The sequence below is a fragment of the Parasteatoda tepidariorum genome, chromosome 6 (assembly GCF_982258835.1).
Source record: "Parasteatoda tepidariorum strain Cologne lab strain chromosome 6, Ptep-v5.0, whole genome shotgun sequence".
NCBI classification, from domain to species: Eukaryota; Metazoa; Arthropoda; class Arachnida; order Araneae; family Theridiidae; genus Parasteatoda; species Parasteatoda tepidariorum.
This window is the reverse complement of record NC_141760.1, coordinates 12243840-12783045: the sequence shown is the minus strand read 5'-3', so window position 1 is coordinate 12783045 and position 539206 is coordinate 12243840. Positions and strand designations below refer to the sequence as shown.

At 29.8% G+C, this 539206-nt stretch overlaps 11 protein-coding genes, 1 long non-coding RNA gene and 1 pseudogene across 22 annotated transcripts; 7 read left to right on the top strand and 6 right to left on the bottom strand.

Annotated features, from left to right (window-relative positions):
* Window positions 1–94907: 94907 nt before the first annotated feature.
* Bem46 (abhydrolase domain containing 13-like protein Bem46) lies at window positions 94908–109760 on the bottom strand. Its single transcript, XM_087165430.1, has 8 exons — window positions 109344–109760; window positions 107081–107312; window positions 104600–104700; window positions 103837–104090; window positions 103425–103529; window positions 98539–98646; window positions 96118–96211; window positions 94908–95503 (listed from the first exon to the last, which is right to left on the bottom strand). The coding sequence occupies exons 1-7, from the start codon at window positions 109642–109644 to the stop codon at window positions 96146–96148; spliced, it is 1167 nt and encodes a 388-aa protein (XP_087021556.1). The 5' UTR covers window positions 109645–109760; the 3' UTR covers window positions 94908–95503; window positions 96118–96145.
* An 8548-nt stretch (window positions 109761–118308) lies between these two features.
* Window positions 118309–127989, bottom strand: LOC147807554 (uncharacterized). The gene is made up of 5 exons (XM_087166684.1): window positions 127794–127989; window positions 125720–126049; window positions 121164–121219; window positions 119989–120161; window positions 118309–118527 (listed from the first exon to the last, which is right to left on the bottom strand). The coding sequence occupies exons 1-5, from the start codon at window positions 127987–127989 to the stop codon at window positions 118410–118412; spliced, it is 873 nt and encodes a 290-aa protein (XP_087022810.1). The 3' UTR covers window positions 118309–118409.
* A 6152-nt stretch (window positions 127990–134141) lies between these two features.
* LOC107443900 (uncharacterized) lies at window positions 134142–194675 on the top strand. The gene is made up of 7 exons (XM_087165428.1): window positions 134142–134277; window positions 136033–136241; window positions 139491–139540; window positions 187511–187697; window positions 190967–191052; window positions 193018–193157; window positions 193942–194675. Exons 2-7 carry the CDS (start codon window positions 136104–136106, stop codon window positions 194493–194495), a joined length of 1155 nt encoding a protein of 384 aa, XP_087021554.1. The 5' UTR covers window positions 134142–134277; window positions 136033–136103; the 3' UTR covers window positions 194496–194675.
* Window positions 194676–211198: 16523 nt separating this feature from the next.
* LOC107441644 (uncharacterized) lies at window positions 211199–226212 on the top strand. Of its 4 annotated transcripts, none has more exons than XM_043051772.3 (6): window positions 211199–211386; window positions 214362–214470; window positions 214836–214888; window positions 219311–219504; window positions 222791–223066; window positions 224330–226212. In XM_043051772.3, the coding sequence occupies exons 2-6, from the start codon at window positions 214366–214368 to the stop codon at window positions 225742–225744; spliced, it is 2043 nt and encodes a 680-aa protein (XP_042907706.2). In that variant the 5' UTR covers window positions 211199–211386; window positions 214362–214365; the 3' UTR covers window positions 225745–226212. The 4 variants fall into 4 exon arrangements, with proteins under 4 accessions (XP_042907706.2, XP_087021553.1, XP_087021552.1 ...); XM_087165427.1 differs by having other exon boundaries at window positions 211238–211412; window positions 214315–214470; XM_087165426.1 differs by having other exon boundaries at window positions 211244–211527.
* Window positions 226213–232680: 6468 nt separating this feature from the next.
* Window positions 232681–242049, bottom strand: LOC107441619 (mitochondrial mRNA pseudouridine synthase RPUSD3). The gene is made up of 8 exons (XM_021147298.3): window positions 241526–242049; window positions 239824–239883; window positions 239017–239152; window positions 237790–237897; window positions 236469–236559; window positions 235316–235448; window positions 233669–233811; window positions 232681–232899 (listed from the first exon to the last, which is right to left on the bottom strand). The coding sequence occupies exons 1-8, from the start codon at window positions 241713–241715 to the stop codon at window positions 232699–232701; spliced, it is 1062 nt and encodes a 353-aa protein (XP_021002957.3). The 5' UTR covers window positions 241716–242049; the 3' UTR covers window positions 232681–232698.
* Window positions 242050–242156: 107 nt separating this feature from the next.
* ProRS-m (prolyl-tRNA synthetase 2-like protein, mitochondrial) lies at window positions 242157–244200 on the top strand. Its single transcript, XM_016054998.4, has one exon. It carries the CDS (start codon window positions 242533–242535, stop codon window positions 243844–243846), a length of 1314 nt encoding a protein of 437 aa, XP_015910484.3. The 5' UTR covers window positions 242157–242532; the 3' UTR covers window positions 243847–244200.
* A 19035-nt stretch (window positions 244201–263235) lies between these two features.
* LOC107441634 (potassium/sodium hyperpolarization-activated cyclic nucleotide-gated channel 2-like) lies at window positions 263236–369694 on the bottom strand. 4 transcript variants are annotated; one of them, XM_016054976.4, is made up of 11 exons: window positions 369631–369694; window positions 365499–365590; window positions 337418–337652; window positions 332573–332802; window positions 308761–308924; window positions 300350–300624; window positions 278462–278611; window positions 277632–277850; window positions 271862–272008; window positions 270156–270399; window positions 263236–266030 (listed from the first exon to the last, which is right to left on the bottom strand). In XM_016054976.4, the coding sequence occupies exons 2-11, from the start codon at window positions 365570–365572 to the stop codon at window positions 265519–265521; spliced, it is 2250 nt and encodes a 749-aa protein (XP_015910462.3). In that variant the 5' UTR covers window positions 365573–365590; window positions 369631–369694; the 3' UTR covers window positions 263236–265518. The 4 variants fall into 4 exon arrangements, with proteins under 4 accessions (XP_015910462.3, XP_087021548.1, XP_087021549.1 ...); XM_087165422.1 differs by lacking the exons at window positions 365499–365590; window positions 369631–369694 and adding exons at window positions 279328–279411; window positions 358929–359292; XM_087165423.1 differs by lacking the exons at window positions 365499–365590; window positions 369631–369694 and adding an exon at window positions 359283–359428.
* LOC107441660 (unconventional myosin-Ie) lies at window positions 337648–491581 on the top strand. Of its 4 annotated transcripts, none has more exons than XM_087165420.1 (29): window positions 337648–337787; window positions 436210–436335; window positions 439250–439339; window positions 441153–441247; window positions 442879–442966; window positions 444922–445011; window positions 445144–445221; window positions 448530–448614; window positions 449398–449501; window positions 451509–451641; window positions 455091–455287; window positions 457628–457795; window positions 459184–459357; window positions 462180–462260; window positions 463047–463132; window positions 463984–464065; window positions 465482–465588; window positions 465675–465773; window positions 466887–467031; window positions 477324–477438; window positions 478122–478291; window positions 481450–481509; window positions 482353–482438; window positions 482805–482954; window positions 483668–483822; window positions 485440–485607; window positions 486134–486284; window positions 489408–489574; window positions 490823–491581. In XM_087165420.1, the coding sequence occupies exons 1-29, from the start codon at window positions 337785–337787 to the stop codon at window positions 490897–490899; spliced, it is 3330 nt and encodes a 1109-aa protein (XP_087021546.1). In that variant the 5' UTR covers window positions 337648–337784; the 3' UTR covers window positions 490900–491581. The 4 variants fall into 4 exon arrangements, with proteins under 4 accessions (XP_087021546.1, XP_087021547.1, XP_087021545.1 ...); XM_087165421.1 differs by lacking the exon at window positions 337648–337787 and adding an exon at window positions 350961–351555; XM_087165419.1 differs by lacking the exon at window positions 337648–337787 and adding an exon at window positions 382825–383077.
* A 7681-nt stretch (window positions 491582–499262) lies between these two features.
* LOC147807553 (uncharacterized) lies at window positions 499263–503478 on the bottom strand (annotated as a pseudogene). Its single transcript, XR_015434515.1, has 2 exons — window positions 502609–503478; window positions 499263–501111 (listed from the first exon to the last, which is right to left on the bottom strand). The product of XR_015434515.1 is annotated as an uncharacterized LOC147807553 (transcript).
* Window positions 503479–504535: 1057 nt separating this feature from the next.
* LOC147807552 (uncharacterized) lies at window positions 504536–505528 on the top strand. Its single transcript, XM_087165417.1, has one exon. It carries the CDS (start codon window positions 504610–504612, stop codon window positions 505387–505389), a length of 780 nt encoding a protein of 259 aa, XP_087021543.1. The 5' UTR covers window positions 504536–504609; the 3' UTR covers window positions 505390–505528.
* A 6141-nt stretch (window positions 505529–511669) lies between these two features.
* On the bottom strand, window positions 511670–513186 carry LOC147807551 (uncharacterized). Its single transcript, XM_087166683.1, has 2 exons — window positions 513136–513186; window positions 511670–512416 (listed from the first exon to the last, which is right to left on the bottom strand). The coding sequence occupies exons 1-2, from the start codon at window positions 513184–513186 to the stop codon at window positions 511670–511672; spliced, it is 798 nt and encodes a 265-aa protein (XP_087022809.1).
* Window positions 513187–521487: 8301 nt separating this feature from the next.
* Window positions 521488–523123, top strand: LOC139425559 (uncharacterized). The gene has a single exon (XM_087165416.1). It carries the CDS (start codon window positions 522314–522316, stop codon window positions 523121–523123), a length of 810 nt encoding a protein of 269 aa, XP_087021542.1. The 5' UTR covers window positions 521488–522313.
* A 2024-nt stretch (window positions 523124–525147) lies between these two features.
* Window positions 525148–529102, top strand: LOC147807550 (uncharacterized). The gene is made up of 2 exons (XR_015434513.1): window positions 525148–525487; window positions 527829–529102. It is a non-coding gene; the product is annotated as an uncharacterized LOC147807550 (long non-coding RNA).
* The last annotated feature ends 10104 nt before the right edge of the window (window positions 529103–539206 follow it).

Below are 539206 nucleotides of genomic sequence, written 5' to 3'. Positions count from 1 at the left end.
AAAGTTTTAATAATTTTTTAAATGTATACACACTTACAAAAATCGGTTCAACGTTGAATTATAATACAATGCAAATTATCTGATATCTCAAAGTTTTAATAATTTTTTAAATGTATACACACTTACAAAAATCGGTTCAACGTTGAATTATAATACAATGCAAGTTATCTGATATCTCAAAGTTTTAATAATTTTTTAAATGTATACTCACTTACAAAAATCGGTTCAACGTTGAATTATAATACAATGCAAATTATCTGATATCTCAAAGTTTTAATAATTTTTTAAATGTATACACTCCTAGAAAAATCGGTTCAACGTTTAATAATAATACAATGCAAATGTGCTGCTATGTAAAAGTTTTAAAAATTGTTTTTTAATGTATATGCTCTTAGAAATTTCGGTTCAGCGTTGGACCATAATGTATGCAAAATTTGTCAAAATTTAGAATTTCTAAAAATAGTCAAAATGTTGATTTAAGCCTTTTAAAAAAATAAGTTCAAGAAAAAATTAGTCAAGTACTCTCAGAAAACTTTATTTTGAACCATATTACTGTAAAAATTTGCTACAACCTGAAAGTACTAAGAATAGTTTAAATCGATACACCCTTAGAAAAATCGGTTAAACGTTAAACCATAATACGGTGCAATTTTGCTGCTGCCTTAAGAAGGCGTTAAAGTGAACCATGTTTCCGTTTAATTCTATAGTTCAACCGTAATACCGTATAATCATCTGCTTAAGAAGTAAAAGAATAGAGTTCAACAAAAGTGCTGCAACTCTAATATGGTAATCATACTAAGATTGCATCACGTTTATCCGATATTAAGGTTCAACGGTCCCTTAATTATCAAACAGTGCTGTAATAAACGTATGGAATTTTTTTTTTCGTTTCTAGGGAAAATAGAAACAATTTTACAGAAATTAAAAATTATAATGTGAATTGCGCCCTAAAAATACGATTCTCTTAGAATTAAGAGCCCTGAAAATAGAATTCTTTTCAAATTAGGAGCCCTAAAAAGAAAATTCCTTTTAATTTAAGAACCTAAAAAAAAAAGGATTCCTTTTGAATTAGGAGTTCTGAAAATAGGATTCCTTTTGAATTAGGATCCCTTAAAATTGACTTCCTTTCGAATTAGCTCGATTAGACTCAACGAAATATTTTTTTGACGGAAGAGGGGAGTTTCTCCACTTAAACGTAGTTCGAAACAAATATCAAAAACAAAGTAATAATTAAAAATGTATTTATGAATCAAAGATTAGTGGTTTGCTAAGTAATCCGTTCCCTTGTTTAGTGCTCAAAGAGCAATACCTCCTGAATAATTTAAAATCCAATTTTCAGATTTTTACGTTCTCAAACACAATCGTGAGCTATGTTTCAAATATGCTAATTAATAAGAATGAATGTCTTTTAATTTACAAAGTTAGACTCAAAAACTAAGTTTTCGATAAATAAATGCTCCCTTTTCTCAACGGATCTAGATTTTTGATTCCAAAATAATGGCAGAGCCGGATTACCCATTAGGCCAGACTAGGCCATATGGCCTGGAGCCCCTGACGATTAAGGGCCCCCTTAAAATGGATTTTTTGAAAGTAAATTTAAAAAAATTAAGAGAAACAATGATTTTCGTTTAAAAAAATCAATTTCAAATATATATTAATAAAATACGATAATTTTTTTACATAATGTTGATCATATTTATTTATTACTTAATTTATTTTATTAAATTTAATTCATTATTATTTATTTTAATTTTAAATATGCTTTCTTAAATGAAGATGCATAAATACTGTTATATTTGAATAAATAAAAAATAAATCCAAATGTTTAGTCAAAACAACGCTTTAAAGTAGGAACCCTTAAAACTATTTTTACAATTTGAATATTTCGTCAGATATCTTGCACTATTTAAATAAATCAAGCATTTTTGAATATCATTATAAAACTCTTTTAACCAAAGATAATTTTTAATAATTAATTGTTCATTATTTATTTTAATACTGATCACAAGCTTAAGGCATAAAAAGATATTTCTCAAATTAAGGAATTGCAAAAGAATCCATTGATAAATAAAATTTCAATCAAAATTTATTTCTAAATTTTCATTTTCTTTAAAAATTATTCTGTAAATTTTGCTCAAACGTATGATTTTGAAATTAAAAATTACATTAGTAAAAACTTGATTAATCATATTTTATACCATATTATCTAAAAATTTTCAATGAGGCATAAATTGAATTATAAAAATAATAAATTATTACTTTTTTTTTTTTAATCGAGTTAATTTTTGAGTAAACGAAATTTATAAAACCGCTATTTTTCAAGTCCGATAATTATCTTTATCATCGTTTGAAGTTAATATTTTTTTTTCAGATGAAAATGCTTTTTTTTTATTCTCCTTAAAAAAAAAATCACTTTTAACCTTAATTGAGCCGCTAAATTAAAAAGATATTTCATATTTATAAATAATTTATAAGACATAAGTTGAATTATTAAAGCAATAATTTTTTTTTAATCGAGTTAATTTTTGAGTAAACAAAATTTATAAAACCGCTGTTTTTCAAGTCCGATAATTATCTTTATATATTCATCGCTTGAAGTTAATATTTTGTTTTACAGATGAGAAAGTTTTTTTTAAATTCTCTTTAAAAAGACGAATCCCTTTTAACCCTAATTGAACAGTTAAATTAAAAAGTTATTTTATATTTATAAATAATTTATAAGACATAAATTGAATTATAAAAATAATAAATTATTATTATTTTTTTTTACTCGAGTTAATTTTTGAGTAAACAAAATTTATAAAACAGCTATTTCTCAAGTCCGATAATTATCTTTATCTATTCATCGCTTGAAGTTAATATTTCGTTTTACAGATGAGAAAGTTTTTTTTTTAATTCTCTTTAAAAAAAAGAATCACTTTTAACCCTAATTAAACCGTTAAATTAAAAAGTTATTTTATGTTTATAAATAATTTATAAATAATTTGTAAGACATAAATTGAATTATAAAACAAATAGTTTTTATTTATTTTTTACTCGAGTTAATTTTTGAATAAACAAAATTTATAAAACCGCTGTTTCTCAAGTCCGATAACTATCTTTATCTATTCATCGCTTGAAGCTAATATTTTGTTTCTCAGATGAAAAATTTCTTTTTTATTCTCTTTAAAAAAAAAAGAAACACTTTTAACCTTAATCGTACCGTTAAATTAAAAAGTTATTTTATATTTTATAGTAAAGTAGGAGTGCATTGATCCTAAACACAACAAAACAAAAAGCCTCCGTAACTATAGTTAGGTCGAATTTTCCACCAAAGACCAAACCAACTAATCACTTCTTGACAGGTGTTCGAATTCCAAATGATGCTCTGGTTGTTCTGGTCATCTTTACGGAGTCGTGAATATGACGTGCACACCCGTTACATATGACTAAATGTAAATATAAAAACACTTTTGAAGTTTCCTAAATGAATAGTCTGCTTTTAAAAATTGCAATTATACTTATTAACCTTCTGATTTTTATCTCCTTTTCGTCATTTCGTATTCTAGAAAATTAATAATACCATGCAACATTCTGTTTTTCATTTTTTACTCCATTTACTTTGAATTTAAAACTAATTATTATTTTGTTTTGGACCTAAAAGATATTATTGCGTAAGAAAATTTGTAAAAGCTTTTTCTGGAATAGAAGTGCATTCATATAAAAAAAATTTAATTATTTATTTCTTTAAGAAAACTTTTCAGTACTAATATGCAAGTGGATATTTCAAGCGTGCGTCGATGCGTGAATGAATGTTTCGAGTGTCAACATGTGAATAACAGTTTCTAAATGTCAATGTTACCGTGAATGATCGAAATCAAGAGAATGTCGACTTGTAAATGTCAACCATCACATAGTCGCTTTGATGAATGTCCCATATATTTGTTATATCCGATTTGATATTAATTTATTCGTTGATATTATTATATTTATTCGATATTTTAATATCTGCTGAGGATAGTTTAGGAGAAACATCAGTACTCGGAAAAACCGGCAAATGCATACTGGGCAGTTGCAGTTGATCTTAAAAGACATTGAAGTAGGGCATACCGGGCAAATGCATACCTGGCAGTGGCACTGAATCTTAAAAAAGCATTGATGTAGGACATACCGAGAAAATGTATACAGGGTAATGGCCACCATTTATATATCATTTATGATTTTCGAAACATCTAGTTAAATTTATATTCAACTGTCCATTATTTACAGGGCTCGAAAAAACTTAGAAATTTTACCCGTCCCCGAGGACGGCTTGTCCGACAAGGTACCCGCCCTCCTTTGAAACTAACCCGTAACTTCTAAATAAATAAAAATATAATTTTCTCTTATTTATTACAAACATTTATATAAATTGCACAATGAATTACTAGTTACTAGGATTACATTATACTGTAATAAAAGAAATACTAGGTTACTAATAGTAACCAAGTATTTCTTTTATGAAATAATTTAAATGACAAAAGTCAAGTTTTCTGGAATGTTAATTTATTCGGGGGTACTGCGTTTTTTAAATGAATCAAATATGACGTTTGCCAGTTTCACAATCAAGTCAATGATTTACTGAGGTTTCTGCACAGAAATCTGAAAGGGGTTTTCCATTTAGATAAATGTTCATAATTGCGTTTAACGCTTCGTGTTTAAGACCAGTACGTAATGTGTTTTTTTGTAAGTTCATTACTGAAAAGCTCCTTTCAACCGCTGCAGTGCTCCCAGACGGAGAAAATATCAATTCCATTTCAGGGTAATTTTAGAAGTGAGGCGCTAGACTCTTGTAAGATAACAAAAATTGAAAATGTATCACGAACATTAACGGGGGGGCCGTCCGCGCGGACGTCGGATTCGAGAAATTCGTTGTCCGCGGGGAATTTTTGACCGCCGAGGACGGGCTGTTTTTCGAGCCCTGATTATTTATTTAATAATTTCGTTATTCTGACGAAAGAAAATTGAAAACAATGTTTTTTCTAATAACAATATAACGGATGAATTATGAAAGAATACGTATTTATGAAAAACTGAGTTACTATTAAGCATTGAATAAAAATAACCTAATTCAGCAATGAAGATGTCCCTCTGATGAAAAATCTCCAATCTTTATTTTCGTCTTTTTTCGTTCCTATTTTAATGTAAACCATATTTCAACTCAATCATTTTTAATTTGTTCATGTGTTTCTAGTTGAACCATATCATATATACATGCTTAAGAAATTAAAATCTATAATCTATACGTAACCCCATATTACGGTTTTCGCTATTTTAAACGATATTATGGTTCAATACACTAAAAATTATTTAGCATATAGTTATAATCAAAATATATATATATATATATATATATATATATATATATATATATATATATATATATATATATATATATATATATATATATATATATATATATATATATATATATATATATATATATATATATATATATATATATATATATATATATATATATATATATATATATGTAAAAGTAACTATAATAGTTATAATCAGTTAGTTATATACAAAAAAAATGTATAGTCATTTCTTGAAAAGAATTAAGTTTAGATAAATGTCATGTTTTTCCTTAATAAGCTCCTAAAGTATTTTTCGGTTAACCGGGAGCATTCAAAAAATCACCAAGAAAGGCAGGCATCCACAAACTTTTTTTAAAAAATTCAATTTTATTAATTTTTTTAAACATAGGAAAATTAAATAAAAAAAATTTATTGAATAAAAAAATAGTTGAATTTCTTTGCTCCGGCATAACAGATAAGCCCAGCTTTTTAAAGTGAAACAATTATACTAACACTTTTCTTCTACATTAAAAATAAAGAAAAGACTTTCAATAAAACATCTGTTTCGTTTCTTTAAGAACAATCCAATGTTATCATTTATCCAATGTCTAATATTACATGGCACTAACTCACAAGGAACATTATTACAAAAACAAAAAGGGTATCTGCAATGCAAACTCAACATACATAATGCTCTTAAATAATTTATTGAAACTTTCAAAGCTCTTTAAATCTGTATTAATACCTACACAACACACATAATGCATGCATATAAAACGAATAAATTAATTTAATTGCGAACATAATAGAAATAACATTAACGACTTATTCTTCCGTTAAACAACATTCGCACCAACAACTACAATTAAAAAAACTCAAGTATAAGTTTCAATGAGTGCGCTAAGCTCTTCAACAAAAGCTTAATCTCTAAGCAGTTAATTCCCTTATCGAAACAATGCATAAAAACTTCTTTCATGTCTCAATTGCATGTCGTTGGCAGCTTTTTTGGCGACTTAATCCCATCTCTATTTTTTTCGTTTAAAAGTCGTTTTAATAGCTTATTGTGATATCTCTTCTTTTAATTCTCGCCTCTCTACAATAAATGAGGACAGAGCACTCCTTTTGCTGTTCTGGAACAAATTATGACCTCATTTCTCTTCCTTTCTTAATCATTGTTCGATTTTTACCAATCGCTTTTGGTATCGATAAATAATAATTAAATCGTTTTTTTTTATGAGATGGAACAAACGGATGATTTTTGAAACTCGCTTAGAATCTCTCCAAATAAAATTAGGCCAAAACGCAAACGACTTGTAACGAAAAGAATGTCTTTATCGATTAATTAAGTCACTAACAAATATCTATCCCAACAGTAGTGTAAACTATCAGGCATTTTCAAAATGTATCAAAATTTATTTACATTAATGGTGCAGAATAATACATATTGTCTGTGAACTTTTTAAAGTTTAAGCTTATGACAGCTAAATATATCTGTATTTTTATGTATATCTGTGACAGAAGGCACATAACGATCAGACGACAATTATTATTCTTATGATAGATAGAGACATATTTGTAATGCAAAGATTAATGCAAACGATTAATTTACTTTCTGGAGAAGAAGGAGACTACTTAGACAGAACCACCTGACCTATAACCTCAGAGCCACCTGGTTGCTTATAAACAAACTGAATATTAATATTACAGATGTTAGACTTTTTTATTGTCGTCTTTTGTTTGTTAATAAAGAAACCTTAAGAGTTAATTTCTTTTATTTTGCTAAGTTTTAATTATATATTTTATTAATTTACAAGAATTCATTAGTTACTAGATTATCGCACGATACGCTAACCAATTATGAGATCGAATATCGAATTAATATTTAACGGTTTAGGAATACTCGAAATATGATAGAAAGAACAGTTGCTAACATAAACAAATGTCTCGTTTCAATATCCTATTAGGGTTGATACCAACAATGAAGTCACTGGCAGGTATCCAAATCTTTTAAATACTTTTAAAAAATGATGGTCTCGAGAAAAAATATTTTAAACTCCAAAACTTTGAATGAAATTTTAGCACTTTTTGCTGTGTATATACTATCATAAAGAAAAATTCACGTTCAGAAATTATCTACTGGATAAACATAACATATAATTCGTGTCAAATGTCAATGTTGGAAAATAAGTTTGAATAATTGATCTTTTGCATGAAAAATAAACTGATGCCCTTTTCATTCAACAAATAATTTGATAGGTAAATAATTCAAATAAATGTATGACCAAGTCGAAAATAAGCAGGTATCACTTTTACAAAAGAAACGAAAACACAAATTATATAGAACTGCCTTTCTTTATAAAAAGCTTGTTTAAATAAATTTGAATATTATTGCAAAATATGGATGTGTTAGTTAAGGTTGATGTGATAAAATATGTTGATATAAATAATACTTATTTGGCTAATACATTTGACTATATACTAAAATATTTTCGTTGAAATAAACGCTATGCGTAAATCATGGTTTGGACTATTTAAGCTTGCTTTCACTTCATATTTTCTGAATTCATATTTTCCGAACGAAATATGATAAAATCAGTTTTTTCAGAATTTACAGACTATTTCTGTGGAATATTCTCTAAAACAAAAAGTTTTTTTCCTCCTTTTCCTGATACCAGAGTGTCAAAAAATGGCAGAAAAGGCGATTATTATTTACAAATATGTAATTTGGAAGAAAGTAAACACATAAATACGAGAAAACATTTTTAAAGAAATCTGTTAATTAAGCTTCATTAAATTATTTTTACATTAATTACTTAAAAACGATAAATTTTTTTAGAATTTTATATTCATTGTAGTAGTGTAGGATATTTTTACAGTGTAGGAGAGAGTAGGTTAAGAGAGGGTTGTGGGGTGAGACAGGGTCCTCTATTGAGTTGAAATTAGTTCGATTATCAGCGGACAAATTGTGAATTTTACTTAACTAGCGAAGAAGAAGGACCTACCATAACTGGCGTGTTGTTGTTGAATAATTCACGGCATCTGTGTGGATAAATGTGTTTTATTATGTTAACTCCCTAATACTAGTTTGGTTTTAAACTAGTCTTATATATATATATTGGTCATTAAAGTTATAAAAATAATAACTAGTCCAGCTTATCTTACGTTAACTAAACATTCATATCCTAACAAACAATAATGATTTAGTTCAGTCGCAGCACTTTTCGGTAACCTCTGCTCTCAGGGTAAAACCGTGTACTACCAGCACCTCCTAGAAGGAGAGAAGGCCTCATCACGGATCAATTTAGTAGTCCCACGTAATGAACATATATTGCGCATTGCTGGTAAATACGAAAGATGTCATTACATTTGGACTAGGACCACTAAAAGATCAAATTTCTTGTTTATGGTAATCCGTGCTGAGGCCTTCTCTCTTTTAGGATGTATTGGTAGTACCTGGTCTTGCTCTCCCCCTCTTTATGTGTGTCTATACTGGGCCCACGAATGGCTGTAGTGAAGCGGAGGAAGAAAATAACTACATCAAAGATTTTGCGCACCCCAGGATGAAAATTATTGCTATCCCCTTTCACAAAGCACAAAAAGTCTTGAAGCCCTTTTAATGACCCAAAGAGAGAAATTCTTTATAATTCTTCTTCGTTCTCATATAAAAAAATTCTTTGTAACTTTCTTATAAAAAACTAGTTAATAAACACTATATTATCTTAAAATTGTTTGGCTGAACTCTCAGACAATTGCCCCACCCCTCCCTTGCGAGTAGCCTTTACTACATCACGTGCAAATTACATGCATAATTTTTTGAAATAGTCATATAAAATCGAAATGCTTGCTACCTCTTCACTCAAATTCTAATATTTCTAAAGTTCAAATGTGTCCCCGGTCAAAAGCGGAAAAATCAAATTCCCCGGAAAAGTCAATCGAATCAAATCGAAAAAGTCAAATCACCCTCAATTTTTCAGGAAAAAATAATTTATAAAAAAGAGTGTTACAACTAAGAATTTTCAGGATTGATATAGTGTATAAAACTAAATAATGAATATCCTGATAAAATCTGTTAGTTTCTAGGTAGAACAGTTTAGCTCCAGCAAGACTTCAAATATCAGCTACACGGTCTTGCTCCACATTTCCCTACTTCTTCACATTTCGGTCATGAAATAAAATCCACTGGTCTTAAATAAGTCGTTATATGTCATATAACTGTCTCATGGACAACTCTTTGAATGGAATTTCCTATAATACTTCATTGTAATTAAAAATTTCGACCAACGAGGGTATAATCAACTATATTTCCACACAGGCAGTCGCTTCTGCAAAGTAGACAAGAGAAGTAAACAGAAAAAGCTTTTTAAGATATTTCTTTAGAACAATGCGCTAGACGTTGAATCTCAAGAGTTCGTCTCATTATATGCATTGAAGTTTAAAATTGAATTATAAATTTAAATAAAAGCTTTATAAACTAAATTGAAGAAAACCGAAATGAAGAAAACAATTTTATTAGTTTTTGACTTAAGAAAAACACAGAGAATTTTAGGTGTACTTTAAGTACGAAAGTGATGCGCTCTACCTCTTTCATTTTAAATTGTTCTAATATATAAACTTTTTTTTTCCTTACATGTAAAATGACGTGTTTTAAAAAATTATAATGTATAATTTACCTCTTTGTTTTTTCAACTTTGTGTCCAATAGGAGGCCTTCTTTGATTAGTGATTTTTTTTTGTATACTTTAAGAAACAATTGATATAGTCCACGTATGCGATCCACCTCTGTACATACTGGTAGATTGTGTATCAATAGTAGAGTATGACGGGCAGCTAATTTACAATCCAGCTGCTTTTAACGACTCTTTCTCTCTTTTTGGGATTTTTTTCTCTTGGTTGTAGTTGGTCGTAATTATAATACAAGCTTCTACTTCTTTTAATATTTGTTACCTGATCTAAAAAAAAAGTCAAGAATCGAGTTTTTTTTTAATTTAAGAAAATACCAAACAGAAGAGTGTTTTGTTAAAAGCAGCTAGACTGGAAAATCACTGCCAGCAGTGACATTTATCCTTAAATACCATCAGTGCAGGGTGTACCGAACAGTGGACCTTAAAAAACATCAGTGAATATGGGTATGCCGCAGAGTTGGCCGTTGATTACAGTAATCGATTACAACTGTAATTGATTACAGATAATTACAATTATGTAATCAATTACTTGTAATCACGATTACAAGTAATCAATTACTTGTAATCGTGATTACAACTTTCAAAAAATTTTAATTACAGCTGTAATCATGATTACAATTTTGATTACAGTAATCAATTACTTGTAATCATGATTACAAGTAATTGCGATTACAAGTAATCACAACAAAAACGATTACAAGTAATTATGATTACAAGTAATCAAAATATATGATTACATGTAATCATGATTACATGTAATTTGATTACATGTAATTGTGATTACTTGTAATCAAACTATACGATTACAAGTTATTACGATTGTATACTATAGTCAAATTTTTTATGTAAGTATTCATGTGTTTACATATTCTTATGTACATAGAATGTACACACGCATGAACGTACAATTTGCGATTCCTATACATACAATGTATGCACAAACGTTGTTTGTACGTACAATATTCATAATTATATTGTAATATACTTAATGCAATGCGCATATGCTTAGTACATATAATTATGCATTTATGATACATGTACGCATGTATGTTAGTTTGTACAAAAAGGCAATGTTTTGTATCTTTGTATATATAGACAATGTATGTATGAACGTATATGAAAATAATGTTCATGCGTTTGCATGCTTTTATGTACTTAAGTGCATATATTGTATAAATTTACGATAATAGCACGTATATACAATGTACGTTTGTATATAAAATTGTACGTATTTGCGTACAATATGTAAGAATGTTATTTAAAGGTACAATATATGCACATAGTCGCGTAAATAAAATGCGTACATGTATACATGCATATTTATATGTACATCGATATATGTGCACGCAAAGTATGTACTTATGTACAACTTACGTATGTACTTGTATAACTACATACTTTGTTAATACTTATGCGCATGTAATGCATGGATGTACAAAAAAATAGTTATATGCACAATGTATGCATGTGCATACAACGTATACATGTACATAATTACAAGTAATGTACAAATACATGCGTACATTTAAATGTATGTAATTACAATATACACATACATTGTGCATACATTAAAAAAATTTATATGAGTAAAGTTATTAAAATTTGTTTTAAAATTTATTCTAAGGCATATGAAACTCGACCTCATATTTTTTAGAAAGCAAACGATAATTTTATTTGGAATTTCTAAATATTAATTCCACACATAAAATTTACCGTTTTTCTTACCATTTAAAAAATTTCTATGAATCATGCATTATATTATAAGAAAAAATAAATCTGTATTGTCAAACATTTCATGAAAATACCTGAAAATAATTTTTTATTCAGAGAATTTCAAACTGATATAGAACAATTAAAGCTGAAAACTAAATTTAAATATCGTTTGATTTTGTCATTTAACTTGCTTGAGTCAATAAAAGTTAACTTACATGCATTTTATTTATTGCATTGTACACATATTTAGACATAAATGCAATGTACATATGTATACGTGTAATGTATGTACGCATGTACAATGTATGTACATACATTCATGTATTGTACGTGCATATATAGTACATATGGATATGTATACATGGAACATACGTGTATTGTACATGTGTGGATACATTCATTGGACATATATACATTGCACCATATGCCATAGGGATAGCATGCATGTACACATGTAAAATTTGTACGAAAGAACTATGCCCAATATATTTATGCACATATGTACTGTATATGTACACACATATGTACATTATATGTTCATTTCATCATATGTACATTATATGAATATACATCTGTACGCTATATGTATATACATCTGTACAATATATGCATCTCAAATGTGTGTATGTATGTACGTTATGCATGTCGAATGCATGTATGAATATATGTGAAATATAAATACGCCCAATGTACGTACAATCGTACACAATTGTATTATGCATATTTGGATACTTACATTGAGCATGAACATATTATGTACATGTACATAAATACACTGGACATGCATATCATGTACATGTATACATACATATATTGTACATCCTACAGATATACCTATATTGTACATGCATACATATATTGTACTGTTCATAAATGCACATACATGCATGGGACATACATTGTACAGACAATGTATGTATGTTCGTACAAACGCAAGTACTTGTATATACATGCGTACATGAACATAGATATACATTTTACATACACAAATATTTGCATAAAATGCATATATTCATTGTGTATAAATGTACAAGTCTACATTGGCACATACATACGTAATTATTATCTATATACATACGTACATATATTTTATACCTACAATATAAGTGTATGTACATGTGTGTGAAACTAAAATGTCTGATCATATGCACTAGATAAAATCATATGTACATACATTTTAGTTACATTCATTTGTACGTATACAAATACGTACAAAATGCAGTACATGTTAATACGTGCAAAATGTATCATTATAAAATACATTCTACTATCTACTGTAAAATGTAATCATTTATAAGAATACAATAATCTTGTAATCGTGTAATTAGATTACATGTAATCATAATTACATGTAATCAAATTACATGTAATCAAATTACATGTAATCAAATTACATGTAATCATATATTTTGATTACTTGTAATCATAATTACTCGTAATCGTTTTTGTTGCGATTACTTGTAATCGCAATTACTTGGAATCATGATTACAAGTAATTGATTACTGTAATCGACTATGTAATCATGATTACAGCTGTAATCAAACTTTGTAATCACGATCACAAGTAATTGATTACTGTAATCAATATTGTAATCATGATTACAGCTGTAATCAAAATTTTTGAAAATTGTAATCATGATTACAAGTAATTGATTACTGTAATCAAAAAATGTAATCGATTACATTTTTGGCCAACTCTGGTATGCCGCACCTGGCACTTAACCTTTCAAAAATCATCATTGTAGGGTGTACCGGACAAATGTATACCGGACAGTAGCAGGAAACCTTAAAAAAACCATTAGTGTAGGGTATTCCGGACAGTGGCACCTACCCTTAAAAAACCAGTGAATGGGTATACTGGGCCATGGCACTTAACCTGAAAAAATCGTCAGTGTAGGGTGTACCAGGCAAATGTATACCGGCTAGTAGTACTAAAACAACAAAACTAAAAAAAGAAGCTTAACTATTAAAAAATAAAAGTCTATTGCACACAGTAGATAGCAATTTGACATGTTACCAAACAATTGTGTCTTATGCTGACATCAAACGCAGAGCTCTTAAGCATTTAAAAAAGTTGGAAAGTGGACAAACGTTAAGTAACAGATTAAGGTGGTAAATTCGACGTTAACCGGGGTAAATTTTTCTTGCAAAAATAAGAAAATTTTTATAACTTGTATTGACATTGGGTCAATACTCTCGATAAAATTAGAGCAACGAAAGGAATTGGAAAGTGATAACAATTTTACGATAAACGTTTTTGGTTAATATTGTCCTAAACTCTGCTTGAAGGGAAAGAAAATAACGTAACACCATCATTGCCATCCAGCACAGCGCTTCAATTAATATTTCGTATTCTAGATTAGATTAAAATTGTCCAAATTTTTTTTGTCGATTATTTCCAGTTTGCAACAATATGGCTGTAAATTCTACTTGTAGCAGTTAGAGAACGATTTAAACTTCAAATTTTGAAGAAAAAAACCTCCCGTAGAGGTTTGGGCTCTTCAGCTAGTCAAAGAGTGATCAAAATTTTGATTGCACAATTCCATGGTCACAGAGACTAAAACTAGTAAAACGATTTTTAAAATACGTTATTTAAAATATATTTGAAATATTCTTTTTTTTCGCATTCAAGCATATTTTCCAACTAAAATACAACTATAACACAGAAGAAAAAAACTTGCATGACATCATTTTTAATTGTTTTCGGAGCATTGGACGTGCCATGATTCTCAAAAAACAAAGACGATCCTTATCTCTCAAGCTGTCAACAGCCTAAAATAATTGTCTCTCAGTTTATATGCAAATTAATTATTTATACCCTGCTGACTATACATTTTACAGCTTTTTTATCTAAATATTATCTTTCGGTATTTTTTCGGTTTTATGTAATTATTATTTAAAATTAATGGTTTCAAACTAAAAATTTTGTTTTTTATTATAGTATTGTGTAAAGATTGCGATTTGAATTAAGTAAAATACTCTCTGAAAAATAATCTGAACAAGTTGAAAGTGTAGCTTACTTATCCATTGCCATAAATCCTCCAATTTTATAGAAAAATATTATCAAATTTCAATTTTTCAGTAAAATTTCAAATCTTTGCGAAAATTAAAAAAATTGTTGGCTTATAATAATTTATAACTCAAACAATGAGTCCTATATTTTTTGAAGTTATACTTCTTATGCGACTTCCAACAACGTTGCGTTAAACGTTTAACGCTACATCTTTATTGGCCGGGAAATCACGTGGTAGGATCCAGTTTTCCCTCATTCATTTCTTCTCACTAGCATAAAAATAATAAAAGTCATAAAAGTATTGTTTTTCTATAAATATTTTTTTAGTTTGTTTTGATACACATATAATTTAATAGGATAGTATTTTTTATTTTCAAATTTAGCGGATAACAATTGTAAAAAATGAGTGAAAACAATCCCACGGACAATGCGACGGATTTAAGGTTATGTCAAGGTACGTCTCTTGTGAATATCAATTGATTGTTAGGTTTTCTCTTTTGAAATTGCATTATGACGCATTCACATACATTATTAATACAAGTACATTTTCCATGGCGAGACGATGAAGCAACCACAAGCACTTCCACTGATTCAAGAGGTCCACGAGGGAAAAATGCACTATATTACCGTTATTACAGAGCACGGAAGCGAGCGGAGCAGGAAAAAGAGTCGTTGAATAGAACTAGTGATCCTTCTACGACTGCTGATTCTTCTACAATTAACGTCGCAGGTTGCGAAGTTTAACTTCTTCCACGCGGAGGGACTCCACGCACTATTTTTTTTATTTTTTGTTTCCATTTAAGATTAAATACAAATTCTAAATTCTGTCATTTATATTTTCTATGTTTCCTTTTATTTTGGAACAGCAGTTTTTACTTTGATACCTGCAAAGAACGTCACGCGTGGGTAAATCACAGCATTTGTTTATGCAACGACTCAGAAGCCAATCAAGCTTGACACACACGAGTGACGCCGCTTACAGATAAATCTAATTCGAAAATTGATTCAGCTTGGAAATCGACTCAGCCTAATGGCTGAAATACACAATCATGTGATACAACGCCATACACAACCATGTGATTTCTCTGGTATTCTTCTTCTTCAGTTGCATAAAATAAGTTCTATCAAGACACTTCAATGTATTGTTATTATTATTATTTAAATTTTCGTTTAAGACTATCCTTCGAACCATGATTTTCTTTTTCATATTTTATTTAAGAACACTAGTTTAAAATTTTAATAAGAAAAAAAGGCGTTTCAAATATTTCTCAGTTATAGAATTGTTTTTGTTTAACAAATTTAATTTCCTTTTATCGCTTTTACATAACATTTAATAAATCAAGCTGTATCAAAACTACTTCTTCAATAGTGATAAACGTAAGCATATAAGGGTTCCTTTTGGAGTACAAATATTGTTTAATAGAGTAGATCCATCAGGGCTGATTTCAGAGTATAATAAAATAAGATTCATCAAGACCTTAACTGAAGCAAGAGTATTGTTCAATAAAATAATATGTAACAAAATTCCTTTTGAATCACGAATATTGTTTAAGGAAACAAGATATATCAAGATCTTTTTATTTTTATGTAGAGCAATTCAGAATCTAAAATCTAAGTTAATATGTGTAAATGTTTTTTAAAAAAGACATATAAAATTATCTGAAATATAAACTCTTAGTTGAACATTAAATTAAATTGAATCAAAATGTTTTTTTGTTAAATACCAAATAGAACATTCAACTGATATGGCTATTTAAAAATTTCAACTGACTGACCAAAGAAAAAAAATGCAATGGAAATTAATATCTAAAAGTGCAAATGAATAAAATTACTGAGCTACGTCATTTTTACACGCAACTTATCAGTTTTAGTATGATACATTAATGAAGAAGAATAGTATATTAGTTAATTTCTAACTTCTTTTAACATCTCCTCAGTTTCCCCTTCTTTTGTTCAATCTCTTTCAAACCATTTAAATTTAAAAAAAAATTAAAAATTAAAATAAATTAGTAGAATGCTGCTCTTAAATCTGGTACTGAAAAAAAAATCTTTTTATGTATCCGTATTGAAACTAGTTCGTCATTTGAGAAGTTTTTCGTTTCGATCTTTAAGAAGACACTCCCACCCAAAAATAGGTAAACAAGATGGACATTGAAAAGAGTGAAATTGTAAGATCCAGTGAAAGATCTATTAAACGACCTCGATATTATCACAGCACACATTTATCTTCCAAGGTCATCCGCTAAATTGTTTTCTTTTTTGATCTTCTTCCAATGTTCTCCTTACCTAATAGCATTCCCCCTTCATCAACGCAGGCCTCCTGTCAAAATCAGTAAATGAGAACAAAACGAAGGGGCAGTTTTCATTTTGTGTTCTAATTTATTTTCGATAACTGACCTTGTTTAGAGCGTTAAGATACAATTACTACACCATTCTAGGAGTGAGAGGTTCCTAATCTAGGGATCGCGACACAGACTTGGAGTCGTCGAATGTTCGTTCTTCCGACTTGGTTCTTCACACCCTCACCAATAAAAAAAATTTAAAAAAATTGTTATTTACAGTGGTCGGAAGTAAGGCACTACAAATAGTGAAGCATCTGCAGTCGCTACATTTTTTCGAAATTTGTAGAGTAGGGCGCTAGTTTCTTACAAAAGTAGTTCAGTGAGTTGTGCGATACAAAAAAAAAAGAAAAAAAAACAAAAAAAACTAATTTGTAGCTATTGCTGGCAACTAATCGGCAATGCCTGGTCGATACGAATTCCGTATCTGGCTTGCACCGACCACAATGCTGACGTGAAATATCCTCAGTGGTAGACGGATCATGGGTTAGAGTCCCCTTGTCGTCAGGCTAATCATGGGAGGTTCTCGTGGTCTTCCTCTCTATGTAACGCAAATGCGGGTTAGTTGCATCAAAAAGTCCTCCACGAAACCAAATTTTCTCCCAATACTTGATCCAGGAGTTCCCTTGTCTTTTTGATTGGGTTCAAAATTACAAGGCAACGGAGTTGAACATTAATAATTCTAAACCCAAAGATTGGGTCGGCTATTTAAAGGCTAAAAAAATTAATTCACGGCGTCAGTGTAGATAAGTTTGTTTTATTATATCGGCTCTCTGCTGCTTTTTTGGTTTTAAACTAACCTTATTAATGGGTCATTACGGTTATAAAATTTTTTTTCCAGCCCAGCTTATTATACGAACTGGAGGGTATTTACTAAAGATTTATACCCTAAAAAACAATAAGGATTTACCCCGATAAGTAGCACCGTTCTACTTCGTTTCGATAACCTCTGTTCGCTGTATAAAACCGGGTACCCTCTTGGCGTGTGTCTGAGCTGGGCCCTTGAAAGACCTTTATTTCGGTCCCCCTTCTTCGCAGCATAAAAATTCTTTTTTTTTCTTCATATTTTGTAGAATTTTCGAAGACCCTTTATACATCGTAATTTAGTAGTCGTAAACCCAAAATTTGGGTCGGCTGTTCAACGACGGTTATAAAATAAAATAAAACTACTTATGGTTAGTTTAGAAAAGAAACACGGTTCTGATGCAACTAATTTTTCGAATTTTATGAGTATAAATGGTCACCGGTTCGTCAGTGGATACAATGAAAATGACCCTGTGGCTGCAGTTGAGCGTTAACAGATATTACGTATTTTAAATCGAATGTAACTAATATTTGAACTAACCATTACTAAAAACAGATAATTTTTCACTTTGGTTACGCTTTCACATATGGATGCACACTCGTGAAACATTGATGTTATTTCAAAGGAAGGGAAGGTATTTTCGGGGTACTTAATTTCTTAGAAGGAATAATAGAACATTGAACAGTTAAAAATTTGCGAGTATTTGATAATTCCGCATTTCTTAGATTCGCTGTCGAAAAAGACACAATAAGTTGAAAGTTAAATGAACGAATTTGGAAAAAATGTTTTGGATTAACAAACTGCCTCATGAAAACATGAATGAATATTTATTAATTATTCCCTTACATTTCATGTAAGCCAATTTCTTATTCAAAACTATTATGAACATAGGTGTAAATTAAGATCTCCTGCAAATTACGTCTCCTTAAAGTAGTGAAGTATAATAGTTACTACAATTTCAAAGTAGTTTGTAGTCACTATATTATAAAAAAGTAGATGTAGTTAACTACATTTGTAACTAAGTAGTTGCAGTTGAAGTAAACTACAAAAATAATGTTGTTTTTCCGGCCACTGGTTATTTACTTTTAATAAAAAGAGCATTTTTAGTGCTAATATGCTTTTTAAAGCATATCTAGATTTATTTATTCCTAGTCAAATAGAAAACTTGATTAATTTGTTCCTTGTCTAATTTATATCATCAATTATTTACTAGATTATAAATTTAGCTTACTAAACTATTGTTTTATTAATTTTTCATATGCTTGCTGCATTTTTCATATATTTTTATTATTTAGTTTATCAATTTTGTTATAAAAAACGGCATCTCAAAAATATAGCGATTAACTTAAGGAGGAAGTTAGTACACTACTTTCACTACCACTGTCATGCTACTGAGCCTCTTACTGTCTGTCAAACTAAAGATCACTCCCGTTAATTGCTTAGACCTCTGTCGGTGACTCTGGTTATATGAGGTTAAACTATTTTGAGCAGGTCTATGCATATCACGAGTCTCTGATGGCTATTATTGTGCTTACATTAAAATGAATTTGAAATATGGATTTCGATTTTTTATAAATAATGTATAGAGGGTGCGTCACAATTCGCTCTGAAGTTTGGAAATCTTATAATAAACAAATATTATTAATACACCAAAAAAAAACCTGATAAAGAAACATCGCAAGCTTTTTCTTTCATAAATGTTCAATATGTGAGACTTATGTCATGTGGCAGACTTAAAGTCTGAAATTAAATTCTTGCCACACTCGCTGCCACATGCCACAATCAATGGTAACGAATGCGGTTGTAATATTTCATCGTAATTTCGTTAAATTGTGATGCAAAGAAGACGCGATCTCATAGTATTTGATGTAACCCTATCAAGATCACAGAGAGAGCACGGCGTTCATTAAAGTCGATAGCTATTTAAAAAATCATGAAAGTCTGTCTTCCTGTAATTATGGCATGTAAGTATAAGTTCAAAATATGTAGAAAACATGCAAAAAATTACAGAATAATGAAAAAAGGGAAAAAGAAAATATTGAAAAAAAAAAAGATATAATCTTTTCAACAGCTCACACGATTATATCCGCAAAAAAGAGTGCTTTCTAATATTGTATTAATATAACCAAAGCAAAATATATTAATACAATTGTGTGAGGAGCACTCAAAAAAAAAATTTTTTTTTTGAAACAACATAGTATAAAACACATTAAGTAATGAATACCACGTAAAAAAAAAACAGAAAATAAAATGTAAAGAAAAGACATAAAACGAAATCTATAAAGCGAGTAAGAAATTAAATAAATTTACATGAACGGGAAAATTTTCCAGAATGATTTAAAATATTTTCGTAATGAGATTGCCATTATAAAATATGAAAACAGAAGCGCAAATTGAGGTAAAAGCTTAAATAGAGAAATTTTGTTTTATAGTGCGTTACTGCGACTGAACGCACTAATGAAGCACGTTTGGGTAAATATTATTTAATAAAATTGTACTGAAAGAAAACTTTGTTTTGTATTAATAAAATTGTATTATCTTGAAAATTAAAGATAATAAAATCATCAAAAATTATACTCTTAATTTTAAATATGTTTTTAGATTTATTGATGATTTTAGATTTTTGGATTTGGACATTATAAAAAAAGAAAATTGTTGATTTATACGATAAAAGAAATGATTTTAATTTTAATATAAATAAACTAATTACTTGGAATTCTAATGTTTCGAAAAACATCTATTTAAATAAAATTTTCAATCAAATGAATGAATTTTTGTTTTAAATAAAAGTTAATTTTCTAAAATCATTAAAATTGTATAATTAAATATCAACCTCAACAATTATAAACTTCCTTAAATTATCCGGTATGAAAATACCTTGCGCACATCCATTTTCGGGCTCATCCTTGGTAAGTAACTTATCAAACTCGCTTCAGTAGTGCAGTAAGAACGCACTATAAAACAAAATCCCTGTATTTACGCTTTTACCTCAATTTGCGCTTCTGTTTTCATATTATGCTATCTGGCAATCTCATTAAGAAAATATTTTAAATCATTCAGGAAAATTTTCCCTTTCATGTAAGTTCATTTGATTTCGCTATTCGCTCTATAGATTTCGTTTTATGTTTTATTATATTTTTTCTTTACATTTTATTTTCTGTTTTTTACGTGATATTCATTACTTAATGTGTTTTATTCTATTTTGTTTCAAAAAAATTTTTTTTTGAGTCCTCCTCACACTATTGTATTAATAATATATTTATCTTTGGTTATATTGATACAATATTATAAATCACTCTTTTTTGCGGATATAATCGTGTGAGCTGATGAGAAAATTATCGTATATTTCAGTGGAAGTACCAGAAGTCCTTCGAAAAATCTCTATATTTGAAAAGTTTAATTACTTTTTGTAGACTTTTTAATGTTTTGCTTAATCTTTAAAAGTATTGCTTGAAAAATAGCATTCTGCTTCATACAATTTTTTTAATATCTTGTATAATCAATTTATAAATATATGAAATTCTCTTTTTTAACTATCATAATGTATATTTTAGCTGATATTTTTTTTCAAAAAATGATGTCTTAATTTCAAAGTAATTATATTTAGTAATTGTTTAATAAATTTATAAAGTTAAAAATACATAAATTAAAATTGACTTTTAATAAAGTATTGCTTGATTATTCAAATGAAGTAATTGAAAAAATTCATTGAAAACCATTGCAATTAAATTGAAGTACACCAAGCTCCTCAAATGCTACTTTTTTTAATATCGTAGATAGTATATGGCTAACATTAGTGTCTCAATTTACATTAAAAATGGACTAGATTTGTTTACTTTCTAAATTCCCTCCAATATTTCCCAAAATTCAGGGGTCCCGAAACTTTTTCAGTGATTCAAAAATGTGAGTTTTCAGCATCATTATGTGAAATTTATTGCAAGCAGATGATAACTTGGTTTTTCAGAGGAATTAGTATTAAAGAGGTTCGGATGTTTGAGGTTCCATAGTAAAAGATCTTCCTTCAAAAACGTAAATGTTGAAAATATTGTTCTGCATAGAAGAATATTCCTTAGCATAGAGGAATTCGGATTAGCGAGACTCGGATGTTTGAGGTTCCATTGTAAAAGATCTTCCTTCAAAAACGTAAATGTAGGAAAATATTGTTCTGCTTAGAAAAATATTCCTTAGCAAAGAGGAATTCTAATTAAAGAGGCTCGGATGTCAGAGGTTCCATTGTAAAAGATCTTCCTTCAAAAACGTAAATGTAGGAAAATATTGTTCTGCTTAGAAAAATATTCCTTAGCAAAGAGGAATTCTAATTAAAGAGGCTCGGATGTCAGAGGTTCCATTGTAAAAGATCTTCTTTCAAAAACGTAAATGTAGGAAAATATTGTTCTGTTTAGAAAAATATTCCTTAGCAAAGAGGAATTCTAATTAAAGAGGCTCGGATGTCAGAGGTTCCATTGTAAAAGATCTTCCTTCAAAAACGTAAATGTAGGAAAATATTGTTCTGCTTAGAAAAATATTCCTTAGCAAAGAGGAATTCTAATTAAAGAGGCTCGGATGTCAGAGGTTCCATTGTAAAAGATCTTACTTCAAAAACGTAAATGTAGGAAAATATTGTTCTGCTTAGAAAAATATTCCTTAGCAAAGAGGAATTCTAATTAAAGAGGCTTGGATGTCAGAGGCTCCATTGTAAAAGATTTTCCTTCAAAAACGTAAATGTAGGAAAATATTGTTCTACATAGAGGAATATTCCTTAGCATAGAGGAATTCTAATTAAAGAGGCTCGGATGTTAGAGGTTCCATTGTAAAAGATTTTCCTTCAAAAATGTAAATGTAGGAAAATATTGCTCTGCTTAGAAAAATATTCCTTAGCAAAGAGGAATTCTAATTAAAGAGGCTCGGATGTTAGAGGTTCCATTGTAAAAGATCTTCCTTCAAAAACGTAAATGTAGGAAAATATTGTTCTGCTTAGAAAAATATTCCTTAGCAAAGAGGAATTCTAATTAAAGAGGCTTGGATGTCAGAGGTTCCATTGTAAAAGATTTTCCTTCAAAAACGTAAATGTAGGAAAATATTGCTCTGCATAGAAGAATATTCCTTAGCATAGAGGAATTCTAATTAAAGAGGCTCGGATGTTAGAGGTTCCATTGTAAAAGATCTTCCTTCAAAAACGTAAATGTAGGAAAATATTGCTCTGCTTAGAAAAATATTCCTTAGCAAAGAGGAATTCTAGTTAAAGAGGCTTGGATGTCAGAGGTTCCATTGTAAAAGATTTTCCTTCAAAAACGTAAATGTAGGAAAATATTGTTCTGCTTAGAAAAATATTCCTTAGCAAAGAGGAATTCTAGTTAAAGAGGCTTGGATGTCAGAGGTTCCATTGTAAAAGATTTTCCTTCAAGAACGTAAATGTAGGAAAATATTGTTCTACATAGAAGAATATTCCTTAGCATAGAGGAATTCTAATTAAAGAGTCTCGGATGCTAGAGGTTCCATTGTAAAAGATTTTCCTTCAAAAATGTAAATGTAGGAAAATATTGTTCTGCTTAGAAAAATATTCCTTAGCATAGAAGGAATTTCTTCTGCGCATGATTCATGATAGAACAAGATTTCTTCTGCACAGAACAACAATTTTTTTATTATTCGTCTTCAGGAATGTAACTAAGCTGAACACCTAACTTTGCGAATGACTGTAAATAACAGTGAAACTTTCAAAATCATAGGCTAAATCAGTTTTTGATGATCGTGTTCTCATTACCTGCAGATACCCCCCTCATTCCCTATCAACAAAACCTACTGTCAATATCATTAAAGGAGAGCAATTCGAACGGACAAGTTTTTCGTTTCATTCTGTGTTCCAATTCACTTCCTAATACTGACCTTCTAAAAGTCTTGTTTACAAGGAGGTGTTTTTAGCACTTATCTTGACCAGAAGAATGTTTATGGTTACCCTCTGGATATGTCTCATACACAAAAGTTGTTTGGTTTCGATAAAATGGCAAAAAAATATGTCCGTGTTCACTATAACCAGTTGATTATCGGGTCTTTTTATTGATTTCACATTGGAATGGGGATATTAGAACAACTGGAAATTATAGTCCTTTTATATTTGCCAAATGAGAAAATTCTTTTTTTTTAACTGCCTATAAATAAAAATATAATTAAAAATCGGGAATCGGGCTTGATCATTTTTTTGCAAATCGTATTTAATAAGCTTCATGTTGAATGTAGTGCCTGCGGTATACCAGCAATCCGATGTGTAGAGGTGCACACACGCGAATTCATGTGTGCTAACCGTTCACTCAAATTCATTCATGCAGATCACGTGTTTAGATGTAACATTTCGTTTTTTCTAACCTTACTTATGCTGTTGTACTACGTACTTTGGGCTATAAGCTCCCTTACTTTGTTTTTTTATTTTATTTCTATTTATTTTATTTATTTTATTTCTATTTATTTTATTTTTATTTATTTTATTTTTACTTATTTTAATTTTATTTATTTTATTTTTATTTATTTTATTTTTATTTATTTAATTTTTAGATTCCACATGTCATTAATTTTTTTTTTTTGTATTGGCATAACGTTTTTGATGATTCAAAGATTGATATTTTTTATATCGAAATATTTGAGTTAATTTTCAGATCACAGAACATAAAAATGGAAAGTCTCGTTGAGAAAAAAGAGCATTTCCGCCACCTCCTTCTTTCTGCTTTTAATCAAAGTTCTAAGGCCGCAGAAGCTGCTCGTGACATTTGTGCTGTGTTTGGAGAAGATGTCATAGCTAAGAGATGCACTCAAGATGGATGTACCAAATTTAAAAATGACAATTTCGATCTTAAAGATGCACGGTGCTCTAGCTGCCCAGCTGAATTTTATGAAGAGTGACTATACCACATTTTGCTCGAAATTTTGCAGGACAATGGAACTGGCAGAAAAAAATCAGACTCTAAATTTTGCAAACAAACTGAGGTCAAACTTAGTTGCCAACCCAATATTATTACTAAATACAATTTTTTAATTTTGCATGTTATTAGAATTAAGTTAACAAAAGCTTAACTCTTAGGAATTTAATAAAGGATATCCTCATAAAAGATATCGCAAACAAATTAAGAAAAATCAATAAAATAGAAGGTTGCAAACAACTAAACCAAACAATAGTAAATACTACAACTCATACAATTGCATTTAATAAATAAGGCTTTTCCATCTAATGCCAAACTGCATCATTCTTTATGTAACATGTGTATCCCATTATTTCAACAAGTTGTCCCATAGTTTCTTTGGATTGATGAATTTGATCCCGACTGTTTATCAGTCGGATCCATTCTTTGCGAACACAACAGCAATAGAACGAAACAGCGCGTGCAAAAGAAACACGTTCGTAAACATGCTACATGGTATTACATAATGGGGTTAAAAGAATCGATGAATGCGAAAAACAAGATGATTTCGAGTGGAAAATTGGTTTTTGCAACTAATACTACCACCAATGAAACTATTCGTTTAGTAATTTTGGAAGATAAAATCGAAATCGTCACGCCCATCTCGCTAAATTAATTATCTTTTTTTAATAATAGGGTTGATAAGTAAACATCTTAATGTACATATTAATTTCTTTGAAATCTCGATGAAAATTGTTACTTGACATGCTCCGGTTAATTTAATTTTTATTTATGCAACAAATTTTTACCAAGCAAAAATTAATCATACGCTGAAATTTCATGTTTTTGCAACGTTCTTGTCAATAGTAAAAGTTTTTAAAAAAAGATCGATTTTTTGATATTTCAAATGTCAATTTTTGATATTTTTATAAAATGCATGAATTGTTTGGAATTTTCTTTGGGTAATCGTATCATGTAATAAGTATGCAAAAAAAAAAATTCAGAACTATGAGATTTTTTTAAATATTTAAAAAAATCTCAATATTTGTAGTCTTAGTTTTGATATAACTAAAAGAATTTTTCGTTATTCCCAACATGATTTTTTTTAAGCCTTCAACAATTTTCGCAATAATCATTTATAAAATTCTAATATGTATGTATGTGAGCATATATATATATATATACATAATTACAAGTGTTGGGAATACCGGGCAAGGGTGGGCTAATAACGTTTCTTTTCTACTCTCATGCTCATTTAAGATTAAAATTTCTTTACTCGGTAATCCACCATACGCTGATGTCTTCTTAAGGTTAAATTCCACTGTCCAATATACATTTGCCCGTTCTTCCTAACACCAGTGTTTTTCCTAATTTATCCTAATATTGAAATATAATTTACTGGTATTAAAATATTAAGTAAATATTTAAGTACCAATGAGTAAATTAATATCAAATCGGATATAACATATGCTTTGAGCATTTACCAAAGAGACTATGTTATTAATGAAATTCGCAGGTAAAAATCGATATCAACTAAATTTTGATTTTTTACAATAACATTTAAAAACCTTCATCTTACATCTTTCTTTTTTTAGATCAAGAAATAGCATTTCCAAAAAAAAAAAAGAAAAAAAACGATTTAACGTTTAGCAATAATATTAAATATACTTTGAACTATAATATGGTACAAGTTTGTTCCAACCCTTATGAGATAAACCGCCTTTCTGCTTAGGTTGAACCACAGTAACGAGTTATCAAGTTTAAAAAGGGTGCTTAACAGCTATAGGGAAAGTGAGGCCAATCCCAAAGGAACAACGCAAGATTCAGGCTGACACAAAATCACTGGATACCGATATTATACATAGGTGTATCAAATACGACAAAATTATTAAAGATAACAATGCATAGCTAATTATAAAATTTCGCTATCATATTTATAACTACGATTATCGAATACGATAATATCACGAACATTATCGATAACTTACTGTATCAAAAAAAATACCATCGCTAATATTGTACATAAAGATGGTTGTTGACTACGATATTATATTGAGTGTTAATAAATTTCATTTGGGTAACGAAATTATTGACCAATGCAAAAAATAAGATAAATTAGCTATCATGGAAAATCTTGGTACATCTAGTTAAATATTGATATTTTTATGCAATCTATCATGATATTAATAATCAGTACATATCGGTTATAGAGACCGATGTTCTTGTGTTGGTGGCAACTTGGTAAACCAGTCATCAAGTACATTATAAACGATAAGGCCGGTGCGAAAAATCACCGACTCCGCGAATTACCGAAGTGTCTGAAAAGTATTTTTCATCTCAGATCATTAAAAAAAAATGAGAAAAAAATTCTTTTACTCTTTATTAAAAAATCTCTAAATATGTTTCGAATCAAAATTAAGTTGAATTGATAGAATACCACAACGAAAAACAAACTTTTTTTCTCGTAAGTTGTTTATAGTTTTCTACTGCATAATGGTTTATACCAATTCCTTGAATATCACTATTCATTCAAAATAGGGCTAGGTGACAGAACATATTTATTTATACTTTTTAAATACTTTTGCAAATATTGCTTCTTAGATAAGGCTAAATTTTTACAATAATAATCTCTATCTAACTGATTTTGGGATCGTTGACGAATTTGGAAATAAAACGATAGTGAGGCAGATTTACTCCATAAATTCCTTACTAGGTCGACAAGTAACTTAAGTGTGATATTGCGGTTCAATTTAGCATAGCACCCTATTGAAGTGGAATTAATTTTCCATCTATCCAAACATTTGAATTTCTACAAGTGCAAAACAAAAATTGAACAGTTCTCGTTTGAGCTAAAACCCATTCACATCCCTTCACTCCATATTTGTCAACGAAAGAAAAATAGCGTAACTTTAAATCACTCAAAGATTTGAAGAAATAAAAAATATTTAATAACAATGTTGATAAATTGTTGACTTCGGATAATTGCATGGCTCAGCTATACAATATGCCAACTTAAACTAAAAAACGAGAATAAGTTTGAAGCTAGACAAATACGGGTTTCTGTTTTGTAAAATTGAAAACTGCCCATCTTTCATCTTAATAACATCCATCATAAAATTGATGCCAATCGCTCATTGGAGAATAGAGGGGCCCTTGGCGATATTGGCATTGTAGTTTCTTTTTCAGTACTTTAGAAAAGCAAAACACTGAGAGTTGACGACTGATGACATGCAACTAGGATGGTCAACTACCTCTGGGCTCTGATCGTTCTTTTTCTTTTTATAACTGGGTCGATTATTAAACCATGACCTTCAGCTACTAGATGCAACAGCAGCTCATTTCTTCCTCAACAACTCCCCATTTGGCGCCTCTCAATGATTATTCCATCTTCTATTTGGCGATTATGATTTTTCCACGCGATATGAGTGATGATTCCGGGGAAAGAGTTATCACGATGTGTAGAATCGATTATCAATCAATTTTCTTCGTTTCTATAGTCTGTTCTTTTGCTGGGAACCGTCATGGGTTATCGTGATTAATGGGTCACAATTACCAAAATTTCTCTCCCATCTTTTCCCGAAGCAATATTTATGTTGCTTGAATAAAAAATAGCTTCACTTAAATGCGTTTAATTTCCTGACTATACATTTAAATTAATAATAATAATATGAATGATTATGCCTCGTGTTGGATTTATAATATGCATTGGAAAAACTTGAAATTTAATTCTATTTTTTTTAAATGATGAATGGCAATTGGCAATTTATTTTCATAAAGATAAGTATTAAATATATAATCGAGCTTGTCAATTTCCGGTTAGAAAGTTACTGCTTGATTAGTTTTGTAAAGATTGACTATGCTCGTTTAGCATTATTGCTCAAAGCGTCATTGCTTGCGATAATCATTGCTCATGATCATCATTATTTACAATCAAGAAATTCTTTCCGGTACTAATCCCATTCGGGTGACAGTAATAAACCTATAGCCACAGGTATCTTTCATACAAAATTAAATATCTTTAATGGTACATGTGGTACCCATTAAAGCAGCACCTATTACCAGCAATATCTACTGCCAGGAATCAACTGAGTACAGAACTAATAAATTTTATATTGTGCTGTAGAATCGTTTGTCATTTATAATTATGCTATGAAGTAGTGTGTTTTGATTCTTTATATGTTTTTATGCTTGCAATTGGGTACTTGTACTTCAAGAAGAAGACCTCACGTACCCACACATGTGATCTGTGACGTCAGGGTCAGCTAATCTTTATCAGCAAGTTGCAACTCTTTTGTGTGCACTCTCCACCTGGCGAGTGGCCAGTGGTTATTTTCAGGTCTAGCCTCAAGATCTTCTATCTATACCATTCCCGCCAAAGCGATTTCTTTAATAGAGAATCCAAACTTCATAATATGATTGCGCAGAGAGCAAACGAACGATTTCGTAAGATCGTTTTCTTTGCTTAAACAACTCAAAAATAGCAAATCTTTTTACAATACGTTAACTAACATTATAAAATATTTCAGAATTAAAGTGGTAGACAAAAATAAATGAGCATACTAATTAAAGAGAAATCAGTTAACTCCTATGATACAATAATTTTTTTTGTGCCTCCCCTGGTAAATAAAGGTGTAATCTAGCAAACATCCCAGATGTTATCTTTTAAATTCTAATATTTAGAAATTAAAACAGAAAATCATCCATAGCTTAATTTGAAACAATAGCTAATGTTAAAACCAATGAAAAAAAATGCATTTTCAAACATTTCTCCTAAAGGATCGAATTAAAAAATTTTAATGAATTTCAAGGTTGAGGGCTGAAATTCTTTCTTTCGTTTTCTGTTCTAATTTTAAGTCTTGTACAGAAACTTTTCTGGAGTTATAAAAGAAACGGAAGCACGAATTTTATTAGCATATAATTGATTCTGATAAGTTATTAGTAAAAATTTCCTCAAATAATTCCATATAAATTATTTTTCAAAAAGAAGGATATAGTCTGATTTGGATTAGTATTGCTGTTTTGGCAATCTTACATCGGCTTTATTATTTGGCTATATAGCGACGTGGTACCAAAATCTCGGATATTTCTTGATCTCAGTTGGAAGCACTTGAGTTGTGCAGTGCGCCAAAAAAAAAAGGATTACTCTGAGTAACTTTCGACGTTCTAGGATTCAATCTTAGTGGCTCGAGGGGGTGACGTCAAATATGCTAATTAAATAGTGCAAACGATAATTTAAGTTGCAAAATTATACACAAAGACGTACTTTCTCTGAATAAACATGCCTTTTTTTATGGATTCAGATTTCCGACCCCCAAAGTCTTATTTATTAAGATAAAGAAAAAAACATTACTTTTTCATGAATCCATTTTAATCATCATAGTAAAATCCATTTTTAATATGTTTTGCATGCTCGTATATTTCCATGTGTATTTTTTTTACATGTTTGTATTCATCATTGTGAAATCTGCTTTTAATATGCTTTGCATGCTTATATTTCTCATGTGTTATATTTTGCATGCGTGTATTTTTGTATTTTTGCATGTTTGTGTTCATCATTGTAAAATCTATTTTTAATATGTTTTGCGTATTTGTATTTTCCCCCATCTAAAAATACATAACGTCATCGATGTCACACGTGGTCATTATCCCAAAAATATTTTAAAAATCCATCAATTAATTTAATTACCGCCATGATAGGACATTTTTATGTTCTCAATTTCTTCAAAACAATTATGCTTAACGACATCCTATCTCGTGTAGAACATTAGAACGTATCCATTGTTTTTCGGAGAATGATAATTTACAGCTTCATAGCTGGAAAAAAAACCGTTAAATTAGGGAGAAGACGGACAATTCCACCTTCAACGGACATATCGTTAACCCGTATCCGTCAATCCATATGTTTATCGAAGAATCCCTCCCGACTTGTTTGCTTAACGAAGTTTTTAGATGACATTTCTTCAGTCATAATTGGAACGGTGATAGTTATTAAGGTTAATAGGAATATTCGAACAACAGCCCCTTCGATATCGACTCACTTCTTACATCAGGATTATTATCTTTATTTCTTTTCTCATGTCCTTGGTGCCATCCATCACAAAGTAACTCTTTCTAAATTGGTAGTAGTCAATTTTATTTATAGAATAAAGCAACTACTTACCACTAAATTTCATAACATTAGGAGAAAAAATAAATTATTTATTTTAATAATAAAATAAATAAAACTAATATAATATATAAAAATATTTTTTTAAATTCTAATAAAAAATAAATAAAAATAACATAATATAAAAACAACATAATATAAAAATAAATAAATATATTATAATATAAATATATTATAATATAAATATATTATAATATAAATATATTATAATATAAAAACATTATAATATACGAATACTATAATATAAAAACAGATAATTAGTTATAAAAAATAAATAATCGAGTATTTTTTGAAATAATATATTTCAAGTATCGTATATACCTATATCTTATTTATTTTCACTTTGCTTATTTTATTTTGAGATCTTTTATTCGTTTTAGTTTATCATTTTTATTTATTTTTATCATATAATAATAAATTATTTTGAGATCTTATATTCGTTTTAGTTTATCATTTTTACTTATTTTTATCATGTAATAATAAATGCTTAATAATAAATTATTTTGAGATCTTTTATTCGTTTTAGTTTATCATTTTTATCACTTTTGTACTGCTTGGTCATTTTTAGTTTTTCTCATTTTTATTTAATTTAATTTTACCCTTTCTGATGTTTTCATTTTCTTTCATTATTTTATTTCTCCATTTTCATTTTATGATTACTTTATTATTTTTTTTGTTTTATTTTATTAATTTATGTAATGAACATTCTTACTATATAGCTTATATATGTTTCTTTACTTTACTTTCCTATCTCGTCCGCTTTATAAATAAGATCGCTAATTCCACGGTTTTTTACCAGGCGGCGCTGCTCGCGATTTTATTTAGAAGAGTTTAACCTCTAATTATATATATTAATACATATTTATTGGTACAATTGAAGATGTTCAAAACGTAAGAGAGTGGATAAAAATTGGGCGGATTGATGATAAAATACCGTCTGTGATCTTTTTATTCTGGTCACAGCTCGAAATGCATGTTTAAAAAATAGACATATCTATTTAAGGAAATTTGATTCCATATTTCAAAAATTGTTCTTTCTTCTAATGGAGTAAACTAATTGATAAAAATAAATTCGATATTTTATGTCGTCGATTTGTCACACTCACTTAGTTCATTTTTCAAATGAATATTTTTTCGAAAGATATTAAAACTCTTTTAACAAGGATATCACCGGTCCTAAAAATTTACAGTGGTGGTATTAAACGGATGTTGTACGTATATTTTAATACGTAGATTTCTTAAAACTATTTTATCTTTTACTATTCTGAATAGGAAGAGATATCTGAAAAGTTACATCCGTAATATACCCAGCTACCTATACCTCGAAATCCAGAACCTTAATTATTAAGCTTTATGTTTATAAAAGTAAAGAAAAGTAAGTGTAAAATTCCTTGTTTAGTTGTTAAAATTTGGGTTGAACTCTGATAAGGTGCGTTTTTTACTGTGTCCACTTTCTTAATCACGCATTTCGATAGCTGTGTCCATTTTCTTAATTACACATTTCAAGCTGTGTCTATTTTCATAATCACACATTTCGATAGCTATGTCCATTTTCTTAATTACACATTTCAAGCTGTGTCCACTTTCGTAATCACACATTTCGATAGCTGTGTCCATTTTCTTAATCACACATTTCAAGCTGTGTGTCTGTCTTCTTAATCACTCATTTCGATAGCTGTGTCCATTTTCTTAATTACACATTTCAAGCTGCATGTCTGTCTTCTTAATCACTCATTTCGATAGCTGTGTCCATTTTCTTAATTACACATTTCAAGCTGCGTGTCTGTCTTCTTAATCACTCATTTCGATAGCTGTGTCCATTTTCTTAATTACACATTTCAAGCTGCGTGTCTGTCTTCTTAATCACTCATTTCGATAGCTGTGTCCATTTTCCTAATTACACATTTCAAGCTGTGTCTATTTTCTTAATCACACATTTCGATAGCTGTGTCCGTTCTCTTAATTACACATTTCAAGCTGTGTCCATTTTCTCAATCACGCACTTCCAGTTGTGTCCAGAATAAAAACCTCAGTAGCATTATCTATCGTGAGTAAGGCTGGCGAAACTGAATGAAATATGAAAAATATACGAATTAAGACGATTTAGCTTTTTATTTATTTTTTTTTTATATGTCGGTGTATGACCGGAAAATATGACCAAAATTCAAATGAATTCGCTGCTCATCTCGAATTCACAAGTCATCCTCATCTTGACAATCGGTTTATAAAATATGGTTCTTGAATGGACAACGGTCTTTGACTGGACTTCCATCCCAATCTATTATCAATACATTTCGGGTGATCAAACACCGCAGTCACGTGACACGTTCCTCCGTGGCCGATTCAATTAAGCGCAAATCCCTTTCGGGCACATGGGGAAAGGCTGCTTACGCATTCTGGTCACTTCAAAGCAATCTGCCCTCCAGTGTTTTACCCCGTCCCATCGTGTTTGTCTTAGGGTGATATGTTAAGGCTAGTTTGCATTTCACGCATTTTAAGTACACATGATCAAGTAGTTCCTAATTTTTGTCAGAATGTTTGCTCAGAGTATTTATTGAACTTCCAAAATTTTTGAAACCTATAAACAGTTAATTTTCTTACAGTTTCTTTTTAACATAATAAGATTATTTGCATTTTGAAATACAGTTCATAAAATGTTTAAAAATTTTCATGAAGCATTGTTACGTATTGGTTTAAAGTACCAAATATTACAGATATTTATTTCAGACCATGGTTTTTTACCGAGTTGTTAGAGGAAAAACATTGAAACTTCTGAAACAATTTTTAAAAAGAAAAGAAAAAGATTTATGAGTTTCTTTCTAATATATTTAATAACGGAAAAATTATCAAACAAAACAAAATTCAATATTTTTTGAATCGTTAAAAATGCTCTTATTTGGCATTAAATTTGTTATTTCTACAAATTTTTTATCTGCTATTTAATTATTAAATTCGTATAAATTAATTTTATTGGGTGTTTATATGCAGGTTTTCTTAAAATCAAAGAGGTTTTTGAATCCTTGTGACTTAAAATATTCTGGAATTCGAAATTTATTTTCGAATTCGAAATTTATTTCGAAATATTCTTTTTAAATTATTGAAGCTATTTTTATTTTAAATAAGTTATTATTTCAGGAAACTGAGGAGTCAAGATCAAAGAACTGGCCTTACATCAGAAAGGTTCTGCGTTCGAATCAGGGCAGCAACGTTGGTGCCCCTGAAGGAGTGACTGAAAAATCTGTCCTAATACGCCTGAGTTAACGAAAGGTCAACCCAGTTGGGAATTGGGAAAAAAATATTTCATTAAGTTTTATATGTATATTTTTTTGTTTACATATTCTTATGAAAATTTTTTCCAACACAATAAAATCGCTTTAAAGGTCCTACAAGTTTCTTATTAAGTCTCATCTTACTTGACTCCATACTATAATTTAAAAAAAAAATTTAAACCCCTACTTTTTATTTTTTTAACATGCCATGCAAATAATAATAGAATAATTTTTAAAAAAATTAACACACCTAAAAACTATTAAAACTTCTCTAACCTGAACCATTTTTATTTATAATCATTTAACAATTATAATGCTTTTAAAAATTTCATAAAATATGAAAATCTAGACAAAATTCTCTCTGTCCTGTCAAAGGTTTTTCTTTTCAAATTTATTGTTTATTTTAAAAAAATAATTAACTATTAAAAAGACAACACTATCAAATTGAAAGTAGCAAAGAGTTGGAACCTTTTAAACAAACAAAAATGTTTGGTTAGATTTCAAAAGTGTTCAATAGAACATTAGCAATTATTGCACGTAATAATGAATAATACAATTTTAAAAAAATTGAAAATTCTAAAACTTGCGCGTAATCGAACAACAAAACAACATCGTGGTTTTAATTACAGAACTACACATAAATTTGGATTAATGTAACAGAAAACCTTTCATTAAAAGTTTATATTCACTTAATAATAATTAAAATATGAACAATATACATAAATAATCTAACACCTTACTAAAATGAAATAAAAATTTAGAGTCCAACACAACTATAATGCGTTATATTTTTATGAGTGATTTCTAATTTTCGACGCAAATATGATACTTTATTCAAAAATCCTAAAAAAGAAAAAAAAGCAAGTAAATTTAAATTAGTTGACAAACTTTAACTGTTTCAAACATTTATTTTTCAATAAAAATGGTTATTATGACATTAATGTTATGAAAAGTATAAAATTATTTGAAACTACAGAAACATTGTTTTAATCAAATACGATATACTCATCATATTAGTTTGTAATTAGTAATGAAAACTTTTTCTAAATTTAGAAATCCACTCGATAAATAAAACAAAATTAAATTAAACAACAACAAAAAAAGTTTATTCAACTACATTTATAAAATAAGCAATACATTTTCATTATAACATTAATCTTATTAATAATATATTGAAACGATCCAAATCCTAGGCGAAATAATGAAGTATTTTGTTTCGAAACAAATATGACGCATTAATGATTAGTGACTAAATTCTAATTTGTAACGCAAATATAATATTTAATTAAAAATTTCAGAAGCCTTTTTAGGCCTTTAAAAAGAAGAAAATAAATTTTAAAAAAAATATTTGAATTATTTGGAACTACTGAAACATTATTTTAGTCAAGAGAAAACAATTGCTCTGAAATAAATGTGATGCACTCGTTGTAGTCAATTTGAAGTAGTGCATGATGAAAACACAATTCTAATTTTTAAAATTCAATAGCCAAATAAAAGAAGTTTAATCCTTTCGACAGCCCGAATGGGATATCTCCAAAGATTAAACTTTAATCCCTAATGGATATAGGGTACACCAACCAGTGAAGGAATACTTAAGCTTTGCTTGCCTTTTAAAAAACCATGTTAATTTCAAAATTCGTAATTTTATTTAAATGACAGTGCAAACCTATTTGTTACTAACTGCAAATTATGTCAAAAAATTGTTGAGAACTTACGTAATATTGTTTTAAAGATTTGGAGATTCAAATAACAAGTAGTAAGAAGACCAAGTGAAGGAACAGCTCTTACCAGTGAATGAACACCCAGTAAAGGAACACTTAATTTTGATTATTTTTAATGCTCTTTATGAATTTATAAGCCATACAAATATTTAAAAACAAGCCTATTCTTGAAATTGTAACAAATAAAAACTCGGAAAATGTTAACTTTTTTTTGTAATCATGAATTGAAAATTAAATTGTCAACATATTAACACATACTGTTCATTCACTGGGAAATCTATGCCCAGTAAAGGAACATGCCTGTTCCCTCACTGGTTAGAAGTTTTTTTTTCGCTTTTTTAACATACTTTTGATGCGGAACATCACTAAAGGTACAAGAAAATTAAAGTTTATTTTTATTTTCATTAACTTAGAAAAACAAACCAGTAAAGGAACACTTGTTCCTTCATTGGTTTTTCATCGTTTGGAGATCAAGTGAATGAACACCTCCTTATCTCAGTACTTTATTATGCTATGATGATTTAAAAAAATAAAACGTAACTTCAATAACTATATTTTGAATTCTCTTCTTGACAGTGAGTAAAATAAAACTATTACATGCAATTAATTCCACTCCAAACATATAAATACAAACGCTCACCTTATAATTTTTTCAAAGAAACAAGGTGTTGCAGAAATAATAACAAATTCAAAAAATTTTCCAGAGAAGTCTATTTGACCAGGTAATCCAAAACATTGCTAGATGACTTCCTCTTGTTTGGCAGTAAGCTATTGTTTCCAATCAATCTAAAGAAAAACTTTCAAATTCTTATTTTTAATCAATACATATAAAATGTTCCTTCACTGGGTAGTGTTCCTTCACTGGTTGGTTTACCCTAAACTGATCCCAATTTTGCATGAGTTTTTATGTTTCCAGTGTTCTTTAGTCATTGGGGAATAAAAATATGACTAAAAGAACTTGGCAACACTCTCATATTCAAAATGGCGAACTTTTGTTTGCGAACACGCCAGTCAATCTCGTTTTAATTTTCGTATTTTCTGAATTTTGCGGTAAGTACAACTGTATTTTTGCCATATTTTGTGTAAAATAGTTATGTTTGTTCTTATTAAGTAATAATTGCAGCTATTTAGGATCAGGTGTAAAAATTTTGACGCATTTTGTTTGGTGGGATATATTGTTCCATTCGTATAGGGACAATATATCCCAATCGTACTTACCATTGGGACAATATATCCCAATCTTACTTACTTAGTGGGGCAATATATCCTATTAGTGATCAAAATATTATATGACAAGATTGTAGTTTTTGTTTGATTATTTTATTACGGCAACTTCTGGTTTCTATACCTTCTCGTAGGATTAAATAATTCGAAGCATTTATATTATTCCCATGCAATATATAGGTATTTTTACAATATTCAAGATAACTGGGACATCTCAGGAGATTTCCGGGAAAACGGTAAAAGTGGAAAACTCATGGTATACTTATTTGTCAGCTTTAACATAAACTGCTTTTCATACTTAAATTTTAACGCTACTAAAGTCGTGCCAAAAGGGTTAAATTACAATACTGAAAGAAATTTGTTCAAATTTTACATTCATTTAACAAAAAATCATCATGACGTGAAAGTTATAAATAACATATTTAAATAATCTAACATTTTAATGAAATCAAACAAACGTCTTCCTTCTTAGACGAATATGACGTATTCGGTTAATTCTAATTCCTAACGCAAACACGATTCTTATTTCGGATATCCAGAAGTAAAAAATGAATAAATAAATAAAAATAGGTTTCGATTTTTTACGTGTAGCAATGCTGGAGTATTAATGAGAGCAACACAAACACAGAGGTCGCCATCGATTAAGATTAAAAATTGGTCATGTTCCAGAATGTAAATCGATTTTTTGTTTGTTTGTGTAATTCAGGTATTGATTGACCATCATGATTGACTGCTTAAGGATCTTGATTAAGAAACATTAGAGGAATCCCTAACGAAGACTGAATAAAGAGTTGAGTTGTTTACCATAGCCGGAGGAAAGTTGTCTTGCATACAATAGAATAAAGGTGTCACTGTGTTTGTTGATGTATCGATGAATTAAATCAGCGCATTGATTGTGATTGAATCATTTATCAATTAAGTTTAGGATGTTTTATTTATAAGTTTTTTTTCCATTTGTTTTCGGTACTTAACACGATTACATATACTGTTAACGTTTTAAGCTGTTGAAATTATCAATGATCGAGCTATAGATTACGAGCAAAAGAACTAATTAATATTTAGTAATGTATTCATAAACCGATAATGTGAACCGTATTAATCATACAGTGAGAAAAAAAGTATGGTCAAAACTACCATAATATTATAAAAATTATCGTTTTTCTTGCTCTATCGAAACACCAAGAAGCTCGGTAATTCTTCAGAGGAAATGATTTCGTTAAAATAATAATAAAATATAATTTTATAATTTGCGATAAAATTTAGAAGATTCGGTAAAATTTGGTAATTTTGTCATGATACTATAGAGCGTGGCATGAAAACCATTTATTCGGTTAAATTTATTTTTCAGTTTTGTGTTTTTTACTAAATGTATAGTAATAATTTAAAATCAAGAATTTACGGTAAATCCTTACCATATGAACAGAAAAATTACCAAATGAATGGTTTATGTACAATAAATGGTTATATGGTTTATATATTTTGATTTTATTAACCAGAATTATCGGGATTTTTTTTACCAGAATTGCCTTTACCATTCAGTACAGTAATTCAAGTAGATTTTATTTTCTCTGTGTAAAAAAATTCAACGAAAAAAAAATCGTTCGGAAATTGTAAACGAAAAATAAAAAAGAAATAGCTCTTATTGTTTTAGAGTCTTTAAAGCGTCAAACTATATTACGATAATTATTTTTTCAATTTCTTGAAATCTGAAGTATAATTATAGCTCTCGTTGAAGATTTACGTGGTACCTGATTCATAAAGTTGCAGGGATTTTTTAAAAATAAAAAAATTTCATGATTACTTAACTTTGATTGTAGCTATTTAGATGACAATGTAATTTGCATTCCTTTTTTCTTTCTTTTCCTCTTCTTTTTCTTTAATTTTTTTTAATTCGTAATTCATTATGGTAACGTCTTCTATGACACCCGAAACAGCATCGAAATTCTTCCTTAAATAAGTAACAAATCCTACAGAATTGCAGTGCAAAACGTTGTAGGAAAGTTCTAGAAATGTTTGTTAATTTCCGTAAAACGTAGAAAAGTCATTTTTTTTAAAACCCCTATAGCAATGTTTCAAAATTATTTCTCATAGGTTTTAAATGCTTCCGTTAATTCAAAAATGATTTGATACCTTTAAGAAAGTTCCTAGAAATGTTTTAATTACTTCCTCAAAGCGTAGAAACATCAATTTTCCCACAATATTGCAATATTTTGGAAATGTTTCAGAATGATTTTTAATAGGTGGTTTTAAATACTTCTGATATTTCTGAAATGTTTGAATTGGTACAGGTAAGTCCAAGAAACTCCTAGAAAAGTTGTTTATCATTCCCTAAAAGATAGTAACTTCCGTTTTTTTACAACCACTATTGCATTATTTCTGAAATGTTTCTAAAAGGTTTCAATATATTTTTATATTTCTGATATGTTTTAAATATTTCTGATACGTAGGAAAAATTCTTGAATCATTTTTAACGTGTTAGAAAAAAAAATGACAAAAAAAAAATTGACATCCTAGAAAGATTTTTTATATTTCTTTTTTCCTAGAAGATTTCATGATTTTATCCCAAAAAGATTCCAAATAATACTCAACTAAAATGAACTCAAAACTCACATTTCAGAAATATGTTTGAGAACATGAAGTATCTTCAACGAAAATTTTAACCCGTATGAACGTATTTAGCTGTGCCCCAGTCATGTAAAAATTTCGGGAATTTGTACCGGTGAATTTGGTGAATTTTCTCTGTAATACAATCTGAATCAATGTAATACAATCTGATCAATACAGTCTGTAATACAATCTGAATCAATGTAATACAATCTGATCAATACAGTCTGTAATACAATCTGAATCAATGTAGTACAATCTGAATCAATGTAATACAATCTGATCAATACAGTCTGTAATACAATCTGAATCAATGTAATACAATCTGATCAATACAGTCTGTAATAAAATCTGAATCAATATAATACAATCTGATCAATACAGTCTGTAATACAATCTGAATGAAGTAGTATCTGAATCATATTTGCGATGACATATGCTATATGCTACATAAGCCACGTAAACAAATTTATTCAAAATCAATCTAATTTATCAAATAGTTATTATTAAGGCCCGGATTTTGATGACATTTGCATTTTTTTGCATTTTTTGCGTTTTTGGACATTTTTTGTCTTTTAGAGCATTTTTTTAGATTTATAGGGCATTTTTCTTTAAATTTTGGGGCGTATTTTGCATTTTAATGCATTTTTTAAAGTTTTTTGTTAGTTTTTTTCCAATTTTTATCATTTTTTATCAATTTTCATTATTACACTGGCTTCCAAACAATGAAGAAAATCTATAGGATATTAACAGGTGAAGCAAAATCTTTTCAAATTGAAGAAGAATTGTCAGTTAGTGAGACCGTCTTTTTCAAGTACGCACCTATAACATCAGGAGACGTTGAAAGAAGCTTCTACAGGAATGAAAATTTACTTTCAGACAAGAGACGCTCGTTTACATTTCGAATTATCAAAAAGCATTTAATAATCCAATGTAATTCTGATATTTAGTAATATTATGAGATGGAAGTTGTTATATCCATTAAAGTTTCTATACAAAATTAAAAAAAATTTTGTCAATATATTTTCCTTTTTTTGTTATTTTGGAATATAAAACATATTTTTCAAACTTTAATGAACGTATAACAAGTATTGCATTGCTTTATATCTTTTAAATGACTCATAATAATTTTAAAGAGCAAAACATTTTTTTAATTCAATATTTTTACCTTACTTAAGGCATTTTTTGCATTTTTAAGGGCATTTTTTGCCCATTTTCAGGGCATTTTTTGCACTTTTTAAGGGCATTAGTTGAGTTTTTTAGGTCATCAAAATCCGGGCTCTAGTTATTATTTTGTTTATCAGCTATGCATATCGAGCTTTATTTTCAAAAATAATTATTTTCAAAAGCTTGGATTCTTTTTACTCTTTTATATGCAAAAGAATATCAGAAGATGAATATTATTTCTCCAAAACACGCTTGCTTGGAAACTTATTAAGGAGTGCAGAAAATTTTTATTCTCTTGTTTTAAATTTTTAAAACAGTTTTTGTGAAGTTTATTGTTGTTTTGCAAGGTGCAGTTTATTATTTTTTTCCAGTATTTTTTTCAACTTCAAATATGCATTCCAAATACTCCTAAAACGCATATCAAACTGGATGACTTAACAAAAATCAACCAATATTATACAAATGTAAATATTGGTTTAATTACTATTAAAATTTCTACCTTATCCAAAATTTGAAAATGCGCAGCGAGGATATATAATTTGAACTAAGTTGAGGAGTAAGTAATTATCTAATATGTGTATGCGTTTTTTTTATTTAATTCCAAAAAATTTTTGAATACACAAACTTGGATTCTAAATTAATCAATTTATGTAATACTTAAATTTCTGTAAATAACCAAACTAAAAAAGCTTTTGGAAAATAACTCAGTTTTCGGAGGCGTTTTGAATCGATGTATTCTAAAAAAAAATAAAGAAAATTGAGCTATTCATTTAAAAAATACTATCTTAAAATAAAAATATGCATCATGAATAATATAAAGTATTAATTAATTAATTTCAGAATAAACATTGTGACACGATTCCTGTTTCAAAATCATTGTCTCTAAAAATAGAAAGAAGTAAATTTTAATGAAAGCATCTGGCTTGATAGATGCTTTCGGAAACATTTAATACAAGCATCACCACCAGAAGCGAAAATGTTTACACCCGATGTTTCCTCATCATTTATTCACGCTTTTATGATTTCTTTCATTTCACGCTCTCTGATTCCAGAAATTTAAACCGAGATGTTTACAAATATTCTCAAAAACAAAGTGTTCAGTTCCTTTTTAAACTGAATCAATCTTCTGTAAAAATAATTCATTGTTTGATATTGTAGGTTTTTATAGTCTCCTTAAATTTTAATACACACATATTTAAGAAATGAATTGAATTTCTCTAAACAGATAATGATTGGCGGCAAACGTTCTGAAACGCTTAATTTAGAATAAACGAATTTTAGTCAAAGAAAAATATTTGCGACGTTAAATAACAACTATTCGTAACCAAATATTAAAAAAAAAGTCAAATTTATTAAGAAAAAATCCCTATCCTTGATGGCTAATTTTAAAGAAAAAAAAAGTAATAATGATAAACGTTTTTTTTTAATTACAAAACTTACAAGGGTGCTCACCCCCTCTTCACTGAGCTCGTCAACCTTAAGAACTTTTTTTTTGCAGTTCCTTTCGGATTGCTTCGCTCCTTCACTTTGTTGAAATTTTTTTCGAAACGAAGTTCTTAAAACATCCTAAATCACATTTCATACCCGTCGTTGAACAGTCGATCCAATTTTGGGTTTACGATACTAATATTCAACTCTAGCCTTGTAATTTTGAACCAATCCAGAAGACAGGGAAACTCCTGGATCACGTATTGGGAGAAATTTTGCCTTCGTGGAAAACTTTTTGATGGAATTAACCCGCATTTGCGTTACATGGAGGGAAAAACCACGGATACCTCTGAAGGTTAGTCTGACGGAAAGGGGACTCTAACCTATGATCCGTCTACCACTGAGGATATTTTACTACAGAACTGTGATCGGTGAGATTCGAACCCGGTTCACCTCATTGGAAGGCGAACGCTCTATCCCCTGAGCAACCACTGCTCTAAGCTAAATCACAGAGGTGAGTAACTTTAGAGCCTCGTTCATAGGGTGGATCACATTCACACTTTACACAACATAAGACAAACATTCAGAGTGAGAACATGCTCTGAGCGAGACTCGAACTCACTACCATTGACTTTCCAGTAAAGCACTCTGACCACTTGGCCACCGGGCCACCTTGACAATCTACATGCATATGCATTCATTCATAATAGGCTTCTAAGCGAAACTAAGCGGAACTTATATTTCCTTATTATACACGATTTCCAATTTCAAAGTGTTAAAGTTTTAAGGGAGATTAATACAAATTGCAAAGAATTGATTTATGAATTATTTTTATAGGAAATCTAAAAGTAGTTCGTTTCTTAAGATTGTTTTTTTTCCTTCAGTTTTTCTAAATTTTAAATATTTACTAACGTTTAAATTTTCTAAATACTTTAAAAAATGAACCGAATTTACCAAGTCATGATTCTATAATGACTGCCATATTTAATGATTAATTAAGTAAAAAGCAATTTTAGCTTTATTATTTTCCAATGAATTTAGTGCATCAGTCTATCAAAAAACTAAATATTTCTCGCTCTGCTTTTCATGCAAAAAATTTATTTCATTTCAGAAGAAACTTAATTTCACAAGCAATTAATTTTGAAAAAGAAAAAGGAAATTTTTTTTTAAAAAAAATTAATATAGTACAGCATCCAGTCTGAAAATTAAAGACTTCTTGCTCTGTTTTTGGATAAAAAAGTTTAATTAATTTCAAAAATAGATAAATAAAACTTCGCAACAGTAATCTTATCACAGATTTATTGTAACTGAAAATAAGAACGAGTAAAAATTAATAATAATAAAAAAAACACTACCATAGATGGATGTTTTTCTTTTTTTTAAAAAAAAAAAATAATAATAATAATCTATTCTAGAGCATCACATCAGTTATTCCAAACGAGAATCTTTCTTTCCAAACGATGTTTCCTCATCATTTATTCACGCTTTCTGATTTCTTCCATAGATGCAAAATTTGAAGTGAAGCGAAAACACAAATAATCTCGAACACAAAGCATTTACCTCGAACACGAAACAAGACAAACGTGCTATGAAGGTAAATAGCTTTCTGAATATTTGAAAGAGCGTCTCGAATTTTAAATCTTTACGAAAAATAACCCCCGTAGCGGCATTTCAAATTTATTCCTTTGATAACACAACTTTCTTCTAATATAATATTATTATTATAAGGCCACAGATGGAGTTTACTTTTCTAAATAACGATTTTTTTAAGTCGATTTCTACTTTGAAAACTACATTGTTTACAGTAAATGATAAAATTATTTTCCCACTGTTCTTCCAATTTGCGAAGACTGCCCTACAGCTGGTGTTTATAGGTAAAGGTGTAAGCAAGCTTTTTATTTAGATTTTTCAATAGAAAACTTTCAAATTAAGTAACAAAAAGGTAATATAATTTAGAAAATAAAATCCTGTACTGAAATTGATAGTCCACGAAAGATTATATTTTATTCACAATAAAGAATTTGAAATTGAAAACTAGAAAACGATCCCGATGTTGCAAGCTAATTGGAAAATCCGCCTTTTTGCAAATTGCGCCGTTATTCGTTAGGCTTATAACAGGAAGCCTAGTAGTCGTATTGCAAAGTAACGTCAGCAGTTTGCTAAGAGCGAACGTCGTATATAATCATTAAATCAAAATATTATGTTCTTTTTTTCTCACTTCAAATGACTGATTTTAATTAATAAAAGATGAAAGATAGATTAAGATATTAAGTTCAAAAAAACAACATTTTTATATTTTAAGATGCCGTGAATTCCAATTATCGTTCATTTCAAAACAACCCAGGTTTTAATGCAATGGGTTACCTGCAAGTGACGTAGTGTGGGTATCTCGATCCTGATTGAATGTTGAAACGTGGCATTTATTTACGTTAGTAACTGTTCTTTCCATTTTATTTCGAATAAGCCAAGCCGAAACAAGTACCAATTCTCTTCATTGACACAGCCTATATTCTTTTCTTTCGCAAAGATTTTAATTCTTTCACACTATATTGTCACAAATATTTAACACAAAGACAGGCAAGAAGCCATGTACAACATAAACAATCTAATTATGCATCGAAGTTGCCAGGTACTTAAAACAAAACTATATCAAGGTTACAATAAAATACGTAAACAAATAATAAATCTAAGTTAAGTAAAAGAAGTAGACGAGGAAGAATTATATTTCAAAAAATTCGATGTGTGATACGGCTCTTCATTTAATTAACTTCACGTTAATTAACATTCCAAGTTATTTAGCTTAACTTTAATACGCCATTTTGCTCTAAAAGATTAGCTGACGTCATAGGTCACATGTGTGTGCATGAGTTGTCTTCTTCTTGGAGTCCAATTGCCAAATTAACAGGAAAAGTTTAACTGCTTTAATGTAGAGCAATTGCCTTGATGGAGCCGTGATTGCTCAGGGGACAGAACATTCGCCTTTCAATGAGGTGAACCGGGTTCGAATCCCCGAGATGGCTGGTCAATACGAATTCCGCATCCGGTTGGCACCGACCTCAATGCTGACGTAAAATATCCTCAGCGGTAGACGGATCATGGGTTAGAGTTCCTTTGCCGTCAGGCTAATCCTGTGAGGTTTTCGTAGTTTTCATCTCCACGTAACGCAAATGCGGGTTAGTTTCATCGAAAAGTCCTCCACGAAGGCAAATTTCTCTTAATACTTGATCCAGGAGTACCCTTGCCTTCTGGATTGAGTTCAAAATGACAAGGCTACGGAGTTGAACATTAGTAGTAGTAAACCCAAAAAAATTGGATCGGCTGTTCAACGACGGTTATAATATTGAAAAATATAAACGAGATATGAAAGACGAGACACGAGACGAGATTGTTCAGAAATAAGAAATGACTCATCTTGAAGGGGAAAAAAACATTATTTCGTTTCCTATAAAAGTTCTATTTCTAAGTAATCTAAGTAACATCAAATCATTCTATTTCTGAGAAAAGATCATTACAAAATAATCATATTTACACAAAGCAGTGAGTGCCAGTTAAATTACGGAAAACATTTACTCAGTATGCTATTCCACACATAGCCCCGCTATTTTACATACTCAGGGGATCAAGGGAGGTGAAGAGGAGGTAATGACTCCCTCGCACCAGCCACAATGGTCACCCTCAGTAGTAGATTAATTATGGGTTAGAATCTTCTTGCTATCTAGCTAACCGTGAGGGGATTTCATGGTTTTCTCTCCGTGTTATCCCTCCAAATGTGAATTAGACTTACTCTATTCTGATTACAAAATAAAATCTTTTATGTTGTAATTGTTTATTCCTTTTTATCGTCACTTGCAGAATACTTCATGTCTTATGAATTAATAAAGATATCACTTATTGAATACTTTAATGTTGTTAATAATAATAATAATAAAATTCATAAACGAAAAATTTCATGAATTAATAAAAATATCGTATTTTTTAAATTAAAAATCTGCATTTTTTAAAATTTTTAATCAAAATAACTTCTTTCTTGAATTTTGGGACGTCCTGTGTTCTTAGAGAAAAATTCAAAATGAGAAAAGGCACCCAACTTTTTAAACAAATGATTCTATATCACGAGAAAATTTGTTATTTTTTTCTGATCTTCATAACTAAATTTTTGTTGCTAGGTAGGATTAGAAATGTAAAGACATATTATTCATAATAACACATTCCACGACTATACTGTTTAAATTATACAAAATTTGAAAGTATATTTTTCTGGAAAATATGAATACAAAACTTTCGTTCACCCTTTATTAGAAAATTTATGTCACACTTTACATTTTTACTGTCGCAGTAATTCAGAGAAACATTTGGGTCCGTTCCCTAACACGAAGTTGGTGGAGAGCGCTCCAAGATAGTTCAACGATACCGTTCGAAAACGGACAAAAAAGTTTAACCAGTTTAATCTTAAGAGAAGAAAAAGATATTGCATCCTTCTGTTTTTGTTTTAAACAAATAATTTTTTGTTGAATTCGAATGTTTTGAAGAGGAATTTTTATTTTAAATACAAAATATTTTCAAACGCTGCACGGACAGTATATTTTATTGTAACTTTTTCATCAAAAATAAAAATTCACAAGAAATATAAATTTAAAATTGTGAATTTGATCAGTGCATTTTAAGCAGAACTATCAAAGTTTCTAATTCCAACTTTTCTATTTCCCTAAGTTTCTAATAATCTCAAATTGTATTTTATAACTCTTTTATTATAAAATTATTTAAAACATTGATAAAAAGAATTATTAATAAATAATTACGTCATGTGAAAACTATGAACTGGATCGTCTGAAAAGTCGAACCTCAAACGATTGTTAACTTTTTAAAAGTTGAAAGAATTTGGATCATGCTCTTAAAGTTCCGTGTCGACCAGATAAATAAATATTTTCTAATATAAGACCTTTTTAATGTGAATAACAAAGCAATTATTTCTAAAACATTTAAAAAAAAATTAGTTGTTGTCCTGTTATAATTGAACAGAGTCGCGAACAATTTAGCAATAAAACAAAGCAATCAAATTCCTTATTAACAAACAAAACTCACTTTTCAAGTTATATTTTACGAACGTCATATATCATTATGAAAGTGATTAAATTTTTTTTTTAATATAATGCATCTTTTTGTCTCTGAGTAAATACTGATTTTTTTTCATTCTTGCAAACAATTGAAAAAGACCATTTTAATGAGCTTCATAGCTTGATTGGCTATTATACTTGAGATACTGTTCGTAAAAAGAAAATTAGTTTGTTTTTTCTCTGCAGTTAAAAAGGAAATTAAATGTTTACTTTTGACTTCTATGTCAAAGCATTTTTATAATCGATTACATTAAAAAGAACTTTTAGCGTTATTACTTAGCTATGTTTTCATTAAGTAAAATGACTGTTTTATTATTTATCAAAGCGTTTGAGCGCGAAATAATGTATGAAATAATTATCTGTTACTTAATAAATAAATAGTAAAGGTTACAGAATAACGACAAATTTTTCTTACTATTTACATAAAATTATTTTTAGTATCGTAATTTATGTATTTTAGACATTAATTTTATTCTTTATGGTTTCTACATTCCATCTCTAACAATGAATATTACGTTAAGAATGTTTTTATGAACGAAAATATTTTTAAATACGAGGAAATTTTGAGGTAATAAAACTTATTGATTGCTCGTACCGAAAGTTTTTAATCAAAAGTATTATTTGTCTGCCGCGGTCATTTTTCCTTTTTATACTTAATTTAACACACCGAACCATTACTTTTATTTCGATAATTACACTTCTTATAATTTTTTTTCTTCATATGAAACAAAAATTTTTTTTAATAAATTTACGTACAATTTATGTCTAGAATATAGATTGGAGATGTTTTTGGGATGCAGTATCAATTGGTGGTGTTATAAGTTATAAGAAATCAATAATCTTAATTGCGTTATATTTCTTAATATTTATTATTTTAATTTGGAGCCATTTACTTTAGATGCATTTTAATTATAAAATTTAAATTAATGACTTATAAAATCCTTGTTTTTAATCTCATTTATTCTTTTCATTCATAATTTTACTTTTAATCATAATCAGTTTAAATATGCTTAATTTTATTCCTAGTTTTTTTCTTCTTTTTTTCATTTTAAAAAAAAATTAGCAAGACTTAATCCTCATATCATAATTATTTGGATTCTTACGCATTTTATTTAATTAGATATTTTGATAAGCAAAATAAAATTTTCAAATAGTTAACATTTCAGCTCGAATTCAGGTTCATAAGCTTAATTGAGTTCTCCTTTTTTTAAAAAAAATTAGCATCATTTTATTGTTGTTTCTAATGGCACTTGCCAACTAGCAAACCTGCTTTGTGAAACCAAATGAATTTAGGGCAGAAAGTGCGTTTCTTGTTTTTCAGTGGTGCCATCTATTGCCAAGCATGCGACTTCAGCCACACACACGTTACAGCCCGTTTATAGGGCGGACCCATTCATACATTCACAGATCATAATTTTGATCTGAACCAGAGAACGATCAATCTCCAATTCAGTACCCCCAGAGGTGTGGTTTGTAATGGGAAGATGGAGAACTTTGTGACCCAACAGATTTAACCTGCACGCAGTCACCATTTACTACAGCGGGGAGTCTTCGACCAGCAGATCTCGCACTCACAACCTCTTGGGCCTAACACCCTAACAGCCAAACTATCCCGGTCTCATTTTATTCTTATTCTTGTTTATTTTATTTTATTCTTATTTATTTTGAACGATATTGATTCTTTCTTAAAGTCAACAGCATTTTCATTCAGCTTTATTTAGTTATCAATTTGAATTGTTGTCCTTCTCAAATATTTATTTTGATTCGGATTTTTTTTAAATTCTTTAATTAGCAACACTTGGTTCCAGTTCATTTTTATCATTTTCTTTATCATAATTTTATTTTCAAATCATCATCATCTTCAGTATCATAATTTGATGTTCAAGGCATTATCATACATTTATGTAATTTTAGTTAGCGTAACTTGATTCTCATTGACTTTAATTAGCATTACTTATTTATGAAATCAACGCTCGAATATTTTTTATTAATATTGTGTGATTTTGTAATGATATGACCACTATTTTAATTTGGCATGCTATAATTTCCTAATTACAATCATTTAATTCTTATTCATTTTTATTAGCTTGCTTCATTGTATTTGATTATGTATACTTTAATTGGCATTCATCGATTAACTTTATTGATTATCATTCATTGATTAGAATACTTTGATTAGCATGCATTGATTGATATTTCAGTAAAATATTTTCGAATATTTTATTTAAAACCTGGCTATGAGTTTTAATGTTTTCAACAGAATAATAAAATTTATTTCAAAATGAAACAATCTTTAAAAGCTGATAGAACATTTTGCTTTGCTGCGAGTAAAAATGGCCAGGATAGGACTGATTGGTAGGACGAATTCCCGTTCGCCAATCAGGCTATCCTGCTATTCGAACTGACATTCGTGAGAACGGGAGTTCGAATCCAGCCGGCCGAAGACTCCGTGTAGTAAATTGTGCTTGGTGCACGTTAAATCCGTCAAGTCACAAAGTCCTCCATGTTCCCATGACAAACTATACCCCTGAAATAATAGAATTGGAGATTGATCGTTCTCTGGTTCAGGTCAAAATGACGATCTGTGGATGAATGAATGGATCCGTCCTATCATCGGTTGTGACGTATGGGTGTAGCTGAAGTCGCATTCTTGGCCATAGATGGCACCACTGGGAAACAAGAACAATCGCACACCTTGCTTAATGGCCTACGACAACAGCAACAACGAGTAAAAAGGACATGTGGAAATTTGCGTGAGGTTTTAAACGATCCATTATTTTGTAACTACTTCGAAATTCGCTAACTTTTATTTCCTTCGTAATTTGCTACTACGTAATTTTTCTTTCCATTGACAAGTCGCACATAGTTTTTACTCCTTCGTGAAATTCATTCAACAATTTAGCATGGAACTCAAAATAATCCTTCAAAGTAATTTTTTTTAAATCAACAGTTTTAAGAATGCTTTATAATTAAGTCCGAAAGCTTTTAAATGCATTAGCTTTTCAAATTGTTTATTACATGCAGCGTAGTATTCTCAAAAGTAATTACACTTAAATATTGAAAAAAAGTCGATTAAGTTGAAGAAATTTAAGTTTAAAAGTGTAAATGCTTTTAAAATCACTGAATTTAAAATTTAATAATAATAAATGGTGAAATATTTTGCATAATTTGTTTGAGTAATTTTTGAAAACCAGGTAATCCTAAATTTTCCATTTCTTTAATGACTGTAGGACATTATTTACCTGCTTCGATTTTTATAAATACTAGACACTAATATAACATCAATCCACTCCTACGCAATGAATCTTTTTTTAAAAATTATATCAACTTTAATTTTACCATTTAATTTTATTTCCCTCTCGCTCTTTAACATAAAGCATGCCCTTTTGAGAGAAATAAGCATTTCTTGTATATTTTTGACTGAAAAAAATTTACAATGATTTTTTTGCTTATCAGGCTCCATTTTCATAAAACTCTGCACTTAAGCTTAGAGACCTTACGTCTTTTAACAACACATTATATCAGCTAACAAGCAAAGGAAATGTGTTCTCACAGGGTGCATAGCCAATTCTTTTAACAAAAAATAAGCACCTTTTAAGTACTTTTTAAGCACTCAAAAATATTTTTAAGCACTATATACATTAACAAAATGCAAAATAATTTTCAAAGACTTTACATGATCATGATTAAATAACTAGTTTCTGACTAAGAAAATTTTTATTGATTATATTAGCCAACATAAAAATATCGAAAGATTTTTCGGTTCGATTTCAGAGGGTGGAAAATGAAGTCTGAAATTGAGAATATCTTGCAAAATGCAGCAGAATTGCACATGAGAGTACTAGAATCACACCTAACCCAGATCAGTAGGCGCACATGTAAAATGATAGGTGCTTTCATGGGCTATGAACCGATGGGACGCCAAAATGAATTGTGGTTGAATGAACTGTGAAAACGTTAATTAGAACAATGTAAAAAGCACGCGTTTGCATATTACGTGGCGAAAATCGACACGGTAAAGAAAAAATCCCGTTTTCGAAACGAGAAAAATTAAGCACTTTTTAAAAACGCTCAATGAAAAAAGCACCTTCCAGGGCTTTTGAGAAACGGACATCGAAAATAAGCACCTTTAAGCACTTTTAAAAAACGCTACGCACCATGTCTCAGAAAGTGAGCTTGTCTCAAAATTGACAGCCATTTAGATGCTTTTGGCAACACATTTTGGGACAAAAATCTTATACACCTTCCCGAACTGCTATGAATTGGCAACAGTTATTCATGAATGTTAGGTCAACTTTTACCTATTTTCAGCCAACGCCAGCTACACTCATTTTGAAAATGGTACAAAACGTCAAATTAAAAAAAAGCCGGAAATTTAAGAAAATGAAAAACATTTATGATTTTCTTTTGCATAGGAATGTTAAAGTTTCACACGCACTGCATTTTTTTGGAGTTGAAAAATTGAGAATTATTAATTTGATTTTGCGAATTTTTATCTAAATAAAAAAATTCTCACCAAATCGGTGGTTTTTAAAAAAATTTTATAACTTTTAAATTATTTAACTCATTTTTCAGATCTGTAGCTAAGATAATTATTTACATCAAGGTGGTAAATATAATTTAAAATAAAAGCTTTGCTTCACACGTTTAAACTTTTTATTTTCCTCGGCGAAAAAACTTCGGAAAATACTGTTAAAGAACATCAACTTGCAATTTTGGTTGAAACTAAAATACTTTATCTTCCTTAAATTTTTTCCCCTTCCAATCTTCCATTTTTCAATTTTTTCCAATAAAACTTTAAAAAATTATCCATATAAAAAATGTAACCATTATTTTTATCTTCTTAAAAAAACTGGCAGATAACGAAAACTTGGGAGATAATGAAAGAGATAAAAACGGCTTATCTTCATTCTTTCGGCTCAAACTTTTATTTATGAGACAAAAAGTAATTGCCATTTGTTACTGTAACACCGCTGGGTGACATTTCTTGGACAAATGTAGAAGATTAGAATCCTTTCTAAAAAAAAAGAACAAACAAAAGAAAGGAAAGTCAAACATTCCATCTACCAGATATCCCAGAAAAAGAAGATATCCCTTTCAGGCGCCACCAATTTCATGCAGGATTAAGGATTTCGTCCACCCCCGACGTCATCCAATGGAAGGGAGGTTATCCGACAACGAGTGGTGTTTCCGTTGACGTCATCGGTGCAAGAAAGAAGATCCGGTCTTGAACCGTTCTTTTGACACTACTGACCTATTTTCAGTTTTCTCCAATTACATCTTCTGGGTTATTGACCCCCTTTAGAATAAAACGATCGAATGGTTTTCTGATGAAGTATTGCATCGTAATGATGTTGCGGTGTACTGCTGTAACCCCTTATGTGAGCCTCACTCACTACTTTCACGAAATATATTTAGGTTACTATTTTTTCTTCTTTTTTACGATTTTCAAATTAGTTTTCGATTTTCAAATTCTGTATTATGATGCATAAAATTGGCAACAGTTTAATACAGCATTCCCCAATTTGCGTGGCTATGTAACCTTAATGATTAATTTTCTTTTGTCGAAACCCCGACTTAAAATTCTTAACTTTATTCTAAAGCATCTTTGAACTTATTAACGAAAGAAAAACTCTGACATATTTTAAAAAATAATTAATATGAAAAAAAAAAAAAATTCCATCGTTTCATCAGTAACAGACTTAAATTTAAGATTTATATCAGACAGTTGAATTTACAGTTCAACGGCAGCAGCAGTTACTCTAATTCTGATTTTAAGCTGTTACTCTAGTTCTGATGCTATGCAGTTACTCTAGTTCTGATCCTTGTAAGCCGTTACTCTAATTTTGATTTTAAGCAGTTACTCTAGTTCTGATCTTAAGCAGTTACTCTAATTCTGATTTTAAGCAGTTTAGTTCTGATGCTATGCAGTTACTCTAGTTCTGATTTCAAGCAGTTATTCTAGTTCTGATGCTATGCAGTTACTCTAGTTCTGATCTTAAGCAGTTACTCTAATTCTGATCTTAAGCAGTTACTCTAATTCTGATTTTTAAGCAGTTACTGTAGTTCTAATCTTAAGCTGTTACTCTAGCTCTGATCTTAAGCAGTTACTCTGGCTCCGATTTTAAGTAGTAATCTAGTTCTGATATTTTTTTTCTGGTACTAATAGACTGAAAAGAAATAAAATAAGCTGAATTTCGGTTTAAATTAAAATAAAAACAAAAATTAACTGTAATAAACTTTGTAGTGGTTAACAAGGAGACGTATTTTGCGAATGTTGATTTATTTTATTTTGAATTCAAAGCTTAAACAGGAAGTACTATTACCACTTTTCATACATGCATATCCTTTAAATAATTTACTCAATATATTATTATTAAGAAAACATCTGTTTTTATTTTTAATTTTGCTATTTCTTTTTTTACTAGTACTTTAAAAATGACCGATGCTTTTCGGAAATCGCTGGTTTTACAGAATAAAAATTATAAATCTTTAGGATTAGATGTATGGAGTCATAGGTATTCGTTAGGGGGTTCAAGAGGGTGCACCGTCACCAAAAAAAAAAAAAAAAAAAAAAAAAAAAATTATAATATCCATTTGAATTTATAATCAAATATCTATAATTGCTATTTGGCATTAACTTTTTTTTAAAAAAAAAATGCAATTACATTATCAGTTTTTTGTTAATTTGCCCATAAATTTAATTTTTGTTTCTTTTTTTAAAAAAATATTACAATCATATTAGCAACTTTGCGTTAACTTGCTCGCAGATTTGATGGTTATTCCTTTAGTTTTAAATATTACAATTACTTTAGCGTTTTTTCGTCAATCTGCGTCAATATATAATTGAGTGACGGAGGACAAACAGGAAAGAGGAGATTTTGTGGATTAGCAAAACAGATATCTATAAACGCAACAGTTAACCGACTCAACGAATTGGCAAATCAACTGAATCAGTTCGTCTGTAACATGTCTATTAGCGCAACAATTAACCGATTCAACGAATTGAAGAATCAGCTGAATCACTTTGTATGTAATAGGTATCTTTCAGCGCAACAACTGAATTACTGCAGTTCCCAGATAGACCCATTCATTTTCATTTGCTGATTTTTATTAATAAATTTCATCTATTTATTAATTAAATTCATTTAGCAAAATTTAGTTATTTTATTTATTTATTATTTTATTTATTTGTTAATTATTGATTTTTTTTTGTTGATGTTTTACCCCTGATTTTAATTAAATACCTATAGCATTTGGTACCTATAGTATTGTTTCGACACTTTTACTATACTAAAACATCCATCAGACACCTGATATTTTTTAATTACATTTTAAACAATATAAATATTACACCTGATATTTTTTAATTGCATTTCAAACGATATAAATATTACACCTGATATTTTTTAATTACATTTCAAACGATATAAATATTACACCTGATATTTTTTAATTACATTTCAAACGATATAAATATTACACCTGATATTTTTTAATTACAGTTCAAACGATTTAAATATTACAACTGATATTTTTTAATTGCATTTCAAACGATATAAATATTACACCGGATATTTTTTAATTACATTTCAAACGATATAAATATTACACCTGATATTTTTTAATTACATTTCAAGCGATATAAATATTTATAAAATTTTTGCTCCACATCTTTTTAAAATTTACTGAGTTCGAACTCGAAAATTGTTGGAAGTCGTATACATTTTTTATTTTCTCTAAGTGCAGTGGTGACATGTTGAGACAATCACTGAAATAAAAAAAAAAAACCCAACGCAGCAGAGGAGGAGAGTGGTCCACTGGCGCGAAACCTCCTTTCGCCTTTGATGGTTATTCATATCTCAAAAATTGAAGGGAAGGAGTGAAAAGACCCGGATCTCCGCACTCAGCTGTAGGAGGTCCGTTTTCGATTTCTCTTTTATTTATTTTTATTGCAGCAGGACATTCTCATGTGTTCGAATTCCACTCCTTGACCTATTTTAGATTTAGAAAGAGGGAGTGGAACCTTTTGGGGTTTCAGAGAAGGAAAAAAAAAACAATTACTTTTCATTAGAGAGTAATGACGTGTTTGGGCAACTAGTTTTAGAAGTTTCCGTTTCTAGTTTTAGTCTTAAAATTAAATAATAACAATGTTTCGCCTTAATAAGAATTTTAATAGCAAGGTATGGAAAGATTAAATGTAGACAAAATGCAAAATTTATATTTAAAAATAAATCTAAACCCATTATGGCGTTACACAAACTGTAAAAAATTCTGGATCAACCGGAAAAATTCCGGATTAAGGAGTGCAGGCACCCAGAATAAAGCATCCGTGAAATCCAGTTTTACCGTGAAATTTTATATTACAATTTTTACAATTATATTCATTTAATCACAATGATTTATAGACTTAACTGTAAATATGACTGTAAATATGCTCCGTAAAACTTTGCCATAATTTGATCTGGAATTTTTACTGTATTGGCACACGTTTATCATTCGGACAAAATAGTACGGATAGCAAAAAAGATATATTATTTGACAGAAGTTGTGTCACGTGAGAAAGATAATAAACAGTGAAAACAAAAAATAAAATAAAAAGTTTATAAAAATAGTGATTTCCAAACATTTTAAAAGTATGGTGCGGTAAAGATACAAACTGTTGAATTTTTGTTATTGATGATATAAAAATTCAAGTCGATAAATGCAATATATTTATGAAAACTATGACCCTGTAAAAAAAATTCTGCATAAAATTACGGTGCTCTGAGACCCGGTACTTATTACCGTAAAATTTTATTGAACAAATACCGTAATTTTTATAGTAATATTTACTGTAAATCATTAAAAAACTGTAATTAAATAAATATTACTGTAAAAAAAATTTACAATCATATTTATTGTATATCATTTATTAACTGTAATTCAATAAATATGACTGTAAGATTCTTTATAGTAATATTTACTGTAAATCACTTTTTAACCGTAATTAAATAAATATTACTGTTAAAATTACAGTAAACTTTACAATTCTCCACTATCTTCATTACTGCAATATTTAGTAAAAAATTTTCTCTACTGCAATTTTACTGTAATACTTACTGCAAATCACTTATTAACTGTAAATAAATAAACATTACTGTAAAAATTACGGTAAATTTTTACAGTAAGATTTACTGCAAATCACTTATTAACTGTAATTAAATAAATATTACTATAAAAATAACGGTATAAAATTTTACGATAAAAGTGAATTGTACGGTAAAATTGATTTTATGGATGCTACCCTCAGGGTACCAATGCTTTTTACCGTGATTTTATTCGGAATTCTTACAGTGTAGGTAAGGAAAAATTAAATTTGTGACTTTCGGTTCAGCATTGTTTTACAATGGATAAGCATTGAAGTAATTGAAACTTGATGTAGTTTTGATATTTTTTTAGATGATATTGTCTAAAATTGAAAGCTAAAAATTATTTTGAATGTTGTTTTAAGCCAATTTTAATTTTCACACAAAGAATTGCTGTCGTTAATTTAATGTATACAAATAGCTCAATTTTTTTTTTAAAAAAGAAAAAAAATAGTTAAATTTTATAAATAAAATAATGTTTACTCCGTGAGAAGAATTTAAAGCTGTTAGAAGTAAGCCAATAGAGAGCAATAGCAAGAGATAGGGTTAGATGGGCAAAACTTGGAGTGATAGATAATATTGTCCTGTTACAGGCGATAATATTGCCCTGTAACGGAATGTTAACATGAAAACATTTAAATTTAAATGTTTTTTTTTAATATATGATTAATTAAAATAATTATTTTATTACATTTTTGAGGAAAAAAAAATTTGAAAATAAGCTCTATTTTTCTATTTGCCGTTTAAAACCCATGTAATTTTTTTTTATCTACATAGTCAACAACTGAACTGATAACCCGAACTACCTCAGCTATGACCGTGGTTATATGGCAGAATATTACACGGATAGAGCTTCTCGCGGGCACCTTATTTTGCTATTTACAATTGATCTTTAATTGGAATTAATGTACAGAGCGTGAAGAAAAATGGAACGCCCTGAATCATTTAAGATCTCCCTAATTAACGGGATTTTCACTTAGTAGGACTCAATCTTAATGGCTAAAGGTTCAACTTTAAGTATGCCAATTAATTAGTGAAGACTATGCCTTAAATAACGAAATCAGACACAAAAACGTATTTTCTCTGAACAAACATGCCTTTTTTTTCATTGGATTTGAATTTCTAACCCTCAAAATAGGGAGGATAGCAGCAATCTAGATAATATGATCCAAATAGTTTAGTCAGGAGAGCTCTCGAAAGTCTGAACCCTCTTAATGTTAGTTATACATTTTGCGAATTTCACTATATTGCGAGAAATTTTTAAGGGAATCGAAGAATTTTCGCACGTGTTGTTGTTGTTTCTAATGCCATTTGCCACACGGGCAAGCTTGCTTGGTGAAACCGAGAAAATTGAAGTCAGAGTGTGCGTTTCTTGTTTTTCAATGCCGTCATATTATGGCCAGGAATTCAACTTCAGCCACACACACGTCACAGCCCGTTTTATAGGGTGGACCCATTCACACATCCATTCATTCATCCACAGATCGTAATTTTGACCTGAATTAGAGAACCATTGATATCCAATCCAGTACCTCCAGAGGTATTGATTTGTTATGGAAACATGGAAGATTTTGCGACTTGACAGATTTAACGTGCATCAGTCACAATTTACTACACGGGGAGTCTTCGGGGCGTCGGGATTCGAACCCACGAACTCTCGAACATGGGCCCAGCGCCCTACCGACCAGGCTATCCCTGTCATTTTTCGCTCGTAAAATATCCTCAGTGGTAGACGGATCATGGATTATAGTGCAACATCAGGCTTATCGTGGGAGGTTTTCGCGGTTTTCCTCCCCATGTAACGTAAATGCGGGTTAAGTCCATCAAAAAAGTCCTCCATTGAGGCAAATTTCTTTCAATACTTGATCCAGGAGTTCCCTTGTCTTTTTGATTGGGTTCAAAATTACAAGGCAACGGAGTTGAACATTATCAGTCGTAGACCCAAAGATTGGGTCGGCTATTTGAAGAACGGTATAAAAAAATTAATTCACGGAGTCTGTGTAGATAAGTTTGTTTTATTATGTCGGCTCTCTACTGCTTTATTGGGTCATTACAGTTGTAAAAATTTTTTTCAGCCCTGCTTATTATACGAATTGGAGGGTATTTACTGAAGATTTATACCCTAAAAAATAATAAGGATTTAGCCCGATAAGTAGCACTGTTCTGTTTCGTTTCGATAACCTCTGTACGCGGTGTAAAATCGGGAACCGTGTGTCTGAGCTGGGCCATTGAAAGCTGCTGTGCAGCGGAAGAAAAAAATAACTATACACAAAGTTTTACGGGCACCGGGATAAAAATTTATTGCGGTCCCCCCTTCTTCTCTTGTATAAATATCCTTTTTTTCATATTTTGTCGAATTTTTTAGATAAGACAGAAAAGAAATTCTCTGCAGTTTCCATAAATATAAAACTAATTGATAAATTCTTTATTATTTTTATGGTATTTTTGTCGAGGCCTCTCTTCTAGTACGGTACATATAATGAGACACAATGCTTATTTTCTAATTTAATAGTACATGGCTGAAAAGATATTATTCTTCCTGGATATATATTTTTCTAAAATTTCCTTTTATTTCATTTATTTATGTAACAATATATTTTTTTGATAGATGTATTATCTCATTCTCGCAGGAGAAAAATTGGAATAGTTAATTTATAATTTTTAAATTTTTCTTTCTTTGGGATATTATTCTTCTAACACAAATTTATCAAAAGATAAAGCATATTAGTATTCAAAAACTGTAAATGAAATACTTTTTGTTTCGATTATTCTCTCTCGTCTATTCAAACCTGGTGATAACACTCTGATATATTTCATAATCTTACTTCATTATGCAAACGGAATAATAATATTAAATAACAATCCCCACTTAACATTGCTGAATTGAAACTTACAAATGTTCTGTGGAGGTAGTTTCTTAATTTGGCAATACAGCGGAGGTGTTTCTTCACTATAGAAAATCTTTCATTGTCCGCCATGCATGAAAGGCAAGAACTTTTCTTTCTTGAAAGTCCCGATTCTTTTGCACTAATAAATCCAACTTCTTTACTATTTAATTCTGTTAATGTAAATGACTCCGTTAAGCCGACATTCGAACACAAATGAAAATCAGACTTTCTTTTGAACATATCTGGAGCGACTATATCTGAATCCGTGTAGCGTGAACACAAAATGGCAATTCGAACAATACGTCTCGTGGAACTTTTGTACTACAGACTCGACCACGAAACCTTTATCATGGAAGCGTGCCTAAAAAGCATCTTTGGGACGGTAACTTCCAATAAAAGGATATCAAAAAGCTAATTGATTTCATTTGAAGATAATGCTGAAGATTTTGTTTGGTAAAGTTGGCAACGGAAAGGGAATTCGTTATGAGATTAAACAAATGAAAAGAAAAGAATACATTATAAGAATTCATTCAGAAACATAGAATTAAGATTAGGGTTAAGAAATTCTACATCTCAACAGATAAGGGAGAGGGGAACAAAATTATAATTCCTATGAGGTACGAAATATAATGACTGATACATGCAAACAAATATCGGCTATGTGTTACGCAAAGTAGAAATAGGGGAAGATGGGTTAAGACAGTTTGCTAAGATTAGAAGACCTGTTGGAGCTAAACTGTTTGACCTAGAAACTGTTAGATTTAATCAAGGTATTCATTGATTAGTTACATACAATATATCTATTATTCTTGGAAAGTTATTAAAGTAATTCTTTTTTTAATTAAAAAAACTGATTTTTTTTCTTCGAAAAAGTCTAATCAATTTAAAGTTATTTTCGCTTTGAATTCTAGAGTTTAAAACTAAGAGAATTAATTATTTTAATTTTATTATTATTATAATGTAAAAATGCGCTGCATTTTAAGAAAAAGTCGTTTAGGAAGGTGGTCTAATATTATTAACCATTTTACAATAATTATTTTTGTGCAAATAACGTTAATATACTTTTATAAATTACAGTTAAAGAGATCTGTTAAATGATTTAAAACTTAATGATCAACTTCATGCACGATGAGATGCAAGCAAAAATTGTACTTCATATATCCGCCTCTTTGGTAAACGAAAATATTAAATTACGGCTGTGAACTTATCAAATTTATTTGAACGATGAAATGTTATTTCAAAAAATGATTACTTAGAAAAATTACTTCTGTTCATCAATCGATCTAAATATTTATAATACTAATAGATAATAGTATTTGCACGCGGGGAGTGGAGGCAGAAGCGTAAGCAAACAGAATTCCTTTCATCACATATATGTTACGTGAATAATTTTAACTTGAGTAGAAAAACTGTTTTCTGCCAAGAAACGACAATTATTGCGAAGCAATCATCGAGGTTGGTGAGCGACAGTGAACTGGGGGCTTAGCCCCCTAGTATATATATATATATATATATATATATATATATATATATATATATATATCAGAGTAACAAACCCCGATATTTTGTTATTGTTTTTAATTTACATTTGTAGAAATAATAAGTCGATAAACTTTAACAGGCTTTATTTACTGGAGTATGATGTAAACAGAAATCTCACCCACTCTCCAGCCGGAGGGGGAGAGACACAGATTTCCCGTCAAAACAGACGGAGTTTAGATGGTAAGCATAAAACACAAAAAGACACGCAAAAACCATCGCTCCTTGGTTTTATACGATACTTACAATGGGTAAACAGGGCAGTCATATTGCATTAATTGTATTCCTACGCCTCATTGCAAATCATTTAATACTCATAGAAAATCGTTTAATCTTTCCTTATATGGAAGTGAAAGGTCTTAAAATAACTCCTTTTTTGAAACATAAATCTAATTATAATTTATTGGCATGTTTTCAGCGTAAGTCCCAAAATAGAATTTCTACACTTGTCCTTTACCAAAGATAATTTATGAAAACGAAAGAGTTTTAATGCTTTTATTAATACAATATTTATAATTTTTGTATTGCATATATATATATATATATATATATATATATATATATATATATATATATATATATATATATATATATATATATATATATATATATATATATATATATATAATAAATAAATAAATACAAGAAAACACTAAGAAAGTTAAGAAAAACAATAAGTAACATTTATTGCGCTTAAGCTGCAAGTAAACAGCACTCATTAGATAAGTTCAAAATGAAGAATAAAACAAAGAAAAATTATAGACATATGAAAAAAAGGGGGTAGGAAATAATAAGTAAAAAAAAAAAAAAAAAAAAAACAACAAACAATATTTTATTTAAAAAAAAAAAAAAAAAAAAGTGAAATGTTAATTAAAAAACCGGAAAAAAAGCCGGAAAAAAAAAGATATAATCTTTTCTTCAGCCCACACGATTATATCCGCAAAACAGAGTGCTTTCTGATATTGTATCAATAAAGCCAAAGCAAAATATATTAATACAATAGTGTGAGGAGCACTCAAAAAAATTTTTTTTATAAAATAACTACGTAAAAATAGATCATAAAAAGTAAATATAACATGTAAAAACAGATAATAAAATAAAATAAAAAGAAAAAATAAAATAAAAATAAAAAACATTAAAAAGGGGGGACTATAAAGCGAGTAGCAAAATCATAACAACTTACATGGACAGTTATTTTTCAAGAATGATTTAAAAATGTTTTCGCAGAAAGATTGCCAGATTACAAAATATGAAAACAAAAGATGAAAACAAAAGCGCAAATTGAGTGTAACAAAAGGGTTCTAAAGTGTCGTTCTTACTGCACTGCTGAAGTGATTTGTTATATATATATATATATATATATATATATATATATATATATATGTAGGTATACTGAAGAAATATAAGTGGCTGCCCTTCTGACTAAGCAATTAAGGCCATATTTTAAGGCAGATATGCTAACCGCCCCTCTTTCCTTAATGTTTTAATAATGAGGATCAAAATGATGTATTGATTTAGAGGAAGTGCGTTTTTGTGTATGATTTCGTAACTTCAAATAACGCCTGTATTAATAAATTAGCATATTTCAGGTCATTAAAACGAACAACCATGTTTTCATGTTATCACGTGAAAATTCGATCATTGGATCAAAAATGATTTAACTTCTTACTCCACGATAAAAACTATTTTATAAAATAAAATGACACCACTTAAATAAAGAAAGAGCATTCTCAAACGCCGACGATGTTCTTATTACTAAACGGTTCAAATTTCTTTTATTAACTACACGAGCAAAAAAGTGTTCGTTAAAATTTTTTTTATAAACTCTTTTAAAGCTAGAACGCCATCCACAACACGGAACCTCCCTCTGTTTGGCATAAAAATTAACATGAACAAGGTCAGAATTCCTCCCTTGATATGACACCGCGGCCTTCAGAAGGTTAAATCTTTTAGAAAAGCTATTCTAAAAAGAGTTCAAGTTCCTTAAGAGTTCATGTTTATGATTAAGGTTTATTTCGTTGGCGTCGAAATTCACGCGCAAAGATCACCGAGATTCTTGCAGAACAAGAAAATTGGCGAACAAAATGCTACGATTCAGCAAATAAATCGTTAATCACTCAAGAACTTAAAACGATCCTCGAGGCACCATTTTGTTAAGAACTTTTTATTTTTATCCTAAAAGCTTATGAACGTAAAGAGTGAATAATAGCCTATTCAGCGCGAGTTCAGCAAATGGAGATGGAAAGTTTAATAACAAGTATTAAAACATGCAATTTATTCGACGTCATTTTTTCTTCTTCTTTTTTCCGTTTTAACTCGTTTCAGAATAAGAGTTCTGTAACTTTTTGTTTAATTAAAATGGTCGCAAGGGCTATTTTTGAGTGAAGAACGCGTTATGATTATTTTAAATTGCTTTGACAACAAAAAGTAAATTTAATGATCTAAGAAAAGTACCGAAAAGTAAATATCAAAAGTGTACGATTTCGTCCTTACGTAATTATGAAACAATTTATTCCAAATAGTGCACTTTTATTTTTGCATTAGACTGACACATTTCGACGTAGATTATTCTAATTGGACATTTACCAGAATATTAAACAACACCAATCTTAAAAATGTTTCCGCGTGTTAATTATATTATGGGGGTCTGAAATCTGAATCTGTCGTAAAAATTGTATTTTTATTTAGAAAAAAGTACGTTTTTTTTTTTAAAATCTGATTTCGTAACTTATCGTCTGCACTAATTAATAAGCATATTTGGGATCACTTCCTTGAACTATTAAGCTTGATTTGTAGAGCGTGAAAATCCGACCATTAGATCAAAAGTTATTCATGGTGGTTTATTAATTTATTAATATTTTTTGAGCACAGTACAGCGAGAGAAATCTTTTATTTTAAATAATAAATCAATGCATTTGAAAAGTATTGGGAAAATGAGTTCTAATAAATCAAGAACAAACTATGAATTATCAAATACTGTTTTTTCCCCAGAGATTCGCAAACAAATTATCGCACGATGAGCTGCTGTTGTAGAGAGTGAAAGTAATCTTGTCATAATTTGTAATTTCATATTTTGAAAACAAAATTTCAGCATTCAAAGTTTGCCTTTGATTTTCTTGAATCTCATTTTTCAATACTTTAAATTTTAAATCTCTAGTTTTTTTGAAACAGAATTTGCCATCTTGGATTTCACATTTGGTATAGCGTCCTTCCAAATATTATTCGTTCATGTTAAAAAGAAAAATGACACATAACTGCATTGCATTACGCAGAATTGTTAAATTTGTTGGAAAACTATCCAACGTTATTCTGCCATAATAATAAGACTAGCATGATAATTTCCCCCCTATGAACTTATTTAATAAACAAGGTGTTCGCGAAGATGATTCCGAAATGATATGAAAATTGTCACTACATATTGTCTCAGCATTGTTGGAAATTAAGAGAACGCTTTACCGTGGAAGAATCTTTTCATGAGAAATTATGTTTTATCTTCATTGGTATTTGAAAGTTTAAATTGAAGTGATTTCAGATAAATTTGGTGCAAACAATGGAGCTTCAAGAGTTGAAAAAATTATTTCTAAGTTTGAAAATGAGAACTAACTATTGCAAAAAAACTTTCCCACTACGTTTGGCATTTTGATATTTTTTAAAAACATTATCCTCCTATGAAAATTCAAGGTTTACTCAATAAATTTAATAAATTTAAAATAATTAACTTGAGCTCACATTTTCTATACTTTAAATTTTGAATTATTTATGATATGATTTTGAATTATATATTATTATTCTAGATGAAAAAGAGTTTGTCATGAAGAATATCTCCTATGGTACAGCATCTTTTCAAATAAAATTTAGTCTCTGATCCAGAAGACCAGATATACGTATAAGTCCGTACACATTTTCACTGATCTGCTTATCTGCTATAAGAGTTTACTAAAAAGTTTAGTGAATTTAAATTTAAAAAAATGTTCAACACTGAGAATGCGTAATGTCATATTCATGTTGAAATGCACATTTTTGTAACAAAACTACAAACCAGAGCTTGAAACGGATTTAAAAAAAAGACCGAAACGTCTTATCTTTTTGCAGAGATTGTTAGTCCCAGGGATCACTAAAAAGCTTTTATGGTGGTTGAGTCACTTTATGTTATGGTGGTTTGAGTCAAATTCTTATGGTTCAGGACCAACGAACTGCTTTTAATTTCGCAATGTGTAGTGTAATGTGTAATATCACATTCATGTTGAAATATACATTTCTGTAAAAAAGCTACAAATCAGAACATGAAACAGATAAAAAAAAGAAAAGACCAAAACATCATACCATACTTTCACAGTGATTGTTAATCCGGGGTACCACTGAAAAAAAACTTTGCTTTATGGTGGTCTGAGTCAAATTCTTGTGATCTAGGACCAACGAACTACTGCTAATTTCGTAATATGTATTGTAATGTGTAATGTCAGATTCGTGGTGAAATATACTTTTTTGTAAGAAAACTACAAATCAAAACATGAGAAAGATTTAAAAAAAAGAAAAAAGAAAAGATCAAAACATCATACCATCCTTTAACAGTGATTGTTAATCCGGGGGACCACTGAAAAAAAACTTTATTTTATGGTGGTCTGAGTCAAATTCTTGTGGTCTAGGACCAACGAACTACTGTTAATTTCGTAATGTGTAGTGCAGAATGTGTAATGTCACAATTATGTTGAAATATATATTTTTGTAACAAACCAGAAGATTAGACAGATGAAAAAAGAAGGAAAGACCAAAACATCATACCATCCTTTTACAGTGATTGTTAGTCTGAGAGACCACCGAAATTTTTTTATTTTATTTCATGGTGGTCTGAGTCAAATTCTTGTGGTCTCAGACTAACGGACTACTGTTCATTTCGAGGATTCAGAAACGGTCTCATATCTTGAAAGATGTAATCTATATTTCTATATTATAAATAGAATTCTGAAGAAAAAGAGCAAATTAAATACTTCACCTAAAAAAAAAGTAGAGATTTATTGAAAACAACTATTTCTAATCATACACCAGAAGTGCTGTTAAAACAATAGCATAAAAATTAATTCTTTATTGTTGCCTTTGTAGAATAAATTCACTAATTCTCAGTGTTGGAACTTTGAAAAACATCCAGTATAATAGGAAATGTAATTGGATTGCTCCCTCAGCGTTCTTATTTCTGTTAATTCTAATAATTCAACTGTATCTCAATAAAAAAAATGAACAGATGTATATTGTAAACAGATGTTTCTTGTGTTGAATTAAGGCTTTTAAACATTCGTATAAAAACTAATTTCGTTAAGTTTATTTGCTTTTGTAAAATAAATTCACGAATATTCAGTGTTGAAATTTTTTAAGAAAGTTTAGTATAATGCTCGTGTGAAATGTGATCGGTCTATCAGCATTCTTATTTCTGTTCATTCTAATAATTCAACTGTACATGAAAAAATAGAGTATAAATATATTGTAAACAAGTGCTCCCAGTACCAATAGATCAATCCACAAAAAAAAAAAAAAAAAAGAAAGAAAAAAAAAAGAACATTCAGTATAATAGGAAATGTGATTGATCTATCAGTGTTCTCATTTTTATTAAAAAATAAAATGAAAGAAAACAGGTTTTTTTGGACAGAAAAATTCAAATGAAGAATTAGTGAGGTCGAAGACCCTGGCTCATCTCGACATCGACATTGCGAATTCATTGTGTCTGGAGACCCACTTTTGCGGATGACTTTTTACATCCGAAAATTTGAACGAATAAGCAAGAAGACGAATAGACTATTAATTTTTTTCATTCTTATTTTTAAAAAAAGTTAACTTCTGTTCACAACAATTGTGAAGTAAACCAAAGAATAAATTTTTAGAGACAATTGCAACAGCTATATATATTTTTTTGCTCACGGTTATGCTGCCGTGTAATAGCAAAATCAACTTAAATCAAAAAAAAAAATCAAAATTCAGATTTTTTTAATTTTATATTTGGTATTTTTGTTTACGCTTCATATTGCAAAAAAAATTTTACTAGTCTTCTGACGTTTTGTTTTAGAGATTATTAGGTTTTAGGAAAATAAAGACAGTAATTACCAACCATTTTTCTCAAAATAAACCTTGAAACATTTGTTATAGAAATTGCGCAATAGGATCTTTTAAATCATGGCAGAAAAAGTTAAATCAGTGCACAGAGATCGAAAGAGGCCAATACTAAATACAATTTTTCAAAATAGCAAAATGTTTATTTACTCAAAAAACAAAAATGTTGAGAACGATATCAACATTACAGTCTATTTAATTATTTAATAAATATAATAAAAAATGCGCAATAGAATTTCTTTTCATTTTGTATACATTTTTTTAAAAATTCTTCAGCTTTAGTGAAACAAAACCGTCTAGTTTAATGATACTCCCTAAAATTGTGTAGTTAAATTTAATTACATTAAAGAAATCTTAAGTATAAGCACGCAGATTGTAGCAATGATAATGATGATGGACAGATATATTTTAATGAACTCGATGTTGCTTCATTTTCAGCTATACCAAATGATTAACCAAGGATTTTTTTATCCATTTTAATTAATTGTTTTTCATTAAAAATGTATAATGCATTAATTTCATTATTTTGAAATTCTTCCTTGCGAACACTGTCAAGTAGTTTTCAGAAATAATGAGAAAAGTTAACAATAACCATACTTTGTTAATACTGCTATATTGCAGGAAAAGTAATTAAAATTTATAAAGTTAAAAATAAAAATCATTTTTAACTATAGCGAAATTCCTATTTACTCAAGGAATAACATTGATAATAGATATCAGCACTAATGTGTATTCAAGTATTTAATAAATAGTAAAAAGAAGAAGAAATAAACTGCATTAGTAAATATTTACTTAAAAAAATATAAAAATAAAAGCTTCGAAAAAAGGCAAATCTAAATTTTATTACTTGAATATTTAAAGATTAGCGTTATAACAATGATGAATAGATATTTTTCAATGGACCAGATTTGTTTTAAGGCAACACCGAATAAAATTATCCATGTCTAAATGTAAACTATTTCTATCCAATCTGCGATTGTCTTTAATTAAGGCCGTAATGGAACATTATTTCAACTTAAAAATAAGTGGAATAAAATTATATTTTCCATGAACCATGGATTTTATCTGAAAAGAAATGTTGATTCGCCGTGAAAAGCTGAGTAATCATTTTTTCCCCCAGTGATAAATAAGCAGTTATAAAAATCATTCTTCCATTTTGCATACACTCTCAAAGCCGTAAATTTAATTCAGAAATTTTTTTACGAATAATATAGAAAGGATGTTCATACGTTAAGTTATATCAAAACTAGAAGAGCACTGAAATAGCCATAGCGAATGGAGGGAGCACTTTTGCATTCAGCACACGTGACGTCACAAACAATCAGGGATCGATTTTGCCGGCATCACATACGGAGGCCTTTTTGAGCTATTTAAATGTTTAATAATTAGGTAAATAAACGGTTGAGGAAAAGAAAAAAATTAGATATTAGGTTTCAGGAGAGAATTTCCTATAAGTTAGGAATGAAAAAAAAAAAAGAATTAAGAGATGCTGTAATTGTTTACTACATCACATTCAATAATATTCAAAACATCATATTTCTGATAAGTTATTGATAGTGAATATTATCGTATTGGATAATTACTAGTTATCAATAATGATATCATCGTATTCGTTATGTATGGTTATCGTTTATGATCGCTATAGTGTCCCACTTGATACGCCTATGTGCATTGATGGTAGCCGGTGATCATCGTAAACCAGAATCTAGTAATGTTTCTAAGAGTTGGCGGCAACCAGGTCCCTATAATCGATAGGTACTGGTTGGTCGGTTCTAATGCCACACGGTCAAGTCTGCTTGGTGAAACCGAGCAAATTTAAGGCAGAGAGTGCGATTCTTGTTTTTCAGTGGCGCCATCTTTGGCCAAGAATTCGACTTCTGCCACATCATACGTCACACCTGTTTATAAGGCGAACCCATTCATACATCCATTCATTCATCCACAAACCGTAATTTTGACCTGAATCAGAGAACGATCAATACCCCCCAGAGGTATTGTGATTTGTTATGGGAACACGGAGGACTTTGTGACTCGGCAGAATTTTAACGTGGATCAGTCACCAACTACACGGGGAGTCCTCGGCTGGCGGGGCTCGAACCCACGAACTCTCGAACATGGGCCCAGCGCCCTACCGACCAGGCTATTCCGGCCCTATCAATAGTTACTAAAACTTGTTTTCCAGGTATGTTGCCATTAATTTATGAGCAAACCTAGCATCCGTAATAATGTATGATTTATTTCTAACGTAAGCAAATGTGAGTGAAAAATTAAATAGCAGCCAAAACGAAACGATTAGCTTAAAAACAATACAAATTCATGTTCGAAACTGCTTTTTTTGTAACGTAGTATAACACAAAAAATACATTAAACTATTTTTTTTCTTTATAAAGTTAAGAGTTTCGGACGAATTACAGTTCCGAAAAAACAATTTCGAATAAAAACTAAGCATTGAAACTATATCTTCACTTCGAAAAAGTCAGAACTTAAACACTAGCTCTTTCCAAATTAGCTTATTTTCAGAAAATTTCAATAACAAAACAAAAAACGCAGACATCATTTAAAAAGTAAAGGGCGTTTGAGTGAGCTTCGCTTTTCAGAAATATAAACTACTAAACTATAAATTGCCAAAATCCTCGCCACAACATTCAAAACTAAACGAAGAACGCATTAAAATGGCTGAAATGGAATACCATAATGTCCAAAATAAATTATCCAAATATTTAACGTCATTTGAAAGTAAATAGGATTCCGATAAAATAATTACAATAACTGTTATCCCATTGTTAAAAGTTATGGATGCAATTATTCATAAGTCTATTTGAAAGCTATATTCGTGCACCGAAATAAATTGTTTTCGAGAAGTTTCGTCGCATTTAACATGGTTAAGATTTAAAGAAGTAGTTTTCGTGGTAAAACTCATTAAAATATAATAGGTGCACTATTTTGGTTATTTAACCGAAGAATTACAATTTTTCAAATAGTTGAAAACTTGAGAATTTTATACAGTTTTAGCACAAATGAATGACTGAATTTTAAATATTTATAATTTTGTAACTGCATATATAATAATTAATTTTACACAATATAATATAGCACAATATAGACGAAAATGATAAAAAGAAAATAGAGAAAACGAAGAAAATTAATAAGTTTTATTTTTCAAGTACTCCTCACGCTATTGTATTGATATATTTTGCTTTGGCTATATTGATACAATATTAGAAAGCACTCCTGTTTGCGGATATAATCGTGTGAGCTGAGGATGAGATTATATCTTTCCTTTATCTTGTTTCCCGGATGTTTAATAAGTTTTTTTTTTAAGATAATTAAAAAAAAAATTCAAAATATTTTTTTAAATATATTCTTTAAATAATTTTTCTTCTTCTCTAGTCATTAATCTATATTATTTCATAATTTAATTTTAAGGCGTCGATCACATGAACCAAATATAGGCAAAAGTATTGAAAAATAATTTATTGCTTATGTTGAATATTCAAATAATTCGAAGCACATTGAAAAAAATTTATTTCTCTATCTGCATGATTTATGAAGTTTGAGCTTTTTTTGGAAAAAATGCAGTGTTTTTTCCAGCAAAAACAAAGTTTTTCACATACCTGCTTTTTTGATGTTTTCACGTTTCTGAATCCCTAAAGATTTTTTTTGAGTTGAAGATGGAACTTTATTTCACAATAAATATAATAAATTCGTAATTTTTTTCATGATCAACCTCAAATAAAATTGTGCATTGAATAAGCGTTCTAAAAATTATTAAATTTTTAAAGCATGTTATTTATATCTGTGCATTATTTCGATATTTATATTCTATCCTATATTATATTACATCGATGTTTTTTTAAAATTCTTTTCTGATAAATTTTACATAAAGGGAGCCATGGAAATTATTATGATTGATATAAAGCAAATGAATGCACATATTTACTGCAGAAACTATAATGCTAAAAAAAAGTTTTTTATTGCAGAAACTTACAGATTTAAAGACTTAAAATTTTTTATAAATTTTTTAAATTTAAGAAATTTTGAGCCATATTATTAAATGTATGAAGCCTAATAATTAATTCTAATGTCATAAAAAAATCATTCACGACATCATCATAAGATACATTAAAGCAATTTATCTGCGTAAGAAGGATTCATGCTGACTGAAGCCTTAACAACAGTTTCCTTAAAACTAATTTAAAATTATTACCCAAAACAATGTAAATGACTAACAAGGGCTAAAATTCTTATTTTTTATTATTATCATTGAATGCAGAGGAGTTTTTCCTCATTCATGTAAAATATTTATGAAATTTAAATAAGATAAATAGTATACTATCATCAAGAATAATTAAGCTTCAAGTGACAAGCAACATTGCTATTAATTTTTTTCTTCCTTTTAGAAACAAAACTGAACTGTTTATTTTAATAGTTTTTCGAATAATAAAATTTTCAGCTCTTTAATGACATCTGAAATTTATTTTCAAGAATATAATATATATAATTCTCTTACGTGGCTCCCAAATTTTGGCTGTATTTCTTTTCCGCCTGTGGCAACGTTTGCTTTGTTTTGTTTCCGTTACCATTTCTCTTACATGGCGAATCGACCCATGATTGTCGCTAAAAATGTCACATGCCAAATCTAGCTGAGGTGGCTCAACATATAGCGCTTTTAAAAACGGAAACTGAAATAACCAGAGAGCATCAGCTGCGGCAATCTCATACTATTAAGCTAGGCAGAAGTGAGTAGTCTTTGTCGATAGATCTCTATTTTAGTATTTTGTCGAAAGCGCTTTTTTCACGAATTTATGTATTACGACTTTATTTGACGATTTTTGATTTATATTACGAATTATACTATAGCACATTTCTAATAGGTTTAACGAATTACACGTTATTTATTTGAATTCAAATTTATTTTAATGACTTAGTATTTACTAAAAAGATGTAATTTTTTTAAAAAAAAGTTTTTATATGGATTTGAATGATTGTTTTGAATTCTTAGAATTTTGTGCATTTGCAATTTACCTAAGTTAGTAGCGAGCGAAGCGAGCTTGGTTTGCGAAGCAAACCATATAAGATCGCGTAGCAATTTTCTGGGGTTGGCGAGCGTTAGCGAGCAGGGGGCGAAAACCACTAGTAGTTTTATATTTGGTCCGAAGTCATAAATATTTAAACAAAGCAAATGATATTTAAATCTGTTTTATTTCCCGACAGAACGAGGAAGTATTTGAATATTCAACATAAGCAATAAATTAATTTTCAATACTTTTGCCTATATTTGGTTAATGTGATCGACGTCTTAAAATTAAATTATGATACCTAATAATTAATTCTAATGTCATAAAAATCATTCACGACTTCATCATAAGATACTATTATTATTTTATTTTTTTGAAAATTAATTTATTTTTCTTAAAGCGTGAGTGCTATGCAACGAAAAAGATGCTTATTTTAATTTCGTATATATATATAAAAAAAAATTCCTCTGAGAATACTTTGACCCTTTAATCATTAAGAAGTTAAAATTAAATTATCATTTTTTCAGATTTGGATGAGTTCTGGGATTTTATTGGTAATAATGTTTTTTTTATAAAATCCTTTTCTATTATGAAATGCAAGTAACATTGTTTCATAACAACATCAAATAGTCCAACATGTTTATTCTATTTAGTAATATTCTCAGAGTCTGAGAATAGAGTAATATTCTCATTTTGTGAATTGAGTAATATTCTCAGAGATTGAGTAATATTCTATTGAGTTTTATTGACAAGATACATAATATTGAATTATTCTAATAAAAAACTGAAAATTCACCACTTAAAAATTTTTAAGTGCCAGTAAATTGGTCAAAGCAAAAATATTTGACTTCGTTCATGAAAGTTTTAAACTATTTATTATAGTTTTCTCGTAATACAAATCCGAGTACTTTCGAGGATGACGTCACAAAGAGGCCTTGATTCGCGGTGGTTATGCTCTAACCCAGGGGTTGCCAACTTACATGAGGCCGGGGGGCCACAATTAAAAACACAAGTCAAATGGCGGGCCACAGCTTTATCAAAATTTTATATAGGACTCTTTTATGTTTGAAGGAACATTAAATATTACTGTCAGATTTTTATCAAGTTGTACAAAACAGAAGTATTGAATTACAAATTAAAATTAGAAGTAGATTTTTACCTAAGAATTTCTTTTTGCACCACTGGTATGCTAAATTCCACACAAACTAAGAAATTAGATTTTTTTTTTAACGAAGAAAAGTACTTTAAACCCATATAGATTTTTTACGAAAATTGTTCTCACTAAAATGCCAACTAATATATTTTAGTTCGCGGGCCACAAAAAGAAAAAAAGGCTTCGCAGGCCGGATCTGTGCCGCGGGCGGCCAGTTGGTAAAACTCTATGGTCAGTTACCACTGCTCTAACCCATGATCCGTCTACCACTAGGGATATTTTTACGTCAGCACTGTGGTTGGTGCAAGCCGGGACTGGAATTTGTATTGACCAGCCAACCCTGGGATTCGAACCCAGTTCACTACATTGGAAGACGAACACTCTATCCCTTGAGCCACCTATATTTTTATATCCGTCGTTGAACAGCCGACCCAATTTTGGGTTTATGACTACTGATGTTCAACTCCGTAGCCTTGTAATTTTGAACCAATCCAGAAAACAAGGAAGCTCCTGGATCAGTACTCCCAGAGGTATTCATTTGTTATGGGAACATGGAGGACTTTGCGACTCGACAGATTTAACGTGCATCAGTCACCATTTACTACACAGTCTTCGGCCGGCGGGGATTGAACCCACGAACACTTGGACATAGGCCCAGTGCCCTACCAACAAGGCTATCCCGGCCCTACTGCCCTGATTATAGCCACTGTGAAAATGTAACATACTTGGTTCAACTACTCAACTCTTACTTTAGTAATGGACTCTATTCATGAAGTCAAGTGGTTTGGGCAAAAGAAAGTTGATGATTTAAAGTACCCTAGCTAAAAAAAATAGGGAAACCCTGAGCTAGTTAATACTCTCGATTTAAAGAAAAGTGATTTTACTATATGAAATTTTTTAAAACTGTATAAACTAAATGAGAATCCCAAAATAAAATTCCCTAATCGCTATACTCTCAGTGTAAGAAAATTTGAAAAATAGTAATTAATTTGTCCATCTTATTTCTTTTATTTTCTTCAATATTAGCTAATATTTAGAATTTTCTTAAAACTTAAATTAAACAATAGATTTTGGTGAAAAAAAAATTTACTTACTAAACTAAGAATATTTATTTTTTAAACACTTTTTTACAATGAAAAATGAAATGAAAATACTAAATAAATTAGAGAGTTTTTGCTAAAATGAAAATTTTTTTTTATTGCAATTAAAAAAAATGCATTTTGCTTTTTTAAGCATAAAAGAATAAATTTTTTTCATACCTCATTTAATTTTTTATCTAAACATTAACAAAACCTCAGTTCTTAACTTTTTTTTAATGCAAAAAATTAGAAACCTAATCATTTATCCCTGTAATGGGTAGAAAATAAATTAGGATCATATTAGCAAAAAGAAAGTTAATTAAAAACAAGTGATAAAAAAAGTTTCTGAAACAGCGTTCATTTTATGGGAACGCTTTGCTTGAATATCTCTAATAAGATTACCGATTCCATCATTAAAGCGAAATCTTTAATCTTGATTCCCGTTTTGATTAATAACCTTGCTTATAGCGATGTCGTTAATATAATCAAGAAAAAAAAATCCTTAATTGCTGGTTTTTAGCTATAGTAAATTAACGGATAAACCAAAAAAGATATTGCAAGTCAATAAATTTAGAAAGTATTGAACTTTAATGTTGAAAAAATAATCGATTTCTTTTTTATGTTATGTTATTATCATGTCTTGATGAATATAAAGTCGGTAAAATATTTATCAAGCGATTTGTTATTTAATTTGTTTTTTATTTTGTATTTTATAACCATCGTTGAACACTCGATCCAATTTTTTGAGTTTGCGACTAATGACCGGAGTCTTGCAATTTTGAACCCAACACAGAAGACAAGAGAACTCCTGATAGTAGTGGGAGAAAATTGCCATCGTGGAGGACATTTTGATGGAACTAACTAGCAATTACGTTACATGGAGAATAAAACCATGGAAACCTCCTCCGGTTAGTTTGACGGCAAGGGGACTCTAACCCATGACGTAAAATACCACGGAGGATATTTTACGTCAGCACTGTGGTCGGTGCAAGCCGGATGCGGAATTCGTATCGACTAACCATCACTGGGATTCGAACTAGGTTCACATCATTGGAAAGCGAACGCTCTATTCCCTAAAATTTGTTATACATAAAATAATAATAATAATTTAGTGTGATGTATATTTATCGCGTTTAATAATAATATTGTTATGGTTTCCCAATGTTCAAACCCATTAGGATCATATTAGTTTTTCTTTTACGGTTTCCTTTTACAGTGACTCTAAAAAAGCGTGAAGTTTGGAAATCAATCAATTAATTATTAATTCAATAATTTTACTAAGAACTCTATATTCTACCTAACAATAAATCAATAATTCTACCTTAATTAAATATAAATTGCAGTTATGTATCTACTTTTTTTAATAATATAAGAAATCATTTAAATCTGATATAATTTTTGTCTCTGTAAGATTTATAGAAATTTGCATTAATTAAAATGTTTTAATGACTCTTATTATAATAATACTTTTTTTTTAAACAAACAAACAAACAAAACTTTATTGGGAACAAAAATAAACACATAAATACAAGGAATTCGTTGCCAAGAGGAAAATCCTGTCCAGGCGACAGAGAAAGGTATTACAATAAGTTTAAAATAGAAATTAAAAAAAAAGAAGAAAAAACATAAAAACTATATAAAAAAATAACAAAGGTAGCATAAGAAATTCATTTGGATTGGCACAAGACTGGTATAAAAAATCAATTGCTTCCTTTAAAGTGAAAAATAGAGATCTAAATCGTCGATGTTCATCACAAATTGAAATAAAGCACGCTTAAAAGAAGAATATATTTGGATGTTTTGCAACTGAAATGGTAATTTATTATATAATTTAGGTGCTAAGTAAAAAAACTGTTTTCGTGAAATTTCTTTTGTAAAGTGGGGAATCTCATATATTTCAGATGGTCTCCTTTCAGACACATTAGTTTCTAATTTGCATATTAATTTATTGTTGTGTAAATAAAGTAAAATACGAAAAAATACTTTATGGCGAAATGGTAATAGATTAATTCTTGTATATATACTGGTAGTAGTTATACTTGAATTATTTAGAGAATTAATAATCTTGAAGCATTTATTCTGTACTGAGATTAAAGATCAGATCAGATATTATAGATGAAGTTGACTATCAGAGTCTATTAGTTTTATCTATTAGTTTACAATCAGATATTATAAATGAAGCTGATAAAATTTTATAAAATTTATATAACTTTTTAAAATATAGTTTTAGCATTTTGTTAGCAGTAACTGTTTTTATAACTACTGTTGTAAAAATATTTCTCTAGAATCTGACATAATTTTTGACTGTGATAAATTTTTAGTATTTTGATTCCAATAAACATTTCAGTAACTACTATTATTAGAATATTAGTAACTCCACTTCAGCATTATTTGAAAAATTTGAAAATGATTAAAAATAGAATAACGAACCATACATAACATTTAAATTATTTCTGCCATTAAGTAATTTAAATTTATTTTCCTTTTATTTCCAGCTCTAAATTTACTTTGTTTTTCTTAGTTCATTAAATGAATTCTTTTCTAGTAAACTTGTTTTAAATTCTTTTGGAGGAAGCTTATTTTCTTGATTTCAAAGAAAAATATACAACAAACTTAAAGGAAATATTTTTCTTTGCAGGTGACTAGACCCTCGCACCAAACCTTATACTGTTTATTCACAAATATACAAGAAACTTCAGTCGTTCTAAAAATGCAGATACGGCAAGTTCTAATAAAAAATTTTCTTTCCACTCAATTGAGCATCGGAGCGAAAAGAAAATCAAAAAGCGAAACTTTCCAATCGAACGTTTTTCAGAAACTTGTCAGCGTTTTCAAAAGTTAAGCGTCATTTATACGTGGTTCATTCAACCGTGTGGTTTGGATGGGAAAACTATAACTTCTCAGCCGAAACGTTCCATAGAAAATGAAAACGATTTTTTTTTTTTAAGAAACAACATCGACGTTCCAATTCGACCTCCTTATCCAAGGAAGCAAATCGAAAAGTTAGGGCTATACTCCCTCGTGTTTATTCGTTAATACATCTCTAAATTGAGATCTTTATTTGGATGAGGGATCTCTATCTGCCTTGAAGGTAGAAAGTGACGGCAAACAGACTTTCTGTTTGCTATTAACGATTTCAAAACTCTACTTTAAAGGCAATTTTTGTTGGAAGAAAGTGCTGATTGGAATGATTTTATGTTGTAAGGATTTGATTGCTTATCGTATGTTTCAAATATTTTTGAATAAAACATTCTGATTCACAATAGTTAAGGTGTATCACCTTGTAGAGTGTAATTGAGAAGCATTGATTTTAGTTGAAAAATTTCTGTTTAAAAAATGGCAAACGATTCTGAAAATGAGCTGGTTAAAAAATCGTTTATTGAAGAAAATGTATTGTTATTCTATTTTTTAATATCTTTAATGAAAAAAAAACAACAAAAAAACAAAGCATAACTTCAAGCTCTTAATAAAAAAAAAAATAGGTCACATAAAAATTTGTAAATAGTCTGTAATTTATAATTCTTTAAAAATAAAAATACTTTGAACAATTTTAGCGTTTAACGCCGTGTCTCAAAAGTGGCCGAAGATTTGAAGAATCCATTAAAGAAAAATGGAAGGATGTATGATTTACCAAATTTCAAGATTAGTAAACGCGTACATCAATAAATCTCGCTGCTGACTGTAAAAAATAGAAATAAATACTTATTGCTGCATGTCAGACCAAACGACTAAGATTAATCCTCAGATTACGTCATGCTGTTGCCCCGAATGGAGGAACGATTGATTTTTCTAATTTCGCAGCGCTATCTGTTGACAAGTTTTGTAACTATTTTTTAAACTTCGTGAGCTTACAAATTGGTTTCTGATGCAGATCCCTTCAAATCGCGTCTTTCTATCTCCGTCCGTTTTTCTTTAATTGATTTTTCAAATCGCCGATGAATTTTGGTTTGTCACTTTCCGTATGTCAGAAAACGCGCTATATTATTTCTTCTATGTCTCAAAAAGAATTTGCCTGCTTTACGTAAATGTGGATCCCACAACTCTACGGTACTAGTCATATCACCAGGTTTCAATTCTGGATCGCCTAATCGAGAGACAAAGTGTTCTATCTCTTGAGCCATCCCAATTTAGTATTATATGTTTGTAAAAAATCTGCCACGAGATTGATCTTTATGATCTTGAGATTTTAAGCATTGCGATTCTTCTTGTCCGTGCATAAAGTATGCACAATGCAGCCAACCGTCTGACAGTTTCATTGAGGCAGTGGTAAGTAGTAGTATTATTCACAAATTATTTCTTATTTCCAAATACATGGTTAAGTCTCAAAACTACTTCAATTGTAGATTTAGAATTGCGACAAAAATAACTTAAAATCTCCTGATGCATAAGGGCTGTTCATATATTATGTAAGTATATTATTCGAACTGCTGGTCCTTTCTTGCTATTTGGCAGTAAGTATAAACATATGAATGAAAAACCCTCTCTGTGTTTATTTTGAGTAGAGTATTCTTTAGGAATCTTTTGTGTTTTATTTCTGTAATCAAAACTTCAGAAAACGAAACTTTTTCCACCCTGTTCTTTTCTTAAAGTCAAATTTGACATTTTTCCAAGTGTAATTTTAAAAAAAAAAGTCTTATATCCTATTTTCGCTTTTATGAAAATGGGGCAAAGGGTTTAGTGCCTTATGTAAGCCCTACTTCCCTTTGCCAGCAAAAATAATTAAAAAACGAATCCTACTCCCAATGTGCTTCTTAATACTGGGGCGGACCCTTACGTAAGCAAATATAGGGGAGGGGAATGATCAATTCTTACGTAAAACATCAAAATGAGACAAAAAAAAATATCGAAAAAAAAATCATTGGATTGAAAAAAATGTGTACGTAATATTTGAAGGGAGTCTCGAAAATTTTCTATGATTTTTCTTTTATTTCCATTTGATTCTAAAATTCTTCAAAAAAGTAGATAAGCGAAATACAAGGGAGTTACGACTTTCTTACTTAGGCATAAAAGGAGTATTAGTATTGTGATTTGCTTATTTTTACTAAAGAAAGAGTAAGGATCCAAAATTGCCAAACCCATGCTTGCGTAATATTTTAACGGCCTTCGCATGTTCTATGGAATTTTCTTTCATTTGAAATTATTCCTAAAATTCTTTATAAAAATTCGATTAATTTTGCAGTTTCCATTCTACCAAATTGGAATCTACCAAATTCTTACCAAATACAGTAAAAACTTTAGAATATTAAGCACTATTGTAAAGTTTCAAAATCAGCACAATTCTATTATAACATCAAGCTAATCATATATCAAGCTAATACATGCATTAATAGAAAAACAGTACAACGAAATCAACAATGAGATCAAGAAAAAAAATTAAAAGAAGACAAATTTTGGAACGTCTGAGACTTAGTTGTCTTTTGTTGAGATTAGTTTCCTTTTTGTATTTAAGATTCATACTAACCAGTTACTGGCATTTCAATTTATTTCGACTTATATGTGTGTGGTTGATGTTTCAAATAAATGTTATACAAACTATCTTTTCAGTACAGCTTGATTCGGTACACTATTAAAACTAAATATAATAATAATAATAATAAATATTCCCACATATAGAAAGGATACATCATTTTTTTGCTTGACAAAAAGAGAAAAAAAAAGAAACAAGTTCATTGCGCTTAGACAGTTTCTTTCATTCAAAATTTTTGGCATAGGACAAAAAGCAACCTCCCCATTTCATCCATATAGTTTTATTCCTTCTTTTTGCCTAGATTTTCATCTCATATGAATAAGCCGCAAGCGTTGTCAATAAAAAGAAGAAATGAATAAAATATCTTTCCTTTGATTTGTACGACAAGATAGTATATCATTTCCTGAAGAAATGAGAGAGACTCCATCAAATGAATAAGTGGAATGTAACTGTTATCTTCATAGAACGTTCTTCTTTAAAAAGATAACAGTTTTAAAATAACAGGTATTTTTCTCGTGAAAGACTAGTTGCTTTTGAAAAAGAATACTTTTTAATTAAATAATGAGACGATAGATAAGTATTACTTTTTATAGGAATTGAACTACCAAGGTGTTTATGTAGTCATTTTACTGGTTCTATCTTACAGTTTATTTAACATTGAGAAAATGGTTTAAGTTTTCTAAGTTTTTCATGTCCACACATTTTTCGATTATTTTAGCTCAACTTCAACACCATAATCACAAATAAAAAGCCTTGAGAGTCATAAAAAATCAGGTTAACATAAGCATGAACAATAAAACAGCGCATGAGATCAAATGAGGAAGGAAAAAAAAAGCAGACGATAATTTTGGAACTTCTTGGAGTTTGCTTTGATTGTTGTTCTTTTTTTTCATCAGCATACAATTTTAGTGTTTTTATGTAAAATTAATTTAAAGTTTTTTTTGTTGATTAATTTATTTGTAATGACTGTTTTGAAGGCGATTTTAATTCAAATATGAGTACGGCATGAAAATGGAAAAGAATTTTGTAATGTTGTATGAAACGTATATTGGCTGGAATTGAAAATTGATCCTACCCATTGGACGACAGGCGAACAAATCTTGGAAACTTGGGAATCTTGTGGCGTTTATAAAAGTCAGAGTCTATCTAGAAAAAAAAACATTTAACAAAACATGGGTAACAATATGACTGCCAAGAAATCAATTAATGTTGGAATAAACTCAGTTTTTGTTGAGGAGTTTGAAGAAAAACTAATACCCATGCGTTACGAGGAAAAGTACAAAATTCCTTCACGGTTGTGTACTCGGATCGTGGTCGTGGATTGAACTCGGGCCTATGATCTGTCCAGAGTGGATGTTTTGTAAAACTACTTTAGAAGGAAGAGAAACATAAAAACCAAACAACTATGATTCGAAACTGAGTCACTTGCACTATAAATGAGCAATATATCTCTTGAGCAATCCCAATCTAAGATAATAGAGTTTTTGCATCATTCCAATTTCTGTTAATTTCTTCCTTCTGATTAGATCATTCATAACAGCATAATCTCCACGGCGCAGTAATTACTTGTGGAGTATAGATTGAGTTAAGTGAATGTGTAAAATATCTATAATGTATGACTTATTTTATTGTGTTATTGTCTCAAAGAACAGCCCATTCGTGCAACTAAATTCACTTCTACAAACTCTCAATTTTGAAACGGACTCGCAAGACAAGGGAACCCTTGAATTAAGAATCCAAGCAAACTTATTTTAGAGGAGATCTTTTTGTGGGAAGCTAATCGTTGTTTGCCTGACATCGAGAGGAAAACCTCGAAAATCTCTTCACCGTTAGCTCAGTGACAGAAAGGCTTCTAACATGTGATTCGTACATATTCGTGAATTTTTCAAGTCAGCATTGAAGTTGACTGAAGGGTGGGTGGGAAATGAATTAACTAAAAGCGACGAAACAAATTGACTAGTTCGCTCGTATTGGAAGTGATTTTTCTATCCACTGAATTACCCAAGAAAAGAATTACATATCAAAGCTTTTTCTTAAATTTTTTTTTAAATAAATCCATGTACAACTGTATGAAGCATAGCAACTTGCATCTGACAGCCCTGTACGCACAAATTTACCTACATTTATCTTTTTGTGAGTTTGTGAACATAATTTACTCTAAACAATGTTTGTATCACATTGTTTAGTGCAGTCAATAAAGACGCAGAAACATCTGAAATAAAAATACTCGATGACGTTACTACAACTGATGTAGGAGCTTTTCATTTCTTGCTATTGGTCAAACGATCACTACAAATATTTAGATTTTTTGATACAAAATACTTCTTTTGCAGTTAGTCAGAAAATATTATAGTATACGTTTTAAAGAATACATTATAATAAACAGTATAGTATACGCTTTATCCAATGCAAATAAAACAAATTTAAATTTCCAATATCAATATTTCTTAACTTACCATAACATTCTTTTCAACCTTTCGTCGCAATTTGCGAGATTTTTAGTAAAGATCCTACTCCAAAATTATCACTAAATTTTAGTGTTAATCGGGAACCGTAAGAAACTATTAAAAATAAAAATTACTAAATGAAGGCAAATCTAAAGGATAAATTTCGGAGTTCTTTTGCTAGGAGAAAGACACGTGCATTTTTTTAAAAAATTTACAAGTAGTAAATATTTTTTTAATTAAATAATTTTTTGTCTTCGTTGTATTTTTTTATTGGTCGAAAAAAACAGGATAATTTTTGAAAATTTATGCTACTTAACACAGAACGCATTTTATCTATTGGTAAAAGTCAAAAGATTAATATTTTTTTAAAAAAATACTACATCTTAACACAGAATATTTTTATTATTGGCTAGAAATAAAATTGTTATATTTTTTTTTAAATTAGTAAATATTTTTGAGCGTTTTCTGAACGAATGTTAAATTTTGCTTTAAGTTAAGAAATAACTTAAGTTTACCCCTGATAGCTACTTATTAGTACTTGCTATTTACCAGAAAATAACAACAGAGAATTTATAACGAAATATGTGTTGCCTTATTAACAATGATAAATTTTCATTTAACTTATTTCCAAAGATAACAAAAGGTGCAGTATGGAACACTCAAAATCACAAAACTATTCTTAACAATCGCTTCAAATTGTATATTTTAACGTAACTATTACTTTCAGAACCATTCCAAAAATATAACCGTTACTTTACGTAACAGGTATCTAATCAATGCAGCCTTCATCTTTATCGATCTAGAGAAGATGAAGCACTCTCTCCAAATGTAAATAGAAAGAGCACTCCAATTTAAATGAAATACCACAGTGATATTCCAATTGATTTATTTTAATTTATTTTAGTGGCAGTTATCCAAAAATATTCTTCTACATATTTTGAAGAAGACGATCCTCAAGATAAAAATAAATAATATTTCTTTTTTTAAAAAGGAAGAAAATTGTAGCAAAAATGGTACCGTCTATTTCCATACCTTAACCAAGAAAAATTTCTGGATTTTTTTTCTCAACTTAATTAATGGAGTTCAACTTACAAACGGTGCTCTGCAACAGCTATTTTTAATACATATTTTTAGACTCTTTTTCTAAAAATTGAAGTAACACAAAATATACGCGATAAGGACACATATTAATATTTTAAAAAATAATGCCTTTAATATTTTGTTAGAAATTTTAAAATAATTAGTTAGAAAATTAATATTTCGTTCAAATAAATATTTAGTTGCACATGAATAATGTTATATAAGCCATTTATAAACTCTGACCAAACATTATTGAGATCAATAAGAGCAAAGGAGGTTTTAAAATAATCGAAAAACAATTTATTCCTAGCAAAAAGCGAATCCAACGAGAAAAATAAACTGATTTTTGATGATTTTAAACCCAGCTTTGCTTTTCCAACCTAATAATGATGTGTCTGACTCAGGGCCCGATTAACCTCTGAAAATAGGGGAAGCATAATAGAATTTTGGGGCTCCCCTAACTAGAGCAAAAGAAATTTTTGATATTTTTCGCCCATAAACAATACATTTTAAAGAGACAAGAGCCATGTGAAAACTATTAGAACCTTAGAAAGGAATACAGAGATCTTATGCAATCATGTTGGGCCCTTCTTTACGTGCTTTATAGTAACAAAAACATGTTAACAAAATTTAAATATTCCAATAAATTAAATTATAAAATTACTTGTTGTTATACGAAAGGTTCTTTGCAAGATTAGTCTCTTATTTTACGCCAATTCGTTTACTAGCGGCAGAACAACACAAAATTCTAATTCAGCATAAATTATTGTTACTGCACCAGAAAAATCATACCAAATAATTTTCAAACATGAAACAAAAATATTTTTCGTACTGATAGATATTTAAAAGTCTTGTGTGTTTAGTTCAACAATAAAAAGCAGAGTAAAATTAATTTGAGCACACATGATAGAGAAAAAAAGATTTTAAAAAAAAATAAGAAAATTCATAGGTTTATTACCATTACATATGTTTTTTTCTCGCTGTTAAATTCGCAAAATCTTCAATAATATCTGCAAATTGTAACCTATTTGTAATATCGCTCTCTTTTGCCCAAAAGGGCTAAACTACTTAATTTATTATTTGAAAGAGTTGATCTCCACCGATTTTTTATTCTTTTCAATACAGAAAATGAACGTTCTCTAGTGCAGTTATAAGTCACTAGTGCATTTTCAAAAATAAGAAATTGGGCCCTTAATTTCAGTCGTTTGGGCCCCCCCCCCCTAGAATTTCACAGGGGAAGCACTTGCTTCCTATGCCTTTTCGGTAATCAGGCCCTGGTCTGACTTTATAATAGCTTTCCCCACTTAAATAATAATTTGTGAGGGTGGATTAAGAGTTGAAACTATAGAAAACTTTAAGTATTGATTCACTTGCCCAACGCAAAAGAAAAATCATCAACATACTCTTTGACTGCTACGCGTTTTCCATGTCTGATCTTTTCGAAAAAGAATTTTGCTTGATAAATCGCAGCATGCATTGCCATTTGAAAAACGGATGATCATGATTTCGATTTTCTTGCTGCAAACTTGAAAACATTAGTTGCAGTTGTTTTTCAAAAAATTAAATAATAATGAAGCACTGAATTGATAAATAGGAAGTCTATCGATAATTTTCTACTATCCACCTTACTAAATGCATAAAAAACGAAGTTTATGAAAATTAATGATTGTTTTTTTCATTTCGGCTTATAGAATTTCGTCATTTGACTGAAAATTCGACTAATAATTAGAAAGTTATCTAAGTGTTCCGTTTTTTATTTTTCTACCTAAAATAATAATACATTTCAATTTGCATCTTTTCAAAAAAAATGAAATAATAATAATAACAAATAAACTAAATCCGATTATGCAATATATTCGCTCGAAAGAAAGCTTATTGTTGCTGGTGCCACTAACAATAAAGACATTTAAAAAGTGTATGTTTGCCTTTTGGGCGATATCGAAACATAGAACAGTAGTTTCGTATAGAATTCGTCGATTTATTCCCTCCTGGTGCAATAGAAACGATGCAAATGTCTAACTAATCTATCAAGTGGCAAAGGAGACAGTTGACATTCAGGCGAGAGTGGACAGGTTGAGAAGCTTGTCACCTCTAAAATTGACTGTTCTCATTTTTCTCCCGACGACGATGAATCTATACTTAAAATGAGTGGATTGGTGCCAAGTTCATCATTACTCTACTCTACTCAATTAAAGATCCGGTTACTGAAACGTAAACAAGCTTCATTGATGGAAATCTTCGATCGAAAATTAAACATCCCGAAATTTAATAAGCACCTACTCAGATTGATTGCATTATCATTTTACATATTCGGTTACGAATAGCATTTAAATTCCAGTTTTTTTTCTCTTTTCCTGTAAATTACACTTTTTAAAACACGTGTTCCTATTTAGGAATGTGGTAGTTTAGTACAAGATCACACGTAGTTAAGCTGACCAGTGTCCTCTGAAAATTCAATAACCGGTATCAAAATTTTTAAAAGAACATTCGTAAACTCACCTCTTTACCGTTTTAATTATTTAAAAAAAAAACTATTCCCGTAATAGAATATTAAATTCGAAAGGTAAAGCAAATATCCGTTTAGAAATTTTACAACCAGTTCTCTAAGGATACAGGCCAGCCTAGGCGCAATTCTTTTTTTTTTATTTTAATAACGGCAGGCACTGAACTTTTCGTTCATCGCCATAGAAGATGCCGGAATTGTTACTCATTTAGCGTTACCCAGTGGGCACCTGTGAACCAAAGTCACGGAGGCGAGCAACGTCACTCACGCCATACTGCCACAAACCCGTTCATAGGGTGGGCCACATTCACACAACAGAAGACAACACAGAGAGAGAAACATCCATGCCCTGAGCGGGATTCGAACTCGCGGCCATTGGCTCCGCAGTCAGACACGCTAACCACTCGGCCACCTGGCCGGCTAGGCGCAATTCTAATGCAGAGGAAGGTGATATAATTTCGCCAACATTTTCAATTTAAGAACACAAAAGGGATTTTCGTGTTCGGATATGGAAGAATGGCGATGAAAATATTTTTTTAAAATATTACGTGCTGAATGAACATTCTGATTCTAAAAAAGGATTACATAATTAATGGACAATCCCTATAGGGGGAAACTCTGTATCTACTTTATTCTATGGAAGAATTAATCAGTAAATTCTACATAATTTTCAAACTATCGTTGCAAAATAATTTTTCGATATAACATAATGGCCTAACACAGCTTTTCATTGTTGTCGGTGCAATTTTAATAGCTGCGAAATCACTTGGTACCATCCAGTTTTCCCGCATTAATTTTGTTATCATCAGAATGCTAATAAAAGGTATTGTTTTCCCATAAAATATTTTTGTATCACTAATAAAAAGGTATTTAATTGCAGTATTTTCTTACGACACTCAGCCATTATTACGTTTTTGATTTTATTTTCTAAATTAAGAGGAAATGTTTACTTAGTTACTAAAGGACTTAAATAAATTAAACAATCCCAAGAAGCTGAAGCGATAAGATACTACCCGATTAAAAACATCATTCCTTCCTAAAATGTATAAATAGGAAATAGCAGTCGACAAGTGTCAAGCGCTCAAAAATAGGCGCCCATTTTCAAGACTTGCGAGACGTGAATGAGAAGAAACAAAAGTTATTTGAAAAATTTAGTCTTGTGGAACACGATAGATGTGCCCGGTATCAAGAATAAGAGAAATCATCAATTGCTGCACATTGTTGGAATCTTGGGCATAAATTCAGTTTCGAGAATGCCGAAATTATTTCCACCCCGGTCACATCAGCTCATCCTTATGCCCTGGAATTTTGTTTTATTTACATGGATGCCGATTCCCTTATAAACGACATTAGTGCCTCACCACCTCTGATTTGCCCCTCTCGATCATTGTAGTTCTTCTTGTTCTGTTTTTCCCCTCTCAGCTATTGCGGTTTTCTAGTTTTGTTTCTCACCATTATTTTTTGTTACCATCTTAATGTATCTATATTTTAAATCACATCACTTTTGTTTCTTCTAATTCACTTCAGGCAAATCTTGAAACTCGGCACCTAATTTTAAACACTTGAAATATGTCGACTGTTATTTCTTATTTAAATAATTTTGAAGGGTTTTTTAATCAGGCAATACTAAACGAGTTGTTTATTATATTGTAATTTTATGACATGACCTTATTACGCTCAATTTTAAAATAAACTTTTTTAAATTGATGTTTAAATTTATTAACCGTTTTAGCAGCAAAAAGACGTCATCGTTGATGTCGATTCTAATTGGCTGTTAAAACGAGGCATTTGTTTTTGTTGGCAATTGTTCTTTTTTATTCTATTTCGAATAAGCCTTGCCTGTTAAATATAAATTCGATATGCAATTTGTAATCGATTATTGTATCATGCGAATATCTCGTAACTAATGAGTTATTAATTTCCCCTTATTAAAGAAAAGATGACGACAATAAAAAAAAGCATAACAGATGTAATGTTAACGTCATCTTGTTTATAAACAAACAACAGACGCTGAAGTTATTGGTCAGGTGGTTGTGTATCAGTGGTTTACTTCCTCTCGAGTTGAGAGCACATCGTTTCTTTTTTGGTGCAAATTTCAAGTGATGCATGCATATGAATTTAATATATCAGTCTGTTTGGTGAACTCACCAAATTTGCCGCAATTAATGTGCATTACTTTAAATTTAATAATTGAAGCAATATAACATTTCAAAAAATGATTAAAACAAAAATATTAAAGTTTGTTGACAGATCACTTAATCTTGGTAGTTCATTTAATAGAATCATAAGAAAATAGTTTGAATGTGGAAAGTGGGTACACAAGCAAACTAAATTAATTTTAGTTATATATTTTAAGTAAATAAGTCTTAACTTTCGTAGAAATAATATTTTCCTGCAAAAGAAACAACAATTATTGCATAGGGGTTGGTGAGCGGCAGTGAAAGGAGACTTAGCCCCCAAGTGTTTCATTAAAAAAAACACTAAAACATTAAAAAAAAAAACTCTTTTTAACATATGAGAAGTAAAGATAAAATTTTTTTAGGAAACGATCCGATAAATTGTGTGTTTTAATTGTATTTCAATACCTTAAGAGCGAGCAATCTACTACTCCAAAATGGCCAATTCACCTGACGCCAAAAATTACTTGGAAAAAAAAAATCGCAAATTACAGGCTTAAATAATTTTTATCAAATATTTAGTTAAAAATTAAAGCTTAACAGTAAAAATGTCGCTAAATTTTGATTATTTTTATAAAAGGCAAAGTGTGTACAAAACCCTCAAATGTCAAACAAGAAATACAACTCTACACAAACATCTTAAAATTAAGCACTATTTAATGCATCCTTTTAATTTTTGAAGACAAATTCACATTTTTATTGTTGCACCAATTGTAATTAAAATAATTAAGTTAATAAATCGATTAATATAAGAACTGAATACGTTATGACTCAAAAAGCTAAAATTTATTTTTTTGCGGCTCTACTCCAAAAAAAGTTGTGAATCTTTACAATACATTATCACTTAAATTATGTTTTTTTTTTAAATTTGATTTATTTATTTTTGTATTAAAGGTGCATACTGACCCATTACGGGTTTTACTATCTCTTTCTGCTTGTTTAATAATTTTTTTATTTGATTGTGCAAAAAAGAATAATTATTAATTCAATATTATAACTATAATTTAAAAAAGCAATTGGGTGCACTTTTTTTAAATTTAAATAAAAGTTATTTATAAAATTATATTCAACAAAAATGAACAAGATTAAAATTATTGACCATACCAAATTTATAACAGGGTGCGTAGTCAAATCTTTCAACAAAAAATAAGCACATTTTAAGTACTTTTTAAGCACTATATACATTAACAAAATGCAAAATAATTTTCAAAGACTTTACATGATCATGATACACTTTCTAATGAAGTTTTTATGTGGATTCAGTTTTTTGGGGTAATCAAAATTTATTTAAATTTGTTCAAATTATGGCATGTGTTAAAAATGCTTTATTTAATGTATGTGAAGTTTTTTAGTTCGATTTTAAGTAGTATGATCTGTTACAAGGTCCCAAAGCATTTCAGTGCCCGGGGCCCTGCATGCTATTAAGATCCATGAGAGTGCAATAATCTCATCGAACCCAGCTCTACTGAGCTGGGTTCGCACATGCGGACTCCCAAGTATTTTATTAAACATGCAAAATGATTGGCGAATTCATACGCTATGGACCGACGATACGCCAAAATAGATTGTGGTTAAATGAATTGTGAAAACATTGAATAGAACAATGTGAAAAGCACGCTTTTGCATAAAACGAGGCTAAAATTGACATGGTAAAGAAAAAAATATCACTTTCGAAAAGGGAAAATTAAGCACTTTTTAAAATCACTCAACGAAAAAAAAACCTTCAAGGGCTTTTAAAAAACGAAAATAAGCACCTTTAAGCACTTTTTAAAAACGCTACGCACCATGTATAAAGATATCTAAAGAATTAAGCAAACTAAGAAAACTTAATCAATTCATATTGCTAATGCAAATTATTGAATGGCCTCTATTAAATTTTTATTAAAAAAAATTTTTTTTAATAGTTTTGGAATGCAAATACAATAAATATTGAAGCTAAACATTTTTGTCAGTAATAAATCATTATATTATCTCTACATTTATAATATTTAACAAATCTGAGATTATTGAATTTTTTATTTCAATGGTTTTTAAATCAAATCCTTACGAGATGAATTGAATATTTTTGGAAATAACAAATGTGAATTAACACAAGATTTCCAACGACTGTTGCTAAAATAGTGAAATCTCCTAATTTCACACTTTTTAAAAAATCTTGCCTTTAAATATTAAGCACTTAAGAGCACTGAAAAATTTCTAAATAATAAAGTACAATAAATATTTTACGCAATTGTTGGATGGTCCCTAAACTAAAAATTGTATTTTTTAAATCTTAATTCATTTTTATTTTAATTAAATTTAATGAATAAAAGAGAGATGAGAATTTTGAAGTGATGAAGCTTTGAGATTGTTGACTGCTCTGTTGTCACATGAAAATACGTAATTAGTGAATAATCACAGAGTCAAAGATTATGGTAATAATCTATAAATAGAATATTACAAGGCTATTGGCCTGCCAGATACACAGACGGCGGTGCTTCATCAGTGATGAAATTAACACGAGAAATAAAATTTCATTTTGCTATTAGGGAAAAAAATTTGGCGATGTTTAGATGGTCCAATTGATCAGCAAAAATTCGAGATATTGTTCAGTTCGATTTTAGAGAAAGGAAACTGAAGCCTGAAAATGAGAATCTCTAGAAAAATGTAGCATAGTGACGCATGAGAGTGCAAGAATCGTTCCAACCGAATTCAGCTCAGATATTGAAAAATATTCAAATCAAAATATTGAAAGGATTATTATGGAAACCACACTTTTTGCATAAGTCGTGGCAAAAATCAACATGGTAAAAAAAAAATCTCATTTTGGAAAGGGGAAATTAAGCACTTTTTAAAAATACGCAATGAAAAATGCACCTCTAAGGGCTCTTTAAAAAAACGAAAATAAGCACCTTTAAACACTTTTTAAAAACACGACGCACCCTGTAAAATATGATATAACCCTTAAATATATTGAATAGTGAAAAAGAAAATAAACAGCATTACAATGTTTATATTTACAATGAAAACAGAGTTTATTTAAATACAATAAATAAACATGAACAAGTTGGACAAATCGAAAATTTTGCCAACATAAAACATCAACGATTTCTGTCATGCAAAATATTCATAATTAAGTCTCTCTTATAAAAAGTGAAGAATTCATCAGTGATGCAAAACAGAAAAGCTTGCAGCTGGTTGCTTTGCATATGAAACATTTGAAAACAGTTACAATAGACAGAAAATGAATCGAAAGCATGTAGCACAATGGTGAAAGCATCTACCTACTAAAAATGCAGCTTCATTACAAATTGTTGACAATTTACATAAAATTACATTCTTAGAATGATAATGAAAAGGCAATGAATGTTCTAATTATATAAATACATATTCTTTGAATGATAATGAAAAGGCAATGAATATTCTAATTACATAAATACATATTCTTTGAATGATAATGAAAAGGCAATGAATGTTCGGATTACATAAATAAATATTCTTTGAATGATAATGAAAAGGCAATGAATGTTCTGATTACATAAATACATATTCTTTGAATGATAATGAAAAGGCAATGAATATTCTAATTACATAAATACATATTCTTTGAATGATAATGAAAAGACAATGAATTTTCTTATTATATAAATAAATATTCCTTAAATGATAATGAAAAGACAATAAATGTTCTGATAAGTAAAACAAATCAACAGGTGTCCTAGCCCAAAAGCTAAAAAAGAAACTTCTCTTTATAACAAAAAATTGCAAGCAAAAGTCCTAGATACTTGAAATTAGAAAGGTGGGGTGGAGAAAAATGTGTAGGAAGTACGATATAAAAAATAAACTTTTAATAATTATTAACTAAACCTGTAGTATATACCATGCCTGTCGATCTGCATCTCACATAATGTTGAAATTTCACAAACTCAAAGGGCCATCCTTATTTGTGGACTTAATGCTAACTTTTTAAAACTATTAATTTGTACGAAAACTATTGCAACATCAAGTGCTTTTATCACAACTGTTTTTTTTTTTTTTGCTTCAAATAATGACTTTTTAACCAATTTTGAGGTAAATTTATTTATGTCTCTCAGATCTGTATTTTTTTTCACACGCTCTTGAATTGATGCTGGAAAAAAAAATGAAAAAAAAGGGGGTATTAAAACAGAAATTAGTTGTTGCCAGATATAAAACTTAAAATTTATTTTGAAATTTTTTAAAAATATAAAAGATTTCAATCCAAAACAGATGAAAAAACCGTTTACAATATGAACTATTATAATACAAAATCTAGTTCCAGGAGTAAAGTTACTTTTCATTTATAACATGTAATGTATAACACAATCCATTTTCCTAAGTTTAATTATTTAATTTTTTAAGTACAGGTGATTATTTTTTAAATCCAGGTAGGTTTTTTGATCAAACCAAATGATTTCATATTAAAATGCTTTAAATGGTACAACTTTTGTATAAAATTACGACCTCAATAAATAAACAAAACAAAAATTTAATTACAAGCATGCTGCAATAGATAAATTTGTCTTACTTTATCGATTAAAAATTAAATTATCAAGTAATTAGTAAATTATTGTGAAGTTTAACTATGAGATATGAAGATGAGCTTGCTTTAAATCTTTAATTGAGCAATCACCTAAGAAGCTCTAAGAGATATGCTTCAGTCAGTAACATAGAACAAATGGATGGCCACATCATTCCTGCTAAGGAACTTGGAAGTAACATTTCTGTTTCTAAAATTATTATGTTTACACATGCGTTGAACAATAGTAATCAGAGTCCTGATACCTAAGCCTTACATGAAGTTGAATTCCATGCCAACTGAAACCAGTAGCAGAATTCCAAGCATAACAGAGGGGAAATCACGCAGGTATTTTATCATAAAAAATTTATTAAATATACGTGAAAATAAAAAATTGTGCAATAATATGCTACTTTAAGGTGTAATGTTTAATTAAATGGCATGATATTTCCCTGTAACTATTTGTCAAATTTGCAAAATCTGTTACATTGCATTTTTTGAAGTTAATGAAAATGTGTAAGCAATTTAAAAAGTCTTGTAATAATTTATTTTACCTTGAAATATGATAATTAAAAAAAATTACAAATAATGTTTAGGATGTTCCAAATCACAGAATATAGGGGAAATAACAGTGCATGTCAAAAATGTGGGATTTTCTTTGTCCCCTCTGTTACGGGCGCTTTTAATTACCTGGCAATTAAATTATGAGGCTCTTTTATTATTTTATGCAATTAAATTAAACATTGCACCTTAAAGTAGCATATTATTGCACAATTTTTTTTCTTACATATATTTAATACATTTTTTAGGATAAAATACCTGTGCGATTCCTCCTCTGCTATGCTTGGAATTCTACTGAAACATTGCACAAATACAATCAGAACAATGAATTGAAACAGATGAAAGGTACTTGCACTAACAAAGTACAACAGTTTATATATCTGTCAGTATCATATCTGCAAGCTGAAATTTATATTTCAATCGAATGCAGAATAGTGAATTGTTGGTATATAACTCAAGGTGGTGAGAGAGGATTAGTTCAATTCCAACAGTGTCAAAACTGTATGCTTGTTGAAAAACAAATTTCATTCTATTATTCAACAGTCAAAACAGTAGGAATATCTGCTTACCTTCAACAGTATACAATATGTATATTTGCTGAATTGCAGCTAGAATTTTACCATTGGGAAAATGCAGAATAATAGATTATGGGTGTACTAATCGAGGACCAATAGATTTGCTTCAATTTCTACAGAATCATATTTATTCAACAGATGACTTAACAACAAGGTTGGCAAGTTTCTGCCGAGGCTGTTAAAACCACTGGTAGAAACCGGTTAAAACCCTTTTCTGCCACATTTGTGGCCGAAACTGGCAGAAATTCAGAAAATGACATAAAAGTTAAGTACTGAGATTGACATACAATGGATAATTCATAGAAAAAACATTTAAATGTTAAACAAAGTGACCAGTGAAATTGCTGTTTATATTTATGAATCAGCGAATCTAACCAATTATATTACATTTTACATACAGCAAAGATTAAAACTGTTACTGTTATAATAATTGGATTGTTGCCATGTAAATTATGTTTTCAAAAGAAAAAAAGCTATTTGAAAGTAGCTCTATTCAGTTATATTAAGAGTTAAATGATAATGATTACTGAATTTCAGAGTTTAATATAATAAACTAAAATCTAGTATTTATATTTATCATTACATTACTTAATTCTTTATTTTATATAAATATTTGATATACTGCACTGCACTCTTTATATTTAACATAAACAAAATAATATATACTTACAAACAATGAATTAAAAAGTTTGTTACAGTTACATTTTTCAGTTTCAACCCTGCTTAACAAACACTAAAAATAAGAATTTCACATTATATAATTTAACATAAGCGGAATGATATTGCATTAAGTTTTTAGAAATCAATGATGAGTCAACCCTAGTCATGTTCAGCCATTTATCAGATGCAGAACAAAAAGTTGTTTCAATTAAATGTTGACAGTACTATTAGATCCATAGAAGACAATAAAAGAATTTTAATTTGTACATCTATAGATAGATGTCAAGTTACATTCTACCATTCATCAATCCAGAACAGTCTAAGATGAACGGCAACTTTACGCTCATTAAAGAAGCACCTCATACAATATTGTTTCCGCAATGGTGAAAACTTCACTTAACCAATTCAAGACATTTTAAACTTGAAACCAAGGTATCTAACACTCTTTTTGAAATAATCTTGATCAATATAACTTCCAAACGAGAAACCACATGAACACTTCACATTACTACCATTTCCGTAGCTTCAAGTAATTTTTACATCCTATGGGATATTTGTAATATTTTTCACTACATCACTTCAGAATCTAGATGTTACTCCAAGGTCACCATATCATACATAGTATTTCATAAAGTACAATATCTAGAACTTCAAATACCTGTTATATGACTTGGTATATTTTTAGAGGTTTTTACTACATTTTTCTGAATATAGATGTCACTTTAAGGTTCTCCTTACATAAAAAGTTTAATGTACTAGATAAAGTACAATTTGCAAAACTTCAAATACCTGTCAATGCATATTTTTAACATATTTTTGACATTTTTTTAGGTTTTTAACTACATCATTTCAGAATCTAGATATCACTTCAAAATTGCCATATCATTAACAGTTTCCATGTTAATAAAGGGCAATTATACTAAAAATAAGCAATGTGGTTATAATATGATATGGAAGTATACATGCATGTAAATGTTGCATACATCTGTCTTGATGAACAGGCCAGCTAGATGTAATGAAGTAATTAAATTTCTTAACTTCATGTTTTCTTCAACATACATATGAATCTATTTCAATTTATTATGATAATGAGAATCACAGAAAATGCATACAACCGTTTTAGATGCTATCACATACAAATTTCAACTTAATCTCCAACTGGAAAGAATAAAAATATGATTTCAATTTTGTGTAAAGTAGAACAGAATTTGTTAAATCTAAATCGTTATTTATTTATCAAATAACATTCTGATGCTCCATTTTCAATAATAAAAAACAACAAGTAAAAAAAAAACAAATCCTTTAAAAAATATATCTTGAACATACAAAATATGTTAGTCAATAAAAAATTATAAATATTAAAATTTATTAGAAATGGGAAGAAAAAAATCCTATGCATCATGAAAATTTAGTCACATTTTTCAAGGGTTATTTAATCAGTTAATAATTAAATTTATGTAACAAATTATGATTCATTAAGGTGATAATTTAGGAAGGCCTTATTCCCACCGACGAATTCAAAAAGTGGGGAGAGGGAGAGGAAATATTTTAAATTTATTTCATTTGATTTTTACACATAAATTGATTTGATTTTTCATTTAATTTCTGATTTTTTCAACAAATAAAAATAAATATGAAATTTGAAATACAAACAAGCATTAAAATGTATTTAAGGAAAAGAATCTTTATGTAAAAATATGCTTCATTATAATATAACAAGGAATAAAATGAATTATAAATATTATTTGATTTAAAATAGAGATTATGCATACCAATTATTCTTTAAATGTTTCCATGCAATCAATATATTTCACCCCTTCCATCATAGTTTGAAGGACAAATGTTCATTTCTTGAGCTAACATAACCTGCAAACATTTCAATTATTAGAAATTGTCTTCAAATTTATGGACACAAGGATTGACAAAATAGATATCCAGTAAGAATAGGACTTTAAACAAACCATCTTAATTCTAGGTTAACTTGTAATTAGCACCCTCAGTAAGTAAGATAATGTTCAGCTTAATATATATGTTTACCAAACCAGTTTCCTTTATATTACTATAAACAGAAACAGTGTACAATGGACACAAAAAAGTCAATACTTAGACTAATTTTTGATTCGACAAATGGATTTGCATGTACAATGACTCAATCTAAAAGGTTTGAGAAGTTATCCTAAAAAATGCTAATTAATTAGTGTAAAAGATTTTGCAAGTTACAAAATCTGACCCCCCCCCTATTTTTGTGAATAAACCCTTTTTTTAAAGACAGATTCAAATTTTTGGCCAGCAAAATATGGCTAGCCAAAATCTGAAAATAGGGTTCAAATAGTTTAGGCAGAGATGCGGTTGAAAGTTAAAGACTCTTTTATGTTGATTTCACTTTTTGCATACTTTGATATATCTCAATAGAATTTTAAATGACAAAATGTTATCAATAGTTATTAAATCATTTAATATAAGTAAGAAATGTTAAAAATTAACTTTGAATGAAATTAACTACTTTTGGACAAAAGAATTTTATCACTGCGTGAAATAATTTATGACTCTCTAAAGAAATTCTCAAAATATTGCAAAATTTCGATTCGACCACTCTTTTGTCTAAATAATTAGGACCATATTTTTTAGACAAAGGCTACCTTCATATTTTGAGGGTCAAGAATCTGTTCAAGAATTTAGTGTGTGAAAATCCAATCATAAAAATATAAGATATTCATTTTTTTTTCTTCTTGCTTACTGTACAGTAGGGCTGGTTAAAATACTTTTATAAATTTATTTATTTTTACTCATAATGCAGTAGAGAAAAACTGTATATGATAGGAAAAGGAAAAGATTTAACCTACCCGCTTTTAAACAAAATCTTTCTAATACTTACATTTCAGTTTTCAGGTAAAGTAAGTTTTTTCGAAGCTGCACTTAGCGCTTTGTACTCATAAAGTCAATAGCAAATAAGTTTTATTAATTGTATATACATATAATTGCATGAATGCTAACTTAATACCTAAAATTCACCGGGTAAATCCCTCCACCCTTTTTCTATAGGCTTAAATACATTTTATGAAAAACAGTGTCATGTTATTCACAGTTACACTAAAAACAAAATTCATTCACGTCTTTAAAAAAAAAAGGTATAATAGTGAATTTAAATTTTTCATTAAAATTAAATTGATAATTGGAATTAATTTCATTAGTCAATTTAAATTTTTAATTAGTATTGATTAAGCAATAAATTAATGGTTAAAGTACAGGCTTTTGAAATGTATGCATCAATATATTTTTGTAGAAAACAAATGCTGTTACAGTCAAAAGTTATTTAAATATTGTTGATTAATTTTGTAACCACATTGAATCCTTTTAATGAGAGAATTATGAATGATGAGTAATTTTTTTAAATTTTATTTGCAACATAGAAAAAAAAAATATTTTATGACCAATTGTAGCAATTGACAGTTATACTCAGGGTTTGTGATTTTTTTGAAAAAATATTAGGGTAATTTCTTTTTAAGATAACCTCACGCTTTAGAAATATACATTTTCCACCAATAAAATATAATGTAGATTTTAATTCCATGCTTTTTCAATCAAAAGGTAGAATTTTAATTAACATTATTTGTAATTTTTTGTGAAAAAAATTCATGTTTATTAATTACTTTCTGCAGCTATGCAAGTCTATATTAAGACAGCATTAAATGTTTACTTTAATCTGTGCTTTCAATCTCAAGAATCAAAAGATTTTCAAAAATGTAATTTCAAATGGGTTAACTAAACATTAACCTGTGTTTGTTAACTAAAATTAAATAATGCAGCAATTTATTTAAAATAAATTTTAAAACTAAGAAAAGAAAATAATAAAAGTATCAATAATTTAAAACACTGTTATTTAACTTTTTAAATCAATATATACCTACAAAAAAAAAATCAGTTGATTTAAATCAAAGCTTTTTTTAAAAAAAAATCATTTTATTTAAATCGTGATTTAAATCAAGCTGATTTAAATCAACAAATCCTGAGTTATACTATACTAATTCAAAACAATTAGCTTTACAAATAACATTTTAATAGAATTGAGATGTTTTTTAAAAAAAAATTCCATTAACTTACATCATCAATAAAAACATTTAAACAAAATTAAATATATTTACATCATCAAGAAATATATAGTTGATTTTTAAAAAAAAAATCAATAAACTTACATCATCGATAAACATGCTGACCATTTTATAGTAGCCTTTACACTGCCACGTTTCATTATGAGTGCCATACTCAAAAGGATACAATCTTTTGATTGGACTACCAGATTCCTTTTGGAAGAAAAAAATGAAACATAGAAATTCAGTTAATTTAATTAGTTAAATAAGCGTAAAACATATTCAAAATAAAAATAATTATAATACATTGGTATTTTGAGTTTTGTTAAAGTAAGATTTTAAAAACTGTTTTCATACAGTACTGTAGTACATACAGTGAAATCTTTCCGACCACTTGCGAGACAACAATTTGATGGTCTACTTAGACAATTGGTCAACCTATAAAGGGGAAATATAACTAGTTTTGACAATTAGGTAATTGATCACTAAGATCAATTTATACAGGTGATCAACTTATAAATGTGGTCAAGCAACAGGTTTTGATGTATTTCCCAATTTTTATTGTGATTTAAAATTGAAAAAATTAACTCATAAGCCAGAAAGTTTTTTAAATATCTTAAATTCGTTGTTAATGTCATTATAGTAAAACATATAAAACACAAATGTTAAATACACAGGCGATTCTTAAAAGTATTTGTTGTTATATTCAAAATAAAATCCACAGCGAAATTTTTACAACTATAACAAAAAGTACAGTCAAACTTGGATAATTTGAACGTCTTTAATTCAAATTCGTGTATAATTCGAAGCTTTTCTACTTCCCTAGACACATGTATATTCAGTTAATGCTAAAAAATCTTGGTTATTTCGAAATCCAACTTCTTTAATTCGAAGTTTTTATTCGAAGTTCCTTTCAAAAATGACAAAATCTAGTTCAAATGCAGTTATTTTTGAAAAGTATTCTGGTTATTTTCAGCTATTATGGAAATTTTTTTAGGGATGACAAGGGGGAGGGAGAAAGGACGACGGGAAGGGTATTTCGAATCACGTGATAGTATGCATACATGTCATTGGTCGGAGCAGAGGAGAAAAAAATTGTCACCGGCTAGGCGAGTTTTCATGATCTTGAAAAAAGTTATGTCTGCGTGAGTTGTCCTTCAAAGGTCATCGGGCAGTTGATTGACAGGTGTTCCTCCAATAGTGGTGCGTTTATTTTTTTCATGAGATCACCTTGCATCCGACTCCGGGAAACTGGTGTATAATCACGGCATTAAACACTAGGACTGCAGATATGCCAACTTGCTCCGGACAGCAAATATATATTTTAAAGTGGTAGTTTATCAATTGTGGTTCTTGGTTTAATAAATTCAATTTAGTAGATTTTTATCCATCACTATTTCTAAATAATTCGTAGGCTTATATAATTCACCACTTTATAGTATTTATGGCATGCTATACCTTTCAAAAAGCAAGCGAAAATAGTTAAATATTTTCAAAATTTACTTTGTAATTATTTACCGTTTTTTTTAATTTTTTTGTCGTGTCCGGAGCAGTTGGCATCTCTGGGACTGTAGTCGACATTACTTGAGTTTTCTACATTGTGATTTTAGTTTTGTAGTGATAGTTCAGTACCAGCATGTCATTTAGTAAGCCCCGTGTACCGTATAAAACCTTATCTTTTGATGAAAAAATTGCTGTAATTCGAGAAGTAGAAAAGGGTGTAAAAAAAAATGCATCATCACAAAAGAGTTTGGAATAGCGCCTAACACTCTTTCGACTTTTTTAAAAAATAAAGAAAGAATTTTGAAATCTAATGGAAATCGCAAGCGAGCTAGAGAGCCTGATTATCCTGACGTGGACGAGTGTGTTGCAAAGTGGTTTAAACAAGCACGGGACAAGAACATCCCTCTCAGTGGAACTCTTGTACGCGCAAAAGCTGAAGAATTTGCCATCAGTTTAGGTAACAGCAGCTTCTAGGCAAGCTCCGGATGGTTAGACGGGTTTAAAGAAAGAAATGCAATTTCTTTCAAGTCTGTGTGTGGGGAAAGCTCAAGTGTGAACCAAGGTGCAGCAAATGAGTGGGGAAAAAAAGTTGCCGAAATTATTGAGTATACACAAGACAGAGAAATTTTTAATGTTGATGAGACAGGACTTTTTTTCAAATGTACACCTGCAAAGACTCTTACTTTTAAAGGTGAAAAATGTAGTGGTGGAAAACATAGTAAAGATAGAATCACCTTACTTGTAGGATCAAACATGGATGGCACAGAGAAATTACCATTACTAATGATAGGAAAATCACGAAGTCCAAGGTGTTTCAAAAATGTCAAATCAAAGCCTATAAAATACCTTTCTAACACAAAAGCATGGATGACGGCACATATTTTTGAAGAATGGCTACTTGATCTAAATCGCACATACCAAAGAAAAAACAGAAAAATCATCCTGTTTATTGATAACTGCACTGCTCATAAATCGATACCCACTATGGAAAATATCACGGTTGTTTTTTCCCCGCCAAACATGACATCAGTGGTGCAACCAATGGATCAAGGCATCATTAAAAATCTGAAGCATTTCTACAGATGTCTAGTCGTTCAACACCTCCTTACTGAATCTTCCCAAAAGCTTCCCATTACTCTCCTCGATGCTTCAAGAATGTGTTTAAATGCATGGTCCAAAGTCAGCCAAAAAACAATAGCAAATTGTTTTCGGAAGGCAGGATTCATCAGGAACACAGTCCCGAGCGAACTTTTCAATGAAGAAAATTTACCTCTCCCAGTTGCATGGGAAGACAACATTCCGTTCAATGATTACGTCAGTATGGATGAAAATATAGACATTTGTGGAGAATTATAGGATAAAGATATTCTATATGAAGTTCTAAACAATAAGAATATTACAACAGAAGACGAAGAAGATATTGAAGATGATGTAGAAGAACAGAGGCCAATTCCAACTTCAAATGAGGCAGTCGTTCATTTATCAGAATATCGACGCTATGCAGAAGGACAATCTGACGTAAGTGAAGCTGTGCTTAGAGCTATAAATATTCTTCAAGATTTTGTTAGAAAAAATCAAGCAAGCTCTTTAAAGCAATCTGATATAGCTAAATATTTTAAAAAATTGTAACGTTTTAATTTAAAATTAATAAACAATCTTTGTTTCGCAATTTCTGTTACGAGTAATTATTTTAAGACATAAAAATAACATTGTTTGGATAATTCGAAGTTTCGCAGAGGCCCCTTGCCCTTCGAATTATCCAAGTTCGACTGTACTATAATACACAATGTAAAGAATTTTGCTGTTTTTTTTTTAATGAACATTGGTCAACTCAGTTTAGTGAACATTCAGAATTTATTTATTATTTTTAAAAAAAAAATTGCTTTGATTATTAAGAAATTTTATACGTTTTGAACACATCAATACACATTTTTATCATTAAGAAAGCAATGTTTGAATGCTCTGTTTTACTATATCTAAAATAAAATTTTAAACAAGTTCTTTTCTAGTGCTGACAAAATTTTGACAAGCCTCAGTTTTTGATGGTTGTTATCTTCAATAACACATTCCATGTTATGTTTAAGGTTAAAAATTAAATTGCTAATTTTTGGGAGAAAATTAAATTACGACTTTTTAGATGCAAATTAGAATGTCATAAAAAATGTACTTTAAATGCAGTATGTATTTAGTCAATTTTGTATATAAATTATCCAATGCTATAATTTGGATATTTAATACAGTTTTTAAATTTCATGCAGTTTTGTTAAAATTTTAAAAGTTTGCAAAAAAAAAAATTTCAATTTCAATCATTGAGAAACTAAAATAACAATTGTACTATGAAAAGTCAACAAATCTATTTAAAAATTCCTCAAAAAGCTGCGAGCACTAAAAAAAATAATAAACAATGAAATATGAACAGAAAATTTGCTTCATCTACCCGAAATGATAATTTTTATTCTACTGCAATTATTGTTAACTATATATATATATATATCAAATTGAAAATGCAGAGAAAACTTCCTAGATTTTCCTCGTTTTTTTCTTTTTGTCTTTATTTATTGTGGTATATATAAATATATATATAGCACAATATATATATTACGATAAAGACGAAAAGACAGAAAAACAAAGAAAATTAATATATTTTATTTACTGCGCATAAGCTGTATGTATATACAGCTTATGCGCAGATGAAGTAATATTTTAATTTCATCATTAAAAATTTTACATGCATTATAAGATGGTGACTGTCATCCTAGTTTTCTGAGAATCTTTGATGGTTTTAACTAGTTTTTAATGTTTATCATGCCAAAACTAGTATTTGATGCTAAAAAAAAAAAAAAGTTAATCATTTTTGCAGGTCAGAATGTCTAGTTTAAGAAACTTAAAATTAACCAACATAAACCCCAAAAAAACTCTTTTTAAGATAAAAATGATACCAGATACTAATTTAAAATTCATTGTATGCATATAGATATATCATAAATAGAATGTTCTTGAAATTGCTATGTATGTTGCAGAACAATCAAAGTTCCTGCAGAATAATTTATATTCAAATTGATTAAGTCATTTTATACCCTCTTAATACTTTTTGTTTCATTACAAAGGAATTTATACAGAAACTTGATAGTTAACTAATTAAGATTATTTATTCGGTTTTTAAAATTAAAACACAAAACTATATGTCATTAAAAAAATTCTAATTATTTTGCTTGTAAGAGTTGTTAATTTATTTCTTACAATGCCTACATAATATTATACACATATATATACACACATTAAGAATGAAGCAAAGAGAACTTATCCTCAAACAAAAAATAAAATTCATGCCATTATAAATTCAGAAACAAAATTTATTATAAAAAATGCAGAAAATTTTAGACGCACAAACTTCAAATGATGTTCAATTTATACGCTTTTTCATCAGTTTAAAGTATTTTGCAATAGTTTACAGAAAAATGAAAAAAAGTCTTTTAAATTTAACTTACAAGCAACAATGCCCTCATCATTGATGGAGGAATAATAACATCAGCTTGCCCAGAAATGAATAGTGAAGGTCTTTTAATTCGCCTTATTTTCTTTATAGATAAAAACTGGAAATGAAAACAAATACACATAAATTGCAATTCAAAACACATTCAATAAATATATGAAAAAATTATTTAGATGAAACTCAAGATTAGCATATAACTACAGACAATATATTAATTGATTCTATTTATTCTACATTAGAAAATAAAATTAGTTTGAAACCAACATTACGTAAAACACAAAGAATTATTAATTTAATAGTCATTATTTGGAAAAAGTGAAAACAATATGCTTGCAAGTATATAGAGACAAGTCAGTACTGACTAAAAATAGTAACATTTCAATACTAAACTAATTGAGAAAACATACTTGGTTTTTAAAAGCACATGTCGGCAACCACCTCAAAATTCTTAAATTAAACATTTCTCTTGCAATGTCTGGAATACTTGTGAATGTATTTTCCACAATTAAAACTAGTACATGCTTTGCATATTCTGGATGACTAACTAAGTCTATTGCAACAGCTCCACCCAAAGATCTTCCAAACACAATAATTTTACTCTTATCTATGAAAGGTTGTTGAAGTAAATATTTCAATCCAGCCTGCGCATCAAGATACAAACCTGAAAAATAAACGAAAATGAAACTTCTTCAAACTGTATAAGAATTTTATATTTGCAGTTTTTAAAAGCATATAACTTAGTTTAAAAAAAAATTGAGCAGTTCTAATATTTTTTTTAAAAATATAAGTCTTAAGATCATTACACTAATTTTAATTTTTAGTAATTTTCACTAGATTGAAATTCTTTAAATTAATTAAAAACCAGGTGTTACAGAGTAACACAATATAGTGCCGCCATAGCAGCCATTTTTTTTAATTTAAAAAAAAAAATACAATTTCTAAAAATTGGAGTGAATGATAATGACAACGCCAAAAAAATTCAGAAAACCCGAGTTTTTGTAAACCTTGTTCCTGTATAATTATTTTTTAATTCAACAGTTTTTGATCTTAAGAAATGTTATCACTTTCAATTTTTACAGCCACAATTTATGTAAGAATATGAATATATAATAATATAGTTTTCAAATAGGTATCCTTCAACTTTTTATTCAATAGTTAAAATTATTATACCTTCTTCACTTGGTGAGCCGTTACTATGACCATAACCACGATATTCAAGCAACAGAACATTGTATCCACAGAATTTATGTAATCCTTGGGCATTAGGAAGCCTGAAAGAAATGATTCTTATTAAATAAAAATTTTTCAAATTTGAAAGAAAAAAAAAGTGTTTTTTTAAAAAGAGTTTCGGAGAAACTCCATGGTAACTGATGTTACATTTTGAAAGGTTTTCCTATTTTTAAACTCTTTTTTATTGAGGAATATGAAACAATTTTTTAAAAAAATTACATGGGATGCCTTTCAATAGTCTGATATATTATACACATAAGGAAAGTTCCAGGTTAGGTCTTGACTCACCTTGGAATATTGTGCCAAATATGATGATGATTCAACAATTTTCGAATAACATGCACAATTTTTGCTTCTAATTTTGTAATTTGCCAACTTCACTGAGTTGTGTAGTATGATCTATGACAGCTCAGTGGTTAAAGGAACTGAACCATTACTGTGAAGGACAAGGGTTTAAAACTCTCTAGCTGCTTGAAGCTTTAATAACATGTAAAATTTTTGCTTCTAACTTTGTAATTTGCCAGCTTCACTGAGTTGTGTAGTATGATCTATGACAGCTCAGTGGTTAAAGGAACTGAGCCATTATTGTGAAAGACTAAGTTTTAAAACTCTTTGGCTGCTTGAAGCCTTGTGTACAAGCCTATTTGGGAAGTTAACAGACACCTGATTTTCGGGATGCAGAAAATCCTCAGTGGCCATGTCGTATGATTATGCGCAATGCAAAAGATCCCTGGAGTGCCTTATTGGCTCTCGGCATTTCCGGCAAAATTAAATTCCTAGTGCACTTTAGCATCCAAATAAGAGTCTCGGTGCTGCCATCTAGTGTGGCAGAAAATAAAAAAAAATAAAAAATTTGGGAAGTTAAAGTTGCTTATATGCTATGCTGACCAACATGCCACTGTCATGCTGTTGTAATAGCTCTCAAGTTGCCTTAATCCTCATCAGGGTTGGAAAGATTTTGCCACAGGTGGAAAAAACCATGGTAAATACCGGTAAAAACCGTCCTGGCAAAAACAGGTTTTTGCCCAGCAAATTGGCAAAAAGTGGCAAAAACCTATATTTTCCAAGATGAGAGGACAAAAAATCATTTCTGATACAAAATTATTCCTAAAATTGAAATATATACTATAAATATAAATAATTACAAAAAAATTAACAAAATTATTATTCCATAATTAAATGATAATGTAATAATATATCATTTTAGTAGTTTAAAACATTATTGATTGGAAAATTTGTGATAATTCTTTTTTTTCCAGTGAAATGAACTTATTTTAAATTAATATAACTATAATTTAAAACATAAAATATCTATCAATATGTGTAGTTAATTATTGTACAAATAATAATTTTTTATAATAAATAATAATAATATGCAAATAATAATATTTATTTATTTGTAAAAAAACATTTATTTTAGGATTCTAAAATGAAAAGAGATCACAAACTTTCAATCTTTTAAAAATTATTACCATTATATTAATTATTAATATGTTGAAAATAATTTTTTCATGTAATGTATCAAAATTATTATTCCTTATGATTGATTTAAATTTGTTTCAAGTATTTTGTAATAATATTTAATCAGCAATTTAGATAATTTGGTTTTTGCCGGTTTTTACCAGTTTTTGCCGGTTTTTACCAGGTTTTTGCCACTGTCCTGGCAAAAACCCCTTTTTGCCGGCAAAAACTCCAACCCTGATCCTCATAACCCTCTCTGCCTAAGATGGGCTGTTTTTACTATGTCATACATTGTTTTTTTAGAGTAGAGTTCATCAACTTAAATTTTAAATATGATGACTACAGTTAAATATGATGACTTCTATGACTACAGTTGGAATTCATAATCAGTATAAGTTATTAAAATGATTTGGAGGATTTTTTTTAGAGGGAAGGAAATTCTTGTGATTATTCTTATTTTTTCTCTGGGTCTGCTTGAATTGTAAATAGGTATATTATTCTATATTATCTTTTTTCTACCTTTGATGAACAGCTTTAAAATTAACAACTTAAATATACAACTTTATTCTAATCTAATTACATCAGAAATTGTCTGCAAAATGATGCATATATTTTTTCTCAAACTTGAGTTAAAACTTTTTTTTAAAAGGTTGATATAATTTGGGCATACTGCCCAATTACCACTCTTTTTTAAAGTACCTCTACATATACATGTTAAGTATAAGGCTTTTAACCTTATTTTAATGTTATGTTAAAAACTTGTTCATTCAGAAGTATCTATAATGGTCATTGCCGGCATGCCCAAATTGAATTCTCGTTCATGCCCAAAAATGGCGTTCACTTCAAAGATTCATTAATCAAATATATGATCCAGTACTAAAACTAAAATTGCTTATAGATAATTAAGCTGCTTATTCTTTCTAGTCAGGAATGATTTAGTTAACACATTTAAAAACAAACCTATGGCCAATATTTCCAGCATTGCCATGAAGATAGAGTACAGTGGGTACGTTGGAAACAATAGACGGCGCCTGCTTGATTAAAAAGCCGTGTATCTTGACTCCATCAGCAGTTGTGATGAAGACACTTTCAAAAGGCAACTGGAAAAGTGAGGGCTGAGGAACATACAAACGGGCCTGAGGAGGTTGATTAGGGTGATACAAAAAATAGTCACCCACTTGAAAAAGGAAACCTGTAAAAATATTAAAATATCAGAAGCTTATAAAAGACAACAACTAAAGCAGAGGATGCCAAGAAGGTATGAATGATTTAAATCAAATTAAAACTCAAAATGCAAATCAAAATTTTATTATCAATCTACTCTTATATAAAATGAAAAACTTTTCGCAAACACAAAACCCTAATTAAAAACTTATCTGCTAGCAATTTATTCAATCTTGTAATGAATTTCTTGTTTCAACCCTTTCACCACCTAATTTTGACAAAATTTGTTTGAAAATAGCTTGCAAAAATATTTTAAGATAACTATAACTGATTATTGTACATATTAGAATATATTTTTTTAAATTTAGCAGTTTCACGAATATATAAATATAAAGCAAGTGATTAATTTATTTTGTTTTTCTTTACGCTTAACTTTCTTTGTATACTGTACTGAAAACCGAAATTTTTGTCAAAAATTAAAACTTCAGGAACTTGCAACACTATTCCAAATTTGTTTTGTTTTGAAATGAAACTTTTTTCAAGCGATGATTTTTCACAATTAATTTAGTTTCCTCTACCAATTTATCACCTCTGTGCTGTTCTTCATCGTTTGATTTTAAGAATAAACACTCTTTTATTTAACAACTGATTCGCTTGCGTGATACGATAGTTCGTACACATAGCCTCGAATGGCAAAATACACCACACATACATAAATGTTTGACCACAAATATTTCAATGGAAACATTTAATAACTATTTTTAAAAGGATCTCTTTTTAGTTTTTCTACACTTAAATAATTTTGCCAATTTTACTCTACTCATTTTAGAATATATATAATTGTACAAAAATAAAAAAAACATTGAAACCGAATTGCTTCCAAAAATTTTATCACTGAAAAAATATTGTAGTCAAATTACAATTGCCAAGGCATCAAAATGTTTGTGTTTGTAAAAATTAAAATAAGCAATTATTTGTCTGAGGGTTAATAGGAATTAATTTTTTACTTAGATTCATTCCATGATATTTTTTTTAAAAAGTTTCTCCCCAATAACTGCCTGGTTATCATCACATTTTGATAATTTTTAGTTTAAACATTGATACAGAAATCCTCCCACTTTATGAAAAAAATTATCAGTTAAAAAAAAAAAATATTAAGATAATATGTAACAGATATGAAGATGATCTGAAAAGTAACAGCAGAAATATTATGTTTACAACATAATGAAACAGTTTTTTTTAAAGTGTTTAAAAAGATTTTAATTTTTTCAAAAAAATAATGAATTGTACTTCCATTTCTCTAATGCATGTAAATTCTGTGATTTTTTTTAAATTTGTAAAAAGTTAAGAAACAAAGAATTTACTTGAACCTGGACACCGTTGGCAACTTTATGGGGAAGTTTTCGTTTCGTGATCTGCGGCAGAATAATCGCCAAGTCTTGGCAACGGCTTGCGAGGAACTAAAGTAAACATCGCAGAAAGGGAAAAACTCAAAAGGTATAACTCGTAGCCACCCCGGGAAAACATCTACAAGTTTTTTATTTTTTTAAATTTGCAAGTTTAAAATCTATTTGTCACCTCGGCATTGTAGTTGGCACGACAAATCACAATACGGAAATTCCCGCCTCTATCACCTGCGAAAGGGAAAAGTACAAATGCACCTTATAAATTTAATAGTAGTCTTCAATAAACAAAAGAAACTGGGATGTCTGTAGCAATCATTAAAGTTTTGGTAAGAGTGTAGATTAGGGTGCTCCATAGATTGGGTTCTGAAACTTGGAGGTTTTACTGTATATAAAATCATCGATTTTCTTAGCATTTTAACCACGGTTTAATATTAATAGAAGGTCTCATTTTCAGTAATCTTCCTCGATTTTTGCATACTGAAATAACAAGGGCGGCACCCTTTTGCAAATTTTTTATCGAAGTTTAATTAATTTTAAAATACAATCACACGCTTCAGAACTAGTGTAAATGAACTAAACTATAAAGAGATGCACATTAAAGGTAAATCAATGCTAATAAGATAACAAAGTTAATTACAGGAAACAAAACGTACCAGTGAGTGCAAATACAAATAAAATGAAGGCGGTAATGCTACCATAATACCAGTAAATGACAAATATCACAAAGACAGCAGCACTGCACATCATCCAGCATTTTTTTAAAAAGAATAATACTAAGTTACTAATAAATTTGATTTCTCTAAATCCAGTTAATTTATCATTAGTCTGTTCTGTTGTTATATCAATAGACGTGGCTTTAGTTACATGAGATGGCGGGTCTAATTTTTCATATTTAGCTGCAAGAACATTTTTATTATGAACAGCATTTTCCATAAAAGATTTAATTTTTGCCATAATTAATAAATTATCTATAATTTCATTTGATCATGCTATTAATGTCTCTCCGAAGTAAACATTGAGAAACCAAAACAAACTTAAGCTGTTGCAGTTACAGATAAATATTATATGGATGATGTTTTCAATATAAATGTAAACAGTTCTACTCAGTGACCTGCTCTACTTCCGGTTTGAAAGTATACAGCTGCTTACTGCAGCTTATTCTGCGAGGCGATATTTTCAAATGGATAGTTTTGTTTTTAATGAAAGGAATAAATTACATAATTTCTAAGCTCAAATCTGCAGCATTTCATACGATACTAATGATATTAAGAAATTTTGGTGAGTTTGAAGTGAAAATGTGTTTTAGTTATTTATAGATGCATTGTTAAAAAGCATGATGCTCGATTTTGAACTTGCTTTCTTGGGTACCGATTTGATCTTTTTTTTTACTTGTTTACTACTGTTCTTGTTACAAGCACCGTCATAGATTAAAGTGGCTTCATACCGAACACAACAGCGATGCGAAATACGATTTCGCTTCTTTGCTGCAGTGTGCCTGTTGCAGAGTTGGCCAAAAATGTAATCGATTACATTTTTTGATTACAGTAATCAATTACTTGTAATCATGATTACAATTTTTAAAAATTTTAATTACAGCTGTAATCATGATTACAATATTGATTACAGTAATCAATTACTTGTAATCGTGATTACAAAGTTTGATTACAGCTGTAATCATGATTACATAGTCGATTACAGTAATCAATTACTTGTAATCATGATTACAATTTTGATTACAGTAATCAATTACTTGTAATCGATTACAAGTAATTGATTACTGTACAATTACTTGTACAATTACTTGGAATCATGATCATGATTCCAAGTAATTGCGATTACAAGTAATCACAACAAAAACTGTTACAAGTAATTATGATTACAAGTAATCAAAATATATGATTACAAGTAATTTGATTACAAGTAATTTGATTACATGCAATTTGATTACATGTAATTATGATTACATGTAATCTAATTACACGATTACAAGACTATTGTATTCTTATAAATGATTATATTTTACAGTAGATAGTAGAATGTATTTTATAATGATACATTTTGCACGTATTAACATGTACTGCATTTTGTACGTATTTGTATACTTACAAATGAATCTAACTGAAATGTATGTACATATGATTTTAACTAGTGCATATGTTCAGACATTTTAGTATCACACACATGTACATACACTTATATTGTAGGTATAAAATATATGTACGTATGTATATAGATAATAATTACGTATGTATGTGCAAACAATGTAGGCATGTACATTTATACACAATGAATATATGCATTTTATGCAAATATTTGTGTATGTAAAATGTATATCTATGTTCATGTACGCATGTATATACAAGTACTTGTGTTTGTACGAACATACATACATTGTCTGTACAATGTATGTCCCATGCATGTATGTGCAATTTATTTATGAACAGTACAATATATGTATGCATGTACAATATAGGTATATCTGTAGGATGTACAATATATGTATGTATACATGTACATGATATGCATGTCCAGTGTATTTATGTACATGTACATATGTTCATGCTCAATGTAAGTATCCAAATATGCATAATACATTTGTAAACTATTGTACGTACATTGAGCGTATTTATATTTCACATCTATTCATACATGCATTCGACATGCATAACGTACGTACATACACACATTTGAGATGCATATATTGTACAGATGTATATACATATAGCGTACAGATGTATATACATATAGCGTACAGATGTATATTCATATAATGTACATATGATGAAATGAACATATAATGTTCATATAATGTACATATGTGTGTACATATACAGTGCGTATGAACATAAATATATTGGGCATAATTCTTTCGTACAAATTTTACATGTGTACATGCATGCTATCCCTATCTATGCATATGGTGCAATGTATATATGTCCAATGAATGTATCCACACATGTACAATACACGTATGTTCCATGTATGCATATCCATATGTACTATATATGCACGTACAATACATGAATGTATGTACATACATTGTACATGCGTACATACATTACACGTATACATATGTACATTACATTTATGTCTAAATATGTGTACAATGCAATAAATAAAATGCATGTAAGTCAACTTTTAGTGACTCAAGCAAGTTAAATGACAAAATCAAACGATATTTAAATTTAGTTTTCAGCTTTAATTGTTCTATATCATTTTGAAATTCTCTGAATAAAAAATTATTTTCAGGTATTTTCATGAAATGTTTGACAATACAGATTTATTTTTTTTTATAACATAATGCATGATTCATAGAAATTTTTTAAATGGTAAGAAAAACGGTAAATTTTATGTGTGGAATTAATATTTAGAAATTCCAAATAAAATTATTGTTTGCTTTCTAAAAAATATGAGGTCGAGTTTCATATACCTTAGAATAAATTTTAAAACAAATTTTAATAACTTTACTCATATAAATTTTTTTAATGTATGCACAATGTATGTGTATATTGTAATTACATATATTTAAATGTACGCACGTATTTGTACATTACTTGTAATTATGTACATGTATACGTTGTATGCACATACATACATTGTGCATATAACTATTTTTTTGTACATCCATGCATTACATGCGCATAAGTATTAACAAAGTATGTAGTTATACAAGTACATACGTAAGTTGTACATAAGTACATACTTTGCGTGCACATATATCGATGCACATATAAGTATGCATGTATACATGTACGCATTTTATTTACGCTACTATGTGCATATATTGTACCTTTAAATAACATTCTTACATATTGTACTTAAAAACGTACAATTTTATATACAAACGTACATTGTATATACGTGCTATTATCGTAAATTTATACAATATATGCACTTAAGTACATAAAAGCATGCAAACGCATAAACATTATTTTCATATACGTTCATACATACATTATCTATGTATACAAAGATACAAAACATTGCCTTTTTGTACAAACTAACATACATGCGTACATGTATCATAAATGCATAATTATATGTACTAAGCATATGCGCATTGCATTAAGTATATTACAATATAATTATGAATATTGTACGTACAAACAACATTTGTGCATACATTGTATGTATAGGAATCGCAAATTGTACGTTCATGCGTGCGTACATTCTATGTACATAAAAATATGTAAACACATGAATACTTACATAAAAAATTTGACTATAGTATACAATCGTAATAACTTGTTATCGTATAGTTTGATTACAAGTAATCACAATTACATGTAATCAAATTACATGTAATCATGATTACATGTAATCATATATTTTGATTACTTGTAATCATAATTACTTGTAATCGTTTTTGTTGTGATTACTTGTAATCGCAATTACTTGTAATCATAATTACAAGTAATTGATTACTGTAATCAAAATTGTAATCATGATTACAGCTGTAATCAAAATTTTTTGAAAGTTGTAGTCACGATTACAAGTAATTGATTACTTGTAATCGTGATTACAAGTAATTGATTACTGTAATCAAAATTGTAATCATGATTACAGCTGTAATCAAAATTTTTTGAAAGTTGTAATCATGATTGCAAGTAATTATTACTTGTAATCGTGATTACAAGTAATTGATTACATAGCTGTAATTATCTGTAATCAATTACAGTTGTAATCGATTACTGTAATCAACGGCCAACTCTGGCCTGTTGCAAGTACCTATTGGCCTGCAATGTGACAACAAACCTGTTTCCTGTCTAGCATAAGAGCAGGCACACTTTTCTTCTGTATCTAGTTTTTGTTTCATAGCTCATTTTATTGTTTTTCTTATTTACATTATTAATTTTTTTATTTATGTTATTATTTTTTATATTTATATTAGCAGCTTGTAATTTATATTATTATTTGATTGTATTATACGATCCCTCAAAGTTTGTCAAAAAAAAAAAAAAAAAAAAACTTTACGTCACATTTTTACAAAATATTGTATCAATAATTTCTACAAAATTATTTATTTATCTATTTTTTAGTTCTGTTTTATAGTATTTCCACACATTTCTATTAATTTTGTAGTCTTTTTATAGAAAGAAAATGCATATTTTTCTGCATAATTTTTTTCCTTATGTAAGATGTATCTTTATTTTATTTAAAAAATTTAATGAATGGAATATAAAATAATTCAAATAAAAAAGTTAGAAAAATGCTGAACTGAAATTATTTTACTCTATCAACACTTTTACTTTATCAACACTTACAAATCTTGCTAAGAATAGTATTTGTTTTTTAAAAATATTGTTGTGTTTAATATTCAGAGTATTACTGACATACTAAATTTGCAACTTTGCATTTTATGTACAAGTGTTAAAAAGAATTTTATTTTCATATACAAATAACTCAATATAGTTTTTTCTTACATTTGCAAGTTTATATGAATTTATGTGATTAATATTTCACAGTGCAGAATTTCCGAGTGTTACACAACCTTTACTCTGAATTTTAAAATGGGTACTTTTAATTATTTTGTGAACCTTTAATCTATGACCATTAGATACTACTTTATGAGAAGTATAGAATCGTGAGGTTTTCTTTTATCATTTATGCCATACTTTTTCTTGTCGAAAATCGTAAAAAAAAAAAAGAAATAAAAAGGGATATACGTTTTAAATATGCGATGCCTCTTTCCTGTTGAATGGCACTGTCCAGATAAAGCTGGGACATAGTCTGACATGACCACTAGTAGCAATATTCCATAACACCCCAAGTCTAAATTCCTAGAAATCGGTTACAGTATCTCACCTACCAACAATAGGCACATGATGACAACATAGCCTATGGCATAACAGAAAAACAAAATCCAAACACGAAAAATTCCAAACATATTCCTAATTTTCTTTGTTTTTTTAAACTCCCGAAAGTTTCTCAGTGTAGGAAGGTCATAGTATTAATTTGTTGCTATAAAAAACATTTCAGAGGAAAAAAAAGAATTTTTTTCATCATTTCCATAAATGCCCAGTTTCATCCGATCAGAATTTTTGTAAACTTCCATATAATAACGAATTTATACTAAAAAATATATAAATATTTTTTACATTAATTTTTATTTAATTTTTTAATGTTAAAAAATAAAATCTGAAGATCTGATAAAAATTAAGCTGAAGGTCTGATTTATCCTACAAATAAAACTTTAATCAGTTCTGTTTATGAAGCTGCTTGAAAAGAAAGAAAGAAACATTGAAGACCCGGGTTTGTCTACCATTCGCGTATTTCTAAAATTTCTCTATATTCAAATTTCTTTGTTAAGAATAAAATTTAAAAAAAAATTTTTAATTGATAATTTTTATGTACAGAATTTATCTAAGACTTGCCAAAACTTTTTCTTCAAAATTTTAGTTTTCGTAATAATTTCTCATTTATGGTCACTTAATAAACCAGTAGCACTGAAATGAAAATACTTTTTTACAATTATAATTATCTTCAGTTTCAAGAAAATTAAAAAATTTTATCTTTTTTTCTCAAGCGTTTGCTTTTCATTTCTTAATGAAGCATAATAGTTTCTCAAAAAATTTTTCTAATAAAACAAACTCTAATTTCTAAGAATAACTGCTTTTAAATTATGGTAGATAAAAAATAAAATTTGTTCTTCATGAAAAAAATGTCATGCAGTAGACTGATCGTTAAGACACGGTTCCCAGCAGATCACCGAAGTCAAGCATCACTGGCTGCGGTCAGTGTGTGGGTGGGTGACCACTTGGATAAGTCTGCGTTGGGACCGAGGGTGTGCGGTATTGGTCCTCGTAAAACTGTTCTACCGTAAAGTGCTCGACTTCGAGTGCAGGTCGTCGGGCTACTGAAGCGGGGATGTCATCCCCTCAGCAGAGGATCAAAATTGTGATGGCGTGTCTTCGGATCATCCTCAGGGATGTTTCCCGGACAGTCGCCAATAGCCCAATGTGCAACTCTAGTGCGACGTAAATGAACTACAACAACAAAATCATAAAAAAATATATAATTAATATAAAAAACAGCTTTCAGCATTACTTCATACCTTTTCCTTATTTCACGGAACATTTTATTTTTTAATGATATCAAGAATAATGCATTAATGTTTTATTCTTGGATTAATAAAATCAATTTAAAGTTATCTTAATTAGTATAATTAATTTAAATAGCTTGATATTTTTTTGAAAGTCTAAATTATCAAGTTAAAATTGCTTTCAGGCTCATGATCTGTTAGAGTTTATAAATCGAATAAATATCAAGTATAAATTACGCGTAAATGTAAGCACAAATCCCAATAATAAAACATCAGAGAATTATTTCCTCCGCCCCCCCTTCAAAATTCAAGTTATTATCATTATTATTATTTTTTTTTAACACTGGACAATAAAATGTTAGTTCTGTCCAAAAAGTATCGTTGCTAAAATACAATAATTGTGTGGTTTCATTGGAATACTTTAGCTTCACTCGTAACTAAATTATAATATTGGCTTTGTTTTGCATCACCTCTCGTTTGAGCAGTTTTTGTAAATTTGTCAAACATTGTTGTAATTAATTATTTTGTAAATATAATTAATTTAGTACCCTCTTCTATTCGTCTGCTATCGCCTTTTCATGGAACAGTAACAGACTAGTGGTTCACCGATCGTTCTTCGTCCATACCCATACATTGTATAGTGAAAATCGCTCATGTAGACGCCTTCTATCACCCCTTAAATTTTTCTCCATCAGTCTTAAAACACCATGTATTCAGCAAAAGTCCGTTATGACGACTATTCACTATAACCAATAGAATTGCCGATGTCGTTATAAACAAATGCCCATATTTAATAATAGAACACAGCAATGAAAAAAAAAAACTAAAGGATGAAATAGACACATTTACACATAGACTGACACATAGACTCTTTTCTTTAAATTTTGAACAATTATTTTGGTTTTGTTTACATATCTAGAATATACTGTTTTTTGCCAATAAAATGGGTTGGACGGTTTTTAATGATACAGGAGGAAAAAAAGGATTAATGTGCAAAAACTTTTGACGTCACCAATAACAGTGGATAATGATTTCGATAGTAATTTGTCAAGAAGAGAAATAAGGAGATATGATAAATATATGGTCAATGAAAGACGCATTGCTTTTAAGTGTGCGGTCAGTTTTTTTAAAACCAGCAGATGACTTTTCATTTGTAAGGAGAAAGGTAACTTGGCCTGCTGTCTGCCACACAAGCTTACTTTGAAAACATAAAGGAATAATATTGTAAGAAGGAAAAAAGGTGAAACGACGTTCATTTTCGATTTTTTTATATTGATATCAGAAATAAATAAAAATGTTTTCAATTTTACTTTTTTAATATATATTTTTGATATTGCGTACTTAAACAGCAGAAACACTTAGTTCCATCTAAAAAAAATTGTCGCTGTTGTGGTAAGCTAGTGAATTTTAACCAGTTATAAAGATAAGTTTTTTGAATCCATAATAGGGAGATTTCGCCGTTTTACGTTTGCCCCCGTACGCTCCCGTACATAAGATTGAAGCAACTGCACATGCTCGGGTTTATTTTAGATGCTACGTATACTTGAGTTACGTTGGCGTGATTTATGCTACAAAAATAAAGCTTAAGGCACGCTATTTATTGCTGTTAAATGTTGCTTTCTGTGTAAGTCTACATACGAACTAAAAACATGGATATGGAATATGAACTTGAAAAATATATTGATGAAATTTAGAAATGAATCGAGTATCTTACAATCATTGGTTCACTCAATGAAAAATTAATTTTATTGGTCTTGTTTAACATTATGGCTGCCTTATTGTACTAGTTCCATAAGAAAGAAGATATATTTTCGCTATTTCAAAAATTATATATTCAATTTAAATATGTAATTTAGTTAAAAGAAGTTAAATAATCAATAGAAGTTCATTAATATAATTTTAAATAAAAATATATTGCATTCTTTATCCCTGAGTTCATCGAAATCTACCAAATTTTACAGTTATTATAATTTCATCGCTGAGTTCATATAATCTACACAAATTTTTCTGCTCACAAAATCACTATTTCACGTAATGCAAAGCATCCTGAATCGTATGCCGCAGCTTTAAAGAGATAGTCTACGCTCATTGTAAATGTTTGCATTAATCTTGTGATCTAAGTTAAAATGATATTCCACTAAGTTGACGTTTATAACATACGGATTTTTGCTAAATATCTTATTTTCACTTACGTAAGTTTGATATTTTTTTAACGGATGCCTGCACAATTCCTTGAAATCTCACGTACGGGAATTTAAGGAAGCTAACGTAAATTTATGAAATCTCCCTAATATTAGTGTTTTTGACGGTGACTTGGACGTAATAAAGACATGCATTGTTCTAGCGAACCTTTACTATCTAATGGTCGGTGATTATGGATCATTCAATTTATAACTCAGTATGGAACATTCAGTATGATTCACTGAGAAATTTTCATAAACAGCATAACTCGATTTGAGTGAGATATAAAAAATTTTCTTTCAATTTCTGAGATTTAAAACAAAAAATGCCATAGATTAATAATGAGTTTTCAACAGTTCTGCTCCCACAAGTAAAGGAAGAAAAAATTAACAACATTTTTACAACATACTTTTATTAATCTTAACAACAAAATTTGTTCTACAAATATTCTTCACTCTATGTACAGGATATATAAATAAAAAGTCATCTAAACTAGTCATAGAATTCTTCCATCCGAAATCTTCGAATATGAAAAAGGCTTGTAAGCACAGTAGTTGAGGTAGAGGAAACCATCTTTGTCCCTCTCCTCATCATACACTTCTCCCATCTTCTTACTAAAAAAACAAAAATCACACTTTAAAATTTAAAACTACACTGGGAAAAACAATTGAAGGGATAAATGCTTTTTTTTACTATAAAAAACTAACGAAGCATATAAAAAAGTCAAAAACATCATCGGATATGAGACCAAAATACTGGAAAACAAAAATGGGCACAACCTTTACCCTAATTTAGGAAAATGGTCACTTATTCAGCTTAGCAGCTGACCAACATCTTGTCAGTCAGAGAAAAATATGACTAATAAGATGTATAGTCACCTCTACCAGCTATACAGGTCTAGCATCAGTGTTTCTTATTGTTTACGGGGGTCTTTATCAATCCCTGTATCCTGGACCACAGAGGTCCTTTTCGACAATGTTAGAGGACCGATATCGACTCCCAATTTCTCTTCAGACGAAAACACATCTCGAGTCGCCATCCAGACTGAATCACGATTCCTCACTGAAGAGGACCTGCTCTCAATCCTTCTCTATCCAAAAAAGGTTTTCGCGGCACCGTGTTAGATGGTGCTTTTGTGATTTACAGTCAAAGGGATGCAGACTCTAAGGCGTATGCATCATGTATGTGGGAGACTGTTATCTGTGAAACGGAAGTTTTTGTTGCATTATACAGTAATGTTGCTGTCGCAGGTCTATTACTTTTGGCTAAAAGCCTCAAATAACGGTCTTAATCCGGCGTTGATCCTCTTCTGCGGACTTGGGTAGATCGGCTGACCACTGTTCCTGCCTCGGTGAACTGTTTTCACGAACTATACTTCTCGAAGCCCCGAGGTCCATGCAATAGGTAGACAGTGGCTGGCCCACCTCGAGTTTTCCAACTATCCTCCATCTTTGACATAGACAATGACACCAGGCTAGACTAACAATGTGTAAAGAAAAAATTTAAAAAACAAGGATTGGGCTAAGCTAGAATGTTTCAAAACATCCTTACAATACGAGCTTCGGCGATCAAATGTTGTAGCTCTGCACAAATGCGACCACAACGCCACAGCCTTACAATGTCACAAGCCATTACATGACAGTGCTATTAGCGAAAAGTTTAGCTATCATCTGATACCTCATTCACGTATAGACATTAGTTTTGTTCTTTTCTATAAAAAACCGTTCTTCCCTTTAATTGTTTTAATTAGCGTGCATAAAATATATTAAACTCGCAGAAAACCTAGCATTTAAGCTTTACCAAAGCTATGACAGCCTGTTTGCATGTTTACGAATAGTTTTATTAAATAACGCTTGCCTTCGTTTGCATTATTTAAAATATTGTCATTATTTTGTCTACCATTGCTTTGGAAAAAACATAAGTAATAATACAAAAAAAAAAAAAAAAAAAAGAAAAAATTGTGAAATGTCTGAGATTTTTAAAGTTGCCTCTGGCAAGAATAGATTTGAATGTAAGCATATTTGGTATCTTAGATCGATTTTGTTAACAGTTAGAAAACAGTAGTTCTGGATTACTTTGAAAGTAAGAGCTCATCATCGGCAATGAGGTGGACTGCTGTGTCTGCTGTGACAAACATGTTCCTTTGCACCATCATGGTGAAATCAGCCACACTCAGATCCCTAGGGATGAGGTACTTCTCCTTCTGTGAAGTGGGTGATGTAACATCTGGTAGCTTCTCCAATATCACCTAAATATATCACAAAACAAATAATTACATACTTTCACAACGGGATAGTCTATTTACAGGGAATAAAAGTGAAGCTTAAAATCATCAAGTCGAGATTATATTTATACCAGTTCTAAATTCATATTGTTAAAAAAAAATGCTGTAAATTAAGAGTGTTTTTGAGCTTAGCATATTTTACATGGATAGATGAATAAATTGCGCAAAATTGTGACTAATGCCGTGAACCTTCCACAATAAAGAAAATGCCGAATTTCACCGGTGAATGTCAACAATCACATAGTCGCTTTGGTGAATGTCCGAAATACTTGCTCTATCCGATTTGATATTAATTTATTCCTTGAATTTCAATATCTGCTGAGGATAGATTAGGAGAAACATCAGTGTATGGAGTACCAGTTAAATGAGTACTGGGCAGTGACACTTGACCTTAAAAAAACATCAATGTAAGGTATACCGGGCGGTGGCACTTAACTAGACCTAGTATATATTTCGGACATTTACGAAAGCGACTATGTGATTGTCAATATTCACCAGAAAAAGTAAACAACCACTCATTTCTGTCATTCACAGTAACCGATATATATCAATCTGCGAGCCAACAAACAAACTCACGCTGTTTCGAACTTGATTGTGAACAATCTAATGACGATATCCAAAGTACGCCAAAATCAGAGTGTTTAGAAGTAAAAGCAATTCACATATGGTATGAGCTTGGTGTGTAAGCATTTTATATTTTTATCATTTAGATTTAACTACATTCTTCAAAGTAAATGAGCACTTGATTTGGAAACTTAAAATGTTCCTTCGCACAATTGTTTGGGTGGTTCATCATCTAATTCCATGAGATGTTACACCACTGTTTTTACACTGTAGTCAATCGCTTAGTAGAGGCATACAGCCAGAAAAAATTCTAAAATATTATTTTTAAGTATTAAAGTTGCCTCATATAATGGACGCTAGGTCTCAAGAATTAAAACTAGAACAATTATGTTTTGTACTTACAGGTATACTGTTAGGATACTGGCGAAGAATCTCCTTCGACTCCTCCCTCCTGACTTCTGCAAAAGAAAAAGACACTATAAGCTCTAGAAATTGGGTACTTGTACTTCATGAAGAAGATCATGTTACCCACACATGTGATCTATGACGTCAGGGCAAGCTGATCGTTTTATTACATTTTATTTTATAACCGTCGTTGCACAGCCGACCCAATTTTTCGGGTTTTCGACTACTAATGTTATGTAAGCACGAAATTTATGGTGAAAGAATATAGAATGAGACACTTAAGAGAATTGATACTTGACGGGCTTGATTTACTCGAAATGGACTGGAAAGAGCAGTTGCTAATGTAAACAAATGCCGCGTTTCAACAATCAATCAGGATCGAGACACAACACTACGTCACTTGCAGGTAATCCATTTCAAAATTTGTTCGATTATGAATTGCGGAATTAGAGCTTTCAAAAATCGTATTGTTATTATTGTTATTATTATTATTATAGTTTTGCGAAATTTGTTCGATTATAAATTGTAGAATCAGAGTTTTCAAAAATACTATTATTATTTTGCATTGAAAAATTTGTTCGATTATAATTCACAGATTCGACGCTCTCAAAAATCGTACTTTTCTTGTTTTTTTAATTGCAAAATTTGTTCTGTAATGAATTCCGGAATCAGAGATTTTATAAATCGTATTAATGGAACGCCGGCCAGGTGGCCGAGCGGTTTGCGCGCCTGACTGCGGAGCCAATGGCTGCGTGTTCGAATCCCGCTCTGAGTATGGATATTTCTCTCTATGTGTTGTCCTGTGATGCGTGAGTGTGGCTCACCCTATGAACGAATTTGTGGCAGTGTGGCGCTCCGTGACTTTGGTTCACAGGTGCCCACTGGGTAACGTGAAATGAGTAACAATTCCGGTTTAACAATTCTAAGGCGAAAAATAAAGTTCAGTGCCTGCCATTTGAAAAAAAAAAAATCGTATTATTTTTAAATTCAAAATTCGTTTGGAAACGTTGGTTAAGAAATTCAGAATCTTCCGGAAAAAACTAACGGAATCAGAACGTTCAAACATCGTATGTATTTTTATTACAAGCTTTTTTCGATTGTTATTAGCGACAGCAAAAATTCTACGTCGATTTGAAAACAAGCGATTAGAAATTACTTCACTTTAAGGAAAATTGCACTTTCGATCTTCAGATTTCATAGTAAAATGAAACAAAATTAGGTGTCAATAATTGTTGGGAATGAAATAACCATTTCTTAGAAGCAAGGTGATAACAAGCTGAACATTTTCTAAATGAAGACAATGCTATGAAAACATTTAACGAATTTTTTCCCTTCAGGGTGCCGAATGATTATTTTTTTTTTCATTTCTTCAATAATTAACATTTTTAATCTTGTTTTTTTGTATTTCTGCTTGGTAAAAAACATAGTATGGTATTTTTTTAATGAAAAATACGCATTGATTTCCCAAATTTCTAAGCATCCTGAATTTTTGTTGAATTTACTTAGTTATTTCAAGATAAATAATTTGTTTTAAAAAAATAATTACAAAAAAAAAATGTTAATACATATTTGAAAACTTGTACTTTTTTAAAAAAATTATTTTTAACCTGTGGTTTAACATATAAAAACCTATTTAATGCATATCATTTCAAAAATTAAAGTTCACTTTAGATTTTTTCTGTTACAGTTCACGTATTTTTTATTTGATAGATTTTTAACGTTATTTTCACGTTTTTTTTATTTAATAGATAGATTCAATAATCAGATTTTTATTTCATGATATGTAAATCTTTTTACGATTGAAACGTCAAATTTCATAAATATAATAGTTCATTGGAACGAACTATTAAGTTGAAAAGTCAGAAAGAAGAGATACTTTTAATAAATAAGCTTACACTCGAATTTTTGATCCTTAAAATAGAGAGAAGTAGTTTAAGTAATATTAAGTAAGTTTCAATAATTTAATCAAGATAGTGAGTTAAAATTACGGTACCTTTCATGTTATTTCTTACGTATTTCAATATATCTCTAAAACTAATAATGTGAATCGAAAAATTATTATTATTATTTGCAAATATTCTTTCTAGTAAAGTAATTCTATTATATAATAACATGAAAGGTACCGTAATTATATAACGCTACATTTTAAGATTAACTTATTTGAATTAGTCTGAACTTATTTACCGCTTCAAAATTATTATTTTTTGATATAAATTACATTAGTGTGCCATTACAAACTAGCGTTAAAGAAATTATTTAAATCAAAATAAAAAATGGTAGTTAGTGGAAGAAAATATCCATTTAATTTTTATATAAATTTTCAACCATTATTTCATAATGATACTGTGTACACCTCTGTACTGAAGTGTTCCTCCTGTGAAAGGATTAAACAAATTTCAAAACCCAGTTTCACGTCACGTAGATCGATTTGTGAGTCCAAAGTCTATACAGAAGAACTATTATAGATGTGTAGACGTTTAAATAATTTTCTTCAATGTACTTAGAAATATAGATAATAAATTTACGTCGATCACAGCATTTATTTTAAATAATAATAAATACACTTCAGTTTGCTGAAGGTTTCTCTTTCATTATATTAAGAATTATAGGATATAGATTCGCATAGAATATCATAAAAAATATTATAATTAATTAAAGAATTATAGATGTGGATTTGTAGGTTCTTGATAATTATACAGGTTATTTGCGAAAAATGCTTCGTTTTTTATACTATGGTAGAGCAATAGAATATTGTGCTTAATATAAAAAATAATAGTAATTATCATAATCAATTTATTAATCATATATGTAGATATACAGGTGTTTGATAAATATATGGAATACTTATTACGATTGGAGAAATATTAGGTTTTTCATGATTTATAAATAAAACTGTAGTAGATAAATTTATATAGATTATCATATTAATTATCATAATGCAGATTTACAGGTGTTTGATAGCTATACCGATTATTGGTCAAAAGTATTGCATTTCTTTAGTTTAAATAAGCCCAAAGATATAATTATATTAATTATCACAATTAATTATAGAAATCAAAGAAAATTTATACATATTGAATATCTTAGTAGAATCACAATTAATCATAGAATTATAGATACAGACAAGTTACAATTTTGTAGGTGTGTAATAGTTGTATATGTTACCGCTTAAGTGCAAAAATTAATTGTTATACAGATTATCTAAACTAATGTGGAAATTAATTATCGTGACTGGTTAAAGTGCCGTATATCTTAAGAATTAAGTTAAAACAATCAATATTAATATTAGATATGTAATATGCACATTAGTGGCTTTCTAGCTTTAGCAGGAACATTTACGAAGTGCATTGCGTTTCGATCACTTAGATTAAACCGAAGAAGTAATCATAGTAATTATCTCAGATAATTATAGAAACGAAAAGAGATATGTTAGAATATCATAGTAAGATCGCAATTAATTATCGAATTTCAGGTATCGAGATGTTGTGATTTTGTAGGTGCGTAATATCTGTATGGATAACTTACAGAATATTTTGCGTTTCTTGTACTTAGAAGATAGAACTATAGAAGATAGATTTACATAGATTATCATAGTAATTATTATAATCAATTAAAGAAAATTTGTTTGAAATTAATTTTTAATATTATTTACAGCTATATAACAAGTTATTGGTAGATATTAAGAATAAAAAATTTTTTATGTTGTACAAAAAGTCACGAAATTCTAAGAAATTGTGTCATTATATACATCATTGTTTTTTTAATTGAAATTAAGAAGCAGTCAAAATGACCTCCTTGGGCAATCTAGTGTTAATCTTTCTCTTGCGTAGATGTTTTTCGATTGTCTTAGAAGAATAGATGATGGAAGATAGATATAGATTACCATAGTAATTATCTTAATTAATTTGAGAAACGGAAGAAGATTAAATATAATAATACAATTAATTACGAAGTTATAGATATTGGTTACAGTTGTTATAGATAAATGTATACCACTCTACAATTGAAAAAAACAACAATAACATAAGTGCTACACAATCACATTAGATTTTGATAAAAACTGCTTCCCTTGCTAATCAACGCTAAACTAGAATTTCAGGTAACTGATAAAAAAATTTGATTTTTGAACTAAAATCTTTTTGCAATTTGTGGCTTACCATAAAAAAATGCCAAATATATAAAAAACTCAATTTTCAAATTTTTTTTTGGTCTGATTTTTCTATTACAGGGCAAATTAGGTGTTTAACACTAGAAAGACTGAAATTTAATGTATACCTATGTTGCCCAAAAGCAGTCAAAATGACTGCATTTTGAAGGAATAACTAATGTGTAAAGAAATTTGTTTAATTAATTTTTAATATTTTTTATATTATTTACAGCTATATAACAAGTTATTAGTAAATATCAACAATAAAAAAATTTACTTCAATTGGAAAGAAAATATTAATTTATGCATTATTACCCGAACATTTTTCGCAAATGAAAAAACAGTTAAAAAGCAGTCAAAATGACTTCCTCTAGGCAGCCTAATAATTCGGAAGATAACAACTTACTGAATGTTTTGCGTTTCTTGTACTTCCACTCTGTTTTGCCAGGGCTCCTAAACGTGAGATCACTGCAGTCAGATTCTGACCGGTCGCTCGAGGAAATCGAGGGCGACCTGGAGAAATAGTTCCTTACATTCAATGAATAGCTCTTCTCGGCGATTTGCACTCGCCTAGCGCTATTATAACACGAAACGTACGACAGTTTTGTAGTGGGCGGCCGAAACCTTAAAAAGTAAGATGAAAGCGAGCACTGAGCAGCAACTGCTGGATTTGCCTCCTGCTGGCTAGAAAGAAGTGATAAGGGCAAAAATGATCCGTTTTTATGCGGAATCCAGACTGCGGTGACGATTTATCTAATCAGTTCAATTCTTTTGTTGACGTAAAAGATACCTAACAGATATTGCATCGATTGCCGAATCTTTACAACAGTGCTGCTAGTAGGAATCCAAAAAGAATTTTACTGTCCTATTTTGCAAAAAAAAAGAGTTTAAAGAAAATTTATAATTTTGTAAGCAATTGATTTTACATAATTTTATTAATACAGTATATTCTTGATATCTCAAATTTGAAGGCCGCTAAAAAAATTTCGAGATAACAAAGTTAGAGCAGAATATGTTCTAAAAGGATAAAAAAAAATATAGTCTGGTCTGAAACATTACTCTAAAAAGTAGAGTTATGAAACATAAGAAAAACTACAATTAAATATACATGTAATGATGACAGTTGACTGCAAATTTAAATGCAGCAAAGATAACTTTATTTTTAAAAGTAAGACGAAAAATAATTATCCATTAAATAGAAAATTGATTTATAATGAACTTACATCGTGGTTTTAGTGAAATGTTGTTATGTCAATATATTGACATAACAACATTTAAACCTTGTATGTCAATATATATATATATATATATTGACATAACAAGGTTTTCTAGATATCAAGAGTACACTGTAATTGGTTTTAAACTTTTCTGTTATATTGGATCGAAAATAGTTCTGCAGTGCGTTAATTGCTTTAAAATTATAAATAGTTATAAAAAGTAGCCCAAATAATATTGAAATGCATTTTTTTTTAATCACATATATGGTATAAAAAATTATAAGGAAGTAGAATTAAAATTTAAAGAAAATTTTTTTTTAAAATCTAATTTAGCAAATAAAACTCTAATAAGCGATGTGTTGACAATTAATCTACATTATTAACACAAAAACCTTACCCAGGGTGTAGTCTTAGAAAAATCGCATTGTGGTAGCGAATAAAAAACAAACTTAGATAATTTAATACATTAATTACGACAACTAAATATTATGTTTGGAGGAAAATATATCTGAAGGAAAACTAAGGGCTACGAGATGACTTAAAGCTACATTTTAAATTCGCGTAATGTTAGCATTAACTTGAATTTACTAGAAATATTAACCGTGGGAGTCATACAAATATTGACCTGTCTATGCTAGTCAAGTGTAGTCATTTGATCTTATAAGTTCAATATCTCTTAATTAAAGAAAGGCATTGAAAAAGTGATTATCAAAATATATAATAAGCATAATCATTTATGACATATTATCTATGATTGGTCATAAGGATGAATAAGAATAATATAAAGCAAACATTAAGACGTTACTTTTAAAACATGTAAATACTGTATTTTAGTTTGCAACTTAACGCTCGTGTTTTGTCCTGTAACTACCATTATGAAGCTATAACCCCGTTTTGCCAAATTGCCCAAATTTATAGAGAATATTTAAATGGTAAATAAAAAAAGTATTTTATTTTTGTTACACTAGATGCATGTCAACACACCTCTCCCTAATTCAAAAATAAGGGAGTTGGGAGCTACTATGGCCCGTTTTCAGAAATAATTAAAAACTTTCAACTGCTCTCCAGGTCGGGATAACCTTGTTGACAACGTGCTGGACTCGCGTTCGTGAGAACGAGGGTTCGAATTCAGACGGCTGAAAACTCCCTGGTGCATGTTAAATCTGTCGGATCACAAAGTACTCCATGTTACCATTACAAATTATACCCCTGGGGGGATACTGAATTGGAGATTGATAGTTCTCTGGTTCAGGTCAAAATTACGATCTGTGGATGTATGAATGGGGCCGCCCAATAAACGGGTGTGACGTATGGGTGTGGTAGAAGTCGGATCCTTGGCCACAGATGACGCCACTGGAAAGCAAGAACAATCCTTCCTTAAGGGCCTACCACAACAACAACCGCTCTCCTGACTAAACTGTTGGGGGACCAAATTTTCCAAATAGTTGCTATCCTTCATATTAGGATAATGAAAAACTCAAATCTGCTGAAATAAAGATATGTTTATTCAGAAGAAGCATGCTTCTTTTGAATAAATTGCAATTCTGTCTTTATTTATTAATTTTATTAAAAATTGTCATTAATTATTTAGCAGTTTGATGTTTTGTACCATTTAGATTGACATTTAGTTTGTGAAAATTGGGATGGACCAGAGACCCGGTGATTGATACTAAAACGTGAAAATCCAAAAGGCTCATGCAGATTCAGAAATTCCATTGTGTGAAAATTCATGATACTTCAAAATTAGTAATCCTTAAGTGAATATCAAAAGGTTATTTAGTGTACTACCTGTACATTCCTTTAAAAAAAGTGTGATTTAGAAAAACAATGCATGCCGTGTAAAATGAACGAAAATGCCATCGAAATCGGTTCGCAGTTTCCTGAGATATCTTATATCAGAATTTAGCAATTTTCCGTAGATTTAAGCGTTTTCACAGAATAATGGAAGTGGGCTGTACGCAATCATCTTGAGCAGTTTAGGCAACAAAATATTTTTTTCCGTTTCTTTATTTCTTAAAAAAAGGTTCTAGAGTGACATTACCCCTTAATCAAGATAAAATCGGTCTGAAAACAATTTCAAAATCGATGTTTTGTACACGTGTATATTCAATGTATGCTGGTTGCACACCTATAGGCTTCTTCTGGAATTGATGGGGATGATTTTGTTATCGGAATTTGGTAAGAATTTGCTTTCTTATCTCAATTTAACCATTAACGTCTTTTAACAGACTTTTTATCTTAAATGTCAAAATTAAACAAGTGCGGCAATTTTACCAGAACTCTTTTCTTCATGTAGGGGAAATGTTTGTTTTCTAATGGAATTTATCATTCAGTAACATGTAAAGTAAAATAAAGTTGTTTCTATAACTTGTCAGAGTACCAAATGAAGCTTTTTAGCAAATAATAATGATGTAAAATATGTAAAGCATAAAGAAAAGAGGAAATCATAACACTTATATTAAATAACCTTATATCTTCCAAGTTACTACCAAAAAAGTAAAATAAAAGAGTCGCTGCGAATGACAATTCCGTTGTTTGTTTTTTTCTATATGACATATATTTATCATTTTAATAACATCACTGACACATATTTATCATCTAAATCTTTACAAACTTTGTTGCATTTTTCGTTAAATGGGGAAAAAACCGACTTATTTAAAGAAAGGCAAAATCCCCTTACTCCATTTACAAGCAATTTAGTAAAAAAAATATTCTGAAAAAATTATTTTAATGTTCAATTTAATTATTGATTGATGAAATCAACAAATTCGATTTTTGAAGCATTAAAAGTGATTATATGACATAATTTTACGACATAATCAAAAGGCATCAAATACTGATTAAATTTGGGTGCTAAAAATAGCTTCTTCTCCACATAAATTCGTAGTAGCATTAAAATGCTAGAAAAAAATATTTACAGCAAAAAACATGATTGATAAAGCACTTATAGTTAAACAGTAAAACCAGTTGTCCTTAAATCATTTTATTAGTGTTTGCAAGAAAAGTTTTAAGCAACTACTTATATAAGTCCAAATAGTTTGTCCTTACGAGGAACTGATGTTGTTTTCCCCTCTATGCACTGAATATTTATTTATTTCATTTTTAATTATTGTTTTGTTTATGAATCCAATGATTCAAAAATTACTCGTTTACTTCATTTCACATTTTTGTCTGAATATTATTAATGTCTACACCATGCACTGTACAGAAATAATTTTACAGAAGTGATCACGTCTAAAAAAATACTTATTTATTTTATTTTAACAAGCTGAATGCCCGTTCTTCGTACGGGATGAAAAGAATAAGCATCAACAAATCAGTTCTGAAAAGCACTGCAAAATCAGCACTGTAAGACAAATACAGACACAAATAATAAAGCTGAGGGTGTTATAACATTATTTTATTATTATTTGTCGCCCTCCTCGGTAACTTTACGTTATTAGTTAAAGCAAAACATGCATTTAGTAACTCATCCCATCAAAATAAAGATTAACTGTATGCACTATCATCTAGCATAATGCTGTTGCTCGAGGCAACTCATGATACTTTGCCACACTCAAGCAACTCTCTCCCGTACTTATATCTTCGAAGGGCTTAGAAAATCTATCATAAGAATGAACAGCTTTGGCGTAGTTGCAATTGGCATCAAATTTACTCATAAAATACTTTCTACCCATATAAGAGTATATTTTGTATCCATTAAAGCTTAACCAATTACCACGACGTCAGTTGTGCCTATTACCAAAATTAATCATCATCGGAGTCAAGAATAATATGGCGACTTTTTACAGTTCTCCATACAGACATTTTCTCCATTAATTTGGTTTTTCATTTCATAGCTTATTTTTTTTTCAATTATTACCAAAATTAATTAAACATCATTGACGTCAACAATAGTTTGCGGATTTTTTATGCTCTCTAACAGGGTTTAGTAACATTTCTCCATTAATTTTACTCTTTATAGTGCATAGCTTATTATTTTACTTCATTTAGTAACTACTAATTACCATTGGCATCAATAATAATATTTTTTTTTTGTTTATTCTCAATGAATTAGTTTCATTTCTTCATTAATTTTGCTTATCAGGGCAAATTTTTTAAATTTCAATTACCGTTGATTTTAAATTGGTTAATTTTATAGTAACACGTTTTGAGAGAAGAACTATTATATACTTATTGAGAACTTATAGAGAACTTATTGAGAGAACTATTAGAGAACTATTATATACTTATTGAGAACTTATAGAGAACTTATTGAGAGAACTATTAGAGAACTATTATATAAACAAAATAATTAGTTGGTTTGAAATATCTTAGTAATACTTATTTGGTGACGTTTTGCTGCATGATCACTTTGATCCTTCAGATAGCGTGGCATAACGAATAAAAAATAAGTAAGTATTACAGAACGCACCATAAACAATTTTTTTTATTAGAGCTTTAAGCTAGCAAAAATCATTTAAAAATATTTTACGAAACTGAATCGTTTATAGTTCACTTTAAAACAATGGTTTCCACTAAGCCAATGAGAAAATTCCATTTCGTAAATGTCTCTGAATTAAAAATATATATAAAAAATCACAAATAGGTCTTAGTCATTTGTTTACAATTGTACTCATTCAGTTTCGTGTCGAATGTCGTATTTTTAGAGCTCTCGGTTTTTACTAAAATCCTGTATACAGACACACACAAACTCTTTATTTTACTATATGCATAGATTACTGTTTTGTGAGTGGATCTAACTATTCAAACATTTCAAGTTTACTCAACTTTCTTTTTTTGTTTGTTTTTATCTTGTTTTGTTTTTCGAATTACTTTCACTCTCTTTTTAAAAAAAAAGTGAAGCATAGAAATATAGACGCGTCCAAATGAGTGAAGTAAAGAAAAATTTTCGAAGGAAGCCTTTGTTGTTGTTATCTTGTCCAAGTAGTGCAGAGGAATCAAATAGCACCAAAGACGTCCGAAATGGTCATGGCAATCTATGGAAATGAGATTAGCCAAAGCCAAAAAGGTTTAACTTCTGCCCGTTTATCCGCGGAAAGTATTTTATTTCCCTTCTACCACCCCAAGAAGGATCCATTGGATGATGTTTTCTATACTAGGGTGCACTGCAAGGTTTTTACTGATTATATTTCCGGGTTACTGTTTCCGGTATATTTTGAAGCTATTGGCTCACAATGTAATTATTGAGTTTTGAGATTCTCTTGAGTAGTATTTCTGGCATACGTATATTTGTTACCTGGTTTATTATTTGTATTTGAAAAGAAGAATCGCTATAAGAATTGTCATTTGTAAAAAAAGAATTGTTATGAAACACTTCTTACCTTGTCAACACTATACCAACTTCAAAATTTAAACTTAAATGATAATTCGTAAAATGAACTTAATCTCGCTGCTGGAACAATATGCTAATGCTAACGAATGATGGTGCTCGACTTGCAACAGGAACAAACAGTAATAAACAAGTGAAAAGAGGCCAATCCGGAACTGCCAATAAAGATAGCTCTTTCTAAATCTAGCAACCACGTCACCTTTTTTAAACATTACATCTATAAATAACCAAAACAAACTTTCACTTCAAACTCACCGAAATGACTTAATGTCATTAATATCTTATGAAATTTACCAGATTTGAACTCAGAAATTACATAAATTTATTTCTGTTATTAAAAAAAAATTATCCTTCTGAAAATATCGCTTTGCATAACAAGCTGCAGTAAGCAGCTGTATACTTTCTAACCGGAAGTATAACGGGTCAAGAGCTCGAGATTGTTCTTATTTACATTTATATTGAAAACACCATCCATGGAGGCATTCCCCTATCCTCATTCTGGGAACGCGACCTATAGGGGTTACAAGCTCCCATAAGGGGAAGGAAGCTTTTTTAATTTTTATATGCTCCAGCTCCATATAATGAAAACTCCAATTGAATAAGTTTGAGTGCTCTATAAATCTAGTTTAAATACAATGGAAAAATATTACCTATCCAGCTGCCTCGACACCAGTGACCAATATTTGCTGAGAGTTCTAAATGACTGCAACTGGTTTATCTGTTACCATTACTTTTTCGTCGAAGCTGAAACTACATATCAAAATCAATGCTTAAGAAACGTCTCAATCCCTTTACAGTGTTTTCACGAGACGTAACTCACGTAACTATTTATTATCAACAAGGAATGTCACGTTTTTCGGGAAAGAAAACTAAGGTTGTTTGGGTTCCCTAAAAACAAATACTTCGAGATAGTTCTGTTTTCTTTCATTAACCTTCTCAAGTATAATTTATTTCCCTAAAATTCTCTCACGAATGTTTTGTACGTTGCGCAAAAAAGTAAACCTTTAATAACTTTTAATATAATGATCGGATCATGTTCTAGAACTCTATCTCACATTAATTAACGTGTATTAGATTAGGTCCTCGAACCGTTAAGATTGAATCTTAGTACGCAGAGATATGATGATTTTATAATAAGTCTTTAAAGATTGTGGCTTTTTTTCTCAGCACTCAACGAGTTATTTTACAAGATTTCAATTTATATACAAGATTTCGTAATTTGAAATATCCTTTACTTAAATTAATTAACGTGTATAAGATTAGGTCCTCGAACCGTTAAGATTGAATCTTAGTACGCAGAGATATGATGATTTTATAATAAGTCTTTAAAGATTGTGGCTTTTTTTCTCAGCACTCAACGAGTTATTTTACAAGATTTCAATTTATATACAAGATTTCGTAATTTGAAATATCTTTTGCTTAAATTAATTAACTTGTATAAGATTAGGTCCTCGAACCGTTAAGATTGAATCTTAGTACGCAGAGATATGATGATTTTATAGAAAGACTTTAAAGAAAATCTTTTTTTTTTCTTGTGTGCTTTTTATTTTTTATTATTTTTTTTACATTTTTTTGGTACTCTACAAGTTAGTTGTATATCGTTATTTTTTTGTATATCGTTAATAAATATTTATTTATTACCCTTGAAATTTTTTTTTAAAACTTCATCCTCGGAATAGAACTTGTAAGTAATTGCGAAACTAAGCATTTTTATGCTAGAATTGACTTTTGGAAATTGTTCAAACCACAGAAAACAAACACTCAAACATCCCCGTAGTTATATAAATAGATTCCAAGTAACAACACGATAACAGCCATTTCGAACTCAATTATTTGATTATGACAATGCTTCCCCAGCTCTCTCTGAAACTCGATTGCTTTCTTATCACTGAGACCTTGTTGTTGCCAACTGCACAAAGTGAAAATATAGAGAAAAAAAATCACCTTATCATTTTATTTCTGATAGCAAACTTCACGAAATCAATTGTTTCCAGGTGCCCTTTTTTATCCAGCTATCAGACTATAGTTATTTTTTTTTCAGTGATAATCTCAGTTACTGATATGGGAAAAAGAATTTTAAGTAACCTTAAAACTTGTTAACGAATTGTAATTTGTAACAGAAGTGAAGAAAAAAAAAGCATTGAGTTATAAAAATAATCTCAAAAATAATGTAAAATTCAATCAATTACATTTCTCCATAGCAGAAAGTGGTGTTTTGACATGTATAAAGGGCAAAATTTGTATGGGTTGTAATACAAATTCACGGGGGCACGTTTTATTCTGATAATGTCTATCTAGAGATATGACTTAATCTTTTGACTTAGATTTACATGACTTTAGTTTCATTTTAGATTTCTGTAAGAGCTACTGCACTTCATTATAAGCTTTTTCTTTTCCCGATGGTTTTCTTGCTTGGTAAGAATTTCTTTTAATCTCTACGTAGCATAAAAATATACTGACCTTAGACTGTTTGTTATTGCTATTGGGGGCCTTATTGGGCCGATAATCAGATGGTTTGGTATTTAATGAAGTCCTTGAAATTGTGGGCGGTCATGAACCTGAAATTAATTAAAGTTATAAATGTAAATTATTAATCCATCTCTTATTTAATGGCACTTTTTAATCTGTTCTGTTTTTGATTATTGATAAATGTATATTTTTTCTATATGAGCAAGTATACTTTAGAATGTTAACTCTTCATTTGCTTTAAAAATGTAGGGGTAAGCGCATTCTCAAGACTCATCAAAAGTTAAAAAGTATGTTTTGAAGTAGTTTTTTATCCTTCGACAATCGTGTTTACGTGTTGTGTGACTGTTGTAGATCTGCAAAGACAAGATCAATAAAATATTACGTAAATTGTTTGTCATAGAGGAGGGGCAGCAATTAGAATAAAAGTTACAACGATATATATATATATATATATATATATATATATATATATATATATATATATATATATATATATATATATATATATATATATGTATATATATATATATATATATATATATATATATATATATATATATATATATATATATATATATATATATGTATATATATATATATATATATATATATATATATATATATATATATATATATAATAAATAAATAAATACAAGGAAACACTAAGAAAGTTAAAGAAAGTTAAGAAAAGATTATATCTTTTTTTTTCCGGCTTTTTTTGTTTTTTTTTACCGGTTTTTTAATGAACATTTTTTTTTTAAATAAAATGTTGTTTGTTATTTTTTTACTTATTATTTCCCACCCCCCCTTTTTTCATGTGTCTATAATTTTTCTTTGTTTTATTCTCCATTTTGAACTATATATTGATATATATATATATATATATCAATAATCAATCTCCATATATATCAATCTCCATATTGATATATATATATATATATATATATATATATATATATATATATATATATATATATATATATATATATATATATATATATATATAGTTAAGCCTTCTTGGCTTATTAGCAAAAGTTTAGAAAAGCATTCTTTTTTTCTGAGCAAAATGGTCGTAACTATGAATATGTCTTGTTAAATAAATAATCACCGGAAACTGAATTGGAAAAGTATTATCTGATTAAACATTTCATTCGCTTCAAAAATATATGAATAGCAAATAACGGTCGACATGTATCAAGGGCTTCAATAAAAAATGTCCATTTTTAAGACGTGAATGAGAAAACCAAAGTGATTTTAAGTACATAAAAAACAGCAAAGTTGCCAACGAAAAATGGAAAATAAAGGTGAGAAACAAAACTACAAGAACCACAGTAGCCGAGAGAGAAAAAAGATGAGAAGCAGAACAAGAAAAAATGCAGTGGATTAGAGGGGACAGATCAGGATAGAATGCACTTCTACTCGCATTGGAGAGGTGATAAGCAACTAACATCGTTAACAAGAGAATTAGCATTCATGCAATAAAAACAAGATTCCAGGACATCTTAATGAGCTGATGTGACTGGGAAAATAATTTTAGGATTGTCAAAAACTCAATTTCAACTCAATGCCTTACCCTTACATTATAAATATCAATTGCTTTTTTATCATTTAGATTTTTCAAATTTCGAAAAAATGGGAGCAGGTTTCAAAACAGCAAAAAATGTCCTGTATGTTGTGTATTTACGTATTATTTTGTTCCAGATTTCATGGTATTGGATATGGATAAAGGTATTGGATATAAAAAATAGAAGGAGAAGTTGTAACTCGCAAATATGGTCAAGACAAAATATGGTCAAACGCCACGGAAGAAGATTTTTAGAACTAAGCAAGGGTTTTTTAGACATTACGAACCTCCGGAAGAAACAGTATTTGGAAGCAACTCTACAGAGGAGGAACTAATTGAGGAAATAGTAAGTGAAACATTTAATTGTCAGGGAGGGTTCGATTTTTAGCGAAATTCTTTGACTAAGGATAATAAAAAGGAGCTAACTAACTCACTTAAACATTAAATAATAATAATTCTCTTAATACAGAAGTTTTTTATACATAAAAAGTAGACAAATATTTTTTAGCATTTTGAAACTTATTTGACTGCTTATGTTCCAATTTGGTAACATATTTGCACCTAGGCAAAAAGTTTAAAAAAAAAATTATTAGCATTCGCATCTTTTTTCGTGATTAAATTTTTCATTTTAATTATAAATTCTAGCCAACAAGGTTAATTTCAATTATATTTTTACGCAGATAATCGCTTTCTAAAGCATACAAACAAAATTAAAAATATCAAATTTAAAGTGATAAAATTGTACGAATGTTGTCCAAGATGTGTACTTGAGGCTTAAGAAGATAAGAGACATCTACAGAGAAATTACAAATTATTTGATGATCTTTCTGCTTCACGTTCGATTGCCTTGGCTGTTAACATCTCACTAGAGCTACATTAATATAAATTAGATTATGAGATAAGATTGAAAACTCATCTCAATGTTCCATAGCGTGCTGTACTTCTTCCTCGGTTATCGCTCGAGCCATAACTTGAGTATCGTATCGGCTACTACTCGAAAAAGGCAAGCTCTGTCACCGATAATTATCGGTGGACGGAGCTTACCTTTTTCCAGATTTCATTATAATTGGTATGACAGTATGCTGCACCATAGCACCGTTTATGTTTAAAATTTCTCCAGCCATTTTAGTAAGGATCAAAAATTTATCTAAATAATTACTTCAAAACTAAGTTTTATTTTTAAAAAAAAAGCAAAATTATTCTAAATAAGTACTTAACGTATTACTAACTATTCGACACTACTTAAATTACTACTTAAAACAACCTAAAAAAGGAATCTAAATAAATACGTAGTGTGGGATTAATTTTTTCACACCAATTAAATTATTATTTACAAAAAACTAACACAATGAATAACAACTTTAGTGTTACCGATAGATAGAGATATACTTGAGTTTACGGTGCCACATAAGAAAAATATATACATATATAGATTGTAAACAAACTAGGTAATTCGGTTCAGATAACTTTTTAGACAGTTTTATGCAATCTTATCATTTGAGGCTGATGGACTTTGTTTAATGGCCAAAATGGTTATGTTATATCTTATTAGGTTGGGTAAAAAGAAAGAAATTATTTTTTAAAGTGTATTATTTTAATGAGTATTTATTTAGCGTGTTTTGCATTACCAATTTTGGTCTATTATGCACCGTTTTGTTTTATAACTTGTTAATATTTAAAAGATAACTTCAAAATGCTTCGCTCATAGAACTCTTGGTCACTATTAGCAAAGAACTTTAGTAATCAGTTTTCACAATCTTTTCTTGATGCCAATTTCTTATCACTAAGAAAGTTTTGCAATGCAAGAAAAATAAGGTAATCGTTAGGTGTCCAGTCTGGACTATATGGACAACAAAACTCTTCAACAAAGCTCTCGGAATTACTGATGTGTCACTACACACGTGTGTGGCTTGGTCATGTCCTGATGGAACACAACACTTCTCCTGTTGATCAATTCCGACCGTTTCTGGTTAGACGATCTAGTTGTTGACAGTAGATATTTATTGTTTGGCCAAATGGCAGCAACTCGTAATAAATTATTCATTTCCAGTCCCACCTAAGGAACAAAAGAACCTTCCGACCCTTTAGTTCTGGCTCGGTCACCGTCTAAGTTGCTCCACCCTGCTCTGACCAATGCACAATGTGAACCATTTCCCATCACCATCGAAGAGATGGATTGATTTCATTCCGTTTGACCAAGGTCTCGCAGATGGAAATTTGATTCATCGCGGTTTTCTGTGTTAATTGGATCAGCAGTCAAACATCAAGTTTCTTTTTTAATCCAGTTTTGTGCAAATGATTTAAAACTGTTTTATGGTTGATCTTTAGCTCCTGGGTAATGTTACGACTGCTAACATGCCTCTCAGCTTCGATCATTTTTGTGATTTTATCGGAATTTTCATTTCCATTTGAGAGCATGTTATGAGCAAATTGATATGATTCAGAATGACTATAGATTAAATCTAAAACCCTTGATCACGGATGCATTCTCATTGACTCCCACTGACGGACTTAAGTAAGATTTGCACCAGATCAGATTGAAATATTAAAACCCTTGATCACGGATGCATTCTCATTGATTCCCACTGACGCACTCAAGTAAGATTTGCGCCAGATCAGATTGAAATATTAAAACCCTTGATCACGGATGTATTCTCATTGATTCCTACTGACGCACTCAAGTAAGGTTTGCACCAGATCAGATTGAAATATTAATTGTATTTCAACCTCGTTCCTTTACTAAACTAACTATAGAAGTGGTTGCCAGGAATTGCTGTAAACTACTGCTTTTCGTTTTTCTTCTTTTTTTTCGTGCTGCACTACTTATCACACTACCTTTTTTAGAAAAAATCTTACGCATTACACTACAAAATACGGCAAAGTAGCGACTACAGTGGTTTTGCTATTTGCATCGCGTAACTTCTAACCCCTGTTCTGTAATTTTTTACATATTTCGGTATCTTTGACCACTCCTTCACAAGATCTATTTTCTAAAACTTTGATCAAACCTTCGCAAAACCTATCAGAGCGATAGAGGAATTTAAAAAAATAATAAGGCCCCCTTTTAATGATATACTTACTTCTACCATTTTCATTAGATAAATCAACTGGTTTTGATGATTTTTATCTTTGCTCTGGTCCCACAACTAATAATGATTTTTCGTGTCTTATTTTTTAAATGTTTAAAGTGATTGGCATTTGTCACTTATGGCATCGCAAAAATAAAAAAATAAAAAAAATTTTTGTCCGATTCTAGTCCCTTTCAAGAACGTGTTCTTATAACTGTTTGCTTATTTCATGATCTTAAGAGTATTGACGCTGAGCTGCCAGCCATGAAGTTTTTTTAATTTAAACTTTTTAGGCTTTTCTGAAGAGAGTAATGTGACAAAGAAAACTCCTGAACACTTTAAGTAAAATAAGATACACAAATAACTAATTACAAAAAAAAATTCGAAAAAAAGGAAAAAGCAAGCTTGATATTTGACAGCTTTATTTTGATAGCCTAAGTATTCCTCCTTTTTCCAATTTTTCAGAAAATCCAGTATTCGATACAAATATGTTTCTCTTAATATTAATTTTTTAAAATTATTTTTAGGCAAGTGAAACAGATGAATTGAAGGAAAATGAAAAAAGGCACCTAAAAAGGTAACAAAAAATTCAATTTTATCTTTTATTTTTTCGTTAATTTGAAAATGCTTTTTTTTTCTTGCCATAATGAATTCTTTAAATCAATTCCCCTGATTATTTAATTCATGAAAAATCTTCAGTTTATATTCTAACCATGAATAATATTGCAAAAAATTTGTTCAATCTCATATCTATGCTTTTGAACTGTAAGCTTTATTACCAACAAAATAAAGCATTTAATACTGTCTAGGCCACTCGCAAAGTGCCAAAAAAAAACTTTTATGTTGAAATTTAAACAGAAATTAAATAAAAAATATTTTAAAAAATTCACCATAAGCGAGAAAATCGTGGTTGCAAAATTAAGATCACGTGTCAGCAATTAGTTAAATGCTTTTTCTTTTTCGGGAAAGACTTTCATAAATGCCACAACATTTCAAGTCACGGGTTGTAAAAACTGCCACAATTGAATAATTGCAATGACGTCATACGTGAGTACGCCAATCAGATTCGACACATACGCGTGAGGTCGCGTGTAGGTATTCGATTAAATTTCATCCGAAAATTGTTTCAGCGTGATAATAAACTCATTCCTTAAATATGTAACCTCAACATAGCATGCACAACCACGTGAGCAAGCGCAATCATATAATTAGTTGCGAGTACCCAATTCACGAACTCAACGACCCATAGGGGGCGTTGTTATTTGAGACGAATTTCTGCAAGCAGAACAACAGGATCATCAGTTGCACTGGTGATTTCTGTGTAGCATGGTAAGTTCCTTTTTTATTGTGGCTTATTAAATTTTAAAAAAAAATTATGATATTCTTTCGTATGCAAGTGACAACAAAATGGAATGTCTTTTTTTTAAAGAAGGAGCATCAAAAACACATCGGAAAATATTTGTAAAAAATCTTGTAATTAGAATTCCCGAAAAATCATTCTAAATAATTTAATGATCTAGTGTGAAAGGTCTATTTAAATTTTACATTCCATACTTTTCTGTATCATATTACTTCAAACATTAAAATCACGCAAAAAGAATACAGAGCACATAACGTTATACAATTTAATTTTGCAAAAAAAGTTTTTTGACAACAATTTTTATCGAAAAATTTAAAATTTTAATAAAAAATCATTATTTATAAACTAAAAAACGTTTGTTTGATAAAGAATGTTTGTAATAAAGAAGAGCGATTATGAAAATTCCTCATATTGAAATAAAAAACTTTCATATTGTTTCTTTTTTCCAGTTTTAAAATTCTCAATCAGGCGTAGAAAACCATTCTGTAGTGAACTATCATCAAATTACAGCAACAAAAAAAATACTTACAAGTAAAATTTTAACTCTAAAAATCATAACACTTACTTACTTCATAACTCCAGAGAATTCCAAATGAAATATTCTTCGTTTGAAAATTTTATTTTCAAATAATATATACATAACTTATCCCTTCATAACTTTAAGATGACACACACCACACAATAAAATTTTTCAATTGCAAGATCTCGATATGAATTTCAATATGTATCTTAAAAACAGAATAGTTAAATTCTAGTTGAAATTTATCATTCAAAACTAAAAAAATACTTACCAAGAAAGCGATAAAAATTTATTAATAATCCACATAAATGATACTATTTCAAGTAATTCGTATGATTCTTTCCTGTTGTTTTTCGAATTATATAGATACGGAAATATAAACTACTTTATAAACAAGAAGAATATTCTATAACTATTACATGTCTGTACGTTCTGAAATCACATTTAAGCAATGCTGACTTCACTTTAATTTGTAATTAATCGAAGACAGTCTACAGGGTTAACCCATTTAGTAAATTAAGTTTCTAAAGACTTTTTATTAACAAGTATTCAATATATTAAGATGGATGGTGCATGGAAAAAAATACACACTCACAAAGTTTCGGATACATTCCATGAATAATCAAGGTGTGATTAGTTTCCAGGTGCACGATAATAATGGTAAACCAGTTCCGTCCGTACATGCAAGATCACTGTTTCGATCGATGTCCGTTGGAGAAGTAGATGAGTCATGATGAGGGTGTTTTTGAAAAACAAAGTTGATGAACGGTGCGTTTAAAAAAAAAACAGAGCCACCCTTGATAACTTTTGATCTAATGATCGGATCTCCACTTTTTAGAACTCGATCTTAACGATTCAAGGGAGTGATTTCAAGCATGCTAATTAATTAGCGCAGGCTATATTTTTAAGTTACGAAATCAGGCACAGAAACGTACTTTCTCTAAATAAACATACCTTTTTTTTCCAACGGAATCGGATTTGAAGATACCCAGACTGAAGATACCCCAAAACATAGGGGGTATTTTCAGTCTGGGAAATATGATCCCCATTGTTTTGTCACAACAGAGGACCAAAGTTTGGACCCCTTAATGTTAATTTCACTTTTTGCGTATTTCGCCATGTCTCAAGAACTTTTAAGCGAATTGAAAAATTGTTTGTGTACAATTACAAAATTTGTTTATCCAAAGATAGTTTTAGTAAGTTTTTATTATTTTTTTACTATTCTATTTTGTACTAGTCGAAACAATTTCGAATTGTAAGGTATGCAGTTTTTCATAACATTTCAACGAATGTAATTTTCAATGACAAATACAAAATGTGAGCGAAATCGGTCGAATAGTTTCTGAGAAATCATATTTTGCAAGTCATATTTTTAAAATTTGATTTCTCAGGAACTATTTAACCTTTTTTTTCTCAAATTTTGTGATTTACCATGCAAAAAAATACATTTTTTGATATGAGGGAAAAAATGTCATACCTCACAATTCAAAATTTTTTTGATTCGCATAAAATAAACGAAAAAAAATAATAAATACTCATTAAAATTTGTTTTATGCATTGAATAAGGTAAAGGTGAAAGGCAATAGGAATTTAGTTAATAGGATATAGTTAAGAAGCTAAAAGATATTTTAAAAAAGTATTTTTATAAACAAAACAGCGACAAATATTTTAAAGCGAAGCAATCTATTTCTGTATCTAATCTGTTTCCACCTTTTTTTTTATATAAATGTTAAACTTTTGTACACTGGGATAAAATTAAACTTATGCGAACCTTACATTCGGCCCCCCTCAATGCTAAATGAAGCTTTACATTGAAGCGCAAACATTAAAGGCTTAAAGACAGGTTTTGTCAAAGTCTGATTGATACAGGTGTGCGTCGATTGAGTCGCAGATCATAGCGGTTCAAAATGATGTTGGAGTGATTTTCAGGACTTTGTATGTCTTCTATTGGATCTTGTAATTCAGCAACCAATTCTTCTTCTTCTTCCGAGTTCTCCTCTTCCTGAATAACTGGCACATCTTGCATGTAGTATGGATAAAGATGTTGCACATGAACAACTTTCAAAAGTTTATTTCGTGGATCGATATAATTGATCTCGTTGGACGTACAATCAGAAACGGTCCTTTATAAATGGGAGAAAGTTTATGATCGCCTTGTAGAGGTTAATCGCACAGGAAAAGATATCCTGCCTTAAATAATGTAATCGATGGTGATCAAATCTACGCTTATTATCTAGATGTGTTTCGTACACATTATTTATGGCCTTGGTCCTGCCTTTAAGCCTTTAATCAAAAATCGTTGCGTGTTGTGAGATCTAAACGCAGTTTCTCTGTCTGATAAATACAGGCTGGGCCGCCCATATAGAAATATGATGTTGTGATATAGTCACTGTATGCGCTGCGAGATAGATCATGTTGGTGTAGACAAATTTGGATTACGGTAAGCAAATGATGTGATCAACAGATAAAATTTCCCATGGTGTTGTAGGAATCGGCAATTGCTGGAATAAACCATAAGTATTGGCAGTTCGACGATTAACAATTTGATATTTATGACCACTTCGGATTTATATATTAGTGCCCTTTCACATTTGTGGCCACCAATAGCGCTGCTGCAAGTTGAGAAGGGTTTTCTTGGCATCCATATGTCTGACATCATGGCAAACGATCAATGTTTTCTGTCTTTCATAGATATCGGAATCACCACTACAGATTTCAACCCATTGTCTTTAAACCGTACAAGCGTGTTGTTATCAATCTGGTAATTGTGTGTAATTGACAAAGTCTTTTTATTAGGGTTATTTTCTTTGAGGAAGCGAAAAATACACTGACAAAAGTCATCTCTGTTCTGTTTTTCACAAATCCGAGATTCACGGCTTGCAGTAATAGTTACACAAATAACTGGTTTTGGATAACGTGAGAGATGATCGGAAATAATATTTTATTTTCCAAGTCGATAAATAGTTATAAAGCAAATTGTGTAAAATCCACCAAATAGCACGTGAATTTCCGATTGAGCGATGATTTCGTAACAACATATCCAGTTGTATAGTTGTATCGTATCAGCTGAAATTTGTGACCAATAAGATATAGACGAAATTTTCTTTCAGTAAGTGCCTATTGTACAGCAGCACACTCCAGCTAATTGCTGTGGTAGCGTGTCTCAGCATCTTTTGAAATCAGTGATGCATATTCAATAACACATCGTTTTTCATTTTGCTCTTGCGATAAACATGCAACTAGTGTTGAATAAGATACTTCAGTTTCTACAAAGGTTGGTAGTCCTTGTTTGAAATACGCAAGAATAGGAACCGTAGTGATCGGGGTTTACAAAGTCTCGAATGTTCAATTTTTGTCATCAGTTAAAGTGATTGCTGCACAGCTTGCCTTCTTTTCTAATCCTTTGAGAATATTTGTGAGTAGTTTTGCAATTAGAGCATAATTTCGAAGTGCTTTTTAAACTGATAAGCGATTCCAAGAAAACTGCGGACTTCTTGAATTGTTTTAGAAACAGAGTATCGTTCAACTGCTGCTGTGTCTTCTGGATCAGGACTTTCACCATCCTGGAAAAGAATTCGACCAAAAAGGGAAATTTCTGATGCAGCAAATTGTGACTTTATCGGATTTAGCTTGAATCCAGCTTTACGAGTAGCTTGAAAAATATTGTAAATAACTTTAAGGTGGTAATCAAAATCATCGTGTGACGTTGAAATGTTGTCAATGTGTGTATTTACGCTATGTTCAGCAAGGTAATCGTAAACACATTTTATTGTTCTTGCCATCGTAGATGAACCATTAGTGACACCAAATGGCATTCGAAGAAATTCGTAATGTCCGTAAGCGGTTACAAAACCAGTTTTGTCGATGTCAGATTCTCTAACGCGAATGATATTAAATGCTAATTTTACATTCATTTTAGAATTAAAGCGTTTTCCTACTGTTCGTTTAATCACATCTTCCTTCTGATCGATTGGATGTGGATCAATTTTGGTGATGGAGTTGATAGGGCGTGAGAAATATACAACAACTCGTCTAGGAGTGCTTTCATGGAAGGGCTGCTCAACTATGAAGGCAGGGGCTGCGTAAGGCGAATTAGAAGGACGACAACTTACTTGTTTCAACCATTTTTGAATTTGAGTGTTCAAAAACTAGCGATCTGGTTTTGTTAGGCGATATGGTCGACAACGGATAGGCTTGTCATGTTACAATTCTATTTTGAATTCCACATACGCACATAGTCCAACATTGTCATCATCAGAATAAAATATGTCTGAAAATTATCCATCGAGTTGAGTTTGCTGATGCTCAGATTATCCTGCAGATTTTGGAATAAGTTCGATTTGAGGAGGATGTTTACTTGGTGTAATAACGTCGTCTAATGATGGTACTGAGAGTGCACTGGAAGCAATGCAGTTAATGCTAGGTTTCGATGAATGAATACATTCATATAGATGGAGTGCAGACTGCGTAGAAATATATAATGAACCGTTAGAGTCGCAAGTGCATTTATCTTGCATTTGATTTAGCCAATCAAATCCCAAAATGAGCGAAAATAGAGGTGTGGAGCAAATTCCAACCTTGCTCATTAGATGATCAATGTTTCCCACTTTGATGTTTAAACAAATCCATACAATATGGTTCTTTAAATGGTCGATGACTTGAACATTTCCATCAGTCCATGGATGAATAACGGCAACGCAAGAATGTTGAATAATGGTAACATCTGCACATGGAAATCACAGAAGGCTTCAATTTCTGTGTCATTGTTAACAGTAACAGGTATTAACTCACGCTTATTTGTTTGAAGATTAATACAGATTATAGAACTAACATCATTTTAATTTGCAGACGCAGAGATTGTAGTTGGAAAGTTGCGGTTTGTTTTGCGACGCATATTTGAATAATTTGCCGTGTGGTGCCGTGTGGACCGTGTGGTTATTATTACTGGAACTAACTGAGTGCCTAGTAGACGGGAACTGAGTTTTCAGGTGCTTGGTGGATTCTTGAACTGATCGTGATGAATTTCATGATTGAGTTGAAGATGATCTTCGTTAAGGGAGCGGTAAACTGCTCATAAAAGAAGCATGACCTTTTTCCTCGCATCGCCATCAAGTAATATCTTGAACATCGTCAGTAGCAGGGTTATATTTACGTCTTTGTTCAACGTGCGAATTGAAAGTTTATGACTGAGATTTCGGTACTGAAAAAAATTTTGAGTGCTCCAGCTCCATCAATTAATTTTTCGACAGTAATCAAATTCTATGTAGCTAAGACAATCTGCCATTTTTCTTCTACTTGTGCGAACCTTACATCGGTGGCTAAACATATTTTATAATTGTGTGCAAAAATCTTTCAATTAGTATAAAATTTTTCGAGATATGGCGAAATGCGCAAAAAGTAGAATTAACCTTAAGAGGTTCAAACTTTGAACTGCTCTCCTGACAAAACTAAGTGTACCATATTTCCCAAATTGTTGATACCCTGTATATTGGGGGGGGGGGGACAGAAATCTGAATCCGTCGAGAAAAAGATAAGTTTATTCCGAGAAAGTGCAGTTTTGTGTCTAATTACGTAATTTAAAATATTTTCTGTCCTAAATTAGTATATTTGAGGTCACCTTCTCTAACCATTAAGATTTAGTCCCAAAAAGTGAAGATCAGGCCATTAGATCAAAAGTTACAGAGGGTGGTCCGCTTTTCATTTTGCGCACTCTATTCCACCACCAACTTTTGAAAGACAAAGTTGGTGTACTAGTGCTAATTGGGGAATGTCAAAATTGGGATACCTCAGTGCCAACTTGTTAACATGAAAGTTAATAACCTCCAACACCAACTTGTGAAGGACAAAGCTGCTGTAACCGAATGCAAACTCCTGAAGGATGAAGTTGATGTACCTCAATGCAAGCACGTGAAAGACAAATTTGATGTACCCTGATGTAAGCATGGAAAAAAAACATTTAATGTTATCCAATGCAAGCATGTGGAGGACAAAGTTTTACCACAGTACCAACTTCTGAAGGACAAATTTGACACATTTCTCCGATGCAAGCGTTTAAAGAACAAAGATAATGTATTCCTAATGAAAATGCTGAAGGACAAAATTGATGTACCACATTGCAGGCAAATGGGGGACAAGATTTACCCTAGTACCAATTTCTGAAGGACAAATTTGACGCATCGATTTCTCCAATGCAATGTAAACCTTAGAAGAACGAAGTTAATGTACTTCTTATAAAAATACTGAAGGTCAAAGTTGATGTTCCACTATGAAAGCATGTGAAGGACATAAATGATGTACCCTAACAACTTGTGCAAGAGAAAGTTTGTATATCCAAAATCGAAATAACATTGCATGAACACTAAACTGCTGCTCTGAGGGACCTTGACTGATTATTAAACATGTATCCACAGAACTGGTTTACATCGGGATGTATACACTGTAGTATTTATAGTATGTACCTGAAACTTGGTGAGTATGTACATCGTTCCATGCATCATTCTGCCCTTGCAAGTCCATGTGAATAAACAGTCTTTTGAATCTGTGTGAATCTCTTTTAGGCTAATCCTCTTTTCAAAGGAAAATAGTAGTTCCACACCATGCAATTACACAGAGAAATTTTATAGCTCAAAATTATGATTGTTTCTTTGTTTTTTATGTTAAAAAGACTACAAAAAAGTTATCTTATATTATTTTGTTTAGTGCATCTCAACCAAGACCTGCCTCTCCAGAAATTAAAGACGTTGTTTGGTTGATTGTCAATAGAGTATTTTGCTATTGCAAAGGGAACATTTTTGGTTTGGTTGTGACTATCTGCTTTGCTCTGCTATGCATTCAACTGGCTTTACTTAGAAGTGTGTAACACTTTCTTTTTTATGTTTACACTGGGTATTATCTTAAATTAATGTTTTTATCTTGGCTATTTTCTTAGTTTAATGCTTTCGATTGAATTCTTACTACTTACCTAAAAAAGTTTCATAATTGTTCTAATTTTAATAAAATTATTTTTTATATTGAAAAGAAAAGGAATGAGCAAATCAACTTGAGAGAGAGAGGCCAGAAGGTAATCGTTGAAATAATTGAGCTAGGCCCAGTTTTTAATTTTCAAAATAACTGCAAATTCTTCTCTGTAATAAACGATTTGCTAATGGACATAAAAAAAAACATGAACTGGATTTACCAGAACGAAATTGCATTCAAATATCGGTCAATAGAAACCGATAAGAAATTATCAAGCATGAAATATAAGGGCTGTCATAATGAAAAGCCGATTGGTGGGATAGACGTGTGTGAAAGGCGATTGGTGTTACTTGGTGTGATAGAAATACCGTTATTCAAATTTACAAAAGAATGTAGGAAACTAGGTGAGAAACACAGCAGATAACTAACTAACCCATTCGCATAAGAGTATTTTAAGTGATATCGAGCCATATGTGAAAACAGAATATATTGACTTCGAATTTCCTCATTTTAACGCTATTCAACACACTATTATATTTATACATACATAGTAAACTAAAGAACCACATTGTGTACCCCCTAATAAGCCTATAATTATTTCCTCTGGTAGGGTACATTAGTATCCACTAGTATTAAGTCGCATTAAATTGGGATTGAAAGCTTGTTTTGGATTTCAATTAGCGATAAATTGTGCTAAACGGGTTGTAATGTAAAATCTGAGAAGACCGATCACCTTTTCTGATTATAAAAGCAATTTGTCCCTACACATTTTTCCTGAAATTCTGGTTAATGATTGCAATAAAAATACCAAAAAAGAAAAAATATAAATAAATATAGAGGAAATAGAAAGAAAAGAAAAATAAAAGAGAAAAGAAAAGAAAAGTAGAAAGAAAAATAAGAGAGGAAAAGCAAAATTGTTACAAAAGGCAAATTTTGGACATAAAAAAAATAAGTAAAATAAAATTAAAAATTTTTGTGGATATTTTGCTATTAAAGTGATAAATATGTAAGGTAAATAATAAATAAAGTGAAATAAAGACGATACTGAAATCTTGGACTTGACAATAACAACCACTGTGTCATTTATTATTATTTTTTTTTATTTATTTATTTTTCTTTTTCTTCGGGAGGGTACAAAATTTATTTATTAATTATTAGACAACAGCAGTCATGAGAGTGAGTAAAAGTGCACATGAAAAGTTGCGCTACTTGGTTATATGTTAGGGAAAATCTTGCAAAGTAAAATCCGTAAAATGTCTTAATTTAGGGAAAGAGGGAAATCTTAGTAGTTGCTATTGGTTTATGAAATAGATCGAATGTTTCCCACACAGAGCAAAGGGAAATATGTCCTGCTTTTAATTAAATGCATACTTGAGCCAAAAATAAATTTAAGAACAGGATGTGGCTTTTAAAAGTGTGAGAAAGTATTTCGATTAGAATAATTAATTAGGATGAAGTTTTATAGCAAAGAAACTAACATAAAAAGATTAATTGAAGCTTTTTATGTTACATATATATATATATATATATATATATATATATATATATATATATATATATATATATATATATATATATATATATATATATATATATATATATATATATATATATATATATATATATATATATATATATATAGCATTATTTTACAACTTTTAATAATGCCATATGCGTGTGTAGTTCCGAGATGTAAAGGGAACTACAAAAATGGGTCTTAATTATCAGTTTTTAAGTTTCCGACGAAAATAGATATATTCCATCAAACGAGACCGTTATCAAATAACTGTTAACAGTCGAGTACCATAAGTGTTATTTATCTTTTACATTTTAATATTCGTTTTTGCAGACTTTATAATAAGCTTTTTAATTACATAATGAAATAAGTTGTAGTTACGAATTACAATGTTTTAGGTATTGTTCATTGTTAGCAAATATTACAATGTAAAACAGCAAAGCATTCGTACTTTCGCTAAACTGTTAGAACTGTGAAATAAAACAAATTTAAAAATTATTTGTCTCATTTAAATGTATAAATAAATATCAGATGTCATTAAAGAGTTAACATTTTTATTATTTAAAAAAACTACTAAAAAAGCTTTTATATTTTTAAAAGAAAGAAAAATTAATAACAACGTTGATTGGCATTTGAAGCTTATTCATTCTTAACGATAGCTTATAATCATATGAGTAAAATTTCTAGACTACTAGAAAGCAAAAAATCTCCGATGCATTAAATCATATTAATAGAAAAAGGAATATAATTTATTGTTAGCCATTTTAATTTATGTACGGTATAATTTTAAATGAATATGAATGAAGCTCTTGTTCATGCTTCCTATGGTATGAATCTTTCTAATACATATAAGTTCTTTTTTGTATCTTATGATGATGTCTTAAGTAATTTTCACTATTTTATAATTTGTTATTAGATATTGTAGTAGTAGTAGATGGGTCACTATAGACCCGAGAGTGACGTCATGGTCAACCGGAGCCTATTTCGGCCCGAGTGGAAACTGCGTATTTCTGCCCGCCTGTAGTGTTAGTTTCGGTTTCTGTTCTTTATATAGTTTCGTTTTTTGATATTATTTTCATTTATTACTTTTTTGAGGGTGGAAATGCTTTTTAGTTTTCATCCGGAAATACGGAATTAACTGACTATTTCTTCCCATTAGCTTATTTCTGTCCTACTGTGGTTTCAATTTTACTTTCGGTTTCTGTTTATTATTTAATTTATTAGTTTTTTAATTATATCAACACTTATTAATATTATTTTACTTGTTTAGGGGGACAATACTTATAAGCTTCGTTATTTGGGGGAGAAATCGTATATTATAAAGTATTGACGTCATCTTCGTATTACATAATAAATAAATGATATCATGCTTTTACTCTAGTGGCGCCATCTAGTGATTAAAATATTTACTATTTTTTCCAGGAAATAAGAAAATGTTTAAAAATTATATATAAATAAATAAATGCTGATATTTTATTTGGGGGGGCCAACTCACTACTTCAGAACAAAAATGCTTTCACAGGATACTAGTTTTCGGTTTCGCTAACCAGCATCCTGTGAATGCACAGAGATCAGAGGAAAACTTAAGGTTTCAATAAAATAAATTTAATCATTTTGAGAAATACTATATGTATTCTGATGGTGCCATCTATACTTAAATGCTAGAAAGAGAATATATTAATTACTCCTAATTTTAGTTATTTTTTAACATAAATATAGTTGATATAAATGACTGTAATTATTATTAACCTAATCAATATTAATTAATGCATTTTAAATAAATTGATTCAATATTAAAATAAAAATTGTATTTATTAAGTATATCTACTCTGAATATTAAAAGTGTTAGAATTAAAGGTATATTAATTTTAAATCAATGAAAATTATTTTATAACATTAGATATTTATCAATTATAGATTTTATTTAATCACAGTAGTTCGGATTTACGGCTATCAGTGTTGTCTTGTCATTTGTGAACCATGAAGACAAGGGAACTCCTGGATTCTGAGACAATACAGGCTTTCGAAGAGGATTTTGTGAGTGCCCACGTTATATGAAGTGGAAAACAGCGAAAACCTCCTACGCTTAGTCCGACGATAAGTAGGAGATTTGGTTTCGTTAAAGGCTTCATCATTTTGAAAAATGCTAACATAAATAATAGACACGAGAATTCGTTATTCATGTGAGGATTCGTATAGTATAATGTCACCTGCTTTTAATGAAGGAAACTATTACGTAAATAATTACATCTATGAATTAATCAATCTAATACGTAATTTATAACATAATTAATTAATCTATGATTTAATTAATCTATTACGCAATCACACTAATGAGGAAAAAAATGAATATGATATTAGCACTGAATGGTTGCTAGTTAAAAACTGGACAGACGCCTTTGGTTGCTTCTAATTTTTAGTTTTGCTATTTTTAAAGAGCTCCAACACGTATTGATATCGATATTTAAGAAATATAAATTTTATTAATTTTATATTTATTCTTATGAAAAAAAATTATATCTAATTAAAAACTAATATATAACAATTTATCTACGGTGTTTATTCAATCATATTTTTATTAAAATAAATACATTAATAAACTTGTTTCATATTTAAACTTATAATTTTATCAACTAATATATTTTAATTTTTATATTAAAATGCAAAAGTACTTATTTATTAATCTCATGAAAAAATATTTGAATTAATTTTATTTTCTATTAGAAAATGAATAACGACATATTTACATTATATTGTCAATTATATATTAGATTTCCTTAAACTTAAAATGATTCATTTTATTTTAAATAAAAAAAAGCATATAAAGGGAATTTTTACAGCCATAAACTTTTCATTTTATTATTTTATATTATAATAATGCAAATAACTTACTTTATTTTCAAATTAGGAGTTAAATTTAAAAGTATCTATAGCCTTTCAATTTTGAAATTATCTGTTTAAATGATACTGATTACACAACTTGGGAGAGTCATGATATCACGATATCTCACAGGATTTTACAACGATAATTTCTGTCCGGGACGCTTGGGGTTTATCCATGCTTTATCAATTAGTCATAATATAAAGTATAACATAGTGCTTCATACTTATTATAAAGCGTGGGAATACAACAATTTCTCAGAAAATTAAATTCAATTACCAGCACATTTAGATGTAAATAAAAAATTGCATAATAAAAATAAAATTGTTAAGAAACCTATGATGTATGCTCGCAGAAGTGCTTGGGTGAAACTTTGAATAAAATGTTATTTATTTAAATAAAATATATTTTGCCTTTATTGATCATTTTCACAGGTGAAAAAGTTTATATTATCAAGAAACAATTATACCCTTTAATAATTAATACAAAAAGTTTCAGAAAAATATATAGAATTTTAACAAATTTATTTAAAATGTATTAATTAATACTGATTAGGTTAATAATAATTACAGTCATTTATATCAACTATATTTATGGTAAAAAATATCTAAAATTAAGAATTATTAATATATTCTCTTTCTAACATTTAAGAATAGATGGCGCCCTCAGAATACATATAGTATTTTTTAAAATGATTAAATTTATTTTATTAAAACCTTAGGTTTTCCTCTGATCTTTGTGCATTCACAGGATACTGGTAGCGAAACCAAAAACTAGTATTCTGTGAAAGCATTTTTGTTCAGAGGTAGTGAGTTTGACCCCCAAATTAAATATCAACATTTTTTTTATTTAAATATAATTGTTAAACACTTTCTAATTTCCTTGAAAAAATAGTAAATATTTTAATCACTAGATAGTGCCACTAGAGTAAAAGTATGATATAATTTATTTATTATGTAATAAAAAGATTATGTCATTACTTCATACTATACAATTTCTCCCCCAAATAACACAGCTTATAAGTATTGCCACCCTAAACAAGTAAAATAATATTAATAAGTGTTGCCATAATCAAAAAACTAATAAATTAAATAACAAATAGAAACCGAAACTAAAATTGAAATCACAGTAGGACAGAAATAAGCTAATGGGAAGAAATAGTCAGTTAATGCTGTATTTCTAGATGAAAACTAAAATGCGTTGTCAAAATGCGTTGTTTCGTTTTTTGAAATAATATCAAAAAACGAAACTATATTAAAAACAGAAACCTAAACTAACACTACAGGCGGGCAGAAATAAGCACACAGGCAGAAAAAGAAACTTCCGTTTTGCAGGCGGGCAGAATACGCAACTTCAACTTGGACAGAAATAGGCTCCGGTTGACTATGACGTCGATTCCGGATCTATAGTGACCCATCTACTACTATATATATATATATATATATATATATATATATATATATATATATATATATATAAAAGTGATTTTTATGAAACTAGTTGTACGTGCTCGAATGGCGGGTTAGACAGGTTTGAAAAACGGAATAACGAAATTCAGGAAAAATTAGCTGAGAGTCGGGAAGTGTTTCATATCTGATGTTGAGGATTGCTCATCATCCAAAGATTACTAATTTTTTCGTACGCAAGACGAAGAGTAATAAAAAATAACACATTTTTTGCTACTACATAATATTTTTCAGTCATTTATTTGTATAATGTGTAATAAAAGGGAGGAGTTTGTGAACCATTAGTTAAATTGCCTGCGTAACGGATATAGTGAACACCCGGTTACAGTGAACCAAAATTTCGGTCCCTTGAAGATTCACTATAGCGGGGTTTGACTGTATATACACAACCCGGATATAGTAAAGAAAGAGAAAGCGTTTTTATTAATATTCAATGTAGTTTGTTCATATTTAAGAATCTTCTCTACGTTCTTAGAATATGTTATTTTTCCTATAACTATCCAATCAATATTTCCTCCTTGCACTATCTTTTTGTACAAATCTGGTAACAAAAAAAAATTATTATTAAATTGTTATGTTATTATTTTCTTTATTATTCGAACTGCTCTGCAATAATCTATATACTGAAACTAAAAAAGAAACCTTTTTTTTTTAAAGAAAGTAAATAAAATTTAAATATAGATTTTTTGCAGTCTTAAGGATAAATAAATTTTACGTTTTGTCCTGATTAATGTGCTAGTCTCATTTTATTTTCATTTTTATGTTTATCTTATGAGTCTGGAAGAGTATATAAGCAAGATTTAAAACAATAATATATAAGTTTATACACATGTATACCTATTCATTGAAATGTATCTTATATAAAATATATTAATTAATGAGATATATCTTATTGAGTAACAAGAAAAATTATTTTAATAAATTCTTTATATTTTTCTATCTTAATTTTTTTAAAGAAATTACGATTTAACAGAAACTTGCGGACAATTTCAAATGTAGTTCATAAAAATATTCAGCATTTTCTTGTCTTTTACGTGTTTGGCGTCCTCCACGATGTCACCAAACACGGAAGCGGCCATCATGATGCTATATACAGAACCTGGATTCGTCTGAAAAGATTCCTGCCATTCCTGAAAGCCATTCCTGCGTCCAGGATCGTCGTTGATCACACCATAGGCACGCTCCTGCTTGTGATGCAACGTGAAGGGTAGCCAAAGCCATGGTCGCCGTGCTGATAGTCCATGCTGCTGCAAACGTCGTCGAACTGTTCGTGCAGAGATTTGTTGTCTTACGAATGACCTTTTGGCTCAGGGTTCGTGACGTAGCTGTACGATCCCTTAAGGTCATGTGGATAACATATCTGTTTTCTCGGCTGTTAGTAATAGGAAGCCGCTGAGATCCTGCACGGTGTTCCATATGACCGTCATGAATCCATCGATTCCATATTCTACTAACAGTCATTGGATTTCGACCAACGCGTGCTGCAATACTTCGGTAAGATAAACCTCAATCCCAGTAGGATACAATTAGACCTCGATCAAAATAAGACATGTGATGGTAGGCATTTCTCCTTCTGACACGAGGCATAACAAAAGCTATTTTACCCATCAACAACGCTCAAATTCAATTTCGGTATGAGAAACTTACTGTCAAATCTCTTCTCTAATACACATTGTAGATGTCGCTATCGCTGCCTACTTTGCACGAAAGTGCTGATAAGCTTATCATTTGCATACCACAATATAATTTATCAGTCCTGCAAATTTCGCGTTAATGGTGCGCTGCTTTCCTGGTGTAGCAATTTTAATGGCCAGTAGTTTATTTTTGATTATGGTCTATAACGACATATCCGACGGACAAACGGGACTGTTCAATGAATGACAAATATTTGAAATTGGCGGCTAATCGCTGTCAGCTATACCGTGTAAGGGCCTTTTAACCGAATCTCTCTGATTCCCCCTTCTTATGGGCGTGTTGGTGATCTATCACCATACCATCGACCAAGCCATAGACTAGATTGGCCGTCTTTATCACTTCAGAATGTTCGATGATAATCGCCAAATGAGAGAAGGTTCATGGAAAGGAATGGCTCTCACGTAAAGAATAACCAGTATATTCGTTTGTAGTCGTCTGTAACAGAAGTCAACTCTGGGGGAAGAAAAGATTAAGCGCCTACGTAACAGAGATGTGTGCCTTATTAATACACTTGTTGGTAATTTGGTTGAAATAAAAAAAGAAACTCAATCTGAAAACATTTTTTAAAAAAGTTTGTATCATGTGCATACTTTTACCTTCTTTTCTTTCTTACTCTTACTTCCCCTTGTTTGTTTGTTATTTCTTAAAAACACGATTTTATTCCTAAAACGAAATAAAAAAAGGTTATATCCTAAAAACATGATAATACTCTGATCAAGGGTCCTCTAAACCCGGTTGCTTTGAAATGATTTTTGTTTCTCGTATTCTGCATTTTTTATTTATTTATTTTTTCCCACATTTCTATCTTTTCTCCTACATAATTTTCATTGTTATCTCAACTCTTACTAATCAATTAAATTTCAGCATTTTTCCCCATGATTTATACAAATTGAATTTTGAATTACTTTTGATCTATTGATTAATCTGTCACAAACAAAGGCTTTTCGACTGTTCTTTAACCTAAACTATGGGAACTTTATTTTCCAGATAATGGGTTTCCTTATATTTAAAACCCGAATCAGATAAAAAGGTTTATTCATTTAGGAATCCTACGCTTTGAAGTTTGATTTATAACTTAAAATATAATTCAGACTAACTAATTTAAATATAGGCCCCTGAACCAATGACATTAAGTTCTAGTACTTGAAAATCTGATCAGTAAATCAACAGTTATTCAGGGTGCTAAAGTTTATTTTGTTACATATTTTTTGTAGTCCGTAAAAAAACTACCCAGAATAAATTTTGATTTACTGATTGGATTTTCAAGCATTTGGACTCAATTACAATGGTTAGAGAGCCTTTCTTAAAATATGCTAATTTATTGGTATAAACAATGTCTTTGATTGCGAAATTAGACACAAAAGTGCACTTTCTCTGAGTAAACATACCTTTTATAACAAAGATCCGGGTATCTGATCCCCAAAATATAGAGGATAGTTGCTATCTGGGAAATATAATATGGTCCCCATAGTTTAGCCCGTTTTAGGCCAAGCTTAAAATTTTTAATAAGCGTATTGTTTTCAATGCAAAATGCTTGAATTACATTTATTAAGGCACCAGAAAGCTTCGTGAAGGAAAAATAATATTTTATTTAACAAAATGAAACGGTACTTAAGCGCACCATTGACCAAATCAATTAACAAACTATTTAATTGAACACCGTTTTTTTTAAATGACATTTGTTTTTATTTTATTGACAACTTTAATCCATCATAAACATATGATTAATCTTAAGTGAAATAATTACATGCAATAATTATATACAATATTAATCCACTATAAAAATAAATGATAAAAACATATGATTAATTTCAAGCTAAATATTTATATGCAACTTTAATCCATCACAAAAGCATATAATAGAAACATATGATATCTCAAGGAGAATAATTATATATTTTAACCCTTCGCAAAAGTATATGATAGAAACGTATGATTAATCTTTAGCTTAATAATTATATACAGCTTTAAATCATCATAAAAACATATGATCAATTTCAAGTGAAATAATTATACATTTTCAAAATGTTGAAATAGTCAATAACCGTTTCAAGTGAAAAAACTAGCGTATTTTGAAAATTTTTCAATAGAAGACGTTTACTAAAGTTGAATTACTAATATTTTATAGATTACTTCAGAACACTTGAAAATAACAGAAAAATTAAATTAATGAAAAATAATCGTCACAGTGTTAATAAAAAAAATATTTATTGAAATCGTGCGTTTACGCATCTTAGAGGGAAAATGGGTTAGTCAAGAAAATGATCCAAAGTTAGAATCCAAAATCATGTTAATATTATTTTTTATGTTCTTTGTCATATCGCGATAACATTTTAGGGGAAATAAAAAAAATTTACACGCAATTATATAATTTGTTTATACAAAGATAATTCCATTCAAAAATGTAAACTTTAGTAAATATTAAATAATAGTCGAAAAAATTTTGAATTGTAAGACATGCAATTTCGTACATCATTTAAAGTACGATATTTTACATGGCGAAATACAAAATTTGTACCCAATCGGTAAAATAGTTCCTGAGAAATCAAATTTCAAAAAAGTTGCATGCTTAAACTTCGATTTCTCAGGAACTGTTCAACCAATTTCTCTCAAATCCGATCATTCGATCGAAAGAAGTACAAAAGATTCCATTTTTTTTTTGCATTACATGTGCTTTCACTCGCTAAATAACTTGTTTGAAAGTTATAACATCTTAATCTTTACCCTTAGAATCTCTTCATGAAGTTGGAACGGGTCAAAGAAGAGACATTGTCAACCAGTTAATGACGGAAAATGAGAATTTTAAGAGTGAAGTTTTATCAAGAATTCATGAAGTTGGAACAGAACAGATGGAAGACATTGTCAACAAGTTAAGAACAGGAAATAAAAACTTTAAAAGTGAAGTCTTAGCTAAAATCGGAGATATCGATGAAGGACTCAAAAATTTAAAGTTTGAAAGTCTTCTTCGTAATATAAATACATTCCATAATAAATTGTTGAAAGAACTGAAGAGAAGAGACCAGACGTTGGATCTCGATGGAGTTCCAATCTCGGGTGAAGGCGATGGAAAAGAATCTTTAGTCGATGATAATGAAGAGGAAACTACGACTGAGGCAAAAGAAAAACGTGGATGGTTAGAAACGATGAAAAATCTCTTACTATGTCTGGCACTTTTTCCAGTTTTTTTTTTATGTTCCATTCTTATTTGTGGTTGGATTGAGAAACGCCACTCAAGGACAAATAAATAAAATCAGATAAATAAAAGAGCATCAATTACGAGTAGATGCCCTCAGAGCCAACAAGGGATCCTTGTTAGTTAAACGCAAATGATTTCTTTTCATTTAAAATCTAGGATTAATTAAAAGGAGTGCAAATAAGACCTGAATATTTTAAAATTTGAAATTAAAATAAGACGGTACTATTCCTCACCAAATTACAGAACTGCATTTAATGTTTATTGTCTTAAGACTAAAATGTTAATATTTTTTTCATTCCTCAGAAGATAAAAAAGAAGAAACAATTATTACAAAAATTTAGAGGCAGAAAAAGTTTCAGTTTATTTTCGTTTTAAAAAAAACGAATGATATTATTTGTTCACAGACCTATATTTTTTTCTATAAGTCGGCAGTGCTAGTGTTTTGTGCGTTTAACTTAACTTAACATTTTGCTTTCTTTCTTATGAGAAACTCAAAAAGGCTATGGCATGCAGAGAAATGTGCATAGCAAAGAATACCACGAGGGCCGCTCAGCAACCCACACGATTGTAACTACAGAGTTGAAGTTTGACGTGCTAAAAGGACCATTTATTTTCTGTTATAATTGGCACGGTTATAAGTAAAATGAACTCAAAAGAAATGGTTTCAGACTTGCACACCTCTTTATTGTGGTAAATAAAACTTCATTCTAAATGATAAGAAAAAAAGCGTCACTTAGTCACCACCTTAGTCAACTTGAAATGTCACTTACCTAGTTCTTCCATCAAGCTCCTTAATTGTGCCTATGTAAGCTTTTCAGTTTCAAGCATGATATATTTTGTACTGCATTCCTAGGTTGTTAGTTCTTATATGTTTTATTAATTTAAAATACTCTAAAAGCCTTTGTTTGTGAGAGATTTATCATTAGATCAAAGGTAATTCAAAATTTAACTTAGCGAAATCATGGAAAGAAATGCTAAAATTTAATTGATTAGTAAGAGTTGAGATAACAGTGAAAATTATGTAAGAGAAAAGATCGAAATGTAGGGAAAAAATAAATAAGTAAAAAATGCAGAATACGAGAAACAAAAGTCATTTCAAAGCAACCGGGTTTAGAGGACCCTTGATCAGCGTAATATCTTGTTTTTAGGATATAACCTTTTTTGATTTCGTTTTAGGAATAAAATCTTGTTTTTAAAAAATAACAATCAAACAAGGGCAAGTGTAAGAAGAAAAAAAGAAGGTAAAAGTGTGCACATGATACAAACTTTAAAAAAAAATATTTTCAGATTGAGTTTCTTTTTTTATTTCAATCAAATTATCAACAAGTGTATTAATAAAGCACACATCTCAGTTACGTGGGCGTTTAATCTTTTCTTCCCCCAGAGTTGACTTCTGTTACAGACGACTACAAACGAATATACTGGTTATTCTTTACGAGAGAGCCATTCCTTTCCATAAACCTTCCCTCATTTGGCGATTATCATCGCACATCCTGAAGTGATGAAGACTGCCAATGGCTCCGTCGGTGGTATGGTGATTGACCACCAAAACGCCCATAAGAAAGGGGAATCAGAGAGATTCGGTTAAAAGTTCTTACACGAAGAAAACAGTGGTTGATTAGAAACAATAAAAAATGCCATACTATTCCTGTCACTTTTTCCAACTCTTTACAATGCCTTTGGATCTTTTTAATGTTTGGAGCGATAAACACAGCTCAAGTACAAATTCGCCAAACAAGTAAAGAAGCAACTCACATACAAGAAAAGAAAAAAAAAGAAAGGAAAAAAAAAGAAGCATTATTTACAAGTAGATGCCCACAGAACCAACAATGGAGTTTTCTCTAAACACCGTAGAGTGATCTCTTGTAAGTTCAACGCAAGTGATTTCTTTTTATTTAAAATCTAGGATTAATTAAAAGGAGGGCAAATAGAGCTGAATATTTTAAAATTTGATACTAAAATAAGACGATACGATTCATAACTAAATTGCAGAATTGCATTTTGCTCAATTTCCAAGGACTAAAATGTTAATATTTTATTTTCTTCCTCAGGAAATAAAAAAGAAGAAACAATTATTAAAAAAATTTAAAGGCAGAAAAAGTTTCAGCTTATTTTTTTTGTTTTAAAAAGCGAATGATTAAAGGTACTATTTGTCCAGAGGACCTACGTTTCTTTCAATAAGTCGGCACTGCTGGTGTTTTGTGCGTTTAACTTTACTTAACGTTTTGTTTTGCTTCTTATGAGAAATATAAAAAAAGTGATGGCATGCATAAAAATGTGTATAGCAAGGAATACCACAAGGGCCGCTCGTACACACACAGGATTCTAACTACAGAATTGAAGTTTGACGTGCTGTAATTACCATTTTCTGTTATAATTGACACGCTTATAAATAAAATGAACTCAGAAATTTTTTTTAAAAAGAACTTGTTAATATACCGAAATAAGGGAATTTTAAGAGACATTTTCTTTTCTTTTAATCTATTTTATTATTTTGTAATATAGAGTAATGGAAGTTTTCAGACTTGCATAAATCTTTATTGGGTTTAAAAAGACTTAAAAAAACTAAACCAAAAACTTTAAAATAAATTATAAGAAAAACTAAAAAAAAGGCGTCACATTGTCACCATCTTGGCTTGGATAACTTTATTTTATTGCATTAAAATCAATTAAAATATTATTCTATTTCCTAAACTTTCGTGATATCGAATGACGATGTCAAAAAGTTTCTTAAAATATCTCAAAATAATAATAAAAAAATGTCATTTTTTTTTAAATTTTAGAAAAATAAAAGAATTTGAAATAAAAGTATTAATTTTTAATAGCAAGAACGTCGGTTATTATTCTTTTTTCTATTACTATTCATGTATAATATATATTATTCATATTAGAATTTTGAATTGTGAGGCATACAATTTTTTGCATTATTTCAAGTACGTTATTTTGCATAGCAAAAAACAATATTTGTCCGCAATCGGGAAAATAGTTCGTGAGAAATAAAATTTTAAAAGAGTTGTATTTTTTAACTTCGATTTCTCAGGAACTGTGCAACCGATTTCACTCAATCCCGATTATTAAATCAAAAGTTATTCCAGGTAATCTATTTTTTTTCTTCACATTGCATGCATGTTTTCACTCACTGGAGAACTTGTTTGAAACTTTTAACATGTTAATCTTTACCCTTAGAATCTCTTCATGAAGTTGGAACAGAGCAAAAGGGAGACATTGTCAACCAGTTAATAACGGAAAATGAGAACTTTAAAAGTGAAGTCTTTGCTAAAATTCATGAAGTTGGAAAAGAACAGATGGAAAACATTGTCAAAAAGTTAATGACGGAAAATGAGAATTTTAAAAGTGAAGTTTTATCTAAAATTAGAGATATTGATGAAGGATTAAAAAACGTGAAATTTGAAAGTCTTCTTCTTAATATAAATGCATTCTATAATAAATTGTTAAAAGAACTAAAAAGAAGAGACCGGCTGATTCATCTCGTTGAAACTTCAACCTCGGGTTCAAACAATGAAAAAAAATCTTTAAAGGATGATAATGATGAGGAAACTACGAATGAGGGAAAAGAAAACAGTCGCTGGTTAGAAACAATAAAAGCTCTCATATTATGGCTCCTAGAAACAATAAAAGCTCTCATATTATGGCTCCTAGAAACAATAAAAGCTATCATATTATGTCCTGCTTAGTAGTAGAGATTCGGTTAAAAAGCCCTTACACGAAGAAAACAGTGGTTGATTAGAAACAATAAAAAATGTCATACTCTTCTTGTCACTTTTTCCAACTCTTTTAATGCCTTGGGTTCTTTTTCATGTTTGGAGTGATAAACGTTGCTTAAGGACAAATTCGCCAAAAGAATAAAGAAGCAACTCATATACAAAAAAAGAAAGCATTAATTACGAGTAGATGCCCTCAGAACCAACAATGGAGTTTTCCCGAAACACTGTAGAGTTATCTCTTGCAATTTCAAAGCAAATGATTTAAATTTATTTAAAATATAGGATTAATTAAATCTTACAATATGTTGGCACTGCTGGTGTTTTTTGCGTTTATCATTACTTATCATTTTGTTTTGCTTCCTATGAGAAACACAGAAAGGTGATAGCATACAGAAAAATGTGTATAGCTAGGAATGCCACAAGGGCCGCTCTGCAATCCACGGGAATCTAATTACAGAATAGAAGTTTGACATGCTGAAATTACCATTTTCTGTTATAATTGACACGGTTATATATAAAATGAACTCAGAAGAAATTTTTTTTAAAAAAATTGTTAAAAACTTTTTAACAAAAATAAGGGGGGGGGAGACTACTAAGAGACATTTTCTTTTCTTTTTATCCATACAATGGATGTTTTCAGACTTGCATAACTCTTTATTGGGTTAAAAAAAACTTTAAAAAAAAGTAAAACTAAACCAAAAACTATAAAATGAATTATAAGAAAAGCCCCAAAAAAAGATTTCCCATAGCCAACATCTTGGTTTGGATAACTTTATTTTGATGCATTAAAATCAATCAAAATATTATTCTATTTCCTAAACTTTCTTGATATCGAATGACGATGTCAAAAAGTTTTTTAAAATATGTCAAAAAAATTTTCATTATGAATTCCTTCTTTTTTTAAATTTTAGAAAAATAAAAGAAATTCGAAATAAAAGTATCAATATTTAAAAGCAAGAGAGTCTGTTACTATTCTTTTTTCTATTACTATTATTCTTGAATACCATTTATTATTCATATTAGAATTTTCAATTGTGGGGCATACAATTTCTTACATTACTTCAAGTACGTTATTTTGCATAGCAAAATACAATATTTGTCCGCATTCGGCAAAATAGTTCGTGAGGAATAAAATTTTAAACGAGTTGCATTTCTTAACTTCGATTTCTCAGGAACTGTGCAACCGATTTCACCCAAACCCGATTATTAAATCAAAAGTTATTCCAGGTAATCTATTTTTATCTCCACATTACATGCATGTTTTCACTCGCTGAACTACTTGTTTGAGACTTATAACATATTAATCTTTACCCTTAGAATCTCTTCATGAAGTTGGAACAGAGCAAAAGGGAGACATTGTCAACCAGTTAATAACGGAAAATGAGAACTTTAAAAGTGAAGTCTTTGCTAAAATTCATGAAGTTGGAAAAGAACAGATGGAAAACATTGTCAAAAAGTTAATAACGGAAAATGAGAATTTTAAAAGTGAAGTCTTAGCTAAAATCGGAGATATTGATGAAGGACTCAAAAATTTAAAGTTTGAAAGTCTTCTTCGTAATATAAATGCATTCCATAATAAATTGTTAAAAGAACTGAAGAGAAGAAACCGGATGATGCATCTCCATGAAGCTTCAACCTCGGGTGCAGACAATGAAAAAAAATCTTTAAAGGATGATAATGATGAGGAAACTACGAATGAGGGAAAAGAAAACAGTCATTGGTTAGAAACAATAGAAGCTCTCATAATATGGCAGTTACATTTAGCAAAGATCTGCTTGGTTTTAGTTGCCGTTGCGTTAATCTGTGAAAAAAACTAATGGAAGAAAAAAATGGAATGATGGAAGAAGAAAATATAGGCAATAACTGCCCTTTTCACTTACGAGGAAATTATGCCTATACATCGCACAATATTCCCTTGTAATTTTAACACATATGTTATGATTGTAATTAAAATACAAGATTAACTAAAAGGATATCAAAAAAGAACTGCATATTTTTTTATATTAAAGTAAATGACATAATTCCTCGCAAAATTACAGCTTTTCATTTTATTTAATTTCAAAAGACTGAAATGTTAATATTTTATTTAATTCCTTAAAACATTAAAAAGGAGAAACAATTATTAAAAAAATTTTTAGCGCAAAATAAATTTCACATTACTTTTTGTTCTAAAAAACGAAGGATTAAAGATACTATTTGGTGACGGCACAACATTTCTCTTTATGTAAAAAAATCGTAAAGAGCATCCACTACTGCTCTTTTCGGTGTTCAACTTTACTTTATATTTTGTTTTCTATGAAGCTTAAGGACTTAAAAATTTAAAGGTAAAAAGAAATATGTGTATAGCAAAGAATACCGATCTGCAATCCACATGATTGTGACTACAGAGTTGGAGTTTTACGTAATGAAAAAACAGTTTCCTATCATAATTGACCTGGTTATAAATAAATGAACTGAGAGGAAATATAAAAAAAAGACTTGTTTACCTAAACAAATTAAGGGGCTACTATGAGACACTTTCACTTTTTTATCTATCTTATTTTCTTGCAATGTAGAGCAATAAGATAATGTTTTCAGACTTGCACAACTATTTACTATGGTAAATAAATCTTCATTCTAAATGATAAGAAAAAAAGCGTCACTTAGTCACCTTAAAATGTCAGTTACCTAGTTCTCCCATCAAGCTCTTTAATTGTGTTTATGTAAGCTTTTCAGTTTCGAGCATGATATATTTTGTACTGCATTCCTAGGTTGTTAGTTCTTATTTATTTTATTAATTTAAAATGCTCTAAGAGCCTTTGTTTATGAGATATTAATCATTAGATCAAAAGTAATTCAAAATTTAATTTGGCTAAATCATGGAAATAAAATGGTAAAATTTAATTTATTAGTAAGAGTTGAGATAACAATGAAAATTATGTAAGAGAAAAGATCGAAATGCAGGGAAAAAAATAAATAAATAAAAAATTTAGAATACGAGAAACAAAAGTCATTTCAAAGCAACCGGGTTTAGAGGACCCTTGATCTGAGTATTATCATGTTCTTAGGATATAACCTTTTTTGATTTCGTTTAGGAATAAAATCGTGTTTTTAAGAAATAACAAACAAACAAGGGGAAGTAAGTGTAAGAAAAAAAAGAAGGTAAAAGCATGCACATGATACAAACTTTTTTAAAAAATGTTTTCAGATTGAGTTTCTTTTTTTATTTCAACCAAATTATCAACAAGTGTATTAATAAAGCACACATCTCAGTTACGTGGGCGTTTAATCTTTTCTTCCCCCAGAGTTGACTTCTGTTACAGACGACTACAAACGAATATACTGGTTATTCTTTACGAGGGAGCCATTCCTTTCCATAAACCTTCCCTCATTTGGCGATTATCATCGCACATCCTGAAGTGATGAAGACTGCCAATGGCTCCGTCGATGGTATGGTGATTGACCACCAAAACGCCCATAAGAAGGGGGAATCAGAGAGATTCGGTTAAAAGGCCCTTACACGCAGAAAACAGTGGTTGATTAGAAACAATAAAAAATGTCATACTATTCCTGTCACCTTTTCCAACCCTTTTAATGCCTTGGGTTCTTTTTCATGTTTGGTGTGATAAACGCTGTTTAAGGACAAATTCGCCAAACAAGTAAAAAAGCAACTCACATACAAAAAAAGAAAGAAGCATTAATTACGAGTAGATGCCTTCAGAATCTACAATGGAGTTTTCCCTATACACCGTAGAGTAATCTCTTGCAATTTCAAAGCAAATGATTTAAATTTATTTAAAATCTAGGATTAATTAAATATTACAATAAGTCGGCACTGTTGGTGTTTTTTGCGTTCATCATTACTGATCATTTTGTTTTGCTTCCTATGAGAAACACAGAAAGGTGATAGCATACAGAAAAATGTGTATAGCAAGGAATACCACAAGGGCCGCTCGTACAGACACAGGATTCTAATTACAGAATTGAAGTTTGACGTGCTGTAATTACCATTTTCTGTTATAATTGACACGGTTATATATAAAATGAACTCAGAAGAAATTTTTTTTAAAAAACTTGTTAAAAACTTTTTAACGAAATAAGGGGGGGGGGTCTACTAAGAAACATTTTCTTTTCTTTTTATCCATGCAATGGATGTTTTCAGACTTGCATAACTCTTTATTGGGTTAAAAAAAACTTTAAAAAAAGTAAAACTAAACCAAAAACTATAAAATAAATTATAAGAAAAACTAAGGAAAAAAGGCTTCCCATAGCCAGCATCTTGGTTTGAATAACTTTATTTTATTGCATTAAAATAAATCAAAATATTATTCTATTTCCTAAACTTTCTTGATATCGAATGACGATGTCAAAAAGTTTTTTAAAATATGTCAAGAAAATTTCCATTATGAATTCTTTCTTTTTTTAAATTTTAGAAAAATAAACGAAATTCGAAATAAAAGTATCAATTTTTAATATCAAGAGCGTCTGTTATTATTCTTTTTTCTATTACTATTCTTGTATACTATTTTTAATTGTGGGGTATACAATTTCTTACATTACTTCAAGTACGTTATTTTGCATAGCAAAATGCAATATTTGTCCGCAATCGGTAAAATAGTTCGTGAGAAATAAAATTTTAAACTAGTTGCATTTCTTAACTTCGATTTCTCAGGAACTGCGCAACCGATTTCACTCAAATCCGATTATTAAATCAAACGTTATTCCAGGTAATCTATTTTTTTTCTTCACATTGCATGCATGTTTTCACTCACTGGAGAACTTGTTTGAAACTTATAACATGTTAATCTTTACCCTTAGAATCTCTTCATGAAGTTGGAACAGAGCAAAAGGGAGACATTGTCAACCAGTTAATAACGGAAAATGAGAAATTTAAAAGTGAAGTCTTTGCTAAAATTCATGAAGTTGGAAAAGAACAGATGGAAAACATTGTCAAAAAGTTAATGACGGAAAATGAGAATTTTAAAAGTGAAGTTTTATCTAAAATTAGAGATATTGATGAAGGATTCAAAAGCGTGAAATTTGAAAGTCTTTCTCTTAATATAAATGCATTCCATAATAAATTGTTAAAAGAACTCAAAAGAAGAAACCGGATGATTCATTTCGTTGAAACTTCAACCTCGAGTGAAGACGATGAAAAAAAATCTTTAAATGATGATAATGGCGAGGAAGCTACGAATGAGGGAAAAGAAAACAGTGGTTGGTTAGAAACAATAAAAGCTCTCATATTATGGCTCCTAGAAACAATAAAAGCTCTCATATTCTGGTTGTTACATTTAGCAAAGATATTATTGATATTCTTAGATGCAATTAACTCCATTTTCGTGCCATTGTCTTCATGATACTGGTGGAGGCGAGCTAATGCAAAGTCATAAACTTTGCCCGATTTAATATTTTAAAATTAGTTGCATTATTTTAATATTGTAATTTAAAACGGTTATTATTTAAAATCTGAAACATTTAATCACATTTATTTTTATAATAGTTGCATAAATTATATCCGTTGTTTATAATCACTATAAATTAACTATTACATTCACACCAACAAATTAGTTAACGAAAAATGATTTATTAATCAGAAAGAAACTAAAAAGAAGAAAAGTGCATTAAAATTTTAAAAAATTATTTAATGAATTTTTTTTATATCTGTCGTTGAACAGCCGAACTAATTTTTGGGTTTACAATTGCTAAGTTCACCTCCGTAGCCTTGTATTTTTTAACTAATCCAGAACATAAGGAAACTCCTGGATCAGTACCCCCAGAGGTATTGATTTGTTATGGGACCATGGAGGACTTTGTGACTGGACAAATTTAACGTGCATCAGTCACCATTTACTACACTAGGAGTCAATTAATGAATCTTGCAATTTTTACTCCTTTAAATTTGTAAATGCTGAGCAATACAGTTTATAGATACACTTTAATCATAATGACATAAAATGGTTTTTCGCTCCTCAAAAACATATTGAATCGAGAATAATTTGTGATTTACAATTCGATTCTGAAATAGATTTGAATTTAATCATGAATATAAATTTGCAGAATACAAAAAAAGGAGAATTAACTTTATCATATTATTTTATTTTAATGATAAAGCGCGAGGTATTAAAAATTAAAACGAATGAAGGACGTAAAGGAGACTGATTTCTCAAATTGAATCTTGTTTTAAAATGACTTTGAATTTTAACAAGTCTTCTGATTTCTCTGGTTTATTCTAAGGTAAAAATTATACAAAATACACATGCAAACATACAATTATACAACATAGAATTATACAAAGTTAAAAAAAAGTTCAAACTTTATCATACTAATTAAGTTTTTATGATAAAGGACAAGGGATGAAAAAATCAAAATAAATGAAGAAATTAATTTTAATTTCAAAATGACTTTTAATTTTAAAAAGTCATCTGATTTCTCTGGTTTATTCTAGGGTAAAAATTACGTTTACATAAATAGAAATATATAATACACAAAGTAAAATATATATACTACTCCGTAGACTTGTGATTTTGAACCAATCCAGAAAAAAAGGAAGCTCCTGGATCAGTACCCCCAGAGATTTGGTAATATAATAAGAACATGTGACTCGACAGATTTAACGTGCATCAGTCACTGCACTGCTTCGGCTGGCGGGGATCGAACCCACATGTCGATCTCTTGGACATGGCCCCAGTGCCCTACCAACCAGGCTATCCCAGCCTCTCAACAGCATTTATAGTTTCAGCATTAAAATTTTTAAAAAATAATACTTTAAATTCAGAAAAAATTATTCATGAAAAAAGCTTTCACAAAGTCAATTAAACACAATTTGACCATCCTATAAAATTATAATTTTACAAAAATTTACGCAAATTTTTTTTCTTTCCAGTGTTACTGAAACAAATAGCCCCATTCTTAAAAATATGTTTTTTGATTAATTAAAGCTTTTATTACTGAGAATAATAAAATATGAAAATTTTTAAGGAAACATTTCTTAAAAATAATTTTTTTGATTAATTAAAGTTTTTATTACTGAGAATAATAAAATATAAAAATTTTTAATGAAACATTTCTAAAAAATAATTTTTTTACATTTTTATTGTTAAAATTGTAAATGGTGGTCAATTTTTTGTATTAAGATAAAAATTAATTAGATAATTTATAGATAATAAAAATTAAAAGATAATTTATTCAAATTATTGTTAGGGAATAAAGGTTTTCTTTGATTAGTTTATTACACATGAGAGAGTAAATGTGTAATGAATTTGGTGATTGAGTTCTACTCTACGTAATCATATAATATACATAATCATATATAATGGTTATCATGTAAGACAAAAATAAAATGGTAAATTTAAAAAATTAGAAAAAAGAAAGAAAAAACACTTTGCGGAGCTGATATAATGCATTCTCAATAGTGATATTTTCCTGTTTTTTGAATTAACAGTTTTTCGGTCATTTTTATTTATTTATTTTAAATATATTAAACTACAATATATATCACTTTTGTGCAATAAAAGCAAAAGACTTGAAATTAATTTAAATTAAATAAGGACAATGATGATCTTAAAGAACCAATATTAAAATGTACCTCCTAAAAGTCGAAAGAATGATTGAAAATACAAAAACAATTTTTTTTATACTTTATTTATTATTTCTTTATTGACAAGGAATTTTATTGCAAAGTAAAGGTTGAATTTCATTTTTGAATGAAAAACAAAGTTGTTTAAAAGCAAAAAGAATTCAAAATATTATTTCACAATTTAAAAAAAAAATTCGTTATATAAATAAATAACAAAATCCATACACATGAAGCATTAAATAATTTAATGAAATGAAAACATTTGCTTACCTCCTTCGAAATTTATTTTATGTTTTCTTGTTATTCAACGAGAAGATTCATTAGGAATTGGTATTATTGTTGAATGGCATGATTAATGCTAAATAAAAACTGTTGCAAATAATTTATCAAACTGATGTAAAAAAACAACAACCAAATAATTTAACACAATTAAACAAAATAAAAAAATTATGTTTTAATTTAAAATCAATAACTTAAATGATGTAATTCAATGAACTAAAAAAGTAAATTTAACTGAGAGCGTTTGTTAATGTTCGTCTGGCAAATCATAAATAATTTCTCATCATAAAATGAACAGAGAAAATGTCAACTAAAATTCACAGTAAAATAAATTTTTTGATTTCGAAAATGATTTTTAAGTAGAAAATGGAATGGTTCTTTTTTTCTAAAGCTATCAATTTTACTTGACATTATTTTCACAAATGGCTGAATTTCAGAAGGGGCGAAGCACATTATTCACCCTTCAATTAAATTTCAGAGGTAAATAAAGTTTTTTAATTAGAAAATCCATTCAAAGTTGAAAAAATAAGTTTTTTCCCCCTGAGTTTACAAATTTAAATTGACCTTATTTTTGTGAATGTCTAAATTTCTGAAGGGGCGTAGCACAGTATTCGCCTTCTTATTAAATTTCAGAAGAAAATAAAGTTTCCTTTTTGAAAAATAGCTTAAAAATTGAAAAAAAAAAGTGTTTTTTTTTTCTTTCTAAAATTACCAATTTTACTTCTTGCCTTTATATTTATTATAGACTCTAACTTAAATTTCAGAAGAAAATGAACTTTTCTACTTGGAAAATAGCTTTAAAGTTCAATTAAAAAATTTTTAATTTTACTTTTTTACTATTTTTTTAATCAGAATTTTACTTGATTTTATCTTTGAATTTGAATTTTCTCGAATCTTTAAATTTCTGGAGAGGCGAAACATAATGTATGCCCCCTCCCATTTCAGAGGGGGCAACTTCCCCCTATGTCCACCCCCCTGGCTGGCTCGCCACTGGTTGCCCTTGCGTTTCTCCAAGCAGAAGACAAAATTAAGGAAATGAAATTATGGAATCATGGAAGAAGAAAATATTAAATAGGCGATAAATGCCCTAATCACTTACAAAGAAATTTTTCCTATACGCCTCAGAATGTTCCCTTGTAATTTTAACACAACTGCTATGATTTTATTTAAAATACAAGATTAACTAAAAGGATATCAAAGAAGAACTGCATATTTTTTTGACATTAAAATAAATGGTATAATTCCTCACCAAATTAGAGCCTTTCATTTTATTTAATTTCAAAAGACTAAAATGTTAATGCTTTACTTTATTCCTTACAAGATTAAAAAGGAGAAACAATTATTAAAAAAAATTAAATGCAAAATAAATTTCAAATTATTTTTTGTTCTAAAAAGTGAAGGATTAACGATACTATTTGGTGACGACACACCATTTCTCTTTATATGAAAAAATCATAAAGAGCATCCACTGGTGCTCTTTTCGGTGTTCAACTTTACTTTATATTTTGCTTCCTATGCAGCTTAAAAATTTGAAAATTTAAAGGCAAAAAGAAATATGTGTATAGCAAAGAATACCGATCTGCAATCCACAGGATTGTGACTACAGAGTTAAAGTTTTACGTGATGAAAAAACAGTTTCCTATCATAATTGTCGTGGTTATAAATAAATGAACTGAGAAGAAATAAAAAAAGAAACTTGTTAACCTAAACGAATAAAGGGGCTACTATGAAACACTTTCACTTTTTTATCTATCTTATTTTCTTGCTATGTAGAGCAATGAGAGAATGTTTTTAGACTTGCACAACTCTTTATTGTGGTAAATAAATCTTCATTTTAAATGTTAGGAAAAACGGCACATTGTCACCAGCTTGGTTTGGGTAACTTTATTTTATTACATTCAAATCAACCAGAATATTATTCTATTTCATAAACTTTCTTGATATCGAATGTAGACATCAAAAAGTTTCTAATATGTGTCAAAAAATTATGTAAAAGAGATTTGGATTAAAAAAAATTATTTTTAATAGCTAAGAGTGTCTGTTATGCTTATTTCCATGAGTATTATTCATATACTACATATTATTCATATTATAATTTCGAATTGTGAGATATGCAATTTTTTTATCAATCAAAGTACGTTATTCTGAATGAATAATACAAATTTTTTTTCCAAACCGCAGGAAATAGTTCCTAAGAAAGTGTGTTTTTTAATGCGACTCCTTAGGAACTACTTAACCGGTTTCACTCAAATCCGATCATTAAATCAAAAGTTATTCAGGGTGATCCAGCTTTTTTTCTTGCTTACTACATTTATGCATATTTTATCTCGCTGAATAACATGCTTAAAGGTTGCAACATGTTAATCTTAATCCCCTTAGAATTTTTTTCGTGAAGTTGGAACAAAACAGAGGAGACAAACTGTCAGCAATTGAATAACGCAAAATAAAAACTTGAAAAGAGTCTTTAAAGGTATGATAAGGAAGCGAAAACCACTAATGAGGGAAAAGAAAACAGTGATTGGTTAGAAACGATAACAAATATCATACTATGCATGTCAATTTTCCAAGGCTCTTCTTACTACCTTATGGTCTTTTCTTATCTTATGGTCTCTGATGGTCCTCTTATGGTATTTTATGGTCTTTTTGGTGATAGGCGAAATAAACACCACATAGTAGAAACATATAAAATGTAATAAAAGAAAAACATCAATTACGAGTAGATGCCCTTAAGACTTACAATGGAGTTTTCCCTAAACACCGTAGAGTGATCTCTTGTAAGTTTAACGTAAATGATTTAATTTTATTTAAAATCTAGAATTAATTAAAAAGAGGGCAAATAAGACCTGAATATTTTTTAAATTTGAAATTAAAATAAAATTAATACGATTTATAACCTAATTACTGAATTGCATTTTACTTAAAGTTCAAAGATTAAAATGTTAATATTTTATTTAATTCTTCAGAAGACTAAAAAGAAGAAACAATTATTATAAAAATTTAAATTCCGAATAAGCATCAGATTGCTTTTTGTTTTTAAAGAAGAATGATTGAAGATACTATTTGTTCACATACCTACATTTCTCTATATATTAAAAAATCGCTAAGAGCAGCTTCTGCTGCTATTTTGGATGTTTAACTTTAGAAACATTTTGCTTTGCTTCCTATGAGAAACATAAAAAAGGTGATGGCTTGCAGAAAAATGTGTATAGCAAGGAAAACCACAAGGGCCGCTCGTACACACACAGGATTCTAACCACAGAATTGAAGTTTGACGTGCTGAAATTACCATTTTCTGTTATAATTGACATGGTGAAAAATAAAATGATCTCAGAAAATTTTTTAAAAAAAACTTATCGAAATATGCTATGTGATATTTTTTTCTTTTTACTTATTTTATGTTCTTTAAAATGCAATATAGAGCACTGAAAGTTTTCATAATTTCACAACTCTTCGTTGTGGTAAATAAACCTTCATTCTAAAGGAAAAGAAAACTACAAAAAGGAAAAAAGGCGTCACATATTAACCCCCTTGGTTTAGGTAACTTTAATTCCTTGCATTAAAATCAACCAAAATCCTATTTTATATTACAAACTTTCCTGATATAGAATGTAGAGTTTTTCAAAGCAGGTCAAAAAATTTTCATCACGTTATTTTTTTCAATTTTAGGAAAAATAAAAGAAATTCTAAATTAAAGTATTAATTTTTATTTGTCAAGATTGTCTGTTATTATTTTTATTTCTATTACTACTATTCATAAACTATTTATGAGTCATATTATAATTTTGAATTGTGAGAAATGCAATTTTTTTACATCATTTAAGTACGTTATTTTACATGGCGAAATACAAAATTTGCACCCAATCGGTAAAATAGTTCCTGAGAGATTGAATTTCAAAAAAGTTGTGTGGTTAAACTTCGATTTCTCAGGAACTGTTCAACCAATTTCTCTCAAATCCGATCATTCGATCGAAAGAAGTACAAAATACTCCATTTTTTTCGCATTACATGTGTTTTCACTCGCTAAATAACTTGTTTGAAATTTATATCATGTTAATCTTTACCTTTGGAATATCTTCATGAAGTTGGAACAGAGCAAGAGGGAGACATTGTCAACCAGTTAATAACGGAAAATGAGAACTTTAAAAGTGAAGAACTAAAATTCATGAAGTTGGAAAAGAACAGATGGAAAACATTGTCAAAAAGTTAATAACGGAAAATGAGAACTTTAAAAGTGAAGTCTTAGCTAAAATCGGAGATATTGATGAAGGACTCAAAAATTTAAAGTTTGAAAGTCTTCTTCGTAATATAAATACATTCCATAATAAATTGTTGAAAGAACTGAAGAGAAGAGACCAGACGTTGGATCTCGATGAAGTTCCAATCTCGGATGAAGACGATGGAAAAGAATCTTTAAGGGATGATAATGAAGAGGAAGCTAAGAATGAGTCATACTATGTCATACTATGTCTGACACTTTTTCCAACTGTAGACATCGTTTCAGTTTTGTTCCTACGCCTTTTGTTTAAATAATTAGGTCTGACAATAGAACTGAAATTTGACGTGCTGAAAGGAAAATTTTCAATCATAATTGTCGCGGTTATAAATAAAATGATCTCAGAACAAGTAAAAAAACTTGTTAACTTAAGCGAAATAAGGAGGGTTACTTTGAGATAATTTTATTTCTTTTTATCTATTTTAGTTTCTTTAAATTGGAATATAGAGAACTGAATGTTTTCATGGTTGCACAACTCCTTATTGTGGTAATTAAAACTTCATTCTAAATGATAAAATAAGCGTCACATAGTCACCACCTTGGTTTGGGTAACTTTAATTTATTCCATTGCAATCAACTAGAATATTATTCTAAATCTTGAACTTTGTTGATATCGAATGTAGTTAAAAAAAAGTTTCCTTAAAGTATGTCAAAAAATTATATATAAAAAATATTTGAAATAGAAGTAATAATTTTTTATGCCTAATAGTGTCGGTTTTTATTCTTATTTCTATTACAATTATTCATATTCTATTTCTATTATTCATATTCTTTTACTATTACTGTATTGTGGTACTATTCATATTATAATTTTGAATTATGAGACATGTAATTTTTTACATCATTAAAGTCACCGTAATTTTGCATGGATAATACAAATTTTGTTCGACATCAGCATTCCTGAGAAATTGAATTTCAAAGGAATTATATTCTTAAAATTCGACATCTTAAGGAACTATAACTGGTTTCTCTCAAATCCGATCATTGAATCAAAAGTTATGCAAGGTTATCCGGGTTTTTTTTCTCTTTTTTTTTGCATACCAAATTTAGGCATGTTTTCTCTCGTTGAAAAACTTGCTTAAAAGTAGTAACATTTCAAGTTTAATTCCATTAGAATAGAACAGATGAGACACATTGTCAACAAGTTAAAAAGTGAAGTTTTAGCAAAAATTAGAGATATTGATAAAGGATTCAAAAATTTGAAGTTTGAAAGTTTTCTTCTTAATATAAATGCATTCCATAATAAAGAAGAGAAGAGACCAGACGTTACATCTCGATGAAGTTCCAATCTCGGGTGAAGGCGATGGAAAAAAATCTTTAGTCGATGATAATGAAGAGGAAACTACGAATGAGGCAAAAGAAAAACGTGGTTGGTTAGAAACGATAAAAAATCTCTTACTATGTCTGGCACTTTTTCCAGCGTTCTTGTGTTTTCTTGCTTTTTTATGCATTTAGAAAAAACTATTATAAAATCAAAGGTCAAAGAATAAAAGAAAAAACTATTATAAAATAGGAAATCAAATAACATTTGCACATTTTAATTTTGATGTTAAAAAGAACAGTATAACTCCTCTTCGATTTACAGCCTTGAATTTAACTTAATTTATAAGCACTAAAATGTTAATATTTTATTTTATTCCTTAAAAGATAAAAAGGAAGAAATGATTATTACAAAAATTATCGATATTTTTTTCCACTCTTCAGAAGATTAAAAAGAGGAAACAATCAATTAAAACATGTAAATGTAGGATAACTTTCAGTTTTTTTTTCTTATTTGTTTTCAAAACTATTTTTTTCTGCTCTTAAATATTTTGCAAATAGTCCCAAGGAAAATATTTGAAAAGCGAATTATAAAAGATACTCACGACCCTACATTTCTCTTTAGATTAAAAAATCATTATGAACCGCCACTGTCGCTGTGTTCAACTTAATATTTTGCTTCCTATGAAAAAAGTTGAAATTATACAGAAAAATATGTATAGCAAAAATACCACGTGAACCACTCTGAAAGTCACAGGATGTAGCAATAGAGTTGAAGTTTGACGTACTGAAAGGACCATTTTCCACATGGTTATGAATAAAATGAACTCCGAAAGAATCAAATGAAAAAATTTTTTAGACACTTTTTTTCTTTTTTTCTATTTCATTTTAATTAAATTGTAATGCAAATCCTTAAATGTTTTATAACTGCTCAACACTTTTTTAATGTGGCAAGTAAAACTTTATTCCAAATTATAATTCTAGAATTGTAATTTTAAAAAAAAATTGTAATTGTAATTGTAATTTTAAAAATTCCAAAGAATTGTAATTTTAAAAATTCCAAATTGTAATTTAAAAAAAAAACCGATTGTGTGTCACATGTTCACTACATTAAGACACCTAATTTATGACCTTAAAATTGATCACGCAAGCTTTCTTGATATCGAATATAGGCACAATTCTTTTAAAATATGTCAAAAAATTTTGATATAAAATTTTTCTCATCTTTTTATCATTTCGTTTTATCATTCGCATTATCATTCACATCGTTGTTTTTAATCATTCATTGTATAATTCACATCGTTTTAACATTTTTTATCATATTTTATCAAATTTTATCATTTTTTTTACTTTGTTTTGATTATTTTATTACGTATTTGCACACTTAATTATTTTTGTTATTATTATTTTTTTATTATTGTTATTTGTTAAATTTAATGTGTTTAAATTGTTAATTTTGGAAATTGCTTTTCATTATGATGCCAAAGGATTTGCTCATTTTTGCGAACGTAGATAGGTCGACGAGATAATCTAAAAGTACAGGTCGACGAGATAATTCTTAAGAACCAATTTCTTTAACAATTGTTTACACATAAACGAAAGATTATTTATTATTTTGAAACTAATGAGTAAAAGGAATGAAATTTTTTTCATCGTATCGTTTTATAAATTTGTCTTAAAATTGTGTATTATATCAGTCAATTGAACTCCCAGCACTTCAGCGCCACCTAGCCTAGTTCATAACTTTATTTTGGTACATGTGTTACGGTGAATGACCGAAACCAGGAAAATGTCGACTCTCACCGGTGAATGTCAACATTCACGTAGTCGCTTGGTGTATGTCCAAAATATTTGCTAAATACCCTTATTTCTGACTCTCACCGGTGAATGTCAACAATCACATAGTCGCTTTGACAATCGCATAGTTCGAAATATTTGTTATATCCAATTTTATATTAATTTATTCGTTAATATTATTATATTTATTTGATATATTTATATTTATTCTATATTTTAATACTTACTGACGATAGATTAGAAGAAACATCAGTGTTTGGAGTATCGGGCAAATATATACCGGGCAATGGCCTTTGACCTTAAAAAAACATCAGTGTAGGTTATACCGGGCAAATGTATACCGGGCAGTGGCACTTAACCTTAAAAAACATCAGTGTAGGTTATACCGGGCAAATGTATACCGGGCAGTGGCACTTAACCTTAAAAAACATCAGTGTAGGTTATACCGGGCAAATGTATACCGGGCAGTGGCACTTAACCTTAAAAAAACATCAGTGTAGGGTATACCGGGCAGTGGCACTTAACTTTACAAAAACATCAGTGTAGGGTTAAAATATCGAATAAATGTAATTATATCCACGAATAAATTCATATCAAATCGAATGTAATAAATATTTCGGACATTCACCAAAGCATATCTGTGATTGTTGACATACACCAGTGAGGGTCCGAATGTACAAGAATGTAATGAAATATTCGATCTTTCACCGACGTATTTGGTGTTTGCCGACATTAAATTATTAGTATCAGAATGTATAAAACCATGAATGGAAATGAAATTATTATTCTGATCAAAATGTGTAAAATCATGAATTGACATGACAATATTTAACTTGATCAGAATGTAAACTAGGTTTGACATCCCATGAAGTATATTATAAATAAATAAAAACAGTCTTCAGCACGGCAAAAGAGAACTTTAGTAAATTTCAAGAATATGAAGAATCAGTTAGACGCTCGTTAATGTTCGAATTTCCATATCAGCATGTCAACCAACACTTGAACATGAAAATTCGTTTAAATTTTCCAACTTATCTCAAACTCAAATTCCCTGATTTCACTAGAATTCCTTCCATATTTAGTATGATCCAATACGAATAAAAAGCTTATTTAATTTGATTTAATTTTTTCGCTAAATTTCTATGTTAGACCTGATAAGAAAACTGATTTGAAGCAGTTTTTGCTGTGGCTTTGGCTAATATTTATTTAATAATCTAAGATGTTTACATTTTGGTTGCGATAAAAGACAAATATGGTTTCGAAGATACATTGCTTATATGGAAAATGTGATAAAAACAGGTTCGATGACAGGAATTGCAAAATAAAGCTCTTTTTTAGTTTTGAAAGGACTCTGATAAAACTTCCGCAAATAAATTTTTGTTTAGGAAAAACAATTTTTAGATAACATTTTTTTTGTGTTTATCTAGCAAATAAAATGTATCTGTATTATGCGCGCCAGTTTGCAATTTACTAAAGAATATTAGGTTTTATCGCATTTACAATTTTCTTTCTTTTTTCCCCTTTTTCGATTGCTTCATTCATTAAAATGTTTCTAGCCATTGTATTGCTTTTTGTTAAAATATTCCAGACATTTTATTGCATAGTGTCGAAATATTTCCACCCATTAAATTGTTTATTTTTACAATATTTGTAATATTATACTGTTTATTCCCCAAATATTTGCAATTTTATATAGTTTTAAGTAATATAATGTTTCCAAATAGCGTATTTTTGTTAGAAATTATGCTGTCTATTTACAAAAAATTATTATTATGACAGAAATAATGTTTTAAAAAATTTGTACTGAAGTTTGACACCCAGTCGAATTATTGAAAGAAATTTCAAACATTAAGTTTTTTGAACTTTGCTTATGTAAAGTTGTTATTAATCCTGAGACTCACGCACAAATTATTCAGAACCGAGCTAAATTATAATTATTAGAGAGATTTCGCATTTTTACGTTAACTTCCGTACGCTCCTGTACGCAAGATTTAAGCAACTGCACATGCTTGTGTTAATTTGACATGATCGCATCTTTACGTTATGTTGGCGTGATTTATGCTAAAAAAGACAAAGTTACAAGCACCCTGTTTATAGCTGTTAAATGTTGTTTCTTGTTTAAGCCTGCCTTCAATCTAAAAACATGGACATGAAATGCGAATTTGAAGAAATGTATTGATGAAATTTAAAAATGAATGGTGTGATCTTACAAAAATTGGTTCATTCAATGAAAAAATAATTTCAGTTTTTGTTTAGCAGTATGGTTGTCTAATTGCACTAGTTTCATTGGAAAGTAAATATATTTTCGAATACTAACTATAACAAGAATCTAAATATAAAATTATATTTATTCTAAGTATACAATTTAGTTAAAAGAAGCTAAATAATAAATTAAAGTTCAATAATATTTTTTAAATATTATTAATAATAAAATTAAAGTGCATTTTTTATCGCTGAATTCTTTAAAATCTACAATGACCACATTTTTCTGCTCTTAGAACCACAGTTTTACTTAGAGTAAAGCATCCTGAGTCATATGTCACAGCTTTAAAGAGAAAGTCTACGTCCATTGTAAATGCTTGTTTTGATTTTGATTTCGAAGTTAAAATGATATTCCACTACGCAAACTTCTTTAACTTATGGATTTTTGCAAAATCTTTTATTTTCACTTACGTGGCGCATGCGCATTTCACTGACTCATGAAGACTAGAAATGCGCTTACGCAATAACCTAAAATCTTACGTACGAAAGCGTACGGAAACTAACGTAAATTTGAGAAATCTCCCTATTTTTAAGACTATTCAACATTGTTCATTTTTTAGTATTAAAACAAATGCGTCAATCCATTAAAAAAGTACATTTTCTATAGATATGCATGCAGGCTTTTTTAAAACATAAAGTAGTAATTGTAAAACATCAATTTTTATAAGTTCTGTCTCTAAATGTGAGACCTTTTAAATATTTGAGCTTTAAACAAACTTGATATCCAAAGATTGATTTTTAAAAATTACGACATCTCTAAGAGAGCAATGAAGTTTTATGTCGTGTAGACGCATTCTGAATTAGAGTACAGTGTTCTTACGACGTTTTTATTAACTTGCCTTTGGTTGTAACCTTCGTCTTCTTCTTCCGGTAAGCTATTACACTCAAATCTCAACTTGCTCCATAAAGTTACAAAATTCAATCACTTCCTGGTGGGTAAAAACAGAATGGGATACCTGCAAGTGACGTTGTGTGGATATCTAGATCTTGATTGGCTGTTGAAACGTGGCATTTGTTAACGTTAGCAACTGTTTCTTTCCATTTTATTTCGAGTAAGCCAAGCCTTGTCAAGTATCAATCTTTCTTAAGTGACACATTCTAAATTCTTTCCCAAAGATTCTTTCTCAAGCATTTCAATTCTTTTACTATATATTTACACAGAGACTTAACACAAAGACAGGCACGAAGCCATGTGGAACACTAACTAATTATGCATCGAAGTTGCCAGGGACACCAAACAAAAATATATCACGGTTACTATAAAATGCATAAACAAGTAATAAATCTAAGTTAAACAAAAGAAGTAGACGAGAAAGGATCATATTTCAACTATCCCGATGTGCGGTACGTTTCTGTATTTAATTAACTTATCGTCAATTAACATTCTAACTTACGTAGAAAAACTTAGCTCAACTTTAATATGCCATTTTTCTGATAAAGATTAGCTGGCGCTGATGTCACATGTCTTCTTCTTCTGGGAGTGCAAGAAACCAAATGTATCGTTATTTTATTGTAAAATAGAATTTATGATCAATCAAAATTTAAACTCCATTTTGCGTAGTAGGGTGCTCTCTGCTCGATAATACAAGTAACTGTTCTATACTAACCGCTAAAAGCAGAACTTATCGCGAAATCATTACTAGAATTTAGACGTTCTGACTAGAAAAGTTATAAAAATGGAACTGGAGTTCTGTACTGGATAACAATGCAAAATTTCAATCGTTTCATTATGGTTAAAGCAGAATTTATAATGCCCTTTTAGTGCCGAAAGTAATTTTATATCATCTGAAATTCCGACTTTTTTTCGACCAAGGCAGATTTATAGACTCTAAAGCAAAGAAAATCTTAATTAAAAAAGATTCTTTTGTTTTATTATTTTCTTCGTTTAAAGGAAAATAAAATTATTTTTTTTTAACAAGAATGCACTAAAAGCAACAAAAAAAAATTTTTTTTTATCAAACTTAAAATAAAAAAAGTGGGATGATTCACTTTCGTAACATACTTCTATCACCGCCAAAAATGAAAATCTCCTCACGTTATTCGAAAGTAATAAGGCGATTTTTTTTTTGACAAAAATATTATTATTTTTCCTTTTAAGACCACTTGAAAAATGTTAAATTTAATAATTTTTATTTCATTCTATTGTTTTAGTTGTAAAAAAGGTGATCGAATATTAAGAATCAACATGAAGATATTTTTATGAACGCTTTATTTTTGAAGGAGTTGAATAGCTTAAGAAATGTTGAGCAAGACCTTCAATATAAGCAGATAAGTGATAAGTCGCAAAAGGTCCTACTTTCATTGTTTCGAGTTTAAAGTAAACACTGACTCAAGATTCGGCGGTAACTCTTTCATATATTTCTCAGATTTAAAGAAAATCTTTCTGATAACTCGTGATTATTTCAAAATATTCAGGTACTAATCAACTAACAGACTTGCCAACAAATAAAATCAAAACAGGCACTTCAAAATATTTAATGCAGTTTTAACACAATTTATATGCCTTTTTTTCGCTTTCTTTTATAAATTAATAATAAACCTAGGGAACAAAATTGTTGTTACTTTTACAGAAGTACTTGATCTGTCCTAATTCTTCGGGATTGGGGATTTCAAGCTTGATGTTGTAGTTGTAGTTCATTTACGTCGCACTAGAGCTGCACAATGGGCTATTGGCGACGGTCTGTGAAGCATCCTTGAGGATAATCCGAAGACGTGCCATCACAATTTTGATCCTCTGCAGAGGGGATGGCACCCCCACTTCGGTAGCTCGACGGCCTGCACTCGAAGTCGAGCACTTTACGGTAGAACAGTTTAACGAGGACCCTTACCGCACACCCTCGATCCCAACGCAAACTGATCCAAGTGATCACCCACCCGCACACTGATCCTAGCCTGTGATGCTTGACTTCGGTGATCTGCTGGGAACCGTGTCTTAACGATCAGTCCTCTGCGGGACGGTAGGAAAATGAGAAAAAAAGCCCAGTTGTCTAAAGAATATCAAAACGCTTCCGCTGGATTATGACGCCAATAAGAATGCGTGGATGACGACCGAAATTTTTACTAGATGACTGAAAAAACTAGACAATTTTACGAAGAGGCAAAAACTAAAAATTTTGCTATTTATCGACCAATGTCCATCTCATTCATCGTATACTAATTTTTTGCGAAAGTGTATAAGTCCCTTTTCCCTGTAAACTGCACAAGTGTGCTTCCTGCCATAAGATTTGGCCGTGATTAAGGAATATAAAATTGCAGTATGGAAAGCAGTTAGTTCAACTCACTATTCGAAGCATTGCAGAGCCTAATCCCAAGAAAATAAGTGTTCTCCAAGCAACTTGTAACTGTAATTTGTTTGTAGCATGTTGCTATTTAAGTGCTGCCGACGCTTAACGCGACGCATTATATTTTTGTAATTTGACTTTTACTTCTCCGTCAAAAGGAGCCCTTTCCTTTTTAACTCAAGGAGACTATATAAATTTGAGATCTTAAAATAGTGAGTGACCCAATGTCACACATTTGCAAAATACTATAATGTTATTTTAAAAGACACAAGCGCATAATGCCAGATCATCGAACACCATAATAATATATAGTTAATTGCAAGTGAAATTAAATTCATTTCTAACTTCACACATTTTTCGAAAAACACAGTCAATAGTCACAGTTTTGAAAGGCAAAACCATCATTAGCTGCGGCCAGTGAGTGGGTGGGCGACCACTTTGATCAGCCTACAAACGGTCGGGGGATGCGTGATATCGGTCTCCGTTAAATTGCTCTAAGGTAAAGTAATGCGTTGGAGCTCCAAGTCATCAGGCTACCAAAGCAGGGTAACCTCTGCAGAGAATCAAAATTTTGATGCGATGTCTTTGGATCTTCCTCACCAAACAGCACAATTCATCCAGTAGACACCCAAAATTCATCCGTATGATCCATTAGACGTCGTGGATTAAATATCGACGTATACTAGACGTTTTCTATAGGTTATTTATAGAAAATCCACAATGGCTTAAGTACTGATCTATTATAGAAAACTATGGTTGACGTAATGTGGATAAAACTCACGGTATACAAAACAACTTTCAAAAATCAGTTCATCTTATCAAAAACTAGCTTCAGTTCATTGCTTTTGGTGTTCTAAAAGCTTCAATGTTGGGAGTTGATTATTATACTACTGAATCCAAGTATTTTTAGAGTTTAATATGATAAATGAATTGTTTGCTATTATAATTTATCTGAGAAGCATCATTTGAGCTAATATACAATTTCATTGATTTAATCTCCCGAAATTACATTTGTTAAGAGTTATTATTATTGATAAGACACTAAAATGAAAATCAGAGATAATCTTTGTGCTGTTGATGAAGCAATATGCGAAGCTGAATTTGATGAATCGGAAACATGTATTGATCATTTTCGTCTTTCAGAATAGAAGCTTATAAAATTTGCAAGTTCTGAGAAATAAGATTCTGTATTTGGTGAGACTACTTTGTCAAGAAATGCGTTGGTATGTTTGCCTTAAACTCAACTTATATTTATTAGTGAAGATATTTGAAACTGGTTAGGTTTTGGGGACAATTGCAATTATTTTGGGGACTACTTATCCCTTCAATATTTTAAGTCAGTAAGCTGGTGGGTGATCACTTTGATCAGCTTCCATAGTTACCGAAGGTGCGTGATATCAGTCCTTGTTGTGCTCGATTTCTCATGTAGGTCGTAGGGATACCAAAGCAGGGGAGCTTCTTCTCTGAATTGACCTATTATTAGCAATATAGATATGTCTAAACTAACATCAAGTCACATACTTGCCAACTGAAAATTTATCAATGAGCAATCAACTACTATACTGCCGTCGCAAGTAAAAAAGGCGTATCTCAATTTTTTTAATTGCATCTTTTTGTTTTCAAAAATATAAGAAAATAACTTTTAAGAAAAATTAATCGTATCATAAAAACTGTTGAAACCTTAAGCTAATTGGACTTTATCTCAGTTTCCATAGGTAATAAGTCAGAACTGAGAGTTACGCCTTTCTGTCTTACCAACAAATGCTTAGAAAAGCATTCATTCTCCTTAGCAAAACAATCAGAACTATGAACATGTATATTCTTGTAAGGAAAACTCTTTGTTTCTCGCCAAACAAACAGATGGGATTACCCAGCTTTGGCAAGCCAAGAGATTAGCAGGTATTGGTATTATTAACGCGGTGCAGCTCAGAGTTGAACCCACAACAAATCGAGCGTTGAGTAGACTTGTGACTTACACTGCTCTGTTCACCCCGATGTTAGGGGTTGCAACCGTCATTCTTCGATTAAAAATGAACAACAAAAACCCTCATTGGGTGCTCGCTGACTGAGGGGTATCATCCGCCAAACGCTGTGCAAAGTATGGAGGTAGCGGGTTCCAATCCCGCTGTTACCCTGGATGTATCTTCGTGCTGCCCTCTGTATTGTGCTATTTGTCCTTTTACTTAACTTAAGTTTATAAGACTGAATTGAGCACACATTCCTGCAAATGTATGTAATTCCAATTAAATAAAACCCTCATTGCTCTCCAAGAAAGTTAGATGCTACATTTTGCTCTTGTAAGTATTATGCAGCATTTATTTGGATCTACTTTTATGTTGAGGTTTTTAATAAGAGAATTTAAGCAAGAGTTGAATTAGTTTCGCAATAGTTTTAATTGCAGTTTATGCAAAAAACTCTACTGTAATCCAAGTGGCTGCCTATTGTAAAAGAAAATAGTTATAAAAATATTTATAATTCGTGTAAAGAAATCAATTATAAATATTTTTTTAATATTAAATACAAATATTATGATAAACTGATTTATTATCAAAAAATTTATAACAGAAAAATGCAGTTTTGTGTATTAGTTATTAATTTGGTAATTACTAAAAAGTCAAACAATGTAATAGTGTGATAGGGCCTATTTGTGAATAAACATTTATTTTGTCTCAATTCAAATTCTAAATTGATGTTAATTGAAATATACTAACCAAGAAAAAAAAGAGAAATTTTAATGTAAATAGTTTTTAAATAAGCTTTTGCTAGTTGAAACATCCAAAACTGCACATTATCTCTGTTGAAGAGAAATAGATTCGAAAATAATCAATTTATTTTATAATTATTTTGTGGTAATTTTAATTAGTTTAATAAATGTTTTGCAGCATTTATTTTGTTTTACTGTAATGTTGAGGTTTTTAATAAAAGAATTTAAGCATGAGTTGCATTAGTTTTGCAATAGTTTTAAATGCAGTTTATGAAAAACATTCCACTATAATACAAGTGGCTGCTTATTGTAAAAAAAAAATGGTTATAAAAATATTTATAATTCGTGTAAAGAAATCAATTATAAATATTTTTTTACTATTAAATACAAATATTATGATAAACAGATTTATTATCAAAAAATTTATAACAGAAAAATGCAATTTTGTGTATTAGTTATTAATTTGATAATTACTAAAATAATCAATGTAATAGTGTGATTGGGCCCATTTGTGAATAAACATTTATTTTGTCTCATTTCAAATTCTAAATTTATGTCAATTGAAATATACTAACCACTAAAAAAAAAGAGAAATTTTAATATAAATAGTTTTTAAATAAGCTTTCGCTAAGTTGAAACATCCAAAACTGCATATAATCTTTGTGAAGAGAAATAGGTTCGGAAAGTGTCAAAATATTTATAATTATTTTGTGATAATTGTAATTAGTTTAATAAAATGATCGTTTTTGTATTTATATCGTCAAAGAATTGTAGCGTGATAAATGAATGGTAATGGCTGCTATAAATAAAAGTTACCGAATATCAAGTCATATTTGAAAAATTAGATTTCTCAGAAACTATTGAACCGATTTCGCTCAAGTTTTGCATTTTGCCATGCAAAATGTGAAGTTTTAAAATGATGTACTTTTGAAAAAATTTTCTATTATTATTAAACGAAATTTAAAAAATGAATACATAATACAAGTTTTTTTTTATTTGGAATTATCCTTGGACAAACAAATTTCAAAATTGTGTGCAAAATAGTTTTTATTTGCTTAAAAAGTTCACGAGTTATGGTGAAATACGAAAAAAAATTAAATTAGTATTAAATTCATATAATAGTAGTTCAAACTGTGGACCGCTCTCTTACCTAAACTATTGGGACCATATATTTTGGATGTCAGAAATTACTTAAACTAACGTCTGCAGTAAATAGTTAGCATGGTTGAGATCACCTATTTAACCATTAAGTGAGTCCTGGAACGTAAAGATCCGAAAATTAGATAAAAAATTATTCCAAGTGGTCCAATTTTTTTTAGTACTGTACAGTGTGTAATGTATTATGTAGTTGTGTTGTGTACTACACACTATGAATGACAGGGCAAAAGGCAACAAATGGTGTTTTAAAAATGTCCGTCAGTCGGCCAAATCATCGCCACCTTTTTGAAACTCCCAAAATGCATCCAATATGCAGTTTATTAATATTATTTTAAAAATATGTATACATAAAATTAGCGCTAATACATATTCTGAGAATAACTTCAAAGTTATTCTAATCATTTCATACTTGATTTTTAAATTTTTTTCTCTTCATTTTAGAAATAAGCTTTAAATGTTTACCATATTTTGAGAAAAACTTTAAAAAGACTGCTTTACCTTTACATTATAGTTATAGACTGTTTTTTAATTGTTTAAAATTTTTAACTTTTGTAAAAGTGTCCAGAGATTTTAAAAATTATTTATTATTAAAAATGCTACATGAGCAACATGTCCTAATTTTGTACTATAAGACGTACATATGTATTTCTTTGATCCAGATTACATAAAAGATATCGGATCCAAAAAATAGAATCTAAAAGGAGAAGCTGTAGCACAGGAAATATGGTTAAAGTTAATAGAGACAAAGAAATGGCATGGAAGAAGTATTCCAAAATGACTCTTTCATCAATCCCTACTATCCAAAGATCTTTTAGACATAACGAACCTGAAAAAGAATCAGAATTCGTAAGTGACTCTAGAATTGGAATAATTACCAAAGAAATAGTAATTTAAATATTTAATTGTCAGGGAAAGTTTTACTTTTTGCGAAATTCTTACGCAAAGGGATATAAAATAAGCAATAAACTAACTCACTTTAACTCAAAAAACTAACTCACTTCAACTCAAAATAAAGTTTTCCTTTCTCTATATGAATTACTTTATAATAAAGAATTTTCTCTTTAATTAAACAAACAAATATTTTTGTCATTTTAAAACTTATTTGACTGTGCTTAGATGCTAATTTGGTAACATATTTGCACCAGGGCAAATAAACTTTTTTGTAAAATTATTAGCATTCACATCTTTTATTATGATTGAACTTTTCATTTTAACTATGAACTTTTGAATATCTATATTGTATTGTATCTACATAACTATAAACTCCGATCAACAAAGATTTTTTCAAAGACATACAAACAAACAAAAAATATTAAACTAATTTTCGAATGATAAATTACACCTATTTTTCTGTAAGTGTAATGATGCACTGTTCACCTGTTTTGTAAGAGTTTGATCGCTTTGGAACATCTGATTGGTGCTACTCTAATACGTCGCTGGACTTTATCCTGAATAATAAACCGAAGACAATACTTGCGCATACGAACACTAGAGTTTTGATCAGAAGGCAAATGATCGGCCTCCGCACCATGCTCCCTAATCTCCGGAAGGCTCTATTCAAAAAGTCAATCCAATCTTGCATCTTGCTTTTAGTTCAGGGGATCATAACCTCGACCTAGAAGTATACAGGAAATGGATTCTACCCGTATCACCACCATAATAACAGCGCTTTGCATATATTTTTAAATTCTAGTAAAAGAATTTACTCTTCGGAATTTCAACTTTCAGTATATACGACAAAATTTCGCATCCCTTAAAAGGATGAATTTTTTTTTGTTTTTGAAAGCGATTGTCAAAGTTTTACCTTCATTAATAGAAACGTTTTATTATAATGATAAATCATAAGAAAAGTAAGTAATTTGGTTCAAATAACTTTTTGGACTGTTATATGGCTCGTCAATATCTTATCACTTGAGTCTGGTTGTCTTTCTTATTACTGCAAAAATATTCTACGAAGAACATCCTATATATGAGGTTATACATCATAAATAGAATGTCTTTCATGCCATAGATAGGATAAAAATGTATAAGCAAAAATGTATAAGTAAATGTATAAGTACATATAGATGTATAGTTATAAAAATGTATAAGGAAAAATATGTAAGTGAAAATATGCTAAAAATTGAAACTTTTATTTTTTTTATGTAATAATTGAAAATAATTAGTTTTAGTTAATATTTTTAAAAAGTTTGAGTTTACTTTCTTCTAAGTCGTTTTTTTAGCCAGTGTTAGAAGAACCGTTATTTAGTAGTTGCCTTCAATTATTTATTTAAAAAAATAGTAAACTACAAATTCTTTTTAAATCATTTATTGATGACAAACTGCTTTGAAAATGCAGTCTCAACATGACTACTCTTTAGAGTTATAATGGCTTCGTTGCAAAGACCTGTCCACGACCCAAGGCTGTTCTGGGTGCTGTGATACATCTAGAATGTTCTTTTACACTACTTGGTGTAAAGCAGCCAACACCAACCACCGTGTTTGTTATCAGTAAGATATATTACACATAAGAATCAGTAAATTGTTTTTAACGATAACAATATCAAGTAAAAATCAGAAATTCAGGTGGCATACGTAGACTAATTCTTAAAGAAAATGACTTGTAAATCAAGCATATTATGATTAATTCGAACTAGGGTTAACACTACAAGTGCGGATAGAAATGACACATTATAGGGTTAATACAGTTCATGGCGATAGTTAATACAATTAATACAGTTCTAAACGAAAAATTAAATAATTACGCAACCAAAAAACACATATACATATTATTACGGTGATCTTTGTTTTGTGTAGCAATTATTACACTGCATTTTTTTTTAAAAATAGTACTACAAACGACCTACAGATATAATAGAATCTACAGTACGTATGCTGCTTGTTCCGCGCAACTTTCGATCACAGTATTTTAGGTACTGTAATTTCTCATTTTAGGAAATAAAAATTACATTTTCTGAATCTATGACCAGCTCCTCACAAGATACATCATTACAAAAGAGGAATTGAAAAAGACTAGTTCGTTTTAAAATAACACTCCTTTTTTATGATACTTATATTATTTTCCCTAGACAAATATGCTGGTTGATAATGATTTTTCGTATCTCATTTTTCTACTTTTTTATTGATATAAAGCGATTTCTTTCGTCATTTAAGGTGTGGTAGGCAAAACCGTAAATGTTACTTTTCGCGTTAAGTCCTTTTATGGACATGTTTGTATAAATGCATGCTTATTTCATGATTTAAAAAGTGTTGATGCCAAACTATCAGTCATGAATTTTTATTGATTTAAACTTTTTAGGTTTTTTGGAAGGGCGAAGTGAAAACTACTGAGCATAAAAATACCAGACGCTTGAAGTGAAAATAGATATTAAATTACTTAAAATGCAACAAAAAAACAATATAAAAACAAAAGGATTATAAAAAAATGTTGTAATCGACTTATTAAGATCATCGGTTACCCATTGGCCAAATGCTTTTTCTTTCTTAATGGCCCAGTGGGCTTTGGGCGCAGAAGGCCTTGGCCCTTTATGGGCTGTTGCGCCACTGAATTTATTTATTTTTTATATCGCTTTAACACGATCATTGGTCAAATGCTTTTTCTTTCTGGATTGACTCCGTTAAACGCTACAAGATTTCTGATCATGCGTTGCAAAAACTGTCTCAATCGAGGTTAGTCGCCGGATTGGTTTTCAAATCTTGCCTATGTACGTGTTTCAAAAGGTCGCAAAATACTTTTCCTTTCTCAGCATTCATATTTATATTATAATCACCGTCAAGCCAGTAATTATACGTTAATAATACAAAGAATCTAAGAATACTTTAAATTATTATTATGTAAATACATTAAAAATGCCTGCTGGTGAAAATAATCAGAAAAACAGCAGGCAGTGACGACGCATGCGCACTATTTCTATTGCTCTTGAACACAGTTGAAAAGTGTGCGCACGCCATCATATCCAAACTAAGACCCATTTTTCAAATGGGTCAATAAAAAGCAGCTTAGAATTTAAAAGCTACATCCTTCTTTTAAAAGTATCCCCCTTTTCTCTATTTTTTCTGGATATCCTTTATTTGATACGAATATGTTTTTCTCAATATATTTTTTTTACATTTAGTCTGACGGATGCATTGAATGTGATAGTGTGACAGCAATGAGTGAGACACATGCATTGAATGAAAATAAAAAAGTGGACCAAGAAAGGTAAAAGCAACTTTTTTTTTATATCTTTTCATTTTTTTTTTAAATTTGGGAATAAATTTTCCACAAATACATTTTTAATGGCCGTAGCTTAAAATAAGTTCTGTATGAAATATACAACTGATTTCAATGTACATTAAACCACACATATTAGTATGCAATCGACGGGGAAAACACAAATAGTTCATGCAGTTTCAAAAGACTTTTCCGTGACAACATACTAAGATGGGTGATGCGTGGAAAGATATATAGATTCACATAGATTCCTGGTATATACTACGAAACATCAAAGTTTGCCTGTTTGATTAGTTTCCCAGTACACGATACCAATTGTAAACAAGTTCCGCCCAGCCCAAATGTACCCAAATTCCAACTCTTGAAGGACAAAGATGACGTAACTCTCGCTCAAATTTTGTTAAGAATACACTTGTTATACTCAAATGCCAAATTTTGAAGGAAAAGGATAATGTATACCAGAGTTAACTTGTGAAAGACTAAGTTTAAATACCTAAAATAAAAACATTGTATGAACTGCTGTTATTAAATACCTTAAAAGAAAAATGTTATTTAGCGTGTTTCGATTGAACAGGTTAACCATTGGGATGAAAATACTGTACCGGAAGTCTAAGGTTGCTCACAAAAAAACAGTTGTAGCGTAATCCAGTGAGTATGTGTCCTTAGTCTGACACTTTTTATTAAATTTTTATTTTATAACCGTCGTTAAACAGCCGACCCAATTTTTTGGGTTTACGACTACTAATGTTCAACTCCACAAATATCGTAGCCTTTGTAATTTCGAACCCAATCCAGAAGACAAGCAAACTCCTGAATGAAGTATTGGGAGAAATTATGATACTAACCCACATTTGCGTTACATGGAGAGGAAGACCACGAGAACCTCTCATGGTTAGCCTGACGGCAAGGGGACTCTAACACAAGAGCTGTTTAAAACTGAGGATGTTTCACGTCACACGCTGTGGTCGGTGTGAGCCGGAGGTGGATTCATATCGACCAGCCACCGTTGGGATTCGAACCCGGTTCACCTCAATGGAAGCAGTGGTGGATCCAGCGCGAGGGGTGTCATAGGGGTCAAATTTTAAAAAAATTGAAAAAAAATCATAATTTTTTTTAACAGTTTACAAAGGAAATAAAATATTTTAAAAATTATTTAAAGGCTCATATACACCTAGGTAGGTCGGAAATATCAATTTTTCGAAATGGCAGCGTGAAAGAGAAGCAGGACTTGAAGTGCCCAACGATTTTTCCAAGATTATTAATGACTGTGACATCGATTTGTACCCATCAATCAATATGTTGTTGATAATTTTAATAACTCTGCCAGTTAGAGCAGCAACAGCAGAACGTTCCTTTTCAACTCTTCGACGTCTCAAAACTTGGCTTAGAGCAACTCAAAATCAAGAACGATTAAATGAACTCGCATTATTAAACATTCATCTAGAAATTGATTTGGATGTTGAAAAAATTATTGAGAGATTTGCCAAAGTTTTTAAAAAACGCATTACATTTACTGATTAAAGATTTTGAATACTTGCATTATTTATGTATTGTTCTATTGTTCATTAGGAAAAAAATAAATGAGAAGACTAGCATTAAAAACTCCATATTTTTTCTTTAAATATTTAAAAAAAAAAAATTTTTTTTTTAAATTAATGGGGGGGGAATCTGCGTCTATGACCCCCCCCCCAGGAAAAATTTCTAGATCCGCCCCTGAATGGAAGGCGAATGCTCTATCCCCTGAGCCATCACAGCTCAATTAGTCCGACACTTGTGATTAAATAGTCCTTTAAAACAGTAAATTCTTTAGGCTAACCCTGTTTTCTTAGAAAAGTAGCAGTTTTATAGCTTACCGTCGCTCAGCGAAAATTCATAACTCAAAATTAAGATTATTTCTTTATTTTTTTATGTTAAAAGACTGTGAAAAATGCTCTTATATTATTTTGCTTTTAGTGCATCTCAACCCAGACCTACCTCTCTAGATTGGTTGATTGTCAATAGTGTTTCTCACCTTTGCAGAGGGAAAGAATTATTCATCTTCGGTTTTGTTGTGACTCTTACTCTGCTATGCATTCAACTCACTTTGCTTAGAAGTGCGTATTATATATTTTTTTATGTTTTACCCAACTTATTGTGATAATTTAATGTTTTCGATGCAATAAGAAAAATGTGTATCAATCAACTTCTGCCTCACTCATACGCCCCACCCGTTTATAGGAATGATTCATCCACAGATCGTAATTTTGATTTGAACCAGAGAACGATCTATCTCCAGTTCAGTACCCCCAAAGGAATAATTTGTTATGTGAAGACGGAGGACTTTGTGACCCCACAGATCACCTCCGTCCACCAAGAAATCAGAAATGCGAGTGTCATGTATACATTAGCATAGCATTAGTAGTACTTTTATTTAAAATTATTTTTAGATAAGCAAGTTTTAAATTTGTTTACAAACAAAAATTTCGATTCCTTATCTTGAAAAATAGCGAAATAGACAAAAAAGAATATTAACATTAAGAAGTCAACACTTTTAACTGCTCTGTAACCTCAACTATTGAAACTATATTTTCGAGATTATGGTTTCCCTTACATGAGGGTCAGAAACACGAATTCGAAGGCTAAAATGTTTGCTCATTCAAAATAACGTTTTTGCATCTGATTTTGTACCCAAAAATAACGTCGGTACTTATCTATTAATATCTTTAAAATTAAGACCTCTAACCGATGAAAGCTAGTCCTAGTGTGTGAAAATCCGATCAGTAAATCGAAGGTTATTCAGGATATTTACTGATTTTTAGTTTCCGTACGATACATAAATATTTTTACTCATTTGAATAAATTATTGAAATATTGTAACATGGTAATCTTTACCCTTAGAATCTATTCCTGAAGTTGGAACAAAACAGATGGAAGACTTTAATAACAAATTAAGAACGGAAAATGAAAACTTTAAAAGAGAATTTTTAGCTGAAATTCATGACCTTGGAACAGAGCAGATGGCAGACATTGTCAGCAGGTTAAGAGCGGAAAATGAAAACTTTAAAAGTGGAGTTTTAGCTAAAATAAGAGATATTGATGAAGGACTCAAAAATGCGTCCGAAAGTCATCTAAATGCATTCCATAATAAATTGTTAAAAGAACTGAAGAGAAGAGACCAGACGTTGCATCTCGATGAAGTTCCAATCTCGGGTGAAGGCGATGGAAAGGAATCTTTAGTGGATGATAAAGGAGAGGAAACTACGAATGAGGGAAAAGAAAAACGTGGTTGGTTAGAAACAATAAAAAATGTCATACTATGGCTGTCACTTGTACCAACGCTTCACTTTTTTAGCGTCTTTTTTTTTGTTGTTTTTAGTGTATTGCGAGAAGAACGCCGTAAACGAAACGAAGAACGAAGACTATTCTACAATCGAAAAAAAAATCTATATTAATTAGGCAGTAGATATCTTCAACTTACAACGGAATTTCCCCTAATCACCGAAGAATGTTCCTTTGTAAGTTTAACGAAAATTATTTCATTTTATTAAAATACAAGATTAATTAATATGCGATCAAATAAGAACTGTATATTTTTAAATTTGAAATTGAAATAAAACTGTATAATTCCTCACCTTCCTTGCGTTTTATTCATTTCCAAAGGCTAAAATGTTAACATTTTGTTTTATTCTTCAAAAGATCACAAAGAAGAAACAAGTGTCAAAAAAATTTAAATGCAGAATAACTTTCTTTTTTTTAAACACGAATGATTAAAGATGCTATTTCATCATGGCCCTACATTTCTTTTTATATTAAAAAATCGCTGCTACTGATTCGGGTGTTTAACGTTACTTCACATTTTATTTTACGTCCTATGAGAAATTTTTAAAAAAAATGAAGACATACAGAAACCGTATTCTGAGGTTACTTTGAAACACTTTTTTTTCCTTTTAATGTAACATAATTGCACAATTCCTTATTGTATTAAATGGAACTTTATTCTCAAGAGAATGAAAAATTTGTAAAAAAAAGTATTCTGTTTCACATTGGTTGTAATAATTTAGGACATCTAATTTATTGCCCAAACAGTGATTAAACTATTATTTTTTCACACAAACTTTCTTGATATCTAATATAGACACAAATCTTTAAAGACATCTCAATTTTCATCATGTAACTTTTCAGAAAATATCTTTAGAGAAAAAATAAAAGAAATTCGAATTAAAAGTATTAATTTCTTATAGCTAAGAGTAAGTCAATTATTATTTCTATTACTATTATTTAATTTGTTATTATTACTAATCCTTATTAGTTATATAAAATTTATTATTATGAATATTTATATCATGAACAAAATTGTCATTATTTAAAATTAAATTTTATAATAATCACTAAGAAAGTTATCAGAAATGATATTTGGAAGTCGGATCTTTTGTTTGATTTCTCTTATACGAAAAAAATGCAAGTGGTTCGACCATTGACTTAGCAATTGAATGTTCGATAATAGTAAGACCAACATATTACCCTGCTTTAGCCTTAACAAAATATAAAGACAAGCAAACTTTAAGACAACGGTCCCAAATCTTTTTCAGGAATGGATCCCCAACTGATCAACCCACTTTCGGCGAAACTTCATTATTTAATGAATAAAATTCCTTAACAATAGTAAAGGTATCAACGAAGCACAATAAATTATTTTGAGATTATTGAATGAATGAGAGGAATAAAAAATTTTCATTGTAATGTTTTATAAATTTGTCTTAAAATTGAGTATACTAACAGGCAGTTGAATTCCCAACACTTGAGCAGCATCTAATCTAGTTTTTAATCTAATTTTGGTGTAGGTATAAATTAAAAGTGAATGAGCTGAAATATGTAACTAAACGTCTAGGTTCCGATGAAATGAAAAAGGGCGAAAATAAACGTTGAAAACGGTTATCAAAAAATATTCTTCTTTTTAAAATTTGAATTGAAAATTTTGAATGAAATTTTTATTTTAATTTGAAAAATTTGACGTGAGATTCTAATGCAAATTTTCAAAAATTTATAGCGTCATCAGCTCTTTCAATACATCATTAGAGAAGTATAATTTTTGAAGTTTTGCTTTTCTTTCTTCGCAAGCATTTCAATTTTAGCTAATTTTATAACAATGACAGAAATATTTTATAAATAAACTGTAGTTACTTGGATAAAACTTTAATTATGTTTTTAAAATTACAAATGGTTAGGAAAAAAAATCCTAACTTTCAGAACCTTTTATTCCTTTGATTCCCCAGAACCCTAGTGTTCTGTAAAATATTTTCTCGAAACTGCTGCTCTAAAGGTACAGTTTGCAGAAGCACTGGAAAACAGCATAAAAAAAAGCATTAGGCATTTGCTCTTTGGGTTTCATCATTGACTCATCTTAACCTTTTTCACTAGTTAACATCAGAACCAACGTTGTTGGCGTAAGATTATCTTCGCAACCACGATTATTGTCGTATTATTGATCAACACATACCCAGAAAGCATGTAACCTTGCGGCAACCTTGTGTCGGCAACCTTGCCACATGCCAAATCTAGCTGAGGTGGCTCAACATATAGCGCTTTTAAAAACGAAACTGAAATAACCAGAGAGCATCAGCTGCGGCAATCTCATACTATTAAACTGGGCAGAAGTGAGTAGTCTTTGTCGATAGATCTCTATTTTAGTATTTCGTCGAAAGCGCTTTTTTTCGCGAATTTATATATTACGAATTTATTTGATTATACTATAGCACATTTCTAATAGGTTTAACGAATGACATGTCATTTATTTGAATTCAAATTTATTTTAATGACTTAGCATTTACTAAAAAGATGTAATTTTTTTTTAAAAAAAAGTTTTTATATGAATTTGAATGATTGTTTTGAATTCTTAGAATTTTGTGCATTTGCAATGTACCTAAGTTAGTATCGAGCGAAGCAAGCTTGGTTTGCGAAGCAAACCATATAAGATTGCGTAGCAATTTTCGGGGGTTGGCGAGTGTTAGCGAGCAGGGGGTGTAAACCACTAGTTATTTTTAAAGCTTTTTTAAAAAATATTGCCACTCAGGTAAAATGGTCACTTATTAGGTCCATAATGACGTTTTATCTGGCGTCACACTAAGCTATAAGATCAAATTGCCTTGTCCATTGAAAATTTCCTGACAAGGTGGATTTTAGCTGAGCATAAGCGATGTTGCGAAACGAAACCTTATAATTACCTAGATTTAATATTATTTTCACCTTAAGATTAGCTTCATTCAAGGATTTTTTCAACCTCGATTTAAGGTTTTTATATAGAAGGTTGTATTCCAAGAATTTGGATTTGAGTAATGTGCGTAGAATAGAGCAGATTATCACAAATCTCGTTTTAAGGTTAGAAGGTTTGCACGTAAACCGCATAAAAACCCTTTTTTGGTTTTTAAAAGGTTTTTTCAGAGTGAAAATAAACCTTACTTTGCTATCAGGGATATGAACTGTAACCAATGTTCTTCATTATCATAACATTTCTAAAAGACATAAAATAATTTAATTACAAAGAAAATACTTTGATTCTGCTGGGAATGTTTACCTAGCGTATTGACAATACTACCGTAAATATGTACTTGAGATGAGATTCGACTAAATTCACAAATGACAGCAAAAGAAACACAATCAGATGGCAATTTTTGTAGATCATTAAATAAAAGTATCACAGCAGCGACAGTGTTTTACAACATAATAATGACCCAGAGATAGACGAAAAAAATTCTGAAAAAAAATTATCTTTATTTTTTCCATCACTATGAGATAGATGGCAATTAACTCCAGAAAAGTTCCATTATACCCTTTATTTGCAAATGTGAGAAGCTAAGATTTATCAACGTGTCGCATACAGGTCTAAAAAACCATGACTTGGAATGGAATTATTAGTCTGATCAGAATGTTTTAACTAGGTTTGACATCTCACGAACTATCTTGTAGATAAAACGTCTTCCGTTCGGAGAAAAAAAAGAGAAGATATTTAATAAATATCAAGAATATAAAGATTTTATTAGACACTCATTAATTTTCGAATTTCAATTTTAAAATTTCAACATAAACTTGAGCATGAATTTTCCAACCTATCTCAAACTCGAAATTCCAGCCATAACTAAATATGGCATTCCTTGCCATATTTAGTTTGATCCAAAATTAATAAAAAAACACATTTAATTTAACTTTTTTTTTCGTTAAATCTCTATGTTAGACCTGATAAGAAAACTGATTTGAAGCAGTTTTCGCTGCGGCTTTGGCTAATATTTATTTAATAATCTAAGATGTTTATATTTTAAATGTGATAAAAGACAAATATGGTTTCGAAGATGCACAGCTAATAAGGAAAATGTGATAAAAACAGGTTCGATGACAGGAATTGCAAAATAAGGCTCTTTTTTAGTTTTCAAGGGACTCTGATAAAACGTTCGCAAATAACAATTTTTGAGATAACATTTTTTGTTGTGTTTATGTAGTAAATAAAATGTATCTTTATTATGTGCGCCAGTTTACAAATTACTAAAGAATATCATGTTTTTCGCATTAACAATTTCCTTCCCTTTTTTCCCCTTTTTCGTTTGCTTTATTAAAATATTTCAGTTTGTTGAATTGCTTGAATATATCTGACCATTGTATTGTTTATTGTTAAAATATTTCAGGCTTTTTTATTGTATAGTGTCTAAACATTTCTACCTATTAAATTGTTTATTGTTAAAACATTTGTAATACTATATAGTTTATCGCTAGATGTTTCTCATTTTGTAGTTTAAGTAATATAATGTTTCCAAATAGTGCCCTTTTGTTAGAAATTACGTTGTGTATTTGTCCCGCAGTGGAATGATCGTTAAGACACGGTTCCCAGCAGATCACCGAAGTCAAGCATCACTGGCTGCGGTCAGTGTGCGGGTGGGTGACCACTTGGATCAGTCTGCGTAGGGACCGAGGGTGTGCGGTATAGGTCCTCGTTAAACTGTGCTACCGTAAAGTGCTCGACTTCGCGCGCAGGTCGTCGGGCTACCGAAACGGGGGTGCCATCCCCTCCGCAGAGGATCAAAATTGTGATGGCATGTCTTCGGATCATCTTCCGGGATGTTTCCCAGACCGTCGCCAATAGCCCATTGTGCAGCTCTAGTGCGACGTAAAATAACAACAACAACGTTGTGTATTTACAAGAAATCATTACTGAGATGGAAATGAAATTTAGAAGAGTTTGTAATGAAGTTTGACGTCAGTGGAATTATTGAAAAAAAAATATCAACCATTATATTTGTTTTCAAATTTGCTTTTGTCATGTTGAAAATTAATCCTGAAAGGCTCACACATGGGTCACACAAAACTGAGATAAAATTATTATTCTTTTTAAGTCAATTCAATGTTGGTCATTTTTAATAGAGAAAAAAAATTATACGTTGTTTTATAAAAATGTACATTTTCTAGATATTCAGACAGTTTTTTTTTCTTCCACTCATTAACAAAATGGGTCTTGATTTGGATTTCATGGCGTCCGCACTTTTCAACTACAATAATCAAGAGTAATAGTAAACAGTGTCCATGCGTTGCTATGGCAACCGCTACTGTTTGATAATTTTTTTAGAATTCCTTTTTTCACTTTTAATTTTATTATGCATTAAGTTGGTGAGTTTATTTTTGAGATATGAGACCAGAGAGATCCCGTAAATACTTCCTGAAATGTGAATAAACGAGAATTTCATAATTTGAACGATTTTTTTGCTTTTTTTTTGTTTTTATTATTTTAATTAAGAATCAGAAATTCTAATCTACAGTTCTAACTAGATTGTTTTCAAAACTATTTCAGGGGAATATCACACATAAAGAGGATTCAAACTGATTGTGAAACGGTCAAAAAAGTTAGAGTTGAAGCAAGAAAAAAAACGATGCCCTGCCCTAAACTTACCGAGGCTGAAAAAGTTAAAGAACGTAGACGGGAATACCTAAAACGGTACACACAAACGGAAAAACGAAAGGATTCCGTTCGCAAACGCAAGCATGAAGCCCATCCCTCACAAAAGTACCAAAGTGGTTGAGAGAATTGAACCCTACCGAAGAGCGAATGGTGACTCTCCGAATCCCTTTCATGCAAATACGAGAGCTGGGTGTTAATCACCAGTTAGGAATAAAAAGATCCATTGTCAACGTACCCAATAACTTGCACAAGACCATAGACTGTCTTCCACGTAATATAAATGATTCATAGTTCAAGCAAAATTGAAAAAAAAGCCCAGCTTGCAAATCATATTTCATGCATGAACTTGTGCATCCGAAGCGGATATTTGATGCAGCTTACAATCTCCATCAAACACCATTGTACCCATCCGAAAATGTTAATATTGATCTCGATTGGCTGTTCAATGTCTATTCAGTCATCAAAAGAATTTGCACAGAATGTGTCTGGGCTGCATTTAAATATGTCTGCGAAATTGTGTACCGAACAGCTCAGGATTAACAGTTAAAGACGTCTAAGATAAAAACACAATAAAGTTTCTTTTCCAAAAAAATAGGCGACAGCTATTTTGCCAATGAGTAATCTGTGATCCCCTTGCGGCGATCACGATTTTCTTCATTTTGAATCGTATTTTAAATTTTTGTTATCTTATATTTGACTTTTTTTATTTATTTTTAAAGCATAAAGCAGTGGTTGTTCACTATCAATTTTTACAAGTTTTGTGTCTAAAGATGAGACCTATTAAATATTTTAGCTTTACACAGATTTGATAGGATACTCAAAAACTGATTTTCATGTTTTTAACGACACTTCTAAAAAAGCAATGAGGTTACCTCCAAATATAAAGCTGTTGTAATATGTTTAAAGTTTTTCTATCTCTTCCAATGAGAATAATAATAATATTTTTGTATTGAATAGACACGTTCTGAGTTAAAATACAATGCTTTTATAACGTTTTCATTTACTTACGTTTGTATCAGTAAGGGTGGAATCTTCCTATCAAAATGTCGTTCTTTTTCTGATTAACTATAGCTCTTAAATCTTCACTTGCTCTTCATGCCTGATAAAGTAACAGGTTTCAATCATTTCCTAACTGATGGTAAAGACAGAACTTATCGTCATTTTATCACTAAATGGAATTTAATTCAAGTATGCTGAAAAAGAGAAAACAATTTAATTTTTAACAAACCTAACGAAGTGGGGTGATTCGCCTTCGTAATACACTTATAAACTATCACCACCAGAAATAAAAATTCCCCTCATGTCCTTAAAAAATAATAGATTTTTTTTCCTTTTCTTTTTAGATTTGAAAAAAATAAAATAATTCTGTTCTTTTAAGCATATTTGAAAAATGTTACATTTAATTTTTTATTTTATTTTATAATTTAGCGGCAAAAAGTATGAACAATTAATAAGAATCAACGTAAAAAGGTTTTAATAAATGCAATATAATCAATTGAATATCTTGAGAAATGTTGTGCAAGACCATCCACATAACAAGATAAGTGATAAGTCAAGATGGCGGCCCTAAGCACGAATTTAAAGTAAACACTCACTCCAGTTTCAGCAGTAAATCTTTCATTTATATCTTAGATTTAAAGTTGTTGTTATTGATTTACGTCGCGCTAGAGCTGCACAATAGGCTATTGGTGACGGTTTGGAAAATATCCCCCGGCGTTAGCCGCCCAGATCATGTGACTTAAAACCAATTGTCAATGAAAGCAATGGTCCCCAACCTATTTTGACTCATCCCTTTTTTCGTTATTTTGCAAAAATCTCATTCCCCCTTCAAAAATATATATACTAATATACAGATTTTGATTATTTCAAAACTCGTTTTATAAAAGAAACAACAAAAGCATAGAAAATTTTGATATACCATTGCTCTCGTAGTTTCTTTTCCCTTCATATAAAACCAACTATTCAAGCAAAATAAATTGATAAAACTACTTAAATATTAAAGAAAAAAGATTAGTATTGTATACCAGTAGTCATTTTTTTTAATTGAACTTTATTTTTTATTCTTCTCTGCAAAACGCAGAAAGCCGCTTTACATTAACGATCAATTTCTTTCAGTCGTTTCAATTCGTAATGTAATTGAAAAATCTTACTCGTTCAAACAAATTGAGTAAAATATACAATGCCTTTCAGCCACTTATTCAAAACACTCAAATGTGACATACAGGGAGAACATCGATTCCACGTTAGGGGTTCACACCGCTTCCCGTCCCCTCCCCTTCTTAAATGCATAGGAATGTATTTATTTTATAACCGTCGTTGAACAGCCGATGCAAATTATGTGAATGTATTACAATATTTTCATTTTCAATATTTTTTTTCATAATTAAGAAGTCAAAAACCTTTATTTATTTATCTAATTTAATTTAAAAGTCGCCTAGTTTAAGAACTATATTTCATGTAGTTTTGAGTTTCCAAACTTATATTTTTATCAATTTGAAGATCCAGAAGTACTTCCTACTCCTATGACTATCCACACGCTATGGTGAAAGCATGCAAAGTGTTGCCACAGGTAAGGAGTTCTACTATATGCTACCTGTAGCCCATTTCGATTGCCAATTGATAGGACTTGGACACGCACCACCCAACCATGTCCAAGAACTATCTTTTACAGTCGTGGCAGGAATGTCACATAATTTTAACAACAATCAAGCGACGAGGACAGCGTCTGATCTGGTATCTCACCAAACATCTTCACTACAATCAACGAAAAAACTTTCATTTCAGAAACAATAGATTAGACGTGCAACTTACTGCGGATACAGGCTGATCGTTTAACTGGTTGTCTGGTTCGAACTCACGATTCCTGGATTTCCACCATCAGCGTAAGCGGCGCCCACTGCATTACAGGCGCGTATAAGACTTCCACATTGAAAACTAAAAGCTCTGTAATAAATCTTGTAGAACAGATCTGCTGTAGAAATTATCGTAATCAGACTAACCTCATTCCCTTCTGAAATCCCTTTGTAAGAGGGAATTCCCTTGGTTGAGAACCACTTTTCAATGGTTTTTGCCAAAAAAATCCTTTGCTGCTACAGATACTTTTCCCTACTTTTTAAGCGAAGAAGATGTGCTCCGTACTAACGAAATTTGGTCACATTTATAAGGAACAACCATGAAAATTAAAAAAAAAAAAAAAAAAAAAAACATGTATTAATGGCAAAAACCACTGATCAAAGGTTTTTGCCGCTACAGATATTTTTGCCTATTTTTAAGGGAAGAAAATGTGCTCCGTATTAATGAAATTCGGTCTCATTTATGTTTAACGACCATTGAAAATTTTAAGAAAAATGTATTAGCAAAGTTAGGGCCATTTATAAATGCCATTCAATATATAATCCTATTCTATGTACTTATGAATCATTAAAAAAAGAAAAATTTTCAATTAAAAACGTGTGTTTTCTTTCCTAACTACTTACTGCATGAGTTGATGGATACCTTGTATTATGTGGACAGAAAAGTAATGTCGTTTCGGGTGCATTATATATTCGTTAGTCTTAAAAACCAATTCATTTTGTTTCGATCCATTTCGATTCATTTTCGATCCGACATTGGAAGCAGTTGTTGCTAATGAGGGTGAATACATTATTGAGTAAAAATAAAATCTTGATAACAAATATCAAATACACCGAAACGACATTACTTTCCGCCCCCCCCCCACCTAATATTTGCTTGTGTGAAAAAAGATGCGGAATTGACATTATTTCAGACAGGACACAGAAATTCCCATATTAGAAGATAAAAAAATTTCAGAGAAACGTTGCCGAAAGAATCATGTAATGATATTAAAAATGTAACAAATTTCGTAACAAATTTATTGTAACAAAAATGTAACAAATTTATCCTTACGAGGTGATATGTGAACAGGCTTGATATTCTGAGAAATTATACAGGGTGTTTATTAATTCCCGGACCCATTTTGATGTTTAATAACTCATAAAATAATGAAGATATAAACAAACTTATGGCATTTATTGATGGAATTGGGTATAATATAGCCTACGTCACCGGTTGTGTTGTTCCTACTAAATTTAACCCATGAACGGCATTTTCTGCGAGCCTAACTTCAAGCCACAAATAAACAAACGAAGTGTTCGATCGTTTAAATAGCTGCTCGCCAGATTTTATTGCATTATAAAGAAAAGTTATTGAAACTAAATACAACTAAATAAACAACAACAACTAAAACAAATAACAACAACTACTAATAACAATAACTAAATAAACAACAACTAAATTCCATTCGTTTAGCATTGCGTCATATGTTGTTCCTACTAAATCGAAGTAGTTGTGTTTTTTTCATATTATACCCAATTACTCATATATTTTCCTTTTCAGGTTTGAATATCTTTACTTTTGTAAATATCGTCTGCGCGCGTGTGGTTAATTTCAGATAATTTCATTTTCCAGTCTAAATATCTGTACTTATCTAAATATCGTCTGCTTATTAATTGCATTTTTCTCTCTTTTGTTTTTGGCAACTATTGCAATGTTATGTTTACTTTTGATGTGTTTGTTCTATGTAGTACTTTTCTATGTGATGTTTTATTCGAGCGGATATTAAGGAGAATGCATACACCACAAGAGAAAGCACAGATTTTATAGTGGTTCATAGAAATGAATTCGATAGTGCAAGCACAGAGTCGCTACCTGGAATGAAATTGACTATCGACTTGATATTCTCCGTGCGACGAAGGGGGCGCACGTGGAAGTTCATTGACAAGGGTCATGAAACTTTTTGAGTCTATTTAACCATTTATGTTGTTAATTTTAATCTATCTTTATTATTTTATGAGTTATTAATAGAGCCCGGATTTTGATGACCTAAAAAATCTCAACTGATGCCCTTAAAAAGTGCAGAAAATGCCCTTAAAAAGGGCAAAAAATGCCCTTAAGAATCCAAAAATTGAGCAAAAAATGCCTTAAATAAAGTAAAAATATTGAATTAAAAAAATGTTTTGCTCTTTAAAATTATTATGAGTCATTTGAAAAATATAAAGCAATGCAATACTTGTTCTACGTTCATTAAAGTTTGAAAAATTCGTTTTATATCCTAAAATAACAAAAAAAGGAAAATATATTGATACCAAAATATTTTTATTTTGTATAGAAACTTTAATGGATATAAAAACTTCCATCTCATAATATTACTAAATATCAGAATTACATTGGATTATTAAATCTTTTTTGATAATTTGAAATGTAAACGAGCGTCTCTTGTCTGAAAGTAAATTTTCATTCCTGCAGAAGCTTCTTTCAACGTCTACTGATGTTATAGGTGCGTACTTGAAAAAGACGGTCTCACTTACTGACAATTCTTCTTCAATTTGAAAAGATGTTGCTTCACCTGTTAATATTCTATAGATTTTCTTCATTGTTTGGAAGCCAGTGCAATAATGAAAATTGATAAAAAATGATAAAAATTGGAAAAAAACTAACAATAAACTTTAAAAAATGCATTAAAATGCAAAATACGCCCCAAAATTTAAAGAAAAATGCCCTATAAATCTAAAAAAATGCTCTAAAAGACAAAAAATGTCCAAAAATGCAAAAAAATGCAAAATGTCATCAAAATCCGGGCCTTAGTTATTAAACATCAAAATTAGTTCGGGATTTTATAAACACCCTGTATTATTGCGATATGTGTCTAAATTTACTCGTAATTTTACCATTCATAAGATTTTTCTGTAATTCATGAATTCCAACAGGTCATGAGAGAGTAAAACAAATGTAAGAAAATTGATATTACACAAATAAATAAATTGTAAGGTTTGCCATGTTTTGAGTGTTATCCTTTATTTGGCTATATTAGTGTAAAAATCGCCGTTTCCTTTATTTTGGATAGCATCATTGTATTCTTGTAGAGTCTTCGAATTTATTTTTTGTTCATTTAGTTTAAATTCAAAGAAATCGTTATAATGTAAACACTACAAGTGTAATAATATTAGATGTCGCACTTTTCAAGCATAGACGTAAAAATCAGTCGAAAGTAGTAACCCGGAAGTCTTACGACGAATTTTAACCCTTAGCGCCATCTGTGCTTAACTTTACATGGTCAACCACCTATATTTGTACAAAGAACTAAAATTGTTCAAAATCATTATACGAAAAGAATGAAATATCAATAGCTCACACGTACGTATTGAAATATCTTATGACAAAAATGAAAAGAAAAAAATCATCAAGTAAATGAAATGAAATTGATTAGTGAATAATCATGAGCTAGAAAAATAGTACTAATGCAACATAAAATTCTTTCGCATATTTTTTTAATTAACTTAGTAACTTAACTACATAAATTAGATTTTGTAATTTATAAATTAAAAGCTAACTTAATAATTTCTTTATATTGACGATTTTGCAATAGTTTCAATGATTTTCTGCGCTTTTTTTCAATAGTTCGTTTAAACACGAGCTCAATGACTTTCAAAAGTAATTAATTACGTAACAATCAAGTTAAAAGTAATAATATAAATAGCTATATTGATTCTGGTAAAATTTTTGTTTACATAATTATAAATGTTTGTCAAAATTATTTTCATAAAATCAAATTTTTTATTCCTTTTTTAATCTGAAAGAGCCGAAATTTATCAAACCTGACGCAATTTTTAGAACTTTAACTCCAATTTCTAGAAAAAAAATTTCGTTTCCAACTTTACATGCCAGGTTTTAAGTTTATCAGAAATACGAAAATAAAAAAGTAATTTCGCATCTGATTAGAACGAATAACTTGTTGCAATAAATTTTTTTTAAAGTTTTAGACTGTAATGAAATCGGCCCTCTATGAAAAAACTCATTGTTTGATAAAAAAAAAAAAAAAAAAAAAAAAACTATATATATATATATACTATATATATATATATATATATATATATATATATATATATATATATATATATATATATATATATATATATATATATATATATATATATATATATATATATATATATATATATATATATATATATATATATATATATATATATATATATATATATACACTTCTTTAAAATCCGTAATAGTAAGTACATTTTATAATGTTTACAAGAAATACATGTACTTTTAAGTTCATAGATTAATATCCGCTTCTGTGAACAAAGTGATAAAAAAAAGTATTGATAAACTTGAATTCTTGTAATCAAACTAAAATGCTTTTTTTTGTCACTAATCAGAGAAAAATAGATCAAATGATTAACTGCAAGTCGTGCAGAAGATGATATTCACGTGTTTGTCTTTTCAATTCGAGTTAGATATTGACGATTCGATATTGACGACACTTAATTGACGTCAAAATTAGTGCTTTATTAGTATCTGCTCGCTCAACAACTGGTAATGTTTCCCAATTGTAATTGGGTATAATATGAAAAAAACACAACTACTTCGATTTAGTAGGAACAACATATGACGCAATGCTAAACGAATGGAATTTAGTTGTTGTTTATTTAGTTATTGTTATTAGTAGTTGTTGTTACTTGTTTTAGCTGTTGTTGTTTATTTAGTTGTATTTAGTTTCCATAACTTTTCTTTATAATGCAATAAAATCTGGCGAGCAGCTATTTAAACGATCGAACACTTCGTATGTTTATTTGTGGCTTGAAGTTAGGCTCGCAGAAAATGCCGTTCATGGGTTAAATTTAGTAGGAACAACACAACCTGTGACGTAAACTATATTATACCCAATTAAAAAATTGTGATTTATTCCGAAACTAGCAGTTATCTGTAATACATAAGGTTTTTCCTTGTTCTGAGATCTTCTTAAATTTGTTTCTTTATGTATTAAAATTTTAAAAAAATAGTAAGCTCCGCCATTTCATTTTGTTGCACAAAAACCATCACAATTAGAAACTTAAAAGTACGAAGGTGTATAGAAAGATGCACAGAGAACGATGGAATAAAGAAATTTAACATTCGATAATTAGTTCGAGAATTATTAACCGTTAAACTGGAGTTAAAAATACCATTCGGGCCACTCTGCAGGACACGGAAATGCTGCTACAGAGTTGAATTTCTGCATGCTGAGAGGACTTAACGTACTTAATGAACTTAGATTTTTTTTCTTTCAAAATTCTAATTTGTTCGATTGCAATTTTAAGGGGTTCTCTATTTCAGTTTTTTTTTTCCTTCTTCTTTTTTTTTGCCTTCAATTATGGTAGAAATATTTTTCTATCTCTCGAGATATCTTCATTTTTTGAGCATCCTCTTCTCGAAAGCAACCAAGAACATCAATGAATAAAAAAAGTAATAAGATAGTGAAAAATTTGATGTTATCAGATATAAATCTTGACATTCATATCGAAATATTTAAAAAATAAAGACTGATGAGTGATAAAAAAATATTTCCAATGCGAAGTATTATATGATAAAAGGTTATCGTTACACATAATTAACGAATAAAATTACTTCTTCCTTATTACTTCCTAGTTTGTTTCGAATTCTGTATCTTTAAATTTAAACATTTTTTTCGAGTAAAATGGATTATTTTTAAAAACCAGGGAATCATTCGTTTTATTACGATTTACATAATAAGAATATGTTCTTAAATAAAACTATATATTTTATGAATGAAATGACTTTTTATTCGAAATATCCACTTTTAAGGGGAAAAAAACAAGAATGAATGCGTAACAACCACGGGGGTCGGTGAGCGGAGTGAGGGAGGTGAACCATCCAAGTATATTTAAATAGTGTACGATAAAAGTAGTTCATTTTGTTAAAGAAGACATTGTAATTCGCATTTAGAATATATTCTTTGAGGACTTTTTAAAAATAATGAAAATTATTTTTATAATGTGTGGTTTTATGACTATGTTTAGAGTACAAAACTTTTAGCCCTTTGGGTTCAGTTCTCAACGTGTCGTTGACTACGCCCCTTTGAATGCTTACGTGTATGGGCCTCCAGACGAGAAGTTATTTCACTCAATGTTATTCACAAATCTGGCTGCACCGACGACGCTGCAATGTTGACCATCGATGGTGCTCTAGCTGTTGTTGCAATGATGCCATCGGCCAATTTTTTCAGATTGTCGTTTGAAATGGCCAAAAATCTGTTGGATGTTGGTAGATAAACTTTGCAAAAATAAAGATTTTGGTAGATCATCGTTCATTTGTACACCGGCTTTGTCTTGATGGATGCTAATCGCCAAGATCTCTTAAACACTTTGCCTCCGAATCTTCATAGGCGATCAAAACGCTCGAATTCGCAAATCTGGGGCGAAGACTGGTTCCATGCCTTTGGCCCTTCTCCCTTCTCACTCCTCCGCTTTTCAGTTGTTACGATATTTTTTCCTTTTTGTAATATTTTTCATTTTTAATTATTAAAAATATTTTTTAAAATTTCCATGATGCTTTCTTTTAGCACTATGTTTAATGTAGTTTTCAGTTCCATATAGTTTTCCAACTCAAAAGATTTTAATCTATACGAAAATCAAGAGAGAAACTAGCGTACTTCTTTCCACCATAACTCTCCACGCGCTAATGGTGAAAGGTGAAAGCATGCGAAGTGTTGCCCTGCTCTACGTCATCTGTACAGGGGCCCCCAACAGGGGGGGAGGTGGGCGCACGATGCGCCCACTTAAAGCTTGGGGGGGGGATTTTTACACTAAATAAAACGAATAGTTTGGGGGGGGGACTTAGAATTTGCCCAAGAATGCGCCCAAGAGCTTGGGGGGGATGGGGGCCACTGCATCTGTAGCCCATTTCGATCACCCAATACTGAGCACACATATCTTTTCTTGAGGCCGCTAACTCTTGCACAGAGACACAAGTAGTTAATTCGCAATCGCAACGCTCGAATACGCCATCTGGGGAGAAGACCTTTTCTACGTCTCGACCGGGGACTAATATCTTGACCCTTCCCTCTTCTCAGTTGAGGAATGTACTACGATATTTACCCTTTTCTTAATATTTTTTGTATGTTACTGTCAAAAATATTTTTTTAAATTTCCACTATGCTTTCTTTTAGAACTATGTTCAATGTACTTTTCAGCTCCATATGGTGTCCTAACAGAAAGTTTTCAATCTACTTGAAAATCAAGACAGAATCTAACGTGCTTCCTTCTCTTATGATCTCGCAGTGGACTGATCGTTAAGACACTGTTCCCAGTTGGGTAACCACTTTGATCAGCCAAAATTGCGATGGCATATCTTCGGATCATCCTCAGGGATGTTTCCCAGACCAACGTCACTACCCATTGTGCAGCTCTTGTGCAACGTTAAAAAAGTACCTACCTACCTTCTCCTATGATTCTCCACACGCTACGAATGAAAGCACGTGAAGTGTTGCCATAGGTAGGGATGGTGTTTTCTACACTTGGGAACGCTTCAAGCTCGGTACCGCCTAAATTTCCGGGTTACTGTTTCCGTCGTATTTTAAAGCCATTTGGCATCATTGTGTTTTGAGATTCTTACAAACAATGTATTTGATTACTTATTACTTGTGCTTACAATGCTAACAATACTGGTGTTTACAATGCTAAAAGTGTTAACACTAGCGTAAGATGGTGCACAGCTTGCAACAAGAACAAACAGTAATAAACTTATGGAAAGAGGCCATATCAAGACTGCCAAAAAAGCGAGTTATTCAAAATCTAGCAACCATGTCACCTTTTTTAACAATATATCTCTAAAAAACTAAAACAAATTTTCACTTCAAACTCACCAAAATTACATATTAACATTAATATCTTATGAAATATGGCAGATTTGAGCTCAGAAATTATCTAATTTATTTCTTTTATTGAAAGCAAAATTATCCGTTTGAAAACATCGCCTATCAGAATAACATGTAGTAAGCAGCTGCAAACTTTTTAACCGGAACTAGAGTATGTGCCGAGCTCCAGATTGTTATTGTTTACATTTCTATTGAAAACACCAGCCATAACCCATTCCAAAAACAAATTGAAGTAAAAGGAATAGGATAATTAATTAATTGCTAAAACAAAAAATATACAACTACTATTATGACAGCTATAAGAATTCGTGAAATTCGCTACACAAACGCAATGTTTAACATGTATTTTGGCTCCAAAGCTTAACGCAGTTTACGACAACCAACCAAATTAGAGAATCGAACCCTGTATTGCGATTTATACACTTTATGCATCATTTGTGCTCCTATATTTAACCTTGGCCTTGAAGTAACCAATGAAATGCTTCCTCATACTTAAACTTTCCACTGCCAGATTTCGATAACCTCTTAATGTTAGTAAACAAAAGAAAATGTCGGATTGACGCTATGGATTTGTGACTAAAAGTTTCATTTTTAGTTATTTGACAAGTTCTGAGCTGTCATTAGCTTGTAACGAATGAAAATTTGACGAATCCTGTTATTTATTTAATTTATTTAGGTAACTAACTACTTTAATTTTAACTTGTACATTGCAAAATCGCGATATTATTTTTATTCATTTGTTATGTAGACTAAAGAGTTGCTGATTGAATTTGAATGGCTATTTTCTTTAGATGTTTCAATTTAGTGATCATTTAATGTAAATTATTTCTACTTGTTTCATTTCATTATTATTGTATTTTGTCTAGTTAGCATTATTAGAATTTTCGCTGAGCAATATTTATCAGATAAATTATCATGCTATGTTGTAGCTGGGGGCTAACTATAATTTATTTGCTAAATGAAATAACATGTAATTAATTTCATTATTGTAGAATCAATTCAGTAAAAGAGTTTTATTTTGAGTTGTAAATTTAGGAGATCTTGAATTGTGTAATTAACAATAGATCTATAATCAATAAGGAAATCTTTTATAAATGGTTGATTAAATGTTAAAAAGCGTATTTAATGAAATATGTGTTACGAGCATTACTTAGATATATGAAGGAATTTTTCTCGAATAATGTTGAAGCTAATTCTAATATCATTACTAAGTTAACTTAAGTTTTAATAATTTCTTTGTTATAAAACCAGTGCAGCAAAAGAATTTCATTTTGAACTATAGGTAATTCAAGGAAATCAAAAAGGGAATCTATTATTAATGCACGATTTAATATTATAAAGCGTTAATGAAATAATTGTTCTGAGCATTACTTGGATTTAAAGAAAAAAATTTCACAAATTTCTTGAAAATTATTGCATTGAAGTTGTTTAAAACAAAGTATCTGATTTTTTCAACAAAAAAAAAATCCTTCGTTTTGTTAGTGATTTAAAAACACATCCTTTGTTTAGTTTGTTTAACAATTTTTTATTAATGGAAATATTGAATAGAATCATTGCAAATCATTCAGAATTGTCAAAAGCTGTTCTTACGCCAACCTTTGATAAATTAACTATCTGATTCTGTTTTGCTTGTATTTATGCTTATGACCAAATATTTATGATGCACAAAACCTAACAGCTAAAAGAGAGGAACAATTAAACCAACACTATCCATATCTAAAGGTATGGAGTGTCTGGAAAGTTGGCATTTTTTTTTTTTTTTTTGTGATTAATTGATGCTACTGATGATGTATTTATATCATGAATTTTATGACTTGTGTTTTCAAACATTTCCTAGTTTGTTTTGGTACATTATAACTTTTACTTTGAATAATGTTAATTGACTCTGGTTTAAGGCAAGATCTGGCATAATTTTAATCACCTGATTTCTTAAAAAAAAAAAAAAAATTTGATTCAGATCAGCTGATTTTTTAAAACATTCAGCTGAAATGTTTTTTTATTTCATGTTATATATAAATATGTATACTAGAATGTTGTTTGTTTTTTAAAGTCAAAGTTCATTGATAATGAAAGTTTTTATCTAGAGTAATATTAAAGGTGAGAAAATTATTATCAATTTATGCTCAAATTAGAAATAAAGAAACTAAATGTTGATAAAAGTGGTGTGAAGCTTTTAAATTATAATTTTCAATTAGCTGTGCGGTAAATAATTGATTGTTTAATAAACATGTTTCGATTATATCTATGTACAAATTCTATGTTTGATTATATTTAAAATACAAATAAGCTTTTAATACTTATTAAGTGTGTAGTAATGCCTATAAATAATGGAATTTAATTACAATTCATGTAGATTTTGAGTTTAATCAAAAGTTAGTATGATTTATTCAGTGGTTAATTTTGTTGCAGTTAAATAATTTGTACTATTTTATTGGAGGTATTTATTTTGGAATAATGTTAAGTATTATTTGTGTTTTAATTAGTAATAATTAAAGAAAATCAAACTTTAATAAATAAAAAGAAGACTATCTTTTTTTGCCAGCCGTCTTTTTAAAAGCAAATTGCCTCGATTCCTATGTTCTTGATTCAAACAATTTCAACTGTATTTTAAGGGTGCATAAAATACTTTAAAAATTCTTAATTCCTAAAGCTTTCTCTAAGATCCTTAAAATCTTCTTTTTAAGTGCTGGCTTTCAGCTTTCTAAAATGCTTTTATTTTGGCATCGTGCAATATTAAGTAGTATTGCTTGTGTAATTCGAACTTCACGTGCCATAATATCAGTATTTTAAGAAGAAGAAAAAAACTCTTGTAATGATCAATAGTAATAACTGAGCTATAAACGACTTGAGGAATTTAAAAAACCTAGTGAAAATTCGTGGTCATTTTTTCCGAAAAACACATTTAAAGCGTGTCATATGTTTTTGATGGAATCAGCAAATGCATGGCACAAGTTATGAACAATAAAGTCAGTGGGAGACTCAAATGCATTATTTAAAATTTTTGTGTGCATAATTTAAAATTAATAATTTAAGTGATTAAGATTTAAATCTATTTTATTTAAACCAAGTAAAAAAAAGATACAAATATACCACATTGATTCATGTATTCTTTTGTTACAAATTTAAATTTGTAACAACATCCCCACTCAAAGTCATATTTTATTATTATGTGAAATTTGGAACATAATTTTTAAAGTGAACTATCTTTTAAACTCTCGAGATCCTGGAATTACTTTAAATATTATCGATTTGAAATTCCAGCTGAAACCAGTCATAACAGAATTGTTTTATTCTTTATTCTCAGTGGAAAATATAAAAATTACAAGCATCCCCCCCCCCCATCCAATGGGCAAGAAACTCATCTTTGAGAATAATTCTGTAAGAAAAGTATCTTTCAAAAAATTCTGCAGCAAAGAAAACACAAATTTTTTGAAATGAAACCTGCAGCATTGCATCATTTGATATTCAAATATTAAATTGTTAATTGATCTGAGCAAGAAAATTATAATTTATATTTATTCCATGAACAGCATCACAAGATAAGGCAGGAATGGGTCATTTTTGTAAAAACTCATTTTTAAATTCACCTGTCATTGTACATTAGCTAATAACTTACATTTGATAAACTTAAGTTTTTTCTTTTTTATGTAGTGAAATGAATGAAGAAAAGAGTTCGTCTGAAGAAAGGGAGATGATCCAATCATCTTCCTCTTCTGTACCTGACATGCGAGATTGGGATATGTTAGATTCTGATATTGCGGTAAACCTTATTGATTTTCGTAATTTATTGTATTTCATTGATTATAAATTCCTAATGTTCATCTATAAGTTTATATATATTTTTTCTCTTTTAATATTTAATCCTCCTAATTAATAATTTTATTAATTAGTTATTTATTTTCCTTAACTTCTATTTCTCTCTCTCTTTTTTTAAATATCATTTGTTAATGAAATTCTGATTTAAAATAATATGTTATTTAACAAATCCCACCATCATAAAGCACTCCTTGTGCTTTATCCCCTTTTATTTTATTTTTGTGTCAGATATAGTTTATAACAATGTTTAATAGTGTACTTTGATAATGTTTGAGTTATTTTCTAAATGTTCTTAATTTAACTTTTTAGGCAAGTAAGAAAGGCAGTGCGTTAAGTGAAGGTGAAGCAGAAGAGAAACAAAGGTAAACTTCTTTATTATTTCATTTTTGTTCGACTTATAAAGAATGGATATGTATCTTTGTTTAACTGGAATATTTTTTCTGTGTGTAAATTAATCTTTTCTATCATATATTCAAGATTACATAGTAACCCTAGATATATCAAATAAATAATTAAAAAAGAATTCCAGGGATTCCAAACTCTTATGAGGTTTTGCAAAATCCTAATCATAAAGAATCAAAGGGAAAAACTAATTGGATTCAAATCCGGTGAATAAAGGTGGCTCTTCGTGTGCTGTAAGAAAATGTGTGTTGCACTATTATTTAAGTACCATTAGCACTGTGTGTTCCATTATTCTTAAGTACCATTAGCACTGAGTATTAAAACAGAATCCAATTTGAAGATCTAGTTTTTGTTTTCATGGAATTTTTGAGACCATAGAAGCTTAACAATTTCCAAAATAAACTTGCATACGTATCGTTTAATTTTCAAAGTTTGTCAAAGTGTAATTTACGTGTATGAATACAGGAGGTGGGCAGATATGTTGAAACACTTCTATATTAACTCATATTTCTCAAATAATTAGAAAATTATTTTGTAAATACAGAAGTGTTTAGTTCATGTGTTTTCTCATACATATCAATGAAATTTAGCTTATTGATATTTGAGGGAGCGGCAATAAATTACAAACAAAAAAGTCTGTTTATGAACAATCCATGTAAAAAATTATAGCAATAAACTTGCAACTTGCACCAATTATTGTGGTTATAATATGCAATAACTGTAAAAAATTTCATAAGCCTAGTTTAAATATTTATGGAAATATGGATATTTTTTTATAAAAAACTAAATATTTTTAAAAAAAAATTAAAATTTGGAAGAAAAACTTATTGAAAATTGCAATAGCATTTAAAGTATTCCATTTATACTGTCCATGCACGGAAAACATTTAAAAATGTTTTTTAATAATTTGTTCCGAATCGTATATGGTAACCTATGAAAAAAGTTTTAACAGCTTGTAAGTTTTGAAAGTTTCTAACATTTTTCTTAGTAGCTTTAGAATTTTTTTTTCAAAAGTCCTAACTGATAAGGGATTTTTCTTAAATTTCATTTTGTATCACATAAAAATCTGTAAGCAAATGATAATACCCTATACTGATGGTCCAAGGAAAGAAAGCATTTGAAATAAAACATATTTTTATAGGGAAAGGTCCTATATAATGCCAAGTCATTTTTAATAAGTCTTAGTAAATAATTCAAAGTATAATTTGTGAAAAACTACTTACCATTCATAGCTTTCTTTTAAAATTTACCAAAACTACTTTAAATTTTTTTTAGAAAAGTTTTAAAATTTCAAAATATTTAATTTTTTTTTCACTTATCGCGCATGTACAGTATGAAAAAATTACTTTAAATACTTTTATTTTGTGTAATTTTTTACATATTTTTTTTTCAAATTTTAAAATTATATCTATGTTACGAATTAAAAATTACTCTAAAAATTTTGTTTAATTTTATTGAATATTTATGTAGTTATTGTAAGAAAACCTTAGGCAAGAAAATAAGAATTTTATAAATGGTTTATGAAATATTGTTCAATTATTGTATATAATAACCAAAATAATCATTACAAGTTACGAACTTATTGCTGCACATTTTGGAATAGAGTGTTCAAAAACACTATTTTCTGTTTGTAGTTTATTGTCGATCCCATAAACCTCTAAAAGCTTTAAACTTTATCAATATGTATGAGAAATCACATAGCCTAAACTTTTCTAAAGTTATAAAATAATTCTCTAAGTATTTTTGCAGAGATATGGAAAAATGAGTTAGTATAGAATTGTTTTCATATTTTTGTCCACCCCTTGTATATAAATAAAGAATGGAAAAGTTTTTGCAATTTTTACTTGATAAAAAGTTTCTTTATAAATTGGTTTCTCCCTTCTTTTTCCTTTCTTCTGAAACTATTGTGTTGATTTATTTCTCTCTGGCTATATTATTACAATACTAGACAGGGGTCTGTTTAGAAGAAATTGGGGTCCGTTAACAGACCCTTCACAAAATATCTTTTCATAAAAACGGACCCTTCACAAAATATTTTAACTTAGAAACGGACCCTTAACAAAATAATTTATCTTTCAATCGGACCCTTCACAAATTTGTTTGCCTTTATTATTCTTTTGTTAATGGAATAAACCCTTCCTGGGGGAGGGGGGAAGAGAAAGACAGATGTAAACGAACTAAGTTTTGTCTTTGGCAGACGCTTCTTCCTTTATTCGTCAGATATGAATATTCTGCGTTCAATGGTATAAGCTAAATGCCAAATATTTGTATGTTGCATCTCTAATTTAGTAGCAGCAATTGTTGTTTTTCTTTTAAAATTTTTTTTTTAATTATAATTTTACAGTGTTGAGCATAATCTTGTATCTCCTTACAATTTAAAAACTCCTTGAAATTTTTTTTTGCAATAACAGGACCCCATTTGCACAAATTCACAAAAGCTGAACCCTGGTTGAAAGAATGTGACTTAATGTTTATTTTATATCCACAAATTGCAAGTAATTTTTTCACAATTTTACAAAAATGGACCTTTTACAAAATATCTGGACAGACCCCTGCTAGAAAGCACTATCATTGTGAATCTAATTGCGTGAGCTGATGCAGAGAGAGATTTTATCTTTATGTTTTTCATTTTTAAATTTTTTGATTCAATTTTTAAAGAAATTTTAATAATTTTTTTTCTTTTATATTTTTTTCCCTGTTTTTTTTTATTTTTTCCCTAATTTTCTTTGTATGTATATATATATATATATATATATATAATAACATAATCAAGAAAAAAAAGAAAAGTTTTATTTACTGAGCATAAGCTGCAAGTACATGGAACTCATAAAATAAGTTAAAAATATAGAAAAAACAAGGAAAAAGGGCTAAAACTTTCCCAAAAGAGAGGAAAAAATTATTGAAAAATGTTTTAAAAAATATTCACTTATTTAAAGAATTTTTTAAAGTTCAAATTAATTTAATTTTTTAAATAGAAAAATAAAACAAAAATTAGAAAAAGATCTCGTCAGCAGCTCACACGATTATATTCTAAAAATAGTGAGGGAATATCTTTGAAATAATCAGTTAGTCAATGAAACTGAATTATTTTGAGTTAGCAGTACTTAGTCTTGTATCCCCCCCCCAAAAAAAAAATGAAAAAGAAATGCTCCAGTTTTTTTTCCAACTCTATTAGCAAGTATAAGTGTTTTGTAATGTATTTTATGTATTAGAATATGGCGTAACTAAAAATTTAATAAAGAAATTAATGTCAAGAGTTGCAAAAATCAAGGAAATTCTATAAAATTAATCTGGAATTTTTTTTTTCTCAGTGTTTGCGATCATTCTGCATCATCTAGAATTTGAAGTTACCCTTGTATTGTATTATTATTCATTGTCATTGTATTATTAGTCATTTATCATAAATAGGGTATTATCAGTTATGCAGTAATATTTAACTGTGTCATGTAGGTTATGGGCAAGCTAGAAAACAACTGAAACTAAAAAAAAAGGAAAAAAGAAATTAAATTTGAAAAGTAAAATAAGCTTTTCTTTTTTTTTAATAAAAATATTTCAATTGCACTGAAGAGCCAAAAAAGCTGGTACAGGCATGAGTATGGAGCCAATCAAAATACAGCAATGCGATCGGCAACGCGTATATAAGGCGTATATAAGACAACGAGTGTCTAGCACAGTTCTTAGATCGGTTACTGCTGCTACAATGCCAGGTTATACAGATTTAAGTGAGTTTGAACGTGGTGTTATAGTCGGCGCATGGGAGATGGGACATAGCATCTCCGAGATGGCAATGAAATTTGGATTTTCACGTATGACCATTTCACAAGCGTACCGCGAGTATCGGAAATCCACCAAAATCCCCAGGCATGAACATTATTGAACATATTTGGGATGCCTTGCAGCGTGATGTTCGGAAGATATCCCCACCCCCTCTTACTCCCACTGGTTTATGGACAGCCCTGCAGGATTCATGGTGTCAATTATCTCCAGCAATACTTCACACATTGATCGAATCCATGCAACGTCGTGTAGTGGAACTTTGCGTGCTCGTGGGAGCCCTACACGATATTAGGCAGGTATACCAGTTATTGCTTTAAACATTTGTCTACTTCTTTTTTCTTTCTTTTTTTGTAAAACTTAGTGCCATATCAAAAAACAGCTTTTTTATTGTTGACTGAATTAGGACAAAGTCGGGTGTAAGTTGCTAAAAGGATTCTTAAAATTGGAAAAGGTGATGTTACACAGGGACAAGACCATAAAAACAAATTTATCTGGTAAAGGAAGACATTTTGCTGAAAAATATAAATTGGTGGTTAAGAGGTTTAATGTTTTTTATTATACCTAATTTATAGGGCACTAATCATTATTTATTTATTTTGTTTCAGTCCTTCTGGACTCTTTGTACATGAAAGCCTTGGACACTCTGGTGTCGAAGAACTTGATGCTGATAAGGATGGCTTGCGTCACACTGACAGTAACTCTTCTAGTGACATCGACATCATCGACGATTGTATCGACACTGACGATAACCACAGTAATTTAGATGTTCCCATTATGGATATTTCATTTTGTTCCTCTGGTAATTCAGTTATTATCATTTATTTATTTTTAGTTTAAAGTATAAATAAGGCAATGTAAACTTTCTGTTTCAGGCCTGTAATTAGAAAGGGTTGAAGTCTAAAATTTGGAAAATAAAGATAGAGGATAAAAATGTAATCAACTAGATTCGTAACTTTCTATTACAGAGCTCAGCTAAAAAAATAAACTAAAAATAGAACAGCTAAAATAAAAAAATAGAAGAAAAAGCTTTAGCTAAGTTTTTTATGTTATTTCTTTATCTAAATTCTCCTTCAATTCAAAATTAAACACTTTCTCGCACTTAATTATTCATATCTTATCTTTTTATTCTATTTTTAGATTTAAGTTATGTAAGAATTACATTTTATGTTTTTCCTCAAACCGAACTGTAAGAACAGAATTCCCTAGACTTATTTAATAGACCAATTGCAATTATTAACATTTCCTTTTTTTCATGTGATTTAATAGTTCATTGGGATTTGTTTGCAAGATTTTCCCTTGTTTTTTGAGAAAGAAGCGCTTTGATTTTGGATTATTTGGTCTCTTGCACTCCATTCAATGATTACTATAATAAACACTTTAATTTTGCATACCCATTTATTTCTCCTGCTCGGCCAATGCTATTTCATATATATATATATATATATATATATATATATATATATATATATATATACACAAATTAACATGAAAAACATGAATAAAATAAAAATAAAAAACTAAATGGTAGAGAAACAAGAATGGTATAAGCAAATAGTCGTTGTCAAGACACATCTAATTGCCATAAATAATGCGATATTTCTGAATAAAGAATAATTATCCTAAGATAAAAATTATTCTTTATATGTGTCGATATCGCAAAAAACCTTATTTTGAAAAAAACATGAAATAAAAGAAAAATGTAATAGGAAATCAAACTTACCGGCGTGAATTAAAACGCGGTTTAGGTTTAAAAGTACAATAATAAAACAGTTAACAAAAAACGCGAAAATGTAAAATATTGCTTATAGCTTGAATCGAATATAATAAAATTTAAAAAAACATTTGATCGAAGAAGAAGAAAAAAATGTTTAGGTAAAATATTAGTGCTGCCATCTATGAGAAACAATTAGTAAAAAGTAAAGGTAATAAAATTGAAATAATAATAAAAATGTTTAACAGATTGAATAAATTAGCAGTCTTAAAAAAACAAAAAATAAATAAATAAAAAAATAAAAATAAATAAATAAATAAATAAAAAAATAAAAATAAAAAAATTAAAAAAATCATTAATAGGGAAATTAATTTAAAAGTCAGTCTGTCAGGATAGAAAGCCGTTTATAGACCCATCCTTCATTCATAATTTTACAGAATACACATATCCATCTTTCATAGGGTGACTTATTTAAAAATCAGAGCCTGCATACAGGAATAGAAAACCGTTTATAGGTTTTATTCTTCATTCATACAACCTTACATAATTTTAAAGTATACACGTATCACCTGCATTTATCTGGGGTGGTTCTTTACGAACCAGAGCCCATTCCACTTATACAAAAATAAAAAATAATTAAATAAATAAATAAATAAACTGTTTATTATACTGGACAATTAAAATTAAATTAATTTTAAGAGGCTACAAAAATTAAAAAGTAACTAAAAAATATTTAACTAATCCAGTATAAAAGGTCATACATCCAAACTATTCCGTCCAGTGGCTTTAGGAATAGTTTATCATAGTTAGTTCCTACCTTGAAAAAATCAGAGCTTATTCTTAAAACAGAAAAATTAAATAAAAATTAAAAATTAATGTACCAAGTTTTTTAAGATTTTTTTAAAATAGAAATTAAGAAATGAACTAGGAAAATGGCTATTAATTAAATCGTTTTTATATATATCAGTATCTAATAAAAACTCGTTATAGTTAGAATTATTCCTGTAAAATCTATGAATTTGATTGGCAATAATATTAGAAAAAACCTTATTGGCTAAGTTAGAGTTGAAATCTATGCATTTTTTAACTGGAAATTTAAATTCATTTCTTTTGTCAAAAAGTTTAAATGTAATATTATTATCTGCATTAATATTAAGAGTCAAATCTAAAAAATTTGCTGAAGAATTACTATTATTTGTTTTATTAAGAATTAATTCATTTGGATAAATATGTTTTGCTAGAATATCGAAATCATTAAAATTAATAACTAATAGATCATCAATGAATCTGAGAAAGAGAGAATCAATTGCAAAATTAACATGTGATTTTACAAATCTATATTCTTGTAGAAAAAGAAAAATATTGCAGATGTTAGTACTAAAATTATTTCCCATGGGAATACCATTAATTTGTTGAAAAAGGTGGTCATTGAAAAGAATATAATTGTTGTTAAGGTTAATATGTACTAGAAAGTTCCAGTTATCTTCATTAATAATATCACTGAGATTAAACATGCTATGAATTTGAAGAAGGTCATCATGAATTTTATTCGTTGGAAGGGAAGTATAGAGGTTTTCGAAATCAAAACAGTGAATTGAATCTACATTTTTTAAAGTTTTTAGTTTTTAGTCACTATATATATATATATATATATATATATATATACACACAAATCTGAATTTAGCTTTGCTCCTAAAGCTTTTTTAAAATTAAATTTTTAGTCGAGTTTTTTGTCGAAAGGTACAAGTTTAAAAAAAAGGTCATTTGGTCTCTTGCACTCCATTCAATGATTACTATAATAAACACTTTAATTTTGCATACCCATTTATTTCTCCTGCTCGGCCAATGCTATTTCATATATATATATATATATATATATATATATATATATATATATATATATATATAACTTTTTTACCATTATTTAAGACAGTTTTGAGTCTAAGTTAAAAAGCTTTATGGAGCACATTTCATCTGTGAGCTATAAATTGTGTGTCTTTGCTTAAAAGTATAACACTTATCTTAAAATAATGTGTTTGTTATAACACAAAATGTATGTTCTAGAGTAATTTTTAAAATTTCATAATTGTTATAATACAAAATATCCGTCCTAGACCCTAGTAATTTTTTAAATTTTTTTCTTCTCTTGAATAGTTCTCTTGCAGCAGCTATAATTACAAAAACTAATATTCTTTAACTTTGCTATATAAATCTCCCATATTTCTATTGATAGTTTGATACAGTATTTAATTTTTATTTAATTAAAACTATTTTTCATTGCAGGAAAAATAATAGAATATAATAGAATTTCAGCTATAGCTGTAATAAAGAATTTGTTCGGTGATTACTTATTGAAAATCTTCTTTGTTTGTAGACATTAGTTCAACTATGTCAGCATCTGAAGTGGCTCCTCCACCCCCTGCCCCAGTAGAAGAGAGAGATGCCAATCCAGAGGGAGAGACACCTGAACCTGCACCTAATCAAGGAAGGAATTCATACTTACACTATTTTACAGAAATTTTGAGATTGGTCATCCATGGGGCGTTGGACTACTACAGGGATGGGATTTCAGTGAAGGAGTTATTTATTGTTGCTTTTGTTGCTACTATCTGCCTTGCTCTCTCATGCATTCAACTCACTTTACTTAGAAGTATGAACTTTTCTTATGTTGAGTTCAATAATGATAAATCATCAATGTTTTAATAAAATGTCATATTTTTTTTCTAATATCTTTCCACAAAATTAAAAAAGCCAAAGCATTAGACTTCGTTAAAACACTAATTCGTGTTTAATTATAGTTTCACATTATCACACTTACCAATTCCGTTATATATTACCGGTTTCTACTTGTGTTCTGATTTAACCAAAAATTCGCCAAATATTTGCAATCAAAATATCATAGTACAGTGGAACCTCCAGGAAAGACTACCTCTGTTTAGTGACCACTTCTATTTAAGATCACTTTGGGAGGCAAGGAATTTTTTCTATTGACTTTGTTGTAAAAAAACCCTAAGGAGAGACTTCTCCCAGTGACTGGGCGAATGCGGAAAAGGTCAAATAAGGATACACGAAAAAATATAAAATTTTAACGAAACAAATAAGTAAATTCCAATGTATTCAAACTATTTCTGAGTGGCAAAAGTTCAATAAACTGAGGTTCTGGATTAAACGTTTATTTACGACATAGTAAAAAAGAACTTTAAAAAACATAAAAGGGAAAATATTTATAGTTAAAGACGAATTAGAGTCATGTTGGTGAAGTTTCAGATAAAAAAAAATTTCGAAGTTGAATATATAAGACTGTAAGCCAGTGCAGTTGATGTTGTAAAATGACAATACCTTTTATTATTTTTTCTTAATTTATTTTCTCTTTCTCTCTTTTCTTTTATTCTTTTTTGTAGCTTTATTGTGTTACACATATATAGAGAGAGAGGGAGAGAGAAAATGGGGAAAAAGATATAAAGATTTTTTAAAAGGGAAGGGAAAATTTTTTTTTAACAAATATTAACAAATTTTTTAAAAAAAAAAGAAAAAAATTTAATTCGAAAAAAATAGTGCTTTCTGATATTGTATTAATATAGCCAAAGCAAAGCATATTAATACTGTATATTTTTAACTTATTTTATGAGTTCTATGTATTTGTAACTTATACACAGTAAATCTGCGCATATATATATCAATCTTAAATAGAAAATATAGCTAATTGAAGCCTGCCGTTAGGAGCATAATTTAGTTTTTGCATTTTGTTTTCTTTTCTTTTTATTTTTAAAAACTTTTATAGATTGTCGGTATGTAAAAAATCATAAATATTATGTATAAACATTCATTATTTTGTTGTGTTTATTAGTTTTGTTTTTCTTTCTTGTTGGAAGTTATGTATTTTAAATTATAATTATGTATTTTATTTCTGCAGCATCTCTGCATGAAGCTAAAATGGAGCAGATGGAAGGCCATGTCAATAAATTAATAACTGAAAATGAGCACTTGAAAAGCAAAGTTTTAGCTAAAATTGAAGGTGGTAAGCTGTTTGGAGAACTTGATGAAGGTGTGAGAGATCTAAAATCTGAAAACTATAAGCTTCATAAAGCAATGCAGACAGTAATCCATCAGCTGGAAGAACAAACAAATGCAATCAAAAGAGGCATCGGCGGAAAGGGAGATTCATTGAAAGACCCTTACAGGAAAGAGATAACAAAACTGAAAGAACAAATTAATCTATTGCGTATTGACAATGAGGAATTGCAGAAGCAGCTGGTACGAATTCGGTACGGCAAGTATCCCACTCACGCAGAAAATCACGAGAATAAAGAACCGAGATCTAGTTCTACGTCGGATTTGGAGCAAGATAAAGATCAGCAGCAAGAAATCCAGGAGCTTCGCCGAAAACTCGATGAAGAAGTAGCAAAATTGAAGAATTGGAAAGATTCTATTGAAGATTTTGTTAAAGAAATAGAAAAACCCCATAAAGGAGAAGGGTTTCCGAAGAAACACCATCGCGACGAATACCACCACGAGGAGAAACATAAAGAAAAGTTTGACGACGAAAAGCTTAAGGAAAGGTATGATGAGGAAAAACGGAAAGAAAAATATGATGAGGAAAAACGCAAGCACAAGAAGAAAAACAAAAGATTTTATAATTGGTCTTGGAAAGAAATCAAAAACAACTTTAAGGGAACAATAGAAAATTTTCCAGATGTCTCCGACATGATTTCAAAGTATGTTCTTTTCGACAAAAAGAAAGTGGAAGGCATTTTGGACTATATTTGCCATTACTACAAAAAGGCCCAAGATAAAACCCAGAAGATTCTCGAATCATATTCAGTTGATGAAAAGACCCAAAATGTTAAAAACGATATCTGGACTTTGATGGGAGAAATGAAGAACAAATGGATTCATATGAAAGATGACTTTATAAAAACACATTTTGGTCCTGCTGGCGACAACCAAAACTTAGAAGATGTCTCGGCTGAGCCAGAGGAAAATGATTCCACCAACCCAGAAGCAGAACTTAATACTGATGACCAACATCTACCTCCTGATGATAATGATTCAAATTTGCATGAAGATACAGAATATGTTGTTGATGATTCAAGAGTAGATGAATCAGAGACAGTTCTTGATGAAAAGGAGTGGGAAGAAAATATGTGGAATATGAAAGAGGTGGATGAGTTGCTGAAAGAAGCACAGCGCAGATTTACGCAGCAGGAGTCAAACATCAATTCGTGGATGTTCGAGAGAGCTCAACATCGTGCAGAATTGCGTGAAGAGGATGGTCCAGAAGATGAGGATGCTAACAAGAACTGGTATTTACGCAGAAATCATGATTAATTGGATGACACTTTCCATAATGAAGATTATCCAGAAGGGAAATAATTAAGGAAAAGTTTTTAAAAAAAGTGAATGTCAAGGAAAATGTATCGACATTAGTCTCGGTAAAGATATCTGCAAAATACATTATACTTTTTGGTATTTGTTCTTTATACTTTTTTTATGGTAGACAAGTGGCAATTTTGGTATCAAACCAGCATTTTAAAAATACTGTAACGATATGTATTTTTCCCCTTCTAAAATGAGATATAGTGAAACCTCTGTTAAATGTACATTGGGAGTGATAAAATTGTCTGCTTACATGAGTTGCGTGCTTATGGGAAGGGTATGCTAATAACAAGCTTTAACATCGTAAATTGCTTTCAGAATAATTCCAATGATATAGAAAAAGTTGAATAGTCTATAATAATTATTTACAATGTTATTATTTAAGTTTTAAAAAATACTCTTTTCAATACAAAAGAAAAATATATGAAAACATTTGATATGTACGTATAATTTTAGATATAGGTTCAGAGAAATGAATATGTTTTTTTCCCTATTTAAACGGACATTCAAGTTAATCCTTATAATAAAAAATAGGCACTTTCAGTCTCACACCACTTCCTCAGTTTGATTATTAGGTTTACACCCCCTGACACCTGCCTATCACTTGATAAGAAAAGTGGCAATACACCCTTGAAAGTAAACCTCCCACTTTGCTTTGAAAAAAAGAACACAGTAATGCATACCTGTAAGGCAGGGGACTCTATAGTGTTGTAATATTCACAATCAATCATCTATCAATTGTCTAAAAAAAGTTTCATTTATATGAACACCTCAATGACTAGATTTCTGTTCTCTCTCTCTTTTTTCTTTTCTTTTTTTTTTTACATTGCTGCGTTAAATATAGTCTTAAAATTGATAATAAGTAGAAAGGAATTTTCAGCGTGGAGGAGAAGTTGAGAGCATTTAAGACCAGCTTGTGGGGTCTCATAACCAGTATTGTCCAAGTGAAAAGATACCACTGTCTGAAATATTTCACATGAGTAGTATCTTTTTCTCTCCTTTCTTAGCAAAAATAAAGGCAGGTGAAAAGAGAATAATTTTTTTTTTTTTTTGTAGTGAAATAGCATAATATTTTTAGTTTGTGGATAAGGTAAAAAAAAATTACACGCTTTAAAAATGGTGTAAAGTTGCATGTTTTTTTCCCCTTAGAATTTAAAGCAGAAACCGTTTTTTTTTTTTCCCTTTCAAATTTAGAAAAATTGTTGTCCGGTTTATAGAAATAATTTTTAAAAAAAAAATGTGTCAGGGCTGCGCTAGTTTTGCGGAGAAAGTACATGATGATTTTTTCACAGAAAATTCTTGGGAAATTAAAACTATGTCCATAATGGGAGGCATCCGCTTTGTAGGAGTGTTCGTCACAGATTTCACTGTAACCATTCTATTTGACAGATTTTGATCAAACTAAATTTTCTCGTGGTTCAATTTATTTTTAATTACCATTAATTCATCTATACTGTTTGTATTCGAACTTGTCTACCAAATTATCAATGATAATTTGGAATAGATTGATGATATTAAGCTAGTTTGTATAAAGGATAAATACCAGCAAGTTTTCTGCTTTTTAGCATTTAAAATTTTTTTCCATGTTTAATTAACATTTTCGGCTATTATGTTCTGCTGCATTTCTGTTTTAATTTATGGCATTTATCATACTAATATAAAAGAAAAGTATCTAATTTTTACACAAAATGTACTTATTTTCAAAAATTATTCATTCAACTATTTTTACTTTCGCATTACTAATTGTGTGATAGCAAACATTTATAGATTGCTCAATATAAACAGAGTAAACAAGAAACAATTATTTCGTCAATTATCTGTATATTTTTTATTAATTTTCCTTTAATTTGTTTCAAATATATTATTTTTTCTTCTGTAATAGTTTTTATTATCCAAGCAGCAATATTTGCATAAGATTTATATTCAAGTGCAGTGAATACTTATCTTGCCATCACTATATGATTTTAACAAATATATATATATATATTTTTAATGTATCAAGAATTATTAATATTGTTATTCATTATTTAAGCGGTGATTATTTGCATATAATTGGCCATTCAGGGTTTCCTCCTACTAAGTCAATAATTCCTCTAAAAAGCACTTCTTTCATTAGTCACTTAAAGTTACTTTTATGGGAGTTAAGTCTTTTAACATGTTTGGGTTAAAAAATTACTAATTGCTAAATTTTTTAACTAAAAAATTTCTATTTGTCAAATGTCGCTATGCTAGAAAAGCAAAAATTTTAAGTGGATCAATTTTTCTATAGCCAAAGAGAAAGTATTAAATGCAAAAAAAAAAAAAATTAATCCAATATTTTTTTGATTTCTCTAATGTATAGCTCTTTTGGTGGTGGGTCAAATGATCTTAAATTCAATTTGGCTGTCTGATCAGATTTCATAGGAATTCTTTTGCAAAAAAAAAAAAAAAAATCACTTTTTGGGGGATGGGGTGGGGGGAAAGTCACTATTATGTCTTAGTGGGAACCCTGCGAACTCTAACGATTAGTTTTTTCGTGAAATACATTAAAAATGATGTTTTTATTTCCTTTTTAATACTGTTGTTATAATATCAGTACTAATTAACAAATTCAGTATCTGGCAACCATAGCAAATTGTTATTTAACCATCATTTATGTAGTTTTTACTATTATTTTTTTGTGTGTATTTATAGTGATAATCTTTCTGGTGGAGGTTAAAAATATCATTGTGTCTTTTTTCTTGAGCTTCTTTAGTTTTTAAAAAGTGATCTGTGTGTGTGTGTGTTTTAATCCTTCTTTTATTTTTATTTCATCCTTTCATTTTAAATATTCATTTTGAGTTAAATAAACAGAATATCATTTTACTTTAGAATAGATAGCCGGTTTTTAACTGTATGCATTTATTTAATTCTGGTTCTTATTGGTATTTTTAAAAAAATGGATACAAAGTGATTTTTATGGCATTTTATCAAAGTAAATTAATTTTTTTTCCCATTATTATTAATTTGTTATTGCTTAGTAAGGTCACAGTTTAAATTTTCTGTTGATATACTTTTTCAATTGTTCCTAATATCGCACAAGTTATTAATTTTTTTTATAATGTTTTCATTTAGCCCCTTTTTGTTATGTTTTACTTCATTGTAGTAATGTTAAAGTTTAAATCACTAAAACTGTTATAACTTAATTTCTAAAAATGTGACAATTTTAGTTACTAAAAAAGTTCTCCATTTAACATAATAAATTTTCAGAACAAGAGTGAAACTGACCTAGTCCAATGTTTTTTTTGTCTGCTTAAGCAAACATGTTTATAGCATTTTGTTTTTGCTTGATTTGGATTTTTATCTGTGATAGTGCACTATTATGTCTTCAATTTTGCATAGTAATATTACTAATGTGTGTATATAGTTAGGTTTTTTTTTCCCAACAATTACATAACATGATTTTTTTTAAAAGCCTTTTTTGTTTTAAGGGGTGTTTTAATTAGTAATTTTAGTATTCTGTTTTTTGAATTATCACATGTAATTAAAATAAAATTACATTTCGTTTCAGCAATTCTTTGGTTATATTTATATGAATATGATCCTAAAAACTTCCCATCCATGTATTTTTGAGTGATATATGAAACTAAATTTTCCAGATTGTATTCTCATTAATGTATGTGTGTCTTGAAAGTGAAACAGAATTTTAATCACCAGTGTTTCAGAGGTCATTTTTCTTTTAATTTATTATGGCAATGTGTAACTATTATTAAACAATAAACTATTTATTAAAAATGTTGAGTGTATTTTTGACTTATTTTATAAATATTTTTATTTTATAATTATTACAGGTCTGTGATAGAATTACATATTTCCTAGCTTTTAAAATTTCTTACATTTATTTTTTTAATCATTCTTAATCGAATTTTAATTAAATTAAACCAATTATTTAATTTTTATTGCATTTTATAAATGGCTAATATAAAATATTTTATTCTCTTCTTGACAATCAATGCAACATCTAATTTTTTATTTCAATACAAATGTAAAACTCATTAATTCACTGTGGCGACTTAATTCAAAACAAAATCTATTTATTATTCTTTATTTCTTACCTCAAATATGTTTCAGTTACGTGGTTATACTAATTCTCAGTTTTTTTTACGATTAGCTTTCACCGAATTATTTTCAAATTTAATATTGAGTAATGGTGGTTGGCTTTATGTTTGGATATGTTATGCTAACTACACGCTTGTCAGTTAAGATTTTTTTAACAATTTTATTCTGTTACAGTTTAAATAATTAAAACCAGTAATTGGTGACTATAAGCATATGAAATAACAGTTAAATTGCGTTTCGAATGAGACCACTAAAAACTTTGGCTTCAACTGAATGTTCACTATATGCTGGATTCACCTGTTTAGACTGCATTTTCTTCAAGTTTATAATTGGTGAAGACATTGATATTTAAAGCGTTACAAGTGTAAATTTGGAACACTTTAACAAACTTAGGCTTTTTATCAATATTATCCTCTCCTGGATAATAGAGAAAAACAACCTATTCAGGATTATTGTTTGGGTAAATGTATGTAAAGTAATCCTAAAAATGCAGGTTGTCTTTAGTTCTCCATTTAAAATTAGTAAGGTTATACACATTGTTCATTTCTTTCCCAAATATAAATATTAAAATTATTTTTAATCAAATTTTAAATTACGTTTATTAGTTATAAAAATTTAATGAAAACAAATTCAAATATGCTTATGTATGAGATTTCAAAGCAATTTTATTGTTTAACTTTTTTTTTTTTTGTTAAATAAAGAAGTTGGAAATTTCAAAAATGTATATTTTCCTTATTAAATAAAATTTTATATTATTTGAAGAACAAAATTTCGGCTACAGTTATTAACCTAATATCAGATAAAAGTGATTATTAGGATGGAATTTTAGAATTTTATTTTTTATTCAACATTTTGAATTCTTTTAATCAAACATGCTTTTTAAACAGTTAGCTCATTTTAATAAACTTTGTAAATCAGCAGTAGCCTTTTGGATGCATAAAACTTTTTCAAACATTTATTAATTTTTTTTTTTGACTGTACAGGGAGAGATAATTTATTGTATGTAGGTTAATTCAAAATGCCTGAATGGCTACATGTGGCCTTAGATTATGCATCCTTACATTTAACTAAATCTTCCTACATCAATTCATTCACATAACATGTTCCTTATTCCTCAAATCAATCTTTATTACAAAATGTTTATTCGTTTAATTTGAAAATAAAAAAAAAATTCTTACCAGTTAAGAACTCACTAAACAAAATTGTTTTATCATCCCTAACGGCTTACCTGATTATCCCGATTTTTAACCGTAATTGAACAGCTGACTCAATTTTGGGTTTACGACTACTAAATGTTCAACTCCGTAGCTTTGTAATTTTGAACCAACCCAGAAGACAAGGAAATTCCTGGATCAGTAGCCCCAGAGTATGATGTGTTATGGGAACATGGAGGACGTTGAGACGCGACAGATTTAATGTGCATCAGTCACCATTTACTACATGGGGAGTCTTCGACCGGCGAGGATCGAACCCATGACTTCTTGGACATGGCTTAAGTGTCCTACCAACCACACTATCCCGGTCCGCGGATATGTATATGTTGCAAATATTTATTATCCCAAGAAAACTTGGGCGTAGCAGAATTTGTCAGTGCGTTTTGTTTTATCACGTTTTTACTCCGCCTGAAAAAAAACAAGAAAATCTGCAGTGATTGGACATTTGCCAAGTTTTGCTATTGAATTGTGGAAATGCACACGTGTTTTGTGCGATTGTATGTATCATAACTGCTGAATTTACATTAAAAAAAAGTTTTTAAAAAAAGGCATATCACATAACTGGCATTTGGAAGTGTTGTTCCTTGTTTTAAAAAATATACAAAAAACTAACATTTAACTTTTTTTTCTTCATTTGTCTGAGTTGACTAGGGAAAGTAAACTGATGGTAAATTAATTAATTTTTACATATATAAAAAATTACAATCTCAAGTTACTTGTGCAATATGTTTTGTTTTAATTCCTTGTATTTTTTAATGAAATAAAAAATTTTGATTTTTTGCATCCCCTCCCCCCCAAAAAAAATTTTTTTGGTAAGGGAAGCAGTTTAAAATGCAATTTTATAAGTTAGTCTAAGTTGATTAAAAGTTAATAATTACATTAAATATAAAGATTAGAAACTCAACAATAAATTTGTTTCTTCATTTAACTTTAATATAAGGATTGTCACTAAAAAAAAAGTAAATGCACAATTTTAAAACTATGAAAATAAAATCAGTAATTTTACACACGTCAATTTTAAATTATACATTAAATGGATATAAATCACATAAAATATTATATGAAATATTGCCGAGAGGTAGCTAGTTTATAAAATGGTAAAAAAAAATTTTTAATCATAAACAATTAATACAAAATTTCATACTTCGATTCAACTGCTCCTCATGTTTAAAAAATAATGTTTTTCTGTCATTTCATAAGTGAGAAGCCACATATATAATTTTGAATGGTCCACAAAGTCTGAAGTCAAAATTTAGATACATAATTCTTTTAAATATCATAATATACTTTATTGAAGAACACTCGTTGTTTTTGAACTACAGACATGATAGAAATCAGCTGGGAAGACAAATTAAATATTCTCTCAGCAACATGTACAACAAAAGTTAAATGTTCATATAATTTTTATATTATTTGTATAAAACTTATTTGTTAAGAGTGTCGTAATGATTTCTAAAAAATATTAGTTATTTCATTTCAAAAAATAACTTTAATTTTTTTTTTAAGTGAGAATCATGATCATTTTGATTTTACTCATTACAGTTTGTATTTTCTCACAATATCTTTTTTTGACTCTGTCTTATTAATAAAAACAATATACTTTTAAAAAATATATTTATTTACAATTATTTAACAAATTTAACTGCTCTGCAGTCCATTGAAAATGTATTGGGGGTGGAGCAGTTATAATAACATCTTCTTTACCTGCAAAGGTTGGTAGCAAAATACTTCGGAAATGGAGCATAGTAGGCATCATGGTGTGTCCGTGCAATCCTTTAGGTAAATCCAAAGCTTCAGACATTTTCTTGGGTAAAGGCTGCAATTTTTTTTTTTATCATTTTTAGTAAAACTTAAGAGGTACATAAAAATTAAAAAAAAAAGAAATTTTAAAAATTTAATTTTGAAGAATCGTTTATTTCTTTTAAAGGTCTCTCAAAATATTCAGTTTTTTAAATTGATTAAATAACCAGATATTTCACTGAGTAAAGAGAATTATTAAACTAAATACAGACATTTAATCAGCAGCAAATAAAAATTATTCAGTAGGGTAACAAAATAAAAGCATTTTAAAAATCAATAAGTCTGTTAAAAAATTAAAATTAAGAAAAGATATTTTTAAGAATCTAAAAAATACTACAAAATGAAAAATATTTATTTTGGGTTCTTAGAATTCTGAAAGAACTTTTAGTAAAAAAATACTTTTTAAGCATTAGATATTCTGTAAGAAAGAAGTTAAGAAACAAAATTAAAAAATTGAGGATCATACAGTTTCATAAAGTAACATCCTTTATGGATTTTTCAAAACTGAAAACAGCTATTATCTAATTTTTGATTCTGTAAAACCTTTAACAACCTTCACAATACAGAGAAAATGCAAGAAGACGATTTTAAAAATTTATTAACAGATAGATGGTTAAAAAAATTTTTTTAGATAATATTTTTTTGATGTTTACAAAAATATTTATCAAAATACTTATAACCTTGTTAAAATACTATAATTTAAATTAATTCATTTTTCCTTTACAGATCTATAAATTGATGTTATTCTGTAGTGTGTGTTTTATAATAAATGTACATGTATTTACCTGCATATCTTGTGCTTGTGCATGCTGGATATGTAAACGAACAGGCATGCCTAAAACTGTATTCATTCTAGATCCATATAAAATATCTCCTAATATAGGAACTATTCGGGTAGAGGCATAGACTCTCACAAAGTGGTAGACAACTGGAAAAAATTAAAGAAAAATAATCAAAATGTAAACAAATAGTACAAACATGAATGCGAGATTAAGAGCAAATACAAAAATATAACCACAGCCTTACTTTATATTAGACTATTTTTAATTAGAAAAATACGTTGTTGAAAAAAAAAGTTAATAGTAAGTTTAACAAGACTTTTTTTTTATCAAATCAGAAACTAAAAGAAAAGTAGAGAAATTTAGTTGAATAGAAAATATTGTTCCAGGTGGCCAGGTTGGCACAATGCTGATGAAAAATACTCCTAGCAACAAGGACTCTTCTAGCTATTGGACTAATCATGGAAAATTTTCCTCCATTGATAATGCAAATGCATATTAGGTTTTGTCCAACAGTTCTCAAGACTTCTGGGTTCTGTTCAAAATTTCAAGGATACGAAATTGAACATTGTAGTAGCATATTAGATATGGATTTTCTATTCAATGCAGGTTTCATAAAAATAAAATCTATATCTTACATTTATACACTTAAGAATTTGAATACAATATATATGAGTATGAAATTGCAAACAAAGCTAAAAATATTTATTTCGTTTCATGTTATTTTCTGCAAATAAAAACAATTTGTTAAAAGGAAGAAAGAAAAAACAAGTTTACTCTACACTCTTAAGTTTGTAGTTTAACTTTTTAAAAGAAACACAATAATTAAATGAAAAATTATAAGAAAGGGAAATATATACTTGATAATGTAGAAACTTAATTTGTTTCAAAAAGTAACAAAAGACAACATGCTTCAAAGGCTCAAAACAAGATGCCCATTCTCAAGACTTGCCATAAATGAATGAGAAAAATGAAACAGATTTGAAGCAGAAAACATATAGTTGCCTAATGCATATTAAAATTTAGATTTTTAAAAAAATTCGATAGATATGTCAGTCATCAAGAATTCAATAAATCGTCTATTGTCACACATTATCTTAGTCGAAAATTTTATTTTGTAATGCATATGAATGTTGATTTCCTAGTAAGCACCATCAGTTTTTCACCTTCATGGAGCCTGAAAATGCAACCTAGCCTGATTTGCCTCTTTCGGCCACCACCATTTTTCTGATTAACTTATTTTAAATTTTTTGATTAGCGACAGTACATTTTATGTTTCAAACCTATTTTGTTTTCTTCATTCACACCTTGACACCAAATCTTGAGAATAGGTACCTATTTTTGCACGCTTCAAAAATTTTAACTTCTAACACCTTTACAATTTTTTAAGCAAATAAAGTTTTTACATTATCAAATATGATATTTGTTAATAACGTGTACCAATTTCCATATCCTAATATATTTATTTAACTTGGGTTTTTTTTTTTTTTTTAATGTAGGGAAATTTATATAAAATTCAAGTTTTTCATTACAGTTCAGGAGTTTATTTGGAACATTTTAACAACACTGAGATAAGGTTAAGTTTTGTATAATTTTCAAAGACACATTCAACCATTTTTTAAAGCATATCATATGAAATATTTATTTGCTTACCAGATGAAGAAGCAACTTCAATTAAACTCGAAGATACAGTCTTATTTTCAGCTAAAACTTTGTATTCAACATTTACTGGATGTAGAATATGACTTTTGACATTTCTTCTGCTGAACTGAAATACTATAATTGGCTTGAATAAAGAAAGGTGATAATTAGTAAGCTAGTAGAGTTACAAATCAATTAAATCACGGACTAGTTTACTAAATCTTTGGGTAAATAAAAAAATAAACAAACGGCAGATTATTACAATATCTCTTTTTTTTTAATTCCTTAAAAACTAAAAAATAGCTAAATTTATCTCAGGGTCGACACTAAGCTTTCACCAACTCGCCAAATATGATAAATCACAAATTTGTCGAAACAAATTGTATTTTGCCAAACGATTTTATACCTGTTAACTAGCCTGAAATTTCCGAAGATTCCCCAGAAATTTATGTTTACACCCGAATGCTCTGTGTGAATGCAAATTGCAAGTGTGAATGATAAGTAAATGTTAATTCATTTTGTGTCAACTGGTAATGGTCAAAACTGAAATGTAAAAAGAGAAAAAAGAAGAGGTTTCAAAGAAGTATTGGGCATTCTTTTATGTTGTTATCTCCAAACTATATTTTAAAATATCTGTATGACAAAGTTTACATAAAATTAAATTAATTTATTGAAATTGAGAAATATTTGTTAGCTAGCTCTTACATAATAAAAATCATAAGAAGCTGTTTAATGATTTTATTTGTTTGTTTGATTTTTAAAGTAAATTTTATGTTTAACATATTTTCCAATTTTAATGCTGCTAGCTATTATAAATTTAATAATAAATCTATTTCATTATCTATATGATATACTATTTATTTGCTTCTTTTTCCACCACCACCCAAAAAAACCCATCTTTTTTTTAGAAAAAAATCTGGGTTATTTATGCAATTTTCTTTTTTATTATCTTTTATAAGAATTCTAAAAATATATATTAAGGACAATCTTTACAGAACACTGTGCATATTAAAAAATAGTAGTCTTATTCCACTGTGTATCTGATAATTAATAATAAGCCAAAGTTACAGCATTTTCTACTAATTTGAATATTACTAAATTACAGTATTTAATAACTGAATAAATTTTTACAATGTGTTTGAAATTTAGTTAAGCTTGAGCTTACTTGTTTAGGCTGATCTGCATCTTCACTTAAGAGTTTAATTGCGACTCTCTCCTTTCTATCTTTAATTACTGGAACACCATGTGTCAACATCCTAAAATTAGAACAGTATAAATAAATAAATTTTATAATATAATGAGTAGAAATCTACACACATAAATAATATTATACTATTAGACCTAAGAAAGAAACTACTAGAATTTCAAAAAAATGTTTTTATCAATGTTAAGTAATAAAAATTAACTACATTCAGAAAGTTTTTTATTTTTCCTACAAAAAAATATTTTAGAACAATTCTAAATTTTTTAAATTACTTCCTTCAATAAACTAAAGCCAAACTTAAGATTCTATAACTGGTTTATTGAAGCACTGCAAGCAGGCAGCACTTGCATCATGAATTGCTTTGGATGTCAAATTTAAAAACGGGGGCATCATGATTCCGTATTGTTGCTAACAATGAAGTTAAAAAAATAACCTTTTCTGTTGATCTCAGAAATTTTATTTACTTAAAAAAAAGAAAAAAAGAAAGAAGATGTGGAAAAAAAACAGTCAGTCATTGTTTTTCACAGGCAGTATATTTTTATTATTTTGAAATCCGATATAAAAAAATAATCTGCAGTACCTACTGCAACGTTTGCGAGTTTCTGCTACAGGGATTATGCTTAAACTAAAATTGAATAAGATTTCAAATGTAGAACAGAGAGCAAGAAACATAAGAAAGATAATAATTATTCTAAATTACTTTTGGCAGAACAAGTCTATAACTTTAAAAATACCACAGGATTTAAATCATGTTAACCAGGATAGTGCTTATCAAGTTCAGCAGTTTTAATTTTTTAAAATTGCCAAGCCACAAACAAATGAAAACATATTTAATGCAAAAAAATTAAAAAGGTAACGATAAGTTTAATATTTCATCTAAAACCATTAGAAGAAAATTTAAAACCTAATAAAACTACATAAAAAACAAATACAAAACTTAAAAAAAAAATACTGTCCCAAATAAATTTTGAAATAATAATTATTATTTATGTAAAAAAACAAGAAAATCTTGGGATAGATTTTCGTATTATGATCTCTGGCACAGAATAATCAAAGTCTTGGCAACTTCTGGGCAGTGCCAGCTTAATACTAAAGAAAAAAAACACAGGAGACTAACTTGAAAGGTATAACTTGTATCCAACCCCTGTCAAACTCCTACATGTTTTAAGTTTAAAATTAAGTTTAAAATTTCTTTGGCACATTAGCGATTATAGTTGGCTGAACAGATCATGATACGAAAATATCCCCAAATCTTGCATTCATGTAAAAACTAACTACTTACCAATGAATGAGATGAGGAGTCTTTTGTTGTTTGGCTTTTTCAATTGATTTTTTTAAACAAAGAGATACTTGTTCATTTTCACCTAGCAAAACAATTCCACTTGTGTACCTAATTGTAATGAAAATGCTATGTTTAAGGTAGGCAAAAATATGAAATTTTTAACTTCAGGCAGAGACACAGTGAGAAAGAAAATACATTTTCTCTCAAAAATTTAGTTAAAAAAAGTTACATTCAATCCACATGATACAGAAAGACTTGGCTGTGATGCTCTGTAAAACAATGAAATTCAATCTTTAATAGACAAACATTGTTTTCTAAATTAACAGCATATCATTATTTTAAAGCATAAACACATCAGGGTTCCCCCTCAATTTGAAAAAAAAAAAAATAAATAAAATACCTGACCTTTTCAGGAATATCAGGTAAAAATCTATACCTTATTTTATCTATACCGTGCAATTTTCCATCAGAAAACTTTGATTTTTTTTTTATTTGTAATGCCAAATATATTAAATGTTGTGAGCAAAAACATATAACAGAATGAGAATGGAAACATGGGAAAGTTTCACAAAAAAGCAGAATTTTATGAAGTAATTGTAGTAAATGTTAGAATTATTTAACTCTAATCTCAATAACTGATTACTGTTACTGACAATTCTAAGACTGGTTATTTTCCATGTATGATACAGGAATTTTCGAGGTTTTTTGTAAAATATTACACAACTTTACCTGAGTGTTCCTTGCTTTTTGGAGTTAAAATAAAATTCCCTAACAATTGCAGGTTTTCCCTGTTCTCCCTGTATCGTGGGAGCCCTGACAGATTTACAGCAAATTAATTATAATAGTTTTTCTTAAGTCCTTAATTTTTCATACGACTTTGTAATATATAACATATAAAAAATAACAAAACATGACAGCAATTTATAAATTAATTGTTTCTTTAAACATCCATAGTCAATCTCTAGTCTTACTTGTGATACGCCAACAAAACTGTAACAAGCCATCTATCAATCTAAAACAAATTACTTACAAAGTTGCACTCTATATTAAATATTGATAACAATGGACACCGAAAAAAAAAAGATTTTTTTGAATTAACTAAAAGAAATATGTTAGTATGCTATTCCACAAAAAAAGAGATTAATATGGTTAAAAAGTTAAAAAAATAGGAAAAAAGAAGATCAAAAAGGAGGAAAATGGATGAAAGAAAAGAATTATATGAATTACTTTTCAGCTGATTTTAAAATGGATAAACCAGGTGCCTTTAAATGGCTCTTTAAAATGGGCAAAGCATCTTCAATAGTGTAATCAGTCTCTGCAATCGTTGGTACTATTTTGCGCTGTCCGGGCTTTGATCGAGCCCCTAGAATGCAAAAGTAAATTAATATGAAAGAATTAATCATAACAAAACATATATGGAAGAAAAAATATTCATAAGGAAAAATAAACAAAAGAAAATTTTTAAATATAAAGGTTTTAGAGGTATGCATAAGTACAAAAAAAAAAGGAAGAAAAGTACTTCTTGAATAACTTTTGATCTAGTAATGGAATTTTCACATACTAGGACTCTATCTTATTGATTTCAGGGTTCCATCTCACATATGTAAATTAATTCGATAGAACAGTCAATATTTTAAGGTATGAAATCAAACCAAAAAATGTACTTATTCTGATAAAATACAGATACTTTCTTCCTTTTGACGGATTTAGATTTTGACCCAGAAATTTTACTAAAATTGGGTCCTACTCTTAAACGGTTTTGGAAAAATTTCCTTATAGCAGGTTAACTTGAACTCTTATAGCATGTTAATATAACTTTTTTCTTAAATATGGTTTATTTCAAGTAACAATAGTACTTAAGTTCCAGAATATACTAACACAGTAATTCTATTTCTTGATAAATCAAGGGTGATGTATTATATTAAGTGGTAAATTATGAAGTTCCTCAGAACTTTTAAACTTCAAATTAAATATATTACAAAACTTACAATAAGAATATCAAAACAGTAAGACAGCTTTGACCTATATTCTTACCTGGCTTATCGTGACTATGAATCTTTACTCCAAATGGTTTATTAAGAGCTATCAATCCATCTAAAATAAAATATATAAATGGGTGAGGACTTCAAACATATCAATAAGACCATTAAAAATATCAATAAGAATTACCTTAATAAACATCCTTTATCAATGCTCAGTGTTTTCACTACAGCGCGAGAATGCGAGAATGTCACACATTTTTTTCTTTTCTCGCATTAAAAAATGATTGCTGCAAGAGATTTGCACATTCTATAAATCAATTTCAAAACTTGCAAATTTCTCGCATTTTGGAAAAAGCTTCACATTACGCCATTTAGAATAAAATCCGTTTCACTTTTCTTCCTGGATCCTTCATTATTTTCATATTGCCCTATTATCTAGCTTCCCTATTTACCAGTATTGTTCAGAACCTTTCGAAAAACAGAACACTATCCCTCCGAGCCATGGAACCCCTTCCAGAACACATTTCTTTGCAACTACGTGTTTACCGTAGGTAAGGTTTCTTCATTTAAGACGTTCAAATTTTTTATGCACTGATGTAAGATGGACAAATACATTGCAAACGCAAAATCTTCTATGATGATGCAGCAAAAATATTCAATGCTATAAAAAATGGAAGATGTTAAAAATGTATTATAATTAAAGAAATGATTTTTTTTCAAGTCTATTTGTGTTTTTTTAATTTTTATAAATCTCACTTAACTTTTTGAAATCTCACCCTGTTTTGAAGAAAGGGAGAGAAATTCTCACACATTTTTTTTCTATGATGAAAACACTGATGCTGTAAAATTGCATTTCCCATCTGTGAAAAAAAAAAATACTATGCAGGTAGTTAAAATAATTTTCTTTGGATCAGAGGCCTCAAAATAATTACCATATAATGAAGTATCAAAATTATGAGGAAAACATTAGAATTTCCCCTCATATTAGCACTCTAAACATTCTGAATGAGAATGCTGAAGTTTTTTTTAAAGTTCTTCTGTGTTATTTTTTGTGATAAAAATTTAATAATTTTTTTTTTTGTCAATAAATCTTCTAGGTTTTTTATTAGAGAAGTTATATCCATTTAAATTAAAAAGAATATTGAAAAAAGTTAAGTAAAGTTTCGGAACACATATAATCGCAATTTTGCTTCATTTTTATTACTGTGAATAAAATATTTGTACAGAACTTCACGTAATGAATCTGATTGAAGACACAAAAACACATCATTATTTAAATTACAATAGGAAACAACATCTCAGTCAAGTGCAAATACAAATTTAGCGTGAACAACTTAGAGCCCCTTTCAATAAATATTTAAGTACATGAGGTACCAGAAAAATGGGAAGGAAAATATTTAAATGCAAAATAATATACTTGTTTTCTCATCACATACATGTGAATCACAGAAAGGTATAACTTGTAGTCACCCCCTGGGCAAACATCTACATGTTTTTTAATTAAAAAAAATTGCAAGTTTATAATCTGTTTGGCTTCTTGCCCATTGTAGTTGGCGCAACAGATCACGATACAGAAATATCCCCTTTTTCTTAATTATTTAATTTTAATGAGTTCAAGAAAATAAAAATAAATCAAAGGCATTTCTCAAAAAGCAAAAGAAGACAAGACTACATTTTTGGGCTACTTTTCGCGGGCACCCGAATAAACTGAAACGCATTAAAAACACTAAGATAGTTCAGCAGTTTCAACTTACCTTTTTTATATATAATCGAAGAAATTAAACTATTTCCAAATTCTTCTTCACTTTTCCAAGGAAAGAGATTTTTAAAACAATGTCGTTTCTTGAAAGTTTGGGTGGCAAAGCCATGTACATATTTTCTTAACACAGATTTAAGAAGCGTATTTCGCCGAGAAAAAAGTTTATTTGTCATAAAACAAGTCATTTATATCTCTTCTATGATGATTCGCATAAAAATAACTATTACTATACTAAAAATTATAATTTATTCACTTATTTTCATGTAATTGAATTACAATTTTTAATTGAATCATTAGAAAGTTATACTCCTTTTCATAAATTATAAACTTTTATTATTATAAACAATATTTTACTTATTAAAACAATCTAATAATATTCCCATAAGAAAACTCTTACACAAAAAGACATTAAAAGTCTTCCAAAAATTAATTAAAAACTATAACAAACATGCAATTTTGTTTATTTTGATTTATTTGAACCATGAGCTTTTGTATTAGATCGCATCCAGCTGCCCATTTTTTCTTGATAAGAAAGCGTTCTTCTTAAATAGAAATTTCTTTTAGAAAAAATACACGCTTTTACCTTAATTAATAAACTACGAATAAGTTTACCAGAAAGTAATGTATATTGTTTTAATGACCCTATAAGTGGATTTTTTTTGCTAGAAAAATTGCAAATATTTCATCGAATTTAGATTCATCACTCGAAAAATTTTTGAAAAGCCTTAGTGATTAATGTCAGCTCTCTGTATTTTCAGAAGTGAAATGATGAAGTTCATTTAAACAGTCTGCAATTTTTTGTATTTTTATGAGCACTGAGCATTCAAGTTAATAAACTTTTTAAACTGTATGCCCGCAACCGGTTGACTATTTGTACAGCATACTGTATTTCTTTGAGATAAGTTTCTTAACATTATTCTTTATTTAAATATTAATAAGTTTAGTTTTGGTTTCAAATATTAGTCATTCAAAATCAGTCTCTAATTTTGAACATTCATTAAAATGATTCGATATTTTTCAAAGCCCAAACTTATGTCACAAATGTTGTGTTTCCCGGAATCCATTCCAAAGGAGAAAGCAGCGTTATCTTCTTGTAAAAGTTTGAAACTAATGCTTACTAAAGGATTAATCAAACATGTTAGCCCGGGAACATTTGTTCTCATGCCTTTAGTTGTGCAATCTGTTGAGAAACTATGTTGTTTAATAGATTCATTGATGGCTAAAGCTGATGGGCAGAAGGTGTTATTTCCTTCTCTTATTCCGAAAAAGTTAATGAAAATATCTGGCAGATGGAATACTATTGACTCATTGTTTAAACTCACTGATAGATCATCGATTGAACATTGTTTAGGGCCAACTCATGAAGAAATAGCCCATCATTTATTATCAAAATATTGTATGTCCTATAAATCACTACCATTAAAACTCTATCAAATTTCCTCAAAATTCAGAGATGAGATGAACCCAAAATTGGGTCTCTTAAGGGGGAGAGAATTTTTAATGAAGGACATGTATGCATTTGATTCGTCGGAAGAAACTTCGCAGTGCACTTATGAACAAATGTGTAAATTATATAATGAACTACTCAGTGAACATTTAAACATTGAACCTATCAAAGTTCAAGCATCTAGTGGGGACATAGGAGGGAAAAAGTCACACGAGTTTCATTTTAAGTCTGAAATCGGAGAGGATGAAATTTTATTTTGCCCCTCTTGCAAAACTGGAATAAATGTCGAAATTGTGACTAATATTGGTGATGGGAAGTGCAACGATTGTGATATGCCATTGCAAAAGTGCAATGCTCTTGAAGTTGGGCATGCATTTATGTTGGGCACAACTTATTCTGAACCTTTTCAAGTTAAGTTTGATTCATCTGAAAACCAATCAGTTAATTGTTTTGCTAGTTGCTATGGACTCGGGGTTACAAGGATACTCACTGCATGCTTGGAAAATCTTTCTACCAGTAGTGATTTGCGGTGGCCTCTTTCCATTGCGCCTTTTTATATATCAATAATTTCTCCTAAGAAAAACAGTAAAGAAGAGCATGGCAGGCCATTTTCCAATCATATTGCTGATAGTTTAAATAATATTGATGGTTTAGCGGGGAATATTATTATTGATGATCGGATCAATTTGACGATTGGTAAACGTGTGCAAGAGTGTTCTGAACTGGGAATTCCTTATATTATTGTTGTGGGCAAACACGCTCTAAAAGATGTTCCAAAATTTGAAATTATTGACGTTTATAGAAATCAAACTATTTTCTTATCACATAAAGAAACAATGGAAATGTTTAAGTACAATGTTTTATTTTAAGTTAATGTTTAATTGTTTATCCTATGTACATTCTTTTATTTTAAATTTTTGTGAATATTGTTCTGGTTTATTAAATTACTGTATTTATTTAATAACTGTTAAAACTATTCACTCTGTGAAGAAATATTCTTGTGCTTCTTAAAGCTTTTGATAATCTTTCTTTTATCACTTTCAGTATGTTTCTTTGCTTTTTTTATGTTTGTTATATAGTTAAAAGATGCCTCTAACAGTCTGTAAATTGCTTGGAAGTACCTATAATTTTATAATTGTGAATTGTGTGTCACAATTTGGCAACTTTTTACTCTTTGTTAAAAGTTTAAAATAATAAATAAAGTAACCAGTATTTTTAATTTATTTTTACGTTGGGTATAATTGCTTATTTATAAATATGACAAAAATAATATTTGTATGTTTCTTCATTATTTATGTTTCTTCATTTATGTACGCTGAACAGCCGTATTTTTACGTTGGGTATAATTGCTTATTTATAAATATGACAAAAATAATATTTGTATGTTTCTTTATTATTTATGTTTCTTCATTTATGTACACTGAACAGCCGACCCAATTTTGGGTTTATGACTACTAATGTTCAGTAATTTTGAACTAATCCATAAGACAAGGAAACTCCTGGATCAGTACCCCCAGAGGTATGCTTTGTTATGGGAACATGGAGGACTTCGTGACTCAACAGATTTAAAGTGCATCAGTCACCATTTACTACACGAGAAGTCTTCGGCCGGCGGGGTTCAAAGCCATGAACTCTCGGACATGGGCCTAGCGCCCTACCGACCAGGCTATCCCGGCCTTATTACGATATTAAAGTTTTATTATGATAATAAGTTTTTTATAGCAATTATAAAATTATGTTTTACTATTCACCTTTAAGTAAAATATTGAAAGAAACTGAGGGTTATTTTAATTTTAATAAAAAATTCATCAAAATTTTTTTAGGATTGTTTTTTTACAATTTGCATTTACTTGGAAATGATGCATTCAATAGCTTGGAAATTAATAGTATTATTTAAAATAGATTACATTTAAAAGCTGTTAAAAATAATTTTATTATTTGATGTATTTTTTCTTTTGAAAATAAATCTTTTCCATTTGAGTTGTTCCACTGTGATGGCAAAAACTTAACATCTCTGTTTTGTATTAAAAAATAAATAGTCTAAATAAATTACGGTTAAGTAAACATTTTTTATCCACCTGTATCGAATTGGACATTGCTCACATGAAATTAATTAGTTTTTATACAAAACAATATAAAATTTAAATTGTTTCTTATTGAACAAACAAAAACACATTAACATTTATTTGTCAAAATACATCTGAATAATAAATTAAAAGAGATCAATAAACATAAGTTACTGTCGAGAATAATGCAATAACAAACTATAGTTACTGCAATGTAGTTGAACCTTATCAGGAAATCCTCTAATACAGAGATACTAATTATTTTATGTTTTATTTCAATAATCAATTTAAATGTAATTTAATTTATAAATTGTCCTAAAAAATGAGTAGGTTATATGAGTCACCATTAATTTGTTTCTAATGCAAATATTTTGACTATGTTTGAGTCCATAGAATCTATATTGTAAGTACCCAAATTGTTGAGATTTTTTTTTTTTTTTTTTGCACTGTCTGCAATGTGCGAAGAACTAAAATACCAAGCAAATGAGCAATCATAAACATAAATAGAAAAAGCAAGATCTAATATACCTTTCAAATTAAGCTTAAACTACTATTTCCATTAAAAGCAGTAAAGAAAACCAAGGCCTTAAGTTGACTAAAGATTAAAAAAGAAAAGTTCATAAAAGCAAGCTGCAAAGGATTTTATTTTAATTATGGTTATTACTTTACATAGGTAAGTAATTTGATTTAGATATGTATTAATTAATGCAGGAAATAACTGCATTTTATCATTGGAAATAGGCCAGAAATGCCTTGATCATTGAGATCCAAACTGAATTTTATTACAATTTTTTTCCTTTTTTTGACATTTTTAAATACATTATTTGTAATACTGCTAGAACGAAGAATTTATAATAGTGTGCTGATTTTTTTAATTCTGTATAGCTTCCATGAATTATCTGTTCTAAATATAATTTTTAAATAGCATTAAAATTTATATGCAAATTGTAAGTAATCTAAATTTAATGAAGTGTTTATAAATCTAATTTTTCGCAGGGAGTATATATTGCACATTCTTAGAACGTCATTTGGAAAAAGTGTGTTAGAAGAAGTGTGTTCGGGAGTTGGAAAAAAAAGCTTAATTTTCTTGCTAGATTTACTTGAAATGTTCAACTTATATCATTAATTACCAAATGTGATTCTCTAAAAAAAAATTTAATACTGCGCAGATCTTGTTCAATTTTTAACCAACATTTATTCAAATTTTAAAATGATATTTTTTTTTTATTAATTAAAAATTACTTCTAAATGTTCTTCAAATTTTATTGAATATTTTTGCAAAATAACCTAAGACAAAAAAAAGTTTTTTTTTTCTTCATAAAAATAACCATATCTCCATAAATATTCATGAAATGCTTTCAGAATTTTATGCAATTATAGCATTCAGTAAGCAAAGTAATCGAGACAAGTTTATCAGTATATTTTCTGACAGTGAGTGTTCAAACAAAAACTTATCCTTGCTCTTAATTTATTCCCAGTCCGTCAAACGTCTGAAAACTTTACGTTAAGTATGAGAAATCGCATGACCTGAACAACCTTAATCTAAGCGTTTTTTGAGAAATTGAAATGAAAAGAAAAGCGTCAGAAACTTATGTCTCATCAATCATTGTAGGGTAGTGTATGTATAAAATACTTTAAACAATAAAAAAAAATCTCATACCTTAATTATAAATTTTTAAATTAAAAATACTTGAAACTATTTTTTTCAGTGCTTATTTAAAAAAAAAAAATTGTCTGCGCACCCTGTTCACATAAACAAGAATGTAGGTAAACGTCAAACTTATTATTAAAGAATGTTTCATGAGTCAAAAGTTGTAATAAATATGTTTTTTTTTTGACAAATTTGTAAAATCTGTTCACTCTAACCGCCCTTTTCCCTGTAAGTATCCAATGAGTGAACGAAGCAATTTGAAAGGAACCACGAAAACAGCTCCAAAGATTAAAGTTAAGCCCCATAATAAACTCTTATAAATATAGTTCAAAATTATTAATATATGTTTTTATTTATATCTGAGCATTTTAAATTTACTTAGAACTAAATCTTGTAAAATATTTGTCCAGTAGAAAATTTCATGATTTTTAAATTGTATAATTTTAATGCAAGTATTACAGAGTTGAGGACTTAGTTCCGATTTGATTACAAATATTACTTTTATTAAGTTTCTGATTACGGCTAGATTATGAATCTAATTATTAGTAAGTTATTAAATCTGATCAGATGATTTAAATATAATTTTTACTTGGTACACTTGTAGTTTTAAATAGTATATATATATATATATATATATATATATATATATATATATATATATATATATATATATACAGTGGTGGCCAAAAGTGTGGACACTTTTTGAAAGTTTCATGTTTTTCAACTTAGTGTGCTTGTAGAATATATTAATTTTCACTTAAATATAAACATTTATATGTCAAATTGAAGGTAATTTAATGTAGAATTCAATAATAAATACAGTATTACAATATCTGTATTACAAAAAAAGTTATGCAATTAATAGTACGATCTATCTTCGATTAGTATTTTTTTAAAGTGATACTTACACAATCAATACTTAGTAGGATAACCCATATTTTTTAAGACCGCTTCACAGCGCCTTTTCATCGAGTGAACAAGTGTTTGGAGTTCATCTTTCGTAATCACATGGTGCAAAGAATCAATTATAGCTTCACTTAGTTGTCTTTTATTGGATGGACGTTTTTTTCGCACAAGAATTTTCAAACGTCGCCACAAATTTTCAATTGGATTGAGATCCGGGCTGTTTCCTGGTCATGGTAATATATCTATGCCTTTATTTTGAAAGCATGCTTTGCATACTTTTGCTGTGTGGCATGGAGCTGAATCCTGCTTAAAAATAAATGGTGCGTTGTTGGGGAAGTGATCCCTGATGGAAGGTATCAGTTTTGGTTTCAGGACAGTTTCGATGTATTTTTTGGCATTCAAGATGCCAAGTCAGGTCGAAAAAAATACACAAGTGCTACTACCGATAGAAAAATTAAATGGCTATGCCTTCAAGATAGGAAAATGTCATCAGATGCCATTAGATGTGAAATGAATGTAGCTGGTATTGCAGTAAGATCAAAAACAATAAGAAGAAGGTTATCAGGATTTGGACTACAAGCTAGAATTTCAAGAAAAAAACCATATTTAAATCAAAAGCAACGCGAAAAACGAGTTAAGTCGGCAAAAGAACACATTAAATGGTCAGAAAATCAATGGAAGCAAGTAATCTGGAGTGATGAGAGTAAAATATCGCTCTTTGGAAGTGATCGTAGAAAATACGTGAGACGTAGAGTAGGCGAAGCTCTTCATCCTGATTGCATTGAAGCAACTACAAAAAATCCAACAAATGTCATGATTTTGGCATGTATATCTGCCGATGGTGTGGGCTGAATTCAAGTGATTGATGGCATCCTGAATGCCAAAAAATACATCGAAACTGCCCTGAAACCAAAATTGATTCCTTCAACCAGGGATCTCTTCTCCAACAACGCACCATTTATTTTTCAGTAGGATTCAGCTCCATGCCACACAGCAGAAGTATTCAAATCATGCTTTCATAATAAAGGCATAGATATATTACCATGACCAGGAAACAGCCCTGATCTCAATCCAATTGGAAATTTGTGGCGATGCTTGAAAATTCTTGTACGAAAAAAACGTCCATTCAATAAAAGACAACTTATTGAAGATACATATAATTGATTCTTGGCACCGTGTGATTACGAAAGATGAACTCCAAACACTTGCTCACTCGATGAAAAGACGCTGTGAAGCTGTCTTAAAAAATAAGGGTCATCCTACCAAGTATCGATTGTGTAAGTATCACTTTAAAAAATGCAAATCTAAGATAGATCTGACTATTTGTTGCATAACCTTTTTAGTAATACATATATTGTAATACTGTATTTATTATTAAATTCTACATTAAATTACCTTCAATTTGATATCTTAACGTTTGTATTTAAGTGAAAACTAATATATTCTACAAGCACACAAAGTTGAAAAACATGAAACTTTCAAAAAGTGTCCACACTTTTGGCCACCACTGTATATATATATATATATATATATATATATATATATATATATATATATATATATATATATATATATATATATATATAGCTGGACACTCCTCAATAAAAGTGATTTTAACTGTCCTAAACTGTTAAAAAAAAAGACAGAAATGTTGAAATAGTTTAATTTCCTTAATTTAATTTATTATTTATTTTTGCAGTCAAAATTAACTTTAATGAGAGTTAAAGTGCAGTTAAGAAAAATAAAGCATTGACAAAATTGTCACCATGTCTAAAGTTATATTTTTGTAAAAGTGTAAAAAGAAATTGCTTTAAAACCTGATGTCTGGTGAGCAATGAATATTAAAAGCATTCTATGTAATAAGCAGTTGCTTTAATTTTTCATCAATAGAACAGCTTCTGATAATACAAAACTATCAAAGTTCAGAGACAACAGCAAAACTTGTCACTTGTTTCTTCAATTCAATACAAATTATACATAAAAGAGTAAGTGCAAAGCAATCGGAAATATCTGTGTTGAATTTTAGCATTATTTTATGGCATTATCTTCTTGATGTTATGTTTACTATTATTGGTTTTATGTTTTTTAGTGACATTTTTAGCAAATGATAATATAAATTCTAATGAAATACATTTGATTAGTATTAAATTAAATAGTGAATTTCAGAGATCGAAATTGAAGATGACAAATAAAACAGATAACAACTTTGTAACAAAATATCCGGATAAGGTGCTTAAATTTTGCCGACTAAAAATCCGTGTTTTGCCAGGTTTCCAGAAGCAATAGGATAAAAATTTTCAGTTTTTTTTATTGGATATCGCATATCAAGAATCAGCAAATATTTTTGATTGTGGCAATCTTTATAATATTTTTATTCTTTATAATCTTGGTTATATTTTTCATTTAATCATGTAATCTTTCATCTAAATCCATGATTAAAAACAAAAATCATCGAAAAGTTCAGCATGTATATTAATAATGATATTTATGTTGATTGAAGAATTTGCTTCATGTCTCTGAATTATAACTTATTTAAGATTTTTTTTTTCTTTCCAAAATATTCATTGTTAAATCTATTAACTTTGTTCCATATTTCATTTGTTTTCAATGATAACAATTTTTATAACTTCTAAAGTAATTAAAAAAAATAAGAATATTATATTAAAATATTATATTATACTTTTTTTCATTAAAAAAGTGGAAATAATTTGTGGCAGAGGAACACCAACAAGGAAATGAATAATTCACAAGGCGCATTTAGGACTTTTATTTCAAAAAATTTATATTTAAATTCTAGTTATAACTGAAAAAGAACACTCTCAAATCTTGCATGTTTAGAAATTTTATAAATGTAAACAAAGAGCACAAATATTTCAACATATACATATATATTCATAAAATAAATTGTACAATAGAAGTGCATTGTTTAATGAATGCTACTTTTAGTTTCTATACCATGAAATAAAAACTTTGAAGGAATAATTAATTTTGTTTCAAGAAATTTTTCTTATGGCTATCATTATTTCTGCATCGTATTTATTTATTTTCTTTTTAAAAAAAGAAATTGGTTAAAATCATGATCCTTTTGTTTTGCTGAAGTTTGTGATAAGAATTTTCTATTATTTCTTATTTTATCTTACTTTACCCAATTTTATTATCTTCCTTAAAAATTTATGAAGTCAACATTTCTGATTAGGCGGCAACACTTTTTTGCATTGGCATTTTTATGTCGTTTGCTGAGGGAATCATTCTACAATAATAAGCTGTTAAACCGAACAGATTCATGTAAGGAATTCTGTTAAAATTCCTATGTAATGAAATGTGTAAATTTTATTCATAATTTTGATATCATTCTAAAACATTCTTGGTAAATGGAAATAAAACCCGTCATTACAAAGCTAAGCAAGTTCATTAATTGAAAATTTGAAAAAGAATTTTGTTAAAAGTTTTTTTTTTCCTGGTATATTATAATTTTTAGATTTATAGATTGATACACATTAAAATAGTTACGATGTATGTATGAAAATCTTTTAATTAAGATATTAGATAATTTTTTAAAAATTCTTTGTTTTAGATTTATTTTGTAGAGTAATGGAATGATGAGTTTAAAAGGAATTAAAATTTAAATATATTATATGTAAATAAATTAAGTAAAACTAGTCTTATTAAAAATATAAAGGTATATTTTTTTTAAAGTTTTGTTAAATATACTCAAAGAATAAAGCCAAAAATAAATTTGACTAAAGCATTTTTCGTATCAAATTTCGAAATTTCGAAATTCTAGATTTTTGCATATTTTTTTGTGCCTAATAATGTTGCAAGGAAGTAACTTTAATTAAATAATTGGGAATAAGATCATTAATGCTTTTCATTGATATAAAAATGATTTTACTTTGTTGAATTTTGCACCATTTATTCATTTACTCCTTTATCTGTAAACAAGACGTTGGAGGAAACTAAACCATAACAGTTAAACCAATACGAAATCACGACATTTAAATGAATTGATTATTAATAATTAAAAAAATATTTTGATGCAATGAAAAAATGTTCGAAAAAACAGTCTTTAAAATCAAGAAATTAAACTTGTGTTACAAGAAGGGCTATTCCCTTTTTAAATTCAAGCAGGCGTCTCGAGGTGTGAAATTTCCAAACTCTTCTTTTCCCTTCTCTATTACCATGGCTGTGGCCAGAGCCGGATTATACCTTTCGTAGGCCCTAGGCATAGCCGTTTTTGGGCCCTCCCCTCCTTACCCCACTCCTCCCCTCTTTTCAAAATATATGCTGAAATTTTCTTGCATATTTTTTTTTTTACACTTTGATTAATATGGATTTTAATTTACGAATTTGTTTATCGAACTTTATCTGCAATACCGACAAGTGTAATGCATAAAGTAAGAGAAAAAAGAAAGGTACTCCTAACTTTAAAGAGAAAAAAAAATGGTAGAAATATAACATTTAAAAGAATAAAAAATTTACAAGTTTAGACAAGAAAAACAAGTTTAAAATTTACAAAATTCTCATATTTATTTTTTAAAAATAATTACAATTCCTAAATTAACTTATATAAACAAAACCAATGATTAAATAACGCAATATATTTCATACCTAATTAAACGGGGGGGGGGGTAACAATAAAATAAAAGGAAAACTTATTAACCTAAATCAAAATACTTGAAAATTATCGAACCGAAACGATAGTTAAAAAAGGCACTAGCATAAATATTAAAACCCGGAACAAGGCAAGATCAACGGAATTTAAAAAAAAAAAAAAAAACCTAATGATAAAATTTATGAATAAAAAGAATTTATTGAGTGCGAAATTTATCGTGAAAAGAAAAAAAAAATCAAACGCAGTGGAATCAGAAAAACAAAACTGTTTTTCTGATTCCACTACGTTTGATTTTTTTTGTTAAATTTTTTTCTCCCAAGTTTTTCGTAGGCCCCTAAATTTCGTAGGCCCTAGGCACGTGCCTAGTGTGCCTATAGGTTAATCCGGCCATGGCTGTGGCCAATCTTTCTTTCTTTCTTAGAAGTTCGTTTTAAAAAGAAGTTGGAATAAACTTGCGTGATGAGGGATTAAATTTCAGAAGTGACCGGATCACGCTATTGGTCGAAAGTGTCATTACTACTTATTGGAAGAGTGATTTCGAAAAATTGCTAAAAAGTTTGCCTCAACAAGATAGCTTTTGGTTTTCGATTTTATGTTTAATAAATTTATTATTGATTTTATTGCAATCTCAAGATATGTAACTACATTAGTTTTCAAATGTGAGCCTAATATTTCAAGATAATTAATTTAAATAAAAGAAATGGCTGTTCAGTAGAAAACAATAATGCGATTTGCTGAATTTTAAAAAGGCACTGATGGCTAAAAAAAAAAATATATCATTACTACTATGGCTAAGTTTTTATAAGACATGATAGGTAGTAACTAATATAAATGCTGTGACTGTAGACAGTGTTTTGTTTCTGTTAGAAATGTGTAGAATGCATAAGGCATATTGACTATATTTCTTTTAATTATTAAAACTGTGTAAAAGAAATTATACTTATAATTCATACAATTTCGTAACAGTTTCTATTTAGAATTAAAAGTCATTTAAATAAAACTTAATACTGATATTACGTAATCAATTACAAGAATTAAATATGTTCAAAGTACAGGCGAAAACGATATAAGGAACCAGCCAACACGTAGTGTGTCAGTCATTTTAGACCAATAGTGTGATCCGGCCAATTTGAAATTTAATCGCTCGTCTTGAAGGGGAAAAAGCAAGATTTGCCGAAACTATGGTAACGGAGAAAGGAAAAGTTTGGAGAATGAGGAAATCGAGTAATCTTGAGATGCCTATTCTATTTATATGGATGTTTGGCTTTGCTCACCATCTAATCAGAATGTCCACGTGACTTCATTTGTTTTCCCATAAATTAGAATACATTTTGAATTATATATTTTTGTCGCTTTCAATTATTCTTAAAATGATTTGCTATGTGTAATTGTTTTAGACTTCCTCCAATTTTTGGCACTGCATGCACTCTTTAAATTACTGAGCACTTTAAAAGTGCCTCTTAATTTTGGAACACTGTTCAAGTATATATCCTCATACTCGTAATACTTTTTGCATCTTTGAGATCAATTAGTTTTGTTAAATGTAAAAATGTAATGAAAAAAATATTCATTTTTCTTCACTTCATTATTTAATCTATCTATAAATATTATTATTAAATTAGTAATTAATTATCTTCCTATTTATATTTTTTTGCCTTTGAAAGTATTAATGAGTGCTTTTTAAGAAATTAATAATAAATATCACATTTACTGAAGAGCTTCATCACTGATGTGCCTTTCGTTGTAGAACAATCAGATGAATATTATAAGTATTGCTATCGAAAAAAACTTAAAAAAATTCCTGGCGCCATCAGTAAGTAAAGAATAAGAGTTGGTGAAAACATTACTAAGTTAAAAACCGAATGAATTCCTCGTTTAAATATCTTTGCATTAAATTTAAAAGGGCATTAGAATTCAGCATTAAAACCTAACTAAGAAATTATTTAGCTCTAGTATCTGTTTTATTTAAGAAAAGCTTTCTAAATTTTTATTTTATTGTAAATTCGTGATTCACTTTATTGTGAAATAAACTGTATCATCAATTGTTAATTAGTGTTATAGTTTATTTAGTATTTATTTTGACAATGTGAATTTTAAATTTCTTTCGTTAAAATGTCATATCTATAAAGATAATGATAATAATAATAAATTATTTACTTATTTTTGGAAGGACATGAGACCGAAAAAAAGTAATTATTTTCTTATATATTAGTATATTTCTGTTTGGAAAATATCTAGTCATTTTTTATTTGAGACTAATTAAAATTTTACTTTATTTATTACAGAAAAGATAGTAAATTGTTTTCCCACGCATGTCAAACATCATAAGTTAAGGTTTCGCGTTAAATATCGTTAAACTTTTTTCGCGTGCAATTAGTTAGAAGGAAAAAAATAGGGGAAAAGCTATTCATGTTAAATCCATTGTTTGTTTTTACGAAACAGTATCAAATTAAATTAAATTTTTTATCATTTTACTTTATATATTTTAATTTTGTATAAATTGAATTAAGTACTTAGAATATCATTACAATAAAGTTAATAATTTCAAGTTTTGAGTGACTAATTAAGTCTTTTTAAGTTTAATTAATGATGGCTGTTATGAGCAGTCCGAAATCTTAACATAATATCCTTATTAGTTGGTTCTTAAAAACTTAGTTTGCTCATCAATGTTAATTTCAAAGTTTCTACTGAAATAATTTTATTTTATTTTATTTCCTTTTAAAACAGTCGTTGAACAGATGACCCAAATTTTTGGGTTAACGACTACTAATGTTCAATTACTGAAACAATTGAACATTTTAATTCTCTATTTTAATTTTATTATAAATCTCTAGTTTAGAATGAAAAAGTTTTTTTTTTGGTATTTTTAATCTATAATATCAATATAGTATATCTATATATATTTAATTTTAGCAATTAACAAATTCATCTGTTCTTTTGTTACAGCCTTGATCTGCCAAATTTTATATGTAACAACTGTTTCCTTTCCTTTTTTTTTTCTTTTCTGCATCTAAATACATAAAACTATAATTTGATAAATATTTCAATAATTATTTGTCGTAAGAATAAACTTTTCTTAACGCATTCCACAGTGGTACAGAATATAAGTAAAATATTGAATGTAATTGAAAATGTCTTAACCTCTATTTTTTTTATTCCTTTTGTATTTAGCATATTACGGTTTAAACCAAGTCAGTTATGTGAGGAGAAAAAATTTCAATTTCATTAAATATCTTTCAATTTTTTAAAATATAACCCATTTAATAAAGCACTTAGCATAATTAAACATTTAATGATAAATGCATGCGAATTTTTCTAGAACACTTTGTGAAATTTAAGAATCCATTACATTATTAGAAATTAAGAATGAACGTACTAAACACTAAAAAATTTATGAGAACAGTATAATACAAAGAGCATATTAACAGAACTTATAGATAAAACAAGCATATAACTTAAGGAACTGTTAGAGGATTGAAATAAAAGGTAAAGTTATTATATATAGTAGAAAAGTATAGTTTTTTTCCTTCTTTTTTACAGAAAACATTGTTTTTCTTCCTTTCTACTCATGCATATAAATAATATATCGTAACTTAAAAATCAATAATATAATGCACTTCATTCTATATTTTCCCAAAATAAACTCTATCATACATTAATATTAGAAAAAATACATTATTTTGTTTAAATGTTTTACACTTTTTAAATTTTCTTATTTAAATCATTTTCAATAAAAATAAAACTTGACCAAAACTAATTTCAAAATAAATTATTTTACAACAGCCATATGTGAATTGCATTTTTTTTAATTTCAACTTTCTATAACACAAACTATATATATTCGCAGAACTGATTGCAATTTCTAATTGATTTAGTGTAATATCATTTAAAAGTCATAAATTACAATAATTTGGTAATTTCTTTAAATAATTTTCATTTCACAATTGAAACTATAACATAATTTGAACTTCTTAGAAATGTTTGACAAAGATTTCTGCGTAGCTTTTTTTATTTAGTTGAAATCCTTTTTCAATCGCATCATTTTTTTGTTTATTTGACTACATTTTTGATTGACTATAGAGCGTTATCTATCATTCAACAATTATAAGTTTAATCAGCAAATAAGAAGCAGGAATTCGTATCAGTGTCAAAAAGAATCAAATGATTTCAATTTCCACCAATGAATTCCAATCTTTCTTTAAAATGAATTGAACCAAATCAATGTATCACAACCGAGTTTATTGGGAACCAACAGATTAAAATCAGAGTAAAATTTTAGTAAATTGATTCAAATCGGAATTCAATTTAAAACGCTATGACGGAAAACTCCTGGCTGAAGTTTAAGTGATTTAAAAGTTTACCTCATATCGTTTGCTTTAAAAACTGAACTTGATGCATGAAATGTTTCTATTCAGAGTAAACAATAGCAATGAAATGCTTTTAAACTTATTAGATTTAGACGATTTGAATTGCTGATTAGAATCAGCTTGTTAAAATTAACAGCAGATAAAAAAAACACTGATTTGGTTACCTCATACTGATTGAAAAGTTTGCCTCGTGCCATTTACTTTAAAAATTGAACTTGTCATAAAAAATATTTCTTTTCAAAATACTAATGAGTAATAAAATGTGATTAAGCTTAATTGTTTCAGTTGAATTCAAATACTGATTAGTATCATCGCATTTAAATCAGCATAATAATAAACACTGATTTGTATCAGTCTCCAAAAAAAGTGATAAAATCAAAAGCTTTTTATTCCAGCAAACATATTAATTTGAACGAATCGAATCAGTGTCCTACAATTTCACCTGGTTTATTTGAATGAACAGATAAAAATCAATCTATTAAAATCACTGATTCAAAATCAAAGTTAAAACCGATAAACAGATTTGAATCTAGAATGATTGCAGAAACAATCATCACTGTTGAAATATTGCGATTCAGAAGCGAATTAAAAAGTTCACCTCGTGTCATTTGTTTTAAAAAATGAATTAGGTACAAAAAAATATTTCTTTTTAGAACAATAAAATAACGTACTTCCTTCAGCAATTTATTATTTATATTCTAGAAAATTTTAAAATGACAAAAATCTATTAAAATCATTGTGAAGCATATATTTTGTAGCATTTACACTTGCAAAGATACATAAAAAATGAGCTTTTATTTCGTTGTATATTATAGTTAAGTTTATGCGACGGAAATTCAGGGGAATTAGTTAACGATTTGCTTCATAGTATTATGCAGGGGGGAAAATATTTTTCAGTTATAGATCGAAAAGTTAAACTTTTAATGGTTCTGTAAATAAACTGTATGGCGTCAAATATCATAATGGGTTTTACTTTATAATTTACAAGTTAAGTTATTATCATAGTTAAATTATAAGTAATGCTAAATTACATATTTTTTAAACTATGTTCGAATATTTTGGTCACTCTTTCAAAATTTAATTGAAAACATAAGAAATTTGATAAACTTTAACAGATCACCATGTTGTACTAAAACAATTTAAAAAAAACACGAAACACATCAGTCATTAAAAATTAAATTACCCCACTTATTTTTACAGTTTACCTTTTTCAGTTTTGGTTTAAGATTAATAACAGCTGCTATAGGAAAAAATTTGAACTACAAAGATTATTTATTAATATTCATTAATATAATTTAAATTTATTCAAGTTATAGAAAAGGTTCTACATAATTTTATAATTTAATTTCTTCTTGTATAGTTATTTAATTATCGGATTTAACAAATTTCACTGAAAAGTTCTAAAAATGCATTCATTTCTTTCAGTTTCCCATTGCTTTTTGAATTTTATTCATTTCATCAGTTTGAATTTTAAATGGTTTTAAAATATAATGCTAAATCGAATAGATTAAAAAGTAAAAGAGAGTGAAGCAGTAAATTCGAATAGAATATCCTGTTTTTCTCAACTTTTCTTCTTATTATTAATAATTTTTATGTATATAGTTAGCATTAAATTATCATGATTAAGCTCATGAATTGCTAAGCCAAAATTAAAATTTTGAGCCAGGTAAGACTCGTTACATATTTTGAAAAGAAGGGGTAAATCAGTATTTATATGTAAAATTGATACTTAATTAATATAGCTATAACTTTAATTTATCAATTATTTATCAATAAATATAAAACATTTTGGAATAAATATATAAATGGTTTAATATTTCTTCTAGGAAAATAAGATAATTAATACTCTTCCTTGTTTATCCATTTTTATTCTTAATGTTTGCTGTTATTTAGGGATTTATAAAAATTGTTCTTTTAAAAAATGAATCATAATTTAAATTATTGTTGTTAAAAAATTTAAATTTCACTTCTAAAGTAAGGTTTTAAACTTAAATCAATTTATTGTTAAAATTTTCATCCCTAATATTACTCATATACTATTTGATTTGTTTTTGCTCTTTAAGTTTTTATAAAATATAACTCTGAATTATATAGAGTGAAATATATAAAAATAGCAAAGCAATAAACGTTTCGGCAAATAATAAATTAGTTTCAATTTTCATAATTAACAATTAATTATTTTAACTAACAAGTTTATAAATGGAAAATTCATTTTTAAGTTTCATTATCATTATATCATTGTCATTAAATAATACTCATTCCAATATAATATTTTTCAATTATGCTAATTCATTAAACCTTATAATTAATCGATTTTAAATCACAGTACAATTCTTTTAGTTAAGTTCTAGTTTCCATTCTATATCATTATATCATAATCAGTTTTAAATGTTTAACAAGTTTATAAATGGAAAATTCATTTTTAAGTTTCATTATCATTAAATAATACTCATTATCATTAAATAATAATCATTTCAATTTAATATTTTTCAAGTATGCTAATTCATTAAACCTTATAATTAATCGATTTTAAATCACTGTACGATTCTTAGTTAAGTTCTAGTTTCCAATCTATATCATTATATCATATTCAAATTTAAATTCTCTAAGGATTAAAACAATTATTAAAATTTAAGTATTAACTTATACTGTATTCAATTCCAAAAACAATTGTTGATTTTTTTAATTTTATGTGAAATTAAAGCTGAAAAATAATTAAAAATTATGATTATTAAATTAAGCATTTATTAATTTTAGTAAATTACAAATTCCCTTTTTTTATTCTCAAATGAATTTAAACATTTTGTTATACAGTACAGAACCCGTTATCCGGAAATCAGAAAACCGGAAAACCAAAAAACCGGAACGAAATTCGATAAATTTTCCCGCCATTTTAAAAAAAAAAAATTTTATTCCTCATAAGATTTTAGGATTTTTCTTTCTTTTTTGAAAGATGTTTACCTTACCATCATTTTGGAAATAATCATTAGTGTATTACTTCATCGTTTTTTCTTCTTTTTAAGATTATTTCCCAATATATATATATTTTAGTTGAGTTTAACAATAAAAAAACGGCTTTTTGTAGCGATTCAGAAAACCGGAAAAATCAGTTATCCGGAATAGCGATGGTCCCGATCGTTCCGGATAATCGGTTCCCTACGTACTTAAAAATTAGTCTTACAATTTTTAGCAATAAAAAATGCGATAACATTTTTTCAATTATGTATCCTCAAATTTCAATTGGAAAACTGTTAAATAATCCAATATTTAAATCCAATAGTCTACTGTTTTTAAATTTAAATCTCCAGGTAAATATAAAAAGCAATAATAATAATCTCTAATTACTATTATAAAGATGACATACAAAATTGAATTCAGGTGGCTTCAGTACTTGATGATTACTGTTGACTAGATGTCAGGACCTATTATTGGCACCTTTTTGTATTTAGAAAAAAAAAATATGAAACATGCACAACTGAAAAAGTTTAAAAATAAAACATTCTTTAAAAGATATCAAGTATAAAATTTCAAATCATTATTTAAAATAATAACATCACATTTCAAAATACAGCTTGCAGTTAAAAATACAACTGCTTATGGAATACAGGATGTTGAAAAAGGTTAAGTGGATATTTAAGGACTATCCCAGATTACGATAGTTGAATTGGCAATCTAGTGTTTTTGTTCAAAACTCATATTTATACCCGTTGTTATTTTAGTAAAAATAAAAAAATGCATGTTATTGCATATGAAATATCCCCAATACTCTCTTCTGTATTCTACTCTATTTATGAAGAATTTATCGAACAGTTCTGTACAGTAGTTCGGTACAGTAATTCTGAACAGCATTTCTATATCTGAACAGCATTTCTATACAGTAGTTCTGTACAGTAATTCTGTGCAGCATTTCTATGCAGCAGCTCTATACAGTAATTCTGTGCAGCATTTCTATGCAGCAGCTCTATACAGTAGTTCTGTACAGTAATTCTATGCGGAATTTCTATACAGTAGTTCTGTACAGTAATTCTGTGTAGCAGCTCTATACAGTAGCTCTGTACAGTAATTCTGTGCAGAATTTCTGTACAGTAGTTCTGTACAGTAATTCTGTGTAGCATTTCTATACAGTAGTTCTGTTCAATAGTGTCGGTCTAAACCGTCGACGCGTTTTACATCTTTCAGTGGTAGTTGAGAAAAAGTATCAACTATTATTATTAAGAAGCAGGCAAAATATTATAACTCTAAAATTGATATCTTTTGCCACTTCAGGGGGGGGAGGACTGTAATGAAAAAGCAAAACATTTGTTTAAAAGCACGATGATGGATATTTTATATGCATCAATTTATTTTCTTATTCGGATGTTCTCACAGCCATTCCTGCTACACATAAATATTGCAAACACTGCTTCGTGCATATTACCATAAATATATAAGTTAGAAACAAAATGTAATCAGCATTTAATGTGTTTGTAATAAATAGATATGGATGAAGCTAATTTCGAATAAACTCGCTCAAACATAAAATAGAAATTGTACAATTTTGTGATATCCACTAGCGTCTTTTTTTAAACATCCTGTGTTTTGAATTTGTGGGCAATCTTGAGCATAGCATTGCAATTAGCTCTCTAGCACTTTCTCCTTCAATTTTTTTTATTCACTTTATTAGTTTGTCTGTTTTTTTTTCTCTTGAAATGAAACTCTACAAAAATAAGTGTTCACATCAACGGCTGAAAAAGGCTAAGCTCATAAAACACTGTATATTCCCATGCTAAAGAGCTACGCTTCTACGCGATTACCTAAAATAATTCTCTAAAATCTACAAATCTCTAACAATAATCCTTACGGCCTCTTCACTCCAATCAAAAATCAATTCCCTTTATTGCATTTAAAGTGTTCTGAAATGGAATAAAATAATTATTTAGTAGAAATGCTTATTGCTTGGGAATTTGAACTTTCAACGAATTTATAATTTTTTTCCCAATATTGATTAAAAAAATCAAGATCTTTGCAGCATGAATATTAAACGATAAAACCTAAATTACCATTTTTTTTCTACGGAACAAAAAAAAAAATCATAGAACGTTTGAAAGTTCCTTTATATTCGTATATAGCATGACCCAATCTTAAGAAAAATGAATTTATAAATAAAAAAAAACTTTTATATGAGCTTATAGAATAGTTATACCATTCACAATTTTAAAACTTGTATCTAAAGTCTTGTATCTAAATTGGATGGATTTTAAAAATTATAGTAGTAGTCAGTATGCTTGTTATTATATCGACTTAGTTTGCTTATAAATTTGCAATTATTTTTTAAGTTTTGGATTAATGTCCAACTCGCTGGATCAATATTGCTTGGTATGAAAAGACTTTTGTTTTTCAAAAATTTATATTAACTGTTTTATTAACTTTAATTAACTGTATTTAATAAAAAAAAATTGTAAAATAATTCTGTGCAGTATTTATTCTATTTGTAAGAAAAATCGCAAATAACTTCGAACTTCCAAATTCTAAAATGGCATCCCTCAACAGTTTACTAACCTTGAACGATAATCGACGTCTTTATATTTAAATTTTACATTCAAGATTTTTATAATTTACTTATAATAAATACACTTCAAATTAAAAAATATATTTACTTCAAACTGAAAAAGTTGCTGTCTACCTGTTCCTAAGTTCATGTTTGTTAATTATTAAATAATAGGCTGCATAACTTTTAGCGAAACATTCAATTGATTATTATTCAATAATGATTATATAAAACAGTCCACAGGTGTATCTAACATAATTAAAAACTTGGCGATTAGGTATAGTGAAGTTACCAGGTGCTGCGAAATCAACAACTCCCAGCAAAATCTAACGGAGAAATTCGAAGATTTTGATTCTATCTTTAAAAAGAATATAGAATAAAGAACTGTGTAATTAATTACAAACCTTTAGGATATTATCGATTTAAGTTACTCTATTATCTATTAATGCCAAAGATGTAATAGTTTGAAAAAGAACTCAGGATAATCTATTAATGCCAAAGATGTAATAGTTTGAAAGAGAAATGGCGCATAGTCACTTTATTACACCTAAATTTTTATGACTATAGAGGTGAGTCAATGTTATCGAAGTACGAAATATCTTAAAACTTTTTGAGGTATTGTGGAAGGGTTCTATCATTATAAATCAACTATCACTAATGACAATTGCGCAAACTCTAAATATGTGTCTGGCCAAAAGTTGTGAGTACTAGATTAATGTTTAAAATTCAAAACATTATTTTTAAAAAATCCCACAGATTTTGTTGACAAGCTTGCTGTAGCGCTTAATAGTTACAACTTCTTAATGAGAATATCTATATAAAATTTTAGGGTTATAACTTAATATATTCTGCCGTCCCCGATAGCGGCGTCTGCTTTGGTCCATTGAAAAGACTTGAGATATTTAACTATTTATAAAAATTTAATGATGGTGTCGCAGTTTTCCATTGTTGCCGGTGCAATTTTATTGGCCGAAAATCACATGGCAGGATCTAGTTTTCCCACATTAATTTTCATACTGGTACGGTTGTCATGAGCATAAAATTGATATAAGTCATAAAGATATTACTTTCCTATGAATATTTTTTTATCCCTAACTTAAAGGTATTTAACTGTACCGTTATTATTAGGTTTTTAATTTTGTTTGTTTCCTAAATTAAGAGTTTATCAGGATTGTTTTTGTTATTATTAGAATAACGTAAATCTACGTTGCATTTTAAGATAAAATTATTTAAATCGGCGTCTGATCTTATTAACACAACTATTAATTTTTTGGTGCAAATCACGTTAATATAATACGATTTTGAATTACGGTTAAAGACCTTTGTTAAAGATTCAGAATTTAACATTCAACTTCATGCACAAAGTAATGAATGCAAAAATTGTATTTAAAATACATCCGTCCATTTGGTAAACAAAAATATTAATTATATTAATTGTGAACTCTCCAAATTTGTTCTAACAATATACTTTTAATTTTAAATGTTTATTCAAAAAATGATTACTTAGAAAAAATGATTTATATCCACTAATAGATCTTAGTAGTATCGTAAGGGAAATATTTGGACGTGGGAAATGGCGGCACAAGTGATCTTTTTAGAACATAAATTTTTAGTACAATAATTTCAACCGTTTAATGGCCAAAAAATAGCAATAATTGCGAAGCAATCATCGGGGTTGGTGAGCGCTAGCGAACAGCAGGCTTAGCTCCCTAGTCAATTCATAATATTGAATTCTGCTCTCACAATACAGTAATACCAACTAGGGAGTCATTACAGCGGTAGAGGATATTAAGTTACAATCCTAACAGCTTGTGCAAATTTCTTTGCTAAAGTGGTAATTTTTAAATGCTACCTCAAACTAATAAAAAATAACTATATTTTTCTGAAAGTTTTAATATTTTTTGTCAATTTGTTACAATTTTTGAGAATATTGAGGCGACAGAAAATATATATTTAGAGTTACAAGATAATTTAGCATACTGTTTTATGATGTTAATAGAAAATCTCTTTGTACTACCGCTAAAATAGTAAAGAAACTTTGACTTTTCAAACCTACCTTAATGATCAGACCTATCATAGTTTTAAAGATTATAAAGAGAGACAGGATTAAGTGTATGTAATTTATTATGTTTTAAAAATTTAAATGTTTTCTTTTAATCTAAAAGAAGTTTTTTTTCTCAACTAAAAACTTTGAACTCACCTGAAAACAAAAATTGTGTTGCTCTGTATTGTTATTCTAAACGTACAAGAATTATCATTTAAAATTTTTGAAGTATCATTTTAAAGTTGCTGAAACCTTAATTGTTTGAAAGTATACAATTTCTTTGTAATGGAAAATAGAATAAAAGAAAAGATGGAATTATTTCGATTGGAGTGAAGAAGTGGCGTTCTCTAAGGCCTTTCAACAAATTGGTACACAGCAGTTTACAACAAATAAACATAATATTCATATTTTCTATCTTGTATAAAAAATTTCTTATTGTCTATTAGTCTTATGTCTTTTTACAAGGAGCCGTCGTTTGTCCATCGGCTTCTACGTTGATTGTGCATTACGTAAAAGTCGTGTACAAGAAAAAAATAGATTCCTATACAATTGGCTATTTTCTCTACAGCTATGTACAATATAGTCACAGTTTCAGTTATCTGTGACTCTTTTGAAATATAAAGTTTTGCACCACCGAAATTATTTTGTGCCTCACTCGATTTATCACAACCTTTATGAACTTTGTGTTAAGATGCTCAACCCGCATCTAACCTTGGAACTCAAAAATATAAATAATAATTTGTGTATCCAACAGGTATAAGTAGAATGTTTCTTTTTATTAAAGAAAATGGCAAAGCAAACATGGGAATTAACTAAAATACAGATTTTTGACCTGCAAATCAGCTCGTTTTGAAATAATAAATTTCCAATTTATTGAATTTAATGCAAATTGAACTAATTCTATACTCTAAGAGAGTCACCGAATTGGAATATTTTTATTAATGGAATAAAATTGTTCAATGCATTTTAGTAATTTAGTATTCTTCCAAAAAAAGTATTCTTAAAACTTTTTAAATCAAAAGGAAACTACTTTTGTCACTTATAGTTTTCTTTGCAAATCGTTTTCATTAATTTAATCAAAAATGTTATAAATTGCGGAATTGGAATATTTTTTATCAAAGGATTAATGTTGTCCAATGCATTTTAATAACTTCGTTTTTTTTTAAAAAAAAATATTTTTTAGAACTTTTTTATAAAGCGGAAGAAAACACACTTCTAGAACTTGTTTCTTTATCGTTTTCACTCAAATGCAAAGCGCTCATCAAACGAAATGGCGCGAACCGAGTGAGGCACTCTCACACTGACATCACGATGGACCATCCCATGGAACAGTCTCAGAGACGGCTTAGGAGGCACGGTGGTTAGAGTTCACGGTCGCAGTTGGCAGCTGCTTTCAGGCGGTGGCGCCAGACTCGTGGATTGGTAGAAGGTTTCAGATCTTTGCAGATAGCTAGGTTCCGGGCGGAACACCTGATCCATGTTATTAAAGCAGCTTTCAGACTTGGGTCTGGGCAACGCGTTCTTCAACGTTTTAGAAACTGCCATAGCAATGGAGTGCTTCTTGAGCTTCTTGTTACGGAAGGCAGGTGGCAAATCGTCGCTGTCGTCACTACTGTCCGTTGTGTCCCGCTCGTGAGTGGACAACAGAAGGGCGTTGACCGCTTTTAAGTCGTGCTGCAAGTCCTCGCGATTGGATACCATACTTGGATTTTTGCCGATTTTGTTGAGACGCTCGGCAGCAATGGACTCCATGGTGCGGCGCATCAGCGGGTAGACATTGAGGACGGCATTGAAGTGCTCGACAGACAAAGAGAACAAGTTGCAGTATGTCTCCGCTCGGACACTAGCCACTCTCTTTGCGTTCGTCAGCAGGCAGATTTCTGAAAGGGTAATAAAAATGCTATATACGCAACAAGCTGAAACCCTTCACAATTAAAAAATAAGCATGCAATTCAAACTAAATCAGGTACAGTCAGTGGCATAGTTTTAATGTATGTTCCGAGAGGGTTTCACTCCTTCTTACATTATATATGTATGTTACTGTGGATGACTGAAAATAGTGGTGGTTGACTTTCACAGGTGAATGTTGACAATCACATAGTCGCTTTTTTAAATGTCCGAAATATATACTAGGTCTAGTTAAATGCCACTGTCCGGTATGCATTGGCCCGGTATGCCTACGTCAATGTTTTTATTACGGTCAAGTGCCACTGCCCGGTACGTATTTAACTGGTCGTCCCAACACTGATGTTTCTCCTTTTCTATCCTCAGCAATTCGATTTATTCGATATTAAAATATCGAATGAATATAATAATATCAATGAATAAATTAATATCAAATCGGATAGAACAAATATTTCGGACATTCACCAAAGCGACTATGTGATTGTTGACATTCACCGTTGAAAATCGACATTCTCTTGAATTCTGTCATTCACGGTAACATATAACTTATTTTTTCTCCAAATGCTGAAATTACAAAAAATCAAAAATGAAAATTTTTTTTGAACTACAACCTGTTTACCATACAATAGCTCATTAATCAAATAATGTATAAATTCACAAAATTTGTCCCCCAAAAAAAGGCCATTGCTGTGCACACAAAAAAGTAGTAAATGTGGTAAAAAACGAATTTAAATAAAACTAAATTTATGATATTGGATAGAGAAGATCCAGGAATCAACTGTAATGGAACAGGAGCCTAACCTTAAATATGCTGATTAATTAGTAATTTAATCACAATGAGTCACTGATTAATTCGTTACAAAATTCTAAGTTATAATATCAGACAAATAAGCATATTTTTTCTGAACAGACATCTTTTTTACTATGTAGCCGTAATCTGGCAAAAATAATATCAATAATCAAAGAGAAAAATCGATAAAGTTTGGATCCCTTTATGTTAATTTCGTTTTCTGCTTCAAAACTTAAATGAATCAAACAATTTTTGCACACAAATATAAAATTCGCTTATTCAAAGATAATTGCAGGTAATTAACTTTTAACAACAATATTTATTTTATTATTTCATTTAATAATAGTCAAATTTTGATTTGTAAGGTATTTGATACAAATCAAATTCTTGATGGCTAGTTCGCGAGAAATCAAATTTTTTAAATGAACAACTTTTTGAAATTTGTTAGCTCAGAAACTATTTGATATTCTTAACCCTTTATTTTTAAAGGCAAAAATCCAAATCGGTAGGAAAAAGAGTATTTCTATTTTTTTTTAAAAAAAATGCTGTTTTGCCTTATTTTGTAACTTAAATATTGTTTAAGCTAATTGATTAGCATATTTACGATAAGTTTCTCGATCTATTAAGATTGAGCAGTGGGTTCGTGAAAATCTGATCATTAGGTCAAAAGTTACAAAAACGGTTCTTTTTTTCACACATCACACTCCTTAATGCCCTTTTGAAAAGCAAGTTTCGCAATTAAGCAAAGAGTTAAGGATATTTTTAAAAAAAACACTCAATATAAACTGTGATATTCATATCTGAAAAACGAATACGTGACACAAAGTAACTCATACTTTAATGGAAAAAAATGCATTTCAAATTGATTTAAATAATACATTGTTCAAACTGATTCATGAAAGAATGTAATTTGAACTAATTCAGATACATTTTAAAGTAAATATGCAATTGGAAATGAATCATTCAGTAATACCGAAAAGTTTGTATGCAATACAAAAATTTAAAATGACTTATGGATGTTTGAAATACCTCCAATATTAACTTCATGAAAACAACACATTAAACGCCAAAATAAATTACTTGAAACTTCATTGCTTTACCCTTCAAAAATTCCATAAAAACATTAAATTAGGCATATTTTAAACGAAATTTTTGTTGCGGATATTCAAGTTTATACATCAAGTAGTATTTCGGGTATTCAATTATGTATTAATTTAAGCACAGTAGTATATCCAGCCGTTTAATATTTTACGTGTCTAATAAATCTTCGTAAATTTTAAATATTTCATTTTATTTGGTAAACATAATTATAACAATTTTTGGCAATACTGCTTCGAATAGATTTAGGTTTACATATAATAGATTAAAATTACACAAAAGTCAAACTAAAATGCTATATCAGTTATAAAAATATGTAAATTTTGACTATATATACTTTAATATATATATATATATATATATATATATATATATATATATATATATATATATATATATATATATATATATATATATATATATATATATATATATATATATATATATATATATATATATATATATATATATATATATATATATATATATATATATATATATATATATATATATATATATATATATATATATATATATATATATATATATATATATATATATATATATATATATATATATATATATATATATATATATATATATATATATATATATATATATATATGTTTGGGGTAGTACTACAAAATTCAGAGGTTTTTGTGGTAGTTTCACAAAATTTTTTATTGAAGTCGTTTTCATATTTAAATAGTTTCACGACAATCGATACCGTGAAATTGTTCAAAACAAAAGCTATTCGATCGATCATCACAAATTATCTTTCATGAAATAATTTGAAATATTCGAACAGTACTATTAATCGAATCACCTAATCAGAGGCTTCAAATCCATGTTGTTGTTTTTTCAAATGCCCACCCGATTGACACTCTTCATTCAGGTTTCAGTTGGACAGATTTTTTGGCCATTCTTTCAGGTGCACCATATTAGGTGGATAAACGTTGCCGATAGTACAGATAGTACAGAGAAGGAAAGAAGATCCAGGTCTTGTCCAGGATTTGAACCCAGGACCTTCTTGGTGTAGGGTCAGCTTCCTGACCACTACACCGTCCAGTCGGCACAAATCAATGTAATCAAATGAAAATCATAACAGCAGGAATTTAGAAATACTGATTGGAGTAATAAAATGAATTAACGAATTTTATTGGAATCAGTGCATTATTGCTTTTAATTTTAAACCTACTATTTTTATTACAATTTTTATTTTATTGAATCAAGTAAGTTACGATGCCGAAGTTTCATATCATTTATTCAAACTATCCTCTTATCTCTTAAAAAACTAACTTGCACTTAGCTAGTCGAGGAAGGATCCTCGACACAAGCGTTTCACAAGTCTGGTTCTCAAACAAGTTTGTATTTCTGGTGCAAATATTTTTACAGAAGAATGCGTTTCAGTAGTGCACACGATTAAGACGTCACTCACGTTGCTTGTGGAACTTGTGGAGAACTAGCGGAGTTGTAAACTTGATCCTAGCAGCCAAATAAACTGGCTGATATGCACAATAAAGTGCACATTAAATTCGCTGTGTGGTTGAAAGACCTCTCATTGGCTGTGGTGAGAAAATTCAGAGAGAGTGGCTGCAGCTCAATGCTGTCAACGTCGTCAGACAAGGGTCAAAATTACATGGCATTCTAGCATGGTTGTAAAAAGATTCCTGGCCAAAGTTGGGTGATGTGTGTGCTGTACCAGATATCTTCAAAAGCTTGAGGGACCGCTCTCAACTGCATGCTGGAAATTCGCTAATATGAATTTGGAGATAGTAATGAGGGCCTGATTGATAAAATAAAAGGGATATTTCCACATCGTGATTTGTCGCTCCAACTACAATCGTAAAGGTGCCAAATAGATTTTAAGCTTGCTTTTTTTAAAAACAAAAAGCATGTTGATGTTTGCCAAGAGGTGGATACTAGTTATACCTTTCCAGTTGGTCCTTTTTATGATGTTTTTTTTAAGTTTCTCACGGGCCTCTGCCCGGAAGTTGGCAAGACTTGGCGATTATTCTGCCACAGATCACGATACGGAAATCTCCCCTATATAAACTTGCCCCCCAAAACTTGCCAACAATATTCTCAGAATTCGCATGTGCATTGAGAATGTTCCTGAATACATTTGGAGACTTTGGAAAAAGGGAAATCGAGATGAGAAAGGCCTCCCCTTACAGTGAAACATTCACATCAAACTCGAAGATAAGAATACCTCCAAAATATGAACCATCTGAAAGGCTTGTAGCTATTTCACCGTTGCTCATCACAATGTCGACGATGCCCTCCTGTATGAAGTACATCTTGGTGCCCAGGGTTCCCTCTTTGATGATGACGTCTCCTGGCTGGAACACTTCGTACCTCAACTTTGTTACCACATCGTTCACAAAATTCTGATCCGCATTCGCGAAGAAAGGTACTGAGGCAACCAGAGATCGGCAGTTGTAGTTGATGACATCCTGTTGAAATAGAAATACAACTTCTTTTGTTAGTGATTAAGCAACTAAACGGAAAATAATTTAGAGACTTATTCGAAACTTATTCTCAGAGACTTATTCGAAAAGTTACTGAGTTTACCGTGAAGGGAGAAAAAGTGCTTGGTTTAAGCATATGCAATACCTTTGACGCGACTACAAACATTCTCGTACACTCTTATGCAACGCGCTGCTTCGATTAGATTTGCTCGATCACTGTTCGTCGGTGACCGGTTTCGTGATTCAACTGTAACACTAGGTCACTATCGAAATAAACGGGTTGCCAAAGAAACTTATCTCTTTCGACAGGTCACGTGTGATATATCCTTTCGCCGTCGATGAAAAAACTCAGACGCATTTTGTCAACTATTGTTTGGTGGAGGACTTTTAACCGTGACTCTCAAATTAGCGTCTGCTCAAAAAGTTTCAAACTTTATCATCGATATTTGTGTCCGTATAATCATCTAAAATATTATTTAAACTCTTTAAATATTTCAAATTTCTAATAAGATATTTTTTAAATTTTTTAAAATAAAATTAAATAATTAAAGTAAATCCAAACAGTTTTTTTCTGTGAAGTTTCTTTATTTTAAATTTGTAACATGTGCATTTGTTATTATTTAAAGTATCCAGCAGAAAGATATTAGTACTAGAGAGGTATGTCGCAAAAAAAAGCACGAAAAAATTCACGAGATTCTATCTTCTGAAAAATGTGAAGAAAATTCTTACCACTCCATTTTTTTTTCAGATCATTTTCCCCGGCCAAACCAAAGGTGCCAACAGTTCTTTAGCCTCTCCTATGCATCCTGTGCTTAAAAACTATTAGGAAAAGACTAAATTCCGGTACAATTGGCAAAATTAAAGAGGATTGCACCAAGGCTCTAACGAACATTTCGGAAAACGCTTACCATGAGCTTACTCGTGAGAGAAAAAATTGTGTCTAAAATTATGTCTAAAATTAAGTCTTGAGAGAAAAAATTAAGTCTAAAATATATATTCATAAAATATCTGGGTAAATGATTGTAAAAAATCATAAAATATCTGGGTAAAAATTATCTTTGAAATCGGAAATCTAATTTAATCCCAGCGTTACACGCATCCTATTCGAACGTTCGAATCGCTTTCACCAGCAAATTGTTAGGTGAATAGCAAAATCCGTTCGAAAGCGCGAGATTACAGGTTTTCCCTAAGAGTAGAAACGTGACGTCAAAGTGACGTCATTTTTCTATTCCTAGCTCGTTCGATGGTTGCGAGTTTAGAGCCTCTGGCTAAAAGCTTATTCGATACCTGGAAATTCTTCTGGAAGCGGTATATCAACGCTGAAGGATATTATTTTGAAACCATTTAATATGTTGCATAGACGGGATCTATAAATGTTTAAAACCGACTTTTCGAGCAAACACGCTAAAAAATAATTAGTAAAGAAGAATTGAAAGTTCCACTTTACCTCCCTCAACCTCTCGGAGAGCTCCCCAAGAATTTCTTCTTCGTTGAAAAATTTTCCCTGATATCTGTGTTCAAAGTAGGTAGTTATTCGGTGCCTTAATTGTCTCGGCAATTTCCTATAAGCCATGTACTCTTCCACTTGTTTCAGCTACAGAAAAAGGGATAAATATAATATTTAAGGTCACATATTCAATACACAGAGGTATATGGGGAATTTTTGCTTTAGCAAACTTGCAAATAAAAACTTTTTGAAGTTTCAAAAAGTCAGACAACGGGATAGTCAGACATTCTATACAAAAAGGTATATGGGGAATTTTTGTTGTTTTAGTAAGTTTGAAAATAAAAACTTTTTGAAGTTTCAAAAAAGCCAAACACTGGGAAAAATAGCAAAAAGTATGTTGTGCCGGCTTCTGACATTGAAGATGAAAGTTCAAATGCTATTTAAAGCTCAGAAATTGAAAAGTTCTTTCTTTACAAGTTGAACGACATTTTAACCCAAAACATACTTTGTAGAAATAACAGCAAACCAACAATGATAAATTCAAATAAGAATCACTTTCATTCGAAAATTGCATTATTGAGCTCGTTTTTCCTGATTTTTGATACAGGGGTTCTCCAATCTTCTGAGATGAATAAAAAAATTACAAATATACAAAACATTAAAGTACTAGCAAGATCTATTATAGGTATCACCTGTTTAATACCGCTTACTTTGCTATAACAAAATACAAATGATACTTAGATGAATATCTATGATTTAAAATGACAACACAGAATGAGCCATCATCTTCGTAAGCAATATAGTTATAACTGATCGGGAAATTTTGAGATTATCTGATAGAGTTGATTTTTAAAATAAACATCTGAAATGAAAATAACATTATTCTAATATACTAAAGGACTGAAAAAACTGATATAAACGCAGGTATGCAAAATTACGGAGTATTACAACCAATCAGAATTACTCATTGAGATTGGAAGCACCTATATAAAACAAAAAGTGTCTATGGGGTGATGATGAGGTGAGTCGGGTTCGAATCCCAACGATGGTTGGTCAATGCAAATTCCACACCCGGCCTGCACCGACCACAGTGCTGACGTAAAATATCTTCAGTGGTAGACGGATCATGGGTAAGAAGGACCAGTTAACGCCAGGCTAACCTTGGAAGGTTTTCGTGGTTTTCTTTCCATGTAACGCAAATGTGGGTTAGTTCCATCCAAAACATTTTCCACGAAGCAAAATTTCTTCTAATACTTGATCCAGGAGTTCCCTTGTTTACTGGATTGGGTTTAAAATTACAAGGCTACGGAGTTGAACATTAGTAGTCATAAACCCAAAATTGGGTCGGCTGTTCAACGAGGGTTCTGAAATAAAATAAAATATCAGTTTGGATTGAGCCGTGGTGGCTCAGTGGGATAGAGTGTTTGCCTCCCAACGAGATGACTCAGATCCGAATCCTAGAAGTGGCTAGTCGATCCGAATTTTGCTCCCGGCTCACACCGATAGCAGTGCTGGCGTAACTTATCCTGAGTGGTAGACGGATCATTAGTTAGAGTTCCATTACCATCAGACTAATCTTGGGAGGTTTTCGTGGTTTTCGTCTCCATTTAGCGTAAATGAGGGTTAGGTCCATTCAAAAAATTCTCTGCGATGGCTAGTTTGTCCCAATGCTTGATCAAGGAGTTCCCTTTTCTTCTATTATTGGGCTCAAAATTGCAAGGATATAGAGTTGAACCTTAATAATCGTAAGCTCAGAATAAGGTCGGCTGTTCAACGACGGTTATAAATATAAATGTCGTTTGGCATGCTTCTGGTACAACAGGTTATCAAAATTTAAGTGAGTTTGAATGTAGTGTTATTGTCAGGGCAAAAGAGATTTGATACAGCATCACCGAGGTAGTGATATAATTCGGATTACCACTTGTGGTCACTTTATGAGTGTACCGTGGATATTGGGTACTTGGTAAAATATCAAATCTCCGACATCGATGACACCGGAAAAAAGTCATGAATGAACAGGACCAATGACGACTAACGAGAATCATTAAAGTGAAAGAACCTTTCATTAAATTGCCAGGGATTTCGAAGATCAGATTTCAATTTTAAGAAACAATGGGCTTTTGGAGCAGCAGGACAACCTCTTCAATAAGTTCCATTCTTGACTGGAGGCCTAGGCATGGCGTACCGTTACGCTATGCCTCGGCCCGGTAGCACCACTATTAGATTAGATATTATTGTGTTGATGGCTGAAAGCATTCTGCTTGGTCTTACAGGCCGCATTTCCGATTGTATAGGGTGACAGGCCGTGTACAAGTATGGAGACGGCCTCATGAATCTATGGACTCTACATCTGAATAGGAAACTCTTCAAGCTAATAGAGCCTTTGTCATGATATGGAATATATGCAATTGGCATGATATGGAACCCTTCATGCAACACTGAAAGCCTGGATCGTGCTGGCTATAAACCAAAAACTTTAAATTAACTTTAGTAAACTTTTTATTATTAATCAGACTTGTGACCTCAAAATAAATTACAAATTACCAGAAGGATCAACATATCAGCCTGGTGCAAATGTAAGCAGTTTGAGGTTCCTCCCGATAAAAAAAAATCTCACAAAAATAGGAAGAAAAATAAAGAAATATATTACCAGGAAAAATTACCTTTGAACTTTTTGTATTTATAAGTCATAGAACAAAATTCACACTTGTTTCTTGTTGGTTTTTAATGCTGTTTTGGAATTACAAAAGTAATTCTATATCTTTTTAAGACAAATTCAATTTTTTAAAATAGAATATTTACTGATTTACAAGATCAATTAGTTTACTGAAGTTTAGTTATTAAATATAGTTAGTTTAGTTATAAAATATTTAGTTTACTGAAGAATCTATATATATATTTCTCTTACACGGCACCAAAAAAAAAGCCTCATTACAACTCCCCGAATGGCAACGTTAGAAAATCGACCAATGATTGCTGCTAAAATTGTCACATGGCAAATGTCACATGAGGTGGCTCAACATACAGCGCTTTTAAAAACGGAAACAATAACCAGAGTGAGCATTGTCAGGTTGTTCAATTCAGATTCATGCCCTAAAAACATGATAATATTTAATTTAAACTCAATTAAGAATTAATTAATTAATTGAAGTGAGAATGCTTTAAAAGGCCGCTGTTGAATTGATATTTTTCAACTGGGAGCTACCTAAACGTCTAAAAAACGTCTATGTTTGTATTGAATGCATTGAATTTTTTTATATTTCACGTTTATTTATGCATTGCATTTTCACGCTTTAAAATGCAGAATATTAGTGAAGCTGCTAGGGCTTTTAAACGTAATGAAAGAAAACGTGTTCGAAGAGCCCAAGAAAGTGTTGAGGAATGTTATGGATGACGTAGATTGCAGAGATCAAGTGCAATAATAACTGTTCAAGATGTAACAGTAGATGTCGAAGAGTATAATATTGGCTCAATGATGGAACAAAGTAGTTATTGTAATGCTTACTTCTGGGCCAAAGAAAGAAATTCTTCTGGCAAATATACGAAATGCTGCCATGATGGAAAAATTAATTTTTGAACACCATCACTCTTACAGGAATGCCTCCCCACAAATTAAAGATTAAAGGTGCCATAATAATGTTACTGAGAAATTTAATGCCATCTAAAGGACTCTGTAATGGCACTAGATTAATTGTTACAAACTTGCAGCGTAATTTAATTGAAGCTAAACTGATTGATGATGATGAAGCAGGTACATTTTTCATTCCGAGAATACCTCTAATCCGCTCTGATAACATACCGTTTTCTTTTAAGAGAAAGCAATTTCTTATTAGGCTGGCTTTCTCCATGACTATAAATAAGTCACAAGGTCAGACTTTTGAGAAAATCAGTTTAGTATTGACTAAACAAGTTTTTAGTCACGGACAACTTTATGTTGGCCTGTCAAGAGTTAAGTCATTTGACAGCCTTTCAGTAATTGCTCCAAGATGCCAAATCTATAATTGTGTTTTCAAAGAAATTATAAATGCTTTGCGCTAACTTCTTAGAGCTTTGCAGAAAAAAATGTCTTTTGGAAAAAATTTAATTGAAACTTCTATTGGCAGTAGGCAAGGGGAACTGCCAAAATCAAAACTCCCCGATTAGAAATGCAGCATGGCGACCTCCACGTGGTATTTCTCGGGTAATGCTAACAGCCCTGCATTTTAATTTATTGCATGTAAAACATCCTTATTTTGTTCTAAAATGTTATGTACTTTATCACAAATGTTAATTAATATAGAAATTGATTTCAATAATGCTGATCACAACAAATACTTAATATCAATAACAATACTTATCACAACAAATACTACGATAAAACAAATTTTTGTGTTCTTGAAAATGAAAGACTTTTTGAGGGTTATTATCTCACAAGGAAAAGTTAGGGTTTAAAGTTTATATTTTTAAATAATAAATTTTTTTCTAAAACTTTCAGAATTTCTAGCATTAACTAATTTATTATACACATTTAGTTGAATTTAGGTGAGTAACTCCAATATTTGATAATTTATTCTGCTAATATGTTTCTCATTTAGCTAATGTTATGATTTTTTCACCATGTACAATCTAGATAGCTAATATACTTTTTTAAAAGCCAATAAGAACATTGATAGAATTCTTCTACATAAGTACAATACTATGTCTTTGATGATAAAATACTATGTCTTTGATGATAATATACTATGTCTTTGTGCTAGAATATTGTGTTCATTGGCGAGCGAGCGCAGCGAGCCATGGTTCACGGCGTGAACCACATAGGATTGCGTAGCAATTCTCGGGGGTTGGCGAGCGTTAGCGAGCAGGGGGCGGAGCCTCCTAGTATTTAAAATTCCTACTAAGTTTTGTAAATGAGATTACTGAATATCAAAATCAGTAACAGTTATTAAACCGAAAATATTTCATTTTCAAGGACCTTTTAATCGAATACCTCCCTGAGCCCCATACTATCAAGCCAATCCTGAAGCATCCTGTCTGATCAACTGCACCCATTCATGTCTATTGCGCGTTTGGTTGGTTTTGGATAATTCCAAAAGAACATTGCGACATCCCACACGTCAAAGTTGCAAACTAGAAGGCTCCAGGATTTCATTATTCTGAATTCAAACAGTTCCAACGGTGACTTAAATTCCCTGGCATGAACATTGCTTAGGATATATGAAATGTCTTGTAACAAGTTGCTCGGAAGGGATCTTCACCACATCTCATTCTTATGAATTTGTGGACTGCCCTGTAAGATTGACGGTGTTAGCTGCCTCAATCATATCTTCAAAACATTAGTCGAGTCCATTGCATCTTCTGCATGCATGCTTGCAGAGATCGTACATGATACTAGACAGCATTAGGTATGTGTACCATTCTTTTTTTCCTCTTGATTGCACAATAAACTTATTGCGACCTAGCCGTAAGATCTATAAAATCTACCTACGATCCCCTATATCATCTGACATTGATAGTCTAGAAACAGAAAATATGTATTCTTACATAGTAAAGAATGAATTCCGATAGAGAAGGAATTGGCCCCTTATTCATGGCCATTTCTTGTATTTAGCGATAGCGAAAAGTTTCAAACAAACAAAAAATGCGCAACAATAGCGTCGGTCTGATACAAAAATCTTTTCAATCAACTTGCGAATCTTCTACAAATTTTAATTAATGTTAATTTCAGAAAATAACCTAGTAAAAGGTAACAGGTGACACATTAAAATGTATTATTAGGAGAAAAGAAATTGACCTTCTCCCTGTACTGTCTCCTGGAGGAGTCTAGAGACTGTATGAGGTTGGTGGTGTGTCCCAGAAAGAGAGCGTAACAGGTGGCGCCACTGATCATGCTGAGCAACGTTAGCCACATGTCTGTGAGGCTTTGGGGTGGAAATCTCCCATAGCCAATGCATAGCATATGAGACATAGCCTTAAATAAAGCCCAAGAGTACTGCTCCAACCAGAAGGCATGCTGAAAAGAAAATAATACGTGAAACAATCTTTTGGATTAAAACATATTTAAAAGTTGGCAGAACTTCAAATCGCGCTGTGTGCTTGAGTTTTTATCTTAGGGAAAGTAGCACAAGTTTGTCCCTCTATTATGTTAAGCCTCAAGAAAAAGATACACATTAATAATTACAATAGGTCCATTAAGTAGGTCGAGGGAATGAAATGATTCACACGGTTCAATTCAAGGGAAAAATCCAAAATGATAATTTATACATACTGAATCCATAATTACAATAAGAAAAGCGAAAGTGAATAATTAATAGTGAGAAAGCGTGTAATGTTGAATAACAAAATAATAATTTGAGAAGGAGATTTTATATATATATATATATATATATATATATATATATATATATATATATATATATATATATATATATATATATATATATATATATATATATATATATATATATATATATATATATATATATATATATATATATATATATATATGTATATATATATATATATATATATATATATATATATTACTCGAGAAGTCAGTTTATAGTTCTAGTGTCTCAATACTATATATTTTTTAACGTAAGGAAGAAGAGTGAAGGAGTTAACCTGTAGTTCGTTGATGGCAACCCAAGAATTGGGTGGGAATCCTTGCAACATGGGTACAAGGAATTGAAGGCAACCACTCCAGTGTCCTATCAGAAGCATCATACATATCAGGTTGAATATCTTCATGAATACACTGGCCATATTCAGGAACTGGAAAAGAAAAAGAAAAGTCACATTGTTATTTATGAAAGTAACACGTTTTTTTCTTCTTTTTATTTCATTGGTCACTATTCTAGAATCATAAATTCAATCGACTGGATGTCCAAAGGAAGACTGACTGATTTCATAATTAAAAATCTTGGAAAGAAAGAAGACAGGGGAATAAAATAAACTGTATATTTGGTATGAAAGTTTTAAAAATATTATACAGAATGTTTGGAATTTAGTAACAATAGTTGCCGACAAATGACACTCGTTGCACGCTATTGATGGCCAAAGCGATAAGTTCTACCGTTAAAACGTGAACGGAGTTTGTTATACTGGAATAAGAAGTTAAAACCTTGTTATACTATGAAACAAAATATTGAGTGTTAGATTACAGTCTTGCGCTTTTGCGGTATTTGTATTCTTTTCAAGAACTCTGCACGAGTATTGCGTCATCTGTTGGTAACTTTAGTCACTAAATTCAAACATTTCTGTATAAAATATTAACAGCTTTCACAATAAACGTACTATTTGTTTCATTTCTCTGACGTCCTTTGTTTCCGAGATTTTTAATTTTGAAATCATACATTATTTATAAACTCAATAGGCGTCAGGCATTAATTAAAAACAAATAAAATTTACGATGCAAATCCTGTATAAGTGATTTTAAATCAATAATTAATGAATGGATAAAAATTCTTACTATTCTACTAAAAACTCACCTTGGAGGCACAAGGTTCACCACAATTACCGATCAGATACCTGTAGAGACCAACGGTGTGAGTAAATGTTGCAATTCCGTCCATCTATTAAAATACAACAGCGTTCGTTTATTCTGACCATTCGTACACAAACCTATGGCAAACCAACGACAAGATCCTTGCTCAGAGACACTCAGTTTTTTTCGTCAACAATTATAGAAATTCTGGCACCCTGCCGTTTTACGACACTAACGTTATTATTACTGAACGTTTGTTGATGGTAACAATGAGCATATATTAGTAAGTTTTACTATGGTAATACGAACATCATTGTTACTCTCAACGCATTTAGTTAATAAGGATATAAATTTAGCAATTACGTTTCAAGAGGGTCAGTATGAATGTCATTGTTACTCGACGTTTTTTTTTTTTTTAATAATATCAGTGAAAATTTTGTTACTAAGTTTTATCCACAGTAACATAAAAGTCATAAGTACTCAGTGTTTATTGAGAAAAACATTACAAAATGATTGTTTAAATGGTAATATAAAGACTTATATTTAGAGAGTTATTGAATTTTTTTCCTGTCATGGTATATAGAAAAAATAAAATTAAACTGAGACTTAATTAAGTTGGAGTTTTCAATTTTTTTAAATAATCAATTATTTATATCTTATTTTAAGTACATTAGAATATGAATTCAAAGAGAAATAACGATAATTAACCTTATTTTTTACGTTAATAATACAAATTCGTACTTTTGTTTCTGAATTATTTGAAAAATCATTTTTACAAAATTATGATGTATTACCATCATTTAGAATAAGTGATCTTTTGTTTCACACTCTATTTTTTGTTTAATTATACTATACTTGAAGAATAAACACAAATGCTGTGAACTGATTTTAGAGAGAATAAATGTATAATGCGTATGAAATGTTCGCGTAGAGGTTATAACGTTATGTATATAAAAGGTTCGCGTTATATTTTGATTCAGTGAGCTACCAAATATTTTAGATTAGTATTAACTTCTAAAACTAGTTTAACAAAGCATTTTTTTACTCCAAAATTTACAGTGAGAATATAAATGAACCTGTCGAAGTTTATTAAGTTAACATACCTATAATAAAAAACTCTTAAAAAGCTATCTAAATAAATATAATTGAATGAACTTACAATTCAAATTCAATAAATCTTTAAGGCATTGCCAAGCTTTATATAGTAAAATCTAAAGCTATTTATTTGCTATTTTTTTAAACATAATTGATTCCTCAAATCTCACTTTAATGTTTTTTTAATCTATCGTCAGAATTTATTCAACTATTTCAACCTCATCTTTTTAAAAAAATAGCTGCTCGTAGTTTTGTAAGTGTGAATAATGTCGTTCCTTTTAAAAGTATTTTTTTAATAGATTTAAGCAAAAAAAAAACTATTTTTGCCTTAAATTATAGTCTTTATTTAAAAAAAAAACTATTGAATTCTTTTAAATTTTTACCGATTTGTATTTCAGTTTTGATCATAATACGTTTTTTTAATGTCAATTGAATGTTGCTTTAACTTGTTAATGATGATGAATATATTATAGAAGTAATCAAATGCATTAATCATCATTCATGGTATTTGAAACTACGTATTTTCTGTACTAAAACCATATGATAGTTTTTATTTAGAATTCAGTTATGAGGAAAATAAAAATCTTCGACATTTTTCTTGATTATATCTTCTTCTATCCAATCAAAATAAAATGTTTTTAAATTTCTTTATTCTCAAATTCATTTGACCACGGCTTATCTCGATTGCTCGATTCTTCAATTCAATGTAACAAATCTCAAATTTTCTTATCACTAATTATTGAAATGCATTCTTAATACATGCACATTTTTTTTTCTATAGGAAATAATACATTTATTAAGATATAATTTTTTGACGCATGTAATAATGTAACGCATTTCTTATAAATTAAATTAAATATACATAAAACATTTAAAAAAAATTATAAGTTTAGTTTTCTAATCAGGATAAACATATTTTTATAGCAAAAAATCTACTTCTGAGCTATAACAAATATAAATATATTCCAGGATAAAGCACATAAAATTATGAAAAATATCTAAGATAGTAAATTATAGATCTCGACATTCAACAAAGACTAAATTTTTCAGTTTAATGAAACTTTTTGAAGATTTCTGTACAACTATGCATGGACATGCTTTCTAATGCAGATGCCAAAATATTGAGATCATTTAAAAAAATTAAAAGCAAGAAATATTCTATTAAAATGCACTTTCTTAAAATACAGTGGAAACTTTCTCATACACAAAACTGAGAAGCACATTCTCTTCCAAAGCGAGTTTTCGTAAATGAAAAGTTAGTCGATTATTGAATTTTCAGAGTGAGTTGAATCTTGTTAATAGCAAAGTAACAGCATGCAGTGGAGTCATAAAATTTAAGGTTCCACTATTTTGTGTTCCGTGACCAACTGCATGATTGTAGAAATGTGGCCTGCATTGCGCACAAGCCGCTTTTACTTTCCATACAAACTGGTACCCATCGGACTGAAGCTGGGTGCGTTTTGAGCCTCCACTGGGTATCGAGCCCCAGTTCTTCGCATTATACTAGTATTATCTTCCCGTATTCATTTAATGTTTATTTAATGGGAAAAAATAATTTTTAGAATTTGGTTCCCTGAATTCACATATTTTTCAGAATGAGTTCGAGTAAACGCGTTTTTCTCAATAAATTTTGAAATTGAATAAATGTTCCATATATTGTTTTAAATCAACGTAGTATACTGGTATTTACAGTTGCAACATAAAAATGAATTTTCTGTTATTGTATGCATTAGACTAAGCATTTATTAAATTCAAAAATGTTTTTATATGTGGCGAAGAAAGTAACGTTAGTTTATTGAAAATCAATGTTTAGTAAGCGTTTAATTATTAACCGCTCCGAGATAACGCTGACAAAAAAATTTCTGATTCCTGAACCTAATTCTAATGATACTTCCGAAAAAAAAATTTCAAAATTTTAAGTTTTTATAATTAAGTATTAATTTTTTTTTGATTAAAAATAAATGCACGAAATGTTTTGAGAACAGACATAGTATAATAAACGCTGCTTCAGTCAAAAATAATTTTTTTTTGCTTTAATGTAATTCCTTTTAGTCTGAACTGTATGAGTTTATTTTAATTCAGTTAAACTGTTTTTATTAGTTTAGTTAAAATATTATATTATATTATTAAAATATATTTCATCTATACAATGAATTTTTTTTTTAAAAATTCAAGAAAATGCTTTTTAGTAAAAATAATTTAAAGTATAAAATAATATAGTAGTACCGAAAACACTCACGTTTACTTTTCCAATACGATTATTAATTTTTTTAAATATTGATTTTGTCCTCAAATTGGGCTTTAAAATTTTTATAACTTTTACACATATTGCTTAAAAAACATAATTGTCGTAGTAAATGTCTTTCAGTAGTTTTTATAAATGGATTATTTAATGCAGCAAGAGCAGTAGCAATTGGTACAAATAGGGCTAAATATATATTTTTTGAAATTTATTTAACAATTTAACCAGAAAGAAAACATTTAATTGAATATTTTGAAAACAAATCAATAAAATAGTTTAATTAATATTGTTATATACAAAATAATGCTCTGTAACCTGGCACGTAAGTGATAAAAATATCTGAACCACTTTTAAAGAAATAATTTAAGTGAATACGAATAGTATAGAAACTATACTTAAATATAAACAATATCCCATTATCTTGAACTGATATGGTGTTATTATTAGTTTTATGTTTAGTCACAGACGTTTGCTATTTTTAAAATAAGAGCAAAAATCAAAATTAATAATATTTTTCAAAATAAATTTAATTAACTTAAACAAAACCTCATTTTTTGACAAGATAATTCATATATTTATTATGTGTTTTAATGATACAGACTATTCAAATAAGTATACAAATATTCAAATTCTTAAATTAAATGTTTCCTAAATTAGAAGCAATTATATTTTAGAAAGATGATCTTAATTATACTTTTTTATTGGCAAAACTTAAATATTAAAAAAGTATATTAAGCATTTTATTAAAAAACTATGCGCTAAAAATATAACTCAATTTCATATCCAAATTTGTCAGATGAAGGGAAAGAATTTGTAAAAATGTCCTACCAATAATGTTCGTGAAAATAATTATTAAAATTAAATTTTAGACCTTTGTGGTGTTTAATAACTAATTTTTAATTATACAAAACCAGCTTGGTTTGAATCATTATTCAAAGAAATTTTTAAAAGGTTTTCTAGTAAACTAAACCAAAATTTGAAAAATATTTCTTTTAAAAAAGTTTAATCTCTGTTTTAATTACTTTGAAAAAAATTTAAAAATTTTTTTGAGTCTTGAATTTTGCTTTTAATAGTTTATTGCTCATTACGGCGAATTTAATACGGTAAAAATTACGTAGTAAAATTCTTTTACAGGAAATAAGAACTTGCTACATGTTTAGATAATTCCTCGACAAGCCTGATACAAAAACTAAGGACATAAATTAATTATGTCCATATTTTTAAAACTTTATTATGGTTACTCTTATTATAAACCAGACTTATACAGGATATCTCAAAATTGACCTTTAATTAAAATGAAAAAAGAATAGTTTGAGAAAAATTGTTGAGAAAAATAATTTGATTTTGCAGCGGAAGCATTGTGTTTGGGAAGCTAAATTATTTCTTTTTATTAAAAGTGAAACTATTTAAAAAGATTGCCAACAGATGATACTACCAACTGGAAAAAGAGCAAAATGTTTCCAAAATAATCATCATTTGAGGAAAAAATTTGGTGCAATATATGTACAAAATTTCAATATTTTATTGGGAATAATCGGACATAAATATAGATTATTCCAGCATTTTCTTTATAATTTTGCCAGTTGTCGAATTATCGGTGTATAAATAATTTGTAACTAATTTTAATTTATTGAGAGAGAAAATAGAATTAGGCATCTAACCGTAATCGAAGGCATCAAACCGTATTTCACATTAGTAGTCACTTTTTGGACAAGCGTCGTCATAGTGCTTTAAAAAATGTAATACACTTTAAACTATCACTGAAAATTCATTCTGCGTTCTATAAGGTTCATTCGAAATATTTTCATCAAAAAGTTCATTTATATTATTCGCATTTTATTTACTTTTTCAAATTGGACAAAAGCTTTCTATTTTCAGTAATTTTATCTCATATAACTAGAAATACATTTTTTATGATAATTCAAACATTTTAGAAACGTTACGTTTTGCAGTTAATTTTAACTCATTTAGCGTTAAAACACCGAATCGTGTTTTATTTATGTTTATCTAATAAGAGTGATCATCAATACTTAACCTATCTTTAAACAAAAGTTATCCTTAAACATTGTATACTTAGGAAAAAATCAATTTCAAACCTTCTTTTCGCGAGCATTTCAAAATTGTAGCAAGCATTGCCTAGAAATGGCTATAGGCATGTAGCAAAACCTGTTCCAAAAGCTTACATTTTGATAAAAAAAATAAACTATCTGATTAGTTTTATAATTAAATGAACATTAAAATAAATATAAATAACTATTCATTTTGCATAAATTAGTTAGCAAACTAAATATTGCTAGGCATTTATCAGTTGCTAATAAAGATGTGTGCAAAGGTGATAAGAGACAGATAGAGAGACAGAGAAAAGTTAGTTACATGCAGGTCTATTTTGTACAAATAGGTTTTTTAAGAACTTCTTTCTGTAAAGATAGTTTTACACTAATGACTATAATCATGCGGATTGTTACAGTTCTTAAGTGTGTGATGGGGTTGTTAGAAAAAGAGTGCAGAGAATAAAGAGTGTCCGAAGAGGCGAGCAAGGAGAGAAGCCGCTGGTTTGGCGTGACATCATTTAAACAAGCACATTTATCATTTGACCAGCAAACATCAAAACAAATAGAAATTTATTTGAGAGAATACAATTAAAGGATTTATAAAAGATCCCATAACTAACAGGGGTGTTATTCAAATGTCAATCCTTCATATGATATCTGAGCAATCTTCACAAAAAGATTTATGAATAATCGCATGCACATTGGGGTTTGTGAGATTTGTTTGAGAGTTTCGGAAATACAATAAAAGGATTTATATATTCTTACACTTTTAAAATATCCCTCAACTAATAGGAGTGTTACCTAAATGCTGACCTTTCATTCATAATTTGGGTACTCTTTACTGAAAATGTTTGTTAATAATCACATGCACACTTAGATTTCTAAACACATAATTTTTGAAAGGTATACAGATAATTTTTGAATTTTTGAAAGGCAAAAGAAAAAAATATAGCAAGGAATCTAAAATAATAAGTTAGAGTTAACGGTAAGATAAATAAAATTGTTCTTGCAGCAATCATTCACTCTCCCATTTTAGTTATTCTAACGAAGGAAACAATGAGAATGCCTTTTAGTTTGCTGATACGTATTAAGATTCTTTGTTTATTCAAATGCAAATTTTTACTGTTTTGATGATCAAGAACATCTTGAGTTTATTGACGAATGTTGCAATAAATGTTTTTCTTTACGTCTATACTTCTTTCGACAGTCTTTTCAATCCCAAACTATATTTTAACCATAATGTTAACTTGAATATCATAGATGCTTTTCGTACCTTAATAAGACAATACAAGTTTTACAAATGTTTGAAATATGCTTTCGCGTGCTTTGGACGTGTTTAATAAGTGTTTTATATGTTTTTAGAGGTCACTAACATATTTTAATACATGCCCTTAGTTAAATAATATTTTTTTTAAAAATGCCTCGATATTTAAAATCATTTTCTTTATTACATTTTAAACGTGACTTAACTATCATGTTTTAAAACAATTTAAGAATTAACATTACTATTTTTTGTTTTTTTAAATGTCATACAGTTTGTAAAAAATTGAAGTTTATCTTAGTAAAACTAAATATTTTTTTAGGTACACACAAAAGAAAAAATTCACCCGTTTGAGAATAATGTACGGTGTACGAAAAACATGTACATAAACTTGTTTACCGTCTTTTTAATATATATATATATATATATATATATATATATATATATATATATATATATATATATATATATATATATATATATATATATATATATATATATATATATATATATATAAATTTTTAAGTACATAAAAAAATAATTGTTTTGCGGAATTAAAAACTTATTCTTCTAAAATATTTACAGACGAATAAACTTTTTATTCGAAGAAAGCTTGTTCTTATAATTAAAGAAAAATTAGTTCGCATAATAGTTGCTTGAGAGAATTGTCTGCTTCTTTAAATTTTACATTCGAGAGCATTTCGCTTTATTAATAGTTACATCAGAGAAATTTTTTTCTCTTAAACGTAACATTGTTAAAAACCTTTTACTCTCTTGAAATTTACAGTACAGAAAATTTGGTAAAAGTTACATTATTGGGAAAAAAACTTGTTCTCATAAACGTTACATAAAAGGAAATCTTCCTCTTGTAAAAGAAAGACATTATGTTAGAGAAAAATTTCCTCTTTAGTAAGTTACTTCAGGAAATAATATGCTGTTCTAAAATTTACATTAGTCAAAAATTTGCTCTTCTGAAAGTTACATTGAAGAACACATGTTTTTTAAAAAGTTACATTGAAAAGAACTCATTGTAAAAGTTACTGCTGGGAAAACTCCCTCGATAAAAAAATACATTATTAAAATGTTGCACCCATATAAATTGCATTAAAAAAAAACTTGCTTCTGTAATAGTTACACAAGAGAAAAACTTATTTTTATAAATGCTACATCATAGAAAGAATTGCTTATGTAATAGTTACTTGAACGAATAATTCGCTATTCTAAAAGCTACATTAGAAAAAAATTTGCTCATCTAAAAATTACATTATTGAAAGAATTACTCGTATAAAAATTACATTCAAGTAAAATTTGCCTTTATTTACATTACGTACGAGAAAAACTTGTTCTCATAATAGTTATTTTAGAGAAAAGTTTGACCTTCTAAAAGTTACGTTAGAGAAAAAAATAGCTTGTGAGAAAACTGTTATAGCTTGGTTTGCTGGTCAACAATGAGAAAGCTTTAGAACATAAAGATAAAGAAGTAATACGCAAGCGTTAAGAAAGAGGATTGTGCTGCTTGTGTTTATTCATTTGTCAATGCTACTTACCATTTCCAAATTCCTACAAATACATGAAGGCATATACAAATAGTTTTTATCATTTTTGGTATGTGAACATAAATATCATGTAGGTTACATACAAAAAACATACAAAGTAAATGAAAGAAAAATTTTACAAAATATTTGAATTCATGCAACTTGTCTAATTATTTCAACATGCAAGACCTAAAGGCACAAGCCTAGCGTGCATATTAAAAATATAAAAGAGTATTTTTTTTTTTTTTTGTAAAAAAATTCGTTCACAGTTTTCTTTTGTAAATGTATAATATTATTTTTTTTTAGAATCGTAACGATTTTATTAGAAAGTTTTAAAAATATCTTGATTTTGGTAATCGAAAGCCATTAAGTTAAACGTCGAACCAAAAGTGAAAAAAAAATTTTTTTCCTGCATTAATTAAAATCACGAGTCCTAGACGTAACTATCGAATAAAAAATAATAAATTAATGATTTCAGAAATCACATACGCTGTTTCGGAGAACAAAAGGGATTTTTCTAATTAAAAAAAATGCAAAGAGGAAAACGAAATCGATAACAAAAAGATTTTCTTATTGTAAACCTGATTCGAAGAAACACTACGTTGCGAAAAAAGAATAAAACGATATTTTTCCTGCAAGCAGTATATTTTGGTAAGGAAAACAGTTTTACAGAAAAACCAGAAGAGAACAGCAATGCGGGGGAAGATTTTTCTTCGTTATTATTAGTATATGACTTGTGATGTTTCACGTTCGTTTGTCTAAAAATAAATTCATCTAAAAATGGTATTTGGAAACCAGTGTTTTATTTATTGATTCATTAAATGTAGATTTTAAACGAAAAAAGTGTGGAATAGAGCTTGGTGATTTATCGTGAAATAGTGATATTGTTTTAAATACTACGTCAACAGGGGTCTGTTTAGAAGAAATTTGGGTCCGTTGACGGACCCTTCACAAATTATCTTTTTATAATAACGGACCCTTCACAAAATATTTTAATTTAAAAACGAACCCTTCGCAAAATAATTTATCTTTTGATCGGACCCTTCACAAATTTGTTTATCGTCATTATTGTTTTGTTAATCGAATAAATCCTTCCCAGTAAGAGGGGTGGGGGTGAAGAAAGACAAATGCAAACGAACTAAGTTTTGTCTTCGGCTGAAGCTCCTTCCTTTATTCGTCCAAAATTAATATTCTGCGTTCAGCAGTATAGGCTACATACTAAATATTTGCATGTTGCATCTCTAAAATAGCAGCAGCAATTGCTGTTTATGTTTTAAAATTTAATTTTTTAATTATAATTTTACAGTGATGAGCATAATCTTGTATGTCTTTACAATTTAAAAACTCCTTGAAAAAGTTTTTTTGCAAAAACGGACCCTATTTGCACAAATTCACAAAAGCGGACCCTGGTTGAAAGAGTGTGACTTAACGTTTATTTAATATTCGCAAATTACGAGTAATTTTTTCACAATTTTACAAAAACGGACCTTTCACAAAATTTCTGGACAGACCCCTGATCAATAATATTTTAGTATTCTCATGATATATTAGCCATATCTTAGACAGAGTATTGAATCCTAGAGATGAGTGTTCAATTCGAACTCTGATCCCAACTCTAAAAGACTCAAGCACTCAGCGGTAGATGAATCATGGGTTAGAAACTCCTATCGTTGGGCTTCACTTTGGAGGTTTTCGTGGTTTTCCTACGTATACAGCGCAAGTGCGGATTAGTTTCAACTCAAGTTTCGTTTAAATGCTTGATCCAGAAGCTTCTTGTTTGTAATCAAAATTACAAGGTTAAGGAGTTAAGCATTGAAAGCCGCAAACCTAAAAAAGGGCAGAACGTTCAATACGAGTTATAAAATTGAATGAAATAAATGATAAATGTATTATCTACAACGCTAAAGTTTGAATGCGAAAATGAAGTAAGTATTATCTATAATGATAATTATTGAATCTTATATTATTCTGAATGTCGATAAATTTCATTTGAATTACGATTAATTTAGTATGAAAAATATGAAATATATTTCAACGAAATCTTGCGGTGTTAAAATTTTAATACCAGCCAGTAGTACTATCCAATAGATATATTATGTTACATTAATATTTAAATCGAAGCAATATAAATTTGAATTTCTTTTGAGTTAAAGTTAATTTAACTAAATACAAATTACTTAAGTTAAAGTTTTTTGGAAATTTAAACCAAGTCATTTTAATGTTTTGATTATTCTGATTAAACTTGTACAAATATATTAAAATAAAAGTATTCTTGAAACGAATGTTTATGCAAAAATAAACTGCTGTTTGTAGAAAATGCAACACCATGAAAGAATCATCAGAATCAAATGAAATTTAATGCAGAAACGACTTGTACTGATACAAATAAATGATGAAATTTTCAAAACAAAAGAAACAAATTAAGCGTCCGAAATCAGTATTTGGTGCAGCCACCACGCGCTGCAATAAGTGCTGCTATACGACGTGGCATGGAGTCAAACAGATGTTGAATATCTGCTTGAGGAAGAGAATTCCATATCGCTTGTATGCGCAACCAAAGTTCGTCTTTGGAAACTGCAGGACGCGGATCACGAGTGAGACGCCGACCAACCATATCCCACACGTGCTCAATAGGCGACATATCCGGCGAATAAGCAGGCCAAGGAAGAAGTTGCATGCGTTGTGCTGAACAGAAGTCTCTAACAGTCCGCGCAACATGTGGGCGTGCATTATCCTGCTGAAAGATAGCTCCAGGGATGCCTTGAAGGAAAGGAACGACTTCGGGCTGTAGCACTTCACGGACGTATCTGTTGCTATTGAGATTACCCTCAATTCGTATCAAATTGGATCGTCCATGATACGAAATCGCACCCCAGACCATAACTCCGGGTGTTCGACCACTATGTCGTTCAATAATACACTCAGGAAGGCAGCGTTGACCGGCATAACGTCTAACACGAACACGGCCATCATGGGTCCACAAATTGAAGCGTGATTCATCTGAAAAGACAACTTGGTGCCAATCAGCTCGCCAGTCTCTGTGCTCAAGAGCCCACTGCCGACGCAGCCGTCGATGATCCGCCGTGAGGGGAATCCTGTATAATGGCACCCTTGCACGCAATCCACGGCGCAGCAGACGACGACGAATTGACGAAGCCGACAATTGTACACCTGTAGCAGTAGACCAATGTGCTGCCAGCTGCCTGGAGGAAGCTGTGCGATCATTCACCGCCATGCGGAGCAGGTGTCGATCATCGCGCTCTGACGTCACCTTCTGTCGTCCAGTGCCTGTTTTTCGAGTTGTTCGGTGCTCGTCGGTCCACTGCTTCCAAACTCGCATCACTGTGTTCCGCTGCATACGAGCTGCTATTGCGCGATAGGAAAATCCTCCTTCTCGAAGGCCGATTATCCTCCCTCGTTCAAACTCCGTAAGTTGCTTGAATTTCTTATTCTTCCGTCGTGGAGGCATACTCAGGTCTCACTAAACGTTTGCCACTAACAAATAATCATAGACTATTTTCAACGTCCCGCTACAGCACTTTATTTATACGCTTTCAGCATCAATTCAGAGGGCGCTGCGCGCGCCACGCACGCGCGATGGCTCTGAAACTTTATTAATTTGCATAATATCCTATAATTGACATTTGCTGCGAATTTCATTTGATTCTGATGATTCCTTCATGGTGTTGCATTTTCTACAAACAGCAGTTTAGAAACTATAAATGCAAGTTGTTCTAGGAAATGCGAGCTAATTATATAATTACTTCAAAATTGCTTATAAATTCTACTAACAGATAAATGATTATAAAAATTATAAAAAATTTTCATTCTAAAATATTGTATCAGCTGTAGTATTGTATCAGCTAATATATTTTACAACATTTAACTTTATTATTATTTTTTTAAATACTCGAGATTTTATGGTGATAAAATTTGGCAAATCTGGTACCTTAAGGCATGGCATAAAAATTAATTATTCGGTTGAATTCACTTTTCAGTTCTGTATTTTTTGCTAAATGTGTAGTAAGAAGGACTACCGGTGAACCGTTCCATAAAAATGGAAAATTAATAAGTAAATGTCTCAAATACACATTGTATTCTATTAATATTGTTCTTTGATACAAAAAAAAACCTTCGATCTATCTATTACAATAACTTAAGGAAAAGTTTTTAAAGAAAGAATTCACAAATTAAATGAAAAAATGGAAAATTACCGTAAAAGTTACTTTAAGAAATTTTAATTTTAAAAAAAATTATGAAAACTATCTAAAACTGCATGGAATACATTAATTTGATAGTCATTATACACTGATTTTGCTTATTGTTAAAATGAAAAAGATGTTTAAATAAGACAATTATTAAAGAGGACAGTTAAATAATTAAAGAGCAAATTCTAATACAGATATTCTTCCACGTGTTTTTAAAGTTACTGTATAAAATACTTACGTATTTTTATACCATTAAATACTTAAAATTAAACTTTAACCTAAGATAATTCCATGCTACAAATAACTAAGTAAATATTCATAATTTTTTATTATTTCATTTAATAATAGTTGAAAAATTTTTCAATTATAAGGTATATAGTTTTTTACATATAATTTTAAAAATATTAATTTTACTGAGAAATCAAGTTTTAAATGTACGATTTTTTTTTAAAATTCATGATTCGGATAAGTCTGTTTTTGTGTCTGGTTTTGTAACTTAAAATATCATCTGCACTAAATAATTACCATAACTGAGGTCATCCCCTCAACCCATTAGATTCAATTCAAGAACGAAAAAATCTCATCATTAGATCGAAAGTTAATCAGGGTGGTCCGTTTGTTTCATTTTTATTTGTGTATTTTTGTTCACAGTGCATTATTTTTCTATTGGATTTACTAAATAAATTTTTTTATCAGAAAATTTGGCGATTTTTTTTAGAAACTAAAATAATTTATATTAATTATACTTCTAACACTTCTAATGAATAATAGTCGAATGTAAATCAATATTCACTTCTCACATTTATGCAATTCTCTGCAGTTTTCTAATAGATTTTCCTTTCGGATGAGGAATAAATTTATGCCAAACCCTTAATTGCATAGCGATGTGCCTTGAACTTAAAACGCTGTTTTTCGTAGCTCTGTTGCCAAGGAAAATAAAAATGTCATGGTTAAAAAGTGTCTTTCACTTGAAGTAATGCGATGATTTAAAGCTTTACACCCTGCAGCGAAGAATTATCTGGGCTTTAGAGCAGAGAAATAACTTAAATATTTTAGAGTTAATAAATTTTTTTGAAAATCGTTCATTAAGCGACATTTTTAAATCCAGCTGAAAATCACTGCCTTATTCTGAGTTATTGCAAATTTTTATGTGCCTAAGTATTGCAGCATTGGAGTAAGTTTTTAAATATTAAAATATTAGACCACAAATCCTCTTAATTTTCAAAAAACTGTAGCCTTTCTTCATATTGACGTTTTGCACCATTTTCAAACAGTTTCATATTTAAATTTTGTTAATAAATATTTTTAGTTGGCATTCAAAAATTTTATAAATGCTTAGATTTTCTCGAACAAGAAGAAAATTACCAGTTATAATTTTTACGAAAATTTTCCTCGTTAATTTCACGGCATACAATATTAATACACGAAATATACAAATATTACTAAATATATTAATACTATACATTTTATATTATATGAATGCATTATATGAAAAAAATACACTCCTGAGACTTGAGCTTTACATAACGGCATGAAATGAGATTTTAACTTACAAATATGTAGTTTAGGAGAAAATAAACTCTTAAATGTGATGAAACATTTCTTTTTAAAAATGCAATTAATGAAACTTATAGTAACTTTTATTGAGTTATTTTTAATGATTACACAAAAAAAATATAAAAATTAGTTTTTAGCAGCTTTTGCATGATGCAAGATATTTTTATAGGGTATTTAAAAAACGATTTTGAATTTGATTAACATAGTTTTTCGAAGCTCTGTCGCCAAAGAAAATAAAAAAGCCACTGTTTAAGTGCCTTTTACTTGAACAAAACTATAATCTTACACTGAATATGCCATATTGCTTTAAAAAAGTATCTGAGTCCTAGAAAGGACAAATAACTAAAATATTATAAAAGTCTTTATAATATTTATACTTATTTAAAAAATCACCAATTCGTCGACATTTTTCCTCCTAGATAAAAATCATCAAAATCAATGTCTTATTTTAATTTTTGTGCCAACTTTTATAAGCCCAGATGAGGTAGCATTAGACGCAGGGGTGTCAAACTCGCGGCCAGAGGGCCGCATGCGGCCCGAGATGAACATTTTTGTAGCCCAATCAATATATCTGAAGCAAAGTAAAAATAAAATAGAAATGTGAATTAGAAACGAAACCAGCATATAAAATTATAATATACGGATCATTTTAAATTGTCCGCTCGAAAATGTAAAATTCTAATTGACTGAAATGGAGTCCGTTTCACACTAAGCTATCAATTAGTACATAATCAGGTTTATCCTATTATAGCGAGGTAAGTTGGTTATCGTGCTCCAAGGTTCTCAATCAATTCTGGGATTTGAAAGAAAAAATATGTAAGTTTTTAGAAACTATAAATCAAGATACAAGCTTGTTCTCCGATCAAATATGGTTGCAAGATTTATCTTTTATGGTTGATACAACCAAACACTTATCCGATTTAAATTTATTGTTGCAAGGCAAGGATCAGATCATTACGAACATGTTTGATATAATTGAAAAAGCATTCAAATGTAAACTATTTCTTTGGGAAAGGCAACTGAAAAATGAAGATTTAAAGCACTTCCCAAAGTGCAACAAGAAAAAATCTAGTTTAGATGATACTGCATCGTATCAAAAATATGCAGAAAAAAATTTCAAATCTTAGACCAGAATTTGAAACAAGGTTTAAAGATTTTAATTCTTTGGAAGACAAATTTTGTTTGTTTTCTTCGATTTTCTCAATAAATATAGACTCAGTACCCAGTTATATGCAAATGGAAGTGATTGAGATTCAGTGCGACTCAAATTTGAAGGCAAAATTCATTGAAGTGAATTTCACGAATATTTACCAGCAAGGTTTGAAAATACTCGAAAATTCGCGTATGAAATTAATTCCAAGTTTAGAAGTACTTATCAGTGAGAGCAATTATTTTCTGTTATGAATGAAAATAAATCTCCTGTCCGAAACCGTATTAATAACTCTCACGTTGGGTCAATTTTGAAAGTAATCTCGACCAATAAAATTTCTCCCGAAATAGAAAAGATAATAACAGAGAAGAGATGTCAAGTGTCAGGACGTAAACAATAATTTAACTATATATATTGCTGCTTCAAAACTAAAACGACACATCTGCAGGCATTACACGTTTGCAGATATATCGTTTTAGTTTTAAATCAACGATATGTTTATTACAATTCGAAATAAAAATATTTATTTCCATGAACATAGATTTTTTTTGCGGTCCACCTAAAGTTAAGCATTGTTTATTTGGCCCAAGTTAGCTTTTGAGTTTGACACCCCTGCATTAGAGTATATATTAGAGTATATATTAGAACATATAGTATATATTAGAGCATAAATATTTAAAAATTAGACCGCTAACGCTTTTCATTTTCTCAAAACTGACTTTTTTCTATATTGACGTCTTGCGCCATTTTCAGAATAAATATCGTTTGCTATGAAAGAAGATATAACTTGACATAATAGTCATGAATAACTGTCGCAAACTCACATCAGTTATGAAAATAGCATATTTTTTGCATAAAAAAGGTATAATTCCACGCGATTACAAAGCCTTAGAAAAACAGTCTTAACAACTTAATCTAAATTTAGCACATACATGTATATGAAGGTATCAATTTGGGGGGGGGGGGTAATTTTCACCATTAGATCAACAGTTAATTTTCATTAATTTGTTCGATATCAGACTAATTAAGAATAATAGCAGCATTTAAAATGCATCAAATATTTTCAAGCAAAAAAGAGTGAAAATGAAATTCAATTTTTAAAACTAGCGAAATGTTTCTACTAAACAATTTACTAATACAATATGTGGACGCATACCAGTAAGAATTAATACAAGCTTGAAAAGCAATCGTATAACTTCATTTCGTATTCTATACAAAATCGTAATTTACATACAGAAAAGCAGCCATTAATGCGAAATAAGCAGCTTAAAATGTGTTAAGCAATTATTTTAGTTCATAACAATAAATTTTATTAAGTGTGCAAAGTATGTTAAAACAAAAGAACATGCAAAGTATACATATGAATACTATTTCTTTTTTATTTATGTTTTTGCATATTTGTAAGAAATTAAATCTATAGCAATATTTAGAATTAATGCAACGGGTTTATAAACTGACTCTCTTACTCTAAGTATTTAAGAATAATATTTTCTAATTTATTTATAGTAATAAAAGATAATATCGTGCTTAGGAGATTAATAAAATATGGTTTTCATCAAAGCTAAAAATTTTTATCTAATACAACTTTTAATAATATTTGTTTCCCAGAATCATAACAAAATTAAAGGTTGGATATATCTGGAAACAAATCGCTCAGTGTTTGTATAGCATAAAAACTTTTTATCGAATTTGTGATAGTCGTTAACTAAATCTTCGTTGCTTGCTGTCTGATTTTTTGCTGTATTCTGTACAGGGTGTTTCAAAAAGGATTCCCTGTATATATTTTGTATTCTTGTAAAAAAGGAATTAAAAAATGATGCATATTACAAGTAACAAAATCATATTAAAAGTGAGGAAAAAAACTTTCAAGCTCTACATAATCATTATTAGGAACAACAAGATCAAAGAAAGAATAAAAGTCCTTAAATACCAAATTATTCGAATTGGACTGGAATGAATTTGGTTGAAAACTTAATTAATATCAGTACTAGATAATTTTTTTCTTCCTCTTTTTGATTTAAATTTTAAGGAACTTCTGAGGCCTAATGTACAGTGCACAAAAATAGAAAACAGACCACCCTGAGAAACTTCTGATCTAATGATCAGATATTCACGTTCTAAAACTCAATCTTAAAAGTTCGAGGCGGTGACCTTGAATATGCTAATTAATTAGCGCACACGATATTTTGCGCTATGAAATTAGACACAAAAACTTACCTTCTCTGTATAAACATGCTTTTTTTCGATGTATTCGGGTTTTTGACACCCAAATTTTAGGGGGTCGCCGCAATCTGAGAAATATAGTCCCAATGGTTTGGTCAGGAGAGCAGTCTAAAGTTTGGACCCCTTAAAGTTAATTTTATTTTTTGCTTATCTCACCATATCTCGAGAACTTTTTAAGCTAATCTAAAAAAATTGCACAGAATTATGAAATTTGCTCGTCCAAAGATAATTTCATTCGAAATATAACTTTTAGTAAATATGTATTATTTTTTATCATTTTGTTTAATGATAGTCGAAAACATTTTGAATTGTAAGGTATGCAATTTTTACATCATTTTAAAGAATGCAATTTTAAATGAAAAAATGCTGAATTTGAACAAAATCAGAAGAGATCCTGAGAAATTGAATTTTAAACATAAGACTTTTTCAAAATTCAATTTCTTAGAAAATGTTTGACCAACTTCACTCAAATTTTGTATTTTGCCATGCAAAATTATATCCTTAAAACTAACTTAAACAATTGTATACCTCACAATTTGAATTTTTTAAACTATTATTTAATAAAATAATAAAAAAGAATAAATATTTACTAAAATTTATTTTTTGCTTCTTATTATTTTTGAACAAACTAATTTTATAATTGTATGCAAAAAAAATTTCCTTTCGCTTGAAAAGTTCTCGAGATATAGCGAACTACGCAAAAAGTAAAACTAGCATTAAGGAGTCCAAACTTTGTATCACTCTCCTGACCAAATTTTGGGGACAATATTTTCTAAATTGCGGCTACCACCTATATTTTGGGGGTCAGGAACCCGAATCTGTTGGAAAAAGAGGCATTCTTATTTAGAGAAAGTACTTTGTGTCTGATTTCGTAACTTAATATATCAGCACTAATTTATTAGTATATTTGAAATCACCTTCCCGAACCATTAAAAATAAGTCCTAGAACGTGAAGATCCGATCATTAGATCAAAAGTTATTCAAAATAATTCCTTTTTTTAGGAGCACTGTACATAATACTTCCCTGTACATACTGCTAATACATTTAAATTTTCATGGAAATTTAAATAAACTGACACAATGTAAGTCTAACATATTAAGGGTGCTTATTACGGAAAAACCCGTATACGCGTGATTGCAGACTTTTATTAAATGTAAATATTATTAAATGAGTTTAAAAAATTTAAAAACGTCATAATTCGGAAAAAATTTAATGACATTGTTTAACAAAACTTATGCTAAAAAAGCTTATTTAACCATAGTAGAAACAACAATAACAATAAAACAACAAGGAAAAAGTTTCTTTTTTTAACTATTCCTTAGTATGACATAAATGTAATATTTTACGCATTTAAACATGTAAAATACAATATAAATTATAAATGCTTTTTAGTAAAATTATAGAGGGTAATAGTATGGAATTAAATTGCAGTTTAAATGAAGAAACGAAAAGTTGTTTAATTTCATACGAGTTTTGTTAAAAATAACCATTTTTAATTAATATAGCTAGAAAAACACAATAATGATTGTAATACTAAGAAATACTTTTCTTTTCCATTTGAAGTTAATAACTATTTTTATATTAAATACACGTTAGAGAGAGTCAATTTAAAAACCTTTTGAATCTAATAAAATCTAAAAGCTCTAACACAATGCATAGGATAAGTAATAAAACAAGATGCTATAATAGAAAATATTTATATGAACATAACAAAAGTATGGAATGGTAAACTCGTAGAGCTGTAATTGTTTTAATTATTCCTCCAAGTATTAAACTTGGTTCTGTATTTTTTTATAACGAAAATTTTATAATAATAATAGAAGAAAGAGTATGTGTGTATTTGTACTGCTTATAAATCCAAAAAGCCTAGAACGGTTTTGAAATTTGGTCATCGGGTATAAAAGAAAATTTTAGCCCCATCCTAAAAATCATTTAAAAATTTTAATCAGCCAGTCCTGGAGGACCGTTTGAAAAATGAGTTTTTCTCAAAGGTTTATTATCGTTCTTATAAACTAAACTGTCTGTGATTCTATTTCTTTTATTCAAATATTTCAAAGACAATATCAGTTATTTACAATAAATAATCAAAATTATGGAATTATTTTTAGGTTTAGTAGTTGTGTCAATTGGTGTATGCCTTTTAGTTTTATGCATTATTTCTTAGTGTTGATTAATACAGATTGTACAGATTATTTTTTTTTACCCAGTACGAAGAACGGATATTCAGCTGGTATTATTTTATTCGTGTGACAACTTTTATTTTACATTGATCTCATTTTTATTTGACCCATAGAGAAAAATATTTTTTATTACATATTTGTTAAAAATGAAAATGAGAAAAAACAATATTAGAAATCTAAAAAAAGAAAAATTTTTATATAGTACATTCTTTTGAGAGCAACATTCATTTAGAATTGTGTTACATTCACTTAAATTGCATGGTGAAGCCTCTACTAAATTTTGTAGCACTTATAATATTTCATTTTTCCATAAGGATTTGAACCTTTTTTTCAATGAAAAAGTCGGTTTTTTAACTGTGAGACTACAGAGCAAAATATTTTACGTACGCTAAACAGCTGACCCAATTTTAGGTTTACGACTACTAATGTTCAACTCCGTAGCCTCGTAATTTTGAACCCAATCCCTAAGGCAAGGAAACTCCTGGATCAGTATTCCAAGAGATGTGATTTGTTATGGGAACATGGAGGACTTCGTGACTCAACATATTTCAAGTGCATCAGTCACCATTCACTGCACGGGGAGTCCTCGACCGAGGGGATCGAACCCACGACCACTTGGACATGGACCCAGTGCCCTACCAACCAGGCTATCCTAGTAATTTATATAAATAAAAGTACCTGAGGTTCAAATGCACGCGATGTAACAGTTGATAATATTAAAGCGCCCTTAGTGGCATACAATAACATTTCCGGTCTTGGTTTCCTAGGTAATTTTTATTCCTTATGATGTGCTCTACTTAGAAGTTTGTCGCAACATTTACTGGACACCCTGTATATTAAGATTTAAGCCGCCATATTTTACCTTTAGAATAGAATATAATAAAACTTTAAAGTTACCAGTGAGATAAACATAAAAAAAATAATTATGATTTTTGTGGAAAGTTATAACTTAAATATACTAAGAAAAATTTATTGTAGAGGAACGTAACAAAATAGACTGCGACTAATATTGCTTTATTGTTTTTTTTTCTCATCTCATTTCGTAAATCTTTTACTTTACTTCTGACATGAAATTTAGAAAATAAATCATTTTAGAAAAGCACAAAGGTAGTTTTTTGTGCTTGGCTCTCTTTTGCAAATTTTCTATTTTTACCCTTTACATAATACATATTAAAAAATCTTATTTTAGAGTACTGCAGTAAAACGTGCAAAGACCAGAATCATTTTTGGTGTTGGAAAATTTTGTTTGTTTTTTGTGTTGTTCATAAATCTCTTATAGTTTCTTGCTGGCGTGAAATTAAAGAAAATCATAAAACACTATAAAACACTATAAAATTTAGTAATATTAGCAATTTTTGTGCTCTCTTCTATTAATCTACAAAATTAGTTTTATAACATAAATTCTAAAACAAGAGCTTATTTTAGAGGATAAATAAAACCGAAACCACTTTTTTGTCCATAAAACATTTAATAGATCTCCGAGTTCACCATTTGGGTTTTCAAGATTCTGAAATGTGACTTACGTAAACTTCTTCCCACTGACTGACGTAGCGGACCAACCTGGACAACCTGAGCAACCGGAGAAGGGAGAGCATCTTAGCCAACCGCAAAATTCGCAGAGCTCTGCCTGCGTGTAGTATCTGATAATTCTCCTGATAATCCTGATTAAAGATTAGAAATATATAGTCCAAAGGGATGGAACTTAACAAATCCAGGAAAAACCACGTTCGCAAATAATGCCTGGCAATTAATCCTGGATCTAGGATCACCTGTTCTGAATTATCCTGATTCATGATACCTGAAAGAGAATAAAAAAATATTAAACCTAGCTTATCTGCTGATTGACATGGATTATTCGTTAAATAATCCATTCGTTAAATAATTATGAGATAAAAATTTACAAAATGAACGTATATAAGTTGACATACTATAGATTCTGTTCTATAAACAAGAACTTTTCTTCAGTACCTAAACTTCAAATGGAAAACATTTGACATTCATTTTAATTCGACGTTCAGACACTAAAGAAGGTTCTCGTTTATAGTACTGAAACTATAGTATGTCAATTTATGTACGTTTTCACGGTTGTTTTTTGCTTTAGTCTTACAAGTAACAAACAATTGAAATATATTTGTACTTACTTCATTTTTTTAAATATCGAAAAATATATAAATGACATTATATTAATTTCCTTAATGGGATACCCGCAAGTGACGAAGTGTGAATATCTCGATGGTGATTGGTTGTTGAAACGTGGAATTTGTTTACGTTAGCAACTGTTCTTTCCATATTATTTCGAGTAAACCCAGCCCGTCAAGTATCAATTTTCTTAAGTGGCACATTTTTCTATTTTCTAACACAAAAATTCACTCACAAGGATTTCAATTCTTTCACTATATATTTCTTACTTAACACAAAGACAGGCATGAAGTCACGTACGACATAAACAAACTAATTATGCATCGTAGTTGCCAGGTACACAGATTAAAAATATATCACGGTTACAATAAAATACATAAATAAATATTAAATCTAAGTTAAGTAAAAAATGTCAGACGAGACAGAATTATATTTCAACAAATTCAATGCACGATATCGAGCTGTATTTAATTAACTTCACATTAATTAACATTCTAATTTATGAGGAGAAACTTAGCTCAACTTTAATACGCCATTTTGTTTATAAACGAACAGCTGGAGCTAACGTCATAGGTCATATGTGTGGGTATCTGTGATCTTCTTCTTCTTGAAGTACAAGTACCCAATTGTAATAATATTTCAAACCGTTTGATTATTTGTATCATAATTTATAAAGTAATTAATGATTGATTTTATCAAATAATACCTTGTTTGTTTGACTATAAACTTGATTCTTTTAGGTAGCGGAAAATAAATAAATAACATTGTATTATTACGTTAGATTTATATTAAGTGTGCAGAAACGTTACCGCAAAAATCTGATTTTCATTTTTAAGAGTGACCAGAAGGTATAGTGTCCAGATTATCTAGGTAGTTTGAGAAATGAAACAATTTTGTAGACTTTATCGAATCTCCCTAGTTAATCTAAAAATTAGCTTGACAATTTGCAGGATAGCTGGTTTATAAACTGTAGCGGTAACGGTTATGTTATTATTTTAAGTATAACACTTTTAGTTTTATTTTATTTTTGAACTATACTTAACATTTCTTTTTAAAACTATAGTTTTATGTATCACACTTATAGTTTAGTTATGTTAAAATCATTCTATAGTCTTAAGAATATAAAGTGAATATATTTTATTTTATATCTGTTATTTAAGCTTTTTATTACAATAGGACAATAACACTATATTATTTTTTTTATTTAAGCAGATAATTGTTCATCTATTGTCTGAATTTTCGTTAGTTAACATTGTTATCGAATACAGTATTTTCTCCACTGTAGAATTATTGAAGTTTACATGTAAGCAAGTAATTGTTCCTATTGTCAAAATCCCCACCTTTAACCAGAATTTTCACTTCTAAAGCATTGTTGACGCTGTTGAGTTATATATTACACCATTTTACCCACTCAAGACTGATGTATTTGTACCTTTAAACATAACTAAGTAATTATTTCCATTATTGAGTAATCCCCTATAGTAATTCCCTATAGACTGAACTATTTTGACTCAGTTATTCTTCCCACTAACAAATTACCCACTTATTATCCATATTCATTTTAATTATTTTTAACTTGCTGTTAATATTGATATCAATCTGTTGTCCACATTGTTATCATCCACACAATATAAGTTATTATCCTTATAGTATTTACATAATTTTTCCGCCATCTAAAAAATCACAAGCTTTCTGACCAGTTACTATTAATTAAATTTATATCACAAACATAACATTCCTTTTCAATAAATATTAAAATATTTCAAAATGTTTTACATATAGCACTGCATCTGTATAATATTTGTTTCATTATTTATTTTATACTCAGGATCATATTTGTTTTATTCTTTAAAATCCAACCGGAAAACTTTTAAAGCAACTACTTCATTTATTTAAATTGTTAAGTAAAACAGATTCGAGTTGTATCTTCAACATTCTCAGAGGGCAAAATCGTTTTCTTTTCGCGCCACTCAGTAGTAACAGTGACGTAGTTGATTACGTCAGACGATCAGCTGATGCCAAGGCAAACGATCGGGGGAAAAGGTCGTCTCCCACTCAAATCCGGGTATCGAATGGTCCGCAACAGTCTGCCCTAAAAAGAATTTCACTTTGCTCAATTCTCGCCCACTTCACCTGATGTTTGTGGAAATAAATCTATTTATTTTAAACCTTAAATTCATTAATCGATTATAATATTAAAATTATGGTTTTATTGTGGTGGATAAGGAGGGAAGAAACAAAGAGACGTGAACTTACTCATTAAAAATGCTTTTCCTCAATGAAGTTAAAGTTATAAACATAATCTTAGAAAAAATAAATATTCATAACGGGTTTCCTTTGAGCTCATTCACCAAAGAGAATAAAAAAAGTTACTTTCAAAGTGTCTTAAATTCTCTGTAAAGCTTTAACTTTAAATTATGTAATACTACTTTGCTTAAAAGAACGACATGGGCTTTAGAACAGATTAATAGCTTAAGGCTGTTTTTCGAAAGGCTAAATAGTCACATTGAAAACATTATTTTAGCGAATAATGTGCTACTATTATAGTTTTTGTGAGTTTTTAACAGTTATTTATGACTGTTTGACTAAATTTTGCCTATTTTTAGCCAGCGTTTTCTATGTTTATTATGAAATTAGCTCAAAATGTCTATATAAGGAAAAGTTACTCTAAAATTACTCCAACACTACTTCGTCTGGGCTCATGAAAGTGCAAAATACTGTGAATTATTAATTGTTTCTAATAATTTTCGTCTGAAAAAATCTCACCAAATCGGAGATTTTTATAAAAATCATTTTTAATAATATTTAAGCTATTTTTATGTCCTAAAACTTATAGACTCCTTTACGGCAAGATGGATAGTTTTACCTCTAGTTTAAGATACTTTGGTGACTTTTTTTTATTTTCCTCGGCAAAAGAGCTTCATAAAACACCTTTAAATATTTTAAAAGTTATTAAACTTTTAAAAAATTGCCCATTTGGCGAAATTTCATCATTTAGATGAAAAATCATTAAAATCAATGAATAATACTTCTCAGTTTTTGCAAGTTTTTTGGAGTTCAAACAATTCAGCAGAGTAACTTTCCAATTGTTTAAAAATTAGATTGCAAACGCTTTTTTACTCTCATTAAAATGTGGCTTTTCTTCATATTGTTATGGATTTGTAAGTATGTGAATAATTTTGTAAATATTTTCCGGTTATTATGCTAAATATCTCTGACGGACTCTAAATAAACTGGTAAATACGAAAACTTGCAAGAAAATCGCGTAATTCTAACGTAATTTAAAGAGAAAATAATGCTTAATGCATTTCTGTCGACTTTGCGAAACTTTTGGTGACTTGGCTACACTTGAAGACCATTTTGGCGACAAAATGATAGTTCGGGAAAATTTAGAGTTTCGAAGAGAGATGACTAATATGTACTGAGTTATGCAATAATTGTCTAGAATCATGTCGAAAGTTTCAGAGTTAAGTTGCCAAGCCTATATAAGTAGGGAGAGGAGTAGTAAAGAACATTAGTCTGTTTGTGACTGCAATAGTGTTTTGATTGGTGAGTTTCTTGTTCCGTCTGAGGTTACAAAACCTGTGATTTGTTATATACTAACCAGTTATTCGTACTGTAATCGAGTGCTAAAAATTGCTGAATTTTCCGGAAGATTCTACTAATAAATTTTTAGGAGTTTTAAGGACTGTTTTATTCATCTCCAATCGACACGAACCACTGTGCTCGGTACAATATCTATGTTCTGCTCTATTTAGATAATTATCATAGAGGGCGCTGGATAAAGATGAATTAAACTTCACCTAGGAGTCATGAATAACTGTTGCAAAGTCACGAGACATTTGAAAATAGCATATTATTTTCTAAAAAACTTTATTTTATGTGATGACAGAGACTACGACAAAAACGTTAGTGGAATCTGATATGTAGTATCTATTCTGTCATAACAATTACTCAAAAATATTGTTATAGGAGTAACAATTCAATCGAAGCAGTAATTTGAAGGTCCTACAAGTAATTTTAACTTCAGTAATTTGATTATAATTTTCTATTTTTCCTTCGAAGGAGAGGATTTATGTACTTTAAAGAATAGGCCTTGTAATTTTAAACCCAATCCAGAAGACAAATCAACTCCTGGATCAAGTATTGGGAGAAATTTACCGTCGTGGTGGACTTTTTGATGAAACTAATCTGCATTTGTGTTACATGGAGAGGGAGACCACGAAAAGCCCCTATGGTTAGCCTGACAGCAAGGGGACTCTAACACATGATCCGTCTACCACTGAGGATATTTTCAGGTCAGCACTGTGGGCGGTAAGTGCCATGTGTGGAACTCGAATCTCAGCCGTTGCTGGAATCGAACCCGGGTCACTTCGTTTTGAAACGAATGCTCTATCCCTTGAGGTACCACGACTCCTTATATCTGGTTTGTCGCTTGCAACCTATATCAGGTTAACATGCTTATAGCTCTGTACTGAGATCAAAACTTGCCCATTTAAAAAAATTTAAATTTGCTGCAAATTTACGATACCAGTTGTAGGGAATAACTCATATAGTTTGATACATTTGCATTTAAAAGTTTGGTTGTGATATTTAAATAATCATAAAAATTGTAGTGTCAAGTGCGTCCAAGTTCTCATATTGTTAATGAAAAAACGTCTTTAGTATGAGAAAAACCCGTATTAAAACCTGCATTAAAACCAAACACCCATTTAAATAAAATGCATAATACAGCAGATTTTGTAAAAACAGCAATTAATCATTTGTTTAATAGTTATTGATACTTACGTAAATAAATGATAGATAAGGTTACTTTTTTTTGTTCAAACAATGAAAGTAGTTCTTCATTCCAAACGATATGATGACAAAAAACTTTCCAATATACTTATTCTAAATATTGGCTTTTCCAGATACAAAAAAAAAGGAAAAGGATATTGTGCAAGCTGACAAAAGAACTCGAAGGCAATGACAGCGGTTTGGGTGGGGGGGAAGTGGGGAAGAAAGAAAAAATTCTTCATCTTTAACATGTTGATGATGAAGGAGTGCTCAATTTGTCCAATTTAATGAACCGAATCAATCGCCATGGCCTCCCCGTCATGTGGCCACCCTTTTGGAGGTCATCGATTAAAACCTCTTGGATCGATTTCACGGTTACAGTTTTCCATCCACCTCTTTCGATACGAGGGATTATTTGGTCAAAAGTCGCACATTATTCGCTTGCTTTTCGTTTACTTTCGCTTTTCTTTTTCGGTATATCGTATGAATTCCGTTCAACCAATCACGGCTTTCTTTGGTTTTTACTTTTATTCCAATGGGAAACAAGATTCGAAAAAAAAGGTAAAAGGAAAGACAGATGAAATGTTCCTGTTATTGATTTTTAAAAAGTTCTTTTTTAAAAAAACTCGTTGGTGGTCATGTTTTATAAGCATATTCAAATGAGCTTGGTTATAATTTGTTCTTTGCATACTTTTTTTCGTTTTTATAAATATGAAAAGGAAACAGTTGTTCGGGGTTTTGGAAGTTCGGATAAAATGATTAATGTGACATTTTTTTTTAATCGTTTGAAAATAATAAATTTTTATCGTTTGGTTTAATGTATAATTGCTTTCCACGTTACAAAATTCGTTTGGTTTATATTTTTTGATGCGATTAGTTCGAATGAAATAAAACGACGCGAATAAAGCACAAATAAACGTACAAAATTTTGGTATTTTTATTTGTGCTTCTTTCATGTTAATCATTCGAAGCGAAGTATACCCTATCATCATTTGGCAATTAATATGTTTTACCTTTCTTACTAAAATATTTATAATCACTTCATTAGTAAATGTTGGAATGTATGAGAGGGAAAAAATAATGGGAAAAAGAAGTCACGAGCTTATAAATTAGTGAATAAATGAATGAGAAAATAAACCATAGAAATGAATATTCGAATACGGTTAATTAATTATCAACGATTTGTTTTTGAATATAAAAATTAATTTAAATAAAGAAACTGGAACTTATATAATAAATAAATGAACTAAAGAATAAATTGAGTGGAAAAATTAAATTAATGATGAAATGAATAATTAACTAGATAAATGAATCAGGAGAACAATAAAAGCATATTTATATTGATAAATGAATGCGATAATTTTTTTTAACAGCAGACACTGAACAACTCGTTCCTCGCCTCGGAAGATACCGGAAGTGCTGCTCTTTAACGCTACCTGGTGGGCACCTGTGAACCTAAATCAGGCAGGGGAGCAATGCTACTATAGATATAAGGGATATAAATATAAGATATAAATAAAATAAAATAAGATAAAGGATATAGATATAAATCCCCTATATTAGTCCCTGAATGATACCCATGCCACACTGCCACAGATACCCGTTCATAGGGTGGGCCACATTCACTCAACAGAGAGAACATAGCACACAGAGCTATGCGGGATTCGAACCCGAAACCATTGGCTTAGCAGTAAGGCACACTAACAGCTCGGCCACTTGACCGGCATGAAATAATATATAAAGGCGTCATTTTTAAGGAAAAATGAATGAGGAAAAACATAAAAAGATTAATGAAACCCCGATAGCTTAGTGGTAAAGGTATTGAACTGTCATTGTGAAGAACTGGGGTTCAATCCCTAGAGGCGACTTAAGGCCGACCCAACTACAAGTCGATGAGCACTAGCTCTTCTGGAAAGTAAATACGACGATTTTGACCACATTGTCGCAATTATGCCATTAGTCACGAAATTTTAGAACTTTAACCTCCATAACCTCCTACGCCCACAACGGGCTGTTATGGTAATGCTTCAAATGAAGAATGACATCAAAAAAAAATAAATAAATAAAGGAATAAGAGAAGAATAAAAATCAATAAAAGATTAATTATTTATATTCGGCTTAAGTAAATTATTCTGAAATAAAAGTTAGAAAAAATACTGTAATTAATGAATAAATAAATGAATAAATTGAGTGGAAAACCTAACTAACGATTAAATTAATAAAGTAATAATTAAATCGATAAATGAATCATGAAAACAATAAAAATATATTTAAATTAATAAGTGAATTAGAAAATCAGTAGGGTATCGTTGAATGAAAAAATGAATAAAAAAATAAACAAAGGAACGAATAAATGAATAATGAAATCAATAGAAAAATTAAATGAATAAAGAAAAAATGAAATCAATAAATAATCATAAATGGATTATTCAACGGATTAGGAAATAAATGCTACAAAAAAGACAATAATTAATGAATGCAAAAAATAAACTAAGGAATAAAATGAGTGAAAAACTAAACAAACAACGATATCAATAGAGGATTAATTAAATTGATAAATAAATCATGAAAGCAATAAAAGTATACTTAAATTATTAAGTGAATAAAAATTCAATAATGTTCCATTGAATGAAACAATGAATAAGGAAATGAACAAAAGAACGAGTAAATGAATTATTAAATCAATAAAAAAAACTAATCTAGTAGAGTAGTTCTAAAATTAGTAATAATTAATAATTAATTAATTATGAATGAAATATTTACTATTATTATTATTTTTATGAAATGAATCTTTAAAGAAAACAGTAACTATTGAATAAATTAATAAACTAATAAATAAAATAAGTAATAATTGAATAAATGGTGAAATAAAGGAATTAATGGATAAAAAGTTCAGTAACTGAATCCTTAAACAAATGAATATATATATAAAAAAAAATCAAGGAAGTTATTAAATTAATAAATAAGTGATGTAATTAAAAAAAGAAATTAAAAAATTAACATAGAGTGTGTAACTGACCCGTTCTGAAGTTGACGAGGATGTCGAGGAGGAAGACGGTATCCGAGAGGCAGTTGAAGGCTATCCACCGTGTGGAGAGGTCATCGTTGAAAAAGGAAATGGCCACAGGAAGAACTATCAGGTTGGCCACCAGGAAGAACAACATGCACAAGTCCCAGTATAACCTACACAAAATAAAAAGAAGCAAAACCATTAACCAACGAAATCTTAGTACACAGGGTGTTCCGCAAAGATCACCCTTAATGTGTATTTTTGGATACCTTGTCTAAAAAAGAAAACAAAGAAGTATAAACATTCGGGATCTCAAATTATTATTTTACCCTTCCCTCCACACTTTTTAAAAGTGAAAAATAATTATTTTTTTCATATGGAAGATTAATTAAGAAAAATACAGAAGAAAACAAAATCAATTTTTTGTGAGGGTAAAAGCATTTTTTTTACTTTGCACGTTTACAGAACTGCGTGTACAATATTATAAATGGGTAAGGTTCATTTCGAAGATTCTTCGGTTCGAAGATCTCTCTTCGACGAGCCGTTTCATCGTCACCAATTCGTCGACAGATCATTTTATAGACAAGGTCATTTGATCGACAGGACATTTCGTCGACAGGGTCATTTCGTCGACAGGGTCATTTCATCGACAAGTCATTTCGTCGACAAGTTCATTTCGTCGACAGGGTTGTTTCGTCGTCAGGGGTATCGTCGACAAGGGCAATACGTCATCGGCATATCGTCATAATTTAGTATACTTTTATGTGTATAAATTTTTTTTTAACTTTGCTTCCTATGTTGCAATTGTCAAAAGACGACTTTTTTTAAATTTGAAATTGCTTACTATTTTTTTTTTTTTTTACTACGTTACGTTGCAAACACTGAGCCTTTGTTCAATTTGGTGTTTAAGTGGTATTTTATTGGCATTTCTCTCTAAGATTGTTTATGTTTAGTTTTTGAAGATTTTAAATTATACGATATGGATTAGCACCACTAAGCAATTATTATAATGAACGCAAATGATTCTTGATATGGCAAGTGAAAAGAATGTAGAAAAGAACAAGGGAAAAAAAAGACTGAATTTTTCATTTTCGGTCATTTTACTTTGGAATGAAATATTGTATCCAATATTACTTGATTTTGAAATAATTTTCGAACTTAAAATTGTTAATTTTATTTTTACTTTTTTAAAATAAATTGATAATAAGTTGGGATAGTTTAACCTAGATCGGTTGAAGTACCAACATTTGCTTCTTTAATATCTAAATAGCAATAAAGCAAAGCGCAAGGATTGACTTCAGATCATTACTAAGCATAATTATTTGACCGTTGTCAAAAACCCATAGTTTCTCAAGTCAACAATCAAATGATATTTAGAATCAAATAGATTAAGATATCGTAGGAATTAAAATTAATTAAAATATATAAGAGACAAATTGACGATTATTTGGGGGGGGGGAAGAATTTTCATACTGATAACAAAAATTGACACATTTAAATAATAAGAAGCATCATAAGATAATTTTTCAAGATTGTGATGCCATGAATATTTTCTTTTCCTTTCTATTTCAGCATATTTACAGTTTAAGTAAACCAAGAGATCACAAAGAAATCGAAATATTAAAAATAATGTAATAATATAATAAAATAGATCATCTAGGATAATGTAATTCATGCAATAATGACCCGTCTCTGATATCTTAAAATAAATAGTAAAATAATTATAATCACCTACTGCCCTGCAAAAAATCAAAGATTTTGCAAACTTTTATTTTTACTTTTTAGTAAATTGAATCACTTGTTTGATGTTTACACCGATAAAATGATTCGTCCATATTTTCTTATACATTCCGTTTCCTTTCTTCAGCTCTATCGATAAAACGACCTGTTGACGAAATGAGTTACCTAAGAAACGACATAGTTGACGAAATGACCGAATCTGCAAAATTACCCAGTAGACGAAATGAAATTTTGACAAAATGACCTTGTTGACAAAGTGACTTATTATGCTTCGTAATGAATTGAAGATAATCCTTGCTCATATGTGAGCTTAATTTAAGTGTAAAAAAAATCCAAAGTTGATACATGATACTGTCTTTTTTAAACGCTCCCCAGCTAACTGTTAATTTGTTTAAAAAAAATAAATAAATAAAAAAAAAGGAATTAAAAGTCTAATTTTCAGTTCTAAAATTATTTCAGTATCCAATAATATCGGATTGAGTATTTCGTTGATTCATTAATTCTTTGTCCTCTTATTATACTAGCTATATCAAGAATAATTTAAATTATTGCAGTTGCCTTTGCCGTGCTAATCTATAAAAACATACAATAAAAATTAAATTTAAACAACTCTGAAATAAATATGTTTAAAATGCAACTTCAACACCAAATCTACAAGGGCTTCATTTCTGCACCGTGATGTACAGCAAAAGAAGATGGCAATTTAAAATTTAAAAAAAAAAAAAAAAAAAAATCTTCTTCTCTGGCAATTGCAACATAGGAAATTTTGCTTATACTATTTTGCCACGGAAATATCTGACGATTGAATTCCCTGGTCTAGAGTGGCATCTAGTATAGTTCTTAATATGATTTAAGCGTATGCATAGGCTGAAAATGTATTAAATGAAATATGGTTTCAATTAAAATAAAAACGGAAAAGGACTAAAATAAGCTTTAAAAATGGTCATCAGAGAAGCATACTTGTTCATTGTTGAATTTGCTTATTTTTATTCGATGCAAAATACTAATGCCTTTTTTTTTATAAATGAATATCCTTTTCGTAATTCATTCATTATAGTGTTGTTAGAAAAAACATCGTTTCCTATTTTCGCTCTTCACAAACATTTTGATTTAATAATTTTTATAAAAATAACGAAATTATTAAATACATTATAGTTCATTAGTTGATAAAAAAATAATTAAAAACTTTCGAAAATCATAACTAGTTAAATAAAAAGTTCTAACCCACGGAACTTCCACGGAACCCTAGGGGATCGGGGAAGACAATTCGGGGACCGCTGCTTTAAATAAGTAATCGTTCAATAAATACAAGCGCTGTTGTTTCTAATACCACTTGCCAATATCAGCAAGCCTGCTTGGTGAAACCAAGCGAATTTAAAGCAGAAGGTGCTTTTTTTGTCATTCAGTGGCGCTATCTATGACCAAGAATACGACTTCAGCCACTCACACGTAGCAGCCGATTTATACCCATTCATGCATCCATTTATTCATCCACACATCGTAGTTTTGACCTGAACCGGAAAACGATAAATTTCCAATTCAGTACCCCCAGAGGTATTGATTTGTTATGATGGGAACAAGGAGAACTTTGCGACCAGACAGATTTAGTGTGCACCAGTCACCCTTTACTTCGACCGGTGAGAATCAAACTCACGACCTTTTGAACTGGGCCCAACGCCTTACCAACTAAGCTATTCCGGTCCTTAAATGCAAATAAATGGCTTAAGTTAAGTTGAATATCATTTGGTTTATAGGTTACAATATTTTTTAATTTTATACGAAATCCTAATTATTTTGATGCTCTTAAATCTCACCTTTATTGTATCTGTCTTTATAGTAATTCTTCATATTTTCATTACATTTTTTTCCATATTTACAATATTAATTTGCCAAATACGTATAACTTTTAAATTGTTCCCTGATGAATATTATAAAAAATAAACATTAAGGTTAAAGATAATGGAATGTTGTGTAGATAAACGAGAATTTTTTTTTCTTTTTTTACTCTCTAAATAAGTAATTGTTCAATGAATTATAATAAATGGCTTAAGTTATAAGCCGAACATCATTTGGTATTATTAACTAAAATAATCATCAAATAATTATTGTCAAGTCTATTTCCTGCACCAAATATTATAGAATCGTGCATTTTCCCTTTTATAAGTAAGTTTGAAAATCTTCAGCTCTCAATCCATACAAAAATCGTCAATTCTGATTTAATTCTCAAACGCTCGCCATTTATTTCGAAACATCGCATCAGCAAGCTCTTGCATAGACTTCTCTTTTTAAATTGAACTCGTTGCCAGGTCTACGGTGTCTTCGTTTTATTTCCATAACGTCATGGGAATCGTTTTGTTTTCGAAACGATCTGCCATTCCGAGTACAATATCTCACATTTATTGGCACAAATTGAACCCGAGTAAGTAACTCCCGATCGCGATACGGGGAGTTATTCTACCCACGAGAACTCTTTCATCATTTTAAGAAGAAACGGGCTTCTTATTGATTGGCTGCCGTTGAGTGAGCTCTCACCCGCACTAAATTGTTCTCTGAGAAAGATGAAGAATAATTTTTATACCGTTCGTAATTATACATGTTATTCGTTGTATGCGCCTGTTACTGGTTAGATTTGGGAATTTGGTTCTATATTGAGATAGAAATATGTTTGAAGGTATCTCTTGGATAAAATCGGTAGTTGTGTGTTATTGTGTTTGCGATAACTAATTAATCCTTCATTTAAACAAGGGTCTACTATTAAACACAAGGCCGGGATAGCCTGGTTGGTAGGGCACTGGGCCCATGTCCAAGTGGTCTTGGGTTTGATCCCTGCCGGCCAAAGACTCCCCGTGTAGTAAATGGCGACTGATGCACGTTAAATCTGTCGAGTCTCAATGTCCACCATGTTCCCATTACAAATCAGTACCTCTGGGGTACTGAATTGGAGATTGATCGTTCTCTGATTCAGGTCAAAATTACGATCTGTGGAGGAATGAATGGATGTATAAATAGGTCCACCCTATAAACGGGTTTGACGTATGGGTGCGGCAGAAGTCGAATTCTTGGCCATAGATGGCGCCACTGGAAACAAGAACAATCGCAATCCCTCTGCCTTAATGGCATACGTCAGCAACAAGAACAAACAAAAGTCAAACAATGCTTTCTTTCTCATTCGTTCCATATAGAACTGAAACTTATTTGCCCTACCACTTGTGCTTTTGCGATGCAAAATAAAAAAATAAGCAATGAACTTCTAAACCGACTTCCAGAAGAAAAATAATAAGCTGTGAGAAATACTTTCTCAACGGATGGTTGAATTAATGTAGACAATAACAAGCACCTAAAACCGGAAGAAGTTTAGAAAACTTCAAGTATATCCTTCCGCTGATGTTATGCTTACAAGGTGATGAGTGAATAGGCCTAATATTCAAGTAAATTCTTATATGGTTTTTTGTGTTTAAATTTACGCGTAATATTACCATTCATAAGAGTTTTTTTAATAATTTACAAATTCTAACAGGTCGTAAGCCTAAAACAAATTTAACAAAATTAACATCACATCATAAATAAAGTGTAAGGTTAGTCATGCTTTAGGCTTGTTACGCTGCTAATAAATGCAGACAAATACTGAGGAAACTCAGATGGGAATTCCAAAACCGGTGATGAGCAATGTAGACTGTTATTCGTTGCAAGTAGTGATGGGCAAATAGCTCGTTGCACTTTTACCCACTCGTCGCCCACATCAAACTATTCAAGATTACGACTCTAAGTTTCAAAAGAACACCATTAATACTCGTAAGATAGTTGGAACTTGGTGTTTAGTGATGACCATCCATTCCCAAAGTCGGCGAAGAGGTCATCGTTTTATTTTATAACCGTTGTGGAACAGCCGATCCAATTTTACGGGTTTACGACTACTAATGTTCAACTCCGTATCCTTGCAATTTTGAACTCAATTCAGAAGACAAGGGAACTCCTGGATCGAGTATTGGGAGAAATTTGCCTTCATGGAGAACTTTTTTATGGAGCTAATCCACATTTGTGTTACATGGAGAGGAAGACCAGGAAAACCTCCCACGGTTAGCCTGACGGCAAGGAGACTCTAACCCATGATCCGTCTACCACTGAGGATACTTCACGTCAGTGCTGTGGTCGGTGCGAGCCTGAAGCGGAATTCGTATCAACTGGGATTCGAACCCGGTTCGCCTCATTGGAAGGCGAACGCTTTATCCCCTGACCCTATCCCAGTTGGGATATTGCGGAAAATTGGTTTGGCATGTGCATACAAAAACAGAGTGTCGGCGCCTACAAAAAGGCACCGACTAATCCAAAAATTACATCTGGTCAAATGTATCCTGACACCCGCCAAAATCAAAATGGCATTATGGTGTTTTTCATGGTCCTTAAGTTCCTGTTGTTGGAAACATAACCTCAGATGTATGAGGCATTTTCCCTACTCTGTGGCAATATTTCGGTCAAAGCCCATTTCTTTTCCAGCAAGGTGATTGCTTTCTTCTCACATCGGGACTTGCGCGCCCACATTTTGACAAAATGGGTTTTCGAAAACTGGACTGGCATTTTTAGGATGAATTAGGACGAAGATTACGTAGCCGGCCAAATAAACTATCATCAGAGCCAGCCTTTTACTTCAGCTGGGATGGACACCTGGAGTCAATTCTTAAGGCCACCTTGTGGCAGGATCTCCCCAGGTGTGTGTTGGCTCTCATCGGTGCCAAAAGAGGACTAGTATCTTACTAATATATGTCTCAGGACTCATCGAGTCAATACCGCTGGTTGTAAGGACCATTGATTAGATAGTGCATGTAGAAATACAGACTTATGTGTATGTAGAAATGTAATGTATGTAGACTATATAGACTTATGCTAGATAGTGTATGTAGAAGTACAGAATTTTGTATTACTAATAAAATAATTGCCTTATTAATAGAATAATTGTATTACTAATGAAATAATTGTATTAGTAATAAAATAAATTGTATTACTAATAAAATAATTGTATTACTAATAAAATAATTGTATTACTAGCAAAATTGTATCACTAATAAAATTATTAATAAAAACCAAGGCTAAAGGCAGCTTGGAATATGATTCTGAGGAAGGCAAAGTGTCATTCTGGGATATCGTAACATTAGGAGGAAGAAAGGAATAAAAAAATTTATCTTACTTTTGAAAACTGTAATCATATCTGCAAAATATTTATAGAACGCCATCAAACAGATTTTTGTTCTATAGGAAGCTGAGTATCAAAAATGTGTAAATTGTGTTTAAAACCGTTTTAAAGTATTTGAAGAATGTCAAGCAGAGGTTTTGTTAATGATGCACCATTTTTATTAAAGAGTAAAATTTCTATCTGCGATGCAAAGAATTTCTATACTGAGTGTCAGACATTCGTAAATTCTGTTTTTAACTATACAAAAAGTTTCCAAATTGAACACAGTAATTTTTGTGAACTGTAATATCGAATGTTATTCACTTTTAAAGGCCGCTTATAACGATGAAAATATTTATAGAACTGTTATATAATTAGATGTTAATTCATTATATTAACTTGTAAATCTCGCCGATTGATTGGCATTCAACATTCTTATTCAAGGAAAATAAAATCGTTTAAAATTTTTAAACCATTAAAATATTCAATGAAAAATAGTTTGTTACTTATAACTCATAGCTTTATTTGAACTACATTCAAACTAATTCAAAATGAGAATGTCTTAAAAATCAAGGCTGCTAAAAGTAATGAATTGAAAGCACTGAATATAATAAATAATCCTATGAGCAACGGTGAGTGAAATAGTCAAAATTTTAATTTGAGTGCGAGTTTTTTTATGAGTTAGGCAGGGTTGGTAGTTTGACGTTTTTGAATTTGTTTAAATTTTCAGGATATATTCTTTATGTAAAACAATTTGACACGTGTTCTTTTTCTTCATCTTGCTGACGCAAAAATATCCACAGGGATTCGATGAAGCATGAGTTAGAATCCCCTTGTCGTCGGGCTAATCATGGGAGGTTTTCGTGATATTTTTCTCTTTGTAACGCAAGTGCTGATTCGTTTTATCAAATAGCCCTTCACGAAATCTAGCAATGCTTAAATCAGGAAATCCCTTGTTTTCTGAGTTGGGTGACAAGGCAAGTTACAAGTCTGGGTTGGTTTAGTCATCAGTACAACTTCAGTAATAAGTGAACTAAAATCAGAACAACATATGTTTATAATACCTTGTAAAGTAACTATAAAAATTTGCTTCAGTATAAGTAAATCAGAAATCGTATCACCTGTCACCCATTATAAATCAGTCTTAAAATAAAATTATGGACTTTGAAGAAAAGAAAAAGGCGAATTTCGAAGCATTTTTTCTTAGTACAATAAATGACGAATTAAAATTCTAAAACCTCAGGCTAAGAAATTTGTAAAAGTTAATATGGAATTTAAAAATTAATAAAATAGTTCTTACATAAAATATTAAAGTAGTACAACTTAGAAATGTGTTTTCTTACAGTGAAATTGAAAAGAAAAAAGGAAAACAAAAACATTCTTTCGAATCTTTGAACTACAATTCATTTTAAGAATACTTGAGTGAAGTGTACTCGTGAATACTGAAGTACTCAATGAAACATTTTCTCAAACACTTAAAGAAGAGACAAGCAGGAAAATATGTTTTTGAAAGAATTCTAACGTGGAAAAATAATTCAAATAAAACTAAGGTTGAATTTTTAAAAGCGTTTTTTAAAGAATTTATATTTATCAAAATGATAAAATAGAGACACTTGCAGGATTATGTTTTTTAAGTACATTTCTATTGCATCGAACCAAAAAAATTGTTGTTATTGTTGTTACTAAATTGTTATCACTAATATTTAATACTAAGTAAAGAAAAGTAAAGCTCATTGGTGGGTCATGAGGCCATAAAATCTCAGCAGTTTTGTGACCAATGATATAATGGTCCCAATATGGTCAGCATTATGCACCGAACACCTTTACAGAAAGTCTAGCTCCCATCAGTCTCCACCTAGATAAGCTTTAAGTCGCCACAAAGGATCTAACCGAGTTTCACTATAACAGCTCAGAGCCTAAACAACTGAACCATTACGGATAATTAATGTTTATAAATCTATTATTATTTTACTCAGATTATTTGATTTTCAAGTTCCATTATATGCAAGGTGTTATTAATATTATTTGACTAAAACACGCATTTACTCAGAATAAAAATAAAATTAACTAATAAATATTGTTTGTATAAAGTGATATTTGAATCCTATTTATTTTTGAGAATTAAGTCACGTGATTTATATTTGTCTAATAAGAACAGTTAGCTCGAGTCATGTGATATTGGTACATTTTTGAGACTGTAAGGAATCTAAATAGATATTTATATGCACGCATTTTTCTTTTTTCTGAATGATTTCTTGTTTAAAGAAAAATAGATTCTTCACAAATAAGAGGCTACGCTTAAAATATAAAAAAAGCAGAAAAAACTACTTAAAATCTGAGTCAGAATGTTTAAAAAAATACTACATTTTTTATTATTTAATTCAATAATAATCGAAAAAAATTTGAATTGTAAGGTATGCATTTTTACATAATTTTAAAGTATTTAATTTTGGAGGGCAAAATACAAAATATGAGCGAAATCGGTTAAATAGTTCCTGAGAAATCGAATTTTAAGTATCCGACTTTGTAAAATTTGATTTCTCAGGAACTATTCAACCGATTTCTCTCACATTTCGTATTTTGCTATTTAAAATGACGCAAGAAATTGTTTACTTTACAAATCAAAATGTTTGCGACTATTATTAAATAAAATAATAAAAAATAATGAATATTTACTAAAATTTATTTTTCGCATGGAATTATCTCAGGATAAACGAATTTTCTAATTGCGTGCAAAAAATTTTCAATTCACATAACAATTTCTAGACACATAGAGAAAAGTGCAAAAAGTATTATTAACATTAAGGGGTTCAAATTTCGGTTCAAACTTGATCAAACTGTTAGGACCTTATTTCCCACATTATGGTTACTCCCTATATTTTGGAAGTCAGAAATCCTAATACGTCGAACTGATTTCGTGACTTAAAATATTGTCTGCACTTATTAATTAGCATAATTGAGGTCAACCCTTTTGAGCCATTAAAATTAAGTCCTAGAACGTCATTAGATCAAAAGTTATTCAGGATGGGTCTTTTTTTTATGACGCACCATACATTAATGCATGCTTCTACAAAACTATTTAAATATAACTAATCAAATAACGAGGTATCAAAGATAAAACGAAGAAGAAAAATCAATCCTTTCTAATATTAGCAACTACCTGTTTCCACAGTGACTTACACTATTTTTATCACCTTAATCACTCCTTTTTTTTCATCCCCCCCCCCTCTTCCTCAATCACTGCTGAATCTAACTCTCCTCCCACATAGAAAGGACTAAAGTGCTCCCTCGAATGTTAATTCACTCAATGTTATTAATAAATGTGGTTTAATTATATGAGTGAATGATGTGAGAAGCTTTTAATCGCTGTGGATTCTCGAATGTTTTCCAAAAGAATAAGAATGTTTTCTATTTTAGTCCACGCCTAACAGGTAGAGGACGCTCCTGGAGGCCACTCACCCCCCTTCTGGAAGATCGATATTTACCTTTTTTCTTCGATAACTTTCTATTCCCTTTCTTTAAAAAAAATATCGATATGCATTTTATCTCTGAGCAGTCAAAAGATTTGCGCACCATTTGTTTTTTAAAATAGAAAAATTCTATTTATAATAGGGCAATTGAGTTCCCTTTATAGTGTATGGGTATTTTCAGATATATTTGTGTTCCGGGGAACAACAGTTTTAACTTATTTTTGTATGTACTAGAGAAGGGTTCTCAATTTCTTTCGGCAATAGAGATCTTCGTTCGACGGAATTAATTATTAATAGAGTATAATACGACAATTGTGAGCGTATTAACCAATAAAAGACAATCTTAATTGTTAAAATGTTTATTCAAAAGGAACTTAAATGTTTCTCATCGTTTTATCATTAATAATTTTAAAGTATATTTTATGCCTGACAAATGAATTTTCTCTCTTGGAGCTGTATCCCAATTTGTTTTTTGGCTGAACAATAAGCTGAAAATGAAGCAACTAAACCAAATAATTGTTGTAGTTGAAATTAAAGCAAACACGAACTACCATAAACGTTACTTGATTAAAAACTTCAATCGCTTCAAAAATATACAAATTGGAAGAAGCAGTCGACATGTTTCAAGCGCTCAAAAATAGTTGCCCATTTTCAAGAATGAGAAGAAACATAAGTGATTTGAAATATAAAACGTAAGCCAATGAAAAATGGAAAAAATAAAGCTGAGAAACAAAACTTGATAATACCACAGTAATTGAGATAGAAAAAAAAAATGAAAGACGGAACAAGAAAAACCACAGTCGTCGAGAAAGAAAAATCAGAGTAAAATGCATTTCCACGCTTTATGGAAAGGCGATGAGGAACTAATACCATTAACAATGGAATCAGCATTCAAATGAATAAAACAAGATTCCAGGTCATCAAGATAAGCTCATGTGGCTAGAGTGGAAATAATTTTTGTACAGTCGAAATTGATCTAATAAATAAATATAGATGGAAGAAAACAATATAACTGAAATATTAAATAAATAATAGCTTACTGATTAGATCAAAATATAAATACAGGTTTTAAAACTTATTAATGGTTAAAAAATTCCTAACTCTCGAAACCTCGTTAGTCCTTTAACTGAAATCTAGGGCTCCTCCGAGGGGCACCATTTGCGAACCGCAATTACAGAACTTCATCCCCTCTCATTCTGCTCACCAACCTCCAATATTGCTTCACCATCATTTTTTTCTGTAGATTGTTGCAAATGAAATTGTTCAATAAAAAAATTTTAAATTAGGAGACTCCTCCCCCCTTATAAACTTTTCTGTCTATGTACAGTGCTTAAAAAAAAATTAAATGAAAAAAAACGGATTACCCGCAATAATTTTTGATTTAAAGATCAAAAGTTTTCTAACAAAAAATAATTTTAAGTAAAAATGCATCAAAACAGCTGCTTTATTGAGGTAACTTTCGACAATCATGTGTAACTTGCGATAAGTGGCATGATTTTTAGTGCTGAATTCGCTAATTTTTCAAAGCAAAGTTTTTAAATTAATTAATCTTTCTTTAGATGTGTTTAATGCCTATAACTGTAACTTGCTTAATAAAGTTATTGGAAGGGTCTTGATCAATTTACAATTTAAAAAATTTAATTATTTTGAAGTTTTCAATTGTGTTGGTAAAAGCTTGTCATTTTTATGCATAATTGTGTAGGGTGAACTAATCCCAATTCATTGGTTTTAATATTTTTCGCCGTTAGAAAGACGGGTTATCATCTTGTGACGAAGATGAAGTTATAATAAATAAACTAACTATCACAGCATATGAAACCTCACCTTTAAAATTAAAAAGAATTAGAGCATGAGGCTCGCTTGATAATTCAAGAACTACTGGTCAAAGCAAAGCTGTTCAACAGATCAAAACAAACAAATCTGCAGACAACAAACAGCTTTGATCAACAGATCTAAACTTGTGATTACAGTTTTATTTAATATATACTTATCGATGGGTACAAGTGAATATTTTTTCCATGTTTTCTTTAACATTGTTTATCGCTCTGCTTAAATAAATCGGAATATTTTTACGTAGGTATGTTTTTGTACATATTCATAATTCTGAACTGATTTGAACTAGCTTTGACGTACAGTGAGCGAAAAAGATACCGACAGAAGAAAATTATTTATTTGCATTAGACGTTATAAAACTCGATTTCTTTGCTAAAAATAATAGTTAAATATAGAGCGTGGTGGCGGAGGGGATAGAGCGCCCGCCTTGCAATGAGATGAACCGGGTTCGAAACCCAGTGATGGCTGATCGATGCGAATTACGTATCCGACTTGCATTGACCACACAGTGCTGACATTAGATATCATCAGTGGTAGACGGATCATGGGAAAAGTCCTCTTTTCGCCAGGATAACCGTGGGGGTTTTTCGTGGTTTTCCTCACCATGTAACGTGAAATGCAGGTTAGTTCAATCAAAAAATTTTCCACGAAAGCAAATTTCCCCCAATATTTGATCCAGGAGTTCCCTTGTCTTCCGGATTGGGTTCAAAATTACCATACTACGGAGTTTAACATTAGTAGTCGTAAACCCAATATATAAGCTATATGTAGCCATTACACTGAACACAAACTTGGTAAAAATTTAATTTGAATTTGCATGAATACGTAAATTTTTTAATAGATTGCTCAAGCCGCTAAGCCTAGATGAATAAAAAATAATTATGTATTCTAAAAAGATCTTACACCGATCGTCTAAAATAATGTTTTGTTAACTCAAATTAGAGTAAAGCCATGATAGGAACAACCTCTATAATATTTATTTATCAGGTGTGTAAATTAAATTAATGAAATTAAAAAGAATATGAGAGAATAAGAACTGCACCTCAACTAAATTGGACTCTATCTCTTATTTAAATTATAACTATTTTAATCATAGTGTAATTTCTTACCCTGACAGCGCAGCGCAACTGTTAAGTTTATCTACAGTTGACGTTAAACCCTCAACTTAAAAGAAAAATAACCAAAGAACCTGAAGGTGTCAAAATATATAAAAGTTACTTTGAGACAAGTTCCTTCATGGACGTATGATGACAAAACAATGATCTATGGTAAATTGTTAATTTTGACATTCAGGGGGCAGATGGCAAATATCTCACATGTGTAGTATATTTAAGAGTAGGGGGCTAAGCCCTACGTTCGTTCTCGCACACCTAACCCGATGATTGCTTCGCAATAATTTTAATCTCTTGGCGGAAAACAGTTTTTCTACTGAACTTAGAATCATTCACTCAACATATATGTACTAAATGAAATTCTATTGCTTACGCTTGTGCCTCCACTTCCCACGTCCATATAATAGTATTATCTAATATATATAATTCTCTTACGTGGCTCCCAAATTTTGGCTGTATTTCTTTTCCGCCGGTGGCGACGTTTGCTTTGTTTTGTTTACGTTACTATTTCTCTTACACGGCGAATCGACCAATGATTGCCGCTAAAAATGTCACATGCCAAATCTAGCTTAGGTGGCTCAATATATAGCTCTTTTAAAAACGGAAACTGAAATAGCAATTCAGCTGCGGCAATCTCATACTATTAAGCTAGGCAGAAGTGAGTAGTCTTTGTCGATAGATCTCTGTTTCAGTATTTTGTCGAAATCGCTTTTTTTCACGAATTTATATATTACGAATTTATTTGACGATTTTTGATTTATATCACGAATTTATTTGTTTTATTATTGTTATTAGTAATTCATTAAAAAATGAGTCTCAGTCAATGAGTCCTTATTTGAATTCAAATTTGTTTTAATGATTTAGTATTTACTAAAAAGATGTAATTTTTTTTTTTAAAAAAAGGTTCTTGTATGGATTTGAATGATTGTTTTGAATTCTTAGAATTTTGCGCATTTGCAATGTACTTAAGTTAGTTAGCGAGCGAAGCGAGCTTGGTTTGCGAAGCAAACCGTATAAGATTGCGTAGCAATTTTCGGGGGTTGGTGAGCGTTAGCGAGCAGGGAGCGCAGTCCACTAGTATCTATTATTATTATAAATATTTAGATCCACTGGTGAACAGAAATAATTTTTCGAAGTAATAATTATTTGAAATAACTTTCATTTTTTTATAACATTATATTACTTTATATTGTTCAAGCAAATTTGATAAATTCACAGCCGTAGTTTAATATTTTCGCTTACCAAACGGGTGGATGTATTAAATACTATTTTTGTTCGCATCTCATTGTGCATGAAACTGATCGTTAAGTTCTAAATCATTTGACAGATCTCTTTAATTGTGATTTATGACAGTATATTAATGCTATTTGCAGAAAAATCACAATTGTAAAACTGTTAATAAGATTAGACCACCTTTCTAAGTAATTTTATCTTAAAATGTAGCCCAGAATTTCATTATTATAACAATAAAAAAAAACAATTCTCTTAGTTTTAAGCTCTTGAATTAAAAGCGTAATAATAACTGTACAGGAAAATAACTTAAATACTAATAATACTAATAAATAACTTAACTTTTCAATTAGGGATACAAAAGTATTAATTGAAAAACAATACCCTTATGATTTTTATTAATTTTATGCTGGTGACAACCAAAACAATCGTAAATGAATGAGGAAAAACTGGACCCCACCGCGTGATTTTCCAGCTAATCAAAATTCACTGACAACGATGGAAAACTTCGACACCATCAGTAGATTTTTATATACACTAAAATACTGTAACAATGATATTTATGTGCACAATTTGTCGAAGTCGAATTTTCGTATATTTCACATTTCAATTGTTGTTTTGTCGACCAAAATAACTTCTTTTCCTCTTTTCTTTGTAAAAGAAAATGCACAATTTTACATTTTCAAACACAGGAACAATTATACTATATTTATCCGATTGATAATTAATTCCTATCACATATTTCATGCTTCAACTTACAAAAAAATATTTTTAAATTAAGGTTTAAAAAATTACACTTCTAAATAGCATTTTGAAAATGAATTTTATTTATTTCAACACTTTTTTCTCACATTTTTCAAACTAGTTCTAGTTTTAAAATTTAAGAAAAAATGACAGATGAAATAATTACGAAATTTTGCAGCCTTTACAATGAAACAAAAAATTTTTTTTGGATGTATTGATTAAAAGTCATTACTACTGCTGGAAATTTATTATTATAACTCATTATTATGGTTCTTCATTAACGATAATGAAAGTCATTAGTAATGCTCATCGTTAACATTTTCAAAATTCGTTAACTTCTAACATTTTCTTAATCATAACTTACTATTATTGCGTATCATAAGAATTATTAAAACTCATTAACATCATTGGTAAAACTCAATATTAATGTTTATTGTTATCATTTTTCAAACTCTGCGTTATTGCTTATCAATATTGCTTAATTTTTACTACTTAAATAGTTTTAAAAATAATGTTAATAGGGAAACATTAGCCTCGATTAGTGTCTCATAGAAGTTCCATTCATTAAAGTTAATATTGAACACTTTTTTTATATTTTTATAAGTTTTATTTTTCAAAAAGTCAATATGTGTTATTCTCTCACTAGCATACTAAACAAAATATAGTTTTCATTAAATATATTCGTTCCAGTCTTAAAAATCTAAAAAAAAAATAGGAATTCAAGTTTTTTACTTTTCAACTTTAATATCTAATAATACTTTCAAACTATAATACACAAGAAATGTTTCTTGAATAAAGCATATAAAAAATAGAATTTTTTTTTCGAACACTAAATTACTTAAGAAAGTGAATAGTCGTAAACAGACATCAAATAAATTCTTTCTCAGAAAATGAAAAATGAGTTAAATAGGCTGGCGTATCAGAATCACGTGGTTCATTACTTCCTTTCATTCTTTTATTCTTTGTAATATAGTTTGGAATTACAGAAGATATAAAAGAAGTAGACATCGAATTTTTTTACGAAACATTTAACTTAAGGATGATTCATTTATAATTTATGTTTAATTGACTTCTTTTCGTACTCAAACAATACCCCTCTTTCAATTAAACTTATTTAACTGAATTAGTACACCTAGTAAATAATTTGTTTAAAATATAATTAAACTTTTTTTGCATTATTCTCTTTTGGGAACCAAGTATTAGAAATGTTATTTGTTCATAACACTTTTCTAGAGAAAGGACTTTTTTTTTAAAAAAAAACTGTAACAATTATTTTCATTTTTTTACTTTTTTTAGTTCATCTAACGGCCTTTTTATTTTTGCAGAAATAACTTTTTTTCTTTTTACCTGTGCTCAGGAATTATAAATGCTTTTTTTCTTCTTGTAACACTTTTATTGTGACCATTAACAAATAACTTCTGACCATTAACTTTTTGATAAATAGCACTTGAAAAGCTGTTGCGAGACAAATAAAATGATATTCAAAGTTGCATGAAAAAGGAAATTGCATTCAAATATGCTAATTGCGTGAAATATAAAATGTCATTTAAAGATGATAATTATATGGTAAAAAATTTCATTAGAGAATGCTAATCATACGAAAAATAAAGTGTCAAAGATATTAATTAAAAAAAACGAAAATGTATTCATTCTATGAAAAAAGATATTAATTCAAAGATATTAATTGTATGAAAAGGAAAACGTTATTCATAGATGCTAATTGTATGAAAAAGAAAATGTCATCCAAAGATGCTAATTGTATGAAAAAGAAGATGTCCTTCAAAGATACTAATTGTATGAAAAAGAAAATGTCATTCAAAGATGCCAATTCTATGAAAAAGAAAATTCCATTCAAAAATGATAATTGGATAAAAAAGAAAATTCATTCAAATATGATGATTTTATGAAAGAGAAAACGACTTTCAAAAAAGATAATTAGTTGAAGAAAAAAATTGTCTTTCAAAGTTGATTATTGTATGGATAATAAACACAAATATAACGAACAGAAAATTATTTCAGAGTAAATGATGAACGAACAATTAACAACACGAATAAATTAAGACAACAAATTTTTCAAGAAAGAATTAACAATTTAAGATTAATGACTTTTGAAGAATCATAATATAGAGCATGAAGTATACTAAATAAGTGTTTTAAATTAAATGATGCAAAAAACTGTTCCAGCAAAGGGACTATTATTAAAAAAATATCAAATAACATCACAGCATATATATGTAGAATATTATCAAGTGAGAAAAGTGAAGTATCATAACTTATTTAGCATAAAGTATGGAAAAAATTAAGCAAAAATTTCAGAATGTTTTCACTAAAAATCAGAACTGTGTTATTATAATAATTGTTTAATATCAGATCTTAAGTGCATTATATTCGACTGCAAAATTAGTTATTACCAAAAATAATGCATTTGAGAATGAATATTGCAATTAAGACAATTAATATCAAAGCAAAGTAAAATAAAACTATTTCAGATAAAAAGAAAATATCAGGATTTCTAAGAATACCAAGACTATGTTTTAAAAATGCAACGATGATTAAATAAAGAATTGTGAAAATCGAGAATTTATACTACGGGCATCTGAAATAATCAATGTCATAAAGATTTTCAAGAATGTGTTCCAAATTGAATTATTTAATTGACAAAAAATGGATGGGATAGCCTGGTTGGTAGGTCATTGGACTCACGTTCGGGACTTCGAATTCAACACGACGAAGACTCTCGGAGTAGTAAATGGTGACTGGTGCACGTTAAATCTTTCGGATCACAAAGTCCTCCATGTTCCCCTAACAAATTATACCCCTGAGGGTGCTAGATTGAAGATTGATCGTTCTCTGGTTCAGTTCAGAATTACGAGCTGCAGAGGAATGAATGAATGTATGAATGGATCCACCCTATAAACGGGTGTGACACATGGGTGTGACAGATGTAGAATTCTTGGTAGTAGGTGGCGCCACTGGAAAACAAGAACAATCGCACCACCTTTGATGGTCAACGACAACAATAATAGTAAATTCCAAAAAAAAAATTGCTTATATTCATGAGCAACAAGAATTATCAAAATGACAAAAATATACTTCAAAATAATTTACTTTTTTAAATAAAAAAATACTGTTTACGTAGAAAAATGATATCAAGGACATCAGAAAATATCAAGGGCAAAAAGACTGCCAAGAAGGAATTTCAAGTGAGACAATCAATGACCTGTTCGAGTAATAAAATGATATCAAGTAAGTAAGAAAATATCACGAACACAAGATAACTATATCAGATATATGTTTTAGTAAAAGGCAATGATTCAATAAAGAACAGGTTATGTAGGAGAAAAAAACGTGTCAAAACCATAAAAAATACCAATATCACAAAAGATGTTGTGCATGTATTGCAAAATAAAACTAAGAATATAATTTAATACACTGGAAGAATCCAGTATGATAAATATGAAAATTTCCCACGCTTAATTTTGTGTCAATCCTATGTAAAGTTATTATAAGGGTTATTACGAAATGAAAAATGAACCAAATGGATAGAGTATACTTCGTGTTAGGTAGACTAAAGTAAAGAACAACTTTAATAAATCGCAAATTAAGTACAGAAATCGGCAGACTATGATTTTGGTTCTCGAAATAGAAACCTTCCTCAGTGTCTGAACATGGAAACTATAGTGAGTCTACTTTTTATTTTATTTGTGCTTTATTCATGTTGTTTTCAACTATCAAGAGAATACAAAAACAACAAGGGCTCGAATTTTACAAAAGGGACAATAAATCAATCAGTTCAAATAAAAAAAATTAGCAGATAGATTACATTTCATTATATAAAAAGCAAAACATCACAAGCTAAATTTCCACACTTATATGTATAAAAAAGTATCGAATTAAATGTCACTAATTTATTGTGGACAAATATTTCTTTATTTTCTGTAATATATACATGCATAAAAAATAAAAAATACTTCACCTCAGAACTATCTCAAACGCGATTACAGTATCACGATAGATATTAGTATATATGACATAGGCTAATTGGAAAATCTGATTCCTTGAAAACTACCACATTATTTGAAGTGAGCTCTGTTGACAAATTGCAGAGTGACATCGGTTGTTTTCACAGAGCCAGATTTCTTAATTATTCTACGACAGATGCTTTTTATCGTAATCGAGTAGGATATAAGATAATCAAATTGGATTATTAGATAAAAGAACAAAAATTACATCAAATATTAAAAATATCACTATTGGAATGCAGGACAAACAATAAGTGTAAATTTAAATAAAAAGAGAAGTATCTACCTAAATGATTATGAAACAAATAATGAGTGTAAGATTAAATAAAAAGCGAAGAATCTACCTAGATGATTATAGAACAAATAATGAGTGTAAGATTAAATAAAAAGAGAAGAATCTACCTAAATAATTATAGAACAATTAATGAGCGTAAGATTAAATAAAAAGCGAAGAATCTACCTAAATGATTATAGAACAAATAATGAGTGTAAGATTAAATAAAAAGAGAAGAATCTACCTAAATAATTATAGAACAATTTATGAGTGTAAGATTAAATAAAAAGCGAAGAATCTACCTAAATGATTATAGAACAAATAATGAGTGTAAGATTAAATGCAAAGCGAAGAATCTACCTAAAGGATTATAAAACAAATAATGAGTGTAAGATTAAATAAAAAGAGAAGAATCTACCTAAAGGATTATAAAACAAATAATGAGTGTAAGATTAAATAAAAAGAGAAGAATCTACCTAAAGGATTATAAAACAAATAATGAGTGTAAGATTAAATAAAAAGCGAAGAATCTACCTAAATGATTATAGAACAAATAATGAGTGTAAGATTAAATAAAAAGAGAAGTATCTATCTCAAGATGCATTGCGTGCAACGAAGATCTATCCGTTAGAACAATCTCTTTAACCCTTTGACGCAGATAGAACACCGGTGACCCATTTATATATTTTTTCTTGCCCTCTAATTGCACGTAAAAATATATTGTGGTATTTTTTAACTATAAAAAATAGTCTACTAGTTACTAAAAAATCTGTTAGATTATATCAAAATTATATTTTGACTAAAATATAAAATCCAAAGCAATAGTTCAAAAAATAATGTTTTTTCATCAATATTCAAAAATTAATGAATAATTGATTCTATAATTAAAAAAGTTTTAATGATGAATAACTGCTTTTCTTAGATCTAAATAACTGCAAATAAGTGCCATTTAAAAAATATTATTATTTAAAAGTGAGCCTTGTTTGGAAGATTATAACCTTTAAAGTATAAAGAGACATCGGTGTTTCAAGCTGTTTTTCACAACCAAAAGTTATTAAAATGCAAAATATAATATTTTGACCAAAAATAATACTAAATAAGGAAAAAAAAGCATACAAATATGTTTAATAAAAATTCTACGTCTAAGAGTTAAACTAACAAAGAGTCTTGAAAATCAGTGATGCGCTTTAAAAAATATTGTTCACTAAACATGTGTGGAAAAAAATATGTTTGCCAATTCTAACGCCAACACAATTTTTAAACGGTCCCGTTCACCTTTACAAGGGAGAAGAAAAAAAATCCATCTTTTCGTGCCAACAATTAGTAATATTTGCACAAAAGGGAAGAAGAGCTCCATCAAAAACACAGCAAGAAAAATCATAAGCAATTGCGAAACCTCAATCCTTCCATTCCCTCCCCCCCCCTTAAAGCATTATTACGCAGTATGTGCTCCATAATAATATCCTCTTTTCGACTCTATTTTTGTCCCTCTAGTGATGCGGACGAAAATTGTGATCTTTTTGGCATCTTGCCAACGGTCTTCAAAGGCGACCGCCTCGTCTTTCCACATGATACTCCACTCCCTCCGCCCCCCAAGGAGCAAATCATGTTGATACATGCTCTGCCGCCTCCGCTCAAAACGTTCGGTCAAGTGTAGTTTTTTTATCGCCATCTTCCCAATATTCCAAGCATCTCTTTTACAGATTTGGAATGTTTTTTGGGAAGAAAAAAGGAAAATTGATTTGGGATAAATTGCCTTGAAATGGGGAAAATTTCATTTGGGACTGAGGTTTATTAGGCTTGTGAATTAATTTGAATTATTCGGGATCGTTTAGTAAGTATTAAGGGAAAGTTAAATAAATCAAAAAATATATTTCTTTATTAGTTTCTTTTTTCGCTTAATATTTTTTTTTTTTTTTTTTTTTTTTTTTTTTTTTTGAAAATGCCATTCAATATATCTCAAAATCTATAGATTAAGAGTCAATGATCAATTTCCATTCAATCATTGTTAAAAAATAATTTGCATAGCAAAACAAATAATCGATGACTAAATCTTTTCGCGCTTTCTAACAATGATAGAGCGATTTTTAAAGATTGTTGTTTACTTAGTGCCACTTGAATATTTATGTTTGTTTATTGCTTTATTTTTTTCATAAACACGAGTGTACAACAGGAAAAAAATGCAAATTAACTGAATTGTATTCAACGCATTTCTTCAAACTTGCAAACCTAAATCATTCGCAATCTCGCAAATAAAATTAATGCTTTCGCTTCGCAACTTGATTACAGTTTTTTTTTTTCATATAAAAAATATTTTGACATTCAAGCTATCTGTCTTTAAGAATTTACATAATCAAGAATAATTAATAAATCAGACATCGAATTGTTAAAGAAATAGTTAACTTTAAAATTACATTATTCCCATTGGTATGGGACAATATTACGCAATTTTCTACAACAATAAAAACTTTTCAAGATCAGACAATAGGAAGATGACATTAAAGAGTTTTTTTTTTTTTCGAAGGGGAGGGGAATATAATGCACCTTTAAATAACGGTGGAGCGTGTTGCTACTTGCTCATTTTCGCTGACTAGAGGGGAGGAGAAGTGTGAGCAATGTTTACGTAACACAGTAGAATTACTTAATAATTTACTTTCCCCCTTATTATTTTTATTTCTTTAAATGCAAAAAAAAAAAAAAAAAAATACGAAACAAGGAATTGCACTCGAAAAAATTTCATGCTTGAAGTAAAAGTCAATTTTGGGTGAAAGAAGAAAATTTCTGAAAGAAGCTTAAGAGGTTAAAAGTTTTAACAACGATAAAAAAAAAAAATTAAATTACACAAAGTTTTATGAAATAATTTAGAACATAAAAATTTTTTTATACTGAATTACACTTTTTATTTGAATTTAAACCTAAAATTACTATACTAGAGTATAAGTCAAAGTAAAAACAAGAAAAGAATAAAGGAAGTGGAATTGTTGTGACGTTCTTAGGTAAGCATAGGCTGAGGTTCGTGATAAGCCTATTTTTTTCCGAAAAAGGCGGATGTGGTGCAGAATTATCAATAAGATGCCTACTTAATAATTGATCGTCTCCTTTTATTCGTTGCGAACTGCCTAGGTGTTTGTTAACACCAAGATAACTTAATCGACCGTTACTTTGTTCTTCTGCGAGATCTTTTTTTCTTATTTATATACTTAGTTGATAAATTACCACTCATATCAAGGTGTTGATTAAAAGAAGGCGAGGATGCACAATGCACAGAAATGTGGATGTACATCCTCGAGGATGTACAATGAAAAAGAATCACGGGTCACCCTGAATAACTTTTGATCAAATGATCGGACTTTCACGTACATTTTTGCTCATAATTATAAAATTCGTTTACCCAAAGATAATTCCATGCTATATATATATATATATATATATATATATATATAACACATTATTATTATTTTCTCAAATAATAGTATAAAAATTTGAAATGCATCTCGACTCCAAAAGATTCTATGGATGCTGTTTTCTACATAAGGGTGCACAGAAAGCTCTTGACTGCCTATACTTCCAGCTTACTGTTTCCGGGGTGTTTTGAAGCGATTTGGCTCACAACGTGATCATTGTGTTTTGAAATTCCCTTGAGTAGTATTTCTTGTATAAGCGTTTTTGTTAACGGATTTATTATTTGAGTTTTTAAAAAAATCGTTATAAGAATCTTCATTTGAGGACCTGTGATTTCCGAACGCAAGAATCGTCATTCGATTAAAAAAAATCATTTTAAGACACTTCTTGCTTTGTCAGCAAAATGCCAACTTTGAAATTTAAACCTAAGTGATAATTTGTTAAATAATCTAACCTCGCTGCTCAAACAATTTGGTAACACTAACGTATGATGGTGTACGGCTTGCAACAAGAGCAAACAGTAATAAACAAGTAAAAAGTGGCCAAATCGGGACTACCAAAAAAGCGAGTTCTTTCTAAATCTAGCAACCATGTCACCTTTTTTAACAATACATATCTAAATAACTAAAACAAACTTTCAATTTTCACAAAATTTCGCAAATTCGCCAGAAATACTTAATATCATTAATATCGTATGAAATACTGCAGATTTGAGCTCAGAAATTATATGACTTATTAAGAACAAAATTATCTGTTTGTAGATATCTGGTCGCAGAATAAGCAGCTGTATACTTTCTAATAGGAAGTAGATGAGGAAAGATTGTTACCTGAACTTGCTGCATGGATGTATAACCCAGTGTCCTGCAGCCTTCTGACGTATCCTCTCCTTCATGAGGGCTTTTTTACTGCCGAACAGTTTCATCGCGAGTTTGTTGTCGGAAGGTTGAAAGAGAGCCTCCAGTTGACTTCGCATGAAGGAGGCAGCCTTCGCCTCGCCTATCACCGGACCCAGCTCCTCCTTCGGCGTCCCATACAACGAGTCTCCTTCCGTCTCCTCCTGAAAAAACACATGAACACCTTGTATCACACAGAAAAAGATAAATATTTACAAACCAACTTTTTTTAAACAATGAAATCGAACTCCTGGATGGGGTGGTTATTTTATTTATAACTATTTATTAAAGGAGAGGTAAAAAGCAATTGAGATTTGAGAAAAATCTTGCAAAGGAGAAATGTTTAGAAGACTGATTAAAAAAAAATTTACCAATCTTAATATTTTTCTATTACTGTTGTGCTGAAAAGTTTTCGAACAAATAAATTTTAAAATATAACTCAAATTCAAGCTTCATTTTTCGATTTTGAGTATGCTTGTAAAATGCCATCACCTTCGCTCAACCAAAAAATATACATAGGGGAAGAAATCTAGCTTTCATTGAAATGATGTAAACCAGTCCCCCAAGATTAGGTGCGATCCCTATGTATAAGGGGAAAAAACAATATTTAGGGGCCACGACGCAGCAGGGGTTCTTGAAATAGGTTTGTGCCCTAATCTCTTCCAAACCAATATTGGAACTGGCGAAACTTTGGGTTGAAGAAGAAAGTTTTTCTTTTTAACGTAGGCTTGTTCTGTATTTTTATAATATTGATAAACAGTACTGTACTATTAATTAAAATATTTCTTATATCATCTAACACATTTTCATAAAGAAAAAAAAGAATAAAATGGTGGTTTGTGGGTAGCAGCGTACCCAATCATGCCTGTAGAGTAACCCAACTACGGGTTCACAGGTGACGTATCTCTTCTCCTGACTGTAACTTTAGTTCTTTTGCGCATGCGTTGGATCTTAAAACATATGATGCTCTTCTGAATCTGTTTATGTTGCTCACCCTGTAAGTTGTTTTTCTGGTTCAGCGTACCGCACCGAAACAATTCCAAGCGTTAGTTACGTATTCGAAGAGCTGGACTTCTTCGCCTTTTTATATTTTTTGGTTCAAACATGGCCAAGCACCTAGCCCCATATTTAAGGCTCTATCTTACGGTCATGATTGTAGTGCCATGTAATTTTATTCATAAATATTGCATTAATCGTAATAAGTTTCTCTAAAAGTTAACATAGGAAAGGGAAAAAAATTGAGTTAAATAAACCACTATAATTTACTGTACCATTTTTCTTAAAAGTATGTAAATTTTTAGCTTTATGTCTTGAAATAAATTCACTTAAAAATCATAAAAACTTTTAATTAATTTAAAAAATCTTGAATTGAATTAAAATAAAATATGCGCTCTTTTTAAAAAGAAAATGAGAACGTCATAAAAGAAATGAAAACATCAAATGCATTTTTCTATACAACGTGGAGTTGAATTTAAAATAAATAGTAGAAAAATATATATGCACTAATCAAAGTATGTGTCCACTCATTATTACACATCATATATATCATAACTAGGACTGGGCGATATTAGAAATTATATATCGTGATATATCGTCAGTTTTGCATCGCGATATAGCGATGTATCGCGATATAGTATTTTTGAATTTCATTTACTTTAAGGCACAGAAAGTCAGATTTCTATCAAGACTTCATACGCATATTGATTTAAATCAATTTATAAATTTGAAAATATATATGTTTTTCTAAAGAAAGATATTAAATAAATTGACTAAGATGTACAAATCTTACTTAAAATATTTATTGAAAAAATGTGTGTAGATACAGAATGAAATATTTGCACTTCTTTATCGTTTATAAGGTATAAGCAGTCTTAATTTAAGTTAACCCCTAAAACACCCTTAATGAAATAAAATATTGTTATTAAACAAAAGCTGATTTTAAAATTTCAAAATATATTTTAATTAAAATAAAAGTTAGATTGACTAAAAGCCGAAGTTTAAAATTAAAAATGTTCGAATTTTAAACTAAAAAGTAAACATAAGAATTGTAATAATTTCTTAAAATTTTCGTTCTCTGAAAGATTTCTCAGTTTAAAAATAAAAAGGGAATTTTATAAAGATATCTAGCTGAAATTATTGAAAGAAAATTTAAAAAATTAAAAAAAAAGTTTGTTAAGAAATTCATTATACACTTAAAACAAAGTGTTAAAAATATTTTTTTTTTAAAAAAAAGAAACTTTTTTTAACAAATCAATATTTGCTTGTACTATTATGCGTAAATAATTACAGAATTATTAAGTTCGATCGTAATTTTCAAATTCTTAATGAAGAAGTAAACACAAGTTTTGTTATATTTTCTAAAAATGATCACACAAATAACAAAAGATTTCTTAGTTTAAAAATAAAAAAATAAATAAAAGTGAAATTTATCAATATATTTACCTAACAGCATAGGAACAAAATTTAAAAAATAAGTTCGTTAAAAAATTATTTGTATGCTTAAAACAAAGAGCTAAATAAATTTTAGAAAAAAATGCTTCTTAAACACTATTTTTATTATTATTTCATATAAATAATTAAATTAAATTAAATAATGAACGAACGAAAAACAAAGTAAGGCAAAGTTTCTTAATTAAATTCTTAAAAATAAAAACAAAAGAATTGTGATATTCGGTAATATATTTAGCTAATTAACTAATAATATAAAACGAAAATTAAAAAAAAATAATGATTTTACTCTCTAATAAAACGAAGTAGTAATTGATAAAAAAAAAAAAAAGAAAAAAGAAATGAATAAAATTCGCAAGCTTTTCAAATTCTTTTGAACAAATAAAGTTTATTGACTTATGTCCAAAAAATAAGTTTTGTTTTAACTTTATTTCTAAAAATAAAAACAACTCAAGATTTATAAATTTAAAATCAGTAATAGAAGCCCATTAAATTATTAGAAGTTTTATCCGAAAGGTTTTTAATAAATTAAAAGAAAGTAAAAAAATAACCTAACAAATTTATTTACTTTGTAATTTAATTCCTTATGGGTGCCTTAAATTAGATTTCCGATAATTTTCACATTTAAAAATATAAAAAAAGTTTTGTCAGAAAATAAAGAAAAAACTTACCTAATTAATGAAGAAACTTTTCTTTATAAATTCTTTTCAATAATAGATTGCGTTCAGAACAAGGTTACGACGGCGATCACGAAGTTAATCCCATTGAAAATAATCTACAAGAAACGATTTCAAATCGCGAAGTTGCGAAAACGAACATGTGATATAACGATATAAGGTCTCAAAAGTGATTCTGATTCTACCGCTCATCAGTCAAGGCCGTCTCAACATAACGAAACAATATCGTCTTCCACAGCGCGAGTTGGCATCGGAACGTAAGAGAAAGTCCTTGCATATATCGCTATATCGTTATATCGTCTTCTTCACTCGACGGCTTAAATCAGATTTCTGATGCATCACTTGGAATGAAAGTTGCTGTATCGGTTTGCCGATATAGGCGTTAAATCGATATGTCGCGATATATCGATTTATAGCCCAGTCCTAATCATAACACATCATTATGACATGTTATAAATTCATTATTTAAATTCAACACGCTTAAAAGAGTTGAAAAAATTACTTCCAGGACTCAAAGTTATCACAAGTATTAATATTGTGAAAAATATTGATATGTGAATTTAAAAAAGTATTAATATTGAGAAAAAAAACTATGAAACAAATATTATCTCAAAATATTAATCAATAAATTTATGAACATATGCAACAAAAGAATCACAGGAAACAAATTAATGTTGGATAGAGATTATTTAAATAAATATATTATCTAAAAATAGTAGTTAATGATCTCATAATTACTATTTCTCCCAAAGTTAATGTAGGAAAAGTAAAATAAAGTTTGAACTAAAGAAACTCTGATACTTAACTATACGATTTTTTTCTTCCAAATCTGCATTTTTTTTTTAAATTTATGACTCGAAAATATATCAGGGATGATTGTGGTCCAACTCAAAAATCCTGAAAATTTCTTGAGTAATAAATTCTTGAGTTTATAAATTTAAATCATTGAAATTTTCAAAACATGATAATCTAAATGAACTATATGCAGCATAATTTAAATTAATAATTATGTGTAAGCTTACTTTTATCTCTAATCACATTTATTATTCTATCAGAAAAAATATTTACAAATGAAAGAGAATCCAAGTATAAATTTTAGTTCTAATACTTTTAAATAAAATATACAAGAATTTTTATATATAAATGTGATCGATGATTTCTTGAAACTTCTGGACTTTGGATTTCCGGAAACTTTCGGATCACGGTTAATGAAAAATCCGGAAATCTGGATTTTTTCCGGAGCACAATCACCTCTGATATATTGAATTTATTATCTTTTATCAGAAATTTGCCGTAATTTGAATCAGTTTTTAAAAAAAAAAACTTAAAATCAAAATAAAATATGTGTCAAGAAAGTGAACAAAAAATAGATGAGGTACAATGCATTTCCTTAAACAGCGTGGGGGTTAAACTTAAAATAAACAGTTAAAAATACATACGAACTGAAGATGTTAATCCACACATTTTTATATACACACACATTATACAGTTATTATTTGGATTCAAACGAGGGAGAGGGTTGAAAAAAATCACTTTCTAAATCCATGACACAAAAGTCACCATCCAGTGTTAAAAAAGATAGTAAACGTCACAACATCTTGTCAAGTGTTATGAATTTTGACAAGCCATTGGCCCTCTCTGCCAAAAGTCTTACCTTCTTGAAGGTGATGTCGGGAGTGATGTAATCGTTAACGGGGTCACCAAGTGCCGTCACCACCGAGTCAGTGCAAGTGTTGGTGTTGTCGATGGAGATCTTGATGGAATCGTGGCGGCACAAGGGCGGTACCATCACTTCTGCTCCGGACTCCTCCGTTCCACTGCTGTTCACGCGTCCGTTAGCCAGTCGGAGGAAGGGGCGTTTACCCCCCTGCTCCATGACACTCAAGCCCCTGCAATAAAATAACAAACGATCAACACTAGGTGGAGGTATTTAAAGAGGATCTGGAAAACCGCAGGAATGTCGGGACATGCAAGAGTCATAGTTTTCTTGGGAGGCAGGATGACCCCCTGGGAAGAATGCAATGGTAAGAATTTATTAACTCTTCAGCGAATCCCAGAGAAAAAAAAAGCACCTCAAAAAATGCACCGTAAAAAGCACCTAATTAACTGCTATATAAAGTTAACATCCAATTCGATTTGGGCCGTTGAACACGAATTTAGCTTTCCGACGCAGAATTTTCATTCAGCATATTTTTCCTACTTTTTTATTGTTATTTTGTATTAATTTAGGTCAAAATAACTAAAAAATAATTCTGTTAAGCATTTTAATAAATGGTTATGAAATATAGCATGAAATACCGAGGACATCCAAATGCAGCTCACTTCCAAATAATAATTTTTCAAAATTGCAATTATTTTGATCAAAGCTAAACAGTCATCATTGAAATTTCTTTAATTTAAAAATCAATTATTGATAAATTTTTGAGTGTAACAGCGGAAGAAAAAAAATATGTAAGAGGAACACTGGAGTCTCATCTGCGTCAAAGGGATATTGTAATTAAATAAATAATCATTCGGACGTAATTAGATATTTTTTAAAGAAATTAATTAAGATTCAAAGTTTAGTTTGAAGCTCACTGAAACAACTTTCAGCAATTTATATAATTTTAATTTTTAATGCAATTATATAATATAATATAATGGTATTAAAAAATGTATAATTTAACAGTTGTCTCTCAAGAAGTTAATCTTTTCATGAATCAAACATTTACTAGCATAATAAAGTACTTCATTTTAGTGCAATTTTTTTAAAAAATAACTAATAGTAAAATCATTATTTGTATGTTATTATATCACAATATAATAAGAGTAATCAGTGAAATTTAGAACAATTTTAGAACTGCTTAAGAATCCGTATTAATTTGTTAAATAATATGAAGTGGGGAAAATTCTTTTTCGTAAACTTTAAATTAATCCTAAGAATTCTTTTTTATTTGTTATTCCGTATTAGATTCCTTATTAGTTTGTTGTTCTTTATTAGAGTCCTTATTAATTTGTTACTCATTGTTATAATCCTTATTTATTTGTTATAATCCTTATATATTTGTTATTCCTTATTAGAATCTTTATTAGTTTTTTAATCCTTATTAATTATAAGACTTCTTATTTATTGCTTATGAATCCGTATTAATTTGTTAAATAGTATGAAGTGGGGGAAAGTACCTTTTCGTAAACTTTAAAATAATCATTTTATAATAATTAAAAAGAAAACAAATTTCACTCGAAGGAATATTTCATGAAATTATATTCCGGCCCAAATAAAATCGGTCCTTAAATTCATATAATTACTAACTGAGTATGCTTTTTTTTTCAGAGTCTTTTCTATTTAGTGCTTTTTCTTTCATTGTCCCCTCCCCCCGATAGAATGTTACAACTCTGGGAATAATTGTATGGAATTTTCACTGTTATACACTACTTTCGCATTGAACTAAACTAGTATTTATTCAGGAACGTAAAAGTGTTAGAGTGGGACTAACAATCACAGGGTTAAAATGTTTATATATTTTGTTTTTATATTTTATAGCTATCGTTGAACATCCAACCCAATTTTGAGTATACGACTAATAATGTTCAACTCCGTAGCATTGTAATTTTGAACCTAATCCTAGAGGACAAAAGAACTCTAGACTAGGGAACTCCTTGATCAAGTATTGGGAGCATCAATTTTTGTATATAATGAAAAAACTGCAATTATTTTTAATTTTCAAAAAAAAAAAATATTTTCTTAAAGAGGCAAAAAAAATCCAAAAGTGTATTTTTTTCTTCCTAAAAGCCGAAAGTACTAAAGGCGACTAAAGGAATAAACCTTTTTTACTCAAAATGAACTTAAAAAATTTTAATGTATTAGTTTTGTTGAAGTCATATTTTGTACTATAAAATTAGATATACTAAAAGTACGAAATTACACTTTTATACAAATAATTTCTAAAAGAGTTGTGATAATTTTGTATGTTGTGTACACGACATTTGGTAAATTCAAAATAACGCAAGATATTCAAATAAGTTTCAAAAAAGTGCTTCAGGCACCATTACTAGAAACATCGAACGAATTTATGGAACAATTACTAGAAAAGTTGATAAAATACCGTTTCGTATCAAAAGAAACGATTTCTTAAAACTGTTTTGTAATTGCATTAATAAATGTAACTAATGGTATTTTTAATCCAAATATTTAATGAAAGAGAAAATAAATGTCACAGTTAAATAGTATCTGTGACGTGCTTAATTAGAAATGTGCGAAATATTATGCCCAAAACAAACAACGGAATATTGCTTTGGAAGGGGGAGGAGAATTTACATTGTTATGAGGGTGTTAATATCATCACATTTGTTATCAAATGTCATCCAAATGTCACTTTGTTTAGGTGTGTAGGTTGAAAAGTGTGACAGTAAATTGTATTCTAGTTTATTTTTATTTTTAGCTTGTTTCCTTCTTTATTCGAAGTATTTATATAGGCATGTCTACCCAGTTGACAAAAACCAAATTTCATGAGATTTCTAGAGTAACATCATTAAAACAAATTTATATGTATGTATATATATATATATATATATATATATATATATATATATATATATATATATATATATATATATATATATATATATATATATATATATATATATATATATATATATATATATATATATATATATATATATATATATATATATATATATATATATATATATATATATATATATATATATATATATATATATATATATATATATATTCTTTTTATAAAATATATATATATATATATATATATAAAATTCTTTTTAGTGCTCCTCACACTATTGTATTGATATATTTTGCTTTGGTTATCTTGATACAATATTAGAAAGCACTCCTTTTTGCGGATATAATTGCGCGAGATGATGAAAAGATTATATCTTTTATTTTCCGGATTTTTATTAATTATTTTTCCTTTTTTTCGGATTTTTTTTCTTTCCGGTTTCTTGTTATTTTTATTTTCATTATTATTTTTCTATTCCCCCTTTTTTTTATTGTTCTGTAATTTTTTCCATGTTCTCATATATATATATATATATATATATATATATATATATATATATATATATATATATATATATATATATATATATATATATATATATATATATATATATATATATATATATATATATATATATATATATATATATATATATATATATATATATATATATATATATATATATATATATATATATATATATCATCATGAATGACCGAAATCAAGAGAATGTCGACTTTCTCTGGTAAATGTCAACAATCACATAGTCATTTTGGCGAATGTCCGAAATATTTGTTATATCCGATTTGATACTATTATATTTATTCGATATTTTAATATCTGCCGAGAATAGATTAGGAGATACGGTGTTAGGAGTACCCGTTAAATACATACCTCGGTTTAATATGTTCATTATTAGTTTATCAAGAAATCAAGATGGATATGAACAAATTTAAAAACCGTTTATTATCTTAAAGTTTAAATAAGTTTAGAAACCTGTGGAACAGAAAAGAGGGGAAATAATAAAATTATAATCTCTAGAATTATTTCTTAAATGAAGCATTATTATCCGCTTAAAAGTGTTCTGATATCAAACAATGTAAGTAAATGAAAACTATAAATTCTATTTAACAATTCAATAGAAATTTTATCAGAAACTTACGATAAATATGAACTGAGGTTAAAAAACGTTTATTCTCTTAAAATTTTAAGAAATTTAATAAATAAATAGAAATGGGGGGGAAATAACGAAATTATTATCTAGAATTATTTATTAAAATAGCACTAATGAAGAAAATAATAAATAACAACACCACTGAAAAAGTGTCTATGAGATATATCGGTTATATAACAAAATAGTTTCGGAGAATCCCTGGCAGAGTACTTGCTTCCTTCGTTTCGCTAAACATTTTGAGGTGCGGTAGTAGCTGGTTCAAATCCCACCGCAAAGCAGCATTTATTTATTTTTATGTCCTTCTCTAACTAGCAATGTCTGTTCATCTACTTGACATGGGCTTATAAACCTCATATTTAACGGTCTCACAAGCATATATATGTATGTGTAAGAAATAAAATAAGTATATATAAAGAAATATCATAACCTTATTTTAATTCTTAATAATAGATTTTATTTTATTTTATAACCGTCGTTGAACAGTCGACCCAATTTTTGGGTTTACGACTGCTATTGTTCAACTCCGTAGCCTTGTAATTTTGAACCCAATCCAGAAGACAAGAGATCTCCTGTATTAAGTATTGGGAGAAATTTGTCTTTGTGGAGGACATTTTTAATGGAACTAACCCGCATTTGCGTTACATGGAGAGGAAAACCACGAGAACCTTCCACGGTTATCCTGACGTCAAGGGGACTCTAACCCATGATCCGTCTACCACTGAGGATATTTCACGTCAACACAGTGGTCGGTGGAAGCCGAATGCGGAATTCGTATCGACCAGACATCGCCGGGATCGAACCCCGGCTCACCTCATTGGAAGGCGAACGCTCTATTCCCTGAGTCATCGCGGCTCTTAATAATAGATTGAAATAAAACTGTGGTGAATCAAGGCATATAGCCCTCGCCTCGCAATGAGGTAACTCGGTATTGAATCTCAGCAATGACATGGTCGCCACGAATTCCGCACCCGACTCTCGCCGACCACAGTGAAAATGTCCTCAGTGGTAGACGGATCATGTCTTAGAGTGCTTTTGCTATCAGGTTAACCGTGGGAGGTTTTCGTGGTCTTCCTCCCCATGTAACTCAAATGCGGGTTAATTCCATCAATAAGTCCTCCACGAAGGCAAATTTCTCCCAATACTTGATCCAGGAGTTACCTTGTCTTCTGGATAGGGTTGAAAATTACGAGGCTACGAAGTTGAACATTGGTAGTCGTAAGCTCAAAATTGTGTCGGCTGTTCAACGACAGTTATAAAATTAAAAATAAATAAATAATGGATTGAAATATACTCGATGTAAATATTTGTTTGACCATTATTAATAGCAAATGTGCTAAAAATTTCCCGATTTGCTCCCGAATTTCTGTAGATTTTTTTTTTCAGCAGTGTTTTACCTCAAAATTTCAGTAGTATTTTCGAATTCTTTGAGATTTGAAAATTTTTGAGTAATATTTTCCAATTCTCTGAGAATTATAAGTTTAGTTGTATTTTCCAATTTCAGGTTTTTCAGTAATATTTTTCAATTCTCTAAGTATTCTATGTTTTTTAGTAATTTTTCGAAATTTCCTTAGAATTACAGGTTTTTCGGTAGTAATTTTATTTTTTTTCTAAAAATTTTAGCTCTTGCATGGCTATTTCGTACTATGTAATGTAATTGAAATGCCTCTCAAAAACTACATCAAAATACTTCTTGAGGAAGTCTTTTTTAATAGAATAAATTTATGTTCCATACTTACAGCTGGTTCCTAAATCCAGATTTTAGAGTATTGTCGCTTAGCATGCTTTTACACTTTGTTTTGTAATTGTAAAAATACTATTATTAACTGAAAATTGATTTTAAGTGAGAAATAAAAATAACGTAAAAAGAAAAATATGTGAAAGTCGCTAAAGGCCAGAAGGAGGGATACAATAGTTGGCTACTTCAATCTTCAGAAAAACTCTCTCCGGAAAGAAATATTTCAACCTCAAAATAAATTCACCATTTATCATAAATTACGGTTGACACCTAGCGTTCGAAAAGAGGAAAAGCGATAAGCATCTTTTCTGAGAACATTTAGGTAACCCGAAAAACCTTCCTCCTCGTTACTTTGCGACAAAAAAATTCACAAAAAATGGTCGTTCTTGAAATGCGCAATCGAAAAAGGAGAAGGTCACGCCCTTCTGAAGAGGGTGACAAATTATTTTGCCACAAAAATAAATAAAAAGAAAAGTTTCATAAAGTATATTTTTGTAAACTAATTTAATTCGCTCTGTCGCACATTACATCCACAAAAAATAAATTAATTAAATTTTAAAAAAAATTGGTTTAACGTTAAACTCTAATATCGGTATGAGCTCTAATATCGTTCACTATATATCCTGTACCTAATATCGTTAAACTTACTAAAATTAAATTTTAATAATAATGAACCATGATCTCGTTAATCCTATATCCAAGTCCTAATATCATTAACCCTAATAACGTTGAACTACGATATCGTTAAACCTGTTAATCCTAATAATATTGAAGCATGATCTCCTTAACTCTTTATCCCAGCCCTGTTGTTGTTGTTGTTGTTTCTTATCCTCTAATTGTCTGACGAAGTCAGACAAAATCCAGTAGGTTGTTGACCCTCAAAAAGTCGATTACAAGAAGTGGAGAAGCATATAAGTCCTCTATCCCAGCCCTAATATCATTTACCCTAATAACGTTAAACCATGATGCTGCTAAACCTGTTAATCTTAATAGCAGTGAACCATGATCACGTTAATCCCATATCCTAGGCCTAATATCATTAACCCTAATAACGTTGAATCATGATGTCGTTAACCCTGATAACCCTAATAACATTGAATCATGATGTCGTTAACCTTATATCCTAACTCCTAATGTCAAAAATCCGGATAATATTGAACACTAATATCGATAGCCAATCAGGCAACTCTGGTTCGAATCCCATCGATAGCTGCTCGATTCAAATTCTGCTTCTGGCTTTCACCGACCACAGAGTAAACATGAAATATCCCAAGTGATAGACAGATTAGTGGTTAGAATGCCCTTATCCTAGAACTAACCGAGGAATGTGCGTTAGTTGCTTTAAAAAGTACGAAGGCTAGTTTGTCGCAATGTTTAAAACAGAAGTTCCTTTAGATCTGGTTCAAAATTAGTAGGACGCAGAACTGAACATTGATAGCCGCAAACCCAAAATTGAGTCAGCTGTTTAATTCCAGTTATGAAATAAAATAAAGTAGCGGTGTTTAGCACACTTTTTTCCTTTTTTTCCCAACTAAAATTTTTCTAAGTTTGTCCAAATAAAAGTCCAAAATAATTCTAAGTTTGTTAAATTTTTTTTTAATTAATTGATCAATTTGTACTCGTGGAATGTTTTTGTGTCCCTACCATTTGTTATTTTTCGCAAGCTCTGCTAAAGTTAAACAAATTATTATGCTTGTTTTCCACGTTCAATTTAATTGTTTTTAATGGTGTACTATTTCTCCAAATTTGATGTTTAACAACCCAAAAAACTGTATGAATAAACACTTTTTTCAAGTCAACAGCAAATAGAGATTACAAATACATTTTAAAGGCTGTAAATAAATGAAAAACCCTCATAATGGGGAAAGTTTACACCAACATAACTCACTTTCACACCATAAATTAAGTACTTTCTCTTCCAAAAACACCAATGTTAGAGTGCTTAGCTTATTCACATTTGAATACAAGCTTTTCAAGAATGTGTTAAAGTGTTATTTTATTATCTAGGGAAAACTATGGTTATTAAAAGGGAATCAATATTAGTTTTAAGCTTTCAAATAAATCAAATTGAATAATGATTTTTAAAAGTATGGTTTTGCTTTCAAAATGCCTTTCTTAATCTAGTGAAATGCTCTATAGCAAATGAGTATTTTAATTGAAATATGTCAATTTTTATTCTTCAGTAAGACTTAAATTGAGATAAACTTCCTTTATGCTTTAGATATATCTTTCTGAGTTGTAATAAATTACTACTTGATAAACTATCAAGTTTGTCCTCACTTACCCCAATAGCTTGTAGAAAATCAAACAACCTATTGCACTATACTCTGTTGCAAGCAAAACCTTATGGAGAGAGCCTGTTTGCATCGAACTGGATTCTAAGAACCCAGCGCGAATGTATATCAACATCGCCAACTCTTAAAACGAAGTTGCACTGCCATCTTCGTTGCTTTAAATCGTGCGAAACGCGGGAAATAAAACTCATTGAGTTAAAACTATTGCTTTGTTTATAAGAATTAATAAAAATAATATTTAAAAATTGTAAAAAAATATACGACTTTCTGTTTACCTTTGAAGAAATTGATGAAAGAATAATAAACGTTGTTTCTTGCAGACGATTTTCTTAAAAGCGAAACAGAAGTTAAAAAAATTCTTTACTTGACATTTGATTTGCTAAGGGCAAGTCAGCATAAGACGTGCTATTTTTAGGGGTACAATCAAATCCAATGCTTTTGGAACGTCATATAGTTGTTTCTTTTTCAATGCTCTTATTTATCGAAATATGTCGTCAAGTCTAGGATTCCAGTAAGACTACGAAACTATAACCCTTTTTTAATAATTGTAACGTAAGAGATGGCACGAATAAAATTTCTGTCCAGTGAGTTTAACTTTTAAAAGCTTTTATATTGTTTTGAAAGTATATTTATTTAATTTGATAACTAAATAAATCGGAGCTATGAGCTATCACCGATGATTACTTAAATCCTACACCACAATAGTCTTTTCTTAACTTGCAACAGAGTATAACAGCCGTTTATTTATTGCTCACATAACGTATTCAGTTTTATGAAATTGTGCAGCAGTGCTAGGAATATTGAAGGCTTACGTGTATATATCAGCATATTTTGTATAATTTTATAACCATCGTTGAACAGCTGACCCAATTTTTCAGTTTGCGACTACTAATGTTCAACTCCGTAGCCTTGTAATTTTGAACCCAATTTAGAAGACTAGGGAACTCCTGGATCAAATATTGGGAAAATTTTTCCTTCGTGGAAGACTTTTTGGTGGAACTAACCTACATTTGCGTTACATATAGAGGAAGACCTCGAGTACCTCCCACGGTTAGCTTGACGGCAAGGGGACTCTAACCCATGATCCGTATACCACTGAGGATATTTCATGTCAGCACCGTGGTCGGTGCAAGGCGGAGACTGAATTCGTACCGACCAGCCATCGTTGGGATTGGAACACGGTTCACCTCATTGGAAGGCGAGCGCTCTATCCCCTGAGCCATCACGGCTCTATATCAGCATATTATTAAAACTGAGAAGAGGGGGAAAAAGTGCATGACAAATTGTAATAATAATAATAATAATAATCTTCGAAATAGACTTCGCTTAACAGAACTATTTGGATGATTCATATTCTTCAATTGTTCTTACAAGCAAAATCTGCTGAATAAATGGGTAACAAATAAGTTAATTTGTAATAAGAAGTAGAGAGAAGATCATAGAAAATTTTAATTTAAATTTAAATTAAATGAAAATTTAAATTTAAACTGATTTCAGTTTGTTTATTGCGTTATGGACCATATGAATCTAATTAATACTATTTTCAGCTTAGAAATAAAATCGAAGGGTGAATGAAATTAATTGAATTTATTTAATGTTTGATCCTAAAGTAGGTGTTATTATTTTCAAGCAGCGAATCACATCATTCATATCTATTTTTTTTTTCTCTTAACAAAGCAATAAATCATTAAAAAAAAGGTTACAGTAAACATGTTTACTTCTTGCTTAATGTCAGTCTTTCAGAAAAAAAAGAAGGCAGACTGATAAAAAAGGATACACTTGAACGGTATAAATTTACTTTTTTAACATCCTCTCAGTTAACTGCGTTAATTGCACAATTTCGACCCGCCAAAAACGCGTTTTATGAAGTCAATCTGTGCTCTAGTTTTTTAAACTACCGTTTACAATAGACAGGAAGTTTCAGTACCATTAAGGGGTACTAATTTCCGGTTCTAAAGATATTTTCATTTAAACAGGAGGGTTATCGATGAAGTATGAAGAAGCTGGTACGAAAGTTTCTTCCTGAAAAATGAATTCTTTTTCATTCAATATTTTAGAACAGTGGTACTTTCACTACTAGGAGCTCTTTTTCATACAAAAAAATATTGCACACATCCTTGTATATATATATTGATGTATTTATACATTACAATATCAGCTAGCTCTCAGTTTAGCGATTTCTAAAACGAAACCAACCAAGCTTATTTCTTATTACAGAAAATCACCTGTAGAAGATTAAAAAAAAATCAAAATTAAATATTTTACTAGCTGAAAAACGTCAACCTAAATAGATACAGAGTCGTGCTTAAATAGAGATTTTTTTAATGTGAAAGAATGAAAATCCCAACATAGATATCGAGACTGTTGTCATTATACAAAGCACTGTTAAACAGAAGCTTAAAATTATTTCAGAAAAAAAATCACTTTATTCACTTGTTATGCTGTTGCCACTCAACGCCGTGAAGTACGTTTTAAGATAGTCTTTGGATCGGCGACATCAAACCTCGTAATTTTCTGACTTTACTAGGAAAATTCATATCTTTGTTAAAATTTGGAGATCTCTTTGTTTACATCTCTTTCCGCAGTCACGAAGTTTCTCACCAGATGGCATAGCTATCGAATGGGACTTTATTGAACGTCATTAAGTAGAATTTGCATTTTTTTCACAATTAAATCATAGTAATTTATATTCTTCTAGACTACGTTCCCATTGGCAGTTTGTAAATTAGTACATGATTTAAATAATCTATTGCACCGCAGCGGACTGATCGTTAAGACACGGTTCCCTGTAGAACACCGAAGTCAAGAATCACTACTTTCTGTCAGTGTGCAGGGCGATGACCACTTGGATCAGTCTACGAAGGGAGCAAGGGTGTGTGGTACTGGTCCTCGATAACTGTTCTATCTTAAAGCGCTTTACTTCGTGTGCATGTCATCGGGCTACTTAAATGTGAGTGCCATCCCCTCTGCAGAGGATCAAAATTGTGATGGCATGTCTTCGGATCATCATCAGGGATGTTTCCCAGACAGTCGTCAATAGCCCATTGTGCAGGTCTAGTGCGACGTAAATAAACAACAACAAATAATCTATCATCTTATATTTTGCTTCCAATGCTACCAACTTGCTATTATCTCAGTGTTACTTTCCTGCTTGGATAGTTATATTTTTTACAATCATCATCATTGCTCAGTTTAGAAATTGTTTTAACGTCAAATTGAACCTGTTTCGAGATTACATTGTTACTCGAGAATGTATCCTGCCTACATGTATATTTATATTTGTCTGCTGTCTCTAACATCGTCAATGAAATAACTTATATTTTCCTTTGTGATAATACATTATCCTTGCGTGTCTTATCGTGTACGTACGATTTCGAATTAAAATTATGATCCTGTACCACTTCTAATTAAGGGGTACATCACAGCTTTTAAGAAACAAACCTACATTTTTATGTAGGGACTACCTTCTATTTCGATTTAGAAGAAAAAAGTATGCAAAATTTCTACAGTTAGATAAACGGCGATCTAACACTACCAACCCCTCGTAGAAGGGAGAAAACCTTTACACAGTCACAGTTAAGTAGTCCAAAGGAACGGATATTAGCAGCTCAGTGGATAAAAAATAAGAAACATGTCATAACGTTCAAACTACTAAACTGAGCAGGAAGGAGATAAGAAAGGTGTCACAAAGCTCGAACAGCTGAAGATCTCATTTCTCAATCTTTATTTTATTTTAAAACCGTGTTTGAACAGCCGACTGAATTTAAAGTCTACGACAACCAATTTTCAACTGCTTAACCTTGTAGTTTTGAACCCAATCAAGGCCAAGGAAGCTCCTGTATTTAGCATTGGTACAAACTAGATTTCTTGGAAGAATTTTTTGATAGAACTAACCAGCATTTGCGTTATATGAAGATGAAAACCACGAGAACCTTCTACGGTTAGCCTGACGGTAAGGAGACTCTAACTAATAATCCCTCTACCACTGAAAATATTTTACTTCAGCACTGTAGTCGGTGCAGAATTTGTTTCACCCAGCCAAAGCTGGGTTTCAAACCCGGTTCACCTCATAGGGAGGCGTGCACTCTATCCCCTGAGCCACCACCGTTTCGCATTTCTCGTTTTTGGTAACCCGTGCGATGGCCTTCTCTAGGTGTTACTCTAACCAGTGTTTGCTCTAAAAGGTGTTGCTCTAACCACCGATTCATTTATCACCAAGAATGGTTCATGTTCGAACTGTGTTAAGTGAGATCTTTAGCAATATACGAATCAAACAGTTTTCTCTGGGATCCGAATTTGGATCACATACACCCAAAACAAATTTTCTAATCTCAGATTTATCTCAACGTTTTTCGAAATGTTTTATTTTATGACTGACGTTAAGCGTTTAGCGTCCACTTTGCTGCATCGCCCTCAGCGATTTTGGAGCCCTTAAATATTTACGCACATTTGGGCGGTAGGGAAGCGTGGTGCGGAGACCGAGAGATTACTGCCATACATTTGCTCTTCCAAACAAATTGTGGTATTGAAGACATGCTTGCACCAGTATTTTCTTTGAATTATCGTTATTGACTTCTATTACATTTAATATTTCATAATATATTTCTATTTCATTCGATATAATTATTGAATTTTGCCATCAGTGTATCACAAGAGCAACGTTAATCAAACCTTTTGAAATGGCAGCAATAAGGAAATCGATTATGTATCGCCACAATTAGAAACCAGGGAGTACCAATGGAAAGCAATTGCTCTTTTCCTTGAGGCATTCCGGCTATTTTAACATATTATCTTGATCCTCTAGTCAGCAAAAATAGTTGTTTTCTGAAAAGAAAACTATGTATCTATATATCTACAAATCAAAATCAATTGCGTGAGCGTTTGTCTTACAATATTGCTTTCTCTTTCCTTCGTTTGTAATAGCATCAGAGAAAATAAATGCTGTCTGCATTAGCATACATATTGGTCAAATGCTCAACAGGCGTTTCTGAAAATCATATCATCAATTTGGCGGAGAATGAAAAAAAGAAATTGAGCCAAAAAAGAATTTTCTCTCTCATGAATGGAATAAGTAGTATCTGGCTTGAAGCCACACACCATTTTAGAGTGCAACATTGATGATCACACGAGAGTTCTTGTTGGCACAAAGCCTTTCTCCGCTCCATTGAAGAGTTTTAGCTGAGTACACTGTTTTGGAGTGGTCTTCGTTGTAATAGTTCCTTTTAACCGTTGTCTGAAGGACTCATTTTGTGAGAGAGGTTATTCAAACAGGTAGAAAGGATTGTGATCGGTTTTTACAATATTAATAATGAACATAAATTTTCAAATCGCATACTACTTTTTAATATACAGAAAAAAATCAGCTATAACAATAGTTCAAAATGGCTGAGGCGTCGTGGCTCAGGGGATAGAGGATTTGCCTCCCAATGAGGTGACCCTGGTTCGAAACCCAGCGAAGACCGGTAGATACAAATTCTGCACCTGGCTCTCACCGACCACAGTGCTAACACGAAATATCCTCAGTGGTAGATGAATCATGGGTTTGAGTCCCCTTGCTGTCTGGCTAACCATGAGAGGTTCCGTAGTTTTCATCTCCACGTAATGCAAATGCGGGTTAGCTCCCTCAAAAAGTCCTTCACGAAAGAAAATTTCTTCCTTATACCGGATCCAATAGTTCTCTTGTCTTCTGTAATGGGTTCAAAATTATAAGGCGACGGAATTGAACATTGGTAGTCGTGCACTCAAAATTAGGTCGGCTGCTCAATGACAGTTATAAAATAAAATAAAATTTCCAATAGCAAACAGCGAGGCTGCTGTTGTAAGCTAACTCAAATATTTTATGTTGAAATAGCGGGGAAAATAATTAAGAAATGAAACGAATTAAAATAGATTTTGACGTCATTAATAACCCTGAATGTTGATTTCAATGGCAAACTGGCAAGCTGTCAGAAAGGAAAATAACGGGATATGGTTTATATGCAGTAAAAAGAAAGGGAGTATTATTTTGAAATGCTAAGAACTGTTCCAAAAAATCAGCATAAAGGATTAAGATTGTAAGAAAGAAATAAGGTAAAATTAAAATGTTGTTTATTCTTAACTTTTCTATATTATACCAAAAAAAAGAAAAATGTTTTCCATTTTGATAATTTTTTGTAGCACTTGTGTCACACTCACTTAAACAGCAAAAAAACACATTTCCCTCAAAATTGTAAAAAATAAATAAATAAGAGAATGCATTGTAATAGTGATATTTTACTCATTTTTTCTATAAATTTTTTGTTTGTTTTTTTAATTCGAGCATTTTTACAATGATAAATGTCAACCCAGGTGGGCATTAAAAAAATAAATAAATAAATAAAATTTAGAAAAACGATGATTATTCAAAATTGTTGTTATATCTTGTATTATGTTATACTTATTATATCGAGATTTTACCGTATTTGTCCATAATATAAACACCGAAACCTTTGTCTAACTAGATTTCTGATAGATGTCAAGAAATTTTCAATGGGATCTACGTAATTATGTTACACGTTTCCCAACAATCAAAGAAAAGATATATACGTTTATACCTGTCATCAAAATAGAATGAATAAAAGTAATTCCGTATCTATTTATAAATAATTTCTGCGTACAAGCTCTAGTCTACATTTTATTATTATTTGAGCATTTTTATTCAAAATTAAAACCTTGAAACTAAGCGCAGTGTTATTCTATTACTTTAATAATCAAACGGGAGACCTTTATATCATTTTAACGTGACGTTTTATAGAAAAGAAGACTTATATTCCATCATCTGCAAAAACCAAAAAGAATTTGAATCACATTTTTGAAAAAAATAATTTTAAAATGAAGTAAAAGTGAAATAACCGTTTTCCACTGTTGTTGACGCATTCTTATAGACTAGAAAACCACGTGGTCGGATCCTGTTATCACATTATTGATTGTCATCAGCATAAAAGGAATCAAATTTAGAAAGGCCTTATACTTATTATTACGCATGCGTACACTGGTTAGCGTATACATTATAAAATTACAACTTATAAGCCCTTGTTAAAGTGAAGAGCACAGATAGCACTAATTAAAGAAAGACATCGCAAAGATACATCTCGATTTATTGCGAAAATTTTTGAATCGTAAGGTATGCGAATTATTTTATTTTCCGAGTTATTATATTTTTTGAATTACACATTTGTAATTATTCTCAACTATTAATAAATAAAATTATTTTTTACGTGGAATCGCAGTTGGAAAATTAAATTTTGTAATTGTGTGCATAAACAATATATTGAAATGCACTAAATATGAAGAAAACATTAAGAGGTTCGGACTTTTGACCGCTCTCCTGCCTGATATATCGGGACCCTATTTTCCTGATTGCGGCTATTCTCCATTTTTCAACAAAAAGTACGTTTTTTAGTCTGATTTCAAAATTTAAAATACGATCTGCACTGTTTAATTATCATATTTAAGGATTGAACTATTGATGAACCATCAAGATATCAAGATTGAGTTCTAGTCCGTGGATATCAAAAACTATTAAAATGTCTCACTTTTTTTGCACGATTTGTGAAAATCTACTGTTTACGCGTTTTTTTTTCTTTCTTTTTTTCTTTTTCTACTTTTCTTCCTCTATTTTTTTCCGTTTTAACCAATAATTTTACAAATAACTCCGATTTATGTATATGTTACCATGATAGACCGAAATTCAGAGAATGTAGACTTACACCGGTGAATGTCAACAATCGCATAGTCGCTTTGATGAATGTCCGAAATATGTGTTACATCCGATTAAATATTAATTTAATAGTTGATAATATTATATTTATCCGAAATATGTGTTACATCCGATTAAATATTAATTTAATAGTTGATAATATTATATTTATCCAATATTTTAATATCTGCTGAGGATAGATAAGGAGAAAGTTTAGTGTTCGGAGTACCAGTTAAATGCATACTAGGCAGTGGCACTTAACCTTAAAAAACATTGATGTAGGGCATACCGGGCAAATGTATACCGGGCAGTGGCGCTTAACTAGACCTAGTGTATATGTTTATATTTCGGAGATTTACCAAAGCGACAATGTGATTGTCAACATTCACCGTTCTAAATCAACAACCACTAATTTCGATAATTCGCAGTGACATATACAAAAGCACATTCTAGAATACAGGTAGGACAGTTGCCTCCATTCATTTTCTCAAGGTGAATTTATAGTAGAAACTTATAGCATTAGCATTTCATTAAAAACGGAATATTTTAATGGTGGCAGCAGATCAAGAGACACACGTAAACCAATCAACTAACGCCAAGATGCACTCTAGCATAGGATGTTAAATATAAAAATTTGGGGATCTCTGCTTTTGCGTTTTCATATGCTAAAAATATTTCAAAAAAATTCACCTTTGTCTATATCACATTTTTTTAAAGTTTTTTTTATCTTCGTATTTCATAACACACACAAACAGCGAGGTAATTTGCAGTAAAAATTTTATACCTTTGTGAATAAACAGCAGTTTAAAAATAATTATTTGTTTTTTGAAGAATCAGTTACTTAAATATGATTTTTTTCCATGAAAAACATAAATCAATATCAACTAGAAATGCATACTACTTAAAAAATTATCATTGTCTTACACTTAGTGTTAGATGAGAAATTATAGTATTAGTGATGATTATACTACATTTAGTGTTAAGTAAGCAGTTACAGGTTAGTGATCATTGCATTTAGAGTAAGGTAAGAACTTATAATAGGTTAGTAATCATTATAGTATTACATTTTCGAAAGTGGGGAGCATTACTTTTTTGTTTTAGGAGAGAGAAAAAAATAAAATTTTCTTTATTTTTTTATTCCACTTGAAAAGCACGTTTTTTTTTTTTTTTTTTTTTTTTTTTTTTTTTAATAGTAAACTCTTCTTTATCCAATTATATTCTTTATTTCAGTTTTGCGTTAACTAGTTTGTTTACGTCGAAAGACAGTTAAAATCTCAATTGGTTCTGTTTGGTGATAAATTAGGAATAAACTTTGCTTGTAATGATTAGTAAACAATGGAAACTGATATTTAAGCTTGAAATCAACTCTCGGGCTACAGTGAAATTTCGAGTGTTGTTTGTTCTATTTCATAATCAAATCGTAAAAAGTTCTGTTCAAAGTGGTCTATGAACAATTGAAGCCTGTACCATTACCCATTACAAAGCTTCAGTTGAAGTTAGAGAACTCGAGCTAGTCAAAAAATGATCGACATTTTAGTACCCCATAAATTATGTTTGGAAATCAAATGTGACAATCTTTTATTTTTGGCAGAAATTTGATACCTTAGAAAATTAAATTATTTTGCAATTAACAATATTTCTAAGATAATTTATAATGTTTGCATGAATAAAATTATTTTATAAATAACAATATATGTATTATTTATAATATATAGATGTAAATAATTTATTTTATAAACAACCTTTGCATGATAATTTAAAAACCTATGCATGAATAAAATTATTTATTCTTCGTGAATAAAATTTTTTTCAACTTGAATGAAGATAATTTTTTGTAGAATTAAATTACTCAAATATGATTTTTTAAGTGAAATAAAAATTAAAGTTCATGTAATATCAACTGTATATATTTACTAGCTTTCAAAGATTCGACGAAAAGAACAATTTTTAATTTGTCTAATAATCAATATATAACCATTATCTCACATTATATCCTGTATTGCCTTAAATAAATTATTATAATTCTGAAATGTTGTATTTTTTTGTAAAATTATAAGGATTGAAATGGCTGTACTCATAGAAACATAATGCAAGTGAATAGTAATGTGTAACGTTGACTATTAAATGAACTTAAAATCTTTTTCCATAGAATAAAATGCAGCAAATTTTCCTTATCTGCTTCACTCACCCACATGCTTAACTTGATTTAACCATCACAAAGTAATTTGTATAGTTATCGTCTATGTCCTAAAACTGATTTAACCCTTACGGAATAATTTATCTAATTAAAAGCAATAAACTAAAATTAATCTAATCACTACAAAATAATTTAGTTAATCATCAGATATATGCAAAAAGGGATTAACTGAACAATTATCTAACCATTAGTTTTATACTAAAACTGATTTAATCCTTACAAAAAAATTTATCTAACTATCAACCTAAAATTAATTTAATTATGACAGAATAATTTATTTAAATATAAGCTATGTACTAAGACTGATTTATTGAAGTAGAAAATAATTAACTAATTAATTATCAGCTATGTAAATTATTTTAATCATTTTGGCAAAAGGGATACAACAAATAAGGAAAAAATGAAGGACTATCTAAAAAAAAATTTTAATACATTTTTCCATATATAAGGCATCTTTATAATCTTAAAGAAAACCTTATCATTATTCAAAGATGATTAATTAATACTACATGTTTTAATTATTATTAATAATAACATAAATACTAACTAAATTAATACTAAGTAATAACATTTCATCTTTTATTAATGAATAAAAATTTTTAAAAAACATGCACCCCATTTTAATGTTCATGAATTAAAAATATAAACTTGTGAAAAATATTTTAAAGTCATAAATACTATTTTTTACGTAGGTTTCAAAAATTAAGAAAATAAATCACATAAAAATTATTTTAATATAAATTTATAATTATACTACATTTTTAGGTGTATTTATTGATTAAATAGCTTGTACTTGATTAAATAACTGAATTTATTGATTAAATTTTAAATAGAAATATCAAAGTAAAGCTCATTTTAGTTGTATAAATTTATAAGACAACTTTTTTTTGATCAAAAAATTTTTAAAAAAAATAGTAATGTAACTTTTTTTCTTTTTTATACCTAATACTGTCTTGCTTTTCGTAATATAAATTAATAATTGAATTTTGAAATTAATGAATAAATTTTGAAGTTTTCAAAAAAGTGTCCTAAACACTGAAGAGTTATTATTATTTTCTTTTTCAAATTGTAAATTGGATTATATTTTTCTTGTAGAAAACATCTTTTCGTTTTCGTGAAACTAACAAACTATATATTACATCCAAATCATCTCAAAACACTTTCCTAATTTAAACATGTTTCGAACATTATTCCTAACTTTTATACAGAGCTGTGAAGTCAGAAGTTTGAGTGTTCAACTCCAACTCCAAACTTTAGTATAAACTCGAATCGAACTCTGATTTATAATCGAAAACAATTTTTCCGAATCCTACACGGAGACAAAAATTCTGGTAAAATTACCATACTGTATGGTAATAACAATTTCTTGTATAAAAAATAATAATAATTCTGATAATAAAACCAAACCATACGTATTTAAGTCATTCATTTGATAATTTTTCCGTTCATATGATAACGATTTTCCGATATGTTCCAGTTTTCAAAATTGCAGCTCTTACTACACCACATTTAGTAAAAAATACAAATATGAAATGTTAACATAACCGAATAAATAGTTTTTATGCCATATTCTAAAGTATCATGAAAAAATCACAAAATTTTACCAAATTTTACTATACATTATAACTATATTTTATTGTTAATTTCAGCAAAATCATTACCAAAACGCTTCTGTAAAAATTACCCAGCTTTTTGGGGTTGTCATAGAGCCAGAAACATTATAATTTTACCATATTATGGTAATTTTGAGCATACTTTTTTATGAGTTGAAATTAATGAATCGTAAAATAACTTAGAATTTCATAAGTTTGAACATTTTTCTGTAATTTTTTCGATAAAACCTCGACTCAAAGACCTTCAAATTTGATAAGTTTGTGAAAAGTTACAGTTTAAATAATTGTCATAATATTTTTTGAGGAATATTCCTGTTCGCATAATTTTAAATATCTGTCTTAATAATTTTACAGCAATAAAAACTTCTTTTCTTTTTCTACCTATAGGACCTACTATTAACTACACTGTAAAAAATTTTGTGCATAATTTCTCCCCGATTTTTGTGTTGAGATAAACCGAATACAATTTTAAGTACTAATCCGATGACAATTGTTTGAACGAATTCGTACGAAATGTTTTTAAAAATGCGCTTAATTTTTGAACGAAATGTTTTAGAAATAAAACCATTAAATTAATTCTAATGCGCATGAAGATTTGAGTGATCAGCATAAACAAAATAAACAGTTGTCAAATAAACGAACGAAAAATGAATAAATAAAACTATATAACAAGGAAAAAGTTAATAAAGATGCGACTAGGTGGGTTGTATGCATCTTAGTTTACCTCAACATAATAAATGGTAGTAACTATACACTAAAACTTTTTACAAAGTAGAGTCAGGAAAAGATTTTTCAACTCTAACTTATTTCTCAACTCCTCCAAAAAAAAATTTAATTCCGGTTCCACGTTCCTGTTTTTAAATGTTATTACATATCGCAAAAAAAAGTTGTGGGAATTTTTTCCATAATACTAACTAAAGTAATCAAAATGGAATATTTTCGATTTTCTAAATTGCAAAAATTTTATTTTATTCTGATATTTATATATTGATGATATTTATGTTATTTTTATTTTATTTATTTAATTTTATGTTGTTTTCATGCAAAAGCATAAAATTAAAGGCATATTTTATGATAACTTCTCCCGATTTAAAGTCTATAATCCTGCATATTCACTGTATCTGTAATCCCTAATTTCTACAAAACCTTCGGTATCACTCATTATGAAATAAATAATCGCCTTAGTTAGTTTTATACTTAACTCAATGAATAAACTGATAAAAGTGTTAGTAATTATCCGGGCATGGTAAATTAGAAGCAAAAAGTTTATCTTTTAGCTTTAAATAAAAATTAAAATTTTCCTTTGTGGTTTGGAAAAATGTAGACATCTTCTATTTTAAAAAGATATAATCAAAATCTATGTAAAACTACTACTAGTGCTGAAAAATATAGGTTACTTTAATGTAAAATGTAAACAATTTTAATTAATAATTTATCATTTTAATGTAATTTTAATGTAAAATGTAATTAATTTTAGTTTTTCACGATTCAAAAGGAGAATCTAAGCAAATTTGTAACTCAAATACTTGAAAATCTTATTAACTAAATTTGATACCTAATTTAGCATTAAATTTAAAGAGATTTGAGATGTATATATAATTTTTGAATTTTTCAAATTTAAGCTATGAAGAGAACTTTAATTTTAAAAAATTATGCTCATGTTCTTAAAATTCTTGACTAAAAAACTTATTTTGAAATTTCAAAGGAACACTTAAAAAGCGTTCCATAATTCAATAAAAATTCGAAATATTTTCTTTATTATTTTCATTCAAAATTAAACAATTAAGTATAACCTTAAATTTAAAACTTCCAAAAACTAAATCAAAATAACAACATAAAGGGGGGAGGTAGTACATCTTTTTTCGAAATATAATATTTTAAGCTCAATTGATTTTAAATGAATGGACTGATATACCTTTCTTCTTCTTGAATGGAGTATATCCTTCGATTTACCGGACGATGTCTGCCGGACATGTTGGATCCGACTCGGGGACGTCGTCCGGACTTTTGTGTCGTCGTCGTTTCTTCACCATCTCGACAACAAGCAGATAACGAGACCCCTTTCTGGTCCACTTCGCAAACCCCGATCGCTTGACACGTTTAGAAGGTAAGAGAAGGAAACCCTCGACTACCCCCAACAACATTCGAATCGATACTCCAGGGTAAATAAAAAAAGAACAAAAATAGGGGCTTCGTTAAAAGGCCGCCCCCAGGTAAAGACCATCTTTGAAGGGGACATTCGGAAGAGTTGTTGAAAACGATGACTTACCTGAGGGACTGGGCGTCATGGAAGTCGTCTGCTGTTTGTGGAGGAATTGGTTGGGGGGGTTTCAGCCGGGACTGCATGCGGTTTGCCCCGTTCTTGGGAGAGGGGGCCCCTTGCCCTTCATCCTCCTTTAACGGAGAAAGAGAGAAAGATCCGGCAGAGAGGTCGCTTCCTGTCCGGGAGGAGAAGGTGTGTTCTGCTCATGCTCCACACCGCGCCGCAGACGTCCATTCATCCAGACGCCATTCAACCGCCCCGGCATTCGCTCGCCCCCACCACTTTCTGCAAGAGCCCCGGCACAAACGCTTCCCACTCTTCTTCTCATGCTGGATGCAACAAATATCGTTTTTCTTCTGCGGGATGGATAGTTTTATTCTTCGAGAATCTCGAAAAAACGATACGGTTATCGTTACTTCTCCAGGCAGTCGAGTGTAGGTTAATTGTTATTTTAAATATTCGATAATTTGTTTTTATTAAATTCATGTGCCAAATCTCAAGAATATTTTCTTGATTTTGAATTCTAAACAAACATTTATGCAAACATAGTTTAAGCTCAGTAATTGAAGGGGCATATACTTTTTCATAGAGAAAATAATAAGTTTAAAAAAAAAAAAGTTTAAATTTAGTTTAAATTATAACCATTTTTTAAACGAAATACTTATTAATTAAAAGTGCATTATCTTCTGTAATGAAAATAATAAAATCTTCTTCTAAGAGTTGAGCTAAAATTTAATTCATAAGAATTAAAACAATTTTTTTAGAGATATACTTATTAATTAAAAGAGTGTTATCTCTTCTAGAGGAAATAATAACAGCTTCTTAAGGAGTTGGGCTATAATTTAATTCATGAAATTTTTTTTAAACAGAAAACTAACTGACAAGAGTTTTTTATTTTTATAATGGAATTAATGGTTGTTTTTTAAAGAGTTAAATTTGAGTTTGACTTATGTATAAAAAGTTTTCTTTTTAACGAAAAACTTATAAATTCTTCAAATTTAAGTTTATAATGAATTTCTTAAATAAAAAAACTTTTCGCTGAAAGGGAGTTTTATGTCATAATGAAAATAATAACAGTTTTTTAGGAAATTATAAGAAGTTTTTAAATGAAAAACTTGTGAGCGAAACGAGAGTTGTAGTTTATAGTGAAAATAATAAACTTTTCACACAGTTAAACTACAGTGTAATTTAAATAGTTTTTTTGAACAGAAAACTTATTAACTGAAAGAGAGTATTATTTTTCACAGTTAAATTATCGTGAGACTTGTAACAAGGTTTTTAAACGAAAAACAATTTAAATAAAAGAGAGTATCGCTTTTTATGGTGGAAATAGTAACAGAATTTTTTTTTCTTAAGTATCAAAATATAACATGTAAACACGATTTTAACTTATAATAAATTTTTCAAACGAACAACTTATTAACGATAAAAGAGCAACATTTTTCATAGCAAAAATAGCAGTAGTTTTTTGAGGAGTTAAATTTTAGTTTCATTAATAAACACTTTTTCTTAAACAAAAAATTTATAAACTGGAAGAGTGTATCATTTTATATTTGAAATAATAAAAGTTTTTATAAAATTAAACTACTGTTAAACTCTTTTATAAAAATATTACATGAAAAGCTTATTAACTGAAAGAGCTTACTACTTTTAAATAATCTTTTTCAAAAAAGTTTTTTTTTCGAGTTGAATATTTTTAGACTAAACATATAACAGACATCTAACACGTTTTTTTTAGCGAATCTTGTAAACTGTATGGGCATATAATTTTTTTAAATATAAATGATAATATTATAAAATTAAATTATAGTTCGAATTAAATTATAGTTTTTAAAAAAAACTCATTAATTGAACTATCACATTATTTTCTCCAGAGGAAATAATTTTTTTTAAAGGAAAAAAACTTTTTTAGACCAAAAAGAGCTTTGATTACAGCTTTTTTACTTAAAATTATAAAGTAATGCACTTGCAAAAAGGAATTCTAGATTCTTTTTTTTATAAAAAAATAAGGAAGAATTAATTAACAAACATTAACTTTATTTGTTCACTTAAAAACATTGTAGACGTATAGTTCGGATTTTTTTTTCTTAAAAATATGCTAATTTTTAAAAAACAAAAACCATTAAAATGAAAAAAAAATTAAAAAAAATTATGATGGTTTAAATTTCTTACCTTTTTGAACTACAATATCGCATAGTTCTAAGTTGAACCACATTATCGTACATCTTAAACTCCATCAAACGATGCTATGAATCCACTTGAACGGAAACAACAATTAACGGAAACAGTAAGAAACGGGGACAAATGTTCAAGGTTCACCAACAAAACAATTTTTCTAAGAGTATAGCAAAAAATATTTTTTTATTGTGTATCAAGAAATTGTTATTTTTAAAAATGTAGCAAGAAACTCTTATTTTTCCATACCATTGTTTTTATAGTGTAGCAAATTTTCCACACTTGTTTTTAAAAGTATAGGTGAAAAAACGTGATCTACCCAAATTGTTATTTTAAATCTGAACAAAAACAGTTAAACAGAACAACAGTTAGACAGAAAAACAGTTAAACAGTAAAAAACAGTTATCTCCTTAATCTGTTAATTTTTAAAGTGTGGCAAAAAAAATTTTCACACACTGTAATTTTTTTAAAGTTAGGAACTTATTTTTAAGCAAAGGTTGTTTTGAAACAACCTTTATAGCAAAGAACCTATTTTTAAAAATATAGCAACTATAGTGATAATAGAACAATACCCTCACTTTTCAACCTTTCGGCCTTCGCCTAAATATCTATATTTATTTTTCTGGCGGTGCCTTGCACCTATTACTTTTTTACTGTAACCGTCAATCCTACTGAGCTACATACCTGGATCGACAAACTTTCGATGGTTGATACTACTTGAGATTCTCTAGCAGTTTTTAAAGTTTGCTTTCCTTATCCGTATGCTCAGGAACAGGAATTTATTTTCTTATATTTTAATTATTCTTGTTTTAATTACTCTTGCATATGCAGTCTAAATAATTCAGACAAAGTAAATTATTTACGTATCTATTTAGAAATAGTTTTTAATGACAGTGCTTTCGGGTAAGTGAGCACGTGTCCTCTTCTGAAGGTTCTTCTGCCACGATGATCGTTTCCTGAGCTTTGCAGTCCCTCCCGAGAAAGATATTGAATTATAGAAGCGATTAAAAATAAAAGCTGGATCCATGATAGCCTTCTGCTGTTCTTCACCTTGGCTTGGAAGAAACTATTGACCAAACATTCTAGGGTTATAAATACAGTCCCTCGTTTTCCTCTGAAAAGTTATTGACTCTTAAGCAAAAACACGACAGCATGAAACTGTTATTTTTTAAATTTTTAGCAAGAAATGCTATTATTAGTATTATAGTATTATACCATATTATTATTTTTAAAAGTGTATCAAAACTTTTTCCGAACTATTGTTTTAAAAAGTGTAACGAAAAGCTGCTATCTTCCCAAACTATTATTTTTAAGAGTGTAGCAAAACTTTTTTAAAAATCTACTATTTTCCCAAATTTTGAATTGTTTTTTTTTTCCAATGCCCACCTGAGTTAACATCCGTCAATTCAGGCATTTACATTGCGATTTTGTTGGCCTCTCTTTCAGGGGCACTATATTTGATGAGCGAACGTCGCTCCCGCAGTGAGGACAGATAGTACAGAGAAAGAAAGAACATCCATGCCTTGCCCTGGATTCAAACCCAGAACCTTTCTGATGCAAGGACAGTTCCCTGCCCCCTACACAGGCCGGTCGGAAATTTTGAATAGTAAACGTGTAGTAAAAACTGTTATTTTTTAAAGTGTAGAAAAAAAACTGCTATTTTTAACAATGTAGGTAGCGAAAAACTGCTACATTATTTTTTAAAAACTCTTTAACCATAATTAAACCATAATTGCTTAAACTATAATTTTGATTAATAAGAACATGTCGTTGTAGCACAGAAGAAAGTTGCTAACCTTAGGTTTTTTAAGCGTTTGTCTTTAACGTAACTCTATCTAAACGTAAGACCATAATATCATGAAAAACTACCTTAATTTGTTTATAACCATAAAATGGTTTTAAATTGATTCTTGTTTTCCCCCTAATTGAACAATAAAATCGTGATATGGTAGTGACAGGCATTCGCGATAGATTAATTAAACGATATGGTCGTAATAGCAATCGTGATATACTTAGAATCATGATAAACGATAATTCGGTTCAACTTAGCACCGTTTCAGAGAATAAGAACTATAGAATTGTTCACCCAGCTGCACAATGTCTGGCAGTAAAGTTTAATATCAAAAATGCACATCAATAGAAAAATCATGTACATTGTGTACAAGAAAAAAAAGGAGAAAAGGGGAGAGGAACGAAGCTGTATCAAATATATGCAAACTGAATCAAACTGTCTGTGAAATAAACAATGAAATCTATTACTTTTTTTCAACTTCAAAAGCAATAAACAAAATATTTTTTTTTCACTCAGTCTTAATTCTGATAAATTGTATTCGCTTTATAAACGTGACTTTGGAGGAATGCCAGAGGGAAATATTTATGAAATAGAAGTAAGAGCACCAGTTGCATTTGCATAGATCATTCCATTGATAATTTAAGATTTATATCCATCGTAAAAACCAATTCAAACCAATGGTACCTTAAACCATAATGCCGAGCATGTTTGTTGCAAACTCAATAAGGTGCTAAATCGGATCATAATTGTTTAAATTGAACCATCGTGTGGTGTAATCAAGGTTAGGAAGTATGATAGCTTGATTCAACTAAGAAACCACATCGTGGATGTAGCTAGTTTGAACTAAATATAGTTCAAACGCTTATAACAGTATAATATAATTGCATACAGGGTATCCAGTAAAAAACTGACTGATTTCAAAATTAAAAATCTCAGCAACAAAGGGGTGATAGAGAATCGAAATAAACGGTATGTATATTAGGAAATATACAAAAATTACAAAAGATTTAGATTTAGTTACTAAAGTTGCCAACAGATGACGCTTTACGCAGTATAGATATCATTTTTATTTTATTTTGTAGCCGTCGTTGAACAGCCGACCTAATTATTTGGGTTTACGACTAACAATGTTCAACAGTGTAGCCTTGTACTTTATAAGACAATCCAGAGGACAAAGAAATTTTTGGATCAAGTACAAGGAGAAATTTGCCTTTTCGGAAAGTCTTTTTGATGGAACTAACCAGCATTTGCGTTACATGGAGAGATAAAACGCAAATATCTTTCATGCTTAGCCTGACAGCAAGAGGACTCTAACACATAACACGTCTACCACTGAGAATATTTTGCGTCAGCTCTGTGGTCGGTGTGGAATTCGTATCAACCAGCCAACGCTGTAATTCAAACCGGAATCACCTCATTGGGAAATAAGTGCTCTGATACTGAGCTACCACGGCTCAATATAGAGTTCTTGAAGTGAATAGAAATGCTGTAAAACTCCACCCTGGGACATTTCAGTATCAGAAACACATGTTATTCAGTTGAATGCACGGCTTAAACCTCCTAATCCAAAATGATAAACTCCTTTCCCGTTTTAAAACTATAACTGATCACTCTGGTCATCGATGATTTGCAGCTCCATCTGCCGACAACATTTAAAACTAAATTCGAAAATTTCTGTATAAATCTTCCATCGCTTTTTTTACGGATTATTCACATTTTTAAATCAGACAGACTTCCGTTGGACACCCTGTATTTTTTTCCCAACACAATTTACTAAGCAGGAGATGAGAGGTGCTTTTGTGCTTTGTTCCTACACAAATCGATGCAATTGAGTCGTGATGGCTCAAGGGATAAAGCATTCACCTTCCAATGAGGTAACCGGGCTCAAATCCCAGTGATGGCTGGTCGATATAAATTCCGATTCTGGCTTGCACCAGCCTCTAATGTTTCCTCTCCATGTAACCCAAATGCGGGTTAGTTCCATGAACAAGTCCTCCACCGGGCAAATTTCTCCCAATACTTGATCCAGGAGTTACCTTGTCTTCTGGATAGGGTACAAAATTACAATGCTACGTAGTTGAACCTTAGTAATCGTAAACCTAAAGAATTGAGTCAGCTGTTTAACGACGGTTATAAAATTGATACAACTAACGCCGGACAATGTTTAGATGAGCTTTCACTAAAGTCTGGAGTTCATCTTGTGATTGCCAGTCAGTATATTGTACACGATAAAAAATACACTAAAAATTACTCACCTTGTTTTTGCACCTAGCCCCTCAATTGTAGAGAGTGATCGTGCTCTTCTCATCGGAATACAATGGAAGTGCATACTAAAATTTCTGCCTCACTATAAATGAGAGAAATATATGTTGTATTTTATATGAGCTCATACCAGTGCCAAGAAAAAGTTCTTTATAGCGCAAAACTGTAAATATCCTCCTCTTAGTGAGTGGTAAAATGTTACACAACCTCGTACATCGGTTTTAGCCGAAAGAGAGCAAAAAATTTAAGCAGGGAGAAAAACTTAAATAGTTCCATCTAGGCAAATGAAGTCTTCGTTGCTATCTATTTTCTATGATGAATCGAATAGAGCCAAATACGAAATCGCAACGATAGTTCAAAAGTAGCATTGGTTTTTAAAGACAAAAATGACTTCTATTTTTAATTGCACATTTTATACAATTTTTAATTGCACACTATATAAATTGCACATTTTATACATCATATACGTCGAACAAAAAAGCAACTTAATGCATAAAATTATTTTGTTGTCATTGAAAATAAAAATACTGAATTATAATTATTAATACTAAATAAATACCTTTTAATAATTTTTCTAGTCGTTTGCAAAAAATCTACTTCTTTTCTACGTTTCAAGGATTAAATTGTATTTTTCTCTTTTTCAAAGATTTGAAAAAAAATTTGAAAAACAGAGAAAAATTTAAAAGATTTAAAACATAATTTTTCTTCCGACAAATAATAAAACCATTTGCAAAAAAAAAATTTTTTTTTTTAATTTTTCATTAAGATTTATATGTCTTTTTCAAATATTTATAAAATCATTTGCAAAAAAAATATAATATTTTTTTGCTTTTTTTTAATATTTGTGAAGGTTTTTGCAAAAAAGTTTAAGGATTTATATCAGTTTATTTTTCTCTTTTTCGAATATTTAATAATTGTTTGCAAGAAAATCTTTTTTTATTTTCTACTATTCAAATGAAATATTGCTGTCTAAAATAACGGAAATAAAAAATAGTGGTGCTTTTATTATTTTTTTTAAATTGCAATGTAAGAAAAATGTATGAAAATGGAAAGTAAATTTCTCGTAGAAAACGTAGCTTACGTTTTAACATTCAGGAGACGTAGACAGTTTAAAAGGATACAAATTACTTAATCACTTTTCCCTGAAACATTTCATTTGTTAAGACAAGTGTTGAATAAAACCATTAATTTAAAAGTTTATTTCCCCGTTCACAAGAATTTCGTTGTTTTGTGTCATGTGTAAAACCCCAAACCATTTTCATCGCATTACCACCTCAAAAACATTAATATTGTCAAAATAATCCCTTAACTGTTAACCAACATGCTTCGCCATTAATATTCTTAGCATCATAGCTCAAAAGTAGTAATGATTTAATTAACTCTTCTCAATTTAACTGTTACTACCACTTCATTTTTTATTTAAATTCAAATTTTTTCGGTTACTGAATAGGCAAGGAAAATATATTGCTTCATATTTGCAAGTTTTGTTATTTTAATTATAGCTTTTATTTGTTTAATCTTATAAATCTTGGAACGTAGGATATTTTTTGCAGGTTTATTGACAAAGAAATTACAGATTAATTGACGTCTCAAACATAATTTTTTATCAATAACATCGAATTGAAAACTAACACATGTCTCAGTCATGTCCTGACGTGTTCCATTTGCCCCAAACCTTAAGATTGAGTGAGATGCGATGTTTAGAAAAAATATAAAAATATTTCCTAACAATAATAGCTATGACGTGACTACCACTACGATTATTAAAAATCATTTCACTCGTATATAAAATATACTAACTCGATTAAGGCCGGGATAGCCTGTTCGGTAGGGCGCTGGGCTCATGTTCCAGAGTTCGTGGGTTCGAACCCTGACTCCCCGTGTAGTAAAGTGACAGATGCACGTTAAATCTGTCGAGTCGCAAAAGTCTTCCATGTTCCCATAACAAATCAATACCTCTGGGGGTACTGAATTGGAGATCGATCGTTCTCTGATTCAGGTCAAAATTACGATCTGTGGATGAATGAATGGAAATATGAATGAGACCGCCCCATAAACGGGTGTGATGTATGGTGTGGCAGAAGTCGAATTCTTGGCCATAGATGGCGCCACTGGAAAACAAGAACAATCGCACCCCCTCTGCCTAAACAGGCATACGTCAACAACAACTGACTCGATTCAATCTTATGGTACCTTTTGATAGATGAATGTTTGCATAGTCGATAACTTCTTTCCCCCTTCCCCACATTGGTGTCCTTCGGACGTCTACTTCGATTGACGATCCACATTGAACAGTTGACCTGCTATTTGTGACTGCGTCATCGTTCTCCTCTTGCTGTTGCTTCTTAGTCTCATTTACACACAATGGGATCCTGCTCATACCCAACTGCTTAAAGCATTACAAGAGAAACCACGCACACAACAGTGTCTTCATAATACATCTCTCACGACAAACATTCGATGTAATCAATACAGCTCTCACCACAAGCTCTCAAAACCCGGTGATCTTAATACAGCTCTCCCGGTATTTCGCAAATATGGCAATGAGTGGTATTCGTCCCTGACAAAATTCTGGTGGGGAAGTGCTGTGACGTAGCTACCTCTACTATTATTAGACATCAACTTACTAGCCCTTTAATCTGCAGCTACCATTAAAATATTAAATTGTTTTTGAAATGCTAATGCTATAAGTTTCTACTATAAATTCACCTTAAAAAAAATGAATGGAGCCCGCTATCCTATCTGTATTCTAGAATGTGCTCTTGACTACATATCGGAGTTATTCGCAAAAACGTTGGATGAAACGAGAAAAAAAAAATGAAAGAAGGAAAGAAAAAGAGGCAGAAAAAAAGTACCAGAAACTGAACCGCATTTGCGTTTACATAGAGATAAAAGGACTAGCTCCCATTAAACTTCATTTAGAAAAATAATTTAACAAAGAATAATAAGCGTAGACGTTAAGCAATAAATAAATTTAATTGGTTTAAAAGTGCCGCCTTTTGCAGCTATGCAGTCTGTAACAGCTCCGGCCGATGAGATTGCTTTTGACAGTTCAAACCTATGCGTACAACGATTGTGTACAAAATAAGTAAGCTATTTCACACTGCCGTTTCCCTGGCCTAAACAACCCTAAAATAGCAGATCATTTGCTCTACTTTTTAAAAACGAGAAGAAAAAATGAGTAAACTAGTAAAATATGCATAAAATATTTCATAATTAAATTGGCAGACAAAAAAAAAAAGAAATAAGCACGAATCCAAAAAAAATTAGATAATTTCTATTCTATAATGCAATAACTTTTTTTTTCTTGTCGCATCCTGTATTCATTACTAATGTAATATATCTTTCTGCTTAAATAAAATTATTACTGTAAAAAGAAATTTCCTAGAATTTTAAGACATCAAATTATCTTAAATTTATGGGGAAAACTAACGGCGTTTTGTGCGTCACATAATTTTCGACGGTCCTATGTTTCATGTGAAAGAATATAGGTATTTTTTTTGCAAAAATATTTTATTAATCATAAGATAATTAAATACTAAGCAAAATTATTTTTAGTACGGATAAATAAGTTTAATGTGCTTATTTTAATCTATTTTCTGTTGAAATAATAGAGCGTTTCAGTAAAATACATTTTTGGGCATGTAACGCATCACTTGTGGATTTTTCAAAAATTCTTCCACACATTTTTCGACGATTATTAAGTAATTTAATAAAAAAAATCAATAAATATTAAAAAGTATCTTTCGTATAAGCGAATTTTATAATTGCTCCCAAAAAGTTTTCGCTTCGCTCAAATTATTCTTAAAGAGATAGCCAAATTCGAAAAAAAATAATAATTAACATTAAGAGGTTTGTTAATTATTAATAATTAACGAACTTTCGACTGCTCTCTTACATTAACTATTCGACGTTTTTATATCCAATTTCGCAACTTAAGGTATCGTCAGCTCTAATTAAATAAAATCTTTAAGATAAAGCTCTCAAGCCGTTTAATAAATGAAAATCTGATCATTAGATTAAAAGTTATTCAGTGTGCTCCTTTTTTTTTTATTTTACGCACTGTATAGCTAGTATATGAATCTGAATGATAATAAGAACTCTAAAATATTCATTTGTACTTACAAATAAAGAAAACTTTGACTAAAGGTAATTCGAAACTCGTGAATTTCCTTTCACTTCGATGAAACGAATGTGATTATTTAAGTCTGATTGTAAGTTGAAAGCGACGCAGCTGTGACATAATATGTTATGTTAGCATATGTTGACGCCATTCATTTCTTTTCGCTACTTTTCTATTTTATTCAATTATATTAAATAATAACTTCAAAGTCGTATAAACTTCAACTGTCGTTTTTATTTTATTCACTATTTTTTTTTTTGATAGATCTCACCTTTTTGACTACAGGAGAAAAAAAAATTAATAAATTTTTTGTTACCCAAAATATGTAGTATACTTCATGCTTAGTTATTTATTCATTTATTGTTTATCTTTATTTATTTAGTTTTTTCATATTATTAGTATAATGTTTGATGTATTTTAAACTACTCAGCAACCATGAGAAAAATGAATTTTCAGCACTGATTTACAATTTTAAGTAATTATGATATTTTCAACTGAGAACGTTGAAATTAAATGAAAGATATGATTGTTTCATTTACGACATTTTACTATGTCTTACAGTTTAATAATAGTTTAATTTCAAAAGATAGATAGATTGATAGATAGATAAATAGATAGATCGATAGATAGATAGATAACGGTGGTAGTCGTGGGAGCGGGACAAAAAGGCACAGGATTTAAAAAGATCAAATTAATTTTATTTTACCATCATAATCGGAGAATGAATACAAGTGACACACAAATTGAAGTGCACCCGGATAAAAATTATGGAAAATTTTTCAAATTAAATAGTTTTCGAAAATTAGGGAAATCTAATTAATTATAATTGGTCTATTAAATAGGTCGAGGGAAAAAGTCTTCTCACTGTTCAAAGAAAGGGGAAAATGAAATATGTTAATTAATGCATAATTTGAAGCCAAAAATAGATTAAAAGACAGGATGTGAATATTAAAGTGCGAGAAAGAGTTGTTTAGTTTAGAATAGTAAATTAAGAAAAATATTTTGATAAAGAAATAAGGCAAAAAGATTAGTTGAAGTTTTTTACACTTTTCTTTTTACACGTCCAACACTTTTCTATGTCCGTTCTTACATCATGTAATTTAAGACAATTTTATAACATCGTACAAATTGGTTTTCATTAGTATTTAAACGAAGTAGCTTTTAAATATATTTGTACAGTGCGTCAAAAAAATACGGAGCACCCTGAATAACTTTTGACCTAGTACTCACTCTTAATGGTTCGAGGAGGTGACCTCAAATATGCTAACTAATTAGTGCCGACGGGGCCGGGATAGTCTGGCCGGTAGGGGGCTGGGCCAGTGTACGAGAGTTCATGAGTTCGAACCCCACCGGCCGAAGACTCCTCATGTAGTAAATGGTGACTGATGCACGCTAAATCTGTCGAGTCGCTAAGTCCTCCATGTTCCCATAACAAATCAATACCTCTGGGAGTACTGGATTGGAGATCGATCGTTCTCTGATTCAGGTCAAAATTACGATCTGTGGATGAATGAATGAATGGATGTATGAATGGGTCCGCCCTATAAACGGGTGTGACATATGGGTGAGGCAGAAGTCGAATTCTTGGCCAAAGATGGCACCGCTGGAAAAAACAAGAACAATCGCACCTCTCTGCCTAAACAGGCATACATCAACAATTAGTGCCGACGATATTTTAAGTTACGAAATTAGACGCAAAAACGTACTTTCTCTGAATAAACATACATGTTTTTCAACGTATTCGGACTTTTAACAACCAAAATCTAGGGGGTAGCAACAATCTGGAAAATAGGGTCCTCATAGTTTGGCCAGGAGAGCGATCCAAAGTTTGGACCCCTTAATGTCAATTATACTTTTTGCCTATTTCGCCAAGTCTCGAGAAATTTTTAAGTGAATTGAAAAAATTTAGCACACAATTATAAAATTCATTTACCCAAAGATAATTCCATGAAGAGAAAAAATTTACTACATATTTAGCATTTTTTTATTATTTTATTAAATAATAGACGAAAAAATTTTGAGTTGTAAGACATAAAAGTTTTTACATCATTTTAAAGTATGTAATTTTACATTGCAAAATACAAAATTTTAACGAAATCGGTTAAAAAAGTTCTTGAAAAATCTGATTTTTTTTTTAAAAAAATGCATGTATGAAGTTCAATTTCTCAGGAATTATTTTACCGGTTTCGGTCGAATTTTGTATTTTGTAATGTAAAATTAGATACTTTGAAATGATGTAAAAATTGTATACTTTACAACTCAAACATTTTTCGACTAATATTAAATAAAATAATAAAAAATAACAACTATTTACTAAAATTTATTTCTTGCATGGAAATATCCTTGAATAAACGGATTTTATAGTCGTGTGTGAAAATTTTTAATCCGCTTAAAAAATGTTCAAGATATAGCAAAATACGAACAAAGTAAAATTAACAGGTGTCAAAACTTTGGACAGCTCTCCGGACCAAACTTTGATAACTATATTCCCCAGACTGCAGCTACCAATCCGAATCCGTTGAAAAAAAGATATGCTTATTCTGAGAAAGTACGAAAGAAAGAGAAAGTTTTGTGTTTGATTTCGTAACTTAAATTTTTTTAATTCAGTCAATTATTTCTGAGTCAATTATTTAACTCAGACGATACGTCTGAGTTAAATAAGTGATTAAGTGAGCCATTAAATAAGTGAATTAAATAAGTGAGCCATTAAGATTAAGTTCTAGAACGTAAAGATCCCATCATTAAATCAAAAGTTATTTAAGGTGCTCCAGGGTTGTTGTTTTTTTCGGCATACTGCTCAATCAATGTAAAAAGAAATATTAAAGCGACGCAAAGTACAGTCAGTGCAAAAATATAGTAAATCTAAACACCGGCAAATGTACAGTCAATGTAAAAAGAATATATTAATTTTAAAAGAGGCTAACATTAATAAGTTTTAAATCTAAAAAGAGACGCGAAGCAGTCGTTTTAAAATAATTTTAAATATAAAGACAGAGAAATATGCATTCGTTGTACGATACTTTTAAGTCTGAAAACAGATAAATGTACTGTCGTAACAAAAATTAAAAATTACTTTTATAATTTCTTGAATTGAGGAAAAGTGTATTAGATGATGTTGAAAAATTCTCTCAATTAACGTAAATGACACAAAAGAAAGATGTATTTATCAAAAATCTAAATTAGACTAAATCTAACACATTATTTAACTACTCAATAAAATTTACTAACCGCATAATTCAATTGCTTGACTTTTCCGAGAAAAGATCCATAGAAGTTCTAAAAAACTATTGTTTTTATAATTTTATTTGGTAAAATATAATTTTATTTAAAAAAAAGCATAGAGCGATTGAATGCTACTCTGTTATCAAAAGTTTATTTAGAAAAAAAAACACCAAACATTTAACCTAGGATCGAAGATGACAGAAGAGAGAAAAAATTTATCTGAAAGTACTATCAATTCTATCTTTAAACAACAATTAACAACTCTAATATCAAAAAATTTGTTTAGAACAGAAAGACATCTAGAAAATTAAATCAAACATATAACCCAAAATCAAGGAAAACGAGAGAAAAAAAGATTCGACGAACTACGGAAACAACAAGAAAGCTTAGACAAGTCATACTGAAGTTAATAAACTTAATTTCCTTTTCGCTTTCATTTTTGTACCAAATCTTAAGCACCTTGATTACGATTTAACATTGTAAAAACTACGATTTCGCAAAAATCTTTCATTAGTTACACTTTTCAAAACGATATCGTGAGGAAAACAGGAGCACATCTCTTTTGTTAAGATACGAATGGAAAGATTTAACGTGACCAGAAAGAACAATTCTAAACGCATTTTTTTCTCGTTAGATATTCCATCAGCTTTCGCTTCACGTTTTATTAAAATAATTTGAAGTTTTGTCATTTTCTTCTCTGCATTTCACTCTTTCAGCTGCAATAAAAGAACCCTAAACGTTTAACATCCTGTTGTAAAAGATCGAATCTACATTATTTGTTGAATTTATTCACTCGTAAATCTTTTTTCATAAAACAAAATTCTTTCCAAAAATTACTTATTGTTTTAGTTCGAATTTACTTTGCAAACTTTTAATCTCTTTTTTATAGCGATTGCTTCTTGTGAAAAAGCCTGCCAACACAAAACGTAATTCATCAAAAATAAAAAAAATAAAAAAAATTCTAATTTGTGCAAAATTAATCAATTTGAGAGAATATAAACTTTCCAACATATACTAAGAACATTATTTTTTTTCCAACTTTGGTTGGTGTAAGATAAAACTAGGAAAATTTTTGCAAAGTTCAAAAAAATTTGTTTAAAAAAAACAGCAAATACAGTAAAAGCTCGATGTAACGAGTATGGCATTTTAAGAGAAGTCTGATATTACAAGTTAGCTCGATGTAACGAGTATGGCATATTAAGAGAAGTCTGATATTACAAGTTAAGCTCGATGTAACGAGTATGGCAGATTAAGAGAAGTCTGATATTACAAATTAAGCTCGATGTAACGAGTATGGCATATTAAGAGAAGTCTGATATTACAAATTAAGCTCTATGTAACGAGTATGGCATATTAAGAGAAGTCTGATATTGCAAGTTAAGCTCGATGTAACGAGTATGGCATATTAAGAGAAGTCTGATATTACAAGTTAAGCTCGATGTAACAAGTATGGCATATTAAGAGAAGTCTGATATTACAAGTTCCACAGTCACCATCAAAATGATCACATTAAATGAACAAAAACTTTTTGTTTATAACGAGTTGAAAATAACTAGTTTCCCTCTATTCCGACAATTAGAATTTGACATGAATGCATTTTTCTTCTCTTTAGGTGAAAAATATTTAATGAAAAAGGACAAAATCAAATACATTTTTATTCGTTCCTGATATCAATGCAGAAAAGAGAATGACAAATATTGCTGATACGTTTATAAAGATATATATATATATATGAGCCACCACCGGCTATTCTCTCTCCTTACAAAAGAATGGTTCTTCTGCTATTTTAAAAAATCTGGCTATACACTTTAAAAGATTAATCCTCTTGTTGACCACATTATGCCCCCTTATTTTCTTTCTTGACAGTTTACTATTCAAATCAATATTCAATTACGTCACAAATTATTGCACTTGACTTCATTTTTTTCTTGCAAAACTTTTAAATCCCGTCTGCAATATAAAGACAAGAGCAGTTTACTTAAGATATGCATTTTAAATCAAAATAGTTGTTCAAAATACGAAAGAAAGATTAAAGAATGAAGTTTTAGAGCTTTTTTTTTTGTATTGCTGAGATTTAACTTTAAGTATGTGCATTTGCTTATAACGACAAGCTCACTATAACGAAGATTCTATCTGCTATTGTCAATTACCGTTACGACCGACTTTAACTGTAATGTTTCGCTATACAAACCATTAATAATAGTGGCTGTATTTATTTTTTTTTTCGTTATTATTACGTTGTTATGGTTTAATTTTAAATAACAGCAATAATGAAACAAAGAAAGCTCTTTTATCATACCTTCACTCCGTAGGATTTATTAGCCCTCAGGTGGCGCACTCGGCTAAGGCGATGCTCACACCTTTATTTGGAGAGCTGGAAGTTGTGAGTTTGATTCTGATAACAGACAAAACAACCAGTGTGTATATGCAGCAATGTGCATGTTAAATCTGTCGTGGCTGAAAGTCCTCTCGTTGGTTGTGGTGTGGAAGTTTGGAGAGAGGGGTACCAGCTCAGGCGCTGTTTATGTCGTTTGACCAGGATCAAAATTGAGTGGCTGTCATTCCTATCATAGCCGTTAAAAGATTGCGTCCTACAAATGGGTCTAGATGCCTGACCATGGTTGGGGAATGATGTAGGCGATGATGTTTTAAATAACAACTGCAAAAAAATCGCGAACAATAAAAATCACACTTAAAATAAATTGCTGTAAGGTTTCTGTAAACAAGTATCATAATATCAGAAGTAAATGTCTCAAATTAATGATTATAGAAACGAAAAATCTAAGGAATTTGAATTATAGAAGAAAAAAATTATAATGAGAAAAAAATACCTTTCACTAAAATGGACTGTGGTTCCTCTAACAGTAGCTTAATCAACTTTTTTTTTTTTTTTTTTGCTACTCATAGTTTTAAGTTATTCCTCCTAGCATGCGTAAAGTGCTTCGAATTTCCTAAGTAGCAAGTACTCCATTTCTCCTGAGTAGCTCTCTCATTTTTGATAGGAGAAATTGCGCAACCTTCTGGGAAAAACTATTGGCATACGCAGTGTTAGTCAAGATCCGTAGCTTATCCGTTAAGATCCGATAAGAAATCATTTAACTTTAAAATATTTTGTATTACTAGCAGAATAGTTTTATCCTTGACACTGGTTACAATCATCTAGCTCATTCAAGTATACTCCGTAGTATTGGGGGTTTATGAATACAATAAAACCTACCAAGTTGACCTCAACTATCAAGAAACTAATTTATCTTTTATAATAAAAAAGAGCGAAACCTTCGTAACCTGACCATTTTGTACGTTGATCACTTAAATAAATCAATTTTATCTGGGAGTTTTATTTTATGCTATTCTAACCCCTTCATGTGTAGACAAAAACATATCTACCTGGAAATTTGCTGTGCGGTTGATATCAAGGGTTGCAATTTCACCGAATTGCTGAAATAGTAATAAAAATTAACAATCTTTCCAAATTGACCATTTAGGAAAACTACAGAGGGATTTTCTAACAAATAAGTGAGTAAGTATAACAAAAAAAAATTTAAATTGTAGTAATGCATATAGCAACTTCTAAGATTCCTAATTGCATAGCTACTCTTGTACACTGATATTTTAAGAAATTGTTTATTATAAATATCTGGTACGTATACCATTAGCAAAAAAAGTTTGTTTTTGTTTTTCTTTTTAACTAAACTGCTTAATATTTAACTTTATTAAAAATTGAAATTAATATTGTTAATTAATATAGTTTTTTAAGTTGCATACTTGTTAAATATCACTAAATAAAACTTGAAAGTAGTGCTAAAAATTAATTCTTTTTTATTTTTATTTTAAATGATAAAATAAAAGAAATATACGAAGAACATATTTTAAGAAATGATAAGAAAAAATAACGAAACAATGGCACATTCTCCTCTAGCAGTTGACCATCTGTCTAAATTGACCACAAAAACAATGCACCGAAAGCGAATTGACAAAACATACCGTAGATTGCAAAGGGTTGGCGAAAATTTCTATTGGCGTTAAAGGAGCGTTCTCGCAAATCGCCAAACAGCTGTGTGCTTATGTTTTTGTTTTGTTTTCTGTATCGCATAACATTCAACAAGTTAAATATGGGTGCGACATTTCAATTAAACGGGTCTTCATTTGATTCTTCTGCATCAAATAAAATATAAAGCGTATTTTTTTGTTATAGCGCCGACATAATTGTTTGTATCTGTTGACTAAATTGTGTTTATTAGCGTTTTTTAAAAGGTCGTAATAGAACTAAGATAGAAAAATTACACATTATAACATATTCCATAACTTCATAACTTTCATTAAATGTATTTCGAGTTGTGAAATTCTTTTCCTACTTATCCACTAATTAGAATTAATAATTTCACAATAACCTTTAATCTTTAATAATAAAATGATTATTATAATAAAGTTTGTTTACTTAAAGATTAATTTTTTTTACTGTTTATCAGAGACTTAATTTCCAATTCTATATTCATTAATTAAACTTAATGGTTCTGCTCGATAACCAGTTACAATTTTTTTTAAATTTTATTTAATTTTCTGTTATTATGAAATTCTTTAAATATTTTTCGACTTAGAGATTATTTAGCAATAATGCGAAAAGCTGAAATTTATAAATGTATAATATTTATAAATGTTTAAGAGAATTTTTAGCAGCTATTTTGTACTAATTATTTTAATTGAAATGTTCATTATACGCAGTTTTATAATAATAATCGTAAAATTCATTGAACAATTGAGTATTACATTTTAAAATGCAAGTATAATTTAATAATTATTTCATTTTATAACTGCAAAACGGTAGATAAGTAACTTCGTTATAAAGTTTTACATGATACGAGAATATTATACGATTGCTTTATAATGAAAGAACAACAATTTAAGTTTTAAACCTTTTGTGGAAAAGAAAAAATTGAAAATTTCTCCTGTCATCGGTGTTAGCGATTAGAGAGTCTTTTATCGTATAAATATTAAGTCAGTATTGTTCCCTTTTAAGTAAAAATGCATTTTTCTCCGGGAAAAAAAATTACTTGAATTTTGTCGATAGAAATTCCCTAATTATAGCAGCAAAAAGTTTTAAATTTCTAATGAAACTTTTCCTCATTATAATTTTGTGTAAATAATAATTATTAATAATATAAATGACTATTGAAAGGAATTAATTGATAATGTCCAATTTTAATGAATTAACTGTTTACGCAATCAGATTAATAATTTTTTTCATAATTTACAAATGGAGAAAAAGTCTTTACAGTTTAAAAGTGAAGAGAAAAATATAGTTGAGATTAAATTTATAAAGTAAGCACAACACGAAGGAGATCGAAGTAATGGCATCAAAATCGAAATTTCAAAAGAGAAAAAATCACGTTTTAGTGTACAGTGAGCAGTAAACAAAAATCTAAAACTAACTTTTGATCTAATGATCAGATGTTTACGTTCTAGGACTCAATCTTAATGGATCGAGAGGGTGAATTCAAATATGCCGCTTAATTATAGCAGACAATATATTTTAAGTTCGGAAATCAGACACTAAAACGAGCCTACTTTGAGAAATTTTTTTCCTGCGTATTCGGATTTTTGATCCCCAGTATATAGGGTTTGCTGCAATCTGGAAATATTATCCCAATAGTTTGGTCAGGAAAGCAATGCAATGTTAGGACCCCTTAGTGTTAATTTTACTTTTTGCGCATTTCACCATATCTTGGGAACTTTCCAGTGAACTTTTAAGTGAATTGAAAATTTTTTGCACTCAATGTTTTAATGTTCATTTAATTTAGAATTTCCTTAATTCCCTACCACTATTGTAAGATATTTACTTTTCACCTAACTTGTAAAATTAAAAAGTTTAGAATTCTTTACAAAATCACTCAGGCGAAGTGATTGCGTTTTATTTAAATCTTATTTAGAAGGTATTTTTCTAAAAGTATTTCATTTAAAGTTTTTATCCAATTTTTGTTTCTTATTTATCTATAGTTATTGAAAGTTAAGTTGTTATATTTTGAGTTGAAATGAATGTCGCCCTGCTTTGCATGGTTCAAAAATTATTTCAAAGGAAACATAACTTAACATTAAACACTCAGGACTTGCAATTATAAATCAAACAATCACTACATTTATTTATTAAAAAACACTCTTATGAACTGATAATAAATTGATCTAAGTCCTAAATGTGAGTTCTATAATATATAATTTATTTAAACTCAGTATATACATCTGACCTCTGTTGTTGCCAATGGCTCAATTTTAAAATATAGTTTTTCTTTTACAAATTTTCGGATATTTTCATATGAAGGATAGTATTAAGTTTGAGAATTAAAAATTTTTGTTTAAAAAAGTTGTTAAAAATTATAATTATTATTAATACTTGACAGCAGGAAGTTTTTAATAAAGGTTGAAATTTTTTTTAATTATGTTATTTTTTAATTCTGTTATTTTTTTAACTATGTTTTTAATTACCTAATTTATATAGCAGTATTTAGGAATCTATAAATTTATGCTACGTATGATCGTTGCAGAATAACCTGTACACAATATATGTAAATAAAATATATTTTTAAAATTGTGCATTTTCTATTAATTGCTTTCATTATTCTTATACTGAAAGAGTATCAAGGTATCTATGACCTCCATAATAAATGAAGTATTTACGGACTTTTATATATATTAAGGAATTGAATCAATTTTGAATCAAATCTCATCCCATTGAAAAAAAAGTTATTTAATAAATATTTTCTTATAATAAATACTTCTAGTAGTAAAACAAACGCGATATAGGTCATTAAAGAAAAATCCCTTCATTTGTACATTTTTCCCTTCTTGAAATTATTTCACATATTTCTTTTTTCACAAGCGAATTTCCGATTACTTTAAAATTTTAAAAATATTGATTTTTTCATTTGCAAGAAATTTTTACTTTAAAGCGTGATAACATTTTTGACTACTCCAATTTTTTTTTCTAATAAATAATATGTCTTTGTTAATTTCTAAAAAAAAATTTCATAAAAAAGTTTACATTATTCTTTTATCAAGATTGATTTAACAGAGAAAATCACTAAATTAAAACAGGTTATGTTTTCTTACAATAAAAGTTAAATAGAATTAATTCTTCAAAATAGCGTTCCAATAAAACATGGTATTAAATGTTACGTTATTTTTTGTGATTGGTTCATTAATAAATTATTTTTATTTCTTCACAAACACAATTCTTGTAAAAAAAATTTAAAAATTAAATCTGTTGTATTACAAAACTAGATCGTTTTATAAAATATAAATTATTGCGCTTAATAAAATATAAATACAGTTTATTTGTAACGTGATCCTAAGAATAAAAAGGTTGTTTTCTTTTTTAATTCTCTACTAAAATGAATTAATGAGTTATTTTTATTCATCATGGCTAGTCGAGGAGGAGAAAAAAAATATCGAATTTCACTGTTTAGGTTAATGTAATTTCGTTCTCCCACCACATTTACGCGTAATCCATCGCCAATTCCACGTGCAATCGCCTAGTTTATAATCTACGGTATGTTTTATCAATTCGCGCACCGAAAGGAGTTCCCCTTTCTGTCTTCGTTGTGCGCAATCTTTTTCTAACCAAACCTTAAAAACAACAAGAATGAAGGACAAAAAATCAAATTACTACCAAACGATATGAACACAAAGTGCAATATAAAAACAATACACTCCTGTAGCTTTCATATTAATAATGTATTATTATGTACTAATAAAGTGCATTCTAAATTTTTCGGCGGGATAACCTGAAATATGTAAATTAAAAAGTACAGGCCATACTATGAACTACGAAATTAAGCACAAGAACTTATTTTTGCTAAGTACATAACCAGTTTCTGACGGATTTGAGTTTTTGACCACTAAGGGGGTATCATTGCAATATGGAAAATGTCCCTCCGATAGCATAGTTAGAGAGTAAGTGGAAGATTGGCCCCCTTAATTTTAATTTTACTTTTTTTGTATTTTAATATATCTATGGATCTTTTTAAATAAATCAAAAATTTCTTAACTCGAAATTGTAAAACCCGCATATCCAAAGATATTTCTTCCTTTTTTTCTGCAAAACATGATTTTTTTTGAAAAATTATTTGTTATTTTTTTATTATTTATCTTAGCTGTATGCTAGAACTATTTCAAATGTGAGGCATAAAAATATTAGTATATTATTTCAAACTATGAAATTTTAAAAAACAAATTTTAAAAATCGAACAAAATTGATCAAACAGTTCTCAAAAATTGGAAATTTAAAAAGTGTCTGTTTCGGAATTTTATTTCGTAGAAACCATTTGATTGATTTTATCTAAATTTTGGAATTTTCTAATTTAAAATTATGTAATTTGAAATGGCGAGAAACTTTTGAGTAACAATTCAATTATTTTTTTGCTTCTCACCAAAATAAGTAATAAAAAATAATATATAGTATTGAAAATGATACTTTTCAAAAATTATATTTGGATAAACATTTTATAATTTTGTAAAAGGCATTAATTGATCTCTATCGATATAGTAAAACACGTAAGTACTAAAAATACAAGATAAGGAATAATTGAAAGCTCTGACTGAACTATTCGAAATAAATTTTCCAGATTACGGCTACTGAACCTATTTCTTGAAGATCCAGAATCCGACTCCATTTGAAAAAAAAATAAACGTTCATTCAGAGTATAAGTGTCTGTTTTGTGTTTATTTAGTAATTTAAAACATTATCTCAAGTAATTTATTATAATATTTAAAGTCATTCCCTCGCACCTTCATAAGATTATTTGTTAATAGGTTGGTAATCTTATCATTCCCTCAAAAGTTATAAAGGTATTTCTTCTTAGTATTGGCATTAAATCTTTGAACATGTTTAATTTTCAACATACTAGCCACGGACACCGATACGCTTGACTTCTGGTCCCTAAAGTTCGTGATTTTCTCTTTGAAAAACGTTGCTACTTGAAGTAGTCGGATTGACTCCCTTAACTGGAAAGTACAGACGATGTTTTAAATTACGAAATCAAACTCAAAAATATACCTTCTCTGAATGAATGTGTCTGTTAATCAATGGATTTTATCTGTAATCTAGGATATAGAGTCCCAATAGTTTGGCAGTATTATTTTTATTATTATTAGTATTATTTTTATTAGTAGTATATTATTATTATTTTTATTAGTAGTATTTTATTAGTATCCCAATAGTAATTTTATTAGTTATTTTTATTAGTAGTATTTTATTAGTATCCCAATAGTATTATTTTTATTATTTTACTTAGTGACAGTCGAAAAAATTTTGAATTGTAAATTATACAATTTTTTGCAACATTTTAAAGAATTAATGGCAAAATACGAAATTTGAGAGAAATTGGCAGTATTGTTCCTGAGAAATTGAATTTTAAAAATACGTTTTTTTAAAATTCGATTTCCATTTATTACCATATATTTCATATTTATTATCTGATATCTAAGAATACAAGTCATATAGGAAAACAAATCTCAACCATATTGTAATTTCTTTTAGTAAAAACTTTGCATATATTTATTATTTCAAAAAAATTAATCCCTCCAAAAAAGTGATTCATATAGGATTAAATTCATATTGAATTATTGAAATTTTGATTGGTGCAGAAATCTAGGTAAAAACGTACTTTTTAAAGCTATTCCCCTTGCATGCACAAAAAATTATACATGCGATTGAGAACATGATTGGTGAGTTTTAGTTAGGAAAATTTATTCACCAATCAGGTTCTCATTTCGCATCTCCAAATTCTCATACGGGTTGGTTCCATCAATTTCTATCATTTTAATGGAGCATTCACACTGCAATTTATTGAGCTAGATGTGCGTGCGAAAGTTTAGAAACTGCGTGTATGACGAACTACTCGCGCATGCGCGAATTGCTATTAGAAAGCTCCTTAAATCTCGGCAAACGTTTTTATGAATATTGAACATTACTTATTTATTAAATGGCAACCGGAATTATTGTTTCCAAACTCGAAAGTTTTCCTAGCAGACGTTTAAAAAAGTTTTGTGGTTATTATCAATAAATAAATAATCTCAAGATAATGACTAATATTAGAAAGTGTCACCTTAGGCGTCATAAAGCGCATAAACATTAGCGTGGGATACTATTCATTGATGCATGTTTGCTGATTAAAATCAAGCAATATTTGTGTTATTTTACTCTCGCTTTAAATCATTAAAAAGTCTTTCACAATGGTAAGTTCTGAAATTTATATTGATATAGTAACGTGTTTAATTTTTATACCAAGAATTGCCTTTTATTCTCCCGAAGTAAAATGCTCATTTTTTATGATTGCTAACGTCTTTACGTATCAATTATAAATTTTCTAATTGAGAATTCCATTTTAGAACAACTTTTTTTTTAAAAATTTAAGTACCAACGGCATGCAAATTTGTAATTAGTGTTTTGTAAATCATTTAATGATTCCTGTTAGGATCTAAATAATGTACGCAACTGATGATGAATGTAATGGTTCTATAATTAAAATAAATAGATATAAAATGTTTGTCTAGTAATTATAATCAGGAAAAAAAATATCTGATTTAATTTAATTTGCATTCAATGATTCCTGTTAGGATCTAAATGATGAAAATAGTGATTCAATAATTAAAAACGAAATAGATATTTGTGTGAAAATTATAATTGTGAAAAAGTATCTAGTTTAATTTCAGATTTTGATTTCAAATGTTGTTTTAATCTTTCAGTCAAGAATTTTTTAGTATAACTATTCTAATAGTTAATAAAGTAATTATTTTTAAAAAAAATTTTATTGTCGCACTTTTACTTATTTTATTTATGGGCAATAATATTATTTGTTCTTTTGGTAATTTTTTTTTTATTGGTGTTGATCAGCCCACCCAGTTCCGAGTTTATGACTTCCAATGTTCAATTCTGCAGTCTTGTAATTTTGAACTCAATAAAACTCCTGGGGCAAACAATTCCTGGAAAACTTTTTTGATGGAACTAATCCACATTTGCACTACATGGAGAGAAAAGCCATGAAAATCACAACAACTAGCCTGATAACTAAGGGGCTATAACCCATGATCTGTCTTCTTCTCAGAATATTTTATGCCAGCACTGTGGCCTGTGTTCTTATTGATCAGCCATTAAACCTGGATCACCTTGTTGGAAGGGCAGTGCCCTGTCTCCTCTGCCCCGGCTTTTCTAGGTTATTGTAATCTCTATAATTTTTACTTAGAAGGTTTCTTTATAAGTACTTGCACCAAAATTTACTAACTTTTGATGTTAACTAGACAGTGACCCATAAGAACCTGAAAAAAAACTTTGCAGAAGAGGACTAACTCTAAGATATAACTTGTAACTAACTTCGGCAAATCACTAAAAAAATTTTTTTTTTTTTTTTTTAAATTTCACTTAAAGAAACTCTTTAGAGTTCGCTCATTTAAGCATTAATCAGAAAATATATCTTTTTCACAACAACTCATTGCTCATTGATTTTTAAGTTGTAGGCAGGGGTCTGTCTAGGTTTTTCTGAGAGGTACCTATTTTGTGAAAATTTAGACATAATTTGTGAAAAATTAAAAATTATGTTAAAAAGTCAACACAAAAATATAGATTTATCGTTTCTTACGGGATACAAAAATAAAATTTTAAGAAAAAGTATTTTGTGATCCGTTTTTCCAAAATTTAAATTTGTGAAGGTACTGCTAAATGGTAGTAATTTTGGCCTGGACAGACCCCTAGTTGTAGGTATATAATAATTACTCTTTGATTATAATTCTTTTGGAGAAAATTCTGTCTATTTCTGATAGCTGAAAACTTGTCACATAATTTTCATCCAAATTTGACAATGCTGACAATACCTAAATTTGACCCTGATTCTAAGGATTTTTCTCCAACGGAAGAACATGTTGAAGGAGGATTGAAAACTAAACTACTGGACTCTCAAATAGTCCTCTTTTCACTCCAACATCCATTTTTTAGAGTGTTCTTTTTAATGTTTTTGTAATCTTGGACATTTTTTGAATGATTTAAAAATAGTTTTAAAGAAGTGTTTCGATTACTCTAAAATTGTGACTTTCTGCATCAAACTCTCTCCTCATCATTCACGTTGCTTATAAAACCAATGATGTTCATGCTTGTGCACTGTTGTATTTATAGATCAGTACTATCAGGGGTCTGTCTAGGTTTTTCTGAGAGGTACCTATTTTGTGAAAATTTAGACATAATTTGTGAAAAATTAAAAATTATATTAAAAAATCAACACAAAAATATGGATTTATCGTTTCTTAAGGGATAAAAAAATAAAATTTTAAGAAAAAGTATTTTGTGAAACTACCGTTTTTCCTAAAGTTGAATTTGTGAAGGTATCGCTAAACGGTAGTAAATTCGGCCTGGACAGACCCCTGACTATTTAGGCTACTATTATTCATTTCATAGACTCTGGAATAGCACACATTATGTTATTTATTGCCTTGTGTCTCACTGAAGATTCATTACACTGACTTAAAAATACAAAATAAGTTGCCCCATATAATTAATTACTTACAACTTATTTGATAAAAAAAATTATATCTCTCATACATGTGCTGATAGAAAATAATTCAATTACACTCCGCAGGTGTGATTGTATTCGAGGTTTTCATATCATCCTACTGTGTTTGAAAACTGGGGGCAGGTCATGTGATTTTTTTCTGCTAATCCTAAAATCTGAGGATTATCTACTAATTAAGATTTCGATGTGGGTTTAAGAAAATCAACAATGGCAGAGCTTTATAACTTTAAATTTTTTATGTCCCTTTTATTCATTTGATTTAATAAAGACAAATCCGGGCTTGCCACTTATCACAGATCTACGCAATCTTTTTTTTTTATGCCTGATTTCCATTGTGAGATTTTATTGCCAACTATAAAATTGCAAATATTTGTTAGGTTGAACTTGGGAGGCCATTTACTAAGTGTGCGAAAATGATGGAGGCGTCTTATATATTTTATCTTATTTATTGTTATTTATTATGTATTATATATTTATTATCTTATTTATTATATATTTTATCTTATTTTGAGGATTCTTAAATTAGACATAGAAAAAAGCTTTATAGATAAAATTTCTTACTTTGAAATTTAATTAGGGTTCACATACTTTACTATTTTTAGAATAGGAAAAAAAATTTGTATGATTAAAATCAGTTTCAAAAATGTAAATTTTTAAATTAATCTCTTTATTCTGTTTAGTTAAAAGGATTTTAATCATATTATCAACTTATTAATCTCAAGAATTTTATAATGATAAACTGAGGAGGCATTCACAAATTGATCTGTTTACTTCGATTAAAATGTTAGCTGCATTTGAAATTAGAAATATTCCATAATCAAGAATATTAGGTTCTGATTAAAAAATATTATGCAAATTACATGTCTGAAAAATATTTATTTATTTATTTTTTTTAGCAGCAGCACTTGATACAATATTATTCGCTGGAGCGTACAAGCACTCTACACAAACATTCTAGACAAATAAACATTGAACATAAAACAATATCTAATTAATCATGTAACATATAAACATTAAAAGATTATAAACATTTAAAACATTAGAGTATTAAAAGCATGTAATGTAGTAGGCCTCCTCGTGGTGCTGTCTGGGTAATGCCAAATCTGCAGAGCGTAGACAATATGGAGAATATTTTAGAATATAATTACTATCTAATTAATATAGTAATAATATTTATATTTAAATATAATTATTTTTACTTAGGTAAATAATATTTGTATTTATATACTTTTGAATAATAATTTTCATTACACTTCAATTTGTATTAATTGAAAAATATATTTCTGAAATTTTATGTTTGCTGTGCAGAATTCAGTTTTTTTTTTTTCTTTATGTCTGTTGTGATAGCAAACTAGGGTACAAAACTGTTGTAATTTTAAAATCACAAAGCTTGCACCCCTTCAGTGTCCACTAATCATGCGAAAATTTATTTTTGATAATTATTTTTCTACTCTGTGTTTTCTTGTAAGTTTTTGAAACTCTTTTATTTTTTATTTTATGCATAAAACGATATTAAAATTACTAATGTTAAACCTTTTCTTCAAATTGAGGGAATATTTTTTCTATGTTTCCCTGCTTTGTAATTTTTACATTTTTTATTCTTTATCATTACTGTGATTGTATACAGTTATCAATTCAGTAATTAAAGAAAATTCAACTCGGACCATTCACTAATTTACATAAGTAATATAATTTTATTTAGGTGTTTATTATTTGTTTAATTTACAAGATATCGATATCAATTCAGTTTGGTCAATAATATTTAAGGAAAAATAGCTCTTAATAATGGGTGCTTTGTAGAGGCGAAAATCATGCATTTGTTTTGAGGGAATTGTAAACGTAAAAATGTGGATAACGTGAGGAAAAAAAATTTCTCTCTCCTTTTTTTTTTTTTTAAAATAGTTATTTCTCTAGCAATTTTTAAATATGTGCAATATTAAATAAATTTGCACAAGTATCAAATTCATTTTTCTTTATTCATTATATCTTCTAATTTTTAGAAAATTTCAGGTGCTAATGCTAAGTTAAGAAAGCTATTGTTAAACTTCTATCTAGTTTGTAGCTTCCTGTATCTAAATGAACTTTGTTTAACTGATTTTTTTTTATGTAAAAAAAACTCTAACTAAATCATTCATGGATTCACTGATTACCCTGCTGTTTTGATTATAAATTGTCCTCTGAAGACCTCTTTTAAAAATTTAAATGGTTCCTCAAAATTCCTTTTTAGCTACAAATTTTTCTCTTCCCCCCCCTTTTTTTTTTGACAGATATATGTGGGGAGCCCTGAAACTGCTGCACAAGGCAACAAAGGAAAATTATACAATTCATGAGAACAAAATATACTTAGTCACATGTTCCCCCCTCCCCCTCACAGCTTCTTTTCTTGTATTCCCTACACTGTTCATTTTTTAAAAGTTAAGTGTCATTGCCCGGTAGTTCTTACATTGATGTTCTTTTTAAGTCAATCGCAATTGTCAGTATACACTTACTTGTGTGTCATTTCCCGATATATACTTGCCAGATATTCCCTGCACTAATGTTTTTTGAGGTCAAATGCCACTGTCTTTAATACATTTGCTCGGTATTCCAAACATCGATGCTTTTCCTAATAGAATATTCTAATATAGAGTAAATATTAAAATATCGATGATTATATTAATATTAAATCGGACGTGACAAATATTTCGAACATTCACTAAAGCGACTATGTCATTGTTGACATTTACCAGTGACAATCGAAATTCTCCAGATTTCGGTCATTCACAGTAATGTACACTAAAAACAAATTCTAGCTAGGTGTTGAAGCCGGTATGTTGCTACGCCCGTTGGCTTCTTGGCGTCATTGTTATCAGCCAAGAGCCAGTTGATGTGAAACAACAAAAGAGCATACACGCTCCGCAGCGCTACAAGCGCACCCGCAAAATAAATAGTTTACAGTCCACGTTTGATTTTATATACACCCGCAAGCTATCGGCCAAACACTGGTCCGAACGATCAGGAGGATAAAGATCCAGTATATCGCAAATTTACAATAAAAAACCCGCATTCATTATTGGACTGACCACGCATCGCATCAGAAATAACGCAGCATATCTCCAGCCATAGAATTAGTGAAAGGTAGGCAAATTTTCATCATTTATTTACCGCATAATTTCATTTAATAAATAATGGATAACATCGAGAAATGTAGAAAGAAACGCGCTACAATCAGAACTAGCGCTACAAAACTAATAACAAAAGCAGATACTATAATACAAAGTGACACTAAAGAAATAACAGAACTAAATGAAATATTTGAGCAATTAAGTCAAAAGGAGAGTATTTTGACATCATTAAATTCTGAAATTGAAAATTTAATTTCGGTTCCAGCAGAATTCGAAACTGAAATTAGCGCTAGCGAAGAATACAGCGAAAAAATCATTAGTGCTAAGTGCAAAATTAAAAATTGCTTAACGTATTTAGAATCAGTTAATCAAGTGAAATTAACTCCCGCAAGTTTTGTAAACAATAGTGTTAGCATAAAATTACCAGAAATTCCGCTTCCGAAATTTTCGGGTAAATGTGAAGAATGGAGTACTTTCAAATTGCAATTCAATAATGTTATTACATCCAATAATCAGTTGACAAATGCACAAAAACTACACTATTTAAATTCAGCTTTAATCGGAGAAGCTAAAAATCTTATTACATTAGATGATACATTCACTTCATTATATACAGCTTTAGAAGAAAGATACGAAAACAAAAGGTTAATAGTAGAATCTCACGTTAAATCAATATTAGATATTGAAAAATTAACGCATGAGTCGGCTAAAGACTTACGTAATTTAATTGATTGTGTAAAGAAAAATATAAGAGCATTAAAAATTTTGGAGTATAATCGCAATGATCTTTCTGATATTTTTGTTTTAAATATAGTACTTCAAAAATTGGATAGGGAAACTCGAAGGCAGTATGAATTAAATATTAGCTCAAACGATGTTCCTAAATTAGATGATTTATTTTCATTTTTGGAAAAACGAGCTCAAATATTAGAAAATGTTAGCAAAACCACTCCTTTAAGATTTAAGTTAAGTCAAGAGAGAAATCCAAAAACGAAAACATTTCTAATTAATAAAAGTGTAACTCAATCATGCATTTTGTGTAAAATGAATCATCCTATCTTTAAGTGCGATTCCTTTTTGAAATTGAATAGTCATCAGAGAAGTGAGCTGGTATCAAAACATAAATTGTGTTTAAATTGTCTAAGCAGTCAACACAAGTTATTGAATTGCAAATCGAAACATTTATGCAACATATGCCACTCAAAGCATAATACACTACTCCATAAAGAACGCGAAACTATAAACAACTCTGCGGTTTTGGCTTCTTCTTCTCACGGTCATGACCTCAATCCCGAAGCAGCGGTATTTAATATTCATCAACAAAATAATGAAATTGTTTCTGCTTCTTTATCTTGCATTAATTCGAAAAATAAAACAGGGCTTCTTCCGACTGTTTTAATTTGGGTTTTAAATCCTTTAAATGGATCTTATATTCAATGTAGGGCGATATTAGATTCAGGCAGCATGTCGAATATTTGTACAGCTAATTTCGCTAATAAATTAGATGTGCCACAAGAAAAAATAAATTATCGGGTTTCGAGTTTGGGCGGAAACGAAACTACAATAAGATCAAAAATACAAGCTACAATTTGTAATGGTAATAGTTCTTTTTTGAAAACTCTTGATTTTTTAGTGGTATCCAAAATTACCGATTTTCTTCCTGTTACATCCTTCAAAGTAGATAAGTTAGAAATTCCGCAACAATTAGCAGATCCTAATTTCGCGGTAACTGGAAGAATAGATATGCTTTTAGGCGCGGAGGTATTTTTCGAAATTATCAAGGCTGGAGATATCCGCGTTGCAAACAGTGATTTGGTGTTTCGCAATACTGTTTTTGGATACATTGCAACTGGAGCAATAAATACCCGCACTCCAGAAATTCACTGCGGTTTCATAACCACTCAAACAGAAGTCGAAGACTGCTTAGAAAAATTCTGGAAAATAGAGGATATAGACTATAAAATAAAAATTCAGAGTGAAGAAGAAAAGTATTGTGAATCACATTTTCAGAATACTTATCGCAGAGATGAGCATGGACGATTCATCGTAGAGATGCCAGTTAAGGACGTTGAGCGTTTAGGAGAGTCCAAGGACTTAGCTGTGCGACGTCTGAATCAACTATGGAAAAGATTATCCAGAAATCAAGAAATGCAAGATTTATACAAATCATTTATGCAGGAGTACTTAGACATGAATCATATGGAAAATTATGATGATAATGAAAGCAATTCCGGTAATCAAATTACCTATTACCTCCCACATCACGGTGTTTATCGTCCAGAGAAGGCAACCACTAAGTTACGTGTTGTGTTCAACGCTTCATCAAGTACCTCAACGGGTGTGAGCTTGAATGATGTCATTTTGAAGGGGGACGTGGTCGAGGACATTTTCGAAATCATGACTCGATTTCGTAAACATAAATATGCTTTCACGGCAGACATCCAAAAGATGTTTCGACAAATCAAAATAGATCCATCGCAGCTTGATCTTCTAAGAATTGTGTGGAAAGATTCAGAGTACGCAAAACCGGTAACATTCAGACTCAAGACAGTCACTTACGGAACTGCTTGCGCTCCATTTCTCGCAATCAGAACTCTCAAGCAGTTGGCTAAAGATGAATTACGATTTCCACTGGCATCATTAGTTCTTTTGGAAGATATTTATATGGACGATATCGTTTCAGGTGCTCAAAGTTTAGAAGGTGCTCAGAAAGTGCAACAACAGCTGAACGATATTCTAGCAACTTGTGGAATGTCTCTTCATAAGTGGAACTCTAATTCAAGGGAGTTAAGGAACAGTTTACCATTAGGTGACCCAGCAGAGCATGATTTTGCATCAGAAGTTGATGCGAGTGTCAAAACTTTGGGTGTAAGGTGGAATTCAATTGAAGATCAATTTACGTTTAAAGTATCCATCCCAGAAATGACCACCAAATTCACTAAGCGTGAAGTACTGAGTTTTATAGCAAGACTGTATGACCCATTAGGCCTTTTGCAACCTGTCATCACGAAAGCAAAGATGTTTCTCCAAAAATTGTGGGTACATAAACTGTCGTGGGACGATCCCCTTCCACCACAAATCGCAGGTCAGTGGCTTAATTTTGCATCTTCTATGCAACATATAGAAACTATTCGCATTAATAGATACATTTTAACTGACTTTTTCACGAAAACTGTTTTAATGGGTTACGCTGATGCCTCGGAATTAGCGTATGGAGCTGTGGTTTACATGTATTGCCCAGGCCTAGCTGAATCAAACACTTGCCATATTATTGCAAGCAAATCTCGTGTTGCACCCATTAAAGTAATTTCTATACCACGTTTAGAACTATCAGCTTGCTTACTTCTTTCTCAACTTATAAGAAAGGTTTATAATTCTCTTAAAATGGACATTGACGAAGTCATTTTGCATACAGACTCGACCATCGCACTTGCATGGATTAAAACGCCAGCCCACCAGCTTAAAACCTTTGTTGGAAACCGAGTCTCCAAGATCCAAACCTTGACTGAGAACTACCAGTGGAGACATATTTCTACTCATAACAATCCCGCAGATCTCATTTCCCGTGGCTTGGATCCTCAAGAACTTTCCTCATCAGACTTGTGGTGGTCGGGTCCGTCTTGGATGAAAAGTGGTGAAATATCGCATTTGGAGGAAATCCCTCTCTCAACAGACGCTCTCAAAGAAGAACGCAAAAAGACATCGTGCTTGATTGAAACAACTCCTATTGACTTTCCGATCATTTACAATGTTTCAGCATACGTTAAGTTAAAAAGAATTATAGCTTGGTGTCTCCGCTTCATAATGAACTGTAAATCTCCGAACAATCGCATAAATGGTTATTTGACTAGTAATGAGATAAAACTAGCCAGAAACGTTTTGGTCAAAATAGTACAAAAACAAGAATTTCCAAACGAATATCACCAGCTAAAAAATAGCAAACCAATTTCTTCGAGTAGTAAGATCCTCTCCTTGAATCCGTTTTTGGATGAAGAGGGCCTTATCCGTGTTGGCGGTAGGTTAGAAAATACACAATTATCGAATGAAAGAAAACATCCTATTCTCCTACCGAAAAAACATCACTTAACTAATCTAATTATAATTCATTATCATGAATCCTTCTTGCATGCTGGAGCACTTTACTATTATCAGTTATTCGCAAAGAATTTTGGATAGTAAATGCTAGATCAGTTATAAAAAAGCAAATCTGGAAATGCATAAAATGCTTTCGATTAAAAGAAAAAACCGCGACACAGATAATGGCTCAATTACCACCTTCAAGAGTAACGCCTTCTAGAGTATTTTCCAAGACTGGTCTGGATTATGCAGGTCCATTTTTTGTGAAACCGCGATCTGGACGTGGAGTTAGATCAGTTAAAATGTACATTTGTATATTTGTGTGTTTCGCGACAAAGGCGGTGCACATCGAAGTTGTTGGAAATTTAACCGCTGAATCATTTATTGCAGCTCTAAAAAGATTTGTTGCGCGAAGAGGAAAACCAAATGAATTATTTTCAGACTGTGGTTCAAATTTTGTTGCTGCAAATAAGGAAATTAATCGAGTAGTTAAATCTCTTCAAAAAGAAGAATCCATCCATCAGTATTTTGCCGATGAGCAAATTAAATGGCACTTTAACCCACCTTCAGCACCTCACTTTGGAGGAATTTGGGAAGCTGCTGTGAAATCCGCAAAATCGCATTTGAAAAGAACAATAGGTGATCATAAATTGACCCTTGAAGAGTTTTTAACTCTTACTGCACAAATTGAATCCTGCTTGAACTCTCGTCCTTTGTGTCCAGTATCGGACGATCCCGCTGAGCTTTCAGCACTTACCCCAGGACATTTCCTTGTGGGAACCGCTCTTTCCTCTATACCAGAAGAGAACCTTCTAAGCGAAAACATATCCCCATTAAAACGTTGGCAGTTGACTCAAAAACTTTTCCAGAATTTTTGGAAAAGATGGGTTAACGAGTATATTTCCAGCTTACAGCAGCGCCCCAAATGGTTGCGAGAACAGCCTAATTTGAAAATTAACGATTTAGTTCTCATTAAAGAGGACAATATTCCACCTTTGAAGTGGAAATTAGGGCGTATACAAGAAGTTTTTCCTAGTGCTGATGCTAAGGTAAGAGTGGTCAGTGTCAAAACTGAGACTGGAACTTATAAAAGACCCATTCACAAACTGTCAGTTTTACCTATTGACTGATTAACTTTCTTTATTTTATTTTAGACTTTTCTTTTGTTTTGTGTTAGTTATCCGGTTTATACCAAGGAATCTATACATCTGTTTATAATTATATATATTTAAATTTTATGTATGTTGCATTAGTTTTTTATAATTATCTTTTTATTAGATGTATAGTTTAATTCTGTTTTTTGTCAATTTATGTGCAAATTTTGAAACTATGTTTCAAGGTGGCCCGGTATGTTGAAGCCGGTATGTTGCTACGCCCGTTGGCTTCTTGGCGTCATTGTTATCAGCCAAGAGCCAGTTGATGTGAAACAACAAAAGAGCATACACGCTCCGCAGCGCTACAAGCGCACCCGCAAAATAAATAGTTTACAGTCCACGTTTGATTTTATATACACCCGCAAGCTATCGGCCAAACACTAGGCTATGTTCAACTTGCGGACTGTGAATTCAACTGTCGGATATCAAACCTAATTTAAGATTATTAATACTAAAATTTTCGAAAATTTTCTTTACTCTTAATTTTTATTTTATTTTTGTAAAACGTTCTCAATTGTCCTCATATACTTTATTTATGCAAACGAGGTTCCGCCGAAAGAAGGTGATTATTTAGGGTTCGATGACAAAAAACAAAAAAAAAAAAAACCATTTGTAACCACTGATTTTTAAACTATTATATAAACAAAATGGTAAGGGTGAATTGGTCTCCATGCGATCAAAGAATAATCAATAATGATAATCAAAAATTAATAAATAAAATTTTGTGATCAGAAAAATTTTAGAAAATATAATTCTAACAAAGAGTTTGTTGCTTATTTCGGGGGTCTGCGATTTTAGATTGTGTCTAATAAGATCTAAACTTCCTTCAATTTTCCTTTCCTTCAATAACGCTGCCCACGACTTAATATCTTCAGTTCTTATTCTTTAACAAACAGCCTAAAGCGATTAAAATAAGAGAACCGGCTGTAAAAGACATTCATGTGTTAGGACCTTGTTAACTCTTTTTTTTTTCTTCTTCTACATTCTCTTTACCGTTTGAATGATTTTTCTCTTGGAGTTAAAAATAAATGTGTTGAAATCGCTGTCGTTCATTAATGATTCTCCCCAGTTACTCAAAAACACCTTTAAAAATCATTTCCTCTTTAGAAGCCGAGGCACTGAAAATTGAGCCAATTTCCTGAGCTTTGAAAAAATAATTGGAGCTTATCCATTAACGAACGGTCGTTTCTGCAATTCTGATTTTCTATGAAGATTCGGCTTGAATGAAGAAGAGTGGACGACATTAAATGGGTCAAGCGCAATTTATACCTTTTAAGATAGGATTTCTTTTCTTTTTCTTTTTTTTGTTCAAGCCGATTTGTAGATGTTTTCTAACGCTTTAAGTCAGAAGAGTGACCTTAATTAAAAGAAAATCCAACCTTAAAAATAGACAAAGTTATTTTCTTTAAGTATATTAATTAGAAAAATAGGATTTTTTGCTCATTGTTTTTAATTTTATTTCAGTTTATTTTTATATATTTATTTATTTTGTTTCTTCTTCTTCATTTCTTTTTGTTTTCCTTTTTTTTTGTTGATATTATTGAATTAGTGCATAAAATACACTACTCTTGTGTTCCATCCAAATAAATAATTACGTTCGTATCGTTATTTTTTTTATTTTTTTTATTTCCAATGGCACATTAAAAGACAATTGAGCACCAAAAAGATAACCTATAACTAACTAGTAAATACAAATAACTAGGTATTTTTACTATATTTGTATTTTTTACTTACATTTGTATATAATACTTTTGAATGCTATCGTTTTGTACCGTATTACATACGTGGGATGAATTTAACATACCATCAAAACTAAGCAAATAAAAATTAAGCAGGGATACGCACACTCAACCAGATAACTTTTGATCTAAGATTCGAATGTTCAGGTACTGAGACATAATCTATAGGATAAGACAGGAAAACTTGAAATACATTAATAAATTATTGCAGTCTATATTTTAACATGCAAAATCAAGCTTTAAATAAAAGTATATTACTTTAATAAATCTACCTTTTTTTTATCTGTAGAATCTAATTTCTCAAATATTTATCTTACATATGCACATTATAGAACTTTTTCAAAAGTTGAATTTGGGAGTGAAAAATTTATTCGTAGAGTTTCAGTGGTTAATTTATTCTTTTGAACACAAAAGATTTCTAACGAATGTTCTACTCAAAATTTTATGACCCTTTTAATTAACCTTGAATTAACCCTTTGCTTGCGGTGTTCCATGTTGTACCATCACAGGTGGTCCACATGTTGTACCCGCCGTGAGCAGAAGGTTAAAACGTAAATTTTGTTTTATATAAAGTTACAGCTTTTTATTTGAATTTAATCCGAAAACTAGAACTACAGTAAAAGTAAAAGTTAATGCTTAAACCTGGAATGGGGAATTGTTGCAACTTTTTTACGCAAGCATGCGAGAGAGCTTGTGGTTTGCTTACCTTTGCAGTGGGGATTGGGTGTCGGTGTCCTAAATTGCTAGGGATATTTTAAATAATATTTGAATGTTCCCATAATAAGGATCAATATATTTTTTTCTGAATTGAGAGATCTGAACAACTTTATTCTCTTTTAAAAAATATTTTTTTAAAGACAAAATTCCAGATTTAAAAGTAACAGCTCAACTACAATAATTTATTTTTATTTTTGAATAATGATAATAACCGTGAAATGATAACAATTTGCTTTACTAAAGAAAAAACCTTTAATTACTTTTAAGTCAGATTCGAAAAAGTATATCTACTTTAAACATGTCACTATGGTAATGAAAATTTTTATCTTGTACTTGCTCTTAAAAGTTGATAGATAATAACATTGGACACTTTGACATTTTTAAAATGTCTTTCTTTATTCTTCATAGCACAAAAAAGAAAATACATAAAATGGCATAATTAGCAAATAAATGAACTTTAATGACTAAAGTAGTGGTTTAATATCATATTAATTCATCAAAAACTTTGTTTAACTTGTATTTTTAACGAGCCAGTTTTCGAATAAATGTTCAATAAAAATATTAGAATTATTTTTTTTTCTTTCATAATTTGTTGTTGTCGTTGGCTATTAAAAAAAAGAGATGCGATTGTTCTCGTTTTCCAGTGGCGCCATCTATGGCCAAGAAATTTATTCTGCCGCTCCCATTCGTCACATCCGTTTATAGATCGCGGGCCCATTCATACATACATTGATCGTAATTTTGACCTGAACCAGAGAACGATCAATCTCCAATTCAGTAACCCCAGAGGAATAATTTGTTATGAGATCATATAAAACTTTGTGACCCGACAGATTTCACATGCACCAGTCACCATTTGCACCAGTCCCGTTTTCACGAACGTTAGTCCAGCGCTCTGCTATAACCAAGCTGTCCCTACCGCTTTAAATTTGCTATCGTCCCAATAGGAGATCTACCTATGTAGTTACGATACGCAGTTGTGTATAGTAAGGTATATCAGGCAAATGTATACCGTAGAGTGGCACTTACTTACCCTTAAAATACACCAGTGTAGGGTATGTCAGGCAATGGCACTTAACATTAAAAAAACGTCAGTGTAGAGAATAACGGGCAGTGGCACTTAACGTTAAAAAAGCATTTATGTAGGATATACCTGGCTTATTTATCCTACGCTGATGTTAATTATAAGGTTAAGTGCCATTGCCTGGTGTACCCCATAAAGTAGCTACACTAGTAGATCGCCTATTGAAACAATACATGTAATTTTTATAATTATTTTTTCAAATCTTTTTCAATAAATCATCTAAAGGACGAAAATAGTAATTTAATTAAGTAGAAATTTTATTTAAAACTTGAACTCAATTTTTATAATTAATTTGTGATATTATTAAAATTCGTCCTTAGCATATTTATGCTGTAGAATTAAGTGTGATTATACGGACAATATAATTTAAACTACTGTGTACTTTTCCGGTATATTGGATGAAAACATTTAAACTATGTAGTTTTCTATAATTCTCTTCCATTGTGACCCATAGGAAAAACCAGAATTCCTTTATGTGTCAACCTAATAATTAAACAACGTGAAAAAAATTAAACGCGTGAAAAAAAAAGTTTTTTTTTTTTCTAGTTATCTTTCTATGTATTTTCTATTGCTTTGTTATGATATCCTATTTTGGAAAAATGATTTCGATTGTTTAATTAGTTTTATCTATTTTCAAACTGATAATATTTTATTGCTCGGTCCGATCAAGATTATTTCCTGTTTCACTTAGGTAAGGGGGAGGGGGGGAAGACGAGATTGCTTTTACTTCTAAATTGCCCATTTTTCTGTATCAATACTGAAATTCATTGAAGCGTTAATGTACTTGAAATAGAGGCTTTTAACCTGATTTTGATTTGATGTGCAAGTTTGAGACGTGCATTGTATCCGTATTCGGAAATTTTTTAGTCTGCGTTGTTTGTGTTCGAAGCTGTTATTGTGTTAAAAAGTTTGGTGTCGAAAAATAAAATTTGGAGCAATTTTTATCTGGCTGTACATTTAATTAATTCGAACGTTAAAGTGGTTTGTTAGATTTTTAACAGTAAATATTTGTCAAAAAGTTTTGAGCCCTAATTTTTTTTTATTTTTTTTTTGCCATGCAAGAGTCAGCTGTGTAGGGATGAACCGAATAGTGATTTTTGCCGAATAACGACAATTTGTAAAACGGAATACGTACTAACTATTCGTTATTCAACGTTCATGTGACTACAGAATAATTAATAGCATTAGGTTTCGATAAGAATTTTTATTTTAAAAAATTATTTTTGATAGTGATGTGCTTAATTAATTTTAAGTTCTCTTATAACTTGTAATCGAATATTTTGTTATTATGTATAGAAACATACTAAATTATTTACTTAAGGCATGCATAAATGATATTTTTTCAAGCAAGGAAAACAAACATAAAAAAATCTCATTCTAATTTTTTTTTAAGGAATTTTAAGTTTTTTTAGCCCTGTTATTCAATAGTTTATAATGGCTTAAATTTGTGAATAGTTTTTTTTTTCCCTTCAAATATCTAAACGGAAAATGAATGGTAAAAACAGGCTTATTGTTAAAACATATCAAGTCGCACATGAACAGCTACCAAAGCCACCAGAAAGAGAAGAGAAATTGTGTTTAGTTGATAATTATTTCTTTGGAGGCTTGTAATAAAAATAAATACAGAAGAAGAACAGAAATAAACGCGTATCAACAAATATCAGGGTGGTCCGTTATCATCGCCTTTAGAATATATTTTTAGATTCCTTGATAAAAAATGAAGTAAATAAACTTACTCATTAGAAGTCAATAAATTATTTTTAACGGGGGGGGGGCAGAAAAAAAGAAAATGAATTCAAAACAGAAGAAGAAGCATAAAAATCATAGCCGAGTGAAGCTGAATGAAAAAGAAAAACAATTATTAGAGACGCTTTTAGGTTTCGTCCTGCAATAAAACTGGTTTCGAAGTTTTTAATGCAGTTTCTGTGTTGTAAGAATTTCTTTCTTTAAACAAAACGTTTCATTGACTTTTAAAAACTTTTCAGCTTCTGTTTGTTTGTTTTTCTACATTAGGTTTATTTTAGGAAAAATTTGGGGACATAAGCGGTCCCTTCACAAGATATCTTTTCCTTAAAAAAGTACTTGTCACAAATTCTTCATTTTTTAAAATTTTTCATTTTAGTTTTAAAATCCACAAGCAGTAAACGTATGGTGCTCTATTTTTTCATTTGTGTTTTTTCTGATTAAATCCCAATCCTCTTTATGTTAACATTCTTAAAGTTATGACTCATTCATTTCCCACTGTGACGCATTTTGCATAAAACTCCCAGGTGGTCATAATAATTTGGCCACTCAGTGTATATTTGAGAGCGTGCGTGTAATTAATATATTGATACCTAGCTACATTTTTATAATTATTTTGCACAATTTCAATATTTTGAACAAATATATTTTGTTGTTTATTTTTCAACTATTAGAGAATGTATTATAAAATGTAAATTTAATTTAATATTATGACATTTATTTATTAAAATCATTATTATTAATTAATATATGTTATTTACAATAATATTTTTCGAGGATTCAGTGAAAATTTTAATCGAGGGCGAAAATGTGACTACCAACTCCGCAGCTCTGGTTTGAGTATTATTTTGTATTTACTTTTGATCTAAGAACAGCAACTTCATCAAAGACAAATGTTTTGTGATTTTTAGTAAAATCAATAATAGGTCCTTATTTTATACAAATTGTCAAAAGCAAAATCCTTTCTGAGAAAATCTCATTTAACGCATTAATTTTAGATTCAGATTAGGATGAGTAGGTTTTTCACAATTTCATAAAAACAGGAGTTTTGCAAAAAGTTTGAATTGACAACTGCTCAGTGGAATTTTCCTGTAATGAGACGAATAAAAGTCGATGAACTTGTGTTATGACTTTTATTTTATTTAAAATTTCATAGGTTTTTTTTATTTTAAATGAGTTGCTTTGATATTCATTTTAGAGAATGTTGAATAACCACTCTCTTATTGTCATTCTCACCTATGAGAAGGAAAATGATTCAATTTCTGAGAATCAATTTGTCTGAATCCAATTTTTTTAGAATCGGAATTGAGGAAGGGTAATCAATTATATGAATCATGTGCCCATTATTGTCATTAAATAAAATGAAAGTAAAGTTGATTTATAATTAACAAAATTATTTTATTTAACATTGTATAGATCTTAAATATTTTTTATTGTCTAACTTTTTCCGGTAAAATAAGTTTTTCTAACATTAAATAAATCTCGGTTAGTTTTTTTCCGTTTTAATTATCCATCAATTTTTTATCAATTCTGAAATGTTAAATTCAGTTGCCAAATCTATAATTTTTTTTCATAACGGTGGCGGGAAGTTGTGATTCTTTACTGCACGAATTACGATATATCTTTCTATCAAAACGGAAGGAAATATCATATCCCTTCTTTTTGTTTTCTCAGTATAAGAAATAGTATTAAAGAATGAAAAAAAAAAATAGATTGCATTTTTTTATCTTTTTTAAATTATATTTGATAATTAAATATTAATTGCTTTTTATTTATCGTGAAATAAGGCTTTTTGACTTACATTATTTCATTTGATGGCTTTGTTATCGACAAAAATCTTTATGTTGTATATTTTAAAGGCTAATTGGAAAATCCGATCCTTTGCAAATTCCTGATGTCATTTGTTAGGCTTATTGCAGTGCCTTGTAGCATAGCCACCGAGGGAAGCACAAGCCTTTCGATGGCTATGCTTGTTGGTGCACCACCATATTAAAAGAAAAGAGTCGCAATTAGCCTAAACATAAAATAGCTGTATCCCAAATGCATTTATTAACACCTTATTACAAGAAGATTCCTTAGAGAATATTCTGCTACTAGAAAACTATTACAAATTATACATTATATTGATTTGTGCACTTTTTGAATTAAATTTTCACTTTAGCTAAACAAATTTGGTTTTGGAACTTATGAATCAAGAGGTAACTTATTAATAATTTATTTAATTCTATAATCGATCAATAATTCAACAAATCAATCATAAGCTTGAAAACATTCAAATGTGATAGATTAAGTTTGTGATATGTTATAATTCTTCGCACTCTCGTGCTGGGTTCGATCCTCGTGCCGGGCAAGGTTGACTCAGCCTTTCATCCCTTCGATAAAAAGAGTACCAAGCATGCTTGGGGACTAAACATTAGGGGTTCCGCTCTCGGCTGACCACACAACCGGAACATCTGCTCCTGAACCTCAGAGCCCAAGCTCAAGAAAACTGAGATGGGCACAGTAGATCTTGGCCCTCTTTGGGCTGTCGCGCCAGCGAGTTTAGTTAAAGTTATAATTCAAATGATTGTCATAATATTCATTGGAGTAATATTTTTTTTACATGAGTATAAATATATGTTTAAATATTTTTCATAAGGTAATAACTTTATTTTTTTATAACAACAACCTAACAACTTTTGACTAATCGGTCTCGAGCAGGTTTTTTCAATTCCGATACAGACTTCTGCAAAATTTTCTTCATCTCAAACTCCCGCACCACAGCCCTAGTTGAACATATCAGTAGATAAGAATTTTTCAAAAACAATTATAATGGATTAAAATTATAATTTTTTTTAACAAAAAACATACCTATATTCCAATTTCAGCTAATATTTATAATCTGAAAAGATAAAAATAAGTTTTAATTCTCTTCTTTTCATGGCGATAGAGAAATTTTTCATAGCTGTTAAGAAATTGGTTAAAATTTTAATTATTAAAAAAAAATGTATCTATATTCCAGCAAATATTTACACTCTGAAAAGAAAAGAATAAGTTTTCATTCTTTTCTTTTCTTTTCATGGTGGTAGTTAGAAATTTTTCATAACTGTTAAAACAATTATAAATATATATATGAAAATTATATATATTTCTTTTTTTAAAAAAAATATATTCCTGCAAATATTTACACTCTGATAAGAAAAGAATAAGTTTTCATTCTTTTCTTTTTATGGTGGTAGTTAGAAATTTTTCATAACTGTTAAAACAATTATAAATATATTTATGAAAATTATATATATTTCTTTTTTAAAAAAAAATACCTATATTCCTGCAAATATTTACACTCTGATAAGAAAAGAATAAGTTTTCATTCTTTTCTTTTAATGGTGGTAGTTAGAAATTTTTCATAACTGTTCAAACAATTGTAAATATATAAATGAAAATTATATATATATATATATATATATATATATATATATATATATATATTTTTTTTTTTTAAATACCTATATTCCCTGCAAATATTTATACTCTGAAAAGAATAAGTTTTTATTCGATCTAAAAATTCAACTTTATGTGCTTAGTAACTCAGTTTTAATGGCAATGATACGTATTTTCATTGCCTTTTTTTTAAATATTTTGATTTTTATTCTTCTTTTAGAATCAAAAATCATAACTGTAGCTGGGAGGCAATCTGTTCCGTTTCACTGAAGTCCATTTAGTAATGTTAACCGTTTGAAGCGCATTTTCCTCTTCCACTTCTTGTAATTCCAACTATTTTTGGATCGCATGAACGAACAACTCGATTACGAACGCGATAACTATTATTCTTTTGATACCTTCAGCCAAGATCAACTAATCATTTCCACGCGTTATTCCAGTTTTAGTAAATAAACTCAAATTATATGAGATATAAAATGTATCGTCTTCTTCCTGATAAAATTTTTGTTATTTTTTTTTATTTAATCCTTTATATGAATGGTTATTTTGATGGATTTAGGCGTGATGGCGAATCTGATAGACATTAACTGACTTCGATAATTTAAAATGAATCGCCTTATGATTACTTTTTAGAGCGTTGCTTTTACGATTTTCGAGAAAAGGTGACAATAATAATATCGAAACGACGGAATAAGGCGTTAGGTAGTGTATGATGATATTGCAATTTTATAAAGAGGCAATAAGGAAAATGATTCGGCGTGTGTGAAATTGTTTTTCGAATGTCATCTGTTTTTTATGGCAAAATTTCTATTCCATTAATGGCGTTACATTTTATTCTCTCATTTTTATTTAAGCTAGTTTTTTTTAATTTATTTATTCAAAAGGAAAGCACCATTTTCTCTGCTTTTCACATTTTTATTAGCTTTCCTGTTTTACGGGGAACAATTATTACTATGAAGTAGTTCACTTTTGTTTTCATTGCATTTTCTGTATTTTATTTCGTTTTTTTTTTATTGCCATAACCTAGTTTTATCCTAAACTTTTATTAATATTCGAAGAAAACGTTTTTATTTCAAGACATGACATAATAATTATTTTGTTAATACCAGCTGATTCATTGTTTGAATACCTTTTTTTTCTTCACTTTTAGAAGTCTTTATGCGTATTTAAATTATTTTACTAACTCTTAATAAAAACAACCAGTATTTTATTTTATTTTTTTAAATATCACTCCTTTAATTTTTGTCTATTTTTATTTTACACATTTTAGTCGAATATGTAAATTTTATGTTATTATTTATTTTAAGCGTAAAATTATGTAAGGAATCGAAACATAAATGTAAATAAAAAATTATTTTTGTCTTTTAATAATCATTAACTCTCTCTAATGTCAAAAATACTTTCTGGTATAAAATCCGAGTGGTTTGCTAATTTTTATTTAACAAGTATATTATGAATTAAAAGTTTTTTTTAATTAAAATCATTTTATATTGTTAATATTTGTTTTGTAATGAAGTAGCAATGAAAATACGGTATAAGTAAATATTTATTGGCTTCCGGAACACGCAACAGCATATTTAATTCACTATATCTGACAATGAAGCATAACGCATCGTATAAAAAGCGCAAATAATGCAATTAAATAAGCTTAGCTTTTTTGTGCATTCAGCAGGGGTAGATTTAAAAAAAATTTAATTAGTGATCTGAAATACCAGTAACTCTAAGAGCTATAACTTGTCAGCACAATTTCTCCTCTGGTCCATTTACATTTACTATGAAAAATATTTGAAAAGTGAATAAAGTATATAAATGTTAATAAAAAAAATTACAATGTAGGAAATTAACTCTTTTGGACGAAAACACAGACCAAAGAACAAAATCGAAAATCAAAACAGCGTGACATCTCCTTTACATTGGTTGCTGGTTCGGGGGACCACTGATAATTATTTTATGCTGGTCCGAATCATATTGAAGTGGCCCCGAACTAACGGACAATCGTTAATTTCGTGGCCTGCAGTTTAAAAATACTCTTAATTCTTTGGATATGTTTGACAATATTTCTAAAAAAAAACATGCTAAAAGTGCTCCTCATAGAAGAATTTTTATTTTGTTCTCAATAAATTTACAACACTTTTTTTTGTTTTTAAAATTATTTTTATTAGCCTTGCGCGAAATTATAAATTTATAAAACTACCTAATGAAAAAGAGACAGCTTAATGACGGTTTTTTTGAAATGCCCTTATTCGTTGAACAACGTGGCATCGTTTTATTTCCCCGGGAATTTATACCTAAAATTCGAATAAAAAAATTTGCAAAAAATAATTGAATAAAACCATGATACTTGATAAATTAAAATGAACATGATTGTAGAAAGAAAAACATTCACGATTCGTCTATTGTTTTAATTCACCCGTCATAAAAATGCCCCTTTTTTCTTCTAAAAATAACACGCATCCTCTATTACCCTCCCAAAATACCCTCATCATAATTTGACCAGAGGGCACGAGGAATTAACTCTCTCTTTTGGAATTTATTGTACTTATTGTTTTAAAAAAGATGACGCATAAAAAATACCCTTCTGTGAGAAGGGCACTTGGAATATCCTTACGAGTCCTTATTCTTTCATGTAAGTATTCTTGATGGCTTAATGATGATTCCTGTTGAGAAGTAGCACTTGCAAAATGGCTCTTTCTGTTAAATGACCCGAATTCTTTTGTTGTTGAAAAGATTTTCTAGTAAAACGTCTTATGCCGCTATCAAAGCTTTTTATAGGTGGAAAGTGTTGTGGTGAAAAGTTAAATTAGTCTTATCTAACAATTTCCAGCTTTCGGACTGGTTTGGTTGCAAGTTTTTTTTTTTTTTCTTTGTTGTAAGAATTCTATTTCATAAAATTTTAAACGACTGTACTTGTAAGAATTAAGATCTTTAATTAAAATAAATGGTATGTTTTATAGATTTGTGGAATATCCGTTTATCCATCATGTTCTTCAAAATTTTTTAAAGATGGTATTCGTAAAAGTAAAGATGTTTTTTTTTTTATTATTTATTTATTTTTTAAAAAAAAAGTGTTTGTGGCAAACTTATGGATTTTCAATATCAACTTTCCTTGATGATTCATATAACGAAATATCACTAATATAATGAACCTGACATTCATTAAATGACAAAAAATAAAATGGGCAGGCCATGTTATCAGAATGGATGAAGATCGTTCCTCAAAAAGAGTTTATAATGCCAGACTAGTTGGCGCACGGAAAAATGGCTGGCTGAATTTGAGATGGATAGATTGTCTAGAAAAAGACCTTTTCGTCTTAAAAACTGGAAAGAGCTAGCAGGAAGATGGTTGGCCAGGAAAAAACTTCTTAAGAAGACCAAGGCCCATCCTGGGCTGTCGAGTTATTGATGAGGATTCGTAATAGTAAAGATATTTTTAAAAAATAGTGTTTCTAGTAAATTTATGGATTTTCAGTGTCAACTTTCTTTGGTGATAGATTTTCAGAAAATCTGTTTTGTCGATATTTTAGACGAGTTTGACATGTATCATTTTTTCCTAGATATGCATTTACGTCTAATTATTCAATAACAACCACAGATTGTTTTTATGTCCTGGAAAAAGTTTTGCAAATTGAATTTTAACGAATTTTGTGAAATTTTTGCAAATGGCCTTCTGATTTCGGACTAAACTGCTTTTGCCTGTACTAAAAAAAAATTGAATAGGAATAAATGCAAACGATTTCATTTCTACTTCTTTAATGAACACCCGTATTTTCATTCATAAAAAAATTGCATCATTCACTAGCGTGCAAAGTTGCACCGAGCAAACAATCAATAGAGGTATCTGAATACATTACATTTTTTATAAAACTTATTACTTATTTTAAAACATAAATAATATTTTTTTTTGATTTAGAAACATATTTTTTACTTCGTAATAAATGGGAATTAAAATTCTTCATTATAGTGTGAAAATCCTGTGAGAACACAGAGAAACAACTGCCTCAATGAGGAGTTGCACTTTCAATCTTTTTATGCGTTACAAAAATAAATAAATAAGCGTAGTTCAAAATTGAAAACATATGAGAAAAAAAAAAGCTTCATCATATGGAACTATTGACAGTTTTTGAGGGTTTATAATAGACAAGGAAAATTTCCGAAAAGAACCGTAGGTTTATGGGCGTAATCCAACCTACCCGTTTTACCCACTCCATTTATTTAAATAATTGAACTGGTTGAAGGGCATTGATCTGCTCATAAATGTAGTTTTTTCATGATACTTTTTGCAGCTTTCAAATGCTTAAACTTATGGTTGAAAATAAATAAATTAGGCACTACTAATAATAATAACTGTAAAAAGAAAAAGACCAATAAACGTTTTGATTGTATTTTAACCAAAATTCATTTTAAATTAATATTTCAAACTATAGCTTTCGAGCAATGGTCGGAAGTAGCGCTCTACAAGTAGCAACGCTACTGTAGTCGCTACTTTTTTACGTAGTTTGAAGTGTAGTACGCTACTTTTTACAAGAAGTAGTGTAGTGAGTAATGCGATACAGAAAAACAGTAATTTGTAGCGATTCCTGGCAACTACTTTTAGTATTAGTTAAATAAAGAAACTAAGTTCAAACGCAAAAAATTTTTTTAGTCTGATTGGTGCAAATTCTTCGCGGTCCGTCAACTTACGCAATGAGAATGCCACTGTGTCCTAGCGTTAATAAGATCTACGTCTGATACTGAGAAAAATCGGTCCAGTTGTTACTGGGAAATCCAGTTTAAAAAATCTGACTTTTTTAAAATTCGATTTCACAGGAACTATAAAGTACATTTTTGTGTCTGATGTCGCACTTAAATTATTGCCTGCATTAATTAAATAACATACAAACAAATTAAATAGCATTTTCAAACAAATAGATCTGAGTCAAGATGGCTCCGGGGATAGAGCGTTCGTCTCCCAATGATGTGAATCAGGTTCGAATCCCAGCAAGTGGCTGGTTGATACGAATTCTGTTCCCGGCTCGCATCAAACGCAGTGCTGATGCAAAATATCTTCAGTGGTAAATGGTTCATGAGTTATAACCACTTAAGGTAGGGGGGGGGGTGAGGTATTCGTGGTTTTCCTCTCCATGAACACAAATGCGGGTTAGTTTCATTAAAAAGTCCTAGTTTGTCTCAATGTTTGATTCGGGAGTTTCCTTGTCTTCTCGGTTCAAAATTACAATGCTGTGGGGTTGAACATTGATAGTTGTAAAATCAGAATTGGGTCGACTGTTCAACATCAGTTGTAAATAAACAAATAGACGAACAAGATGAAAATTATTTTTCTAATCACACTATAATAATGAATTCATGTATACAAGTGAAAGGAAATTGAATTAAATTAGAATTGTATAATCCTTGCAAACATTCAAATGACTGCGTATAGATCAATAAATTTTTGAAAAAATTTCTAACTAAATAAAGATATCTAAAGACTGAGCTTTTAAATTACCGTTTATATTAATTATTCTTACCCTCGTCATAAATGATTGAATACGGCATCATCATTCATTAACATAATTTATTTTAAGTAGTAATAAGACTATCAATTTAGATTAGCTAACAGCAAATTTTTGGTAAAAAAATTGTTTTGTTGCGTTTAGATTGAAAACTTTACCTCTCCCCTATTTTTTTTAATTAAAAGTATTTATTTTCTTTATGTAAAGGTGGGTTTCTCAACACACAGGCAACCAATTTCGTCTTTTTTGCATCATACTTAGTTTTATATCAACGTTTTATTTCGTTAGATTGAGTACGTAATGTTATTTAAGTTTGGTGCCATGCTCTTGTTCAATTTAAAAATATAAAACTAGTTAGTTCAATTAACCGGAACTATTGTACGCACCCTTCTAGTCTAGACTGCATGTGTTAAAAAAATAATAATAAATAGTAATAATTTATTTAATTCATAAATATTAATTTAGTTCATAAATATTCACTCAATAATTTATGCTGTGCTAACAAATTACAGCTAAATTTGAAACTTTTCAATTCTTATATCATAGCAGTCCGGTAATGTTTTTTTAAAAAAAATTTTAGTTCGATATTTCCGCCCAGCTATTTTTAGGTCACATTCTTAAACAATTTTTTTAAAACCTTTTCGATTTGTTTCGATCCAATGTTTACCTTGAAAAATATCGTTTTATCTCTCTCTATCTTTGTATAAGTCGACTAATACCAAATCCTTGGCGCGAGCCCTTCTTTTGTAGAAAACAATAGAGGCGGTATTTCGAACTTTTTTTGTGTGTGTAAGGAATTCCATTGCATTGAGGGCCTGATGATGATCAGGGGAAAAGTAAAGCGTGGGTGCCACGGAATCTTTTTCACCTGCCCAAAACGGAGATGTAATGGAGTGCGGCACCTAGCGGAGGTCATTTATTTGTATTATTCTTTTTGATCCGCGGTCCATGACTGAGGGAGATCTCTCTTTCTACTTTCAGTCTGGCATAAGCCATCTCGGTTGTTGTGTGTGCGTCACGGATTCCCTTGGATTTGTAATTTAAGCGCGAATCGGCTTTATTTTAGTGTAGTGAAATGAAAAAGAAGAGGGGTGATGAAAACGATGGATTTCGAATTAAACAAGTAAGAGATATTTTTTCGAAAATTAGACAAAATTCCCAACTTTTTTTTAATAAGTGAAATTTACTGTGTTTCGTAAGAATATTTTTTTAAGGAAAATAAACGAGTGTTATTTTTGTTAGTAAATATATTTCAATATTTTTGATTTTATATTTTTGAAATTTACAAACTAAATTTATCAAATAAATGTCATGTTATATTTCAAATGCTTATGCATTTATTTTTATGAATATTTTAAAGTGTTATGAGTATCAACATTTGTTTGCATTTATCGGTACGCTTAAATTAAATGTATGTTATTCAAAATTAAATTTCTATTTAATGCAAATTGACAAAACGAATTTTGATGAAATGCTGCAACATTAGTTAAAAAATTTTAAAAATAAATGGGAAAAAAATATGAATTTTTGATCAAAATTTTTTTTTACAACTTTAATACTTCATTGACAATGAAGTATTTTGAGAGGAGTGTTGCAGCGTATCCACTGTTCTGAACAATAAATTAGGACTCGTGAGGTAATAGTTTTCTGCAAAACAGTAATAATTTTTCAATTGCACCCTTTGCCATTTTAAAAGGATGTTCCTAAAACTGGGAAATCCAGGAAAATGTCAGGCGATTTGACTTAAATACTCAAAAAGTCAGGAAAAATGAATTCGAGTTGGTTTGCACCTGAGAATCGATGTGTTTTTTTTTTTCTGAAAGAATTTAGTTTTCTTTCTTTTATTTGCATTTATTTATTTGTGTACTTATAACTTGAATGGCAAGTATGAGTGTCTTCAATTTAGATTTTGTATTTAAAAATATGAAATAATTGAAAAGTTATTTTTCAAATTTTTTCCACCAGTTTCAGAAAGATCAGGAAAATTTCATAAAATTAGAATCAGAGGAAAGTCAGCAATTTTTTTTTCTTCTGTGTTAGTGGCCACCTTAATTTAAAAAATAAAAAAAAATGTGCATTTTTAATTTATTTACTATGGCTATGATTTCAATGGAGACGTTCTAAGAAATTAAAAATCATTTTTTTCCGCAATCGAAAAAAAAAAAATTTACTGTGTGAAAAAAATTTTTTTACCTGTATAAGTTTTGTTATACAGGTATAAAGAGGTTTCGCTACAGATGGGTGATCTTTCCTGGAGGTTTCACTGTACCACTAATAATAAAAAGGTTAATATTATTACTTATTTATTACAAACTCATTACTAAATAAATGAAGTCTATTTTTTTTAATCAAACTAAGAGCATTAATAAATTGCGTTAGAGAATCAACTTGTCGAATGAAAAGTAAATTAATTTACATATAAAAAAAAATATTAAAAAAAATAAAAAAACATTTCCAAACATAAATTTTTCTTGTCAGAACAAGTATTTATTCTTTATTTACGAGTAGGTATCTTAATTACACATTTAATAAGCATTAAAATTGCTCTTATTGAAATATATGTTCATAAAATTAAACGAGTATAATTGAAATATATTTACTGATAAAAAAGCAGCAAATTATATTACATAGTACAATGGGCACAATTAAATTTGAAAATGATATGAAATGAATAATGAAAAATTATATTATAATTTAAAAGTTACATTCTTATCCACATTTAAACTCTTAAAAAAATATTTTTTATTTATTAACTTATTCATTGATTTTATGAATAAAACATATATTTTAAATGACATTTGGTATCAATGGCTCATTATCACATTCTTTAGTATATATTAGTTAATGGAGTGCTGTATATTTTCAAATATGTCTAATTTCCCTTCAGTTAAAGTTCATCTATATTAGGAGCGTTATTTTTAAAACATCATGGAGCTTTCTTGTCTACTTTCGACTTTTAATGTCATAGAAATAAATTGTATTCAAGATTTCAACTATTGTCGTTTTGTCAGTGCTTGTGGAGAGCAATCCCTGAGAACTGATGCGGAAAATGTCAAGAAATATTTAAAAAGTTTTTTTTTTTTTTTAAAAATGCGTGGTTGGTATGTTTTTATAATATTTAATTGAAAAAAAAATCATTGATTTGATTTACATGATTTTTTTTTAAATCACAGATTTATCTAAAGAATATTATGTATCCAAGATTTAGCAAATGTAAAGAAAAACTTGTAATAAATTTATTAATCAGTCCTGAATTTTTGACGGCGCTAAAGTTTAGCGGACATGGGCGATGAAATGTTTGGGATACCGCCCTTTTCCCCCAAGACCCTCTCTTTTTGAAAATTGATCCTTTGACAGGACTTGAGATTCCCCTGATGTGGTGCATACCTTCATGAAAAACATGTCTGAGGGGTACAGAATACATACTTTCCCTTTTATCCTCTTTCATTGAAACATTTTCTGCTCTTCATCTCTCTCTTTATGAAGAAGTGAAAGAAATATCCATAGATGAATGCCAGGGGTCTGTCCAGACATTTTGTGAAAGGTCCGGTTTTTGTGAAATTGTGAAAAATTACTCACATTCTTTCAACCAGAGTCCTGCTTTTATGAATTTGTGCAAATAGGGTCCGGTTATTGCGAAAAACTTTTTCAAGGAGTTTTTAAATTGTAAATAGATACAAGATTATGCTCAGCCCTGTAAAATTACAATAAAAAATTAAATTTTTAAAAATAAATAGCAATTGCTGCTTTTAAATTAGAGATGCAACATACAAATATTTGGTATTTAGCCTATACTGCTGCACGCAAAATATTCATTTCGGACGAATAATGGAAGAATCGTCTGCCGAAGACAAAACTTATTCGTTTACATCCATCTTTCTTGTTTTCTGCCCTGGGAAGGGTTTCTTCATTCAATTAACAAAACAATAATGAAGATAAACAAATTTGTGAATGGTGCGATTAAAATAAAAGTCATTTTGTGAAGGGTCCGTGTTTATGAAAATATATTTTGTTCTAAACTGAATGCAAAATGTTTCCCACTCAATAGAAGTTTTTTTTTTTTTTAAATCCATTTTCCCAAATTTCACCATTTTTTTTTTCTTAATGAGAAATAAAAATGTATAATTTTTCAAGCTAACAATGTATTTTACCTTTTTAGATATGTATATGTTACCGGCAATGCTTAAAACGCCAGCTTTCTTTGGAATATTTAGATATTTTATTGAATGTCTGGCGTTTTTACTGAAATGGGCCATTCAAATATTGCGTAGCACCTAACGGGGGGGGGGGCGGGTTATTTCTGCTGATGAGGAGGGAGAAGTGGTATGAACAATTCTTGTTTAATGCATTAAAATCCAACTATTTTCAAAAAATTTCTGAAAAAGCAAAATAAACGCAACAAAAATTACAAACGGAAAAAATTTCGAATTTGGAATTTAAAAAAATTTACTCTGGGAAGAAAATCTCTATAAGTTTCATAGATCAAGAATTTCGTCCTCAAAGAGATTCCTAAAGGATATTCGACTTAAAATTGCTATAAAATGAATTAAAACATAAATTTCGTTTAATGCAAAGTTATATTTTATCATTTATGCATGGAACATTTATTTATCGAACCATTAGAGTCCCAGAACGTGAAGATCCGATCAATAGGATCAAAAGTTACTTGAAATCAGGGTTCGTGATTTTTTTTTAATTAAATCGGATTTTTTTGTTTTTTATTCAAATACACTGTAAAAACTTTGATTTATGACTAAAAAATTAAATTAATATTATTAAATTAATATAATCAAAATTAAATTAATATAATCAAAATTAAATTAATATTAAAACTATATTATAAGAATATTTTAGAAGCTCTAACTACCTAAAACAATTTTTCATTATAATACATAGCTTTGAATGCATATCTGCCATTTTAAAACAAATGCATGATTGAAATTTTAAAGACTAGATGAAATAGAGAATTTGAAGAATACTTTAACTATTAAAACAAAGTTTCAATTACCAAACCATAATTTTAATTTAAAATTATGATTTCTTTTTTTTCCTCTTGATTTTTAAAATGACAAAATAAGTGTTACAGATTGTGTTTATAAATGTTCTATATAAATTCATGTATAAATTGTATAAATTCATCTGAAAATAAATAAATATTTAATCTATATATTTTTATATTAAAATATTCATTTTTAATCCTAAATCAAAATAGATAAGTTAAGCTGAAAAAATTTTTTTTATAAAAATCTATGTACTCATTGAATTTTTTTTCACAAAATTTCTTCATAGAAAATCTGATAATGTCAAAGATACTGTAAACATATTATGAGAAAAAAGATGCTTAAATGTTTAAACTGCACTTTCAATTTCAAGAATCAAAAGATTTTTAAAAATGTAATTTCAAATGTGTTGGAATTTAACACATACCATGAAAGAAAGTAATTTCATTAGCTAAAATAAATTAATTCAGCAATAATAAATTTTAAAACTAATGCACCAATTTATTTAAAATAAGTTTTTAAACTAAGAAAAGAAATAATAAAAGTACCAATAATTTAAAACACTGTTTTCTAACTTTTTAAATCAATATAAAAATAATCAGTTGATTTAAATCACGCTGATTTAATTAAACAAACCCTGCTTGAAATGGTCCTTTTTATGCGCATTGTACATTGTCCAAAAACTATGCTTATTAAAAAAATAATAATTGGTTTGTAATTTAGAAAATTTTTCAAATTAAGAAAACTAGTTTTAACATATTTTATGGCAAATAGGAATGCGTGATTTCCTATGTAATTAAACATTAAATTAGAAGACGTTAATGTGATGTATAAAACCACTTAAAAAAAATTATGGGCTTTTTTTGTTTTCGTGTGAATCACTTATCTGCTTGTGAAAAAGTTAACGGTTTGGAACACGCAATTTAGCATTCTGCATCTAATTATGTTCGCTATTAAAATTTGACTAATCCTATTAGTTGAAGTGTTCATCGTCTTCACTTAATATCAAAATTCTCGCTCCAAATAATGTGAAATATTTTAAAAATATCGAATATTTGTATCTTTACTGTGTGAAGAAAATATTTTTAAACAACTTTTTTTTTTATTTATAATGGGCTTTAAATGCTCGCGGTTCATCGCTTTCGCTCGTATATTCTAATTGAAATAATCCTCTTTACAAAAAAACTATTACTTAATGCTAATTTTTTAAAATTATATGTTGCAAATTTGGCAATCCAAAAATTCCTTCTGTTAAAATAAACTTTTTTTTCTTAAAAAAAAAAGTTCAACGTTTATAAATACTTTTTTTTTCTTATTCTTTTATGTGTGCTTAACGAATGAGTGAAAAGTGGTGATAAAACTAATTCCAATAAATTGTCCATTTATCGTTTGAGTTCGTTCCGATGTAAAGAAGGATAACTTCTTATTTATTTTGTTTTAATTTTAATCTTATGAATACCATGTCACTCTATCTTATTTCACCATGGGAAATTATTACTTGTTCCAAATTTTAAATACATTTCATTGATAAAAACCAAGTTTATTCTAAAGAAAATAACTAGGTTTTTTCCCTGTGTTTTATCAGGCATTTTGAATAAATATTGCCAAATGAAAAAAGTGCGTCGAATTCATCGGAACAAAACTTTAAAAAATATAATAATTATTTCAGATGGAGAAAATACTTAAAAATCAGCAAGCACAGAATAAAAGTTTTAATTCTTAAAAAAAGAAAAAAAAAATCTTTTTTTTTTTTCAAATAGCAAATTTAAAATATGGAAAAATCCTTTTATTTATATTATTATTAAATATTTTTTTGAGTGATGTTTTTCAAAAATGGTCACCCTTTTATCCTGGAACAAGGAGTCATTTCCACTTATAAGGAATTTCACAAATCATTTGTGTCTCAAGCTCTGCAGTGGAAGTTGCAGATTATCAAGCTGCAGATATCTGCAGATTATTTTTGAATCTCAGTTCTTTTTTTTTTCTTTAAAAAAATTATCGAAATTAAGTTTGTTATCAAGAAAGAAAAAGAAAGATATTTCGATTCTTAACGCAATTAGTTTTTTATTGTTATTATGTTTTTCTACATTTATTACAATTTTATGCGGCCTTAATTTAATTTTTGACGATGCAAAAGAGAGTAAAGATTATTTTGAAGGGAGGTGAGGAAATTATTTGTAAATGAAACAGATTGGGACTATTCCCTTGGAGTATGCGAAGACTATCTGAACTGTGGAAACACTTATTAAGTTATCTAAAAAATAATTCGCAGGCGTGTAAACTAAAGAAATTCTAGTTAAATTCCTTTAGTTAGCTGAAATTTTTTTAAATAAAAATATTTAATTTTATTTTTAGTAATTTATAAAAATTCTGATCGCTTGCCTGCAAGGTTAAGAGCAAATTTGAATTTATGAAGATACTGTTACAAATGAACTCAGTTATTTCTGTTAAGTTGAAATGAAATACCTGAATTTACAGTTAAAAAGAAGTAGTAAAATAATTTAATGGATTTATTTACCCTAAAAAACTGAGAAGGTATTTGCAAGTTTTCCTTAAAATAAGTATAATTTTATTTGTTTCCTGATTTTTATGCCATTATTATTTTTACACGATAACCGAAACGCGGACAGGTCATAAAATCCTTTTATTGAAATATTCAAACTTCTGAGCTCAATTCCATTCATAATAAATGGGAATGATTTATTTTATACCCTTCCTCTTTAAATTTTGATGTCTACATTTTGTTTTGATTGATAGAGATTTATTTCTTCATCCTTATGTTTTATTTTTAAAACCTTTCACTTACGTAAAAAATTTTAGAAAAAATTCTTTATTCAAAACATAAAATTTCGTGAAATCAAAATTTTTATTGGTTTCTTGAAAGATGTATTTTTGAACTCATAAGAGAAATAGAATGATAACCTTTTGTTAAATTTAAAAGTAGGGCTGTTTATTTCATTTACCATTTTATTAACACTAAAATTTACCTACTCAAAACTTAGGTAATTATTTTTATTATTTAAGATTTTTTTAATGTAAATTTTTTGTATGAAATTTCCGAATAATATTGCATTAGTAATTGATGTTTTCAGGTAGTGAGTGAATAGAAAAAAATTTAACGTGACGTGATATTGAGCTTTGTATTGTGTTGTATAAATCAAGATAGCATTTACATCGATTTAAAAAAAATATATATTTTCATTTTTATTTCAGTCATATTTGAAATTTCAAAATCTATATGTTACATATTTATGAATCAGTTTAAGTATTCACATTTGACAGCATTTGATTATAAAAATGTGCATGCTATTATTGGTAAATATCAATTCAGTATGTGAGTTCACTTAGCGTATATATTTAGTATGAGATTTGTTAATTTAAATGTATTAATAATTTTAATTATAATATTTTAATAGTTCTTTATATAATTAGGTTATACTCTACTCCTTTAAGCAAAATAATGATGGAAAAAAGTTTTTTTTTTTTCTAAATAAATTCGTTAAATTTTTTTTCTTCTTCTAGTTGTTTCTTTTTAGTTTCAGTTATTTAAAAATGATATTCTGAATTGCTTGGAAATTAATGTGATAATATTTAAGCAAGATTACGGTTGTAAAATGTTTAAAATATTGCTTTAATATTTGATACTTCTTTTTGTAAATGAGTTTATTTCATTTCTTCCACATGATTTGGAAGAAATCTATTTCTTCCAGAGTGTTTCTTTTTATAGTATTTTCCGCTATTTTTTACTTTGTGAAAGGAGCTTGCTAAGAAAAAATATTTTCATTGTAATTTTGTACTCTTATCAAATTTTTGTATTTTTTTTAAAAACAATATTGTAAATGATAAAAATTTATAACCCAATACAGCTAATTAATTATTGATGAACTAATATGATACTAATGATGAGCTGGAAGCCCTTATCAGGCCTAGAAAAATTCATAAAGGCACAGAGTCTTTCATGGCTTGGTAACATTGAAAATCACCTGACAACCGCATGGTAAAGTTTTGCATTGGAAGCCCATGTGCTACAGGCCAAGAGACAGACCAAGGAAAAAATATGGGCATGACTGATGTCTTGAATAATTTTAAAAATCTCCAACTGGAAGATCAAAGTCAGGGACTAGAGCTGTTGTGCGGCAGGCTAAGGCCCACCCTAGGCTGTAGTTAGTTGCTTTTTGGCGCAGTATTGTGTAGTATCAATACATCTTCTTTTAGGGATGCAACAAACTTTATGTTACATCCAAGATTAGTCCTCCTGCTTTGATGTGAAGTACTTCTTCGCTGTTCCAACATATGATCGGAGACATGTTCTAGTCTCGTATTTTACAACCTAAATAAGTTTAAGAAAATTAATTATTTTCTTTGGAAAACTTTGCAACAGTTAAAAAAAAATTATTTGTAATACCAAAATTGTATTATATTTTGTTCATAAGAGGATAATTTTTGAATCAATGCTGAGAAATTTACGAGTTTATATTCTTGATATCATAAATAAATGGTGTTTATTCTGCATTAAATAAATTTAAAACATCTGTAAATACAAATTCAGAATTATTATTAGAACCTAAAAGTATAAGCGGTCACTCATAACGGTACATGAAAAGACTACACTGCTCTGACACAGATATTTTGCATGAAAAATAATTCAGCAAACTATCGTTTCCTTAAAACAAAATTTTTTTTCTTCCGCGAGCTGCATTGTTTTAATTTGATTAATTTGAGCCATGTTTAACCGAACTACGGAAAAAAGAACACCGAATATCATTGAAACCAATAAAAAATCGAGATTATCAATGGATTATAAGTTATCCTTCAAATTATAAATGCCTAGGTAAAAGTAAGGTGTTTTATTGTAATCGGGTCTACAATTACTTAGTCATAATATTAATACCTTCTTGGAATTTGGTGGAAGTATTAATTGAGTCTATAGGTGGGAGTTGAGCAGCTCTCCGGGAAGTCCAGAGTTAAATAGCACTGTTGAAAATTAAGCTCTCTATTTCCGAAATAACTTTTGTAATCAAAATACAAAGAAGCGTTACTTCACAAAGGTCACATAAGGTAAAAAATGAATGTTGTAAAAGACATCAATAAGAAGAATATGGTTATTAAACCTCCGTTGAAATCTCTGACTCACATCGAATGTTTCAAGGACGCGCGACAAAGCTTACTTTTTCAGTGAAAAGAACAAAATAGGGGTCATAGCCGCGAGCAACAACTTCCGGATTGAGTAATCCCCAAATTAGCATTCGATTACGTCTGCGGCATGAGTATTGTCATGTTTCTATTTGCTTTTGACACGCGTTCACGACGGAAGCTCATTTTAAATTCATTCTTGTATTTCTCGTGTCAGCCAGTTTGCTATTTGTGACAATTTTATTTATTTTTTTAAATCTACCCTTTGGCGAAATTTCAATTTAAAAAATATACATAAAATATTATTTACAAAACGTGTTGCCAGTTTCTTCCTTTTAAAAAAAAAATTATTCTGAGTTTATAATATTTTGTTTAATTCAGGAGCGTATCGAAAAAATTTCATTTTTGGGAGGGAGAGAAAATATTTATTTTTGGAGGTGCGCTCGTCCTCTCTGTTGCCTATAAAAACCAACTAGTTGTTTCTTATTTTTGAGTTATAAATAATTTTTTTGAAAACTATTCCACGCTTTCGCCATTTTTAAAAAATGCTGGTGGGTGCCCAACATAATGGATGATGCTAAAAAATTGTCATAACTAAATTACACAAGGATATTTATCATAAATCTGAAAAAACAAGCTACCTTTCACAATATAGAGATGTCAAAATTGTATTGATGTAATTTTGCCAGAAAAAATTAGTAAAGAATTTAAAGTAACGCACGTTATATTTCTGGAATTCTGATTTGGATGACGGCTTTGTGTTTTCCATATGTTGAAATACACTGTCGAACAGGGTAAATGTGCATCATCAGTTTGTAAAAATTAAACAAAGCTTATATAAAGCATATTTTGAAATTTCCGCCCCTCCCTCTCCATCCATTGTGTTCGGTCGATGGGAAAGAATCCTAAATTCAGCTAAAATCCATTGAAATCAATATAATTTCCCTTTAGACTGATTCTTTTTTTTAAATTTTGCTACGACCTTTCTCTTTTCTTTGAAAAATACGTATCACTAACATTTATTAATCAATATTTTATTTAACAAATATATTTACTAATACTATTATTATGCAATATGTTTTGACTGGCGTTGAATCTCTGATCCACATTGAATGTGTTACCAGTGTTTAACTTCTTTGTCTCGTTATTGTGAGTCCAATTTAGAAGAGGATAAATCTCTTGAATCAAGATTTAGCGAAATTCATCTTCTTGGATGCATTTCTGAGTGAAACTAATACTCAATTGAGTTAGATTAAGGGAAAGAAAAAAAACTCTTGCTCTATAAACCCGACAGAAAGAGGATTCTAACCCGTGGTTCTAAACGAAGATTTAAAACCTTATGCGTAGAAACATCTATTAAATTTTTAAAGAATTGTAAAAATCAACTTTACTTTCTTTTACTTACCAGGCCCCTTTTGAGGCCCTATTAAAGTTAGAGGCCTGGGGCTACAACCACAGTAGCTCCCCCCCACCCACTCTGGCTGTAGGCTTTCCCCCCCCCCCCCTTGAATTTGTTTTCAGAAAAAATAGCAGCTTAATTTTCCAGCAAAAGTAAGCAACTAATATTTTGGAAATGCTGTTGTAAATGCTGCTGCAGGGTGCCTAGCGTTTTTAAAAAGAGCTTTAAGGTGCTTATTTTTGATTTACATTTTTTAAAAGCCCTGAAAGGTGCTTTTGTCATTGGGGTTTTGTAAAAAGTGCTTAATTTTCTATCTTTCAAAAAAATGAGATGTTTTCTTTGCTATTTTGATTTTCGTCATAAATAACAAAAAAAAACTTGATTTTCAAAAAAAAATATTTTTTTTTTTACAATATTGATTAGAAACTAGCTATTTTATCATGAAAATTTAAGATCTTTGTTAAATGTTTTTGCATTTCGTTGCTTTTATGTATATAAATGAACTTTAAACAATACTGAGAAATAATTTTTATTGCTGCACATATCCCGATTATGATTTGTTTTAAAGTTATTAAAAATATTTTTTGAGAGCTTAAAACGTGATTATTTTTTGTTGAAAAATCTGGCTATGCACACTGCTCCATCATTATCAATTTTTCGATACATCCTTAGTACAGGACATTTTCGAAAGAGTGCTTTTTGCATCATTTTCAGCCATTTGTTTACAAAATTGTTTTCCGTTTTTTATCTAGATTTTGGAAACGTGACGGCAATGGGTAACGCGTAAATGTGGGTCAGTGCTTGTTCAATTCTATAAACGGTAGCAACTTCCTAATGCTGCCCTTTATTAAACTGAATGTTTTCTTTTTTCGTAGAGTAAAAAACTTCCAATTAATGAACTTTATGGATATGAACTTGTGCGTTCCAGTTATAGGCGGATAGGCCGCCAGACAATCCTTTTGTTTTAATTCTAATGATGACTGGTTACCTTTTTTTTCATCGAAAAATTCACTGTCGCTGAAAAAAAAACTAGGTTTGCGACGTTGACATAATTGCTATTTGGAAAATAAAATAGTTAGAATCAGCTTACGACCTGTAGTGCATCAAATACTCCAAAAATGGTAGTGGGACAACGAAAAAAAAAGTAATTTTTAGGATTAAATTAAATAATTCTGATATCAAATAACACTTCTACTTTTCCTTCAAGCAAGTGTTAGTTCAGTTTTTACTAAAAATCTTGATTTTACATGTAACTCTTTTCTTGTTTTGAAATTCTTTAATTTATCGATAAATAAATTGAATCTTTATAAAAGCTCAGATTAATAGATGTTTAAAGAGGTAGAGCATTTATCGTCTGTTCAATATTACAGATATTTTTTTTCCCCAAAAGGAGGTAACCTCTCTTCCTCTTTTCTCTCATTTATTTTTAATTTTTGAGACAGCAATTAAAAATTCAAATTTAATTAATTTTTTTGTGATTTTTAAAAATTTTAAATGATTTATATTATATTTAAACAGGAACCCGATCTTATTAAGTAAAAAAAAAAAAAAGGACTCGGAATTTTAGAAGTCCTGAACCAGAAGGATCTCTAGTTTCCGAAGTCTAGCAAAATCACTGTTTGACGTACACAAGAAAGGGAGGAGGAAATGTTTATTTTCGTCAATTTTTTTTTTTTTTTAATACTCTAGAAAATACTGTTATGTTTTGGTGATTAAAATATCTTGATTACCTCGTATTCTGAAACAGACTTGAAAGAAGGTTGTTTTCAGGTTTGGCTACTAAAACAAAATTATCCTTAAAGTCGTCAAATTTAGGAATTTTGTAGTAATCCCCTAGCTTAGGTTTTTACATATGTTAGTATTTTCATTTCCCGAATTAAATCTAAGAAAAGCCGAAAAAATACTAAACAAAGTATATAGAGATAATTTATTGTCGGATAATAAGTTTTTATTTTTTTATACACAAGTATTTTCACATTTTGGACATATAGCGTTGGACCCATGTCCAAGAGGTAGTGAGTTTGATGCCCTCCGACCGAAGACTCTCCGTGAAGCAAATGGTGACTGGTTCACAAAGTCCTCCATGTTCCCATAACAAATTATACCTCTGGGGGTACTAAATTGGAGATTGATCTTTCTCTGGTTCAGGTCAAAATTCCGATCTGTGGATGTATGAATGATTCCGTCCCATAAATGGGCAAGACGTGTCTGGCTGTATTCTTGGCCAAAGAGAGTGCCACCGAAAAACAAAAGAACGCACCCTCTGCCTTAAACTTGCTTGGTTTCACCAAGCAGGCTTGCTGGTATTGGTCAAGTGGCATGAGAAACAACAAAAACATTATACTGAATAATAAGAATGTTCTGATTCGTGTGCATCTGAATACTCATAATCTAAATCACTTCCCGTTTTTGATAACAAATTTTTCTCCCCCCTCTTCTGACTGAATTACTATTCATCAGCCATTGTTCTTCGGTAAATTTTAGGCCAAATGTTCATAAAGGAGATTCCTTTATCATTATTATTAGTTATATGGCATATTTTGACCAGTGCAATAGATGGTATAGTTTCTAAAATATGAAACGTCTTTCCAAAGAGAGTGGAACCACACTTTCTTTTTAGTTGCAAATGCTTACATATGTTATAAATAGCAAATCTATCATTTAAGTAATACCTCCTATTAACATCTATTAAGTATCAACCCCCCTCCCCCAATTAAAAGTAAGAAGATGGTAAAAAAAATAGATTTTTTAACTTAATTTGTTTTTTAAATTCTACTATCTAAATATGTAATACTATTTGTGTAAAAGGAGCCGATATGTGCACTGTGCCACCGGGAATCATTCCGATGCCCCGCCAGGCCGCGATTTTACTATCCAACATCCTTTAACAAATCTCTCCCCTGTTTGGCATTTTCTCGAATAAAAAAACAGTTGATTCTTGACTTTTTTTATTCTTAGTGTAAGTAACAAAGTTTGAGCCGCGATGGCTCAGGGGATAGAGCGTTCGCCTTCCAACGAGGTGAACTGGGTTCGAATTCCGGCGATGGCAGGGATACGAATTCCTCATCCGGCTTGCACCGACCACAGTGTTGACGGATCATGGGTTAGAATCCCTCTGCCGTCAAGCTAACCGTGGGAGGTTCTCGTGGTCTTCCTCTCCATGTAACGCAAATACGGTTTAGTTCGATCAAAAAGTCCTTCACGAAGGCAAATTTCTCCCAATACTTGATCCAGGAGTTCCCTTGTCTTCTGGATTAGGTTCTAAATTACAAGGCTACGGAGTTGAACATTAATAGTCGTTAACACGAAATTGGGTCGGCTGTTCGACGACGGTTATAAAAAAAAGTAATAAAGTTTAAAGGAAATAAAAGCTTGCGTTCTGATTGCAACCAACTACAGAAAAGAGTAAAATCTCCAAAAGAGCGAGCTAGTCGTTAAAGGTCGCTAGATTGTAAATTAGCCGCCAATCCAGCTCACTCCTGTTTATAACACCAAAAAAAAAAAATTTCAACCTGTAGAGCATAATTTTTAACTAACCATAGTAGTTTGATAAATAAAATTTTCTATTCAAAATTGAATTTCTTGACTTTTTCCTTTCATTTAATTTACTAACTACCACACTCTACAAAAGTAACCTAAATAAAAATTATGAATTCTTTATGAAAATATTTACAGTCTGAACAATTGAACAAGAAGTTACCGAGTGCAATACCCATTTATGTATTATAATTACAATGTTGCTTAATGGTGGGAAAATGTTGGGTTGTTGCTAACACGTAAAATACTCACGCAAATAATTATTAATGCACGCAAATGCAATTACTTGCGGGAAAAGAAAATAATTTGTTTAAAGTTAAACACGAACAGACAAAATCGTTCAACAGTTGTTTGTCAGAAGGCACCACTTCATGTAAAAATAGTTGTATACCTTTCTTTTTTCATTACAATAAGCGCTGCATAAAAACTTGAAATAATTCTTACCGTTGTGCCATATCTTGAGATCATTCATCATTAACCTACTTTACGGCCTTTTTTTTTTCTTTTCTTACTTTTACTTTTAATGAAGCCAAGAAGCGAAAGGAAGTTGCTTCGAAACAAAACGCTATTATAATAATTAATGATTTATTGAAAGTGTTTTCTTATGAATACTACTATAATAATTCAACAATAGCTGTTCTAAGTTAATACGGATCCAAGTTAATATTAACTAACGTTCGTTAAAAATGTTTAATATTAACTCTTTAACGCCCTAGTCAAAGTCTAGGGAAAATATTTTTTATTTTAATAATAGAAAATTTCTAAAAAACAAAATCCTGCCTTAATACATTTTTGTTTATCGTTCAATGATAGTAAAACAGTAAGTAAATATCTACACCATAAATACACGCTATATATAATATTATACTATTAAATTACAGTATAATAGAAGAACGACACTTAGAGTTCTAAGCCTTTAATATTGAATAATAATCAAAATCAAATACTTAATATTATTTGAGGATAATATTAAAAAGGAGTGATAAATAAATATTAATGCTAAATATTGTTATAACTTTCATACATTTTATACTGATTTCTGATAAAGATGTCTGGATTGTTTTTTTTTTGTATTAATAATCATATCATGGGTTTATATTGTCCAACAAAAATGCATTAAACAGTAAGACAATTATCTTTGTAAGATGCATAGAGATATTGAAGTCCAATATTGCACTTGGCCAAGAAGTTGTAATTTAAAAATTATGGATTATGATTCAAACATTCCTGTCTTTTAAGGTAAAATATTTCGTCAAGGGATCATTTTTACCATAAAACTCATTTGTAAGGAATCCGTTTTTACGATAAAATAATTTTAGATGAGTATCGTTAACAGACTCAAAATTTCTTCTAATTATACCTCTAAGATAGTGGTCGGAAGTTGCGCTACAAACAAGAAACTACTGTAGTCGCTACTTTTTCCGTAGTTTTTTGTGTAGTGCTCTACTTTTTAAAAGAAGTAGCGTAGTGAGTAGTGCGATACATAGCGATTTCTGGCAACTACCTTTAACGTTAGTTAAATAAAGAAGCAATGTTCAAACGCAAAAATATTTTCGAATCTGATAGGTGCAAATCCTTCGCAGGCCCGTCATCATACGCAATAAGAATGCTTCTGCGGCCGAGCGGTAATAAGATCTACGTCTAATGCTCGGAAAAATCGATGCGAAATCGGTCGAATCGTTCCTGAGAAATCGAATTTTATATATCTGACTTTTTTAAAATTCGATTTCACAGCAACTATAAAGTGCGCTTCTGTGTCTGATTTCGTATCTTAAAATATCGTCTGCATTAATTAATTAGCATGTTTGCTGTCGTCCCCTTAAACCATTAAGATTGAGTCCTAGAACGTGAAAATCCGATCATTAGATCAAAAGTTATTCTGTTTAGTCCGTTTTTTTGTTTTTTCGCACTGTACTTTATTTCTCGGAAGATATAAAAAAAAATCACTTAAATCCCGAATATTTAATAATTTTCCAGCACTTTTTAAATTAAATATTCCCTGTCGAGAAAAGCATAGAGTTCAAAGGTTAAAAGAACGAATTCGTAAAAAGTGCTTTAGAATTTTTTTTAAAAAAAACTTTTTCTTGTATAAACATGAATTAAAACATTTTAATAACTTCTGCCATTTAACCAAACCAATTTTTTATTCAAAATCCTTTTGAATATTGATGAAAATTAAATTCTCCCTTTAAGTTTGTCTTTTAAAAGTAGTGACAACATTTCGAAAGTAGTTTGTAGTCGCTACATTTAAAAAAAAAAAAAATAGTTACAGCTAACTATAATTGTAATAAAGTAGTTACAGTTAACTACACAGAAAATGTAGTTTTTCCGACCACTGCTCTAAAATAAAGGATATGTTTCGTACTTCATTTTAATTTTACTGATACAAATTAACTTCCCCTTATAAGAGTTGTTATGCGTGACCACAGCATTCGTATTTAGTTCCGGAAGTGTCATTTTCTTGTATCCCTCCGTTGCACCTCCGTTGAGTGTGAAACGCTTATTGTTCGCAAAGAAAGTGTTCCTGTTTGTTTCCCAACAACGGAGGATTTTTTTAAAATTAGAAGCAGCTGTGAGTCAGTGTTTTGGGGAGTCTTGTTTCGTGCGACACCCCATTTTGGTACCTCATCACCCAGTCCGTTCTTCGAGAAGAGAAAAAGAAAACTTGACGTAACAGTTGCGATATGTGACTCAATATTACTAATGTAAATACGCGATTCCTTAAGATTCTTTTTTGTGTCACAAGTCAGCCTTTTAATAAGAGATCTTATCCGTTTGGCTAGATTTTTTCCTTTTTTTTTTTCTTGTGCTCTAATGGCAAATTTTAAGGGGGGGGGAGTGACCGTTTTCAAATTTCAAAATATATTTACAAAAATTCTCTAAGTTTTAAATTAATTTTAAAGAAAATTGCAAATTTGCTAAAAATGGAATTTTATGGAGTTACCATTCGGGATAACCTTCCCCCTCATACCTCTTCACGCATCTGGTTATAGTTTTACAAGATTCATATGGATTTTTTAAAAAAAAAGTTAAATTTTTTTTACAAAGCACTTAGTTAGCTCTGGAAATTTGTAGGTTAAAACCTACTTCGAATGTTTAAGTAAAATTGTTACTCCCTGTAGCATAGTCTTAGAGATTTACGAAATCTCGAAACTTTTTTGACCGTCATTTTTAATACGGTGTTTATTTTCTCAAGATTTACTTCTAATAAGATGGTAGAAAAAAATTTCTTATATTTTGATGAAAGAGGTTTTCAGTACTACTTAAGCACCTAGGGTGGGAGTTGGGGATTTACTTATTTTTGCTGACAAGGGAAGAAAAGGTTTGAGCAATGACTTACGTTAGACATTAAAATCCTTTTATTTTCAAAATTTCCTTAAAAAGCAAAAAAAAAAAAAAAAAAAAAATGAAAATAATAATCAATTAAATTATTTGAGAAAAAATTTCGAATTTTAAATTTAAGTTTAATTTAGTAAAAGAAGCATTTAAAAAATATTTCTTTGAAAAGTTTCAGAGTTCACAAGTTTAAACACAAAAAGAAAATGCAAGGAGACCTAATGAAAATTCTACTCAAAATTTTGTTACCTGAATTAAGACAGTAAACATTTGTTTTTTATCAGATTTTGTTTTATATCTTTACTTGAATTTAACATTTGAATTTAAAAATTTTATCTTAAGATTAGATCGGTAAAAGTGAACGCAAAAACCAGTATTTGTGGCTTTCTTACGTCAGCATAAAAGGAGGGGACTCCGAAATTGCCCAAAAGATGTTTATGGCTCCAAGCTTGTAAACTATTTCTCAATTTTGAGCATTTCATACCGGGAAAATTTGCAAATTCTTATCCAAATCAGAAAATACGTACACTTTATTTATTTATTTTTTCACTATGTTGGAAATAGCATAAACATAAATTATTGACTGTTGAACATTTATTTATTATATAGTTGGCGTGATGGCTCAGGGAATAGAGGTGAACCGGGTTCGAATCCCAGCAATGGCTGGTCGATACGAATACCGCATCCATCTTGCACCGACCACGGTGCTGACGTAAAATATCCTCAGAGACGGATCATGAGTTTAAGTCCCCTTACCGACAAACTAACCGTCGAAGGTTTTCCTCTCCATGTAACGCATTTTCGGGTTAGTTCCATCAAGAAGTCCTCCACGAAGGCAAATTTGATCCGTGAGTTCCCTTGTCTTCTGGATTGGGTTCAAAATGACAAGGCTACGGAGTTGAACATGAGTAGTCGCAAACCCAAAAAATTGGGTCGACTGTTCAACGACAGTTATAAAATAAAATAAAATATAAATGTTTCCAAGTTATCTTTTTTCTGGAATATTCACAGCTGCTAATGGGCTTTTTTTAAAGTTGAAGTTCCGTCAACGATTATTCACATTTGTTGTATTTATAACTAGGGTGACCAGATTTTTTCGGGCAATTCCGGGGACACTCATCTCTACCCCCCCCCCAATTTTATTGACGGAAAAAATTGGACAAAAAAATTTGATAATTTATCTTAAAAAATATTTTTTTTTTCGTTTACTTTTATTTTATAATTTAGTATATAAATTATATCGTTAAAATCGTGATCATAACATTTTTACATAATTTTAAAATCTGTTAACAAAACAATTGTATTGCTTTTAAAATTATACTATTTCTAAACACCGTATTTTTCTAAAGAATGAATTTTCTTTAAAATTTCAGGATTTTTTTCGAGAAATTGAGAAAATATGTCACGTGGAAAATCAAAATTAATCAGTAGAGATAAAACCGCTTTCACTGTATTCACATCCATTCGCGATTTTTCTTTAGTCCAATAGTTATTTATGCGCGAAAATACCCGTTCTACAGACGCATTGCTGCTTGGCCAGCACATTGCAAGATCAACAATTCTTTTGATATTTGTAAATGGTATATTGTTTTTTTGAAAATAATTGTTTATTTCGCGCCATTTGTCTGTTATGTGTACGGATTGGTACCATTTATCGTCTTTTGAATCCAAATAACCTTCAAGATAAGTAAAATCGTCAAATAAATCGTCGGAATTAACATTCAAAATTGCACATTTTGAAGAGAGAGACAGAACTGCCTCGTCGAATTCAGACCGTGAAGGCTTACAATCTAAAAGAAGGCACTTCAAATCAGACATATCATCGTTGTTATCGTTCCAAGCTTCTAAATATGAAATCGCAGCTTCATAGAATTCTTTCGACGTTTCTAAATAAGAATCTTCAGTAATGATATTCTCAGCAATCAATTTAGTCAATTCAGGTTTTACAACAAGTGGAACAAATTTGGCATTCTTTCGTGCTTTCAATTTAAATATCAAATCCTTGACAACCGCTCCAGATTCAATAACACATTTGTCATCGCTTTCAATTTTCAAGATGCTTTGATTAAAAATTGCAGCATGCGAATGCGCAAAAAACAACCATAACTCGATTGTTTCACTCTCAAAATAATTCTTCAAGATTTTTGGGCACTTTTTTTCAGACAACATAAATTCTTTAAGAGATGAATAAATTTTAAGAATTCTTTCTACAGCAGGAAGTAATGTCAACCACCTAACATGAATGTGTCCTAAAATTTGATGATATTCTTGGTCAGCATACTCACAAAATTCTTTCAGTCTTTCAATTCGGACTGTGTAAATTTTAAAATAACTAAAAAGTTTAGATACCATAACGTTAATATCTACAGGCAAACAATCAAAAGCAGTTTTAGCGCCATTATGTATAATATGCGCATTACACCCAAAACCAAAAATATCTTTTCCTAACTCAGTTTGAAGTTTAGTATGAACATTTTCTGTTCCTCTTCTTAACAATCCTCCAAAATTAGTGTTAGTATTATCCGCAGACAAACCAGCCATTTTATCCTTCAATTGGAACTCGAATAGTGCGTTTAATATTTCTGAAAATAAAATCTTTGCAGTTTCTCCTTTAATTTCGTTTAGTGATACAAGTTTATTATTAATTGGATCTTTAGCACAGTCCCACTGAAAATACCGCACTAAAATAGGAAGTAATTTTACATGATTGTGATTGGAAGTATCGTAAGATATTGTTACAAATTGAACAGACTGTAAATCTTTCTTCAATTCAAGAAATGCCCACGGAGAAAAAACATTGACAGCGATAGCTTCGCATTTTGTTCGGGCACAAGAAAATTTCTTGTCTACAAATTTCTTCTGTAAATTTGAAGTACAGTCCATGCTGCGAAACGATTGGTTGTGACGAATGGTGTGAAATGCAAGCTTTCCTTCATATGTTGCTAAGTCAAACTCTTCTTTGGATGGTTCCAGCTTACAAAAAAACTGTTTGACGGATTTCATTTTTGTTTTTGCTGCCAAAGCTTCTTTGTGTTTAATTGTAAGAATGTGATCTGCTATGGCTGTACGTCCTCCACTTTCAACTGAAAACGTTGCTCCACACATTGTAAATTTTGCTTTGGAAGAATTATCAGGATTCGGTTCAATAAATGGAAACCCGTTTTTCCAATCTTCCAAATAATTGCATTTCCTTTTTTTTTTTTTTGTTTCTGTTGCCATATTGACATCTATTTTAAAGAAATAAAAATATTTTTCTAAATATCTATTACGATAACAAATTATGAGGCTTTCAAAATGCAGAATAATTAGAATTTATAAAAATTAATTAGTCGTAAGTGATAATAATAACAATTTCATAAAAAATGGTTTTATACTTTATTGGTTAGATATTTATAAAATGTTTACCCGATTATAAAATGTTTTAGTTATTTTTCTAAAATAAAACTGAAATGTAGTAATTGTTGTTGTTTTTAGTGGAAATTAGCTAATATTGGCATTTTATGTAACCCAAGATATTAATTGTTTTAAAAGCGGCAACTAATATTCATGTTACGTCTTGTTTTAAACTTCTTTTCTTATATAAACATGTCTGGCGTACAGCCTAGTAAAAATGTAAACATAACTAGATATTAAAGTTATGTGTTCCAAAATGTTATAGTGTGTTCTTAAAAACTAGTTTACATTTAATTTTCAATGCTTACATTAATTTGTATGAAAATTTTTGAGGAAATAAAAATTACATATAACAAACTTTTATCAAATATTTTACACAAAATTTTTAAATTTTATTACCGGGGACAAAACCGGGGACGCAAACCGACCGGGGACACGAGGTCCTCGCCGTGCGGGGACAATGGGGGACGTCTGGTCACCCTATTTATAACCCGCTTTCGCACTTGCGCTAGTTAGATCTTTTATGATCCATTTGAGGCTTTTGAAGCGAAAAGATTGATATTAAAGTTGGAAGAAAAAAAATTTTTTTTCGCTGTTAAACCTCAATGATTTGCAACGATAACTTACTCATAACATAAGTTGTCGTTAGATGTTTACTTTTTTAGTGATCTAATTTGAGGTTTGATATGCAAAAGAATAAATATTAAAATTTGAAAGTTATTTTTTACTGAGTGCCATCGCTCTTTGGCTATGATCGCTTCTGGCATGTAACTAATGTGTGGTTAGTACTTACTTGGGGGAAAAAAAAATTTTTTATCTTTTTCTGGTTTTAGAGGAAAAATAATAAATATTATTTAAGTTAGGATTTTTTTTCCCCCCACGTAGTGAATGTAATCAATCATTTACTTTTTTCGGTCGAAATACACATCATTAAGATTTCCAATAGAGAATTTTTTAAACCTGCTTAACAGGTTTATGTTCGAAATATTTTTGAAGATATAAAAATATTTAAGATGAAAATTTGGTGATTGCAGTAGTTGGGGGGAAAGACAGTATTAGTAGAAGATTTATCCTGAAGATGATTATTAACACTATTTGAAGAATCAAGTTATGTTAAATCATAAAAATGTTTTATTTTTTGAAAATATGGAGCTCTTAAGTAAAGAGGATTCTTCATTTTTATGTATACAAAGAATTATTAAGTAAAATAAATTTTAAAAACGGCCTGGAGAATGTGTCCACCGAAAAATCAAAAATGTGTCCGTCATGTTTACGTTGGAATAGTTTTTGCCAAGGAAAGTTAAGGAATCCATGTATTGGCTATTAATGGTTTAAAAATTATGGTCAAGGCTTCTTCTCTTAGCCTTACACATACAAATGTGCTGACAGAAAAGAAAGTGTGAGAAATGATAACGAATTTTAATGAAATCAAAACCTTGGAATCCATATAACGATTTTCAAATTCTATGCTAATGTGTTAGGCAGATGTAGAGGGAATCTCTAAAAATAGAATTTATTTTGCACTCAATTCAAGGTTGTGGTATAAATAGATTACCGATTATATCAATGATTTTTATATACCGCGAAAGAGATTAAATAAGATAGTCATTTAGTTTTAAATGTTAGAAAACGTGCTCGCTAAGCATTCGCCACCTCGCCAAATGCGATAAAATCGTAAATTCGGCGTGTGTGTTGCAAATAGTTTTCCCGGCAAAAAGAAAAATTTATAATCCCCTCGAGCCTGAAAAAAAAAAGCTCATAATGAGTTTTTCTGAACAAATCCTGTATTTTTTATTCGATTCCAGTAATTTAAGTTAGATGCATAGCATAATCAATTAAAATTCTATTAAGTCCAGATGATGCAAACTACTGTAAAATACAGATTATCAACGTTCGTTGCCGGATCACTTGGTATCGCGTGACCAAAACCTTTTTTATATATTTATTTTTTTATTATTGTTCTAGTCTAAAGTTATCAAAAATTAATTCCAACCAATTCCTTTTCATTAAAATCGAAGAAACAACATCTGCATTTTTCTTCCTCTCTCCCATTTATGGTAAATTTCTATTTTTATTTGAGAAAAAATCAGTTAAAAAATTGTTAATTCTTACTTTTGGCTAATACTTTTGATATTTGCTGGGTATCTGTGCACCTGGAATGTCATGAATTTTGGTATTGAACAAAATTTATCATGAAATGTCATGATTTTAAAAAAAAATCATGGAAAGTTATGGATTTAGGTCGCTGAAAAATCTAATTTTTAAAATGGAATGTTGTTCCGAATGTTGTTCATGTTGTTCCGAATATCTGAATTTGTAACAAAATCCCCACTCACAGTCATATTTTATCAAAATATAAAATGTTTTTATCATGTTTTTTAAAAAATATGGTGTTCTTTCAAAAAATGAAGGAAAAAAACATCATTTCTTGAGCGAATTAACTTTTGAACTTCTGTAATTTCAGAATTTTTTTCTTTCTTTTTATCAGTTTAAAATTCTTGCTGAAGCAAGCCAGTCATTGGCGAATTTTTTTTATTCCGAAATGAGAACAGAAAAGTCAGGAGTATTTCTTTCCTTTCCAATGAACAAGAAAAGTATCTTTAGAATATAATTCTTCAGAAAAAAAGATTAAAAAAATATTTGCTTTTGTATTTTTTTCAGCTATTTTATTGCGTCAACTCTTTCTTTACTCTGTTTTTTAAATTTAAAATCCATAAATATGAAGATGCAGATTATAACAGTTTTGGTTATACCTATCATTTCAATTAATGTTATTATATTATAATGCTTTTTTAAATTTATTGTTGTGTTTTTGTTGGAGAAAATAGTAGCTTCGTTAAGTCATGAAAAATTCTTGAAATTAGTCATGAAAAGGCATGAATTTGAAAATCTAAATTGTAGCAGATATCCTGTATTTGACTTATTTGCTGGCTAATAATTTGAAATCCTTAGCGTGGGCCTTGAATATGTTATGCAAACTTTTGCATGGCACCATTGAGCTTTACTCATCATTTGCTTTATTTTTTTAATTGCTCATTTTTAGTTTCTCCGTATTTTTTTTTATATTTATTTATTTTTATTAACTAGCAGATTTTTCTTTATCGTGTTTCGCTTTCTGTTATCCTTAAAATTTATTATAAATGTAATCAAGGAATCGTGTAGTTCTCTTTTCATCTTCCGCTTGTCACTCATCGCTATTCATTCTCCACACAGTGCAATCTCCTGTTCACCAAAACGGAAAAATGGAACTTAAAAAGATAAAAATCATTCCGATACCTTCTTCACTAACTCATCTCATGACAAATGCTGATTTCTCGGTGATATACTTTTTTTCTTTTCCTATTGAAATTCGTTCTTGTTCTTTCTTATTCAATGAACGTGAGCCCAACATGCGTCTGTTTTTTTTTTGTTCTGGTCTGCTGACTATGCACCCAGTGAACCGTTATTCAAAATTATCAGCTACTCGGCACAGAACAAACGAGAGGTTCGCTTCTTGCTCGTTCAACCCTTTTGACTCCATTCCAGTAAATAGTTTTCCTCTATTTCCGTTTATGTGACGCATAATGATTTTCCCATTTATTGGCTTTTGCGAAATCCTGCTCATTTTATTCGTGCAGTTACAACAGGGGCGAAGCCCGACTGCTGGTTTATTGTTTACCATTGTCATTTTGAATTGGCTGTCGGGTGTATAATTACGTCATTCGTTGGTGGAAACGTCGCTTTTCGAGTTGTTTCTTTGGTCTGTCATTATATTACCTTTTAGGTCATTGTATGATTGATATATTTTCGTCTGACACTGTTGCTCTTGGAGTAAAAATGTGATTTATTCAGTAGTGAAACAATGCGATCAGGAAAAAAAAATATGCTGTTGCTTATCATCGAACTTGTGACCCGTTTAAGTTGTAATAAATACCTTTTTGAAGGATTTTTATTATTTTACTGTATTTAAAATTTTAAGAGACTTTTAAGTTAACATTTCTGACCCTCACATTTTTTCTCCATTAGATTTAGTTAGCAATACTGTTTGGTTTTGAAATCATAATATAACTTACACGTGTGACATTAAACTCTATAATTCCACAAATCTTAAACTTTCAATTATTTTTACACCCTTTGAATCTGTCTTTGTCGTATGAATACAATACCCCTTGCAATCTACTGTTATCAATTGTCAAGAATGTACAGTTTTTTTGAATTATTCAAATATTTTCCGTTTGCCACAAATTTTTATTCCTTTCTCCTTAAATTACTTGACTAATTGTGACTAATAATAAGTTTAATAATAATTGTCTAGTGATAAATTAACGTGAAACTGAAAAAGAATAGCTATAACTTTTCAATTGGGTACTTGCACTTCAAGAAGAAAACCTTCCTTACCCACACATGTGACCTATGACGTCAGCGCCTGCTAATCCAATGGCGTATTAAAGTTGAGCTTAGTTTCTCTACATAAGTTTAGAATGTTAATTAACGATAAATTAATGAAATACAGAGCCGTATCGCACATAGAATTAGTTGAAATATAATTTTTCTCGTCTAATTTCTTTTACTTAACTTAGATTTATTATTTGCTTATGTATTTTATTATAACAGTGATATATTTTATTTATTTATGTATCTGGCAACTTCCATGTATTATTAGTTTGTTTATGTTCCGCGTGGCTTCATGGCTCTCTTTGTGTTAAGTCTCTTCGTAAATATAGAGAGAAAGAATTGAAATCTTTGTAAAAGAATTTAGAATGTGTCACTTAAGCGAATTGATACTTGACGGGCTTGGCTTACACGAAATTGAATGGAAAGAACAGTTGCTAACGTAAACAAATGCCACGTTTCAACAACCGTTTTTTGACACGTGTAATGTCAAAAAACAATTTTCGATATCTAAAACACAACTCCTGCAGTAAATACAAACAATAAAACAAATAGATCTGAAACATCACAACAATGATTTTTCAAACAAAACACTGCATAAAATATAAAGAGTCAAAAGAAAACATGCAAAAAGTTTTTTTTATTATTAGTATTATTGTCCCAAATTCCTTTTTTTTTTTTTTTTAAATAATCAAAATATTTCCTGGAAAAGAGAAAAAATACTTACTATAGAAGCTTAATTCAGCAACGAATTATTGATAATATTTATTTAGATAGAAAAAGTAATAGAAGTTTCGTGTGGTATTTTCAACATAAGTTTTTTCATCGCGGAAGTCGGGGAAATATTACAACAATCTACCTCACGCAATCGTTCAGTTATTTTGATTTACAGTAAGGGGGAAAAAATATTTGATTTATTGCCTTTCCCTTTCAACATTCTCTGTAGCTCGAAGTTATTTTTATTCCATTCAACGGATCTTCAAACGTTTTATTAAAAGCAAAAAATTATTTATGTGGTTATTGAAAATCACTCCGCCCACCCCCACCCCCAAAATAAAAAATTAACATTTCTTCTTTTTCTTTTGTATCCAACTGACAATGCAAATGTAGCATATTGATGTAATTACTTCGTTAAATGTTTTTAATATTAGTCTTCTTTTAATCCATTTTCTGTTTTGTTAAGCCTTAAATTTAATGAAACACACATGTTGCATTTTATTAAGTACGAAGCGCAAGAAAAAAGTGAACGCCCTGAATAAATTTTGATCATTGATCACGGATTTTCACGTAATATGACTCAATCTTAATGACTCGATGGACTAATATGCTAATTCATTGATGCAGATGATGTTTTAAGTTGCGACATCGGGCACAAAAACGTGACTTAAAATATCGTTTGCTCTACATATTTATCATATTTAAGATTAGGACCTCGAATGATTTGAGCCCTAGTATGTGAAAATCCGATTGTAAGATTCAAAGTTATTTAAGGTGTTCACTTTTTATTTTGTTTCTGGGATATATCTTTGTCTAAATTAAGCACGACAAAGTGTGCTGCTCAGTTTATTGAAACTTTTACTATGTTTCAATATAACTCATTTTTAAAAGCTAAAATTCAACATTGGTTAGATATTTCCTGATATTAATGTATTAAAAATAAGTCATTATCTTACTCTGTCGACCATTTTTTTACAATTCTTTAAATAATATTTGTTGACAATGATAAACACTGTTTTTTTTTCTAATTACGAATTTTCTATTACAAAAAAAGTAACGCAGTTCTCAGGCCCATAAAATCTCTGGATTTTTCATTGAAATTCCTCATTTCACTAAGCCATCTGGGGTTATTTTGGCTGGTGGTTCAGGGGATTTTGAATTTTTTTGGAAGTTTTGAGAAAATAGTGTCGCTTTTCTGAGTTATTTCAAAAGTTCATTACAAAATTCCTTAATTATATAAATGTTAAATTAAGCAAAATCATTTTTTCTAATTCCAATTTGTAGTGTATTGAAATAAAATTTTGATTACAATGAACATATTTATATTTATTTATTTCTATAACCCTCACAGTTGTGAGTGCCCATTGTTTTAAATGTGTGTGTTGTTTGCAGGTTTATCATTGGCAAAGTCACCACATCAAGCATAGTGGGGTGGATGATATGGTGCTTCTCACTAAAATTACAGAACCGGCCATCGTCGACAATTTAAAGAAAAGATATCTTGATGACCAAATATTTGTATCCTGCTCGTCTGCTTATAATTCTGTTATTGTTATACACCTTAAATGTACGAAGGTTGTTTTTTCAGTAAGGGCCGTTTGAAAATAAGTACCAAACGAAAGAAAATTTTCAAGAAGCAAATTTATTTTCAGATTCTACATACGTTTCTCTTGTTTTCAGCATAGTTGCCGAGTTTGTTTAAACACTTGTCATACATTACAACGAGATTTAGAATGCCCTCTTCGTAGAAATTTGCCGCCTCTGCCGTTAACCAAGAGGTCGCGGCCGTTTTCACGTATTCGTCATCGTTGCAGACAAATGGATGTTTGAAATATCGGATAAGATGAAAATCACTCAGCGCAAGAACTAGACTGTAGGGAGGGGTGGTCCAAAACTTCCCAACCAAAAGAGTCCAATGATGCTGGGATCTGAGCTGCGGAGAGAGTCGTTGTCATAGAGTAGCAAAATTCCCTCTCAACATGACAGGGAATTTTGCCACTTCACAGATCTGCCAGTGAATGTATGGATGGGTGGTCTAATGTAAACAATAACAAGCGTCCTTAAACCGGAAGAAATTTAGAAAATTTCCGGTGTATCCCTCCGCTTATGTTATGACTACGAGGCGATGTGTGAACAGGCCTAATATTCTATGCAGTTTTGTTATTGTAATTTGGATTCGAATCTAAACATAATTGTACCATTCATAAGAGCTTTCAGAAATGTATTAATTTTCAGAGGTCGTAAGGCCAAAAAAAATTTTGGAAAGTTAATATCTCATTGTGAATAATTCTTAAGGTTTCCCATGTTTTGTGTTTTATCCCTTGTTTGGCTACATTTGAATAAAATGTCGCCCAAAATATCTTTAAAAATATCTTTTTAAGTTAGCCTAATTAGAAAATATTCTAATGATTATAATATTAATATGATAATCATGAAGTTTAAAGGCTGAAAGAAATAACTCGGTACATGTGAAATACTGCAAAAGATATGATGCAATAATATGATGGCGCGTTTTTTCAATCAGCGGCGTAAAAATATATCGGAAGCAGTAACCCGGAAGTCTTGAAAGAGCAATTTTACCACTAGCGCCACCACCTTTAGCTTTACACGAGCACCCATCCATGCAGCAGACAAGCTTTTTACCGACTAAAAACATATCACTGACCATATCTTGTGCGTGGCGGGTGATTTGTTAAATTTGAACATTTTAGAGACACAGAACTGACCGTACAGTTTGCCTACACAGCTGCAACTGAGCAGGGCCGTTTTATCCATTAGGCACTGTAGGCAACTGCCTAGGGGCCCCTCCACGTTCAGGGGCCCTGTGCTACAGAGAAAAAAATTGACAATGTTTCTTAAACAGTAAAAATTTAATTCGAAATTTCAATGACGATTGTCTTGCTCTGTACATTACATCGACGCTATTTTAGTACATTTCTGAACGCATTCCAAATTAGATATTAATATTATGGTAGTTAGTTCATATATAACGCAGTAATATAATCGCAAGCAATTTTATCGCGGTAATTTTAACGCCGACTAATCAGATGACTATACAGCAAGAGCAGCTTTTTTAACACAACATGCTTGAAAAACGAAACTTTTCCAAATTGAAATTAATTAAAAACTGTCTTCGTTCAACTATGTCTCAAAACCGTTTAAATTCATTGGCCTTAATGGCAATTGAAAATGATGTATTGGAAAAGGTTAACTTTCAGGATGTCTTGAACGATTTTGTAACGAAAAAAGTTAGAAGAGTTAATATTTAAGCTTATTGTATGATTTTTTTTAAATGCATATATTAATTACTTATATTCTTTTCGTTTGATTCAATATTTTTATTGAATAATGTGATAATATACCTATGTAGTAAAAAACAGCATAATTATGAATAAAGTGTTGTGTTAGCGAAAAAATATATTAGGAAGTTAGAAGACGGTAGGGGGGGAGCCGAGACGAGCATTGCCTAGGGGCCGCGACATGCATAAGCCGGCCCTGCAACTGAGCACAGTTGTTCCCAAAGAATGTCGGGACACGACAAAAGCACTCATTGCGACGCACGCGTCATCTATTAGTGCACACAACAGAACGGCCCTTACTTTAAAAACAACCCTAATAATGTTTTTTTTTACCTATTTATATTTAAATTGTGATAAATAAAGTAGGTTACCACCTGTCTGATTTCTTTACTTAAAATTTAATTCATAGTTTCAATTTTAAAATTGTTTATATAAAAGTCTAAATTATTCAAAAGAAATAAAGCATAGTAGGTATTTTAAAAACAAACAAATAATATTTATTTTGCTCTTATTACATTTTACCTTACCTCCAGTTTCACCAGCCAACTTTTTAGCTGCTTAATTCTTTGTTAAAGTGGTTTCAAGTTCTGATAGAGTGGTTTTCTCTTTTTTATTGCACTCTCACCAGTCCTGATAGGTACTGAAAGTTGCTTTACCTAGAGGTACAGTACTGATGGATCAAAGTACCCTACTGCTCCACCAGCAGTACACTACTGCTGGGTACCCACTAATTATCTCTTGACTTGTTTAGTTTGACCTAATTTAAATATTTGTCAACTGAAAATTATTTTGAGTTGGTTGATAAGAACACGTACAGCTCTTTACTAGTTTGTCATGTTATTTTTTAAATATCTTATACTTTAACATGCAAAATTGTACGAAGAATATTATCATTTTTCAAAGTTAAGATAAAGTTATAGCAACTAATGCATCTGAAGTCTATAATGCATCTACGTTTTTCTTTACTATGTGCTTGAACTTGTAGTTTAGATTTCAATTTAAAGTCTTTTTTTTCTATCCTTTGAGAACTTTTTTGTTGGAAACATTTTAATATAATTAATTTAGAGTCTAGCCATATGTACTTGCTTTCTTATTTTTTGCTTGTTTAATTTTTACCTTGACTTAAAGCAAAGACATACATCGGTCCAGTTTTGATTTCTGTGAATCCGTTCAAGCAAATGCCATACTTCACAGAGAAGGAGATAGAACAATATCAAGGAGCTGTAAGTTAATCTTCTTTTCTTCTTAATCATTGTCTTTCTTCCAGTTAATGTTAATCAAAATTATAATTGAATGTTTTTATAAAGTTTTATTATTTTTGTCTGATAATATTTAAAAAAAAAAAAAAAAAAAAAAAAAAAAAAACATTGTGGTGATCAAAAATATAGTTGAACGAATAACAGCAGATTTTCACCAGTGTTCTCCAAAAGCGTTTTTAGAACGTCGGCCCTTCCCGCCTGCCTTTTGATGTCAATAAATGCGCCCTCCTTGTTCTTTTTGTAAAGTCCAAGCGTTTTCCATCCCTTAAAAACACGGTCTTTTTATTTTATTTTGTCATGAAATGCTTTTTTTACTACCTATTTTAATGAAAAGTCCAATTCAGATTTATTTAGTTATTGATCATTATTTAATTTTTAATTTCATTCCTTCATTTTAATAAAAATTTTCTAAAGTTGTTCAGTTATATAGTTAAAAATCTCAAAATATTTGGCCCCAGAGATATTCACATCTTTTATTTATAAATTTTTTAGTAGGGCCTAGTGGACAGGGTGATGGATACACGCTCGAGAGAACGAGAGTTTGAATCCATCCGACCGAAGACTCCCCGTGTAGTTAATGGTGACTGGTGCACGTTAAATTTATTGGGTCACTAATTCCTCCATGTTTTCATAAAAAAAAATCATACCTCTACTGGTACTGGATTGGGGATTGATCGTTCTCTGGTTCAGGTCAAAATTTCAATCTGTGGATGTATGTATGAATGGGTCCACCCTATAAACAAACGGGTGTGACGTGAGGGTGTGGCAGAAGTCGAATTCTTAGCCGTAAATGGCGCCACTTCAAAACAAGAATAATCGCAACCCCAGTGCCTTAATGGCCTACGGCAACAACAACAACATAAGTTTTTCAGGGATTTTAAATTTTACCATTATTTTTTTTAAATAAATACCTTTCAGTTTTAAAAAAAGCAACTTAAATGCTTATTTTCACATATCGGCCTGTATACACTCGACTGCTCAGAAGGGACCACGACCGTGAACTTAGTTCAACTCTCTCAATCAGCACTCAAAAGTATGATGATCTTAATACAGCTCTCTCTGCTTCTCGCGAAACATCAATGAATCAACTAGTAGTATCTGTTCAACGAATTCTATCACATATATAATTCAGATGGGAGAGTATTGTAGTGTGTCCAGCACTACAAAATACAATTCCAGTTCACTGTTATATAAGCCATGTTATCTTGATTCGAAATTGGGGTACCTTCTCATAGATGAGGTTGACATTATCAATAACATTCGCCCCCCAAATCTTTCTAATACATCTATCTAAACTCTGTTTTGGTCTTTAATCTTGTATGATGAAGCATTATTTGAGACTATTTTAATGTTTAAGAAAAATGTATTTTATAGAATATTAGTGGTTGTATTTCGATATCACTTACACTTTAGAAAAACATGAAAGAAAAATATCTTCACGGCTATGTAAAGTTTTGGTAAGTGCGTTTCTATACATTGGAAAGAAATTCTTCAACTTAGAAAAGTATAATTTAAGTAGTTATTAATTTGTCATATCCATTAGAAATGATGTGTTCATTGACTTTAATCAAATCTTACCCGAAAAGCACAATGAAAACTACTTATTGTATCAAAAGTATTAGAAAAATCACTTCTTATTCAGTATTTTATTGTCATAAAAATTAATTTCAATAAAGAAAGTTTTTTTCCAGTTTTTTTAGTTTTTAGTATTTTAATTTTAAAAATGAAAAATCACTTTTTTAGAATCTCATTTTATCTGTCAAAAATATCTCTTTAGGCATCCTACGAGAACCCACCTCACATCTATGCACTGTCTGACAACATGTATCGGAATATGCTAATTGACAATGAAAGCCAATGTGTTATCATAAGGTGGGTTGATTAATTTATTATTGATTGATTTTTTTATTTCTTAACATTTTTCTACTTTTCTTAAGATTTAACAGCTAAAGTTTTAAGGAAAATATTTCTTTTTCTTTTGTTGTGAAAATTCAAAAGATTGCTGGATTTTTCAACTCTTATAAGAAAAGTTATTTGGAAATAAAGTATATTTTAATTTAAATAATTAGAAGTTTAAAGCAGGGAAGTTAAAATTGTTTTCACTTAACATTTAGAGCAATGGGATTTTCTGGACATGTTCTGAAAATATTGGTTGATACTAATTACATAAAATTGTTTTAATTTTTTGGCTCCTGTGTCCTTTTCACAAATTAAGATGATCCCTGTCATTTTCTCTTATTTTAAAAACTGAAAGAAAAATTCATATTTGTAGTAATTAAATAATTAGACTGCATGTCCATATTTTAAATGCCTAGATTTCTTATACACTAATTGTCATAAAATTAAAGAAAAATCTCAAAAATGACCATAACTCAAAAAGTTTCGAACTGGCACACATTATAGTGCACATAATAATGTATAAAGTAACATAAAAAGTATTAACCCGACAATTACGGTTTCACAGAAATTAGCATATGTATGAAATGAATAAGTCAGATGTGTCAAAAGTACCTTCAGTATGGAGTATGATTAGTTCTAGCAGAACATATAGTGATGTGTAATGCTTTCAATTATGCTCTCTATTATTGCTGTTGGAAATGCAAGCCATTGTTCTTGCAGTTGCAAGTTGGTCTGAGGAGGAGGATTGAGAACAGCTATGTGTCTTCTTAAAGCATCCTAAACATGCTCGATAAGATTCAAGTCCTGTGATCGAGCTGGCCACTCCATACGCTAAAATGTTTGTTACTGAAAATAATCATCCAAGATGCGAACCCTGTGCTGCATTGCGTTATCGTCTTGTAGCACAGATTCATTGCCTAATGCACCAGCATAAACATAAACATAACATAAAAGATGCCATCTCTATACACATGAGCAGTCACGGTTCCACGTGGAAAGACGGACGGGTCTCTGAGTCTGTCCAAAGGGATTCCATCCCACATACAGGTGCTGCCTCCTTGATTTGAATCTCTTTCACGGATGTTTGATAGATGATAGAGGGTTCTCTCCAAATCAAGCATATATTTTTTTTAAAATTTCTTTGGGAGAAATGTATAGTACTGCCCCATTCACACATCGAGATTTGCTCAGATGAGGTTTGACGAAAAGGGTGTTCAAAAACTGGACTGACCTTCTCAGAGCCCCGATCTTAATCCCATTGAACACCTTTGGGACGAATTAGAGAACAGGTTACAAAGCCAGCCAAATCCACCCTCCTCACTTCTGCTGTGATGGAAACATGGGAGTCAATTCCTGTGACCACCTATCAAAAACTGGTGGAAAGTCTTCCCAAGCGTGTGCAGGCTGTCATGGATGCAAAAGGGGGACCAACATCATATTAATGTGTGCCTCAGGACACTCTAAGTCCATACCACTGGGTGTCCAGATACTTTTGGCCATATAGTGTAGTTTTTATGATTACTATAAGTGTAATCCCAGTTAACCGAAATATTTGTTTCCTCCTTTTCTTGTAAATAATAATGAAATATTCTCTTCCTTTGCAGCGGAGAAAGTGGAGCTGGAAAAACTGTTGCAGCAAAATTCATCATGGGATATATTTCACAAGTGTCTGGAGGTGGAACTCGCGTTCAGGTTTACTTCTTTTTTTATATATAAATATCTCTTTCTGTAAAATAATAATTTTTGTAAAAAAATTACCTACTATATTGTTTGGACAATCTAAGTCAGTTAAGACTACACCTTTAGCAATAAGTAATGATAAATATGGAAATTAAACTTAGAACATTTTTGACAAATTGGATTACTTTTGATGAATAAAATGACCATTTTCATTTTTGATAAAATACCTAACAACTTTTGAACTTTGCATAAATTTTAGAAATTGTTTTAAAGCATTAAGGTTGATTTGTTCCAGAAATATATTGTCATACTTAGTTGGTAATTTTAATGGTATGTGAAAATGTGTAACATAAAACTCAATATATGGAGTATTTAAAAAAAATTGAAAATGGTCAAATGTCTCGAGAAATATACATCAAAATGAAAACTCAAAATAGTCGCATACAATATTTTTTAAAAGCTACCCAATGATACCAAACTTGGTCTTTCCCCCCATTCAATGGCAGCAGGGGAACATCATTGAAATCTTAAGTATGAACCCCTATTTTTTAATTGCAGAAAGAAAATAATTTAATTCTCCAGAAAAAAGTAACCATTTTCAAGTTGTAAGTTGATGCATTTTGCCTGCATTAAAATGGCGAATCTCAAGATCCTTCAGATAAAGAACATTAAAACAGACACGTTAAAAAAAAAAATTTAAATTATCGATTTTTTTTTAATCTGATGAATCTCAAGATACCATCACTTTAAATGGTTTGTAACCTATTTTAATCTTGACTACAGCGCCATCTGTGAAGCAAAGTTGATGCGTTTTAGCTGCATTAAAATGGCAAATTTCAAATTCATCAGATTAAGAACATAAAAATAGACATGTATAAATAAAAAAAATATTGATTTTTTATACTTTTTTCAATCTTATAGATCTCAAGATACCTTCATTTTAAACAGTTTCTCCCTATTTTAATCTTGATAATTATTTAGACGCTTAACTAGAATCATCATACAGCGCCATCTGTAAAGCAAAGGGCATGAGCCTCGAAAAATGTTACTTTTTTCTGGAAAATCCAAATTTGCAATGAAAAAATGGGGGTTCATATTTAAGATTTCAAAGTTACCTCTATCATATCCTTAGAGAATGGGGATGAAGGATCGAGTTTGGTATCATTGGATCGCTTTTGAAAACCAATGTGACTATTTTTTTTTTCAATCTGATGTATATTTCTCGAGTTATTTAACCATTTTCAAACTTTTTTTGCATCCTGTATAACTCAGGTCCTCATATTTTCAAAATTCACATTATAAAGATCTGCTACTTTATTACAAATCCTATTATAATTTTTTTTTTTTTTTTTTTGTAGTTTTAGTGTTTTGCACCAAGGGCTTACCTTTTTCATGTAAACGTAGGTTCCTCAGTAATATCTTTATTTTCTGTCAACTTCAAATTATATCACCATTTATTCAATTAAGCTAGATTGCATAATCTTGTAATGTTTATAGGTGATTGCGGTCAGTTCTAGGCTCTTGTGATATTAACTCTGCTCACAACTCTCTATATAGTGGCATCTCCATGGTTCATGCTAGATTTTACATCCTTGTTTGCTAAAGATACAACATAATATATTTTAATTTAGAAGTTTAAGCGCTGCATCCACAGCTCCTCTCTATTTAATATCTAATCTAATGAAAATTCTCAATGGGTTATTAAAAGTATTGATGGATTCAAATAAAACAGTATGGAAGCAATGTTCAGTTAATATTCAGTCTTGGTTGTTATGTATGCTTAATAAACTAAGGTGACCCTTTTCATATTCTTTTAAAACTGATTTAAAAGATTTGCATTTGTAATAATTGAATAATTAAGTGTTAAGTCAATATTTTGATCTGATTTCATTACATTTATAAACAAATTTTTTATAAAAAAAAACTGTTAAAATGAAATTAAGCTATTAACTTTGATTCCTTTTCAGAAAATTAAAGAAATAATTTTAGAGTCTAACCCTTTATTAGAAGCTTTTGGAAATGCAAAAACTGTCCGTAATAACAACTCATCTCGCTTTGTAAGTATATATGTTTTCCTTAAACACACATTATATTTTGTTAGAAATTCTATGTTTGATTAACATATTAAACTGCATATATAATGTTAATCTGTAGTTTTATCAGTACTTAATTTTGATTTCTATTTGTAGGGAAAATACATTGAAATCCAATTTAGCAGAGGAGGTGAACCAGAAGGGGGTAAAGTTTCTAATTTCCTACTCGAAAAAGTGAGTCATTTTCTAGCCTATTGTTATTTCTTGTGGCTAAAATTTAGTATTCTGTTATTAAATTCGAGAAAAGACATAATTTTATTTTTCTAAAGTTTTTATATTAAATGTATCTGTTTTCTTACTTAATATTTGTAATTTATGATTTCATTGTATGATCAGAATTGTTTATAACTGTGTTCTTATTAACTTAGCAATTAGTTAAAATATTTATAATGTTAATTCAAATATTTATAACGTATTGTTGAAAACTTATCATAAAAATAATATATATATATATATGTATTCATTTAATTTGTTACTGACAGATAAAATCATTTTAATTATATAGCAAAAATGTTCAAACTTATTTCTTTATTTTTGTAAGTGCAGTCGACGCTCGATATAACTACCCCTGTGGTTCAAAGAAAGAAAAATGTTTTTATATAAACTCGCTATATGTGAGTACTCAAAACTATAGAAAATATTTACACATAAATACTGGACTTACTTTGACAAAATCCCCACCCAATCCAGTAAAACCACTTTTTTCAAAATTTAGCTCTATTCTAAGCATATGGTGAAGCGTATTAGGAGCAGTTTTTAGCCATATTTACTTAGTAACATATGCCCGAAGAACTGCAAATTCTAAGAAAAATTAAAATCAACAAGGAGTATGAATAATATTTGTTCAATGTTAAAAATAAACTACCTATTACAACACTTTATGAAAAGAGTGAAGATAGTTTTCATTCAAGAAAAAATGTGAATAATGAATTTATTGAAACCTTTGAAAAAAATTGACAATGGCTATGAATGCATACAAGTAACTCAGATTTTCTTGTAAGGATTCAATATATAATTCTAATTCTCAATAATGAAAGTGGCCTATATTTTTTGCCAAGCACCATCTACAGTAAAATCGGTGGTCCTGTCACTCTTTCTTCATTCATGCAAAATGTGCCTGTAATTGAATGGTAGCATCAAAAGAAAGATTGATCCAAAACATTTTCTGGAAACTTTTTCTATTCGTTGTCAATGGGAAAATTTTTGTTTTGAGAGCTCAAAAATATTTAGCGCCATCTCTGAAGTATTGTTCTTAGACTTAGAGGTTGGGCAGCTCTGACGAGCAGGGCACATCGACCAGAGGTCTATTGTACGCGAACCCTAGTCGTGATTAGCAAGAAAGCCCTATAGCTGAAATAAAGTTCAGCAAGCACCTTACAGGAACATCTTGCAGTTCCCAGGCATTGACGCAATGCTGCCCTAGATGCGCAAATCTTTGAGCAGAATAGACATCACAATCACAAAGTATGTGTCGTGATGTCTCTTCTTCTAGATGACATCACCGACAAAGAGAATTGGATTCTATTCCCATAATGTTTAGGTGTCTCCTGAGGATACAGTGACCACTAAGAAGACCTATGATCTTCCTTATACTGTTTTTATTAAGCTTTAAGAGCTCCTTTTGACGTACACTAGGACAGTCTCGATTCAGCTCCTTAGCTTGTCTCTGACCGTCAGCAGCGCGCCATTGCTCATGGGCAAGTATTGTTCTTAGAATTAAAAAGAAATTTTGGGCTCTATATTGCATATCTGAAAACTCTACTGGATTTTCTAGAAGAGTACTACATTTTGCCAGTTTCTCCTGGTCTACTGGTTTAATTGAAATTCTCCTGGTTTTTGTACATTTTAGAAAATTCCCTAAATTTGAGTTATTTTCCTGAAAAAGTCCCTATTGTTGTAGAATTTCTGCTTGCTTGAATATTTAAATAGCTATTACTTATACATAATGAAGCAAACCTGATTTTTAGAAATCAATTCAAAACTTTTTTCTAAAATGTTCAGTTTTTTTTTCTTTAATTCAGAACTCTCTTTTAAAATTAATTAAGAAAATCTTTTAACTATTTTTGATGAATTAAATGTCTATTAATATTCGAAATTATCATAAACATAATACACAACATTTCAAGTATGTTTAGTGTCAATCATAACTGGAAAATATTGCTGTTTTTCCGTTTTGATGGATAAAAGTCCTTAAAATTCCCTTTGTGTAACATTTTAGTACATTATGCAACAGTTATCATGAAATTTATATTATTTGGTAAAATCTACTGGATTTTTTTTTCTTATATAAGTTGGCAGCTATGATATTAGAATCAAGTGCCCAGTCAGGACATTCTAATGGGCATTAAAATAACACCACATGTATAAAATATGAAATTAAATGGATACTTCCTAGATTTTTTAGTACATATTAATTTCATTAATGCTGCCAGAGGCCTCAAAATGGCAAACTATTTGAAAACACAATGGAAGAAAAAAGGAAGGATATGGAAATATTAAATTTGCTTCGTTTAGTTATTTGTTTGTATTCTCAACAAGCTTCAGATTTTTTACTTAAGTTCACTAACAGATAGCACTGATGTCTTAAAAAACAGTAAATCAATGTTTTCAGTAAATGAATCGCATGTTCGACCACAATAAATTAAATATTTCTGCGGGTATCAGTTAATTTTTTTCCTTAGACTGCTACCTAGTAGCGTTTTTAAAAAGTGCTTAAAGGTACTTATTTTCACTTTTTTTTTAAAGCCCTTAAAGGTGCTTTTTTCATTGGGTATTTTTAAAAAGTGCTTAATTTTCCCTTTTTCAAAATGAGATTTTTCCTTTACTATGTTGATTTTCACTTCGAATTATGCAAAAAGACACAGTTCACATTGTTCTATTCAGTGTTTTCACGATTAATTCAACCCCAATCAATTTCGCCGTATTGTCATTCCGTAGCATACCAAAACGTCATTCGTTTTACGTAATTCAAAATTTCATGTTTTTTGACAATTGTCAAAAACAATGACAAAAGTTGCTTTTTTGGATATGATGGTTAAAACTGTCAAATGTCAAAAATTTTCCAACCCTGCCTAAGTATGATATTTCTTTAAAGTGCTTAAAAATATTTTTTGAGTTCTTGAAAAGTGCTTAAAAGGTGCTTATTTTTTGTTGAATAATTTGGCTACGCACACTGCTATAGTTTCTGCTAAATGTTGGTAGTTTTGAAAACATTGTTTTATTGTTTTTCCTTAGGTTGCAGTGCTATTTATAATTGAAATTTGTGTCTAATTTTAAAAGTTAATCGGAATAAATCTGCTAGTTTTCTAAAAAGAGTGCAATAAACTATACATTTCTATGTCTTTTTTTTTTTCCAATTTATTTTTTAAATCCTGTTTCATTTTTTTCACACCTAGTATGGCTATCTAATAAATATGATATTGATTTATTTTATATTAAGATGAATGTGCTGCTATACTTTCTTATTTCCTATTTATTTTCAGTCTCGAGTCGTGAATCAAAATCCCAATGAGAGAAATTTTCATATCTTTTATCAACTTTGTTCTGGTGTCACGTCAGATATGCAGCGTGAGTTCTTCTTTTTGTTAGCAATTAAAGTTTACACTTTTGTATCCATGTATTATATTTGTACTAAATTCCTATATTTGTTAACATTAACTCATATCCTTATATTTAAATTTTAAATTGAAAGAATTATGCTTTTGGACTTTATATAATCAAAAATTAAGTTACCACAGTACATTCAAATAAAATCTATTAATAAACTTGACCAAATGATGATTTTGGCAGGTTGTCCTAAATATGTATACCCAGAACATGTATTCTAACTTAGTGCTATATAATTTCTGTAGTTTTAGTTCTGATTTCAGAGTTAGTTATAAGAAGCATTTTTAAAACTGCTGAAAAATCACATTCCTCTTTTTTAAATAGTTCTTTATTTTCTGTTACATATTTATCTTTTACTTATTTTTAATATTTGCAGGGTCTTAAACAAAATCCCTAAAAATTCTTGAATTTATTTATAAAATTGTTAACACCCTTGAAGTGTACATTGTTTTTTTATTTTTTTCTTCAAACTATTAATGTCTTTAAATTTTTTTATGTTTGGCTTGATGCTGAAGAATTGTTATTTACTGCTGCTGTAAGAAATGTTGATAAATTTGAGATTTTCTAAAAAAGTTTATTAATTGGCATCATTCATTCATTTATTTTTTGTTTTAAAATGTTTATAGTTTTTGTCATATATAAAAAATATTTCAGGCTATCTATTCAATTTTGTTATATAAAACTGTTCTTTTTATTAAAATTTATTCATTAAAACGAAATAAGCTGATTTTTTTTTCTTCACAGAGAATTTGGGTATAATGACTCCTGATTATTACTGGTATTTAAATCAGAGTGGCACATTTAAAGTGGAAGGAACAAATGATGCTCATGACTTTCAAGAAACATTGGTATGCTATTAATCATAGCTATGTTTATTGCTATAAAAATGTAGTAACTTTTTTTAAAAATTCATTGTAAAAAATTAACCGTGAAAACAATTTTGACCATGAATTGTTTACTGCAAACTTTACTGTGACTGTTTTCTGTAAATTGTTTTTCAATGTGAGACAATTTCTCCTTTTTTTTATCATATGTTATTATTTCAGTTTTTCTGGCTGCGAAACAATAACATGGAAAACATTTTCTTTATATAAAAACTGAACTCACCAAGCCTCATAATTTTTTCTCGATGTTTTCTTCATGATGATTTTTTTTATTTTTAACTGAGTAATAATTTTTTTCATGAGCTACATTTCTTCAGCAACAATTAAGCAAAACACATAAAATTTTATGCATATAAAGGACATTTTCTTAACCCTTTCGAGCCGACTGTCACATATATGTGACAGCAAGAAACGCGCTCACTTCCCGGCCGACACACCCGCGTGTCAGAGAGTTTTCTCGTTCACCCCCGACCGTCACTTATTTGTGCCAGCGTTTCGGAACGTTTTAAAAAATGAAATTTCTTCCAAAAGATGGCATTGTATGTCCATATGGTTTCAGATACATGTAGATTTGACCTTCTACTCAAGATGAAAGCACAGTCACGTGGTTTTTAGGGGAAGGAGAGGAGGGGGGGAATGTTTTATGAGGGCTCTTTAAATTAACACGTGATATTTATTTACAGTAATAAGGGAGTTTTTTTTATCTCTCGCTACTTTCGATTTTCGGATTAGTTTTTAGTGGATAATTAGATCTTGTAGGCTTGAATTTTTTTTCTTTTTTACCGTTAGAATGTCGAAGTGTCGAAAATTTTTAACTGATCTGGAAATAGAGGAAATTATGCAAAATATTTTAACTTATTAATATTTATATTACATTTAAACAAGAAATAACTTAAGTAAATAAAGTATCCATAGAAATATATATAAAGCATATGTCACTTAAATACTCTACAGAACAATATTAAACAACGCGCTGATATTTCGGCAATTTCATGGAATTAGGCTTAACATCAAAAAACCCTCCGGCCCTGGGGAGACACACGCTAGAGAGACTGCCGGCCACAGCGGTAAGCGCGCTTTCGCGCTTTGCGTCGCGAAAGGGTTAAAGCACATATTTCTTGCTTTTATTAAAGTTTTATCACAGTGAAAATTTCATAATTGTACTTGAATGAAGAGATCTGGATATAGTCATTTCTACCAGTTTTTTTCCAATAAAATTATGTTAGCTTTTAATATCATAGATTGTAAATATGTATTATTTACGTAAGAAAATTTTATCAATATCTTTAATTTAAGGAAATAAATAATTATCTAGATTTGGCAAAAAAATAACCTGTACTTAAATAGAAAACTTAATCTTTGAAGTACAGATCATGTGACCCAATAAAAAGAAATAAATGGTAAGCAATTTTACTCGTTAACAAGACTTAAACAATTCTAATAGGAAACAGTTTTTATTTCTCTTGTTTTAAGTTTTTTTGTTTTGAAAACTTTCAATATAAATGTTGAGGTTTGTATCATCAAATCTCATTCTAATTTTTTATTGTTGTTTTTCACATCAACTCAATTGTGAGCTTATAAAATAAAAATCTTTAGAGAGAAAGATTAATTGCTTTACAAAATTGAATAAATCTTCAATATTTTAAGTGGAAAAAAAAACAGAAAAAATTCTCGAAAAAAGTACTTGAACTCCAATTATTTTTCAACAAATTGAAATGTTGAAGAAAACTCTCGTTAAGTTTTTAAATTAAAAATGTTATGTAAATATTCTTTTGCCTTCAAATTATTTTTAATTTGAAAATGAATTTAGTTTTTTTTTTTTTAAATCTGATGCGGAATTTTTTTTTTTTTAAATATTATTAAAATGTTTGAAATTTGTGATTTTGTGAAATTTAAAATTTCACTGCTGTTTTTTATAAATAGAAAATATGTTCCCAAGAATATGTATTTATAGAATATGTGCATTTTTAGAAAGCTATGACAGTAATGGGTATGACTGATGATGAACAAATGAATGTGCTGCAGGCAGTTGCTGGTATTCTACATTTGGGAAATGTGACTTTCGTAGAAAATGGCAATTATGCTGCTGTGGAAGATGATCAGTGTAAGAATCTAACCGATTAATCTTAACTTCTCTTTCTATTACCCCCCACTATTTGTTTTAAAGTATTTCCCATTTCCTGATTCTTTCATTCTTAATCAAAATCGACTGACCCCTAGGCATTTTTTTGAAAAACCCATAATTTTACCTAAAACTTAAGTTTTTTTTTATTCGAAAAAACCTTGATAACAACCTCGAAAGTATACTAACTTGGAAAGAAAGTTGTTATTGAAATTACATTTTTGACAGTTGGTTTTTGATAATTTTCAACATCTTTATTATAAATTATAAGCCGCATTGGCTCAGTGGTTAAAGGCACTGAGCTATCTTCGATCCAAAGCAGTCCACCCAGCTTCAGATCGACGAGTACCTACTTGTCTGGAAAGTAAAGGCAACTTGTGCGCAATACTAACTATATTTTCATAGTTATGCTGTTTGTCACGAAATTGTGAATCCTTAATATCCATTAACCCCTGATCCACCATGGGCGGTTGCTGGATAGTCTCACGAGGTAAAGATTGTTTGTTACAGGTTTAGTATTTACAGGGTATCCGCGCACCTGGAAAGTCATGAATTTCGTTATTGAACAAAATTTGTCATGAAATGTCATGATTTTTACTATTTTTTTAAAAAAAATCATGGAAAGTCATGGATTTAGGTCTCTGAAAAATCTAATTTTTAAAATGGAATCTCCCTCCCCCCAATTTCATCCTGTTCCAAATATCTGAATTTCTAATAAAATCTCCACTCAGTCATATTTTATTTGAATATAAAATGATTTTATTATGTTCTTTAAAAATTATGGTGTTCTTTCAAAAAATGAAAGAAAAACTATCATTTCTAGAGCAAATTATCCTCTAAGCTCTCTTCTGTGATTTAAGAATTTTTATTATTATTTTTTTTTTAATTTTATCAATTTAAAATTCTAGTTGTAGCAAATCAGTTATTGGTGAATTTTTTTTATTCCGAAATGAGCAAAAAAATCAGGAGTATTTCTTTACTTTCTGATGAACAAGAAAAGTACCTTTAGAATATAATTGTGCAGAAAAATTTTTTTTTTGCTTTTGTATTTTTTTCAGCTATTTTATTGTTTCAACTTTTTCCTTACTCTTTTTTTTAAGTTTAAAATCTACAAATATGATGATGAAGAGTATAATAGTTTTGGTTATACCTATTTCGAATAATGTTATTATAATGCTTTTTTTAATTTATTGTTGCGTTTTTGTTGGAGAAAATAGCAATTTCGTTAAGTCATGAAAAATTCTTGAAATTAGTCAAAGAAACATTATGAAAAGTCATGAATTTGAAAATCTAAAATGTAGCAGATGCCCTGTATTTAAGAAATTGCTTGTTAACTGTAATAGTTATTTCAGGTACTTGAGTGACTTCAGGTTATTAAGTGATTAATATAATTACTGATTATTTGGCACAACTCATCTGATTCGTTGCAATGAGCAAATTTATTAACTGTGTTACTAATTAATTAACAAAAACAATACATGCTTAGGACTCAACCAAATAATACTTGCGAGAATTTGAATAATTTGGAAACAAGGGACTCACCCTTTCATTTCCAAAAGTAACCGTCTGGAGAAGCTGTTTAAAAAGCTAATGACGATGACCAAAATAAAAGCAGCAATTTATCTCAACGTTAAATTTATGAAGATAACGAAGCACTGTTTTAAGCAGAATCCAAGTGTACAATAATTAATATTTTAAATCTTGTACGATTATATTTAAATAACAAGGAATCAAGTAGAGTTGCTGTTGTTTTTTGTTTTTTTAATAATAAAAATATTTTTACCCTTTATATCATAGTGTAACCCAATGATTTGATCTGAACTAATAAAATTTAGAGTCTGGGTTAAGTTGCATAAAATATAGATTAAACAAATGAATTCATTTTAATTTAATTATTACACCTATTTTAAGTCTAAATTAATAAAAATGTAAATCTTTATGTTCCGACAATTTATAAAGTAATAATTCAATATTCAATAAATATATATAATCAAAATTATCAATTATATATTTGAGTTGCCTCTTATTTTAGTTACTTTTACCATTTACTGAATATGCAAAAATGCAATTATTTATTATTATTTCGCCCAATTATTTTTAGCTATAACACTTATTTTATAAATAACATCATTAGTTATTCTATCAAAACAATTATAATTCGAAACATCTGGGTTTATTATTTGGCATTTTTCTTTATAAAAATAAGCTAACATTTTCCCTTATCAAAAAAAGCATTGAGTATTACCCCGATCAGTGAGGACAATATCTAACTCCCCATTCATCCTTTGAATGATACATTTTAGTTTTCACGGAAAACACATTCTATAATTACTTAAAAAAAGGACAAATAACTGTCAAAATTATAATATCTCATAATGCGTAATCCTAACTATTTAAAAAAACATCTTTGAATTTATCTTGCCAGAATAATACATTATTTGAATGGTAATAAATCCTCTTAGTTTAACCAAATGCTGCAAAAAGGAAATTTAATTTAATTAAAATTTCAAAAAATAACAAAAAGAATAATTTTTGTGGATTAGAAAATGTTAGCAAAGAGAACCCTTTCTGTGTGAGAAAAACGGTTTGCTACCTATCCCAGTGATAATTTGAACAAAAAAAAGAGTTCAAATATTAATTCGCTAATCAAAAATGAAAATATAGACAACCAACAGATTACTACGGGCAATGAATTTTTAATGAAATTATTTGATTAGTTAAATCGAAAGGTATCGAAGTACCAGATGAATATTTCAAGACCCATAAAATTTTAAGTAAATAAAATATAAGTGGAAGCGTTAGAAAGAGAACTAAGGTGAATCATCTTTTATTTTTGATTTGAAAATAATATTTTTAAAACTTATAATAAAAAATGTGAATTGTTGAAGGAAATTATATCAGAATGATTTCCTTTTTACTTATAAATTATATAAATACTCATTATCAGGGCTGATTGTGCTCCGGAAAAAATCCCGATTTTCGGATTTTTCGCTAGCAGTGATCCGGAGATCAAATTTTCAAAGGTGGAACTTAAAAACACAGTTTATTTTATTTGTTTGTAAGGGAGAGCCAGATACTTTATAAGCTTATATTCATGATTAATATTCATTTTTTGTCAGTAAATAGTTATTATAATCATAAACTCAAGAAAGAAAGACATTTGTAAATTTGAATTACTTCTCCAGGTCATCATAGGTATGTAAAATTTTAAGTAAACTAAGAAATATTGAAAAAGAGGAAAAAAAACGTTTAAATTTTTTTCAATTTAATCTGTTTTTTTTTTTTGTTTTTTTTTTTAACTCAAGAAATTTTCCGGAATTTTGACTTGGGCTCACAATTACCCCTGCATTATAAATGTGTAAAAAAGCATTAATTGTTCTATTTTGATCATTTCAATAAATTAATCAAATCCTAATTATTATTTTCTTTAGTTTTAGGTTTTCCAGCTTATTTGTTTGGTATTGAAGCTGAGCTGATAAAATCAAAATTAACTAGTCGTGTCATGGACAGTAAATGGGGTGGACAATCAGAAACAATTCATATGCAACTCAACTTAGAACAAGCTGTTTACACAAGAGATGCCTGGGCTAAAGGATTATATACTCGCGTTTTTGATTACTTGGTCAAAGTGAGTTCATTATCTGTTTTGACATTTATTACATATTTTGTCAAATCTGTTCTTTTTTTAATTCTCTTTGAAAATTGTTATCATAACAATTTTTTAGTATCAGAAAAGTGTTTTGTTTTTTTTAATTCAGAAAAAAAAATTTTTTGCAATAATAACTCTGAAAAGGAAAAGTTTGAAGTCCTTTCATTTTCTACTGAATTTTTAATTATATGCAGAAAGTCATAATAATATGAAACTTGAGCATTTCTTATATACTTATTTAGGTAATCCACCTGAAAAGTCATTATTGTTCTTCCCCTTTTTCTCTTGCCATCAGGGGCAGAGAAGTTTAGCACAGTATTTTTCTTATGTCTAATTAAATAATGTATGTTTCGGAAGGGCTTGTCATCAACATTTCACGCTACAAAACAGCAATATATCTGGTTAATAATCAATCAAAAAAATTTCAGCCTTCCTGTGAGAGAAATAAAAAAATCCTTAGAGTAAAATTTTAAAAGCATTCAAAAAAAGTATAGATAATAATGATTCTATGAAATCTTCATTTCCATAAAATTAGAAAGAAAGGAATAAATTTTACTCTATTTTAAGCTTTTATACATTCATTGCCATCTTTCCAGAGAATGAATTTAAAAAAATTAGAAAGAAAGGAATAAATTTTACTCTATTTTAAGCTTTTATACATTCATTGCCATCTTTCCAGAGAATGAATTTAAAAAGTTCTTGTCTAAACATTTGATTAAAAAATTAAAAATGTTGAAACATATTTTATCAATTTAGAAAAATTTAAAAAAAAAAATGCTGAAGAATTTATTAAAATATTTAAAAGAAATCTCAGAAAATGAGTTAATTTGAGTTTGAGATGCCTAAAAGTTCAGCACCTTTTCCAACAAAAAAAAATTTGGTGCTACTTCTAATAGATATTTTTTGATGCTCAATCTTTATTCACTTTTATGTCATTAAATTTATATCTATGAAATTACATAACTACTTACTATCTAAAATTTCTTTTGCAAAAACTCATTTTCACACTTCTGAGAAAATATCGCACTGTCACAATCGAATATTTTTGTCTCCTATTTTAAAAAAATGACGTTTAACAATGGTGTGTCACCCATTATATCTCTTTATTGCTATTTACCTGAAACTTTTTTCACAGAATATGTTTCTTTTGTTTATTTTTTTAAAAAAACTACTTGTTTTATTTCATTGCAATAGCAAGTTTAATTGTTTTGTAATATATTTTATGTTAACATAAATAAGACAGAACTGAAAAATTAATAATACAATTTAAGTCATTAGGTACAAAAATGGGAAACACTTGACAAACATAAATCTAGAAATTTTAAGATTTTTTCTGCTTGAGTGTTTGTAGCCATTCTGATTATAATATTTGTAGTTGACAACCTGAGAAATCTGAGTTAAATTTACAAGATGGCATACCATAATTTTTCATTAAGTTCTAGTAAAGTGAAACCTCTCGGGAGCGACTACTCTCTATTCCACTGTAAAATGGTCGTTAATGGAGGTTGGTTGCTCTTAGGGGTTACCTTCGTTGACTTGAAAATTATATCGAAGGTACGTAATATTTTGTAAGCGATTTTAATTTTACTGAGTCTCGTTTTTTTTTTTTTTTGGTGCAAAAGTGCCACTTGTGCTGGCTTCACTGAAACCGGATAGATGAATAAAACTTACCGTCAATAAAAATGACCTCTAATTTTATGCATGAAAGCAAATTTACCACTTATGAATAATAGAACTATTTTAAATAAATAAACAATTATGTTTTTTGTTTTAAGTTTACGTTAAATTTTATATCATAAAAATGAGTCAACTTTAAAAAATGAGAACAGGTTTGTTTGCTTGTTATACTTAGTTTTTTCTAAAATAACTTTTTATTTCTAATTTAACTTTCAAATCTAAAAATAAATCATAGATATTATCGTCTTTAGTGCACTCTGACTGCAACATAAGGTTGTCAATCTCTCTCCGAAAGCATCAAAAAGACCTCTCTAAATAAGAATCTGACACAAATATTTTGATTGCATTTGAATCTACTTATTTGTTTTGGTAATATTTTTTGTGTATTTGACCTTTTTCACATTTGCTGCAGAAGATAGCCCAGTTGCTGGGGGAGCTTCCAAGATTTTCAACACAAAGTCTAAAGAAAAAATGCATCTGTGCATCCCAAAAGTGATCGTAAATAGAGGAGGTCACTACAAAAGGGTGGTCTTTCCTGGAGGTTTCACTGTAGTTAAAATTATAAATTTCAGCATTTTGAAGATTTTGTTTAAAAGTGCTTTTTAGTGTTGCCATATTAATAATTTTGTACCTGATTCTCAGGTTGTAAATTCTGCAATGAAAACTCCAATGACTGAACTAACTGTTGGAATTCTGGATATCTATGGATTTGAAATCTTCCAGAAAAATGGGTTTGAACAATTTTGCATCAACTATGTAAATGAAAAATTACAGCAGATATTTATAGAATTAACACTAAAAGCTGAACAGGTATAGTAGCTTTGATTTTATTTGTAGCCCATTTGTATAACATTTTAGATTGATTTCATTGTTAATATTTAAGAGAATTGTGTTTTCCAAATTCTGATACATATACAATTGGAAAAACCCCAAATAAACAAAAACATACTTTCCCTAGATAAACATACCTTTTTTTCAACGGATTGTGATTCTCCTCAAAGTACAGGAGATTGCCTCAAATTATGAAAAATGATCCCAATAGTTTGGTCAGGAGAGCTGTCAATAGTTTGGACCCCGTAATGTTAATTGTACTTTTTATATAATTTGCCATACCTTGAAAACTTTTTGAGCAAAATGAAATGTTAGCACACAATTATAAAATACACTTCTCTAAAAATTATTCCCTGCAAAAAATAACTTTCAATAATTATTTGTTACTTTATTTATCAATTTTCCTTAAATTTTGAATTGCTTAGTTTCATTTAAAATCATCATTTTAAAGGAAAGTTATTATATTGAAAAATGCAAAATTTGACGAGAAATTAATTGAATAGTTCCTGAAAAATCGAATGGTAAAAAAGTCAGATATTTAAAATTCTATTTATGAGACTTCTTAGTTTAAATATTTAAATTCCTTATTTTTATAGCATGCTAACTCATAATTTTCATGCTCTCTAATTACATCACTTAACTTTAAAAGAACAAGACAACAAATTAAATTTATTTAATAAATAAAAAAATTTAAAAAATATATTTATCATGTAGAGGATGATTCTTTCCAGGTGATAGAAAAATGATACACAATTATATTGTATTTAATGAACAATTAAATTTGGAACATTTTTTTATTAATTATAATTAAGAATTTAAATTATTCTGTTGCTACTTATTAATCATAATTTTGCATATTAACATGACATATGGCCCACATTAAGCCTTCTCCACCTTGTCAAATGTGATAAAATGGTAAATTTGGCGTATAAAATTGTGTTTTGGCGAATGATATTTTCCACTGGAAAGAAAAATATATAATTCAATCCTCAAGATAACGTCAAAATGAATTTTTCTGAACAAATCAGTATTTTTTATTCAATTACAGTACTTTGTGGTAGATGCGCTGCGTAATCAATTATTATTGGGTCCAAATAATATAAGCCTGAAACAAACTACCATAAAATACAGATTAAAAACCCCTTTAAGTAATTCTATGGCAAAAAAATTTTCTTAAAAAGTTGTTAAGATTTGCATAGCGAATGCTTTTGAAATTTGGATAATTTTCTGGCTAATAATTTCTAATTCTTAGCTCGTACTCTACATATCTTTTGTGTTCATTATTTTTACTAAGTTTGATATAAACATTTTTAGTTTAAATGTGATTATTTTTCCAGAAGTAATTTGAGTAATAATATCTGTTTCAGGAAGAGTATGTACAGGAGGGTATTAAATGGAATCCAATAGAATACTTCAATAATAAAATAGTGTGTGATCTCATCGAGAACAAGACTTCCCCTCCTGGAATAATGTCCATTGTGGATGATGTCTGTGCAACAATGCATGCTGTCAATGAAGGTTCCGATGCTCAGCTTCTGGGTGTAAGTATTTTCCTTTTTTTTGTGTACAAAATTCATTTTACAAAAGGAGCACAAGACTTGAGATATTCACTTTGAGATGAGATAGTGTGCTAGTACATTACCACCTAGGATAGTACACCATAGGTCAAAAAATATTTATTTAATAAATAATCTTTTTTTAAATTTTATATACTTTTTTTCTTGCAATTGGGTGGTCAGTGTGTTGACTATTATTTTAAGAAATAAGAGGTGCCTACCGCAACGATTTAGCTGTAATTATGATTTGATGAATTGTGAAAATTAAGGATTTCGGGAGTTTTTATAGTAATTTATTAAAAAAACATTTTTCCTTAGCTATCAATAGTTTTAAAATTTTGTTTGCAGCAAATATTCAAACCAAAAGTAACACTTAAGTGTTACTTTTTTTTTATTTAATAGTAAATTCAATGTCTAATATTATTAATCTTAGTTGTATACCTATGTTGAATTAAGTTGTAGAAACACCTTGGAATTGCACTAATTTGAATTTTTGTTAACATTATATGTACTGTAATTTTTATTATGGATAGCTAAAAAATTGGCACCTCTGGGAAAGAACCCCTATAAGTGTATTTGATGGTATAAATTTAATTTGCTTCAAAAAATATGAAAATGGTAATAAAAATTTGCATGTTACATGCCCTCAAAAAAAGTTCCCATTCTCAAGACTTGCCAGATGATCAGTGTACAATCGATATGCTGAATCTTATCCAAAAGTGAATTTCCCAAATTGTACTCTTTCCTTTTAGTTGTTTAAATTTTTGTGCTAATTGTACTATCAAAAGCCTATTCTGGTCACATAAAAGTTTGCACTTCATACATTATCTGGTCAAAAGCATCCAGACCCAGTGGTACTATACAGGCATATGATGTTAGTCTTCCTTAGGATCGTACTGACCATAGATATAAAAAAAAGCAATTGCCTCCTGGGCCCCAGCCAAAATGGTGGGCCTTCCTTAAAGGTGGGATCCTTGAACCCCTTGTGATTTTGAATCTTAAAAAATAATTTAATTTTAAAGCATATTTTATTATAATTTGTTTTAGTCTTGACATAATAGACAGGGGTGTGTCCAGACATTTTGTGAAAGGTCCGTTTTTGTAAAATTGTGAAAAAATTACTCGTAATTTGTGAATATGAAATAAACGTTAAGTCACATTCTTTCAACCAGGGTCCTTCTTTTGTGAATTTGTGCAAATAGGGTCCTGTTATTGCAAAAAACTTTTTCAAAGAGTTTTTAAATTGTAAAGAGATACAAGATTATGCTCAACACTGTAAAATTATAATAAAAAAAATTAAATTTTAAAAAATAAACAGCGATTGCTGCTACTAAATTAGAGATGCACCATAGAATTATATAGTATTTAGCCTATACTACTGAACGCAGAATATTAATTTCGGACGAATAAAGGAAGAAGCATCTGCCGAAGACAAAACGTTCGTTTACATCTGTCTTTCTTTCCCCTCACGCCCCTGGGAAGAATTTATTCGATTAACAAAACAATAATGAAGATAAACAAATTTGTGAAGGGTCCGATTAAAAGATAAATTATTTTGTGAAAGGTCCGTTTTCAAGTTAAAATATTTTGTGAAGGGTCCGTTTTGATGAAAAGATATTTTGTTGAGGGGTTCGTCAACGGGCCCAAATTTCTTAGAAACAGACCCCTGATCCCCTGAGGAAATATTTACTTGGAATTTTATGTAATGAATAAGTCTGAGGCTGCATAAGTGCTTCACAATTTTAATAACTATAGGGAACTGCATCTTCAGCCTAATGCATCAGCATAAAATTCCTAGTTTACAAACTTTTGAGTTTATTATCCTGAACCTCACCCGCAGACTTTTGAGACCTATGCCAAACCATGAAAAATACCTCCACATCATGATGATTTAAGTGGGTGTCAGGATACTTTTGTCCAGATAGTGCAGTAACCCCTAATTTTTCAAAAAAATAGTAATTTTGAATTTCTTAACCCCTTAACGATTGGTTAGTTTTCAAGAAAACGGTCATAAAAGTGCTTATTTTGCCATATACACGTATTTGATTAGTGCTGACATCTAGTTTAAAATAAACTAACTATCTACAATTACCTTAAAAATATAAATAATGGAATAAAATGTTTTCCGGGCAAAAAAATTCGTTAGTTTTATTCTTATTGGCGTGTTACTACTGAACACTCCAGCCTGGAAATTTTATGGGACCAAGAAGTAGAGGGTGAAACCTCACCTCGTCATTTTCATGGGAGCAAGAAAGAAGGGGTTAATGCAAAAGTAGGTGTGTTTTCTTTGAATAGGTGTTTCAATATCATAGGGTTAAAATCCTAATTCATCAAAAAAATACTATATGTTTGTGCAGAGAAGGTACATTTATGAGTAGGTTTCAAAATTCTATTCTTCTTTTTCTTATTAAATAAATTGGATGGATATGTCTATAGTTCAAAAAGGGATAATATATGTACCCTAAACTCAGATCACAATTGATCTTAAAGGGTTAATTTGAAAGTTTATTTTCATGATTTTGTGAGTGTCTTGTATTAATTAAAAAAAATTTAAAACTATTAAAAAAAGATTACTTTTTAATTAATTTAAATTTTATGTACGTTCTAATTTTATACTTTTCTTTATTTGCAATTATTGTCTTATCTTACTATCGTTTAAAAATTTATGTCTGAAAATTATTTTTTTTATGAAATAATTTAATCAAAACTTCAGAACACCTGAATTTTCAGTTGTGTTATTTACTTTTATTTATCATTAATTGCTGCAAAAAATTTGACTATTTGCACATATCATTGTATTATTTTAGAAATTATCTAAAGCTGTTGGTTCCCATGCTCACTTTCAAACATCTGGTATAGATTTTGCCATACATCACTATGCTGGTAAAGTAAGTTAAAATTTTTTGTTTTATTTATCGAACATTGGCTTAATATTTTCGATGTGGAATCTCATGTTATTTCACAGCTATTTAACTAACACTTTAAGTTATTGTCCATTAAATTTATATGCTTTTGTGGAGTTTAAATTTGTTTTTTGAAAATCTTTTTTTTTCCTTTTATTAATTTTTTATTTGTTATCTACGTTAATGAACTTATTGAGTTTAATGCATTTTACATTCATAATATCAAGTTTTATGCCAAAACTAAAGATGTCATTTCTACTGTAATTTTGTATTTACATTATAAAATAATTGTATTTAGAAACAGTTTTTCATATCAGTTTTGACTCAAAATATTTTTCTCAAAATTGCATTAGACTTAGTCTGAAAATTGTTGCTATAGTGTAAAATGTACTTTTTTAATTAAGTTTAAATCATAAATGTTAAGTTAAAAGAGATAGTCAGAAAATTACTAGCAATGAATCAAATCTTGTTATGAATTAAAAACACTTGTTAAAATAATTCTGTTTCAACAATTTAGTTCTCTAACCTACTTAAGTTTTTAAAAGAGTTGTTTCATAATTATTTTCTATACTTTTGATCCTTTTATTTAAAAATAATATCATTGGTTCTTAAAAAGTTTATATATCTTCCCATAAAGCGCATTACAATTCTTTAAGAGTATATTTGCTTACAATAATACATTAGAAATCGCTTGTTATTAATTATTTTTTGTTATGATATTCATTTTTATTGGTTAGTTGGTAACTTTTATTTTCTTTTGACATGTTTAAGGTCACCTATAACGTTGAAGGATTTTGTGAGAAAAACCGAGATGTGTTATTTACTGACATTATTCAAGTCATGCAAAGTAGTGAAAAGTATGTTATGTCTATTTTGTTTATTTGAATTTATTTACACTTTTAAAATTTGAAATATTTAATCAAAATTATTTTTACCAAAAAAGGATTTTCATTGTAAGCCTACCTAATCTATAAGATCTCTATTTTAAATTATTCTGACAATTATCAATAGAAATAACAAAAGTAATTAATAAAGTAAAGTGAACAGATCTAAAAAAAACATTTTTTCCCACAAATTACGAGGTGGGGTCTGTTATGGTCTCACGTTAAAATAAAGCTTTAAATTTCGAAATGATTTTTGAGCTGTAATTATCTATCTATCTCAAAATATATAATTATGAGGACTTATTTAGGAAGATGAACTATTGAAAGATATTTTTAAGGAAATATTAATTGAAAATTGGTCTATAAAAGACCTTGAGAAAATTAAACCACCTATAGTATTGTTGGTAAGGCATTAGGCCTATGTCCAAGAGGATGTGGTTTCGATACCCACCAGCCTAAGACTCCCCCAGTAGTAAGGGGTGCGTGTTAAATCTGTTGGGTCATGAAGTCCTCCACGTTACCATACATTAAAAAATCATACCTCTGGGGGTACTGAATTGGAGATTAATCGTTCTCCGCTTCAGGTCAAAATTACAATCCGTGGATGAATAAATGAAGACTACCTATAAAACAGGTTGTGAGATGTGTGTGGCTGAAGTCTTATTCTTGACCATTTATGGTGCCACTGAAAAACAAGAAACTCACCCTCTGCCTTAAATTCGCTTGGTTTCACCAAGCAGGCTTGCTGATAATGGCAGTGGCATTAAAAACAACAAACCACCCATTTAGTGATTTCTGTTTTTAATGCTATTGAATTTTTATAGTTCATTTATGAGAGAGCTATTTCCTGAAGATGTATCTGGGACTATACGAAGTAGACCAACCACTGCTGGCAGCAAAATAAAGGTAACACAACACCTACTTTAATTCTATTTCATGTTTGCTTAATTAAGTATTTACCATTTTGTCAATGTTTTTATTTAATTTAAATTATTTTTGCTCCACAACATAGGGATATCATAAGGAGTTTAGTTCTGTTCAAAAAACTAAGATAAAATGCAATTTTCAATTTTTTCTATTATTATTTTAATGGACAAACATTGCAGTTTGGAGATGAACCCTATTTTTTTATCAGATATTTTAATGCCTCTTTTTTGGATTTGAGATTTTTCTCTTTTTTTAAAAAATTCTTCCACAAACTCGGAAAGAGTTTGTGGAAGAATAACAACACTGTCTAAAAGTTTCTGTCATACACTTTTCAAAGAATGCAAAAAAAGATCAAATGAAACTTCAATTCCTTTTATTGATAAAGTGTAGAGGGAAGTTCTGTTGGCAATTTGGATGTCTTTATGTGTTTTATTAAGCATGTCATTCATTGATTAATATTAATACAAAGTTTTCAATTGTCTAATTTAACTGAGATTTTTAAGGCCAGTTTTGCTATCTAATTTTTTCACATGCTAAAAGTTTTATAGTTGTATTGGTGTATCATTTTATTAAATAAAATTTTTGTTACAAACATAAGACAATTTTAAAAAATATTCCAAATGCTGTTAATTTTTTGACTCACTGATCTATGACTAATTTATCATTCCTTTTTATACCAACTAGCAAATAAAAATTTCTTAATTTATATTCTGAAATTTGATACTTTTTTTCCCATGAAACAATATTTTACCAAAAATTATGTATTTGTTTAAATGCTTCTTCTTTGAAATGTTATGATGCTATTTTTTTATGTGGGATCGGATTGATGTTATTTGTTCAGCAATTTGAATTGAAACATGTTATGTTTAAACATTAGTTATGAATATTCAACTTCTTAAATTTATGATCTATTTTATTAATTGAAAAATTTAACTGTGAAGTATCAATTAAATTTATTTTTTTAAATTTATATAACAAAATATAATATATATTTTTGTTAATATTTATATTTTAATATGACGAAAAATAATACAGAAATCTGTATCTGTTATTACGGAAAATTAGCTTCCTGATTTTGGACTCTGTATATGTATAGAAATTTTGTGAGATACATCTAATTGAATTAATCACTTATTCTCAATAATCAAATAATTCTTTATATCTGTTTTCTAATGTTTTAAATAAAATTGAATATTGTTAAATAGATTTCCATTTATAATGACCAGTACAATACAGATGTCCTATAATAATGCATCAGAATTTATAATCTCTTATTTTAGTATGTATACTTTTATTTTGGAATTTCAATTACATTTTTTAACTTACTATATTTATGATTCTATTTGAATCAGTGGATGAAAAAGAAGTTTTTAATCAAGGGTGTTGTACTTTTAGACTCAAGCCAACCAACTAGTTGATGCTCTCATGAACTGTACACCACACTATATCAGATGCATAAAACCTAATGAGACCAAAAAACCACATGACTGGGAAGAAGACAGGTATTGGCTTATTTTATAATAAAACAATTTTTCTTCTTCTTTTTGACTGTTACGATATTTGACTCATTCAATGTTACCATTTGTAGGGTGAAACATCAAGTTGAATATTTAGGTTTAAAAGAAAATATAAGAGTTCGTAGAGCTGGGTATGCATATAGGAGACCTTTCAAAAAGTTCTTACATAGGTAAGTTTTACATTTGCACTTTATTTATTTTAAAAAATTTTATTTATATTTAAAATTTTCACATCATTTGTAAGTGGAATTCAAACTTTGTGTAGTTAATTTATTACTGTATATGTTTGAAACAACAATATTTGAGAATGAGTGTTAAAAAAAGACTTGAAGTTCTTCTTTAAAAAATAAAAAAAAGGTTTCATTTTTTTAAAAAAAGAATGTAAGCTCCTGAGGCAGTGTAAAGAAGTGAAATCGGTAGTTCTCCCGTTATTAATTGCTTTTTAAGTTTTGAATTTATTATTTATTTATATATTATTATTTATTTATTTGGCAAAATTTACAGTTTATATGTTTTATGTTTTTTATTTCTGTTTTAAATTAAAAACTTAATTGAAGTGAAATTACGGTATTTGTGCTTATATTTAAACATGTATGCTTTTCTCCTGTATACTCCTAGATTTAATATATCAAACACTATCTGTTAAACAAACTTATGTTTAGCATTTTGCTGTTAAAAAAAGTCTGATTAAATAGTTAAAAAGTTTGTGATCCAGGTTAAATTTTATGGTTATGGTTGAATTTAATTGAATCTTAGCATGCATATGTATTTAAATCAATGTAAGCATTTTAATCTTATGCTAAGTAGGATAATCATACTCTTGCTTTCTTTCTGTTTATATTGAATAATTTTCATTGATGTTATTTAAAGTTGATACAGTGATTGAGGCACTGAATGAGCTGTGATTAATGGTTAGCTACAGTTTCACTATCCAAGTGTTGAACCTCTGGGTTAAATTTTACTGAAATGTTTCAGCTATGCATTACTTTCTTATGAAATAACAGTGCTGTTATTGATGCAGGAGAGCCTGCAGCTTGGAAAGGCTGATCCACAGCGCTAAGAAAGTAATAGTTATTAAAAAGCCGCTTAATTTTGCCTAAAATGTTATGCTGGAATAATTATTTTCTGTGGGAATCATTAAAACTACAAAACTCACTTAGTTGTCTTCTTCAATATGCTTCCAAGTTGACTTGACATAAAAAATAATCATTTTTATACTAGTTTTTACAGATATTTATTAGTTTATTTTGTCAATTTTATGTAAACTTATTTTTTCCTTTTAGGTATGCCATTTTAACTAAAGAGACATGGCCTTCTTGGAATGGTGATGTTAAGCAAGGAGTTGTCCACATATTGAACAGTGTAAATATGGATAATGATAACTATCAACTTGGGAAAACCAAAATTTTTATCAAGGCCCCAGAATCGGTAAAATATAACGTTATTAATTTTACGCTCCTTGAAAATAGTTTTGACTCGCTCCTTTGTCGGTTAACTCTATAAAATCGTAATTTTTCACCCAAAACTGGCAAGTTTTTTTTTTTTTTTTGTTAAATTGGTCACGATTAAAGCTTTAAGAAATGACATTATTTGTATCCATACAAAGTTTGTGTCAACTATAGGGTTATTCCTTTATTAAGGAACATCATATTTGCAGACTTTAAAAGAATTTAATAGGGTTAAGAAACGATTCTAATAATTTATTTGAAAATGAGTCTTGGTGTGATAACGATAAAGTAAATTTATAAAGATCAAAAAAGTTACAGAATTCAATAACAGTACAGGACCCGTTGTCCGGAAATCAGAAAACCTGAAAACCCAAAAACAGGAACGAAATTCGATACATTTTCCTGCCATTTTTAAAAATTTTTTCCCTCATAAGATTTTAGGATTTTTCTTTCCTTTTTGAAAGTTGTTTACCTTACCATCATTTTGGAAATAATCATTAGTGTATTACTTCATCGTTTTTTCTTCTTTTTAAGATTATTTTCAAATTTTTTTTTAGTTGGGTTTAACAATAAAAAAAAACTGCTTTTTGTAGCGATTCAGAAAACCGGAAAAATCAATTATCCGGAATAGTGATGGTCCCGATCGTTCCGGATAATCGGTTCCCTACTGTACTTGGATTAATTTGTGATAATGATATGATTCCAGAAATCAAACTCCCCCTTTTTTTGCAATACAAAAAGTAATGGGATCAAAAAACAAAATTTAACAGTGTATAAAATTGTGATTTGATCAACGGTTATCTATGGATCAAACACTCGGACTGTGTCCCAAAAACATGAAAAGATGCAAATCACCTGAGAGAGAAAACATTAAGAACCAGTTTTGCTCGAATCAGAGTGGGAGATGTGTGGCAAAAAAAGATTTAATCATGAAATCCAAAACTAAATTTTAAAAAAGGACATTTATTTTACTATGTATAAAAATCTAATGATGGTGGCGCAATTTTCCATTGGTGTCCGTGCATTTTTATTGGTCGGAAAATCACGTGGTAGGATCCAGTTTTTCCTCATTGATTTACATATTGTTTGGGTTGCCATAAGCATTTAATTAATGAAAGTCATAAAGATATTGTTTTTCTATAAATATTTTTGTATCCCTAATTTAAAGTTATTTAAGCGCAGAGAGCTCGTCGCACTTTACTATACTCAATACTCAAAGTTATTTTCTTGTACTGTATTATTATTCTTTTATTTCAAGAGTTTAAAACTAAAATAATTGTTGTTTTTTATAATTATTATAATGTACTTCTGCACTACTTTTTAAGATAAAGTTATTTAGAAAGGTGGTCTAATATTGTTAACTGTTTTGCTTACAATTTTGTGCAAATAACATTAATATATTGTTATAAATTAAAGATCTGTTAAATGATTTAGAACTTAACGATCAGATTCATGTACAGTAAGATGCAAGCAAAAATAGTGTTTAATATATCTGCCCTTTTGATAAGCAAAAATATTAAATTATGATTGTGAACTCATCAAATTTTTGAACAATATAATGTTATAACAAAGTAAATGTTATTTTAAAAAAATGATTACTTATAAAAATTACTTCTGTTCATCAATAGATCTAAATATTTTCAATACTAATAGATAATAATATTTGGATGTGGGAAGTGGAGGCACAAGCATAAGCGAACAGAGTTCCTTTTAGAACATATATGTAAAGTGAATAGTTTTAACTTAGGTAGAAAAACTGTTTTCTGCCAAGAAACAATCATTATTGCGAAGCAATCATCGGGGTTGCTGAGCGGCAACGAACAGGGGGTTAGCCCCTTGTAAATTGTATAAAATTAAAAAGAATCCAATGGTTGGGACACGCAGAAAGATTGGGGGACAACAGGTGCACACAAAATGTCTTTAATAGTCAATGAAAACGTCCGAGAAAGGGACAGATTGATGACATTGAGAGAGACCTCAAGACCTTGAAAATAAAAAACTATAAAGCAAAATCGCGAGGCAGGCGGGTTTAGAGTAGAATTGTTAGGGAGCACAACAAAGACTGTAGTACTAGGGATAGGACACCTATTCTAATTTTTAGTTACTTAAGAATTTAAGAAAAATAAATTTAACTTATGTAAGTTGTAATAAGTGTAAATTACTTACTTACTAACTCCCTGGACCCATAGAACTGCTCAATTTTTTTTAAAACTGAGTTACATGCTTTTAAAGTCTGAAAATGCAATGTTCCTAAATGGTGGAACTGCCCTAGAGTGCCTAGAGTATTATTATTTCATCCCTTTAAGGGACTTCTTATTTTGGTTGAAGATGTGGCCACTATCTGATTCAAATTATACTTAATAAAAATCTAAATTTACATTTAACGATTTGTACATTATTTCCTGGAAACTCAACTGTTATATTCATTCAATATTGGCCTAAATGAACATTTATATATACCACTATCAACTATACGGCTAATGACGGGGAAGCAAAGTCTTCCCTCATCATAAACTGGTGCCTTAAGACGGGGAAACGTATCCTGTAAGAATATTTACATCCATCATGTATCATCCCTATTCCTATTTACATCCTGTTTGAAACTCCAGCCGGTGTTCTCTAATCTCCAAGATCCTGATCCAGCTTGTGTCCAAAGATCCTAAGATCCAGCGCAGCCTACCAGTGCATGTTTTTAGAAGAAAAACGAGTCTTCTGTGCTTCTCATAATATTATTCCAAAAGATTGAAATCAATTTCTACAGTGTTCCTCACCTCTTCAAAAGTGTTCGGGTCGGTTCCAAGAGAAGTATTGCAGTGGTGTGTTTTTCAAAAAAAAGAAAAGAAAATGTGTCAACGTATCACAAAACGGAAATGAAGATAAACTGTGTGTGTGTCACTCTCAACAGTGAATATTTTTTTCTCTCTTTCACATCAAAATCAGAGAGAAATTTTTTTACACAAACTGCAGTGCTTTTTTTTTTTGCAGTAAAATTTTTTTTAAATTAACACAATTAGATTCTTGCATTATTAAGTGCTTTTCAATTTCTAACTGATTATTTTACAGATTCAGTACTTAATATTTTCAATGCATAACATTTTTTAAAGCAATTATTTCTTATTCTCATTAAAAATTTTTGGAATTAATTTTCATTTAATATGAATATCTTATATTCTATTTATTTTAATGATTACAATTTATTATTACTGTTATATTTTCATTTTTAAAATTGATTATTTTTCTTAACTTGATATTTTAATTGGTATAACTATTTTTCATTTATATATATCTATATATAATTTTAAGTTATCTGATTATTAAATGTGTCTAAACGTAAAACAATATAAACTTTCATATTCAACCCTTTGCTGGTGATCCAACCACATCAAAGTTTTTCTTTCTTCAATTAGAAGATTATGTTAAGATAAATTCTTTAGATGAAGAACAAGCTATTGCAACTTATAGATCTTTAATCTCAGGCAATGCTTTAAAATTTTATATCGAAGAACCTTCATTGGTTAAAATGAAAACACTGACTGAAATAAAACAAAAATTTTTGGATTTTTTTAGACAAGACGATAATTCATCTATTTTTGCTTTGAATAATATTTTGTTGAAACCTCAGGAAACAATAAGATCCTTAGCTCATAGGATAAACATAACTTTCAATAAAGTGTATCCTAATTTAAGTGATTCAGATGCAATTGATACTTTAAAGTACACGCATCTAATGGGAGCTCTTCCTCGTGATATTAAGGTCACAATTTTGAAAGAAAATATTAAAAGTTATGAGAATGCTGTTGAAAGAGCACAACAACTTCAGAATATAGACTCTGCTATTAACAATCAATTTAAAGGTAATGATGAGATCTTAAATCTAAATTCGGAAATTTCAAATTTAAAAGAGCAGATAAACAATATTGTTTCAAATAATAATGATAATAAAAATAAATGTGATGGAAATAAAAGACAATTTGAAAACAAAAATAGGAATTTTAAATCGAAAACTTATTCGAATAATAGTAATTATCGTAAAGCCCCTTATCATAATAACCAACATACCTTTCGGCAGAATTTTTGTGTTTTCTGTGGCAAGCATGGTCACATTATGAAATTTTGTAGAGAATTTTTGAATATTTCTCAATCAAATGTGCAAACTAATCTGCATAATAAAAATTTTCAAACTCGAAGGAACTTTAGAAGCAATAGATTTTATCCTAATAGAAGTTACCAAAATAATAGAGATCACTCGTATAATAATCCTAACTATAATGGTACTTATAATAACGATAATAGACAACAAACTTATCCAAATCCTAATGCCCCCACTTTTAACCCTAATTTAAACTAAATTTTAGCTCAAATAAGGCTGATGCATTTGAGTTATCACCTAATATTTTGTCATCAGCTAATAATAAGTCGAGCATTAATGAAAAGAAAGATAATTTTACCCAAACAGTTAATAAAATAAAAATGCAAAATGAATGTTTTACTCAAACTAATGAATTTAATGAAATTCTTGCAAATGTACACAATGAAATACCTAAACTACCCCTCATTAATGTACAACTTAAAGATTATTCTGCCCCATTTCTGATTGATTCAGGCTCTTCTCTTTCAATAATTTCTAATGAAACATTTAATAAACTTAAACATAACATTAAATATAAATATATTTCACGTTCAGTTTCAATTAGTACTATAAACTCTAAGGTTTCATTTTTAAGTTGTATTCAAATCTCATTTAAAATTAACAACAAGCTATACAAACATACACTTTTTGTTACACATTTAGATAATTCAGTTTTTGAAGGGATATTGGGATATGATTTTATGCTAATGCATAACATTCAATTGTCACCTAAGGGCAATTTTATAACAATTAATGGCGAAAAAGTACCATTAATAGGACAAAAACAATGTACGGATAATGTAGACATTGATTTTGATGGAGATATTGTGTCGGATATTTGTGGCGAGATTCATAATGTAAATAAACAAAATGTAAACAAACAAAATTTGGACACTAAACAAAATGGTCAAGCTGTACTAAATCATAAAATTTTGTTGAATCCTGAAGAATATATTTATGCTAAAGTATAGTTAAGAATCCTTTGAATACTAACGTAATTTTTGAACCAAGTATAGACTATAAAAATATTGAAATTTATTCTTCAGTACATAACTTAGATCAAGTTAAAAATTTTCATGGATTCTATAACAAAAAGAATAAGTACTATGCTTGTAATATTTTTCTTAAAAATAAATCTGAAGAGACTTTACATTTAAATAAAGGACAAGCTATCTGTCAAATGTATCCTATAGATACTATCCAAGATTATGACTATTCAAAATTAAATTTAAATGATTCTATTGCCAATAATCAAGAACTAGACCAAACTAAAAGACAGGAATTTTTAAATTTAATTGTACCAACAAAAGATATTGTGGACTTAAGAAAAAGGGAATTGAAAGAAGATGATTTCCAGCTAGGTCATCTTGATGAAGCAAAACAAAAGCAATTAAAACATTTATTGTTAGAAAATTATCAAGTCTTTTCAAAATCTTTAAAGACACTCGGGCACACAGATAAAGTAATACCTGAAATTTCTTTTATTCATGATTATCCTATTCGCACTTTGCCCTTTCCTGTGCCTCAAGCTCTTCAACAAGAGACACTTAAGCAATTGCATGAAATGGTCGAAGCAGGATTGATCGAAAGGTGTGCAACACAGTGGTCTTGCCCAATGCTTTTGGTTAAGAAAAAGAATACTAATGACCCCAAACAAAAACAAAAATTTAGATTAGCTTTAGACTTACGATTAATTAACAGCATTGTTAAACATTCGGCTTACCCACTTCCTAAGATTCAAAATATCATTCTAAATTTATCTAATTATAAATTCTTTTCATCATATGATCTTCCTAGTGCTTTTTGGCAGTTGAACCTCCCTGAAGAATACCAAGATAAACTAGCATTTACAACCCCTTGGGGAACTTTTAAAAATAAAAGATTAGTTTTTGGCTTAAAAACAGCTTCTGCAACTTTTCAGGCCCTTATGGATTCAATAATTGAGGAAACTCGACTAGAGGGAATTTTCGCGTACCAAGATGATATAGTCATTGCAAGTAATTCTTTTGAGGAAACGGTAGAAAAACTAAAAGTTCTCATTTCTGTTTTAACTAAATATAATATAACTCTATCACCAAGTAAATGTAAATTTCACCTTCAAGAAATTGATTATTTAGGATTTAAAATATCAGAACAGAAAGTTTTACCAATTGAATCAAACATCATTAAAATTACATCTTTTCCTATTCCAAAAACTAAACGACAACTTAAGAAATTCATTGGTGTTTGTGGATATTATAGAAATTTAATACCATGTTATGCTAAGCAAATTCAACCGCTAATTGATTTGACCTCTCCTAAAGTTAAATTCAAATGGACTCAAGAACATCAGAATGTTTTTAATTCTCTACAAGAGATATTTTTCAATAAACCATTCATAAGACTCCCACAATGGGATAAAGATTTTATTTTAAATACAGATGGTTCAAATTTTGCTATTTCTGGTGTACTTTTACAGGAATTTGATGGTAAAATGTCTCCTGTGTCATATTTTTCCAAAACACTTAAAAATGCAGAAAGAAAGTACCCTGCCATCAAAATCGAATTAATGGCTATAGTAAAATCAGTTTTGGCTTTTAAACATTATCTGTATAATAGACATTTTATTATTTTATCTGATAGTAAACCCCTTAAACATTATAAGAAAACTTCTTCTCCCATGGACTTAACAACTAGATGGTTAATTCAGCTAAGCGAATATTCTTTTACTTTTAAGCACATTTCTGGAGTTAAAAATGTTTTGGCAGATTATTTTAGTAGATTAGAACAAGAACCTCCCCAACAGGATATATGTAGTAACCCTCAATTACTTCAAGTGAATGATGAAATATTTCCATTTATTGAAAACTCTAATGATGATGAACAAAATTATGTAAATAATACCAATGTAAACAAAGACCCCCTTTTGGAAATTTCTAATCATACATTTTTAATTGAACAAAAATTGGATAAAAATATCAAGAAAATTTATAGCAATATTGAAAACAAACAATTTACTAATTCCAATCAACATTACTTTATTGATTCTGACACTAAATTATTAATGTATGTACATATGGAAAATGATAGAGAATTTCCACTTATTGTTGTTCCTAAATCCTTAATATCTAAAGTTCTTGCAATAATTCATCTTCCACATTTTGGAATTAAGAAAACTTACCAATTTTTAAAATGTAGATATTTTTGGTATGGTATGTATTCAGATACAGAAAATTTTGTTAAATCTTGTCCCAAATGTATGGAAAATAAACATCATAGAATACCTCACGCTCCTTTACAAAATAATTTTATTCCCAAAAGACCATCTGAATTTGTTTCTTTAGACATAGTAGGACCTTTTTCTAATCAACAATATATCTTAACTCTTATTGATCATTTCAGCAAACATTTAGAACTTTTTACATTAACAAAAATTACTACCGAAGCTGCCACTGATTGTCTTTTTGCATATATTTGCACTTATGGCAGACCTGATATGATTTTAACAGATTTAGGTACTCAATTTACATCAGAAATATTTGAATATTTTTCAAAATCATTAGGAATTAAAATGAATCACACTACTTGTGCACATCCAGCCGCTAATTCTGTTAGTGAACGAATTAATACCAGCATAAAATCAACAATTAATTCTTTAATGAAAGATGGCATAAATTTTAAAAATGCAGCAAGAATTCATAAAAACTTGTATAATGGTGCTAAGCATCGCACAACTGGATATTCACCTAATGTAATACATTTCGGTCGAAATTTGTCATTAATTTTTTATACTTATAATCCCGATATTCAAGTACAACAAATAGATAAAGGTCATTATTTGGATAAAATTCTTTCGGATTTAAATAAAATGTATGATAGAACTTATGAAAATATTGCAGACGCCCAATGCAAGCAAAACAAAAGTAATAATGAAAAATCAAAACTCAGATGCTTAAAACCTAATGATATTGTGTATATTAAATCAAGGGATAAATATAACAAAAAGTTTTTTGGTCCTTACAAGGTAATTAAAAAGCATACTGATGTAACATATTCAATTCAAATGTTAGATAATCATCATGGTAGGATTTTTAAAATACATATTGATAGATTATTATTAATGAATAAAAGAAAGGAACATTTAAATGATAACGATAATGTCTCTAGGAATAATGATATTTATAAATCTCATTACAATTTGAGGAATAGAATTGTTTAAAAATAATTTTTTGATTTTGTGAATGAAAGTTATCTGATTTTTTCAGTCTTTCCTGCTGTAAAGGCAGTAACATTTTGTTTACAAATATAAAGTAAAACATTTTTTCCATTCATATAAATATATTTTTATTTCAAGTGTATTTTCAATTTATATATTTACTATTTTTGCATTTCAAGTTATATATTTTTTTAGTTTTCATATGTGATAATGAAAACAAAGACTTAAATAAGTTGCAATCACAGTAAAATTTTGGTGTAAAGATATTTTGTGCAGTTAAAATATGAAGAACTGTATAATTGATTAAATATTCAAGCAATATAAATATTTACATGAAAGAAATAGTTTACTCTAAGAACTCATCAAATTTTTATATTTCAATCTTTAACCCTTATGCACAATGGATGCTAACACAAAGCATTCTAGGATTAGTTGGTAAATAATGAATATTTTTTTGAAGTATTTTATAGGATATGTAATTCATAAATAATACTTGTATTTATATATATAATTGAATTTCAACCACATGCTCACATTTAACAGGTACTATAGTACATTATAAATAATTTTGATATCTATATTGATTAAACTATCTCATTGTTGCTGTTGTTTTGCATGGAGGCATCTGTGCGGAATGATTTATGGTGATTTTCTTTACTAGGGCCCAGGTAATTAAATTCATTAAGTGACATAGAGATAAATTTTTTTCTTACAATGTAAATAAACATATGAATAATTAATTCAATGGTAATAATTTTTTTAAATACAACAACTGTAAAGATTACATGGATTCTAAGTTGTAATAATGTAACAACAATATTTTTATTAACAATATTGGACATGTTACTCAGTCCTAAATTTTTTTAAATGTGAATTGAAATAAGATAATATATTTATACTTTCCTGTGCATGAGAAAAGGGTTATTTAATACAAGTAATACACACCAAAATACTACTTTTTGATTTAAATAAGAATTCACATAAATTTGTTGGCGACTCGTGATCGCCAAGGTGTTCTTTTAAACCCATGTGTATATGCTAGTTGGCTTTGTTTTTGGCTATGATATATTATGATAAATCGCCAAATTTTGGATCTCCTACCCATACTCTTTCTCTGTCCGTTGAGAATAAATATATTCACTTTGAATTTCTAAATTGGTGAGGCTGGGACCCCTTTGGGGGCCTCCCAGTCTTAATTTTCTAACGGTCAGAAATGTTGTTCTGGCTTTATGATCTCTCAATAGAGAGTATTATTATTTCATCCCTTTAAGGGACTTCTTATTTTGGTTGAAGATGTGGCCACTATCTGATTCAAATTATACTTAATAAAAATCTAAATTTACATTCAACGATTTGTACATTATTTCCTGGAAACTCAACTGTTATATTCATTCAATATTGGCCTAAATGAACATTTATATATACCACTATCAACTATACGGCTAATGACGGGGAAGCAAAGTTCTCCCCTCATCATAGTGGAACTGCCCTAGAGTAAATGAAAGGATTTTGAAACTTTGTTGTTTTTTTTTCTCTCTCCATAATTAACTACAATATTTCATTTTCACCAGAAATAACCTTTTTAATTATATATTTTTTTCGTCAATCGGTTGTTTTTAAAATCAAGCAATCAGTATCATGCGTACTCAACTCAAAAGATATTAGCATCAAAATATAAATTTTTTTAAATCACTTTCTTAGAAATCAACCAAGTTTTAATCTTCTATCATGCAAATTTTGTATGGTTAAGCATATCACTATTTTAAAAGGCTCTGATTATGAGGTTTTAAAATGTGTCAACTATTATGCGGAAAGTTGTGTGTCAGATGGGAATCCTGTTACCATAGAAATCAAGCTTTTAGTGAGTCCAGATTTTTTTTTTTCCAAGAGTGTCCAAGAATTTTATGATTAAAAAAATTGCTTATAGTTTTTCTAACATATTTTTTAGTTGTTTTTGCTTGAAGAAATGAGAGAAAGGAAATATGATGCCTATGCCAGAGTTATTCAGAAAGCATTTCGCCAGTACTTTGCCAAGAAGCAATACCAGAAGCTGAAAGAAGAAGGTTACTATCTCAGACTAGGCTTCTTATCTTTTCTTCCAACTAATTTTAAATTCTGCATATTTAAGTAACTATATCATTCTGGTTACTTACTAAGAAGAAAGTTTTCTTAATGTCAAGAAAACTTTATCTTTAATATCGAAATGCTTGAAAATTATTGTTATAATACAAAATTAATTTATTTTAGTAGTTGTTAAAGTGCTAATTTTTTTTGTTGTCCAAGTTTCAAAAATGTTTTTTACAAAAAATTCTTAATATATAACTTTAAAATGTTTGACTGCTTAAAAACGGCATTCAATTTTAAATCTTACTCTTGTTTTATTAACTATTATTATTGTAAATATGTAGCTATTTTGCGTCAATATTGAAACTCTTAAAATTGTTTCTCGTTTAATGCTATGTTAGAAAGCCAGAAAAAGTTTTCAAAAATTCGCAGCAAATGTTTCATTTTAAAATGTCATATAGTTTCAATGTAAAACTGTTCTATAAAAATATTTTTTGTACATTTTATAATAAATTGAAATATAAACTGTTAACAAGTAGAATAAAATTTAAACTGAACGTTTTAAAAGAATTAAATATTTTTTGCTGAACATTTAACTTAAATTTTTACCTGTGCATAAAATTAATGTTTAAGAAAACTAATTTTGCTTTTAATTACATTAAAAATAAAATGTTTGTTCCAGCATCTGATCTTTTGGTGGGTAAAAAAGAAAGACGAAGATACAGCTTGAATAGGAACTTTGTTGGGGATTATATTGGATTAGATAATAATCCTGCCCTCAGAGCTTTAATTGGAAAAAGAGAACGTATTGAATTTGCCGAAACCATCAACAAATATGACAGAAGGTTCAAAGTAAGTTAACATCTTTCTTTCTTCCCTAGTTTTACTATATTCTTTCTACACATTTCTTCTTTATTGGCTCTACTTCTTAATTTCAAGAAATGGCTTCATTCCTTTGCTCAGAGTTTTCTCTGAGCATCTCTACTTTCGGCAACCACCTTCCAATTTAGTTTAGAATCTTAAGTGCTTTTAAATCTTTATACATAAATGCATTACTAATGTACAGTGCACCACAAAAACGGGCCACCCTAAACAGCTTTTGATTTAATGATCGAATGTTCATGTTCCAGGACTCATTCTTCATGGTTCAAGAGGGTGACCTCAAATGGGCTAATTAATTAGTGCAGAAGATATTATAAGTTACAAAATCAGACACAAAAACGTACTTTCTCTGCATAAACATATATTTTTTTGACCAATTTGGATTTCTGACTCCCAAAATATAGAAGCCGCAATCTGGAAAAAATGGTTCCAAAAGTTTGGTTAGAAGAGCAATCCTTATAAGATTCATTTTTCAAAAGATAATTCCATGCAAAAAAAAATACATTTTCATTAATATTTATTATTTTAGTTGTTAATAGTAGAGAAATTTTTTAATTGTAAAGTATCAAACTTTTTACATCATTTAAAATTACGTAATCTTGCATAGCAAAATACAAAATTTGAGCAAAATCGGTTGAAAAGTTCATGAGAAATCGAATTTCAAATGTATGACTTCTTTAAAGTTCAATTTCTCTGGAACTGTTCTACCAATTTCACTCAAATTTTTAGTTTGACGTGTAAAATTACCTACCTTAAAATGTAAGAAACTGTATACCTTACAATAATTTTTTTTTTTTAATAAATAGCTACTATACTATAAGTAATTTTTTGCATGGAATTACCTTTTGGATAAATAAATTTTATAATTGTTTGCAATAAGTAAAATTAATATTAAGGTGTCCAAACTTAGGATCGCACTCCTGACAAAACTATCACGACCATATTTCGCAGTTTGCTGCTACCCACTATATTCTGGGGTTCGGAAATCCGAATTTGTTGAGAAAAAAAGGTTTGTTTATTCAGAAAAAATATGTTTTTGTGTCTAGTTTCGTAACTTAAAATATCTTGTGTACTAAATAATTAGCATATTTAAGGTCACCCACTCGAACTATTAAGAATGAGTCCTAGAACATGAAGATCCGATCATTAGAGCAAAAGCCATTCAGGGCGGTCGATTTTTCTTGTACAACTAGACCCAAGAACAGACCAGAACTATTTATTATAATCTCTTTTTCAGAATCTTTGTTGAAAAAAACTGTAGTTATCATTTCCTTCTGATTAGCCCATTAAATTCTTTGCATCTTTATGTATATTAGTGCACATCAGTTTCTTTATATATATTTTAGGTTTGATCTCTTTCCTTAAGGACTGTTTACAATTTAAATTAATAAAAAATATTAAAATCTGAAAGTAATATAAAGAAATAAATAGCTTTATTATGAATTGATGTGTATTAAAAATAAAATGTGACAGTACCTTAAACATAATTCAAAATTAATTAAATCTGACTCCTATTAATTCAAAACATTAACAATTTAATAATTAAAAATAAAGTTTACAAGGAAAAAAAAATTCAAAATAAAAAGTAATATTTTTAAAAACTACGTTTTAGTAGTGGAGAATAATAATTAAGAAAAAAATTGAAAAACGAAAAACGTGGGGCGCATGAAATACATAACAGTAAAACAGTAATGTTATATTAGTGTGTGTATGTGTGCTCTTGAGAATATGTGTATGTATATCAGTAATTGTAATTGTATCTGAATGTGGAATATGCTTTTGTATATGCATATGTATGTGGATGTATATGTAGCTGTGCATGTGTATGAGTAAGAAAATGTGTATATGTATGTGTATGTTATGTATTTCATGCGCCCCACGTTTTTCGTTTTTCAATTTTTTTCTTAATTATTATTCTCCACTACTAAAACGTGGTTTTTAAAAATATTACTTTTTATTTTGAATTTTTTTATTTTGAATTTTTTTATTTTAAACTATGATTTTTTTAATTTTTATTTTATATTTTTAAAAAATTGTTATTTTTTAATTATTATTCTTCACTACAAAAAACGTGGTTTTTAAAAATATATGTTTTTATTTAGATTATTTTTCTTAGTCAAGAGTAGTCAAGACTACTACAAGACCACCACTAAAGTAATAGAACTTTTATTTTAAATTAGGGATACAAAAATCTTTATAGAAGAACAATACCTTTACGACTTTCATTAGCTTTATGCTGATGACAACCAAAACAATCTGGAAATGAATGAGGAAAAACTGGATCCTACCACGTGATTTTTCAGCCAATAAAAATACTTCGACAACAAAAATCTTTTCACCTGACACGTAATAATTTGAAATAATGGAATCGACAACAAAAGACAATCTCGAAAATAATTTTTTTTTAAATTTTAATTTACTTTGCATGTCTTTTTTCTCTTCATTTTCATGCATTGTCATCCAATTCTGAACTGTGTGCTAAATTTGAAGTTTGTAGCTAGTCGGGAAGTTAGTTTAAAATCGATTACAAAATTCCACCCGGACAGACATACACGAAGGCAAGTTTATATAAACGTGGTAAAAAAAGGAATTGCTTCTCAACAAAGAAAAAAAAGCAACACTCCAAAAATATGTCTTCATGACGATTATAAAACACTTCATATGAATTTAGAAATACTTAAGTTTTCTATAAAGCAGGGAAGTGTTATCGTCTTGCCTTTCTTTCATTCACGAGAGAACCGGGAACATAAATGGTTGGCTATGTTGAACTCCTACGAACTATTATAGGCTATAGTGTTTTTCCTACTGCTGGTTGTGGATGATGTTATTTTTTATAGATATTTTTCTAGTTTTTTAGGCTTTGTTTATATAAAGCAAAAAAGTATAGCAGAACTCCTGTGATGCATTCTTTTTTTTTTTCCGTAATATAAAATATATAGTTTACCTTGAATATATTTCCTGACTATTCCTTGAATATATAGATATGAAGGAAATCTAGACCTTGAATCTATTTCCTATATTTGAATATGATTCATTGAGATAATGTTTATATTACAACTTTAATACTTTAAGTGATATTAATCGAAAAACATTTATGTGTGTATTAAAACACTCTATTTTATTTTCAGGTAACAAAGCGAGACTTGATTTTGACATCAAAATATTTATATTTAATAGGCAGAGAAAAGGTATTTTTCTTCTTCCATAAAAATGTACTTCATCTAATTATGTAGATTTATGTTTTAAATTTTGTTAACATTTTCGCATTTAGATCGACATAATAGACTAATATTTTTTTTAAAAAATGAATATAAACCTCTAAGTTTTGATCCCAAAATCAATTTGGACTTCAATTGTTGCTTTTCTCTACATCAAGCCTGTTTCCTTTTAATGGGGATAATATTTATGCATTTAAATTGTTATGATTGGCTTTTGTTGTGATGAATGTTTAATTAGTTACAGTTGAAATGTAAATCATAACTAATTAAATTTTTATCGTTACAAATCGAGCAAAATAACACTTATAACTTTCATTGATACCTAAACTGAAAAAGAAAAACAAATTGAAAGATGTAAAATTAAATGTTTCTAAAATAAAAGAAATTGAAACCAAAAATGAAGGTATTCAGCTGCTTTGGTGTAGTTGACTTCCAATATCTTTGATAATGAATTAGATGCTAAAGAAAACTCAAAGTTGTTTTTTTTTTATTATTATTATTTTTTTTTTAGCAAGAAAATTATCTATAGTTGCAAAATTATATTCTTTGCTAAATTTATAATAGTACAAAAATGTGTTTATCCTTTATAATATAGCATTGCATTCTTTCAGAAGTTACAGTTCATTTCTCATTGATATTATTTTATTTATTTATTTTTTTTGGTGCCTGAAGGTTGCAATTTGTTTCTGATTCCTTATAATGAATTAATATCATTTTAAAGTAATAGTGTGTATTTCTTTTTCTATATGTATAAAAGTAAAATTAACAATAAGGCATTGAAATAAAATTGAATTACCTTTATATTATTTGTAGGTAAAGAAAGGTCCAGAAAAAGGGTATTACAAAGAAGTTGTGAAAAGAAAAATTGAAGTAGAAAATATTACTCATCTTTCTTTAAGGTGTGTATCAATTTTTAGATTAGCTCTTTATTTTAAGTGAAAAAAAAACACAAATAAGACTATATAAACAGCAATATTGAAATACAGAAGAAAAAAAGGAGATAAAATGTATTTACTCCTTAAGGAGTTCAATGTGAAATAAGTTTACCCCAACTTCTGCTATTTATCTTTTTCTTCTTGAATGAACCTTTTTTTTAAAAATTTAAATCTCATTACTTGCTTGTTATACCCACCTAATTTGTCAACCCTATTTGGAACTGTCTTCTGCATTTCTATATTTTTTTCCATTATTTATTTCAAGCATGCCCATTGATAAGTTTTTTGATGTATTAGCCATTAATAATTTTCCTATGTCTTTTTGAACAGCACTCACCAAGATGACTTTGTTGTCCTTCATGTAAAGAATGATTACGGAAGTCTATTGGAAATAACTTTTAAAACAGAGTTCCTAACATTACTCAGCAAAAGGTTCTATGAAAAAACAAATAAAACTCTAAATCTACAATTCAATGATTTGTAAGTTTTTTTTTTTTTTTTTTTTTTTTTCATTATATTTTTAACATTTATTAAATATTAAATTTACTATAATTTTGTTTCGATATAATTTGAAATAAATAGTGTAAGCCGTATTTTATGCAAGCTTCAATGTATTTTTGTCGAAAACATTCATTTTAATTTCAACACCAATTAAAAGATAGAATTTAATGTTTGTTTGCTATAATATTTATTTATAGAATTTTAAATGAGGAAAAATAAAAATTTTATTTTTTAACCATGTTATAAAAGTTAATCAATTTTCTTTCCAACTATTTATAGTATTATTAAGTATTTTAATTTAAATAAATATAATAATGTATTCACTTCCTTTTTTTTTCTAAAATAGGTTCTTGAGGTTTAGATTTCTTTCATTTTTAAGTTTCATTGACTGTTTGTTCTTTACGTGTTTTCAGAACAATATTATATTTCTAATTCTGCCTAACACAAGCAACTTGTTTTAGAATTTCCTCTTGTCTGTTAATCGAAATAGCCATTTGTATTTGTAGTCTTTTTAGTCTGTTTGCAGTTAAGAAAAAAAGTTTACTGTAAATCATATACTTTGCATAATTTAATTTCACATTTTACAATAAATTATCTATTACTTATACCAAATTGAATGTTGATTTGAGATTATGTGAGCATAAAAGCCAAAAAAAAATTTTTGAAGTGAACTTTTTATTTTATTTTTTTAGATTAGAGTTTAAAGTTAAGAAAGAAGGATTTGGTGGAGGTGGAACCAAGCAAGTGAAAGTCATAAATGGTCACGGTCAAGATTCTCAACCAATATGTAAAATAAGTGGGAAAATGATGACCGTCAGTATTGCTCAAGGTCTTCCCAAAGAGACCCGTAAGTGACCTGCATTATTTCGTATTATTAAGCATTTTTCTTAGGTTTAAAAAATTTTTTTTAATGCTGTGCAAAATTCTTACTCTTTCATGCATTAGTCATTTATTTAAGATTGTTATCACAATTTGTTCAACTGCAATAATTACAATTCTTTATGCTGCAAAAATTACATATTTTTCTAATCTGCGCAAAAGATCTAGATTTAAATTTTTTCACTTTAATTTTGCTGTGTCTTTGTTATGGTGTTGACACTCCAATCGTCTGTTTTTTTTTAACAATGCACCATTGTGATTTGTACAAAGCGCAAAAAAAAGAACGTATGAATAACTTTTACTTTAATAATTGGCTCCCATTCTATGTTACTAAACAATATTTTCCTAAGTGTGGCTTTTTTACCCTTATTTTGAGGGTCAATAATCCAAACTCATTGAAAAAAAAGCGTATGTTTATTTAGAGAAAGTAGGCTTTGTATGTTCTATGTATGTTTTTATGTTGTGCATGGATGCCACTTTTCAATCTTAAGGACAGAAATTGGTCTTGAGAAAAATCAATGGACTAAATTCCATCAGTTAAATTATTATTTTTTTTCATTAGAAATATTTAAAAAAAAATTTTTGTTAAAAATTAAAAAAATTACTTTTTAATGAAAATTTATATTTTTCACAATTATTGCGAAATGATCTTTTCATGATGTCACAGTGCATTGAAAAAATGGTGTCAGGACTTTTATTTGTCTTTCATTCGTTAGCCTTACTAAATCTTATTCGTAAAGTTCTGTCAATTGGGATTAATTGAATTTCAACATCTGCTTGTGTAAAACAAACTTTGTGCTATTGCTGAATCCAAATCTGCTTGAGTTTGCATCCCCCAATAACCTGTTAACATGCTAGTTAGAGTGAAATCAAGATGATTTTTTAAAAAAATTATAGTGCTAGGACAAAAATATATTATATGAAAAATAGAGATATGAATGATTTGAAGAAAAAGTTAGTTGTTCAGTACATTGGTGTTAAAAGATATACAAGATTAGCTGTTATTTTTGTTTTGTTTGCTTAAGAAACGCATAAAATGACGAAAACATTTTTTTAGACAGAAGTCGAATTCTTGGTCATAGATGGCGCCACTGGAAAACAAGAACAATCGCACCCCCTCTACCTAAACAGGCATACGTCAACAACAAATTTTAGAAAAAATAAACAAATACTTGATTTAATATGTAGGCTATTATCAAGAAAAGGTAAATTATGGTGTCAGTGTGCTATAAATTTCTAAAAGTTCGGTAAACAACTCTAAACAGTATTAATTGATCAAAAAATAACTTCAATCTTTAAATTTTTTGGAGGGGCACCCTTGGTTGTGTGTTAATGCAAAGTTTGCTTTGGAATCAGCACTTTTAAGATGTGCATATATTTATTGTTGTTTTTATGTTTCCAATGGAGTGTTTTTATTTAACAGATAAAAAAATTTACTTACTGTAAACAAGTTTAGTTAAATTATTCAGTGGTTATAAAAGAAAGAACAATTTTTTATCTATTAAACTTATGTCTTTAACTTAAGTTAATTGTATTGATCATCAAAACAAGAATTACAGTATCTTAAAATGTTTTTTTGACCTAGGTCCTGGTGTCAGAGATGTCAACGTGAGAAACCGAAACTCTGTCCGTCCTCTCGTCAACCACAAATCAAGGTCATCCACAAGGATAGTCACAAGGAGAAATGCCCCTGCTCCCCCCACCTCTAATCCTGCTTTACAGCTTGCACATGCCTTAGAGTCTAGGAAATTAGGTAAACAGTTAAAGCCTAATTTTAGTTTTGATGGTTTGTTCTAATTTTTCTGTTAGTGAAATAATCTAAATATTAGTAGCTTAGCTGCAAGGGTTGTTTTTTTTTACTGCTGTCTGGGCAAGGTATAGAAATTAAAAGAATTTCGGTATGACATTCTGATAAACTTTTTTGTTTGTAAAATTAAAACAGTAAACAACTGAAAATTGAGAAGAAAATTTTTTTGTCATGTTGATTTTGCATTTGAACTTAGGTATAGTTGTTTTATTTTTAAAAAATATTAAATTAACTGGTTTTGTATTATGTATCATACAGCACGAAAGAGAGCTGATCAAAAGTTAATCATATTTTAAAAAATCTCATTAATGAAATTAATGATATTTTTAAAAAAAATCTTATTTATTTTTTTTAAAAACTGGGCAAAAAAAATGAAACATTTCATATAAATTTTCATTATGTCTTGTAAGTGTTAGTTTTATGAGTATGTGTTCATTTTTGCTGTAAGTTAAATTTCATTGTTCGTCTGTAGCAAATGCCAAAAACAATCAAAGGAACAGCAATGATAGAATGCCCGCTTTAACCAAAGCATTCCTGGAGAAGAGGCTAAGTTCCCAGAATAAAACCCAAGCTAGCAATGGGAATTCTCAATTTTTGAACACCCCTGAGCCAGGTGTAGCTGGGTAAGCAATTCTTTTTTTTTTTAATTAAATGTTTGTTGGTTTTTTCCTAAGAAAAATCTGTTTTTAAAACATTTTAGAAATACTGTACATGTCACTATACATTTCTTTTATATTTAATATACCATGTTCCATAGTTTTAGTTTCTAATGTTATAAAGTTGTTTTTAATTGTATTAATATTTTTTTATTATTTTTATTCTAAATATTTATAATAAAATTGTATTTAAACTAAGATATGTTAATCCTTAGTTCAGTTGTGTATTTCAAAGGGTTTTTCATATTTTAGGTAGTTTTAAGTCCTCTCCCTTTTCCTTTCAGCAAAAATAGACCAATCACAATCTGATATTTTAAAAAATAGAAATATTGAAATTTTGATTTTTTTTTTGAAAAATTTAATTTATGTGAACAATTTATTTTTTGACTCCTAAATAACTTTGAATGTAAAGCAAATGATTTACACCTAAAGTGAATAATGTAAAATTTGTAGAGTGACTTTAAAAAGCTGAAAAAGAATCCATTTTTAAAAGCTAATCTATTCCAAACAGGGCTCGAAAAAAACTCAGAAATTTTACCCGTCCCCGAGGACGGCTTGTCCAACAATGCACCCGTCCTCCGTTGAAACTAACCCGTCGCTTTTAAATAAATAAAAATATCATTTTCTCCTATTTATTACAAACATTTATATAAATTGCACAATGAATTAGTCGTTACTAGGATTACGTTATGCAGTAATAAAAGAAATACTAGGTTACTAATAGTAACCCAGTATTTCTTTTATGAAATAATTTAAATTACAAAGGTCAAGTTATCTGGAATGTCAAGTTATCGAGGGTACTGCGTTTTTTAAATGAATCAAATATGACGTTTGCCAGTTCCACAATCAAGCCAATGATTTACAGAGGTTTCTGAACAGAAATCTGAAAGGGGTTTTTCATAATTGCTTTTAAAGCTTCTTGTTTAAGACCAGTACGTATCGTATTTTTTTGTAAGTTTATTGCTGCAAAGCCCTTTTCAATCGCTGTAGTACTCCCAGGCAGAGAAAACATCAATACATGCGCAGTATGCTGCTGTATTGTGGGTCATTTTGCTGCCTTGTAACTTACAAGACTCTTGTAAGATAACAAAAATTGAAAATGTATCACGAACATTAACGGGAAAATAGCCATCCGCGCGGACGTCAGATTCGAGAAATTCGTTGTCCGCGGAGAATTTTTGACCTTCGAGGGCGGGCGGGCTGTTTTCGAGCCCTGATTCCAAATCAACTTTTATTATGTTTGTTCTTACCTTCATAATTATCCGACATCTAAAATTAGTAATTAATGTCCTCTTATTCATTGTACCATGTGCATCTATTATTATGATGCAAAATAATTATTTTAGTTTGTTATTTATTTGAAAATTTTTAAGAAAATTCTTTATATGTGTGCACTTTGTTCATTCTATGTGTGCAGTTTGTGGAGACTTGCAATGAAGAGCATGCAATGAAATCACATGAAAGTAAAAATTATTGTCACAAGGTGTATGCAATGGAATGAGATGAAAATGAGCATAATTTCCACACATAGATTGAACATGAGGCTTTTCATTATGTCGAATTTTGTGTTGTATAAACCATTTCAAGAGTCATTGCACTTACCTATTAAACATGATAATATATCTGTGGAAAAGATCAATATTAATGCTTAAGGGGTCATTGCAACATTTTTTTTTAAGATAAGGATATAATCATTTATTTTGCGGTTTGCTTTACATGCTCATTTAACTTATAATTGATAATTTATCTTCAAAAAATAGTTAAACTGGTTAATTTTTTAAAATATTAAAAAAAAAAAATTTTTTTTAGTGCTTACAATAAATATTGTAAGCACTAAAAAATCTTAACAATTTTGTGCATTCATTTGTTGATATATCAATTAGAACATTTTTTATAGATTCTTTTGTAAAAAAGTAGAAAAAAAAGTTACAACTTCTTGTAAGGTATATATAACATGGTATAAAAATTTTAATACCTCATAAAATACTTATTCAATGCAGATTTAACTTAAGATAAAAATTGTAAATCATGTATTATACTTAAGATAAAAAAAGTTTACTTCAAAGCTTTATCTTAAAAAAATTCCTTAGGGATTTAATTAAGATTGAAACACAAAATTATCATCTATGAGAAAAAGCACTTTAAAGTCTGTCTGCTGATCAAGTTTCTGTTTTAGGGCAAACTAAAATCATTTATAACTTTTTTAAAAATGTAGATAGAGAGATGATTTTTTTCCAGTGCATTTGAAATAGTTTGAAGTTTTATTATAGGCAATTAAAAAATATGGATATTTTAGTCATTTTTTGGGTACTGTGACCCCTTAAAATTAACATTTAAATACAAATACTTTAAAACTCAAAAACATGCACTTGAGTACTTATTTCTAGAAGAAGAAAAAATTTAATTATTAAGAGCGTTATAAATAAAATCCAACTAATTTATTGATTTTGATTTGCCTTAAGAATTTTAAAATTATTAAGGTACATGGAGAATCCCATTGTAAAGATCTTTAACTACACTTCCACATTTTTCAAAGAGGTCTTTCTTCATTCATATATTTAAGCATTTCTAAAATTTAATGTTTACAAATCAGAAAGCAAAGAGTAGAGTGTAATTCAAGTTGGGATTAAACTCATTATTTTTCAATATTTGTTCATTGAGTTTTGGGATATGCTTAAAACTTTGATTTTTTTTAAATCAAGTTATCATAACTAAACTGAAATATAGTATTATATTTCTCAGCTTCTATTCTATTATTTAGCATTATAAAACATTATTATAATGCAGTTGAAGCTGAGAAAAAATAATATGAGATTGAAACATATCGTCTTGATTTCTTAATTTTTATTCATTCAGAATAATAAACCTTTAAGGTTGGCTATTTATAAAATCGAAAACAACTGATTATGACTATTAAAAAAAATATCAAGGTCTGTAACTGTTATAGATAAATTTTAATTTAAAGTGCTAAAGTCTGTTTTTAAGAAATATAGAGTATTATTGTGCATTTAAAAAAAAATTAATCTTAATTGTTAAGAGGAATTCATAGACTATTGTTAAAATAATGACAACATAGTATACTTTTTCTAGTTTGCAACGATCTCAAATCAAACCTGCTCCTGGTGGTGGTAGGCCCAAACCACCTGCTAAGCCAAAACCTGCACTGCCACAATGTAAGGCCATCTATGCATATGAAGCACAAGATACAGATGAGTTGACATTTAATGTAGATGAAGTCATAACAGTCATCAAACAAGGTAAGGATCTATACATAGTGACACAGTAAATTTTAACTAGCAGTAGAGAAGTTTTTATATTGATGTCTGGCAGTTTTGAGCCTGGAAATCAAAGAAGATTAGTGCACGTTAAATCTGTTGGGTCACAAAGCCCTCACTGTTCCCAAAACAATATTTATTTATTTTTTTATAACCGTCGTTGAACTGCCGTATGGGTTTACAACTACTAACGTTTAACTCCGTAGCCTTGTAATTTTGAACCCAATCCAGAAGACAAGGGAACTACCAAGACTGAGTATTGAGAGAAATTTGCCTTTGTGGAGGATTTTTTTTTTTTTTTGATGGAGCTAACCCCCATTTGCGTTATATGGAGAGGAAGACCACGAGAACTTCCCATGGTTAGCCTGATGGCAAGGGGACTCTAACCCATAATCCGTCTACCACTGAGGATATTTCACGTCAGCACTGATGATGCGTATTGACTGGGATTCGAACCCTGTTCGCCTCATTGGAAGGCGAACGCTCTATCCCCTGAGCCATCGCGGCTCTCCCATAACAAATTAAACCTTTGGGGGTGCTGAATTGGAGATGATCATGATTGTTCTCTGGTTCAGGTCAAAATTATGATCTGTGGATGAATGGGCTCGCCCTATAAACGGGTGTGGCAGAAGTCTAATTCTTGGCCATAGATGGCTCCACTGGAAAACAAGAACAATCGCACCTCTTGCCATAATGGCCTTAGTACTGAAAAACAAAAACTATAATTTTCTACCACATTTTTGTTAATTCCCATTCATGTCTGTGAGAGTGGTATCTTGCAGTTGCAATTTTTACCACATTTCCAATTAGCGAGAACACTTAAACCTCTATTGGTACCTGATATCCATACAAATTTCAATTTTTTATTGGCTGCTGCTAGCAGGATTTATGATCACTCAAAATTCCACTTTCCAATTAACTAGAGTGATTAAATCTCATCTGGGATGAAATATAGTATATTATAAAATTTGCATGTCAAACTTTCGTTTTGTGAAATGTTATTTTTTATGAAATATTACTGTGCATAGCAAAAAATCTGGAATTTTGTTTTGTTGACATTTTTCTGAAAAAGTCTAGGGAATTATATTTCTAAAATCAAATGGAAACCCTGTTTTTAGTCGAATAAAATTGCTGAATTATTCTTTTAATTTTGAACAAATAACAATTATAATTTTGTTAAAGAATGGTTGTTTCTGCATTTTTTTTTCTTACTATTAATTTTATTTGCAGATCCATCGGGCTGGTGGTTAGGAAAACTAAAAGGAAAAGAAGGACTTTTTCCATCTAACTATGTTGAAAGCATATGAAATGCTGTGATTGTACTGTAAAAAAACAGAATGAGAACAGTTTGGAAACGAGTGCATAGTTTCTTGATAACTACTTACAAAAAAGTTGAAATAGCTGAACAAAAAAAAAATTACATATACTTAATATTTAAAATTCTGCCGGTTTGTTCCCAGTGCTATAAAATTCATTTAAATTCTCAAGAATCTTTTTTTTCTTTTGAAGAAATGTGTCTTAACAAGTGAAAGTCAATTCTCAGTAGCTATACAAGATTAGAAAATTACTGTAAGCCACGATTTAAGTTTTCACAATGGTTTTAGTAATCAGTGATTGTTAGTATAATTGTTGATTATGGGTGTTGAATAGTAGAAGGCGTTGAATATATATAATGTACAGTTGATCCTACTATGAAAACATAGTTGATAGTTCAGATATATCTCTGAAATATTTTTTTATTCTTGAATATTGATAGTTCCTGAAAAAAATATCTATTAAACACAAACTCTTATGTTCTTAAATTTATGTATAAATCTCATATAAATGGTGAACTAGAAAATGTTAAGTTTTAAGAAAGGTAATAAAAGGTAGCAGTTACAGATCTAATTGATATTTATGGAGTGTTGTATGTTTTAAAGATATCTTTGTAAATTTCTAAAAAGTATTTTTTACAAAAATTATTAAAATGTGTCAAGAATATTTTTTTTTCTCCATGTTGTAAAATTATTGTGCCTTTATTACCTTTTTATATTTACTACAAATTTCTTAGCTATTTTAAATTTAAAATAAGTCCGTGCATATGATTTGTGGATGTGTTACTGTGAATGACCGAAATGGGCAGTTATTGACTTCCCGTGAATGTTGACACTCACACTTTGGTAAAATATCTATACTAGTCCAAAATTTATACTAGATCTGGTTAAGTGCCACAGCCCGGCATACATTTGCCCAGTATGCCCTACATCAATGTTTTTTTTAAGGTTAAAGGCCACTGTCCGGTATACATTTAACAGGTTTTCCGAACACTGATGTTTCTCCTAATCTATCTTCAGCAGATATTAAAATATCAAATATATTAATATCAACGAATAAATTAATATCAAATTATATATAACAAATATTTCAGACATTCACCAAAGCAACTATTCACAAATTGGACATTCTCCGGATTTTCGTCAATCACGGTAACATATTTATATATATATATAAGCATGGAGAATATCTTACGATTATGGGCTTATGACTATTTCTTTCCTGTAGTTGTAATTCTACATTTGTTACATTTAATAACGAAATGTATACTTACTGCGCTATGTTAATGTACTTTCATTAATTTCTTACATTTATAAGTTTTGCATTTTTAAAATTTAGTTGTTTGCATCCAGCTGGTTTAACAAGTGGACCAGAATAACAGGCTTAATTTTGCTATACTCCATATGCAACATGTTAATTAATGATTGTAACTATAAAAAAAAAAATTGTATATCTTGAGTGTTTAACTGAAACCATGAAATTAGTGTATAAAAATCTGATTATTAAATCAAGATTTATGTGATATTGTTGGGTATTGCCATTAGTAATGGCCTTTAACTACTTTAAATTAAGTATTAGTAGTTTATTTCCTATCATTTATAAATGGCAGTCTTAATTATTAATTAATTATAAATACCTCTTATTTATGAATAGTAATAATTATCTTTCATTTATGATTAGTACTCTTGTTAATGATAAGTAGAAATTACCTATCATGTATGATTGGTTTATTAATGATTAGTAATAATTACCTATCATTTCTGATTGATAGTAATTATAATATATGATTTGTACTATAATTATTGTTAAGTAACAATTACATGTCACTAGTATTGTACAATACTAATGTCAAGTATTGGTCTTAAAACGAATGATAAATAGTACTTACCTCTTATTTATCATTAGTACTATAATTAACGATTAGTGTTCATTACCTCTCTTTTATAATCAGTGCTCATATTAATGGTTAGTAATAATTACCTTTCATTTGTGTTTAGCACTCTTATTAAGGATTAGTTACTGTGACTGGAGGCAAAATATAAGGTAGGTTTATCCAGACCCAATATAAATATAATCTATGCAATTTACATTGCTGCAGGGCTCAAAGTTGTCCTTAATTTCCTTAAAAAAAAGAAATTGTCCTTCATTATTAAACATTTCAATTTATCTCCTGATTTTTTTACGATTTTTCCATTTTTTTTGTTGAAGTTAACTGGAAGTAAGAATATAATTTATCTAAAAGAGAATTTTAAGAACTTCGAATTCAGAAATTATGTTATATGCCATGAAACAAAGTAAATAATAAAATGAAAGTACGTCTAGTACAATATTAATCTACTTCCAGTATTAGAGAGAATTACCTTCGATTTGATGGCATAAAAGCATTCGATGTGAGGAAAATATATAAAAAGTTCTTACCTCACTATTCCCTCCTCATTACTATATCATACTCTACTGTTTTTCACAAGAGAATCCACGTATTTTGCTACTACTTAATGATTTTTCATATTTAACTATTTTCTCTCCTTTTTCATATCAAAAAAATTTTTTACTTTAAAAAATAAAAATAAATAATAATTAAATTCTTTTTTCACTTAAGTTTAGGAACTACTAAAACTATTACCAATTGTATATCTCTGAATCCATGTTGGTATTACAAATTGCTCCCATGAGAGAATCAGCAACCTTAAAATTGTTCTTCATTTTAGAGGCAATTTTGTCCTTCATTTTATATTTTAGACTCCCAGCCCTGTTGGTGTACCAAGTTTAACCTTACTCAGTTACTCTTATTAATTTACTGCTTGCTTGAATTGGCAAATAAAATAAATGTATATATTGATGCTCGATTTATAAAAACAAAAAATCAACGTAACACAAAAAAAAAATTATATTTTTATTTATAGACCCTAGAAGCAATCATTCAAATTGTGCAAAACTATAAATGTTCCTTTTAGATGGATGCATTAAGCAATTTTATCTGTGATACTTTTAATTTCCAGCAAGGTTTTCATAACAGGAGAAATTTTGTATATGTATGTTGATGTTGAAAGCAATTGTGTATTGTTTAATAGAAGACCCTCAATTCGATGTTGATTCAATTCATTTGAAAAAGAGCTTTGTTTGGGTGTCTTATGTAAATAAATGAGAAAATTTTATTATAAATAAAATAACTAATGTGGAGCTTTTTTTTAGGTTACTTATGAAATTAAGAGTGTGTTTCACTTTTTGTACAAATGTATTACTAGTCTTATGAATAAAATTTTTATTTTGATAAAATTCTTTTTATTTTGCCTTTTTAGTCTATTTATAAAATTGTTCATATTGAGATGCCTCTCCCTTCTATTACACAGGGTGCGTAGCCAAATCTTAGAATCAAAAATAAGCACTTTACAAAAATTTTCAAGCACTCAAAAAATTCATATTTAATCAATGATATTATTGAAAAACAAAAACTTTTTATAAACAGTTTTAGCGTTAAAAAAAAAAAGAAAAGAAACGGGCGTAAATCGAAACAATCAGTACTTTCCCACATCACTGAGCGAATTCAACTTGACCCTGAACTCAGAACAAAAGTACCCTTACCCCCTACGTCAAAAAAAGTGTTAGAAGTAAAATAAAATAAACAAGAATAAAATTGAAATAAATTAAAAAGAAAAACATTTCATAAGGATCTAATATTCTCTATCGGAATTGGAGCACTCGGGTTTCGGTTTGAAGTGTGCGCGCATGTGCAAGTCATAACGTGGGTACGACATGAAGTCCGCATGAATGATTACATAGCAAACTCCCCATTTTTCGTGAAATGCATGGGATCCACCAGATATCACTGAAGGGGGAAAAATTATTCGGAAAAAAGCACTTTTTAAAAACGCCAACTGAAAAAAGCACCTTTAAAAGCTTTTAAAAACGAAATCCCCAAAAAAGCACTTTTTACAAACGCTACGCACCCTGTTACATTAGATTTTCGGAGGAAAAAAACTGGATAAGTTATAGCTGTTATTAAATGCTATTTGCACTGTGAAACATATAATTTTAGAATATAATACTTTCTACGAATGTAGTTCTTTGTAATGGATTCTTACACTTAGCTGCCGAATCAGGAGTTTTATAGACCCTATACATAGGTATTTAAATTTTTAATGATATAAGAGGTACGTTTTGTTAAATGAGATGGTCAAGTTCAGTATGGTTTTCAATTTTCTTTAGTTAAATGTTCATTGAATTGGCCCCAAAAAAAAATTTTAAATTTTTCTGTTGAATATTAATAATTTATTTCTGTCTTGATTCATCAAAGTACAAGTTTCACCACCATAAGTCACTATAAACCTGATAACTGGTTCGTAAATTTTAATTTATTTAGTAATGAGTTTGTTAATGAATAAGTATTAGAAAATAGAACATTATGTGATTCATAAAATTGAGACGCTTGGCAAGGTTAGATCATAGATAAAGAATAAATGAAAATATAGTGCTGTGAAAAATCTTAAATTGGAAACCAATGAACTAAAGACCCAAAGGAGAGAACCAGCACTTCCCAATTTTTTTTTTAGCTATGAATCATTGAATGATCAAACTTCTATTGGGGGAATCCTGAATTTTAAAAAAAAAATTTAGGCATGCGCAGTCACTGGAAAAAACTACATTATTTTTGTAGTTTACTATAATTACTTTGTTACAAATGTAGTTAACTACAACTACTTTTTTTTTTTATGTAGTGTCTACAATAGGGGCACATGCACTGCAGATTGACCAATGAAGGACCGCATGCCAAAATATTTAGACATATTCACAGTAATTGTTATAAAAACATTGTTCTAGGCACTAAATTATTTTTGTAAGTTTACCTTGTAATATCTTTGCATAAAATTAATGTTTTAATGCGTTTTAAATGTTTAAAATTAGAAACTTCTTAACTATTTACTCAAAAAAAAAAAAAACGGAATCCGAAAATCAGAATCAATTTATCAAAAAAAAAATTACATAAATTTAAATAATTAAAAAAAACTATGGGAAAATTCATATTTTTTTAAATCATATTACATAATAACATAAGTTCATTTAAACATAAATTTTAACCTTAAAAAATTTGCTCATAGAATTAAATTTAAAAAAAAAATATTCTAGTCATTAATGTAAATGCAAGTTAAATACTTTGATTTAAAAAAGTTTATAGGGTTAAAATTGAAACAAAACCCTTTCAGTAGAAAAAAAGATTTAGCATTTAGTAGGGAATATATTTAAACTTCAAAACATTTTTATTGTAAATTAATTATAAGAGGCAGGGGCAGAGAGAGGGGAGAAAAAGAAAGAAATCTCTAATTTTGAAGGAACTATTTTCCTTAATAATAAAAAACTAGTTAGATACTTGTTTACAACTTTTTACGACGAATATTTTTTTAACATCACACTTACTATTTACAATTAATGCACATATACATTAACAATTAGTAACATTTACATTACTTTACAAAACTTATTTTGATTACATTTTTTACAGTTAAAATTTAATGATATAAAAATCACTTCCAAGCATATAATCATAAATGATATGAAATGGTCCGAGTATATAGAAAAAGGTTAAAAAAAATTTCTTAATGGTTATCCTGTAATTTGCAAAATTTTTTAAATATTCTGATAATTTTATTCACCTGATCATGTGATAGCTTTTTCGAGTCATTAAATTAAAATTTAATGATTTTGTTTTAAGACTGCTCTGTAATTTTGAAAAGGCCACATTTATTCTGGAACACAGTCTTTCGACAAAAGCTGTTGTTGTGAGTAGGGGCAAATAACTTATTCAGTTTTGAAATTTGTCTTAGATGGTGTTCTTCCTTTTCCAGATTTTTAAATCGTGTGAATACGAATAGCAAAGTGTTATTTTTTAATTGCTTGAATACGAATTGCTATGTGTGACTTTTAAATTGCGTAAATAAAAAACGCAATGCGTAATTTTCAAATTGGCTGAATATGAATTGAGATTAGTGTTTCTTAAATTGCGAAAAGACTACTCACAACGCATGATTTTTAAAATGCGTAAATATGAATCGCGATATACGGTTTTTAAATCGCGTTGTAGGATATTTGAAAAAAGAAACAACATATATTTTAAATGCCAGAACACAAATCGCATTACGTAATTTTTAATCTTGGGAATTTAGATAGTGATGGATTTTTAAATCTCGTTAATAGGAAATGTGATGGGCAATTTTAAGATCGTAAGCGTAAATACGAATTACGATGTGTGGCTTTTAAATTATGAGAAGAATTGAAATGCATGATTTTTAAATGCGTAAATACGAATCGAGACATGATTTTTAAATCATATGACAACAAAAAGAATAGGTTGGGTGTGTGTCGTTAAACTTGCACTTCTTGAACTAAAGAAATAAATATGTTTGTGTTTGGAATTATTTTTTAGCAAAAGGGACTGTGTTTGATATTTTATAAACAAATCTTTTTTTATTTTTATTCTTTTGATGAAGGGATCGATTTTGCCAAGAAACGTAATTACTTTTAAAGTTACAAAAAAAATTTAAACAGAATCGAATTTTACGAGTTATAAGATTGCGTTAAAATATCAGGATATTCTAAATCACAAGTAAAAATGTAGCAATAACTATAAAGAAAAAAAATACACGTTCGAAAAACATCTTATATTTATGTTAAAATCGGCACAAATGGAGCACATAAAAAGTAAATATTTACGATGAAATTGGTATAAATAAAGCGCGTCAAAAAATTTAGCATTTAAATGCGGGATTCGAAATTAAAGTCGTAATAGCGTATACAGAATTTCGGGACTTTCAAAATCTTGTAGAAAGGTGTAGCAATAATTGCCAAAATAATGATTAAAAAATAATTTGATTTGCGATAAAATAAGTACAAAAAAACCACGTCAAAAAATGGTTATCTAACTGAGCGATTCTTTACTCACGATTTGTAATACTGTGCTAAAATACCGAAAATGCGTAGCAATAACTGCCAAAAAAAGGATCAAAAGTCATTTAGATTTTCCATGAAGTTTGCAAAAATAAAAGGCTTAATAACTTTTAAAAGTCGCGATTTTAAAAACTACGTCAAAATGGGTAGCAGTAATTACCGAAAATTCATTAGATTTACAATGAAATCGGCACACAAAAAGAGCGTCAAAAGTGATAACTCAAATTCGTATATCCTAATAATGATGTACTGAAACTATTGGAATTTTCAAAACTACATTGATTGAGACTAGGTGCGTCAAAAACTTAAATTTCAAGTTCCCGTATTGTTCTTTTTTTATTATTTTGTTAATATTGCAACAGCGGGTCGCACATCAAGGGTTGTCGGCCGGTATGTGGCCAGCAGGTTGTGCACCCCTAATTTAGGTAGATGTCATGGGTGCAAGTCTTCCGTCCCCAGGACGGATTTCCGTCTTTCGAAAATGTTCGCGGACGGAAGTAAGACGAAAACAAGACTGACTCGAAGATGGAAATCGGAAATTTTTTTTTCTGTCCTTAAAAATATTTTTAGGTCTACGTTATTGGTCTACTTTATTATGTCCTGTTGTTATTTTATCAAAACACAGATGAATAAATATTTTTTGTACAGTACTTAAACTTGATGTATTATGGTAAAGCTTTCCTAGATAGTTTGCATATGTCAAGGGGGTATTGTGTATGTTAGGTATTTCAGTCAAAAAATTTTCAGTCTTGGCCTTTTTTAAAACTTGCACCCATGGTAGATGTTCATAATTGCGTTTAACGCTTCTTGTTTAAGACCAGTAAGTAATGTGTTTTTTTGTAAGCTCATTGCTGAAAAGCTCCTTTCAACCACTGGGCAGTATGTGATCAGAGGAATTGTTAATTCTTCTGTTAGAATTCCAAATGCACATGCACCCTTTCTTTTGTTTACCGATTATGTGAAAGTGAGCATTTGGTCCGACGAAGGAATTAACAGGATTTCTAGATTAGAGAGTCATTTTAGAAGTGAGACACTAGACTCTTGCAAGATAACGAAAATTTAAAATGTATCATGAACATTAATTGGAAAATGGCCGTCTGCACTGACGTCAGATTCGAGAAATTCGTTGTCCGCGGGGAATTTTTAACCGCCGAGGAGGAGCAGAAAGACGGTTTCTCGAGCCCTGATTCAATCGATACTCAATAAAATCTCTATTTCTGGCATTTCTAAGCCCCATGATATTGAATGTCAGTTCCGCCCAACTGAATTACAAATTTAAAAAATTGGTATCCTACTTTTAATTTATCGTAGTTGCTTTGGACAAATTCGCAGGCAGTTAAAATATTTATCTATGAAACTTGTTATGTAATGTTAGAGAGTGAGATTTCTAACTAAAATGAAAATAATCATGAACAGGTTCAGTTATTAGGTTATACTATCCTTGTGAACATTATATTATACTTATATACAGGTTATACTAGCATTTAAACATTATGTGAATAAACTTACAAAAATAAAGAGCCAGTAGTATGAACAGAACAGTGAGCATAAAATTCCTTTACAGAGATAAACTCAAGGAATTAACAACAAGAATAAGGTTTCTCACTAGTGTGAACACGATAGTGTCTAGTCAGTTCATTTCCGTGTGAAAAATTCTTATTACATATACTGCAAGAATAAGGTTTCTCACCAGTGTGAACACGATTGTGTGAAGATAGAGTACTTCTTAGTGCAAAACTCTTATTACATATACTACAGGAAAAAGGTTTCTCACCACTGTGAACACGATTGTGTAGAGTCAGATGACCTCTTTGTGAAAAACTCTTATTACATATACTACAGGAAAAAGGTTTCTCACCAGTGTGAACAAGATTGTGTTGAGTCAGATGACCTCTTTGTGAAAAACTCTTATTACATATACTACAGAAAAAAGGTTTCTCACCACTGTGAACACGATTGTGTAGAGTCAGATGACCTCCTTGTGAAAAACTCTTATTACATATACTACAGGAAAAAGGTTTCTCACCACTGTGAACACGATTGTGTAGAGTCAGATGACCTCTTTGTGAAAAACTCTTATTACATATACTACAGGAAAAAGGTTTCTCACCACTGTGAACACGATTGTGTAGAGTCAGATGACCTCTTTGTGAAAAACTCTTATTTCATATACTACAGGAAAAAGGTTTGTCATCAGTGTGAATACGGTTGTGTCTAGTCAGATGACCTCTTTGTAAAAAACTCTTATTACATATACTACAGGAAAAAGGTTTCTCACCAGTATGAACATAACTGTGTCTAGTCAGTTCACTTCTTTGTACAAAACATTTATTACATATATTACAGGAAAAAGGTTTCTCACCATTATGAACATAACTGTGTTTAGTCAGAGCACTTCTGTTTGAAAAACTTTTATTACATACATTACAGGAAAAAGGTTTCTCACCAGTGTGAACAAGATTGTGTAGAGTCAGATGACCTCTTTGTGAAAAACTCTTATTACATATACTACAGGAAAAAGGTTTCTCACCAGTGTGAACAAGATTGTGTTGAGTCAGATGACCTCTTTGTGAAAAACTCTTATTACATATACTACAGGAAAAAGGTTTCTCACCACTGTGAACACGATTGTGTAGAGTCAGATGACCTCTTTGTGAAAAACTCTTATTTGATATACTACAGGAAAAAGGTTTCTCATCAGTGTGAATACGGTTGTGTCTAGTCAGATGACCTCTTTGTAAAAAACTCTTATTACATATACTACAGGAAAAAGGTTTCTCACCAGTGTGAACAAGATTGTGTTGAGTCAGATGACCTCTTTGTGTAAAACTCTTATTACATATACTACAGGAAAAAGGTTTCTCACCAGTGTGAACAAGATTGTGTTGAGTCAGATGACCTCTTTGTGTAAAACTCTTATTACATATACTACAGGAAAAAGGTTTCTCATCAGTGTGAACACGATTGTGTATAGTCAGTTCACTTCTTTGTAAAAAACATTTATTACATATATTACAGGAAAAAGGTTTCTCACCAGTATGAACATAACTGTGTCTAGTCAGTTCACTTCTTTGTAAAAAACATTTATTACATATATTACAGGAAAAACGTTTCTCACCAGTATGAACATAACTGTGTTTAGTCAGAGCACTTCTGTTTGAAAAACTTTTATTACATACATTACAGGAAAAAGGTTTCTCACCAGTGTGAACAAGATTGTGTAGAGTCAGATGACCTCTTTGTGAAAAACTCTTATTACATATACACTGGTTATCATAAATTAAGGAAAAATCACAAAAATAGCGATAACTCTTTCAAAAGTAAGCCAAACCGTGCAAAATTTGCATATGTTGTCCACTAAGAGTAGCTGAGTAAAATTGCAATATGCAAATTAGTGGCGCTGCACTCGGCTTACGTCATCTGCCTGGAGCATAAAAGTCCAAGTTTGAGAGAAAGCACACAAATTTTACTGTGATTGCGACATTGAAAATCTGAGATAGCCAATTCGTAATAATGACCTCTAGGCATCATTTGCCTGAAGAACTACGATGGAGAGCCATCGGGAGACTAGAGGCAGGGCAGAGTCAATCAGAAGTGGCCAGATGGCTAAATGTGAGTCCATCTGTGGTTCATAGACTTTGGAGGCAATTTCAAACCACAGATTCGGCATCTAGGAGGTTCAGTCAAGGACGGCCAACTGTTACGACCAGTGCCGATGACCGATATTTGACATTAAGTGCACGCAGGAATAGAACCGCTACTCCGACACATCTTAGATCCTCTCTTGCTGCAGCCACCGGAAGGTTGGTGTCAACGTCAACTGTGCGCAGAAGGCTCCACGAAGGTGGTCTGTATGCGAGACGACCAGCCATTTGCGTGCCGCTCACATCACGCCATAGGAGAGACCGTTTGCAGTGGGCCCGACAACATGTCCACTGGACGTCAGATCAATGGAGGCCTGTTCTCTTTACGGATGAGTCCAGGTTTAGTCTAGAAAGTGACAGTAGACGTTATTTGATATGGAGAGAACCTGGGACCCGTTATCATCCATCAAACATCCGTGAAAGAGATGCATACGGAAGAGGCAGTGTCTGTGTTTGGGGAGGCATATCCTTAGGAGGGCGCACATACCTCCATGTCTTTCCAAGGGGAACCGTGAATGCTCAGGTTTATCGAGACAACATCCTTGATGCTTATGTGCGCCCATATGCCGGGGCAATTGGTGATTGCTTCCTGTTACAGGACGATAATGCAAGACCACACAGAGCTCGCATTGTTGATGATTATCTTCAACAGGAAACAATTACTCGCATGGAGTGGCCAGCTCGATCCCCGGACTTGAATCCTATCGAGCACGTTTGGGATGCTCTAGGGAGGCGTGTATCTGCCATCAATCCGCCCCCTCAGACCCTTGCCACGCTTGCATCTGCTTTACAAGAGCAATGGCTCTCACTTCCTATTGAACTGATAGACCGCATAATTGAAAGCATCACACATCGCTGTTTGTGCTGTATTGCTTCTAGAGGCAATCATATTCCATATTAAAGGTACTTTTTCTATTGCAAACCGATACTTCCAATTTGTTTATTTTATACATGTGCTAATTTCTATACTACTATTAATGTCTGATAATTTCTTTTTATGTTGTTTAATACCTTACTATGTGTTGTATATTGTGGGTAAGTTTCATAAAATTCCATGTGTAATTTCTTGAGTTATCGCGATTTTTGTGAATTTTCCTTAATTTATGATAACCAGTGTACTACAGGAAAAAGGTTTCTCATCAGTGTGAACACGATTGTGTATAGTCAGTTCACTTCTTCGTAAAAAACATTTATTACATATATTACAGGAAAAAGGTTTCTCACCAGTATGAACATAACTGTGTTTAGTCAGAGCACTTCTGTTTGAAAAACTTTTATTACATACATTACAGGAAAAAGGTTTCTCACCAGTGTGAATATGATTGTGTTGAGTCAGATGACCTCTTTGTGAAAAACTCTTATTACATATACTACAGGAAAAAGGTTTCTCACCAGTGTGAATACGATTGTGTAAAGTCAGACAACTTCTTCTTGAAAAAAACTTATTACATATACTACAGGAAAAAGATTTCTCACCCATTTTAACAGGATAGTATTTAGTCCGGTCACTTCTATGGGAAAAACTGTTATTGCATAAGCTACAAGAATGAGACTTCACACCAGAACGAACATCACTGTACTTAGTTATATTACTTCGTTGGGAAAAACTCTTATTACGTATATTACATGAGTCAAGTTATTAACTGTCCATAAGTCTGACTGGTGGTCAGACTTATAGATTACTTTTCTATAAAAAAAAAATCTTATTAAATGTTCCACAAGAATAAGTATTCTCGTTTTCTCCCAATATAAATAGTTGCCTATTACTTAGAAATCCTACTCTAGTTCCAGTTCGAAAGTTTGCAGCTGTTTACTATTGGGAGCAAGACAGGCAAATATTAATTGTATCGATTATGTTGTTTGGATTTATTATAATAATATTCTATGTCCAGACATTTTTACAAAAGTTTTTATTTATCGGTTTTCTGCAACTCTTACATTCCATCATTTTCAGTTGTCATCGCAACCAATGTTGCCAAAACCCACAACACTAACAAAACATACTTATATGCAACAGAGTAAGCTATAAGCCACAACAGTATTCCCTTCCCAGTAAAAGTTACGGTACAGTGTGGTATAAGAACGAACATGGTATTTACAAGTTACTTATGCTCAAATATTTCAAAACTCACTATTTACAAAAAAATATTATAGATATATATTTATAAGTGCTAGTCTCGAAATCGCACAGGAGCTTTAATTGTGCGTCCTATACGTGATTGTTTTTCAGGAAGTTTTTTTATTTCAGGAGGTAAGTCTAGTGGAGGTTCGGCAGGTTGTCTTATTGTCTTTGTTGATTGTCTTGTAGTAACGTCTGGTATTTGCAAGAAATATGCAGGTTTTAATCTATCAACAGGCACTGTAACGCCACTGTTTTTGATTTTTACATGAAAATATTTCTCTTTTTTGTCAACGACTTGAAAAGGGCCATCATATGGAGGTGTGGCGAATAAAATCATCGCCAAGTCGACAACAATAATAATGCAACCCTAGAGCAGGGGCAGAACGTCATGAGCTGTGTGGCAGCGTGCTGGGATAGAATTATGAATAAAGTTTTGTTTCATTAAAAGAATGTTATCTTTTCTTTTTAGGAGCAAAATGCTCATGTAAGTAAGCCTTTGGACGATTTAATATGGTTAATCAACAAATTATACCATAATGGTGACCTCGAACATAACACGCATGAAGATTTATTGAAATTTGAAATCGAAAGTAAGCTGTAGATTGTTGTCCCAGAAGCATGAAAAAAAAATTTGTTTTTTCAAAAGGACTGTTCTACATCATGCAAATTGAAAAGAAACTACATACGACTGTGCCTAAATACAGATAAGTGCTACTGGATCATTATTCGTTTAGTCAAATTATTTTTAAACTTTAAAAGCTTTAGATAACAGTATTGATCTAAATGTTACATTGTTCTAAATGTTGAGTAATATGTTCTTAACGGTTAAGAATGTCAATTCATTTATTTTTATTCATTTTCTTAGTGAATATAATATTTTATTTGATTAAGTAACGTTAAGTTAAATATAGTTTTAGTTTGAAATTCATTGTTTTATTTTAATGTCAGTTAAATCATTATAAACAAATATTTAGTAATTCGTTTTTTGAAGACCTTGCATGATGACTGAAGTTTCGGCTGTTCAAATTCCTGTTTACAACAGATCAGACCCTGCCTTATGGTTTGTTATGTGCGAAAGCACATTTGCTTTAGCAAAACCAAAAGCAATTACAGAGCCTATAACGAAATATAATTATGTAGTTTCGAATCTTCCTCCCGATGTAGCTTCCTTAATTCGTGATATTCTTATGAAACCCGATGCGATTGACCCATACGAAAAACTAAAGGAAGAGCTTATAAAGCGTTCTGGGGATTCTTCCCAGCAAGAGATTCGACAACTTTTATCGGGTGAAGAATTGGGTTCTATAAAGCCTTCTGATTTATTACGTTCGATGAAGCGCCGAGCTCAATCGCTTAAAGTTCCAAATGAACTTATGCTGGAATTGTTTTTACAGCGATTGCCGTCATCCGTTCAATCAATATTAGCAGCAGTTTCTGATATAACTCTGGACAAAGCGGCTGAAATTTCGGATCGAATTTTAGAAGTTACCCCTTCCCCAGTCGAAACTTTTGCTATTTCTGGTTCTAATGGACAGTCAAGTGAAGATAGAATATTTCGCGAAATCGAGAAAATAAATAAAAGGATTGATCGCCTTTCATTTCGAGGTAGATCACCTTTTCAAAGAAACCGCAGTAATCCTCCTAATAGATCTCGATCCAACTCTCAGTATCGAAATTCAGAACATTGCTGGTATCATCAACGTTTCGGAAAAAAATGTAAGCCAGAAAAATGTGTTCAACCTTGTGCTTGGCAGGGAAACGAAACCAGCAAAGAGTAGAGGCGACTTATTCTTTGCCACAAATTTCACGTCGCCTGTTCATTAGAGACCGAAAAACAAATGTTTCCTTTTTGGTAGACACAGGCAGTGACGTTTCTATTTTATGTACAAATAATTTTCAAAAACGTAACCCACCCCAACAGACACTTATTGCAGCAAATTCCTCAACAATTAATGTTTATGCTCAACAAACTTTAAATTTAGATTTCGGGTTAAGAAGGCAGTTTAATTGGACATTTTTAGTTGCCAATGTAAATACACCAATTCTAGGAGCCGATTTTCTCCATAATTTTGAATTGATGCCTGACCTTAGAAATAAATGTATTCGTGACTTAAAAACTAAGTTAAAAACTCCTGGTCATTTAAAGCAAACAGAACTGCATACTGTTAAAACAATTTCTGAAGATAATAAATATTTTGACCTCTTGAAAGAATATCCATCTATAACAAAATTACCTGATCCCAATAAACCTGTCAAACATAATACTGTACATTACATAATAACTAAAGGACCTCCGGTAGTGGCAAAGCCACGTAGGTTAGCTCCTGATAGGCTAAAAATCGCCAAATCTGAATTTGAAAACATGATGCAGCTAGGGCACATCAGACCATCTAGTAGCAACTATGCTTCACCTCTTCATATGATACCTAAAAAAGGATCATTAGAATGGAGACCAGTGGGTGATTACCGTGCTTTGAATGCACAAACAGTTAAAGACAAATACCCAATTCCTTGTATCGCTGATTTTACTGCAAATTTACATGGTTCTAAGATATTTAGTCGAATCGACCTTGTCAAAGCCTATCATCAGATTCCCATAAATCCTGGAGACGTTCACAAGACTGCGATATGCACCCCATTTGGCTTGTACGAGAGTTTGAGGATGCAATTTGGGCTATGCAATGCCAGTGCTACTTTTCAAAGGTTTATCGATGAAGTCACTCGTGGCCTAACAAACGTTTATGCTTTTGTAGACGATATTCTTATTGCATCAAAAGATCTAGATGAGCACTTCAAACATTTAAAAGCTTTGTTCTCTAGATTAGAGGAATATGGTCTTTGCATAAACGTTTCTAAATGTATTTTTGGCCTATCATCAATTGATTTTTTAGGTTTTAACCTTTCTGAAAAAGGAATTGAACCCCTCCCTGAAAAAGTTAAGTGTATAACTGATTTTCCTAAGCCCTCTACTCTCACTAAACTCCGTCAATTTTTAGGATTGTTTAATTTTTACCGATGTTTTATACCAAGAGCCGCCCATATACTTGCTCCTTTAGTTCAATTTTTAGAAGGGCATAAAAACAGAAAAAAGTCTCGTTCCAAAGGTCACGATTCTTCCGAACCTCTTAAATGGAACGAAAACAGTGAAAATTCTTTTATTGCCGCTAAAAACGCTATTGCTCAAGCAACGCTTTTGAGACACCCCATTTCTGGAGCTGAAATAAGTATTTGGGTAGATGCATCAAATGTCGCAGTTGGTGGCGCTTTAATGCAACTTTCGCAAAATAAATGGGAACCTATAGCTTTTTACTCTACTAAATTAAATAAAAGTCAGCGCAATTGGTCAACATATGACAGGGAATTATTTGCTATATACTCCGCGATTAAGAAATTCCGTCACATGATAGAGGGGAGAAAATTTCAAATCTATACAGATCAAAAACCCTTAATATTTGCCTTTAAACAAAATCCTAACAAATGTTCACCTCGGCAAGTACGACATTTAGATTTCATTTCCCAATACTCTACAGATATCCGTCATGTGCACGGTCTTCAAAACGTAGTCGCGGACGCTTTATCTAGAATTGAAATTGATTCTATTACCAAAGCAACGTTTTTAGATTTTAAGAAATTTGCTGAAACACAAAAAAATGATCCAGAGCTACTTAAATATCTCAATAATCAAACAACTTCTCTGAAACTTGAATTAAAACCATGTCATATTTCTGATGATGACTTAATATGTGATACATCAACCGGCCAGCCAAGACCATTTGTGCCAGAGTCATATCGAAAAATCATATTTGATCACCTACACAGTATATCTCATCCTGGTATTCTCGCCACTACCAAATTAATCTCATCTAGATTTGTATGGCCATTCATGAAACGACAAATAAAAGACTGGGTTAAGTGTTGCGAACCTTGCCAACGCTCAAAAGTCCAAAGGCATACTAAAACACCTCTTGGAACATTTTCACTTCCTGATGGACGCTTTTCCCATGTCCATCTGGACATTGTTGGACCTCTACCTCCCTCTGGTAGTTTCAATTACATTTTGACAATGATTGACAGATTTACCAGATGGCCGGAGGCCATACCAATTCCTGACCAAAAAGCAGAAACCATCTGCAAATTTTTCTTTAATGCATGGATTAGCAGATTTGGTTGTCCTTCCATAGTGACAACCGATCGAGGTGCACAGTTTGAATCGGAGTTGTTCAGAGCGTTTTCAGACTTATTGGGGACGACTAAAATACGGACTACAGCATATCATCCGATTTCAAACGGAATAGTGGAACGGTTCCACAGACATCTAAAATCTGCAATAAAAGCACATGAAAATGACCGGTGGCATGAAACCATTCCAGTGGTCCTATTGGGGATAAGAGCAGCCATTAAAGAAGACTTAAATTCTTCTCCAGCTGAACTAATATATGGTTCTCCTTTACGCCTGCCATGTGAGATATTTGAACATACAAAACCAACAACATCCAGTCATGAATTCATTTCAAAATTACGAGATCACATGCAGCAAATACTACCAATTGCCACAACAGCACATTGCAACGAAAAATTTTACGTACATCCCGATTTGAAAACTTGTGCACATATTTATCTTCGTGCCGATAATGTAATACCTCCATTGCGTCAGCCTTACTCCGGTCCTCATAAAGTGATTAATAGAACGAAAAAAACCATTATCATTGAACTGAATGGTCGAAAAACAACGGTTTCTCCAGGGCCCGATTAACCTCTGAAAATAGGGGAAGCATAATAGGATTTTGGGGCCCCCCTAACTTGAGCAAAAGAAACTTTTGATATTTTTCGCCCATAAACAATACATTTTAAAGAGGGAAGAACCATGTGAAAATTATTAGAACCTTAGAAAGGAATACAGAGATCCTATGCAATCATGTTGGACCCTTCTTTACGTGCTTTATAAAGCACGTAAAGTAGGGTCCAACATGTATAGTAGCCAACTATATATAGTAACAAAAACATGAGGGAGTAGCTAGCACATATGTTGACAAAATTTAAATATTTCACTAAATTAAATTATAAAATTACTTGTTATACGAAAGGGTCTTTGCAAGACGAGTCTCTTTTTTTTATGCCAATTTTTTTACTAGCGGCAAAACAACACAAAGCATCCCATTTATTAAGCATCCCATTTTTTTTCTTTTCGAGAGTTTTTGTTGGAGTCATTTTTTTCTTATTTCTTTTATTATTAATATTTTTTGGCTACAAAAAATAAGAAATTGGGCCCTTAATTTCAGTCATTTGGGGGCCCCCCTAGAATTTAAAAGGGGAAGCACTTGCTTCCTGTGCCTTTTCGGTAATCAGGCCCTGGGTTTCTCTTGATCGAGTGAAACCCGCCTTTTATTTAACGGAAACTGCTCTCAAAACAGTGTCAAAACCAATTGTACCAAATGAGCCAGCCAAACAACAAGCAACTGTTGCGCATACAAGATCTGGCAGACATGTCAGATTTCCAAAAAAATTAGAGACATACATTACTAAATAATTCATTATTATAGTTTATTTTGTGATTATTTTATTATTATTTTTTTCCTAATTATTGTTGTATTTTCCAATTTCTGTTTATCAATTTTCTTATTATTATTAGTTATAATCATTATACAATTCTTGTGTGTATTCTACTCTAGTGGTTTTATCGTTTCCTCGGTAACCCTCAGTCACTGGGGGGATACTCTGTGGCGAATAAAATCATCGCCAAGTCGACAACAATAATAATGCAACCCTAGAGCAGGGGCAGAACGTCATGAGCTGTGTGGCAGCGTGCTGGGATAGAATTATGAATAAAGTTTTGTTTCATTAAAAGAATGTTATCTTTTCTTTTTAGGAGCAAAATGCTCATGTAAGTAAGCCTTTGGACGATTTAATATGGTTAATCAACAAATTATACCATAGAGGTTCCAATTGCTTTTTAACTCTGTCTTTGCGAATAAATACATGAGATGCTGTTTTTAAATCTTTAGGGACAAATATTTTCTGGGCATATTTATTTGACATTGTTCTTGGTCCCATTTCTTCCATAGTTTTTTTAAGCTGCCTGACAAAACTATCAGGTGTGGTTGGAGTTATGTTCTCCTGGAAAAATTCTCCAGGTAATCGTATATTTTGTCCATAGACCATTTGAGCAATGGTGTATGCCGCATCTTCTTGCATAGCTGTGCGTAATCCAAGAAGAACAGTTGGAAGTGTTTCACTCCAAGCTAGGTTATTGAGTGCCATTAACGCGGTCTTAATAGATCTGTGGAGGCGTTCGACCTTCCCATTAGCCTGTGGATGATAAGCAGTTGTGTGCTGTAATTTTATTCCACACATTTTAGATAAGGCGGTGAACAGCTCAGAACTAAATTGCGCTCCGCGATCTGTAACAAGACGGTATGGGGTACCAAATCTTGAAATCCAGTTAGAATAAAACGCTTTGGCAACTGTCTCTGCTGACATGTTGTTTAACGGAATCACTTCCATCCAGTTAGAGTATCGGTCAATACAAGTTAGACAGTAAATATTTCCATATGATGGTGGTTAGGGGTCCAATGAGATCAATATGGACGTCACTAAACCTTCTGAAGGAAGTTGGAATTCACCGAAACTTGATTTGGTGTGTCGATTTACTTTATTCTTTTGGCAAGCCATGCAAGATCGAGTCCAAAGCTGCACATCTTTACGTATACTTGGCCAGATAAATTTTGATGTTAAGAGCTTTACAGATGATTTAATGCCAGGATGGGATACGCCATGCATTTGCTGAAATATTTACATGCGATACATTTCAGGAATATACGGTCTGATGCTATTCGTTGAAGTTTCATACCACGAAGACTTTCCAGAAGGTAGCGGATACTGCTTGAAGTTCAGGGAAGTCGGTGATGACCTTAAATTTTGAAATTCTTTATCCATATTTTGTTCAATTGCTATTTTATCGTAGTCAATCAAAGAAATTTCGTCAATTCTAGATAAAGTATCTGTAACGATGTTGTCTCGACCTTCAATGTGTTGTATATCAGTTGAAAATTCTGAAATGTATTGTAAATGTCTAAATTGACGAGGTGATGCTTTTTCTAGTTTTTGTTTAAATGCAAAAACTATGGGTTTATGATCTGTGAATATTTCAAATGTTCTTCCTTCCAGTAAATATCGGAAGTGTTTAATAGAGAGATAAATTCCTAGCAGTTCTCTATCGTAAGTGCTGTAATGCTTTTGCGCTTCGTTTAATTTTTTAGAATAAAATGCGATAGGTTTCCATCCATTGTCTTCAAATTGTTGAATTACTGCTCCAATTGCCGAATCTGAAGCATCCGTATATAGTGACAGAGGTAGTTCAGAATTCGGAAATGTTAAGAGTGTTATATTGACCAAATCATCTTTGCATCGTTGAAACTGTTCTTTCGCCTCATCTGTCCATTGAATTTTTCGTTTGTCCTTTTTTCGTGCTCCTTTAAGGTAATCATGAAGGAGAGATTGATTTCTTGACGCATTCCTTAAATATCGACGATAAAAATTAATCATGCCTAAAAATGTTCTGAGTTCGTGAATGGTTGTCGGAAGTTTGTAATTACCAATAGTTTGAACTTTGTCCGGTAACGCTCGTGAGCCTTGAGGAGTAATTAAATAACCCAAGAATTCTATTTCTTTCTTTCCAAAGATTGACTTGGAAACGTTAATACGAAGTCCATAATCATTCAACCTTTCAAACACTAACTTCAAGTGGGTTCTGTGTTGTTCCTCACTAGCAGATGTGATTAGAATATCATCTAGGTAGGGAAAAACAAAATCAAGACCAGAAAGAACAGTATTTACAAATCTTTGAAACGTTGCTGGTGCATTCCTCAAGGCAAAACTCATCACATTGATACAAACCAAACGGAGTAATAATTGCAGTTTTACATCTGTCTTCTTCGGCTATAGGCACTTGGTAATAGGCTTTAAATAAATCAATTTTGGAATATACATTTGTATCTTTTAAAATGTGATGAAAATCTTCAATCCTAGGAATGGGGTATTGAGCAGGAACTGTTCTAGCATTTAGCTGTCTGTAATCTCTACATGGGCGAAGAGTACCATCTTTTTCAAAACCACATGTAATGGACTTGCCCATTGTGAACAGGAGGGTTTTATTATATTATTATCCAGCATGAATTGGAACTCTTGCTTTACTGTTGCCAGCCTTTGATGATTTAGCTGTCGTGCTTTAAAATTTACAGGTGGACCATTTGTTTCGATGTGATGTTGAACATTATGTCTTACTCCTGATAAGAACAAATTTGGTTTGCATAAATCTGGATATTGTTTTAGCAGAGTATGAAATTTCGTCGAATTATTTACCGTAACGATATTATTGTTTTCGCTGAGGGAAGCAACTTCGCCAGTTACCTTTAGTTGAGTTACTCCATCAATCAGTTTCTTGTTATGCAAATCAATTACTAATTTAAATTTGTTAAGGAAATCAGCTCCTAAAATACCCTTATTAATTTTGGCTACTATAAAAGGATACTGAAATTCTCGCCTAAGTCCTAAATCAAGGGATAACATCTTTATACCATATGTTTCAATTTCGGTACCATTTGCTGCATACAATTTGTAATCCATGGATTGTTTATCTTTAGTTGAAGCGGGTAAAATGCTAACATCTGCCCCACTGTCTACTAAGAAACGCACTTTCGATTTTTTATCTCTTATAAATAAGCGAAATTGGCGACAATCAGGAATATTATCAACAGGAGAGCTTGTCGCATTCTCTACTGCACATCGGCGTTTCCCTGATTGGATGACCTATCAGTTGACCAACTACACGGCTGAGTACACTTATCCTTATGGCATTTGTTACCAAAACGAAAATGATGGAAACAGTATTTCCCTCTAGGATTAAATTTTCCTTTAGAAGTATTACGAGATCGTCTGCGGCACTGAGAATCGTTCCTTAAACGTGGTCTCGATATATGATCAATAGTCATTTCAGTAATTCGCTGTTCAAAGGATTGGATTTTCATTAATAGTTTTTTATTCGAGCAATTATCAGCTGCTGATACGCCAAAAACCTCATTAGAAGGTGTCATGTCTGCAGCCATGATCGCCAATTTGGGTAATTCTTCGTCACTAACAAGTACTATATTACGCATAGAATCTGGCAGTTTTATTAACCATAACGTTTTTATTAACACATCAGATGGTGCGACAGATTTTAGTTTTTGTAACAATTGGCTTGGTTTCAGGTTACCCAACTCAATTCCATTTATAAGTTTTTTTATCCGAGTACTTTCACTTTCTTTAAATAAATCTAGAAGCCTTGTTTTGGATTCTGAATATTTCGTATCGGAATTGCTTGTTACAATATCCCAAACATTTTCAACTTATCTCGGTTCTAACTGCGATACTAAGTAGTTAAATTTGGTTTCCTCAGAAAGATTTCCACTTATTTTAAACTGGGCTTCCACTTGGAAAAACCAAATTTCAGGACGATCAATCCAAAACGACGGAATTTTTACACTTACTTTGCATAGTTCATTTGTAGAATCTTTAACAACTTTCTCATCATCAGGCATATTTATATCTACAATCCGGGTCACCAGTTATTGGGAGCAAGACAGGCAAATATTAATTGTATCGATTATGTTGTTTGGATTTAATATAATGATATTCTATGTCCAGACATTTTTACAAAAGTTTTTATTTATCGCTTTTCTGCAACTCTTGCATTCCATCATTTTTAGTTGTCATCGCAACCAATGTTGCCTGTTATAAATCGAGCATGCTATAGCGAGCCTCACGCTATTTTTGTTTATCGTGTAGAGTTGCACTTTCGTAATCTGGCAACTTCTATTTCTTGTATATTCCGAGTTTATTTTTCTAATCGTTCTTTTCCTTCCATCGCCAAACTGTTAATCCACAAAAATGAGCAATCACTTCACCACTAACGTTAATGAGAAACGAAGTACTACTCACGATTTGGCATACAAAAGTTCCTACACGTCGTCAAAAACAGCTATCCACGCAGTAAAACGTTGCTAATAGCCCATAACCTGTTGTAAATGTTAGCAAAATAAAGGTGACAGCTATTTTAAATTAGTATTTAATAAGAACTTAGAAACAAAAAAAGGAAAAGAACGATTAGAAAAATAAACTCGGAATATACAAGAAATAGAAGTTGCCAGATTACGAAAGTGCAACTCTACACGATAAACAAAAATAGCGTGAGGCTCGCTATAGGGTTATGGGCCCAGCACGCTTCCACTGCGCTATCGTGTTTTCATACCAAAGAATGACACAATCAAGAGCTCCAATGTGGTGTTCAACGAGCAGCAGATAGGTCCCACTTCCCGGTCTTCAGAAACTACTTCCAGTGCCAGCACGTCAACTGGTATGCAGTTTGAAATTTCAGGCAGTTCTGACGGTACTGACTTGCAGGAGGGTGAAAATCTTCGCAATGTAGAAGATGAACCACCACAGATGACGACGCATGGATTGCGTGACCGATCAACTATACGCCGCCCACCCAGATTTAACGACTATGAAGTCTACAGCAGCATCCTGAATTTGACAGAACCCCAATCATATGCAGAAGCTATGAAGTCTTCGATGCATGTCAACTGGAAACGAGCCATGGACGAAGAGATGGCTTCGCAAAACAAGCACGGTACGTGGAAACTTGTTGAGCCACCTGAAGGAAGAAAGATTCTTGCAAATCGCTGGGTTTACAAAGTGAAGACTAACCCAGACGGCTCTATCGAAAGATTTAAAGCTCGATTAGTCGCGAAAGGATATACGCAGACGAAAGATATCGACTACGGGGAGACTTTTAGTCCAGTGTGTCGCTACGACACTATTCGAGCTCTAATTGCAACAGCAGCTAAGGAGAAATTAAAATTATTTCAAATTGATGTGGAGACAGCTTTCCTTTATGGTGATTTAACTGAAGATATATACATGTATCAACCCGAAGGATATGATGACGGAAGCGGACGTATATGCAAGATGCTCCGACCTTTGTACGGTCTTAAACAAGCTGGTCGATGTTGGAATGCCAAGTTTACCGACGTGCTAAAGAAGCATGGTATGACCCAAAGCAAATCTGACCACTTCCTCTTCACTCGTAAAGACTCGGGACACAAGATGCCGATGGCGATTTACGTCGATGATGGTGTAACGTATCTCTCAACAAACACACAGACAAATATGATTATAAACAAAAACAATTTATTAAAACACAACAAAAACAAAAAAACACACAAATTTCCAATCATGATTCAACAGAAGAGAGGAGAGGATCTCCCACGACTTACTCGCTCAAAATTTACTGACTGACTGACAACCACGCATGCACAGTCCGCCTCTGCCCAGCTGTGGTTAGGAAGATATTACAGACTCCTCCCTTCCCAAGAACTTTTTCAGGTAAATAAATGAAAAAGTTAAACTTTCAAAAATGTTACATTACTTTAACGTATCAAATATATAAAATAATATCAATATCATATATGAAAATACAGCACATATCAATAACATATATAAAAAACACAGCATACAAATACAAATATTCAAACATCATTTTTACAGAATTTCAGATAAACACATTATAAAGAAAATATTAATCATTATCTTTATAAAATAAAGAGATATATGAAAATATAGCACATAAAATAAACACAAATGAAAAATGAATAAATTTTAAATGCTATGATTATTGTGATTTTAACCTTCACTTTTATGCAAATTATTAGCAAATCGTTATCATTTTTTTTTCTAATCTAAAGGAGCTCTACTTAAACTATCTGCGTTATTATTCAATTTCCCAGCTTTATGAATAATTTTAAAATCATAAGTTTGAAGGAATAAAGACCAACGCATTAAGCGCGGATTTGTACTTACATTTTTATTTAACCAAGTTAAAGGATTATGATCAGTTTGAATAGTGAAAGATCGTCCATCAATATAATAATGCAATTTTTTTACAGCAAAAATAATGCAAGCACACTCTTTTTCTGTTGTGCTATAATTTTTTTCAGTGGGAGAAAACTTTTTACTTAAGTATAATATAGGATGTTCCTTCCCCTTTTTATCATACTGTGTCAAAACAACCCCCATACCTAAGTCGCTAGCATCAGTTTGAATGATGAATTCGTTACCAAAGTTAGGAGCATACAGAATAGGCTCACTTGAGAGTTTTCTCTTAAGTTCCTGAAAAGCATTTTCGCAGTCATTATTCCATTGAATGAGTCCTTTTCGAACTTTACCCTTTAAAGTTTCTGTCAGAGGGGCAACGATTGATGAAAACATGGGTATATATTGTCTGTAATACCCGGCTAATCCTAAAAAGGCTCGGACTTCTGTCTTAGTTGTTGGTTTAGGAAACTCCTTAATAGCCTTTATTTTCACTTCTCCAGGCGAACGTTTTCCGTTTCCTACAATATGTCCAAGATATTTAACTTCACTTTGAGCAAACTGGCACTTTATTGGTTTAATTGTTAAATCAGCTCTTTGAATTCGGAGAAAAACTTCCTTTATTTTCCCATTATGATCTTCTTGAATTTTCATTAATAGTTTATTTTTGATGGAAAACCTTTTACTTCGATCTTCAACTTCTTTATTTTGATTGGCAATTTCGAAGAGAGGTTGCAAATCCGGGTCTTCTACCTGTAAATTGGCAAGCTGATCTGTATTTATTTCTAGCAGTGAATCTACACTTTCATCAGGAGGAGGAAATTGGAAATCATTCTCGATCATTGATTCAGAAGTAGATTCGAAGTTTTCAGCATGTCCAACTTTTTCTGGCTCCATTACAGACGTAGTATCTTTAAAAGTTCCTTTGTCTGTGTCGATTATTTCTTCTTGACAATTGTTCTCTCTCCTCTGTTTTCGTAATGTTTGTGCTCTTGTTTCAACAGCATTTATTGCTAGGGGTGCAGACATTTCTCTTAATTGGGAATCAGTAAGTAGAGACGCTGTACGATTTCCCATTATATAGCGACCTTTGTCTAGTTCATGACGAACAACAGCGGCCTTTGTTATTAGGTCTCCACTTGGAAGTGATATCGTAACTTGTGCAAGAGGTAAACACACAGGGCCTTCATCAAGAGGTTGTTGCACCCAAATTGTCTCACCTGTAAACTTATTTGGAGATGTATATTTTCTACATATGACATCGATACTAGCACCAGTATCTCTTAATATAGGCATTAAGTGGCCATTCACTTTACCCACAACGGTATATGGAGCTAAATATTCATCTTCTATTCCTTCCACGATTCTGTTGATATTTACAATACCTTTTGGATTCCTTAGTGTTGGACACTGAGGACGAAGATGGTTGCTGGATCCACATTCATAGCACTTCGGAGTCCTTCGTTGATCAAATGTTTTATCTATCCCTGTTTCCCTACGATCATTTATGCGGTGGACATCCTTGTTTCTACTATCTATATATTCTTCTCTTCTATCATACACATTATCTTTCTTAAAGTTCTTATATCTTTCAGACAAAACTCTATCAGTTCTATAATTATCATATTTCGTAAAATTTCTGCCATATGCTGGCGGACTTGGTAACACTTTTGGCTTTGTAGGAATACTTCTAGAGTCTTTTGATTTTATCGTTTTTCGTACGTCATCAAATTCTTCTAACTTTCCAGCAAGTTCTACTGGAGATGTAATGTTACTCCACTCATCCAAATAGTACTCTTTAAATTCTTGAGGAACTCGTTTCTTCATCTGGTCAGTTATAATCAAATCTTTTAACTTTTCAAAAGTATCTACTTTTAATCCCGTTATCCACCCATCAAAATAATTAGAAAGTTCGTGATAGAAGTCTGGCCAAGTTCCTTCAGTTGATTTTAGATGCTTCATAAAAAGTTGACGAAATTTTTCAGGTGTAAGCTTGAACCTCTTCAGTAAAAGTCCTTTAACGTGTTCATAATCTTGGGCTTTATCATCAGGTTCACGGGCAATAATTTGTGTTATTTCATAAGGAAGTAAACCCAACAAATGTGTTATCCACAACTCTTTTCCTATTTCCGCCCTCCGTGCTTGGCGCTCAAATAACACCAAATATAAACTAATATCTTCTTTAATGTCATATTTATGAATTAACGAGTGTATATCTTTTGAATTTCGCGCACCTTCTACTTGAGGAGTGCCAGCCATCTTTAATTTAACTTCAAGTTTCATTCGCTCCAACTCAAATTCTCTCTCTTCTTTTCGCCGCATTGCCTCGGCTTCAGCTGCTTCTTTTAATTTCAACGCCTCTGCTTCAGCTTCCTCCTTCAACTGAACCTTCTTCTCCTCTTCCTTTCGTTGTTTTCTTTCCTCGATAAGGGTAAAAAATAATTCTTTAGCGAACTCCTCTTCATACCTATTATCTTCTGTTATGGCTTTTTTCAGTGAAATTATTGTCATAGTTGGATTAACATCTATCTCTAACTCTGATGCTAACGCTAATAAATCTTCCTTTAATCCCTTGCCCAAGAATGCCATGGTTAAGATTGAATGATAAATCAAAAATTTAAGCCAATGAATTTTAACTTAAATGTGTAGATATTTAACCAAAGAAAAAAATTATACCCTTGCAATATAAATCAAAGTAAATAAATATATTTACCTCAATTAAGTACTTAGCTAAACCATAAAACAATCATAAAATTTAAATTGAAACAAAACTATACATTTTATGACACTGTAATTTTATATTTTTCTAAATAGGTTATTTAATAACAAGGAACAGCAATGATGAGAACCAAACCAAAAACAACAAGAAAAATATTATTCATCCGAGAAACAAAATTTTCATGACTAAATCCAATTATAATGAATAATGTATCTCATAAAAATATTATATCAAAATATAAATCGTCATTTAAATCCTTAATTAAGCTAAAAGAAATGTCTAAAGATAGACGTGTAAATCAAAACAAAATATAAATGCTTCTACTCTTTACCTTCATATACTCAAACACAAATTTGAAAGAAAAAAAATATATAAGCAATCAGTATCTGTAGAAAAAAAAGATTTATGAACGGATAACAGCTCTTTCAAAAGTAATAAATACATCAAAGCAAGAAAGAAGAAAAAAAAAGTATTCGATTTCTTTCGAAACCGCACTGATGAGTAAGCTAATTTCCCCCTACTTCCTGTTTAAAACAGAAATGTTTCTCATGCTTCGTTATTAATTTTATAATGATTTTACTTACAGAAATCACTTAATTTAATACACTCAATACATAGAAAACTATATAAATAAATATTTGCACTTTTCTAAGAGAAAAACAAATAACTTTCTTCAATATTATTATCAAAAAATGATTAGATATACAAAGTAATTATTTTACACTGTTTCAAAATATTTTTCGACACTTCTATTATATACTAGCACTCAAAATCAATATACTTACTGTTCTATTCACATAAAAAAATTGTCAAAACATTTTAAACAGTAACCGGTTTGTACACAGAAAACAAAACTAAATTTTACGATCAGGATTATCACTTTAATGTCTCGACGATTTTCACTTTTTATGTCTGGACGATATATTTTCGCATCATATATCTGGATGATATATTTTCACATTCTATATCTGGATGATATATTTTCACATTCTATATCTGGACGATATTATACCTAGATAATATTGGTATATGTTAACCATGAGATTTCAGATATAATAAGGAAGGGTACCTTTTTTAACAAATCGGAACACTTGCATTCAGGATGAATATTGCTTTATAAACAAATCGAAAAGATAATACTGGTATAGGCCAACCATTGAATTATCTCAAATATAACAAGGAAGGGTACCTCTTTCACAAATTGGAACACTTGTATTCAGGATGAATACTGCTTTGTAATTAAATCGAAATCGGAGCACAAATAACACACACAATAGCACATTCCTTAATCTTCGGAGCAGATTTTCTATCTTAAACGATCTCAAGGATTGAGATTATCTTTTTGCCAGAATTTTTATTTATTTCCATCATCAAATAATAGCACTTATTTGATTTTTAATCACCGAACCACAACGGTTCAGCCACGACTTTCGTATCTCGTCAGGTGCCTCCAATTTATTTGTCTGTAACGTATCTCTCAACAAACACACAGACAAATATGATTATAAACAAAAACAATTTATTAAAACACAACAAAAACAAAAAAACACACAAATTTCCAATCATGATTCAACAGAAGAGAGGAGAGGATCTCCCACGACTTACTCGCTCAAAATTTACTGACTGACTGACAACCACGCATGCGCAGTCCGCCTCTGCCCAGCTGTGGTTAGGAAGATATTACAATGGTAATGTTGCTGCACAAGACGAAGCATCATTCCTCACCTTTATGAACGAACTCAAGCAACATTTCAACCTTAGAGTGACAACCTTAAATTGTTTTCTTGGTCTACAATTTGAACAGTTGAAGGACGGCTCAATCTTCCTGCACCAAGAAGCATTTACTAAAAAGATGCTAGAGCGGTTTGGAGATGCTACCAAAACATCACGCATTCCGGTGAAGAAGCCAAACCTGAAGGTTGAATATAAACTTCCGAATGCTGATGGGATGATAAAGATCAAGGAGGCAAATCCTCTTAGCAGTCACATTCCATATAGATCAGCAGTAGGTAGCTTGCTTTATTTAGCGATGGGAACCCGACCTGACATTGCTTATGCAGTAAGTTTAGTATCTCGTAAATTAGACAATCCCACAGAAACTGATTGGGAAATTGTGCAGACTACATTCAGGTACCTTCGTACTACCGTTGCACATGGCATCGTATATAGCAATACAGATGATAGAAGCCTTATGTTGTTTAGTGATGCAGATAACAACAGTTGTGCGGAAACTCGGAGATCTCGCACAGGTGTGATATCTTTCTACGGTGGAGGTGCAATTACTTGGAGAAGTAAATTGCAGGAGGCTATATCTAATTCAACAACAGAAGCAGAGTTTATGGCAGCAGCGGATGCGACAAAAGATCTGATATGGTTGAAGCGCCTGTTTGCCGAGATAGCCAACGACGTCTCATTACCAATCCTCCAAATTGATAATCAAAGTACCATCAAATACATCAAAAATCCGATGTTTCACGCTCGCACTAAGCACATTGATCAAAGATACAAGTTCAAGTTTGTCCAAGATGAGTTTTCGAAAGGACATTTTGAATTAGGCTACGTCAGAAGTGATGAGCAACGAGCAGACATTCTGACGAAGGCACTTCCAGCACCTCAGTTTCATGCCCAAAAGACATTATACTTGGTGTGAGAGCAGTTCTTTGAGTGACAATATTGACTACTGACTGCTTTCATGCTCGAAGGAGGCTGTTATAAATCGAGCATGCTATAGCGAGCCTCACGCTATTTTTGTTTATCGTGTAGAGTTGCACTTTCGTAATCTGGCAACTTCTATTTCTTGTATATTCCGAGCATGGAGTTTAGAGTATCTTATGGAGACCCAGCTTAATGTAAAATTTCCCCCACAACGTGATTCGTCAGACTTTAATGGATAATGGATGCAAAACTGCCGGTAGGTGGCATCTCAATCAGTAGACGTTGGAATTTTTCACTTGTTATTAATACACGTGCATGTTATTACTGCACGTGTTAATTATAAATTTATTGCTTAATCGCTAATATTAATATTGTTTTTTAGCAGCTTCCTAGTATCAGCTTGTTTAAAGCTCTAAATGTAAGTTTTTAATTATGATTTCGTTTGTTTGACTATTTTGCTATTAAACTTTTACTTATTTTATGCTTTCAATAAGGATAAGGATATTCTCATCGTAAGGATATTCTCTTCTAGAATTGTTTTTTAAACATCAATGTAAATAAATTTTGTTTTAAATCTTCCAGTTTGATCCACAAGTGCATTCTTTCCTTCTTGTCTATTTAATTTGTTTATCAATTGTTTTAATAAACTTGTGGTGGACTGTAACTTCAATTAATGCCAACAGATGGCATAACTTGTTCTAAGAAAACATTTTATTTTACTCATTCTATTTTTCTTACACATTCTGTTGATTCATATATTCGAGCTAGAATTGCTAATTTCGAGTTGTCAGTTACATTTTTTTGTTATTGTTTTTTTTATATTATTGTTATTAAAAAATGGTTTAAATTAAGTTTTTTTATTGTTTCAATATAAAGCACGCAACCTGAAATAACTTTAATTATGTTTTAAATAATTCCAATTTGGTGTTCGATCTAGAACACCTAAAGTGGTAACGACCGGACGAAAGAAATGGATTACTACTTCGTTATTCTGTGCTTTTGATGATGAATTCTACCACAAACAAAATTTCAACAATTGGATCTTCATTTTATTTATTTCATCAGTGCCAATTTTAAAAGCGAAACCTACGAGAACCAAATCGAAAGCATTGACAATTCCGAATGATTTCGACTAAAAATAAAACGTGATGCCTGAGCTTGGTAAGTTTTGTTTTCCAAATTGATTGGTTTAATCGTAATATTTTCGATTTGTGTTATCGTCGTGCATTGCCCTAAATTTGTTTCAAAAAATTTTTCTTTAAATATAATTATTTTTATGTATCTTCTAGTGTATTCACATGATAATTTCGAAATGTATATACTATGTTCTGATGGTTAATATCTTATAACTTTAAATTATATTTGCACTAAAATTTTTTTTCAATTTAAGTGTTTATTATTCAATTTATGTGTACTTAAATATGGCTCCTCCAACTGATCCTAGTGTGACTGTAGATTCACAAATTTCTCACGTTGCGGTAAAGCCACCGCCATTCTGGAAACAAAACCCGTCTCTTTGGTTTATTCGTTTAGAGGCGCAATTTTCATTAGCACAGATTTCCGCTGATGAAACTAAATTTAATCATGTCGTGGCTGCTATTGATTCAGATATTTTGAGTTCTGTTAGTGATATTATATTAAAACCACCGCTTACTAATAAATACGAGGAATTAAAAAAACGTCTGATTGAATTGCATTCCGAAAGTGAATCTTCTCGTATTCGAACATTACTTCAAGGCCTCGAGCTTGGCGATCAACGCCCATCACAATTACTTATTCGGATGCGTACGCTTGGTGGGGATTCAGTCGGCGAACCTCTGCTAAAATCCCTTTGGTTAGGACGATTACCTAATAGCACTCAATCCATCTTAGCTGCACTCAACGAAGATTTAAATCAACTCGCATCCATTGCTGATAAAATTCACGATTTAACTCCTCATTCCTCTATTAACGTAGCTCAAGTTCAGGCGGCAGCTCAGAATACTGTTCTTCAAACCCAGATTGACCAATTATCAAGACAAGTTGAACAATTAACTTCTATTATACAACAACGACCAACTCGAAGTGATAATACTTATAATAGATATCCCAGATATCGAAGCAATTCACGTAATCGTTTTCGAAAGTATAAAGATCCAGCTAATGGGATGTGTTTCTACCATACTAACTTTGGTGATAAAGCCACTAAATTCAACTTACCTTGTTCTTATCGCCAGTCGGAAAACATTTAAGGCGATCGCATTCCGGTCAAAATGACGACCGCCATATTAATCGGGTATTATTGGCCGATTCGAAATCGAAACTTTCTTTTTTAATAGATACCGGTGCGGACATTTCAGTCCTTCCAAAGACTTATGCTCCAAACCTTAAATTACAGGAAGATTTAACTCTCTTTGCGGCCAATGGTACAAAAATTGCAACTTATGGGACAAAACGAATTACACTTGATTTGAATCTACGCCGCCAATTTATTTGGTCATTTGTTGTTGCCGATGTTAAGCAACCAATAATCGGAGTAGATTTTCTTAAACATTTTAATTTACTGGTTGATGCCAAAAATCATAGAGTCATTGATGCTAACACTAAACTTACTTCAAATGGTCGTATCCCAAAGCAAAATTCTTCCGATTCAAGCATCACAATTTTGATTGGCGTATTTGATAAAATTCTTAGTGAATTCCCCGAATTATTAAATCCATCACAACCTACTAATGCTAATAATTCAAATCAAGTTTATCACCATATCGAAACTAAGGGTCCTCCGGTATTTTCGAAACCAAGACGTCTTGCCCCAAATGTTCTTAGGGCTGTAAAAAAAGAATTTAATTATTTATTTTCTCAGGGCATCATTCGCCCCTCTAAAAGCCCTTGGGCAAGTCCCTTACACGTTGTAAAAAAATCAAATGGTGAGTTCCGTCCTTGCGGAGACTACCGTTGTCTTAATTCAATAACTGTGCCCGACCGTTATCCCGTCCCTCATATACAGGACTGCACGCAAAATTTACACGGAAAAACTATATTTTCGACCTTAGACCTAACTAGGGCGTACCATCAGATCCCTATTAACCCCCCTGATATACCAAAAACCGCTGTGACCACCCCTTTTGGCCTTTTCGAATACACCGCAATGCCTTTCGGGTTACGCAACGCTGGGCAGACTTTTCAGCGTTATATTCACCAGGTCTTGGGAAAATTCGATTTCTGCATACCCTATTTCGACGACATCTTAATATCATCCTCTTCGGAAAGCGAACACATTGAGCATCTAAACCAAGTTTTTTCTCGCTTAAGAGATTGTGGCCTTAAGCTGAACCCAGACAAATGTAATTTAGGAAAACCCTCGGTCAAATTCCTAGGTTGTCTCATAACTGCCGAAGGTGTTAAACCGCTTCCGGATAAAGTTGAGGTCATTAAAAATTTTCCAAAACCTGTAACTATATCTGAACTTCGACGTTTTCTCGCCATGCTAAATTTCTATAGACGGTTCTTACCTCACGCAGCCATGATTCAAATTCCTTTAAATAGTTTACTTACAAACTGCAAAAAGAACGATAAGCGCCCTGTTCAATGGAATAATGAGGCCGAACATTCTTTTACTCAATGCAAATCTGCATTAGCCGCTGCTACAACCCTTTCTTACCCCACACCGGATTCGAAATTATGTTTAATGGTGGATGCCTCTAACAGCGCAGTTGGAGCCGCATTGAATTGCATAACACAAAATGGTCCTAAACCAATAGCATTTTTCTCTCGTAAACTGAGTGCTACTGAAATTAAGTATAGCACTTATGACAGAGAGCTTCTAGCCATTTATCTCTCCATTAAGCATTTTAAGCACGTACTTGAAGGGCAATGTTTCACGATATACACAGATCATCGCCCTTTAATTTTTGCTTTCACTAAAAGTTCAAATAATTGCTCACCTCGCCAGCTCAGACATCTCGATTTTATTGCACAATTCTCAACTGATATCCAGTATATAGCCGGTGCTGATAACATAGTCACAGACACATTGTCTAGAATAAGCGAGATCGAAAATTCCACCATAGATTTAACAGAAATCGCCGATGCACAGACCAACGATCCAGAACTCCAAAATCTTCTTAACACAGGTCAATCATCGTTGAACCTTCAACTAATGACTTTAACGACAAACAAGAAAATATATTGCTGCGTTGCCAGTGGAAAAATACGCCCATTCGTTTCGCAGAACTTTCGAAGAAGAATATTTAAACTATTACACAACCTCTCACATCCTACACTCTAAAAACTGTACCTCTGATTTCAGAGGCACAAGCTAAATGTACCGTGTATTTTCTCGCGTAAGAGGCACATAACTAATGTGCCTTTAAAAATGAGAGGCACCACGAGAAATTAAAGGTACCAAAGCAAACGCCAGTCAATGCGCGGTACGAAAAGATTTTCCCGCTTCTTTAGTGCCTCTCAAATTCGCTTGTGCCTTTCATTTCTTTTTCTTCGGTACGATCATGTAGCGGAGAATAAGCGCATGCGCACATCAGTGAAAAACCACGCCACCGATGGAAGCAGTTGTCTACAAATGTGTTCGATTGATGTTATAAAAATGCTTGAATTTGGTAAGTTTAAAACTTATATCTTATTTTTATATTTATTCCCAATTAACGATGGCATTTTTTTTATTAATACATTTCAATTTTTATTAATGCTACAAATCTTATAAAAATGTTTAAGCGAGAGAGCTAACCCTAGTTACGATGTTTACATTTCTGTTGTAGTTGTATCATTTATGTTTTATCATTATAATATTAAGAGAAATGTTTTTAAAGTGCCCTATATTTGTTCTGTAGTGTTTGATTATAATTATGTATGAGGTTTTCAATGTGGCGATTGCTATGAATAAGAAATCATTTTTATTTGAAATACCAATTTGCTTTTTTGTTTATCTTAGTTTATCACAGAAATTCTCTCACAGAATGATTGAATAATTTAAAAAACAACGAAGAATGTTTTCGAATTTTTATTATAATTATGAAAAGTATACTTTCAATCATTAGCTATTTTCGAAAACAATTGACATTGATACATAATTATAATTGTTTCAAACTGTTACTAAACTTACAGTTGATATAAACCTGAAGAAAAAAAATAAGATTATGCTTTATTTATATTTTAAATATGGTGTAAGCATGAAAGAAAAAAACAATCTTCTAATGACTTATAGATTTTTAATTAGTTATTATTTATTTTGAAATAAAAATGTTTTATTCTAACATCACAGCTTTAAGTTTATAATTTCAAATTTTAGTTTTGAATTTATGACTCAAAATAGATAACATGGGATGTATAGTTATAAAATCGTAACATTTCAAATTGAAATTTAATTTATTTGATTTTTAAAAAGGATTAATAGCTTGATCCAGGGTGCTCTTGTGGCACAGCAGGTTAAAATATCTTTCACACTGCTTATTAGAGAACTAGGGTAATGAGTTTGATTCTGGCAATGTATAAAACAACTGACATGTATACTTAGCATATAAACACTGCCACAACTGAAAGTTCTCTCATTGGTTATCGTGCAGAAGATTCAAACGAGCTAGCTCAAGCGGAGTCCACTTTATCTAACCAGTATCAAAATTACATGGCATTTTAACCATGGCCGTTAAAAAGTAAAGCCCTAGAAATAGGATTTTTGGTCATGGTTGAGTGATGAGTACCTTGCTCTTTCTTTAAAATAATATGATGAAAAGTACTTAACAGCTTGAACTTTTTAAAAAATATTAAAGTATTGTTAACTAGAGCAGTATAATTCACAGAATTTTGTTATCAATAAAAAATAAAAAAAAATTATTTGCATAACATTAATTGGATCACAAATTGATTAGATATGCAGAATCGCTGTTGTGCCACTGGCATTTTTCAAGATAGATTCTTAATGCTTTATCGTTATATACTGAATACTTTATTAAAAAAATATTTGGTACTTCATATTCAATGCTCAACACTTTATACTTCGTGTTTTCCTACCACGAAAAGCTACCTAGTAAAACTTTCTAATTCAGCGTCAGTGATAATAATTTTTAAGAAACCTTTATTTATTTTATTGTTATTGCTACCTTACCTGTGTTACTTAGAAAAGCATTATCAAAAAACTTTCATTAATCTATAACTAATGCTTTTCCTGAACTGTAGTAAAAAAAATATGAAGCTAAGCAATTTTGATAACAATATTTAGAAAGAAAATATATTGATTGTAAGGTAAAGATATGTGTATAAATTTGATACAGTGAAATTTTTTTTTTTTTTTTTTTTTTGCTCTCTGAAAGGCAATGAAATGTTTGTGAAACCAAATTTATATTATTAGTGTAACTAAATGATTAATAGTTTTTTTTGTTGTTACTTTCTGTCTTGACTGTGTTCCAGTAAATGCAGAAAAATGTTTTTAATTATTAAATATTTTTATAAATAATTACTTTTCGATTTACATTTGTATTTTCTTTGTTTACTCCAATTTTGTTATGTGTTTAAAAAAATCCTTATACTTCCTTATGTATTTAAGCTTAGACAGATTTACATTTTTTTTTATTTAACATGTTGAATGCCACACTAATTTTACATGGCTTTAATTTTTATGGCCAAAAGGATTTTTTCAGTATGTATTACATTAATTTCTTCAAACCATTTTAGTTATAATATAAAAAAAATTAGAGCATTAAAAATTTTTTTGAATAATCTAGGCTTCGCCGTTCATCGGTGACCCCTGTGGCATTCAACGTGCTAAATTAGTTCAATAATATTAAATTATCAATAATATTATATATAAAAATTATTTTGGCTAAACCTATTCTTAATGTAATAAAATCTTCATGAATGTATTTGTGTACATTGTGATAGAAACTTTTAACAACTTATTCAAATAAAATACTCTTACATTGATAAGTCCTGTTTTAAATGTTCTAGCCGAGCTGAATGCATGAAAATACTCGCATTTGAGTTACATGGAGAGGAAAACCACTCAAACTTGTCACGGTTAGTCTGGCGTCCAAGGGACTCAAACACATGATCCATCTACCTCTGAGTGTATTTTACGTCAACACTGTGGTCAGTGCGAACGGAATGGAAAATGCTTGCACAATTTGAACTCAATTCATCTTATTGAATCTCGCGAAACGTCTTACGTCGTTCAAGTAAAATGGACTCTGTATAGCAAATTTACCTGTATCTTATCACCTTTTACTATGATGTTTTATTTTCTCATTATAGTGCTCATTTAATTTAATTTTGTTTTATTTTGAACTATAATTAGGTTAATAGACATAGGTTGAGGTTTATTTTTGACAACGTATTAGATTAGTGCAGTAATATAATGATAAACCTGAATCGACACTATGTTCTGTGTTATTAAGTTAGTGCATATATTATTGTCATGAAAAAATATATTTTCTGCTAAAATAATCTGTATTTTGCTTATTGTTTGAAAACAGTTTTCGTCAATACTTTCCTCAAAATAAAAAATTTTGCCAAATTTGCAGTTTGATCGTTAGATGACAAATGCTTAGCGCAGGATTTTTATGGATAAAAAATTGTGTAAACCGGTATACCATTTGTGTGTATAATAATTTAAAGCCTATGGTATACTTTAAGATTGTTTTGTCATTTTTTTTCATTCTTTAATATTGAAACTTTTTATTACCAGAATTCTATACCAAACACAATAGACCCCCCCCCCTCCATTGAAACAACAATAAATTTTGGAGTGATTATATATGTCAATAAGTTGGTTGCTGAGGCTTCAAATAAACAGTTCTTATCAATAACACATACATATGCTTCCGTTCAGACACTAGGTGGCATGAATAACACCCCCGCGGGGCGCACCAAAGTAACATAAGATTTAAAGAGGAAAAGAAAAACATTTACATTTTCTTCCATTTTTGAACTTTGCAAGTTGTTTAATGAAGGGTAATAAGTCAATTTATCAAAAATACATGAGTAACCTTTAATTTATGGTGTTGATTGATGTATCTATTGCTTACAGTAAGTAATACATGATTATTTATTTTATTTTTAGATGGCTTTTGTATTAATTTCTTTTCTTATCAGAGAAATTGTTTATTTAACTAGCTTTCTTAGCATGATGACTTAAAATGCAAATAATTGCTCTTATTATAATTAGATATGTAATATTAAATTCACTGGCAGGTAAGATTATACTGATCAAAGAAGATAAGTAATTGTTTTGAAAATATTTTATGTGAAGAAGGAAAGAAAGATTTGGTCATTTAATAAACAATAGTCTTAAAATTGGGTTCAGGCAATAGAAGCTTAAAACTTGTGGTTTTTGAGTTTCTGTTTTAAATACATACAAAATACATGCTTATTCTGCAATTTGTATTTTGATAAAAAAAATTTCTTAGTTTTAATATTTATTCTTAGAAGTATATTTTACCTGCCGGATAATAAAATTTAAATTTTCTACAAACTGATCATCCGCTTTATAGATCATCCACAGACTGATTCAAATAAATCTTGTTTTTACAAAATGTAATATAGAACAATATTTTTATTAGTACTAAAGAAGGTAAATAAATTCTTTTTTATTATTTAAATGAAAGGTACTAAATTACAATGAAGAGTACAAGAGTTAATTTGAATAATATGCCTTTGTACTAACCCTTATTTAAATAAATCAGTCAAAGTATTTTATTCATTGTTAATGCATGTTTATCTGGAATAATATTAGACCTAATTGTTGATTTAAAAATTATTTTGGGCAATAGATCTTGATTAAATGAAGGCTCATTAAATAAAAATAGCTCTTAAAGAATATAATAAATTTGACTATTATTTTTAAATTTATCAGACTTATAAGTTAAAAATCAGAAAAATGTCTGTAAAATCTTTTTAGAATTTCTTAAGCAATTTTGCTCATATTTTGAAAAAAAAATTTTAAAACAATTTAATATCTAAAATATGATTATGATTTATTCTCTAGAAAATCTAAAATAAAACGTATGTTAAATATCTTAAATTATTTAGTTCACATAAACCTATATTTTAAAGATAAGATATCTTCAGATTATACTTTGAAGATTTTCTTCAGATTCTATTTTGAAGATTTTCTTCAGATTCTATTCTGAGGATTTTCTTCAGATTCTATTCTTAAGAATATCTTAAGTTATTTGGCCCACGTAAACCTAAATCTTAAGATTATATTTTGAAGATTTTCTTCGGAAAATATTTTTAAGAAAATCTTAAGAATGAGTGGGCCAAATAACTTAAGATATTCTTAAGAATTTTTTTAAAGAAATTCTTAAGATTCTTTTTAGTGGGGATGCTTCGCCAAAATCGGGCTTTTAAAAAAATTCATTTCAATAGAAAGAAATCTTTGATTTTACACTTGCAAAGTCATTTGATTAAGCATATTTGATGTTATAAAATATACAAATTGTTCAAAATCTACATCTATAATTTTAAAATATTGTGAAAGTTCTATGTTTTTCCATATTTGTGCAACTATTACTAAATTATGTAAAATTGTTCTTTATGTGTGAAAATAAAAGATATTAGATTTCATGATATTTAGTGTTTAATTTTGATCCTTTTAAAGCTATTTTATTAAATCTCTAAATATTTAAAAAAAAATTTCTAAATTTATAAGAAATTTCCATTTTGAGGATGCTTTTTGGAAAAAAAATCCATGAATTATATTGACTTGGCTTAACATAAATAAATATTATCTTTTTGTACCTATATCTGATTAGAAAAGCATCATTGTAGTTGTTGAAGTATCATTAAACGCTACATAATTAAAGAAATGGTATAAATTTACATATTTTATAATTGCCTATGAAAAAGCCTTAGATGGAATTCCTTGAAATGATCACTTTCAAGTGGCCAATATTCAAAGAATTGAGAAATATTTTTCATTAAGAATTAATTGATATCTTGGTAATAGTGTAAACCCCTTTTAATATGAAGTGCTAGTAAATTACATTTGGGTAAAAAAAAATGTGTTCTAATCTGGTAAATAACAGGTTTTGGTACCACTAAATGCTTATTTCAATGAGTGGTTCATAAAAGCAAAATCTAAGGTACAGTGTACTTTTCAAGCTAAGAGGTACATCTGATTTTGCCTCTGAAATCAGAGGTTCATTGTGCCTTTCATTTTTAAAGGTACGTTGTGCCCTTAAAATTCAGAGGCACAAACGATCCAAATGTGCCTCTGAAATCAGAGGTACATTGTGCCTTTCATTTTTAAAGGCACGTTGTGCCCTTAAAATTCAGAGGCACAAACGATTCAAATGTGCCTCTGAAATCAGAGGTACATTGTGCCTTTCATTTTTAAAGGCACGTTGTGCCCTTAAAATTCAGAGGCACAAACGATCCAAATGTGCCTCTGAAATCAGCGGTACAGTTTTTAGAGTGTAGTATACGTTCTACCAGAAAACTTGTCCAATCTAGATTTGTTTGGCCCACCATGTTGAAAGACATTTCGGAATGGGCCAGAAGTTGTCTGCCTTGCCAACAATCCAAAATCACTAAACATACGCACAGCCCGATCCAGAGTTTCCAGCTGCCTCGCCAAAGATTTGAGCATGTTCATCTGGACCTTGTCGGCCCACTCCCACCTTCAGAGGGTTACCAATACTTACTGACTTGCATCGATAGGTATACCAGATGGCCCGAGGCCATTCCTATCGTCGACATGACGGCTGAAACTGTCGCACATGCATTTCTTTACCATTGGATTGCAAGATTTGGAGTGCCATCCATTATCACAACAGATCAAGGCCGGCAGTTCCAAAGTAATATGTTCTCTACCCTTAACAAAATTCTTGGTGTTCACCAGATACGAACTTCACCGTATCACCCTTCAAGCAACGGCATAGTGGAACGATTCCACAGAACATTAAAACAAGGACTTCGTTGCCACAAAGCTAAATGGACTCAGTCACTACCTCTCATTTTGCTTGGACTCAGGTCTACATTTAAGGAAGACCTTAAATCCACCTGTGCAGAACTTGTTTACGGCCCCCCATTAAGACTACCATCAGAATTTCTGGAGGCTCCAGCTATCAATACGGACCCCTATGACTTTTTGCAACAATTAAGAAAATCCATGCAGTTGTTGAAAGCCACACCAACATCTGCACATGGCAGCAAAGGCATATTTATTCACCCATCGCTAAGCAAATCCACACATGTATTTGTGAGACATGATGGCGTTAAAAAATCTCTTCAAATGCCTTATGACGGTCCCTACCTCGTTTTAAAGCGAACCGATAAGACCTATACATTGAACATAAATGGAAAACCGTCCGTCATCAACATTGACAGACTAAAGCCAGCTTTTTTAATAGATGACGAGCTTGATCACAAACAAACAATTACTCCCACACAGCAATTGGATCTACCACCTGTTCAACGGCCAGATACAGGAGCTGCAGACATCACAACTCGCTCTGGCCGCAAAGTACGGTTCAACCCCAGATACTTATAGCTTCTCAGTGCTTAGGCACTTGGGGGGGGGAGTACTGTAGTGGACTGTAACTTCAATTAATGCCAACAGATGGCATAACTTGTTCTAAGAAAACATTTTATTTTACTCATTCTATTTTTCTTACACATTCTGTTGATTCATATATTCGAGCTAGAATTGCTAATTTCGAGTTGTCAGTTACATTTTTTTGTTATTGTTTTTTTTATATTATTGTTATTAAAAAATGGTTTAAATTAAGTTTTTTTATTGTTTCAATATAAAGCACGCAACCTGAAATAACTTTAATTATGTTTTAAATAATTCCAATTTGGTGTTCGATCTAGAACACCTAAAAACTTATTACTTAATCGTTAAAGTGATTGTAAAATGTAAAAAAAAGGCAATAATGTCTGAAAGATAACTTCTCTTTTACCAAAAAACTAAATTAATAAATGTTTGCTTTTGCATTATGTATGTTTAGCCCTGAGAAAATACTGCAACATCACTATAAAACAAAGTCTCAAAAATAAAAACCAAGCAATATTTAATAATAATTTTGACTTGTCTGAAATAATAAAAATGAAATTGGCAGATAATTTAATAGGTTCGTTTCAAAAAATTTCAATAAAATAATCATCAAAAAATGTATCTTAAAAACTATATTAGCCTGCTTTATCTTACGTAAATTATTTGAAATCACTGAAAAATCAATAGAATCAATTACGTTAAAAAAGAAAAACAACAGATTATCTATTATTTAAATGAAACGGACTATTTCTTTAAACGTCTTTACAGTACTTAAAATTATTTATCATCTCGTTCGTGATGAGTAGAGAGACGGAGACTCTTCTCTTCCCCCCCCCACCCAGAACTTGTTTTTGACAGAGCTTTTACTCTGGCCGTTAGGCGGAGTTCTGTAGCTAGGTACAAAGTTGTTTGGGAGGGTGAAAAAGAGCTGCTTCCGTTTTTTAAGCGCGAGCTGGATATCCTACCGCTTTAGGATCCATGATTCCGAGTTTATTTTTCTAATCGTTCTTTTCCTTTTTTTGTTTCTAAGTTCTTATTAAATACTAATTTAAAATAGCTGTCACCTTTATTTTGCTAACATTTACAACATTGCCAAAACCCACAACACTAACAAAACATACTTATATGCAACAGAGTAAGCTATAAGCCACAACAGTTTGCAGCTGCTTACTACATGTTATTCTACGAGGCGATATTTTCAAACGGATAATTTTGTTTTCAATAAAAGAAATAAATTAGATAATTTCTGAGCTCAAGTCTGCCGTATTTCATAAGATATTAATGTTATTATGTAATTCTGGTGAGTTTGAAGTGAAAATTTGTTTTAGTTATTTAGAGATATATTGTTAAAAAAAGGTGACATGGTTGCTAGATTTTGATTAACTCGCTTTTTTGGCAGTCTTGATATGGCCTCTTTCCATAAGTTTATTACTGTTTGTTCTTGTTGCAAGCTGTGCACCATCTTACGTTAGTGTTAAAACTTTTAGCATTGTAAACACAAGTATTGTTAACACAAGTAATAAGTAATCAAATACAATGTTTGTAAGAATCTCAAAACACAATGATGCCAAATGGCTTTAAAATACAACGGAAACAGTAACCCGGAAATTTAGGCGGTACCGAGCTTGCAGCGTTCCCTAGTGTAGAAAACACCATCCATATGAAAATCAAGGGAGAAAACCAGGGACTAGGGGGGGGGTTAGAAAAGCAACACGCTTTTGACAAACCGGTTTTACGCACAAAAGGTGGCGTTCGCGTCGTCCTAGGGATTAATTTCTGACATCCCCGCCGTACCTTAGCATTGCGCGTAATCAGCGTTGATCATTAAAAAGCAATTTAATTTAAATTCTAAAATTTTTTCCTTTCCGTAAACCAGTATATTATTTTGTATATTGTTTAAAGATGTCTATTCATTACTCATAATTTATTTGTTTGTTTATTGAAGTTTTAAAACCAGAGATCATTCATATTACGAGCAATTATATACTATAGTTTCGATTTTGTTTAGTTTCGGTTTTCAGAACTATTATAACTGAAGTATAGATGCCTATATTAGTATTTTTTTATATTTAAAAATTTGATTTAACAGAGCGAGTTCAAAACTTTAACCCTTTGAGTTTTATAAGTTTACTATTATTGTTTTAAAATCGTTATAATTAAAAATGCACATTAATGACACATTTTTTTAAACAAAATATAAGCCATGCAACCATAAATTTTTTAAATTTTCCGATGAGAATTAAAAATAAAAATTTTTTTCATGAAAATACTTATTCGTAGCATTTATTATGAATTCGATTGTATCTTTCAATTTCCGATCTTTATTAATGACTTTGCACGAATAATTATTCAAATTATTATAATATATATATATATATATATATATATATATATATATATATATATATATATATATATATATATATATATATATATATATATATATATATATATATATATATATATATATATACAGGGTGTCTCAGTTAAGCGTTTCAGAACTTCTAAGAGGGATAGGGGGCATCCTGACGACTCGAAATCATATAGCAATGTGGGATCGGAAATGCTTTCCTGAAGCGGTGACGTACACTGAAGCACCATAAAGAAAAGAGACCGTAAGTGAAAAATCGCTATAATAATACATTGAAAAAATTATATGGTACATGGGCCAAAGTAAGTGTTCGAAGTTTCTGCCACCGGCTACAATGTACACCTCACATCTCCGGCGTATGGACATTCGAACATTCTGCCATACTCCAGGCATATCTCGCAGGCAGCTACTACGATTCTTGCAACCAGCATTATCAACAAGGGTGTCATAAACCAGTGTTTTCATATGACTCCAGAAGTTAAGACATGATAGGTCGGGTGACCGAGGAGGCCATATAATTTTTTCAATGTATTATTATAGCGATTTTTCATTTACGGTCTCTTTTCTTTATGGTGCTTCTGTGTACGTCACCGCTTCAGGAAAGCATTTCCGACCCCACATTGCTATATGATTTCGAGTCGTCAGGATGCCCCCTACCCCTCTTAGAAGTTCTGAAACGCTTAACTGAGACATCCTGTATATACGCTATATACAGGACCCTGTATATACCCTGTATATATCCCTATCAAAATCTCCCAATTCATTTCTTAATGTCCGCGTAAGTAAGAATATCTACCTTGCTAATTAATTGCCCACAATCAAATGCTCTTCATTTTGTTTTGATTTAGCAAGGAATAAAGATAAAATAACTCATAATTTATGTAAATATTTAAACATTGCTGCCTTTATGAATGCTTTTTTTTAAAGAAAACAATCATATTTTGCGTTACACGTAAAAGGAAAACACGAAAATATCATTCAGATTGCTTGACGCTTAAAGAGTTCCAGCGAAATGCTCTGTGCATTCTGAATTTTTTTTTTTATATAATAAATCATTTTTTTAGCGTCTTTGACAGACAGTCAATTATTTCGGTGATTAGCGAGATACTCTTCATATTTTTTGTAATTTTAAACTCATTCCAAAAATCAAAATAGCGTGCAATTTAAATATCGGCGTAAAACAATGTTTATAAAAGTTATTAAAATAATTTATTTTAACCAAGATTAAGTTGAAATTAAAGCAATCAAATGTTGCATTAAATGCAAAGGAAAACCACGAAAAATTCTTTTAGATAACTGAACAATAATAAGATTACAGCTAACTGTTCATTATCGCAATGAATTATTTTTTTAACAATAAATTTTTTTATCATCCTTGACAGATAATTAGTCATCTTAGTGGATGTTGTGAAATACTTTTCTTATATTTTTAACTTTTAATACGACCCAGAAATCAAAGTAACTAGCAATTTAAATATCAGAGTAAAATCATGTTTATAAAAGCTTTTGTAGTAACCTATATATTATTTAAAATTAAATTAAAATTTAGACAAATCAAATGTTGCGTTAAATGCAAAGGAAAACCACGAAAAAGTCTTTTAGATAACTGAACAATAATAACATTACAGCTAAATGTTCATTATCGCAATGAATTATTTTTTTAACCATTAATTTTTTTATTATCCTTGACAGACAATTTGTCATCTTAGTGGATGTTGTGAAATACTTTTCCTATATTTTTAACTTTTAACACGACCCAGAAATCAAAGTAACTTGCAATTTAAATATCAGAGTAAAATCATGTTTATAAAAGCTTTTGCAGTTGCGTTAAATGCAATGTTGCGTTAAATGCAAAGGAAAACCACGAAAAAGTCTTTTAGATAACTGAACATTACAGCTAAATGTTCATTATCGCAATGAATTATTTTTTTAACCATTAATTTTTTTATCATCCTTGACAGACAATTTGTCATCTTAGTGGATGTTGTGATATACTTTTCCTACATTTTTAACTTTTAACACGACCCAGAAATCAAAGTAACTTGCAATTTAAATATCAGAGTAAAATCATGTTTATAAAAGCTTTTGTAGTAACCTATATATTATTTAAAATTTAGACAAATCAAATGTTGCGTTAAATGCAAAGGAAAACCACGAAAAAGTCTTTTAAATAACTGAACAATAATAACATTACAGCTAAATGTTCATTATCGCAATGAATTATTTTTTTAACCATTAATTTTTTTATTATCCTTGACAGACAATTTGTCATCTTAGTGGATGTTGTGAAATACTTTTCCTATATTTTTAACTTTTAACACGACCCAGAAATCAAAGTAACTTGCAATTTAAATATCAGAGTAAAATCATGTTTATAAAAGATTTTGTAGTAATCTATATATTATTTAAAATAAAATTAAAATTTAGACAAATCAAATGTTGCGTTAAATGCAACGGAAAACCACGAAAATATCTTTTGCTGAACAATAATTGCATTACAGCTAAATGTTCATTATCGCAATTAATTGTTTTTTTTACCATTAATTTCTTTTATCATCCTTGACAGACAATTTGTCATCTTAGTGGATGTTGTGATATACTTTTCTTATATTTTTAACTTTTAACACGACCCAGAAATCAAAGTACCTTGCAATTTAAATAGAGGAGTAAAATCATATTTTGAAAGACTTTTTGAGTGAAAATAATTAGAATTTCCATTACACGCAAATGAAAACCAAGAAAACGTTTTACTAGCAAACTAATTGTACGCTAACAGGCAATAATGAGACAATATCTCAGCAATTAGTATCATTTTCCAATTTCTCGTGCTTTATATGAAATTTAATGTTTTGACTATCTTGGAATGTTTACTAAAATGTTCTTTATTTTATTTATTTATAAATTTTTTGTAAATACATGAATTGTGTTTTATTTAATTTGAAATAATTGAATTTCAGAATGATATAAAGAATTAAATTTTAATAACATTTTAGTTTTTTTTTTGTGTTTTTTTTTTTAAGTTTGAAATTTACGAATTATAAATCTTTAAAGACATCTGAAAAAAAAAATGTGTCATAAAATTTTCGAATTTCAGATTTTTCTGGCAATGTGACTGAATGTTATCAATTATTATTAATCATTACAACTTATAAAAATCAAATAAAAAAGGAACAAATTATGTACAGCTGCAATAAACAAGCACCGCAGTTCACTAGAGGGCGTGGATATAGAGTACAAACTAGTTACTAGACCAGTGATGTCAACGTTCACCGTGATGTCCGTGAAGTGAGACTATGATTTCTATTACTTAGAAATCATAGTCTCACTTCATTTCATATTACCTTGTGTAAAAATGTGTGCATTTAAATAAAATTGTTGTAATTGTTGTAAATAAAATTGTTATTGTTGTGAACAAGCCTAATATTCTATGCAGTTTTGTTATTGTAATTTGGGTTCAAATCTAGACATATTCATCTAGACAGACGTCCTACGAAATTCAGGGGCCTACGAAAAACTTGGGAGAAAAAAATTTTTTGACAAAAATAATTTAGCTTTAAAAACAACAAGTGTATTTTGCACAAAATTATGAAGATACAAATAAAAATATAATATTTTTCGGTAATAAATTATTTTGCTGAATCTTATGATCTAATATATTACTTTTTTGCGATTTTTAGATTCAACGGAATCTTGTTTTATGCTGTCGAATTTCAAACTACGCAAAATGTCGTATTCAATAGACATAAGTGCGAGCGATGCCAAACGATCTTGATTCCAGAGTTGGCCGTTGATTACAGTAATCGATTACAACTGTAATTGATTACAGATAATTACAGCTATGTAATCAATTACTTGTAATCGTGATTACAACTTTCAAAAAATTTTGATTACAGCTGTAATCATGATTACAATTTTGATTACAGTAATCAATTACTTGTAATCACGATTACAAGTAATCAATTACTTGTAATCGTGATTACAACTTTCAAAAAATTTTGATTACAGCTGTAATCATGATTACAATTTTGATTACAGTAATCAATTACTTGTAATCATGATTACAAGTAATTGCGATTACAAATAATCAAAACAAAAACGATTACAAGTAATTATGATTACAAGTAATCAAAATATATGATTACATGTAATCATGATTACATGTAATTTGATTACATGTAATTGTGATTACTTGTAATCAAACTATACGATTACAAGTTATTACGATTGTATACTATAGTCAAATTTTTTATGTAAGTATTCATGTGTTTACATATTTTTATGTACATAGAATGTACGCACGCATGAACGTACAATTTGCGATTCCTATACATACAATGTATGCACAAACGTTGTTTGTACGTACAATATTCATAATTATATTGTAATATACTTAATGCAATGCGCATATGCTTAGTACTTATAATTATGCATTTATGATACATGTACGCATGTATGTTA

Coding starts and splice junctions, on each gene's coding strand:
- Bem46 (XM_087165430.1), bottom strand. CDS start 109,644: ATGGCAAAAATTAAATCTTTTATGGAAAATGCTGTTCATAATAAAAAT. Junction 98,647..103,424: donor TGATGAGGGCATTGTTGCTT/GTAAGTTAAATT, acceptor TTCTTCCAAAAG/GAATCTGGTAGTCCAATCAA. Junction 96,212..98,538: donor TCAGCATGTTTATCGATGAT/GTAAGTTTATTG, acceptor AAATGTTTGCAG/GTTATGTTAGCTCAAGAAAT.
- LOC147807554 (XM_087166684.1), bottom strand. CDS start 127,989: ATGAAGGATAGCAACTATTTGGAAAATTTGGTCCCCCAACAGTTTAGT. Junction 120,162..121,163: donor AGTATCCTAACAGTATACCT/GTAAGTACAAAA, acceptor TGATATATTTAG/GTGATATTGGAGAAGCTACC. Junction 118,528..119,988: donor GATGAGCTCTTACTTTCAAA/GTAATCCAGAAC, acceptor TTGTTTTTTTAG/TAAGAAGATGGGAGAAGTGT.
- LOC107443900 (XM_087165428.1), top strand. CDS start 136,104: ATGGTCAAGACAAAATATGGTCAAACGCCACGGAAGAAGATTTTTAGA. Junction 187,698..190,966: donor CTGAAAAAGAATCAGAATTC/GTAAGTGACTCT, acceptor TTTTACATTTAG/TCTGACGGATGCATTGAATG. Junction 193,158..193,941: donor TCAACTCACTTTGCTTAGAA/GTGCGTATTATA, acceptor CTTTACCCTTAG/AATCTATTCCTGAAGTTGGA.
- LOC107441644 (XM_087165426.1), top strand. CDS start 211,502: ATGTTTCAATTTAGTGATCATTTAAT. Junction 214,471..214,835: donor TGTTAGATTCTGATATTGCG/GTAAACCTTATT, acceptor TTAACTTTTTAG/GCAAGTAAGAAAGGCAGTGC. Junction 214,889..219,310: donor GAAGCAGAAGAGAAACAAAG/GTAAACTTCTTT, acceptor ATTTTGTTTCAG/TCCTTCTGGACTCTTTGTAC.
- LOC107441619 (XM_021147298.3), bottom strand. CDS start 241,715: ATGACTTGTTTTATGACAAATAAACTTTTTTCTCGGCGAAATACGCTT. Junction 235,449..236,468: donor ATGCAGATCAGCCTAAACAA/GTAAGCTCAAGC, acceptor TCTTTATTCAAG/CCAATTATAGTATTTCAGTT. Junction 232,900..233,668: donor CACAAGCACAAGATATGCAG/GTAAATACATGT, acceptor AAAAAATTGCAG/CCTTTACCCAAGAAAATGTC.
- ProRS-m (XM_016054998.4), top strand. CDS start 242,533: ATGATTCGATATTTTTCAAAGCCCAAACTTATGTCACAAATGTTGTGT.
- LOC107441634 (XM_087165422.1), bottom strand. CDS start 358,987: ATGTCCGGCAGACATCGTCCGGTAAATCGAAGGATATACTCCATTCAA. Junction 279,412..300,349: donor GTCAGTGGGAAGAAGTTTAC/GTAAGTCACATT, acceptor GTATTTTAATAG/ATGGACGGAATTGCAACATT. Junction 272,009..277,631: donor GGAGACAGTACAGGGAGAAG/GTCAATTTCTTT, acceptor CTTTTTCTGTAG/CTGAAACAAGTGGAAGAGTA.
- LOC107441660 (XM_087165418.1), top strand. CDS start 409,007: ATGAAAAAGAAGAGGGGTGATGAAAACGATGGATTTCGAATTAAACAA. Junction 439,340..441,152: donor TAGAACAATATCAAGGAGCT/GTAAGTTAATCT, acceptor ATATCTCTTTAG/GCATCCTACGAGAACCCACC. Junction 442,967..444,921: donor GAGGTGGAACTCGCGTTCAG/GTTTACTTCTTT, acceptor ATTCCTTTTCAG/AAAATTAAAGAAATAATTTT.
- LOC147807552 (XM_087165417.1), top strand. CDS start 504,610: ATGATGACTGAAGTTTCGGCTGTTCAAATTCCTGTTTACAACAGATCA.
- LOC147807551 (XM_087166683.1), bottom strand. CDS start 513,186: ATGCCTGATGATGAGAAAGTTGTTAAAGATTCTACAAATGAACTATGC. Junction 512,417..513,135: donor CTACAAATGAACTATGCAAA/GTAAGTGTAAAA, acceptor GTCAACTGATAG/GTCATCCAATCAGGGAAACG.
- LOC139425559 (XM_087165416.1), top strand. CDS start 522,314: ATGGCTCCTCCAACTGATCCTAGTGTGACTGTAGATTCACAAATTTCT.